Source organism: Carcharhinus amblyrhynchos, chromosome 8 (assembly GCF_965287045.1).
Source record: "Carcharhinus amblyrhynchos chromosome 8, sCarAmb.v2.hapA, whole genome shotgun sequence".
Lineage (NCBI taxonomy): Eukaryota > Metazoa > Chordata > Chondrichthyes > Carcharhiniformes > Carcharhinidae > Carcharhinus > Carcharhinus amblyrhynchos.
This window is the reverse complement of record NC_137331.1, coordinates 14,721,534-15,298,249: the sequence shown is the minus strand read 5'-3', so window position 1 is coordinate 15,298,249 and position 576,716 is coordinate 14,721,534. Positions and strand designations below refer to the sequence as shown.

Genomic DNA, 576,716 nt, shown 5'->3' with positions numbered 1-576,716 from the left:
GTAAGGAGGTTGCAGACGGATATGTTGAATGAGTGAGTAGGAGTTTGCAGATGGAGCAAAATGTGAAATTGTTTAAAGTTTATTTATTAGTATCACAAATAGGCTTACATTAACATTGCAATGAAGTTACTGTGAAAATCCCCTAGTCACCACTCTCCAGTGCCTGAGGGAGAATTTAGCATGGCCAATGTATCTAAACAGCAAGTCATTCAGACTGTGGGAGGAAACTGGAGCACCCGGAGAAAACCTACACAGACATGGGAAAATGGCAGACTTCATACAGATAGTGACCCAAGCCAGGAATTGAACTTGGGTCCCTGGTGCTGTGAAGCAGCAGTGCTAATCACTATGCTACCTTGCTGTTTCACATTGGCAGGAAGAACAACAAAGTGGAGGGGCATAGACAGAGTGGATAGTCAGAAGCTTTTTCCAGGATGGAAGAGTCAATTAATAGGGGCATAGGTTTTAAGGTGCAAGGCGCAAGGTTTATAGGAGATGTACGAGGCAGATTTTTTTACACAGAGAGTAGTGGGTGCCTGGAACTCGCTGCTGGGGGAGGTAGTGGAAGCAGATATGATAGTGAAATTTAAGGGGCATTTGGACAAGTACATGAATAGGATGGGAATAGAGGGATATGGTCCCTGGCAGGATAGTTCAGTTGGGCAGCATGGTTGGTGCAGCCTTGGAGGGCCAAGGGGCCTGTTCCTGTGCTGTAATTTTCTTTGCTCTTTGGAGTATTAGTCAAATGCTGCAGAATTCCAAGGTGCAGCGTGATCTAGGTCTCCCCGTGCGTGAATTACAAAACTTTAGTATGCAGGTACAGCAAGCAATTAAAAAGACAATTTTTTTCATTCTTACGACAGAAGTGAATAATCTTACTCTTCTCCATATTATCACTCCATTTACCATTTTTTTGCCCAAGAACTTAATCTCTGCAGCCTCACCATATCCTTCTTACACCTAGCCTGGAATTTTTTGGTTCTTTTGGGGCAGGTGTGATGCTGGGGTGGAAAGGAAAATATCAGAAGAAGCCTCTACCAGCTAGGGCAGCAGTGAGGAGTGGCTTACAAGGACTGCAGGGTTAGCGTTAAAATGGGGAAGGCGTGCAATTAGCCCAAGGCAGGAGAAAGGGCTGAAGAGCTAGACTTGTACTTGGGGCCATGAATGGGAAAGAGTGCACTCTCTCACTTGACTGGGGAGGTGTGCAGGGGGTTTGGATCTTCACCACCAGGATGGGGAGGGAGAGAATTTTGCAGCTTCGGATAAGGCACCTGGGATCAGAATGGGAGGAGTGCTGAGCGAGAAAAGTCCTATATTTCACATTGCCAAGCTTGCAAAGGCTGTGCTTATCTCTGTTCTGGCAGGGGTAGGGCATGTCAGGTTAGCCTCAGATGTGCCCATCAGGTTAAGCCCAGTGTGTGGAATTAACATCCTGTGTCTCAATCCATGGGGTTTCTGGAATTACAATGAGTTGCAGCTAGCATACTTGGTTAGGGGAGGCTTCTACAGCCTTCAGATGGGGAATAGTATGTGGGGGCATCCCAGGGCATGGGGGTGGGGCAGAAAATATTTAACTGTGTAAGTAGGCTCAGGATGGGAGGGGTGGTGTCCATAGGGCATAGACACATTGACTACAAAATGTTCAAAGGCTAACAAATGGATATAAACCTCAAACACAATAGGATCAAGAATACAGCAGAAGATTGAAAGGCCTGTGGGAGGGAAACTTGAACATTAGCTCCTGTGGGATGATAAGAGCAGTTTCCACCCTCACAAATGCAGAGTTTAGAACATAGAGCCCTACAGTGCAGAAAGAGGCCCTTCGGCCCATCGAGTCTGCACCGAATACAATCCCACCCCCACATTCCTACCTTCAGTGAGAATTCTGTAGCACCATCCTCCAGCCCGCAGCAGTGACACAGTACAGAATTAAAATGAAGAAAAGCATAGCTGGTGGAGGCTCTGCAGGTAGATTGTGGGGTAACTGCCTACACAGGAGGAGGTCGGATTAAAGAAGCACCCAGCTGAACTGTGCATTCCCAGATGAGAAGAGAGACATAGCTGAAACATATTAGGAATCTCTCAGTGACAATCCAGAGAATCAGGAAAGTGAAGCAATCCTCACTCATGCAACACAAATCATGCAAAGTGGCACTGATCGTTCTCGTTGTTTAAGTACCTTACTCGCAGCGTGAGAATTCCCTAAAGTCATAACAAACTACAGAAGATTATTAGAAATTTGTAGCCGGTGGTTCACTGCCCCAAGCCCCTCAAGTAATCTATTTCCTGACTAAACATTCACCCTCATGTTTATTCCTAATAGTGTAGTATTAGACGCAGTGAATAAAGATTCCAGCGTCTGGGCTGAAAGCAGCACAGCCAAAGCAATATCCTAGCAGTCTGTCATGTTACAGTTTGTAGTTGGGTGGGAGGGAGGGGAACCTTGCTATACATCCTGTATTTGCCATCAAAGAATGAAGAATGAAGAAAATTACACCACAGGAACAGGCCTTCCAAGCCTGCACCGACCGTGCTGCCTGGCTTAACTGAAACCCCCAACCCTTCCGGGGAACATATCCCTCTATTTCCAACCTATTCATGGACTTGTCAAGACGCCCCTTAAAAGTCATTACCACATCCGCTTCCACTACCTCCCCGGCAATGAGTTCCAGACACTCACTATTCTCTGTGTAAAAAATCTGCCTCGTACATCTCCATTAAACCTTGCCCCTTGCACCTTAAACCTATGCCCCCTAGTAATTGACTTTTCCACCATCATTTCAGGGCAAGTACTTTCTGACATAGGAGCGAAACCCTTGAGCCCATGTTCAATGACCTTTGGAGACGAATGCAGATTCTTCATTGTTTCTTGCTGACATTGGAGAGAAGAGACCATTAGGAAGATGGAGCCTGGGTTTATCACTCCCTGCATTTCACTTACAGCAGGAGAGAAGAAGACAATTGCAATGGAGGTACCTGACTCACCAAAGCGAGGAGCATAACCCTCAGAACCAAGTCCAACAGAGCCTCCTCCAGTACAGAGGATCAGGCTCACAGAGATTTGGTTTGATTTGATTTATTATTGTCACATGTATTAACACTTAGTGAAAAATATTCTTTCCCACTATTCAGGAAAACATACCATTCATAGAGAAGGAAATGAGAGAGTGCAGAATGTAGCATTACAGTCATAGCTAGAGAGCAGATAAAGATCAACTTAAATCAAGATAAGTCCTCTTAAAAGTCTGACAGCAGCAGGAAAGAAGCTGTTTTTGAGTCAGTTGGGACGTGACCTCAAACTTTTGTATCTTTTTCCTGATGGAAGAAGGTGGAAGAGAAAATGTCCAGGGTACATGGGGTCCTTAATTATGCTGGCTGCTTTGCCAAGGCAATGGGAAATGTTGACAGAGTCAATGGATAGGATGTTGGTTTGCGTGGTGGATTGGGCTACGTTCACAACCTTCTGTTGTTCCTTGCGATCTTGGGCAGAGCAGGAGCCACACCAAGCTGTGATACAACCAGAAAGAATGCTTTCTATGGTGCACCTGTAAAGGTTGGTGAGAGTCATAGTTGACATGCCAAATTTCCTTCGTCTTCTGAGAAAGTAGAGAGACTTGATACGCTTTCTTAACTATAATGTTGCACTTAGGCAGCCGACAAGACACCGGGCCAATGCGGATGAGTGAGAATTAGTGTCACTGAAAGTCTGCACAGCCAGGGATCTGATTACTCACATTTGCCACATTCTCTAGGAATTATTGCCATGGGGACTTGGAGGGCATCCATTGCTGCTGGCTGTGAAAGTAATGGCCACTTTGAACTTGTATGCCAGTGGATCCTGTCCAGGGTTCCACTGAGGACCTTTACGAGATATCTTAAGTGTCCAAATGCATTAATGAGGTTACAGACACCATGTTAGGGGAATTTTCTGGGGGCTTCCCTCTGGGATCCTGCATGAGCTGAATTCAGCAAATACAAAACTTGCGAGAGACAGTATGCAATTAAAGATATTCTTTATTTGACCAATACACATTGGGAGAGAGATGTCGGCTGGATTCCAACTTCCCTCTAAAATTACATCACAGGAACACATCTGATGTGCTATTTTTGAACATTCATATTCTCCGCCCAATCTGTCATACAAACTGGATGGTCCAATTACAGTAATACACCCTATTTATCTCGGCCAACAGCATTCTACCTCCTGGCATAATTATGAATTCATTGGCTATTTGGACCCAAAAATCTTTCCTCCATTGCTTAGCAACCTGCTTACACACATCTGACAAGTTCAAAGTTCACTCCTGCCACCTGCATATTATGAGAACTAAAAGGGAGTCAGGGAGTTATCCTGTCTAACTGGCTATACCTGATCGGGTCAAGTGAGGAGCAGGATGCTCCTTTCATTTTAATTAACAATTGAAACCTTCTATTCATTTCATTATCTAGTACCTCACAGTTGCAAGGCCTTCCAACCCCTTTCACTGATTATGTTCATTGTTCGATTTGAATGTGGCCTGTCTGGTTCTGCTTTTTCCCCACTATACTGTTGGGCAGTTGCTTTTAGCCAAAGCTCACAAAAATCTTTAAAACTATATTAAAAAAGGAGGCCATTTGGCCCATCCAGTCTGCACCAACTCCCTGATAGAATATGTTACCCAGGCCCTTTCCTCCACCCTCTTATCCTCATCAGCCCACACATTTAGCATGGCTAATACATATAAACCTACACATCTTGGAACATTAAGGGGCAATTTAGCATGTCCACCTAACTTGCACATTTTTGGACAATGGGAGGAAACTGGAGCACCTGGAGGAAACCCACGCAGACATGGGGAGAGTGTGCAAACTCCACACAGACAATGATCTGAGGCCAGAATTGAACCTGGGTCCCAGGCATTGTGAGGCAGCAGTGCTAACTATTGTGCCTCTATGCCACCCTTAAAAATAAAATTTCAGTTTTATTTTTATTTACATTAAATTGAAAATCCAGCAGAGGGCAGCAAGGGTTTATAAATTCTGAAGCTAGGCTTGCAAATATATACCCGCGAGTTAAGATTATCATTATGTGTTCAAAGATCAGAATCTTGAAATTCCTTTCTGAACTGCAATCATTATAATTTTCAAAAACCTTTTCTGTAAACTTAAATTACAAAAATGCTTTCAAAACAATAGAGCATCTTACAATATTTTTTGAATGTTGAAACTTGTAAGCTCAGTCGAATGCTTTGGCAGCACTAACTGAATCAGTGCAAAATTATTAGGAAAATATTTTATTTGAAAAATAAAATTCACAAAAGTTAATTTCCAATTCTTTTATATCCCCATGTGACATTTCCATTCTTCAACTAAATGTATGTGATGGAGCTGGAATTTCCACCTCTGAGATAGGACCTTCCAATGGTTTGAGGCATACACCAGGATTTAATTTAGTTTAGTTTATTTATTAATGTTACAAGTAGGCTTACATTAACAGTGCAGAGAAATTATTGTGTAAATCCCCTAGTCGCCACACTCCGGCATCTAAGCAAGTGGCGAAAGAAGTTTTGGTCCAGTAAGCCACTTGGTTCAATGACAATTAGTGCGGAACAACAAACACTAGCCTTTCCAGCGAAGCTCACCTCATCATTAAAGAATAAAAAGCACACTGAGCTGGCATATAGAGCACATATCAAATTAGGGCAGCGCAGTGGCATAGTGGGTAGTAGCACTGCTGCCTCAACCTCCATCGTTCCAGTAAGAACAAATCAAGTTTTTCCAACCTCTCCTCATAGCTAATGCCCTCCATACCAGGCAACATCCTGGTAAATCTTTTCTGTACCCACTCCAAAGTCTCCACATCCCTCTGGTAGTGTGGCGACCAGAATTGAACACTATATTCCAAGTGCAGTCAAAGTAAGGTTCTATAAAGCTGCAACATGACTTGCCAATTCTTAAACTCATTCCCCAGCCAATGAAGATAAGCATGCCATATGCCTTCGTGACTACCTTCTCCACCTGCATTGCCACTTTCAGTGAGCTGTGTACCTGTACACCCAGATCCCTTTGCCTATCAATACTCTTAAGGGTTCTGCCATTTACTGTAGATTTCCTATCTATATTAGACCTTCCAAAATGCATTGCCTCACATTTGCCCGGATTAAACTCCATCTGCCATCTCTCCACCAAGTCTCCAACTGACCTTTATCCAGCTGTATCCTCTGATGGTCCTCATCGCTATCAGCGAATCCACCAACCTTTGTGACGTCCGCAAACTTACCAATCAAACCAGTTACATTTTCCTCCAAATCATTTATGTGTATTACAAACAGCAAAGGTCCCAGCACTGATCCCTGAGGCACGCCATTTGCCACAGCCCTCCATTCAGAAACACACCTTTCCAGTGCTGGTGGAGTGAGGCTGAGAGGTGATCTTATAGAGGTCTATAAAATGATGAGGGGCGCAGATCAGCTAGATAGTCAATATCTTTTCCCAAAGGTAAGGGAGTCTAAAACTAGAGGGCATAGGTTTAAAGTGAGAGGGGAGAGATACAAAAGTATCTAGAGGGGCAATTTTTTCACACAAGGTGGTGAGTGTCTGGAACAAGCTGCCAGAGGTAGTAGTAGAGGTGGATACAATTTCATCTTTTAAAAAGCATTTAGATAGTTACATGGGTACAAAGAACAAAGAACAAAGAAAATTACAGCACAGGAACAGGCCCTTCGGCCTTCCAAGCCTGCGCCAACCACGCTGCCTGACTTTAACTAAAACCCCTATGCTTCCAGTGACCATATCCCTCTATTCCCATTTCATTCATGTACTTATCAAGACGGCCCTTAAAAGTCACTACCGTGTCTACTTCCAGCATCTCCCCGACAACAAGTTCCAGGCACCCACCACTCTCTGTGTAAAAAATCTGCCTCATACATCTCTTTTAAAACTTGCCCCTCTCACCTTAAATCTATGCCCTCTAGTAATTGACTCTTCCACACTGGGAAAAGGCTTCTGACTATCCATTCTGTCCACGCCCCTCATAATGTTGTTGACTTCTATCAGGTCTCTCCTCAACCTCCCTCGCTCCAGTGAGAGCAAACCAAGTTTCTCCAATCCCTCCTCATAGCTAATGCCTCCATACCAGACAACACCCTGGCAAACCTTTTCTGTACCCTCCCCATAGCCTCCACATCCTTCTAGTAGAGTGGTGACCAGAATTAAACACTATATTCCAAGTGCGGCCTCACCATGGTTCTACAAAGCTACAACATGACTTGCCAATTTTTAAATACAGTATCTCGGCCGATGAAGGCAAGCATGCCATATGCCTTCTTGACTACCTTCTCCACCGGCATTGCCACTTTCAGTGACCTGTGTACCTGTAAACTCAGATCCCTTTGCCTATTAATACTCTTAAGGATTCTGCCATTTACTGTATATTTCCTATCTGTGTTAGACTTTCAAAAATGCATTACCTCACATTTGTCCGGATTAAACTCCATCTGCCATCTCTCTGCCCAAGTCTCCACTGGTCTATATCCTGCTGTATCCTCTGATGGTCCTCATTGCTATCTGCAAATCCACCAACCTTTGTGTCATCCGCAAACTTACTAATCAATCCAGTTACATTTTCCTCCAAATCATTTATATATATTACAAACTGCAAATGTCCCAGCACTGATCCCTGAGGAACATCACTTGTTCCTCAATACAGCCCTCCATACAGAAATGCACCCTTCCACTGGTACGATGGGTATAGAGGGATATGGGCCAAATGCGGGCAATTGGGATTAGCATAGGGGTTTTAAAAAAAGGACAGCATGGACAAGTTGGGCCGAAGGGCCTGTTTCCATGCTGTAAACCTCTATGAATCTATGACTCTAAGTTACTGTGAAATTCCCCTTGTCGCCACACTCTGGCCCCTGTTCGGGTCAGTGCACCCAACCAGCACGGCTTTCAGACTGTGAGAGGAAACTGGAGCACCCAGAGGAAACCCACGCAGATATGGGGAGAACATGCAAACTCCACAGAGACAGTGACCCAAACCAGGAATCAAACTCGAGTCCCCGGTGCTGTGAGGCAGCAGTGCTAACCACTTTACCACTGCGCTGGCCCATACAGTGCAGAAGGAGGCTATTCGGCCCACTGAGTCTGCACTGATCAAATCCCACACAGCCCCTAACTCCGTAACTCCACATATTTAACCCGCTACTCCCTCTGACATTAAGTGGCAATTTAGCATGGCAATCAACCTAACCTGCACATCCTTGAACTGTGGGAGGAAACCAGACCACCTGGAGGGAACACATGCGGACGAGAGGAGAATGTGCAAATTCCATACAGTGACCCAAGCCCGGAATTGAAACCAGGTCCCTGGGGCTGTGAGGCAGCAGTGCTGACCATAGTGTCACCATGCTGTCCCACCTTCTTGATAGGGCTCAAACTGTCAGAAGGAAGGTAAGAATCAGCATTGAAGTGGGACTAGAATTCTTATAAGGCCAGACTGAGTAAAGACAGCAGGTTTTGTTTCCTGAAAGACATTAGTTAACGAATGGGGTTTTTAATGTCCATTTAAATTAAAGTTTATTTACTGGTCACAAGGAAGGCTTACAATAACACTGCAATGAAGTTACTGTGAAATTCTCCTAGTCGCCACAGTCCGACGTCTGTTCGGGTCAAGAATGTGGGAGGAAACTGGAGCACCTGGAGGAAACTCACGCAGACACGGGAGGAATGTGCAAGCTCTACACAGGCAGTGACCCAAGCCAGGAATCGAACCCAGGTCCCCGTTGCTGTGAAGCAGCAGTGCTAACAGTTGTTGCTACCATGCTGCCCCTAGAACTGTGTCACCCCTCTTTGACTGCCAATTTGACTGCCTTACTTGAATGTATATTTGATCTTGCATTAAAGGTGTTCACCCTGGGTACAGACCTTTAGTTTACGGTCTAGTAACACTGATCAAAGGACACACGTTGCTGAAGCCTTTTGTCTTGCACTAAATAAATAGTGAATAAATAAACAAATGAATAAAAAAAGACCAATTTATCTCAGTTCTGTTTCCTGTGAGTTTCCTGTGAACCTTCCATCCAAGCTAATATTTTAGTCATCTTTTATATGGCATGTTATCAATTGTTATTTGGTAATCCAAATACATTACTTATACTGACTCTCCCTTTATCCACCCTGCTTGTTACATCCTCAAAAAATGCTAATAAACACAATTGCCCTTTCACAAAGCCACGCTGACTCTGTCTGATTGTATTATGATTTTCCATACATTCTACTACTGCCACTTTAATAACATATTTCTCTATTTTCCCAATGACTGATATTAGACTCAACTGATCTCTCGCTTCCTACTTTTTGTTTCCCTCCTTTCTTGAATGGAATGTGACATTTGCAGTTTTCCAATCCACTAGGACGTTTCCAGAATGTAGGGAATTTTGCAAGATTCTACATAACCAAATAAATAACAATCTCTGTAGCTATCCCATTAAAACCCTAGAACTGCAGGCCATTGGATATAGAAGCTTGGAGACTTGTTAACCTCAAGTTCCATTAGTTACCAGTTACTTTTTCTCTGTTGATAGTGACAGTATTCTTGGCTTTTCTTTGTCATTACTGTGAAGACGGATACAAAATCCATGTTCAAAGCTGCTGCTATTTCCTTAGTCTCATTATCATTCCCAAGTCTCATTCTCTGTGGGACTAATACTCACTTTAGCTATTCTTTTCCTTGTTATATAATAGAAGCTTTTACTGTCTGTGTTTATAGTTCATAAGAACATAAGAACATAAGAAATAGGAGCAGGAGTAGGCCATCTGGCCCTTCGAGCCTGCCCCGCCATTCAATAAGATCATGGCTGATCTGTCGTGGCTCAGTTCCACTTTCCCGCCCTCTCCCCATAACCCTTAATCCCCTCTCTTATCAAAAACCCATCAACCCGCTTCTTAAAAATATTTAGCGAGGCAGCCTCCACCACTTCAACGGGCAGAGAATTCCAGAGATTCACCACCCTTTGAGTGAAGAAGTTCCTCCTCAACTCCGTTCTGAACTGCCCCCCCTTTATCTTGAGGCTGTGCCCCCTAGTCCTACTGTCTTTTTTGAGCGGGAAGAGTCTTTCCACCTCTATCCTATCCATCCCATTCATCATCTTATACGTCTCAATGAGATCTCCCCTCATTCTTCTAAACTCTAACGAGTACAAGCCTAGTTTATTCAGCCTCTCCTCATAGCTCAACCCCCTCAACTCCGGTATCAGCCTAGTAAACCTCCTCTGCACTCCCTCCAAGGCCAAAATATCCTTGCGCAGGTGCGGCGCCCAAAACTGCACACAGTACTCCAGCTGCGGCCTCACCAATGCCCTATACAGCTGCAGCAAGACCTCCCTACTTTTATCTTGCTAGTTTTTTTCCCATACTCCAGTGTCTTCCTCTTTAGTAGTTTGTAGTCACCCTTTGCTGGTTTGTAAAGTTTTCCCAGTCTTTGTGCTGGCCCATACAGTGCAGAAGGAGGCTATTCGGCCCATTGAGTCTGCACCGATCAAATCCCACACATCCCCTATCTCCGTCACTCCACATATTTACCCCGCTACTCCCTCTGACATTAAGTAGCAATTTAGCATGGCAATCAACCTAACCTGCACATCCTTGGACTGTGGGAGGAAACCAGACCACCTGGAGGGAACACATGCAGACGAGAGGAGAATGTGCAAATTCCATACAGTGACCCAAGCCCGGAATTGAAACCAGGTCCCTGGCGCTGTCTACAAGTCTTTGCAGCATTGTGCATCTTTACTTCCAATTTGATATCACACTTAATTTCATTAGTTAACCACAGGCGGCATATCCTTCTGGGGGAGGCTTTCTTCCTCAATGGAATGCATCTTTGTTAAAAGTTATAAGTGATCTCCTTAAATATTTCCGACTGCTTCTCTACCCTCTTACCTTTTAATATCCAGCCCACGTTATCTAACTCTGGCTTCATAGCCTTTATTTAAGTTTAAATAACTAGGTATAGGCCCACATTTCTCACTGTCAAACTGAATGTGAAATTCCATCATGCCATCCACTCTTGTCCAGAGGACCCTATACTCTGATGTCTTTAACTAACCCAGTCTCATTATGCATTATGAGAGCAAAACAAGCCTGTTATTTGTGAGATTCAAAGAACAAAGAAATTTACAGCATAGGAACAGGCCCTTCGGCCCTCCAAGCCTACACTGATCATGCTGTCCCTGTGAACTAAAACCCCCTACCTTCCAGAGACCATATCCCTCTATTCCCATCCTATTTATGTATTTGTCCAGACACCTCTTAAAACTCACTGTCATATCTTCTACCACTACTTCCCCCAGCAGCGAGTTCCAGGCACCCAGCACCCTTATACATCTCCTTTAAACCTTACCCCTCACACCTTAAACCTCCTCGTAATTGACTCTTCCAGCCGAGGAAAAAGCTTCTGCCTATCCACTCTGTCCATGCCCCTCATAATCTTGTAGACTTCTATCAGGTCGCTGCTCAACCTCCGTCGTTCGAGTGAGAACAAGCCAAGTTTCTCCAACCTCTCCTCATAGCTAATGCCCTCCATGCCTGGTAAATCTGGTCCTGTACCTTCTCCAAAGCCTCCACATCCTTCTGGTAGTGCGCTGACCAGAATTGAACACTATATTCCAAGTGCGGCCTAACTAAGGTTCTATAAAGCTGCAACATGACTTGCCAATTTTTAAACTCAGTCCCCGGCCAATGAAGACAAGCATGCCGTATGCCTTCTTAACTATCTTCTCCACCTGTGTTGCCACTTTCAGTGACCTGTGTACCTGTACACCCAGATACCTTTGCCTATCAATAGTCTTAAGGGTTCTGCCATTTACTGTACATTTCCCATCTGTATTAGACCTTCCAAAATGCATTACCTCACATTTGTCTGGATTAAACTCCATCTGCCATCTTTCTGCCAAAGTCTCTAACTGATCTATATCCTGCTGTATCCTCTAATCGCTATCGTCAATTCCACCAACCTTTGTGTCATCTGCAAACTTACTCATCAAACTAGTTACATTTTCCTCCAAATCATTTATATATATTACAAACAGCCAAGTCCTGGCACTGATCCTTGAAGAACACCACTTGACACAGCCCTCCATTCAGAAATGCACCCTTCCATTGTTACCCTCCATCTTCTATATGGAGATGCCAGTGTTGGACTGGGATAAAAAAAGTAGGGAGGTCTTGCTGCAGCTGTATAGGGCATTGGTGAGGCCGCAACTGGAGTACTGTGTGCATTTTTGGGCGCCGCACCTGCGCAAAGATATTTTGGCCTTGGAGGGAGTGCAGAGGAGGTTTACTAGGCTGATACCGGAGTTGAGGGGGTTGAGCTATGAGGAGAGGCTGAATAAACTGGGCTTGTACTCGTTAGAGTTTAGAAGAATGAGAGGAGATCTCATTGAGACGTATAAGATGATAAATGGGATGGATAGGATAGAGGTGGAAAGACTCTTCCCGCTCAAAAAAGACAATAGGACTAGGGGGCACAGCCTCAAGATAAAAGGGGGGCGTTTTAGAACGGAGTTGAGGAGGAACTTCTTCACTCAAAGGGTGGTGAATCTCTGGAATTCTCTGCCCGTTGAAGTGGTGGAGGCTGCCTCGCTAAATATTTTTAAGACGCGGGTTGATGGGTTTTTGATAGGAGAGGGGATTAAGGGTTATGGGGAGAGGGCGGGAAAGTGGAACTGAGCAGCGACAGATCAGCCATGATCTTATTGAATGGCGGGGCAGGCTCGAAGGGCTGGATGGCCTACTCCTGCTCCTATTTCTTATGTTCTTATGTTCTTATAAACACAGTAAGAAATCTCACAACACTAGGTTAAATTCCAACAGGTTTATTTGGTAGCTGTTAGCTGTTAGCTGTTAAATGCTGTTAGCTTTCGGAGCGCTGCACCTTTGTCAGGTGAGTGGGAGATCTGTTCACAAACAGGGCATATAAAGATACAAACTCAATTTACAGAATAATGATTGGAACATGAGTCTTTGCAGCTAATCAAGTCTTAAGGGTACAGACAGTGTGACTGTCCTGGCTGGAGACAATACACATCTCTTTAACCCTCTCTCCATTCACATTGTCTGTACCTTTAAGGCTTGATTAGCTGTAAAGACTCGTATTCCAATCATTATTTTGTAAATTGAGTTTGTGTCTTTATATGCCCTGTTTGTGAACAGAACTCCCACTTATCTGATTAAGGTGCAGCACTCCGAAAGCTAGTGGCTTTTGCTGCCAAGTAAACCTGTTGGACTTTAACCTGGTGTTGTGAGACTTCTTACTGTGACCTCCCCTGTTGCCAGTGAGGATACAAAGATTTCTCTCAAGGCCCCAGCAATTTCCTCCCTTGTCTGTCTCAGTATTCTGGGGCATATCCCATCAGGCACTGGGGACTTGTCCACCTGAATGTTTTTCAAGACCCCCAATGCCTCCTCCTTTTTATCTCAACATGACCCAAACCATCTGCACATCCTTCTCCAGATTCATCATCCACCAATCTTGTTCTTTGGTGAATACTGACACAAAGTACTCATTTAATACCTCGTCCATTTCCTCTGGCTCCATGCATAGATTCCCTCCTGTCCCTAAGTGGGCCAACTCACTTCCTGGCTAGCCTCTTGTTCTTTATATATTTGTAAAGGCTTACAATATTTCTTGTTATCTAAGGTTCCCAAAACTTGCCATATGTATCCTTCATCCTTTCAGGAATGTGCCAGTCTTGAATTCCTATCAACTTACACTTGAAAGCCTTTCACATGTTGATTTGCCTTCAAACATCTGCCCCCAATCTACATTCTTCAGTTCTTTCCTAATATTGTTGTATATCTGCCTTCTCCCAATTTATCACCTTCATTTGAGGACTATACTTATCTTTATCCGTCAGTATCTTAAAGCTTACTGAGTTGTGGTTACTGTTCCCGAACTGCTCCCCAGTTGAAATGTCGACCAGTTGGCAGGGCTCATTCCCCAGTACCAGGTCCAGTCCCTAGTTGGACTATCTCCATATTGTTTCAAGAAGCCCTCCTGTATGCTCCTTACAAATTCTGCACCATCCATGCCCCTAACACTGAGTGAATCCCCAATATAGGGGAAGTTAAAATCTCCCACCACAACAACCCTGTTACTTTTACAGCTTGCCAAAATCTGCCTACTTATCTGTTCCTCTATGTCCTGTTGGCTGTTTGGTGGCCTATTGTAAACCCTAACACTGTGACTACACCCTTCCTATTTCCTGAGCTCTACCCATATTGCCTCACCGTATGAGCCCTCCAAGGTGTCCTCCCCTAGTACAGCTGTTCCTCCTTAACTAATAGTGCAACCCCCCAGCCACCCCCCCCCCCCCCCCGCCTCTTTTGCATCCCCCTCTATCCTGCCTGAAGCATATGTACACTGGAACTTTAAGCTGCCAATCCTGTCCTTCCCTTAACCAAGTCTCTCTAATGGCAACAACGTCATAGTTCCAAGTAATAATCCAAGCTCTAAGTTCATCTGCCTAGAACATATTGTTCTAAGACACTGCGTTGAATATACCCTATGAACTCAGTAACCGAGTTAACTTTATGAACTTGATTTGTCCAATTAATGTGAAGATTAAAGTCATATAAGATTATTGTAGGACCTTTCTTGCAAACTCCCATTAGTTATTGATATATATTCTGTCCGACGTGTAGCTATTATCAGGGGAACTATAAAAACTCCTCCCAGTGACTCCTTTATTTTGCTATTTCTTATCTCCACTGAAACTAATTTTACAACTTGATCATCTGAACCCCCCTGCCCTATCCCTGTAACCTTGCTAATCCCCCAAACATACACACCTTGGGACATTAAGTGGCAATTTAGCAAGGCCAATCCACCTAACCTGCACATATTTGAACTGTGGGAAGAAACCAGAGCACCTGGGGGAAACCCACGTACAGACTCCACACAGTCATCCAAGGCTGGAAATGAACGTGGTCCCTGATGCTGTGAGGCAGCAGAGCTAACCACTGTGCCACCGTGTCACCCTCTGCCTCAATGCCACCCTGTTGTAAAATGTTTACTAAAATTGCAGAGACCCATTTTGCCTGGTCTCTGCTCCCTATAAATTGGTCTAGGACGCTAGGGATTGAGAGCTGGGTACTAAGGAGCATGATCTGCCCCTGTAGTAATGCTCATGCTGGGATGGGTGTCAGAGTTGGTGAGTAAGCAAATAAATTGAGATATGAAAGACATTCTGGTCGTGCAGTATTTTATCATGCTGATGTGACTTTCAATACATTTCGCCACCTGTGAATGATGTTTCGTCAAGTTTCAGCCTTACTGCAGTACATTCTTATCTCTGATTCAATAGGCAATGGATTCAAGCCCTATGCCGTAGTTTTAAACACAGAATCCCAGGCCAATGATGCACTTCTGGACATATTACTATTCAGCTAAGGCACAAAAAAGAGGACTTGCCTGCACCTTAACATCCATAGTGCTACAAGAATGCTCCCTGGTGCCCTGACCAATTGTTATCCCTCAACCAGCAAAACTAATACATACGTTCTGCTCATTTGTCTCACTGCTCTTTATGGGACCTTCTCATGTTCAGATTGATCACTACAATTTTCAATATTACACCACTGACTCTCCTGCAAAGCATTTAATTGGAAGCGATATATCTGACATAATGAAAGGTACTGGACACCTTTATGAGATACATGCTTTTCGTTGCTGCTGTTTTGTAGGCATAGTAATCAATATGCAAGAGGCAGTGATTCTGTATTAGTATTAGACTTTGTCCTTGCCAAGACCACATCAAAATGTCCAGAAATACTAAATGTATAATGAATGGACAGCCCAATCGTTTATGCGGCAAACACTTAACTTTATAGGAGACATATTAACTGATAAAGAGAGGAATTGAAACAGATGGACAATTTCACATTGCATCACGTGTTCCCAGCGCATTCAGTTACAACAATGTTTCTCCATGCATTTTTTGCCCAGCGGTCAGTATAAAACCAATTGCTGGATCAGACATGATGAGATACTTGACTATAGATGGAGCAATCTGTTGAGCCAGAAAAGAAACCTTGTGTATGAATCATCACTGCCTATTTAAACAATCCACTGCTGTTATTTGAGGGTATCACAGTAAGTCATATTGTGTTGCTAAGCAAGCTGAGGTGTAATTTTATGTTTATTTTTAGACCTATTTTCCTAAAGCCCCAAGGAGAGCATGTACGTTAGCAATGGGAAATAACAAAAACTATCCTTCATGTACACCAGATATGTCAGTGTTATTCCTGACCAGTTTTTCTACTTTTAGATGTTGAAGATATAAGACAGCATCTATCAACCATTTTGTAAATATGAAAATGCACAAGTGGCAAAAGTCTGAGTGCCAGAAACCTCGACATCTTGCATCCACCTCATTACATAATGTACACATCATAGGGGTCATAGAGTCATACAGGTTTACAGCATGGAAACAGCTCTTCGGCCCAACTTGTCCATACCGCCCCTTTTTTTAACCCCTAATACCTATGTTTGGCCCATATATCTCTATAGCCATCCTGCCCATGTAATTATCTAAATGCTTTTTAAAGATAGAATTGTACCCGCCTCTACTACCACCTCTGGCAGCTCGTTCCAGACACTCACCACCTCTGTGTGAAAAAATTGCCTCTCTGAACGCTCTTGTGTCTCTCCCCTCTCAATTTAAATATGCATCTAGTTTTAGACTCTAGTTTTAGTTTGGGAAAAGATATTGCCTATCGATTGCTAATCTGATCTGGAATGTCATTGAAGCCCACTTTGAGATCTCATAGTCACCCCACTGTGTTGACCCTGTGGATGTTCCAGCTCACACCTACTTATGGCTGTCATTCCAGAAGGGCAAGTCTTCCAAGGAACCATCACTTAAACCCCAGCAAGGGTGACCTGAGATGCGCAAAGTCCACACTAAGCAATCCTGCACCCCCCACCAAGTGCTAGACCCTCTTGGAGACCAAGAGCACCACAATAATGGGGGTCCATAAAAGGTCTGTGAGCAGCAACCCACTCCCCCCAGCTACTGACACTCAATTCTGAGCACTAAGAAAGTCTTAGTTGATTGCCCACCACATCCTCTCTAGTATCCCATCTCTATTGGATTCTCTAGTGGATCGTGACAACCTGCACGCTGACCTCTGATATCATCTTTGGAGTGATGTTTTTATGAAGTTGTTGAAAACCGCGCTGATGTGTCTCTTACTAGCACAGTTTGAGTATTCAGTGAGAATGGAAGTGACAGCGGGTTGGCTCGATAATTATATTATAATTTATTATAATGAGGTTCCCAACTATCCTGGTCTCAATACTCAATACTCATGAGATTTTAGTATATGCTGATGGCTGATACGGGGTGAAACTTTCATCCGTTGACTTTCAATTTCTGACTTATTGTTTAATTTGGATGCAATTCCGAGTGTTAAAAATCTCATCCTCCAATTCTATAATATTCTGATGATGGGTGATCCAGACTTGAAACGGTTGCTCTGCTCTCTCCCCGCAAATGCAGAGATTTTCTAACATTTTCTGCGCAATTCTGTGTTTGGTCTGGCTCTTAAATATACCCAAATAAGTCTGGCAGGGTGAAATTGGAATCCACAGCTGTTTTAAACCATAAAGAGGACAAATTCCATTACTGAAAAAGAAGTTTAAGAAATCCAGACATAACATTAATGAAACAGTGTTTTTAATTGATGCGGGAAGTTACCATTAAACCCTGTTTGGTGTTTTCCTCTCACTGGAGAATCAGTTTACAGCAGCAAAGTTATTTTTTAGTTTTTGTCATGCGGTTGCTATATATTTTGTCATTGTCCTCAGACCCGTGCTATGGGTCTATCCAAACCCGTGCGTGCTAAAAATGGAATTTGCCCAGTGCTGGCTGTTTTGTGCAGCATTGATTTGAAAGTTTTGAGCCTTTCTCAAGGTTTGCTCACCCTTCCTTGATTGTTACGAGTTTTTTTGCCTTGCTGCTGGATTGGGAATTTTCATGGCCCACCACATGCTATGATGTAACCCTTAGTAAACTGAACTGTTGATTTTTCTCTCTGCCTCACAACCTTCACATCTTCTATTGGCTTGTCTGTAGGTTTTTAACTGCCATATCAAAGTCTTCAGTTTTGGCACCTTTGGTCAGGTCAGACTTGCAAACATTTTTAAAGTTGATTTTCAGAGATGTCAGGGTCCTTCACAGATGCCACCATTTGTATGATTTGATTTGATTTGATTTATTGTCACATGTGTTAGTATACAGTGAAAAGTATTGTTTCTTGCACGCTATGCAGACAAAGCATACCGTTCATAGAGAAAGAACATAGAACATAGAACATTACAGCGCAGAACAGGCCCTTCGGCCCATGATGTTGCGCCGACCAGTTAAAAAACAATGACCCACTAACCTAAACCAATCCCTTTTCGTCCATAAACCTATCCACGGATCTCTTAAACGCCCCCAAACTAGGCGCATTTACAACCGCAGCAGGCAGGGCATTCCAATCCCTCACCACCCTCTGGGTAAAGAACCTACCCCTGACATCCGTCCTATAACTACCCCCGCTTAATTTAAAGCCATGCCCCCTCGTGCTAGATTTCTCCATCAGAGGAAAAAGGCTATCACTGTCCACCCTATCTAAACCTCTAATCATCTTATATGTTTCAATAAGATCCCCTCTTAGCCGCCTTCTTTCCAGCGAAAACAACCTCAAATCCCTCAGTCTCTCCTCATAGGACCTCCCCTCCATACCAGGCAACATCCTGGTAAACCTCCTCTGCACCCTCTCCAAAGCCTCCACATCCTTCCTGTAATGTGGGGACCAGAACTGCACACAATACTCCAAGTGCGGCCGCACCAGAGTTGTGTACAGTTGCAACATGACGCTGCGACTCTTAAATTCAATCCCCCTACCAATAAACGCCAAGACACCGTATGCCTTCTTAACAACCCTATCTACTTGATTCCCAACTTTCAGGGATCTATGTACACATACACCTAGATCCCTCTGTTCATCCACACTATTCAAAGTCCTCCCGTTAGCCCTATACTCAACACATCTGTTATTCCTACAACCTAAAGAGTGGAGAGAGTGCAGAATGTAGTGTTACAGTCACAGCTAGGATGTAGAGAAAGATCAACTTTGTACGAGGTAGGTCCTTTCAAAAGTCTGACGACAGTAAGGAAGAAGCTGTTCTTGAGTTGGTTGGTATATGACTCAAACTTTTGTATATTTTTCCCAATGGAAGAAGGTGTAAGAGAAAATGTCTGGGGTGCGTGGGGTCCTTGATTATGCTGGCTGCTTTTCCAATGCAGTGGGTAGTGCAGACAGAGTCAAGGCATGGGAAGCTGGCCAGCAATTGGAGTGGGCTGGGAGGGAGGGTGGCCAGCTGGAGGGGTCTGTAGGTGGTGGGGGAGGGATCTGCTAGAGAGGGGGGGTTGGAAGGATCATCAGGATCATCACTGCTGGGACGGGGTCTGGAGATCGGGCAGTCCGGGACAGTGGGGGAGGAGGTGCTCAGGGCTCTCTCATGAATGGACAGAGGGCCGTGATCAGGCCATGGTGGGGTTGTGGGGGGCAGCACTGCGGTGGTCCTGGACTGGCCAGCAATCGAGTAGGAATAGGCCCCGTGCCCTAAAATTTAATGATATTCATGCTGGTGGCCTCTGCATTGCACAAGTGTGGGAGATTTTAGTGTGAACTCCCACTGAAAAGCCCAGCGTGATTTATGCTAGTTTTCTCACAAAGTCGACACTAAGAACTTCTTTGGGAGAATCCCGGCCAATATTCCAGATATGGCCTCACCAGGGTTTTATACTGATACTTCTTTGACTAAGCTTTTGGTCACCTTTCCTTAAATCTCCTTGTGTGACTCAGTGTCAAATGTTGTTTGATAACGGTGCTGTGAAGTACCTCAGCATATTTTACCACAACAGTTGTGCTCGTTAAATGTAAGTTATTGTTGTTGTAATTGTTATCCAAAATTGATTTCCTCTCGAACTCCAGGTTCCAAGTCACAGACCTATTTGAGAAATACTGGTACAAGACTAGAAGGGAAAAAAGAAAAAAGAAAAGCAAAAACAGAAATTGGTGTTGATTCAGAGAATCCGGAAGAAATCCTGGCAGAAGAGTTTCTTTCTGTTGATAACCCAGATGCTTTGGTAAAGGCAGCGAACAGGTTAGCAATTTCATCTGGCTGATCTCTGTCACAGACTGTTTTACAGCTTTTTCTGTTATACTGTTTTAATCTTTTTTCCATTGTTTTTTCTGACCAGTGATCCAACTGTAATTGATGGAAATAATTTCTTTTACAATGTGTGCATGAATTTCTCCTGCCCTTATACTTCATGAACAAATAAATATTTGAGGAGCCTTTTAAATGATTCAGAACTACTTGGAAAGTGATACAGTGTTCGTATGTATGAGTTACTATAATGATTTTTAACAAAAATGAAATCACACAAACTGAGACATGTTTGACATAATTAAGGAATAGGTGAGGAGGTAGGATACAGGAAGTTGGGATAATGGGTGTATACTCAAACTGGCAGGAAGTGATGACTGCTGTTCCCCAGTGATATACCCAGGGCCCCTGGGATATGATTAATCTTCCTGACACAATGTGGGTGCACATTCTTGCATGCATAGAGCAGAATGTGATGTAGAGATGCCTGCGCTGGATTGGGGAAATCACAGTAAGAGGTGTCACAACACCAAGTTAAAGTCCAACGGGTTTAATTTGGTAACAAAAGCCACGGAGATCTTGCTGCTACTTCATCAGGCGAGTGGGAGTTCTGTTCACAAACATGGCATATAAAGACACAAACTCAATTTATAAAATAATGGTTGGAATGCGAGTCTTTACAGGTAATCAAGTCTCAAAGGTACAGACAATGTGAGCGGAGAGAGGGTTAAGCACAGTTTAAAGACAGGACAGTTAGTAATTTTTTGAAAGCCCAGGCAAGTCGTGGGGGTTACAGATAGTGAGACATGAACCCAAGATCCCAGATGAGGCCGTCCTCATGTGTGCGGAACTTGGCTATCAGTCTCTGCTCAGCGACTCTGCGCTGTCGTGTGTCGTGAAGGCCGCCTTGGAGAACGCTTACCTGAACATCAGAGGCCGAATGCCCGTGACCGATGAAGTGTTCTCCAACAGGAAGAGAACACTCTTACCTGGTGATTGTCGGGCGGTGTTCATTCATTCACTGTTGTAGCGTCTGTATGGTCTCCCCAACGTACCATGCCTCGCGACATCCCTTTCCTACAGCATATCAGGTAGACAACGTTGGCCGTGTTGCAAGAGTATGTACCATGTACCTGGGTGGATGGTGTTCTCATGTGGGATGATGGCATCCATGTCGATTATTGGGCATGTCTTGCAGAGGTTGCTGTGCCAGGGTTGTGCAGTGTTGTAGTCACTGTTCTCCTAAAGGCTGAGTAGTTTGCTGCGGACAATGGTCTGTTTGAGGTTGTGCAAGAAGTGGGGGTTTTGGCGAGATGTTCATCTTCATCAATGACAAGTTGAAGTCTCCAAAGATTCATGCGCAGAGTTATGGGCATTCAGCCTCTGATATTCGGGTAAGGGTTCTCCAAGGCAGCCTTCACGACTCATGAGAGCGCAGAGTCGCTGAGCAGAGACTGATAGCCAAATTCCACACACATGAGGATCTTGGGTTCGTGTCACACTATCTGTAACCCCCTCGACTTGTCTGGGCTTCCAAAATCTCACTAACTGTCCTGCTGGGAGTCAATACACATCTCTTTAAACTGTGCTTAATGCTCTCTCCACTTACATTGTCTGTACCTTTGAGACTTGATTACCCGTAAAGACTCACATTCCAACCATTATTTAGTAAATTGAGTTTGTGTCTTTATATGACCTGTTTGTGAGCAGATCTCCCACTCACCTGACAAAGGAGCAGCAAGCGCTCCGAAAGCTAGTGGCTTTTTCAATCAGATAAACCTGTTGGACTTTAACCTAGTGTTATGAGACTTCTTATAAAGCAGAATAGGCAGAGCTTTTGCTCCATAGCCTTTCAGCCTTTATTGAAGGCAAGGCAACTCTTCCTTTAGCAATTCTTGCATGTATCTTGTTGTTAATATAGACGGCACAGGAGAGATAAGTTGCTGAGATAAGTGAACCTATTCACTGTTGACAGGCCTGGTCATGGACTGAAAACTTGGGCCTGAGATAGGGTTTCAATAGCAGGTGGAGGTTGTTGCATGGATTGGAGAACAAGTCCATACTATACTTCATGCCCAACCCTGTATTGGTGGCTAGTGCATAATCATCAGCAAACAAGAAATCACAATGTATACTTTTGGAGACCTCGGTCTTTGTCTGGAGTCATCAAAGGTTGAGCAGCTTTGATCACACCGTACCTGATTTTAATACCGGGATTACATTCATGGGAGTCATTGGAGAACATAATGGAGAAAAATATACTGAAGAGAGTTAGTGCAAGCGCATTGTTCTGTTTAACTTCATTTGTGACAGGGACTGGATCAGAAATTAAGAAGAGTGCATTTGTTATTTCCCCTGCCATCTCTTTTAATACCCTGGGATGCATTCCATCAGGGCTAGGAGACTTTCTACTTTTAGAGCTATTAGCTTGCCCAACACTGCTTCTTTAGTGATAATAGAACTGAGAACATGGAACATTTACAGCACTGTACAGACCCTTCGGCCCTCAATGTTGTGCCGAGCTTTGTCCAATCCCAGGATCAAGCTATTCCACTTCCTATAATTCTGGTGTGCTCCATGTGCAATCCAATAACCGCTTGAAAGTTCCTAAAGTGTCCAACTCCATATCACAGCAGGCAGTCTATTCCACACCCCAACCACTCTCTGAGTGAAAACTCTCCCTCAGACATCCCTCCTATATCTCCCACCATGAATCTTTATAGTTATGCCTCCTAGCAACAGCTACATCTACCCGAGGAAGTAATCTCTGCACGTACACTCTATCTATCCCTCTCATCATCTTATAAACCTCTATTAAATCACCTTTCATTCTCCTCTGCTCCAAAAAGAAAAGCCCCAGCTCCCTCAACCTTTCCTCATAAGACCTACCCTCCAAACCAGGCAGCATCCTGGTAAATCTCCTCTGCACTCTCTCCAATGCCTCCACATCCTTCTTATAGTGAGGTGACCAGAACTGAACACAATATTCCAAATGTGGTCTCACCAACGTCCGGTACAGTTGCAGCATAACCCCACGGCTCTTAAACTCAAACTCCCTGTTAATAAACGCTAACACACTGTAAGCCATCTTCATGGCTCTATCCACTTGAGTGGCAACCTTCAGAGATCTGTGGATATGAACCTCAAGATCTCTTTGTTCCTCCATGTTCCTTAGAACCCTGCCGTTGACCCTGTAATCTGCATTCAGGTTTGTCCTACCAAAATGAATCATCTCACACTTATCAGGGTTAAACTCCATCTGCCACTTTTCGGCCCAGCTCTGCATCCTATCAATGTCTCTTTGCGGCCTTCAAGAGCCCTCCATCTCATCCACTACTTCACTAGTCTTGGTGTCATCAGCAAATTTACCAACCCACCCTTCAGCACCCTCTTCCAAGTCATTGATAAAAATCACAAATAGCAGAGGACCCAGCACTGACCCCTGTGGTTACACCGCTGGTAACTGGCCTCCTGTCTGAAAGTTTTCCTTCCACCACCACCCTCTGTCTTCTATGATACAGCCAGTTACTTATCCAATTGGCCAAATTTCCTTCTATCCCACACATCCTTATCTTCTTCATGAGCCTATCATGGGGAACCCTATTAAACACCTGACTAAAATCCATGAATATGACATCAACTGCTCTACCTTCGTCCACACACTTAGTTACCTCCTCAAATAATTCAATCAAATTTGTGAGGCAGGACTTACCCCTCATGAAACGATGCTGACTATCCCGGATTAAGCTGCATCTTCCCAAATGGTCATAAATCCTATCTCTAAGGACCCTTTCCATTAACTTACTGACCACCGAAGACTAACTGGCCTATAATTACCAGGGTCATTCCTATTTCCTTTCTTGAAGAGAGGAACAACATTTGCCACTCTCCAGTCCTCTGGCACTATCCCTGTGGACAGTGAGGACCCAAAGATCAAAGTTAAAGGTTCCGCAATCTCATCCCTTGCCTCCCATAGTATCCTAGGAGGTATTCCATCTGGCCCAGGAGACTTATCCACCCTCAGGTTTTTCAAAATTGCTAATACATCTTCCCTCAGAACATCTACCTCCTCCATCCTAGCAGCCTGTATCACTTATTCCTCCTCAAAAACATGGCCCCTCTTCTTAGTGAACACTGAAGAAAAGTATTCATTCAACACCTCACCTTATCTCTTCTGACTCCATGCACAAGTTCCCACTGCTATCCTTGACTGGCCCTAACCTCACCCTGGTCATTCTTTTATTTCTCACATAAGAGTAAAAAGCCTTGGTGTTTTCTTTTATCTGACCCGCCAAGGACTTCTCATGCCCTCTCCTAGCTCTCTTAAGCCCTTTCTTAAACTCATTCTTAGCTACCTTGTAATCCTCAAGTGGCCCAACTGAACCTTGTTTTTCCATCCTTACATATGCTTCCATAATGATTGTTTTTAGGTCCTCACCTGCTATAGCCTTCTTCTCATCAATTTTTGGCATGTTAGTTGTTTCTTCCACAATGAAGACTAACACAAAATAATTGCTCAATGCCTCGGCCATTTCTTCATTTCCCATTATTAAATCCCCCTTCTCATCCTCTAAAGGGCCAATATTTAACTTAGCCACTTCTGTCTTTTTATATATTTGTAAAAATTTTTGCTATCTGTTTTTATATTCTGAGCTAATTTATTCTCACAATCTATCTGAGTTTTCTTTGTAGCTTTCTTGTGGCTTTCTGTTGACCTTTAAAGGTTTCCCAATCCTCTATCTTCCCACTAATCTTTGCCACTTTGTATGCATTTTCTTTCAATTTGATACCCTTCGTTATTTCCTTAGGTGTCAATGCTGATTATCCCTTTTTCTACAGTCCTTCCTTTTCATTGGTGCATATGTTTGCTGAGCATTGTGAAAAATCGCTTTGGAAGTCCTCCACTGTTCCTGAATCGTCTCACCATAAGGTTTTTGCTCCGAGTCTACCTTAGCCAACTCCTCCCTCATCCCTTTGTAGTCTCCTTTGTGGCAGCAAAGAGGAAGGGAGAAGGGCGATTGGGGCTGGCTATGGGGGCGGACCGGGGCTGCACATGGTGAGGGGTTGTATACACTGCAAACAACAAAGGTCCCAGCACTGATCCCTGCGGACCTCCATTCTGAAAAACACCCTTCCACCTTTACTCTCTGTCTTCTATGACCAAGCCAGTCCTGTATCCATCTAGTCAACCCACCCCAAATCCTGTGTGATTTTAGATTACCAGTCTGCCAGGTGGTACCTTGTCAAATGCCTTACTAAAATCCATATAAACTGTGTCCACAGCCCTTCTCTCATCAATTATCACCACTTCAAAAAACACAATCAAGTTGCTGAGATATGGCCTTCCTCATACAAAACCATACTGCCAGTCACTAACTTGTCCAGTTTTTTAACAAGTGTGCATGTATCTTGGCCCTCAATATCTTCTCTAAACCTTCTCCACCATTGACGTCAGGCTCACTGACCTATAATTTCCTGCTTCCTTTCTTAAATAAGGGAACAACATTGGCTATTCTTCAGTCATCTGGAACCTCGTCTGTGGTCAAAGAGGATGTGAAGTTATCTGTTAAGGCCCCAGCTATTTCTCCTCTTGCCTCCTGCAGTAACCTGAGATAAATAGCATCTGGTCCCATGGACCTGTCTACCTTAATGCAATTTAGGATATCCAATACTTCCTCCTTTGATATATTGACATTCTCTAGTGTGTTCACATAACCATCTTTGACCTCAACACCTGTAAGGTCCTTCTCCTTGGTGAATATCGATACAAAGGATCGATACATTATCGATCCTTTGTATGGATACATTAAGGATCTCACCCACTTGCTGTGCATAACTTTCTTCCATTGTCCTCAAGTGGGCCTACTCTTCCTCTTGTAACTTTCTTTCTCTTATTATATGCATAAAAAGCCTTGAGATTCTCCTTGACCCTTTTTTGCTAAAGACGTTTTATGGCCCCTTTTAGATTCCCCTCCTAATTCCATGTTTAAGTTCCTTCCTACTTTTTCTGTACTCTTCAAGGGCTTCATCAGTTTTTAGCTATGAAGACCTCTATCAAACGTTTCCTTTTTCCTTTTGACTAAGCTTACAATTTCCCTTGTCATCCGTGATTCCTGAATCTTGCCGTCTTTATCCTTCAGTTTTTGTCCTGCATTTCAATCAACTGGCCTTTTGAAATCTCCTACACGCCAGATGGGGATTTGCCCTCAAATAGCTGCTCCCAATCCACATTCTCCGGTTCCTGTCTAATTTGGATGTATTTGGCCCTTACCCAATTAAGTACCCTCACCCAAAGGCCATTCTTGTCCCTACCCATGACTACCCAAAATTTTATGGTATTATGGTCGCTCAGCCCAAAATGCTCCCGCACTGAAACATCAGTCACTTGGCCCAGTTCATTCCCTACTAGTGTGGCCTCCGCCCTGGTTGGATTTGATACTGTATCAAAAAGCCTTTCTGGACACATCTAACAAATTGCTCTCCAACCAAGTCCCTGGTTCTAAGGGAATCCCAGTCAAGATGGGGGAAGTTAAAGTCACCCACCACAACAACCCTGTTTTATTCACACCTTTCAGCATCTGACTACACATCTGCTCCTCTGCCTCCTGCAGGCTGTTGGGAGGTCTATAGTTCACCCCAACATTGTGGTTTCACCCTTCCTGTTTGTGAGCTCCACCTATAATGGCTCACTGCAAAATCCCGCAATGTGTCCTCCCTCAACACAGGTGTGTTGTGCTCCTTAATCAGCAGTGCAACTCCCCCCGTCCCCCGTTTGTTTCCCCTTCTGTACCATCTGAAACAACAATATCCTGGAATGTTACAGCCCTGTCTCTCCTTTAACCATTTCTCCATTATTGCAATACATCATAATTCCATGCAGTAATCCAGGTTCTCAGTTCAGCTGTTTTACCTGTTATACTTCTTATGTTGAAGCAATTGCACTCCAGACCTCTAGTCCTGCTAAGACTCCCAGCTGTCCTCTGCCTGCTCTTATTCTGTGCTGTGTTTATCTCAGTCTCACTTTCTTCCCCAGTCCGTACATTTACTGTTATTCCAGATCCCAAAGTGGATTCAGACAAATGGCTCTGATAAAATGGAAGGGTGTAGTGAATAATTTCAGCACAGAAACATGACTAAAAACATTTGTAAGAGACAAAGTATCATCACAGAAACACAGAGAGAAGTCATAAGGCTTCAATTCTTAAATATCCAACTAATTTGAGTTTGCATCCACTATAAGTAAGAACATTATAGCCATAAATGAATCAATAAGATCATAGAAACTAGAAGCAGGAATAGGCCATCTGGCCCTTTGGGTCTGCTCCACCATTCATTTTGATAATGGCCGAGGGTCAAGTTCAATATCCTGATCTTCCCTTCCCCCCAAATCCCTTGATCCCTTTAGTCCCAAGAGCTATATCTAATTTCTTCTTGAAATCAGACAACGTTTTGGCCTCAACTATATTCTGTGGGAATGAATTCCACACGTTCACCATACTCTGGGTGAAGAAATTTCTCCTCACCTCAGTTCAAAAATGCTTACCCTTTATTCTCAAACTATGATTCTGGACTCCCCCAACGTTGGGAACATTCTTTTTGAACCTACCCTGTCTAACCCTGTTAGAATTTTATAAGCTACTATGAGATGCCTTCGCTCTCTTCTAAACTCCAGTGAATATAACCCTAATCGACTTAGCCCTTCCTCATATGACTGCCATCCCAGGAATCAGCCTGGTAAACCTTCACAGTTCTCCCTCTATAGCAAGGACATCCTTTTTCAGATAAGGACACCAAAACTGAACACAATCCTCCAGATGTGGCCTCACCAGTGCCTATACAATTGCAGCAAAACATTCCTATCCATGTACTCAAATCCTCTCACTATGAAGGCTAACATACCATTTGCCTTCTTTACTGCTTATTGTACCTGTGCACTTACTTTCAACGACTAATGCGTGAGGACTCCAAGGTCTCGTTGAGTATCCAGCTATCTCAATTTACATCCATTCAAGTAATAATCTGTCTTCCTGTTGTTGCTATCAAAGTGGATAACCACACATTTATCCACACTGGACTGCATCTGCCATGCATATGCCCCACACTCAGCCTGTCCAAGTCACACTGAAGTATCTCTGCATTCTCCTCACAGCTCACCCTCCCACCCAATTTTGTATCACCTGCAAATTTGGAGATAATACATTCAGTTCCCTCTTCCAAATCATTAATATATGATGTGAACAGTTGTGGTCCTAGCACAGATTCCTATGGAACCTCACTTGTCGTTGACTGCCAATCAGGAAAGATCCATTTATGCCAACTCTTTGCTTCCTATCTGCTAACAGTTTTCTATCCATCTCAAAACATTACCTGCAATCATATGTGCTTTAACTTTTCATAGTAGTTGGTTATGAAAGACCTTGTTGAAAGGCTTCTGAAAATCTAAATGAACCACGTCCACTAGTTCTCCCTGGTCAACTCTACTCATTACATCCTCAAACTATTCCAATAGATTAGTCAAGTATGATTTCCCTTATGTAAATCCATGCTGATTTTGACTGAAGTCTCACCTGGCCATTTCCAAGAGCACAACAGAGCTGCAGTTGGTAACTTTTGTTGTACGTGGCATTGGTCATAGAACCATAGAATCCAACAGTGCAGAAGGAGACCATTTGGCCCATCAAGTCTGCACCAACCACAATCGCACCCAGGCCCTACCCCCATAACCCTTTATCTAGTCACCCTGAAACTAAGCAGCAATTTAGCATTGCCAATCCACTTAACCCGCACATCTTTAGAATGTGGGAGGAAACGCATGTAGACATGGGGAGAGTGTGCAAACTCTACACAGACAGTAACCCAAGCCAGGAATTGAACCCGGGTCTCTGGTGTTGTGAAGCTGCAGTGCTAACCATGCTGCTTGTACTACTTAACCATGTTCTCTATGCATCTAAGTCAAGCCATCAAACATAGCTGAGGGCCAACATTTTCATCTTGGACCCACCTGGCTGGGTGCATTTGTGATTTCTACAATAACAACTTCCTGCCAGGCTTGGGGATGACCACCCCCTACAAAAGGGTGCCATCTTCACAGCTCAGTTCGTCCTTCCTTGTTTGAAAGGCTTTTAGCTGTTCAGACAGTCTATCATAACACCAGCCGTGAAGAATCATGTTTTTAACATTGGATCTCTTTGAGTTCAGTATTTGACCTGCTGTGCAGACACAGCTAAAGTATCGACAAAATTCAAGGCAAACATAACTTCTTCCGGCATTACTTTCCGGAAAGGGAAGATGGACCTAGGTGTGTGCACTTGATATATATGTCCCTGGTCAATGTTAGAAGGTAAGTTTGTGGTAAGTTTAGTAAGTTTGCGGGCGACACAAAGGTTGGTGATTTGCGGAAAGCGATGAGGGCCATCAGAGGATGCAGCAGGATATAGATCAGTTGGAGACTTGGGTGGAGAGATGGCAGATGGAGTTTAATCCAGACAAATGTGAAGTAATGCATTTTGGAAGGTCTAATACAGATAGGAAATATAAAGTAAATGGCAGAACCCTTAGGAGTATCGGTCGGCAAAGGGATCTGGGTGTACAGGTACACAGGTCACTGAAAGTGGCAATGCAGGTGGAGAAGGTAGTCAGGAAGGCATAAAGCATGCTTATCTTCATTGGCCAGGGTATTGAGTTTAAAAATTGGCAAGTCATGTTGCAGCTTTATAGAACCTTATTTTGGCCGCACTTTTTCTTCTACCTACCTTTTTTGTTTGCTTTGAAAAAATGTTGCAAATGTTCAACATATTGAACCCAATCTTCTGAATTAGGGTCAAACAACTCTAATTTTCTGAATATAGCGCTATGGGAGCTTGATTTGATTTGATTTATTATTGTCACATGTATTAACGTACAATGAAAAGTATTGTTTCTTACGCGCTATACAGGCAAAACATGCCGTTCATAGAGAAGGAAACGAGAAAGTGCAGAATGTAATGTTACAGTCATAGCTAGGGTGTAGAGAAAGATCAACTTAATGCAAGGTCAAAAGTCTGATAGCAGCAGGGAAGAAGTTGTTCTCGAGTCGGTTGGTACGTGACCTCAGACTTTTGTATCTTTCTCCCAAAGGAAGAAGGTGGAAAAGAAAATGTCCGGGGTGCGTGACATTCTTAATTATGCTGGCTGCTTTGCTGAGGAAGCAGGAAGTTTAGACAGAGTCAATGGATGGGAGGCTGGTTTGTGTGATGAATTGGGCTATGTTCACCACCTTTTGTAATTCCTTGCGGTCTTGGGCAGAGCAGGAGCCATACCAAATTGTGATACAACCAGAAAGAATGCTTTCTGTGGTGCATCTGTAAATGTTGGTGAGAGTTGTAACTGACATGCCAAATTTCCTTAGTCTTCTGAGAAAATAGAGGCGTTGGTGGACTTTCTTAACTATAGTGTCGGCATAGGGAGGACCAGGACAGGTTGTTGGCGATCTGGACCCCCAAAAACTTGAAGCTCTCGACACTTTCTATTTCATCCCCGTTGATGGAGAGAGGGGCATGTTCTCCTTTACGCTTCCTGAAGTCGATGACAATCTCCTTCATTTTGTTGACATTGAGGGAGAGATTATTGTCACTGCACCAGTTCACCAGATTCTCTACCTCATTCCTATACTCTGTCTCATCATTGTTTGAGATCCGTCCCACTTTGGTGGTGTCATCAGCAAACTTGAAAATTGAATTGGAGGGGAGGTTAGCCACACATAGGTGTTTACGGAGAACACAGCTTTGTGGGGCACCGGTGTTGAGAATGATCGTGGAGGAGGTGTTGTTGCCTATCCTTACTGATTGTGGTCTGAGTTAAGAAGTTCAGGGTCCAGTCGCAGAGGGAGATGCTGAGCCCCAGCCCATAGAGTTTGGAGGTGAGTTTCGTGGGAATAATAGTGTTGAAGGCTGAGCTGTAGCCAATAAATAGGAGCCTGACATAGCTGTCCTTATTATCTAGGTCTTCCAGGGTTGAGTGCAGGGCCAGGAAAATGGCGTCTGCTGTGGGCCTGTTGTGCCGATAGGCAAACTGTAGTGGATCCATGTAGTACAGGAGGCTGGAATTGATTCGTGCCATGACTAACCTTTTGAAGCACTTCATAATGGTGGATGCCAGAGCTACCATCCGATAGTCATTATGGCACGCTGCTTGATTTCTCTTAGGTACCGGAATGATGATCGTCTTCTTGAAGCAGATAGGAAACTCAGATTGTTGTAAAGAGAGGTTGAAGATGTCTGTGAATATCCCAGCCAGCTGATCTGCGCAGAATCTGAGTGCATGTCCCATCCAGACCAGTTGCTTTCCATGGGCTGACCTTCAAGAAAGCTGCTCTGACATCTGCAATGGTGACCACAGGTTCATCCAGGGCTTCCAGGGTGGAGGGCATGCTCTCACTGACCTCTTGCTCAAAATGGGTATATAATGCATTGAGCTCATCAGGGAGGGGTGCGTTGGAGCTGGCGGTTTTACATGCCTTCATCTTGTAGCCTGTTATGTCTTACAGACCTTGGGGGGATCGGTGTAGCTAGCCTGGGACTCTTGCTTGGTCCGGTACTGTCTTTTAGCATCTTTAATGGGTCGCCTCACATCGTATCTGGCTTTCCTGTATAGGTCAGTGTCGCCTGACTTGAACGCCTCAGACCTGGACTTCAGCAAGAAGTGGATATCCCTGTTCACCCATGGTTTCCGCTTAGGGAGCACACGGATTTGCTTTTTTGGCACACAGTCTTTTACACACTTACTGATGAAGTAAGTGGTGTACTTGTTCAGACTAGTCACAGAGTTTTTAAAAACTGACCAGACTTAGTGACTCTTGAATGGTCCTCACTTGAATGACTTGCACATGAAGTCTGCTCTGTCTTTCTTCATGGTAATTTGAGGTGCTCGATCCTCGTCACCAATGCCACATCTCAAAGGATTGGCAATCTCCAAATTTAGTATTGTAACGAATAAGCTGTACAAAGTGCAAGAAAGTGCTTTCCGGGGACTGCTCCTTCATCGGGTGGGTGGGAGTTCTGTTGACAAGCAGGGAAAGGACACAAACTCGGTTTGCAGAATGGTGGTTGGAGTGTGGGTCTTTGCAGGTGGTCAGGTCTTGGAGGTGCAGATGGTGTGGGTGGATGGCGGGGAGTGGGCACGGGTTGAGGAGATGTGTATTGTTTCTTTATCTTCTCAAATCTAGTCTCAGGCTGACTGGAAAACCTGATTGGCCAATCAGGTCACATGATCCAGAAACCTTGTCCCAAAATGGGGCATTTTTCTCCTAGAATAAAGTCATTTCACCTTTATGTGCATTGAAAAATAAAATTTATGAGTAGCTAACAGCTGTATGTACAATGCTGCTCTTTGCTAGTGACGCTAAAGAGGAAATAGGATACAGGATCCAAATCATTTAAATTGGTGGAAGATGCAAAAAGGAATCAAAAATACTCATGTAACATTGGTCATTATCTCAAGGGAACTGGAATACAAAGCTTCGTTTGTACAGAGCCTTGGTCAGGTCCCATAATCAGTTTTAGGAACACCCCAAGCATTGAAGAGGGTGAAGTACAGATTCAACAGAATGACACAAGGGCTTTTAAAGGGTTAATTTATCAGACAGGTTGCATATATTTGGATCATATTCCCTTGCTTATAGAAGACAATGGAGCAATTTAATAAAAGAATTTAAAATATTCAATGGCTTTGATAATGTAGTTACAGATAAATGATTTACTCTGATGGGAAAAATTAAAAACCAGGTTTGATAATCTGAAAATTAATGGGGGAAATCAGCAAGCGCTTTTCACTCAAAGTGTAGCTGAACTCTGTATTTCTCTTCTGGATGCTGCATCAATTGAAATGTTCAAGATTAAGATTGATAGATTTTTGATTGGGTATCAAAGGATAAAATTGATAAATGGAGTTGAAGTACGGATCAACCATGATCTAGCTGAATGACAGAATAACTTTGAGGGTTTGAATGGTCTACTCTTGATCTTGTGTTCCTGTGATTACCAAGCAACTTCTGCAAAAAGTCACTATGGCCAAAGTAAGTTATCACAACATTTTATTACAGCAATGGGCAAAATTTTACCATCGTGTTGCGCCAATTTTCAGGAGTGAAAAAGTGGTAAAGTCAGGTGAGGTGATTAGTGATATCTCTGCCCATTTTCGTGCCAGTTCCCACTTTACAAAGGCCAAAAAATTGACACGATTGAGAACCTGCTCAAACTGGGCATGATGTTGATTTAAATATTTTTGCACATATCAATGCAATTAGCGAGCTGCACGCCCCAATTTACAAGCATGCCTGCCTTTACCACCGTGTTCTCGTTAGAACACTCGTTAGAGTTTAGAAGAATGAGGGGAGATCTCATTGAGACGTATAAGATGATGAATGGGATGGATAGGATAGAGGTGGAAAGACTCTTCCCGCTCAAAAAAGACAGTAGGACTAGGGGGCACAGCCTCAAGATAAAAGGGGGGCGGTTTAGAACGGAGTTGAGGAGGAACTTCTTCACTCAAAGGGTGGTGAATCTCTGGAACTCTCTGCCCGTTGAAGTGGTGGAGGCTGCCTCGCTAAATATTTTTAAGACGCGGGTTGATGGGTTTTTGATAGGAGAGGGGATTAAGGGTTATAGGGAGAGGGCGGGAAAGTGGAACTGAGCAGCGACAGATCAGCCATGATCTTATTGAATGGCGGGGCAGGCTCGAAGGGCTGGATGGCCTACTCCTGCTCCTATTTCTTATGTTCTTATGTTCGCCCAGCCAGATCAGTCTGGAACAGACATGCTCGATAAAAGTCAGCTTCTGACACTCCATCAGTGAGGAGGTAAATGCCTACCATTGGATGGTTCTGTACTGTTCTCAGGGGTCGTTTCATGACGGTCATGTTGCGTTTGGGGTTGGGAGGGGTCTGTGAGTATGTGTGGGGTGGTAGGGGTGTGTTGCTGATCTCTCACCAGCCCCCATCAGCACACCTGCAAATGGACCCTTGTCAGGCCCCACTTGGAGTACTGTGCGCAGTTCTGGTTGCCTCACTACAGGAAGGATGTGGAAGCTATTGAGAGGGTGCAGAGGAGATTTATAAGGATGTTGCCTGGATTGGGAGGCGTGACTTATGAAGATAGGTTGAGGGAGCTGGGACTCTTCTCCCTGGAGAGACGAAGGTTGAGAGGCGACCTGATAGAGGTTTATAAAATGTTGAGAGGAATAGATAGAGTGGATTCTCGGAGGCTATTTCCCAGGGCCGAAATGGTCGCTACGAGAGGACACAGATTTAAGGTGCTGGGGAGCAGGTACAGAGGAGATGTCAGGGAAAAGTTTTTCACTCAGAGGGTGGTGGGTGAGTGGAATTGGCTGCCATTGGTGGTGGTAGATGCAAACTCACTGGGGTCCTTTAAAAGACTTCTGGATGAGTATATGGGATCTAATGGCATTGGAAGATATAGATAGTTCTATGGCTTGGTAGGTATAGATGTGATCGGCGCAACTTGTGGGCTGAAGGGCCTGTTTGTGCTGTAGTGTTCTATGTTCTAGGCTCACTTGTCTTCCTCACAATGCTAACAGGCAAACTGTATTTAACATGCTGGAATGCTCTCCCGAACCGCCTGCAGCTGATCTGTCCTAACAAGAGGCAGCTCCATAAAAACCCCAAGATGGACAGACAGGCAGGCAGTGCAGGAAAAAATGGCCAATAGGTCAGCACCCAGGTTTACAGAGGCCGACCTCAGCAGGTTACTGGATGCTGCAGAGGCAAGGCTCTTCCCCCCAGCAGGACGCAGATCCAGGGGAGATGATGGCAAAGCAGCCTGGGAGGCAGTGGCCACCTCGGTTAGTGCCACAGCACTGGTCCTCAGAACAGTGAAGCAGTGCTGGAAAATGGTCAATGATATCATCCGGGCAGCAAGTGTGAGTGCTCAACCCCATCAAGCATCTTCCCCCAAATCACCCCCAGATCCACTCCCACCCCTCACATTCTGCGTGCTTCCAGCTCCTGACCCCCCCCCAAACACCTCTGAGGACCACCCCCGATACTCTGCAGGAGTCATGCCATCTTTTCTTTCATGGGTCCTTCTGTCCCCACAGGAGAAGGATGCCCATAACGCTCGAGAGGGAGTGAAGACAGGTGAGCCTGACCCCCGAGTTCATGCCCCCTTTGAGGAGCAGGCACTGGAGCTGTCAGGAGAGGAGGACATCTGAGCTATCAGCGACAGCATGGTCAGCCTGGAGTCAAAAAGTGAGCACCTGTCAATCCCCCACCATCAATTCTCCACTCATTTTGTGTCAATTACTAGGGGGCATAGGTTTAAGGTCTGAGGGGCAAGGTTTAATGGAGATGATTGAAGTATGTTTTCGATACAGAGGGTGGTTAGTGCCTGGAATTGACTGCTGGGGAAGGTCATGGAAACAGATACAATCGTGACTTTCAAGGGGATCTTGACAAATACATGAATAGAATGGGGATAGAGGGACATGGTACCTCGAAGGGTAGGGAGTTTTAATTTAGATGGACAGCATGGCTGGTGCAGGCTTGGAGAGCTGAAGGGCCTGCTCCAGTGATATTATTTTCTTTGTGTTTTGTTCTGTGTTGAATGAAGAAATGAGGTATCTGGTATCCTGGATTCCCCTCCCTCCCTTGCAATTAACCTTATGTCCTGTGTTGCAGGAACTAATCCGGGTGCACCAGGGCCCTCTGGAACTGTGGCCCCTATTGCAGCTCCTGCCCATCCTGAGCCTGAGACATCAAACAAGCCTTGGAGGATGTGGGTGAAGGGACCTCCGTGGGTGGCAGCTTTTTGGCGTCAGCTTGCATCTCACAACTGCCCATCCCAGATACTCTCACATCGGTGAGGCTTCTAGGTCACTCTCTGGGAAGCACGACACATCTCATAATGTACAGCAGGTGGCGGAGGGAAGTCCGAGGCCTCTGGTACATGGCAGCCTGTGGAGGCAAGGACTCAGCTGACTCCAGGCTACATACTGGGCCTCTGCGATCACTTCTCCCTCAGCTGCTGGAGATGCAGCAACAGAGCCAAGGAATGCAGGAGGGGCAGATAGCCACTCTGGACTGACTGAGAGGCTGTTGGGAGGAATCCTAAAGCTTTTGGATGGACCAGGTGTTGCCTGTCTTGCGTGATTCACAGACCAACACTGCAAGGGTGGCATCCATTGTGGAAAACCTGGGGCAGGGAATCCTCACCATGAGTGGCAGGCTCCAAGTGATGGCGAAATCACAGGGGAGTCCCAGAGAGCCATGGCTGAGTCACAGCAGGCCACAGGTGAGGGTCTCAGCATGCTTCCCAAGGTTCATGGCTGAGAGGCTCGAGAGCTTGCAGGAGACCCAGCAGGACAGCACTGAGACACAGCGGGCTACGGTAGCAGCCCTTGAGAACCTGTCCCAATCACAGAGGGCACTTGCTGCAGCCATTGACAGTGGCCCCTGACTCAGGTGGCCATCGCAGAGGGCTTGACCATCATGGGTAGGACATAGGTGGTCCTCCAGGACTGGCAGAGTCAGGTGACACCAGAGCTTCTGGAGCTCACTGCAGAAGCACTGCTGTCCCATGGAGCCACCCAGGGGCCCACAGGAACCCCACGGGAGGAGGAAGGGCTTGAGCTCATGCCAGGGCCTTCCAGCCAGGAGACTGTGGCTACACCTTCTGATTCCCTTCTTCCTGATACCTGTGCATCTCAGGGGCAGTGGGTTGAAGGGGGCGTCATGACACCAGACACATGGAAGCTGGACAGGGCCCTGAAGTTCCAGGCTCTCCAGAGGATGCCCACCAAATGCATCACAGGCCATGTGGTGTGGAAGGTAGTTGGCCCTCTCTGATGTATATTCTGGGAAGATACCAATACGTAGTGATAGGCCATGTTAAGTAAGGAAGTTGTAGTTGCACTAAGATGGTATGGGTGATGGGCTGCACCAATTAGATAGATTTTTAAGCACAGTAACACTTTCTGTTAATACATTTTTAAGTTAGCACTTACTTTTATTGTCAACAGTGTTGCACCATCCACTTGGGATTAACTTTCCCCCCCGCTCCGAGGTGCCAGGTCCTGCAACAAATGGCAAAGGTGTTGCAGTGTCTCCTTTCAGAGCCGGAGCTGTTGGCGCCACACGGTGTCCGACATTTGCCCAAATGACATTTGTGTGCGGAACTGCCGGGGTCTCCGCTCACCCCATCTCCTGTGTGACCCCCACCCCCGAGCAAATGGTGGTGAGAATCGGATTTGCTCAAAATTTTGCAGCCATTGTGGGTATGGGGGTGGGTGGGGAGACGGGGGGTGGGTGGGGAGACGGGCGGGGGGGTGGGGAGACGGGGGGATGCCTTAAAACACACTTAAAAAAACAGATCTGAAAATCTCCCAGTTTCAAGCCCACTCAGCACTTAGACAAATACTGGTAAAATACTGCACTATGTGCTAATGACAGATATTTCTCGAATTTTAGACTAATTTATTAAATGTCACCCAATATGTTCTATGTTCTATAGAAGCTTATAAAATGTTGAAAGGTATAGATAGGGTGGATTCTCCGAGGCTATTTCCCAGGGCTGAAATGGTCGCTACGAGAGGACACAGGTTTAAGGTGCTGGGGAGCAGGTACAGAGGAGATGTCAGGGGTAAGTTTTTCACTCAGAGGGTGGTGAGTGAGTGGAATCGGCTGCCGTCGGTGGTGGTGGGGGCGAATTTGTTGGGGTCTTTTAAAAGACTTCTGGATGAGTACATGGGATTTAATGGGATTGAGGGTTAGAGATAGGCCTAGTAGGCAGGGATATGATCGGCACAACTTGTGGGCCGAAGGGCCTGTTTGTGCTGTAGTGTTCTATGTTCTATAGTTTGGAATTAACCACACAAGTGAGCAGGCACTGGATGGCCCAGCAGACCTGGGCAGGATGAAGGTGTACCCACCTGGCACCTGTAAAATAGGTGCCCTGCTGCTGACCCTGAAAACACGAGTGTGGGTCTGCACTGGAGGGTACTCTTGAGACGTAATTCTAGGGAGTAACGGCTGGGCCTGGTTCTAAAAGATTTTGCGGACCAAATGTTTATTTCTCAGAAGAACAAACTTTATCTGTTTGTCCAAACAGATCTAATTCATGAAGCATGTCATTGTTGTTGTTTCAAAGTATTAACATTGATAGGCACATGCAATGTGTGGCAGCTGCATTGTTTCTGATTCATTCAAAATGGTGATAGGTGTGAGAGACCTGCAGCAGTTTGCATTTTAATGACTCGTCTGTCCCTTAATTTATGTATGGATTATGCAAATAAATCGATTTAAAGGAAGAGATGTTAACAAAACTTGATCACCAAATAATACATAAGGAAAAGAAATATCATGTGCAATTAAAGGCAGTTGTAGTCAGTCTGAAGTGATGCTATGTTCCGGAACTCTCGTTAATATCAATGGATGGGCAATCATAAGCTGGGCAGATGCAACTCTAACCCTGAGTTCTGGCCTTAATTTGTTCTGTGGAGTTATGGAGCTCCCCAGGGAAAACAAGCTGAGAGAACATTGAGTTTTCAGGGCGCTGAGTGACAGTGAAGAAATGCTTTCAATTCTAAGATCTCACTCCTGCTAGGTGAAAACTTTTGCTCACAGGGTTTGTTCCAAGCCTGTGTTTTCACTGTTTTCTAGTGTATTGGAGTCATTTCAACTGCTTTGGAGTCAACAGCAATTGATCAATGTTCCCAAACTACCAACCCCCTGATCAGCATGAGAGAACAGCGCTACAATCTCTCCCACTCTGCCGTTAGTCTTGGTAATGCACAAATTGCTAGATGCATTTGCCGGAATTTTGCTGCCCCATCCACCATGGAATTGGAGTGGGTGAGGGGTGTGCAGCGGAAATGTCCTTTGACCTCGGGTGGGATTTTCTGGTCTCACTCCAGCGAAGCCGTAAAATCTCGTAACGTTATATAATCTTTCATATTCTGCACTTTGTATAATCAGTAGGTATGATAATATTGAGACTAACATTGCCGCTATAATTCATGGTCACAAATAAGCTAACTACTATCGAGGTAGTCATTACTTCTTTAGAGAGCGGCGTAGGAATGAAGAGGTAATTTGCCTCAACAGCTTGGGCTGGTCCTTTGAGAGAGCTATTCAATAACAGGGCGGCACGGTAGCACAGCGGTTAGCACTGCTGTGTCACAGCTCCAGGGGCCCAGGCTCGATTCCCGGCTTGGGTCACTGTCTGTGTGGAGTTTGCACATTTGCCTTGTGTCTGTGTGAGTTTCCTCCAGTTTCCTCCTACAGTCCAATGATGTGCAGGGTTAGGTAGATTGTTCATGCTAAATTGCCCCTTAGTGTCCCAGGATGCGTAGGTTAGAGGGATTAATGGGATAAATAGGTGGGATTATGGGGATAGGGCCTGGGTGGGATTATTGTCGATGCAGACATGATGGGCCAAATGGCCTCTTCTTCACTGTAGGGTTTCTGTGGTTACTTCCAATTTTCTGACCTATCCCCATATCCCTGCAAATGTTTTTGAAAGACTTTATTGAATATGCTTCCACAACCCTGTATTCCAGATCATAATAGTTTACAGCAGTTCTGTTTGTTATTTTTTTGGTTATTTTTGGTTATTTTTTGCCAGTTACCTTAAATTTCTGTCCTCTGGTTACCAACTTTTCTCCTAATTTACTATTCTGCTTGTTAACTCCAGTGTGCGAGTGACTGGAGTTGGTGGATCTTCTAGATCAAAGAACAAAGAAAATTACAACACAGGAAGAGGTCCTTCAGCCTCCAAGCCTGCACCAGCTACACTGGTCAAGTTAAGTGGAAATACAATCTCCTGATTAATGTTAACAAGGCAAAGGAGATGGGGTTGGGTGCAAGGACCTGCTGGACTCTGATTAATGGAGTTCAGCTTGAGCAGGCGACAACTGTCTTGGAAGATGCAGAATCTACCAACGAAATCTGGGGAAGATTTAATAAGCATCATGCTGTTGTGAACTCACTTAAAAGAGTATGAAACAGCTGTAGTATCTCAATTACAATGAATGTATATCTCCTGGAAACACTTATGTGCTGCTGACAATGTATGGGTGTGAAAACTGGACCATCAGGAAGAATGACGAGGCTCAAACCTGAGCATTTGAAAGGAAAGGACTCAGAGACTCAGATGGATATAGACATGCATTATGGATGGTCAAACAAATAAATGAATAGGTGCTTGAGAAAACTGGTAGAACAGTAGAACTATACAATCCCAAGAGTGCAGAAATAAGCCATTCAGCCCATCAGGTCTGCATTGATTCTCTGAAAGAGCCATAGGGCCCAATTCTCCCAAAAAGATTCTAAGTGCTGAATTGTCAGGAAAACTGGTGTAATTCATGATTGTTTTTTCAGTAGAAGTTCCAATTCGAATCTCCCACATTCTGTGCAATGCAAAGGTCACAGTCGTGAATATCATTAAAAGCTCAGGGGCTGGGGCTGATTCACATCAGAGTCTGACAGTTCTGGGCCTCTGCGCATGTGCAGTGGCCTTGATCTGTCAGCCTCCCATTTGCTGGTCAGCTGAATCGCAGGCTCTCCATTCCCTCCCAAGGCCCAATTGCATGCACCACCTCCCCCCCCCCCCATGACCATTCCCAGACCAGCTCTTACCACCACTCCCCCCCCCCCACCCCTGTCCCGGAGTGCTCTGATCTCCAGGCCCTGCCCCCTTCAGCAGTGATGATCCAGCCCCTCCCTTGGTCGACCCACCCCCTCCCCTGGCAGGCACCACAATGACTGTGTCATTATGTGTAATTACATGTGGATGCAAAGTTACTTCACTAAGTGGCCTTCCTAAATACAGTAAAATCTTATTCCATTGTTTGTTAAATCTATATATAACACTTCCAAGCTTTACAAGCCAAATGTGAGTCAGTTGCATAAAATATTGTTGAATATCAACTGGTTTTAAATGTATTAGATAAAAGAGCCATTACATAGGAGCTGAATTACAGTCAGATGCAGTTTTAATAATCTAAGATAATGCAGTTTGTGTTGATTACTTCCAACACTATATATAATAAATAGATGTTAAAATTAAAAGCAGGAAGCACAGCAAACCTCTGCCTACTCCAGTTTATTTTTATACTCATTCAATATTTTATTAATGAAACAGTAATCACATACCAAAGTTCTCTGCCTTGAACAATTTCATTGGAAAATCTCACTTCTATCCACTTTATTAAAACTCTGGTGAACCTCATGCTGAATGATGGTGAAAATATTGCGTCTAGAATCACGGGCAATTCTGTGAAACACTGTTATCGGACAACAAATTTTATGAAATTGGGCACACAAAATGGAAGCAGACCAAAGTTACCCTCAGAGCCTCTCCACTAAGAATCACAAAGTAATAGACACTGATCAGTAGGCAAGAGTATGCTTTTAGAATTCAAATGAGGGCTCTCATACAAGGGAAGCTGGACAGGATGGCACCTACAGGAACTAAATCCCCACCCCATCAAAATTAGCACTTTTAAAACAGTCAAACAACCCATGGAGACCCCTAAAATTAGCACAGTTAAGGAAACATTCCTGGCCCCTCAAAACCTCTTTTGATACCAATGACACACCTTTGGTTCAAACCCTGGAGATTCTAGACTATTAATAACCAATCAGACAAAACGGTTAACACACACTTAAAACAATTTCCTCAACACTTGGAAACATTGAGACAGGATGGCTAAGGTCGAATACTGTAAATAAAGGATTAGCATTTGAATCGCATACGGCGCCAATGTTCAGATATAACTATAGCCGGCTGCGAGGGACGGGCAGAGCGCTTTCAGGACAGTCCGATTGTATGTCCTGACTGTGCTTCTCCGTCGACGTAAAAGAAAATAAAGCTGTGCTGTTATTGAACTTCACCCTGAGTGGTCGTTTTGCCCACTCGCGCTAACACAAATGTCTGAATCTTTTATCCATTGGACACAATAGGGTGCAATCGTTCATAGAACATAGAACATAGAACATTACAGCACAGTACAGGCCCTTCGGCCCTCGATGTTGCGCCGACCAGTGGAACCAATCTAATGACCCTCTAACCTGAACTATTCCAATGTTATCCATATGCCTATCCACTGACCATTTGAACGCCCTTAAAGTTGGCGAGTCCACAACTGCTACAGGCATGGCATTCCACGCCCTAACTACCCTCTGAGTAAAGAACCTACCTCTGACATCTGTCCTATAATTACCACCCCTCAATTTAAAGCTATGTCCCCTCGTGTTAGCCATCACCATCCGAGGAAAAAGGCTCTCACTGTCCACCTTATCTAGCCCTCTAATCATGTTGTATGCCTCAATTAGGTCACCTCTGAACTTTCTTATCCCTAACGAAAATAACCTCAAGTCCCTCAGCCTTTCCTCATAAGACCCTCCCACCATGCCAGGCAACATCCTGGTAAACCTCCTCTGCACCCTTTCCAGTGCTTCCACATCCTTCTTATAATGTAGCAACCAGAACTGTACGCAATACTCCAAGTGCGGCCGCACCAGAGTTTTGTACAGCTGCAACATGACCTCATGGCTCCGAAATTCAATCCCTCTACCAATAAAAGCTAACACACCGTATGCCTTCATAACAACCTTATCAGCCTGGGTGCCAACTTTCAGGGAGTTATGCACATGTACCCCGAGGTCTCTCTGCTTGTCAACACTACTAAGGGTCCTTCCATTAGCCCTATATTCTGTACTCCTGTTATTCTTACCAAAGTGAATCAGCTCACACTTTTCCGCATTAAACTCCATTTGCCACCTCTCAGCCCAGTTCTGCAGCTTATCAATGTTCTTCTGCAAAGTGTAACATCCATCCTCACTGTCTACAACTCCTCCCACTTTAGTGACCCTCGGGCATGAGGGCAGAGGCTGTTTGGGATAGGAGGATAATCGCTCCTGGTGGAAGTGAAGGTGATAGTGGCCCTCAACTTCTAAGCCTCTGGGTCCTTCCAGGCGTCCACTGGGATCATGGGCGGCATCTCGCAGCCTCAATTCCCAAGTGCGTCTGCCAGGTCATGGATATCATGTGCCCCCGGGTTGAAATTACATCCAGCATGACGTGGTCCAGACCTAATAGGAAGCCCAAGCTGCAGACTTTGTCTTCATTACCGGTATGCCCTGTGTGCTGTAGATGGTAGATAGTTACCCTGTGGTCCCTGCATAATCAGGGATTGCGCTTCTTCAATAGAAAGGGGTTCCACTCGCTGAACGCGCAGATTGTTTGTGACTGTAGGATGAACATCATGCATGTGTGTGCATGTCGCCCAGGGAGCACGGTAAGTAGTCACATTCTCCAGAGTTGGCTGTTTGAGAACTAGCCCAGGCTGCTGGGATGGCTCGCGGCGGACAAGAGATACCCACTGAGGACTTGGTTGATGCTCCGGTGCTGAGGTCAGAGACCCATTACAATGCGGCCTGTGCTGCCATCGGGTCCATCGTCGAGTGGTGCATCGGGCTCCTGAGATGAGGTTCCGCTGCTTTGGCTGGGCCCTCCAATACTGCCCCCTGAGGGTCTCCCACATCATCGCGGTCTGCTGTGCGCTCCACAACCTTGCACAGCAACATGGGGGAGACATCTCGGAGCAGGAGAAGGAGGGTGAGGAGCAGCACCAGGAGGATGTGGAGGAAGAGGTTGAGGAAGGTCAGAGGATAGAGGGCATGCGAGGGACCGGCAGGACACGGCGGCAAGGGAGGCCCTCATTGTGGTAAGGTTCACCCTCGAATAGTCGTGCAGTCCGACAGCTGCTACCCCCACCCGCGCACCAAACCCTAGGAGCCGTGACCGTCCCTTCATCCTGCCCTCCCCCAACCCTCATCCATACCACTCCCCCTATGGATCCAGTTGGCATCACACCAATGTGATGGGCCTGCGTTGACTGTGCAGGAAGGTGATAATGGCTTGCTATATAGCACACTGTGATGCTGCCCTGGTGCCACACAAGTCTGAGTCCTATTGTTCTCCAACTACACAAGGGTGGCTGGATCCATGTATAGTGAGGCTTGGAGTTCAAGGATGTGGGACAATGGCCCTGTGAGATTGGGGAGTGCCAGCAACATCCTCGCCCATTACCCGCTGTGTCTCCATCATGGCCTGCTGCATCACCAGGATGTCCTGCACTACCCATGGGGACCATTTCCTGCTACAAGCTTTCCACCAAGGACGCATTTCATTTTCTCACCCGTAAGAGTTCTTTTGAGAAAGTTCCTCCCATACACCCAGCTGGCCTGGAAGCAGCTGGAACGCATTTCCAGCCACACTCTGCCTCAGAATGCAATTTCATACTGGTTGCCCAATTAACAACCACCAAATGTGAAATGCACACTAGGGAAAGGCTGGGAGCTGGGGAGAGGCTGGGAGCTAGGGAGAGAGGCTGGGGGCTGGGGAGAGAGGCTGGGGGCTGGGGAGAGAGGCTGGGGGCTGGGGAGAGGCTGGGGGCTAGGGAGAGAGGCTGGGAGCTGGGGAGAGGCTGGGAGCTGGGGAGAGAGGCTGGGAGCTGGGGAGAGGCTGGGAGCTAGGGAGAGAGGCTGGGGGCTGGGGAGAGGCTGGGAGCTGGGGAGAGAGGCTGGGGGCTGGGGAGAGGCTGGGAGCTGGGGAGAGAGGCTGGGGGCTGGGGAGAGGCTGGGAGCTGGGGAAAGGCTGGACACTGGGGCAAGGCTGGGGGCAGGGGAAAGGTGCAGGGGAAAGGTTTGGTGCTGGGTAAAGGCTGAGTACAGAGAAAAGGCTGGGTGCTACCCAGGAAGGTGGGAAGAGGACAGGCAAAGCAAAAAGGGAAGGTGTGGACTATGCATCTAAGATTTCCCTCAGGTTCAGGAGGATATGTGTCCGACAACCTTTTGCACAATTTGATGTGGTTTTGGTCAGGAGCGTGCCTGCTGGAGCATTGTGGGGTGAGTATTCAAAATTATTGCAAGGGTAAACTGGCAGCAGCTAATTAATAAAAGGGAAAGATTTTGGCAGCAGAATTAGGCCCTGTGAGGCCTGTATTTTTGGCATAGAGATGTTACTTTTGGGCGCAAAATGGTATCCATGCTGCCTATACAAACTGTAGGTGTGATCATGCCAGGCATCTCTATCTGGATGGAGGACAGATTGCTGCACTGATCTCAGACCTAGCTGCCCCTTTTGAACACGATGTTAGCGCTCGGAGCTTGCTTGAGAGTTGTCTGAAATTGCATGGCAGCAAGTTCAGTTTGCCTGACTACAGTCTGAGCTTCCACTGCAGTGTACAGACATTGGATAGCTTTTCCTTTCAGCATGTGCTTTGTAGGGGTTTTAATAAAGTGTTGCAAGTGAGATTTTCCAATGAAGTTATTCATTGTATCATAGAATGGTTACAGAACAGACGGAGGTGATTTGGTCCATCAAATCAGTGTTAACACATTGTAAGAACAATTCAATTAGTTCCACTCTCATCCCCTTTCCTCTTAGCCCTATAAATATTTTCATTTTAAGAGCTTATCTAATTCCCTTCTGAAAGCCATGATTGAATCTGTCTCCACCACACTCTCAGGCAGTGCATTTCAGATCCCAAACATTCATTGCCCAAAGATTTTGGGCGCGATCTTACCAACTCTCCACACCCGTCGATCAGTGCAGTGAAATGGGAAGTTAGCGTGAGAGGGAAAAATCCAATTCATACCCAGCCCTGTTTTACTGGCGAGTATAGCTTCATGCTCTAAAAAGGTGCAAAGCTCATTACCATTAGATTGCCTGGAATTCCATATCATTCGGGAGTTCAGCACGCTGCTTTCCACCTTCCTGAATGCTTTGCCAATGAGATGTCATGCAGGTGAGAGTTTCCACCAGTGGAGACCAGACACTATGGCCACACTGGGGGAATCAGATACCATTGAAGCTTGGGTGACTGGGGGCATTGCTGGCTATTGGGCAGTGCACACCCGGCACTCTGGCAGTGTCCATCTTTCACCCTGGCAATATCAGGTTGGGCACTGTCCCGGAGCAGTGACGAAGGGTGGGGCCTGATTGAGGGAATGAGGCTGTGACAGGAGACTATGCACAGTGAGGGGGGACCTATGCAGGAGAGGGGAGTTGTGAAAGAGGTTGTCGTGCAGATGGGGGTCGGACGGAGGGGTGGCTTTGTGCAGGTGGAGTCAGGCAGTGGGGTTGCGGAGGGGGTCATGATGGGGGGGGGGGGGGGGGGGTGCATGTTGGGGTCAGTAAGGGACCCATCAGGTGGGCCCAAATATACCAATATCATTGACCTATGTTGGTGATATTAGCACCCAAGCAGGAGAATGGGGTGGGGGTGCGACATCTATGGGAGAGGGTTTGAGGGCCTGTGGTTCATTGGCAGATCAGCACGTCCTACAGAATGGCACCTGAGCAGTCTGAAGCTTTGCACCTCTCTCTCTGCCCCAGACCTGCACAAAGCTGCCAGCTGTCGAAGTAACTAACAAGCGTGCCGGAAGATTGCACTGCAGAGATCACCAAAAGAACTGGCACTAAGGATTCCCATTTTCTCACAGATATGACAAAATTATTTGAGAAAAATTCTGCCTGTTTTTCTTCATGTTGCCTTTTGTTATTTTGCCCATATGGTTCTTCTGTTAAATCTGTTTGTCATGGTTCTCAACTTTCCTGCCAATGAGAGCAACATTTTCTTCTCTGTTCTTATCTGTCCTGTCTGGACCCCTCATGATTTTGAATACCTCCATAAAATCTCCTCTCAAGCCCCTCTTTTTGAAGGACAGCAATCCCAGATTCTCTAACCTACTCACATAACTGAAGTCTCTCATTATAGCAGGAGGAGTTTGGAGAGAGGGACAGTGAATAGGACAGTGGAAATTCAGAGAGAGAAAGAGCCCATAAAGCTGCAGAAGTTCAGAGAGTGAGATCCCATAAAATGGCTGGATTTCAGAGACAGAGCATAAAGCAGCAGGATTTCAGAGAGAGAGAGACCATAAAACATTGGGGTTTCAAAGAGAGGCAGAGACAGAGAGCGACCATACAGCAGCGTGTTTAGAGAGAGAGAGACCATGAAACAGCGTAAGTTCAGAGATTTGCCATTCAACCATTTTTTTGTTGAGAAACAGGCAAACAACAGCTGAAAATCTCCAGCATTATTCTCTTGTTTCCCACAGAGCCAGGTGCAATTTGTGTCGAGCTGTGGCCAACTTTGTATTGTGAGCCTATGCCCATTTGTGGTTGAGACTACACAAACCCAATGGCCAGCTGAAAGAATCCCATCAATCCCATCAATCTCGAGCTCAGGGATGAAATAAAAATATATTCTAGACAGTAGGGTGAATTCTGACTTCAACAGCAAGGTGGAAAATAGATGGGCGTGGATTGATTGACCATCTGTTTTACGCCTCAACAGATCTGAATTTCAATTGAACTAAATTCACGTCTGTTTGCCGTAAGATTGTGCATTGTATTTTATTTTAGTAAGATTAAGTTAAAACTTAACAACGCTATAATTGTTGGTATGGCAATTATATTTAATGAGGCAATTTTAAATCATGATAAAAAATCTGAAATGACTAATATCTTCACAGTAACTGTTCATGTGTAACATTGAAGGTTATTCATATTTTTGATGTGGAGATGCCGGTGTTGGACTGGTGTGGGCACAGTAAGAAGTCTCACAACACCATGTTAAAGTCCAACAGGTTTATTTGGAATTATGAGCCTTCGGAGTGCTCTCTTTCATCAGGACTCACCTGATGAACCAGCAGTGCTTTGAAAGCTTGTGATTCCAAATAAACCTTTTAGACTTTAACCTGGTGTTGTGAGACTGCTTACTATTCCTATTTATGACATTTTACTTTTGGTTTAATGTGTAGCTTCATCCTGAACACATCTGTGTGTTCTATTATTTTAAAACTGTGCAAAATTAATTTTCTTGACCTCACCTTAAATGAGTTTCTTTGACATTGTTCTGCCACAAGGCTGGATATTATGGCAGAAGATTGTGTTGGGTGATCCCCAATGATATTGGCTTGATAATACAACATCATAATGTCAGTCTCCAAAATTACATTAGTCCAGCAGCTAAAGAAGTTGGAAGTGCACCAGCCGTTTTGAAATGACTTAAGTAACAAACTGTTAACAACTCAATCGTCTGCAATTTTCCTTTGCCTGCTGCATTTCTCAGACATCAGATGGAACATTTTCCAGTAGCTATGACGAGGCTGCACAAGACAGATGAAGAAGTTTACCAACAGAGCTATGGCTGAATGTAACAACAGATTCTGCTGTTGAAGGTAGCAGCATCTGTTTCCAAAAAAGAAAACACTGGAAAATCTCTGCAAGTCTGGCAGCATCTGTAAGGAAAGAAAAGAACTGACATTTCGAATTCAGATGACTCTTTGTCAAAGCACTTTATCTAGTAGTATCCGTATGTTTATTTCATTCATTTTTTGAGCCTTCAATTAAAAAGAGAAGAGATTCAGAGAACAGTGGGCCTTGTAGCAAGACAGGCTTCCTGTTTGCATGATACCCTTTTGGCAAATGACATCCTTGCCTATTGTTATGGTTTAGGACTGAAACTTCAAAGTGTTTTATGAAGCCAGCCTGAATCATAAATTTTGCATTTTGAATTTGGCTAGGATAAGCATGAGATATTCACTTCAGGCATGATTCAAGTGACCCTCTCAAGCTTTTATCAAACAAAGTTTATTTAAGAATATAGTTAACATGCATATTAAGAAAATTAACAAGAACTTTTGTCAATTACAAACAAGAGATAAAGCAATCATTCGAGTGTATAACCCTTAATCTTAAATGTGTTCTAATTAAAACCAAAACCCATAGACAACAAGATAAAACCTTTTCATAGGATTAACAAAGCACAGATTAATGCTCACTTGATATCGGGGTTGAGGCTATTAGTTGAATTCTGTAGTCCAATGCTCTTGAGACTTAGAATGGTCTGAAGACAAGGCAGCTTTCCAAAGCACCAGAGAGACTCTTGGTCCAGCCCACCAACAACAGATTTTCTACTCCAGGAAGGCTTTCAGCTAAACAGCAGAATATTCCTAAACCAAAGAGAGAGACAAGATGCCCATTTCTGAACTAAAACTCAAACCTACAGCTCAGGATTGCACATGAAAAGAAACCCTTTTGTCAACTGACCTATCAACTAGTCTTCTTTCCCTCTTCTAGCAATGCAGAAAAATAACTCAAAGTAAAAACAAACATCCCCATTGAAGTAGCAATAAAAGACCATCTAGTAGCCAAGGAAGCAGCAATAACATCACTGGGCGGCACGGTAGCACAGTAATTAGCACTGCTGCTTCACAACTCCAATGACCTCGGTTCGATTCCTGGCTTGGATCGCTGTCTGTGTGGCGTTTGCATATTCTTCTTGTGTCTATGTGGGTTTTCTCCAGATGCTCCAGTTTCCTCCCACAGTCCAAAGATGTGCAGGTTAGGTTGATTGGCCATACTAAAATTGCCCCTTAGTGTCCTGAGATGCGTAGGTTAGAGGGATTAGTAGGTAAATATGAAGGGATATGGGGGTAGGGCCTGGGTGGGCTGTGGTTGGTGCCAAATGGCCTCTTTCTGCATTGTAGGGTTTCTATGATCTTCTATGATGATCTAAAGCTGTGAGCTAAGAAACCACTAAAGCTGTAAGCTATAGAAGTCATGTCTTTTCACAAAAAAATTTTCTTAAAGGGACACTAACATCACGCTAAACTCCTATTTGCATGTGTATTAAATTGGAGACTACTGGGGGTAGTTCCCAAGAACGACCCACCTGATCCATTATATTAAAGGGTTACGCCACATGCAAAATAATAAGAAGATCCTTTTGTATCTCTAATTGGTTGCCTTTCCACTGGGTAGTGATTCATTGGCTTGATTCATAGAGTCATAGAGGTTTACAGCATGGAAACAGGCCCTTGGCCCAAATTGTCCATTTGGTCAGTTTTTACCAGTAAGCTAGTAGCAATTTCCCATGTTTGGCCCATAGCCCTCTCTACTCATTTTATCCATGTAACTGTCTAAATGCTTTTCAAAAGATAAAATTGTACCCACCTCCACGACTGCCTCTGGCAACTCAATCCAGATACAACCACCTTCTGAGTGAAAAAATTGCCCCTCTGGACCATTTTGTGTGTCTCCCTTCTCACTTTAAACCAATGCCCTCTACTTTTAAACTCCCCTACCTTTGAGAAAAGATGTTGAGTATCTATCTTATCTATGCCCCTCATTATTTTATGGATCACTACAAGATTACCCCTAAGCCTCCTGCATTCCTGGGAAAAAGATGGAGTCTCTCCTTATAATTCAAACTAACGAGACCAAGTAGTAACCTAGCAAATCTTTTCTGCCCTCTTTAATAAATAGTTGAATAATACCTTCCAATAACAGGTGACAGAACTGCACACAGTATTCCAAGTGTGGCCTTACTAATATCTTGTACAACATCAACAAGACGTCCTAACTCTTGTATTCAATGTTGCGATCAATGAAACCAAGCATGGATTCTTCACCACCCTGTCCACCTGTACTCCTAGATGTCTTTGTTTTATAACTCTCCCTGACGCCCTACCAGTAACTGAGAAAGTCCTGCCACGATTTGAAGTATCGAAATGCATCACCTCACATTTATCTACATTAAACTCCATCTGCCATACATCGGGCCACTGGCCCAATTGATCAAGATCTTATTGTGATCCTATTGTGATCATCATTGTCCAATATAAGAAATCTCACAACACCAGGTTAAATTCCAACAGGTTTATTTGGTAACACAAGCTTTCAGAGTGTGAGTGAAGAGTTGTGTTCACAAACAAGGCATACGTAGACACAGACTCAATGTACAAGATAATGGTAGGAATGCAAGTCTTTACAGGTAATCAAGTTTTAAAGATACAGACAATGTGAGTGGACAGAGGGTTAAGCATAGGATAATGAGATGTGTATTGTTTCCAGCCAGGACAGTTAGTGAGATTTTGCAAGCCCAGGCAAGCCATCAGGGTTAAGATAGTGTGACATGGACCCAAGATCCTGGTTGAGGCCATCCTCATACGTGCAGAACTTGGCTATCAGTTTTTGCTCAGTGATTCTGAGTTGTCGTGTGTTGTGAAGGCTGCCTTGGAGAACACTTACCCAAAGATCAGAGGCTGAATACCTGTGACTGCTGAAGTGTTCGCCAACAGGAAGAGAATGCTGCTGCCTGGTGATTGTCGAGCGGTGTTCATAGAACATAGAACATAGAACATTACAGCGCAGAACAGGCCCTTCGGCCCATGATGTTGCGCCGACCAGTTAAAAAACAATGACCCTCTAACCTAAACCAATCCCTTTCCATCCATAAACCTATCCACGGATCTCTTAAACGCCCCCAAACTAGGCGCATCCACAACTGCAGCAGGCAGGGCATTCCAATCCCTCACCACCCTCTGGGTAAAGAACCTACCCCTGACATCCGTCCTATAACTACCATCCCTTAATTTAAAGCTATGCCCCCTCGTGCTAGCTTTCTCCATCCGAGGAAAAATGACATCTTTTGTCATAATGTCTGGCCAATGTACCATGCCTCAGGACATCCTTTCCTGCAGTGTATCAGATAGACAACTTTGGCTGAATCGCAAGAGTATGTACCTTGTACCTAGTTGATGGTATTCTTATATGAAATAATGGCATCTGTGTCGATGATCCGGCATGTCTTGCAAAGGTTGCTGTGGCAGGGTTGTGTGGTGTCGTGGTCACTGTTCTCCTGAAGGGTGGGTAGTTTGCTGCGGACAATGGTCTGTTTGAGGTTGTGCAGTTGTTTGAAGGCAAGAAGTGGGGGTGTGGGGATGGCCTTGGCAAGATGTTGTCCTGCTCTTCGCATTCCACAATGCTTGCCGACACTGCCTTCTTGACCGTTGGACCTTCCATTGGTCTTATCCGCTCAATCCGCCAGACTCTGTCTTCATATGCTGGGATAGACATCTCCCTATCTCACCGAGAGTTGAGACCAGTCGGCTACCCTCACCTGGTTTAGCCGGTTTGTCGAGGCCGTTGCCCAGGGTGTGGCCACTGTCACATGCAAACAGCTACGGGGAGCCACAGGTGAGAGTTGAGTGCCAGATGGGGACAAAGGATGGACAAACCGCCCTGAAAGGACATGACATGTTCCCCCCACCAAAGGTATTGCCCCTCCCTGACACCCCATACATGCCCATACACTCTCGGTGAGATGGGGAGATGTCTATCTCCCTATCTCACCAAGAAGCTTCACCTGGCTGATACTGGAGATGAGGGGGTTAGCTTATGAAGAGAGATTGAATAGACTGGGCCTTTCTGATATATATTAGTGACCTGGATTGTGATGCTCAGGGCATGATTTCAAATTGCTACATGATATGAAGATCAGAAGCATTGCCAACTGTGATGAGGATAGTCTTGAATTTCAAAAGGACATAGAAATATTGGCAGATTGGGCAGACATGTGGCAGATGATGTCCAATGCAGAAAAATGTGTTTTAGCAAGAAGAATGTTGAGAGGTAGTATAAAATAAAGGGAGAACCTGTAAGGAAGGTGAGGGACAAAGGGACCTCGGTGTATATATGCATAAGTCACTGATGGTAGCCAGGCACATTAAGAAAACAGTTAATAAAGCATATAATAATACAGCGCTCCTTACAGGGTTTCAATCTCATCTCCTGAGATTCCATTCCCCTGGTTTCCTGCCTACACAATGAAGCACCAAATTATTGTCACAATTTCAGATCTTCAGCCATGCCATTGCTGTAAAGGTGTACCTGTGACCTAGTAGTCCTCTTCAATTATCTGGGCGTCTTCTGAGCCCTCTTAAAGTTTGGCCCTCCCACAGCCTTTTTCCAACCAGGAACTTGTTTCTCTGCTCATCTCTTTTCCATTAATTTAACTGGGACTGGTTTCTGTCTCCTCTCTTTATCTCTTACCAGGTACTTCTTTTTTCGAATGTCTTCCTATTTACTCTTGTCTGTTAAGGTCTTCTCCCTGTCCCTCTCCCGTGTGCACATCTGGGATACGTGCTGGCACCAGTTCTGGATTTTCACATCCTTCTCTCAATGTGCAGACCTGCAGCATCTTTCTTGGGTCAGAATAACATAGGGATGAAGTACTGTGCGTGTGCAGCCCACTCTCAGCCTGTGCATGTGCGGGAGGGCTAAAGACTATTGAGATTTGGAGTTACCAACCACCAAATTTAACTCTAAGGTTAATTTAGGTTTTGGAATGGGTGAAACCTTTCCACTAATTGGAGTCATACTTGGCACAAAGGAAGCTGATTGTGGTTAGAGGCTAATCATCTCAGTTCCAAGGCATCACTGCAAGAGTTCTAAGGCCCAAACATCTTCAGCTGCTTCAATAATAACTTCTTCATCATTAAGTTAGAATTGGGGATGTTCTCTGATCCATGTTCAACATCATTTGCAACTCCTCAGATACTGATCAGTTTTGTATCCATATGCAACGAACCTTGTTAGCTTGGGCTGATAAGTGTCAAATGATACTGGCGTCACACAAGTTCCTGGCAATAACCTTCAGAAAGTGGTAGTCAGCTGCCTTCTTGAACTGCTGCAGTCCATATGGTGTAGAGACATGCACAATTCAGTTAGGAAGGGAGTTCCAAGATTTTGCCACAGCCACTGTGAAGGAATAGCATTGAACAGAGTGGCACAGTGGCTCAGTGGTTAGCACTGCTACCTCACAGCACCAGAAACCTGGATTCAATTCTAGCCTCGGGTCACTGTGTGGAGTTTGAACATTCTTCCCGTGTCTGCGTGGGTTTCCTTTGGGTGCTCCTACGCTAAATTGACCCTAGTGTCAGGGGAATTAGCAGGGTAAATATGAGGGGGTGACAGGAATAGGGCCTGGGTGGGATTGTAGTCGGTGCAGACTTAATGGGCTGAATGGCCTCCTTCTGCACTGTAGATTCTATGCTTTATGAGTAACCATCTCCAACAAGACAGAATCAAACACTTGACCATCACTGAATTCCCACCACCAACATCCAGGGGGTTATCATTGATCAGAAACCTAACTGGACCAGACATATACTGTACATATACAATACTGTTGCTACAAGAGCAAGTAATTCACTTCCTGATTCCCCACAGCATGTCCACAGGACACAAGTGAGGAACATGGTGGAATACTTTCCACTTACTGGATGAGTGCAGCTCTAGCAACACTCATGAAACTATTCAGGACAAAACTGGATTGACATCTCATCCACCACCTTAAAAATCCTTCCACCACAAATACACAGTCCCAGCCTGTGTACTATCTGTAAGATGCACTGCAACAACGCACCAAGGCTCCTTCAACAATGTCTTCCAAACCCACAATCACTGCTACCTAGGACAAGAGCAGCAGATGTATGGGAATACCTTTACCGGCAAGTTCAAGTCACACACTATCCTGACTTGGAAGTGTATCAATATTCCTTCACTGTGGCTGGGGCAAAATCCTGGAATTCCCTTCCTAACTGCACTGTGTGTATCTCTACACCATATGGACTGCAGCAGTTCAAGAAGGCGGCTGACCACCACTTTCTCAAGGTCAATTCAGGCAATAAATCTTGGCTGAGCACAACTACGCAATCATCTTGTAAAAGAATACTTTAAAAGAAATCCTTATTCTAATTTAATCACAAGCGCAAATGATTATTCTTCTGGGTTGTTCACAACAGTCTCTAGCAATTTAATCTTTAACTAATCGGGTGATCCTGGAGAGACAGCAATGTGAATTTAGCCTTTCTCAAAAGCCCAGGCCTGGAATTCATACTTGTGCTTTTACACTGTGAGCTAAATTTGGATTATTCTATCTCAGCCAGTGCAGTGCATTTAATTTTCCAGAATTTATTGGTAACATCATTCAATTGCACTGAGGAATATTTTTCTTGATTCTTCCTCTATCCTTTTTAAAGATTATTTGAAGAGAAACAAGAGGATTAATTTAATTGAGACAAAATTGATATTGATTATTTTAAGTAAAGTGGCTGTCTTTGCAGCTCCATATGTCAGAGAGAATTTAAAAAATGGAAGTCTTCTGATTTCAAACCTGCTGCATCTTTTATTTTGTGTCCTATAAATAAGAGAAAGTTATTTCTATTGATTGGATGTGGGCTTTGCTGGCTCGGCCTGCATTTGTTGTTCACCCCTAATTGCCCTTGAGAAGCTGGGGTAATGAACTGCTTTCTTGAACCTCTGCTGTCCATGTGGTGTAGGTACACTCACTGTGCTGTTGGGAAAGCAGTTCCAGGATTTTGACCCAGTGACAGCTAACGAACAGTGATGAATTTCCAAGTGAGGGTGGCGAGTGGCATGGAGGGTAATTTCTGTGGTGATGGTGTTCCCATGTACCTGCTGCCCTGGTCCTTCCAGATTATAGTGGCCATGGATTTGGAATGTGCTACCTAAGGAATCTTGGTGAACTCTTACAGTGCATCTTGTAGATGGTGCACACTGCTGCCACTGTACATTGGTGGTGCGTGTTTGTGAATGTTTATGGATAGGATGCCAGTAAAATGGGTTGCTTTATCTTGGATGGTGTTGAGCCTCTTGAGTGTCATCGGAGCTGCATTCTTCCAGGCAAGAGCAGATTATTCCATCACACTCCTGACTTGTGCCTTGTAGATGGTGAATGCGTTTTGGAGGATCAGGAGATGAGTTACTCATAATAGACTTCCTAGCTTCTGACCTGCCTTTGTAGTGACAGTATTTATTTGGCTAGCCCAATTTAATGTTTAGTTAATGGTAACCCCCACGATGAGAGATTCTGTTGGCAATGCCAGTGACTGTCAAGGGTTGGAGGTGAGATTCTCTGTCTTTGCTGATGGCCGTTGTCTGGCCACAAATTTTACTTATATTTTAAATTATGCTTCTTAAACAGAGAAGAGGGGGTAGGGAAGATTGAATCGTTTCAATGATAACGGGATATAATAAGAGCTAAGGAGCCATTGAGATATTATGGGTATAATTAAGAAATGGAAAATTATTTGAGACTGTAATAGGATTTGTGTGCAGGCTGCCTGTTGGTAGCTCTGAGGTGTATATATACTGGAAAGACATCGTGATTTTAATGGAGATTTCTAACTTTCATTTTGATTGGGATAAGCAAAGAAGCAAATGTCCAAAAGGTAGTGATTTTTTTGAGTGTGTTCAGATAGTGTTCTAAAACAATGGCCCTTATTTTAACTCTGTGAAAGTGAATTGATTTTGAATAGATTAAAATGAGCTCAATATGCCCTAGGACAAACATACATCCACGGATCATGTTAGTGATAGCAACCTCCTGTGTAGCAACAGAGGATGCAGAACAGTGAAAACCCATAGACATCTACAGGACTGGAAGACCCCACTACTTTTCATTGATGAGCCATCTCTGCTGCTGGAAAATACACTGGGGAAGTTTGGTATCAGAAATTTTGCTGGGCATCATCCGTTTTCAGCTGTTTCATCACAGACCTTCCTTCCATTATAAGGTCAGAAATGGGGATGTTTACTGATGACTGCACAATGTTCAGTACCATTCACAGCTGCTCAGATAGAAAGAGTCCAAACCCAAACACAACAAAACCTGGAGAATATCCAGGCTTGGGCTGACAAGTGACAAGTAACATTTGCACCACATAAGTGCCAGGCAAAGATCATCTCCCACAAGAAAGATTCAAACCCTTGCCCCCCTTGACATTCAATGGGATTACCATCACTGAATCCCCCATGATCAACATCCTGCAGGTTCCCATTGATCAGAAATTCAATTGAATTTGCTATATAGTCCTCACAATGCCAAGGACTTGGGTTCAATTCCAACCTTGGGTGACTGTGTGGAATTTGCACATTCTCCCCATGTCTGCGTGGGATTCCTCCAGGTGCTCTGGTTTCTTCCCACATGCCAAAGAGCTGCGGGTTAGGTTGATTGGCCATGCTAAATTGCCCTTTAGTGTCAAGGGGATTAGCAGGGTAAATACATTGGGTTATGGGGATTTGATTTAATTTATTATTGTCATATGTATTAGTATATAGTGAAAAGTATTGTTTCTTACATACCATACAACCAAAGCATACCATTCATAGAGAAGGAAAGGAAAGAGTGCAGAATGTAGTATTATAGTCATAGCTATGGTTTAGAGAAAAATCAACTTATTGCAAGGTAGGTCCATTTAAAAGTCTGATGGCAGCAGGAAAGAACTGTTCTTGAGTCAGTTGATATATGATCTCAGATTTTGGTATATTTTTTCTTCTAGAAGGCGGCGAAGGAGAGTATGTCCAGGTGCGTGGGGTCCTTAATTATGCTGGCTGCTTTTCCGAGGCAGTGGGAAGTGTAGATGGAGTCAATGGATGGGAAACTGGTGAGAGTGGCAGCTGACATGCCAAATAGGATAGGCATATGGGATTGTTGATTGACAGGTGTGGGATTGTTGTTGGTGGAGGCTTGATTGTCTGAATGGCCTCTTTCTGTACTGTAGGGATTCTATGATTCTATATAAATACTGTGGCTACATGAGCAGGTCAAAGACCAGGAATCCTACAGCAAGCAAATCACCTCCTGACTTTCCAAAGCCTGTCCACCAGCTACAAGGCACAACTCAGGAGTGTTATGGAATACTCTACTCTTGCCTGGACAAGTACAACACCAACAAACTGAAGAAGTATCATCGAGGACAAAAATTTTCAGTTGATTAACATCCTATCAATAAGCATCCATTCCCTCCACTGACGAACTATGGCATCATCAACAAGATATACTACAGAAACTCAGCAAAGCTCCTTAGACTGCACTTTCCAAATCTACGACCACTACAATGTAGAAGGACAGTGAAAAAACTCCTCAGAGGCCGGTGTCCCTTCACTAGATTCCCTTTATTTACAAATTTATCTCCACTCCGAAGTGTGCTTCAGGTACAAAGTCAGAATACGGAGTGCCAATAGACCTAACACTCCTCATTATATGCATAGGTGAGACTCCCTAATTGCACAGGCAATCAATACCTCAATGAGGAAGCTGATACACCAAGTGGCCCACTCATGGGCCTTATTGAGATCATTACAGACAAGAGCAGCAGATGCATGGAAACATCGCCACCTCCTCTCCAAGCCACTCACCATCCTGACTGGAAAATATATCACATTCCTTCATGGTGCCTCGTTCAAAATCCTGTAACTCCCTAACGACACTGTGGGTGTACCTACACCACATGGACTGCAACAGTTTAAAAAGGCCTGTCACCACTACCTTCTCAAGGACAACTAGAGATGGAGAATAAATACAAGCCTAGCCAATGACTCCCACATCCCATGAATGAATAAAAAAAAAACCTTAAAGAGAAAGCATATAATTGTATTAAAATGAGTGGCAGGTCAGAAGAGTAGACAGAATATAAAAAATAGCAACGGATAAGCAAAGTATTGATAGGATGAAAAACTAGAGTAAGAGAGAAAGCTAGCTAGCAATATGATGACAGATAGTAAGAGTTTCTGTAAATATTTAAGTAAGAAGAGTTAACAAATTTTGCATTGTTGCAGTGGAAAGTGAATTCAAGAAATAATGGAAAACAAGGAGATGAAAGATGAATTCAACTGATATTTCACATCAGACTTCACTATAGAGGATACAAGTAACATCTCAGAAATAGCTGTGGTCAGGAAATGGAGGGGAAGCAAGAATTACAATCACCAGGGAAATGGTAATGAGAAAATTGTTGGAGCTTCAGGCTGAGAAATCCCCGGTCCTGATTCACTTCACCTTAGGCTCTTAAAAAAATGGCTAGTTAGATAGTTGATTCATTCGTTTTAATTTTCCAACATTCCCAAAATTCAGAGAAGGTTCCCTTAGATTGGAAAAATAGGTATGATTGCTAAATTTACAGATTACACAAAGGTAGATAGAGTATAGTCATTTTCTGATATTGATTCAGTATTGATGAAAAAAGAGACATGTCAAAGCATTTGATCTTGCACTCATCAGGACATATTGCAAAAATAGTGATGGGGAAACAATAATTAATACTGTATAGAAGAAACTGCTGATTGGTTGGCAAGTATACTCTGATTGGCAAAGGCATTGCCATGGCGAATGCCCCAGTTGATGGTGATTGACAGTTAAATGCCAAGAAATGTAAAGCAGGCAGCGTGATCCTGATTGGTCAAGATATTGTCCTGAGGAATGAGTCAGTGAACAGCTGTCGCTTATTTACTTTAGCTGAAACAGGCACAATGTGTGTGCGTGTTCTTTCCTCCTGCAAAGATCAGAGCCTTGTGTGTTAATATAAGTAGCTTCCAACATACGGAAGTGCCCACACTGTGAGCCCAACTGACAATCTTAAATTAGTTGTCAGCATAATTCAAACAACGCTTGGCACTTAACTGTCAGCCACCTGGTGCATTCTCCGTGCAATACACGGCTCTGTTATTTGCAGACGGAAAGAACATCCATTCTCTGTGCAATGCTTCTACCAATCAGTGTCTACTTCCTAACCAATTTTTCTTCTCACATGGTATAAATCGTTGTTTTCCGTTTATTTTGGTATTTTTAAGAATGCCAGACAAAAAGCTTTGACATGTCACTTTTTTTTGGCAGCACAGTGGCTCACAGTGGCACTGCTGCCTCACAGCGCCAGGGACCAGGGTTCAATTCTGGTCTTGGGTGACTGTGTGGCATTTTCATGCTCTCCCTGTGTCTGTGTTGGTTTCCTCCGGGTGCACCAATTTTCTTCCACATGTGTAGGTTAGGTGGAATAGACATGGCAAATGCACGTGGTAAATACAGAGATCCTGGGGGTGTGGGAGGATGTTTGTGCATACGTTGCTCTTTCAGAGAGTTGGTGCAGACTCGATGGGCCAAATCGCCTCCTTCTGCACTGCAGGGATTCTATAGTTCAGCAATAGATGGGAAAATTAGGTATGTCAAGGTCAAAGGGATATGAATGACTATGTTAAATAAAAGAGTAAAGACCTGGCAATTGGAGCATAATGTGGGAAAGTGGAAATTGTCCATTTTGGCAGGAAACTAAAGGAAAACATATTGTTTAAATGATGAGAGATTGTAGCGCTCTGAGATGCAGAGGGATCAAGGTGTTCTAGTGCATGAACCACATGAGACTACTCTTTGGTTATGGCTAGTAATTCAGAAAGCTAATAGAATGTTATTGTTTACTGTGAGGGGATTTGCATACAAAAGAAGGGAGGTTATGCCTCAATTTCACAGGGCATTGATGAGGTCTTATCTGCTACAGTATGTATGCAGCATTGGTCACCTTAATTAAGGAAGAATCAAAATTCATTGGAAGCAGTTCAGAGAAGGTTTACTAGGCTAATACCAGGAATGGGTGAATTGTCTTACAAGGAAAAGTTGGACATAATTGTACCCTCTAGAGTTTAGAAGACTAAGAGGTGATGTGATTGAGATATGTAAGATAGCGAGGGGTCTTGACATGTTGATGTGGAAAGAACGTTTCCACTTGTGGGATAATCTCGTACTTGGGGCCACTATTTAAAAATAAGGAGTCACCCATTTAGGACAGAGTTTAGGATGAAAGTTTATTGGGAGTAGTTGGAAATGTGGGGCTGAGGTTACAAACAGGTCAGCTACAATCTTATTGAATGACAGAGCAGGCTTGGAGGACTGAGTGGCCATTCCTGCTCCTAATTTGAATGTTTTTATGTAAAACAGTTAAGAACCTAAATCTAAGTGAGGCTAATTTAATGGGATGAGAAAACTAAGTTTCTAAAGTCATGTTGAAACTAAGAGTGGCTTCCCTCAAACAACATCGCTGAATGCTGTCCTTGTTAATCCCACAGACCAGCCTATCTCTCAGCATACTTTCTAACGTGCTCAAAAATCAGTGTGTTTTGAAAGCTGGAATAATTCCAATTGACCTGCTGTCAAAAATGGCGATGAAATTTGAATCTTTGAACAATCGTCAATGGCTTTGGGTTATGGTGATTTTGGACCAGAGAATCTAAATCTGCAAATGAAATCTCTCCTGGCTTCCGTGGTGAGGCCAGATTCCTTGTCAACTTTTGAGTTTTCTCTCTGCACGCACTCAGGAGAATTAAGCATTGCTTTGCCTGTTTCTTCTATTCCATTTGCTAAAAAGAATTGCTGCAACCTCTCCATGTATTTAGTCCAGTCATATCTTCTCTCATTGAACTCACTGACTGCCCCAAACATAGCTTTCCACCTCATCACCAAAAAGATGTGGTACTTGAGACCACAAATGAAGTAGTCAAATGCTTCGGTTAATAGAAGGAACATCTTTATATACATTAATAATTGAGTTTAACAATAACAGTAATTCAGCAAAATAGTAATAACTACTAGTAAAACAAGTCTTGCTTACAGGTCACCTTCTTGCAGATTGAAAAAGCCTGCCAAAGACTGCACTTCATTAGAACCATCAACAGATGCCAGTAAAACAATTAGATAGGAGTAATGCTTATAAGAACACTGTACTCAGGGAACAAAATATTCTTAACTACAGAAAAAGATAATACTTATTAATGTCTTCATGGAACCTATAACCTCATGTCATATATGTACTTTACAGCAATTGCAGTCTTTTCAGCAAATAGTCTAATGTCACTCCCAGCTTCCAATGAGTTCACTTCTCCCCATGGTGCTGAGTCATATTGTCCTGTGATCATTGGAAGCTCTTTCCCTCAATCACCTGGGTGTTCTCAAACTGGCTTTCTGCAGTAAGCCTCCCATGTAGTGATTTTATAGATCATAGAACCCTACAGCGCAGAAAGAGGCCCTACAGCCCATCAAGTCTGCACCAAACACAATCCCACCCAGACCCTACCCCCATCTCCCTACATATTATACCCACCAATACCTCTAACCTACACATCCCTGGACACTAAGGGGCAATTTCTTAGCATGACCAATCAACCTAACCTGCACATTTTTGGACTGTGGGAGGAAACCAGAGCACCCGGAGGAAACCCACGCAGACATGAAGAGAACTTGCAAACTCCACACAGACAGTGACCCAAGCCGGGAATCGAACCCAGGACCCTGGAGCTGTGAAGCAGCAGTGCTAACCACTGTGCTACCATGCCACCCTTTCTTCTCATGACTTCATTAGAGCAAAACTTCTAATGTCATTCATTGCTGCAGGCTCTTCTTTTTGATCAGTGGACAAACATTGCCCAGAATGTTTAACAGGAAATAGCATGTTCCCACTACAGACCGCAAGAGCCGCCATTCCTTCTCTCTGTCTAGTGTTCTTCAATCAGATGGCCTTGGAGTTTGTAAGTATACACAAAGCAAAATAGCTGCTTTTCATCTTTATGTTCAGGTGGAAATATGGTACATTGGTTCAGTAAATCTTAACCTGTTTCTATGGTAACCATCTTTTAGCCTATTGCCAGCAGCGCTAGCAATAGATCATGTGTCCTTTATTATTTTCTTTTGTACTCTGGATTTAAAGAAACAGTCCAAAAACATAGGGTGCAGTTCTACCATTTTGAGACTAAGTGCAGTGACAGTAGCTCCAGTAGCATCTGTGCCACTGACCAAAATGGCAGGATCCCATGCCAGATTCTGTACTTGGAACTTTATTAATGATGCACAGGCGAGTTCCCCTCTGCTGACTCCCTTGGTGTGCCAGCAGATGATTTATTCACCCATCTTCAGCTGGTGGGTTTGAAGGTTACGGCACCATGTTTGAAGTTTGGTACACTCATATCACTCTCTCCAGTCCACCTGTCTTCATCAAATCACATAGGATGTTAGCAACCTGGAGGGAAAAGACTAGCATCCTCAAAAAGAAGTTTGTTCTTCAATTCAGCCATCTTCCTCCCGCCCATTACCTGCAAGGCACTCTTGCCCATTGACCTCAACCCACTACATCTGGAGTCTTCATGCATCCCCTTCCAATGAACAATGTGGCATCCATTTGACCCCCTTGTTTGTGAGCTTTTCATGATTGTTTGTCAAGGCCCAGCTTCCCTCCCCTTGGCCTTCCCTCTGCCTTCCATTGTTCATCTTCTTCATCCACCTTCTTGCTCCTTCATCTTCCACCATGAGCCCCCACCCTTCACCCTTTCCCTCCTTACACAGCCTTCATTTCCCCCTTTGTCTCTGTCAAGGCACCAACAGCACCTTTCTCTGCAACTGCAGAAGGCCTAACACCTGCCCCTTTATCTCCTCCTTCCTCATCACTCAGGATCCCAAACATTCCTTTCAGATGAAGCAATATTTCATTTACACCGCCTTCAATTTGGTCTATTGTATTTGCTGCTCCCAATATGGTCTGCTCCACTATGGACAGTTGTGGCATGCTAAATGCAGACTGGGTGACCGTTTTATGGAGAACCTTCATTCAGTCTACAAGCATGATCCCAACCTTCCTCTTGCTTGCAATTTTAACTCAGCGTCTTGTTGTCCATCTTTGGCCTGCTGCAATGCCTCAGTGAAGTCTGATGCAAGCTGGAGGAGCAGCATCTCATCTTCTGGTTAGGCATGTTACAGCCTTCTGTCCTTAACATTGGGCAGGATTTTATGGCCTCACTTGACCCAAGACCATAAAATCCTGTCCAAGGCAAACAGATACTTCCATTGTCCACCTCTTGCTTGCTCCAGTTCCATGGCGGGTGAGGCGGTAGAGTTCCAGTGATTGAGTTCAACAACTTCAGACTGTGACTATTCTCCTCCTACTTGAAGTCCTTGTTTTAAATACTCCATCCATTTATTTTCTCAGTGCCAGTGCAAAATCCTTTCTTTCCTCGTCTCCATTTCACTCTAGGCCATCTGTCTTTTATTCCAAAAGTTGCTACATCTTGTTGCAATCCCATGGCTATAGTTTAATATCTAACACTCCTCTCCCAGTCCTTATTGCTGATAAACAATCAACTTGACTTGAAACATTAACTCTAACTTTTCTCCCTATAGATGCTGCCAGACCTGTTGACCTTTTCGAACATTCTCTGTTCTTGTTAATGAGGCTCCATTTTTGGCATCAAATGCTGGTCTATTCTCCAAATTTTCAGGCACTCATGTCAATCTCTGTGATTCTCTACCCAGCCTCTACATATATTTCATTGGAACTGATGTGGTCATGGGTGGGTCAGAAATGCTGGATGAATATGTGTGAAGTATTATTGGCAGTTGCAAGAACAAGTTGACGGCTGTTATTAGAAGGAATCCCTACTTCTTGGTTAACCATCCAAAGTAAACAAAGTTAACAATTTAAATTGCATTTTTGGATGGCTCCCAGCGCAGCACAATACCCAGAAGTTGGCAATTGCAGTGCAAACCTTTATCTGTAAAGTTCCACAAGGGATTCCCTAAAGCATTTAGGGTTCCCCCAAATCCAATGCTGGGGAGCTCAGAAGTTGCAGCCCTTTATGTAATACTAACAATATAGAACATAGAACATTATAGCACAGCACAGGACCTTCAGCCCTCGATGTTGTGCCGAGCTTTGTCTGAAACCTAGATATAGAAAAAATATACTTAACTAAAATTGGCCACAACTGCAACCTAAGAACAGGTGACATTGCCAATGGCTGTGAAGTTGACTGTGACCATGAGCTTCTATGCTTCTCAATCCTTCTAAACTGATAAAGAAAACCAATGGGGTGAGCATGCAGATTTGTGGGAATTGCAGTTATCTGGCTCATGCTGGGTGTCATTGACTGATGCATATGCGTCATGTATCAACTTTAGGATGTACTGCAACCGAGGGGCGTTGCCTTCTCTCTATGTCCAGGTGGTGTGTACATATATTGTGTATCCTCGGCTGGATATAGCTGTTACTAGGGGGCATAACTATAAGGTTCATGGCGGGAGATATAGGAGGGATGTCCGAGGTAGATTCTTTACTCAGAGAGTGGTTGGGATGTGGAATGGACTGTTTGCGGTGATAGTGGATTCGGACACTTTAGGAACTTTCAAGCGATTATTGGATAGGCACATGGAACACATCAGAATTATAAGGAGTGATAAAGCTTGATCTTGGGTTTGGACATAGCATGCACAACATTGAGGGCCGAAGGGCCTGTGCTGTACTGTTCTATGTTCTATGTATCATGTAAGGCCTGAGCAGCTGTGATTCCTACACTCTTCAGCATAATAAACCAATGGATTGCTGCTGGCACCAAGAGATGAATCTTGCTGACATGGCTCATGATTCTTGTGCTCAGCTAATGCATATGTGGCATTACCATATAATGAAAACGGTGCTGCCACAAGAAATGTGACAGAATAAACCAATGTGGTACTTTAACAACACACTGAGCTGCTCTGGAGCAGTTACAAAGTTACTCAGCAGAGTGTGTGTCCCAGTTTGTTGTGGTCCACAGCAGGGAAGGCAACACATTGCTGAGGAAGGATGTCAACCACACTCTCCCTCAATAGTAAGCCCATGGTTGACTCAACTTCCCATTCATCATTGTCATACACCTTACCTTGCCTTTATTACTGACCACCACAAAACAAACATTCCTACATAAATTGAGAATTTATTGCATGCCAACAATAATTAATCACCCTGTACATTCCCTTAGTGCCTGCCTTTTATGTGCCATTGCCTGTTATTACATTCCATATGCACTGATACCTCAGTTGCTGTTAGATTAACAGTGAAATGCTGCTGATTTTCAATGGAGGAGACCGTAGATGGATTGATGGAATGACTTCTAATGACTCTGAACCTTGTGGGTTTGACTTCAAATATCATCACATTGTCATGGGTGGCAGCAATCTGGACTGGCTGACAGGTAACAGCAAGGGCAAAGATGGTTTGACAGTGGTGCGAGCACAAATACTCAAGTACTGTCATCCTGAGAGAGGCCAGGGACACTCACTGTATTAACACCCCCCCAACCCATGACGGCAATCTGAGCTTGCCTAACTTCAAACTGAGCTTCCGCCACAGCATCAGACAGTGACACCTGCTTTTGTTGCAACAAAAGCTGATAATTGGACCTCACATCATGGTCATGCCACAAGTGTGTCAACAGAGTTTGCCACCACTGGAAAGTATATGGGTGCTCAGCTCCTGTGCCAAGTTGGTACTGGACTCCTCCAGAGTCCTTGACATCAACATTATGATTTCTGGCACTTCCCAATGCATCAATGGACACTAATCAATCTCCTTCCATGGGCAGCTCTAAAAAAAGTCATCATCTGAGTCACCTGCAGCAGAACTCTCTGGTGAGCTGGCCCATGCTCTGGCTGTGGACTGCTGATGTCCAGTATCTCACTATGTGCTCTTCAAATTTCCTTTAAATTACAAACAGTGCCAGTATCGGAGCAGTTCTGAGTGTAATATTGAGTGCTGGTTTTCTCAATTCATCACTGACTCCCAGTTCTTGCTATTCCTGCACTGCAGGCATCTGAAAGGAGAGAGGCATGAGGGCAAGGTTACTGTGAGGGAAGTGGAGTAAAGTAAGAGACACCTGCTTATATAATCTACGGCTTTTAAATTGTGGGAAGGAGGGAATGTGTGATGTGAAAAGGATGATTAATTGTGAGCATACAGTCGTTTGTGATGGTTTCAGCCGCACAGCTGGGCATGGTCTCAGTCACGGCCACTCAAGCTATAGTGAGAACTATCTATTTCAACATTGTAAGGACATGTGACAATGCCCACTTGTTAGGTGCTCCCTCCAGTTATATGCTTCCTTGTCCTGCAATATGAAAGGAAGCATTTCAATGAATATGGTGTGATGTGTGTGTGTAGAGTGTTGGTAGATGCCGTGTGGTGCATTGAGCAGTATGTGAGGTTTATGGTGCAGTGGGTCGAATATGACATTTTAAGATGCTTTCATTGATGTTACCATTCACTTATGGCACTGCACCAAGTTCCTCAGGGTTAGCTTGCATTGACCACCACAGCTATCTCCTCCCACTGTCTTCACATAGTGTGTCTGGGTGGGCTTCCTGGCCCTGATGGATATATGACATCTCCCTTTCTCTCAACCTCCAGCAGTAAGACTTCCAGTTCAATGTTGAAAAATCTCAGAGCCCATTCGCTCTCATATTGTTCCATTCTTGTGTCTTTTCAACAAAATTACTTCCAACATCTGTCCCAGTCAAAATATAGCTTGTCTTGAAGAGATGCAGGCTGGCTTTAGTGTAGGCTAGACTGAACTCATGCTCAGGCATACAACATTCCACAGCATATTTAGTGCTGAATGCAGGCTACAATCATTTAAGTTAGCAGGCACACAATGTTTGTGAGGTGCTTGTATTAGAAACAGTGGGCACAGTTTAATTGCTCATCATCATCTCCACACTGTTTTCGGGGAGATCTTTCCCACTTGAAGTGGAACAGCAGCTGTTGACTTTCTTCAACTTACTGACTTTTGGATAGAGTAAAACAATGGTGAGTTTGCTATTAAGATGTATATTGATGTTTTCTTCATGAAGCATATTTATGTAATTCCCTTGTGAAGGCCAACACATTTCATGTTTTTGTTTTGCCCTTATGACTGATTAGTCTTCCTGTACAATAAAACAGGAATTGTCCATCAAACACTTAAGTTATTTCCTTGATTAAGTCTGATTTGAGGTTGGTTTTGGATTGTTTATTTCAATGTGATGAAAGTTGACCATTTGAATTTTGTATCTGTTTATTAACCATTGGAAGCTAATTTATCTTCTTTTATCTTTGAGGTAAGATTCTGCATGTGTCAGGATTAATGGAATTGGCAGAGAGCTATTCTATAATGTTGCCCCTTGTGTGGGTTCTAACTTCCAATTTCTTTGCACATGGGATTTTAAGAAGAACTCATTGTAAGCAGCAGGTAAAAATTGCTAGGCACAATTTGAAATTTTATTCTCCTGTCTCTATTTAGTATTGCTTTGATAATGCATTGGGGTTCATCAATTCAGTAAGTAGTAGCCCAGTTACATAAGACAAGCATCTCATCGACCTGGATATTATGGTAATACAGCAATTCATTTTCATCCCCCATCAGGGGAGAAGGAAAAAGGATATATTACAGAACAGCAATTGGATAATAGCTGATCTAATATCGTTGGTTCCCTGCCTAACAATACTTATCTATCAATCTCAGTTTTGAAGTTTTGAATTGACCTAGCCTCAATTGCTTTTTGGGAGGAGAGTTCCACTGTCCTTTTCATGAAGTGCATTCTGATGTGAATGGCTACTTAAAGGCTATGGCTCTGATTTTACCAGATGCCCACCCCAGGGTGGGCGAGCCTCACAGAACGACATTCTCCGTTGGCCTCGGGCGCAATCTTATGAGCCTCAGGTGGACGTGCCGGTAAAATTCCGCTCCATGTCTTTTTGTTCTGGACTCTCTAATCAGGGAAAATGTATTAGATAAAGAAAAACAATCAATTGCTTTGATTATCTTAAACATCTTGTAGACCAAGTCTTAGAACATAGAACATTGGACACTACAGCACAAACAGGCCCTTCGGCCCACAAGTTGCACCGATCATATTCCTACCTACCAGGCCTATCTATAACCCTCAATCCCATTAAATCCCATGTACTCATCCAGAAGTCTCTTAAAAGACCCCAGTGAGTTCGCCTCTACCACTGCCGACAGCAGCCGATTCCACTCACCCACCCTCTGAGTGAAAAACTTACCCCCGACATCTCCTCTGTACCTACTCCACAGCACCTTAAACCTGTGTCCTCTCATAGCGACCATTTCAGCCCTGGGAAATAGTCTCTGAGAATCCACCCTATCTATACCTCTCAACATCTTGTAAACCTCTATCAGGTCGCCTCTCAACCTTCGTCTCTCCAGGGAGAAAAGATCTAGCTCCCTCAACCTATCCTCATAAGGCATGCCACCCTTATGAGGATAGGTTGAGGGAGCTAGGTCTTTTCTCCCTGGAAAGACGAAGGTTGAGAGGCGACCTGGTAGAGGTTTACAAGATGTTGAGAGGTATAGATAAGTGTTCATGTGATGAAGTGGTTATTTAAGAGGTTACATGATGGAAGTGCGTGAGTGTTCCAGGAATGCGCTAGAGTACAAGCATAGAATAGCTGTTCGGCTAGTGAATAAGGTATTATTTGTTACAATCTTTGGTCACCAGTCTTTGGGAATCCAGTCCTTCTACATGGTGTCAGGAGTTGGCAATATGGCGCAAGGACTTCATCACCTTGACCTGCTCATATTTGATGAAAATATTGCAGACAACTGGACCACCTTGGAAAAGGTGTGACGTATATATTGCAGTGCCAGATTATTGGATCATTTTCATAAAGTACAGGCTCACACCTTACTAAATCTAGCCAGCCCCAAGACTGTCAAAATGTTTGAGTTATTTCTGTTCCAAATGGAGAAGAAAGATGATCAGGAAACAATTCTAAAAAAAGTTTGAGAACATTTGTCTGCCAATAAACATAATACTCGACACACACGCATCCAACTCTACAAATCAAAGATCTGATAAGTTGATACAATCATACACGGCAACTTTAAAATCTTAGCGAAGAAGTGTGCATTTGGCACATTAACTCACTGATGAGGTAATCAGGGATCTAATAGTCTGTGGGGTCCAATCCCATGGACAAGTAGGCATGCAGCCAATCCCCAATACCACAATAACCTTTCTAAGTTCATCCCATGTTACAGTGAAGTTTCAACAATCGCAGGATGACCAAATATGAATTTTTAACAGACAAAGACAAGACCTTTTTTATCTGAGTATAATGAGTCTCAGGTGGTGCGACATGGTGATAAAGTGAGGCGTAAAGCATTTAGTGTGATTGGTGCTAGTTTTTGCGACCAGAGCCATTTTCCGAGCGCCAGATTTCCAGCGTGGTCAGCCTCTCGCTGGAAATGAGTGAGAGACAGGTTAATGTATGGAAATTTATTTTAAATACTGTTTAACATCTATTTAGCGAACCTGGAGCACAATCATTTATGGCCTCGCTGGCAAAGGTTCTCGCCAGTGAGGAATAGCCATGCTCCCCATGAACAGGTAGCAGTCGCCTTGGCCTCACCGATGGAACTGGAAAACATTGAGGCCCCCTCCCCGGGGAAGCTGAGGGCAAGGGGGGGAGGTGGGGGGGGGGGGGGGGGGTGCCAGACCAACAGTGCCACCATGGCCCCTGGGCAATTCCAGTCTGGCACCTAGGCAATGCCCACGAGGCACCTGGGTGATGCCAAGGGGCAGGACTAACGAGGGAGGGGACGGCGGCGATTGGGCTAATGAGGGACAGGCTAATGGGAGAGGGACTAATGGGGCGAGGCTAACGGGGCAGTGCTAATGGGGGGAAGGGGCCTGCTGCCACTCTGAAGCGATCGTTGGGGAGGGCAGCGGGGCCACGATCGGTGGGGTGTTGGGCTCACGGTCAGTCAGAGCAGTAGGGCGGTTGGCAGGGGCTATATCTCTTTTCTGTCAGGCCCCTGCCACTGCTAATGGGCATGTGCAGCATCAGACGTGTGCACATGTGTACTACCTTCCTCTAGAGGCTTTCGGGCGCATTAAACCTCGTCCACAGGATTCTGCAGCAAGCGACACACACTCAGAATTTTGTAGGCAGACTGCGTATGGGGGGGCAGGGGAAGCTAAAAACATGCCCAAAATATGGATCTGAAACTCTCCCAGTTTTAGGTCCGCACAGCACTCAGAAAAAAAATGGTAAAATCTCCAGTGTGAGTCAGGGCCTTTGATGCAAAGGTATTGGTCTGACATTCTGGATACAGACTGCATCAAGTCTGTGCCAGGAGGCATCTGTCGATATGATTATCTCGAAAATCAAAGTATTGTATCATTGCAGTGCATGATCCTGAAACTACAATCACGGCCTGTCTACAAACGTGCAGCTGTACTTGGCCGATGCCCTTTTGAGAACCTTCCTACCCACTACAAGTCAGGCAGGTCATGAGGAAGACATAAACGTCGTGAGGAGCTGTCTTCTCATAAAATCCAGGTGCTTTCCAGGCAGACATCTCATGCAGACAACTGCATGACATTATCATGGGAGACTGGCCAGACTTGTCAAGGAGCTTCTCCATGAACTGCACAATTTTTGCCTCAGTGATGAACTAATCATGCTGAATGGACCAATACTATGTAGCTATTGATTCATCATTCTACTTCTCTTCAGAGCAACACCAGGCAACTTCAACAAGGGGCACCGAGTGTTGGAAGCAACCAGATACAGAGGCAAGGACTCACAATACTGGTTCTTCATGTATTCCAACATGGAAAGGGAAATTTCCAGATGTGCACCGTACAATGCATTCAGGCCACATTGAGCAAATAAACCACTGCATTTACATATGGTCCCAGGCCTTCCATGATCTTTCAAAGCAGCTGACATTTTTGACTGGGCTGTGTGGCATGGTGGCACTGCTGCTTTACAGCACCGTGAACCTGGGTTCAATTGTGGCCTTGGGTGACTGTCTGTGTGGAGTTTGCACTTTCTTCCCATGTCTGTGTGGGTTTCTTCCAGTTGCTCCAGTTTCCTCCCAAAGATATGCAGGATTAGGTGCATTGGCCATGCGAAACTTGCCCCTTAGTGTCCAAAGGTGAGTAGGTTAGGTGGATTAGCAATGGTAATTGCATGGAATTATAGGGATAAAGTGAGGTTATGGATTTGAGTAACATACTCTTTTGGAGAGTCAGTGCAGAGTCAATGGGCTGAATGGACTCTTTATGCATTGTAGGGCTTTTACTAATTTTATGGATAATCTTTGGAATGGTAAACAACATTTGATCTCAGTTGACTTATATTCCAGGTGATTTGAACTTGACTACCTGCCAAACAAGATGAGTAACTCAGTCATCGTCTAGCACAAGAGACTCATGACAGACAACATTCGCCAATTCATTTCCACTGAATTTTGAAACTTTGCACACAAATGGGACTTTGAGCCTATCGTGAACAGCCCCCTGTAGCCATGGTCCAATGACCTGGTGGAACGAGTGATACATTCAGTTAAACTTCTTCTAGAGAAATGTACCTGGTATCACACAGGTTACTATGCTGTGCTCCTCAGTATTTAAACCCTGTCACAGCAATGCCTGCCCTTGTCAGCACAGCGACTATTCTCCAGGCACACCAGGACTACAATTTCTGCTGCCAAAACTCTGCTGCAATTCAAACTTGAAACTAATGAGTGGTGCACTCATGGGACACCGATTAAGAGGGAAACTGCATTATGCTCGCAGTGCTCACAGATATGGCCCTCTGACACCTAGTCAAAAGGTCAAAATCTTATGCAGCCATGATAAGTTCACAGCCATACCCAAAGCTGAACAGTTACACGGTAACCTCAGACAGAACCCAGTATGAAACTGATGTCACCTACAACAGGTATTGAAACCAGCAAAAGCAACCGAACCCCAGCCATCCAGCATACAACACAGGCCCCCTACATCAGTGAAAATGGAAGCCTTTCCAGGAGACTATGCAACAGGCCCTTGCACCCACTGAGCACACCAGTTTAGTGTTCCAGGTCGTCCGCACTGAGGACACTAGCCTGAGAAACTGAGAGCACAGCCAACTGGCACAATCACACGCTCAAACCAAGCACAAGGTACGAGGACTACTAATAAAAACTAGTCTTCAACTAGCCTTCATCTTTCTCCTTTACACAACAAAATGGGGGTGTGTGGAGGTCAGAAGGAGACATGATGTTCTCAATCCATGTCTCGTCCTATGTAAATAAGTGTGCAGTGCTAGTCTGTTTCATTTTTATGTTAAAAAACGGTTGGTACAGAATTGATGTTTGCTCAGAATGTTGCCATCTCAGCATCACCAGTTGCCCCAACTTAAATGGAAAGATGTATACTGAGTAGTCACATGATAAGAGGCCATGTGATGGAAATGTGGGGGATTCTCCCCAGAGCGTAGGCAGAGTACAAGCATGGAATAGCTGCTCAGCTAGTTAATAAAGTATTGTTTGTTACAAGTCCTTCAGTGCATCACAGTCTTAATCTTTTATATTCAAGTCTATTTACATAATCTATTGTCATATTTTAAGCATTTTAGCCTCAGCATTGCTATTGTGAATCTGCTCTGCATCCACTCCATGGTGTGGTGCTATTACGACCAAGTCTGACTGTAAGAGGGTTTTTTTTTGTGAATTTACCAAGGATTTGCTTTGCTAATATTGCCGGAATTCCATTATGTGTACTTTCAATTTCTAAAGGATTAGGCAAACGGGTTTTATGAGTTTAAATAAAGGACAAGATAGTTTTAGTGACTGTATTTCCTGAACAGTCCTTGGGTCTCTCACACATACACCCACACACCCACACAGACACACACACTCACACACCCACACAGACACACATACTCACACACACCCACACACTCACACACACCCACACAACTCACACCCACACACATACACCCACACACACTCACACACACGTACACGCACACGCACACACCCATACACACACCCACACACACACACCCACACACACTCACACATCCGTACACACACCCACACACACACTCACACACACACACACACCCCCACACCCACACACACACACCCACACCCACACACACACACACACACACACACACCCACACACACATGTTAATACAGATGATAGAATAAGACTTTAAAGATATTTCACAGTTTGTGAGGAAGGTGATCAAACAAAGATATACATTGAAGACCCATCAGAGGGACTGGAAACATTGGCCAGAATTTTCCAGCTCTTCATGTTGGTGGGGTTGTCTGGTCCCATTCATCCTGTTAGAGAGACTGGAGATTTGTCTGAGTGCAAGTTATCTATCTTGGCTGGTAAATAGTACTCCATTGTCTTAATAGGATTATAGATTTTTGTTAACCTAGCAAAACAAGTAGAATTAAAACTTTCAATTTTTAAAAATGGGGCAGCATGTTGGCACAATGGTTAACACTGATGCCTCATGGCGCCAAGGACCCGGATTCAATTCCAGCCTCGGGTCACTGTCTGTGCGGAGGTTGCACATTCTCCCCATGTCTGCATGGGTTTCCTCCGGGTTCCCCGCTTTCCTCCCACCGTCCAAAGATGTATGGGATTGGTTGTTTGGCCATGCTAAATTGCCCCTTAGTGTCAGGTGGGCTAGCAAGGTAAATAGTTGGAGTACGGGGATAGGGCCTGGGAGGGATTGTTGTTGGTGCAGACATGATGGGCCGAATGGCCTCCTTCTGCACCTTTGGGATTCTGTGATTCTATGATGATTTTAAAAAAAGTGTATTGTCATTCCAGCTACCCAGAATTGAATGCATTTGGGTCTAACTGAAATTCTGTATTGCAGCCCTCTTAAGATAAAGGTTCCATTAATCCTTCAAACTATTCTTGTGCTTGTCCAACAGCTTTTAATAATTTTGTACTTGGACCCCTAAATCTTTCTGCTGCTCTATGGTTCCTAATACCTTACCATTTGGAACATGCTCTGACCTATCATTTTGGGTCCAAAGTGGAGGATTTCCTTCTTTCCCACCCTGAGCCCCATCATAATTTTTCCCATTATCTTAATCTATCAATGCCCCTTTGTAACTTTCTACTTCTGCCTATGCTATGTACTGTGTCTAGTAAACTGAGGTAACACAACTTAGTGTTGTCATCAATCTTAAATATAATTCTTTATTTCTTTACATATTTCATTCACACGTGTAGTGAAAAGCTGAGGACCCCAGTACAGATCCTGAGCTCTCACTATGGATCCTCAAGGGACACCACTTGTGACATCCCGCATTAATTAGATGCTTCAGTCACATGTTAAAAATCCTTGCAATGTGAGTTACTTTTCAAAATAGTACTATTACATGAATTACTTAACCTGTTTTAGTTTATCACAATGAGGTATTTTCTCAAAAGATTCATGTCTCCTTTCAACCCTTGTTAGGAGTGTATAAATAATCTATAGAATTTGACATTCCAATTATGACTTCTGAATGCTAGTTCTTAAGGCATTGACAAAATTCAATTCTATTTGAAGTTTTCATTACTCTATTTATTTTGTATAGAACAGTTTTTATTTCAGGCAACAAAGGTCTCAAGATGTGTTTGGAACATGATGGAAAACTTCTTTCCTTTTGTTACAGTGGTGGTGAGCAGTAATGCTTGACGTTGGGAGTGGTGCGAATGTTTGCCAACTCTGATTGAACATATTTCTGTAGATTTATGACATGACCTCCTGCCTCCAACCTCCACACCTACACACTCTCCCCACTGGTGGAGGTGCCAATTAGAAAGTGAAGTCCCTTCATTGCCGAGCTGGATGATTCCTAACCATCAGTCTAACATCTTGTTATAACTTCTGTTTACTAGTTATAGAAATATCGAAGTTACAAAGTTCAAACTTTTTTTCTCTTTTAAAAGATCATATTTATTGTTCATGTCAATTTTCTCCCTTGTTGCTTGCACTGTGTTCTAAGGATTGGTCTTTAGCTCCTGGAGAAAGCAGGGCACTCCTTGGAGGGTTGGCAACATGAGTTAGGTTGATTGGCTGTTTTCAATTGCCATAGTGTGAGGGAGATTAGCAGGGTAAATACGTAGGGTACAAGGATAGGGCTTGGGTGGGATTGTTGTCGGAGCAGTCAGGAGATACGATAGTGACTTGACAAATACGTGACTAGGATGGGAATAGAGGGATATCGTTCCTTGAAGAGTAAGAGGTTTTAGTTCAATTGGGCAGCATGGTTGGTGCAGGCTTGGAGGGCTGAAGGGCCTGTTTCTGCACTGAAATTTTCTTTGCTCTTTCTCAATGGGCTGAATGGCCTCTTTCTGCACTATAGGAATTCTGGGATGCTTATGTTGCAGTGCTTGTTATTCATGAAAGAACAGCACGAAGCACTTGCTCCTATCGAATTGAACACAAGCCCCCACTAAGGATCCTACAACAGAGCACCTTAAAGAGGCAGCGATTCAGATGAAGTATTTTATTTTGTTTATGATATCAGAACAATATGTAATAAAATTTTCTGTTCTGGTGCAGATCATATGCTAGTTGCTATTACAAAAATGTTATGAAATGTTAGAATTATAGCTATTGAGGGAAATTCATTAAGATAAAAACAATTTACTATGGATGAAACAAAAACAGAAAATGCAGGAAATTTCAGCAGGTCTGACAGTATTTGTAGAGGCACAATAGAGCTAATGTTAACTCTATTCTCTCTCCACAAATGTTGTCAGACCTGAGATTTTCCAATCTTTTCTGTTTTTGTTTTAGGGAAATTCATTGCTCTGTTGCTATTCTTGGCTTTAAAGAATACTATCTACTATAGGTTTTCATTGAGTTATTTATTTATTTGGCATACGCAAGCTCAGTAATTATTAGCAATGTGACAGAAATGTTGCCAACAGTGCTATCAAAGAGCACTTACTCGCTAACAACCTGCTCATCAATGCTCAGTTTGGGTTCTGCTGAGGACACATGGCTCCAGAACTCATTATAGTATTGTTTCAAATATAGACAATAGAACTGAACTCAGAGGTGTGGTGAGATTGACTGCTTTTGACATCAAAGAAGCATCTGACCAAGTGGACATCAATGGGTAAAATTGAAGTCATGGAATCAGGTGGAAAACTCACAAAAGTCACAAGGAAGGTGATTATGGTTATTGGAGGTCAATCATCTCAGCCCCAAAACATCACTGCAGGAATTCCTCAGGATTGAAGTGTAAGCTTTTATATCACCACGCATACATTTCATCCTGACTGAAGAACTTCCTTGGACTTAATCTAAATACATAATCCATTTACGAACAAGCACCGTGTAATATCATAATGCATAATGGTTTTTCCCATTACCACTGGCTAGATAAAAAAGAAGTGAATCTAGCAATATTAAATGAGGAATAAGACAGATGAACTAAGGGCACAGATAGGCACGTGGGATAATGATATCATAGCTATGACTGAGACTTGCTGAAAGATAGTCAGAATTGGCCACCCAACATTCCCGGTTATAGGGTATTCAGATGTGATAGAGAAAGGGCTAAAGCAGTGGGACACCACCGTGGCACACTTGTTAGCACTGCTGTCTCATAGTGCGAGGAACCTGGGTTCGTTTCTGGCGTCAGGTCACTGTCATTGTCTGTCTGGAGTTTGCACATTCTCCCCGTGTCTGTGTGGGTTTCCTCCGGGTCCTCTGGTTTCCTCCCACGGTCCAAAGATGTGTGGGTTAGGTGGATTGGCCATACAGTTTGCCCCTTAGTGTCAGGGAGATTAACAGGGTAAATATGTGATGTTATGGGGATAGGGCCTATGTGGGTTTGTTGACAGTGCAGGCTCGATGGGCTGACTCAACTCCTTCTGCACTGTAGATTCTTATGTTTCTATGATTCTAAGTGGTGGGGAAGGGGTGCAATTAATTGTAACAGTGAGGAGGGATAATATCCTGAAGCAATCATCGATGAGGCCATGTGGGTAGAAGTAAAAAACACAAAAGGGGCAGACACACTGTTGGGTGTGTACTATAGCCCAAGCACTCATGGAGAGTTCGAGGATCAAATACCTAATCACATTTCAGAAATATGTAGGAATTATATGGCAGTAAAGTGATGGATTTTAACTACCCAAATATTAACTGGGATAGTTTAGGTGGGAAAGGAGGAAGATTCTTAAATTGAATGCAGGAGAACTTTTTAAGCCAGTAATTAAAAAAGAGCAGGCAATCCAGTACCTAATATTCAGAAATGAACATGGACAGGCAGAAGGAGTATCAGGTAAACATTTTGGAGATAGTGACTATGATTCAATTAGAGATAGGATAGTTATGGAAAAGGATAAGGGTGGGCTGGGAATAAAAGTTCTTAACTCGGGAAAGGCAAATTTTACTAAGGTAAGATAAAATTTGGCCCAAGTGAACTGGGAGCAACTACTTGCAGATAAAACTGTGTCAGAGCAGTGGGAGACCTTCAAGGAGGAGGTGATGAGGGTACAAGGCAAATATGTTTCCGTAAAGAGAAAGAATGGGACCAAGAAGCCTGGATATCAAGGGCCATAAAGGTCAAGATTTGAAGCTTGTGCAAGATGCCGAGGGCTCAATATATCAAAATGTGAAATTATGCACTTTGGTAGGAAGAATAAATGAGCTGAACTTTATTTAAATGGGGAAAACTGCATAGAGAGATTTGGGATCCTTGTGCATAAATTATGAAAAGCTAGCATGCATGTTCAGAAGGTTTTAGGGAAGGCAAATGTAGTGTTGGCCTTTCTTTCAAAGAGAATCGAGTATACAAATAGGGAAAGTCTTGCTAAAACTATGCAAGACACTGGTTAGACCACACCTGAAATACTGTGAATAGTTCTGGTCCCGTTATCTAGAGAAAGAAGTACAGACAACTTCAAAGCAGCTAAGTGTTTTCAGTTCCTGTTTTCTAGAATCTCTAAAAAGCCAGCTGTCATGTTTTCTGTGATGCATAAATTTGCATCGATCAGGTGGGTGAATCCTACCTCACAGGCACCACTAAAGCCAATGGAAAACAATCCGGCTCTCCCACTGGAGGGAGAACTGAGTGAACTGTGCCCATTTGTCTCAATAAGTTGCCTCTCATTCTTCTAAACTTCAATGAGTACAGTCTCAACCTGCTGAAGCTCTCCTCACGAGAAATTCTTGCCATATCTGGGATAAACTTTGTGAACCCTCTCTGGACTGCCTCCAGTGCCAGGACCATTGCTCAGTTTGTTAACACTCTTAGTTTTTTAATATCCAAAGAAATTCTTCATATTTCTGGCTGGTTTTCTCTCATACTCTCATTTTTCCAAACTTATTGATCTTTTAATCATTTTTTGCTGTTCTTTATATTCTGTCCAATCTTCCAGAGCTGCCACACATCCTTGCTCAATTATATGCTTTTTTTCTTTAAGTTTGATACTATCTTTAATGTTTTTACTTATTGATGGATGGTGGGTCCTCTCCTTAGAGTTTTTATTTCTCATTGGAGTGTACCTATTCGGTGTATTCTGAAATTTCCTTTTTTATGTCTGCCATTGCATTTGTATTGATCTATCCTTCAACCCAGGTTTTCCCAAACATTTTCCAGCTGCAGAACTCCTCAGGATCTCTCGAGTGCATCAGGAAACTCCAAATATTTTTGCCATGTTGACAAAATATTTCAATCTCCTTCTACGAATTCCATCCCAAGCCGTTTCCCCCACTCCCAACTTCAGTCACTCCCATGGCCCCCCGTCACATGAATCCTCTCCCACCATCCTCCTCTCCTCCCAAATTCCCCTCACATAGTATTTTGTTTATTTGCCAGGATTTATTTTTTTAAAAATCCATTCTCAGGTTGGAGTTAACACTGCCAAACTAACAATTTCTCTTACTGACCTCTGCCATCGCTTCTCCACTGCATAGGCCACACTTCTGCTCACTCAGCCACTTTTCTGCCCAGCAACAAAACAAATCAAATTGGTCGATCAGAGCCTTGCCTCTCTTAAGCATTGGCTAACAATAGGCTCAGAGAGGTGGGGTCTGGTTGGTCAATTTGATTTCTTTGTTTTTCTTTGAATTATGACCATTGGTCTTTTATGAATCTTTGCTTTCACCAAGCCCCTTGAGGCTTCTTGCGCAGTTAGCTCACTTTGCTTTCATGCCCTCATACATGTCCTTATTTCAGCTCAAAATATTTCTTTTGTCTTCCTCAAACTGATTGTAAAATTAAAATATATTGGCCTGGAACTTCCTGGCTCCCTAATGTCAGATTTGGGGCTAACCTAACATTTCACTGGGGGATATTTCTTGGACGTTCCAGGTAAGGGTTTACCCAGCAATTGTCCAGAAGCACTAACTTCCCCTGGACAATTGCACTGGGCTAGGAACCATTCGACAAGTAATTTAAATTGTGAACTTCAGATGGTTGGACCAGCTTTCTACGAATAACTATTCTAAAGAGAAGAAATAAAACCACTTCTAACTTCAGCATAGAGTCATAGAGGTTTACAGCATGGAAACAGGCCCTTTGGCCCAACTTGTCCATGCTGCTTTGTTTTAAACACCCAAGCTAGTCCCAATTGCCCGCACTTGGCCCATAACCCTCTATACCCATCTGACCCATGTAACTGTCTAAATGCTTTTTAAAAGGACAAAATTGTACCCGCCTCTACTACTACCTCTGGCAGCTTGTTCCAGACACTCACCACCCTTTGTTTGAAAAAATTATCCCTCCGGACCCTTTGTATCTCTCCTCTCTCACCTTAAACCTATGCCCTCTAGTTTTAGACTCCCTTACCTTTGGGAAAAGATATTGACTATATAGCTCATCTATTCCTGTCATTATTTTATAGACTTCTATAAAATTAGCCCTCAGCCTTCTATGCTCTGGAGAAAGAAGTCCCAGTCTATCCAGCCTCTTCTTAACTCAAACCATCAAGTCACGGTAGCATCCTAGTAAATCTCTTCTGCACTCTTTCTAGTTTAATAATATCCTTTCTCTAATAGTGTGACCAAAACAATAACTGTAACTATAATAGACAGTCTTCCAAGTGTGGCCTTACCAACGTCTTGCACAACTTCAACAAGACGTCCGAACACCTGCATTCAATTTCTAACCAATGAAACCAAGCATGCTGAATGCCTTCTTCACCACTCTGTCCACCTGTGACTCCACTTTCAAGGAACTATGAACCTGTAGCCTTAAATCTCTTTGTTCTGTAACTCTCTCTCCCATTAACTGAGTCAGTCCTGCCCTGGTTCAATCTACCAAAATGCATCACGTTGCATTTATCTAAATTAAACTCCATCTGCCATTCGCAGCCCACTGCCCAATTGATCAAGATCCCTTTGCAATCCAAGATAACCTTCTGCAAACTTACTAACCATGCCTCCTATATTCTCATCCAAATCATTAATAGAAATGATAAATAATAGTGGATCCAGCACCGATCCCTGAGGCACACTGCTGGTCACAGGTCTCCAATTTGCGATCAAGCCAATTTTGTATCCATTTAGCAACCTCATCTGGATTTAATCTTATGCAACAACCAACCATGTGGTACCTTGTCAAAAGCCTTGCTAAAGTCCATGTAGGCAACATCAACTGCACTGCCCTCATCTACCTTCTTGATTACCCCCTTCAAAGAACTCAATCAAATTTGTGAGACATGATTTTCCACTCATAAAGCTATGCTGACTGTCCCTAATCAGTCCTTGTGTCACAAAATGCCTGTAGATCCTGTTTGTCAAAATACCTTCCAACAACTTACCCACCACAGGTGTGAGACTCACCAGCCTGTAGTTCCCTGGCTTTTCCCTGCAGCCCTTTTTAAACAAAGGCACAACATTTACCACCCTCCAAACTTCAGGCACCTCACCCGTGACTATCGATAATTCAAACATCTCTGCTAGGAGACCCATAATTTCCTCCCTAGTCTTCCACAATGTCCTGGGGTACACTCCATCACGTTTTGGGGATTTATCCACCTTGATGCGCTTTAAGATTTTCAGCACCTCCTTCTCTGTAATATATACACTCCTCAATACATCACTATTTATTTCCCCAAGTTCCCTAATATCCATGCTTTTCTCAACAGTAAGTACTGCTGAGAAATATTAATTAAGGATCTCACCCATCTTTTGTGGATTAGCACATGGATGGACCTTGTTGATCCTCAAGAGGCTCTACTCTCTCCCCAGTTATTCTTTTGGCCTTTATGTATTTGTAGAAGCTCTTTGGATTCTGCTTTGCCTTATCTGCCAAAATAATCTCATGTCCCCTTTGTGCCCTCTGATTTCTCTCTTAACTCTGCTCCCATGCCCTCTATACACTTCAAGGGATTCACTTGATCCCAGATGTCTATGCTTTGCATGTGCCTCCCTCTTCTTCTTGACCAGGGCTTCAATTTCCTGAGTCATCCAGGCTTCCCTACTTCTACCAGCCTTGCCTTTCACTCTAAAAGGAACGTGCTTATCCTGAACCCTGGTTAATTCACTTTTGAAAGCCTTCCACTTACCAGGCGTCCCTTTGCCTTCCCAGGGATTCCCCCAATTAACTGTTGAAAGTTCCTGCCTGATACCATCAAAATTGGCCTTGTCCCAATTTAGAATTTTAACTTTTGGGCCAGACCTATTGTTCTCCATAGCTATCTTAAACTAATAGAATTATGGCCACTGGTCCCAAAGTGATCCCTCACTAACACTTCTGTCACCTGCCCTTCCTTTTTTCCCAAGAGGAAGTCAAGTTTTGTCCCCTCTCTCGTCACATACTGAATGAGAAATTCTTCCTGAATACACTCAACAAATTTCTCTCCATCCAACCCTCTACTACTATGGCTCTCCCAGTGTTTAAAGTAACTACTTAGCCTATCAATTTGGTCCTTAATCAGGGACAGCTTTTTGTTATGTTTTTACTTATTAATGGATGCTGGCATTTTTAGCATTTTAGCATTTTTAGCAAAATTTAACATTTTTATTTCTCATTGGAGTGTATCTATTCTGTGTATTCTGAAATATTCCTTTTCATGTCTGCCACTGCACCTGTCACACAAGATGCCCCCGACCACACTTTGGACCCTCCACCTTGTTGGCTGTTTATCAGGGGCTTCATATTCTAACCACCTCCAGTTGAAGTGAATGGGCAACTTAGCATAGCCAATCCAGCTAACCGGCACATCTTTGGACCGTGGGAGGAAACTGGAGCACCTGGGGGAAACCCATGCAGACACGGGGAGAATGTGCAAACTCTGCCCAGACATTCATCAAGGCTAGAATCGAACCCAGGTCCCCCGTGCTGTGAGACAGCAATGCTGACCACAGTGCCACCATGCCATGCCATGATTTGACAGCCTACATTTTTAAAATTCATTTGTGGGACATGGGCATTGTTGGCCAGTGTTTCCCTGAATTCTATGCTCATGTTTCTGGGGTGGAACATGAGCCCACCGATACTAAAAACTCATAAACACCAGCAACTACCAGGACCAGAAACTCTCAGTGATTGTTGGCTTCTGTCGTGCCAATAAAGAATGACTCCAAACACAATTCTGGCTATCCTGCTTTCCCCCTTCCCACCTTCTTTCCCAGCTCCACTTCATCCTCCATTCTCCTGATGAACTTTCAAAGGATAAATTAGGTTGAGCTAGGTTAAGAAGACAAAGATAAAATGGGGTGGAAAGACAGATAACTGAGACATTTCCAACTTAGTTCATACACTTTCTGCTGTCTTTCCAACATCAAAGGGAAAAATCCCTAATTATTATATTTGACATCATATGCATAATAATTATAAAGTGCTTTTGTTCCAGTTGAAGTGAATGGGAAATGGCATTGCTACTTGATAATAGCACTGGCATATTGCAGCTGTTTTGAAGGTCCTTGGAGCTGCTGCAGGTCTAATTAAAACGTATTAGTTTTTCCATATAAACCAATCTCAAGTAAGAGGCTGCAGCTGTTTGCGTAACTGATTCCATTAAGCTCTGCACTAAGGAAATACTTTGTCATAATAGAGGGATCAAAGACCTGCAGCAACACAGTGATTTGTTAGTGGGCGTGATTAATCAATTATAAGTTATCCATCAGTGAAAATATCACATCATGGGGCTGGTGTCCTTCTTTCCACCCAACCCTGGTACATTGCAATGCCGTCTTTGTATTTTTTGAATTATATATAATCAATTTGTCACAATGTTCAGAAAATGGCATCTCAAGGTGCAGAGGTCAGGGAAAAGATTCAGCAGTGAATAAAGAAGTAGGCTAAAATAAAACTTTGTGCTTAAGGCGATGGATATGCTGACCCTTCTTTCTGCAAGTCTCTGGGCCGTTCTTTCTTAACTTATTTACAGTCTTCATTTATCATTTTCCTTTCAGTGTTGTTGTTTTAAATGTCATTTTATATTTTTGGTTTCCATTCTCCACCAACATAATTGTTTTCACGAAGAGGAAACATCTGTTCAAGGTCTTTTGTTCTTTGTGCTCCAAGCTTACTAAATGTAAACATAACATAACATAATGTAAACTCAATCTGCTGTTTTTATTTGTTCAAATACAGTAAGCACTTAATGGCAGAGTGCAATGTTTTATGTTTGTATGGTATAGATACGTGTTATCTATTAACGATAAGGCAATAGAAAGGATTCCCCTGGTCGATATCAACAGCTCCATGGATGACCCACCGGTAGTAGCCGAAGTCACGAAAGCTGTCAGCCAGCTATCCAGTGGCAAAGTCCCAGGGGCAGATGCCATATCCACAGAGATCTATAAAGCTGCTGGTCCTGCACTTATCAAGAAGCTCACCGAGTTGTTCCAGTCCTTTTGGAAGCAAAGATCCATTCCTCAGGAACTTAACGTTGCTTCCATCGGACACCTCTACAAGAGGAAGGGCAATCAGCAAGTATGCGACAACCACCGAGGAATCTCGCTGCTCTCCATCACAGGAAAAACCCTCGCACGGGTCCTGCTAAATCGTCTGGTCGCTCATCTGGAGCTGGGCCTGCTTCCAGAGTCACAGAGTGGCTTCCGCAAAGGCCGTGGGACTACTGACATGATGTTTGCTGCGCGCCAACTTCAGGAGAAGTGTCAGGAGCAGAATCGCGAGCTCTACACAACCTTTGTTGATCACGCGAAAGCCTTCGACACTGTAAGCCAATAAGGCCTGTGGAGGATCATATCAAAGTTCGGTTGCCCCCCCCAAATTCATTTGGATGGTACACCAGTTCCATGATGGCATGATGGCCAGAGTACTGGATGACGGAGAATCCTCTGAGGCATTCCCAGTCACCAATGGTGTCAAACAGGGCTGTGTGCTCGCACCCACACTGTTCAGCATGATGTTTACTGCCATGCTGAATGATGCCTTCCAGGACAGTGTTGCTGGAATCAGCCTCAAGTACAGGGTGGATGGGAAGCTCTTCAACCTGAGGAGACTTCAAGCTATTACCAAAGTGAAAGAGACTGTTCTGAGAGACTTCCTCTTTGCCGATGACTGCGCCCTGTATGCTGGCTTAGAGCCAGAGATGCAAGTGAGTATGGACAAATTTTCCATGGCTTGTGACAACTTTGGACTCACCATCAACATTAAACAGACTGAGGTCATGCACCAGCCTGCTCCGCGTGCACTGTATACAGAACACATAATCACAATCAAAGGGCAGAAACTACAGGCAGTTCACTTATCTTGGCAGCACCCTCTCCCAAGCAGTGACTATTGATACAGAAGTTAGCTGCAGAATAGCAAAGGCAAGTTTTGCTTTTGATAGACTGCGCTCCACTGTATGGGAATGTCGAGGAATCAGCCCAGCAACTAAACTGAAGGTCTACAGCGCCGTGGTACTCACTACCCTCCTGTAGTGACCGGCACCCTTGTAACCGGCACGGTAGCACAGTGGTTAGCACTGCTGCTTCACAGCTCCAGGGTCCTGGGTTCGATTCCTGGCTCGCGTCATTGTCTGTGTGGAGTTTGCACATTCTCCTCGTGTCTGTGTGGGTTTCCTCTGGGTACTCTGGTTTCCTCCCACAGTCCAAAGTGTACAGGTTAGGTTGATTGGCCATGCTAAGAAATTGTCCCTTAGTGTCCAGGAATGCGGAGGTTCGAGGGATTTGTGGGTGTAATATGTAGGGATATGGGGTAGGGCCTGGGTGGAATTGTGTTTGGTGTAGACTCGATGGGCTGAAGGGCCTCTTTCTGCATTGTAGGGTTCTATGGTATGCCTGTGAAATGTGGACTGTGTATCGAAGGCATGCAAGACAACTCAATCATTTCCACATGACTTTCATTTGCAGACTATTACGCATCAGATGGCAAGACAAAGTACCAGACACTGAAGTTCTCTCTAAAGCAAGTCTACCATCAGTCCACACACTGCTGATGAGAGCACAGACCCGGTGGGCAGGTCATGTCATCCGTATGTCAGATGAGCGCATACCCAAGCAGCTCCTTTTTGGGGAACTCTCTGTTGGAAGACGCTCGCATGGAGGGCAGAAGAAACGTTTCAAAAACACACTCAAGGCCTCCCTGAAGTCGCTTGATATTGACACGACCACCTGGGAAATGCTGTCACAAAACCACCCTACCTGACGCTGCCTCATCCACAAAGGCTGTCAAGCTTATGAAGCAAAGTGTATTGATGAAGCACAACTTAAGTGCGAGCTGTGCAAGTCCAGAGCCACCAGTGCAACAACTATAGTGCCTACACAAGCCTGTCCAATATGTGCCAGGACATTCCGTGCCCAAATTGGCCTGATCAGTCATCTTCAGACACACCGCAACCATCGTCAAAATGACTAATGGTGTCGAGGTCCTTATCGATGACGATGGACGAATAACATATGTTATCTATGCACAAATGCATGAATGTAGGTAGACATGAAATATTCTAATATTCAAGCTAATGACTGAATGATTATATGTTATACTGGAGATGGAGCCAAAGACAAAATTCCACTTCTGTGTGAACAATAAATTTCTGTTCTATTCTATATTGTAACTTTACTTTAAATTTTCATTATTCATCCATTCAGAATCCTTCACATTAACCCTTAATGTTGTATTCCTTTTTTGTGATAATCTCTATATTCCACCTGAACTGACCCTGCAAAATTTCCGATGTATCTCCACTATTTTATTCAGCAGAAACACCAAGTGTTTTACAATTACTATTTCAAAATCTCACATGAGTCAACTGGCTTTGGCTGATGCCTGTTTCCACCTTGTTCACAGGATCACAGAATTGCTATGGTGCAGAAGGAGGCCATTTGGCCCATCATGTCTGCACCAGTTCTCCATTATGGCATTATGACATGGTGCCATTCCTCTGTCTTTTCCCTTTATCCATGCACATTGTTTCTCTTTAAATAATCATACAATGCTCTCTTGAATCACTCGATTGAACCTTCCTCCACCACACTTCCCAGCAATGCATTCCAGACCCAAACAAATCATTGTGTGAAAAAGTATTTTTTCACATCACATTTGTTTCTCTTGTAAATCACTTCAAATCTGTGCCATCTAGTTCTTGATCATCTTATGAGTGGGAACAGTACTCTGTAACTATTCTGATGATTCTGAACATCTTTATCAAATCTCCTCTGAGCCTTCTTCTCTCCAAGGAAAATAGTTCCAATCTCTCCAATCTACCCTCATAGCAACATAGAAAATAGGAGCAGGAGAAGGCCATTCAATCCTTTGAGCCAACTCCACTATTCACTATGATCATGCTCAGCAACCTGTGCCTGGTTTCCCCCATATCCTTTGATTGCTTTAACTCCAAGAGCTAATTCTAATTCTTTCTTGAAAACACACAATGTTTTGGCCTCAATTGCTTTCCATGTTAGGCAATTCTACAGCCTCACCACTCTCTGATTAAAGAAAATTCTCCTTATCTCAGTACTAAAAGATCTACTTTGTACGCTCATACTATGACCTCTGATTCAGAACTCCACTGCCGTTCTTGCATCTACTTTGCTTTGTTCTTTTAGAGAATTATATAGTTTTCTATGCAATGCTCCCTCATTCTTCTAAACTCCAGCCAATATAATCTAAATTGACTCAATTTCATCTCATATATCAGTTTGGCCATCCAAGGAATCAGTTTGGTAAATCATTGCTGCATTCCTTCCACAGCAAGAAGACCTTTCCTCAAATAAAGAGACCAAAACTGTGCATAATATTTCAGGTGTGGGCTCATCAAGGCCCTGTCTAACTGTAGCAAGATATATTTGCTCCTTATTATTCTTGTTATGAAGGCCAACATACCATTTGCCTTCTTCAACGCCTGCTGCCTTGATGCTTACCTTCAATGATTGGTATACAAGGACACCCAGTTCTCACTGCACATTTCTCTCTCTCAATCTGTAGCCAGTCAGATAATTACGTGCCTTCCAAATTTTGCTACCAAAGTGGATAACCTCACAATTATCCACATTATCCATCTGCCATGCATTTGCCCACTCACACAACTTGTCCAAATCACACTGCAGCATCTCTGCATCCTTCTCACAGCTCGCCCTCCCACATAGCTTTGTGTCATCTGCAAATTTGGAAATATTACATTTAGTTTCTGCACCTCAATCATTATTATACATTGTGAATACCCAGAGGTATATTTGGAATCCTAGAACTTATCCCCATTAGTCACTGCCTGCCCTTGAAGAAAGACCTATTTATTTCTATTCTTTGTTTCTTGTCTGCTGACCAGTTTTCTAATCATCTCAATACACCACCCCAAATCCCACGCACTTCAATTTTACATGCTAATCTTTAATGTGGGACTTTGTCGAAAGCCTTCTGAAATCCAAATAAACCACATCCACTGGCTCCCCTCATCAACTCTAACAAAGAACAAAGAAGATTACAGCACAAGATCAGGCCCTTCAGCCCCCCAAGCCTGCACCGACCCCATGCTACCCGACTGAATTAAAACCCCCTACCCTTCTGGGGACCGTATCCCTCGATTCCCATCCTATTCATGTATTTGTCAAGATGCCTCTTAAAAGCCGCTTTACCCAAGCGGCTTCTACTACCTCTCCGGCAAAGAGTTCCAGGCACCCACCACTCTCTGTGTAAAAAATCTGCCTCATACATTTCCTTTAAATCTTGCCCCTCGCACCTTAAACCTGTGCCCCTAGAAATTGACTCTTCCAACCTGGGAAAAAGCTTCTGACTATCCACTCTCTCATAATCTCTTGCCTCTAATGGTTACATCCTCAAAGACAAAGATTTTTAAAGCATGATTTCCCACTAATAAATCCATGCTGACTCTGTCTAATCCTGCCACTGTTTTCCAAGTACTCTGCTACTAAATCATTTATAATGGATGCTCGCATTTTCCCCAGTATTGATGTCAGGCTGACTCATCTATAATTCCTTGTTTTCTCGCTACCTTTTATTTTAAATAATGATGTTACATTAACTACTCTACAAATTATAGGAATTGTTCTTGAGTATATAGAATCTTGGAAGATGACCACCATTGAATCCATTATTTCTAGGGCCACTTAAGTACTTTGGAACGTAGATTATCAGGTCCTGGTGTTTATCATCCTTCATTCCCATCAATTTCACCAACAACATTTCCTTCAGTTCCTCCATCTCACGAAACCTTGTGTTCCCCAATGTTCCTGGTGTGTTATTTATGACCTCCTTTGTGAAGACAGAACAGTTGGTCAGCCACTTCTTTGTTCCACATTGTAAATTCTCCTGTTTCTGAGTATAAAGGACCTACATTTATCTTCACCAATCTGTTTCTCCTCATGTACATATACAACTTTTACCGTCAGTTTTTATGTTCTCAGCAAGCTTACTCTCGTATTTTATTTTCCCCTTTTTAATCAATCTCTTTGCCCTCCTTTGATGAATACTAAACTGCTCCTAATCTATTTTGCTATTTCTTCTATTTTCTTTCTGGCCAATTTATCTCTTCTTTGAATCTAATGCTATCTCTAATTTCCCTTGTAAACCATAATTTGACCACCTTTCTCGTTTTGTTTTTGTGAAGCAAGCAAACAAAAACCAGCTTTTGAGACAGGGGAGCAACAATTCCTGATAGGTCAGACTAATATATTTGCATGAGCCACTGTGATTTTTCAGATGTAAATTTGATTGCCTTTTGCAACGTGGCCCTTTTAAAGTGATTTGTAAGTGTATATGCATGCAGTGGCTTGATCTTTGAATGGGAAAGCCAAAAGTCCCGGCTGGCATACTAAATAATATTTACTACACCATTATAAGTGCAAATTATGTTGTGAAACTAAACTTGGTGAGCAATCTGTAGATATTAATACTGTTTTTCCATTTTCTTTGTACACTCTGGCTTTTTGTGCATGTAACTCTGAATTCAATTTATTCTGAAATGAAATAGTGAACATTTAATACTTTGCAGAAGCCAAGTTACTTAAGGGAATGTCAGCAGATAAAGAGTGTGCTCATTAGGTTTGTGTGGGCGTTTGATAAATGTTTCTATTGGATGGCTAATGGAGCTGTATTTTGGCGAAAGATTTATTGCAAATCAAACAGTTTCACTATAACCCTTCTTAGTCTTTGTTAACAGCTACCATATTAATTTTTAACCACTTCACCTACCCAATGCCACTTTGCTAACTCAATGCAATATTTTTAAAACACTAAGTATAACTATTTACATTTTTAGAGTTTCTCTAATGTTGTAGGTGCCCATAATTATTTCATGCCATTGAACAGACACCAAGGAAGAACAGGGATCTGCAGATGAAGATGAAATTAGAGTTAGGCTTTTAAAGGTGGAGCAAGTTTTGAAAAAATATTCTATCATTAAATATGCTGCAATATTACAGAATAAATATTAACGTCTCTCTAAATATTTCTCAAAATTAATCAGAGAACTGAGGAGGTAGAAACATCAAGCAACATTCCTTTATATATTTCATTCTCATTCCATTATATATTTGACATGGACATTCATTTCACTGATTAATAATCAGAAGATTTAATTAAAGCATTTGTTTAAACTAGGCTTGTCCAACCCAAAGCTTTACGTGACTCGTTGTGATTGTTGAAAATGTCAGTTAGGCAGGTCAGGGGGTTTGAACATTTCTGCAGGAGACTGCTCCTCCAACCTGTTTCTCTCCTGCATTTGTTGCTGATAGGCTCTCAATTAGAACATAGAACATAGAACATAGAACATTACAGCGCGGAACAGGCCCTTCGGCCCACAATGTTGCGCCGACCAGTCTTATTTTTTAAAAAAAAACATTGACCCACGAATCTAAACCACTCCTTTTTCGTCCATAAACCTATCCACCAATCTCTTAAACGCCCCCAAACTAGGCGCATTTACAACTGCAGCAGGCAGGGCATTCCAGTCCCTCACCACCCTCTGGGTAAAGAACCTGCCCCTGACATCCGTCCTATAACTACCCCCCCTTAATTTAAAGCCATGCCCCCTCGTGCTAGATTTCTCCATCCGAGGAAACAGGCTATCACCATCCACCCTATCTAAACCTCTAATCATCTTATATGTTTCTATAAGATCCCCTCTTAGCCGCCTTCTTTCCAGTGAAAACAACCCCAAATCCCTCAGTCTCTCCTCATAGGACCTCCCCTGCATACCAGGCAACATCCTGGTAAACCTCCTCTGCACCCTCTCCAAAGCCTCCACATCCTTCCTGTAATGTGGGGACCAGAACTGCACACAGTACTCCAAGTGCGGCCGCACCAGAGTTGTGTACAGTTGCAACATGACGCTGCGACTCCTAAATTCAATCCCCCTACCAATAAACGCCAAGACACCGTATGCCTTCTTAACAACCTTATCTACTTGATTCCCAACTTTCAGGGATCTATGTACACATACACCTAGATCCCTCTGATCCTCCACTCTATTCAAAGTCCTCCCGTTAGCCCTATACTCAACACATCTGTTATTCCTACCGAAATGGATTACCTCACACTTCTCCGCATTAAACTCCATCCGCCACCTCGCGGCCCAGCTCTGCAACCTGTCCAAGTCACCCTGCAAACTTCGACACCCTTCCTCACAATCTACCACACCTCCGACTTTGGTGTCATCAGCAAACTTACTAATCCACCCAACTATACCCTCATCCAGATCATTAATAAAGATTACGAACAGCAGTGGCCCCAAAACAGATCCCTGAGGCACACCACTCGTAACCGAACTCCATGATGAATAATTACCATCAACCACCACCCTCTGTCTCCTATCTGCTAACCAATTCCTGATCCAAGTACCTAAATTACCACCAATCCCATACATCTGCATTTTCTGCAGAAGCATACCATGGTGAACCTTATCAAACGCCTTACTAAAATCCATATATACCACATCTACTGCCTTACCCCTATCCACCTCTTTGGTCACCTTCTCAAAGAACTCAATAAGGTTAGTAAGGCACGACCTTCCCGCTACAAAACCATGCTGACTATCTCTAATCAATTCATTACTCTCCAAATAACTATAAATCCTATCCCTAATAATTCTTTCTAAAACCTTGCCCACTACAGAAGTAAGACTCACTGGTCTATAATTCCCAGGGAAGTCTCTGCTCCCCTTCTTAAACAATGGGACAACATTCGCTGTCCTCCAATCATCCGGTACTATACCAGAGACCAACGACGACCTGAAGATCAGAGCCAGTGGCTCTGCAATCACCTCTCTTGCCTCCCATAGAATCCTAGGGTAAATCCCGTCAGGACCAGGGGACTTATCTATTTTCAACCCTTCTAGAATATCCAACACATCCTCTGTATCAACTACAATACTTTCTATTTTACACCCCTTCACCCCAGTGACCTCCTCAGCTACATTCATATCGTCCTGTGTGAACACCGAAGAGAAATAATGGTTCAATGCCTCTCCAATCTCTTCCGGTTCCACACACAACTTCCCCCTACTGTCTGTAACTGGCCCTAATCTTGCCCTGACCAACCTTCTATTCTTGACATACCTATAGAACGCCTTAGGATTCTCCTTAATCCTATCAGCCAAAGTCATCTCATGCCCTCTTCTAGCCCTTCTTAACTCCCTCTTCAACTCCCTCCTAGCCAATCTAAAGCTTTCTACTGCACTACCCGAGCCCTCAAGCCTCATCCGAACATAAGCCTCCTTCTTCTTCCTAACCAACAAATCAACTTTTTTCGTGCACCACGGTTCCCTAGCCCTACCAATTCCTCCTTGCCTGACAGGGACATACCTGTCACAGACCCACAGTAGCTGCTCCTTGAACAAACTCCACATTTCAGACGTTCCTAGTCCCTGTAATCTCCTAGTCCAACCAATGCTTCCTAATTCTCTCCTAATGGCCTCATAGTTACCCTTCCCCCAGCTAAAACTACTGACCCGAGGTTCATGCCTATCCCTTTCCATCACTAAGGTGAACGTAACCGAATTGTGGTCACTATCACCAAAAAGCACACCAACTTCCAAGTCTAGCACCTGGTCTGGCTCATTTCCCAGCACCAAGTCCAATATAGCCTCACCTCTAGTTGGCCTATCTACATATTGAGTTAAAAAACCTTCCTGCACACTTTGAACAAAAACTGACCCCTCTAACGAGCTAGAGCTATAGCTATTCCAATCAATGTTAGTAAAGTTAAAATCCCCCATAACAATTACCCTATTACTTTCACTCCTAACCAGGATCGTCTCTGCAATCCTTTCCTCAACCTCTCTAGAACTTTTTGGAGGTCTATAAAAGACTCCCAACAGGGTGACCTCTCCTTTCCTATTTCTAATTTCTGCCCATACTACCTCAACAGACAAATCCTCATTAAACTTCCTCTCTGACACTGTGATATAGTCCTTGACCAATAATGCTACTCCACCCCCCCTTCTACCTCCTTCTCTACTCCGACTAAAGCACTTGTACCCTGGCACCTGCAACATCCATTCCTGACCCTGCTCTATCCACGTCTCTGAAATGGCCACAACATCAAAGTCCCAGGTACTGGTCCACGCTGCAAGTTCATCCACCTTATTGCGAATACTCCTCGCGTTAAAGTATATACATTTCAAACCTCGCTCCGCCCCACCCTCACAATGCCGTGCAATGCCATCCTCTTCTATGCCCCCCTCACTTTCACCCCCTCTACCCAGGATCCCACCCCCCCTCTGAATCAGTTTAAACCACTCCGCATAGCCTTCACAAATTTACCCCCCAGGATATTTGTTCCCCTCTGGTTCAGATGTATACCATCACTCTTATAGAGATCCCATCTTCCCCAGAATGAGCCCCAATTGCTCAAGTAATTAAACCCCTCCCTCCTGCACCATCCCCTCAGCCACAAGTTCAAACTTTCCCTCTCCCTATTCCTCTCTAAACTATCCCGTGGCACAGGCAAGAGTCCAGAGATAACCACTCTGTTTGACTTGGCCTTTAGTTTCCATCCCAACTCCATGAAACTCTGCTTAATATCCCCTTCCCTTAGCCTCCCTATGTCATGTGTCCCCACATGAATTATAACTTGGGGTTGATCACCCTCTCCCCTAAGAGTCTTGAATATCCTCTCTGACACATCCCGGACCCCAGCCCCTGGTAGGCAACACACCAGCCCTGAATCCCTACCCTTACTACCAACTCTCCTATCCGTCCCTTTAACTGTAGAGTCCCCAATCACGAGGCCCAATCTCTTGCATCCCCTAGACACCTGAGCTTTTACAATAGGCTCACCCCCAGAGTCCTGCTCCCTCTGGCTATCCCCAGTTGATGCTTCCTCAACTGTAGCCTCCAGGACCGAAAACCTATTTTGGAGGGGAACAGCCCCAGGGGATTCTCCTCCCACATGCTTCTTTCCCCTCCTCTTGACATTGACCCAAGACTGATTACTAGGAGTGACTATTTCCTTAAAACTCCTATCAATGTCTCTCTCAGCCTCACGAATTACGCGGAGCTCATCTAATACCACCTCCAGCTCCTTAACACGCTCCTCCAGAAGCTTCAATCTAAGACACTTCCTACAAGTAAAATCCCCTGAAACACTACTGGATTCCCTCACCACATACATCCCACAGGAGATGCAGCACACTGCCCGAACTGCCATCCCTGAAACAGGTAACAGCAAAAAAAAGTAAAAAATATAACAAAAAACTTCCCCACACTTATAATTAGGTTAGAGGAGGTGGGAGGGTGGGATTCTCTACTAGTGTAGAGAATCGGGTATCCTCTCTGGACTAATTTATAGGGTTAGGGGCTTGAAAAAAAAACTACAACTACCGGTCGACGCCCTAGTGACGACTTCCGGTTTCTAACTAATTTAAAAAAAAACCGCCGAAAAAACTCGCAACTGAAACTAGAATTAAACAGTTAAGCAAAATAAACAGAAAAAAAAACGCACCTTTTTACTGCCTCCTTACTCGCTAAAATCGCTGCCTCTCGACTCTGCTCCAACGGAACAATGAGGATTGTGAGTGGGATGAACGTGTGTGGGGGGGTGAGTGCATGTGTGTGTATGTGTGTGTAGGGGGCTAGGTGCGTGTGAAGGGCAAGTGTGTGAGGGACGTGAGTGTGTGTATCTGTGGGTTGTGTGGGGTGCGCGTGTGTGTTTTTGGAGTTAGTGTGTGTGATGGGGTATGTGTGTGTGTGTGTGTGTGTGTGGGGGGGGGCGGGGGGGGAAGGGGGTGGGAGGATAAGTGTACATGTGCGGAAGGTTAGTGTGTTTGTATGTGGGAGGGTAAATGTGCATGTGTGGGGAAGTTAATGTGTTTAATAGAACATAGAACATAGAACACTACAGCACAAACAGGCCCTTCGGCCCACAAGTTGCGCCGATCACATCACCTACCAACCTACAGACCTATCTATAACCCTCAATCTCATTAAACCCCATATACTCATCCAGAAGTCTTTTAAAAGACCCCAGCGAGTTCGCCTCCACCACCACTGACGGCAGCCGATTCCATTCACTCACCACCCTCTGAGTGAAAAACTTACCCCTAACATCACTTCTGAACCTCCCTCCCCGCACCTTAAATCTGTGTCCTCTCGTAGCGACCATTTCAACCCGGGGAAATAGCCTCTGAGAGTCCACCCTATCCATTCCTTTCAACATTTTGTAAACTTCTATCAGGTCGCCTCTCAACCTTCGTCTCTCCAGGGAAAAGAGTCCCAGCTCCCTCAACCTAACTTCATAAGGCATGCCTCCCAGTCCAGGCAACATCCTTGTAAATCTCCTCTGCACCCTTCAATAGCTTCTACATCTTTCCTATAGTGAGGCGACCAGAACTGCGCACAATACTCCAAATGAGGCCTGACAAGGGTCTTATAAAGTTCCAGCATTACCTCCCGACTCCTAAACTCAATCCCTCGATTAATGAAGGCCAGTACACCATACGCCTTCTTGACCACCTCCTCCACCTGCGAGGCCGATTTAAGAGTCCTGTGGACCCGGACCCCAAGATCCTTCTGCTCCTCAACACTACTCAGACTTCTGCCCTTGATAGTGTTTGTATGTGCGTGTGTGGGGGCGTGAGTGCTTGTGTGTGTTTCTAAGTGTGTATGTCTGTCTGGGGGTGAGTGCGCGTATGTGTGTTTGAAAGTGTGTGTGTGTCGAGGGTGATTGTGTATTTGTATGTGTGCGTGTGCATACGTGTGTGTGTCTGTGTGTTGGAGGAGGGTGAGTCTGTATGTATGTGTGTGTGTGGGGGGAATGATTGTGTGCAGTGTGTTTGGGGGACTGACTATGTGAGTGCATGTGGTGACTGAGTGTAATTGTGGGGTTAATGTGTGCTGGATACACAGGCTGTTTCATATTTTTGTTTTTATTTATGACTCCATTTTTGAATTGTCAATTTATGGTTGTGACATTTTTTGCGCACCATTTTTTTCTTTTCAAATGTCAGATTCTTCTTTGAAATTTATTTTTAAAGTTGTGTCAAACCTTATTTCTCCAAAATTTGCTCATCAGTCCATGAGCGTATGAAAAATTGAAAAGTGGCCCCTGACATGAAAAGGTTGTCATGATGTGGAGATGCCGGCATTGGACTGGAGTAAACACAGTAAGAAGTCTCGCAACAGCAGGTTAAAGCCCAACAGGTTTATTTGGTAGCAAAAGCCACCAGCTTCTGGGGCTTTGCCCCTTCATCAGGTGAGTCTACTGATGAAGGGGCAAAGCCCCAGAAGCTGGTGGCTTTTGCTACCAATAAATCTGTTGGACTTTACCCTGGTGTGTGAGACTTCTTACAATGAAAAGGTTGGACGAGCTTGGTTTAAATAGAAGAAGAAGTTCCTTCCTTTGTTTGTGACCTTCTTTCTTTAAGGTACAGTACAATTTGCTCATTACAAAGTTCTGTCAACCTGGACAGTCACCTCAGCTATCCTTTAGAACAGACTTATGGAGGGAATTTTTAAATATAAAAATGGGCAGGTTTCAATCAGATTTGGAATATTAGAGGAAGGTTATGGGAGAGGTGGGGCGGGGGGGGGTGCGGGGCAGGGAGTTGGAACTTGTGGGGGAGGTGGGCAATCGGACTTCAAGGGGTAGGTTAGACCTCGCAAGGGGAGCTGGGACATCGGAAGAGGGAAGAGGTGGGCTGATCTGCTCTTCTGCAGTGCACGGAAGGGCTGGTGTTGGACCTTGGAAGTGGTCAAAAGTTGGGTTAGGGCCAATATCCTGGGGGATCGGGGTGTGGGTGGTTTCCCTTGGAGGGTCTGGTCTATTTTTTTACAGTGGTTACCCAGAAGTTAGAAAAGTTTCTAATTCATCCTACTTTTGCAGGTTAGCTGTTTGTGGAATACTGCCAGGACTATCCAAACTTTGCGATTTAGCTTGCATTTTTGAATGGTTCCTAGCGCACACAGTTGTCCAGAGGAAGTTTGCGCCTCAGGACAATCGCTGCGCAAACCCTTACCTTTGAAGTTCTGAGAGGGAATCTCCTACATTTCTTTAGGGAATTCCTGAAATCTGATGCTGGGGAGTATGTGCGTTACAACACATTCTGTATTTCCATATTTCCTCCCAAAACTCACTCAACTGTCTATCCCTTTGCTTCTTCCTAACAGTTTAATCTTCCACATTGTTTTGTATTGTCAGTAAACTTGGGGATATTTGATAAATATATCTGAGACTGTGACAGGTTTAGGTTCAAGGACCAGGGAGCACAGGTTTTGGGCAACTGGCATGGGTGTGAGAAAGAACCTCTTCTTTGCAGTGAATGATAATGACCTGGAACACACTGCCTATAAGAGTGGTGGAAGTCGAGATGATGAATGATTTCAGAAAGAAATTGAGTGGTTACTTGCAGTAAATTAACCTGGAGAGCTATGGAGTAAAGCAGGGAAATAGACTCATTAGATTGGTCTACAAAGAGCTGACATGCACTCAGTGGGTAAAATGGTCTCCTTCTGTGTTGTACTAACTCTATACCTTTATTAGTCAAAGCTTTGAATGAGTAGACAACTAATTTGGAGTGAGAAAGATACTTGCCACCAAGTCTTAGAGTGGAGAGATGGAGAAAGAGAGAGGTTATAAGAGATAGAGGTAATGTCATTGAAAAATGAAGAAGATTGGAGAGGACAAGTAAAAGGCTAAGAGAAAAATAACAATTAAAAAGATCCAAAATTGACATTGAACAATAGAACAGTGATATTCAACCCATTGAGTCACTACCAACTCTCCAAACAAGTAGCTTACGTGGGTCAACACCTGCCCCCATTCCCATAACCCAGTGCATTTTCCATGCTAATCACCTAATCTACACGTGTTTGGACTGTAGGAGGAAACTGGAGTACCTGGAGGAAACTCATGAAGACATGGGGAAAAGTGCAAGCTTCACACAGTCACCCAACGCCGGAATCAAACCCAGGTCCCTGGCAATGTGAGACATCCTTGCTAACCACTGTGCCAACATGCTGGGGTGATCTTCAGGTCTGCCAGGACTAGAAGGAGCAGTCCAGCAACGAGATCCCCATCCCAAGAGCTGTGGTGAGGTCAACCTGTGGCCCCTAGCCCAAGCCTATCCAACTCCCAGGGCCCATGGGGACCGTCCTTCTGGAGTCTGGCCGTGGTCGAGAGGCAAATGCCCACTGGACCTACCTCCTTGACCACCCTTGGAGTCCGAAGTGCTCGGCCAGGATGTTATGCCAGTGCATCATTGGCACTACCAAGGTGCAGGGCCTGATGTGTAGTCAGAGTAGAGAAGGGGCTCTGAATGGAGGTGAGGGTACGGGGGAAGGAAAGAACAACACAGCACGGGAAACGTACCGTGGGTGGCACGGTAGCACAGTGGTTAGCACTGCTGCTTCACAGCTCCAGGGCCCTGGGTTCGATTCCCGGCTCGGGTCACTGTCTGAGTGGAGTTTGCATATTCTCCTCATGTCTGCGTGGGTTTCCTCTGGGTACTCTGGTTTCCACCCACAGTCCAAAGATGTGTGGGTTAGTTTGATTGACCATGCTAAGAAATTGCCCCTTAGTGTCCAGGGATGCACAGGTTAGAGGGATTAGTGGGTATAATATGTAGGAATATGGGGATAAGGCTTAGGTGGGATTGTGTTCAGAGCAGACTCGATGGGCCGAAGGGTCTCTTTCTGCACGGTAGGATTCTATGAAACAGGCCCTTCGGCCCAAAGGGGAGGCTGAATGGGAAGGGGGGTCTGCATGATGGCCTGAGTGGGGGGCTGGATGTGGGTCTAACAGAGATCTGAGTGGAGAGCAGGCTGAATGGGAGTCTGAGTGGGAAAGAAGAGGGCTGAGTTACCCTTAGGATAACCCGTCATACTTGCATGGTGTTGGCGTGGGTGACCTGTTATTTGCAGAGAGAGGATGCCCCTCTTTGGTGAAGGGTTGGTGGTGCTCCTCTGATCAGCGGGAGAGGGGGGCAACATTTCATTTTGTGGGGTACATGTCTCTGGGTGTGACTCTTTAAAAATGATGCTCTGATCTCTGAAAAATGAGGCTGGCCGGCAGGCTGCTTAAGATGCATGAAATTTCATCCATCACCTGAGTGAATCCCATCTGACAGACCCTCCCAGCACCAGCAGAAAACCCTCTAGTTTTCCTGTTGGAGTGGGCACTTTGTCTCAATTCAGAAGAATCGCGGCCATAGTCTTCTCAAGTATATATACAAAGTAAAATGTTACAAAATGGAACAATAGTTCATTTTTGGCAAGACTGTTTTGCACTGATGTAGAATTGCCAGCAAAGAGGCACTGATCCAATTATATTGGTGTGGTGTAGATTTTACAGCCTCATTGTCTGTTTCATTCCGTGCCCCTCTCTATCAGTAGTAACTGGATGACATACTGTATGGTGCCAATACTAATTCATACTCCAGCAAAGAAGTACACTTGCCTATAAATTTTGCAAAATACGGTTACTAGAAAACCTACAACAAAGAATTGAATGAAAGCCATTATAACCCTGAGCAACCATGTAACCAACACAAGTTTGCAGTCTATAATGGAAGCAGTAATGATGTCACAGACATTTCTTTGGAGCAGAAAGTAGGAGGTGCTTTGAATGTTAGCCAACCTCGAAATGAAAAGACTTGATTATAAGATTATTATGCATCCTCAGGATAACTTTTGAGTTGTGCACAAATAATTCTCATTTAGTAAAGGTGATCAGACTTCATGGTGAATGGAATGGAAAGCTTCCATTAAGTAGATAATACCTTATCTGTCTGAAACAAATGATTGTGTGAAACAAATGAATGCGCCCAGCTCAAGTCACTCAGGCTGTAATGAAATTGCCTTTTGTCACAGATGGATAGTTGATGGTATCTGAAAAAGAAGAATGTGCAAGGCTGCTAGAAATGCCAGTACAACATGAGATAAATTGCTCCTTCAGAGGACAAGTACAGACTTGTTGGACAGAATGGCCTTCTTCCATGCTATAACCAATCTATGATTCTAATAAAACTTTTCAAAATATTAAAGATGGCTATGAGGGTGGCATGGTGGTACATGATTAGAACTGCTGCTTCACAGCATCAGGGACGCAGATTCAATTCTGGCCTTGGGTCACTATGTTGTGTAGAGTTTGCGCCTTCTCCCTGTGTCTGCGTGGGTTTTCTCTGGGTGCTCTGGTTCCTCCCATACTCCAAAGATATGCAGATTAGGTTGACTGGCCATGTTAAATTGTCTCTTAGTATCAGGGGGACTAGCAGGATAATAACATGAGGTGAAGTGGATAGGGCCTGGGTGGGATCGTTGTCAATACAGGCTTGATGGATCAAATGGTCTCCTTTTGCGCTATAAGGATTCTATAATTCTATGGTTCTATTATGTCGGTGTTCAACTTTTTTTCAAAAGACCCAGCCTCTCAGCTTTTCCAGGTTTGTGTACCCATGGATCTGCAAATCCTGCACCCTATCCAGTGCCTCTATATCAGGCTCCCAAACTAGTATTTGATGTGGTCCTGATTTAACAGTTGAAAATTAATATTGCTCTAAACTCCAGCAAAATTCTACAGCAATGAAGCAGAATAATAACAGCAAGTTTACTAATTAAAGATCGACATATTGTTATGGTCCCTGCGGCTAAACTGGAAGCCAAAGTAACCAAATTTATTGCATGATCCCCGAATGAATAAATTACAGAAATATTCCATTTTTTTCAGCTTTTACTTTGACACGAATCAGAACCAATACAACTTCAACATGAAGTAACAATCAAATGATACTTTAAGTACTTCAAATAAAAAGATAAGTGTCACTTTAAATAGTTGATACAATAAAGATATGTCTTACTCAACCTCATAGGACTGCATCACTCCCTACACAAATGTGATACTAAGTACCTACATAGTTCCACAAATGCTGTACTTTATTTACACGGGGTAGGTCAGGAACACTGAATTTTCTGTAGCCATGTATCAGTAATCCCAACTAAGTCTGGTTCTTCCCAGTTGCCTCCAGTTCCTCTGTTTTATTATGGACGTTATAAACATTTCTTGAGCAAATTGGCATAGGTAGTGATAAGGTATTGGAGGTGTTAGCAGGCTTAAAACAACAAAGAAAATTACAGCACAGGAACAGGCCCTTCAGCCATCCAAGCCTGCACTGACCATGCTACCCGACTGAACTAAAACTCCCCACTCTCCCAGGGACCATATCCCTCTTTTCCCACACTACTCATGTATTCATGAAGACACCACTTAAAAGTTACTATTGTATCTGTTTCCACTACCTCCCCCTGGCAGTGAGTTCCAGCACCATCACCGTCTGTGTAAAAAAACTCATACATCTCCTTTAAACCTTGCCCCTCACACCTTAAACTTATGCCCCCCGCATCTTAAACTTATGCCCCCTACTAACTAATTCTTCCAACCTGGGAAAAAGCTTCTGACTTTCCATTCTGTCCTTGCCTCTCATAATCTCATAGACTTCTATCAGGGCGTCCCTCAATCTCTGTCATTCCAGTGACAACAAACCAATTTCTCCAACCTCTCCTCATAGCCAATACCCTCCATACCAGGCAACATTCTGGTAAATCTTTTCTGTACCCTCTCCAAAGACACCACTTCCTTCTGGGTAGTGTGGTGACCAAAATTGAACACTATATTCCAAGTGCGGCTGAACTGAGGTTCTATAAAGCTGCAACATGACTTGCCAATTTTTAAACTCAATGCCCCGGCTAATGAAGGCAAGCCTTCTTGACTACCTTTTTCACCTAAGTTGTCACTTTCAGTGACCAGTGTACCTGTACACCCAGATCCCTCTGCCTATCAATACTCTTAAGGACTCTGCCATTTACTATATATTTCCCATCTATATTAGACCTTCCAAAATGCATTACCTTGTCCAGATTAAACTCCATCTGCCACTTCCCCACAAAAGTTTTCAACTGATCTATATCCTGCTGTATCCTCTGACGTTCCTCATTGCTGTCTGCGATTATACCAACCTTTGTGTCATCCGCAAACTTGCTAATTAAACCAGTTACATTTTTCTCCAAATCATTTATATATATTACAAACAGCACAAGTCCCACCACAGATCCCTGAGGAACCCCACTTGTCACAGCCCTTCTTCAAAAACACACCCTTCCATTGCTACTCCCTGTCTTCCAAGACTGAGCCAGTTCTGTGTTCATCTTGCCAAATCATCTCTGATCCCATGCGACTTCACCTTCTGTACCAGTTTGCCATGATGGACCTTGTCAAAAGCCTTACTGAAGTCCATGTAGACAAAATTCACTGCCCTACCCTCATCAATCATTTTCATCACTTCCTCAAAAAACTTGATTAAGTTAGTGAGATACGACTTTGCCTTCACAAAACCATATTGTCTCTCACTAATACGTCCACTTATTTCCAAGTGGGAATAAATTCTGTCTTGGAGAATCCTCTCCAATAATTTCCCTATCACTGATGTAAGGCTCACCGGCCTGTAATTACCTGGATTATTCTTGCTCCCCTTCTGAAACAATGGAACAACATTGGCTATAGTCAAATCCTCTGGGACCTTCCCTGTAACCAGTGAGGATACAAAGATTTCTCTAAAGGTCCCAGCAATTTCCTCCCTTGCCTCTCTCAGTATTTTGGGATATATCCCATCAGGCCCTGGGGACTTGTCTACCTTAATGCTTCTCAAGAACCCCAATACCTCCTTTTTGATCTCAACATGACTCAAACTATCAATGCACCCTTTCCCAGATTCATCAAGGAACATAAGAACATAAGAACATAAGAAATAGGAGCAGGAGTAGGCCATCTAGCCCTTCGAGCCTGCCCCGCCATTCAATAAGATCATGGCTGATCTGTTGTGGCTCAGTTCCACTTTCCCGCCCTCTCCCCATAACCCTTAATCCCCTCTCTTATCAAGAACCCATCAACCCGCTTCTTAAAAATATTTAGCGAGGCAGCCTCCACCACTTCAACGGGCAGAGAATTCCAGAGATTCACCACCCTTTGAGTGAACACAAAGAACAAAAACAGCCCGGGAAACAGGCCCTTCGGCCCAACAAGCCCGCGGTGCCATTTTAACATTACCAGTCTCCCCCTCCACCCATGACCCTTACCTATTGTTTATGGCATTCCACATTGAGGGAAACTAATTTAGAGACAATTTATTACCTCCAGTCAGCCTAACAGCACATCTTTGGGGTGTGGGAGGAAACCGGAGCACCCGGAGAAAACCCACGCAAGCACGGGGAGAATGCGCAAACTCCCACAGACACCGGCCCAAATCCATGTGTCTGCACAGCAATCAGCGATAGTCACTGAGCTGTCGTCTTGCCCAATATCTGGTCCAGTTTAAGCACACACTAACAACATGAAGCACTAGGCCAATCTCGAACATTCAAGAGCAGCCCAAGTACGACCCATTGCGTGTATGCCCCTCGTTGGACAACAAGGCGGACCGACTTAAAACCTGTGAATTAAAAGAGAAAAACATTAGTGTCATACGACATCCTTTTACATTTCCAGGGACGTCCCAATGCTAATGAACCTTATTTAAAACAATCTCCTATATCCTCCCATCTCCAACCCACTCATGTGCCTGTCTAAGTTACTCTTAAACAACTCCAGCGTGCCTGCCTCCACCACCTTACTTGGCAGCAATTCCTTCTCTTTGGTGAATACTGATGTAAAGTACTCATTTAATACCTTGCCCATTTCCTCTGGCTTCACGCACAGATTCCCTTCCCTGTCCTTGAGTGGCTGAGTGGCTGACCCTTTCCCTGGCTACCCTCTTGCTCTTTCTATATGTATAAAAACTCCTTGGTCCTGCTGGCCAATGACTTCTCATGACCCCTTTTAGCTCTCCTTACTCCTTGTTTAAGTTTCTTTTTATTTTCCTTGTTTTCCACACTTGTTTCGTGTGTCCCCAGCCTCCAAGCCTTGACAGATGCTTCCTTTTTTTTGACTAGACTCACAATATCTCTCGTTATCCAAGGTTCCCAAAACTTGCCATACTTATCTTTCATCCTTACAGGAATGTGCCAATCCTGAATTCCTATCAACTTACACTTGAAAGCCTCTTATATGCCAGATTTTGATTTGCCCTCAAACAACTGGCCCCAATCTACATTCTTCAGTTCCTGCCTAATATTATTATAATTAGCCTTCCCCCAGTTTAGCACCTTAACTTGAGGACTACATTTATCTTTATCCATTTGTATCTTAAAGCTTATGAATTGTGCTTATAAAGCTCCTGAACTGCTCCCTCATTGAAATATTGACCAACTGGCCAGGATCATTCCCCAATACGAGGTTCAGTATGACCTCTTCCCTAGTTGGACTATCGATATACTATTTCAAGAAGCTCTCCTGGATGCTCCTTACAAACTCTGGCCCATCCATGTCTCTAGCACTAAGTGAGTCCTAATTAATATCGGGGAAATTAAAATTTCCCACCACAACAACACTGTTACTTTTACACCTTGCCAACATCTGCCTCCATATCTGTTCCTTTATCTCCCGCTGGCAGTTGGGAGGCCTGTAGTAAGCCCCCAACATTATGACTACATCCTTCCTATTCCTGAGCTCCACCCATGTTGCCTCACTATATGAGCCCTCTGAGGTGTCCTCCTGCAGTAAAGCTGTGATATTCTCCTTAACCAGTAGTGCAACTCCCCCACCCCTTTTACAACCCCCTCTATCCTGCCTGAAACATTTGTATCCTGAAACATTAATCTACCAAACCAAGTCTCTGTAAAGGCAACAGCATTATAATTCCAAGTACTATTCCAAAAGTGGATAAATATCCAGGTCCAGATGCCTTAGGTCCAAAGATGCTGTGGGAAGCAAGGGAGGGGATTGCAGAGGCTCTGACCCAAAATTTGAATTCCTCTCTGGTCAGGGGGGACACGTTACAGAGGACTGGAAAACAGCTAATGTGGTTCCATGCTTTAAAAAGGGATGTTGAGATAAGCCAGGGAACTACAGGCCAGTGAGCCTCCTGTCAGTGATAGAGAAACTATTAGAGAAAATTCTGTAGGAGAGAATCTGTCTCCACTTGGTGAAGCAAGACTTCATCCGGGAAAATCAGCGTGGCTTTGTCAAGGGGAAGTGACAAATTTGATTGAATTTTTTGAGGATGTGACCAAGTGTGTAGATGAGGGAAGTGCAATTGATGTAATAGCTTATATGGATTTCAGCAAAACCTTTGACAAGGTCCCACATGGGAGATTTATAAAGAAAGCATAAGCGATACAGGGTATTTTGATAAAGTGGATTCAAAATTGGTTTCGTTGAAGGAGACAGAGGGTGACGACAGAAGGCTGATTTAGTGAATGGAAACCAGTGTTCAGTAGCATACCACAGGGATCTGTGCTGGGTCCACTATTATGCGTCATTTATATTAACGACATAGCTTGACTATGTATAGCCGATTATGTGGGCGTAGGATTAGTAAGTTTGCAGATGATACAAAGATTGACTGGGTGGTTAACAGTGAGGTTATGTGTCTTGGGTAACAGGAAGATATAGATGGGTTGGTGAAATGGGCAGACAAGTGGCAGATGGAATTTAACTCTGAAAAGTGTGAGGTGATATACTTTAGAAGGAGTAATTTGACAAGGAAGAATTCAATGAATTGAAAAGTTCTGAATAACAAAGAGACTTCAGTGTGTTTGTCCATAGATCTCTGAAGGCAGAAGGGCATGTCAGCGGGTTGGTTTGTGTCACTTGCCTTTATCAATCGAGGCATAGATTACAAAAGCAGAGAGCTCATGTTGGTGTTACTGAAATTGAGTTTGTGTCTTTATATGGCCTGTTTGTGAACAGAACTCCCACTTACCTGATGAAGGAGCAGTGGTCTAAAAGCTGTGGCTTGTGGTACCAAATAAACCTGTTGGACTTTGACCTGGTGTTGTGAGACTTCTTACTGGAGTTACTCAAACCCAGGAATATAACTTAATCTACCTGGAAAGTGCATTTGTCTTATTTTTAACAGGTGCCTGCTTATTTAAATCTTTTTAGAACTTCCGCTAAGTTTGCCCTGTGCTCCTCATGGGACACTTCCATGATTCGGATGTCATCCAGATACACCACTACATTAGGACTGCCCCGTAATAAACTTTCCATCGTATGCTGGAAAATGGCACAGGCCAATGAGTCTCCAAAGGGTAACCATCGCTATTGGTATAACCATTTGTGGATGTTGATGTAATTAAACACTGGGAAACTTCATCCAACTCGTGTGCTGGTAGACGTGACAGAGTTTTGAGATGTTGCACTGAAGGCCCCTGCCAATTTGGTGCAGAGGTCCTCAATTCTCAGAAAGGGGTATCCAACTATCTGAGCTTCTCAATTTACAGTTAATTTATAACCCCACAAATTCTTACAGTGCCATCAGGTTTTAGAATAGGGACTATGGATGCAACCCACTTAGAAAACTGTACAAGCTTTATGATACCCTCCAATCTTCCGAGCTCCACTTCTACTTTATAATGGAGTGCTTCAGCACTGGGTGGGCCCGAGAATATGTTGCTGTCATCTCAGGTTCAAATAAATTTTGACTTTAGCCTCTTTTATTCATCCCAGTTCCTTTTGGAAAACCTCAAAGTATCTGCACAGTAACTCATGAAAACCTCCATTCTGAATTGTTAATATCTCAAGCCAATCTTATTTTATCTGTATCAACTGGCTTGATGAGTGAAGGTCTGTGACCCTCAATCTCTAGAACGGGTAATTGGTTTCTGTAGGATACTCTAACTGATCCTAGTCTTCAGCATCTCTCCTTTATACATAGACAAAATGGCTCCTGAATCACTCACTCTCAAGGGTTGCAGATCTTTTTGGAGGTATCGGAATGCTTGCTTTCTGTGGCTATGGCCACTGTGTTGACCTCCATTTTAAGAATAAGAACATAAGAACATAAGAAATAGGAGCAGGAGTAGGCCATCTGGCCCTTCGAGCCTGCCCCGCCATTCAATAAGATCATGGCTGATCTGTCGTGGCTCAGTTCCACTTTCCCGCCCTCTCCCCATAACCCTTAATCCCCTCTCTTATCAAAAACCCATCAACCCGCTTCTTAAAAATATTTAGCGAGGCAGCCTCCACCACTTCAACGGGCAGAGAATTCCAGAGATTCACCACCCTTTGAGTGAAGAAGTTCCTCCTCAACTCCGTTCTGAACTGCCCCCCCTTTATCTTGAGGCTGTGCCCCCTAGTCCTACTGTCTTTTTTGAGCGGGAAGAGTCTTTCCACCTCTATCCTATCCATCCCATTCATCATCTTATACGTCTCAATGAGATCTCCCCTCATTCTTCTAAACTCTAACGAGTACAAGCCTAGTTTATTCAGCCTCTCCTCATAGCTCAACCCCCTCAACTCCGGTATCAGCCTAGTAAACCTCCTCTGCACTCCCTCCAAGGCCAAAATATCCTTGCGCAGGTGCGGCGCCCAAAACTGCACACAGTACTCCAGCTGCGGCCTCACCAATGCCCTATACAGCTGCAGCAAGACCTCCCTACTTTTATATTCAATCCCCCTCGCTATGAATCTGCCTTTAACCATCAAGGCTATTTCTATAGGTGATGTCTTGTTGAGTTGGACCTGGTTTAAAGTGTTTGATTTGGATCCCTGTTGGACTGTTCAGCCACTTTCTCTAACAGAGTTAAACTTACTGTCATTTGTTTTGCACGTTCTGTCCTGAATGCTTCATTCTGGACTATGCCTGTAAATGGCTGTCCTTTTACAATGGAAACGTATTTAATTTCTGCACCGACAAGTTTATTGGGAGTGCTGTTCCCTCACATTGAAATCAAGCTTGTACCCGCAGTGCTGTAGTACTCCCTTTCTCTGGCCCTGCTGCACCCTCAGTCAGGCTGTTCCTCACTGCAGCCATTTCCCACCACAAACAGTTCATCTCATTGGCCATTCTTTGTACTTCACTTATGCCCTGCTCAGTGCATTCAGTCACCTGGGCTGCCTCTATAGCTTTTTCTAAATAGATTTTAGTCTCAGCCAGCAGCTTTGTGAGGCTGTTGATCCCCCAGACCAAACGGTCTATTAACATAGAACATAGAACATTACAGCGCAGAACAGGCCCTTCGGCCCACGATGTTGCGCCGACCAATTAAAAAGCAATGACCTTCTAACCCAAACCAATCCCTTCCCATCCATAAACCTATCCACGGATCTCTTAAACGCCCCCAAACTAGGCGCATTTACAACTGCAGCAGGCAGGGCATCCCAATCCCTCACCACCCTCTGGGTAAAGAACCTACCTCTGACATCCATCCTATAACTACCACCCCTCAATTTAAAGCTATGCCCCCTCGTGCTAGCTTTCTCCATCCGAGGAAAAAGGCTATCACTGTCCACCCTATCTAAATCTCTAATCATCTTATATGTTTCAATAAGGTCCCCCCTAAATAAATAAATAAATAACATCTCTCCTAAAACTGGACTGAATTGGCAGTACTCTGCTTACCCTCTCAATCTGGCTGCAAAACTGCAGACCATCTCCCCTGGCTCCGGGACTAGACAGTCAAATTTATATCTCAAAGTGGTCATTGAATGTCGGGAGTTAAAATTATTTTTGGCGATTTCAGTTATCTGATCAAAAGATTGTGTCAAGTATAGGCAATGTTAGACTCCTCACTAGGCTGTAAGTTTGTGGCTCACAGGTTGTTACTATTATCACATTTAATTTTTCCTTCACTGCGATCCCATCAGCTACAAAGAAATAATGTAGCTTTTCAATATATTGCCCCAAGTTTTCCACTTCTAGGTTAAATGGCTCAATCTTTCCAATTAAAGGCATATTTGTATGGTGTATGTATCTGTCTCTTTGTAGCTTTGATACTTCGTCTCCTCCCCCTCTAGCTGCACAGTACGATCTCCCAATGACTAACAAACTTTTTCCTCGTTGCCAGTGTAGTAAATTTGAAGGTGACCCATTGTGGCTTCAAGCAATAATTTAATTCCTTCCCATTGCCTGGTTATATGACTTTGCTCCTGATTGGCTTGGCTTTGTCAGCTGAGTCTCCATAGGGTCCAGCCCGTTTATGTGATTCTTAAAGGATTACCCCCTTAAAAGGGCCACATTACCACAATATGTTTCAATAAGCTTATCCCTCATTCTTCTAAACTTTATCAAATTAATATAGGTACAAATGCTCAACCTTTCCTCATAAAACAGTCCATTCATGCTGGGAATCAACCTCGCAAACATTTGTAAATTGCCACCAATGCAAGTATATCCCTCTTGAAATAAAGAGACCAAAACTGTGATATTCCATGTGTGGTTGCACCAATAACCTCTTTACTTTTAACAAAAACACTGTGAAGAACTTTCACAGCACTACCTCTAAGTATAGAAAGTAATGTGTCCAAATAGCATGAAGTGTATCAGAATTTACTTTTTTGCACAACACCTGAATGTTTTTGTATCATTGCTATAGCCAGCCAGTCAGACTCCAATGCACTATGCCCAGCTGATTTCTGCTGAAGTCGTGATATTATGCAGTAGTTCAAAAGTGGCATCTGAATTTGTTGTTTTCAAAACAAAACCTATATTATTTTCTTATTTCATGTATACTAAACAGACAAGTAAATGGGACGTTTCAGGAATATCTGGGTCAGTAAAGTTACTGTGAAACGGTCAATGACTGCAAACGGTTTTCTGACATTAAATCAGTCCTTTGTCAAATCAGTGCCAAAAATATGCAGGTTAGGTGGATTGCTGATGGTAAATTGACCCAGGATCTGTAGATGGGTGAGCCGCGGTAAATGTGTGGGGTTACAAGGATAGGGCAAAAGAGAGAGTCTGGTAAGATATTCTGTCAGAGAGATGGTGCAGACTCAATGGACTGAATGGCCTGCTTCTGCAGTCTAGAGATTCTATGATTTGACATTGTTCTTTTCAAAATCCTTGGTCTTCTGCTCGAATTACATTACTCTTATAATTTCAGCAGCACACAACATTATCAGCTTCTCAACAATTGGATGCAATTTCTCTGCTTTAGCAATTTTCTGCACCACTTGGTAAGATGCAATCCAAAGCTTTTTATCAGTGGTAGTTGTACATTTAATTGGTGCTTTAGTATCGAACAGATGCTTTATTTTGCTCAAAAGAGCAAATGTTGCTTTGCTTTACATACTTCATGCTCGATAATTAAACGTCTCTGTAATTTAGTGGGGGGCTTTATAGGTTCATCTGGTGCAAAGAAAGCTGAAATTCAAGTAGTAGTCTCTGCATTTCCTGAAGTTTGCAGCTATAATGGTGATTTTATGTTTTAAGTCACACTTTTAAGTCCAAAGATGTGCAGGTTAGGTGGACTGGCCATGCTAAATTGCCCCAAAGATGTATAGTTTGGGGGATTAGCAGGGTAAATGTGTGGTGTTACGCAGATAGGGCTGAGGATCCGCCGAGGTAAGCTTCTCTTTCAGAGAGTGGGGCAGACTCAATGGGCCAATTGACCTCATTCTGTAAGGACTTTATGTTCCTTCTCCATCTTCTTGGCAACCTGTGGGCCTTAGCAGAGGAAGTTCATCATCACTCTGTCTATTCACTTGTATTGAGAGCATTAATGTCTCTTTACCTGGCATATATTGTATATCTTTGTAACAATTTTTCCTGTCCTTTGTAATTCATCTTAGTCCGCTCGAATAGCTCAGTTATACTTTGGGAGTGGTTTTCCAGCCCCGTTCACAGCAGATACTATAATGGCTATCCTGTTATAGGTGGAGACTCACGCAAGAGGGCCACAATGGGACTTGTGCCAGGGAGATGCCCCCTGTCAGCAACATCATCAGTTCATTCTCAGCATGAACCTGATTATCATGGGCCTACCATATATTTAAATACTCAAGAATGGCTTTGCATTGTTGTCTCTGGGTTCACTGGACATGACGCCTGCCGGAATCATTACTGGTTTCCAAAAATGGAAACCAGCCATGATGACCACACCAGGGACATAGAGGCCAGTGTAGCCCCGGAGCAGTCAGGGGCACGACACAGCAGTGCCCTGGCATTGCCCGTGGCACACTGGCAATGCCAATCTGGCAGGTTGGCACTGCCAGAAGTGGGGCCATTAGGCAACCCAAAGCGGGGTTCACTTCGCGTGGTGGGGAGCTATGGGGGGGAGAGGGATGCCAATACCCTGATCTTGGTGACTGGGGCAGCCAAATGTCTCAAAGACCCAATGTTGGTGAATGGGGGAGGCTCTTTAAACTTTATATCGGGCACCCCAATCTCTGTGGCCTTGCCAGCATCATTAGGCCCTACCTCTTGAAAAGACAGTGCAAAACATGTTGTCCTGCTTTAAAATGGCAAAAGCGCCGAAAGATGTGGAGAGAAAACCTGCCAGTTTATCTGGTGAGAAACATGCCGGTTTGTCATCAGAACCCGACATTTTTGCCATTTTGTTTTGGGAAAATTCCATTCCTTATGTAAAGAAGAATTTGTTAAGTCTTAAATTTACATTATGGGCCGAATTTTACCATCGCATTGCACCCGTTTTCGGTAAAATTTTTGTCCATCCAGAATCAGCGCAAAATAGACGTGCTCCATATCAGTCCAACTCAGGCGCTCCATCACTGAGGGTTAGTGAGGAGGTAGTGTCGAGCGTCTGATGGCTCTTTACTTGAGATTGGTGAGGGTGGGTCTGACAGCTCTCTGCTTGAGATCGATGGGGAAGGGGAGGGAAAGGTTCGTCTGCTGCCACTGTGCCTGTGATCAATGGGGGTGAAAGGGGGGGGGGCTCTTTCGGGTTCAATGGGGGTGAAAGGGGGTCTACTGCCATTCTGCCTGTGATCAGTGGGGAGGGGGGGGAATGGGTCCACTGCCACTCTTCCTATTACTCTGCGGAAGAGGGGAGGGGCACATGATCAGTCTGGATGGCAGAGGGGTTGGAGAGATAAGGGGTCAGTAATATTGTAGGGGTGGGGCAATGTCTGTGAGGGTTGGGAGGGGGGCATTATCCAGCTCAGGAGGGAAGTGGCAGGGAAGCAGCATTCTATCTTTTTTTCTGTGCATGTGTAGTTGGAGCCACTGATCGGAGTTGCTGGATTTTGGGTGTGTGCTAAGCCCCACCCACAGGCTTGTGCAGTGATATTTGGACTCGCTGATATTTTTTCAGGCAGATTGCATATGAGGGTGCCTCAGAATGGGCCTAAAAGTCGGATCTGAAACACTCCCAGTTTCAAGTCCGCCCAACACTTAGAATCAAAATGGTAGAATAGGGCCATTGTGTCCATTTGCTGTTCAAAGTCTATTCCACCCCATCAACCCTTTGCTTAATGGGAAACACACCTGGAACAAAAAGCACAGTGCTCACCATCCACTTGTCTTATACCCATTGAACTGAACTATTCTAAAATTCCAGCTCCACCTCTTCCATGTTGGGCCAGAACTTCCCTCCTATTTAAATCCCTACACAGTGGTGATAAACAGCAATTTGAACGAATTGTACCTGTAACGGTGGAGGCAGATTGTACAGGAGAGAAATGAAGAAATAAACAGATGATTTAACCCAGATCACATAGAAATAGTTGCTTTAGTAGCTCCACTTTCTAGGGTCAACATGAAACATAGTTTTTGAGTGAAACAATGGAAATAATTGAATCAATACCAGTATACATAATAGTTTCAAAAAAGTGAGTCATTGTATCTTTATTGTTGTTGTAAATTTTCATTATAAATTAATTTGTCTGCATTTATCATCATGAAAACCAACTGTGTAAATCACCGCACTATTCTTATGCTGTCCAGCCAGTGTCCCTTCTTATGAGCCAGGGAAGGTGGTGGTAGTGGCACAGTGGCATTGTCACTGGACTAGTAATCCAGAGACCCAAGGTAATGCTCTGGGAATTTGGATTTGAACCCCATCACAACATATGGTGGAATTTAAATTCAAAAAAACATCTGGAATGAAAAGTCTAATGATGGCAGGACAAGCCCAGCAGAAGAGGCAACACAGTGGTATACAATTGGGAGGGGTGCCAAAGGCAATGAACAAAGAACATAGAACAAAATCAGCCCGGGAAACAGGCCCTTCGGCCCAACGAGCCCGCGCCGCCATCTCAACACCACCAGTCCACCTCTCTACCCACGACCCCTGTCTAATGTTTTATGGCCATCCAGATTGAGGGAAACTGATTTAGGGACAATTTACTCCTGCCAATCAGCCTAACAGCACATCTTTGGGGTGTGGGAGGAAACCGGAGCACCCGGAGAAAACCCACGCAAGCACGGGGAGAATGCGCAAACTCCCACAGACACCGGCCCAAATCCATGTGTCTGCACAGCAATCAGCGATAGTCACTGAGCTGTCGTCTTGCCCAGTATCTTGTCCAGTTTAGGCACACACTAACAACATGAAGCACTAGGCCAATCTTGAACAACCAAGAGCAGTCCCAGTACGACCCATCGCCTGTATGCCCCTCGTCGGACACGAGGTGGACCGACTTAAAACCTGTGAATGAAAAGAGAAAAAACATTATTATCATACTATACCCATTTACATTACCAGGGACGCCCTAATGCTAATGACCCTTATTTAAAAGGATCTCCTATATTCACCCATCTCCAACTCAGTCATGTGCCTGTCTAAGTTACTCTTAAAGGACTCTAGCGTGTTTGCCTCCACCACCTTACTTGGCAGAGCATTCCATACCCCCACTACCCTCTGTGTGAAAAACCTCCCTCTAATATCTGTGTTGTACCTCTCCCCCATCACCTTAAGTCCATGGCCCCTTGTCCTACGTGTCTCTATTATAGGACATAGCTTACCTCTGTTTACTCTATTTATACCCTTCATAATCTTATATACCTCGATCAGATCCCCCCTCAGTCGGCGGCTTTCAAGGGAAAAGAGCCCCAATTTCTTCAATCTTTCCTCATACCCCTGTCCTTCCATACCAGGCAACATCCTGGTAAACCTCCTCTGCACTCTCTCCAGAGTCTCCACGTCCTTCCGGTAGTAAGGCAACCAGAACTGGACCCAGCACTCCAAATGCAGCCTAACCAACATTCTGTACAACTGGAACATTAGACTCCAGCTCTTATATTCTATACCCCTTCCTATAAAGGCTAACATACCATAGGCTTTCTTCACCACACTCTCCAGTTGCACTGCCACCTTCAAAGACTTGTGCACTTGCACCCCCAGGTCTCGCTGCGATACTATACTCCTTACGGGCTTACCCTTTATCATATAACTTCCCCCTACATTATTCTGGCCAAAATGCATCACCTCACATTTATCCGGATTAAACTCCATTTGCCACGTATCTGACCAATCAACCAGCCTATCAATGTCCCGCTGTATTGCCAGACACTGCTCCTCACTGCCCGCCAATCCAGCCATCTTGGTGTCATCAGCAAATTTGCTGATCACACCACCTACTCCCTCTTCCAAATCATTTATATACACTACAAAGAGAAGAGGTCCCAGTACCTAGCCCTGCGGCACACCACTAGTGACAGACCTCCAGCTAGAAAAGGACCCCTCCACTACTACTCTCTGACTCCTCTTTGCAAGCCAGTTCTCAACCCATCTAGATACCTGACCACATATCCCATGAGCTTTAATCTTCTCTACCAACCTACCATGAGGGACTTTGTCAAACACCTTACTGAAATCCATATAGACGACATCAACGGCTCGTCCTTCGTCAACCGTTTTTGTCACCTCCTCAAAGAATTCTACCAGATTCGTAAGGCAAGACTTCCCTTTTACAAAGCCATGCTGCGTATCCTTAATCAGATCGCAATGCTCCAAGTGTGCATACATCCTATCCCTAAGAATCCTCTCCATCAACTTACCTACCACTGACGTTAAGCTCACCGGCCTATAGTTACCCGGGCTATCCCTCCTACTCTTTTTAAACAACGGTACCATGTTCGCTATCCTCCAGTCCTCTGGGACCTCACCTGTATCCAAAGAAGAGACAAAGATTCGCGTCAGAGGCTCAGCAATCTCATCCCTCGCCTCTCGAAGCAGCCTAGGATAAATGCAATCAGGCCCCGGAGATTTATCGGTTTTAATGCCCTCTAAAAGCCCTAACACCTCTTCCCTCGTAATCGATAGATCTTTCAATTGGTCTACCGCTCCCTCAATGACCGTACTAGACATCAAGCCCCTCTCCTTTGTGAATACTGACGCAAAGTATTCATTCAGGATCTCCCCCATTCCCTCTGCCTCTAAGCACATGAGCAAGTGCTCTGGAAAATGGAATTAGAATAGTTAGCCGATTTGTCTTTGACCAGCGCTGACATGATAAGCCAAAAGCCTTTTTCTGTACTGTATACTTCTATGTCTCTATAAGAGTGCCCTGACAAAGCCTAACCAATCACCAGAAAAGAACATGGCCACGCACATTAGACTATGAGGTCTGTGGTCTGAGTTACTATATTATTAACTCAGATTGAAGGCAATGAAGGAGAAAGTCACACTTCATCACAATAATTATGGCCTTGAGGGTGGGTCAGAAACTCCTTCCTTCTGAATGCTCTTCCCCTCCTGCAAATCCACCTGCAGTGATTGCTCACTAAATCTAAAGCACCTATTTCATAGAGTCATACAGAGCAGAACAGGCGCTTTGGCCCATCAAGTCCGTACTGACAATAAAGGCACACTAATCTCATTTTTCTGCACATGTCCCAACCATATCCTTGAATATTATGATATTTTAAATGATCATCCCAAATAATTTCTAAAGGTTGCATGGTTTCTGGTCTCCACTACCTTCCCAGACAGTGCATTCCAGATTCCCACTACTCTCTGAGTGAAAATACTTTTTTCTCAAATGTCCCCTGAATCTCTTGCTCCTTACCATAAAACTATGTCCCTTAAGATTGATCCCTCAACCAAGGGAAACAGCTGCTTCTTTTTCACCCTGTCCATACTCATCATCATCTTATACACCTCAATCATGCCCCCTTTTAGTCTTCTTCACTGCTCTAAAGAAAACAATCCAAGCCTATCTAGCCTCCTTACAGCTCAAATGCTCCATCCCCGGCAACATCCTACTGAATGTGCCCTCACTAATGGTATCAGATCCTTCCAGGATAAACTGGACCAGATACTGGGCAAGACGACAGCTCAGTGACTATCACTGATTGCTGTGCAGACACATGGATTTGGGCCAGTGTCTGTGGGAGTTTGCGCATTCTCCCCGTGCTTGCGTGGGTTTTCTCCAGGTGCTCCAGTTTCCTCCCACACCCCGAAGATGCGCTATTAGGCTGATTGGAGGTAATAAATTGCCCCTAAATTAGCTTCCCTCAATGGGGAATGCCATAAGCATAGATAAGGGTCATTGGTGGAGGGGGGACTGGTAATGTTAAAATGGCGGCGCGGGCTCGTTGGGCCGAAGGGCCTGTTTCTCAGGCTGTTTTTGTTCTTTGTTCTTTGAGACCAGGGCTGTACACAGTACTTCAGCTGTGGCCTACCAACACTCTGTACAACTCCAACATTACCTTCTTGCTCATATACTCTATACCACGATTGATGAAAGCAAGTGTCCCATTATACCTTCTTAGCTATTCTATGAGGGAAAAGAACAATCTTGTTAAACTAACAAAATGTAGTTTCTCACAAGTGGAAAGAGCAGATTTGAAAGAATAATGTGTGTTACCTTGGCTCATGCAATACTAGACTAACTCATTATTTCCCCATTCTCGACGGAGGGAGAGAAGCTATAATTCCCATGATTCTACCAAATGCAGCAAGTTGTTTATGAAGAGAGAAACGATAGGGCTGTGATAGAAAAAAACAGAGATAACTACCTTTAAAAAATTCAGTAATAACATGCAAGAGCAGTTGGAATGCCTTGTTGAAGTTGTACAAGACATTGGTAAGGACACACTTGAATACTGTGTGCAATTCTGGTCACCTGATTATAGAAAGGATATTATTAAACTAGAAAGAGTGCAGAAAAGATTTACTAGATGCTACCGGAACTTGATGGATTGAGTTATAAGGAGAGGCTGGATAGACTGAGACTTTTTTCTCCGAAGCGTAGGAGGCTGAGGGGTGATCTTATAGAGGTCTATAAAATAAAAATAATGAGGGGCAAGATCAGCTGGATATTCAGTATATTTTCCCAAAGGTAGGTGAGTCTAAAACTAGAGGGCATAGGTTTAAGGTGAGAGGGAAGAGATACAAAAGTGTCCAGAGGGGCAATTTTTTCACACAGAGGGTGATGAGTGTCTGGAACAAGCTGCCAGAGGTAGTTGCAGAGGGGAATACAATTTTGTCTTTTAAAAAGCATTTAGATAGTTACATGGGTAAGATGGGTCAAATGCGGGCAATTGGAATTAGCTTAGGGGTTTTTAAAAGAAGGGCGGCATAGACAAGTTGGGCTGAAGGGCCTGTTTCCATGCTGTAAATCTCTATGAAAGGGAATTATCTACAGTACAGACTAAGTCTGACATTAAGAACATGATACAGTCTGTGTACCACTGAGACTATTCCACTTGTTTCTAAATGCAGAGGTGTGTACTGATATTTATAGGATAAACAAATTTGAAATCTTCTCGTGGATCCCGGGTCGAGAATCCCTGCAGTAAAGCACTTTTGTACCAGCACGCATAATTTAACAGTGCAGTACCATATGGATGCTTAAGACAATGTGATACGAGTCTGCCTCATTTAATATTGTGATAGCAAAGTGTTTCATTTAACTCTGATACTGATGCGCCTCATATAACACTCTGATGCTAATGTGCCTCATTTAACATACTGAAGTCTGCACCTATCCTGCTCACTATTGACAATGTTGCCAATTTTTCTTTCATCTGAAAACTTTGCAATTGTGCTCCCAAGAACTAAGTCCACATCATTTATTTACAAGAAGAAAGACAATGGCCCTAATGTCCTCAGGGACTCCAGTACATACTTTTATGCAGTGATAGAAATATTGTTCAGCGCTAATATCTGCCTCTTTCCCATTAGCGAATTGTGTACCTAGGAGGTCTTGTGAAACAATGGGTAGAATCCCTGCCTCTGAGCCAGAAGTGCTGGGGTTCGAGTCCCTTTCCAGGACTTGATGGCCAAAAATTGAGTAGCAATCTGCAAATCTTTCCAGCATATCCCATGAAGGGTGTTAAGAGCAGGAGAGAGTCCTGGTCAGCCATGTGACGGAAATAAAATTGGAACCTCTACCATCAGTACTCATTGCTCTGAACGGCAACATGCATGTACAAGTGCATATTGTCACAGCAAATTGGGCACCTTGGGGATCCAATTGGCTGGATAGCCAATGATGTTCAGATTTGTGCAAACAACACAGTGTTTGACCTCTGTTCTGCTGGGGGAAGGGTAAACAATTCGGGACCTGCCGCATTGCCCAACTTTGGTAGAGATGGTGGCAATGTGGATTCAACCCCCCCTTTGGGCAGAGAACTGAAAAAGAAGAATTGAGTATTACAGTGCATATCACTTAACATAAAGTCTGAATTTTCTCTGAATTGTAAGACTCTGTGGACCTTTGAAAATGGCAGACAGGAGATAATTCCAGATTTCTGGTGCTTCTGATTTTTGCTACCATGGATTTCAGCCAATATCTAGGTGACAAGTAGTTCAAGACCCCACAGAGGAATTTGAATGCAGTAGGAAGATAAGTTATGGACACGACCAAATGGGTCACTGAACAAGGGAGACCATGATAAGTTCTTGTTTTGGGGACGAGTGGGAGTAGCCCGTGTTAAGTTCTCTTTGCTATGGGCGTCTGGTGAAAGTAAGAATTTGATACCAGCATCATCCAAGCAGCGTTGCATATCTTCATGAGCAGAGGGCCAAAGCCATTGGCCAAACTCTGCAGAACAGTGATGATGACTTGCTGTGAGGATAAAGTGATGCTTCACTTATCCTCGGCGATATGTCTGACTCTGGCCTAACAGAGAGCTGAATGTTCCCTGCCAATGAATGGGCACATGGTGGGCTTCATAAACGGTTTAAGATGAGCATCAGGTGCTGCAGGCCCCTTTGGAATAAGTGCTGCTTTGGAGTAAGTGCAGCGATTAAGTCGTGATGGGGTGGGAAGATTGAAGGGAATGGTGTGATTCCTGTGGGTATAAAAATTTTTACTAATGGGACATAAGATTTGGTCAGAAATCAGGCAAGCAGCGAAGAATGAAATCACTGTTTTTTGCACCAGAACCAACATAGCCTAATTCTCATAAGCTTGTGCCCTATCTATTATGCTAATGGCTCAGTGTTTATTATACAAAATAAGGAGCTGTCAGTGCTTATAGCTTAAAGGCCTTGTTGAGTGACACTTTAATTGCATTATGGACACTCAGAGACTATTTCCTTGGGTGGATGTAGCTGTTACTAGGGGGCATAACTATAAGATTCATGGTGGGAGATATAGGAGGGATGTCTGAGGTTCTTTAGTCAGAGAGTGGTTGGGGTGTGGAATAGACTACCTGCTGTGATAGTGGAGTTGGACACTTTAGAACTTTCAAGCGGGTATTGGATAGGCACATGGAACACACCAGAATGAAAGGGAGTGGGATCGCTTGATCTTGGATTCGGACAAAGCTCAGCACAACATCGAGGGCCGAATGGCCTGTACTATGCTGTATTGTTCTATGTTCTATAGTCCCGTTGGCCAAAATTCTCCAAATTCATCTGTAGCTGAGATTCTCAGGTCCCGCTGCAGTGAATCGAGATTAAGCTAAGCGTGAAATTCTCCATTCTCACTGGTAGTGGCAACGGAGCATGCAGGACTAGAGAATTCTGGCCTATGAATGATTGGCTGTGCTCCAGCCCTGTGGAGCTTACATAGCTACAAAGGGGAATGGTATCTTTGTTTATTTGATCGACAGTATTATGGATTTGTAATAAGTTTACCATTCGTTTAAATGATTTTACAATGTTTATTTTGACAAGATTAGGAAATATCAAATGGATTAAAGCTTTTTCCAATGGGAGTATGAATGCCTGTTTTCAATTGATAGTTTTGTGAACTTGTAAAATGTCAATTTTTAAGGGGATTTTGAATGACTGATTGACTTTTTTAAAAATTTCATGAGTGTGGCAAAGTCTTGCCAGTGTTTTTATTTGGTTCATTAATTCTGACCGAATGGATACTGGAAGAATGCTTCACTGGATGAACGGCAGCCTACTACTGGCCAACAGAGATCTTCTGCTCCCGCTGCTGTCAATGGGATTTCCCATTGAATTCATCCCCAACCACCAGGAAACCCGTGGCGGTTGTGTGTCATCAACGGGACAAGAAGATCCCGTAAATTTGTAGATAACACCAAATTTTGTATGGGTGAGTAGGTGATAGTCAATACTGAGGACAACTGTAAAAAATTACTGAGTGACGTTAAGAAACTTCAGAATGGGCAAATAATTGACAACTTAAGTACAACGCAGAAAAACATGAGGTTAGAACAATAGGAAGGTTACTTATTACTTGGAGATCTAGTTGGAGTAGCAGAATAATGGGATCTCAGAATACATTAATTCAAACACTAATGGCAGAATTTTCCCATCCTGCCTGTCACAGGAATCATCGTGGGCGGGATGGAAAATTCGGTGGATCGTTGATCTCAGGCGAAAATTTCTGGATTTGGGGCAAGCATGGAGGGAAAATCCTGCCTTAAAAGTTGTGCCACAGTTTAGCAAGACCATTAAAAAAGCAAACAAAGCACCAGGCCTTGTTTCTAGCAGAAGAAAATTGATAAGTAAGGCATTATGTTTAACTTGTATCAAACCATGGTTAGACCAGACTTTGAATACCTGTGCTGCATGCAGTTCTGATCATTGTATGACAGAAATGATATAGAGCCACTGTGGAGGGTGCAGAGAACATTTATGAGGTTGATACCTGAAATGCATAGGTATTCATATCAGGAACTGATTGACAGACTCAGGGCAGGATCCCCTGGCCGTGTGTGGCCCAAAACTGGATTTTCCCATTCAAGCTCAACGGACCTTTGAATGGCCCGCTGAATTTTCTGTCTTGCCCGTTACAGTTCCTATGACAGGCGCGACTGGAGAATTTCAGCCTAGGTCTCTAGCAGAACCAGAGGGCACAGCCTCAAGATAAGGGGAGGGCAGTTTAGATCGGAGTTGAGGAGGAACTTTTTCACTGAAAGGGTGGTGAATCTCTGGAATTCTCTGCCCATTGAAGTGGTGGAGGCTACCTCGTTGAACATATTTAAGTCATGGGTAGATAGATTTCTGATAGACAGGGGAATTAAGGGTTATGGAGAGAAAACGGGAAAGTGGAACTGATTCACTTCAGACCAGCCATGATCTTATTGAATGGCGGGGCAGGCTCAAAGGGCTAGATGGCCTACTCCTGCTTCTATTTCTTATGTTCTTATGTTCTTATGTCTCTTGTGAAAACAAGGCTGAGGGAATAGAGGTACTTTAAACGCCAAAATGTTTTGAGAGAGTGGATGCAAAAAAATGTTTCCTCTTGTGGGGAAAACACAACTAGAGGCCATTGATAGTCATCAAGAAATAGGGAATTTAGAAGAAACTTCTCTACCCAAAACATGATGAGACTCTGGAACTCATTTTCACAGAGGGTGATTGAAGCAATAGTATAGGTGCATTGCAAGTGAAGCTAGACAGTGAGGTGAAGGAGAAGGGAACAGAGGGTTAAAATCATAGATTTGGCTGAGGGAAGATGAGAGGAGGCTTGAATGAAGCATACACAATAGTATGGTGAAATGGTATAGTGAAATGGTTCTGTGCTGTATATCGGATGTAATCCAGTGCGCCTCTTTACAAGAATAGTTTGCTTCAGTTGACATACTGTGATGCTATTGTGCCTTATTTAGCATGCTGTGATGGCAGTGTGCTCCAGTTAACATAGTGTGATACCAGGGTGCCTCAGCATAATTATGCTATTTTACTTCATTTAACAACCTGTGTACCAAAATGTGCCTCTTTTAATAATGTGATGCTCGGGTCCCTCTCACCAAGGAGGCCCCAATACACATGATACTAGTTTTTTCAATTTATTTATTGGATGCATGCATTGCTGGCAAGGTTGGTATTTATTGTCTTTGTTCAATTTTCCTTGAGAAGCTGGTGGTGAGCCATGTTATTGAAATGCTCAGTCCACGTGGTGTAGGTACATCCACAATGTTATTAGGAATGGAGTTCCAGAATTTTGACCCAGTAACAGTGCAGACAGATCGATATATTTCCAAGTCATGACAGCATCTGACTTGGAAGAAAATTTGAAATTGGTGGTATTCCCATGTATTTGCAGTTCTTGTACTTCTAGGTCATAGAAGTCATGGATTTGGTAGATTTTGTTGAAGATCCCTTGGCAAGTTGCTATTTTGCAACTTGGAGATGGTACAGCAGTGCATCTTTTGGAGGGTACACACTGCTGTCACTGTACACCAGTGGTGAAGGTAGTGAATGTTTAATGTGATGTATGGGGTGTAAATCAAATGGGATGCATTGTCATGGAAGGTGTTGAACCTTGAATGTTGTTTGAGCTTTGTCATTCAAGCCAGAGGGTAATATTCCATCAGGCGCCTGACTTGTGCCTTGTTGATATTTGAACAGCTTTGGAGAATTAGATGTTATAATCCCACCATCTGGCCATCTGGGTCAGCCACAGTATTTAAGTTTCTCAGCAGTTGTAACCCCAGGATATTCCTAATGGGGACTTCAGTAATGGTATTGCCAATGAATGTCAAGGGTTAGTTAGTTAAATTTCTCTTATAACCACAATGTCCCTTATTAACAATGTGACACCTTTGTGGCTCATTAGTTAGTTAAATTTCTCTTATAACCACAATGTCCCTTATTAACAATGTGACACCTTTGTGGCTCATTAATGTGTCATAGCAATGTGCCTCATTTAACATAGTGTGGTGCCTTTTTAACATGCTATGTTTACAGTGTTCTTCACTAATTATGCTGGAGTACCAGGCAGTTTTGGCATGTTGCAAGTCCAGCTATTCTCATTTTACACAGTGTTTGCCTCAGTTAACATAGTGATTTCTGCATAGAGCTCTGAATTTTAGATTTTACCCTCAACCACCAAATTCTTTGAAACTCAGCGCCAGGTTTGCTACTTTGGCAAATCTGTCCCAGTGTTTCTTTCTTGATTTGTTGAAATATGATTTACACTCTCTCATTCTCGACTCATCTCTTGAGGTCATCAACCCATACTAATTATAATTACATGGTCACTGATGGTCATCTAGTATGTCAGATGAGCTTAATCCACTTCTCATCCCAGTCCATCATGGTTAGTCACGGAAACCCTGGCTGATTATTTTGTTCTCTCTACCTGAGGAGAATAATAGGAATTGCTACAATCTTGCTTCAGCCTGTAATCAATAAGTTAAGCACAGATCAGAGACTGAAGTAGGGACTTAGAGTCATACAGACTTACAGCATGGAAACAGGCCCTTCAGCCCAACTTGTCCAGGCCACCCAGATTTTACCATTAAGCTAGTCCCAATTGCCTGCATTTGTCCCATATCCCTCTATACCAATCTTACCCATGTAACTGTCTAAATGCTTTTGAAAAAATTGTACCCATCTCTGCTACTACCTCTGGCAGCTCGTCCAAACACTCACCACCCTCTGAGTGAAACAATTGCCCCTCTGGACCCTTTTGTATCTCTCTCGTCTCATGTTAAACCTATGCCGTCTAGTTTTAGACTCCCCTCCCTTTGGGAAAAGATGCTGGCTACCTATCTTATCTATGTCCCTCATTACTTTATAGATCTCTATAAGATCACCCCTAAGCCTCCGATGCTCGAGGGGAAAAAAGTCCCAGTCAGTGCAAGCTCTCCTTATAACTCAAACCATCAAGCCTCTGTAGCAACCTAGTAAATCTTTTCTGCACTCTTTCTAGTTTAATAATATCCTTTCTGTGGTTCATTTATCTGTGCATTGTATTTACTGCTGAGATCCTGGACATGTCAGATAGATGCTATTTTGATGAGAGTGTCATATTTCCAAGTGTTAATCTGTCGAAACAGAATTGCTTGTTACATTGATGGGACAGTCAATTAAGCCAAAGTGCTTTCCAACATTGTTCCTGCTTTTATATTGCTCTTTTTTTAATTTGAATTTAAATTTCACCATCTACAACTGAGCAGAAACTGATAGCCAAGTTCCGCACACATGAAGATGGCCTCAACCGGGACCTTGGGTTCATGTCACACTACCTGTAACCCCCATGACTAACCTGGGCTTGCAACATCTCACTTACTGTCCTGTCTGGAGACAATATACACCTCTTTAACCTATGCTTAATGCTATCTCCACTCACATTGTCTGCACCTTTAAGAATTGATTAGCTGTGAAGACTTGCATTCTAATCAGTATTCTGTAAACTGTATGTGCCTTTATATGCTCTGTTTGTGACCAGAACTCTCCACTCACCTGACGAAGGGGCAAACCCCAAAAGCTAGTGGGTTTATTATCAAATAAACTTGTTGGACTTTAACCTAGTGTTGTGAGACTTCTTACTTTATATTGCTCTGCCAGCATGTAGGCATGAATGGTAAGGCAGATCGAAGTACTCCTTGCGTTTGTGACAACCTGTGTAGATGCCCTTTCATGCGAGGCAGCATTAGATTGCAAACTTAAGCCTGCTAAAAAAGATTGTTAGTCTCATCAGGCATCATAGCTTGAAAAGTAAAGAAATCAGTTTTATGATTGAACAAGTAATTTTTCATTATTTCTGTGCTAATTATTACCATTACAACAAGAATGTTTGTGAAATATATTTTCATGTGCATTTTCCTTGGAATTGCTTCATTTGGAAAGGTAAGAGCAGTCATTTATGGGATTGTCACTGAGGTTTCCACTTTCTCCTGCTGCGTAGACATTTTCCATGTATGGAACCAAAAAGAGAGGAAATGAGAGACAGAAAGAGATTTATAGATACAAACTGAACAGGGTGCACTTGTAATGTCCCCATGTATAGATGTTCTCTTTTCGGAGTGGTGAAAATTATAGAATGTACTATCTGAATACTTATAATGTGGGATGTGGAACTTTACCTCACATTTTACCATATTCCTTTTCAGGAACATAATTTCATGGTAGATTGTACAGATCACGAAGCCTCTAGACTGCTACTGAACAGGTGCAAGCTTGTGAGAATAACAATTGTAACCTGGTTTTATCACATTATATTCACACTGACTGGCTAGTTGGGTTTTAAACGCACCAGCCTGTAACTTCGTTGAATTTGCATTGCTGAAGATGTAGTGAAAATGTTATTCAACCTTTATGTTTTATGAGATTTGAATAATAACATTTTATTAAACACAAACAGGAAAATATTTAAAGGCAACATTTTTAATGTGCTTCAGTATGGTTCTCAATTTCTTACACTGTGATCCCTGGGTAGTCAGAAGCTTTTTCCCAGGGTGGAAGAGTCAATTACTAGGGGGCAAATGTTTAAAGTGTGAGGGGCAAGGTTTAAAGGAGATGTACAAGGCAAGTTTTTTTTCACACAGAGGATGGTGTGTGTCTGGAACTCGCTGCCGGGGGAGGTAGTGGAAGCAAATACGACAGTGACTTTTAAGGGCCATCTTGACAAATACATGAATAGGATGAGAATAGAGGGATATGGTCCTCGGAAGGGGAGAGGGCTTTAGTTCAGTTGGGCAACATGTTCAGTAGCTTGGAGGGATGAAGGGCCTGTTCCTGTGCTGTAATTTTCCTTGTCCTTGAATTGTTTTTGGGGAAGATCACTTTCTGTTTTATCCATTGATGCAGACTGTATTGATAACTTATAAGGTTGAACTGCAAGGAGTTCCCTGACAGGTTTCTAGTTAGTCCACATCTCAATCACAGAATCAAAGAACTGTTACAGTACAGTAGAAGATCATACAGCTGATTGTGTCTATACCAGCTCTCCGAATGAACAATTCACTTAGTGCCATTCTCACTTCAAACAAGTACAAAGGCAAGAGCTGGGAAAAGTAAAAGGGAGAACAATGCAGTAAGGTGGAAGCAGAACAGATTAAATGCCGAAAGGCGTACTGATGCAAGACAAAAGGAAGTGCTAATGGAACATTTAAAGAAAACAAAAATGGATCTAGAGGAGGTGCAGTTGGAAATAATGGAATGATCACCCCAACTACTGTCCAAAGAAAAATGTAAAATTGGGACAGAGGTGATGATGTGAAACTGTTGAACTCATTATTACCCTTCTCCCTGTAACTCTGCGTATTTTTTTCAGATATCAGTCTAATTTCCTTTTGCATGGTTCACTTGAATCTGACACCATCAAACACTCAGGCAGTGCTTTCCAGATCATAACCACTCACTGAATGAAAACGTTTTTCTGCACTTTCCTTTTCTTCATTTACCAATTACTTTAAATGTGTCCTTTCAGCTTCAATCCTTCTGCAAACAGGAATAGTTTATCCCCATCTACTCTGTCCAAATTCCTCAGCATTTTGAATACTTCTATTCAGTCATCTCTCAGCCTTCTTTTCGCTAAAAAAAAAGTCCTAACTTCCCCAATCTCCTTTTGTAAGTTCCACATCCCAGGAACTGATCTTATGAACATTTTCTGAACTCCCTCTTTCACCTTCATATCTTCTTACAATGTGTCACTCAGAAACTGGATACCGTACTCCAGCTGTTGCTGAACTAGTGTCTTACACCAGTTCAACAGAACCTCCTTACTCTTGTAATCTATGTCTTTATTAATAAAATCTAAGATATTTTTATGCTTTATTGATTGCTCTCTGAACCTGTCCTGCCACCTTCAATGACTTATGACACACAATTACCCAGGTTTCTCTGCTCTTGCAACCCCTTTAGAATTGCACCCTTCAATTTTTATTGTTCGCCCTGCCAAAATAAATCACTTCACATTTCTCCACATTGAATTTCCTCTGACGCCAGTCTGCCCATTCCACCAACTTGTCTATGTTCTTTTGAAGTGCCACATTATCCTCCTGACAGTACATAATGCTCCCAACTTTCATATCATCCACATACTTTGAAATTGTAAACCAAGATGTAAATTATTAATGACAAGGCACCAGGATCAGACGAAATGCATCCAAGGATACTGAAGAAAGTGAGAATGGAAATTGTGGAGGTGCTGACCATAATCTTCCAGTCTTCTCTAGATTCAGGGGAGGTGCCAGAGGACTGGAGAATTGCGATGTTATGCCCTTGTTCAAAAAAAGGTTGTACAGATAATCCCAGCAATTCAAGGCCAATCAGTTTAACATCAGTAGGTAAGATTTTGGAAACAATTTTTGGGATAGAGTTAATAGTCACATGAAAAAATGTGCATTGATTGAGAAGAACATTGTGAGGCAGTGGTATTGTCACTGGACTAGAAATCCAGAGCAACATCTGGGGATCTCGGTTCAAATCCAATGATGGCAGATAGTAAAATTTGAATTCAATAAAAATCTGGAATTAGAAGTCTAATAAACATGACTAATGACCAATCATTGCTGTTGCAAAATCTCTTTTGGTTCACTAACTGAACCTACCAATCTTTTACTATTTATATGCCTATTGAAGACTTTAGAGTTCCCTATGTGTTAGCTGCCAGTTTATTTTCATACTCCCCCTTTGCTTCTCTTATTTTCTTCTTCACCTCTTCTGCTATATTCAACCTGGTTCTCAATTGTATTTTGGACCCAAAACCTGCCATAAGCACCCGTCTTCTTTATCCTAACTTATGTCTCCTTTGACATCCCGCACGATCTAGAATTGTTATCCCTACCTTTCACTTTTGAGGAAACATACCTACACTGGGCCTAAATTACCTCTTCTTTGCATGCGGCCCATTGTTCAAGTACCATTTATCCTGCCAACCTTTGACTCTCAAGTTATCTGGCCCAGATCCATTCCCATCCCATTGAAGTTGGTTTTCTCCAGACAATTACTCTTACCGTGGATTGTTCTTTGACCCTTCATGCAGTCAACCTAAACCTATACAGTAGTTACCATTCCCTAAATATTCTTCCACTTCTTTACACATTATCTACTTGGCCCACCTCATTCCCAAGAACCGGATCTCGCACTATCTCCTTTCTCATTGGACTGGGAACATGCTGCTGCAGAAAATTCTCCTCAATAAACTCTCTGTCCTTTATACTACCACTATCCCAGACTATATTCAGATGATTAAGGTTTATTCTTTATATTTTTCACCTCTCTACAACTTTCTTTGTTCCTTAGATCTAGCCAAATAGATTCTGTCCTTGAACCCTCTGGGACATTCTTTCCCTGCATCACAGCAATGTTATTCTTAATCAGTGCAGCCATCCGTCCCCTTTTCTTCCTTTCCTAGCTTTCATGAACACCTTATTTATATTCAGGAATATTTAACACTATGTTCTGCCTTTCTTTGAGCCAGCTCTCTGTTATGGCAACAGCATTGTGTTTCTACACAGCAATCTGAACCTGTAACTCACCACACTCAGTGCATTCACATATATATGCACACCAACCCCGATTTAGATTCTGTTGCTTTCTTCCTTACTCTGATACCATCAAGGCCAGAATTTTATGCCCTCCACTGGCAAGTTTTCAGGCAGGAGGAGTGGTGGGGGGTGAGCAGTTGGGGAGTTGGGGGGTGGCTGGTGGGGGTGGGGGAGTATGAGGTTGAAGGAACAAAATTTCCTCCAGGTTTCTGCCCACCCCATCACACAGCAATTTTATACAGAGGTAGACAAGGCCTTGGATGGGAACCCCACCCTTGCCCCTGTTGAGGCCCAATTAAGGATTCTTTCCTACCTGGCTTCAGTTTTCCGGCTGGCAGGAAGATTCAGCTTCCTTGGGGGATGCCTGACGTTGCCACTTTCAGTGATCTCTCTGCCTGTCAATACTCTTAAATTATACATTTACTGTATACTTCCTACATACATTGGGCTTTCCAAAATGCATTATCGCACACATGTCCGGATTAAACTTCATCTGCCATTTCTCTGCCCAAGTCTCCAACCGATCTGTATCTTGCTGTATCCTCTAACAATCCTCTTCATTATCCACAATTCCACCAATTCTTGTGTCATTTACTAATCAGACCAGCTGCATTTTCCTCCAAATCATTTATATATACCACAAACAACAAAGGTCCCAGAACTGATCCTTGTGGATCACCGCTAGTCACAGCCATTCAGAAAAGCCCCCCTCTAGTGCTACCCTCTGTCTTTTATGGCCAAGCCAGTTCTGTAACCATCTTGCCAGCTCTCCTCTGATCCTGTGTGACTTCAACTTTCGTACCAGTCTACCATGAGGTACCTTGTCAAAGGCTTTGTTGTGGTCCATGTACACAGCATCCACTGCCTCATCTATCATCTTCGTCACTTCCTCAAAAAACTCAATCAACTTAATGAGGTATGAACTCCCCTTCACAAAACCATGCTACCCATCACTAATAAGTTCATTTGTTTCCAAATGTGAGTAAATCCTGTCCCTAGGAATCTTTTTCAATAATTACCCTACCACTGGTGTAAAGCCTATAATTTCTTGGATTATCCTGCTGCCCTTCTTAAACAATGGAACGTAATTGGCTATCCTCCAGTCCTCTGGAACTTCACCTGTAGCTGATGAGGATACAAAGATTTCTTTCAAAACCCCAGCAATTTCCACCCTTGCCTTCCTCAGTATCCTAAGGTAGATCCCATCAGGCCCTGGGGACTTATCTACCTTAATGCTTTTTAAAAAGCCCACATCCTCCTGCATTTCTGTCCACTGCAGTGCTATTTCTGCAGGGACTGAAGCAATTAACCAGCAGCTCTCTTAAGGTGTGACTTCCTGCTGAGTGAGGGGAGGAAGTTACGCCAGCAGCCCTGCTCATTCAAATGTGAAGTGGCTATCGGGCAGTGAGATTCCATGGTGATGTGTTCTCTACCACCTCTTCAGATGGCAGGAAACAAGATCTTGCAATCTGGAAAATTCAGACTTTATTCTACATGTAATAACAGGAATATGATTCATTTACACTTGGACAGATTATTGTAACATGCAGTAAATTGGCACAGTGGCTAGCACTGCTGCCTCATGGCACCAGGGACCTGAGTTCAATTCTGGCCTTGGGCAACTGCATTTGGAGTTTGCATGTTCTCCCTGTGTCTGTATCAGTTTCCTCCCACAATGTAGGTTAGGTGGATTGGCTATGGTAAATGTGTGGGGTTACAGGGATAGGGCAGAGGGGACCGCCTTGGTGGGATGCTCATTTATAGGCCAGTGAGCTTGACATCTGTGGTAGGGAAATTGTTGGAGAAGATTCTTAGAGATAGGATCTATACACATTTAGAAATTAATAGTCTCATTAGTGCTAAACAACACGGTTTTGTATGAGCGAGGTCATGCCTCACAAATTTGGTTGAGCTTTTTGAGGAGGTGACAAAAATGATTGACGAGGGAAGGGCTGTGGATGCCATCTACATGGATTTTAGTAAAGCATTTGACAAGGTTCCTCATGGCAGGCTGGCATGACAGTGCGGGATCAAAGGTGAACTAGCTAGATGGGTACAGAACTGGCTTGGCCATAGAAGACAGAGGGTAGCAGTGGAGAGGTTTTTTTCTGATTGGAGGTCTGTGATTAGTCGTGTTCCACAGGGCTAGTGGGACCTCTGCTGTTTGTGATACATATAAATGATTTGGAAGAAGATGTAGCTGGCCTGATTAGTAAGTTTGCGGATGACACAAAGATTGCTGGAGTTGCGGACAGTGATGAACATTGTCAGAGATTACAGCAGGATATAGGTAGGCTGGTAAATTGGGCTGAGAAATGGCAGATGGAATTTAATTCAGATAAATGCGAAGTGATGCATTTCGGTAGATCTAATGCAGGGGGGAGCTATACAATAAATGGCAGAACCACCAGGAATATAGACAGACAGAGGGATCTGGGTGTGCAAGTCCACAGATCTCTAAAGGTGGCAGCACAGGTGGGAAAAATGGCAAAGAAGGCAAATGGCATGCTTGCCTTTATTGGACAGGGCACAGAGTATAAAAGTTGGCATGTGATGTTGCAGTTATATAGAACGTTGGTTAGGCCACATCTGGAATACTGAGTCCAGTTCTGGTTGCCACACTACCAGAAGGATGTGGAGGCTTTGGAGAGAATGCAGAAAAGGTTTACCAGGATGTTGCCTGGTATGGAGGATATTAGCTATGAGGTGAGATTGAGTAAACTAGGGTTGTTCTCCCTGGAAAGATGGAGGTTGAGGGGCGACTTAATAGAAATTTATAAAATTATGAAGGGCATAGATAGGGTGAACAGTTTGAAGCTTTTTCCTCAGGTCAGAAATGACAAACACAAGGGGTCACAAGTTCAAGGGGGGTAAGGGGGGCAAAGTTCAATACGGATATGTGGGGTACATATTTTACACAGAGGGTGGTGGGGGCCTGGAATGCACTACCAAGCAAGGTGGTTGAGGCAGACACACTAGGATCATTTAAGACTTATTTAGATAGCCACATGACAGACAGGGAATAGAGGGATACAAACGGATGGGCTAGTTAGGAACACATGATCGGTGCAGGCTTGGAGGACCGAAGGGCCTGTTCCTGTGCTGTATTGCTCCTTGTTCTTTGTTATGTGATGCTGAAAGAACTACTCAATAGCATTACATCATCAGTGGAGAGAGGAAAAAAAAGCCAAGTATTGCCCAGTATTTTTTGCTCTGTCCGGTTGTAACTGGCATAAATTCACTGCATTAACAATATATCTTTCTCGCCGTGCTAAATGTGCTAAAACAGAAAATGCTGCAGAAACTGAACAGCTCTGGCAGCATCTGTGGGGAGAGAAACAGAATTAAGTTTCGAGTCCGTATGTACTATTTATTACTGTTCAAGAACACTTCTGAACAGCCACCCTCACACCTCTCTCTGCAGCCCTCGTTTTTATTCAAATACTTTACAGCTACTTTTGGATGATTTCGTCTTTTTACGTGTATTTGCTTTTTAGAAAACGAAACCGCTTATCCTAAAATGTGCTACTTTGTATTATGCGGTGTCTTGCGTTGAATTTCTGAGCTCAGGAGATTCCAGAAGACAAACATATTCATTATTAAGTGATTTCCCTGGGAATAGATTTATCCTTATCTTGCAAATGGTGTGTGCATTCGCCGGTTAACTGGGGTAATGTTCCTTGATTGTTAACGTTTGCCAAGATAAGTGTTGAAAAGGCATGCGAATTGAGTGTGGGACAGATAGCTCCATGATGTTAAGGAGATGATGCAGCGCATGTGTTAGCCCGCCTTCCCATTCAGAGAGCTGTACAGCTCAATTACCCGCACACGTCCTGTTTTGGGAGTCTTCGGCTGCTTCCTTTCATCACATCTCGGTCCGTGCCTGTGAGACACAGAGATCACCCTGACATCATTCCCTGAACATGCAAACTGCCACAGCTGCCTTGGGAAGGCACCGAGAGAGCCCAGCATTGGCGTGTACCGTTTCTGAAAGAATGCTGGCCCGTCCTTCACTGCGCTAAAGCTTGAAGATTTACTTTTGAGTCCGACTGGGGAGTTTTAAGGGGATGGAGTCACCCACGAAGGAAATCGAAGAGTTTGAGAGCAACTCTCTCAAATACCTGCAACCAGAACAAATTGAGAAAATATGGCTGCGGCTCAGGGGATTGTAAGTACAGTATTTTTCTCACTTAAAGTTCCATCAGTAGCAAAATGCAGAATATACTTCACATGCAATTTATTTGTAGCTTGAAGCTATTTCTACTTTTAAGTCCTTCCCCGCTATATGGGAACGATTTGTATTTTTATGATCAGTACGTTGTGTATTGGACTGGTACATTATTGGAAAGCAGCCACCTGTAGTCCTGAATTGATCCTAACACTGCTGTGACAGTGGGTAGTGATCCAAAAACGCGGTGCTGATGGTTACAATTTATCGAGGAATAAAAATTCACCCTTGTTCTTTTACTGACAGCAACGGGACACAATGTGAAAGGACAAAATCAACTCTTAAAAATCACTTCCACTCTGTAAGCCATTTAACCTGTACACCTCCAGCAAGGCTTTCAATCACAAATTAGGTTCCAGTTCTACCTGAAGTAACCCTCTTGCAACATCTGATCTTGATGCTGTTTTGCTGAGCTTTGATTTTTGAACCTTGAAATCAGCTCCTGAATATTCAGTCTCTCCTGTTTGATTTTGAATTCAGCTTCAAATGATCCCATTTGGAGGGTAAGGTTAAATACCTTTTAAGAGGGGTGTCAGAAACACGATTTTGAGCAGTGTGCCAGTTTGACAATGATCAATAAACGTTTCAGTCACGAGGCGAAAAGAATTGTCGAGGCATATTGACTACCTCACAAAACCTACAATAAATAAGGACTACAGCGAGGCAGTATTTCAACTTTAGCATTACTGAGGCAGAACTAAAAATACATTAGGTGGTCCCTGAAATTTTAAGGTATGATATAAATTTGAGACTTAAAAGTACAGATTCACTTGACACTATTGAACATATTCTCCATCAATGTTTAATCCTCGTTTTGAGTGATTATCCTGCAGAGGCACTGCGACCTATCGCTAATAAGAGGCTGCCAACTCAATTGGACAGCTGCCAATTAGTTTAACACAATTTGAGGGATGGTTAACGTCATATTGATTAACACATTGCTTCGGTTAAAATGTTAATTAATGAATGATTTACCGCTAATGCAATGTAACAAGAGGTCATTTTGATCTTCATGCACTTCATCTCCAAAAGTTTTTCTAACCAAATATATATATATAAAGAGAAGCTCCTAAAGTGAATTGTGCAAAATTCTGGGTATGAGCTATACTTGGTGGCTGGGCAGATCAGAGGTCAGTGTGTACAGATTGCATGATCTCGTTTCATTTTTCATGTGATTCATTTTCATGCCTGCAAAAATCGTAAATTGAACTTGGCACGGTGACTCCCATATTCGTTCACTGATTCGTGCTTAAGCCAATCCAGGCTTTGTGCCCAGAGCCTTGCTCAGCTCTTTGTTTTATTGGTAGTCATTTTCATAAAAGCTTTATGAACTGCTGGCCAGAAGAATGAGTGTAATTTTACTGCTTCATTGGGATGTCAGTTTCCTGGTTGAAATAAAATCTCAGTTTATAGAGCATTAAACTTTTGAACATTTCCACGAGACTAAATCACCTAAGGATGAAACAATAAGCAGGGATTCTACAAATGTGTATTCGAAAGAGAAAATCTAATTTAAGGTTACAGGTACAACCTTTTCCCAGAACAGTTTCAGTACTTAATCAGGTCCCTACATTTCCATTACATTCTTCACCTGGACCCCAAAACAAATCGGCAGCTAAAAATATTTTTGTCTGCAAATGTGTAGAATTTAATAAGTGTATTACTAAACATTCCACTATCTTAGTTTATGGTGCTTTATCTCTTTTTCCCATAGGAGAAAATACAGGAAAACCTCCCAGAGGTAAGAGTGAGTGAGCAGATCTCTAGTTCTGCCTTTCATTAATATACTACTTGGTGTAGACTATAAATCTCCCAGTGCGTTTTTTTTTGCTTGCAATGACTTACTTTAGATTCTTCAATGTATAGCAGATGAATAATTGATAATCTAATTAAACTTGAAAGGATGGAATACTTTCTGTCAAGTTTGTGGCATGGCAGCACAGTGGTTAACACTGCTGCTTCACAGCTCCAGGGTTCGATTCCCAGCTTGGGCCATTGTCTGTGTGGAGTTTGCACATTCTCCCTGTGTCTGCGTGGGTTTCCTCCGGGTGTTCTGGCTTCCTCCCACAGTCCAAAGGTGTGCAAGTTAGGTTGATTGGCCAAGCTAAATTGCCCCTTAATGTCCTGGTATGTATAGTTAGAGGGATTAGTGGGTAAGTATGTAGGGATATGGGGATAGAGCCTGGGTGGGATTGTTGTTTGTGAAGACTCGATGCTGAATGGCCTTTTTCTGCACTATAGGATTTCTATGGTTTCCATATTAAAATAGCTCAGGAAGAGATGAGTCAAAATTACATCTTTGCTTAAAAAAAAGGAAAGGGAATTGTGTTGGTTGACTGACAGACAGCTGGTGGTATTCCTGTTTTCAAAAAGAGGTGGAACATGTCCAGGGACTTATAGACCAGTTAGGTTAACATCATTGATAAACAAGATGATGGAACCTTGAATCAAGATTATAATAGGAAGAACCCAAGATATAAAAGAAAAAGCACAGATTTCAAAATTCATGCTTAATCAGTTATTGAGCAGAGACTGTGAGAGGTCAAACCAAGCCAGACCGGTCTTGCATGAAAGATCCAACAGAGAATAGAAAACCGGGCCTCTAGGTCAAGGGTGGGTCAACTACTCCACTCTGCAACTTGATTTTATTTTAACAGAAACTGCAAAGAGCAAAACGGAAACCCACAAGGCTCCTTGCAGGAGAATCTAGCCAAACATCTGAAAGTATGACCACCTGCGACCAAAGTCCTTCTAGGGAAGCCAGGAGTGTAAAAGTTGAATCTACTTGGACCCAAAACTAACATTAGTAGATGTAGTCTATTTGGATTTTCAAAAGACTCAAGACAGGCCAGATCATGTGGAATGAGAGGGTAAGTAGCAGAATGTTTATCAAATTGGTTGCAAAATAGGATTCAGAAAAAAGAGTTCAAGGTATTCACTCAGACTGTCAAAGTAGGAAGTGGTATTCTATAAAGATTGGTGCTGCAACTGTTGTTTACATTCACATAAATCACTTTGGACTCAAATCAGAACTACAATTTTAAAATTTGCAAATGACATTAAATTGGGAAGTATAATTAGTACTGTGGATGACAGTGCCAAAATATATGAAGACATTAATATATTTCCAGAATGGAGATGTAATTGGCAAATGAATTTCAATATACTGAAGCGTGAGGTGGTATATTTTGGTAGGAGGAATTTTTCATGTCAACAAGGAAAGAAAAAGTCATAATAGGGTAGAGGAGCAATGGGATTTAGGGGTGGAGATTCATAAATCATCATAAACAGGAACATGAGTTAACAAGACCAGAATAATGCAAGCAAACCACTCTGGTTCATTTCTAGAGGAAGTGAATCCAAAAGTAATGGGGGTTCATGGAATCGGAGCATTGCTGCTAAAGCCCAGCATTTATTGCCCATCCTGAATTGCCCTCAAGAAGATGGTGCTGAGCTTCTGCTTTGAACTGCTGCAGCCTTTGTGCTGCTGGTAGACCCACAGTGCTATTGAGAGGGAGCTCCAGGATTTTGACCAAGTGAATGGTGAATTATGAATGGTGACTATGTTCCTATGAATCTGCTGCCATTGTCCTTCTCTTTGGTAAAGATTTGGAAGGTGCTGCTGAGGATACTTATTGAGTTGCTGTTGTGCATCTTGCATATAATGCACAACACTGTCACTGTTGGTGGGAGTAAATGAATGAATTTTTAAGATTACAGATGGCATACTGATCAAGCGGGTTGCTTTGTATTGAATGGTGCATCAAGCTTCTTGAGTGCTGGAGTTGCACCCAAGCTATATTCCATCACACTCTGAACTTTGCAGAGTTGGAGGTGAATGACTCACTGTAGATAATTAATTGACTCTCCGATAATACATTCATCAGTGTAACGAGCTCATTTTTATTTTCATGCACTTCATCTCCAAATGTTTTTCTACCAAATATATACAAACAGAGCCTCTGACCTGCTCTTGTAGCCACAGTATTTATATGGCTGATCCAGTTAATTTTATGGTCAATGGTAACCCCGTCCATGATCATAGCGGTGGATTCAGCAATAGTAATTTGAATATTAGTGGGAGATTGGTAGATGGTCTCTTGTTGGACATAGATGTCATGTAACATTCATGCTAGACAACAAGTATCAGGCCACATCAGAACTGAGAGGATATATTTATCAAGAAAGGCTGAACAGGTTGGAACTCTCATGTAAAAGATATCTGATATAAATCTTCCAAATGAAAATAATTGATAGGGCAGGTGTAAAAATGATGTTTCGTCTTGAGAGAATCCAAAACCAGGACCCATAAAATATTAGTCACTGATGAATTCAATCAAATATCGAGGAGAAATGACTTTATCCAGAAAAAGTTGTAATGTGGGACTTGCTACCTTATGGGATAGATGAGATGAAGCTAGATAAATACAAGAAAAGAGAAAGGAGTAACATGATGCACTGATGAGGTTTAGATTAAGTAGATCGTAAGGATGCTCTTGTGAAGCATAAACTCTGGCATCGTCAAGTCAAATGAACTGTTTCTGTGCTGTGAATTATTTACAAATAGGTCTCAATGATATCCAGCCTAATCTTTTGTCATTGTGTAAACTGTAATTAAACATTAATTGCTATCTTTTGGTTGCTGAACATAATTTTTCCATAGATTAACACATCAGTTAATACTTAACAATCTTACCACAGGCATGCTATGTGTAAGGACATGTATATCTGACATCCTACTTGTCTGTGATGGAGGCAAACTGCAGCCTTTGATACACCACCAAAACATCGTACTCCCATACCTTTTCAAATATCTGGCTGCAAGAGAAACCATCTGCAGTAACTTTTCACTCCAGTGCCATTACTCCAAGGAGTCGTCTGAGGTAGTATGAGCTGAGATTAGAAACAGGAAAGGAGAGGTCACCCTGTTGGGAGATTTTTATAGGCCTCCAAAAAGTTCTAGAAATGTAGAGGAAAGGATTGCAAAGTTGATTCTGGATAGGAGTGAAAGTAACAGGGTAGTTGTTATGGGGGATTTTACCTTTACAAATATTGACTGGAAAAGCTATAGTTCGAGTACTTTAGATGGGTCAGTTTTTGTCCAGTGTATGCAGGAGGGTTTCCTGACACAGTATGTAGATAGATCAACAAGAGGTGAGGTGACATTGGGTAATGAACCAGGCCAGGTGTTAGATTTGGAGGTATGTGAGCACTCTGGTGATAGTGACCACAATTCGATTACGTTTACTTTAGCCATGGAAAGAATAGGTGTACACCGCAGGGCAAGAGTTGTAGCTGGGGAAAAGGAAATTATGATGCAATTAGGCGATTTAGGATGTGGAAGGAATCTGCAAGGGGTAGGCACAATTGAAGTGTGGAGCTTGTTCAAGGAACAGCTATTGCATGTCCTTGAGAAATATGTACCTGTCAGATTGGGAGAAATGGTCAAGCGAGGGAACCATAGTTTACTAAAGAAGTTGAATCTCTTGTGAAGAGGAAGAAGGAAACTTACGTCAAGATGGGATGTGAAGGTTCAGTTAGGGTGCTTGAGCGTTACAGGTTAACCAAGAAGGACCTAAAGAGAGAGTTAAGAAGAGCCAGGAGGGGACATGAGAAGTCTTTGGCAGGTAGGATAAAGGACAACCCTAAAGCTTTCTATAGGTACGTCAGAAATAAAAGAATGACTAGGTTAGGGCCAGTCAAGGACAGTAGTGGGAAGTTGTGCGTGGAGTCCAAAGAGATAGGAGAGGTGCTAAATTAATATTTTTCGTCAGTATTCATACAGGAAAAAGACAATGCTGTCGAAGAGAATGCTGAGATACAGGCTATTGACTAGATGGGATTGAGGTTCATAAAGAGAATGTGTTAGCAATTCTGGAAAGTGTGAAAATAGATAAGTCCCCTGGGCAGGATGGGATTTATCCTAGGATTCTCTGGGAAGCTCAGGAGAAGATTACAGAGCCTTTGTTTTTGATCTTTATGTCATCATTGTCTATAGGAATAGTGCCAGAAGACTGGAGGATAGCAAATATTGTCCCCTTGTTCAAGGAGAGTAGAGACAACCCTGGCAATTATAGACCAGTGAGCCTTACTTCTGTCGTGGGCAAAGTTTTAGAAAGGATTTATAATCATCTAGAAAGGAATAATTTGATTAGGGATAGTCAACATGGTTTTGTGAAGGGTTGGTTGTGCCTCACAAACCTTATTGAGTTCTTTTGAGAAGGTGCCAAAGAGGTGGATGAGGATAAAGCAGTTGATAAAGCAGTTTCATAGCGAGGGGGATTGAATATAAAAGTAGGGAGGTCTTGCTGCAACTGTACAGGGCACTGGTGAGGCCGCAGCTGGAGTACTGTGTGCAGTTTTGGTCGCCGCACTTGCGCAAGGATATTTTGGCCTTGGAGGGAGTGCAGAGGAGGTTCACTAGGCTGATACCGGAGTTGAGGGGGTTGAGCTATGAGGAGAGGCTGAATTGACTGGGCTTGTACTCGTTAGAGTTTCAAAGGATGAGGGGGAATCTCATTGAGACGTATAAGATGATGAAAGGGATGGATAGGGTAGAGGTGGAGATGTTCTTCCCGCTCAGAAAGGACAGCAGGACTAGAGGGCACAGCCTCAAGATAAGAGGGGGGGGGGGGCAGTTTAGAACAGAGTTGAGGAGGAACTTCTTCGATCAAAGGGTGGTGAATTTCTGGAATTCTCTGCCCATTGAAGTGGTGGAGGCTGCCTCGCTAAATATATTTAAGACGCGGGTAGATAGGTTTTTGATAGGCAGAGGAAAAAGGGTTATGGGGAGAGGGCGGGAAAGTGGAACTGAGCCACTTCAGATCAGCCATGATCTTATTGAATGGCGGGGCAGGCTCGAAGGGCTAGATGGCCTACTTCTGCTCCTATTTCTTATGTTCTTATGTTCTTATGATGTCGTGTATATGGATTTCAATAAAGTGTTTGATAAGGTAGGCTATTACAGAAAATACGGAGACATAGGATTAAGGGTGATTTTGCAGTTTGGATCAGAAATTGGTTAGCTGAATGAAGACAGAGGGTGGTGGTTGATGGGAAACATTCATCCTGGAGTTCAGTTACTAGTGGTGTACCGCAAGGGGCCACTGCTATTTGTCATTTTTATAAATGACCTGGATGCGGGCACAGAAAGATGAATTAGTAAATTTGTGGATGACACTAAAGTCGGTGGAGTTGTGGGCAGTGTGGAAGGATGTTGTAGGTTACAGAGGGATGTAGATAAGCTGCAGAGCTGGGCTGAGAGATGGCAAATGGAGTTTAATGCAGAAAAGTGTGAGGTGAATCACTTTGGAAGGAGTAACAAGAATACGGAGTACTGGGCTAATGGTAAGATACTTGGTAGTGTGGATGAGCAGAGAGATCTTGGTGTCTATGTGCATAGATCCCTGAAAGATTGATAGGGTTGTTAAGAAGTGTACAGTGTGTTAGCTTTTATTGGTAGAGGGATTGAGTTTCAGAGCCATGATGTCATGTTGCAGCTGTATAAAACTCCGGTGTGGCCACACGTGGAGTATTGTGTATAGTTCTGGTCGCCGCATTAGGAAGAATGTGGAAGCATAGGAAAGAGTGCAGAGGAGATTTACCAGGACGTTGCCTGGTATGGTGGAAAGGTCTTATGAGGAAAGTCTGAGTGACTTGACGCTGTTTTCAGTAGAGAGAAGGAGGTTAAGAGGTGACTTAATAGAGGCCATACAAGATGATCAGAGGATTAGATAGGGTGGACAGTGTGAACCTTTTTCCTCGGATGGTGATGGCTAGCACAAGGGGTCACAGCTTTACATTGAGGGATGAGTAAGGATGTGGAATACCCTTCCTGCAATAGTAGTGGATTCGTCAACATTAAGTGCATTTAAAGGGTCATTGGATAAGCATATAGAACATAGAACATAGAACATTACAGCATGGAAACAGGCCCTTCGGCCCACGATGTTGCGCCGACCAGTTAAAAAGCAATGACCCTCTAACCTAAACCAAACCCTTTCCATCCATAAACCTATCCACGGATCTCTTAAACACCCCCAAACTAGGCGCATTTACAACTGCAGCAGGCAGGGCATTCCAATCCCTCACCACCCTCTGGGTAAAGAACCTACCCCTGACATCCGTCCTATAACTACCCCCCCTTAATTTAAAGCTATGCCCCCTCATGCTAGCTTTCTCCATCCGAGGAAAAAGGCTATCACTGTCCACCCTATCTAAACCTCTAATCATCTTATATGTTTCAATAAGGTCCCCTCTTAGCTGCCTTCTTTCTAACGAAAACAACCTCAAATCCCTCAGTCTCTCCTCATAGGACCTCCCCTCCATACCAGGCAACATCCTGGTAAACCTCCTCTGCACCCTCTCCAAAGCCTCCACATCCTTCCTATAATGTGGGGACCAGAACTGCACACAGTACTCCAAGTGCGGCCGCACCAGAGTCTTGTACAGTTGCAACATGACGCTGCGGCTCCTAAATTCAATCCCCCTACCAATAAACGCCAAGACACACAATATCATATGGATGATGTTGGAATAGTGTAGGCTAGATGGGCTTTAGATTCGTTTCACAAGTCGGCGCAACATTAAGGGCTGAAGGGCCTGTACTGCGCTGTAGTCTGGTCATCTCCGTAGACGTATTCTTGGTTTCCTGTTTTCACATCTAGATGCAGCCTCTGTGCACCTGCAGAACATGACCCCATGTTGGGATTGTATCCTGATCATTTGGAAAACGTTATGTTATCTGTAATTAAATTACATTGAATCAGCTCATCAAATTGTTTTGAGAAACCTTCCAGTGCAAATGATGGTGGACAATTAAATGCCAGCCTGCCTTTTCAAGACACAATCTATGCTTAAAGTGCATGCATTATCTAACGCAGATGGCTTGCATCCCAGACTGATAAATGAAGTGCGAGTGGTGGAAGGGCTTGCCGTAATCTTCTAAACATCCTGCAACACTGGGGTGACTGGTCATTGTTCTCAAACAGGGTTGCACATTCTTAGTAACTACAGGTCAGTTAGTTTAACATCAGGGCTTGGTAAGGCTTTAAAAACAAGAATTGTGGGGAAAAGTGAATAGGTTCTTGGAGAGATGAGTTAATTAAGTAGAGCCAGTGTTTTTTTTTGTGTGAATTAACAGAGAAGGATAACATAATAGAAGTTGTCCAGAGCTGTTTTAGAAAGTAATTAGAAAAAATGACATAAAAGGCTGGTTAACAAAATTTGAGTTGGTATCAACAAGGAAAATTGGCTGAAGGGTAGAAAATAGCGAGCTGTGATAAATTGTTACTCTTCAGATTGAAGGATGGTATTCAGTTGCTAGGACATTTTTTTAATTAATCAAGAATGGCTTGGATGTTGGAATGCAGACTGCAATTCAAAATTTGGCAATGATGCAAACTTGAGGTTGATAGCAATCGAGTGCAACACCACCACAAACACTGACAAAGTGGACATGCAAATGAGGGATAAAATTTAATGCAGGGAAGTGTGAGGTGGTGCATTTTGCCAAAAGGGCAGTAGAGGCAAAATAGACTGAATGGAGTCGTCCTAAAGAGTGTACGGGAATGGAGGGATCTGGAAATTTATGTGCTTTAACCTTTGAAAATGGCAGGACATGTTGAGAGAATATTTAGAAAAGCGTTTGGAATCTCATGTTACAGAATTGATTCAGTAGCAAGGACAGTTGCTGTTTGTAATTGTAAGAATGTGTACGTAGATTGGCCATGCTAAATTATTCCTTGGTGTTCAAAGATGTGTCGGTTAAGAGGATTAGCATGCTAAGTGCAGACGTTAGTCATAGAAATTTACAGCATGGAAACTGGCCTTTTGGCCATACTTGTCCATGCCGCCCTTATTAACCACTAAGCTAGTCCCAATTGCCCGTGTGTGGCCCATATCCCTCTTTACCCATCTTATGCATTAACTGTCTAAAAGACAAAATTATACCTGTTTCTACAACCACCTGTGGCAGCTTGTTCCAGACACTCACTACCCTGTGTGGAACAAATTGCTCTCCTTGGACCTTTTGTATCTCTCCCCTCTCACCTTAAATTTAGGTCCTCTCATTTTAGACTTCCCTACCTTTTGGGAAAAGATGTTGACTATCTAACAGATCTATGCCACTCACTATTTTATAGACCTATAACATCACCCCTGAACCTCCTACACTCCAGAGAAAAATGTCCCAGCCTCTCCCTGTCATTCAAACCATTGAGTCCCGATAGTATCCTTTTGCACTCTTTTTGCACTCTTTCTAGTTTGATGTAATTTCTATAATAGGGTGACCAGAACTGTACATGATATTCCAAGTGTGCCCTTACCAATGTCTTGTACAACTTCAAGACATCCCAACTCCTGTATTCAGAGTTCTGACAAATGAAACTAAGCATGTCAAATGCATTCTTCACCACTCTGTCCACCTGTGATTCTACGTTCAAGGGACTTTCAATATGTATCCCTAAATCTCTTTGTTTTATAACTCTCCACAACACTCTACTGTTAACTGACTAAGTCTTGTCCTGGTTTGATCTACCAATCTGCATCACTTCGCATTATCTAAATTAAACTCAATCTGCCATTCCTCAGCCCCCTGGCCCAACTGATCAAGATCCTGTTGTAATCCTAGATAACCTTCACTGTCCACTATGCCACCAATCTTGGTGTTTTCTGCAAACTTACTAACCATGCCTCCTAAATTCTCATCTCAGTCGTTTATATAAATGACAAGCAATAGTGGACCCAGCACTGATCCCTGAGACACACCACACTGGGTCACAGGCCCCTAGTTTGAAAAACAATCCTCTACAACCACCCTCTGTTTTCTGTCATCAAGCCAATTTTGTCATTTGCTTTCCCAGTGTTTTGCCGTACCTGTTGCTAACCTGTGTTCCTTCTATGAATACACTAAAATCTGTCTCAACATCAACATTTAGATGTTTCACATCTTTTAAAAAAAATTTTGCTTTTCCATTGAGTCAAAATGCATAAGCTCACATCGTACTCCCTTAGTCACTTTATTGTCCAATCACTTAACCTGATATCTTTGAAGCCTCTTAGTGTCCTCCTCACAGTTTGCATTTCCGTGGAACTTTGCTGAAGATACATTACTCTCTCTTTAAGTCATTAGTATAAATTGTAAATGGCTAAGGCTCCAGCACTCCACTAGTCACAGCCTGCCAACTGGAAAATGCCTCCCTTATCCCACTGTTGTGGGTAAATTATCTTAATGATAAGAATACAAAACTCATAAGGCAGATATTGCTCTATAAAGACGTAACATTTACTTGAAAGAAAAATAAGCAACTGCAAAGTGATGACCAGAAGTGTTGAGTAGGCCGGAGATAGTGCAACAGAACCTCTCCAGTGAATCTGAGATATACAATCAAAAACAGATCAATTATAGTTTTTATCAATCATTTCCGCCTTACACTAGCTTAAAATCAATTACATTTAATATTCTAGTATACTTAGTTCAGTCAGGCAGCATGGTCAGTGCAAGCTTAGAGGGCCGAAGGGCCTGTCCCTGTGATGTAATTTTCTTTTGTTCTTTATACACACATTAATGATAATCCCTGATATGCACTTCAGCCAATTGCTTTTTACAATCCAGTATGATGATACTTCATTCGTTCATTAAATTGGACACTGTATCACAGTGTCGGAGAGGAAGTTTGATGAGGACTTGTCAGTTGAGGTAGTATGGGCGGAGATTAGAAATAGGAGAGGAGAGGTCACCCTGTTGGGAGTCTTTTATAGACCTCCTAAAAGTTCTAGAGAGGTTGAGGAAAGGATTGCGGAGACAATCCTGGTTAGGAGTGAAAGTAATAGGGTAATTGTTATGGGGGACTTTAACTTTACGAATTTTGATTGGAATTGCTATAGTTCTAGCTCGCTAGAGGGGTCAGTGTTTGTACAAAGCGTGCAGGAAGGTTTTTTGACTCAGTATGTAGATAGGCCAACTAGAGGTGAGGCTATATTGGATTTGGTGCTGGGAAATGAGCCAGACCAGGTGCTAGACTTGGAAGTTGGTGTGCATTTTGGTGATAGTGACCACAATTCGGTTACGTTCACCTTAGTGATGGGAAGGGATAGGCATGAACCTCGGGTCAGTAGTTTTAGCTGGGGTAAGGGTAATTATGAGGCTATTAGGAGTGAATTAGGAAGCATAGATTGGACTAGGAGATTACAGGGACTGGGAACGTCCGAAATGTGGAGTTTTTTCAAGGAGCAGCTACTGCGAGTCCTTGATAGGTATGTCCCTGTCAGGCATGGAGGATTTGGTAGATCTAGGGAACCGTGGTGCACTAAAAGAGTTGAGTCGATGGTTAAAAAGAAAAAGGAGGCTTATGTTCGGATGAGATTGGAGGGCTCAGATAGTGCACTAGAAAGCTTTAGATTGGCTAGGAGGGAGTTGAAGAGTGAGTTGAGAAGGGCTAAAAGAGGACATGAGAAGACTTTGGCTGATAGGATTAAGGAGAATCCTAAGGCGTTCTATAGGTATGTCAAGAACAGAAGGTTGGTCAGGGCAAGATTAGGGCCAGTTACAGACAGCAGGGGGAAGTTGTGTGTGGAACCGGAGGAGATTGGAGAAGTATTGAACCAATATTTCTCTTCGGTGTTCACGCAGGGGGACATGAATATAGCTGAGGAGGACATTGGGTTGCAGGTGTAAAATAGACAGTATTACGGTTGATAAGGGGGATGTGCTGGAAATTCTTGAGGGGCTGAAAATAGATAAGTCCCCTGGTCCGGATGGGATCTACCCTAGGATTCTCTGAGAGGCTAGAGAGGTGATTGCAGAGCCTCTGGCTCTGATCTTCAGGTCGTCATTGGTCTCTGGTGTAGTCCCGGAGGATTGGAGGATAGCGAATGTTGTCCCATTGTTTAAGAAGGGGAACAGAGACTTTGCCGGGAATTATAGACCGGTGAGTCTTACTTCTGTTGTGGGCAAGGTTTTAGAAAAAATTATTAGGGATAGGATTTATAGTTATTTGGAGTGTAATGTATTGATTAGAAATAGTCAGCATGGTTTTGTAGCGGGTAGGTCGTGCCTTACTAACCTTATTGAGTTTTTTGAGAAGGTGACCAAAGAGGTGGATGGGGGCAAGGCAGTTGACGTGGTATATATGGATTTTAGTAAGGCGTTCGATAAGGTTCACCATGGTAGGCTTCTGCAGAAAATGCAGATGTATGGGATTGTGGGTAATCTAGGAAGTTGGATCAGGAATTGGCTATCAGATAGGAGACAGAGGGTGGTGGTTGATGGTAAATATTCATCATGGAGTTCAGTTACGAGTGGTGTGCCTCAGGGATCTGTTTTGGGGCCACTGTTGTTTGTAATTTTTATTAATGATCTGGATGAGGGTATAGTTGGGTGGATTAGTAAATTTGCTGATGACACCAAAGTCGGAGGTGTGGTAGATTGTGAGGAAGGGTGTCATAGTCTGCAGGGAGACTTAGATAGGTTGCAGAGCTGGGCCGAGAGGTGGCGGATGGAATTTAATGCGGAGAAGTGTGAGGTAATTCACTTTGGTAGGAGCAACAGATGTGTCGAGTATAGGGCTAACGGGAGGACTTTGAATAGTGTGGATGAACAGAGGGATCTAGGTGTATGTGTACATAGATCCCTGAAAGTTGGGAATCAAGTAGATAAGGTTGTTAAGAAGGCGTACGGTGTCTTGGCGTTTATTGGTAGGGGGATTGAATTTAGGAGTCGCAGCGTCATGTTGCAACTGTACACTACTTTAGTGCGGCCGCACTTGGAGTACTGTGTGCAGTTCTGGTCCCCGCATTACAAGAAGGATGTGGAGGCGTTGGAGAGGGTGCAGAGGAGGTTTACTAGGATGTTGCCTGGTATGGTGGGGAGGTCCTATGAGGAGAGACTGAGGGATTTAGGGTTGTTTTCGTTGGAAAGAAGGCGGCTAAGAGGGGATCTTATTGAAACATATAAGATGATTAGAGGTTTAGATAGGGTGGATAGTGATAGCCTTTTTCCTCGGATGGAGAAAGCTAGCACGAGGGGGCATGGCTTTAAATTAAGGGGGGGTAGCTACAGGACGGATGTCAGGGGTAGGTTCTTTACCCAGCGGGTGGTGAGGGATTGGAATGCCCTGCCTGCTGCAGTTGTAAATGCATCTAGTTTGGGGGCGTTTAAGAGATCTCTGGATAGGTTTATGGACGAAAAGGGATTGGTATAGGCTAGTGGGTCATTGTTTTTGTAACTGGTCGGCGCAACACCGTGGGCCGAAGGGCCTGTTCTGCGCTGTAATGTTCTATGTTCTATGTTCTATGTTCTAACTCCCATCTTGGCTAAAGTCATTTCCTTGTTGCCTGGTTACCCTGGACATTACTACAGGGGTCAGAGTGGACGTTCCCAGTGGATCGTTGCTAAACTGGATAGACACATGATCCTGCGTTTGGACACATTCCTATTGTTACAGGTCATGTCAGATACTTCAAGGAGTTCTATGAAGCTTACCTGACCTGTAATATTTTACGTTGAATTTAGCTGGGATGAGGTTGAGAGGCTTCAATTCAGGTGTGATTCACCTGACCCACAAGGAGCTTTCATCAAAAACAAAGTTTAATTAAGAATATTGTTGACATGTACAGTAAGAAAATTAGCAAAAACTTTTAACAATTACAAACAAGAAACACAACCACAATAATATATCACTCTTAAGGAAATATCTCTAATGTGTTCCAACTAAAACCAACATCCAATACACAAAACCCTCCAAATAAATACAATACAGCATAGATCAATGTCGACTTGTTACAACAGTCCCACCTCCTGGGCTGAATGCTGAAAATCCCTTGTGAAGAAACTCAAGTGGTTATAGTCGAATCTGTTTCCCAAAACACAGCTTCTATGACAGAACCAAACAGGGAGAGAAGGAGACTGCTTCTTAGCTTGCTGCTAAACTGCTTCCAAAAACGAAACAAAGTCCAAAGAAAAAACCCCTGTATCACCTGACTACTGCAGCTTAGCTTCACCCCCAATGACATCACTGAAGCTGTAAACTGCATGATTTAAAAAAGAAGCCTTTCTTAAAGATGCACACACATGACACCATCTTAAGTCTAGAAGATGAATACATCCATTCATTAATGTTGCAATATGTGTTCCTGCATAAGAAACTTCCTATGCATTTTGCAAACTACACAGTTCCCAGGCCTTTGGTTCTGAACTACTTGCCTTTACAATCATCCCTTGCAGTAATCTGCTTTTGGCTGAAGTGAACAATGATTCACACAATAATTAAAATACTTTAATATCAGTATATATGTTTTGAAATCATAATTACTTCTTTAATTCTGTTACTGCATTCACGTATGTGTAAAAATATTCTGTCATTAGCTGATTTATTTGTTTCAAGAATCATTTAAGAAATAGAAATAGGAAATAACCCTTTACTGATAGCCCTGTCAGTGCTTTAAGTATTCTGTCTGAAACGTTAACTGATTAGAAATCTCTCACTTTACCCACTATCTGCTTCCTGTCTATTAAACAATCTTCTATCCATGCTAATAATATATCATTCCCCTAACTGTCTTGCGTATGAAATGCTTTCTGGCACACTTTTATTGAATTACTTTTGAAAACCCAAACCCTTTATCTAGCCTATTAGTTACATCCTCAAACTCTCATCCATTTGTCAAATAGGATTTTCCTTGTGCAAAATCATGTGGTCTTGCTCTTATCATACAATGCTAACACTTCCTTAACAGAACAGCACTTTTTTGATAATTGATCTCAGGGTAACTGACCTTCAGTTGCCTGTTTTCACACTTCCTCCTTTCTTGCATGTGTTATATTTGCTAACTTCCAATCTGTTGGGATTGTTATTTTGGAATATCATAGCTCGTGGGCAATCAAGCTCTGTGGATTTGTTAGGTTTTATTCCCTTGAGTTTCTCCACTAGCTGATATTAATTTCTTTAATTTCCTCTTTTTTATCAGCTAAGTTACCCTCTATTTCTGGTAAGTGACTTATGTCTCTACTATGAAACTCAACACAATATTTCCTTTGCAATTTCTTCATTCCCCATGCTAATTTCTCCTGTCGCTGCTTCTAAGGTAACTAATATTTACTTCAGTTACTGGCTTCCCTTTTATATACTTGAAAATACCTGTTTCATGGTCTGTTTATTCGTATATTCTACTTTATCCCTTTTTGTCAAATCTTTAGTCCTTTGCTGGTTTCTGAAACAATTCCGCTCCTCAGAATAACCACTGTTCTTTGCAATGTTATAAAACTCTTCCTGTAATCTACAACTATCCTTCGCCTCCTGAATAAAGCACAGGCAGATCGTTCTTACTGAGTTTTTGTTTCTCAGTGCAATTCATTTTTTTGGGACATTGAATTGTTTCCTTGAGTTTGTGTTTGCTGCTTTTTTTTTAGTCTATTCATCCAATTAAGCTTAGCCAGCTCTCCCCTCATACCTACGTAACTAACTTTATTTAAGATTCTTTTTGTGATTGAAGTGTTTTCAAATTTAGCATGGAATTCCATGATACTATGATCACTGTCAGTGAATCATTTACATTACTAATTATCCCTGCCTCATTACGTGACGTTAGATCAAAATGGCTTCATCTATTGTTGATACAACATATTACTCATATTTTTTCCTTCCCCACCACCAGCTGAATATGGTTGGGTTTAGGACACTACCTCAGTCCTACCTATGTTGTTGGTATCCATGTGCACCATAACAACCCTTCCTTACCAGTCCAATTTCCTTTCCAGTCCAAAGGAGATGTCCACAGAACCACATAATCCCTATAGTGCAGAAAGAGGCTATTCAGCCTGTCAACTCTGCACTGACTTTCCGAAAGAGCGTCCTATCTGTTCCCTCCCCTTAATCCTTCCTAATCTACACTTCTTTGAACACTGAGGCAATTTACCATGGCCAATCCACTGAACCTGCACATTTATGGTGTGTGTGTGTGTGTGTGTGTGTGTGTGTGTGTGTGTGTGTGTGTGTGTGTGGCGGGAACGAAAGTACTTCGAGAAAATCCACACAGACATGGGGAGAACATGCAAACTCCATGCAGGCAGTCATAAGAACATAAGAACATAAGAAATAGGAGCAGGAGTAGGCCATCTAGCCCCTCGAGCTTGTCCCGCCATTCAATAAGATCATGGCTGATCTGTTGTGGCTCAGTTCCACATTCCTGCCCTCTCCCCATAACCCTTAATCCCCTCTCTTATCAAAAACCCATCAACCCGCGTCTTAAAAATATTTAGCGAGGCAGCCTCCACCACTTCAACGGGCAGAGAATTCCAGAGATTCACCACTCTTTGAGTGAAGAAGCTCTTCCTCAACTCTGTTCTAAACCGCCCCCGCTTTATCTTGAGGCTGTGCCCCCTAGTCCTACTGTCCTTTCAGTCGCCCAAGGCCGGAACCAAGCCTGGGTTCCTGACGCTGTGAAGCAGTAGTGCTACCCACTATGCCCCTGTGCTGTCCCACAGTGCTACTGTGCCATCCCACAAATTCTTAGCAGTAGTAGGATTTGATCCCATGCCTCCACAAACGTTGCTATTCTGAATTCAGTGCATTAGATCACTGGTTAACGCTACCAGCAGAAGCTGGTTCTTAACCCTGGCGCTGGGCAGACAGTGCAGTGATTATGATTTTAGCTGCAGGTAACTGCATCTATCCCCCTTATTAAAGACTCAGGGAGTCGTAGAGTTGTTCAGAACGGAAGTAGACTCCTTGGCCCAGTGTGTCTTAACTGGCCATCAAGCACCTATCTATTCTAATCCCATTTTCCAGCACTTGGCCCATAGCCTTGTATGCTGTGTCATTTCAAGTGATCATGTAAATGCTGCTTAAATGTTGTGACGGTTCTTGCCTGTATCACCCTTTCAGACAGTGAGTTCCAGATTCCCAACATCCGTTGTGTGAAAAAGTCTCTCCCCACAGAACTTAACTCTATGCCCCTTTATTATAAAGGGGAAAGTTTCTTCCTATCCACTTTATCTAAGTCTCTCATGATTTTGTACACCTCAATTGGGTTCCCCTTCAGCCTTCTCTGCCCTAAAGAAAACATCTTCAGCCTATCCAGCCTTTCTTGATAGCTTAAATGCTCCAGTCCAGGCAACGTCCTCATGAATCCCCTCTGCACTTTCACTCGTGCAATTACTATGTGTAGTGACCAGATCTGCATACAATACTTCAGTGTGGGCGGCACGGTAGCACAGCGGTTAGCACTGCTGATTCACAGCTCCAGGCACCTGGGTTCGATTCCCGGCTTGGGTCACTGTCTGTGTGGAGTTTGCACATTCTCCTCATGTCTGCATGGGTTTTCTCTGGATGCTCCGGTTTCCTCCCACAGTCCAAAGATGTGCTGGTTAGGTTGATTGGCCATGCTAAAATTGCCCCTTAGCGTCCTATGATGCTTAGGTTAGAGGGATTAGTGAGTAAAATATGTAGGGATATGGGGGTAGGACCGGGGTGGGATTGTTGTCAGTGCAGACTCGATGGGCCGAAGGGCCTCTTTCTGCACTGTAGTGTTCTATGATTCTATGAAAGCCATGATCACTGCCATTTAGTAGGATAGGGACAACGACACATGTGAGCACCATCTGCAAATTCCCCTCTGAACCACATAACATCTGACTTGAAAGTATATTGCTATTCCTTCATGGTCGTTGGGTAAAAAATCTTGGGACTCCCTCCCAAACAGCATTGTGGGTGTACCAACACCACATGGACTGCAGTAGTTCAAGAAGGCCGCTCATGGTCACCTTCGAAGGCAATTAGGAATGGACAATAAATGCTGACCTAGCCAGCAAAGCCCACATCCCTTGAATAAAAAAAAGCCACTTAAACATTACCTGTACAAATGTCAGTCCCTTAACATTTTGCTTAAAAATGGGTCTCAATATTTGACTCCCATAGGAGTAACGTAGAGGAAAAATTATGGGAAATACAGACCAAAATATGTTCTGTGAAAATGAGTATCAGTGAGCTTCCTTTTCTGTTCATCCTCTAAAATGAGGAAGCAGTATCAGTATGCTGCTCAGAAATTGTATGAACTTGCACATCGCAATGATTTTCAACCTCTGAATTTCTAGTCTGTATGGCTTGGTGGATTCCTACAAAAGATGTGCCGGTTAGGTGAGATGGCCATTTTAAATTTGTCCTTAGTGTCCGAAGATGTCTTGGTTAGATGGATTAACCATGTGCAGGATTAGGGTGATAAGGTTAAGGAGAGGGCCTAGTTAAGACACTCTGTCAGATATTCGGTGCAGACTTGATGGGCCAAATGACCTCCTTCTGCACTGTATTCCATTCTCTGATTCTACATGATGATTTTGCCACATGGCCATGGGTCAACTAGGAAAGTCTCTTTCTGTGATTTTTGCTGGCTTTCAATTAGCATATGCAAAGGCAAGCAACAGCTTCCTCATTCGCTTCATCGGAAAAGGAAGCACACTGATAACATGATGCATTATGCTGTTGTTGTGGTGCAACAATGTTTACATTGAGGCGCCAACAATGGAGGTTGTCGACAGTGGGGCCTTGGTCTGTCCTTTTTAATAAGGCCCACTATGGTGCTATTTGCCAGATGGGTTTTGTCTTGAGGAACTTGTTAGTGACTTTTCATGTTTCCCATTCTTTGACTGTGGACAGCTCTTGAAATGGCAGGCTAGATGAACATCAATCTGCTATATAATAATTAATAATATAATAGAAATAGTAGTGGAGGTATCTACAATTTTGGTCTTCTGGGGCTACCTTAATGGTTAAAAAAAAGTTGGCATGGACAAGTTGGGCTGAAGGTCCTGTTTCTGTGGTGTAAACCTCTATGATTGATTAATCCCTTGTATTTATTAGCATGCATTTTCTACACCTTTCTGTTTAAAATTTAACATTTTCCCATTCTGACTTCTATACTTCTGTTCCTTGGTTTTCTGTCTCTTTATTTCCTTTATGTTTCTCCATTATTGTTTGTCTGATTTTTTTTGTTTCGTATTCTGCGTATTTTTTCCTACCCAGATTTATCCCAATAGCTTTGCTCAGTCACATACCTTGTGTTGGGAAAAATTAGTGTACAATTATTATACATGAAAGTTTTACTAGAGGTGACATCAATTCTGGGCCTGGGTGGGATTGTGGTTGGTGTAGATTCGATGAGCCGAATGGCCTCTTTCTGTACTGCAGCGTTTCTATGATTTTCTAAGTTCAATCATCATGCACAAAACAAATGAAAATGTTTTGAGAGGAATCCTAAAGAGCCCTGTCATCTGTTTTTCTTTTTGCAAATCAAATACTCCTTGTGAATGCTCTGCCAACGTGACATTTCACTCCACTTGATGTATCTTCCTCACTGGCTGCTGCATTGCGCTTGTCATCAGTGACCTTTTTAACAGAAAACAATCAAAATCATACCGTGATTTTTTTTTGGAATATTTTTCCCCTGTTAAGCATCTGTTGTGTTTTGGTGATTATTGCCTTTGAGACAGAGTGACAAAGAATGGTTTTTTGTATGCTTGGCTTTCCAGGTGACCTGGTGAAAGATGGGACTGAAATTTGGGTACTTGAGTGAAATTCTGATATGTTCTGCTGCATCATTATTTACTCGTTACATGCACAAGGCTATAAAATGTTTAGAAAAGGTAGAGCAGGAAAAACTGATTAGGGAAGACTTTGTAGTCTTTTGTATTCATTGGAGATTAGAAGAGTGAGAGGGGATCTCATAAAAACTTTTAAAATTTTAACCGGGTTTGACAGGGTAGATTCAGAAAGAATGTTCCCAATGGTGGGAGAGTCCAGAACTAGGGTCTGTAGTTTTAGAACTGAGATGAGGAGAAATTTCTTCATCCAGAGTGTGGTGAATGTGTGGAATGCACTACCACAGAAAGTATTGAATCATAGAGATTTACACCATGGAAACAGGCCCTTTGGCCCAACTTGTCCATGCCACCTTTTTTTCAACCACTAAGCTAGCCCCAAAAGACAAAATTGTAGACGCCTCCACTACGTTGGGGCTGCTGTCTCACAGTGCTGGAGGCCCAGGTGCGGGTCCAGCCTTGGGTGACTGTCAATATGGTGTTAGCATGTTGTCCCCGTGTCTGCGTGGATTTCCTCTAGGTGCTCCAGTTCCCTCCCACACTCCAAAGGTGTGTGGGTTAGGTAGATTGACCATGCCCATGGTGTCCCAGGATGTTTGGATTGGGGGGATTGGCGGGGTGGGTGTGTGGGGTTTTGGGGATAGGCCTTGGGGTGGGATTGTTGTCGGTGTGGGCTCGATGGACCAAGTGGCCTTCTTCTGCACTGTGGGGTTTCTATGATTCTATCTCTGACAGCTTGGTCCAGACACTTAACTACCCTCTGTGTGAAAAAATTACCCCTCTGGACCCTTTTGTATCTCTTCCCATCTCACTCTAAACCTATGCTGTCATGTTTTAGACTCCCCTACCTTTTGGGAAAAGACGTTGACTATCTAGACTATCTGTGCCCCTCATTATTTTCTATACCTCTATAAAATGACCCCTCAGCTTCCTATGCCCCAGGAAGAAAAATCTCAGTCTATCCAGCCTCTCCTTATAATACAAACCAAGTTCTAGAAGTATCTTAGTAAACCTTTGCACTTTTTCTAGTTTTAATAATAAACCATAGAACCGTACAGTGCAGAAAGAGGCCCTTCGAGTCTGCACCGAACACAATCCCACCCAGGCCCTACCCCCATATATTATGCCCACTAATCCCTCTAACCAACCCATCCCTGGACACTAAGGGGCAATTTCTTAGCATGACCAATCAACCTAATCAGCACGTCTTTGGACTGTGGGAGGAAACTGGAGTACCCGGAGGAAACCCATGCCAACACAAGGAGAATGTGCAAACTCCATGCAGACAGTGACCCGAGCTGAGAATCGAACCCAGGACCCTGGAGCTGTGAAGCAGCAGTGCTAACCACTGTGCTACCGTGCCGCCCACGTTTCATCTTAGAAATAACACAATTTGAGAGTCAATCATTTTGTGGGACCGGAATTATGTATTGATCAAACCAGGGAAGGATGGCAGATTTCTTTTTCAGAACGATATTTGTGAATTAGTTGGAATTTTACAACAGTTCAACAATCAATACCATCTCAAACTGCCATGGTGGTTTGAACTCCAGTTTTCTGGATTCTTCGTCCACTATCGTAACGACGGCATCATTGCACCTGTTAATTGTTTACATATCATTCTGTAAGTAAGTGGCTTGTGTTTACATTGTTCATTTCAGAAGTAAGCTCTAGGCTGTGACAACTGTAGAAAAGAAAAAGCAGTTTCGTTCAGCTGAGTCTGATGCACAAGCTTTCTATCACCTTGCCTAGCAGCAATTGACTGGGAGGTGATGACTCACCATGTAAATGTGAAGCCACAATATTCATGGTTCTTGTTTTCAGAAACAAACTAGAGTTACACTGCTAGGGCTTCTGGAAAGCTTCTTGGAGCCAAATGTGTCATCGTATAACCAGACTCTGTTCAATGCCTTATTACCAACCTTATTACCTCTGTCTTATTACCAACTCTGTAGCATGTGGCCATCATCGGAACAGTATTTTCCTTTTTAATACTGCTTTCTTCTGTTATTTGGATTTTCTTTTACAATTGAACTAGAGTGCAGCCACGGTGCAATAGGGGGAAGCATAATATAACCATTTCCTCAGCAGCCTCTGTACTGATTCAGAATGATTTAGAAAATATAGATATCAACACAGATCTAACAGAGCTCACCGAAAAGTGAAAAATACTGCTTTGGCTGTATAAAATAGATTGGGAGCCTGCACCATGGTGAATATGGAGAGGCTTAGATAGAAATTGGTGAAGCAGATGCAATACCAAGTGAGCAGTGCCGCCAATCTGCACAGGCGATTTATATCTCATTGCAAATTTTTTTGAACCCATATTTTTAGTTGTTTCTGGCAGAAATCACAAACTTGTTTGACCTATGGTTTTAAATTTATTTGATGGGATGTCATTAGTGCGTAACTCCTGGCCTGAATGCTGCCTTGAATGACGCACAGGCGCATTGGCAACATGGAAGTCCTGGTGTATGCGCACCGATGGAGGTTGTGAAAGCTGGCAGAACTGAAGCACTGAGCTGCAATCTAGTCAAAACTTCTGTAACATGCGTTGTTCACTGAGTTTTTGCCCTTATTTATTTGCACTTTTTTTGGCCTAGCTGCAGCGAGTAGCGATGGCAAACTTTATTTGGGTGGTTTAATTGTAAATGAAAGATATTAACAAGTATCTTTGACTTACTATTGTCACATTAACATAGTGAAAAGTATTGTTTCTTGTGTGCTGTACAGACAAAACATACCATTCATAGGGAAGGAAACGAGAGAGTGCAGAATGCAGTGTTACGGTAAGAAGTCTCACAACACCAGGTTAAAGTCCAACAGGTTTATTTGGTAGCACAAGCCACAAGCTTTCGGAGCGGTGCACCTTCATCAAGTGAGTGGGATTTCAGTTCACAAACAGGGCACATAAAGGCACAAACTCAATTTACAAAATAATGGATGGAATGCTAGCCTTTACAGGTAATCAAGTCTTACAGGTACAGACAGTGTGAGTGGAGAGAGGATTAAGCACAGGTGAAAGAGATGCACATTGTCTCCAGACAGGACAGTTAGTGAGTTTTTGCAGAAATAAACCTGTTGGACTTTAACCTGTGTTGTGAGACATCTTACTGCGTTTACCCCAGTCCAAAGCTGGCATCTTCACATGTAGTGTTACAGTCATATCTAGGTTGTAGAGAAAGATCAACTTAATGCAAGGTAAGTCCATTCAAAAGTCTGACAGCAGCAGGGAAGAAGCTGATCTTGGTACATGACCTCAGATTTTTGTATCTTTTTCTCTATGGAAGAAGGTGGAAGAGAGAATGTCTGGGGTGTGTGGGGTCGTTAATCATGCTGACTATTTTGCCAAGGCAGTGGGAAATGTCGACAGAGACAATGGATGGGAGGCTGGTTTGCTTGATTGGGCTACACTCATGACCTTTTGTCATTCCTTGTGGTCTTGGGCACAGCAGGAGCCATACCAAGCTGTGATACAACCAAAAAGAATGTTTTCTATGGTGCATCTGTAAAAGTTGAGAGTCGTAGCTGGCCTGCCAAATTTCCTTAGTCTTTCGAGAAAGTAGAGGCACAGGTGGGCTTTCTTAATTAGTGTCGGGGTGGGGGGGAGGGGTGTGCGTGTGTGACCAGGACAGATTGCCAGTAATGTGGACACCCAAAAACGTGAAGCTCTCGACGTTTTTTCTATTTCATCCCCGTCGATGTAGACAGGGCATGTTTTTCTTTACACTTTTTGAAGTCAATGGCAATCTTCTTCATTTTGTTGACACAGAGAGAGAGATTATTGTTGCCACACCAGATTTTCTCTCTCATTCCTGAACTCTATCTCGTCATTGTTTGAAGTCTGACCCACTACGGTGGTGTCGTCAGCAAACTTGAAAATTGAATTGGAGGGGAATTTGGCTGCACAGAGCACAAAGTGAAAGATTTAAGAAAGATTACAACTTTGTCATGACAACTAATTAGAGTTTTAAAATAAAGTATGTTTATAGATAACAATGTCTTGAATAAGTTTTAGCATTTGGATTTTGCAATTTTTAAGCGGTGTTCTACTCTCTGATCACTTGAACTAGCCAAGTGTATCCCTTAAGATGATGTAAGCTGATGAGAACTATCTGTCTGATAGGTATTGCAGAATCCAGTGCAAGTTGAATATCTGGAATCAAGTCCCACCACTGCTGGAACATTGTGTTTTTAGTTTGATTCTTAATTGAAATTCATTTTGAGGATTTGATGTAGGCATGAAAGAGTCAGGCTACATGTAAAATCCAAACAGCACCTCCTTTTGCTCCACCCCTTCCCGCTCTATTGAAGCATACAGAACAGTTAAATATGTTAACTATTAAATTTTCAGTTTCCATAGGTTAAATTAAAACATGAACATTTATAAGCATGCCACACATAAAGATAAATAATACTATAATGCAGATTTAAGTGATAGGTTTTGTCATTTGTTCTAAATTTGTGAAACCAATTTGGGCTTCCTGGCGGCACTGCTGTCTCACAATGCCAGAGTTCGAGTCTAGCCTTGGGTGACTGTCTGAGTTTGCACGTTCTCCCTGTGTCTGCATGGGTTTCCTCCCACAGCCCAAAGATGTACAGATTAAGTTGATTGGCCATGCTAAATTGCCCTTTAGTGTCATGGGGACTAGCAGGGTAAATATGTGGGGGTTACGGGGCTAGGGTCTGGGTGGGATTGTGGTTGGTGCAGGCTCATTGGGTTGACTGGCCTCCCGCACTGCAGGGTTTCAATGATTCTATTTATACATTACATAATAATGTGAAAATAAAGAATACTGTTTAAATGAGCCAGTAACAATAGCATTAACACAGAATATAGGGCAGAAGGAGGCCATTTGGTCCATTAAGCCTGCACTGACAACGATCCCACCCAGACACTGACCCTGTAACAACTAAGAAATAATTAAAAAGCATCAACATACCATTTTGTAACAGTAGCGAAATCGTTCTGTTTTCAATATGCTGCTTCCAAAAGTGCCAGTTCCAAACTGGACCTCAATGGACGTTCCCAGTCTGGACATGTTATAAGGGGGTGTGGTTAGTGTTCTGTGTTGCAATGGGTCATGGAGATGGTTTCACTGAAGACCGAAGGCTGCTGCTCCCATTGGGACTTTAGGACAGGTGTACACATTAAAATTTCTTGTATTTCTGGCACACCAAAGCTGTCCACTGGCAATGTGTTTGTTGCCCATCCTAATATCCTTTGACCTGGGTGATTTGGGCCATTTCAAAGAGTTATTTAGAATCCACTACATTACTGTGCATCTGGAGTCACATGTAAGCCCAGGCCAGGTAAAGGTGACAGATCTCCTTTCCTAAAGTACATTAGTGAACCAGATTTTTTTCACAAAAATGGATGATAGTTTCATGAGGGTCACCATTACTAGGACGAGATTTAACATCCAGTTTATTGTTGTGGTAGGATTTGACCTATGTTCCCTGAGCAATAACCCATATTTCTGGATTATTAGTCCAATTACATTGCCACAATGCTCCTATCTCCCCTCTCTCCTAAAATTATGTAAACTTTCAGGAAGTAAATGAGAACCCCTCTTTAAAAATTTGGCCTTAATTTTTCCAACATCTGAGAAGATTGTTGGCTTATCCAAAATGGCTATTTTTACTATAGAGGAATGGAAACTTTGCTCATCCATGGTTAATAAACTTGTTTTGGGCACCATGAAATACGTGTCCATTCTGGAGTATGTTAATAGCAAGTATTTAACAACACATGCATGTACATATTTACAGGCCAGGAGCCAACCCAACTGTATCCACCTTCAGACTGGTTCTTGGTCAGGAGTCATCTTATATCACAGTGTGGACAGTATGGTATTCAGTCCTACATTCATCCTTTTGTGTACCAGATTCTTCTATTACATGTGGTTCATGGAGGCAGTTGCACACGTTAAAGTACAGCAATTTCAGCCAAACCAAATGTTCACTGGTGGGATGGCCAAATAGAGAATATCCAAGGTTAGTGAAATTCTTTGACAAGGTAGAGTATCTTTCTGTACAAGTCCCCAGTACTTTGGGAGTGGTCAAGTGCCCTTTGGGATTTTTTTTTAAACGAGACATGAAGGTGCATAAAAATGAATAAATGTAAGCTAATTGGAACTATAAAACTGCTGAGGCATTTTAAATCTCCTGATTTTTAAAGGCAGTCTGCAAATTTAAAAAACAGTGCTTGTTATTTCACTCTGACATAGCTATAAGGGGGCTATAAGTATAGGATTTATGCTGCATAGTTGATTTCACATTCTGCCATTATCACAGTTAGATGTGTGTCAGTTCAGAGTCTGAATGCTGAATGACAGCCCCAAGTACTTAAGTCTGTGATGTAGGGCTGGGAATACAAATACTTGTTTCAAAGTGGTTGATGTAATTTAAATGTAGTGAATTATATTTATCAACGAGAGTCTTCTCTAAAATAATGAATTCACCAGTCGACATTTAGGACCTGTGCCGAGAAGAAATAAAATTGAGATCTGGCCATAGTGTAAATTGGATGAGCTACATGGAGGGCATATGAAAAAAGGGAATGAATAGATTGGCATGGGTTAGTATAAATTGACGTTGTCATCCTAGGGCCTATGAAGGATCTGATAGAGGGGCCTAGGTTAACACGGAGAGTTTGAGAGGCAAAGGGGGTGAGTGGAGGGCATAGGTTGCTTGCATGGGGCATGTAGAGTGAGGGCCAGAGGACTCCTGTAAATATTGTTCGTTTTTTGCAGCTGGGACAGAGTGCCAGATCAGAGGTAAGCCCTTTTGGCCAACCTGCTCTCATACCCGACAGCCCCTGTGCTGCCCGCGAGCTGTTTCTAGGGTGGCAGACGCAACTGCTGTTAGCACCTATCCCGCCCCACCGGGAATGAAAATCAGACCAATTTGTGACCAGAGTTATGTTTGTGGAGCTGGGAAATTTCACAACTCTGTACCTCCCAATCTGGGAAGAAATTTCAAACCTCCATCCCCGGTTAAAGGACAAGGCGTCATTGCCAGAGGTAATTCAAGTTTAAAAAAAAATTTCTTCTTTTAAAAAATTTCCAGTGGAGCTGGAGGGCACAAATGTCAGTGATTTGTGATTAGTCCATCTCTATCCAATGCCATATAGCACACTCCAAACCACATTTCATCTTGGGCCTTGATTGAGGGTCACTGCCAGTGAAATCCTTTGCTTGGACAAATTACCCAGTGTTACGGCTGCAGCCGATTGTTAAAGCTGAGTAAGCCACATCTCAGATTGAAATCCATCTTGGCTGATCGTAAATGTTTTTCGTACTATAGAGATGATGAGGGAAAGCTACTGAACACAAAAACATAAGGCTTCAGTAATAACTTGAAGTATGAAGAATTGAAATGTTTATTACAATAATGATAAAACATAAGATAAAAAATGCACATTTGGATTGAAACTTGCAAAATTATCCCCAAAATGCTTTATCAAAAGTAATTGATCAAACTGTCTTTTTGACCACAACCCTTATAGATTCTTCACCGTAAAATATTACCACAACTGAGGAATTGCTTTTACTTTAAACAGAAGTACAATCCATGACTTCCCAGAACTTATTCATGCTAATGTGTTTTTCCGAAGGAAGATCCAAAAAAAATCTGTTTCTCAGGACAAATATTGTTGTGGCCCAAACACTCTTGTTATGTTCAATTAAAGACTTCTAGCAGCAGCAGCCATGATTTCACCACCCTCCCTCCCCCCCCACCCCCCGGCCCCTGACCCTCGGGATGGCAAGCCCCTAGCACAGTAACTAAATATAGCTGAAAACCCATCTTCATAAATAGCTTTTCCCCTACCACTGTTTTCCATTATCATTAAATTTCCCTTTGAAAACCTAGGTTCCCCAAATAGTCCCTTCTTTTTTACCTCTTTCAGGGAAAGAAAACTTAAAATGCCAAATCCCTTGTAAATTACAAAACGTTCTTTTTCACCTTCTTTTTCGCTGGAAAGAAGGCGGCTAAGAGGGGATCTTATTGAAACATATAAGATGATTAGAGGTTTAGATAGGGTGGATAGTGATAGCCTTTTTCCTCTGATGGAAAAATCTAGCACGAGGGGGCATGGCTTTAAACTAAGGGGGGGTAGTTATAGGACAGATGTCAGGGGTAGGTTCTTTACCCAGAGGGTGGTGAGGGATTGGAATGCCCTGCCTGCTGCAGTTGTAAATGCGCCTAGTTTGGGGGCGTTTAAGAGGTCTGTGGACAGGTTTATGGACGAAAAGGGATTGGTTTAGGTTAGTGGGTCATTGTTTTTTTTTAACTGGTCGGCGCAACATCGTGGGCCGAAGGGCCTGTTCTGCGCTGTAATGTTCTATGTTCTATGTTCTACCTTCAAGACACTCTTGAAATGTAACGGTTACTAAGCAATTTCAAAGCTTATCCCCAAGTACAAGTTTCAGACTTGCTCTTTTTCTTGAAAGTGAAGAACCCCCATTTCACTGGCAATGATCCTTAGTCAAGGCCCAAGATGAAATGCGGTTTGGAGTGTGCTATATGGCATTGGATAGAGATGGCCTAATCGCAAATCACTGACATTTGTGCCCTCCAGCTCCACTGGAAATTTTTTAAAAAAGAATTTTTTTTTAACATGAATTACCTCTGGTAATGACATCTTGTCCATTAGTTGCAGGACACTAAATGCCAAGGGTGTCATAGTTTGCAGGGAGACTTGGACAGGTTGCAGAGCTGGGCCGAGAGGTGGCGGATGGAGTTTAATGCGGAGAAGTGTGAGGTAATTCACTTTGGTAGGAATAACAGATGTGTTGAGTATAGGGCTAACGGGAGGACTTTGAATAGTGTGGATGAACAGAGGGATCTAGGTGTATGTGTACATAGATCCCTGAAAATTGGGAATCAAGTAGATAAGGTTGTTAAGAAGGCATACGGTGTCTTGGCGTTTATTGGTAGGGGGATTGAATTTAGGAGTCGCAGCGTCATGTTGCAACTGTACACTACTCTGGTGCGGCCGCACTTGGAGTATTGTGTGCAGTTCTGGTCCCCACATTATAGGAAGGATGTGGAGGCTTTGGAGAGGGTGCAGAGGAGGTTTACCAGGATGTTGCCTGGTATGGAGGGGAAGTCCTATGAGGAGAGACTGAGGGATTTGAGGTTGTTTTTGTTAGAAAGAAGGCGGCTAAGAGGGGATCTTATTGAAACATATAATCCTCGGATGGAGAAAGCTAGCACGAGGGGGCATGGCTTTAAATTAAGGGCCTGTTCTGCGCTGTAATGTTCTATGTTTTATGTTCTATGTTCTACTAGGAAGCTCAAAGAAACAGCTGGATCTTTGGGTACTTATTCACAGATCCCTGAAGGCAGTTAAGAAGGCATTTGAGACACTTGCTTTTTTTCAGTTGTGGTATAGAATATAAGAACAAGGAGGTAATGTTGGAGCTGTACAGAATGTTGATTGGGCCACAACTGGATATTGTGTGCAGTTCCGATCACCTCACTAGTATGAAGGATACTATTGCACCAGAGGGAGTACAGGAGGTTCACCAGGATGTTGCCTGAGATGGAGAATTTGAGCTATGAGGAGTGACTGGATAGGCTTGATTGTTTACTTTAGAACTGAGAAGGACATGATTGAGGTGTATAAGATTGAGTGGCAAGAACAAAGTGAACAGGAAGGAATTTGGTTGAGGGGTTAATCATGAAGGAGCATTACTTTAGGGTAAGAGGCAGGAGATTTTAAAGGGGATTTGAGAAGAATAATTTTCACTCAGTAGCCGGTGGGAATCTGAAATGCACTCTGGGAAGGTAGCGGAGACTGGAAACTTTACATAGAACATAGAACACTATAGCACAAACAGGCCCTTCGGCCCACAAGTTGCGCTGATCACATCTATACCTACCAAGCCATAGAACTATCTGTAACTCCCAATCCCATTAAATCCCATGTACTCATCCAGAAGTCTTTTAAAAGACCCCAGCGAGTTTGCCTCTACCACCACCGATGGCAGCCGATTCCACTCACTCGCCACCCTCTGAGTGAAATGCTTACCCCTAACATCTCCTCTGTACTTGCTTCCCAGCACCTTAAACCTGTGTCCTCTCATAGCGACCATTTCAGCCCTGGGAAATAGCCTCTGAGAATCCACCCTATCTATTCCTCTCAACATTTTATAAACCTCTATCAGGTCACCTCTCAACCTTTGTCTCTCCAGGGAGAAGAGACCTAGCTCTCTCAACCTATCTTCATAAGGCATGCCTCCCAATCCAGGCAACATCCTTGTAAATCTCCTCTGCACCCTCTCAATAGCTTCCATATCCTTCCTGTAGTGAGGTGACCAGAACTGCTCACAGTACTCCAAGTGGGATCTGACAAGAATCTTATAAAGTTACCTCCTGACTCCTAAACTCAGTCCCTCAATTAATGAAGGCCAGTACACCATATGCCTTCTTGACAACCTTTAAAAAGTATTTGGATGAGCACTGTTCAAGGATAAGGACATGTGCTGGAAAATAGGATTAGCACGACTTTAGTGGTAGTTATTGTCGGTGCAGACTTGATGGGCTGGAAGACCTTTTCTGCGCTATAGAACTGACTCCAGTACCTTTAGTGTTTGATCCCTTAGGTTCTACAGACAATCACAATTCCAACAACCTCACTTGATTAACCCTGACACGCACAGACACATCTTGTAAACATAAACACAGAAATAGAATATACACATATCATCACATGAGGGGAATGCAATCAATGTCGCAACTTGGAAATTAATATGCTGACCAGGTCTCATGATCAATTTCTGTTTTCTTGCTTTGGGCCTCCCTGATTTGGCAGCATGAAGTCTGGACCTGAAAACCTGATTTTGCGCCTCAGCTGCTGAGTTTTGATCCCTGTTTCCGTGACAGTCTTGGGTCATCTGTCATCTTGCATCATATTTATTGCTGTGGTATAACTAGGTTAACCCAGTCAAAACTGATGATTTGAGAGGTTAACACTGACATATGTATTGTATGTTAACTGTATTTTGTTGACTAACGATGGGACTCTGGTATGATTAGTCCTGGCTGTGTCTTTCACTTGTGGATCAAACAATGTTACAGATAATAAAGATTATTTTCAGAGTGAAATGTGCAAATTTCTGGCAAATATATTCCGAGTACCTATCTTGTATTATGTTTATTTAACTTGTGCAGAATTGATATTATATTGAAACAAGTTAAAAATTGCTTAAGTGTTAAAAGTCACAATTCAGTACTCCAGCCAGCAGGACAGTGGGATTAATTGCATGGCTCAGAGACTTGGTATGTTAACAAGGAGAGAAAATGTTAGACAAGAGCAGTGAAAGGATACATCTACAATACTGCAGTAAAGCAACATACTGAAGGTGGTGGAAATCCTGAAATAAACGGTGTTGGAAAAGCTCAGCAGGTGTGTGGAGAGAGGCTGGGTTTCTATGCCTCTCTTTTGTGGTGGGCAGAAAAGTTGGTGGTTGCGGAGAATGCAGTGGGAGTCCCTAACCATTTTTATCCAGCAGGATTTCCCATTCTGATCTGTTTCTCCATACCCCACCCCCCTCATAATGCCAATGAACATAAGAACATAAGAACATAAGAAATAGGAGCAGGAGTAGGCCATCTAGCCCTTCGAGCCTGCCCCGCCATTCAATAAGATCATGGCTGATCTGTCGCTGCTCAGTTCCACTTTCCCGCCCTCTCCCCATAACCCTTAATCCCCTCTCTTATCAAAAACCCATCAACCCGCGTCTTAAAAATATTTAGCGAGGCAGCCTCCACCACTTCAACGGGCAGAGAATTCCAGAGATTCACCACCCTTTGAGTGTTGAAGTTCCTCCTCAACTCCGTTCTAAACCGCCCCCCTTTTATCTTGAGGCTGTGTCCCCTAGTCCTACTGTCTTTTTTGAGCAGGAAGAGTCTCTCCACCTCTATCCTATCCATCCCATTCATCATCTTATACATCTCAATGAGATCTCCCCTCATTCTTCTAAACTCTAATGAGTACAAGCCCAGTTTATTCAGCCTCTCCTCATAGCTCATCCCCCTCAACTCCAGTATCAGCCTAGTAAACCTCCTCTGCACTCCGTCCAAGGCCAAAATATCTTTGCGCAGGTGCGGCGCCCAAAATGACATAATGTGGTTACTGCCATGAAGGGTTGGAAACCCTATTACCATCTATTTACATCTCATTAGTGGGTTTCCCCACTGTATTATCCCCAACATATTAGGAATTTGCCCACCACTCCCCCCACCCCAATCTGTATCAACAGGGACCTGGTGAATGGTCCTCGCTAGGGGTGGGCACGCAGCTAAGTACAGACCCCGTTGGAAAACTTTCATGTCTGGGGGCAGTACTGGGCGCGATTCAAGGTGTTGCGGGGTACCCTTGTCCATGGGGGTGGGGTGTTTCATGAGAACTGTCTTTTTACTTCTAATTTTAAAAATGATACCTCAGTCTCTCAGCGCCAAGCTTGTTGGATAGGGAGGGGGCTCCACCAGGGTGACATTGTGGACCTCACTCCTTAATCTTTTTTCCCTTTTAAATGTTTGAAAATACAGCAGAAAACCTGGCAAGGCAGCTGACAGCCTGCCCTTTGCTTTTCCCATCTGAGACAACACTTAGCAAAAAAAAAAATCAAATTCCAGGGTTTCTCTCTCCGTAGATGGGGCCAGATCTCCTGAGTTTTTCCAGCTCTCTTGCTTCTTGAAACAAAATCGACATTTGAACTGAGTTGAATAAGACTGATGTAATCTTCTGGGAGTAGAAAACAATAGACAAATCTGGGCTAACTCAAGGAAGTTATTGTCTTGATCCCCAAAAGCAATTGAAAGCAACTCCCAAGTGTTTACAATGATTGTGAGACAAGTAACCCAACATCCTTTTCTACCTATGCCCTAGCAACATGGCTATCAGAAACTTGTCTTTTTTTTGAATTCAAGCATTATATCTGTAATGAGGTGGGAGCTTGTTTTTAAGGCAGATAATCCCTACAAAAAAGATGTCCTAGTTCTCAGCTACATGTCCCCTTGTTAATCCCAACTTTCTATTTCTAGTAGTGGAGACCAGTCGAGAACACTGACTAGTCACATCACTGACTAGTACTTCAATCAAATATTCCCAAAACTACCTTATTCAGGACAGAAGAAGTACCAGCACACTCAATCTATTGTGATTACTCAAGTTATTCAACTTGGGTAGCAGTGATGTAACCTTCCTCTGAATATTTTATAGTGTCTTTATATCTCCCACTGTATAATTGGACTAAAACTGGGTAGTGTATTCTTAATGTGGCACAACTAGCGTTCACAAGGATGCTTTCTTATGTGCTGCCTTTTGAATGGGACATTTAACCCAAAGCCTAATGTGCCTTTTCAGATAGATGTAAACAATCTCATGGGGTCTTTGAAGAGGAGCCGTGGCATTCTCTCTTGAGTCCTGATCAATATTCATCCTTTGAATACCGACAATCAGATTGTTTGATCAATATCTTTTTGGCTATTTGTGACACCTGTGTGCACCAATTGGCTTCTGTATTATAACAGTGATTTAACCTCAGTAGTAGTTCATTAGCTGTGACATCCTGAGATCACGTGTCATGGCATTGGACATAAACCTTTTTGGAGACACAATATCTCTCTTTCCCCTGCCCCCTGCACCCACCCCACCTTCCTGCCTCAATAAAAGTAATTTTAGTTCAGAGCCCTCTGAGATATATAAACACCTGATGTGGTCCACACACTTCATAATACTACATCTATCAGTATAGATGCCGGTTCAAATCCATATCACATGTAGGTCTAACCGCAGCTCCTTTTTGTTTTGTCTCATTCTGAGTTCCAACACTTAGACAAATCTTCCCATCATTGAAATCATTAGTACAGGCAGTACCAGACAACCATCGTAAAACTGAACCCTGCAGAATATCACTAGCAACCCGTCCGTGTGTAGAATCAGTACTGCGAATAACAACCATTGGCCTACATGCATGCAAAAGGTCTTATCCAACCCAAAATCAACTGTACAATCCAACACGACACTGTCAAAATTCAGATTCATCAAAATCCAGCTAGGTATTTTGATGGGAAACTAAATTATTTTTAAAGGGCGGCAGAGTGGATAGTCCGACTGCTTCACACCAACAAGGATCTGGGTTCCAGTCTTGGGTGACTGTATGCAAATTCTGCACATTCATCCAGTGTCTGGGTTTCCTCTCACAGACCAAACATTGGAAGTTAGGTGGACTGGCTGTGCTAAATTGCCTGTTAGTGTCCCAAGATGTGTTGGTTAGGCGATTTAGTGTGTTATGGAATTAGGTAGCGGGTAAGATACTCTGTCAGAGAGCTTGTGCAGACTCAGTGGACTGAATGGCTGCCCTTCGCACTGTAGGGATTCCATGATTTTCCAGAAATGTTGACTGAGAGCCTGGATGACTTCCCTCAGTTTATAATCTTATGAACCAAACTTGGGTGGGAAGTGCAGAACTTCTCCAAATTATTTGTCTTGATTACTCACCACACTTTGTTCTTCATTACCTTCTGAAGATGCTGATTTGAGTACTGGCTTTCATCTTGTACCTTGTCAAACTGGAAAGCTGACTGTGGTCATTGGCAGATTATTTATGATTCCCACATCTCAGTCTGGCCCAATCTGCCAGTCACTTGATCCATAAAAGCAATAGATGCTGATTGGGTGTAACAGTGCTAACCAATTCTGAGGCAGTGAGGATGGCTATAGTGTCCCTGCCACTCCCCCTGCCGCCGCTGCCCCCCCCCCCCCCCCCCCCAGCTGTGATCAGTTCATTCCGCACAGACTGGGTGCTGAACTGAACATCCTGATATATCCTTGCTGAGAAATTATTTCCTTCCAAGTACCTACTGTTCATTGATTCGTAAATACAGCATATTTGAATTTTGCACAATTGTTTTAAACAACTGTAAACATAGCCAAGAAAGCAAAAAATGGCATGAATCTAATGAGATATTGTAAAAGTATAACTATACAATGATGAGGTGCTTTATTCTTTGACCAATGTTGAGCATTGGAACCTGAATTCCATTACAATCTGGTTAATCACGAGTGACTAAAATAATCAATATTCCTGTGTACAGGGTAATTTAATCACCCAGATGCAGTGAACATGAAAAAGAGATGGGCAGGTTTGTCTATCCTTTTATGGAATTAGCCTAATGTGAAAGCATTCGACAAGCTGGAGAAAAGATTCACGAGAATAGGAACATAGCAATTAGGAACAGATGAAGGCAAATTCTACCCTTTGAGCCTGCTCCGCCATTCAATCAGTTCATGGCTGATCTCTCTGTGCTCTTAAATCTACCTCCCTACCTACTCCCTGTATCCCCCTTATCCTTTTTTTAAAAATTAGAAATATATCTATTTCCTTCTTGAAACCATTGAACAATTCAGACTTCACTGCGTTATGGGGCAGATAGTTCCACAAATTCATTACCCTCTGTGTGAAGTAGTTCCTCCTCATCTCAGTTTTAAATCTACTGCTTCTCACCTATATCTGTGACCTCTTGTTCTAGATTGCCACATTCGAGGAAACATTTGGTCTACATTTACTTTATCAATGCCTTTTGAAAATTTTATGTACTCTGATCAAATTCCCCCATCCTTCTAAACTCTGAGTATAAACCCAAACTGTTTAATCTCTCCTTATACTCCAATCCTTTCATCCCTGGAATCAGTTTGGTGAAGCTCCTCTGAACTGCATCCAATGCCATCATGTCCTTCCTCAAATAACTAAGCCAAAACTGGATACACTACAATAGTTGTGGTCTCACCAACACCTTATACAATTGCAACAATGCTTCTCTACTTTTATAGTCCAGTCCCTTTGCAGTAAATGCCAACATTCCATTTGCCTATATTACATACTGCACCTACATACCAACTTTTTGCCATTCTATGAACGTAGACATCCAGATCTCTCTGTCTGGATGTGTTTTGAATCTGCTTTCCATTTAGATAATTTGCCTTTCAATTTTTTTATGCCAAAATGGATAACCTCACATTTATCCACATTCAACTCCATCTGCCAAATTTTGGTCCTAGTCTTGTTTCTCATTTCTGGAATGGTTCCAGAAATGGGGAACTTTACTAACATGAAGGTGTTGGAGAAACTGAGTGGCAGCGAGTGGTTAGGATCTGGAATGTACTATCTCAATGTGCAGTAGCGGCAGATTCAATAAAGATCTTTAAAAATGAACTGAATAACTACCTGAAAATAGGTGCAGGAAAAGGAAAGAAGGTGGGTGTAGGTGAATTATTCTTGTAGAGAGCTGACATGAAAATGTACTGTGACCATTTTCTGATTCTATGAAATATCCACCTAATTAAGTTAAGCAGAGAATTGGTTGAGCCCTGGTAAATTCTCTTAAATTTCTTATGCTCAGGTAATCCAGACAGAGAAACAGAAAAACCTGCTCCATTATTTTACATGTAACATATCTCAATTGAAATGACAGTTGATTGTGCTAAATGCTCTATGGCTTTGCCAGTCATTTATACTGGTCTCTTGCTGTAAGCCAAACTCTATTTTTGTAAGAGTGAGGATTAGCATAATAAAAAGAGGTATAAGCATATAATTCTATTATATGCTACTCTTGGCTCAAATAAACCCTCCATTGAGAAAACAGCCCTGTTGCATTGTCTGTAGTTTTAGTGACATATAATTAAGCTTTTGGTGCCAATGATCATTTTTTAACCAGTGTTTGTATTAAGGGCCTTTCACATGGATATAATTACATTTTTGATAAGTAGCCTAAAGTGCCTTAACAGTACACTGAGTCACTAATCATTTAGACAGTCAGTTCTGTGTTAGTTCTATTAAAAATACATTCTCTCTGGAGTAATCTGGTGCCACAATGTTGAAGAGAAAAAAAAAACACATTTCCGGTGTAATTAGCATGTGAAAAAAGCTTTATTTTCCTTGACCATTTTTTGCATTCATCACATTAATGGGTGTCAGTGCTGAGGAATGGGTGGCTGGCTACTTTGCCTTAAGAGTGCGCAGAGGCAAATTACCATACAGTAGCTTATAATCATGATTACAGAAGGGAGCCATTCGGCCCATTTTGCCTGTGCCACCTCTTTGTAAGAGCAATCCCTGCCCCATCGTTTTCCAATACCTCAGTATTTTCTTCCCCTTTTTAAATGCTTATCCAACTCCCCGTTGCCAAAAGCAACCCAGCCTTCACCATACTCTTGGGCAATACATTCTAACCGCTCGCTCTGTAAGAAAAATGTTCCTTACATCTATTGTGTTATAGGTTTTTGTTAGATGCCTTAGTGATGAGATCTTGAGACTTGTAACTGTTCATCGTTATTTAACTATTTATGAATCCTAAGCTACTAGTATGCCTGGTTCTACTTCCATGCAGATAAGCTGCTTCCAGAATGTCTTCTCTAGACCTCTGAGTCTCTTACCATGCAATGTCTTGCATCAATTTGTGGCGGTGTTATTCTCCAGTCCCACATTAATTCTTGTCTGCCTTGCACCTTGCCATTAAAATGCCATGCAGGCACACACTACAGCATCTCCCCTGCTTCTAAAATAGGTCACAGGCTGCCCCCTCATGGAGGTCTTGGACCATTTAATTTTCCATTCATGTATTTTTTTTGTAGTTATCACTTTACTGCACTGTCTTTAAGGGACGATGCAATTTAACCATTTTTCATTTTAGCTTGTTGGTTTCTGTGTTTGTTTGTATATTTTTACGCTTTTCCAGAATCCATGTGATTGTGGGCCTTTTTTTGTTACACTGTCGAAGAATCACTGGAGAAAACTCTACTTTGGGCTCTGAAAATTGACCGTAAGGTAATAGAACATAGAACATAGAACATAGAACATTACAGCGCAGAACAGGCCCTTCGGCCCATGATGTTGCGCCGACCAGTTACAAAAACAATGACCCACTAGCCTTTACCAATCCCTTTTCGTCCATAAACCTATCCAGAGATCTCTTAAACGCCCCCAAACTAGACGCATTTACAACTGCAGCAGGCAGGGCATTCCAATCCCTCACCACCCGCTGGGTAAAGAACCTACCCCTGACATCCGTCCTGTAGCTACCCCCCCTTAATTTAAAGCCATGCCCCCTCGTGCTAGCTTTCTCCATTTTTTTTTCCTTTTTTTGCTCTGCAGTTTGTTTTCTCTTTGCTGGGTTTGAGCCACTTTTAAAACTTGGTTCATTTGTCAGTATCCAGCACCTTTTTCTACTTTAGGCTAGCTTGTGGACCTATATCTTTTCACTTGGAAAACCTCTTCTATGCTTTTAATTAAAAACCACTGCAGCAATTTCTTCCTTTATAAACTCTGCAGATGTTATATCTCTGTATGTTTGTGAGTTTTGGTGATCCAATAGGGGCCTTGTTTTAAACTTGAAGACATTTTTTTTGAACTGTTATAGGTCTTTGTTTTGAACCCTACAGGTTCTTAAACTTATGATTCTGAGAGCCAATTTTTACAGGCATTTTTTAAACTCGCAGTTGTCTTCTGCTTGTGTGTGGGTATGCTAAATTGTGGGACTACCACTTGTAATGCAAGTACAATATTATTTAATTATTGCTCACAGTCTTGTGAACTGTACACTGCAATCTTGCATTTTTTTTCGGTAAGGTTGCTCACCTGTCATCTAAGCAGTTTTCTTGTTCTCTGTCACTCCAGAGTCTTGGAGTTTTTAAGTGCACGTCTCTCTAATCTGACTTCAGCTTTTTCAAATCTTGGGATACTACTGTGGCCTCATGCATTTAGCTGCCACCTTTCATATCACTGCAGATCACTGTCAATTTGTGATCCTATCTCTGTGATTATATTCCAAGACTCTGACTGCTCTCAGCTATGTTATACAATGCTGATAGTGCTGATCTCACACCACTACCAACCCATTATGAGTTATTTAGATGTATCAATGATGAGATCTTGAGATTTGTTTGTTTAAGCATGAATTGTTTATTGTTGTTTTTAATAATTTGCAGATCCCAGATTATTACTGTGCATTGTGCTGGAGCCATGCAAGTAGGTTGCTTCTAGAGTGAATCGATTCCGATAACATTATAGAAATAACAATGATGTTAAACAACAAATTCAGTAATCTAATAGATGAAAATTGCAGGGCTTTGGGGAAAGGGCAGAGGAATGTCTCTAATTCAATAACTCTTTCAAAGAATCACCACAGACACATGGTCAACTAACCTGCTTCTATTCTATAATTCTGTGATTTAACACTATTTTGTTATCTCCATACTTGACTATTCCATAACTCTGACAAGCTCTGCTCATATCCTAACTCTAAGACTTGTTTAACCATTGCTCCATGACCTCACCACTCCCCATTTCTGTAACCTGGTTTTATGGTCATCATTAGAATTGTAGAATCCCCACAGGGCAAAAGGAGGCCATTTTGTCTACCAGGTCTTCACTGACTCTCTGATAGAGCATCTTACCCATCCCTAGTCCCATGTATTTAGCCTGCTAATCCCCCTCACCTTTTTGGACACTAAGAGGTGATTTGGCATGGCCAATCCAAACCCACCACCCCCCACCTCATCTGAGCTCCCCCAGCTGGTCTGTTTACCAGATACATCTCCTTGGAGACCAGTTGTGCTTCACGCCTTTCTGCCATCACGCAGCTAATGATGGAGTTTGTGGTGGGAAGGCTGACTCTGGCATTGTGGGCCTGATGATGACCTATTTTATGTACGTCAATCAGTTTAGTGATGTTAAACATCAGTGACAGAGGGAGGCGACAATCATGTCATACGCTCATGCAATCATTGCACTTCCAAGGATATTTTCTCTTCCCATTGCCAAACCCACCCAACAAATCCTGGCCCATGTTTTCCATCTGGCAACATCTGTAGAAAGAGAAATATAATTAATGTTGAGTCCAGCTGACTCATGGACTCGTACAGAAAAGATTTACCAGGATGCTTCCTAGTATGGAGGGCATTAGCTATGAGGAGAGATTGGAGAAACTTGGTTTGCTCTCACTGGAGTGACGGAGGTTGAGGGGAGACCTGATAGAAGCCTACAAAATTATGAGAGGCATAAATAGTGGATGGTCAGAAGCTTCTTCCCAGGGTAGAAGAGTCAATTACCATGGGGCGTAGGTTTGAGGTGTGAGAGGCAAGGTTTAAAGGAGATATTCAAGGCAGATTTTTTAGAGTGGTGGGTGCCTGGTACTCTTTGCCAGGGGACGTAGTGGAAGCGGATATGGTAGTGACTTTTAAGGGGCACCTTGCCAAGTACATGAATGAGATGGGAATAGAGGGATATGATCCCCGGAAGCGTAGGGGGTTTAAGTCAGGCAGCATGGTTGGTGCTGGCTTGGAGGGCTGAAGGGCCTGTTCCTATGCTGTAAGTTTCTTTGTTTTTTGTCCCTGGAACTGAGACATCGGTGCCACTGGGCCGCCCTCAATTCTAACATAAGCTTTGTTTTCTTTTGCTGTATTATTTCCTATATACTCCTTGATATCCAGGGTCTTGAGATTTGGGAATGCTTCACTTTTGATTATGGGTGGAGTCCTCACTTTATTCTCATTGAACACCTCGCACTGTTCTGACACCAGTTTACTTCCAAGTAGCTGTTTTCAGTTCATTTTTGCTAAATCATGTTTTAGTGAAACAGTATTTTGCCCTATAATTGAGAACTTTTACTCCTAGTTTATCTTTTTTTCATAACTTTGTTAAATGTAATTGAATTATGGTCACTGCACCAAAATGTTCTTCCATTGATGCGCCTTCCTCCTGTTTGTTTGTTACTTTCAGCTATTTTTGACTTCTGGGTAATTTTTGTTGTTGAGTCTTAGCACTCTTGAATGTTAATTTTGTCTCTCCAGGGAGAGATTGTACTGCTTTTGCACAGTTGTTAGTTTTTACTACATGACGTCAACTGTAGCTCAGGTGCCTTGGAATTAAAAGGCTGAGGGTTCAATTCCCACTCCACTTGAGCATAAAACCGAGGCTGACACTTCAATGCTGCAGTCCCTTGGGTGCTGCCTTTCATTGAGCTGTTACACCAAGGCACGCCTGATCTCATGAATTTAAGAAATCTCATGGCACTATTTGAAACAGGACAGGGGATTCAATGAACGTTATTGAAAAAGATTATATGGTCATCGTCACATTGTTCTTGGGATCTTGCTATGTACAAATGGACTTTTTTTTATATTACATCAATGTCTATACTTCAAAAAGTACTTAATTGCCTGCGAAGTGCTTTGTTTTCTGAGATGTGAAAGGAAATACCTAAGTGAAGGTGGTTCTTGGGAGCAATAAGGGAACATAGAGCAATAGGAGAAGAACCTCTGACCTAAACTTGATCTGGAGTCGTCTGGACTCAACATTAATTGCATTTCTCTTTCTACAGATGTTGCCAGACCTGGGTTTTTCCAGCATTTTTCTCATTTTATATTATTATAGAGCAATAGAAGCTGCCAAAAAACAGGGGCATTTGACAAGATGTTATATTCATAGAATTTATCTTTCACAGCTTCACTGAAGAGCAGTTTATGATTGCCTTAAACTTTACCAAGGAGACTGATGTTGAACTACGCTACCTTCTAAAAGTGGGACAAGGCTGTCAAGGTCACTATTACTTTTATATAACTGGCTCCTTCTAGGCTGCAACAGGGGACATCACCAGTATCTGCTGGTTTGTCATGTATTGGGAAGATCACCAACGCCTCCCACTCCATGAGGAAACACTCTCATCTTCTTCCTTATTGAAAGAGTGAGGCAGGAATAGAAAACAATCAATATTGCTCAGAGTGGGGGAGGGGGGCCATTGAAGCAATTGATGGTAGGGAGCATGCAAAACCTTGTATTTATAGCCTAATGTGCTTTGTACATCCTCTGCTTCATCAATGATTTCGCCCCCGCCCCTCCCTGGTAATTAGTTCAGAAGTGGGGATGTTTGCAATACAATTCTATTTGTAGCTCCTCGGATAATGAAAAAGCTCATGCTTAAATACAGCAAAACCTGGATAGGATTTTGGATTTGGAATGTTTAGCTAGTAACATTTATAGCAAAGGTACCAGACATTAACTGTTTTCAAAAAGTGTGTCTAACCATATTTATTTGAATGCCAACATGATACTATTAGATACTCTGGTTGAAGATGATCCTTTCCTGATGCTTAAGTGGCAAGTAACATTTGTGCCACACAGCAGTTCACATTCAGGTCTTGCTGTTTGTGAGCACTGCTTCAATGTCTTAGTAATCACGAATGGTGTGAACATTGTCAGTCATTAGAAAAAATGCCCACACCTGACCTTATGATGGAGGGAAAGTTATTGATAAAAAAGCTGAAGATGGCTGGGCCTAGGACCAATTATTCTGAGGAACCTTTGCAGTGATGTTGGCCTCTAATGACCACAACCATCTTCCTTGTATTAGGTATGACTCCAACCAGTTGTTAGGGAAACAAGAGTTTTGACTGTCATATTCTCCTGTACTGGAAATCAAGCTTGTAAGGGTGTGACATGTTTAATTAGATTAGAAACAAAGATTGCACAGGTCAAAGATCAATGAGAAGAGTGTAAAGGCAGTATGATAGAAAGTGGAAACCAGGAAAGCTTCAATAAAAAATTACAAAACAACAAAAGTGGTATGAAGTTGGTTGCTGTATTTCAAAAGGAAACATATACAAACTCCAATTGTAAATAGATGAGGAAAGATAAGGTAAGTTTAATTTTAAAGTATAGCCATAAAGTAAAACCTGTAAGGGTTATTGCCATCAGAAGTGGGGTATCTCTGAGTTTATTTTAAGCCAAGACTTTTTGGAAGTGTTCTAAAAGTACCTTTTAACTGTGTGAAGATATGCTTGTGTTTTAGGTGTTTTTTAACTTTTAATATTTCACTTTCATATAGAATCATTACAATTGTCCTGACAAGTTACTTCCTGACTTTCAGAAAACCTCCAGTTAATACACACACTGTAAAACCATTCTGGCAGCTGTTTCAAGTTTCCATTTGGGATTTGGGCAGCTCTGTACTTACCACCTACCATGTCAGAACACAGTAGAGTTCTTTTTCCCTGATTCCCAGTGATCTCAAATTTGCTAAAGCTCCTTGATGCTATTTGTTAAATGCTACCTTGATGTCGAAGGCAGTCACTCACCTCTTGAATTTGACTCTTATTGGTCCATGCTTTGACAGCCTGAAGCTGAGTGGGGGAACACAAACTGAACGTTGGTGAGATGATATTGCTGAGTTGATGACTGTGCCACTAGACCCTGATGACCAATTGAAAAACAATTCCTTGGACATAAACTGATGGACGAGATTACACTAAAATGTAACGTAACAAACTGGTTAAACTCAACATCATTCAGACATCCATTAACAGGAGAAGGATATTTCAAAGAACATTGGAACATAAAAATTGGGAGCAAAAGTATGGCTTGGCATCTCAAGCCTGCTCCGCAAGTCAGTAAGATAATCTGTGGGTAACCACAACTCCACATTGTGAATTCCTGTTTATCCCTGATAGCACTTGTGCAGGGTAACCTGAAAGCTCACTCTTACACTCTCATTGGATTTATGGTCCCAAGCTATCATGTTCACTCTGACTCACCCTGAAAGCTCACACTCTCTCATCTCTTGCTCACTGCTTTATAAGCCAGAACTAATGCACTCTCCACCGCTTCATTACTCTGAATTCTCAACCACTGTCATCACTTTATGACCCTGAACTTTCACACGCCCCTGCGCATTACAGATCTGAACTCTCGCATTCTCTCGCTGACAGCTTTATATCCCTGAATTTTTGCTCACTGAGACCATTTTGTATCTACGAACTGCTGTCTGACTGCTTTATATCCCTAAACTATCACTCACTCTCAACGCTTCATATCACTGAAATTTTGTGCTCTCTCATCGCATTATATCCCTGAACTTTTGCATCACTTCTTTTCCCTGAACTCCCTCGCGGTCTTGATGCTTTATTTCTGTAAACCCTCGCTCTCTGTCTCATTGCTTTGTATCCCCGAACTTTCACCCTCCTTCACCACTTTATAATTGTGAACTCTTGCTCTGTCACTATTTTATACCACCGAAATCTCAAGTTCTCGCATCACTTTATAACCCTGAATTCTCAATCTCCCCTTGACATCCCTGAACACACTCTCTCTGTTTTAGATCCCTCAACTCTTGCCCTCTCTCTCACTTCCTTCAACTCTCACCCTCTCTCTCACCACTCTATATCCCTGAATTCTTTCCTCCCTGTCGCTGCTTTATATCCCTGAACTCTCGCCCTCCCTATGTTTTATATCCCTGAACACTCTTGCTCCCTCTCACTGCTTTATATTGCTGAACACACTCTCACTGCTTTATATCAAGTTTTAAAGTTTATGCATTAATCACAAGTAGGCTTGCATTCACACTGTGATGGTACACCTAATCTGCACATCTTTAGATTGCGGGAGGAAACGAGTGCACCCAGAGGGACCCCAAGCAGACATGGGGAGAAAGTGTTTCGAGCTGGGAATCGAACCCAGGTCCCTGGTGCTAATGAGACAGCAGTGCTAACCACTGTGCCACCATTGCCGCCCTTGAACAATTGCGCTCTCACTCCTCCATTTTATATCCCTGAACTCCCGCTGTGTCCCACTGCTTTATACCCCTGAACTTTCACATGCTCTGTCACCACTTTATCTCCCTGAACATGCTCATACACTCTCATAGAAATATAGAAAATAAGTGAATGAGTAGGCCATTTGACCCTGCACCATCATTTAATATGATCACGGCTGATCATGCATTTTCAGTATCCCAGCCCTGTTTTCTCTTTAGATCCCTTTAGCCATATCCAGTTCCCTCTTGAACACATCTAACAAACTGGCCCCAGCAGTTTTCTGTGGTTGAGAATTCCACAAGTTCAGTATTTTGAGTGAAGAAGTTGTTGCTCATTTTAGCCCTGAATGATTTACCCCTTATTCTTGGACTGTGATCCCAATTCTGGACTTCCCTAACATTGGGATTCCTTGCATCTAGCCTGTCCAGTCCTATCAGGATTTTGTATGTTTCTGAGATCCCTTCTCATTACTCTAAATTCCAGGTGAGTACAAGCCCAGTTATTCCAGCCGCTCTTAATATGTCAGCCTTGTCATTCTGGGAATTGGCCTGCTGGCTGTCCGCTAGATTTCCTCAATAGCAAGAATATCCTTTCTCTGACTAGGAGATCAAACTGCTAAATCGTGCAAGATATGGCCTCATCAAGGCCCTGTATAACTGCAGCAACAGTAAGAAGTCTCACAACACCAGGTTAAAGTCCAACAGGTTTATTTGGTAGTAAATGCCACTAGCTTTCAGGGCTTGCCCCTTCATCACTCACCTGACGAATCATTACTGCAGCAAGACATACCTTACTCGTAAATGTAAATCCTTTTGCCAGTATGCCATTGGTTTTCTTCACTGCCTGTTGCACCTGCATGTCAACCCTCAGCAACTGCTCACCCTGACATCTGGGTCATGTTGCACTCCCCCTTTTCCTAAACTGTCACCATTCCGATAATCTTCCTTTCTGTTTTGGCCACCAAGTAGCAAGACATGAATCCATATTATATTGCATTGGCCCACTCATCCAGCCTGGCCAAGTCACCCTGCAGCCTCTTAGCATCATCTTCACAGCACACGCTGCCATCTAGCTTGGTGTCATCTGCAAATTTGGAGATTTGCGTTCAATTCCTTTGTCCAAATAATTTAATGTGTTCATTCCTTTTACTCACTAGAGCTTTTACTCACTAATCTTTTGTGTGGGACCTTGTCAAATGCCTTTTGAAAGTCCAGATGCCCAACATCCACTGTTCCGCCTTATCCATTCTACCTAATCGCATCCTTAAAAAAAAATTCTGAATATTTGTCGAGCATGATTTCTCTTTAGTGAATCCATGCTGACTTAGACCGATCCTGTCACCGCTTTCTAAATGCTCAGTTATTACATGCGTAATAATTGACTCCAGCATTTTCCCCACCACAGTTGTCACGCTAACCAGTCTATAATTCCCTGTTTTCTCAACTGTCTAATCTATTGGAACTCTTCCAGACTCTCAAATGCTGGAAAATGATCACCAACGTATCTATTGTTTTTAGGGCCTTGCCCTCATGTACTCTGGGATGCAGGGCATCATGCCATGGGGATTTATTAGGTTTTAATCCCAGCAGTTTCCCCAATACAATTTCCTGACTGATGAGGATTTCCTTTAGTTCCTCCCTTGTGCTAGACCCTCTGTCCCCTAGGATGTTTGGAAGGTTATTTGTGCCTGTGAAGACGTTCAAAGTATTTGTTCAGCTGGTCTTCCTTCTCATTGTTGCCCATTATGAATTCACCTGATTCACCAGTGTTTTTCTCTTCACAAATAAACTTTTGCAATTTTTTTGTTTTCTGCAAGCTTACTTTTGTACTCTATTTCCCCCTTCTGAATTAAACCCTACTGGATTTTAAATTTTTCCCAGTCCTCGGGTTTGCTGCTTTTTCTGACTCCTCTTTGGCTGTCACACTCTCCCCTTGTTAGCCATGGCTGAGCCACTTTCCCCGTTTTATTTTATGCCAGACAGGGATGTACAGTTGTTCAAGTTCATCCCTGTCTTAATTAAATGTCTGCCATTGCCTATCCACTGTCAACCCCTTAAGTATCCCTTGTCAGCTTATCCTAGCCAATGCATGTCTCATACCATCAAAGTTAGCCCTCATTAAATTCAGGACTCTAGTCTCAGCTTTAACTGTGTCACCCTTCATTTTAGTGAAGAATTCTACCATATTATCGTCACTCTTCCCCAAAGGACCTGCACCACAAGATTGCTAATTAATCTCCCTCACAATAGCCAGTCTAGGATGGGCAGCTGTCTAGTTGGTTCCTTGACATATTGGTCGAGAAAACCATCCCTTATACATTTGAGGAAATCTTCCTCCATCGCATTGGTATCAGAAGTCACCCATAATAACTGCTTTGTCCTTACTGCACACATCTCTCATTTCTTACTTGATGCCATCCCCAACCTCACTACTACTGATTGACGGTCTGCACACAGCTCCCACAATATTTTGTATCCATTAGTGTTCCGCGTCATACAGATTCCACATCTTCCAGGCTAATGTCCTTTCTTACGGTTACATTATCTCCACTTTAATCAGCAACAATACCCCACCCCCTTTCCTTTCCATCTATCTTTCCTGTATATTGATTACTCCTGGATGTTGAGTTTCCATCCTTGTTCACCCTGGAGCCAGGTCTCTGTGATCCCAATTATATGGTATCTGTTAATGACCGTCAGCTCAGTTAATTCATCCACCTTTATTACAAATGCTCCTTGCATTGAAACACACAGCCTTCAGTTTTTTTTTGGTATTTATTGCCCTCTTAGAATTATGATGTAATATGGACCTTTCTGATTGTTGTCTTTGGTTTCTCTGCCTTCTACTTTTCCCCTTACTGCCTTTTGTTTCTGTCTCCACTTTACTTCCCTCTGACTTCCTGCATCGGCTTTCATCCCCCTGTCGTATTAGTTTAAACCCTCCCCAATAGCATTCGCAAACACAATAGGACACTGGATGGACTGCATCTGGACAGAACTGAAACAAATCTGTACTGGTCCCACCTCCCCCAGAACCAGTTCCAACATCCCAGGAATTTGATTCCCTCCCTCTTGCACTATCCCTCAAGCCATGTATTCACCTTGGCTGTCCTGACATTCCTACTCTGACGTTACCACCTTTTGAGATCCTACTTTATTGTTAAACTTCTAACTCAAATTTAGCTTGCAGGACCTCATCCTGTGTTTGTTTTTACCTGTGTTGTTGGTGCCTAGATGCATCACGACAGCTGGTTGCTCATCTTCCCCCTCCAGAATGCCCTGCAGCTGCTCTTAGGCATCCTTGATCCTTGCACCAGGGAGGCAACATACCATCCTGGAGTCTCATTTGCATCTGCAGAAACACCTGTCAGTTCCATTTATAACTTATATTTGTATGTTTGGATTTTCAGTCTCTCGCTACTTTGTATCTGAGCTCTCTTCTTCGTGGCTTTCTATCCCTGAACTCTCGCGCTCTCTCTCCACTTTCTATCCCTGAACTCTCGCGCTCTCTCTCCACTTGATATCCCTGAATTCATTCTCTCTCTCTCTCTGCTTTGTATCCTTGATCTGTTGCACTTTCCACTTCATATCCCTAAACTCTCGCGTGGCCTCTCCCCGCTTTATCTTCCTGAGCTCACTCTTTCTCTGTCTCTGCTCTGTATCCCTGAACTCTCATTCTCACCCTTTTATATCACTGATCTCTCGTTCTCCCTCACGGCTTCATCTCCTGAAATACTCACTCTGTCTCTCTGCATTATATCCCTGAACCCTCATTTGCTCTGTCCACTTTTTATCCCTGAATTTAGTTCTTTCTCTCTACTTTATATCCCTGACCCCTTGCTCTGTCAACTGCTATATATTCCTAAATCATGTGTTCTCCCCCCCCCTCATTGTCTTATATCAGTGAACTCTCACGCTGTCTCTGTACTTTACTTCCCTGAACACACTCATTCTCTCCACTTTATTTTCCTGATCTTTCCGTTTCTTTCACCGCCTTATATCCCTGAACTCTTAACTCTCTATCACTGCCTTATACCCCTGAACCCTCACTCACTCCGTTTCTCTCTATGCTTCATAACTCTGAACTCCTGCTCTCTGTGTTTTATATACCTGAAATCCTGCTTTTTCTCACTGCTCCACATCTCTGAATTCTCACTCTCTCTCACTGATTTATATTCCTGAACCCTAGTTCTCTCTCTCGGGTCACCGCTTTATATCCCTTAACACTTGCGTGCACACTCTCTCACTGCTTTAAATCACTGAACTCACTCTAACTGCTTTATATCTCTGAATTCTTGATCTCTCACCGCTTTATATCCCTGAACTGTTGCTCTCTCACTGTCTTTTTTATTGGCTTTATTTCCTTGATCTCTCCCTTTTCACTGCTTTTTATTCCTGAACTCTAGCTATCTTGCTTACTGCTTTATATCCCTGATCTCTTGCTGTCTCTGTCAGGTTTGTTTTTCAGAGACCCTTACATACTTGTTGCAAGAACAAGACACTGATCTGTATAAGAAAACCCAGTCCTCTTCTCAAGCAAGTACAAGCTCTCTGAGGATGGCTATACTAACTCAGAACAGTATCCTGAGCTTAGCTGAGCGATACTCCCTCGAACGGGGGGATTCTCCCCCCTTTATATTCTTTTTACAGCAATTAGTCGCGTACACACAGTATAACTTCACCCAGATCACGTGCTTAGCAACAGCAAAAGTAAGTACAAATACAGTATGTGAGTAAAAATAATTCAACCCCCCCCCACCACCACCGATTGCCATCAAAACGGCACATCCACCAGAGCAACCGTTCTCATATATCTTGGGATGTTACTTTGCCTATAAAGTGCATGCTATCTCCTTCAAACAAGGACAGCATTTAGCCAAGTCCAGTTTAGACTGATTTAATAAAGCAAAAGTTTCATTATATTTTTATATTTACAAGGTCAGGGTGACAATTCAGAATAGGGAGTATCAGCACAGGTTGTTTCAAACAAGATGCAGTTAATCACAGCTTTAAGCTAATTCACTTTATCTTAAAGCAATCAGCTGCCTTTGCAACTTTGCAGGATCTCAGCTTGCAAAACCTTTTTACAAATGGCCAAGATCATAGGAGATTCATGGGATGTTAACCCCTTAACATCTCATCTCTCTCTCTGCTTCATACCTCTGAACACTTGATCGGTCTCACCGACTTTTAAAGAGATAAAAAAGAAGCACTTGCCACTAGTTACCCACTCAGCCCCAAATCCCCGATACCCTCAGTCTGGCTGAAATCTCACTCAGTAGTCGTGCAGCACTAGTGAGTTAGCGCAGGACCAATCAGAGTGAGATATCAGTCAGACTGAGGGTATCGGGAATTTGGAGCAGAGTGGGAATTTGGTGCTGGGGGGAGAAAGGTGCTTATCTTCATGAGGAGCAGAGGCAAACCTGCGGGGGAGACTGGAGGGCAAAGTGAGAAGTAGAAAGAAATCGAACCGTGATGTCACAGCCAACAGGTAAGTGACTGGTAAATAGCTTTCCTTTTTTCTTGGCATTGTAGCTTTTGTTATAAGTAACTTGAGGGTTAAATCATGGCAGGAGATCCCAGACCTATGTCATGCTGCTCTTGAGCGTTGTGGGAATTCAGGGACTCTTCTGGTGTCCCTGGTTCCTTCACGTGCAAGAAATATGACCAACTGCAGCTCCTGTTAGACTGCTTGACAGCTCTGGAACTGTGGATGGATTCACTTCGGAGCATCTTTACAGATTTAAGGTGCTGGGAAGCAAGTACAGAGGAGATGTTAGGGGAAAGTTTTTCACTCAGAGGGTGGTGATTGAATGGAATCGGCTGCCGTCGGTGGTGGTGGAGGCGAACTCGCTGGGGTCTTTTAAAAGACTTCTGGATGAGTATATGGGATCTAATGGGATTGGGGTTTATAGATAGGTCTATGGCTTAGTAGGTATAGAAGTGATCGGCGCAACTTGTGGGCTGAAGGGCCTGTTTGTGCTGTAGTGTTAGAACATAGAACATAGAACATAGAACATAGAACATTACAGCGCGGAACAGGCCCTTCGGCCCACAATGTTGCGCCGACCAGTCTTATTTTTAAAAAAAAACATTGACCCACTAATCTAAACCAATCCCTTTTCGTCCATAAACCTATCCACCAATCTCTTAAATGCCCCCAAACTAGGCGCATTTACAACTGCAGCAGGCAAGGCATTCCAGTCCCTCACCACCCTCTGGGTAAAGAACCTGCCCCTGACATCCGTCCTATAACTACCCCCCCTTAATTTAAAGCCATGCCCCCTCGTGCTAGATTTCTCCATCCGAGGAAACAGGCTATCACCATCCACCCTATCTAAACCTCTAATCATCTTATATGTTTCTATAAGATCCCCTCTTAGCCGCCTTCTTTCCAGTGAAAACAACCCCAAATCCCTCAGTCTCTCCTCATAGGACCTCCCCTGCATACCAGGCAACATCCTGGTAAACCTCCTCTGCACCCTCTCCAAAGCCTCCACATCCTTCCTGTAATGTGGGGACCAGAACTGCACACAGTACTCCAAGTGCGGCCGCACCAGAGTTGTGTACAGTTGCAACATGACGCTGCGACTCCTAAATTCAATCCCCCTACCAATAAACGCCAAGACACCGTACGCCTTCTTAACAACCTTATCTACTTGATTCCCAACTTTCAGGGATCTATGTACTATGTTCTATGTTCTATGTTCATCCACGATGCAGAGTAAGCCATGTTCAATGAGTCGGTCACAGCAGATAAAAAGATAGGGAATGGGTGACCACCAGACAGAGGAAGGGTAGAAAGGCAGTGCCTGGGTCCCCTGCGGTCACCTCCCTCCAAAACAGATGTACTGTTTTGGATACTGTTGAGGGAGATGGCTCACCAGAGGAAGGTGACAGCAGCCAAGTTCATGGCACCGTGGCTGGCTCTGCTGCACAGGAGGGCAGGGAAAAGAATGGCAGAGGTATAGACATGAGGGACTGTATTGTAACGGAAACAGACAGGGGTTTCTTTTGACACAAATGAGACTCTATGACGGTACGTTGCCTCCCGGGTGCAAGGGTCAAGGATGTCTCGGGGCTGCAGGACATTCTGGAGGGGGAAGCTGAACGGCCAGCTGTCGTGGTGCGTATAGTAAAAAATGGGGTGAGGTCCAACAGCTGAATTTAGGGAGTTAAGAGTTACACTAAGAAGTAGGACCTCAAAGGTAGTAACCGCAGGATTGCTACCAGTGCCACATGTTACTCAGAGCAGGAATTTCTGAATAGCTAATGTTGTCGGTAAATTATACCTCTGAGACTAATCGTGAATCAAAGTATAGCATATTTATTACAAAAGCTTTTGGGAGAAGTCCGGTTCCGAAAGTGGTTCACCAGACTTCTCTCCATACACAAGCAAGAGTAAATTTTTATACATCCTGGTTCCCGCCCTAGTCACGTCCGCAGTTCTCCAGGATATCTGTCATGTTTCATCACCCATCATGTGGTTATTGCTGCCTCAGCGGTTTCGTCCTTTGCATAATCCATTGTAATCATAGCTGTTCCAAGGCTGTCTGTCTCTGCTCTGTTCCTCTAGTGTGGTTAGCCATTATTGTATCGCGACACCTGCAGTTTGTTTAGTCAGCATACAAGGCTACAGGCTCGCACAAACACATCAACTGGCAAACAAGGTTACAGGGGTGCAAAAACAAGTCTTGCAATGCATTGCACAAATCTTTAAGAATTACAAAGTTCATTAACCCGTTCCCTTCTTCATTCCCCCCTTTTGGTTGAGGCTGTACCAAAGCACGGCCCCATGGCCAATTTAGAAATAAATGTTACCAGTTCCTTTGTTTGCCCCCTCTGCCTGTACACTTACGCCCGGTGGTCAATAATGTCATACAAACACAGCGAGCAATTACAATTAATACAATCAATCCATGCATCAGGTATGAACCCCCTGACCCGAACCATTGCCCCAGCCAGCCCGGAGGGTTATAATTGTGATATTGTTTTTGCTATGCGTTTAATATGATCTGCCAAGCGAGTTATATTCTCCGAAGCATCTGGAATATATGTACAGCATTCGGAGTCAACTATAGCGCATGTCTCACCTTGGGAGGCTAGCACATAATCGAGTGCCAATCGGTTCTGTAACTCAACGGTCCGAATAGCTACGACATCTGCTGATACCTCGGAGACGGCTGCGCTCACCTCCTCGAACCCGTCTCTAGTCTCATTTGTGGTTCTCTCTAAAGTTGCGGCCATGCATATAAGTTCTGGTGCTGCCTTTGCTGTCCCATAAGGTGGGTCGGCCATCGTGAAGAACCGTGCTGTCTCACTAATGGCTCGCTTGGCCCAGAGCAGGTGTATCTCGGGGTGGTCCCATAAGTCAGTGCAATGGTGAATATAGGGCACCGCATTTGCTAAATAACACGATCCTGCCAATCCCAGGGAAGCCGCGGGTAGGCATTGCTTCCACAGACAAAATAGGTACCATGACACGCAGTCATACTGCTCACATAAGCAGAGGAAAGGTTGATCGGGACATTGGCTGTGGAGTGCAGTCTGTTTCACCAAAGCCCAGGTGCCACTGGTGACATTACCCTGCTGAGTACAGTAGCTATGGCCAACAGGTATGGTTCAGTTTCGAACCAAGCAGATAGATCCCTTTTGTTGGTTTTTCACAACAAAGTGGGGAGGAGAGTCTGATCTGTCATAGCTAGGTTTCTTAAAGGCTCCTAACCCCAAAACAGTATCTCTGTTGCTGACCTTGCGTAGTGGTACCTGATGGGGTTTTAAATGTCATTTTCCTTGTCCCATCCTGGGTTCCATCTTGATTCAAAATCCATTCTACCGTTTTCGGAGTTGACAAAGGGTTAGGGAATTAAGGACACCCCCTTTCCTCCACGCATGGGAATGTGTGAGCAGACCCAGCACTTGCTCAAATTTGACTGTAATGGATACAAGTGAGACATAAACGCGAAAGTGTTCACGTGAGGGGGGTCCGATTTTAACAGATTGGTGCAATGACCTCTTGGATCGGCCATATCTTGTGTTGATGTACTCATTCCCCTGAGCCCTCTGCTGCTGCCAGGCACAGGTCCATCCTGGTCCTTCAGCTAAACACCAGATAATTCCAATTACACCAAGTTACATTGCATGGGAGACCCCAATCTCCTCCCCCCTCCAACAGAGTTGGCAACATGGTACTGTTAAGGGATCCTGAGCAACGGTCCCTGTGGGTTATTTCCCAGGGGCCTACTCCATGTGTCGGATGGTTACAATAGACAGAGTCATCGTTACAGAGATGTTTACGATGTTCTATCCCTAAGTCTACACAATTCCATCTATATTTTCCCTCTGTGGCTGACAGGGCAAGGAACGTGAGAAGCAGCAAGAGAATCATTCTATCACTTAACTATAACCCGCGCGATGTTATACAATGGTTCAAAGGCTATATTGCCCGCGCACAACTTCCCGTGAACCCGATTGCCCATGCGCAACTGTCCCTAAACTCTCGCTCGCTCTCTCTGCGATTCGATATCCCTGAATTCCTGCTGTCTCTCTCTCCTTCATTTCCTGAATTCTGACTCGCTCTCCTCCATTTTCTTGGTGGTATAATTGCCCAATGTTAGCGCTGTTGCCGAGATATGGATAGGCGGTCAACAGTACCCACAACATTTCACATTTTTCCTGGACTTGAATCTCTGCGTCAAGAGCAGATTGAAAATTTACCTTTTCTTTGTGGGATGCGAGCATACCTTGGCAAGGCTAACATTTGTTGCCCATCCGAAATTGCCCTTGAACTGATAGGCTTGTGAGGGTAGCTGAGAACTCTCACATTGCTCTGGATCATGTGTAAGCCAGACCAGTTAAGGATGGTAGATTTCCTTCTATTAAGGGTATTAGTGAATCAGTTCTGATATTAAGACAAGTGATAATTTCATGGTCCCCATCACTTTTAATTCCTGATTTTTATTAATTGGATTTAAATGCCATTATTCATTGTCATGGGATTTCAACTCATTTCCCAGAGCAGGGGTCTCCAAACTATGGCCCACAGGCCACATCCAGCCCGCGGTGAGCTATATCTAGCCCGTAGCCAGTGGGGTGGGATGGGATTCCCGCTGCCGAAAACATTCCCGCGTCTGGAACCCCGCCGCTGACTCAGGACCCAGACGCGGGGACGGAAGCCACAGGCTGGACATTTGCTGCCTCTCTGCGCGGTGTCTGATGGACACAGGGGAGCCACCCCCCGCACTGACCTATTATCCAATCAGAGCCACTATCCTGTGACGGACAGTTCATGAAGCAAATCAACAATTGAGACATCTGTTATCCAATGGCCCCTCTGCATTGACTGAGTGACAGCTTCTTTGTCCAATCCGTAAGCTCTGCGTCTGAAATGAGCGAGAACAATGACAATGATGGCGGTAATTCAGACCAATCGTAGAGCGATGTGCTCAGGGGAACACCCACATTGTGATTGACGTCTGTTGCAGCCAATTGCCGTGTGCTGCTGTAACACAGTCACCAATTGCAATTAATTTAAAATCATTTGGTGCCTTTGTTAGAAAGAATAACTTTATTATAAAAGTAACCCCTAACTTCAGAACCATTTTTTTTCCTTTGGCCCGCGAAAATGTGTAAAATATACAATGTGGTCCTCGTACTGAAAAGTTTGGAGGCCCCTGCCCCAGAGCTTTACGCTGGTCCTCTGGATTATTATTTCAATGACATTACCACAGTGCTACCATTTCCTCTGATTGGTATTAGTTGGTTGAACAATTAGCTGATCACCACAAAGGGGCAATAAAGGGCGGACCAGATGTCGGATAATGTCACAAAGCAGAAGTTTGCTTGCAGTAATTTCTCATGGAATTTCTTTTAATAGTCTGAACAAAAATATTGTAAAGCTGCTGTTCTTAAAGTTTATGATTTAATGTCAGATTGAAATTTGGAACAATGAATAGAACCTGGAAATATTTACAGGGAACGTATCCAACCTGTAGCATTAATTTGATTTGTTTGTATATGCAAATTTGTTTACTATTTACACTCATTGTGCTTGGTTATTTAAACCTGGGTGTGGACGTGGGGAAGAGCTTCAAAATATGGTATATGCAACAAACTGCCAATGAGGATGATGGAGAAAAGCTTAAATTTACTGACTCCTGGACCTTTCCTTTCTTTATTGGGGGATCTGCCTGTGCCATGACATCAATGAATTTTAGAGTTCAAGACCTAATCACTACGGATTGGACAATGCTGATGTAGCAGTGATCTGCAAGAACTCAATACTTGTCAATTGTCTCTGAGACAAAGACATGAGACCAGCAGTCTCATCATCACATGCCCCATCAATGGTAATGTATGTCCCGAATTGTGGAGCTACTCTTAATTCACAGCACATATCCAACTCAAGGAAAATTGTAGCTTTTGTTTAAAGTGGAATCATTTTGCAAAGCTGTGCAGGCCATCAAAGAAGAGGACTTCATTGGTTTGATGCTTGGAAGTATGGTATGGCATGTATATATCATCATGAGTGGTAAAGTACTGGATGGATTGCTGAGTCAAGATCAGTGTTGTTTCTCATTGATATTGGGGTGAAAATATCTATTTTGAATGACCAACTATTGGTATCACAAAGGGAAACTCCCAGGCATATTTTTGATGCATGTCAATAATTTTCTAAGGGGAAGTTCTTTTGTGGAATTTGAACAATTTGTTATAAATTAGTTTGAAGAGGCTTTTAAGATTGGCAGTCATGTTTTGTGCAGACTTCAAATAGGTTTAGACATTTAACCAGAATAGGTGTGGAATAAACATGAGTAGACAATCTTATCTTGAAAATATTACTTGTTCTCTGACAAATTGTGCTAGGCCATCAAAGAAACAAGATGGTACAATCGAGAAGAAACAGTAGTTAAGAAGCTTGATTGGACAGTTGAATTCGCTATAAACTAAAAGAACAGATACTAGTCTTAATTGGCTAAGTACTAAGGTGAAAAATGCTTCTGTTTTAAGAAGGGAGAAAACAGTAATAAATATGGAACAATGCATACTTAAGTTTACATGCTTGGCATATGATACCTCTGCCAATTTAATTTTCCAGATGGGTATTCAAGTACAGTTGGTTTTATAGTATTCTTAGTGGATGAAAATGGATGTAATTATCCTTGCACCTGCCCTCGTGCCTGCGAGAGAGAGCGTGCGAGATCTTTTGTCTTATTCCCTTTGCTTTATTTTAAAGTATTTGTTCTATAAAATCTTTATAAAAAATATGGAAATCTGTAAAATGACTGTATTGTACTGTTAAGGATGTGGATTTGATGTGATATTGCACAATTGAAAAGGTGAAGGGTATTGATAGATTAAGTACCTTAAGTACATATAAAGAAAGATTGCCATCTTTGGGGGCTGGTGTGCATCATCACTCCTAAGAATGACATTTCTTCATTTCTTGTTTCAATCTATTAAGCTTCCTTTTGATATGTTTTAGTTACAGCACCCACCAGGGCATAGCGCTCACAGGATTATCACCTCCGTAATTTTTGTTTAGTCTATTGATTATTTTATTAAAAAGAGGATAAATAAGAAAGCATGATACTTTAATTTCTAAGTTTCATTTGTAGTTGAATTTTTTTGTCACAATGTCCACCAGGCACGATCAACCCCTCAATTTGATTTGTTGATTTTTTTTTGTTTGAGCAGTGAAGAGTAGAACTGGGAGTTGCCCTCCTTGTTAGTTTAAATTCTCTTTGTTTTTTTGTTTCTTAAGAAGAGTGTATGTAGAAGGGACCCTTTCCATGATGTGTGATTGCAGCAGGATAGGGGTTCATCACTCCTGCTAATTTCATGTTGGCTTAGTTAAGTTTCCTTTGTCATTTTGTTTTAGCTTCATTGGCCCATCAGAGGCTGTCACCCCCTGAATTCTCAGTTTAATTTACTGATTTTTCACTTTATTCAATCTTCGTGAATAGTGGGCATTATAGGGACTGAAGTGCTTTATTGGCCCTCAAAATAACATGTTAATTTGATTGGGTAAACTTATTTGGATTTGTTTTTCTCAGTTACAGTGCTTCTTCGTGGCTATTAATTTAAATCACTTCAAACTGGATTTACTCATTTGTTTATTTGACCTTATGTTTGATAAAGTCAAAAGAGAATGAATAGAGATCGCAGGCTATCACTTTACTTTGATCTATTTATTTGTTAATTTGCCAATTAGCTACAGGTATATTCAAGAATATAAAGAGAGACTGCTACAGGAGCTGGGGTGTATCATCACTGTGGGAATGATGTTTTGATTTAATTTAGTAAATTTCATAGAATCATAGAAACCCTGCAGTGCAGAAGGGAGGCCATTCGTCCCATCGAGCCTGCGCCGACAACAATCCCACCCAGGTCCTATCCCAGTAATCCCACATTTTTACCCACTAATCCCTCTAATTTATGCATCCCAGGTTATTAAGAAGCAATTTAGCATGGCCAATGTACCTAATCCTCACATCTTTGGATTGTGGGAGAAAATGCATGCAGACACGGGGAGAATATGCAAACTCCACACTATTTTATTAAAATAATAGTGAACCCAGGTCCCTGAAGCTGTGAGGCAGCAGTGCTAACCACCGTGCCACCATACTGCCCCAATGTTGACATTGGTTTGATTATAATGCCCCACCAAAGGCTGACCCCCTTGCCATTCGTATTTAATTTATTGATGTTTTTGTTCTATCGCACCTGGTGCAGAGGGGAGTGGGGACGGAGGAGGCCTTCGTAAGCCTGCTCTTGGGCCTGGCCAGTTTAACCACGAACAGGTCCAGGCACCAGGCAGTCAAGGAGTCATCCAACCAATTATCTGCCCATCCTACAGCAGCTACATTCACAGCCCAGTAGCCTTGGAGAGGGAACAGTGTCCACCAGCAGTGCCCCCTGAGCAAGAGAAAATCTGGAATGTGGCTCTCTAACCAAGAAAAGTTGGACAAGCCAGCTCTGTACTCTAAAATAGGCTGATACCTGATGGCCTCAAAGTCACAAATGGTCTGTGACTATTACAGTGAAGAGTGCAGAAGGTGGGCATCAAGTTAATATGAAGTGTTAGACACTGGCGTTAAGTGAAGTTCACTTAAAGCAACAGGTTTTCTGAGTGGGTTCTGGATGCCATTTGGGAGTTAACAGTTCGATATGTATGTCAGTTAACATTTCTATTGCTCCAGAAGAATATTCATACAGATAACATGAGATGGTCAATGATTTTCTCAGAATCGAAGTGCTTGTGGGTGATCTGCTAGACTACAGTTATGGAGATATGACCAAAGAAGGCATCGTTGACTCTGTTCAAGCTACTGTTAGAGCCCTGGACCAGAATCCCAAATTATATCAAGACATCAGACTAGACAACTTTTCTATTTTGGCATATATGTGAAGAAAGTATACTTCTTGCAAGAGTAATTCCATTGAAAAATTAGAGATCTTTATCGTAGAACAAATTTTATTTAATAGCACAGTTTAATTATAGCTCTAACAAATGAAGCAGCCTAACTATTAATAGTTGAATAATAGTTTAAAAATTAAGAGTCAAATTTACTTTCTAGCTTATGACTTTCAGTTTTAAATAAGCAACATCCCTCTTCGAGATTTAAGTGCCACTTAAAATACAGTTAGCAACCATAAATATAGTTGCTACAAACTGTGTTAACAGCTTTCAGAGAAAATGAGCTTTAGAGCAGCTTGCAGACCTCTGCCTTCAGCAGATGCCCAGCTAAAATAGGACAGTTGGTTTTCAGCGACAGATGGGGAAGAAAGATGTGCAGGTTTTATTGATTGGCCATGCTAAGTTGCCCCTTAGTTTCAGGGGGATTAGTGTGGTAAATACTAATCCCCTTCCAAGGGTGGCCTTGGAAGGGTTGGCAGCCCAGGGTCCAGTGGGTGCTGTGGATGCCAGGGCATAGGGTCTTTCACTACAGCCGACAGCACCTTCACTGCTGGGTCTGCTTGGAATGAGGCCTGGAGGCCAACACCAATCAGGGGCCTGGCACAAATGCTGGGAACTGGAGAGCACATGCCCAATGGGCTGAAAGGCCTCTATCACACAGCTCTGCACCTCTATGCCTACAGTCGGGGTGCAGTCATCCCTGTGGGGCGAAAAAAATCACACACAGCTTAGTCACAATTGTGAGGTGCAATAACAATTGGTGAAACTAACAATGCAATAACACTAAGTAGTGATATTTAACAGTGCAATCAAACAGATGTGTGTGATTTCTTAACAGTACCTATTTTCTTAAACCAAACTAGTGCAGTCCTTCACCTGTGCCCTCTTAGTAACGCTACAACTTCTGAATCTTACAAGGCCTAATGCTAGGTCCAGGGGGAGGTGCTCAGTTGTGTTGCCTTGTGATGCCCTTGGTGAGCATTCCCTTGGGGGGAAGGGGTATTCAGATACCCAGGAGATGTCTGGAATCTCCTGGGTAGAAGGCCTTGGCATAGGCTGCAGCCCTCCTCTTCCCTCTGGGTGCCTATTGCCCCTTGAGACACTCCTTGGGATGACAGGCCAGTTGGAGTGAAATCCAGAGGCCTTGGTATCTGCCATCCTGGAGGTCTAACTGCCTCCTGATAGGTCCATTGCCCATATGCTCTGTGCTGCTGCCAGAGGAACAATCCCCCAAGGATGCAGTTTTTTTTAGATTGGGGGCGAGGGGTTGACCTTGCCAGTCTTCCCCAGGATGTGGATCTCATGGCTGCACTGCACCTTCTAGCCCTGGCAGACCTGACAATCATCTCTGGCATGATGATTTCAGGCAGTTCTGTGATCAACATCTTCTTTCCTGCCTGTGATATGTGAAAGGTTTGAAGTGGCCAGGTCACTGGCAGTTCCTGGGTCTGAAGGGATTTTCTTACGAGGAGAGATTGAGTAGATTGGACCTGTGCACACTGGAGTTTAGAAGAATGAGGAGCAACCTTATCGAGACGTGTAGGATTCACAGGGGGTTGATGGCACCATCACAGACTGAGGGATCATCCATTTAAGACAGATGAGGAGGAATATCTTCTGAGGATAGTGAATAAGTGGAATTCTTTACTGTAGAGGCTGGGTCATTAGGATGTTCAAGGCTGAGATAGACATTTTTAATCAGTAAAGGATCAGGGAGGGTGTTGGTAATGGGGCTAAGATGGTAAAGCGGAGTTGAGATATCAGATCGATCATTGAATGTTAGAGCAGACTTGAACAGCTGAATGTTCCACTTCTGTTCCTGCGTCTTATAGTAAGCAATTCAAAAGTTCCCTTTTGAATTTGTGGTTTGATGTGGTTGTTCAGTGATGAACATTCTTGATTTGGGATAACATAGAGAATTACTGTAATTTCGTTGTCCTTTTAACAAAGTGCTGCAGTCACCTACTTTTGCACCTTGAGTAGAGAGGACCATGGTTCAAGTCGAAGATTGTTGGTGTCATATTAGAACAGAATGGATACTCATGCACCTGTATCCAACTTAAAATTAGTTTTGTGGTCATTGACTATGATGTCCACAGTCTAGAAAGTAATCTAGAAATCTAAGTCTTTAAATTTTGCAACTTCACTCAAGATATGAATTTGATGTTCCTCAGTGTCCTCTACTTCCTGCAAACTCCTTGGTCTATTTGATTTGCCTTTATAATTTTTACATGAAAATAGAATTTTCCTGCTGCTGTGACATATGGGCAAAAACTTTCCAGCCATTCATGCCAGCGGGCTCTGCTGATTGTGGGGTTTCATGTGGTGGGGGATTCAATGGGAAAACCCATTGACAATGAAGTGATCGGGGGATCCTGTTGCTGGTCCTTGTGGCAGAAGCAGCATTAATGTAAAAGCAAAATACTGCAGATGCTGGAATCTGAAACAAAAACACAAAATGCTGGAAAATCTCAGCAGGTCTGACGGCATCTGTGGAGAGAGAATAGAGCCAATGTTTTGAGACTAGATGACTGTGTCAGAGCTGAAGGCAAAGAAAATAGGACAAAAAGACAAAATTTGTACTGCATGTCTGTCGGGAGGGTGCATTTGTGTAATTGACCCAGATGTCTTAGACAAAAAGACACGGAATGTAAGTGGCGGTTATGAAGACTGGGAATAGTACTAATGGCATCCATTAAGAGATTGAAATGTGTAAATGGCAAAACAAATGGGCAGAGTGTCAAAAACATGTGGCAGATGGTCCTAGTGAGGTATGAGATTTAGAAATGGACAAATGAAACAATGGAAGAAATTAAAATAAGAATATAAAGTGATAAAAATGGATTAGTATGATAACAAGAAATAAAGTAAATGGAGTGGAAGTGGTGGACAGAGCTCAAATGCTGAAGTTGTTGAACCCAATATTCAGTCCGTCAGGCTGTAAAGCTCAGTGTTAATGGCTGGGTAAGCTTCTTGTCAGTAAGATTTTTTTCTCGCCACTACGTAGACTGCCCTGCCTGCTGCAGTTGTAAATGCGTCTAGTTTGGGGGCGTTTAAGAGATCTCTGGATAGGTTCATGGACGAAAAGGGATTGGTATAGGCTAGTGGGTCATTGTTTTTGTAACTGGTCGGCACAACATCGTGGGCCGAAGGGCCTGTTCTGCGCTGTAATGTTCTATGTTCTATGTTCTATGTTCTAGACATGGTACATTAAAAAGAGAGAGATGTGTCCTCAGCACCTTGTTCCATGTCGGCTTTGCCATACTCTTCATCCTTGCTCTGGTTATGAGCAGGCATGCTGATAGTTCATTTGGTGAACAATCGGACAGAGTTGGCGGCCTGTTCTCAGGAAGGCTCCCTATCACCCAGAAAAATTGCCCTTTTCTGCTTGCGAAGTTCAACCAGCCTGACTAACTTGTTTGGAACCTTCTTTCAGCATCAGTTCGATGTGATCTGGCATCACTGATGATGCACTCCAACTATACGCGTAACAGCTATTAAACCGTCTCACTGCAATAATCTGTTTTTGATGGCATTGGTTATGGTTAGGATATTGGCCAAGTCTGAGTTTGCTAAAGATTAGATTCTAAAGATTCTGTTTGTAATATATATATATATAAATGATTTGGAGGAAAATGTAACTGGTTTGATTAGTAAATTTGAAGACGACACAAAAGTTGGTGGATTTGCAGATAGCGATAAGGACCATCAGAGGATACAGCAGGATATAGATCAGTTGGAGACTTGGGCAGAGAGATGGCAGGTGGAGTTTAATTCGAGCAAATATGAGGTAATGCATTTTGGAAGGTCTAATACAGATAGGAAATATACAATAAATGGCAGAATCCTTAAGAATATTGATAGGCAAAGGGATCTGAGTGTATAGGTATACAGATCACTGAAAGTGGCAATGCAGGTGGGCAAGTTGTCAGGAAGGCATATGGCATGCTTGCCTTCATGAGCCAGGGCATTGAGTTTAAAATTTGGCAAGTCATGTTGCAGATTTATAAAATCTTAGGCCACACTTGGAATAGTGTTCAATTCTGGTCATCTCACTACCACAAGGATGTGGAGGCTTTGGAGATGGTACAGAAAAGATTTACCAGGGTGTTGCCTCATAAGGAGGGCATTAGCTATGAGGAGGGGTTGGAGAAACTTGGTTTGTTCTCACTGGAACGACGAAGGTTGAGGGGCGACCTGATAGAAGTCTACATGATTGAGAGGCATGGACAGAGTAGATTGTCAGAAGCTTTTTCCCAGTAATTCAATTATTTCTTTAACACCTCTAGTACCAACTAAAACAAAAGTTTTAAAGTTAATTTAGTAGCCACAAGTAAGGCTTACGTTAACACTGCAATGAAGTTACTGTGAAATTCCCCTAGTTGTCACAGTCTGGCTCGAATCAATGCACCTAACCAGCACGTATTTCAGAATGTGGGAGGAAACCGGAGCACCCAGAGGGAACCCACACAGACAAGGGGAGAATGTGCAAACTCCACACAGGCAGTGACCCAAGCCGGGAATTGAACCCAGGTCCCTGGCGCTGTGAGGCAGCAGTGCTAACCACTGTGCCATCATGCCACCCACATGAACGTTAACAGCTGCAATTCATTAACTCTTAGGAAACTTTAACTGAACTTTAATTCTTAAACTGCTCTTTAGCTGAACATCAAGTTTCAACTAAACATCAACTTTAACTATTAAACTTAAAATAGATAGTACTGAGTTTAGAGAAATCTTGGCCAAGAAATTCCTCAATGTAGAATCTATCTTCTCTTTGAAGCATCCTTCAAGATACAAGGTCTTGTTGCGATGGTTGGCCTTTTTGGAGTTATTTCTGCCAAACAAAGGATTCACATGCCTTTTTATCCACAATTCTCCATTCATTTCTGGAAGAATCTCTCTCATCCAGCCAACTGTATAACCAGATATCAGTCATGTACAAAGCCATTACACTTAGTTAATTTGATATGCCCTATACATAGCAGCCATAAAAATCCGAGCCACGCTGTCTCAGTTAATGTAAACAGCTTCCCTTATCTGGGCCAGCACAGGAAGTTTCAGATCACAGCTCCCAGACCAGAGCCTCATTCTGACCTGCATCTGGTTTTAATCAATAAATTGCCCAAAAATCCTAGCACACTTGAATCCCAGAGGGACCAATATCCTGGCAGGGAAGTTTGCTAAGGCCACTGGTGGAGAGTTTAAACTAGAATGGTTGGGGGGGTGGGAATCAAATTGAAGTGACTGGGAGAGAGGAGGTTAGCTCACCAATAGAGAAAGCTTGTCGACAGTGTGAGAGGGAGGATAGGCAGGTGGCAGAGAAGGGGAGCGCTCAGTCTGAAGGTTTGAATGTGTCTATTTTGACGCAAGGAGTGTTGTGAACAAAGTGGCTGAGCTGAGAGTGTGGATCACTGCTTGGGAATATGATGTGGTGGCCATTACAGAGACTGGGATGACTGAGGGACTAGTTACTTCAAGTGCCGGGTTTCAGATGTTTCAGAAAGGACAGGGAGGGAGGCAAAAGAGGTGGGGAAGTGGCACTGCTGATCAGAGATAGTGTCACGCTGCAAAAAAGATGGACGCCATGGAGGGATTGTGTACAGAGTCTCTGTGGGTGGAGGTTAGGAACAGGAAGGGGCCAATAACTTTAATGGGTGTTTCCTATAGGCCGCCCAATACTAACAGGGATGTTGAGGAACAGATAGGGAAACAAATCCTGGAAAGATGTAATAATAACAGTAGTCGTGATGCAAGATTTTAATTTCCCAAATATTGATTGGAATCTCCCTAGGGTAAGAGGTTTAGGTGGGGAAGAGTTTGTTAGGTGTGTTCAGGAGGGTTTCTTGACACAGTATGTAGATAAGCCTACAAGAGGAGAGGCTGTACTTGATTTGGTATTGGGAAATGAACTTGGTCAGGTGTCACATCTTTCAGTGGGAGAGCATTTTTGGAGATAGTGATCATAATTCTACCTCCTTTACAATAGCATTGGAGAGAGATAGGATCAGACAAGTTAGAAAATTGTTTAATTGGAGTAAGGGGAATTATGAGGCTATCAGGCAGGAAATTGAAGGCTTAAGTTGGAAAGAAGCTTTCTCAGGGAAATGTACGGAAGAAATGTGGCAAATTTTCAGGGAATATTTGTCTGGAGCTCTGCATAGCAATGTTCCAGTGAGACAGGGAAGTTATGGTAGGTTACAGGAACTGTGGTGTACAAAGGCTGTAATAAATCTAGTGAAGAAGAAAAGGAAAGCTTACAAAAGGTTCAGAGAGCTAGGTAATGTTAGAGATCTAGAAGAGTACATGGCTAATAGGAAGGATCTTAAGAAGGAATTTAGGAGAGCCAGAAGGGGTCATGAGAAGGCCTTGGCAAGCAGGATTAAGGAAAACCCCAAGGCGTTCTCCAAATATGCGAAGAGCAAGAGGATAAGATGTGAAAGAATAGGACCTATCAAGTGTGACGGTGGGGAAGTTTGTATGGAACCAGAAGAAATAGCAGAGGTACTTAATGAATACTTTACTTCGTATTCACTATGGAAAAGGATCTTGGTGGTTGTAGTGCAGGCTTGCAGCAGACTGAAAAGCTTGAGCATGTAGATAGTAAGAAAGAGGATGTGTTGGAGCTTTTGAAAAGCATCAAGTTAGATAAGTCACTGGGACTGGTTGGGATGAACCCAGGCTACTGTAGGAGGTAAGGGAGGAGATTGCTGAGCCTCTGGAGGTGATCTTTGCATCATCAATGGAAACGGGAGAGGTTCCGGAGGATTGGAGTATTGCGGATGTGGTTCCTTTATTCAAGAAAGGGACTAGAGATAGCCCTGGAAATGATAGACCAGTGAGTCTAACCTCAATGGTTGGTAAGTTGATGGAGAAGATCCTGACAGGCAGGATTTATGAACATTTGGGGAGGTATAATATGATTAAGAACAGTCAGCATGGCTTTGTCAAAGGCATATCATGCCTTACGAGCCTGATTGAATTCTTTGAGGATGTGACTGAACACATTGATGAAGGAAGAGCAGTAGATGTAGTATATATGGACTTCAGCAAGGTATTTGATAAGGTGCCCCATGCAAGGCTTACTGAGAAAGTGAGGGGGCATGGGATCCAAGGGGACATGCTTTGTGGATCCAGAACTGGCTTGCCCACAGAAGGCAGAGTGGTTATAGATGGGTCATATTCTGCATGGAGGTCGGTCACCAGTGGAGTGCCCCAGGGATCTGTTCTGGGATCCTCACTTTTTGTGATTTTTATAAATGACGTGCATGAGGAAGTAGACAGATGTAAGTTTGCTGATGACACAAAGTTGGAGGTGTTGTGGACAGTGTGGAGGGATGTCAGAAGTTGCATCAAGACATTGATAGGATGCAAGATTGGGCGCAGAAGTGGCAGATGAGTTCAACCCAGATAAGATTCATTTTGGCAGGTCAAATAGGATGGCAGAATATAATATTAATGGTAGGACTCTTGGCAGTGTGGAAGATCAGAAGGATCTTGGGGTCCGGGATCGTAGGATGCTCAAAGCAGCTGCGCAGGTTGAAGCTGTGGTGAAGAAGGCGCATGGTGTACTGGCCTTCATCAATCGAAGAATTGAGTTTAGGAGTCAAGAGATAATGTTGCAGCTATATAGGACCCTGGTCAGACCCCACTTGGAGTACTGTGCTCAGTTCTGGTCGCCTCATTACAGGAAGGATGTGGAAGCCATAGAAAGGGTACAGAGGAGATTTACAAGGATGTTGCCTGGATTGGGGAGCGTGCCTTTCGAGGATAGGTTGAGTGAGCTCGACCTTTTCTCTTTAGAGAGACAAAGGATGAGGAGTGACCTGATAGGGGTGTATAAGATGTTGAGAGGTATTGATCGAGTGGATAGTCAGAGGCTTTTTCCCAGGGCTGAAATGGTTGCCACAAGAGGACACAGGTTTAAAGTGCTAGGGAGTAGGTACAGGGGAGATGTCAGGGGTAAGTTTTTCACTCGGAGTGATGGGTGCGTGGAAAGGGCTGCCATCAACAGTGGTGGAGGTGGATTTGATAGGGTCTTTTAAGAGACTTTTAGATAAGTGCATGGAACTTAGTAAGACAGTTATAGGTAAGTCTAGTAACCTCTGAGGTAGGGACATGTTCGGCACAATTTTGTGGACTGGAGGGCCTGTATTGTGCTGTAGTTTTTCTATGTTTCATACTTAGCTCAACCAGAATAGCCATTTTGAAACCCCTACTGTTCTTGTTAAATTATTGTAGCTGTTCTTTCTCTGTCCACATAGGCTAAGTGGTTTAACCACGGTTAATGGACCTTGTTAAAGGAATAGGGTGGGGGTGGTGGACCTGGAGTAAGATAATCTTTCGGAGAGTCTGCACAGATTCATTGGGCTGAATAGCAACCTTCTGCACTGTGGGCACTCTGATTCTCTGCCCTCCAGAGGATGCTCACCAAGGATATCTCAGGCAGCAGGTTATATGAAAGGCAGCATCCCGGGGACATAGCTAGACCTAGTCGGAGGGTACACAAGGCTAAGTAATTGTAGGTGCACAGGTGAAGCTAGGCACCAGTAGTTGGGGGACGATGTCACTTATCACAAGCTGATACGTCCCTAAATTAAATATTATTGTTGCTCACCACTTTAATGCTTTAGAATCTCCTAACCTTCCTCCCAATGGAATGACACTTCTCCCCATTGGGACACAGCTGTTCTCAGTGGAGCTCCATGCATGTGAGATCGCTAGTTCCTCTCAATGAGAGTGTTTAATTCACAGTGATAGGACTCTGGCATGATACACTCAACCCTAGATCCTCATTACTAATCCCCCTCTAGAGCGAAGGGACAAAGGAATGAGCTGGAGAGTCAGTGTGCTGGCAGCAGGCAGACAGGAGCTGGATGCAACAGTAGCTTAGGACCATCGCAGATCATTCCTCAATCTTCAGCCCAGCATAACATATTGATTTTCTTTTTCTTTATTATTCATGGGACATGGGCATCATGGGGTTGGCCAGCATTTATTGCCTGTCCTGTGTTACTCAAGGGCAATTGAGAGCTTGCCAACAGGCCTTGGAATCCCTGGTGTTAGGTGGAGACATGCTGCTCATGTCCTCCTACCCACTCAGTGGTCTTTCTGGTGGATACTGGGTGAGTTGACATGGTTACACAGTAGTGGTGAGGAAGGACGGGTTGTCATGAGTTCGCAGTAAGTTGGCTTAGGTACTATAAAGAGCCATGGGGCTGGGCATTGGACATAGGTTAGCATGGAAGGTATGAGAGGCCTTAGTGGAGTGGGTGAGACAAGAGGTAGCATAGGTTGGCATTGCTTAGGCATTGAGTCTTGGGGGACTGAATGGATGTGATGGTTGATGGCTAGAGGGTGGTTCTATGTTCTTCTGTCGTTTGTTTATCTTGGATACATGGTGTCAGGCCTCCCACTTTGCTGGCTTCCAATCCAGGCATCCTCTGCACTCATTCTGGGTTGCCTAGCCCAACTCCCAAGGAGGACCATCACCTTAGAACAAAAACCATAGCTTCTGGGCTACTTGCTCCCGGGTTGAGTTTATGGAGCTAGGATAGGTCCCAGCTCTGCACTCTCGACCCTGGATCAAATATTCAGGCTCTTGTGTGCAAAAAAGCTTCATACACGTACAACCTGCATTGGTGGCATTAATACATTAGTGATAATGTTAACATAGAACATAGAACACTGCAGCACAAACAGGCCCTTTGGCCCACAAGTTGCGCCGATCACATCTATACCTACCAAGCCATAGAACTATCTGTAACTTCCAATGCCATTAGATCCCATATACTCATCCAGAAGTCTTTTAAAAGACCCCAGCGAGTTTGCCTCTACCACCACCAACGGCAGCCGATTCCACTCACTCACCACCCTCTGAGTGAAAAACTTACCCCTGACATCTCCTCTGTACTTGCTCCCCAGCACCTTAAACCTGTGTCCTCTCGTAGCGACCATTTCAGCCCTGGGAAATAGCCTCCGAGAATCCAACCTATCTATTCCTCTCAACATTTTATAAACCTCTATCAGGTCGCCTCTCAACCTTCGTCTCTCCAGGGAGAAGAGCCCTAGCTCCCTCAACCTACCTTCATAAGGCAAGCCTCCCAATCCAGGCAATATCCTTGTAAATCTCCTCTGCACCCTCTCAATAGCTTCCACATCCTTCCTATAGTGAGGCAACCAGAACTGCGCACAGTACTCCAAGTGGGGTCTGACAAGGGTCCTATAAAGTTGCAGCATTACCTCCCGACTCCTAAACTCAATCCCTCGATTAATGAAGGCCAGTACACCATACACCTTTTTGACCACATCCTCCACCTCCGAGGCCGATTTAAGGGTCCTATGGACCCAGACCCCAAGATCCTTCTGCTCTTCAACCCAGCTAAGACTCCGACCCTTGATGTTGTATTCCTTCATCCCATTGGTCCTGCCAAAATGGACCACTACACACTTATCCGCGTTGAAGTCCATCTGCCACTTCCCCGCCCAGTCTTGCATCCTATCTATGTCACGCTGCAACTTCTGACATCCCTCCAGACTACCCACAGCACCACCAACCTTCGTATCATTGGCAAACTTACTAACCCATATGATACTGATGCAGCTGTCTTGGTTTTCACTTCTATATCAGTTAGCAGGCGTAGGAGATTTCCTGGCTCACTGTTCCTCTCTTGAGAAAATGTGACCGAATGGCGGGATCTTCACTCTGTGGGCTGCGTGCAGTCTCATGCCAAACTATGTCCCACATGACCTCATACCATGTCAAACCCAATTGTGCCAACAACTGCATGGCCCATAAATAGCTCCTATGCCAACTCATAAACCCTGGCATTTCCATGTCCCCTATAGCTCCTATGCCAGCTTAATGGCAGTATGTCAACTCATGAACCATCATCAATATACCATGGGCGGCACGGTAGCACAGTGGTTAGCACTGTTGCTTCACAGCTCCAGGGATCTGGGTTCCCAGCTTGGGTCACTGTCTGTGTGGAGTTTGCACATTCTCCTCGTGTCTGTGTGGGTTTCCTCCCGGTGCTCCAGTTTCCCCCCACTGCCCAAAGATATGCGGGTTAGATTGATTAGCCATGCTAAAATTGTCCCTTAGTGTCCTGAGATGCGTTGGTTAGAGGGATTGGTGGGTAAATATGTTGGGATATGGGGGTAGGGCCTGGGTGGGATTGTGGTTGGTGCTGACACAATGGGCCGAATGGCCTCTTTCTGTGCTGGAGGGTTTCGATGTTCATCCTTTGCTGATTTTTCAATCCCTCCCAAACCTCAGCCTTATTGTATTTTCTTGCCAATGTGTAAATTGGTCCTTTGAATGCATTTCTGTCCTACTTTTCCAAAATGGAAAGCCTAATCTTTGAAAATTATGAATTGTGCCAGTGCATAATTAACGTATGAAAGTTGGCTGTGTAATTCAGTGACAGCAGATTTCAGTGGCGATATCTCAGAAGTAACATGGATAAGAACATTTCAGTTGTGATGTTTTTGTGCAAAAGCAGTGCAAGTCCATTCCATGCAGATTTCCTCCGAATAAATGCTTCAGTACAATTGGCAGTAATTTGAAATAAATTGCTTTAATAAGTATTTCTAACTCGTTATAAAATTGGATTAATGATAAATAATCATTTTTGATCACGCACCATCTTGAGTAACTTGATTTTAAATTATTGCAAATGACTTCAAATTGCCTTCAAAAAATGTGCAGAACCATAAGATTGTGGAACCGTGACTGTTTTCACAAAAACACCCAAAACGTTTTAACATGTGAAATATTAGTGTGTTTGCACTCAATAAACAGCTGAATTTAGAAGGTTCCTCAAAAACTTGCCAATGAGTATAGTTGATGGTAGCGGTGAGTTTGCTGCCAGTGCAGGCTGTGTGGGCGGACTGATCCCCTCCTGCACTGTAGGGATTCCATGATCCTGTGAACTATTAACTTGTTCACAATTTACTTGTAATGTATCAGCTTTGCCGGGGGCTTCAACTTCTCTACTGTGTTCTTTCACTGTACTGTGTGCGAGTGTGTTTTCAGACTCTCTGATTTAATGTTGTGTGGAAGATAGCGATATTTTGTGCATGCTTCCTGTTTCCTAGGGCTGTGATCAGTTTGGTGAGAGGGTCTCCCTTAGGAGCAAACTTCTCTTTGACCCAGGGAGAGCCAGAGATTCTGGCCTCTTGTCAAGTTGGAATGCATCCTGACATTGCCTGGCAGGTTGGGATGAAAACTTCTGATATATAAAGAGCTGTGTTTGTGTGTGCAATGCAATTCATGAAAATTTGTATTGGCTGAGTTTTTTCCTGGCCTGTTTGACACAGGTGCAGTCCTATTATGGTCACTAACTCTTGCAATAGGGCCATGTGGGATCACATCAGGAAGATCTCAGGATGAGATCTTCACATCCCACCCCTGTGCCAATGATGTAATCGCAGTGAGGGCATGAACGTGATTATCATCAATTTAAGTACATTTCTAGACCACTGCTACACAGATATCAAATATGGCCACCATTCTATCGTCTGCCCACACTTTTGCAAATCAGACCACAAGACTGCGCTTATGCTCCCGGCTTACAAGCAAAAACTGAAATGGGAGAATCCGTTAAAGAAAGTCATGCAATCTTGGTCTGAGAAAAAGTCAGTGGTCAGTCAATATTTAAAAACTCAGCGACTAACCTGAACAAATGCCACTACAGTAACTGACCTCATTAGTAAGTGTGTAGAAGACTGTGTGCTGAAGAAGTAAATCCATGCATATCCCAACCGGAAACCATGGATGAACAGGGATATCCACTGCCTGCTGAGGTCCAGGGCTGAGGCATTCTCAGGTGATCCTGACCTATAAAGGAAATCCAGATATGAATTAGAGCTCCAACATGCCAAAAGATAATCCTGGACCAAGCTAGAGTTCCAAGCTAGCCACGTGGACTCACACCGACTATGGCAAGGTCTGCAAGACATAACAGGCTACATGCTGAAGGCATGTAGGATCGCCAATACCAACGCACCCCTCCCGAATGAGCTTGATGCATTCTGTGCTTGTTTAGAGCAAGACAGCATGCTCTCCACCCCAGAATCCCTGGCTGAACTCGTATCCAAGGTCACCACTGCAGACATCAGAGGGTGGTGGGTGAGTGGAATCAGCTGCTGTCGGTGGTGGTGGAGGCAAATTCAATTGGGTCTTTTAAGAGACTTCTGGATGAGTACATGGGACTCAATAGGATTGAGGGGTATAGGTAGGCCTAGTAGGGAGAGAAATGATCAGTGCAACTTGTGGGCTGAAGGGCCTGTTTGTGCTGTAGTTTTTCTATGTTCTATGTTCTACATCAGATCAACGAAGACCCAAGTCAACCAGTGGAAAGCAACTGGCCCAGGCGGGCTACCCGGACAAGCAATCAGAACCTGCACTGACCAGCCTGTGGGGTTATTCACAGACATCTTTAGCCTCTCCGAGGTCCCTTTCTACTTCAAGACAATCACCCCTGTACCAAAGGAAAACCAGGCAGCGTGCCCTAATGACTATTGTCCGGTGGCTCTGACATCCATCATTATAAAGTGTTTCGAAAGATTAGTCATTGGCACGAATCAATTCCAGCCTCCTAGATTGCCTGGATCCACTACAGTTTGCCTATCACCGCAACAGTTCCACAGCAGATGCCATTTCCCTGGCCTTATACTCAACCCTAGAACACCTGGATAACAAGGACATCTATGTCAGACTCCTTGATTACAGCTCAGCTTTCAACACTGTTATTCCTACAAAACTCATTTCCAAACTCCACGGCCTGGGGCTTGGCTCCCCGTCTATGAATAGATCCTAGACTTCCTAATCCACAGGCCATAGTCTGTAAGGATGACACCACGTCCACAATCATCCTCAACACCAGTGCCCCACAAGGCTGAGTCCTCAACCCCTTACTATACTCCTTATACACCTATGCCTGTGTGGTCCAATTCCCCTCCAACTCGATTTTTTTCAAGTTTGCTGATGACACATTGTAGTGGCAGGTCCGATCTCAAACAATGATGAGATGGAGTACAGGAAGGCGATAGAGAATCTGGTGAACTGGTGCGACAATAATAATCTCTCAATGTCAACAAAGTGAAGGAGATAGTCATTGAATTAAGGAAGTGTAGTGAAGGACATACCAATGGGGGTGAAGTGGAAATGGTCAAGAACTTCAAATTTCCAGGTGTTCAGATCACCAACAACCTGACCTAGTCCCTCCACTTCTACGCTATAGTTAAGAAAGCCCACCAACACCTCTACTTTCTCAGGAGCTCGAGAAATTTGGCATGCCTGCTATGACACTCCAACTTTTACAGATGCACCATAGAAAGCATTCTTTCTGGTTGTACCATAGCTTGGTATGGTTCCTGCTCTGTCCAAGACCAGAAGCAACTACAAAGGGTCATGACAAAGCCCAGCCCATCTCACAAAGCAGCCTCCCATCCATTGACACTGACTACACTTACCGCTGCCTTGGAAAAGCTGCCAAAATAATCAAGGACCCCAGGTATCCTGGACATACTGTGTTCCAACTTCCATCAGGAGAAGATACAAAAATCTGAGGTCACGTACCAACCGACTCAATAACAGCTTCTTTCCTGCTGCCGTCAGACTTTTGAGTGGACCTACCATGTATTAAGTTGAACTTTTTCAACCCCCCCAGCTATGACTGTAACACTACATTCTGCAACCTTTCCTTTCCTTTCCTTCTCTATGTATGGTATGAACAGAGAAAATTACAGCATAGGACAGGCCCTTCGGTCCTCCAAGACTGCACCGACCATGCTGCCTGGTTAAACTAAGACCTCCTAGTCTTCCGGGGACCATATCCCTCTATTCCCATCCTTTTCATGTATTTGTCAAGATGTCCCTGAAAAGCCACTATCGCATCTGTTTCCACAACCTGCCCTGACAGTGTGTTGTGTGCAAAAATTCTTGCCTCGTACATCTCCTTTAAACCTTGTCCCTTGCATCTTAAACCCATGCTCCCTGGTAATTGACTCTTCCATCCTGTGAGAAAGCTTCTGACTATCCACTCGGTCCATGCCTCTTGTAATCTTGTAGACTTCTATAAGGTCACCTCTCAACCTTCATTTCTTCAACCTCTTTCCATAAGCTAATGCCCTCCATATCTCATGCATAGATCCCTGAAAGTTGGCACCCAGGTTGATAGGGTTGTTAAGAAGGCATACAGTGTGTGAGCTTTTATTGGTAGAAGGATTGAGTTTTGAAGTAGAGATGCTGTTGCTGGACTGGGGTAAACACAGTAAGAAGTCTGACAACACCAGGTTTAAGTCCAACCAGTTTATTTGATAGTAATCCCACAAGCTTTCGGAAATGGTGTTCTTTCATCAGCTGTGTGGAAGGTTCTCAGAGTTTTATACAGCTGCAACATGACATCATGAACCTTCCACACACCTGATGAAGGAACACTGTTTCAGAAAGCTTGTGGGATTACTATCAAATAAACTGGACTTAAACCTGGTGTTGTGAGACTTCTCATTGAGTTTTGAAGTCATGATGTCATGTTGCAGCTGTATAAAACTCTGGTGCGGCTGCACTTGGAGTATTGTGTACAGTTCTGGTCGCCGCATTATAGGAAGGATGTGGAAGCATTGGAAAGGGTGCAGAGGAGGTTTACCATGATGTTGCCTGGTATCGTGGGAAGGTCGTATGTTGAAAGGCTGAGTGACTTGAGGCTGTTTTTGTTAGAAAGAAGGTTAAGAGGTGATTTAATAGAGACGTACAAGATGATCAGAGGATTAGATAAGATGGACAGTGTGAACTTTTTTCCTGGGATGGTGATGGCTAGTACGAGGGGACATAGCTTTAAATTGAGGGGTGATACCTTCCTGCAATAGTAATGGACTCGTCAACATTAAGGGCATTTAAAGGGTCGTCGGATAAGCATGTGGATGATATTGAAATATTGTGGGTTAGATGGGCTTTAGATTCATTTCACAGGTCAGCGCAACTTTGAGGCCGAAGGGCCTGTACTGCGCTGTTATGTTCTATGTTCTATACCAGGCAACATCCTGGTAAATCTTTTCTGTACCCTCTCCAAAGCCTCCACATCCTTCTGGTAGTGTGGCGATCAGAATTCAACACTATATTCCAAGTGTAGCCTAACTAAGATTCTATAAAGCTGCAACATGACTTGACAATTTTTAAACTCGACGTCTCGGCCAATGAAGGCAAGAATGCCTTATGCTGCCTTGACTACCTTCTTCACTTGCATTGCCACTGTGTGTACCTGTATACCTAGATCCCTCTGCCTATCAATGCTCTTAAGGGTTCTGCCATTTACTGTATATTTGCCATCATAGGGGCAGCACAGTGGTTAGCACTGCTGCCTCTCAGTGCCAGGGGCCCAGGTTCGATTCCCGGCTTGGGTTACTGACTGTGTGGAGCTTGCACTTTCTCCCCAGGTGCTCTGGCTTCCTCCCGCAGTCCAAAGATGTGCAGGTGAGCTAGATTGGCTGTACTAAATTGACCCTTAGTATCAGGGGGCTAGATGGGGTAAATGTTAGGGGTTATGGGGATAGGTGGGATTGTGGTTGTTGCAGACTCAGTGGGCTAAATGGCCTCCTTCTGCACTGTAGGATTCTATGATCTGTATTAGACCTTTCAAAATATATTACCTCACATTTGTCTGGATTAAACTCCATCTGCCATCTCTCCGCCCAAGTCTCCACCAATCTATGTCCTGCTGTATTTTCTGATGGACCTCATCGCTATTCAGAATTCCACCAACCTTTCGTGTTGTCTGCAAACTTACTCATCAAACCAGTTGTATTTTCTTCCAAATCATTTATGAACATTACAAACAGCAGAGGTCCCTGTACTGATCCCTGAGGTACGCTACTTATCACAGCCTCCATTCAGAAATTCACCCTCTGTCTTCTATGACCAACCCAGTTCTATATTCACCTTGCCAACTCACCTCTGATCCTGTGTGACTTCACCTTTTGTACCTTCGGTCACCTTCGGTCAGCCGTGAGCGACCGTGAGAAGGCCTTACTGAAGTCCATGTAGACAACATCAACTGCCCTACCCTCAATCATCTTTGTCACTTCCTCAAAAAACTCAATCAAGACAGTGAGACAAGACCTCCCCTTCACAAAACCTTTGTCTGTATAGCATGCAAGAAACAATACTTTTCACTCGAGACTAATACATGTGACAAATAAATCAAATCATAAGTTATGTAGCTCCATAAATTCTGGGTATGTCAGATGACCATGTTGGGGGCGCGGAGGCTTGTGTAATTCCAGGTGTTCAAGGACATGGCAGGGCAATGGCCTGGTACCCCCGCCCCCCCATGGCATCCTGAATGTGCCAACTGGGACAGCAAGTGGGCAATAATTGAGGGGAGTGGATGGAGAGGGAAAGATTGCTGGCAAAGATGGATGGGAGTGGAGGTGATGGACTTTGAGATCGGGCACCTTTTTAAAAAGATGCCTTTTCTGTGAAGCTGGCCTTGTCAGCTATATTGGGCCCCACCCCACCAGAATGGCAGTGCACATTACACCCCCTCTGCTTTTTTTTTGATGAAGTGTCACAAGATCTGAGTGAAAACCTGGTTTTGTATCTGGGAAAAAAATACATTGGTTTTCAATCAGAAGCTGACAGTTTGGCATTTTTCAGTAAAACTCCGCCAATTACTTATTTTGGGACCTCTTTCAAGAAATGCAGGTGTCTGATACATTTAGCTGTGTCAAAGGAGTGGACTTCAGAAATTTCAGGTTTCCGTATACTTAATGATAAAATGTAATATCTATTTACTGGAAGAAAGTCTTCAATTAATTAGATTCGAAACCTGGTTTAAAGGTCTACAAGATTGAGAGGCATGGACAGAGTGAATAGTCAGAAACTTTTTTCCAGGGTGAAAGAGTCAATTACTAGGGGCATTGGTTTAAGGTGCAAGGGGCAAGGTTTAAAGGAGACGTATGAGGCAAGATTTTTACACAGAGCGTGGTGGGTGTCTGGAACTCACTGTCGGGGGAGGTAATGGAAGCATATACACTAGTGACTTTTAAGGGGCGTCTTGACAAGTTCATGAATGAGATGGGAATAGAGGGATATGGTCCCTGGAAGGTTAGGAGTTTTTAGTTCAGTCGAGCAGCATGGTTGGTGCAGGCTTGGAGGGCCGAAGGGCCTGTTCCTTTTTCTTTGTTCTAAAGCTGAAAGGATTGCTGCAACAATAAGTGATGCAGAAAGTGCACTTTTATGACTAATGGTTGCTGGCCAACAGAAACGGATTTTATAATTGTTTGTATCTCATTATCTCAGTACTATATTGGTCAGGAACAGGACTCCATAGGGATTCTTCATTAGCACAAAGCTTAACTTAAGAGGATAATGATTCAAAACAACAAGCAGTAACATTTGGGCAACAATGAGTAAGTTTGAATGTCCAAAATTTCCTATCTCTTGCAAATCTGGAAACACCATGGAGGCCTGGAATATATTCATGAATTCGGTGAACGATGTGGCAAAAGTGTGAGTACTCTTCTGTAAAAATGCATGTTATGAGGTAATGCCACTTTCAATGTGCAGTTAGTATTTAATATTTAGAAATTGCTTTTAGAAAGGAATTTGAACTTTTATTTGGGTCATAAGGTTACTCACTGATGGTCTCTGCTTGGCTAGTCTACATTTGGGGGATTTAAGCTACTGGGTTAACGTGCTTACTGCCCTCTGTGTCTGAGTTCGCAGCTGGAGAACAAGCAATGGCACCTTGTACTTGCGTTGTATTTTTAAGACAATTAAATGCTTCACAGGAGCCTTTGTAAAGTAACATTTGACACTGGGGCCTGAACTTCGACTCTGCATCAGACTGCATAGAGCCAGGAGAATTCCTGTCACTGCAAATCCAACTCCTGCCTCAGGAGTTAAGATTTTTCCACCAGGTGGCTGGGAGTCGGCTCACTGTTCCCATTATGGGTTTGTGGGCAGCCAGAGAGGCTGCTGCGTGCCGAGCTGGACTGGGGGTAAGGATCACCTCAGTGTTCAGGTACTTTGTCCCAGCTGATTAAAAAAAATAAGCAGCCCTCTAGCGATCATAAGAACATAAGAAATAGGAGCAGGAGTAGGCCATCCAGCCCTTCGAGCCTGCCCCGCCATTCAATAAGATCATGGCTGATCTGTCGCTGCTCCTCTCTCACACACTCCTTATGCCCAACCCATGCCACCCCACACAGCTCCCATGGCTCCTCACATCCTCTTGCGAGTTTAGACCTTCTCCAGCCAGGTTTGATCTGTCCACATCGTATCTCCCACTCCCTCATTGTGAAGGTGGGGTCAGAAAGAAGGCAGGTTCACTTTAACATGTGCAGCTGCTTCTGTGAACCACAACTATCCAAAGTTTGAGCTGACCCATTCCCCTTGCTGAGAGCTAGTTTCAGTGGCGGGTCCTCCAGATTTAGATCTCTGGTGCCATTTTTACAAAAACAGAGAGCCTGTCTGTTTTGCAAAGTTTCAGTCCTGAACCATATATTACCCTTTATAAGACCCCATTATTATAACCATATGTTATTATAAGACCCTAGTCAGACCCCACTTGGAGTACTGTGCGCAGTTCTGGTCACCTCATTACAAGAGGATGTGGAAGCTATTGAAAGGGTGCAGAGGAGATTTACAAGGATGTTGCCTGGATTGGGTGGCAGGCCTTATGAGGATAGGTTGAGGGAGCTCGGTCTTTTCTTCCTGGAGAGACGAAGGTTGAGAGGTGACCTGATAGAGGTTTATAAGATGTTGAGAACATAGAACATAGAACATTACAGCGCAGAACAGGCCCTTCGGCCCACGATGTTGCGCCGACCAGCTTTTAAAAAAAAACAACACTAACCCACTAATCTAAACCAATCCCATTTCATCCATAAACCTATCCACAGATCTCTTAAACGCCCCCAAACTAGGCGCATTTACAACTGCAGCTGGCAGGGCATTCCAGTCCCTCACCACCCTCTGGGTAAAGAACCTACCCCTGACATCAGTCCTATAACTACCCCCCCTTAATTTAAAGCCGTGCCCCCTCGTGCTAGCTTTCTCCATCCTAGGAAAAAGGCTATCACTATCTACCCTGTCTAAACCTCTAATCATCTTATATCTTTCAATAAGGTCCCCTCTTAGCCGCCTTCTTTCCAGCGAAAACAACCCCAAATCTCTCAGTCTCTCCTCATAGGATCTCCCCTCCATACCAGGCAACATCCTGGTAAACCTCCTCTGCACCCTCTCCAAAGCCTCTACATCCTTCCTGTAATGTGGGGACCAGAACTGCACACAATACTCCAAGTGCGGCCGCACCAGAGTTGTGTACAGTTGCATCATGACGCTGCGACTCCTAAATTCAATCCCCCTACCAATAAACGCCAAGACACCGTATGCCTTCTTAACAACCTTATCTACTTGATTCCCAACTTTCAGGGTATAGATAGTATAGAAGTATATAGGGTATAGAAGTATAGATCGGGTGAATTCCCAGGGCTGAAATGGTCACTACGAGAGGACACAGGTTTAAGGTGCTGGGGAGTAGGTACAGAGGAGATGTCAGGGGTAAGTTTTTCACTCAGAGGGTGGTGGGTGAGTGGAATTGGCTGCCGTCGGTGGTGGTAGAGGCGAACTCGTTGGGGTCTTTTAAGAGACTTCTGGATGAGTACATGGGATTTAATGGGATTGAGGGTTATAGATAGGCCTGGTAGGTAGGGAAATGATCAGTGCAACTTGTGGGCTGAAGGGCCTGTTTGTGCTGCAGTGTTCTATGTTCTGTTAAGGTCAATGGCAAACGGCCTGGTCAAAAAGGTAGATTTTAAGCAGTGCCGTAAAGGAGGAAAGATAACTGCTAACTCACCGGGTTCAGTTCTTGACTTTGGTCACTGTCTGTGTGGAGTTTTTACGTTCTCCCCATGTCTGTATGGGTTTCCTCTGGGTGCTCCAGTTTCCTCCCACAGTCTGAAAGATGTACTGGTGAGGTGCATTGACCCAAACAGCACCAGAGTGTGGCGACTAGGGGAATTTCACAGTAATTTAATTGTGGTGTTAATGTAAACCTTCCTTGTGACTAAAATAAATTTTACTTTTATTTGTTGAAGGCCGAGGCCTGCCAAATTCAGCCCAGGCAATTTCCACGCAGTGTGTGCAAGGGGTCTAATCTGCTACCAATTTATATCCCATCTCTGATGATCAGGACACTGGAAGATTTGGGCAATAGGCTGTATGATTAGAAGTGCTGGCTTTGCTACCGGTGAATAAAATGTGACAGATGGCTATACTCTAATGGGCACACAATCTTAATGAATTGGCTTGTAACATGCAGCACTGTGTAAATTGCATGCAAGTGCATTGCCAACTCATTTAACATTAGTGTGGCAAAATGACACAAACCTCATTTGATTCTTTATTGTTCCCTGGGTGTGTCTCACCCATACGCTGATGACCATTCCTCACCTGATAACAGATGTCTCTCAATCTGACTAAGCTGTACTTCCATTGCTGAGCATCCTGCTCGACAATATAAATATATATTTATGATATGATATTTATTATATAAACATATATGATGTTGAATAGGTCCTGATATTCACATCGGGATTCCCTTTCTGCCGATCCCACTGTTATTTGAGCTGCAGAGGCTGAACTGTCCATATATCTGGACCTTGAGATTTTTCTGGTGAGAAGCTGCCTATGTTTTAAGGGCAGCTGGCAGTCCTTTGCGGTTGACATTCTGGCCTTGATCTGGTGGCATTCTGTGGGTGTTATGACATAATACGCAGGGTGTGCTGATAAAATATTTAAATTACCATGTGTTTATTTTTGTGCAAGCCCGGTCACACAGACATGATTTGTGCGCCAGTGCCAAACTACCCGTCTCATACACGTTCAAAATATATGCAGAACATTGTCATCGAAGGCTCATGATATGGCTATATGGACAATGATCATTCTTATTTACAAAAGTTGAAATTTTAGCCCATAACATCCTGAAAACAAAGTTCACTCAGATGCTGATTACATATAGGCTTTTAATTTTCTTTAATTGGGAAACACTATTGGTATCTAAACTAAAAATTGCAGATTTTCATCATCTAAATGCAGATTTTGCATATATTTGAATTGTATGTTGTATTTCAAAAGATTACGTTGAAATGTAGATGTATGTCTGCCTTTCTTAAGATTATGTTGAAAGGTAACTTGAGCAAGGAGTAAGGAGGGCTATAAGGGATCATGAAATAGCCTCGGCCAGCAGGATTAAGGAAAATCCAAGGCTTTTTAGACATATATAAAGAGCAAGAGGGTGGCCAGGGAGAGGGTTGGCCCACTCAAGGACGAGGGAGGGAATCTAAGAGTGGAGCCAGAGGAAATGGGCGAGGTGTTAAATGAATACTTTGTGTCAGTATTCACCAGAGAGAAGGACTTGGTAGGTGATGAGTATGGGAAAGGGTGTGTAGATACGTTGAATCACGTTGAGATCAAAAAGGAGGTGGTATTGGGGTTCGTGAGAAACATTAAGTGGACACATCCCCAGGGCCTGATGGGATATACCCCAGAATACTGAGAAAGGCAAGGGAAGAAATTGCTGGGGCCTTGAGAGAAATCTTTGTATCCTCAGTGGCTACAGGTGAGGTCCCAGAGGATTGGAGAACAGCCAATGTTGTTTCTTTAAGAAGGGTAGCAAAAATAAGCCAGGTAATTACAGGCCAGTGAGCCTTACATCAGTGGTAGGGAAATTATTGGAGAGGATTCTTCGAGACAGGATTTATTCCTACTTGGAAATAAGTGGACGTATTAGTGAGAGGCAACATAGTTTTGTGAAGGGGAAATCGTGTCTTACTAACTTGATCGAATTTTTCAAGGGAGTGATGAAGATGATTGATGGGGGTATGGCAGTGGATATTGTCTACATGGACTTCAGTAATGCCTTTGACAAGGTCCCTATGGCAAACTGGGGCAGAAGGTGAAGTCGCATGAGATTAGCGGTGAGTTGGTTACATGGAAACAAAACTGGCTTGCTCAAAGAAGTCAGAGGGTAACAGTGGAAGGGTGTGTTTCTGAATGGAGGGCTGTGACACGTGATGTTCCTCAGGGATCAGTGCTGGGACCCTTGCTGTTTGTAATATATATAAATGATTTGGAGGAACGTGTAACTGGATTGATTAGTAAGTTTGCGGACGTTACATAGATTGGTGGATTTGCAGATAGCAATGAGGACCATTAGATAATACAGCAGGATATAGATCAGCTGGAGAATTGGGCAGAGAGGTGACAGATGGAGTTTAATCCGGACAAGTATGAGGTAATGCATTTTGAAAGGTCTAATACAAACAGGAAATGTACAGTAAATGGCAGAACCCTTAAGAATATTGATAGGCAAAGGGATCTGGGTGTACAGGTACACAGCTCACTGAAAGTGGCAACGCAGGTGGAGAAGGTAGTCAAGAAGACATACAGCATGCTTGCCTTCATTGATTGGACCATTGAGTTTAAAAAATGGCAAGCCATATTGCAGCTTTATCGAACTGTAGTTAGGCCGCACTTGGAATATAGTGTTCAATTTTGGTCACCAAACTACCAGAAGGATATGGAGGCTTTGGAGAGGGTACAGAGGGGATTTACCAGGATGTTGCCTGGCATGGAGGGCGTCAGCCATGAGGAGCGGTTGGAGAAACTTGATTTGTTCTCACTAGAATGACAGAGGTTGAGGGCTGACTTGATAAAGCCTACAAGATTGAGAGGCATAGCCAGAGTGGATAGTCAGGAGCTTTTTCCCAGGGTGGAAGAGTCAATTACTAGGGGGCACAGGTTTGAGGGGCAAGATTTAAAGGAGATGTACGAGGCAGAAGTTTTACACAGAGCAGTGGGTGCCTGGTACTCATTGCCGGGGGAGGTGGTGGAAGTGGATACAATATTACTTTTAGGGGGCATCTTGACACATACACGCATAGGATGGGAACAGAGGGATATGGTCTCCAGAAGGGTAGGGGGTTTTAGTTAAGTCGGGCAGCATGGTCAGTGTAGGCTTGGAGGGCCTGTTCCTGTGCTGTCATATTTTCTTTGTTCTAATAGATCAAGGCAAATAGATGTCATAAGAACATAAGAAATAGGAACAGGAGTAGGCCATCTAGCCCTTCGAGCCTGCCCCGCCATTCAATAAGATCATGGCTGATCTGAAGTGGATCAGTTCCACTTTCCCGCTCTCTCCCCATAACCCTTAATTCCCCTGTCTGTCAAAAACCTATCTACCCGTGACTTAAATATATTTAGCGAGGCAGCCTCCACCACTTCAACGGGCAAAGAATTCTAGAGATTCACCACGCTTTGAGTGAAGAAGTTCCTCCTCAACTCCGTTCTAAACTGCCCCCCGCTTATCTTGAGGCTGTGCCCTCTAGTCCTGCTGTCCTTTCTAAGCGGGAAGAATCTCTCTAACTCTACCCTATCCATCCCTTTCATTATCTTATACGTCTCTATAAGATCTCCCCTCATCCTTCTAAACTCCAACGAGTACAGACCCAGTCTATTTAGTCTCTCTTCATAGTCCAACCTCCTCAACTCCGGTATCAGCCTAGTGAACCTCCTCTGCACTCCCTCCAAGGCCAAAATATCCTTGCGCAAGTGCGGCGACCAAAACTGCACACAGTATGCCAGCTGCGGCCTCACCAGTGCCCTGTACAGTTGCAGCAAGACCTCCCTACTTTTATATTCTATCCCCCTCGCTATAAAGGCCAGCATTCCATTTGCCTTCTTGATCACCTGCTGCACCTGCAGACTGGGTTTTTGTGACTCATGCACAAGGACCCCCAGGTCCCTCTGCACCGTAGCATGCTGCAGCTTTTCGCCCTTTAAATAGTAATCCCTCCTACTATTATTTCTGCCAAAGTGGATAACCTCACACTTGCTAACGTTATACTCCATCTGCCAGGTCCTCGCCCACTTGCTCAGCCTATCCAGATCCCTCTGCAGACTTTCCACACCCTCCGCGCAATTTACTTTCCCACTCATCTTCATGTCATCAGCAAATTTCGTCACCCTACACTCAGCCCCCTCCTCCAGATCATCTATATAAATGGATAAATAGCTGAGGCCCCAGCACTGATCCCTGCAGCACTCCACTCGTCACCAACCGCCAATCAGAATAGCACCCATTGATACCAACTCTCTGCCTCCTATTAGACAATCAATCCTCTATCCACGCTAACACCTTACCCCCAACTCCGTGCACCCTAACCTTCTGAAGCCTTTTGTGAGGCACCTTATCAAATGCCTTTTGAAAATCGAGAAACACCACATCCACCGGTTCCCCTCTGTCTATTGCACTAGTCACATCCTCATAGAAATCTAATAAATTTGTCACTTTAACTATAAAAACTTTATTGCCAACATAGTATTTATATACGTTTACAACAAGGTATGACTAAATTGCAAGTGCGACTGCTCTTCTGGACTCCTAGTCTCCAACTGTCAGTTCTACAGTAGATAACATGCTAAAAATCTATTCCTTGGTATATTCATTAGTTATTTTTTCCAATTGGCGAACAGCTCCAGAGGGCGGTACTTCTATCTCCAAAGAGGGGCTGAATTTCCACTTGGCTTTTGTTGAGCTGCTTCAGTGTTTTATGGCTGTGGAGCCAGTTGGCATGGGACGTGTTAACGCCATTCCAGCTTTACATCTGACAGAGACAGAGGGTGTGAGCCATCGGTCTCTCCCATATTATTCAGCAATATGTTATATAACATGGAATTATCCCTAATTTGCAGTAATCTCATTTTGAAAAGATTAATCAACCCATCATCTTTTATCTGAGAGTCTAACTCAAAACCTAACTTGTTAACTTTGAGTCTAACATTGCAGAAAGTAGAGGGTGAAGAGGCTGGATCATTTATATTTGTGTCTTCTAAATCTCTGGGTGAAACTGCACTGCAGGTTGTATGTTTGACACCACATATCCATAGTGTGGATGAACAGAGGGATCTAGGTGTGTGTGTACATAGATCCCTGAAAGTTGGGAATCAAGTAGATAAGGTTGTTAAGAAGGCGTACGGTGTCTTGGTGTTTATTGGTAGGGGGATTGAATTTAGGAGTCGCAGTGTAATGTTGCAACTGTACACTACTCTAGTGCGGCCGCACTTGGAGTACTGTGTGCAGTTCTGGTCCCCGCATTACAAGAAGGATGTGGAGGCGTTGGAGAGGGTGCAGAGGAGGTTTACTAGGATGTTGCCTGGTATGGTGGGGAGGTCCTATGAGGAGAGACTGAGGGATTTAGGGTTGTTTTCGTTGGAAAGAAGGCGGCTAAGAGGGGATCTTATTGAAACATATAAGATGATTAGAGGTTTAGATAGGGTGGATAGTGATAGCCTTTTTCCTCGGATGGAGAAAGCTAGCACGAGGGGGCATGGCTTTAAATTAAGGGGGGGTAGCTACAGGACGGATGTCAGGGGTAGGTTCTTTACCCAGCGGGTGGTGAGGGATTGGAATGCCCTGCCTGCTGCAGTTGTAAATGCGTCTAGTTTGGGGGCGTTTAAGAGATCTCTGGATAGGTTTATGGACGAAAAGGGATTGGTATAGGCTAGTGGGTCATTGTTTTTGTAACTGGTCGGCGCAACATCGTGGGCCGAAGGGCCTGTTCTGCACTGTAATGTTCTATGTTCTATGTTCTATGTTCTATGTACATATCTACGTCCATTTCCAATCCATGGATACTGAAACTATCAGCTTTGTGAATAGATGGGAATCGCAGGTCCCCTTGCCTGAAGTAGATCTGTAAGCATTCTGATTTTAATGACTATCATTTTTTCAGGAGATGTACTAAATTGATCAAATTTATTTCAAATTTAACATGGGGAGGGAAATGTTGAGTTTGAAATATAAAGTCTTTCGAGCAGCCTGAACTTAAGTACGCTTGGCTAAGCCCAATAAGACTTTGCGGAGGGAGGTGAACCCAGTGAGTTAAAACAGTGGGGGAAGGGAGAACAGCTTCAGAGCCAGAAACGGCATGGAGAAAAGCAGAGAAGTGAGTTAAAACAACAGGGGATAGGGGGAAGGGAGCTGTGGGAGAGAAGCTCATCATAATTAGAGTGGAAAAACAAGGTGTGATATCACGGAAAATAAATTCATTAGTGGGTAAGTAACTGCTAATTTAAAAAGTTGCTTTCAGGTTAAAGGTAAATAGGAGAAATATTTTACCGATTTGAAGAACTTTGTCGAGGGGTGGGGGAGGTGGTTGGGGGTGGGGGGGCGCGGGGGTTGGTGGGCGTGGGTAGCATTGCTGCCTCACAGTGCCAGGGACCCAGTTTTGATTCCTGGTCTGGATCACTGTCTGTATGGAGTCTGCACGGTCTCTCTGTGTCTGTGTGGATTTCCTCCAGGCATTCCAGTTTCCTCCCACAGTCCGAAAGATGTGCTGTTTGGGTGCATTGGCTGTGCTAAACTCTCCTCAGTGTACCTGAACAGGTGCTGGAGTGTGGCAACTAGGGGATATTCACAGCAACTTCATTGCAGTATTAATGTAAGCTCACTTGTGACATTAATGAATAAACTTTAAAAGTGCTTGGAAATTTTAAAAATAAATAAAATTGAATGAAATAAAGTAGAGGTGTAGGGCCAGTTGATGTGTTGTACCGACACAATATGGGAGCTCGTGGATCTCATTGTGGCTAATAGTGAATGCATCTGTTTCTTGAACTCTGGCTGCAGTCTGAGCTTCAGACACTGTGACACATCGGGAAGGGAAAGAAGTTCCTGGATTCTGTGTTTCAAGAGATGTTCACACCCTTAAATTAACTACTAAAAATTCAGTCAGCGTTCAGAGACAGGAGAGCGTGTCTATGACTGAGGCGGGTTGAGGAATCCAGGAGGTAGGGTTGTAGCAACCTCAGCCCTTGTCCTCATCTAACAGGTTTGAGATTCCTGCTGCCAGTGTGGATGAGAGCAGGGACTGCAGAAAGGATGAGAAAACTAACCACAGAACCATCAATTCATAATGGGTGACAAAGAGATGGCAGACCATCTGAACAAATACTTTGGATCTTTTTTTCACTAAGGAGGACACAAATCTTCCAGAAATACTAGGGGACAGAAAGTCTAGCATGAAGAGGGAACTGAAGGAAACCCTTATTAGTCAGGAAATTTTATTGGTAAATTGCTGGGATTAAGACCTGATAAATCTCCAAGGCCTGACGCTCTGCATTCCAGAGTACTCAAGGAATTGGCCTTGGAAATAGTGGACACATTGGTGATCATTTTCTAGCATTCTGTAGACTCTGGAAGACTTCCAGTGGATTGGAGCTTAGCTAATGTAACCCACCTTTTTAAAAAAGAAGAAGGGGGAAAATGGGGAATTAAAGACCAGTTAGCTTGAAATTAGCGGTGGCGAAAATGCTGGAGTCAATTATTAAGAATGTAATAACTGAGCATTTGTAAAGCGTGACAGGATCGGTCCAAGTCATCATGGATTCACTGAAGGGAAATGGTGCTTGACAAATCCTTGGAATTTTTTGAGGATGTGACCAGTAAAATGAACAAGGGGGAACCAGTGGATGTTGTGTATCTTGATAAGGCTTTTGACAAGATCCTACATCAGAGGTTAGTGAGTGAAGTAAAGGTCATGGTATTTGGGGTAATGTATTGACATGGATAGAGAACTGGTTGGCAGACAGGACACAATAAGAAGTCTCACATTACCAGGTTAAAGTCCAACAGGTTTATTTGGTAGCAAATGCCACTAACTTTTGGAGTGTTTCTCCTTTGGAGTCTGCAATTCCACCAACCCTTGTGTGATCCGCAAACTTTACTAATCAAACCAGTTACGTTTTCCTCCAGATCATTTAGCAAAGGTCCCAGCACTGATCCATGAGGAATGCTACTTGTCAAACCCCTGTATTCAGAAAGCCCTCTATGCACCCTTCCACCGCTACCCTCTTTCTTCTATGACCGAGTCAGTTCTGTATCCATCTCGCCAGCTCACTTCTGATCCTGTATGACTTCACCTTCTGCACCAGTCTGCCATAAGGGACCTTGTCAAAGGCTTTACTGAAGTCCACGTAGACAACATCCATTATCCTACCCTCATTAATCATCTTTGTCACTTCCTCCTTTAAACCTTGCTTCTTATACCTTACACCTATGCCCCTTAATAATTGACTCTTCCACCCTGGGAAAAAGCTTCTGACTATCCACTCTGTCCATGCCCCTCATAATCTTGTAGACTTCTTTCAGTTATCTATTATCAAGGAAGTAATAACAGGACTTTTGGAAAGTCAAATCGCAATCCATCAGAGTCAGCATAGTCTTATGAAGGGTAAATTGTGTTTGAGTAATTTGCTAAAGTTCTTCGAAGATGTAATAAGCAAAGTGAATAATGGGCATCCTGCCGTATATTTGGACTTCAGAAAGGTGTTTGATAAGACACCAGCACACAAGATATCACATGGGGTTAGAAGTAATTTATTAGCTTGGATAGAAGACTGACTGACTGACAAAATGTGGATGTGCCGGTGTTGGACTGGGGTAAACACAGTAAAAAGTCTGACAACACCAGGTTTTAGTCCAACCGATTTATTTGATAGTATCAAATAAACTATCAAATAAATCGGTTGGACTAAAACCTGGTGTTGTCAGACTTTTTACTGTGACTGACAAAAAGCAGAGAGCTGGGATAAATTGATCTTTTTCTGGTTGGCAAGATGTACCTAGTGGAGTGCTATAGGGCTCGGTCCTCAGGCCCCAACTATTTACAAACTATATAAATGACTTACATACAAAGATAGCAGGTACATTAGTTACATTTGCAGATGACACTAAAATAGGTAGGTAGTAAGTTGCAATAAGGAAATAAGAAATTTACAGATGGATATGGATAGGTTCAATGAGCAGACCAAAATGTGGCAGTTGGAGTTTAACATGGATAAGTGTGAGATTATCAATTTTGGTGAGGAAAAATAGAAAGGGAATTTATCATCTAAATCAAGAGCATCTTCAGATGCTTCATTGTAGAGGGATCTGGTTGTATTTGAAGAATCACAAAAAATTATTTTACAGGTACAGCAGGTTATAAGGAAGGCAAATGGAATTTTTGCATTTATTGCTACAGGAATAGAGTAGAAAAGTAAGGAAGTATTGCTGCAAGACTGTAGGATATTAGTGAGACTGCACTTGGAATATTGTGTACAATTTTTGTCCTTTTACATAAGGAGAGATGTAGTGGCATTTGTGTGTCACTAGATTGGTTCCAGAGATGAGGAGTTTGTCTAATGAAGAGAGATTGAGCAGTTTAAGCATATACTGTCTCGAGTTAAAAGAGTAAGAGGAGATCTAAATGAGGTATATAAGGTGGTCAAGGGGATTGACAAAGTCGTAGAGAAGATGTTTTCTTTCTTGTGGGGCAATCTAGAATGAGACGTCATTGTTTTAGGATAGGGATGACAGACTCAAACAGATGAGGACAGGTTACTTCTCTCAAAGGGCCATAAATCTTTGGAATTCACTATCCCAGGGTGTGGTGGATACCAAGATATTGAGTAAATTTAAGGAGGTGATACTCAGATTTTTAATTCATAATGTGTTGTAGGGTTATAGAGAACAGGCAGAAAAGTGGAATTGTGGCCGAAGTGAGATTAGCCATGGGTCATATTGAACAGCAGAGCAGGCACAAGGGCCTGAATTGCCTCCTCCTAGTTCTTATGTTCTCATGTATTACCAGTCAGTCTCTGTATATATGTCTTCGGTTTCAGTCGTATATTTGGATATTCATATTCACCATGTATGATCAAGGTGACAATGGCTTTATATATCACCCAAGGTGTCTGATTCCTGTTGAGAGCATTGGTGGTATATACGCTGACTAGCTCCTCAAAGCTTAATCTGGCAATGGTTGGCATTTTTTTCAAACTGAAATTTGATTTTATGCCATTTAAAACCTTGATCTTTTTCACTCATGCCAGTCACTACTTCTAGCTTCAGTAGTTATTGGAAGAGTAATTTGGATGTTGTGTGGGACTAGCCTATGGACTGAACTACTTTTTATGTCTTCAGTTGGTGTGTTTCTTCTCTGCAGGATTGTCTTGTATGCATCTGTGCTAAATTTGCTTAATTTCTTGATGGTTTCTTTGGTGATTTTTCACTGCCACCTTAGCCTTAGCTTGGTACGTTTTACAAGCGCTACACTGGCAGTTGTGGTCGTTAATTTAATTGCTCATGTTTGGCCAGTAGAGAGTGACTCTTGCCTTCCTCAGGTTCCATTTATTATTGGCTTGCATGTATGTGCTTTGGCACCACTCCTCGCATCTCCTGAGGTATAATGACTATTTCGTTTGTATTGCATGCCATTGTGAGCTGTCAGTACATCTCTGGATATGCTCTCATGACCACATGTGCCTTGATGCTTTCAGACCACCTGTTCTTGCAGCATTTGGAGAGATGCATCTTGTTGGGTAGCTTGCGTGATTCATTCAAAACACTTATCTGACAAATTCAAAGCCTCTGCAAAATTGTTGACTTCTGGAGCGTGCGGAATTGAAATGAAGTACTTTGAATTTGAAAGACTTCACATTCTGCTTAACCTCCATCTTTCTTCAGAGGGAGTGCTGCTCCCAACAGCATGCCAGTGTTTCCATTGCTTGTATGTTGTGTCCAGATGGTATCTCTGTTAAGAAAATAACATTCCTTGCAAACACTTTGGAACAGATTATAACGGTTTGAAGGAAATGCTTGTTGTCAGACTCCACTGTCACTTCTACTCTCCCATGCAGTTATTGATTAAAATACTCACAAGCAAAGACAGGCACTCTTTCTCAATCTGTGGATATCTTTTTGGATTAGTCATGCGAAGGTACCTGATTATTGCTGCATTAAGGTTGCTCCAAGGCCTGCCTTGCTGGTGTCACATCACTGACATAACTTCATCACTGACATCATAATACTTCAGCAGAGGTGCTGTTGTCATTGTGAGCTATTTGATTTTAGTGAATGTGGTTTCTTGTTTTGTTCCTCAATAGCAAATCACATCCTTGATGATGAGCTGACAATGTTTCACACTCATCTTTCCCGACAAATTAGGCAAATGTTTTGCTAAGTAGTTCACAAATCCAACAAATCGTTGTACTGCTTTCACATCTGTTTTGGTTGCTGCACTGCTGCTACAACTCTCACCTTGTTAGGATCAGATGAAGAAGTTTTACTGTCTACATGATCTATGATTTGACTTGAGACATTTTCGATTGCAATTTTTTCCTGTTCAGCTTCAGGTTCATCTGGCAAGCTCTCTCTTGCTGTTGTACTAGATTCCAGTCATTATCAGCTATGGCCTCTTCTATTGAGTCTCTACATTCATAGACTAGTATATCATCCACCCTAGCTTGCACTCCGGAAAGATCTTATGTTGTCTACACTCTTCTGGAGTTGTGGAAATGCCAAATGGCATGCATAACCATCTGTATCTCTTTCTGAATGGTGGCCAAAATGCAGTCAGGAAACTGCTGCTTCTGTCCAGCTTCACTTGCCAGTAACCATACTTTGCATCTAGACTTGGAAAGATCTTGGCTTCACAAGTTGTGGGAAAATTCCTTTGTTTGGCATGGGGTAGTGAGATGTCTTCTGTACTTTATTTAGATGCTTTGGGTCTCAGCTTTCCATCTTGACTCACTACTACTATGCTGCTAATGCAGTTTGTAAGTTATAAGACTTTGTCGATTACTCCCTTCTTTACCCGATCTTCTATCTTGCTTCTTAAGCTGGATTTCAACTGGAACTCTTGTCGATTGATGCTGAATTGGTTTTACAATCTCACCCTGAGATGATATTCACTTGGAAGACATCAAAACCCTGTAAACATATCATTGGACTCCTTTAGGATTTGTTTAGCAGTCAATGGTTTGGTGCGCTACAACATAGTATAAAACCTCTTTTGCCACATTTGGGATTACCAGTCGAAGCTTTAGACTTTCTCCAGCTGAGACGACTGGCTGTTGCATACTGTCTATGATCTGGAATTCCAGGGGCGCGATCTTACTGGCTCACCATGATGGACGATCATGTGAGCTGGCAAGATAGGGCAAGAGACGAAAGAATCAGAAGGGTGGTCTCGATCTTGGTGATCTTCTTGCACTTGTTATTGAAGTTGAAGATAGAGGAGATGGGGAGGAAAGCTTTTAAGAAGATATTTTGCAGTTTGAAAAGAAAGAAACTCGTAATTACCTTCTCATTTCAGGATGATCTTAGAATAGTGAGCAGTATTTGCAGATGGTGGCAGGACCTGATAGTGCTGCTTGTGTTTCAGCCAAGTCTGGGGTGAATGGGTAAACCAGTTGACCGCCATGTTCTTTCAAGCTTGTGTCCCTTGGACTTCAGGAGGTGAAGATGAGGCCCATTCAAGGGAACAGCCAAGGTTAGGTGAGTAATGCTTTTAATAGCGATGAAGGCATCAAAGGTAAGAATATGGTTAGACAGATCAGTAACTGCAGAAATGTTGTGGCACATGGAGGACCAATTGGCTAGACAGTTGGGATTTTGAACATCTAGTTCTCAGTGAATTGGGGAGAATTTTTTTCCAGGGTAGATACAGAGGAAGTGTCATTTAGAGTGGAAAGGTAGATGTGGTGGAAATCAATACAAAGGAGTGATCAACGATGGCTCTGTCAGTGACTCGTACAATGGAAGCCTGCCCACTATTTCTGAGATGGAGATTTGCTATGGTTAAAGGGATTTGACGGAACACAGGCTGTTTCTGTCTTTTAATCTTTCACGTGAGCATCATTGGCTAAGCCAACGTTTATTGACCCTCCCTTACTTTGAGGATCTTTCATGTTGGTGACTTTTGTAAGAAATGTTTACCCCAGTCCAACACTGGCATCTCCACATTGGTGACATTTGTGACACAGTTTCACAGTCTTTCTCAGAAAATACCGGTCTCAACTTAAACTTCCGTTTTTAGTTATTCACTCATGAGACGTGGGTACCGCTGGCTGGGCAGCATTTATTGCCCATCACTATTTGCCCATGAGAAGGTGGTGGTGAGCCGCCGCCTTGAATCACGACAGTCTATGCGCTGTGGGTTGACCTACAATGCCATTAGGGATTTTGACCCAGTGACTGCGAAGGAATGATTATTTCCAAGTCAGGATGGTGTGTGGCTTGGAGGGGAACTTGCAGGTAATTGTGTTCCCATGTATTTGCTACCCTTGTCCTTCTAGATGGTGGAAGTAGGTTTGGAAGTTGCTGTCTGAGGATCTTTGGCAAATTATTGCCGTACATCTCGTGGAGTGAGCACCGCTGCTACTGAGCATCGGTGGTGGAGGGAGTGGATGTTTGTAGATGTTGTGTGAATCAAACGAGTGTGTGGAATGGGCTGCCAGCAACGGTGGTGGAGGCAGATTCAATAGGTTCTTTTAAGAGACTTTTAAGAGACTACATGGAACTTAGTAAGATAGAAGGTTATAGATAAGCCTAATAATCTCTTAAGGTAGGGATGTGTTCACAACTTATGGGCCAAGGGGCCTATATTGTGCTGTAGTTTTTCTATATTTCTCTGTTTCTATCACCTTTTGATGTAGACAGGGGCATATCCTCCACTACATTTCCCGAAGTCGATGACTATCTCCTTCATTTTACTGACATTGAGAGAGACATCATTGCCATTGTACCAGTTCACTGGATTCTCCTATCTCTTTCTTGTAATTCGTTTCATCATTGTTTGAGATCAGACCCACTATGATGGTATCATCAGCGAATTTGAAAATGGAGTGCAATTTTCCAAATAGCTCATGTGTATAAGGAGTATAGTGAGGAGCTGAGGATACACCCTTGTGGGACACCAGTGCTAAGGATAATTGTGGAGGAGGTGTCATTGTCTATCCTTAATGATTGTGCTCTGTCAGTTAAGAGGTCTAGAATCCAGTCGTAGAGGGAGCAGATCAGCCCTAGGTCAAGGAATTAGATGGTGAGTTTTATTGGGATAGTGGTGTTGATAATGGTGTAATAATGATGTTATTGGAGTCATTCTAATAGCTCAGCCACCTTTTCAAGCTGAGCAGTGGTGTGCAGGAGAACCCTGAGAATGTCATATCCGAGATTTGGCATCTGAATGTGTTATGCCATTCATCTTTCCCATTCTCTTGAGATCCTTGGCCCTGTCATGCACTGTCTCCAGGTAGCAGGGACACATTGCTGCTGCTGACTTCTTCAGCCTTTTCCAAGCATGCTTTCTTGGTTTGAAAGGCCCGCTTCTTCCTTCCATTTATGGGAGCGTTCACCTTACTTCAGCCCTTCAGATCCCACAGCCATATCTTGAGACAAAACTCCAAAACCTGGGGGTGGAGGGATGGGGAGAGCCAGGAGAGAGGAAGTGAACAGCCTTCGCAGGTTACTTCATTTCTGTAGTTACCGTCACCTCAATAATCCATGACCAGTTGAGCATTTCTGAGCCATGACAGGGTCTCCTTGAATTAGAACTAATTTATTTGGCAGATTTAGCATATCATGCAAACTGTTGTCTGTTTGATGAGAAACCCGGAAGCAGGATGCCAATCCTTTGCATCAGCAAAGCCCACTTCAACAGCAATCAGATTTCTAACTTGCTGCTAGTCCTGTCTTCTCGCCAATGATTAGTGCTTGCAAATTCTGCTCTGTCATCCTATGGACTATGTTTTACATATGCTGTTTGGAATCTTTCTGCCTGCTAATTGACTCCATAATACTGTGTGCACTTTAAAAGTTGGTTGTTAGGAATTCTGCACAAAGTCACAAGTACATGATAAGGAACAGTATAAAGGCAAGTGTTTCCTTAACTATCTACCTTAAATGCAAAGGCAGTTGGGTTCAAGATCTACCCCAGGATTTGAGCACATAATCTAGGTTATTGATCTTGTACATTCCTGAAAGCGTGTTGTATTGTCCGATGTACTATCTCTCAGGTGAGACATTAAACCGAGACTCATTATACCTGTGTTGGTGGATGTTGGAAATGGGATATTTCTGGTATTGTCCTGTGTCATTGGTCAACGTGTATTCCTCAAACAACACTGCCTGAAACAGTTTTTAATATAAGTTTTATTTCATTGTTTGTGGGATCAAGTTTGGATCAGCAAATTCAAATTAATTTGAAATCAGTTAGGCAAAAACATTCATTTACGTAAAATAACTTATTTTCCGAATGCCCCAGAAAAAGTTTGCATGCAATCAAAATAATTGCTCTCAAACCTAATTAATTGGCTGCGAAATCCCCTGGAATGTTTCGAGAATGTGAAAGGTGTGGCGTAAAAGCAAGTCCTCTGCACCGGGGGAACCTGCTTTTCACACAGCTAGAAAGGTAGCTTTCGGTGCGAGTGCGTTTCGCATCTGGCATGAAAGAACATGGCCTTTGTATCTATGTACATTACATACCATTTTTTAAGTTTCCTTTATTATTACTACATTGTAATCCCATATTACTTGAACTTGCATTCCTCATTGACCTTTCCTATTTAATATGAGACTGCTTCTTTCTCTAGTACAACCCGTTGCTCACATTTGTTTATGTCCCTTATTTCTTGGTCATAAAGATTAATGGCTTTTACTGAAGCACTGCTTAAGTACAACATTGTGGCAAGTTTGTACTCATAAACCCTCAGATAGCAAGTCGTTGAGCCACATGCTGAAAGGAGATAAGGAAATGGCACAAATTAAATGTTTGTGTTGATCTTGATTTGCAATGTTATATTGCCCCAGCACACAATATTCAAATGCATTCTTACTCAACTTGTGACTCTTATAACGTGGATAGCTTGAGCTAAAAGGAAAGTGACTCCTATCACCTGTCATAAGTGTTTATTCACAGGTTTACAAAAGCCATTGGTTCCGATCTTCCATTTTAAACAAAGAACATAAAAAAAATTAGCATGTGACCCATGCAGGAATGTGCAGCTCAGGAATGTTTGATTTCTGGGAGCAAGATATAACAGTCAATCATACCTGTGCAGCAATGATCTTCCTGAGCCACAAATTAAACATTTAACTGGATAAGTATCAAAATGAATCAAACTGTACAGTGCACAATATTTGTGAAGTGAGGCTCAATTGAGATAATCCTGCCTTAAATACTAGATCCTGTGCAGGTCCTTATTTAAGAAAATTAGGGTTTAACGTATTGTGCTTAAAGTCTCTTGTATATTATTGAGAGAACCAGCATCACATTCAAACAGAACTTTATGTACATATCACACCGATACAAAGAAAAATTAGTTCAAAATACAAAGATATGTAAAATTGAAATACAGAGCTGTTTGAAACTGCCCCCATCTGAGCAAATTTAAATTGATTTGAAATTAGTTAATCAATTATCTGAATGATCTGAAAATGATCCAAGTGTTCCATAAAATCAGATTCCAATCCATTATGCAGATAAATGATCCCAGGACAATTTTCAGATCCCGAAAATAATCTGACATTCTAATGCATCTTTCAGCATTAGAATATGAGTCGATTCTCCAAATAAATTTTAGAATTTCACTTCTCAAAAAAGATCCATTGCAATATAGGGAAAAATATTGGATTGTATTCAAATTCACTAAATGTTCATTGGATATCAGCGTGTAGTGTGTATTGCGTTGGACAAAACCACGTCAGTATTCATTACTGAGTTGCTGAATCTCTGGGAGTAATTGTTACCGCCAAGCCAGTGGGTCAGGTTGACCTACGTTGTCAATGGCTGACAAAGTGTTTGTCACTAGAGGGCCAAGCCCTGGCTCTGCCTCTGAGTTTATGTGCTGTCTCTGCCTCCCTGAGTTTATGTGCCGTCTTATCCAGCAAGGAGAGAAGCTGAGAGCTAAGATCTTAGGAATGTTTTATGAGGAGAGGAAGGAAGGACAACACTTGTGGAGGATAACTTAGCACATGGATAGAGACATGGATAGAGCAGGGTCAGGAATGGATGTTGCAGGTCCCGGGGTACAAATGCTTTAGTCGGAGTAGAGAAGGAGGTAGAAGGGGGGGGTGGGGTAGCATTATTGGTAAAGGACTGTATTACAGTGTCAGAGAGGAAGTTTGATGAGGACTTGTCTGTTGAGGTAGTATGGGCGAAGATTAGAAATAGGAGAGGAGAGGTCACCCTGCTGGGAGTCTTTTATAGACCTCCAAAAAGTTCTAGAGAGGTTGAGGAAAGGATTGCGGAGACGATCCTGGTTAGGAGTGAAAGTAATAGGGTAATTGTTATGGGGGATTTTAACTTTACTAATATTGATTGGAATTGCTATAGCTCTAGCTCGTTAGAGGGGTCAGTTTTTGTTCAAAGTGTGCAGGAAGGTTTTTTGACTCAGTATGTTGATAGGCCAACTAGAGGTGAGGCTATATTGGATTTGGTGCTGGGAAATGAGCCAGACCAGGTGCTAGACTTGGAAGTTGGTGTGCATTTTGGTGATAGTGACCACAATTCGGTTACGTTCACCTTAGTGATGGAAAGGGATAGGAATGAACCTCGGGTCAGTAGTTTTAGCTGGGGGAAGGGTAATTATGAGGCTATTAGGAGAGAATTAGGAAGCATAGGTTGGACTATGAGATTACAGGGACTGGGAACGTCCGAAATGTGGAATTTTTTCAAGGAACAGCTACTGCGGGTCTGCAATAGGTATGTCCCTGTCAGGCAAGGAGGATTTGGTAGGCCCAGGGAACCGTGGTGCACTAAAAAAGTTGATTCGTTGGTTAGGAAGAAAAAGGAGGCTTATGTTCGGATGAGGCTTGAGGGCTCAGGTAGTGCATTAGAAAGCTTTAGATTGGCTAGGAGGGAGTTGAAGAGGGAGTTAAGAAGGGCTAAAAGAGGACATGAGATGACTTTGGCTGATAGGATTAAGGAGAATCCTAAGGCGTTCTATAGGTATGTCAAGAACAGAAGGTTGGTTAGGGCAAGATTAGGGCCAGTTATTGACAGTAGAGGGAAGTTGTGTGTGGAACCGGAAGAGATTGGAGAGGCATTGAACCAATATTTCTCTTCGGTGTTCACGCAGGGGGACATGAATGTAGCTGTGGAGGACACTGGGGTGCAGGGGTGTAAAATAGAAAGTATTGCAGTTGAAACCGGGGATGTGCTGGATATTCTAGAGGGCTTGAAAATAGATAAGTCCCCTGGTCCGGATGGGATTTACCCTAGGATTCTCTGGGAGGCTAGAGAGGTGATTGCAGAGCCTCTGGCTCTGATCTTCAGGTCATCGTTGGTCTCTGGTATAGTACCGGAAGATTGGAGGACAGCGAATGTTGTCCCATTGTTTAAGAAGGGGAACAGAGACTTCCCCGGGAATTATAGACCGGTGAGTCTTACTTCTGTTGTGGGCAAGGTTTTAGAAAGAATTATTAGGGATAGGATTTATAGTTATCTGGAGAGTAATGAATTGATTAGAGACAGTCAGCATGGTTTTGTAGCAGGTAGGTCGTGCCTTACTAACCTTATTGAGTTCTTTGAGAAAGTGACCAAAGAGGTGGATAGGGGTAAGGCAGTTGCCGTGGTATATATGGATTTTAGTAAGGCGTTTGATAAGGTTCACCATGGTGGGCTTCTACAGAAAATGCAGATGTATGGGATTGGGGGTAATCTAGGTACTTGGATCAGGAATTGGCTGGCAGATAGGAGACAGAGGGTGGTGGTTGATGGTGAATATTCGTCATGGAGTTCGGTTACGAGCGGTGTGCCTCAGGGATCTGTTTTGGGGCCACTGCTGTTTGTAATTTTTATTAATGATCTGGATGAGGGTATAGTTGGGTGGATTAGTAAGTTTGCTGATGACACCAAAGTCGGTGGTGTGGTAGATTGTGAGGAAGGGTGTCATAGTTTGCAGGGTGACTTAGACAGGTTGCAGAGCTGGGCCGCGAGGTGGCGGATGGAGTTTAATGTGGAGAAGTGTGAGGTAATTCATTTCGGTAGGAGTAACAGATGTGTTCAGTATAGGGCTAGCGGGAGGACTTTGAATAGTGTGGATGAGCAGAGGGATCTAGGTGCATGTGTACATAGATCCCTGAAGGTTGGGAATCAAGTAGATAAGGTTGTTAAGAAGGCATACGGTGTCTTGGCGTTTATTGGTAGGGGGATTGAATTTAGGAGTCGCAGCGTCATGTTGCAACTGTACACAACTCTGGTGCGGCCGCACTTGGAGTACTGTGTGCAGTTCTGGTCCCCACATTACAGGAAGGACATTGAGGCTTTGGAGAGGGTGCAGAGGAGGTTTACCAGGATGTTGCCTGGTATGGAGGGGAGGTCATATGAGGAGAGACTGAGGGATTTGGGGTTGTTTTCGCTGGAAAGAAGGCGGCTAAGAGGGGATCTTATTGAAACATATAAGATGATTAGAGGTTTAGATAGGGTGGATAGTGATAGCCTTTTTCCTCGGATGGAGAATGCTAGCACGAGGGGGCATGGCTTTAAATTAAGGGGTGGTAGTTATAGGACGGATGTCAGGGGTAGGTTCTTTACCCAGAGGGTGGTGAGGGATTGGAATGTCCTGCCTGCTGCGGTTGTAAATGCGCCTAGTTTGGGGGCGTTTAAGAGATCTATGGATAGGTTTATGGACGAAAAGGGATTGGTTTAGATTAGTGGGTCAGTGTTTTTTTTTAAAAAGACTGGTCGGCGCAACATCGTGGGCCGAAGGGCCTGTTCTGCGCTGTAATGTTCTATGTTCTATGTTCTATCTTATTACCCGTATCCATTCCTAAGCATGTGTTGGCTGTTCAGGTGAGATTCTGAAGTACCTGCAGAATGAGGAATGAGTTCAGCTGCAAGGTATCTTGGCCAAGGAGCACCGTGCAGAAAAATTCTGGAGATATCAAAGTAACAACTGAAAATATTATACTGCTCATTGTTCCTTCCCACGGAAGTATTGATCTTTTTTGCTGCACTGTCTTCAGGTTGGATGGACCACATTTTTTCTTCTGATTTCCTCAGTCACATCATGCCTCTTTGGTTGGAGATGTTACCCTTTTCCTAACAAGGGCAGCATGGTGGCACAGTGGTTAGCACTGTTGCCTCACAGCGCCAGGGACCTGGGTCCGATTCCCAGCTCGGGTCACTGTCTGTGTGAAATTTGCATGTTCTCCCCATATCTGTGTCGGTTTAACATAAGAACATAAGAACATAAGAATTAGGAGCAGGAGTAGGCCATCTGGCCCTTCGAGCCTGCCCTGCCATTCAATAAGATCATGGCTGATCTGTCGTGGCTCAGTTCCACATTCCCGCCCTCTCCCCATAACCCTTAATCCCCTCTCTTATCAAAAACCCATCAACCCGCTTCTTAAAATTATTTAGCGAGGCAGCCTCCACCACTTCAACGGGCAGAGAATTCCAGAGATTCACCACCCTTTGAGTGAAGAAGTTCTTCCTCAACTCCGTTCTAAACCGCCCCCCCTTTATCTTGAGGCTGTGCCCCCTAGTCCTACTGTCCTTTCTAAGCGGGAAGAGTCTCTCCACCTCTATCCTATCCATCCCATTCATCATCTTATACGTCTCAATGAGATCTTCCCTCATTCTTCTAAACTCTAACGAGTACAAGCCTAGTTTATTCAGCCTCTCCTCATAGCTCAACCCCCTCAACTCCGGCATCAGCCTAGTAAACCTCCTCTGCACTCCTCTGGGATCCCTGATTTCCTTCCACAGCCTGAAAGACGTGTTGTGGCGACTAGGGGAAGTTCACAGTAACATCATTGGAGTGTTAATGTAAACCTTACTTGTGATAAATAAATAAAAATAAATCCCTGGAAAAGATAATCATTCACTTCAGTCCCTCAGATCCTGCAAAAGAACCTTCTGATAAGAGTCTCCTGTCTATTTCACTCTTTCCCTAGCATCAGGAATCCATATCCAGTTGAATCATTTTATTCTCTGTCTGGTCCCTATAATTGAAAACCCTTCTCTTGACAGATCCAGCGCCTGATCCTGCCTGCCCTTTCTGATTGGTCAGGAACTCAAAAGCGAGATACTAATACTGTCCCTCAGTTAAAGAGTCATAAAATATCCCTTTGGAGATTTGATCTGCTAGCTCTCCAGCTAATTCAGCAGGAACTTGAAAATTTTGCGCTATGTGTAATAATTTTAAAGTTAATGCACGTAAGCCTGAAATTCTGATGGCTTGATTTAGGCCTATACCTTGATTTAGGCCTATCCTATACCTTGATTTAGGCCTATAGCTTGTGGACCTATCAGGGAAAGGGTTTGAAATTTGAGATGAAGAAGATTTTGCAGGTTTAGAGTAGGACACCTTTCTCTTTCAGATCAGATGCCAAACTTTGTTCTCGTCTGCTTTTCCAGGTGGAATAAAAAATCCCATGACATTACTTTGAGAAAGAGCTGAGGAATCATCCCTTTTGCCTTCGGCAATATTTATCCCCTTAATAAAATAATTATCTACTCATTACCAAATTGCTGTTTATTGGAGTTTGTTGTGCACAAAATGCATGCTTTGCATTACGACAGTGAAATACTACTTTGGCTATTAAGTGCTGAAGTTGTAAATGTTTCATGATTGCAAGTACTTCTCTCTTTTTCTCTACTTCTATATGATTGTGACTAATCAATTATCAATTGCACTCGGATGGCAATGAACCACAAAAGAACATACAGCTTCACTAGCGAGACTTCCAAGTTCTTCTGAAGGCCATTGGGGCATGATGGCAGTATTCTGGGTATGGTCGCTACTAAATTGTGCAGAATTATTACTTCTTTCACCTGTAAGGAGGTGACTATCTTGTTGGCACCTCAATATTTAAAAAAAAACTGACATGAGGACAGACAGCGTTCCAGTGGGAATTGGGACTTTGAAAAAAAATGGTGCAAGGCCAGAGTAAGAGTGTCCCAGAGAGTGTCAGGGATCTTAAAAACAAAACTGGTGAGCGGACAGAGCTGGAATTAATGAATATTTCATTGTGTTTGCTAAATTTCCAATTAAATAGTAAATAAATAATTCAAGGCATGGCAGGCTGCTGAAAGGAGAAAGTAAGGGTTAAAACCAACATAAGTAAAATTGCCTCGAGGCAGCTACAAGATCATGTGAAAACTGAGAAGGGTGGGAGTTTTCTGACAAATATACAAGATGCTGTTTTGTCCAATGTAACTCAGTGTTGAAGGTCATGGTATAGTGTAAACATACCAGCTGTTGAGGTGATGACGCCAATGATTATGAGATGATCTCAATTCATCTCTAGCACTCATGGAAAAAAACAGTTTTACTCATTTGGGACAGGATAAAATTACTTTTCACATGCTCCTGATTAACTTAGTATGGGGTGGATATTTCCTGAGGAGTGCAGTTGCCATGTGAGTGGGGTGGGTACACATGAAGGAGAATTCAAAGCAGCACAACCTAAGCCAAGAAGGTATAAGAAAATGAAGTACACTTGATAAAGGCAAAATTGGTGTGGATGCTGGAATCTGAAACAAAAACAGAAAATGTAGACTCGAAACATTGGCTCTTTTCTCTCCCCACAGATGCTGTCAGACCTGCTGAGTTTTTCCAGCATTTTCTATTCTTGTTGTAGTATTTTTGATGTCATTATTTATGATTATCATTGTATGATTTATCATGGTTTTATGTTTATTGTACCATGATTTTTCTTTGCAATTGTTTGTTTCTTGAGCATTTATGCCCCACATACAGTTGCGATACCCATCAGCTGAGAAGTTTGCCCATCTATGTCCCAAACATGTAAAGTTAAACCCCTATCAGTCTGTATAGAACATATGAACCAATCCCAACAAGATACCCTCTGAGATACTGGACACTTTTAGTTGTCAGACAGCTGCAAAATAAAACAATTAGAAGTGTTTTTATCACAACAGATCTGCCAAAAGCAAATATTAGCAACATTAATAATTACTGTGTGCATCTGCCAGACAGGCATAGGTTTGTGCTAGAGTTATATATAAGACTGTTATAGTTAACTGCAAGTAGCTTAACATAAGTTGCTCCTTTATTAGTACATTTGCATACTCCCTAATCAATAATCTTGTTCCCCTGTGTGAAACTGTACCTTGCAAAACAGATGCTGGATGAAAGGAAAGCTAAAGTACAAGTTACAGCAAATGCTAACCTGCAGATCATATATATTCAGTCATCCGTTTGGAGACAGCTAGTTTTTCCATATCCCTTACTCGACATCCAGCTAAGGGGAGATTGGATCAGGCAGAATGAAATGTGAGTTTGTTGACTTTTACTTTTGAGAATGTTAACCATGTTTTGAGACTATTTAGTTTCAGCAAAATGGTGAAAATAACAAGTGCCTTCTTGCTCCCCAAATGAGACAGAACTTCCTTTTAATGTAGTATCTTTTATATCTTCAGGAAATCGCAAAAGATTCTACAACTACTGAATTACTTTCGTGGTGCGGTTACTATTGTTATTTAGGCAAATGTAGTGGCTGATATCCACGAGGCAAGACCCCAGAAACAGCAGTGAGATGAATAACTTGAATAGTCTGAAAGACACGCTGGTTAGGTGTATTGACCAGAACAGACACTGGAGTGTGGCGACTAGGGGAGTTTTATGGTAACTTCATTACAGTGTTAATGTAAGCCTTACTTGTGACTAATAAATAAAGTTTAACTTTTACTTTACTTCAACTGCTTTTGCTACATTGAGGGGCAAATGATGTGCAAGGCACCATGTAGCCTGTCACAATCATCAGCTTCAGTGGGATCTTTTACAGCATCTGACCAAGTAGATGAGGCCTCAGTTTAATATCTCAACCTAACGATGGCTCAGCTTTTTATCAAGTCCGATGAGTGGGATTTTACGGCCTTGCTTGGGTGAGATAGTAAACTCCTGCCTGAGGCCAAGAGATTTCCATTTTGGAAACCTCACCCTGCCCCGAGAGGTTATCAGCCAATGAGTATTTCTTTTCTATTCCTTTCTCCCATGTTTGTTTATCTAATTCCTTGTTGAATGCATCAATGTCATCCATTCAGTGTAATCTAAGTTCCACATTATGACCATTCTATGAGTAATGTGATAATTGACAACTATCCAATATTTTTAATTCATAGTTTTCACTCCTCAAAAGAACAGAATTAAGAACAAAAATAGGCAATTCAGCCCCTCAAGCCTGCTCCATAATTTATGATCATGGCTGATCTTGTCTTAACCTGAACTCCACTTTCCTGCTGATTCTCCATAACCCTTCAATCCATTGCTGATTAAAAGTCTGTCGATCTCCTCAAATTTACTCAATTTCCTGGCATCCATCACACTCCAGGTTGGTGGATTCCACAGATTTATGTCCCTTTGAAAGAAGTAGTTTCTCCTCATCTCTGTTTTAAATCTGCTCCCCTATCCTAAAACAATGACCTCTTTTCCTAACTTGCCCCGCGAGAGGAAGCATGACTACGTTGTCAAAGCCTTCTATCATCTTGTATGTCTCAATTAGATCTCCACTCATTCTTCTAAACTCCAGATATTATCGGCCTAAACTCTTTAATCTCTCTTCATAAAACCAACGTTTTTAACAAACATTTCAATTCTATGTTCTCCACTATTAACTCCTCTCATCTCTGGAATCAATCTAGTGAACGTCCCCTGAGCTGCCTCTATTGCCACTCTACCTTTCCTCAAATAAAGGGAGCAAAACTATACCCAGAACACCAGGCATGGTCTTGCTTGGTTAGGACATAGAACATAGAACATAGAACACTACAGCGCAGAACAGGCCCTTCGGCCCACCATGTTGCGCCGACCAGTTAAAAAACAATGACCCACTAACCTAAACCAATCCCTTTTTGTCCATAAACCTATCCACGGATCTCTTAAACACCCCCAAACTAGGCGCATTTACAACAATATTAAGGAACAATATTTCCTTAATTTTATACTCTATCCCTTCAGCTATAAATTCCAAAATTTCATTTTCTTTCCTTATTACCTCCTGTACCAGAATATCAATTTTCTGCAACTCATGAATGAGGACACCCAGATCCCTCTGCACCAATGCACCTCAACGTTTCTCCCCATTTAGATAATAAGTTGCCTTTTCATTTTTCTGACCAAAATGGATAACCTCACACTTATCCACATTAAACTCCATCTGCCACATTTTGGCCCACTCACCGAACCTATTTGTAAATTTATTATTTTCTCACTGCAACTTACTATCCCACCTATTTTAGTGTCATCTGCAAATTTTGGCTATAGTCCCTTCTATCCTTTTATCCAAGTCATTTATATACATTGTAAATAGTTGGGACCTGAGGACTGAACCCTGTGATACTCCACCAATTACATCTTGCCAAACTGAAAAGACCCATTTATCCTGACTCTCTGCCTTCCGTTAGTTAGCCAGTCCACGATCCAAGGTGATAAACTAGCCCTAACCCCATGTCATTTACTTTGTGTATTAATCTTTTGTGTGGCACTTTTATCAAATGCTTCTCTGAAGTCCAGATTTCTGACATCCACAGGATCCTCATTATCCACTTGGCTCGTTACATCTTTGACTAATTTGCTAGAGTTCTTCAAACATGATTTACCCTTCATAAAATCATGCTGACTCTAATGGATTGCATTTTGACTTTCCAAATATCTTGTTATTACTTCTGAAACAATAGATTATAACAAAGAGCAAAGAAATTTACAGCACAGGAACAGGCCCTTCTGCTCTCCAAGCCTGCACTGACCATGCTGCCTGACTGAATTAAAACCCCCTGCTCTTTCAGGGATCATATCCCTCCATTGCCATTCTATTCATGTATTTGTCAAGATACCCCTTAAAAGTCATTTGTATCTGCTTCCACTACCTGCCCCGATTTCCCAACAACTGATGTTAAACTAACTGGTCTATAGTTCCCTAGTTTCTACCTGTCTCCCTCCCTCCCTTTTTGAATAATAGCATTACCTTAGCATTTTTACAATCCACCAGAACTAGTCCTACATCCAGGGAATTTTGGAATATTATACCTAATGGATCCATTACCCCTGCTGCCACTTCCTTTAATACCCTCGGCTGTAGGCTATCAGACCCTGGGAACATGTCTGCCTTCAATCCCAATAGTTTGTTGTGTACTCGTTCCCTGTTAGAGTCATCGAGTCACAGAGGTTTACGACATGGAAACAGGCCCTTCAACCCAACTTGTCCATGCTTTTTTTTAAACCTCCTAAGCTAATCCCAATTGCCCGCATTTGGCCCATACCCTTCTATACCCATTTTATCCATGTAACTATCTAAATGCTTTTTAAAAGACAAAATTGTATCCACCTCGACTACTACTACTGGCAGCTTGTTCCAGCCACTCGCCACCCTCTGTGAAACAATTGCCCGTCAGGACATTTCTGTATCTCTCCCCTCTCACCTTAAACCCATGCCCGCTCGTTTTAGACTCCCCTACCTTTGGGAAAAGATAATGACTATCTAGCTGATTACGCTCCTCATTATTTTATAGATCTGTATAACATCACCTCTCAGCCTTCTTTGCACCAGAGAAAAAAGTCTCCATCTATCCAGCCTCTTCTTGTAACTCAAAGCATCAAGTCCCAGTAGCATCCTACTAAATCTTTTCTGCACTCTTTCTAATTTAATAATATCCTTTCTATAATAGGCTGACGAGAGCTGTGTGCAATATTCCAAGTGTGGCCATACCAATGTCTTGTAGAACTTCAACAAGATGTCCCAACTCCTGTATTCAATGTTCTAACCAATGAAACCCAGCATGCTGAATGCCTTCTTCACCACTCTGTCTGCCTGTGACTCCACTTTCAAGGAGCTATGAACGTGTATCCCTAGATCTGTTTGTTCTGTAACTCTTCCCGACACCCTACCATTAACGAGTAAGTCCTGCCTTGGTTCAATCTACCAAAGCGCACCACCTCGCATTTGTCTAAATTAAACTCCATCTGCCATTTGTCAGCCCACTGGCACAATTGATCAAGATCCTATTGCAATCCTAGATAACCTTCTTCACTGTCCACTATGCCACCAATCTTAGTATCATATGCAAACTTACAACAATGCCTCCTAAATTCTCATCCAAATCCTGAATATAAATAATAAATAACAGTGGAACAGCACCGATCCCTGAGGCACACTGCTGGTAACAGTTCTCTGGTTTGGGAAACAACCCTCTTGACTTGTTGCCAAGACAATTTTTATATCCAATTGCTACCTCACCCTGGATCCCATGAGATTTAACCTTGTGCAAAAACCTACCATGTGGTACCTTGTCAAAGGCCTTGCTAAAGTCCATGTAGACAACATCAACTGCACTGCCCTTAACTTCTTGGTTACCCCTTCAAAAAACTCAAATTTGAGAGTCATGATTCTGCACTCAGAAAGCCATGCTGATGTCCCTAATCAGTCCTTGCCCCTCTAAATGCCTGTAGATCCTGCCCCGCAAAATACTTTTAATAATTTGCCCACTACAGATGTTAGACTCACCAGACTGTAGTTTCCAGGCTTTTCTCTGCAGCCATTCTTAAAGGCACACATTTGCTCCCCTCCAATCTTCAGGCTTCTCAGCTGTGCCTGTTGATGATTCAATTATCTCTGCTAGGGGACCCACAATTTCCTCCCCAGCCTCTCACAGTGTCCTGGGATACACTTCATCGGGTCCCAGACATTTATCTACCTTGATGTGCTTCAAGGCTTCCAGCACCACCTCTTTTGTAATGCGTACACTCCTCAGGACATCACTATTTATTTCCTCAAGTTCCCTATCATCCATACCTTTCTTAGCATTAAATACCAATGAGAAATATTAATTTAGGATCTCGCTCATCTTTTGTGAATCCGCACATTGATGAGCTTGTTGATCCTTAAGGAGCCCTACTTTCTACCTCGTTACTCTTTTGCCCGATATGTATGTGGAGAAGCCACCAGCTCCCAGATCATACAGATCACACATCGCTTGACTCTCCATCCCTATTTCATTTCATTTAATTTATAATTTGGTCTTGTAAAATTTTCTGCTGCATTTTTAGCTTCTTGATCTGAAAAATGTTTCTCCTTATTACCGTTAATCCGAAAGCAATTTAGAATAGACAATTCAAATTATCAGTTACTTATCAGCCAATTAAAGTAGAAACATCTTTTCTACGTCTAATCTATCAAACCCTTTCATACTCTTAAAGACCTTTATTAGAATACCCATTAATGTCTTTTTCTGAGAAGAGAACCAAAGCCTCTGACTCTTGCTTAATGGATATAAGCTCTCCTGGCATCGTCATTTAAATCTATTTTACACCTTCTTTGTATCATAGAATCAAAGAATCCCTGTGGTGCAGATAGAGGCCATTTGGCCCACCAAGTCTGCATTGAGTCTCCAACAGAGCATCCCACCTGGGTCCTATTCCCCACGTTTTTACAACATTAATCCCTCTAACCTACACATCTTGGGACACTAAGGGGCAATTTAGCATGGCCGTGCTGAATCTGCATATTTTTGGACTAATGGAGGAACCAGAGCAGCTGGAGGAAACTACACAGACATGGAGAGAGCGTGCAAGCTCCACATCATCACCCAAGGCTGGAATTGAACTTGGGTCCCTGTGGCTGTGTGTGCCGCAATGCTGCCCTGACTCTCCTTGTCTCTATATCCTAATAGATATGGTGGATGTGAGAAAGAAATACCTTGGATTACAGCTTCCAATTCTGGCAAAATTTTATGAAGTGATTTTCTTTCCCCACGTTTTTGTTCAAAGTCATTTGAATATCATTAAGTATAAAATCTACTGAAAACAATCAGACAGCATTTTAAAATGTATTGTTGGATACAGACATCTTGTTTTAAAATTTTCCTCCATAATTTAGAAGTAGCAGTTTCATGAAAATAAGTTTATGACAAAAACTAAGCAATTTTTACCAGTGTCAGTCTGCCACCTCCCGTGACTGATTCAGTTTTAAATTGCTGATTCATTCTGTGACACAGGGCCCGATTTTACCATTGCCTCGTGACTGAAAACAGGCACAAAAACTTGGTAAAGTTGAGCGCGAGGTGATTGTGCCTGTGTCCACATCGATGCCCACTTTACCAAGGCCTGAAAATGGCTGTCATCTGAATCAGGCCTGAAACAGGTACAACGGCGATTTAAATGCATTTGCATGAATTTAAATTGAATTATTGGGCTGCCCACCCGGCATTTTCCCGTTTTACCATCGCGTTCGTGCATCCAGATTCGATGCGAAACAGACATGCTCGGCACAGGCCTCTTTTGGACGCTCCAGCTTCTGAACAGAGAAGTTCAAAGCTTCCAACGACCCTCTGACTCAAACCGGGGGGAGGGAAGGCCCGATCGTTCTCTGGTGTGGGGGTGGGTCTGATGGATCTCTGGTGTGGGGGTGGGTCTGATGGATCTCTGGTGTGGGGGTGGGTCTGATGGATCTCTGGTGTGGGGGTGGGTCTGATGGATCCCTGGTGTGGGGGTGGGTCTGATGGATCTCTGGTGTGGGGGTGGGTCTGATGGATCTCTGGTGTGGGGGTGGGTCTGATGGATCCCTGGTGTGGGGGTGGGTCTGATGGATCTCTGGTGTGGGGGTGGGTCTGATGGATCTCTGGTGTGGGGGTGGGTCTGATGGATCCCTGGTGTGGGGGTGGGTCTGATGGATCTCTGGTGTGGGGGTGGGTCTGATGGATCTCTGGTGTGGGGGTGGGTCTGATGGATCTCTGGTGTGGGGGTGGGTCTGATGGATCTCTGGTGTGGGGGTGGGTCTGATGGATCTCTGGTGTGGGGGTGGGTCTGATGGATCTCTGGTGTGGGGGTAGGTCTGATGGATCTCTAGTGTGGGGGTAGGGGACCACTGTCGCTCCTCTGGGCGATGGGTAGGAGAAAGGGGGCAGATGGTCACTATCAGTTTGGGTGGGAGGCGTGGACAAGGGGGACAGTTATGTTGTGGGGGTGGGGCGATATCTGTGGGGGCCATTGCTCCCGGGCCGCTTTATCCGTATTTTTGCGGCCCGAGTGTGATGTGACAGGGGAGCGTTTTTCAAATTTTTTTTTCACTGCACACGCACAGTCAGAACTGCGACATTTTGGGCATGATAAGCCCCGCCCACAGCACAATTCAGACTCGCGGTTTTTTTTTCAGGCTAAGTGCGTAGTTTTCCAAATCAGATTCGAATCGCACCTAAATTCAGCACTTAGAGTCAAAATGGTAAAATTGGGCCCCGAGTCAATTTTATGGGATTCCAGCTGAATGTTGTTAAAACTAATGCAATGATAAGATCCTGAGATTATTTTTGTGTGGAGGTTAAATTTATTTTAGTCAAATGGTGCTGAAAAAATTATTGCAATCAAATGAAAACCCAAAGCCTCAACAATTAACAGCTCCTATGAAGTGCTTCTTTTTTTCTCACATTGATGTTTTTTATTTGACCAACTTGGTAAGACTTATGACATTCGTCAAAAAAATGGCAAGTGTCACGTTCTGACTGAAAGCTCACATGGTTATGTTTCTCTGAGCTGAGCGAGCCACTGTGCATGTGCTGACCTCTCAACTTCCTCCCGATGGCCAGCCCCAGTCACCCCTCTACCCTCTTCCCCCTCCCACCAATTGCTATGCAGAGAGCACTGCAGCCCCCTCTTTCCCCTCCATCACCACCAATTAGCCTATCCCTGGTCTAGTCCTGCCTCCCAGAAGGCCCCCCCTCCAGCCCCACCCCCTTGGCATTGCCAGGTGGGCAGTGCCAGGGTTCCAGGCTGGCATTGCCTAAGGGGCATCGCCTTGCCCCCAACCTTCTGGAGTGGCTTGAATGGCCTCTGTCCCCAGCAGCGAGGCTATCACCCCGGGGAACAGCTTTAATCCCCGGACAACACTACCCCGGGCTTGCTAATGAGATTTAAATGTCAGTTTCATTATGGCAATCAGCCTCGTGCTGTTTCCTGGCGTTCGGGCTGATAATGCCCTAAATTTGGTCTGGGAAAGTTGTGACTAGCTGGGTGCTGGTTGTGATTCTGGTTTCAGCCCTCCCACCAGTAGTCCCTGGTCCACTTGGGCAGTCATGATGTGGAAAAGCCGGCGTTGGACTGGGGTAAACACAGTAAGAAGTCTCACAACACCAAGTTCAAGTCCAATAAGTTTATTTGATAGTAAACCCACTAGCTTTCGGGGTTTGCCCCTTCGTCAGGTGAGTCAAGCTTCTGACTATCCATTCTGTCCATGCCCTTCCTAATCTTGTAAATTTCTATCAGGTCACCCCTCAACCTCTGTCATTCTAGTGAAAACAAACCAAGATTTTCCAATCTCTTGTCATATCTAATGCCCTCCATACCAGGCAACATCCTGGTAAGTCTTTTCTGTACCCTCTTCAAAGCCTCCATATCCTTCTGGCAGTATGGTGACCAGAATTGAACACTATATTCTAATTCTGGCCGAATTAAAGTTCTATAAAGCTGCAACATGACTTGCCAATTTTTAAATTCAGTGCCCTGACTAATGAAGGCAAGCATGCCGTATGCCTTCTTGACTACCTTCTGCACCTGTATTGTCACTTTCAGTGACCTGTATACCAGTCCACCCAGGTCCCTTTGCCTAACAATACTCTTAAGGGTTCTGCCATTTACTGTATATTTCCTCTTTATATTGGACCTTCCAAAATGCATTACATCACATTTGTCCAGATTAAACTCCATGTGCCACGTCTCCACCCAGTTCTCCAACTGATCTATACCCTCTGATGGTCCTCGTCGCTATCTGCAAACCCACCAACCTTTGTGTCGTCTACAAACTTACTAATTAATCCAGTTACATTTTCCTCCAAATCATTTATATATATTACAAACTGCAAAGGTCCCAGCACTGATCCCTGAGGAACGCCACTTGTCACAGCCCTCCATACAGAAACTCTTCCTTCCACTGTTACCCTCTGTCTTCTATGACTGAGCCAGTTTTGTATACACGTTGCCAGCTCATCTCTGATCCCATGTGACTTCACTTTCTGCACCCGTCTGCCATGAGGGACCTTGTCAAAAGTCGTACTGAAGTCCATGTAGATAACATCCACTGCCCTACCCTCATCAATCATCTTTGTCACTTCCTCAAAAAGCTCAATTAAGTTAGTGAGACAAGACCTCTCCTTCACAAAACCATGTTGCCTCTCACTTATTTCCAAGTGGGAATAATTCCTGTTTCAAAGAATCTTCTCCAACAATTTCCCTACCACTGTATGGGGGAATGTAAGGCTCTCCGGCCTATAATTATCTGGATTATTCTTGCTACCCTTCTTAAACAAAGGAACAACACTGGCTATTTTCCAATCCTTTTGGACCTCCCCTGTAGCCAGTGAGGATACAAAGATTTCTCTCAAGGCCCCAGCAATTTTCTCCCCTGCCTCTCTCAGTATTCAGGGGTATATCCCATCAGGCTCTAGGGACTTGTCTGCCTTAATGTTTCTCAAGAACCTCAATACCACCTCTTTGATCTCAACGTGACTCAAACTATCAACACAACCTTTCCCATACTCATCATCCAAATCCTTTTCTTTGGTGAATACTGACAAAAATATTCATTTAACACCTCATCCATTTCCTCTGGCTCCACACATAGATTCCCTCCCTCGTCTTTGAGTAGACCAACCCTCTTCCTGGCTACCCTCTTGCTCTTTATATATGTATAAAAAGTCATGGGATTTTCCTTAATCTTGTTGGGCAAGGCTTTTTCGTGACCTCTTTTAGCCCTCCTTACTCCTTGATTAAGTTTCTTTCTACTTTGCCCTTCTCACTTACTGCACAGATAGGTGTAAATGGGTATGATATAATTGGGATTACGGAGACATGGCTGCAGGGTGACCAGGGATGGGAACTGAGTGTCCCAGGGTATTCAGTATTTAGGAAGGACAGGCATAAAGGCACAGGTCGTGGAGTGGCTGATTAACTTTGGCGGATAGGATCAAGGAAAATCCTAAAACTTTCTTTAGGTATGTCAAGAATAAAAGATTGGTTAGGGCAAGATTAGGGCCAGTCAGAGACAGCAGTGGGAAGTTGTGCGTGGAGTCTGAAGAGATAGGAGAGGCACTGAATGAGTATTTTTTGTCAGTATTCAAGCAGGAAAAAGTCAGTGTAGTCGAGGAGAATACTGCGATACCAGGTAGTAGACTAGATGGGATTGAGGTATGTAAGGTGTTAGCAATTCTTGAGAGTAAGAAAATAGATAAGTCCCCTGGGCCGGATGGGATTTACCCTAGGATTCTCTGGGAGGCTAGGGAGGAGATTGCAGAGCCTTTGGCTTTGATCTTCATGCCGTCATTGGCTACAGGTATAGTGCCGGAAGACTGGAGGATAGCAAATGTTGTCCCCTTGTTCAAGAAGGGCATTAGAGACCATCCTGGGAATTATAGACCGGTGAGCCTTACTTCTGTTGTGGGCAAAGTTTTGGAAAGAATTATAAGGGATAGAATTTATAATCATCTAGAGGGAAATAAATTGATTAGGGATAGTCAACACGGTTTTATGAAGGGTGGGTCGTGCCTCACAAACCTTATTGAGTTTTTTGAAAAGGTGACCAAAGAGGTGGATAAGGGTAAGGCAGTTGACATGGTGTGTATGGATTTTAGCAAAGCATTTGATGAGGTTCCCCATGGTAGGCTACTGCAAAAAATGCAGATGCATGGGATTGAGTGTGATTTAGCAGTTTGGATCAGGCATTGGCTAGCTGATAGAAGACAGAGGGTGGTGGTTGATGGGAAATATTCAGCCTGGAGTTCAAATACAAAAGGATCTGTTTTGGGGCCACTGCTGTTTGTCATTTTTATAAATGACCTTGATGAGGGTGTAGCAGGATGGATTAGTAAATTTGCTGACGACACCAAAGTCAGAGGAGTTGTAGACAGTGAGGATGGATGTTACAGTTTGCAGAGGGGCATAGATAAGCTGCAGAGCTGGGCCGAGAGGTGGCAAATAGAGTTTAATATGGAAAAGTGTGAGGTGATTCACTTTGGTAAGAGTAACAGGAGTACAGAATATAGGGCTAATGGAAGGACCCTTAGTAGTGTTGACGAGCAGAGAGATGTCGGGGTACATGTGCATAGCTCCCTGAAAGTTGGCACCCAGGTTGATAAGGTTGTTAAGAAGGCGTACGGTGTGTCAGCTTTTATTGGTAGAGGGATTGAATTTCAGAGCTGTGAGGTCATGTTACAACTGTACAAAACTCTGGTGCGGCCGCACTTGGACTATTGTGTACAGTTCTGGTCGCCGCATTATAAGAAAGAGGTGGAAGCATTGGAAAGGGTACAGAGGAGGTTTACCAGGATGTTGCCTGGTATGGTGGGAAGATCTTATGAGGGACTTATGAGGGCTGAGGGACTTGAGGTTGTTTTCATTAGAAAGAAGAAGGTTACGAGATGACCTAATTGAGGCATACAAGATGATCAAAGGATTGGATAGGGCGGACAGTGAGAGCCTTTTTCCTTGGACGGTGATGGCTAACATAAGGGGACATAGCTTTAAATTAAGGGGTGGTAGTTATAGTGCGGATGTCAGAGGTAGGTTCTTTACTCAGAGGGTAGTAAGGGTGTGGAATGCCCTGCCTGCAGTAGTTGTGGACTCGCCAACTTCAAGGGTGTTCAAATGGTCAGTGGACAGGCATATGGATAACATTGGAATAGTTTAGGTTAGAGGATCTTTAGATTGGTTCCACTGGTAGGCGCAACATCGAGGGCCGAAGGGCCTGTACTGTGCTGTAATGTTCTATGTCCTATGCTCTGATGGGGAAATTAACACAATATTGAGAAAGGATATTAACACTGACAAGTCTGTATGGATAGAGTTGAGAAATACCAAGGGGCAAAAAACATTAGTGGGCGTCAAATGTAGATCCCCAACCTGCAGTAGTGATGCTAGGAATGGCAATAAATACAAAATTTGAGATGAATGTGATAAGAGAATATAGGTGGTCATGGGTGATTTTAACCTACACACAGATTGGGCAAATCAAATTAACTGCAGTGCCATAGAGGAGGAATTCCTGGAATGTTAATGGAATGGTTTTCTTGACCAATATGTAGAGAAACCAACTAGAGAGCAGGCCATTTTAGGCTGGCTACTGTGTAATGAGAAGGGACTCATTGCCAATCTAGCTGTTTGAGACCCTTTTGGGGCTGAGTGACCACAATATGATAGAATTTTTTATTATGATGGATAGTGAAATATTTGATTTGTAGATTAGGGTGCTGAATCTTAACAAAGGAAACTATGAAGATATGAGGTGTGAGTTGGCCTTGATAGATTGGGAAGAGTTGCTTAAAAGGATGATGTGGAGATGTCAGCGTTGGATTTGGGTGGGCACAGTAAGAAGTCTCACAACACGAGGTTATAATCTAACAGATTTATTTGGATTTTAATAGTTTATACCCTGGTTTAGTAGTCTGTGTCTACATATGCCATGTTTGTGAACCCAGCTGTCCATGATGAAGGAGAAATGCACTGAAAGCTCGTGATAACGAATAAACTTGTTGGATTTTAACCTGGTATTGTGAGACTTCTTGTTGTGCATACTCTAGTCCAACACCGGCAGCTTCACTCATGGCTACCCAAGACACTGCAAATTGCTGGCTCAAAGTGGAGAGGATCTCCAAGAGGATCACACATATCGACACAGACGTCAAGTTTCTACAAAGATGCGAAAATTGTCCTGGCTTGAGACAATTCACATCTCTTTATCTATGCTTATCCCTCCCTCCACTTGCATTGTTTGTACCTGTAAATACTTGATTACCTATAAAGACTCACAGTCCAACCATTATCTTGCAATTGAGTCTATGTCTATATATGCCCTATTGTGAACCCAACTCTCCACTCATCTGGTGGAGGATCAGCGCTCCGAAAGCTCGTGATACCAAATAAACCTGTTGGACTTTAACCTGGTGTTTAAGACTTCTTACTTAAAGGGATGACAATGGATAGGCAATGGCAAACATTCAAGGAATGCATGGGGGAACTGCAACAACTGTCTTGCAAAAAAACAAAATGGATAAGAGGGCCAATCTCTGGCTTACAAAGGAAATTAGAGATAGTATCTGATCCAAGGAAGAAGCATGCAGATTGGCCAAGAAAAAAAATAGGTCTAAGGATTGGGAGCGATTTAGAATTCAGCAAAGAAGGACCAAGGGATTGATTAAGAAGGGGAAAATAGAGTACGAAGGTAAGCTTACAGGGAATATAAAGACTAACATTAAGAGTTTCTATTGGTACATGAAGAGAAAGAATTGGTGAAGACAAATGTACGCCCCCTATAGGCAGAAACAGGGGAATATATAATAGGGGATAATGAAATGGCAGAGCACCTGAATACATATTTGATTCTGTCTTCACAAAACAGGACACCAAACAGATCCCAGATATTTTGGAGAATGAAAGATTTTGTGAGGAAGAAGAACTGAGGGAGATCAATATAACTAGAGAAATGGTGCTGGGAAAATCAATGGGATTGAAGGCAAATAAATCCCCAGGACCTGATAGTCTACATCCCAGAGTACTTCAGGAAGTGGCTCTAGAAATAGTGGATGCATTGATGGTCATTTTCCAGGATTCTGCAGACTCTGGAACAATCCCTACCGATTGGAGGGTAGCTAATGTCACTCCAATATTCAAAAAAGGAGTTAGAGAGAAAACAGGGAATTATAGATCAGTAAATCTAACATTGGTAGTGGGAAAAATTCTCGAATCCATTACTGAGGACTTTATGGCGGAGCATTTAGAAAGCAATGGCAGGATCAGAGTCAGTATTAATTTATGAAGGGGAAATCATGCTTGACAAATCTGTTGGAATTCTTTGAAGGTGTAAGTAGTAGAGTTGACAAGGGGGAGCCAGTCAATATTTCGACTTTCAGGAAGTGTTTGACAAAGTCTTGCAGAAGAGATTATTGTGCGAGATTAAAGCACATGGGATTGGGAGCAGTGTATTGAGAGGGATAGAAAACTGGTTGGCAGAGTGGAAACAAAGAGTAGGAATTAATGGATCCTTATCAAATTGGCAAGCACTAACTAGTAGGGTGCCATAGAGATCGGTTCTGGGACCCCAGCTATTCACAATATATATTAATGATTTGGATGAGGGAAGAAAATGTAACATCTCAAAGTTTGCAGATGATTCCAGGTTGGGTGGGAGGGTGAACTGTTACGAGGATTCAGAGATCCTTTAGAATGATCTGGACAGGTTGGGTGAGTGGGCATATCAATGGCAGATGCAGTATAATCTGGATAAACGTGAGGTTGTTCATTTTGAAAGCAAAAAGAAGAAGGCAGAGTACGACCTGAATGACCGTAAATTGGGAGGGGGGAGTCTGCAGTGTGACCTGGGTGACCTTGTGTATAGGCGCTGAAGATAAGCATGCAGGTGCAGCAGGCAATAAAGAAGGCAAATGGTATGTTGGCCTACATTGCGAGAGGTTTTAAGTTACAGGAGCAGCGATGTGTTGTTACAATTTTACAGGGTCTTGGTGAGGCCACAATAGAACATTGTCTGCAATTTTGTTCTCCTTTTCTGAGGAACAACGTTCTTGCTCTCGAGGGAGTGGAGCGAAGATTTACCAGGTTGATTCTGGGGATGGCAGGGGTGGTGTATGAGGAGAGATTGACCAGGTTAGGATTGTTTTCGCTGGAGTTCAGACAACTCGGGGGGGCGGAATATCTCATAAAATTCTAACAGGTCTTGACAGGGTAATTGCAGGGAGGGTGTTCCCAATGGTGGGTGTGTCCAGAACCAGGACTCTCAGTCTGAGATTTTAGAGTAGACCATTTAGGACAGAGATGAGATGTTTCTTCACCTGAAGAGTGGTGAGCTTATGGAATTCGTCACCAGAGGAAGTCGTTGATACCAAAGCATTGAATGTATTCAAGAGATGGCTAGATATAGCTCTTAGAGCGAATGGGATCAAAGGGTATGGGAAGAAAGCAGGATTAGACTATTGAGTTGGACGATCAGCCATGATTGTGATGAATGGTGGAGCAGGCTCGAAGAGCCAAATGGCCTTCTCCTGTTCCTATCTTCTATGAATAAGAACTTGGGAAGAAAGCTTGGCAATGAGAAATTAACTGAAGAGGTAAAAACGCTGAAGTTGACAGTAGAAACAGCAATTCAGCTAGAGAAGGACACTGAGACTGGCTGAATCTTGTGACAGAACACGATTACTGAAATGGTCACACTAATAGAGCAGCACGAGAACCAACATTATAAAATTGTTGATGAAAGAATGATGAATTGAAATGCTGGAAAGAAAATAAATTTTATCATACAACCTAAGCCCTACAAACAGAGTACCACAGCCATTCCTTCACATGTGATAGCCCACATTTGTGAATGAACTGTCAAGAAATAATTCTGATGATATGTGCCTGTATATGTTAGAGTGCAAGGTGTCGATGTTTGGGGTTGAGTTCAAGAAGGGCCAACTTCAAACTGGGGTGGGAGGGGGATCCCTCAGATCTCCATGGTGGGCTGGGGTGAGGTTGCGTGAGCCGGGGAGGGAGGGAGGATTATTCACCTTCTGTTTGGAATTCCCTTTACAAATGGACTACAATCTCTGAACAGCTGAGTTTTGCAGGCATGTTTGGGCTCTGCCCCTTGTAAGATGGCATGAAACATGCCCCCTTCATTTTTTTTTGACAGTGTCCTAAGATATGAAGAAAAAACTGATTGGTTTCACGGAATCACATTGGTTTTTTCACCAGAAACAACACTGTTATTTTTTGGGAAAATTCCAAACTACATAGATTTAAGGTGCGGGGAGGGAGGTTCAGAAGTGATGTTAGGGGTAAGTTTTTCACTCAGAGGGTGGTGAGTGAATGGAATCGGCTGCCGTCAGTGGGGGTGGAGGCGAACTCGCTGGGGTCTTTTAAAAGACTTCTGGATGAGTATATGGGGTTTAATGAGATTGAGGGTTATAGATAGGTCTGTAGGTTGGTAGGTGTTGATGTGATCGGCACAACTCGTGGGCCGAAGGGCCTGTTTGTGCTGTAGTGTTCTATGTTCTATGTTCTACATTTTGAATTGTACATTGTTAAAGCCAACCAATAAAAGTGTTTATCTTTAAACACACACCCCTCAAGATCTCATCAATGAGCCATCATCATCATTGCTTCAGTAGTGGATCAAGCTAGATTGCCAGAACATCCTGCTGCCATAAGAGTTTTGAATGGACTTACCTCGCATTAAGTTGATCTTTCTCTAACATTCTGCAATCTCTCATTTCTATCTCAATAAATGATATGCTTTGTATAGCGTGCAAGAAACAATACTTTTCACTGTTTACTAATACATGTGACAATGATAAATCAAATCAAATCCTCCTACGCAGGAGACATGTAGGGAACTAGGTGCTGCTGTGTTCGTATTAATAAATCCCTTTTGTATTCACAAGTGAGGTTTGTGAAACTGCATCATTACAATTGCTTTACTGCTGTTTGTTTGCTGGGCAACAACCGACATAGCTCGGCACAACCTTGAGGGCTGAAGGGCTTGTACTGTGCCGTACTTTTCTATGTTCTATGAATTTATAATCTAACACATCATTTCTAAGCCAGTTGTATAAAATATCGAGTATTGAGGTGGAAGATCTGTCATCTTCATTCAATGAATATTAGAAAGTCAACCTTCGTTGTGGTATAATAGTCATAATAGACATCTTCTTGATTCACTTCCCTCACCTGGAGGCATGTGAGGCAGACAGAGCACATACTTTCACCTGTTTCTATAGCTAGTTTCTGCTGGAACAGGTCACCAGCCTGTCACCAGATGCGACATAGACTGAGGGGCCCCACCCCACATCAAGCATGACCAAGAGATTCTCCCCATCTTACCTCCTGTCATTGGTGTTTTGGAAGGATTTACTGTCAGTGGTCATTGGGTCTTGGAGTGGGACTTGAACTTGGAACTTATGGCTCAAAGGAAGGAATGCTATCTGCTGTGGCACAAGGCCTCCACAATAGATAATTAATGCATGCATAAAATTTGGGTCATGATGTGATTCTGAAGTACTTTAATATTTACTAATAATGACTAAACCTCTCACAGCATTCATCACATGGCAATCATTCCTCAATTGGGATGGGTAAGAAGGAATTGGGTCAGGTCATGGGGGAGGGCTGAAGGTAGGGGCTCTAACTCAGGAGAAAATTGGGTCTCTCAACTTTTCGGCAGAAGTAATATAGCCAATCTTGATGTTATTCTGTGATTTGATGTGGGTTAGCAGAGCATGAAAATACAAGTGTAAGCTGAAATGTAGAGATTGAGGAGAGTGGATAGCGACAATTTGCATTTATTTAGTGGTTATACCAGGAAGTAAACACATGGTGACTCACGGAAGCTTATGGGAACAAAAAAGCCAAAGTATACTGTGGAAAATATGAGGTCATTTAATTTGACAAGAGAGTTAAATGAGGGTACTTTCTAAATGATGGGTAGCCAAGAACTGTAGAGGAGTTAAGAGCTTTGGGACTTTAAATTCCAATTATATTACTTTCTTTTCAAAAGTCACTTGATATTTCCTCAAGATCTCAAAAGATGGAGTGTCTAATTCCATTCAGGCACATTATATTGCTAATCAAGACAGTCAATATTAATTTAAGACAGAAGCAAATATAACCAAGGCAACATTTACAGTAGTTTCGAACCTGCACCTTTGTAATCCTAAAGTACCATTAGAATTAAAAGAGACTGCTTATGTACATTGTGTAATTAAATGTGCTTCTGATTAGCCTGTCTGTCCCTGTTGCTATTTTTCAAGCAGCTAATTCATATATTTCAAAGGTAGTAAAGAAGGCTGTGATTACTTGGGAAGAAGCATCAGGGCATTATTCCATTGCAATCTGCTTAAAAATTGCAGCGTACTCAGTTTTGTATTGTAAATGCATTGAGAAGGTCAACATTCTTGTCCTTGATTCTGGGGATGAAGGGGTTGACATATGAGGAGAGATTAAACATTTTGGGCTTATACTTGCTGGGGTTGAGAGGGGATCTGATCAAGGTATATAAAATTTTAAAAGGGATTGATAAAGTAAATGTGGACCAAATATTTCCTCTTATGGGGCCATCTAGAACAAGAGGTCATATCTAAAGGTTGAAGGGTGGCAGATTTAAAACTGAGGCGAAGAGGAACTACTTCTGGCAGAGGGTGGTGAATTTGTGGAACTTGCTATCCCATATGCAGTGAAGTCTGATTTATGAAGTGGTTTCAAGAGGGAGATAGATATATTTCTAATAAAAAAGGGAAAGAGGGATACGGGGAACAGGTGGGGAGATAGATTTAAGACCAGGGAGAGATCGACTATGATTTGATTGAACGGCTGAGCAGGGCTGAATTTGCCTACTTCTGTTCTGAATATAGGATTCAGGGGAAGCAGCTATTGAAACCACAACTCTGGGCACATCAATAAAAGCAACTGCAAGTTCATGAATCCATAATTGAGTTTCAATAAATTATCAGTTAATTACAGCAAGGTATAGAGTCCAGTAGGCCATTTATTGTTTTCTGCAATCTAGCTTTGGTACTGATATTATTAAAAACTGTAAGAATGCAAAAAGTCCTTTCATCCCACCCAGTTCAGCCAATCAAAAAATGATTTGTGACAACTGCCACTGCCAAAAGGGAAATATTCAAGAACTCAAAACAGTGCAGAGAAGAGCCGTGAAGACCATCTCCCATGTGCCTGGGATCAAAATACTGAGGAAAGGCTGGAGAAACCTGAATTCTTCATCCTTGAAAAGAGGCAATCGTGAGGTGATTTTACAAGAAAAGTAATTTTGAAAATTACTTCAAATTCCAAATTTAAGGCAATGGGATAGAGTTCATAACAATTAAATGCAAATTTAAAATTGAACTCTTGAGGTTCTGATTCACCAAAGCCTTTACTGAACTCTTGGATGGAATAGTGGAAGCAAACCTTTTGTAATCACTTAAACAAGAGCAATACATTTGGTTTTGATGTACGTGTTGGAGGACATGGTATGGGAGTGGGAGGCAGTCAGTGGTGGTTGGCTTGGGAGGAAAATTTGGGTCTCTGATGAATCGTCTGCTTCTTGATAAAATACATCACACATGAAAGGTGTAATATCTAAAACAGATATAGAGCCATCCAATAGTCAGAATTGGGATTGATATTAAAACCATAAGGTTTTCACCGTAGAGGCAGATCGATTAAATAAAGCTGCAGCAATGCTGCCGTCTCTTGATAGTTTTTAATCGAATAAGTGTTATAGAACATTCACCTTTACTTCCATATAATTTCATTTAATACATTCCAAACTAACTCCATTGAAAAACCACAGCCTTCTGCAACAGGAATTAGTTTCAACAACTTCAACCTTGTAGATTTTTGTGTAGGGTCAGGAAAACCCAACTTGTTCACTTTTGACATTCAGAAATGCACTCACGACCCTTTGTAAATTGATCAATTCTTAGCTTATCATCGGTTTTGGTTTACACTACAGTTTGCAGGACGCATTGGAGTGTGAGAGAGGCGTGGGTGTGGAGGCGGGCCAGTTAGAAGGCCCATCTTGGTCTTTCAACACAGCAGCTCAGCTCCCTACACAGTTTAAGGTCCTTTGATTTCTCATCCCTTATTCCATCAACCCTTCACCTTATTCCCCCTTTTATCACCAATTGCACTTCTATGCCCACTCTCTTTCCCATCCACCCAATGCCATCTCCATGTCCCTTTGGATCTCTCATGGCATCACTTGCCACTTCAGAATCCCCAGTGCCACCTCCAGGCTGCCTGTGTATCCTCCAAACCACTTGCAAAGTAATCATTATGTACAATCCTCATGCACTAGACAGATAGTCAGTATATTTTCCCAAAGGTAGGTGAGTCTAAAGCTAGAGGGCATAAGTTTAAGGTGAGAGGGGAGAGCTACAAGGGTCCAGAGGGATAATTTGTTCACATAGACGGTGGTGAGTGTCCGGAACAAGCTGCCAGAGGTAGTAGTAGAGATGGGTACAATTTTGTCTTTTAAAAAGCATTTGGATTGTTGCATGGTTAAAATGGGGATAGAGGGATATGGGCCAAAAACTGGCAATTGGGATTAGGTGAGGGGTTAAAAAAATGGCAACATGGACAAGTTGGGCCGAAGGGCCTGTTTTCATGCTGTAAACCTCTATGACACTAACAAATAACAATGAGAATTATTTTAAAATCATTGGTAAAAAGCAAACCTTTAGCATACTAATAAAACTCTGAATTGAAACACACTATCCCTCATATTAGAAAAAATATTATTACAGTGCAAAAAAATTGTAATCCTTCAAGTGCCTTTAGGTGTATAAATAAACACAAAACCACATCAAAGGAGTTAATTACAGCCTTTTATAAATTTCAATAATTCCTGGATCAATAGACTACTTGCTGAACTGAAACCATGGTAAACCTCTGAAATCCAGCCATACATTCGTCATGTCTGCAGCTATCATAACAAAAACTTCAAGCCACATTGCCTGAAACTACAGAACAGAATGGTATCACATTTCTGTTTCAAAGCAGAGTGCCTGTAAATCAATGGAGTACAGCAGGTGTAAAGGTTTTTTTTTCACTTAAAAATAGAGTTTTGTTAACACAGTCCAATTAAATCACAGCATAAAATGCTTTACAGCACATTTGACAATTGGAAAAGTACAATAATCCAGAATAATTCTGATCAATATAAGGGTCAACTTACATTTGCAAGACAGACCTTTATAATAAATCATTGAAAAGAACACATCTACATTACAATCCAATACAGCACACAATCGTGATTTTTGGAGGTGTAAAAACCTACCTTTCAGATTGTCTCTAACTCCTTAGGGGGGCTAACCCCAGTGGTCATGAACATTCAAAGATGATGTGAATCTTTAGTACTTACAAAACCCACACCAGCACGTGATAATAGTTGCAGGAGGATGTAAAGTTTTCCTCTTATCCTTACAATGCTGACCCTGATCTTGGGAAAGGTGCTCTTGTGTTTGCAATCAAGGCCTTGTCAACATGGCAAAGGGCCACATAAAGTGGTGTGCAATCAGTAAGCCACAGGAAAATTGTTTTTCCAGGAAAACAAAAATTAAGCTCAAGATTTGTTCTGGGTGGGACTGTTGTTGGTGCATGGTCAATGGGCTGAATGGCCTCCTTCCGCATTGTAGGGATTCTATGATTGCTCCTATGATTCATGACTCAGTTTGCACCTCTTTTTGGAGCATGAAAATCTGGCCCCATGACTGACATAATTAAAACCCTCTTGATATTCTTTTTGTTAGTGTATGTTACCAGTTAGATAAGTGTAGATCACGCTTGTCCAAAATACAGCCCTTGGGCCACATCCAGCTTACATAGACCCTCTATGTGCCTCCCCACCCCCTGCCTGTTTTGAAAATGACAGTCAAACAGGTAAGTTCCAATGGAAGATTCAACGGAAAACTCCACCATTTATAGGCTGGTTCTCCTCCATATTTACTGCTGATTGGCTGTATGTTGAGCAGGCAGCAGGATCGATTAATGATTAAAATATAAGATGTGGTAATATGTGCGAATATATAGTTAGATAATTGAAAGTTAAGGGGATTGAAAGTTAAAGTCAAGAAAATTCTGTCCCTGGAAGGGTGCAGAATTGACAAGGAGGAAGTTTTGTGTAGGCCAAAAGAGACAATGCTGGAAAATCTCAACAGGCCTGGCAGCATCTGTAAGAAGAGAAGATAACTGATGTTTTGAGTCCAGATGACCTTTGGCAAAGCAATCCCAGCTTTTTTGACAAAGGTTACTTTGGACTCAAACGGTTAGCTCTTCTCTCTCCTTACAGATGCTGCCTGATCTGTTGAGATTTTCCAGCATTTTCTTTTTTGGTTTCAGATTCCAGCATCTGCACTAAATTGCTTTTCTCCAGTATTGAATAGACTGGCACTGGAAGTTGACAAGGCTCCGAGACTGAATGAGATGCATCCAAGGAGATTGAGGGAAGTGAGAAGTTAAATGGGAAATGAAACTGCAGAGGTGCTGGCCGTAATCTTCCATGTTTTCTAGACTCAGCGAGGTGCCAGAGGATGGAGAATTGCAAACGTTACAATAAAGGTTGTAAGGATCATCCCAGTAATTCCAATCCAATCAGTTTAACATCAGCAATGAGCAAGCTTCCAGAAAGAATTATTTGGGATAGAATTTGAGTCACGTGGAAAAGTCTGGGTTGATTAGGAAGAGCCAGCATTTACCCTTTAGAAATCTAACTTGTTGGAGTTGTTTGAGGAGGTAACAGAAAGAGTCGATGGTGATAAAGCTGTTGACATGGTCTACTTGGGCTTTCAGAAGGCATATAGTGTCATATAACATATGTGAGAAATATTATCGTTCAGGGAATAAAAGGCACAGTAGTAACATGGATACAAAATTAGCTGAATAATGGGAAGCAGTGAGTTATGATCAACGGATTCTTTTTTGGGCTGGAAGAAGATTTATAGAGGTGTTCCCTAGGGAACACCTAGGGATCGTGAGATCCTTGCTTTTCCTGATAGGGTTATAGAGGGGCGGTACGGTGACATAGTGCCGATGCCTCATAGTGCCAGGGATCTGGGTTCAATTCCAGCCTCGGGTCACTGTCTGTGTAGAGTTAGCACATTCTCCCTGTGTTTGCGTGGGTTTCCACCGGGTGCTCTGGTTTCCTCTCACAGTCCAAAGATGTGCAGGTTAGGTTGATTGGCCATGGTAAATTGACCCGATGTCAGGGGGATTAGCAGTGTAAATATGCAGGGATACAGGAATAGGGCATGGATAGGATTGTAGCCGGTGAAGATTTGAAGGGCCAAATGGCCTTCTTCTGCACTGTAGGGATTCTATGATTCTAGGTGTACAGCATGGAAACAGGTCCTTTGGCCCAACTTGTGGATTTTGCCCCTTTTAACCACTAAGCTAGTCCCAATTGCCCACATTTGCCCCATATCCGTTTATACCCCTCTTGCCCAGATAACTGCCTAAGACAAAATTGTACCTGCCTCTACTACTGCCTCTACTACAGCTCGTTCCAGGCACTCACACTCCTCTGTGTAAAAAAATTGCCCCAAAGGACCGTTTTATATCTCTTTCCTCTCACCTTAAACCTATGCCGTCTAGTTTTGGACTCCCCTACCTTTGGGAAAAGATGTTGACTATCTAACTGATCCATGCCCCTCCTTATTTTATAGACCGCTATAAGATCACCACTAAGCCTCCTGCGCTCCAGGAAAAAAAGTTCCCAGTCTCTCCAGTCTCTCCCTTATAACTCAAACCATCAAGTCCAAGCTACATGCTAGTGAATCTTTTTTGCACTCTTTCTAGTTTAACAATATCCTTTGTATAATAGGATGACCAGAACTGTACACAACATTCCAAGTGAGGCCTGACTAATGTCTTGTACAACTTCAGCAAGATGTCCCAACTCCTGTATTCAACGCTCCTGTATTCTGACCAATGTAACCAAGCATGCTGAATGCCCTCTTCATCACTCTGCCTACCTGTGACTCCACTTTCAAGGAGTTATGAGCCTGTACCTCTAGATCTCTTTGTCCTATAACTCTCCCCAGCGCCCTGGGTAAGTCCTGCCCTGGTTTGATCTACCAAAATGCATCACTATCATACTTACTAGATTTTTGAGTGGCTTAAGACTGCCAAATGCCACATGTTTGATCACAATGGCTGGGATTTTACAGCCTTGTTCATCCCGAAATCGTAAAATCCTGCCCGAGATCCATGGACCTTTTCATGATACATTCCTGCCCACTACAATTTCTGTGGCTGGCAAGATGATAAAATTCTGGCCATTAGTTTCAGTATCATACAGTCACAAACCCTGCAGTGATTTCCAGTTGTTTAGAGTGACATGTTTATAAAAATTAGGGTACCTTATTTTTGACTGCCATGTATTTGGTTCATGTGCATTTAAGTACCATCTGATCATGGAGTCATTGAATCCCTACAGTTCAGAAGGAGGCCATTCGGCCCATTGTGCTTGCACTGACCACAATCCCACCTAGGTCCTATTCCTGTAATGCCACACATTTACCCTACTAGTCTCCCTGACACTAGGGTGCCAATCAACCTAGCCCACACATCTTTGGATTGTGGGAGGAAACCCATGCGGACATGGGGAGAACGTGCAAATTCCACACAGAAAGTAACCGGAGGCCAGAATTGAATACAGATCCCTAACGCTGTGAGGCAGCAGTGCTAGCCACCATGCTGCCCCAAAAAGGTGACCCATGGCTGAATCATAGAACCATAGAAACCCTACAGTGCAGAAAGAGGCCCTTCGACCCATCAAGTCTGCACCGAACACAATCCCACCCAGGCCCCACTCCATATCCCTACATATTATACCCACTAATCCCTCTAAACTACGTATCCCTGGACACTAAGGGGCAATTTCTTAGCATGGCCAATCAATCTAACCCGCATATCTTTGGACTGTGGGAAGAAACCAGAGTACCCGAAGGAAACCCACTCAGATACGAGGAGAATGTGCAAACTCCACACAGACAGTGACCTAAGCCGGGAATCGAACCCAGGACCCTGGAACTGTGAAGCAACAGTGCTAACCACTGTATTACTGTGCCGCCCCAATGCTGGTTTAAAGTGGTGTCTGTTGTGCATCCTAAAGAATGCAGCGCTTGGCAATGTACTCCAAGTGGAATCGGCAGCCAGTGCAGGAATTAAATCAAAGCGGACTCTGCCGTCTCACAGTCATGGAATTTGGCAGCTCCCTGTCGGGAATTGAACCCCAGTCTCCCGTATGACAGGCGCGGATGCTAACCTCTACACTAATGAGGAAGTTGCAAACATGTATTGACATGTTTAGTGAGCCCGGTGCTCAATCACCCAGGCTCCATAGAATCCTACACTGCAGAAGGAGGCCATTCAGCCCCTCAGGTCTGCACAGACCACAATCCTACCCAGGCCCCACCTCCACAACCCCATGCATTTACCCCAGCTAGTCCCCTGGACTCTAGGGGGCAATTTAGCATGGCCAATCCACCTAACCCACACATTTTTGGACTGTGGGAGGAAACTGGAGCAGCCGATGGAAACCCACGCAGATACAGGGAGAATATGCAAACCCCCACACAGACAGCGACCCAAGTTGAGGATCGAACATGGGCCCTGGTGCTGTGAGGCAGCAGTGCAGCTCTTTGCCTGAATGGCCTCGTCAGGAGAGGTTCTCTCCAGGTTCTGCTCCCTGTGAGCTGTTTGAGGCTGCCTGCAGTAGCAGGGGCCTATCAGCTCTCTTTGCCTGTCAGACCCCTGCTACTGCTGGTGCGCACGTGCAGCATCAGAAGTTTGCAATACCTCTCTCTACAGGCTGTCAGGTGCCCTAAGTCCCACCCACAGCCTTCTGTAACGAGACATGGACTCGCCCAAAATTTTGAAGACATATTGCATAAGATTGGGCCCAAAAGACAGATCTGGAACTCTCCTAGTTTCACGCCCACCTGACACTGAGAAAGAATCTCGTAAAATTCTGCCATAACTTGGTTAAGATTAAATTCACTGGAGTTTAGAAGAGTGAGAGGGGATCTCGGAGAAACTTATAAAATTCTAACAGGGTTAAACAGGGTATATTCAGAAAGAATGTTCCTGATGGTTAAAGGATAAGGGGCAAACCTTTTAAGACTGAGGTGAGGAGAAATTTCTTCACCCAGAAAGTGGTAAATCTGTGGAATTCAATATCATAGAAAGTAGTTGTGGCCAAAACAACGTGTGATCAGGATATTGAACTTTGATCGTTGAATCCCTACAATGCAGGAAAAGGCCATTTGGCCCATCCAGCCTGTACCAACAACAATCCTACCCAGGCCCTTCACCTCATGTCTGCGTGGAGTTTCTTTGGGTGCTCCAGTTTCCTCCCACAGTCCCAAGATGTAAAGGTTCGGTGGGTTGGCCATGCTAAATTGCCCATTAGTCTTACAGATGTGTAGTTTAGGTGGATTAGCCATGGTAGATGTGTGGGGTTACGGGGATTCGGTGAAAAGGATGGGCCTGGGTGGAATATTCTTTCTGGAGAGTTGGTGCAGATTCAATGGGCCAAATAGCCTGTTTCTGCACTGTAGAGATTCTATGGTTCTATAGAAAACATCAACTCCATTTATCTGCCTTTGTTCCATATCCCTTACCTAACTAAAATTTTAAACATTTCTAATGATACATTGGGCCTTTTGGGGAGACATTTCAACGACCCTTTTTGTGCAAAAAATGTTCTTTGATTTTATGATTTATGGCCTTTGTTCCAGATTTCTCCATCAAGGAACTAAAGCAAGTGAATTCCCCTTTAGGGCAGATCTGAGGTTGAAGCAGAAGTACAGCATTTACAATCGATCTCAAACTATAGTTCAGGACAATTACCTAAGTCTTATTTTCACCTCCACATCTAAAGACTCCCAAGTGTTTTTATCCAGACAAGTTGTTGGATTATCCTGAGAATTTCACCTGTCCGTCTCACCTTAGGCCCAAAGAACATTGATTACCTTTGCACAAATGGTTGCCTGTATCCTAAGGACAGAAAATATTTTGGATCCTCAGCTATTCTACCTTCTCTGTCTTGGTGCCAGTATGAAATTATGGCTTTATGCCTCTTTATGTTAGAGAAACTACAGAAATTTTTTTTTGTCGTCGGTTGCAGCACTTGGTTAAAGGCTTAAAGATCTAATACACATATTAAAATCTATCTTTTTGCTGTTGTTACTTGAGGATGATATATAAGAAAATACTTGTTTGAAGAATTTATAAGGACTGAATAAAGACAGCTATGCCAATCTGTAAAATGTAACATGCTGAGAAGCCACATTATTCAATTGGAATAGTGCCACACATTTGGTTGGAACTACAGAATGGCAAGGTGAGGATTCGGTTAGCTTAAATCCTGGACTTGTCTCCAATCTCTGGATAGCCTTGTGTGAGTGCAGTTTCAATCCGTATGCAGCAATGCCGTCATTCGTACAGGAATGTGCAGCACAGGGATGGGGCCTCTCTCCTTCAGGATCCAGCTCTTTAGGATCCTTTAGCAGATGGTGAAAGTATCACTTGACAGAAGTGAGTCCCACCTGGAGGAGGTCCCAGTTTTTGTGTCTGTTGTCGCTGCCTCTTCAGGAAAGCAAATGAAAATTCAATCATTTTGCTCCCAGCGACTTCCAGGTTGGTTAAGTAACTTGGTTGAATTTAACTTCCTATCTACCTTACCTGGCTGGATAGGGTCAAAATTGGCAGCTGATGGAAATTGGCTTATCAGTTTCAGCTATGGAATATCAATTGGTTGAATGTAATTGCAATACAGTTTAGATTGAATAACACAGCTGAGTTTAAGTCTGGGATAGGTAATAACAGGGTGTTTTGGATAATATCCTGCCGGTGGGTAGATCTTCTCACCATCATTTGCCCCAGTTCTGACATTTGATTTGATTTGACTTATTATTGTCACATGTATTAGCATACAGTGAAAAGTATAGCTTCTTGTGCTGTAGAGACAGAGCATACCATTCAGAGAGAAGGACATGTGAGAGTGCAGAATGTAGTGTTACAGTCATAGCTGGGGTGTAGAGAAAGATCAACTTAATGCGAGGTAGGCCCAATCAAAAGTCTGACAGGAGCGGGGAAGGAGCTATGCGTGAGTTGGTTGATACGTGACCCCAGACTTTTGTTTCTTTTTTCCCGATGGAAGAAGGCGGAAGAGAGAATGTCCGGGCTGCGTGGGGTCCGTGGGATCCCAGGTGGGGCATCATGGATTTTCTGAACTCAGTCACGCTTTTATTATTAAATGGGTTCCCAATAGGAAGCGCATCTGCATTGGGAGCCCATTAACCAAGATTAGGTTGTAAATTCACTGCTTCTGGCATCAGTCACTTCAGTATTTACTACATAAGGTTCTCTGTGTGACCTAACATTATGACATCATTAGCACAAATGCACAATGGCAAAATGTCACGATGAGTCAGTGCAAAGGGCCTGCTGGACCACATTGGATGAAACTGGAGTCACAGGTAAGCAGAAACTGGTATGGGTGAAAGCTTCCCTTCTGTGAGAGTGAAGTGGTTGGGTTAACCAGCAAGCTTGTTATGTGAATTCTTATAACAGAGTAGCAGCTTTCATTGTCCTTTTTCCTAGTGCAAGTTAAACATTTACTGTATTTGTGGAAATCAGTTTCACAGCCTTGTCATGGATGGAATTGAACTCATTTTGGCTTCGTAGTACAACTGATTTCAGTGCTGTGGGAGCTGGGTGATGAGAAGGATGGATCCCAGTGATTTCTGGCATCGAATTTCATATTGTGTGGTTGTTAATGTGGATATCCTGTGCATGCACCAGAAGTATGCAGAGTGAGCAGATCATGATGCCAATCAGAGTGCAACATTGATTTGATGCCCATTATTGAGTTTTTTGAGAAAGTGACCAAAGAGGTGGATGGGGGTAAGGCAGTTGACGTGGTGTATTTGGACTTTAGTAAGGCGTTTGATAAGGTTCACCATGGAAGGCTTCTGCAGAAATTGCAGATGTATGGGATTAAGGGTGATTTAGGAAATTGGATCAGGAATTGGCTGGAGGATAGGAGACAGAGGGTAGTGGTTGATGGTAAGTATTCGACATGGAGTTCAGTTACGAGTGGTGTGCCTCAGGGATCTGTTTTGGGGCCACTGCTGTTTGTAATTTTTATAAATGATCTGGATGAGGGTATAGCTGGGTGGATTAATAAATTTGCTGATGACACCAAAGTCGGAGGTGTGGTAGATAGTGAGGAAGGGTGTCTTGGTCTACAGGGAGACTTGGTCAAGTTGCAGAGGTGGGCCAAGAGGTGGAGGATGGAGTTTAATGCGGAAAAGTGTGAGGTAATTCACTTTGGCAGGAATAATGGATGTGTAGAGTATAAGGCTAACGGTAGGACTCTGAATAGTGTGGATGAACAGAGGGATCTAGGTGTATGTGTACATAGATCCCTGAAAGTTGGGAAAGTAGATAGGGTTGTTAGGAAGGCATACGGTGTCTTGGCGTTTATTGGTAGGAGGATTGAATTTAAGAGCCGCAGCGTCATGTTGCAACTGTACAAAACTCTGGTGTGTCCGCACTTGGAGTATTGTGTGCAGTTCTGGTCCCCACATTATAGGAAGGATGTGGAGGCATTGGAGAGGGTGCAGAGGAGGTTTACCAGGATGTTGTCTGGTATGGAGGGGAGGTCCTATGAGGAGAGACTGAGGGATTTGAGGTTGTTTTCATTAGAAAGAAGGCGGCTGCGAGGGGACCTTATTGAAACATATAAGATGATCAGAGGTTTGGATAGGGTGGACAGTGATAGCCTTTTTCCTCGGATGGAGAAAGCTAGCACGAGGGGGCATAGCTTTAAATTAAGGGGGGGTAGTTATAGGACGGATGTCAGGGGTAGGTTCTTTACCCAGAGGGTGGTGAGGGATTGGAATGCCCTGCCTGCTGCAGTTGTAAATGCGCCTAGTTTGGGGGCGTTTAAGAGATCCGTGGATAGGTTTACGGACGGAAAGGGTTTGGTTTAGGTTAGAGGGTCATTGTTTTTTAACTGGTCGGCGCAACATCGTGGGCCGAAGGGCCTGTTCTGCGCTGTAATGTTCTATGTTCTATGTTCTATCCAGCCATATCGGACCTTACCATTCCTCTTAAGACCCTTTCTTAAACATGCTTTCAGCTGCATGGGGGCACCTCCTACCTGTGCTATTTAAAGGCATCACCATGTCAGATGAGGTGCTTTTGGAATATCTATTTGCAGAGTATGTGAAAGTTTTGGAGTTGTCCGCAATCACGTAAATCAAGAGAAAGTAATGCTATCCTTTTGGAAGGAGCTGTGTGATTATAAAGGCTTCTGAGCACACCAGCTGTTCTCAGTCATGGGGTTATAGTTTCTGGTGCTTTTGCTTTATGGGGTCATAGGGACATGGAACAGAAGCTAAGCTACTTAGAAAGGGAGGAGCAGAGGAGTGCTCTCAGTAAGAAACCTCACCCATCCAAGGTTTTCAGCGAGCTTTCCTTCTGCATGCAACTCAATCAGGAGCAGCAGCTGTGATGACAACAGAACCCTGAAGCCTCAGAACTGAGTGCGGATGTGCTGCTACTGGCTGAGGCACTATAATCCAGGGATGGAATCTTCATCAACTTCTCTCTAAGCAGGGGGAAGTAGAAGAATTGAGCATGTAGTTTTTGTCAGCATACTGGGCTTCCCTGTGATGCAGGAAACCATGAATTGCATGCAAATTGCCTGGTGGGCACTGCACCTCAATGAGGAGATTACCATAACTGCAAGGGCTACCACTCACTCAGTGAAAGTCAGAACAGCATGTCAGTGAATGCTTGCTCTCCCAGAAGCTGCCATGATGCTTTCGCCCTATGCAAGAATGCAGTTTTAGCCATTAGGGCGGCACGGTAGCACAGTGGGTTAGCACTGCTGCTTCACAGCTCCAAGGTCCTGGGTTCGATTCCCGGCTCGGGTCACTGTGTGTGCGGAGTTTGCACATTCTCCTTGTGTCTCTGTGGGTTTCCTCCGGGTACTCTGGTTTCCTCCCACAGTCCAAAGATGTGCGGGTTAGGTTGATTGGCCATGCGAAGAAATTGCCCCTTAGTGCCTAGGGATGCGTAGGTTAGAGGGATTAGTGGGTATAATATGTGGGGGTAGGGCCTGGGTGAGATTGTATTTGGTGCAGACTCGATGGGCCGAAGGGCCTCCTTCTGCACTGTAGGATTCTACGATCTTCAATATACCATAATCGGGCCGAGGGACTGCTGTACGCCAGACCAATCATTCCCTTCCACCATCCTTCATACCAATGCTCCTACAATGCTGCAATTAGGAACATTGTGGAGCAAACCATTGGCATTCTTAAGCAGTATCCACTGCTGAAGGGGAAAACTCTCCAATACTTGTTGACTCTTGATTCGTACATTCAACTGAATCCCACAGCTCTTACCACCAGGGCTTCAATGACCAACTCAAGAAGAGGCAGGAAAGGAGGGAAAGGATGCAGGAAAAGGGCAGCTACCACATTCCAAATTCAGAAGATTCTCCTTCAGCCTTTCAAATTCTGGTGTCCCTTAATAAATCCACAAAAAGCATTACTCAAAGCTTCCCACCCCACCATCCCTTTACAGTTCTGTTTTGGCCACATTACTGAAATACAATACATCACGGATTAATCAGCTCATACAACAACACTTCTAATAACCAATTTAATACTCAAGTATTCATCCTCATGTTCTGTTAATGCCTACCTTTGCCTGGACGATGCTCCTATGCCTTGCTAATCCAATGGCTGCAGCATTACAGATGGAAGACTGGCTCACACTGGGGAGATTACAGATAGACTTGGAGCAGCTCTGTGGCTTGAGGGCTTCAGACTGCACAATCTCAGCACTGCTGCCAGCATTCTGTGCTCATTGTTGAACAGGCAACAGTGGAGACACGTGATGGTGTCTGGAACACAAATGTAGTCATCCTGAGTGAGGGCAGCAGATTTCCCCAAGGCAACAAAAACAGAAAATGCTGGAAATTTTCAGCAGGTCTGACAAGCATCTGTGGAGAGAGGATAGAGCCAACGTTTTGAGCCTAGATGACCCTTCGTTAGAGCCCAGGGCAGAGCTGTCAGACCTGCTGAGACTTTTTTCTGTTTTTGGCTCCTTATGGAATTAGTCACCGCTTCCATTCTGCAAAGGGTAGCTCCTGGTTCTGCAGAAAAACTGTGTTAAATGGAAGATGAACCTCTCTATGGCCCTTGCCAGTGACTGAAGACTCTGGCAGGCCTGCAATGCAATATGCCTTTCTGTGTGTATACCCATCAACGTTTTTCTATATGCCACTCATTGAAGTCCTCACCTGAGTCCACTGCAGAAGAACTCATCTGTGATCTTGCCTTCCAGAGCTGGCAGGTACGCTGCCCTTACCTCTGGGCCTCCTGCGACCAACTCATTCTCGGTGATCAACCATGATCCCTTCTCTACACTACGTGAAGTGTCCAAGCTAGTGACTGTGTGTGTCAGATCAAGTGATGGTGTTTCTCCCTCAGCAATCTTTTCTTCAACTGAACCTTCATTCTCAGGCACCACTGAAAACATTAGTGTACAACAGGCAGCTTTGAGTGTGGGAACTAGGTTTGGGAGGAAGCCAGAGGTGAAAGATACAATCTGCGGTTGGTTCTTCATTCTAGACTACAGGATGAGGGCAAAAGTGAGATTTGGGATGGTGCATAAGGCAAGAATATGCCATAATTCTTCATGGTTTTAGTAGTGTTAGTTGCCATGGCTTCAGTGACAATTGCTGTAATAATTCTGAGAACCATCTGCTGGAAGGAAGTGAGGGTGTGTCGCCCGTTAGCTCATTGTTCTTGTTTCTTGTTGTGACCCAAACTGTATTGCAATGAGAGAGAATTCTGTCGACAAGTATATTGCAATTGGATTTGGGTGATGTGCTTGTTTTAGCTGATTGTTGGCAGTATATGGAAACTGCCAGATGTGGATACACAACTTGCAGCCATGGTGTGGGGGTGAGGTGACACATATGAATGATGGATAAGAGTGTTAATTGCTAGAGTTCATTGAAAGATGAAAGATAGGATTGTGATGCATTGAGCAACATAGAATCGCTGCAGGGCAGAAAGAGGCTATTCGGCCCATCAAGTTTGCACTGGCTCTCCAACAGGGCCCAACCCCTGTCCTATCCACATAATCCTGTGAATTTACCATGGCCAATCCACCTAACCTATATGTCTTTGGACACTAAGGGGCAAATTAGCATGGTCAAACCATGTGACCATCACATCTTTGGACTGTGGGAGGAAACTGGAATACCTGGAGGAAACCCATGCAGACAGGAGAGAACATGCTAACTAGTCCCCCAAGGCTGGAACTGAACCAGGGTCCCTGACATTGTGAAGCAGCAGTGCCAATCACAGCCACTGAGCCACTCCAATCTCAGATTGATGGTGTAGATGGTTAGATTTGGCATTTAAAGCTGCACTCATTGACCTTGACCACTCAGGTGAGGTTATTGAGCTTCCACTGGAATGGATCCAAGTCCTTGGGGCCAGGCCCTTAGCATTGATCTCCATGGTTATCTGATACTTTACAGTGAATGCATGAAGGTCCCCTTGCACACACAGTGTCCAAGCTAGTGACTGTGTGTGTCAGATCAAGTGATGGTGTTTCTTCCTCAGTGATTTGTTTTTCAGTTGCATAATCTTTGACCTCTGACCTCCTTTCCATGAAAATAAATTCAAAGTAAAAACAAAATGTGTTGAATAAATTCAGCAGATCTGGCAGCATCTGTGAAGGTGATCCAGTTGTGAAGAAGTCATATGGACTCGATTGTATGATTTTTGGCTTAAACATAGTTTTTCTTCATCCTTATGTTAAATCATGGCAAGATGCATACAGACTGGCTCGGTCATAGAAGACAAAGGGTAGGAGTGGAAAGGTACATTTCTGAATGGAGGGCTGTGACAAGTGACGTTCCTCAGGGATCAGTGCTGGGACCTTTGCTGTTTGTAATGTGTACAAACATAATGATTTGGAGGAAAATGTAACTGGTTTGATGAGTAAGTTTGTGGATGACACAAAGGTTGGTGGATTTGCGGATAGTGATGAGAACCATCAGAAGATACAGCAGGACATAGATTGGACAGAGATTTGGGTGGAGAGATGGCAGATGGGGTTTAATCTGGACAAATGTGAGGTAATTCATTTTGGAAGCTCTAATACAGATAGGCAATATACAGTAAATGGCAGAACCCCTAAGAGTATTGATAGAGGAATCTGGGTGTACAGGTACACAGGTCACTGAAAGTGGCAACGCAGGTGGAGAAGATAGTCAAGAAGGCATACTTGCCTTCATTGGCCAGGGCATTGAATTTAAAAATTGGCAAATTAAAAATTGGCAAGCTTTATAGAAACTTAGTTAGGCCGCACTTGGGATATAGTGTTCAATTCTGGTTGCCTTACTACCAGAAGGATGCAGAGGCTTTGGAGAGGATACAGAAAAGATTTACCAGGATGTTGCATGGTATGGAGCGCATTAGCTATGCGGAGAGGTTGGGAAAACTGGGTTTTATCTCACTGGAACGACAGAGGTTGAGGGGCGACCTAATAGAAGTCTAGAAGCTTATGAGAGGCATGGCCAGAGTGGATAGCCAGAAGCTTTTTCCCAGAGTTGAAGAGTGGGGGGCATGAGTTTAAGGTATGAGAGGTAAATTTTTTTACACAGAGAATGGTGGGTGCCTAGAACTCTCTGCCAGGGGAGGTAGTGGAGGCAGATACGATCATGACTTTTGAGGGATGTCTTGACAAATACATGAATAGGATGGGATTAGAGGGATACGGACCCTGGAAGGGTAGGGGGTTTCAGTTCAGTCAGGCAGCATGGTTGGTGCAGGCTTGGAGGGCCAAAGGGCCTGTTCCTGTGCTGTAATGTTCTTTGTTCTAAATTCAAAATGACATTTTCAGGGATTAAAGACCAAAAATTTCAGAACGGAAGTATAATCTTGATTTGATTTGTTAATGTCACATGTATTAATATACAGTCAAAAGTATTATTTCTTGCACACTATACAGACAAAACATACCATTCATAGAGAAGGAAACAAGAGAGTGCAGAATGTAGTGTTACAGTCATAGCTAGGGTGTAGAGAAAGATCAACTTAATGCGAGGTAGGTTCATTCAAAATTCTGATGGCAGCAGGGAAGAAGCTGCTTTTGAGTCGGTTGGCACGTGACCTCAGACTTCTGTATCTTTTTCCCGAAGGAAGAAGCTGGAAGACAGAATGTCCGGGCTGCGTAGGGTCCTTAATTATGTTTGCTGCTTTGCGGAGAAGTGTAGACAGAGTCAATGGATGGGAAGCTGGTTTGCATGATGGATTGGGCTACATTCACGACCTTTTGTAGTTTCATGCTGTCTTGGGCAAAACAGGAGCCATAACAACCTGTGATACAACCAGAAAGAATGCTTCTTATGGTGCATCTGTAAAAATTGTTGAGAGTCTTAACTGACGTGCCAAATTTCCTTAGTCTTCTGAGAAAGTAGAGGCATTGGTGGGTTTTCTTAACTGTAGTGTCAGCATGTGGGGACCAGGACAGGTTGTTGGTGATCTGGACACCTTAAAACTTGAAGCTCCCGACCATTTCTACTTCGTCCCCATTGACGTGTACTCCACTACGCTTCCTGGAGTCAATAACAGATCTCCTTCATTGACATTGAGAGAGAGATTATTGTTGCCACACCAATTCACCAGCTTTCCTATCTCATTCCTGTGCTTTGTCTTGTCATTGTTTGAGATCCAATCCACTACAGTGATGTTATGTTGTCAGCAAACTTGAAAATCGAGTTGGAAGGGAATTTGGCCACACAGTTATAGGTGTATAAGGAGTATAGTAGGGGGCTGAGATCACAGCCTTGTGAGGCTTTGGGGTTGAGGATGATTGTGATGGAGATGTTGTTACCTATCCTTACTGATTGTCGTCTGTGGGTTAGGAAGTCAGGATCCAATCGCAGAGAGCGGAGCCAAGGCCCAGGCCAGGAAGTTTGGCAGTGAGTTGCATGGGAATAAAAGCGTTGAAGGCTGAGTTGTAGTCAATAAATAGGAAACTGACAGAGGTGTCTTAGTTATCTCGGTGTTCCAGGGTTGAGTGCAACGCCAGGGAGATGGCCAATACTGTGGACCTGTTGCAGCGGTCGGCAAACTATAGTGGATCCAGGCAGCCTGGGATCTATTAACCTCTGCAGTCACATCAGAAACCTTAATTCATTATTTATTAATAACGTTACATTTATCATAATTCCTTCAGCTCCTCTGTTTCAATTAAGAAAGGAAAAATGTAGTTCAAGTTAGATTTTTTGGTGCAGATGCAGACAGATTGGAAAAGAGTGTATAAGAAACGGGATGAACCTTAACTAAATGCACACCTGAGTCTTGTGTCTTTAACCACCGCCCTCATATTCCTGGCAGGGGATATTCAGCCTATGCCAATCATGCTGAGTTAGTGCAGTGCCCCTATAACATTATCTAGGTCAAATGCTGGGAACCGTCGATATGATGTCTCCCTGTCCTTCCTTCTAAAAAAACATGGAAACCAGAGGCTCAGTTGATGCTTCCACTTTCTCTCCTGGCGGTACAGGAGTGGGATTGTAAATAATCAGAATAATACACTAATTAGAGTGTGGTAACCACCTCATTAAAAGAATCACCAGTACAACCTGTAACATCTGATTGTGTTATAATTACAAACAGCTGCAACCAATTGGGGATTGAGCTCCTTATAGATCCGACAGCTCTGAATTAGAGATTTATAATAATAGCTTGAACCTTAAGACGGTTTGAAATGATTTTTCCATCACAGCCATTTATTGTGAGTAACAATGGCAACAGAGGATGAGCCTTAAACTTAGTGACTGACTACTACATGAAGCATTTTGCCACAGCCCTCTGAGGAAATCAAGGATACTGTTGATGACAAACTCAGCTGTGGAATGGTGGAAGGATAGTGCAAAATTGCACTACTTTTTCCTGACTGATTCATACCAGCAATGGAGAGCTGAAGTAGAATTGTGAGCCCGAGATACTTCCATACCCCGAAAGAAGCAAGATATAGCATTAGCTATTATGTTTGATTCTTGTTTATAATATATATAAAGACCATGAGTAGGCCTGTAGGACTTAACAAGGGAGTAAAAACAGAAAATGCTGGAAAATCTCAGCAGGCCTCACTGAATCTGTGGAGAAAGAATAGAGTCAACGTTTTGAATCTGGATGATTCTTCATCAAATCAAGGGAGCGGTTTATTTCAGATTTTCACAGTGAGTCCGAGACTGACTCATCAAACTCTACCCTGGGTGGAGCTAGCCCCCAGGGTCACCTGACCAGCGCTGTTAAAGGGGCGGCACACACCCCTCCCCCTCTATTTCAAACTTCCATAACTGAAAATATATGCAACAATTGCAAGTATTACACAGGCATTGTAGCCAACACATATACATCCCTTGAGGAACATTTACAAAAAAACATAGAATTACAACAAGCCATCACTCCCCCATGAGTTTGAAACTAATCCAAGAGTGATGTCACAGGAAACTGGTAAACTGATTGGTTGGTGAATAACTGATATTAGGGACAGTGTTTAAATACTGGAAGATAAAAGAAATGTATTATTTATTATCTAGATTTGTTAAAATCTAAAGCATTAATTGTAAATTTAAGATATGTCAGAAGAGGAATGTGTGGTTTATCATATATGGGGAGTCCTGGATGTTGCCAGTGTTCTAGTTGACCACGTGTGTAGGAAGTGCTCCCAGCTGCAGAAGCTGGAGCTCTGGGTCTCGGAGCTTGAGCATCAGTGAGAGACACTGCAAGACCTTTTGCCTCTATGCAGTCTGTATCCATCTATTCCCTATCTATTCATGTATCTGTTGTCTCTTAAAACATTGCAATTGTATCTGCTTCTAACACCAGCTCTATCAGTGCATTCCAGGCACTTACCACCCTCTGTTTAAAAAAAAACTTGCCTTTTGTATCTCCTTTAAACTTTTCTCTTTTTATATTAACTTGTATTCCCTAGTAATTGATCTTTCTACCCTGGGAAAAAGATGCTGATTATCCATTCTATCCATATCTCTCATAATCTTGTAAAGTTCTATCAGGTCGTCCTTCAGCCTCCCATGTTCAAGTGAAAACAAACCAAGTTTGGCCAATTTTTCCACATAACTAATACCCTCCAAACCAGGAGAGTTTGTTTCTGTATCCTCTCCAAAGTCTCCACATTCTTCTATAGTATGAGGACCAGAACTGTATGCAATATTCCAAATGTGGCTGAACTAAAGTTCTATACAGCTGCAAAATGACTTGCCAGTTTTTATACTTCATGCCCTGACTGATGAAGGTAAGCCTTCATGATTACCTTATCTACTTGTGTTGCCATTTTCAGGCAACTGTGGTCCTGTATGCCAAGATTCCTGTCCATGTTAATGGTTCTAAGGGTTTTACCATTTACTGTGTACTTCCCTGCTGCATTAGACCTTTCAAAATGCATCACCTCGCATTTGTCCGGATTAAATTTCATCTGCCGTTTCTCCAAGCCTCTAACCTATCTATCCTGCTATATCCTCTGGCAATTTTCCTTGCTATCCATAGTTCCCTCAATCTTTGTGTCATCTGTAAACTTACTAATCAGGCCACCTACATTCTCCTCCAAATCATTTATATAAATCACAAACAGAGATCTCTGCACTGTTCCCTATGAAACACCATTGATTACAGATCCCCAGTCAGAAAAACATACCGCTACTCTGTCTCCTATGACCAAGCCTATTTTATGTCCATCTTACCAACTCAACAGCCCACCAAAGCTGAGAGTTACATGTATACTATGTTTGGAGAAGTGGTCATACTGCAGTTCAAGGGACTAGAGGAAAGAGTCCTTTGGGGTCCCATTTACTAACCAGTATTCCATTGTGGAAGCTGATGAGGAGTGCAATCAGAGCTAAGCTTTTTGCCACCACAAGCAGCTTAACGACAAGATGAGCAGAAGAAGAAAGGAAGAACAATAGCAATCTTAGTCAGGGGAGCAGAAGATGTTTCTGTGGCCAAAAATGTGATTCTAGTATGGTGCATTGCCTCCATGGTGCCAGAGTCACTGAATGACTGCAGGACATTCTGAAAGGATAGAGTGATGAGGCAGGGGTCATGGTACACGTACAATGATATGGGCAAATTGAGGAATGAGGTCTTGCATCTAGAATTCAAGGAGCTAGGCAGTAGATAAAAAAGCCGGATTTACTCCTGATGCCATGTGCTAGCATGTATAGAAGTAGGAAAATAGGATTGATGAATGCGTTGCTTCAGAGTTGGTGCAGGGGGGAGAGTTTTAGATTCCTGGATCACTGGGGCTGTTTTTGGGGAAAGTCGAACATGTACAAATGGGATGATCTGCACCTGAGCCACACTGGGACCAACATCCTTGCAGTTAGGTTTACTGGTGTTGTTGGGAAAAGTCTGGCAGGGGGAGGGGCATGGAATACTGGTAAAGTGGAGACGTAGCTTGCTACTGTAAAAGAACAAGTCAGATTGCCATCAGATATGTTCAATGTCAAGAGAGTAAGGTGAGGCTGGATAGTCTTTATCTTAATGCTAGAAATGAAATCGGAAAGATTGAGGAGTTAAAGACATGGATTGGCACATGGAAGTGTGATGCTGCCACCACAAAACATGGTTGGATCTTTATCTTTAGGGAAGTCTAAGTGGAGGGGGGGAGCGGGGAATGATTGATATGCGTAAGATTATGAGGGTATGTCATGAGGTACTGGGAGTCTTATTGTTTGTTCTATATGTAAATGATACAGATAAAAATGTGGGGGGAACGTTAAGCAGGTTTGCAGAGACACCAAGGTCAGGAGGGTGGTTAATAGTGAAGAAGCTGATTGCAGGTTACAGGAAGATTATAGATGGATTAGTCTGATGGGCAGAGCATTGGCAGATGGTATTTAACCCTGATAAGTGCAAGGTGATGCACTTTGGAAGAAGAATAAAGATAAGGGAGTATTTAATGAATGGCAGGACACTGGGTAGCTCAGAGGAACAGATGGATCTTGGGTTAATTATTTGTAGATCCCTTGAGGCAGAGGAGCGTGTGAATAAGATAATTAAGAAGGCACATGGGACACTTGCTTTCATTGGTTGTGGATTCATAGAATCATAAAGTCATAGAGGTTTACAGCATGGAAACAGGCTATTTGGCCCAACTTGTTCATGCCGCCCCTTTTTTAACAACTAAGCTGGTTCCTATTGCCAATATCCCTCTATAACCATTTGACCCATGTAACTTTCTAAATGCTTTTTAAAAGGCAAAATTGTATCGGCCTCTACTACTATCTCTGGTAGCTTGTTCCAGACCTTCACCACCTTCTGAAAAAATTGCCCCGCTAGATCTTTCGATCTATCAAAATGCATCACCTCGCATTTATCTAAATTAAACTCCATCTGCCATTCATTAGCCCACTGCCCTGGATCAAGGTCCCGTTGCAATCCTCGATAACCTTCTTCAGTGTCAACTATGCCATCAATCTTGGTGTCATCTTCAAACGTAATAACCATGTGTGTTAAATTCTCATCCAAATCATTAATATAAATGGCAAATAACAGTGGACCCAGCACTGATCCCTGAGGCACACCATTGGTCACAGGCCTCTAGTTTGAAGAACAACCCTCTACAACAATAGTCTTCTTCCATCAAGCCAATTTTGTTCCAGTTGGCTACCTCCCCTGGTCCCATGAGATTTATGATTGGAGATGCTGGCATTGGACTGGGGTAAACACAGTAAGAAGTCTCACAACACCAGGTTAAAACCCAACAGATTTATTTGATAGTAAACCAACCAGCTTTCGGAAACGCTGTTCCTTCGTCAGGTATGGTCCCATGAGATTTAGCCTTATGCAAAAACCTACCATGTGGTACCTTGTCAAAGGCCTTGCTAAAGTCCATGTAGACAACATAAACTGCACTGCCCTCATCTACCTTCTTGGTTACCCCTTCAAAAAATTCAATCAGATTTGTGAGACATGATTTTCCATTCAGAAAGCCACGCTGACTCTCCCTAATCAGTCCTTGCGTCTCTAAATGCCTGTCGATCCTGTCTCTCAAAATAGCCTCTACCAACTTGTCCATGACAGACATTAGGCTCAATGGCCTGTAGCACCCAGGCTTTTCCCTGCAGCCACTCTTAAACAAAGGCACAACATTTGCCACCCTCCAATCTTCAGACACCTCACCTGTGGCTGTCAGCTATTCAAAAATACCTGCAATTTCCTCCCTAGCTTCCCACAACGTTCTGAGATACACTTCAAGTCCGGGCATTTATCTACCTTGATGAGCTTGAAGACTACCAGCACCTCCTTATGTGTACACTCCTCAAAACATCACTATTTCCCCAAGTTTCTTAATATCTGTGCCTTTCTCAACAGTAAATATTGATGAGAAATATTCATTAAAGATCTCACCCATCACTTGTGGGTCTGCGCATAGATGACTTTGTTGATCTTTAAGAGGCCCTACTCTTTCCTTTGTTACTCTTTTGCCTGTTATGTATTTGTAGAAGCTCTTTGGATTCTCCTTTGCCTTATCTGCCAAAGCAACCTCATGACCCCTTTTTAACATCCTGATTTCTCTCTTAACTCTACTCCTACATCCTCTATACTCTTCAAGGAATCCACTTGATCCCAGCTGCCTTTGAATGTTGCATGCCTCCTGCTGCTTCTTCTGGACCAGGGCCTCAATATCCTGAGTCATCCAGGGTTCTCTACTCCTACCAGCCTTGCTCTTCACTCTAAAAGAAGTATGCTTCTTCTGAACTCTAGTTAATACACTTTTGAAAGCCCCCCATTTGCCAACCGCCCCTCTGCCTGCCAACAGACTCCCCCAATCAACTTCTGAAAGTTTCTGTCTAATATCTTTAAAATTGGCCTTGCCCCAATTTAGAATTTTAACTTTTGGGGCCAGACCTATCATTCTCCAAAGCTATCTTAGAATTAATAGAATTATGGCCACTGGTCCCAAAGTGATCCCACACTCACACTTCTGTCACCTGCCCTTCCTTATTTCCCAAGAGGAGGTCAAGTTTTGCCCCTCTTGAATACACTAAACAAATTTCTCTCCATCCAAGCCCCTTGTACTATGACTGTTCCAGTCAATGTTCCCGTCCCCTACTATTACCACCCTATTTTTCTTGGAGCTAACTGTAACCTCCTTATATATTCGCTCCTCAATTTGAGTTTTGCACAAGTGTTACTTCGTGTAAGAATTCATTTTGACTATTTCACTAGCCAATTTATGGTTTACTTGTGGGCATCTACTTAATTTTTCTACAAATGTAGTTTGCAAGTGGGGGCATGGGACTTAATGAGCTGTCCTTGCTGAGATCTGATGTGGAAATGATGGACCAAATTTATCTATTCTATGACTCTACCAAAGAATACAAGCATTTTGGCCATCCAGGTTTACTCTGATGGATTATTTTGTTATTTTAGACTTTCACATGGATGAACTACTTAATATCCATTCAGTGCTGACCATGTGATTACCTGCCAGAATACCACACATCCGCTGTATTTTCTTTGCTTGGAATAGATTTCTGCTTTGGCAGTACCTCTCCCTGTAAACTAATAGTTGAGCAACTACACTGGGAGAGCTACTGACCAGAGATCAAAGTGTCTGACTCATTTTACTCTCAGATACCTGGCGATTATTTTCAAACATAATAACTACATTGAGCAAGACCCTACAAAATTTACCACTCCATCATTTGACCCTATATCATTGAAGTGATATATATTTTGGATATATGAATTAAGCAAAATGTGACAATAATGAATATAGAGATATTATCAAAGAAAACATATAAGGAATTATTAAGAAATATTGGATAAATTAGTATATGCTTTTGTTCATTATGGGATGGGGGCATCAATGACAAGGCTGATATTTAACCCAATTTCCCTTGTGAAGAATATGGTGAACTGCTGCAGTCTGTGTGGAAAAGTTACCTCCGGAGTTTTGTTAAATAAGAAGACCCCAAGTTTTGACCTCAGAATGAAATTATGCTCCCAAGTTGGGGATGCAGAGTTGAGAAAATTTGTAATTCTCCAAATCTGATTTGACAAAAACATCCTGAGTGGTTGGAATTTTGTTCAGGAGGGTTGGCTGCTAAATAGAGTCAGAGTCCATAAATAGTGGAGAGGTTGTGCACTTACTGTTGAGTGACAAGAGGGGACTGGTTAACAGGCTTATTTTGGTGTTCTGGGACTGTACCCCAGTTATAATGAAACAAGTAAGTCCTCTAGCCCTCACCCCTGACACATCCTCCTGTGGGCCCTCATACCCTCCCATGTCAACATAGTCAATGTACTAAACCCAATGTCAGTCATAGCCTGTATGCCAACTCATGCTGATCCATGCTGTCTATTCATTCCATTAGCCTTTTAGAGTCCATATGACAATTAAGTGCCAACTAACTCCAACCCATGCCCCACACCCTCATCCCTTACTCTTAGAATCTCCATGCCAACTTACCCAGTCTGCACTATGGGCAGAACTCCAGAGCACTCTTTATGCACAATCATGTTATATACAGAAGTGGTCACAGCAAAGAGTAAAGAATGAAAAGGTTATCACATAGAGAGCATAACTTAACCAGTTTATGGAGCTTTATAAAATAAGTGTTGCTTATGCACAGTCCAAGATGGAAGAGAGGAAAAATCTTCCATACGCCTTTGATGTCATCACATAATTATGTGACACGATGCATACAGATGCATTGATTTACAATAAATAAAATTCCTCTCGCTTACTCCTGTAGTATGGCAGCTAACATTACCTTTAATTCTTTCTCACTATGAATAATAATTATTCTACCAAGGATCATTATATTTACAATCAGTATGAGAGTCTTTTAGGAGGATGTTGGTTCCACTTCAGCAGAATCTGTCATTCAAGAGTCTTTGCTTTCATGCGCTTGGCATGCTTGGTGCAGGCACATCATCTGATAAAGTTGGTTCTTCTTCAGCTTCCACAGATACTGTTGGTTCAACTGATGTAAGATCTGAATCCAACTCAATCGTGATCATAGGTCCAAACTTTCAGTGTCAAATGAAGGCTTTTCAGATATCGACTCTGCAAACTGTCTTTTGAAGTAAGGATTTGATTTGGTCTGTGTTCCTCCTGTAAAGCCTCTTGTCATTAATTTCAGTATAAGAAATAGATACCATCTTTGAGTACTGAGGCAGGTACCCAATTTCTTGCTGAAACGCTTTCTCCATCATCGAAATGGTTTGTTTTTGGTGTTTATTCACAATGAATAATTTGGTTTTGTTGTTCCCATTTCTATGGTAGAAGTGGTAAGAGCAAATCAAGTTTAGTTCTCAAAACAAAATTGCTGGCGAGTCTTGGGTTATCGCATAGGCTGTAGGATATGAGAAGCTAGTTTATTCTTTAGGCTAATGGTCCTTCATCCTTTGATGCCTTGAGTATTCTTCAATGACTGCACCAACCTCTTCATCAATCCGTTGTTGGAAGGATAGTAAGTTCTAGTTTTGATATGCTGTCTGCCATAGTTACTGAGGTAGTCCATGAATTCCTGTGATGTGAACTGTGTCCTGTAAGCGCCAACTAATTGCTCTGGTTTGCCAAACCATGCAAATGACACATCTAGGCTTTTCAGTTGTCATCGACTTCAGGCCGTTTTGGATGTGTGTCCATCAGCACGAGAAACATATATCCTTCAGTTGGTGCCGCAAAGTCAATATAAACTCTGTTTTACGGTTGTCTCAGTCAATCTCAAGTGTGAAGTGGTTGAAGAGGTGGAGTATTTCATATCCCAGCACAAGATGACACTGCCCTTCACTGACTTCAATCTGTGAGTCTAGTCCTGCCCACCAGAAATAAACAGCTCCTCACACAAAGATCGTGCTTCTTCAGATGCTCTAGTGTTTCTTCTAAGTTTTGTAAATGTTGCTGTTCTACTTTGTCCATGATTAAAATGTCATGGTAACATTGGATTTGATCCATGGATTTTTGAAACAAGGCTGGTGCTGATGTTGTTCTGAATGGTAGGCCTTTATACCACAACAACCCACTGTGAGTAATAATCATTTACAATAGTTGTGTCTCAATTGCCACCTTCATTTGGAGGTATGCTTGGGACAAATTTATCTTACTGAACTGTTGGCCCCAGAAAATCCAGTGAATAGTTCCTCGGTTAATGGTAAGGGGGTACGGGTTGACAGACAGTACTGGATTTATCGTCATTTCTGAAGTCAGGGCACATTCTGATAGAACCATCTGCTTTAACAACAGGGATGATTGAAGTTGCCCAATCGTTCATTGGTATGCACTTGATTAATCTTTCAACTTCCATTTTAATTCTTGGTTTAATAAAGTATGGCACAGTTCTTGCCTTTAAGCATTTTATCTTAAGTCAAAGAACAAAGAAAATCACAGCACAGAATAAGCTCTTCAGCCCTCCAGGCCTCCACTGACCATGCTGCCTGACTCAACTAAAGCTCCCTACCCTTCCGGGGACCATATCCCTCTATTCCTATCCTATTCATGTATTTGTCCAGACGCCCCTTAAAAGTCACTATTGTATCTGCTTCCACTAACTCCCTGGCAGTGAGTTCCAGGCACCCACCACCCTCTGTGTAAAAAAAACTTGCCTCGTACATCTCCTTTAAACGTTGCCCTTCCGTAATTGATTCTTCCACCTTGGGAAAAGGCTTCTGACTGTCCACTGTGTCCATGCCTCTAATAATCTTGATTTCTATCAAGTCGCCCCTCAACCTCCGTCGTTCCTGTGAGAACAAGCAGAGTTCCATAGCTAATACCCTCCATGCTAGGCAACATCCTGCCTGGGAAATCTTTTCTGTACCCTCTCCAAAGCCTCTACATCCTTCTGATAGTGTGGCGACCAGAATTGAACACAAAATTCTAATTGTGGCCTAACTAAAGTTCTATAAAGCTGCAACATGACTTGCCAATTTTTAAACTCAGTGCCCCAGCCAATAAAGGTAAGCATGCCGTATGCCTTCCTGACTATCATTTCCATCTGCGTTGCCACTTTCAGTGATCTGTGTACCTGTACACCCAGATCACTCTGCCTATCAGTACTCTTAAGGGTTCTGCCATTTGCTGTATATTTTCTACCTGGATTAGACCTTCCGAAATGCATTACCTCACATTTGTCTGGATTAAACTCCATCTGCCATTTCTCTGCCCAAGTTTCCAACCGACCTATATCCTGCTGTATCCTCTGATGGTCCTCATCGCTATCTGCAAATCCACCAACCTTTGTGTCGTCACAAACTTACTAATCAAACCAGTTACATTTTCCTCCAAATCATTTATATATATTAGAAACAGCAAAGGTCCCAGCACTGATCCCTGAGGATCAGTCCTCCATTCAAAAATGCACTCTTCCACTGCTATCCTCTGTCTTCTTTGACCGAGCCAGTTTTGTATCCACCTTGCCAGCTCACCTCTGATCCCGTGCGACTTCACCTTCTGCACCAGTCTGCCATGAGGGACCTTGTCAAAGGCCTTACTGAAGTCCATGTAGACAACATCCACTGCCTTACCCTCATCAATCATTTTCATCACTTCCTTGAAAAACTTGATCAATTTAGTGAGACACGACCTCCCCTTCACCAAACCATGTTGTTTCTCGCTAATACATCCACTTATTTCCAATTGGGAGTGAATCCTGTCTCGAAGAATCCTATCCAATAATTTCCCTACCACTGACGCAAGGCTCACTGCCTCAAAGTCGTACTCCGATTTTGGTCATTTTCCCCAAAATATTCTCAAATGCCTTCTTGTATATTTCTAAGAGTTTCTGCAATGTGTTCTTTTCATCAACCCATTGGTAATTGCTTGCCAATTTAATTTGATTTTGTTTAACCACTTTCTTGCAGAAAGCGCTGGAAATTTTCCTATCACAATATGTAATGGCAGTTTTTAAAATTGATCATTTGCTTCAATTTGCACAATGGTATAACCCTTCACTGGAACTACTTCTTATGTGTAAGTTCTCAGGATTATATTAGACAGCTTTAATAGTATATTCTTGAGCATTTGTTGATATAAATTTTCAGAGGCAAGAGATACAGCAGCTCCCATATCTATTTCCAATACAATTTACTTCCTATTCAGTTTCTGACAGACCCAAAATCTCTCTGCATTGCCTTGCATCAATAACACGCTGAGTTTGAGTCCTTGGATTTTCCCACAACATTGAATACAGGAGTTGTACAAGACATTGGTAAGGCCACACTTGGAATACTGTATGCAATTCTGGTCACCTTATTATAGAAAGGATATTATTAAACTAGAAAAAGTGCAGAAATGATTCACTAGGATGCTACCAAGACTTGATGGATTGAGTTATAAGGAGAGGCTGGATAGATTGGGACTTTTTTCTCTGGAGCGTAGGAGGCTGAGGGGTGATCTTATAGAGGTCTATAAAATAATGAGGGGCACAGATCAGCTAGATAGTCAATATCTTTTCCCAAAGGCAGGGAAGTCGAAAACTAGAGGCCAGAGAGGAGAGATACAAAAGTGTCCAGAGGGCCAATTTTTTCACACAGAGGGTGGTGAGTGTCTGGAACAAGCTGCCAGAGGTGGTAGTAGAGGTGGGTACAATTTTGTCTTTTAAAAAGCATTTAGATTGAAAAAAGGACGGCATGGACAAGTCGGGCCGAAGGGCCTGTTTCCAAGCTGTTACCCTCTATGACTCTGAATTCACCAGAGTATCAATTCAGTGAACCTGTATCATTCTACACCCGCCCCACTGCCACCACCACCACCACTACCCAACAATAAGGCATGTGACGATATTGTGTCTTTAAGAAATTTATGATTCTGCCTCTAAATACCCAATTGTTTTTAAACAGCCCAACATTGGAGAGAATTTAGAATAAGAAAATAATTGACAAGAGGCAAACTTAAGCTATGAACTTAAAACTTTTCCTGAATTGTCGGGATGCAGCCAGGTTTCTATGATACAACTTTTACCCATTTGTCACAGAGTTGTACAGCGCAGAGATGGTGGTATAATCTCATAGAATCCCTACAGTACAGAAGGACATCATTCAGCCCATGGGGTCTGCACCAACCAACCACAATCCCACCCAGGCCGTATTCTCGTAACCCCACACGTTCTGCTAATCCTCCTGATACTTGGGTTAATTTAGCATGGCCAATCAACCTAAGCCCCCGCACATTTTTGGACCGTGGGAGGAAACCGGAGCATCTGGAGGAAACTCACGCAGACAGAGGGAGAAGGTGCAAGCTCTACACAGACGGTGACCCGAGGTCGGAATTGAACTTGGGTCCCTGGCTCTGTGAGGCAGCAGTGCTAACCACTGTTGCCACCATGCTGGCATCGGACTATCCACTGGACTAGTAATTCAGACCCAGGCTGATGCTCCAGGGACATGTGTTCAGATCCTACCATAGCAACTGTTGGAATTTAAATTCAATTAATTAATAAATCTAGAATTGAAAACTAGTCTGAGTGATGGTAACCATAAAACTATTATTCATTGTCGTAAAACCCTTTTGGTTCACTAATGCCCTTTAGAGAAGGTAACCTGCAGTCCTTCTCTGCTCTGACCTTCAGATGCCATGTCAGTTTAATTAACTGCCTGGCAAGTCACTCAGTTGTACTAAAAAAATCAGTACCAGATGAGTAGCATAGTTCACAAATGTGTTTGCTACATTCTTTTGAGTATAATTAGTGATGGTATGTCCTATGAAAGAATAACAAAAATGTTGTTTGCATAGTTCACCAGCCCCTTTATTATTCCATGTTTTATGGTTTGTTGACTTCTTTGACCCCTTGAATCAGATGCTGTGGCAGTTTTAAGGATGTAAATTGAGTAAGGGTAAAACTTTAAGTTGATTTGGTGGTTGTACGCCCAACCCAGAAGCGCATGAACGTACTCGAGAAAACATCAGGCACGTGTACATTTGCACAATATTTCAGTTGGCAGGCACGCATGAGAGCTGGAAACATACTCGCTGATAATTAGGCAGGCAATTTAGCCCATTAAGGAGTCAATTGAAGACAAGTTTTATGTAGCCCGTCACCTTTTACAGTTGGTGGGTGGGCCAACTGGCAAGGCCTTTACCTTCTAACTGCAGCCTCAATCCAGAGGAGAATGAACTGTCCGGGTTGAATTTTTTTTACTATTCATTCGTGATACATGGGCCTCACTGGCTGGCCAGCATTTATTGCCCATCCCTAGCTGCCATTAAACTGGATGGCTTGCTCTGTCTCTGGGACTGAGGTTTGTATTTTAATATGCTCCTTGACACTCTTTGAATAATTTTTCTGTCGCAATTAATTTTTTACAGATCTGCAACTCCCTGGGGCAGGTCTGTTGCAGCTGGAACCTGAGGAAGCACATTAGAAGCACCAGTCTACAGCTTCCGTTATCTCAGTGCCTGCCCCTTACATAGCAACATGGAAACATAGAACAGTACAGCACAGTACAGGCCCTTTGACCCTCAGTGTTGTGCCGAGCTATGTCCGAACCCAAGATCAAGCTATCCCACTCCATATCATTCTTCTCAGCCTTTCCCCAAACACCCAGTCTTTCCCCAGTGCTGAACCTTTCCCAGAATAAGTTTTACACTGAATGGCCGTTAATTGGCCAGCCAGTGTGAAATTGCACTCTGGGGCACCTCGTGGCTGAGAATGGGTGCCGCACCTGCTTCTGGGATTGGTGAGTACACATGACCAATGGATGAAAACTCAGTCTCAAGTTTTTGGGCAGGATTTTTCACCCTTTCCTGCCAGCAGGATCTTTCAGTCCTGCCAAAGGTAACCCCTGCAGTACAGGTGAGCCACGCAACATATGGTAAACATTTGCATGACTACCGATGGCGCGCCACCTCTGGTGCTGGAAAATACTCTACGGTGGAATGTAAAATCCTGCCCTTTGCCTGCATTTGGCAGAAACAATTCCCCCTAACCTGATTAAAAATATACATTTGATAGTATGGTATGTTAAGACCATGCGATAGTCCATCCTGCATTTGCCTTTATCTCAACCCTGGCATTGTAGACGTAGACACAGTGAGCCAAACTCGAACATCTCCTTGTGATTTTGTTCAGGGGAACATTAACACAATGTGAAGAGTAGAGTGGAAGGAATTATACATAATACTGGAAGACCCAAAGACAAGCTAAAATTCTTTCCAGAAATTAAAGAAGACAATTGGGCCAAAATGTGATCAATCTCAAAATATTTGTGTGTATGGCCCATAATGGACAGCTACGTTGAACTTGGCAAATGCACAGCTCTGTTTCTCAATGTAATGAAGAAGATGCTGAGCAAATAACCTTTGTTCTTATATCGGGATATTTAAAAACAATATGATTGGTGGATAGGTTTATGGACGAAAAGGGATTGGTTTAGATTAGAGGGTCAATGTTTTTTTTTAAAAAATAAGACTGGTCGGCGCAACATTGTGGGCTGAAGGGCCTGTTCCGCGCTGTAATGTTCTATGTTCTATGTTCTTAAGTTGATTTGAAGGGGAGATTCCTATCCAAGGCTTTCAATCATCCTGCTATCATAAAATTCATAGAACACCTTCCTGATTTAATCAGAGAAGACGTTGGTGCAATGTAATTTCCAGTATCACATGAGCAAATCTAGCCTATTGACTGTTCTGTTTGTTGCAGTACTACCCATGCTTAGCATTGCGTGGAATTGCCACCGGCTGTGTAGCTACTAATAGAATGTGTGAGGAACTATTTATTATGAGCAGGGCACTTGGAAAATGATGCAAGAAATTAAAAAATGGTTTCTTCAGGGTTTAACGAAAATTACCTTTTTAAAAAATCTAAATATAAAAATGGAGGCTGAGGACATGAGAGAATGGTCGAGGGTGTTGATGTTTGGCAGGTGATGTTCTTGTAATGTACGGGGGAGATATTGTTTGATGGTATTTGCAATTATACTGAAATGGTCTAAAAGAGGTTTTTGAGTTGACAACAGTCCATTTAATTATGATAATAAACAGGGTACATGGTATAACAATGTTGCAGTTTTGCTATTGGACTGAAAGCGCAGAGGTTGTAACTTAATTTACTGTCTTGGCATGTTGTGATAAACACTAAATGCAATAAATCTGGTAATTTGTAAACTAGAACCAGAAAAATGCTGCGTGATTGTGATAAAGATTCCAAAGATGGAAACCTGCCACCCTCACTAAATCTGGCCCATCACATAGTTGGCACAGGTTGATAGTCAATGCCATCTAAAGCAAGTTGTACTATTGGACAAAGAATCACCTATGTGCAATTTTGGTCTCCTTATGTGAGGAAGGATGTTCTTGCCCTGGAGAGATAATGAGGGTTAGAATCTGGCCTTGTTTATATCTGGACAACAAAAAGAAGAAATTAATCTCATAGTTTTTTTTGAACTAACTTATTTCCCTTTAACCAAAGATAAAATGTGGATAAAGTAGAGGTGGCACTGTTGCAAAACTACATTACTTTTGATATATTGTGCTCCTCATCTTTTTGCTTTGGGCTGTCTTCAAGGTATTGGTTCATTATTATGTTGACAGTGGTGATTTAAAGCACAAATGGACCTCCTTTTCAATTTCCACCTCCCATTAAAGTGGAAATTAGTTAGCTTATGTTGAAACAAAGAAATAGGAGGTGGTCATTTGGCCCTTCAACCCTGCTCTGTCGCCAGTCATTGAGCATGACTGATCATCAAATTCAATTGCCTGATCCCACCACACCCGGCCCCCCCATATCCTTTGATCCCCTTCGTCCCAAGTGCTAAATCTAATTGGTTCTTGAAAACAATTAGGGGAGGTATTGGCCTAGTGGTATTATTGCTCCATTATTAATCTAGAAACTCAGCTAATGTTCTGGGGACCTGGGTTCGAATCCCACCATGGCAGATTGTGGAATTTGAATTCAATACAAAATCTGGAATTAAGAACCTACAAATGACCATGAATCCATTGTTGATGTCGGAAAAACTCATCTGGTTCACTAATGTCCTTTAGGGAAGGAAATCTGCTGTCCTTACTTGGCCTGATCTACATGTGACTCCAAAGCCTCAGTGATGTGGTTGACTCTTAACTGCCCCAGGGCAACTAGGGATGGGCAATAAATGCTGACCAGCCAGTGACACCCATGTCCCAGGAATGAATAAAAAAATACAATGTTTTGGCTTCAGCTTTCTGTGATAGAGAATTTCACAGGCTGACTACTCTCTGGGATGGCACGGTGGTTAGCACTGCTGCCTCAGAGCCCCAGGGACCCAGGTTCAATTCTGGCCTCGGGTGACTGTTTGTCTGTGTGGAGTTTGCAGATTCTCCTTGTGTCTGTGTGGGATTCCTCCAGGTACTCTGGTTTCCTCTCATGGTCCACAGATGTGCAGGTTAAGTTGATTGGCCATGCTAATGTGAGTTTCATTGAATACAATCCTAACTGACTCAATCTCTTCACCTAGGAATCAGTCTGGCAAACTTTCCCTATACTCCCTCTAGAGCACAAACATCGTTCCTCAGATAAGGGGATCAAACTGCACACACTATTCCAGGTGTGGCCTCATGAAGACCCTATATAATCACATATCTTTAGAGTGGAGGAGGAAGAGAGGCGACTTAATAGAGATTTATAAGATGATGAGAGGGATAGATAGAGTGAACGTGCAGAGACAATTTCCTCGGGTGGATCTAGCTGTTGCTAGCGGGCGTAACTATAAGGTTCATGGTGGGAGATATAGGAGGGATGTCCAAGGTAGGTTCTTTACTCAGAGAGTGGTTGGGTTGTGGAATGGACTGCCTGCTGTGATAGTGGAGTTGGACACTTTAGGAACTTTCACGCGGCTATTGGATAGGCACATGGAGCACACCAGAATGATAGGGAGTGGGATAACTTGATCTTGGGATTGGATGTAGCTCGGAACAACATTGAGAGCCGAAGGGCCTGTATTGTGCTGTACTGTTCTATGTTTCTATAATAAATGTTCTATAATAAATGGTGGAACAGGCTCGTAGGGCCAATTGGCCTCCTCCTCCTTCTTTGTTTCTATGTTTCTAAGGTATATGTTACATTAACAGCTAAAGAACTGAAAAGAAATGCCTAGACATGAGGTTAAATGTCTGGCAGCTGACAATTCATGATTAATATGTTTCAACATGTCAAAGTGTTTCTTCAGAAGCTCTTAGTCTTAGAGTAACTCTGCCAGTGCAATTAACTTGTTAGAAAACGTTGCTCAAGAGGGGGCTTGGTTGAACCTACTAAGAATAAAAGACAAATTAAAACCTCCAGTTTGTTGATGAGAATACTGACGTTTGATTGTTCTTTCTTTGAGTTTGAAGGTAGATTTGTATTGCAGTAACTAGTTGTCGTATTTGTTAGATATATTGGAAAATTCTTTGTGACATGATGACTGTATCATTGCCAAGCTAGCAAGACACCTCAACAGGAGACTGATAATACCACATCATGGGTGATATTTTGAAAAGCTGCTAGGTTTTCAAATCTTTTAAAGTTCACCAGTTTATTTAATCTGGCAGCAATTCAAAAGATCTAAAATCTGGTTGGATGTCATCTGTTGCGAAAGAAGCATCTGCTCAATTTTGTAAATGAACAAATCCAAAATTCTTATCTTTTTAATTAAAGTGATCTTGCAGAGATGCCATGATGAATGGACACACAAGATGGACTGCAAACACTGCATTTGATGAGGAGAGTACTTTCTTTTGGTTTCTCCAGAGAATTAGCCACCACTTGTTCATGAATTAGATGCCAGGATGACATTTCAAACTCTTGATTGAACGTGCTGTATGATAGATGCCAACATGATAAGATTTGTGCAGGCATGCCGTTGAATGTGTAGAATGAAGTTACTCACAAGACCCTTTCTGAAGTATTTCTGCCTAACAACTTAGATGCACTCTGTTTAGAGGAGCAATTTAGAAGCAGCGGAAACATAGCAGAGAACAAGACATTTTAGGGGAGGCAGTGGATTAGTGGTATTCCCAATGGAATAGCAATTCAGAGACCCAGGGTTGAGTCTGAGGACCTAAATCCAAATCCCACCATGGCAGATAAGTGAATATAATATGAATTCATATTGGAAGAAAACCTGGAATTAAAAATCCGACGACAACCGTGAAACCATTGTCAATTGTTGTAAGAAGGAAGGAAACCTGCCATCATTATCCAGTCTGACCTACACATGATGCCAAACCTACACGGAATGCCAGACCCACAGCAATGTGGTTGACTTTTAAGAATGCCCTCTGAAATTGCCGAACATATCAAGTACTTGTGGGTAATAACTGGAAATGGGGAATAAGTGCTGGCTATGTCCCATGACATCAATGCTAGCACCTTGTTAGACCAACTCAAAACTCTTTCCTCTGTACCTATTGTATATTAATTGTATTTGCCTGTAGGCTGGAGATGGGCATTAAGCGAGAATTCACTTGTGCCCCAAGAAATAGACAATAGTTTAGACTATGGTTTTTGGGATGATGAGCACTTACTTGTAATTTGTAGCTATGTAATAAATGCTTATACAAGTGCCTGTTTTTCGCCAGCTGGTTTGCTGGATTATAATTTGACAGAACTGGATGTTTGACTCAAGATAATGAAGGTGGAAAGTTTAGAAAAAGAATCAGACATAAAATTACTGTCTTGGTAGCCATTGTGGAAAATGGCAGAAGGGAAGTGTAAGTCACATTATGATTGTCCTTCAATTATCTGAGAGTCTGAACTATTTGATCAGTGGAAGAATGAAGTGGATCTATGAACACTAGTTTCTGTCATAAAGAGTAATGAAGGTAGGGATTTGGCATTGTAACTCTTGCAAGAAGTAAAATTGGAAATAAAGTATTTTGTGAAATGGATGCTCATCATTTGGATAGAGCTGACCTCCAATTAATGCTCTTGGATAAAATTTACAAGAAAGTTGATCTGCTACATGGTGATTAGGCATGGCTGAATTTTGATAGATTCCAGAAAAATGATCATGTTTCGGAAAAACATATTGTGAACATTGAAAGATTGAAAAATTTAATTTGTGAATTTTTGGATTGGTTTTAGCGATTGGATAACGCTACGATGCCTCATACGGAAGGGATTTTGAAATGATACATGACAAAGAGGACCTGAAATAAGTTATATGGCTCCCAAGAAGTTTTAGTCTTTATAATGAAGGGACTCCTTTAATTCCACTGTAGTAGATAGTGTTTGCAATTAAACACAATGCAGGATGATTGATTAAAAACCATTTCGGTTCATTAAATTATTTAATAAAAGTATTATTTGTTTTTGTTGACACACATTGAGGTCATTTGTAATTCCATCTCAGAAAGAAAAAGCACTATAAAAATGGGAAAGAAGAATTGTATTTTCCTTGTGGGATCAAATAATTGGAGTCAGTCATCTTATAAGTTTCCATTAAGGGTTGGGAGCAGACAATCTCGTGAGATGTCCAAACTAAGTTTCATACTGACATAATGGAATTGTCCCTGTCCTTGCACGTCCCCCCTCCCCCACCAGTGACATAACAGGATTTACAACATTCAATGTCAGGAACATAATTTTCTTACATTTGCATATCATTATCAGATATCTACGTGTGAAACACCACCTCCCCTCTTATTGTAGGAAAGTTCATTCAGTTAACATGAATTATAGAGTCATAGGGGTTTACAGCATGGAAACAGGCCCTTTGGCCCAACTTGTCCATGCCGCCCTTTTTTTTAAAACCCCTAAGCTAATCCCAATTGCCTGCATTTGGCCCATATCCCTCTATATCTATTGTACCCAAGTAACTATTTAATTGCTTTTTAAAAGACAAAATTGTACCTGCCTCCACTACTGCCTCCAGCAGCTTGTTCCAGACACTCACCACCCTCTGTGTGAAAAATTGCTCCTCTGGACACTTTTGTATCTCTCCCCTCTCACCTTAAACCTATGTCCTCTAGTTTTAGACTCCCCTACCTTTGGGAAAAGATATTGACTATCTAGCTGATCTGTGCCCCACCTTATTTTATAGACCTCTATAAGATCACCCCTCAGCCTCCTAAGCTCCAGAGAAAAAAGTCCCAGTCTATCCAGACTCTCCTTATAACTCAATCCATCAAGTCCCGGTAGCACCCTAGTAAATATTTTCTGCATTCTTTGTAGTTTAATAATATCCTTTCCATGTGAATTACCGTATGATATTTTGTGTACTGGGTTGGCCTTTAAAAATGGCACCCTTATCTTCAAAACATTACTGCTGGTGGGGCAGGCTCAATCCAAACATGACATTGTGAGACCTGCCCTTGCCTTTTTGTATCAATGTTCACAGCAGTAAGTTGTAGAAAATCACCATTGATTTCCTGCCCGCTATCGATATTTGGGAAAATTGCACCCATTGCTTCTTGTGGGATAGTTATGTTGTTGAGCAAATCTTTTGTGTATTGTTTTTTACCTTTGAGTTTACCTTTGAGTCAAATTTTCAAAACTTGCAGAGGGATTTGGACCAACTAGAAAAATGGGCTGAAAAATGGCAAATGGAACTTAACACAGACAAATTTGGGGTATTGCACTTTGGAAGGACAAACCAAAGTAGAACGTACAGGGTAAATGGTAGGAACAGAGGGATCTGGGAATATAGGTACAGAATTCCCTAAAATTGACGTCACAGGTGATTGGGCCATAAAGAGTGCTTTTGGTACAATTAGCCTTTATATATCGGAGTATCAAGTATAAAAGTTGGAGTGTTATGGTAAGGCTGTATAAGGCATTGGTGAGGCTAAATTTAGACTATTGTGTACAGTTTTGGTCACCTAGTTACAGGAAGGATGTAAATAAGATTGAAAGGGTGCAGAGAAGGTTCACAAGGATGTTGCCGGGACTTGAGAAGCTGAGTTCCAGAGAGAGATTGAATAAGTTAGGACTTTATTCCCTGGAGCGTAGAAGAATGAGGGGAGATTTGATAGAGGTGTATAAGATTTTGATGGGTATCGATAGAGTGAATGCAAGCAGGCTTTTTCCACTAAGGCTAGGGGTGGAAAAAACCAAAGGGCATGGGTTAAGGATGAAAGGAGAAAAGTTTAAAGGGAATATTAGGGGGGGCTTCTTCACGCAGAGAGTGGTGGGAATATTGAATGAGCTGCTTAACATTTAAGAAAAACTTGGACAGTTACATGGATGAGAGGCGTGTGGAGAGATATGGTCCAAGTGCAGGTCAGTGGGACTCGGCAAAAAATGGTTCAGCACAGACAAGAAGGGCCAAAGGCCTGTTTCTGAGCTGTAAATTTTCTATGGTTTCTAAATGCAGAGTGTAAAAATCAAAGAGAAAAAGAGCAAACTTCCTTACATTGCTCACACTAAATGTCAAAAATTAAAAATCCGACCTAAAGGTGCATGTGTGGTTGATGAAGATTGTGACAAGGTTATTAGAATTGGATAACCTCACAATTCATCACATTATATTCTATTCATCAAATTTAGCTGTATAGCTTGCAAGCTCTTTGGACAGATTTTCCCCATCAGAGACTAAGTACAGTGATGGGCAGCAAAAGCAGGATATTTTGTGCTTACTGCAATTCAGGTTTCTGCGCCAGACCATCCACTTTGCAGCTAATTTATATATGCTTGAACAGGCAACATGTCAGATTTCATGGTGGAATGGGCTGCAATTCAACTGTTATGTCTTGATCTCATTGGATCATCTTCCCAGGTGCCACATTTAAACAGCACTCATGCATGTCATTCTCCCACTCTTCCTGATTTGTGTTTCTGAATTAGCATTCGTGTCTTCTACTTAGTATATTAGTGCATATCTCATCTTTCTTTCCTCAGACACTGGATTATCTCAAATTTCATGGGATGTAAAACTGACCAACCATTTGTAAAGCTACTGGCAGTTTTCATCACAATTACAATAACATCTGTTTTTGTTATCTGCAAATTTTATTATTGTGCTCTATATATTTGAGGACAGTTGCTCTTCTGATGTTGAAAAGGGCATAGTGCTTGTGAAGAAATCTAGCAGGAAAAGTTTTATTAGAATTGATTTTATATTCAGAATTCCAGCTGAACTGATGTGAAGTAATGTAAAACCAAGAATGATGGTCATGGTCGAAATGATTTATCAACAAGGGATAAAAAGTGAGACCATTTTAAGGAACAGAGGAAAAAGCTTACCTATGGCTAATGTTGGGCTCATTATTCTATCACTTTCTTATCCCAATCCTTCCTCAAGTAAAGACATTTGAAAAATTGTTCAGATCTATTTTCTCTTTGACTTCTAATGGTGTTCATTGATTCATGTCATCAGGACCTTGGGCATTTTCCGCTACTATTTTTCAATACTTATCAATGATTCCCTGTGTAAAGCTCCAGCTCCTTGCGTGTACGCTTTCATTCCCAGCGGGACAATAATAATTAATATTTACATTTCCATAAATCAGACTGACTGAATGGATGCAGACTTTAAAAAAACTTTGCAACACAGCATTTAATTGATTCTTAGCTGAGTCCAAATGACTTTCATAGTTTTTTTTTCCTCTAACAATCTATCCCAGTTGTTGATTTGTGTGTAGAAAATCCTTTGGACGTCAATCCAAACCCATGTCCTCTTGTCCTCCTACATTGGCATTACTGGAGGAACAATTTGACAGCTTTGATGAAGGGCATGGAATGTGTAATTTCATCCATGCTGTTCTTTAGGCAGTGCTGCTGCTGAAGATTATTGGATTCGAGTGAGGTCAGCAGATGTTAATAAAGACCATTCAAAAGAGCTATAATTGCAGTTTTTCTGACGTTTCAAATTAGAGGTTGGTGGAGAAACAGGCATCAAATCTTTAAAGGTGAATATAGCTTTTCTAATTAAAGTGGTGCAGAGATTTTTGACTGGATATCCATTAATTGACATTGCTAGCAGAAAATCTATTTTGTTCAGGATTCCATTCCATAATTAACAGAAGGTGTTTGCAGAATTTGTTGAATCAGGCATTATCTGTAGATTATTTTGTATCTCCAAGGATAGTGTTATTTGTTGTAATTTTCATATCTCTCATAAGCAGCTACAACTTTTTTAATCAATATTTTGATTGGTTTCTATGTTTACCTATTCAACTTTTCAGGGTAACTTTTGTTATCAGACCAACTCACTGGATTGTTGAACTAATGTGAAGTAATGTAAAACCAAGAATATGATAGTCGTGGAGGAGGCGATGAATTAACAGAGGATAAAAAGTGAGGGACTTACCTCACTAAGTGAAAGCCAATTTTATCAGAGGATTAGACAAATAAATTCCCCCTGCAATAGAATTTTCAAGCACTATTGAAAGCAGAAAAGAGACAGAAGTCAGGTTGACAACTGTGGATATATCAAAAAAGGGCCTGCTTTTGTAATCATTGCATTATTAAAATGTACTGCACAGAATGAGGCAATTTAACGCATTATGATAGTGGCAGCTTAGAAAGAGCTCTCTAGCTAAATTCCACTTTCCAGCTCTTGGTCTGTAGCCTTTTAAATTTTCATATTTCAATTGGATATCCAAGTATTTCTGAAACACTATAAAGGTTTTTGCCTCGACCAACCTTTCAGGGAGAGTTTAAGACTTCATCTCCTTATCAGTGAAAAAAAATCTCAACTTCTCTCTAAACCTTCTAACCAATTGATTTAAATCCAAACTCGATAGTTATTGACCTCTTTGCTCAGGGGAGTAGGTCAGTGTTGGGTTATTCACTCTATATCAACTTGTCCTAATTTTATATATCTGAGTTAAATCTCCCCTCTTCAAAAAAAACAATTAATCAATTCAGTCTTTCCTCAGAGCCAGAATTCTCTGCTGCTGGCAACATCCCCTTAAATCTACTCTACTCTTGTGTGTTTACATCCATCTTGTAGTGACTAGAACTGTACGCAGGACTCTAGTTGTTGCTTAACTGTTTTACAGAATTCTAGCAAAAAGTTCTTACATATTCTATATTTTAGCTAATAAAGGAACATATCCTGTACACCTTAACTACCTGTCCTGCTACATTCAGGGATCTATGGACTTGCATTTGAACAACACTTCTTAACATTGGAACATTTATGGCGTATTCCCTTACCTTGTGCGTTCCTTTGCCTTACTACACACTTCTCCAGCTTGAATGCCAATTGGCATGTTTCTTCCCACCAGATCAGTTCCCTGTTAGTTTCCTCCATTTTGCAGATGTTTTGCTGACTCTCAGCCACACAACATTTTTTTGTATTTTCTGCAAATTTCTTAATCATGCCCACTTTAAATCTGCAATGCATTCCACAGAAAGCAAGAGATCTCGTACTACGCTAGACAGAACTCCAGTGAAAATGGCCTTCCAGCTACAAAAGACAGTAATCAGCTAATAAATAACCTGTACCGTCTCCTTTGACAAAGGATCATCTGGACTCGAAACATCAGCCCTTTTCTCTCTTCACAGATGCTGCCAGACTTGAGATTTTCCAGCATATTCTCTTTTGATTTCAGATTGCAGCATTCGCAGTGACTTGATTTTACTTCTTGCTAGTGAGCCAATTTTGGATCCCGCTTGCCACTTTTGCTTGCATCCGTGTATGTTTATTTGTCTGACCAGTCAGGCATGCAGGACATTGTCAAAATCTTACAAAACTCCATACCTTCTTCCTTAAATGACCTCATTGACCCTTCTTGTCATAGATCATTATGACTCTAAAGGTGTCCTTTTTGCCCCTCGAGTCTGCCAGTCTCTAGAGCAAATTAGTCAATCCCATTCCCTAATTTTATCCTGCTAGCCACACAAGTTTCTTTCCCTCAGGTTCCCTCATATCCAATTTCCTTTTAAAATCGTTTATCATTTCAAATTCCACCACACCCTCATGGACAATGAGTTCCAGGTCATTACACCTTGTGAAAAATAATTCTTTCTTCCATTCTCTCCGACATCTTTTGTCTTGTCTGTGTTCCCTAGTCTTTGTATTATCAATTAATGGGAACATCTTTTCTTCGTCCACCCTATCTAAATTATCACAATCATGCAACACCTCTTTAAGATTTGAGCCAAGGAGAACAACCCCAGCTTCTCCAAACTGACTTTGTAGTTAAATTTCCTCTCCCCTGGAAGCATTCTGGCAAATATCCCCTGCAGATTCTGAAAAATATTATTTTTGGTGACCAGAACTGAGCATGATACTCCAGCTGTGGCCTAATCAGAGTTTTGTAAACATTCAGCATATTACCTCCATCCACTTAATCAAACACAACCTTCCCATAATAAATTAACTTTAATTGTACTTGATTATTTTAAAAGAATCTACTGTAAGGAAAGACAGTGGACAAGCAATGGAAAATTCAAGGAGCAAGTAGGTAAACTTCAAAAATTGTTTATTCCTGTTTAGCACAGGGTGGTAAGGGAACTGTGACCAAACCATGGCTTGCAAGGCAAATTAGAGATAGTATTGGTTTCAAACAGAAACTTACAAGTTGGCAAGAAAATTCTGAGGATTGGGGCCAGTTTAAAATCCAGCAAAGGAGGACCAAGGAATTAATTAAATTGCTGCAGGCAGATTTGTTCTAAGCTTTCAACAGGGAATTGGATAATTATTAGAAGAGAAAGGATTTACAGTGCTTCAGGGAAGGGACGAGTTGAATTGCTCTCATGCAGAGCCATTACAGACTCTGTGGTATAGTTATTCCCTGATTTTACTATTCTAAGGTGCCTGATAATTAACCAGGAAGGCACAGGCATGGCTGCACGCCCTCGCCTCCATGGAGGAGACGGTGCTGGCGACTCTTTGTATGTCTGTGACTGAGTCTGTAAGCAATGGTGGAGCTGAAACCATAAAGAAAGATATATTCCTCTCTCTTCCACTTTTCTCACATTCCACTTCCCTCTCAGCCCACAGTCTGTACTGGTTTACAGAGCGCAGATTGTGGCACAACCCACAATCTCTTCTGATAAATTATAAGTGGTTTACACATGCACATCATTTTTTTATTCCACTGTCCTCATCCCAACCCTACCCTGTGCCTTCATCTTTTCTGGTGTCAAAGCGGGCCGAGGGATCAGTCACGAGGAGGCATAGTTTTAGGTTGAGGAGCATGAGATTGAGTGGATATGAGAAAAAACCTTTTCACTCAGAGGGTGGTAGGAATCTGAACCGCACTACCTGGGAAGGGAGTGGAGGCCAGCAATCTTTAAAAAATATTTGGATGAGCACTTGAAATATCATAATATTCAAGGATATGGGACAAGTGCAGAAAAATGGGATCAACATGCATGTGTTTAATGTGTTACGGTAAAAAGTCTCACAACACCAGGTTAAAATCCAACAGGTTTATTTCAGAGTGCTGCTCCTTCATCAGGTGAGTGGTCCTGTAGGAGCTTGACATTCAAATGGAATAAATGAGAGTGAAACATTGTCACTCGATTTCAGGCAGTTATTAACAAGGAAACTGATACTGTATGTACTTTGGAGAGTAGTCTTGAGGTAGGATCTGCACCAAGTGACATGAGTGGGCTGCAACAAAAACATGTTAGGAGTTAGGATAGAGTGTAGGGTCTGTGTCAGCTACCTCAAATGTGAGGTTGTGTATGAATTCAATTGCAGAGGCTTCACATGAAGAGTTTAAAGAGGCAGAATAGAGAAAAATGCTGTTGAAGATTCATACAGACAGACTGCTTGCACTGGCAAGCTTGCCAGAGAGCCTACTGCTCATGCCAAGGATAAGGTGAAGCCAGTTAAACTTGGCACAGGGTTTTGAGCAGGGATTGAAACTGTTCTTTTCTGGTTTGGAGTTAGTGGCAAGTTCAGTATGTGGACACATTCATGGCAGATGCAGTAAACATGGATAGATATGAAGTTAGAAAAAACAGAATGACAGTATTATTTAAATAGTGATAGTTTGGAAATGTTGACGTACAAAGGGATCTGGGTGTCCTTGTACATCAATCATTGAAAGCAAGCATTAGGTATTGTAAGCAGTTAAAAAGGCAAATGGTATGTTAACTTTCATTGTAAGAGGACTTGAATACAGGAGCAACGATGTTTTACTGCAACTGTTCAGGGCCTTGGTAAGACCGTACCTGGAGTACTGTGTGTAGCTTTGGTCTCCTTGTCTAACAAAGGATATTCTTGCCATGGAGGGAGTGCAGTGAAAGTTCACCACACTGATTCCTGGGATGGCAGGATTGTCACATGAGGAGAGATTGGGTTGATTGGGCCTGTATTCATTGGAGTTTCGAAGAGTGAGAGGGTCTCACTGAAAAGCATAAAATTCTGACAGGGCTGGAGAGATGGAATGCTGTTTCCTCTGGCTGGGTTGAGGAGATGTCTAGAACAAAGGGCCATACACTCACAATAAGGAGTAGGTCATTTAGAACTGAAATGAAGAAAAACTTCTTCATTTGGAGGGTGATGAACCTGTGAAATTCTCTACCACATAAGATTATGGAGGACATAAAATCATAGAGTCCCTACAGTGCCGAAGGAGGCCATTTGGACCATTGAGTCTGTGCCAACTCTTCAAAAGAGTATCTCACCCAAGCCCAACCCCCATTTCATTCCTGCAACCCCATGCATTTACCATGACTAATCACTTAATGTGCACAGTTTTGGACTGGGAGGAAACTGGCGCAAACCAAAGGAAACCCACGAAGACATAGGGAGAGCGTGCAAACTCCACACTGTCACTGAATACATTTAAGAAGAAAATACATGGATTTATAGATTCCAAAGATGTCAGGGAGTATTGGGAGAGCATGATGGCAAAAGGCACTTGGATAGAGAATCAACCATGATCATGTTGAATGGCAGAGCAGGCTCAAAGGGTCAAATGTCCACTCCTGCCCCTGCTACTAGTTTCTATGTTTTCATGTAATCATAAGAGAACACAAGTTGATTTACTTACAATGTATTGTCTAATAGCCAATGTCATAAGCATATATGGAGATGCCGGCATTGGATTGGGATAAACACATTAAGAAGTCTCACAACACCAGGTTAAAGTCCAACAGAACTATTTGGTAGCAAAACCACTAGCTTTTGGAGTGCTGCTCCTTCATCAGGCGAGTGGGATATCGGTTCACAAACAGGGTATATAAAGACATAAACTCAATTTACAAAATAATGGTTGGAATGCGAGTCTTTAAGGTAATCAAGTCCTAAAGCTATAGACAATGTTAGTAGAGAGAGGGTAAAGCACAGGTTAAAGAGATGTGTATTGTCTCCAGCCAGGACTGTTAGTGAGATTTTGCAAGCCCAGGCAAATCGTGGGAGGTTACAGATAGTGTGACGTGAACCCAAGAGCCCAGTTGAGGCCTTCCTCATTTGTGCAAAACACTATATTTCAAGTGCAACCTAACTAAGGTTCTATAAAGCTGCAACATGACTTGCCAATTTTTAATCTCAACACCTGGCTGATAAGGGCAAGCATGCCGTATGCCTTCTTGACTCCCTTCTCCACTGGCGTTGTCATTTTCAGTGATTTGTGTGCCTGTACATCCAGATCCCTCTGCCTATCAATACTCCTTAGGGTTCTGCCACTTGCTGTATATTTCCCATCTGTATTCGACCTTCCAAATTGCATTACTCACATTTGTCCGGATTAAACTCCATCTGCCATCTCTCTGCCCAAGTCTCTAAACGACCTGTATCCTGCTGCATGCTCTGATGGTCCTCATCACTATCTCTAGTTCCAACGACCTTTGTGTCGTCCACAAACTTGCTAATCAAACCAGTTACATTTTCCTCTAAATCATTTATATGTATTACAAACAGCAAAGGTCCCAGCACTGATCCCTGAGGAATGCCACTTGTCAACTTGTCATAGCCCTCCATTCAGAAATTCACTCTTCCCCTGCTACCCTCTGCCTTCTATGAGCGAGCCATTCTGTATCCATCTTGCCAGCTCACTTATGATCCCGTACAACTTCACCTTCTGTACCAGTCTGCCACGAGGGACCTTGTCAAAGGCCTTACTGAAGATCATGTAGACAACATCCACTGCCCTATTCTCATCAATCATCTTCGTCACTTCTCGAAAAACTCGATCAAGTTAGTGAAACACAACCTCCCCTTCACAAAACCATGTTGCCTCTCATCAACAGGTCCACTTATTTCCAAGTGGGAGTAAATCCTTCCTTGAAGAATCCTCTCAATAATTTCTCTACCAGTGACGTAAGACCTACCTGTAATAGCCTGGATTATCCTTGCCACCCTTCGGAACAATATTGGCTGTTCTCCAACCTTCTGGGACCTCTCCCGTAGTCAGTGAGGACACAAAGATTTCTCTCAAGGCCCCAGCAATTTTCTCCCTTGCCTCTACCAGTATTCTGGGGTATATCCCATCAGGCTTTGTGGACCCCCTATCTTAATGTTTCTCAAGATCTCCAAAACTCCTCCTTTTTGATCTCAACAGCAATTTTAGATATTTTGTATAAAGTACTTATTTAGTACCACGTCCATTTCCCCTGGGTCCACGCATAGATTCCCTCCCCTGTCCTTGAGTGCACCAACCCTCTCCCTGGTTATCCTCTTGCTCTTTATATCTGTATAAAAAACCTTGGGATTTTCCTTAATCCTGCTGGCCAATGACTTGTTGTGATCCCTTTTAGCCTTTCTTGCTTAAGTTTCTTTTTACTTTCCTTGAATTCCACACTTGCTTCATGTGTCCCCAGCCTCCAAGCCTTGACAAATGCTTCCTTTTTCTCTTTGACTAGGGTCACAATATCTCTCGTTATGTAAGGTTTCCAAACCTTGCCATAGCTATCCTTCATCCTTACAGGAATGTGTCGGCCCTAAATTCCTATCAACTTACACTTGAAAGCTTCCCATCTGTCCCCAATCTACATTCTTCAATTCCTGCTAATATTGTTGTAACTATCCTCCCCCCAATTTAGCACTTTCACCTTCATTTATCTTTATCCATAAGTATCTTAAAGCTTACTGACTTGTGGTCACTGTTGCCGAACTGCTCCGCGACTGAAACGTCAACCACCTGGCCAGGCTCATTCCCCAATATCAGATCCAGCACAGCTCCTTCCCCAGTCAGACTATCTACATAACGTTTCAAGAAGTCCCCCTCAATGTTCCTTACAAACTCTGCTCCTGCAACTGAGTCCTAGTCAATATAGGGGAATATCCAAGCAAAAAGAGTACCTCTGATCTCTCTGGTATTATTGGTTGAATGGTAAATTGGGAAATATTAAATAATGTCACCTGTCCTGACCCAAAAGCATTCTGATGCAAAGAAGTTTAGGACCACACTCACCTTCACAGCTACAGGCAACTCTGTCCTTGGCTGCCACTGATATTGCAGGTCTATCTGCAACAATCCTAAAATAAGAGGTGGCAGGGTTCTGTAAGCATACCTTTCATAAAATGGAAATTCACAGACACTGTACCTGGGGATAAGAGAAGGGCTCCTAGAAGCCTAAGTGCATAAAGTCCCCCTCCACCACCTTGCTTTGTGAGTAGCTTGCCCTTTCCTTTCCTACCTCTGTTCCAGCTCTGCCTCATGCTGCAATGCAAGTATTAGTACAGATATTATACCATGACTGGGAACAAGGGACCGGACTAGACCCATGCAGTGCAACCAAGTCCAGCTACACAAAAAGGATTGTCCACTTCATCAACCATTGAGTGCTTCCACAAACTTGAACAGAAATAGTAAAGATTATCAGCAACTAACCTGTGAGTGGTTGGTGATCTCTTAATTAGCACTTGTCAAAGATGTTTGGTCCATATGGGAATTTTTCCTGTTGTAGCTGGCATGTTCAGCATGTTTAATGGATGTTAACTGGAGTGGCAATGTCATAACTGGGAAATTGTAATGATCTGCCTGCTCTGCATATTTCTGACACAGGCTAACACCCACATTAACACCTTGCCAAGATTTTGTGGAGTGTGTGTGCGGGTGGGATTCAAGCCATTTTTGTATCATTATAGCATCCATAGTGCAGAACCAATGGGCACCACAGAGTCAAATTTTACTGCATGTGATGCAGCAATAATGTGTTTTCACAACTGACGTAGAGATTTTTATTCATAAGGAATATGGATCAAAGGTAGGTAAATGAAGTTGAGAGACAAATCAGCCATTGTCTAATTGAATAGTAGAGCAGGCCCCTTCCTGATGCTGCTTAGCAATTTAACTAGAATGATTGGGTAATCTTCATGCAGTGGCAGGGAGGAGTGAAGGAAATGCACACAAAATATCTAAAACTGTTTTCTTTAAATCATAAAGAAAAAAATGCACTGATAAAGTGCACTGCTTACCTGAAGTTTATTTAATATCGTTACAAGTGCAAGTACACTTCAATGAAGTTACTGTGAAAATCCCTTGGGTGGGAGTTAAGGATAAGCAGAACATGAGCACGTAACATATACTGCCTCAATAATAATCTAACCTTGCCATAGCCAAGATCAAGTTTCATTTTACCATTGATGTGTAATGTCATTGATAGGATTCCTCCAACAAATGAGAGCCTGTAATCTTCAAGTCTAAAAAGCCTGATAATGCTATAGAGGAGGCAAAAGGATAATTATAGATGTAGAGGTTTCCCCAATTTTGGAAGATCAGCTCTTCTGTAGGCTTTGCTAGTGATCAAGACTGCAAAGCAATGAAAATGTTGAGATCTAATTGGAGGGTCAGAGAAAATTGTAAACACCTCCTCACTCTATTGTTATGATCGTTGGCCCCCCCGCCCAAGCTGTTGGTGAGGCCTAGTTCAGAACCAGTAATATTCTGTTTAAGTAGACAAAGTTTGCGATTCAGAACAGTTACTAAGTGAAGAATAGCATGAGATTCCATGCTTTTGAATAAACATTATCCTACAAGATCAGAAAGATGTTGCCTGGACTGGGAGGCATGCCTTATGAAGTTAGGTTGAGGGAGCTGGGACTCTTTTCCCTGGAGAGACGAAGGTTGAGAGGCGACCTGATAGAAGTTTACAAAATGTTGAGAGGAATAGATAGGGTGGACTCTCAGAGGCTATTTCCCCGGTTTGAAATGGTCGCTACGAGAGGACACAGATTTAAGGTGCGGGGAGGGAGGTTCAGAAGTGATGTTAGGGGGAAGTTTTTCACTCAGAGGGTGGTGAGTGAATGGAATCGGCTGCCGTCAGTGGTGGTGGAGGCGAACTCGCTGGGGTCTTTTAAAAGACTTCTGGATGAGTATATGGGGTTTAATGAGATTGAGGGTTATAGATAGGTGTGTAGGTTGGTAGGTGATGATGTGATCGGCGCAACTTGTGGGCCGAAGGGCCTGTTTGTGCTGTAGTGTTCTATGTTCTATGTTCTATGTTCTAAACAAAATATATATCTTATACTCCAAGATTCAGGTTAAGTATAAGGTAGATGTGAATTAACAAGTGTACTGTGGTCAAACACATCACACTGGAGAATAAATGCTAAATGCAACCAAAATAAATTCCATAAATTTCTCAACAACCCACCCAGACATTAGTTACATTGAGTCAACCAATCTCATTGAAATTTTGTCTGTTTCACAAGGGTTTCCAATCTTCAATTTTGAAAATCTCACCTTAGAATTCTCTCCACAAGTGCCAGCTCACTTGTGGAGAGAATTCAGACCAGCTCACATGGTTTCAGTCCCAGGATTACGTTCTGCTGGATTTCCGAATATACTCCAGCACCTTACAGGAAACACATTTCAGACCTTTGGCCATGCCGAGCAGGACAATACTGCTCCAAATGGGCATCTTTGCCCCAACAGCCCACAGCCTTCAGCTGCTTTCTTAAATCATCAGATCTTGAAGTCTGTAGCCCTTTCTTATTTTCTCTGCCTTTTTTTTAAGTTAACTGGGACCTGTTTCTCTCTCCTGACTTTGTAGCTTACCTGGGACTTCCTTTTCCCTGTCCCTCTCCCTGGGACACTCCTGAGTAAATCTGACTTTTACATTTATTCATGGGATGTGGGCATCGCTGGTTGGGCCAGCATTTGTTGCCCATCCCTAATTGCCCTTTAAATGAGTGGCTTTTTCAGAGAGCAGTTGAAACCTAACCACATTGCTGTGCGTCTGGAGTCACATGTAGACCAAAGGTAGGGATGTAAGATTTCCTTCCCTAAAGGGCATTGGTGAATGAAATGGATTTTTATAACATTCGGCAATAGACATTAGACTTTTAATTCCAGGTTTTTACTGAATTCAGATTTCACCTATCTTGTGGGATTACCAGAACATTACCCTGGACCTCTGGGTTACTAGTTCAATGACAACACCACTATTCCACTTTTACTCACTGACTGACTTAAAAAACTGAATCCCCAGAAATATTATTCTCTGACCGTCGAAATGGTCTGGTGACCTATGACAACACTCCAAGAGCATTTGTTAAGCATTGGAACATCTCCGTAATCTGCTAACCCAACAGAAAGAAATACAGAATGGATCTCGTAACTTCATGAACAGATCACAGGCTAATTTCCATCTTCCTCTAAGAAGAAGCAGGAAGGGTCAGTAGAAAGATGGCAAATGGTATGTTGGCCTTCATTGCGAGAGGTTTCGCGTACAGGAGCAGGGATGCAATTATATGTGGCCTTGGTGAGGCCACACCTAGGATATTGTGTGCAGTTTTGATCTCCTTTTCTGAGGAAGGATGTTCTTGCTCTCGAGGGAGTGTAGTAAAGGTTTACCAGGCTGACTCCAGGGATGGTGGGACTGATGTACGAAGAGAGATTGACTAGATTAGAATTGTTTTTTGCTGGACTTCAGATGAATGAGGGGAAATCTCATAGATACTTGTAAAATTCTAGCAGGACTAGACAGGGTAGATATTGGGAGGATGTTTCAGAGAGTGTGGGGGGGGCAGTGTCCAGAACCAGGGACCACAGTCTGAGGATACAGGGTAGACCATTTATGATGGCGATGAAAAGACATTTCTCAGCAAAGAGTGATGAGACAATGGAATTCATTACCGCAGGAACTAGTTGTTACTAAAACATTGGATGTATTCAAGAGGTGGCTAGATATAGCACTGGGGGTGAATGGGATTAAAGATTATGGAGAGAAAGCAGTATTAGGCTTATTGATTTGGATGATCAGCCATGATTGGGCTGAATGGTGGAGTAGGCTCAAAGGGCCGAATGGCCTCCTCCTGCTCCTATCTTCTATGTTTCTATAAGAATTAGGACCGATCCTCTCTCTAATTTATATTTGTACAATGGTACCAGTGACTGTCCTGGAAGGAGTTTAAGACAGAATAAAAAGCAGGATAGTTCCATTCTCCAATGTGATCCTATAGAAGCATTGGATCAGGAATAGACCATTTAACCTTCAAGCCTGTTTTGTCATTCAGTGAGATCATAGCTGATCTTTCTCTAATTCCATATACTCTGCCCATTTTTGGGTGGACTCATGGAGAATAATCCCATTACTATTGCAAGAAGTAAGATAAGAATCTGTTTTCAGCACTGATGTCCTGCAACTATGATAATAAAAGTTGAAGGAGCGCCTCACGGAAAATGATCCTATCTCTGTTCAGATTGTGAGCCCCTTACATCAAAGAGAGGGAGTTAGTCCAACTAATGACCCCTCATTTTATGAAGCACAAAAACTGAAAAAAATCATAAGAACATAAGAAATAGGAGCAGGAGTAGGCCATCCAGCCCTTCGAGCCTGCCCCGCCATTCAATAAGATCATGGCTGATCTGTCGTGGCTCAGTTCCACTTTCCCGCCCTCTCCCCAGAGCTGTTCCCTGTTTGCTTGAATTAATTCATTGGCCAGAAAAAAACTCTGCCAATGGGGTTCACACCACATCCCTGGTGAAGCAGATTTGATGGAACTGGAGCACTACTGAGTAATTTTCTGGTGATTCACTCTTTACCTTTTCCATAGCAATATTGCCATCGGATGGGAGTAGCTCGCTATATGCAAAACTCAAAACATCCTACCAAGGTGAAAGTCTACTACAGTGGAATATCAACCATATTGAATCCATTTTCAAGAATGTTTCATCTTATCCCTAAAGGAACTGTTTCAGATTTTCTGCTCTTGGCACAGGCTTGTTAAACATGTTGGATATTATAGAGTCTGGCTTCTCACTTTTCAGCCCTGGCTTACTTTTTCGACTTTCTAATGCTTAGCCAATGAAGACTGTGGTATGATGTGATAGGTATTAGTGTTAGCAAACCCACTAATAATTTACAATATTATTAGTCATGGATATGACATTATACGGATATTCAAAAATGGGTATCAACATTTTCTTTTCTCAGGTATTACTACATGAACACTAAATGCTTTCCTTACTGGACCTGCTGCAACAGTGATTTTAACCTTGCTTATTTTGAACAGGTTAACTCCTTCCTCCAATAAAATAGGAACAAGAATGTAATACCAACACATTCAGTGATTACTTGCTCATCCTTGCACGATACAGCTTCAAACCTGTAGTTGAAAATTTTTAGACTTGGGTGTTAACATTTGTTACCATATTTATTAATGTGTGTACAAAATGGAGCTGTTCCTCTCTTTATATCGAGATCTGTTGTGCTTAAATATGTTAAAGCTCAGCAACTTTAATTATTATATATATATTATATATATTATATTATATTATATATTATATAATATATAATATATGTAGAGTATAGGGCTAACGGTAGGACTCTGAATAGTGTTGATGAGCAGAGGGTTCTAGGTGTATATGTGCATAGATCCCTGAAAGTTGGAAATCAAGTCGATAAGGTTGTTAGGAAGGCATACGGTGTCTTGGCGTTTATTGGTAGGGGGACTGAATTTAGGAGCCGCAACGTCATGTTGCAACTGTACAAAACTCTGGTGCGTCCGCACTTGGAGTATTGTATACAGTTCTGGTCCCCACATTATAGGAAGGATGTGGAGGCATTGGAGAGGGTGCAGAGGAGGTTTACCAGGATGTTGCCTGGTATGGAGGGAAGGTCCTATGAGGAGAGACTGAGGGATTTGGGGTTGTTTTCGTTGGAAAGAAGGCGGCTAAGAGGAGACCTTATTGAAACATACAAGATGATTAGAGGTTTAGATAGGGTGGACAGTGATAGCCTTTTTCCTCAGATGGAGAAAGCTAGCACGAGGGGACATAGCTTTAAATTAAGGGGTGGTAGTTATAGGACGGATGTCAGAGGTAGGTTCTTTACCCAGAGGGTGGTGGGGGAATGGAATGCCCTGCCTGCTGCAGTTGTAGATGCGCCTAGTTTGGGGGCGTTTAAGAGATCTGTGGATAGGTTTATGGATGGAAAGGGATTGGTTTAGAATAGAGGGTCATTGCTTTTCTCTTAATTGGTCGGCGCAACATCGAGGGCCGAAGGGCCTGTTCTGCGCTGTAATGTTCTATGTTCTATGTTCTAACTAAAACTGGCTGACAAAAAACTGGTTGGTGAGCATGACAAAAGGTCTTATCTAATAAGGAAATAATCATACTGGGTGTCTTGTGGGCCCTGTTCCAGATCACTAGTGAGAGGCTATTGGGCTCAGAGGATTTCATTTCAGCTACTTACAAATTCCACCAGTGCTTTTTACTGCCTTTGACAAGTCATAATTAATTGCAGCTCGGAGGCTGCAGCATTCACTGAAGTAAATCCTTTTGGTTCAACAGATTTTTAGGTGTTTTACCTTGAGGTAATGTTGTCAGTATAAATTGTTTCTTTGGGTATAAGAAAGACTGCAATGATAAAAAATTGAGTTCATAAAGTGCGATGATTTGAAAGAATTTCACATGAGCATCAGTACATGTGTGAATGTCCAAAATAAATAGGGAGTTTTGATTTTTCTTCAGAGTGCAAACATATATTAAATCTATAATAAATTGCAAAAGAGTGTTTATTTGGTCCTTTCCATTCAGTTATTTTCCAATAAGCTTAAAATATTCTTTCTATTACAGCATGCAGCTTTTAATTAAGATTTGCTTCATTGAGTGGTACCGTTTGTTTGTTCATTTAATATCTTTTTGGCATCAGAAATCAAAACCAAATATTGGAAATACAATGGCCCATAGTTTCTGGAACACTTAGAGCTAGGATCAAAAGCTGGTCAGAGAAATAGCTGGTAACAATGAACTAAGTGAATACCGGCCTCTGCAAGGCGCAGGGGTAGATAAAGAAAGCAGTTATAAGCAGATGAACATGTGTGCTGAAATGAATGGATTACAAGATCCATTCAAATGAAGAGTTGTGTAACTTAAATACAAAAATCCTGTCAGCTGTTTATTTTACTTTAGAGAAGAAGTTAATTTTAAGAAACTTGCTGCTATTCTCAGAATCCACTACTCATTCAAAGCACCAGAAATATGGTCTCAGCACCCCCCAACCCGCACCAACCCATTGATCTAGCTGACTCTCTAGCTGACCTACAATTTGCCCTAAAATAGACTTCATCCTATCCTCTAAATACCCTGGCCTGCCGAAGGCTGTCAAAAGAAACTTTTGATCCTGCTGCAATCTTAACTTCTTCACTATTCCCCCTTGGTGGATTTGTTTCCCTGGCTGAAAATTTACTGTAGAATTTGAATTCTTTCTCTTTACACTGGACCCCTGACAGCCATTTTCCTCTTTGCCCTGCCACATTCAGTGATGAAGCACAGGACAAACTGTAAGGGCAACTTCAGAACTTTCTGCTGGGTACTCTGTATTTCTGTGGCCCTGAGGTTAACTTTAATAAGTTTAGACCTTAACAATTTCTTGACAACATGGATTCGAAGGATAGGAATATTGGGATATGAGTATAGTTAGATGAAAAATGACTTAAGATGCATCCATTTCACCTTCTACTAGCCTAGGAGTTGGATATTGCAGTAATAATGGATTTGTTGACTCATCACAGCAATCAATCTCACTTAGTATACAGCAAACCCAAAGATGAGACAGATGAAACCTTCAGTTGTGGAAAGCTTTGAGAATCATTGGTCTGAAGTTGCTTATTCCTTCCAAGTATGCTGCATGTCATATCAGGTCTTTTCAGATTTAACTTTCTAAAAATTGAATCTGCCCAGATGCTCATGTCCTTTGGGAATTTTACACCGTCCTCTTCACAGTTTACAATACTTGCAAGTATTGTTTCATCCGCAGTGGCCATGGTGACAGGCAAGGAAATTCTGCACTGAGAAGGGTACAAAATTGACAAAGAGGCAGTGTTGAATAGACTGTTGGTAGTGAAAGTTAACGAGACTGAAAAAGATGCGTCCAAGGACATCAAAAGAAGTGAGCTTGGCAATTGCAGGGCGCTGACCATAATCTTCCAGTATTTTCTAGAATCAAGGGAGGTGCCAGAGGACTGGAGAATTGCAAATGTTATGCCCTTGTTCAAAAAAGTGGTAAGGACAGCCCCAGCAATTAGAGACCAAACAGTTTAACATCAGTGGCAGGTAAGCTTGTAGAAACAATTTTAGGGGATATAGTTATTACCACATGGAATAATTTAATTAGGAAGAGCCAGCATGGATTTCTAAAAGGGAAATTGTGTTTTGAGGAGGTAAAAGGCCAGTGAGGGTTATGCTGTTGATGTGGCATACATAAACTTTCAGAAGCCATTCGATGAAGTATCACACAACAGACTAGTGAGAAATATTATAGTTTATGGATCAGAGGGACAGTAGCAATGTAGACACAAAATTGGCTGAATAGTAGGAAGTAAAGGTCAAAGGTCATAGTATCTACAGTGCAGAAGGAGGCCATTCGACCCATTGAATCTATCCCATCCAGGCTCTATTCCCATAATCCCTCATATTTACCCTGCTAATTCCCCGACACTAGGGTTAATTTAGTATGGCCAATCAGCCTAACCCACACATCTTTGGAGTGTGGGAGAAAACTGGAGCGCCTGGAGGAAACTCCTGCAGACACGGGGAAAATGTGCAAACTCCATACGGTGACCCGAGGCTGGAATTGAACTTGCGTCCCTGGTGCTGTGAGGCAGCAGTACTAACTACTGTGCCATTGTGTCACCCACAATGGTCAATGGATATTCTGGGGAAGGTTTGTAGTGGTGTTCCCCACGGGTCTATACTAGCACTCTTAGTTTTCCTGATATGTATTAATAACTTAATTTGATATGCAGTTGGCAATTTCAAAGTCTGTGGATGAAACAAAACTTGGCAGTATTGTAAATTGCCGAGAGGACAGCATAAAACTTCAAGAACATGAACAAGTGGGCAGATAGGTGACGGATGAAGGTGAATGTGAAGAAGTGTGAGGTCATGCATTTTGGTAGGAGGAACATGGGGAGATAACAAAGGGTAAAAATTTTTAAAGGGATGCAAAGGAATTGGGTGTATGAGTGCATAGATTATTGAAATTGGACAGGTGGAGAGTGTGGTTAATAAAGCATATAGTATTCTGGGAATTATTAATGGGGTATAGAATATAAGAGCAAGGAGGTTATGCTGAACTTATATGAGACACTAGTTAGACCTCAGCTGGAATATTGTGCATAGCTTTGGATGCCACGCTACAGGAAGCATGCGAATACATTGGAGAGGGCGCAGAAGAGATTTACAAAAATGATTCTAGGGATGAGAAACTTCAGTTATCAGGGTAGATTAGAGAGGTTGGCGCGGTTCTCCTTGGAGTGAAGGCTAAGAGGAAATCTGATAGAGATGTTAAAAATAATGAGGCAGCTAGACAAAATAGATGGGGAGAAATTGTTTTCACTCATAAAAGAATTGAGAACGAGAGATATGAGTTTAAAGTGATTTGCAAAAGATGTAAGTACAATCTGAGACATACTTTTTCACACAACAAATCTGGAATTGTAGCAGAGGCAAGTTCAACTGAGGCCTTCAAGTGGGCAATAGATGATTACTTGAATAGAAGCAATATGCAGGGGTATGGGGAAAAGGCAGGGGAATGGTACTAAGTCATGGTGCTCACTTGGTCTGTGATGGTTTTCCCAAGACATTGTGACTTTTGTCCTCAGTTACAGAGGCCATCGGGATGATGCAAACTCCTGCGTTTTCCCTGCCCACTGTCTGCGGCTTAACCAGACCGTTTTGATAATACAATAACTTTCATAAACAGCAATCAAACTCAAATGTCCCCTGAGAGTGATTTGAGTTTTACTTCAGCATCTAAATTCTGCATGATTTTAATGTTAACAGAACATTGTGTTAATATTTAAAAACATTTAGCTAACTTCCAAATGCCCTGAAAATCTTTACACATCATTTTATTCTGACTGTCTTTAAACAAAGCAATGTGAGACTGCCTCCCTTCTTTAAATTCACTCATTGTCATTTGGATAGGAGATTAAACTGACTGTCTGTTTAGGTGGTTGCAAAATATCCAAGACAGAAGAGTGGGGAATGTTCCTGGCATCTTGGCCAATGTTCTCCTTGAATCAGTATCACTGTTGCCTGCCACACAGTCTGTTTTATCCTTAAACGGTGGACAAGTAACTACAAGTAGACATCTTGTTTGTACAACCAATACTTACTTAAACCCACACAATCAATAATCACCCATCCAACCAACAATAAGTTTTCTTACAGAAAATGTTAGAATTCAAGTCCAATACAAGACCTTGACTTAACTTTGTGTGATTGGCAAGTACCCAAGCAGATATTGGCCTTTATCTGTGTGCTGGTCTCAGTAGTCGTCTGCGTAGTCTGGTTCCTTGGTCTGGTCTGGCACTCTGGCTCTGGTCTTACTTCCTTGTTGAGGGTGGTGGCTCTCCTCATGTTAGTCATCGCTGGTGATGGTCACCATTGTTATATCTCGTTTGTGGGGTCAGAGAAAGAGAAAGATTCCTGGTTGTGCAGTACCCTTTATACCCCGTTTTGTTTCACGCTCGTTTTGGCCTTTGCCAATCAATTGATCAGGACTTGATCACCCTGATTGACAAGAGCCCAATCAGGTGCTACCACACCGATCTCTGGGTATGTCCCCAGTGGCCATGTCTGAAGGTGCTGGAGGCACATAGGTCACATACCTCCCTCCTAAGTAAGGGTTCACGGTGCCAGTGTGACCAGGAAGTCTCTTTCATCCTGGAGATGACCCATATCCTGTTTATTCACTCGTCAGGGTTGCAGCCTGTTTGTCTCTGTCTTTAAACTGCAACCTGTTGGTTTGGATCTTGCCGAATTGTCCCAGAGTGCTTTACAAATCGCTATTTTAGTTGGCCCGTTTGGCCATAGTCCCCCCTTTGATCCTGAACGCGAAGCGTGATGGATCACAAACTCAGGACCAGTATCAGTCAGGAATCCCCCAGTCACCCAACAGTCAAGGCCCAGGCATTGGCATGCACAGTAATAATACATCCCTACAACATATTGACATTCCAGAAGCTACAGACAACAACACTCTACAAATACAAATAATCACATATTCTAAGCACTATTTCAAGTTCAGAGTTATGCACAGGACAATAATAAATCATTGAGACAGAACACTTAAATTTGGATTTTGGAGGATCGTGCACTCAAAAGTGCTGAAGAGGTAGTTTAACTTTCCAAAGTATTTGTTATTTAAAAATGATCCAAATTTGCATAATAAAGACCTTTTGTCACAGTTACCATTTTTAGATTTAAACTTCCACAGTCACAGCTCAAAATCTATCTCCTTCTAGCAGACACATACTATGTTCTTTATGACTCAATTAACACAATGTAACCAAAGTACAAGTTAGAAGTAATTCAAATGATTTTCTACCAGTTTAATAAATTATAGAGGAAACTCCTCCATCATTCTGTCTACCAATTTTATTTATGAATAACATGATTTGCATAAATAGTTTATTTGTTCCTCTTTTAAGCATTTTAACTCCTGTAACCCCAAATAATCTAAGTACCAGGAAAAAAATCCCATCATCTGTTGTAAAGTTATTGACACTCTCCAGAGCCCTTAGCTTTTCAGAAAAAAAACTTCCAATTTAGTAGCATTTACATACATTGAACCAAACAAACTTTACATGTAAACATGAGGATTACCACAGATAACATTTACTCAGTATAGGAAAGTCACAAAACAAACAGATATTACTTTGTAAAATTATCTCACATCCAAATGGTTACATCATAAATTGAGAATTTGTTTCAATGCATCTCTCTTTGAAACACAAAACCCATACAGACTCTTTCCATTACCCTTTATTTGTCAAAATTAAACTTATTTACCTCTTTAGAATTTAGGTAACTTCCCATTTATAAATTGGTTATTTTGTGTGCTCAATTTATCCTATCAATTAAATGCCACAAACTGTAACGCTTAAGCGTAACCAATCACTTTAATTTGAAAGTTGACAGTGAGAAAATCTGAATGAGCCAAATTCTTCACGTCTCAATTATCACTAAGTTGTGATAAACAATCTTGGAGTCTTGAAGCTGCTAGACTTGTTATTCACAAGCCATTTAAAACAAAACACAAAAAATATAGTTGGCTTGGAGCCAGATGAATTAATTTGGTCTCAAAAACTGTCAAATTAAAAACAAAAACAAAAATAAAATTTACAACCTCCAATATATATAACTTTTAATTGCCGAATTAAGATGGTGAAATCTCTGCCAGTTAAAAAACATAAGAAATAAACCATTCCAATGTGATGATGTCACGATTTCTTCAAGACAAAGGAAGGAGCACATGGTTCCCTCCAAGGTTAAGTCCTTTCTTAACAAAATTCGAACTCAGGATTATTCAAAATTCAAATTGGTTATTTCAAACTTCAATTTATGTTCTTCGATTTTGGAATACGAAGAACAAAGAACAACACAGCACGGGAAACAGGCCCTTCGGCCCAACAAGCCCGCGCCGCCATTTTAACAAGTTTCACTTAAATTTCAGTTTACTTTCCAAAAATTGTGTTCAAAGTAATGTCCCACATGTATGCATATTATTTATGTATTTATATTCCATATCTCTTAAGCACAATCATGGCCACTGATTGTACTTAAAAGGTTAAGGGAATTCCAAAAATTTATTTCAATTTAATCCAATCCAATTTCCAATTTGTATTTAAACTCATTATCAAACCCACTGTTGTAAAATCACAATTAGGGGAAGAACATTAAAACATTAAAATAAACAACATAACAAAAACATCAACACAACCAGTTTATTAAACATACACAGACACACATAGAAGCTTCCAGCATGCATTCCACCTAATTTTTCATTCAAATCCAACACCCTAAACTGGGATGAAAATAAAACATTGGAAGAAAATAAAGAGAACAGATTAAGACAGTCGTCTTCATTCTTTTTTCTTCCAAACTGTAATTAAACTCAAAAACAGAAGTAAATTCAAGAAATCTTATACTTAAATTTTAACAGTTGTAACACTTGTTCAGCCCCTTTGAAGTTAAGCCAATTGCCCGCAATGAATACGCCACAAGAACAAACAGACTTTAACAACTCCTGCTCTCAATCTAATGCAACAATAATCACTTACATTTGACAAGCAACTAGACACAAACACACTGAAATACAAAACTACTCAAATTATTAGCTCAACCTTCGATTTTCTCTAATCAATTTTCCATCTTGCCAATTAATTTATAATATTTTCCTAGTAAGTTGAGAGAACATAGTTCCTTTCTCTTAAAATTCTGTAACACACACTGCACACTCCCTCCTTTAAAAAAAAACAAAGGACAACTTGGGGTTCTTTGTGATGTTAGTGAGGGTGTAAGCTCCTTACCCCACATGGTCTGTTTTAATGGGGTTCATGGGCATAACATTTTCTAATAACGCAAGACTGTCCATTGATGGGGATGGTTAAGTCTGCATTCAGAACTATATACAGTGCTGAGATTCTTTTAATTCCCTCCCAATCAACAACATCTCCTGGTAATTCCATGCCTTCCTTGCAACTAATAGTCACAGAATTCATCAGACCAGGAGCAAATTCTAAACTTGCTGTGGGATCAGGTGCCTCTGGAAAAGGAGATAGGAGTCCCCAGTTAATGTCATGTGCAAAATGGGCATTCTTTTCCAGATACAATCCACAACCCAATCCATAAACACCATCTCCCTCAGACTCAACTGCCCCAAACACAGACAGCATCCTTATCTGCATCGACAACTGAGATTTTAATTGATTAATCTCCTGCTGGAACTTGGAGTAATCAGAACTTGGATTCTTTTCACTAACTTGATATACTTTAAACTGACTCATAGACAATATATTTACCTCATTGTTTTGTTCTTGCTTATCTACTTTTCCATAAAATTACTTATTTTCTTCTCTTAATTTCTCAACTAACTCTCTCGTAATTTCTAACTCATCTTTTAACTTCATTTTTTCTGACTTCTCACTCCGTAACTCTTCTAAACTAATAATCACAATAACTTTACTCAAGCATTTTCCTTTATCTCTGTTCCTTTCATTAAAACACCTCTGACTCATGGATCCCAGATCCAAAAACTCTCTGTAAAATTCTACCCATTTCTCTAGGCGTAGTCCTAGGGGAACAAGAAGTGACTGAAAGGGTCCAGTGCCTGCTAATTTACCAATCAGTCCCTCTAAGTCAGTTAGTACCAAGGGTATAATGAACACCCCCTCTCTACTCCAGAGTTAGGCTTGAACCGTAGAGTTCATCCTTTCCCTTGACTAGCCTTATTTCAAAATCTGCCCTAGGAATCCCAGGCCCATTTCGGAATTGGCACAAGATTCTGCCCATAGGGGCCATTCTTTCTTCTTAGTATATTCCCTGATTTTTGTTTCCCATATTGCACACTTCTATGTCTCTATACCGTTTCCTGCCATTCTATATTTAACAACAGGGGGTAGGGAGTTGATCGGACTGTGGGTATAGCTTTGGACTGTGTTCCGGGACAAATCCCTCTGGGTGCTAATACAAACCTACAGAGTTTACCCTATCCTCCTTGTTAGTAACAGTGCATGCACAATAAACAATTTCCCGAAAGCAGTTACTTGTGCAATAAGGAGTTTACACCTGTCGACTCTGAGTTTTAAATAACCATTCAATATAGAGTCTGCGGGGTTCGATATTAGAGCAACAAAGTAACATCTTATCAAGCCCACCCAGGGACGCCACTGTTGCCTGCCGCACAGTCTGTTTTAACCCTTAAACGGTGGACAAATAACTACGAGTAGATGTCTTGATAGTACAACCAATCTTTATTTAAACCCACACAATCAATAATCACCCACCGACCAACAATAAGGTATCTTACAGAAAATACTAGAACTCAAGTCCAATACCAGACCTTGACTTAATTTTGCGTGACTGGCAAGTACCAAAGCAGATATTGGTCTCAGCAGTCATCTGCATAGTCTGGTCCTTTGGTCTGGTCTGGCACTCTGGCTCTGGTCTTCCTTCCATCTCAGGTGTGGTGGCTCTCCTCGTGCTGGTCTTTGTTGGCGATGGTCACCATTGTTGTAGCTCATTCATGGGGTCAAAGAGAGAGAGAGATTCTTGGTTGCGCAGTACCTTTTATACCACGTTAGGTTTCACACCCCTTTTGGCCATTGCCAATCAATTGATCAGGACTTGATCCCCCGATCGATAAGAATCCAATCATGAGCTACCACACCAATCTCTGGGTGTGTCCCCAGTGGCCATGTCTGTAGGTGCTGGAGGCACATAGGTCTCATACCTCCCTCCTAAATAAGGGTTCACAGTGTTCTTATGTCTGGTACACAACCCAGTGTGACCAGAAAGTCTCTTTCATCCTGGAGATGACCCATATCCTGTTTATTCACTCGTCAGAGTTGCAACCTGTTTCTCTCTGTCTTTAAACTGCAGCCTGTCATTATAGTTCTTGCCCAGTTGTCCCAGAGTGCTTTACAAATCGCCATTTTAGATGCCCGTTTGGCCACATCACCAAAACATATTAACTGGACATTCATCTCATTGCTTTTTGAGAGATTTTGCTGTGCAAACCAACAGTGTCTGCAGAACAACAGTGCCTACCCTTCAAAGGTGGATCATTGGCTGAGAAGCACATTGAGATGTGGTTAGCAGATGGAAGGTGCCAAAAAATGATTAGTCCTTTATTTGTCTCCAGTTTAATTGTGTACAAGATTTGACATTTAGCCACATAAAGTGACATTAGGTCAGAGAGGTAGGTTTTAAGGAACATTTTAAAGTGAGGAAGAGAGATAAGAGAGTTGGCTGTTTCAAGAGGGAATCCCAAAGTTTAGGATTGAAGTGGTGACCCCTAAATTTGGAGAAATGAAATTCAAGAATGCCAGAACTGGAAGACAGCAATCATCTCTAGAACTGTTGGAAGTTGTAGACAAAAAAAAATAATTATATTGAGGGACTGATAAACAAGGATCTGAATTTTAATATTAAGGTGTTGCAGAACAGAAAATGAACGTTGGCCAGCAAACACAGTCATCCAGATTCATACAGCTGAGGGTGAAATTTAACATTGCAGGGGTAACAAATGTCAAGGGCAAATCTGCCTCTACTTAGTCAGCTCACCCCACAGCTATTTAATGATTAAGTGGCTCAAGGTCAGTCAACCCAGATAACCCCTGCATCTGGGGAGGAAGACCTGCCTTTAAGAGCTGCTAGCTAATCAAATGGATAGCAGCTGTCTGGTCCAAACAGTGCCACCAGGAGCGATGCAGGAACCAGACATCAAGCTAAGTTTGATGGTTCCCCTGGCTACACAGGAGGCCCCAGAGGATTAGAGAATAGCAAATGTAGTTCCTTTGTTTAAGAAGGGTAGCAAGAATAATCCAGGTAATTACAGGCCAATGAGCCTTACATCAGTGGTAGAGAAATTATTGGAGAAGATTCTTCGAGACAGGATTTATTCCCACATGGAAATAAGTGGACGTATTAGTGAGAGACAACATGGTTTTGTGAAGGGGAGGTCGTGTCTCGTGAACTTGATCAAGCTTTTCGAGAAAGTGACGAAGATGATTGATGAGGGTAGGGCAGTGGATGTTGTCTACATAGACTTCAGTAAAGCCTTTAACAAGTCCCTCATGGCAGAGTGGTGCAGAAGGGGAAGTCGCATGGGATCAGAGGTGAGCTAGCAAGGTGGATACATAACTGGCTCGGTCAAAGAAGACCGAAGGAAGCAGTGGAAGGATGTGTTTCTGAATGGAGGGCTGTGACAAGTGATGTTCCTCAGGGATCAGTGCTGGGACCTTTGCTAGTTGTAATAGATATAAATGATTTGGAGGAAAATGTAACTGGATTGATTAGTAAGTTTGCAGATGATACAAAAGTTGATGGATTTGCAGATAGCGATGAAGACCATCAAGAGGATACAGCAGGATATAGAACAGTTGGAGACTTGGGCGGAGAGATGGCAGATGGAGTTTAATCTGGACAAATGTGAGGTAATGCATTTTGGGAGGTCTAATACTGATAGGAAATATACAGTAAATGGCAGAACCCTTAAGAGTATTGATAGGCAAAGGAATTTGGGTGCACAGGTACACAGATCACTGAAAGTGCAGTGCAGGTGGAGAAGGTAGTCAAGAAGGCATAAGGCATGCTCGCCTTCGTTGGCCAGGGCATTGAGTTTAAAAATTGGCAAGTCATGTTGCAGTTTTATAGAACCTTTGTTGGGCTGCACTTGGAATATTGTGTTCAATTTTGGTCTCCACCCTACCAGAAGGATGTGGAGGCTTTGGAGAGGGTACAGAAAAGATTTACCAGCATGTTGCCTGGCATGGAGGGCATTAGCTGTGAGGAGAGGTTGGTGAAACTTGGATTGTTTTCACTGGAGCGACGGAGGTTGAAGGGAGATCTGATAGAAGTCTACAAGATTATGAGCTGCATGGACTGAGTGGATAGTCAGAAAATTTTTCCCAGGATGGAAGAATCAGTTACTAAGGGGCACAGGTTTAAGGTGCAAGGGGCAAGGTTTAAAGGAGCTGTACGAGGCAGATTTTTTACACAGTGAGTAGTGGGTGCCTGGAACCCATTGCTGGGGGAGGTAGTGGAAGTGGATATGGTAGTGACTTTTAAGGGGTGTCTTGACAAATCCATGAATAGATGGGGATAAAGGGATATGGTTCCCGGAAGGGTAGGGGGTTTTACTTAAGTCAGGCAGCATGGTCGATGCAGGGTTGGAGGGCCGAAGGGCCTGTTCCTGTGCTGTAATTTTCTTTGTTCTTTGCAAGTTGAGGGGCTGAGGGATTTGTGAGCCAGGCTAGCAGACCAGGGCAAGGGCTGAGGGATGCATGAACAGGAGGGAATGAAGGATTGGGAGAGGCCTTGAGGGGAACAGCTGATGGGTCCAAAGGCCAGTGATACGCTCTTACTGCCAACAGCCCAAGCAGTAAAAATTTGACTTTGATTGTAGCGTGGGTGGGACAAGGTCCTTAAGGTGCTTATGGACAGGCTGGCCACCTGATGCTTTGCCACTGCATGTAACATTGCAGTGGGGTGTGTGGGTAGGCGTTGAGAACAATACCCTTGGCATTACTATCTGAATAGCCTTAAATGAGGAGAGGGGAATGTGCGTTGAGTCCTGGGTGTCCTCAGACACCAGCCGCTGAAGCTAAGCATGCAGGTGCAGCAGGCAGTAAAAAAGAGCAAATGATATATTGGCCTGCATAGCAACAGGATTCGAGCGCAGGAGCAGGGATGTCTTGCTGCAAACGTACAGAGCTTTGGTGAGGCCATATCTGGAATATTGATGCCATCCACCCATTTGTGAACTCTGTCCCCAGGAGCATGCAGATTCCATCACATAAGCATAGAGATTCATGATTAACCTTACCCTACGATAGCTGTTTGCTGCAAAAACCAAAACTAATCCCACTGTTCACTCTCCCCAAGCCCCCTTATCATTTTGTGATTTTGAACGTTTTTCCTATTTTGCCTAAGGAATGCAATGGAGGTACCTGAACCATTCCTTGTGGCAAAATTGTTTTATTTTTCAACAGCTATGCGTGAAGAAACTTTTCCAACTTGCTCTATTTATTCTCTTGGCGACCTCTCATAACAAGCTTTCCAGTGATGAGAGATAATCACTGACTTAAGGACAATTTATTATCGATGAGGATCAACTGCAGTTAATATAGTGGGTATCTTGGTTTTAAGATGGTTATAACCCACTCACTCCACAGCAAAAATATACACCTGTGACAGGTCAAGATCAGGAAGCATGGCTGGCATGTGCAAACAGCTCTTTTATTTCATTTTTCCCTTAATTTTATGGTGCCTTGTTTTTCTTGATCTCCCTGAACTACTCAAGATTGTTAGGTTGCAGTCAGCATGGGTCCACCTTTGGGTGTTTCTTTTCACTGCCAATTGCAATTGCAACCTTTTAAAAGCCTTTCCTCCAAACTCTTTAATGGATAAATCTGGGGTTCACATAAATATATGTCTGCGTAAAAAAAAAGAAGGTGGCTGCGAGGGGACCTTATTGAAACATATAAGATGATTAGAGGTTTGGATAGGGTGGACAGTGATAGCCTTTTTCCTCGGATGGAGAAAGCTAGCACGAGGGGGCATAGCTTTAAATTAAGGGGTGGTAGTTATAGGACGGATGTCAGGGGTAGGTTCTTTACCCAGAGGGTGGTGAGGGATTGGAATGCCCTGCCTGCTGCAGTTGTAAATGCGCCTAGTTTGGGGGCATTTAAGAGATCCGTGGATAGGTTTATGGATGGAAAGGGTTTGGTTTAGGTTAGAGGGTCATTGTTTTTTAACTGGTCGGCGCAACATTGTGGGCCGAAGGGCCTGTTCTGCGCTGTAATGTTCTATGTTCTATGTGTGGAGTTTGCACATTCTCCCCATGCCTGCATGAGTTTTCTCCGGGCGCTCCGGTTTCCTCCCACAGTCCAAAAATGTGCAGGTTAGGTGTGTTGACCATGTTAAGTTATCCCTTAGTGTCTCAAGATGTGTAGGTTTGATGGATTAACCATGGGAAATGTGATCCCTCACAAACACTTCAATTACCTGCTGGTCCTTATTTCCCAAGAGAGATCAAATTTTGCCCCCTCTCTAGTCAGGCCATTCACATGCTGAGTAAGAAATTCCTCTTGAATACAAAGAAAAAAGAAGAGTACAGCACAGGAACAGGCCCTTCGGTCCTCTAGACCTGTGCCAATCGTGATGCCTGCCTAAATAAAACCATATGCATTTACAGAGTACATATCCTTCCCATCCTTTTCTTGTATTTATCTACAGGCCCCTTAAATGCTGCGATCATACCTGCTCCCACCACCCCCCCTGGCAACACGTTCCAGATATTCGCCACCATCTGTGAAAAAAAACGTGCCTCACACATCTCCTCTAAACCTATGTCCTCTAGCACTTGACCTTTCTACCCTAGGAAAGGGCAGCTGACTATCCACTCTGTCCATGCCACTCATAATCTCAACCAATTTCTCTCCATCCAAGCCCCTAATGTTATGGCTGTCCCAGTCAATGTTGGGAAAGTTAAAATGCCGTACTATTACTACCCTATTTTTCTTGGGGCCCCCAAGAAAAAACCTGTCATCTCCTTATATAGCAGTTAACAGAAGTTTTTGGCAAGGCCCTTGGAACAGCCAAAATGGGATCTACTTCAACTGAGCTGAGTTTAAATGAACCAACTGAGTTCAGGTTTCTTTCCTATTTGAATGACATGTTGTCCACTTTTCCCTTGGGGCAAAAGTTGTATCTGCCAGAAATGGGAGTGGAACTTCCACACCTGGGTCTGGATGAAAAATTGGATGAAAAAAAGGTCCTTGGATGAAAAATTGTTGATATTGGATTCATTTTCAGAGAATCGTGCTGAGTACTGCCGTTGGAAGATTGTATTTATATGACTGTCTTCATATATTGTGCATTATAGATGCTGCTTGTAAAATTTTGCTCTCCCGGAATGTGTGGATCAGCAAATCAGGTTGTGGTCTTATCTCCAACCCAGGCTTAGTTATAAATGCTACTACTTGTGGGGTGTGGGATTGCAGAATCAGTCCACGCTTAAGTTTTTTACACAGAGTTGTACAAATCCCAATAGAATTAACAATCCTATAGGAATTATATGGTTTGGTAACATGGCATCACAAAACAGCTTTAACCATTTTCTTGGTTATAAACTGTACACAGCTATTCAGATTGAAAATAGTTGTTATAAATTGAGTGTCATAGCTGCCCATGTGATAAGATAAATAACTGAGTCCGGCTATAGGCTTCTCTTGTGGAGCTAATTTTATCAAAATTGCACTAATGGCCAATTATGGATTGGCATTCTTTGAGGCAAATGAACACTTAAAGTTGTGGAGAGAAATCACATAATTTATTTATTATAAATGCAATTATCCTTTTCTTCACAGCTATGTGGAACTTAGATAATATAACAGTTTTCATTTTGTTTCAGATTGCGATCTTTGGTCAAACAGCTAGAACGAGGTGAAGCTTCAGTCACAGATCTGAAAAAGAATTTAGAGTATGCAGCGACCGTGCTTGAGACAGTCTACAGTGATGAGACACGGTATGTATACAAACCACAGTACTGGGCCTTTACATTTTGTTTGTGCTTCACTTCAGCCATACTTTCTGGCGATCCCTGGGTAGAAAGTCATCTTGGATGGTGGTGTAGGACAGGCAGTATTGAATTATCCAGCTGTTTTATACTGTGTCTGATATTTAATTTTACTCACTGCATTGGAACTGAGTTTCAGGATTTCTGTATAAATCTAAAAGCACCCATTTTGTTGCATCAGTTAAGATGGATTTCTCTGTCCTCCCCCTTCCTCCAGCTCAATATCCATGTATATTTTTATCATAATTTTAAAGTAATTTTTGTTGCAATGTTCTCTTGACCAAAAAAAGCATTACCTTAACAACAAATGTGTAACTATACTAATTGGGAGGTGGACCAATCCCGTGTCTTGATTCCACCTCCGCTGTGGACCTGTAACTGGGAGTTTTCCATAGTTGAGGCCTTAATTGACCCAGAGATCGGTTGCTGCATTCATTGGCAGACCCACACGGCAGTGGAGACATGTGAGTGGAACCAAACCTTCCAATGGAATTGGACCAGATGTTGAGCAAACTTTAGGAAAGCCTCAAAATGTATTTAAATATATTTTAAAAAATATTTTAAAAGTACTTCCAAACTATTTAAATTTTAAATGTATTTACCCACTCATGCTTCCTGCCCACTCACCCTCTACCCATACGCCACCCTCCATCCCACCCATTATCCAGTCTCAGTCCAGTGTTACAAACAATTGAAAGTTAAGTTAAAGAACATGGAACATAGAAACTTTTTATAAAAGTTGTAATGTATCCAAGAGCCCCGAAATGCCCTTTGTAGGAAACAATGTCCCTTCTGGGACATAGGCGCATGCACACTGGTCTAATTAGCAGCACCATTCCCCCTGCCTCCCCTTCCCCTTCACTTCCCAACGCCCACTACTGGCGTGAATTCACAGTGGACTCTGTGAAGCACAGAGTGCTGAAAATTCAACTAAGTTTGCCCAAAAACACTCCCATTTTCCGACCCGTTGGACACTTAGTTTTCTTCTGGAAATTGCTCCTGTCGTACCTGACCGATTGATGACCACCTGGTTTGAATAATAAACTATTTATTAGAATTACAACTTGGTTGTGCTATCAACTTCTGCAGCTCTTGGATTGATTTGCCTGGGAAAGCCCACGCTCAGTTCTAAGATTCTTACTGTTCTGGCTGATTGAATCACATGACCTTCTGAAACATTACCCTTAAAGAGGCTCGCTGCTACATCAAACTACCCTGGTCTCCTCAAATGATGCACATGGTTTTTTTTGGATTTGTCCTGTACCCCCATTTCATATGATCATAGGCCCTTCCTGACCACAACAATACCTGCAATCCAACTCTGTTGACTTCCAAACTTTTTGACAAACACTGGATCATCAACTTTGAATGTGTTCTAACCTCTTGAACACTTTGCCTTACCTCCACCCTCACTGCCAAATTTGGAAACACCAGGTTCAACCTGGTTCTTAACTGACGACCCCTCAGCAGGAATTACTGCAGTGTTTATGTGTGGCATGGTTCTGTAACTGATGAGGAACAAACTGATGAGGACATAGACAAAGAGAAGGTGAAAAGGAATGTAGTGGTAATTGGGGATAGTGTGGCTAAGGGTATTGACACTGTCCTTTGTCACAATGACAAAGAGCACAGAAGGGTGTGTTGTCTGCCTGGTGCTCGGGTCCGGGATGTCGCATCTGGGCTGCAGAGGAACCTGGAGTGGGAGGGTGAGAATCCGGTCGTTGTGGTACATGTGGGTGCCAACGACGTAGGCAAAATGCGAACTGAGGATCTGGGGAGGGAGTATGAAAAGCTGGGAATGGAATTAAAAAGTAGAACCGACAAGGTGGTTATCTCCGAACTACTGCCTGAACCGTGTGCAGACGGGCGTAGGGTTGATAAGATTAAGGAAGTGACTGGGTGGCTCAGGGATTGGTGTGGGAGGAATGGGTTTGAATTTATGGGGCATTGGCACCAGTATTGGGGTAGGTGGGACCTGTTCAGGTGGGATGGGGTTGGTCTGAACCGTGCTGGGACCAGAGTCCTGGCGAATTGTGTAGATAGGACTGTAGATAGGGCTTTAAACTAATTAGGGGGGGAGGGTGCGAGGGTAGGTGAAATTACAGGGTCAAAAGTAAAGGAGAGGGTACAGGTAAGGGAAGAGGCCAAGGATGCCCCAATAATAAAGGGAGTAGGGGGCGTGAGTAAGGTTGGTGGCGTTCTGGCAAATAGGGTCCAGGTGAAGGTTGGGATGAAGGCACTTTATCTGAATGCACGAAGCATTCGGAATAAAGTGAATGAGCTGGTGGCGCAGATCAGCACAAATGGGTATGATCTGGTGGCCATTACAGAGACGTGGCTGCAAGGTGACAGGGACTGGGAGCTGAATGTCCAGGGGTATCAAGTGTTTAGGAAGGATAGGCGGGAGGAAAAAGTGGGGGGCATAGCTCTGCTGATTAAGGATAGCATCAGGGTGGTAGTAAGGGATGATATAGGAGCCAAAGAGCAAAAAGTGGAATCGTTGTGGGTGGAGATTAGGAGCAGCAAAGGGAGGAAGACGCTGGTGGGTGTCGTCTGTAGGCCCCCAAATAATGATCTGGAGGTGGAGCAGGCTGTTAACACGCAAATAAGTGCGGCGTGCAGGAATGGAACGGCGATAATTATGGAGGATTTCAATCTACATATTGATTGGTTGACCCATGTTGGACGCGGTGGGCTTGAGGAAGAGTTCTTGGAATGCTGCCGGGATAGTTTCCTTGAACAGTGTGTGTTGGAGCCGATGAGGGAGCGAGCTATCTTGGATCTGGTGTTATGTAATGAGGCAGGTAGAATTAGGGACCTTGTGGTGAAGGATCCTTTTGGGAAGAGTGATCATTGTATGGTGGAATTTCTGATGCAGATGGAGGACGACAAAGTGGGTTCCCGGACCTGTGTCCCTTGTTTGAACAGAGGGGAGTACGATAGGATGAGAGAGGAATTGGCGAATGTTGATTGGGGGAGCACATTGGAAGGTAGGTCTGCTGGGGAACAGTGGAGGATCTTTAAGGAGATCTTTCTTGGTGCTCAGCAGAAATTTATTCCGATGGTTAAAAAGGATCGTAGGAGGAGAGATAATCAGCCATGGATAACGAAGGACGTAAAGGAGAGTATTAAATTAAAAGCGGATGCGTTTAGAGTAGCTAAGAGTAATGGGCAAGAAGAGGATTGGGAGAGGTTTAACTATCAACAAAGAATGACGAAGAAGTTGATAAAGAAGGGTAGGATAAACTATGAAGCTGGGCTAGTGCTAAATATAAAAAAGGATAGTAAGAGTTTTTATAAATATATAAAAAGGAGAGGCTGACTAGGGTGAATGTTGGACCCTTAGAGGATGAGGAGAGGGGGGACTTAGTGGTAGGGGATAGGGAAATGGCTGAGGCCTTGAATAACTTTTTTGTTTTGGTCTTCACGAAGGAGGACGTGAATAGTTTGCCGGGTGTTAGCGATGGAAAGATGGTAGGAGTGGAGGGCCTGAATGACATTATTGTTACTAGAGAGGCGGTGCTCGACAGGCTGGAGGGACTGATTGTGGACAAGTCCCCAGGACCGGATGGAATGCATCCAAGGGTTCTGAAAGAAATGGCGGAGGTGATAGTGGATGCCTTGATGATTATTTTCCAAACCTCGCTGGATTCTGGGGAAGTGCCGGAAGATTGGAAAACGGCTAATGTTACGCCGTTGTTTAAGAAGGGTGGCAGGCAAAAGGCAGGGAATTATAGGCCGGTTAGTTTAACGCCTGTTGTAGGAAAAATGTTAGAATCCGTGATCAAGGAGAAAATAGCGAGGCATCTTGAGGAAAATTGTTTGATAGAGCAGACGCAGCACTGTTTCGTTAAGGGGAAGTCATGTCTGACAAATTTGTTGGAGTTCTATGAGGATGTGTCTAGGGTGGTGGATAAAGGAGAGCCGGTGGATGTGGTGTTTCTTGATTTTCAGAAGGCGTTTGATAAGGTGCCACACAAGAGGTTATTGCAGAAGGTCAGGGGACATGGAGTTGGGGGTAGGGTGTTAGCGTGGATAGAGGATTGGTTGTCAAATAGGAGGCAGAGAGTGGGGGTCAATGGGTGCTATTCGGATTGGCGGATGGTGACTAGTGGAGTGCGCCAGGGGTCGGTGCTGGGGCCTCAGCTATTTACCATTTATATAGATGATCTGGAGGAGGGAACCGAGTGTATGGTGTCGAAATTTGCTGATGACACCAAGATTGGTGGAACGGCAAATTGTGCGGAGGGTGTGGAGAGTCTGCAGAAGGATCTAGGTAGGCTGGGCGAATGGGCCAGGAACTGGCAAATGGAATTTAATGTTGGCAAGTGTGAAGTTGTCCACTTTGGTAGGAATAATGGTAAGAAGGACTATTACTTATATGGCGAAAAACTGCAGCATGCGACGGTGCAGAGGGACCTCGGGGTCCTTGTGCATGAGTCACAAAACCCAGCCTGCAGGTGCAGCAGGTGGTCAGGAAGGCAAATGGGATGCTGGCCTTCATAGCAAGGGGGATTGAATACAAAAGTAGGGAGGTCTTGCTGCAACTGAACAGGGCACTGGTGAGGCCGCAGCTGGAGTACCGTGTGCAGTTTTGGTCGCCGCACTTACGCAAGGATATTTTGGCCTTGGAGGAAGTGCAGAGGAGGTTTACTAGGCTGATACCGGAGTTGAGGGGGTTGAACTATGAGGAGAGGCTGAATAAGCTAGGCTTGTACTCGTTAGAGTTTAGAAGAATGAGGGGAGATCTCATTGAGACGTATAAGATGATGAATGGGATGGATAGGATAGAGGTGGAGAGACTCTTCCCGCTCAGAAAGGACAGTAGGACTAGGGGGCACAGCCTCAAGATAAAGGGGGTGCGGTTTAGAACGGAGTTGAGGAGGAACTTCTTCACTCAAAGAGTGGTGAATCTCTGGAATTCTCTGCCCGTTGAAGTGGTGGAGGCTGCCTCGCTAAATATATTTAAGACGTGGGTTGATAGGTTTTTGATAGGCAAGGAGATTAAGGGTTATGGGGAGAGGGCGGGAAAGTGGAACTGAGCAGCGACAGATCAGCCATGATCTTATTGAATGGCGGGGCAGGCTCGAAGGGCTAGATGGCCTACTCCTGCTCCTATTTCTTATGTTCTTATGTTCTTATTAACAACAAAGAAAAGTACAACACAGGAACAGGTCCTTTGGCTCTTCAAGCCTGCGCTGATCATGATGTCTGCCTAAACTAAAACAAAATGCACTTACGGAGTCTGTATCCTTCCATTCCTGTCCAATTCATGCATTTCTCTAGTTGCCCCTTAAATGCCACTATCGCACCTGCTCCCACCATCTCCCCAGGCAGCGTGTTCCAGGCATTCACCACTCTCTGTGAAAAAAAAACTTGCCTTGCACATCTCTAAACTTTTCTCCATGCACCTTAAACCTATGTGCCCCAGAACTTGACTTTTCTACCTTAGGAAAGAGCATCTGACTATCCATTCTATTCATGCCACTTATAATCTTGTAAAACCTCTATCAGGTCACCCCCTCAACCTCTGTCATTCCAGTGTGAACAAACCGAGTTTATCCAACCTCTCCTCATAGCTAATATTCTCCAGACCAGGCAACATCCTGGTAAACCATGAGTTCACGAGAATTAATAGAATTGAGGGTTATAGGTAAGCCTAGTAGGTATGGATGTCATCAGTGCAACTTGTGGGCCGAAGGGCCTGTTTGTGCTGTAGTTTTTCTATGTTCTATGTTCTAACCTCTTCTGTACTTTCGCCAAAGCATCCACATCCTTTTGGTATTGTGGCGACCAGAATTGTATGCAGTATTCTAAATGAAGCCTAACTAATGTTCTGTACAGCTGCGCATGACATGCAAATTTTTATACCCGGTGCCCCAACCAGTGAAGGCAAGCATACTGTATGCCTTCTTGACTATCTTCTTCAACTGCATTACCACTTTCACTGATCAGTGGACATGTGCTCCAAATTTCTCTGCTTGTCAGTACTCCTAAGCGTTCTCCCATTTACTGCATAATTCCTACATGCATTGGACCTTCCAAAATGCATTATCTCATACTTGTCTTAAACTCCATCTGACATTTCACCGCCCAATTCTCCAATTGGCCTGGTTGTATCCTCTGACAGTCCTCTTCACTACCTGCAAATCCACCAATTTATGTGTTGTCTGCAAACTTACTGATCAGACCAGCTTCATCTTCCAACAAATCATTTATGTGTGCTACAAACAACAAAGGTCCCAGAACTGATCCCTTTGGAACACAGCTGTTCACAGCCTTCCATTCAGAAAAGCACCCCTCTACTGCTATCCTCTGTCTTCTATGGCCAAGCCAGTTCTGTAACCATCTTGCCACTTCATCTCTGATCCTCTGTGATGCTAATCTTACATATCAGTCTGCCATGAGGTACCTTGTCAAAGGCTTTACTGAAGTCCATGTATGCAATATCCACTGCTTTTTCCTCATCTATCACCTTTGTCACTTCAAAAATTTGATCAAGTTAGTGAGGCATGACCTCTCCTTCACCAAATCACGCCATCTATCACTAATAAGTCCATTTGTTTCCAAATGTGAGTAAACCCTGTCCCTAAGAATTTTTTCCAATAATTTTCCTACCATTGATGAAAGGCTCACTGGCCTATAATTTCCTGGATTATTCCTGCTACCCTTCGTAAACAATGGAACAACATTGGCTATCTTCCTGTCCTTTGGAACTTCAGCTGTAGCCAGTGAAGATACAAAGGGGTGGCATGGTGGCACACTGGTTAGCATTGTTGCCTCACAGCGCCAAGGACCTGCGTGCTATTTCAGCCTTGGATCACTGTGTGAATTTTTCACATTCTCCCTGTGTCTGCGTGAATATCCTCTAGGTGCCCTGGTTTCCTCCCACAGTCCAAAGATGAGCGGGTTAGGTTGATTGGCCATGCTAAATTGACCCCGATGTCAAAGGGATTAACAGGGTAAATATGTGGGGTTACAGGAATAGGACCTGGGTGGAACTGTGGTTGGTGTAGACTCGATGGGCCAAATGGCCTCCTTCTGTAGTGACATATTCTATAAAACATTTCTGTCAAGGCCCCAGCAATCTCTGCCCTTGCCTCTCTCAGTATTCTGGGGTAGAGCCCATCAGGCCTTGAGCACTTATCTACTTTAATGCTTTCTCGGATGCCCATTACTACCTCCTTTTTGATACCGACATGACCCAAAATATCTACACAGGCTCCTCATCCATCAAGTCCTTTTCTTTGGTGAATACTGAGGCAAAGTATTCATTTAGTGTCTCACCCAGTTACTCTGATTCCATGCATTGATTTCCTCCACTATCCTTGAGTGGACCAACGCTTTCCCTGGTTACTCTCATGCTCTTTACATACGTATAAAATGCCTTCAGATTTTCCTTAATCCTGTTTACAAGGAGTTTTCATATCCCCTTTTAGGCCTTCTAACTGCTTCCTTAAATTCTTTCCTACGTTCTTTATATTCTTCAAGGGCTTCATCTGTCCTAAGCCTTTTAGACCTTCCGAATTCTTCCTTTTTCTTTTTGACAGGGCTTATAATATTCCTCGATATCCAGGGTTCCTGATACTTGCCACACTTATCCTTCACCCTCATGGGTACATGCTGGTCCTGAATTCTAATCAACTGTCATTTGAAAGACTCCTGTGTGTTGGATGTTGATTTACCCTCAAACAGCCTTTTCCAATCTACACGCTCCAGATCCTTCCTAATGTCATTGTAGTTAATCTACCCCAGTTTTTACACTTTTGCCCGAGGACCACTCTTGTCCTCCTCCACAAGCACCTTTAAAACTTATGGAATTACGATCACTGTTCCAGAAATTCTCTCCTACTGTAACTTTGTTCACCTGGCCAGGCTCCTTCCCTGATACCAGGACTAATATGGCTCCTTCCCGAGTTTGGCTATTTACATACTGTTTTAAGAAACCCTCCTGGATGCTCCTTCCAAATTCTGCCCCATTCAAGCCCTTAGCAGTAAGTCAAATCCAGGCAATATAGCGAAAGTTAAAAAACACCCACCGCAACAATCCTGTTGTTTTTTGCATCTTTCCAAAATCTGTCTGCACATCTGCTCTTCTATCTCCCACTGCTGTTGGGAGACCTGTAATAAACCCCCAACATTGTGACTGCACCCTTCCTATTCCTGAGCTCTACCCATATTGCCTTACTGCCTGAACCCTCCGAGGTGTCCTCCCTCAGTACAGCTGTGATATTCTACACCCCTGCCATTACTAGTTTAAACCCTCCTGAGAGACTCAAGCAAATCTAACTGCTAGGATGTTGGTGTCCCTCCAGTTTAGGTGTAGCCCGCCCTCCCTTGTTCAGGGCCCACCTGTCCTGGAAGAGATCCCAACGATCAAGATATCTGAACCCCCTGCTCCTACACCAGCACTTTAGTCACATGTTTAGTTGCAATATCTTCCTATTCTGAGCCTCACTGGCACGGGACACAGAAAATAATCCTGACATTACAACCCTAGAGGTCCTCTTTTTTTGACTTACTACCTAATTCCCTGAACTCCCCTTGCAGGACCTTGTCACTGTTCCTGCCTATGTCCAGTAAGAAGTCTGACAACACCAGGTTTAAGTCCAACTGATTTATTTGATAGTAAACTCACAAGCTTTCGTGGTTTCCCTCTTTGTCAGGTGGATGGAGAGTTCTGGCCTCAGACAGAGCATATAAAGCACAGACAGTTTACAGATTACTGATTAGAATGCAAATCTTTACACCTAACCTGCTGTTCAAGTCTTAAAGTGGCCGACAAGGTGTGTGGAAGGAGCACTGATCACAGGTTAAAGAGATATGTATTGTTTCCAGACAGTACAGTAAGTGAGGTTTTGCAAACCCAGGCAAGTCACGGGGGTTATAGATAGTGCGACATGAACCCCAGATCCCGGTTGAGACCGTCCTCATGTGTGCGGAACTTGGCTATCAGTCTCTGCTCAGCGACTCTGCGCTGTCGTGTGTTGTGAAGGCTGCCTTGGAGAATGCTTACTCGAAGGTCAGAGGCTGAATGCCCGTGACCACTGAAGTGTTCGCCAACAGGAAGGGAACAGTCTTGCCTGGTGATTGTCGAGCGATCTTGCCATGACTTGCCTGGGTTTGCAAAACCTCACTTACTGTACTGCCTGGAGACAATACACATCTCTTTAACCTGTGCTCAGTGCTCCTTCCACTCACATTGTCGGCCACTTTAAGATTTGAATAGCAGGTTAGGTGTAAAGATTCGCATTCTAATCAGTAATCTCTAAACTGTCTGTGCTTTATATGCTCCGTCTGAGGCCAGTACTCTCCATTCACCTGATGAAGAGGAAAACCTCAAAAGTTTGTGAGTTTACTATCAAATAAATCGGTTGGACTTAAACCTGGTGTTGTCCGACTTCTTACTTTGTTTATCCCAGTCCAACGCCAGCATCTCCAAATCCTGCCTATGTCATCAGTCATGATGTGGAGGTGCCGGCCTTGGACTGGGATAAGCACAATAAGAAGTCTCACAACACCAAGTTCAAATCCAACAGGTTTATTTGGTAGCACAAGCCACAAGCTTTCGGAGCAAGGGGCAGTGTTCCGAAAGCTTGTGGCCTGTGCTACCAAATAAACCTGTTGGACTTGAACCGGGTGTTGTGAGACTTCTTGCCATGTCACTAGTATCAATGTGTACCACGACCTGTGGCTGTTTGCCCTCCCCTTTCAGATCTCCCGTGCCCGTTCGGCCCAGGCATCAGGGAGGCAACATACCATCCTGGAGTCTCTTTCCTGGCCACAGAAATATGTCTGGGCCCCTGACTATAGAGTTGCCTATAACTATTTGCTCTTCTGTGCCTTGACCCTCCGTAATGAACAACAGAGCCAGTCAGAGTGCCAGCGCCTTGACTGCTGCTGTTTTCCCCTGACAGGCCATCCCCCCACAACAGTATCCAAAATGGTATACCTGTTAGAGAAGGGGAATAGCTACAGGAGATTCCTGCACTGACTGCCTGCCCCTTTTAGTGGTCACTCATCTATCTGACTGCCCCTTCTAGCAGTCACCCATCTATCTGCCTGCATCTTGGCTGTCTGTGGAGGGTGTGTGTGTGTGTGTGTGTGTGTGTGTGTGTGTCTGTGTGTGTGTGTGTGTGTGTGTGTGTGGGTGTGTGTGTGTGTGTGTGTATGAGTGGTGTATGTTACTGGGGGTCTGTGGGTGGGTATGGTGTTTGTGTTTTGTTGGAGGTTTGTGTGGGAGCGTATGTGTCGCTGGGAATCTTTGTGGGATATGGGGTGTTGCGTTGCTTGGGGATCTTTGGCCGGGTATGGGGAGTGTGTGTTGCTGGGTGTCTGTCGGGAGAGCGTACGGGGAATGTGTGTTGTTGGTGATCTGTGGGGGGGTGGTTATGGGGAGTTGTGTTGCTGGGGGTATGGGGAGTATGTGTTGCTGGGTGTCTGTCGGGAGAGCGTACGAGGAATGTATGTTGTTGGTGATTTGTGGGGGTGGTTATGGGGAGTTGTGTTGCTGGGGGTATGGGGATTATGTGTTGCTGGGTGTCTGTGGTGGGGGTTATGGGGTGTGTGTGTTGTTGGGTGTCTGGACATTTGTGAAGCTGTATGAGGACAAATGCTAATTTTGTCTCCAGGTCTGCTGGTCCTTTTTTAATGGATGCCTTCAAGGGCTGTATAGCACATTCAGCGAATCCATTCAAGGATAGGTAGTAAGGTGCGGCATGTATCTGTTTAATCCCACTTGATGATATGTTAGAACTCAGCATTGGTAAACTAGCACTTCTGGCAGACTGCGGAGGACAAAACAGTGATGTAGCTTCTCCACTTTGGTATATGTAGTTGTGGACTTCATCTTATCAATGTCTAACCACTTTGAATGCGTGTCAACCATTAGCAGGAACATTGTACCCATAAGGAGGTCTACATAACTGAGAGCTCTCCGCCATGGCCGATCTTGTTATTCCCAAGGGTGCATTGGGGCAGCAGTTGTAATTTCTCTTGTAGTTGGCATTGATGCACTATTTTACCATTCCTCCGCTATTTGTGTCCATCCCGAGAGGCCAAACATAATTACAAGCCAACACCTTCATCTTTGACATTCCTGGGTGGCCATTGTGCAATTCATTATGCTTTGTTCCAGATAAATTGTAGTGAGGGATTCTGCTTCGGTGGCTGGATATCTTTAGAAAAACTAAAGTAATTCTGAAAATGCAAACTTCGCAAAGGTAAAATGACTCCGTTTTAAAGCGTGACAGAATTTATTTATTTTAGCGAGTAACTATATAAACTGGTTTATTAAAACATAGAAAAAAATCAAACATGACATATGAAAATAACAGAATAACTTCGGCCAAAGGGAGACCTCAGATATGCCAGGCAGTACATAGAACATAGAACATAGAACATAGAACATTACAGCGTGGAACAGGCCCTTCGGCCCACAATGTTGCGCCGACCAGTCTTATTTTTTAAAAAAAAACATTGACCCACTAATCTAAACCAATCCCTTTTCGTCCATAAACCTATCCACCAATCTCTTAAACGCCCCCAAACTAGGCGCATTTACAACTGCAGCAGGCAGGGCATTCCAGTCCCTCACCACCCTCTGGGTAAAGAACCTGCCCCTGACATCCGTCCTATAACTACCCCCCCTTAATTTAAAGCCATGCCCCCTCGTGCTAGCTTTCTCCATCCGAGGAAACAGGGTATCACCATCCACCCTATCTAAACCTCTAATCATCTTATATGTTTCTATAAGATCCCCTCTTAGCCGCCTTCTTTCCAGTGAAAACAACCCCAAATCCCTCAGTCTCTCCTCATAGGACCTCCCCTGCATACCAGGCAACATCCTGGTAAACCTCCTCTGCACCCTCTCCAAAGCCTCCACATCCTTCCTGTAATGTGGGGACCAGAACTGCACACAGTACTCCAAGTGCGGCCGCACCAGAGTTGTGTACAGTTGCAACATGACGCCGCGACTCCTAAATTCAATCCCCCTACCAATAAACGCCAAGACACCGTAAGCCTTCTTAACAACCTTATCTACTTGATTCCCAACTTTCAGGGATCTATGTACACATACACCTAGATCCCTCTGCTCCTCCACTCTATTCAAAGTCCTCCCGTTAGCCCTATACTCAACACATCTGTTATTCCTACCGAAATGGATTACCTCACACTTCTCCGCATTAAACTCCATCCGCCACCTCGCGGCCCAGCTCTGCAACCTGTCCAAGTCACCCTGCAAACTTCGACACCCTTCCTCACAATCTACCACACCTCCGACTTTGGTGTCATAAGCAAACTTACTAATCCACCCAACTATACCCTCATCCAGATCATTAATAAAGATTACAAACAGCAGTGGCCCCAAAACAGATCCCTGAGGCACACCACTCGTAACCGAACTCCATGATGAATAATTACCATCAACCACCACCCTCTGTCTCCTATCTGCTAACCAATTCCTGATCCAAGTACCTAAATTACCACCAATCCCATACATCTGCATTTTCTGCAGAAGCATACCATGGTGAACCTTATCAAACGCCTTACTAAAATCCATATATACCACGTCTACTGCCTTACCCCTATCCACCTCTTTGGTCACCTTCTCAAAGAACTCAATAAGGTTAGTAAGGCACGACCTTCCCGCTACAAAACCATGCTGACTATCTCTAATCAATTCATTACTCTCCAAATAACTATAAATCCTATCCCTAATAATTCTTTCTAAAACCTTACCCACTACAGAAGTAAGACTCACTGGTCTATAATTCCCAGGGAAGTCTCTGTTCCCCTTCTTAAACAATGGGACAACATTCGCTGTCCTCCAATCTTCCGGTACTATACCAGAGACCAACGACGACCTGAAGATCAGAGCCAGTGGCTCTGCAATCACCTCTCTTGCCTCCCATAGAATCCTAGGGTAAATCCCATCTGGACCAGGGGACTTATCTATTTTCAACCCTTCTAGAATATCCAACACATCCTCTGTATCAACTGCAATACTTTCTATTTTACACCCCTTCACCCCAGTGACCTCCTCAGCTACATTCATATCGTCCTGCATGAACACCGAAGAGAAATAATGGTTCAATGCCTCTCCAATCTCTTCCGGTTCCACACACAACTTCCCCCTACTGTCTGTAACTGGCCCTAATCTTGCCCTAACCAACCTTCTGTTCTTGACATACCTATAGAACGCCTTAGGATTCTCCTTAATCCTATCAGCCAAAGTCATCTCATGCCCTCTTCTAGCCCTTCTTAACTCCCTCTTCAACTCCCTCCTAGCCAATCTAAAGCTTTCTACTGCACTACCCGAGCCCTCAAGCCTCATCCGAACATAAGCCTCCTTCTTCTTCCTAACCAACAAATCAACTTTTTTTGTGCACCACGGTTCCCTAGCCCTACCAATTCCTCCTTGCCTGACAGGGACATACCTATCACAGACCCGCAGTAGCTGCTCCTTGAAAAAACTCCACATTTCAGACGTTCCTAGTCCCTGTAATCTCCTAGTCCAACCAATGCTTCCTAATTCTCTCCTAATGGCCTCATAATTACCCTTCCCCCAGCTAAAACTACTGACCCGAGGTTCATGCCTATCCCTTTCCATCACTAAGGTGAACGTAACCGAATTGTGGTCACTATCACCAAAAAGCACACCAACTTCCAAGTCTAGCACCTGGTCTGGCTCATTTCCCAGCACCAAGTCCAATATAGCCTCACCTCTAGTTGGCCTATCTACATATTGAGTCAAAAAACCTTCCTGCACACTTTGAACAAAAACTGACCCCTCTAACGAGCTAGAGCTATAGCAATTCCAATCAATGTTAGTAAAGTTAAAATCCCCCATAACAATTACCCTATTACTTTCACTCCTAACCAGGATCGTCTCTGCAATCCTTTCCTCAACCTCTCTAGAACTTTTAGGAGGTCTATAAAAGACTCCCAACAGGGTGACCTCTCCTCTCCTATTTCTAATTTCTGCCCATACTACCTCAACAGACAAGTCCTCATTAAACTTCCTCTCTGAGACTGTGATATAGTCCTTGACCAATAATGCTACTCCACCCCCCCTTCTACCTCCTTCTCTACTCCGACTAAAGCACTTGTACCCCGGCACCTGCAACATCCATTCCTGACCCTGCTCTATCCACGTCTCTGAAATGGCCACAACATCAAAGCAGTACATAGAACATAGAACATGGTACCGCAGAGCTTTCTCAAAGATTCCATCTTTTATGCCAAAATACAATTATACTCTTTCGTAATCTTTAGTTCAACCAATTCACATTGGCTAAATGTGATTTCATTTATCATAAAATATGCTAATCCAATTATGACAGAATGTTTCAATGAATTAAAATCTGCCGCCTTAAATGATAATTTTCCATTAGTTAATCCCAGTTAGTGGAAGTCCACCTCTTGGCGTGATTTGCTTCCTTGTTGCTAAGATCTCAAAAAAAAACATATTTTGTCTAGCTCAGCACTGGCTAAATGACTTGGTCTAATGTCAAATGTGGGCCCAACGCTCGGCATCAGTGCAACTCTGGACAGCTTGATTCATATACACTGAATGTTCTGTTAAACAGATACATTTTGAACTTATCTGTTTGCAGCCATTGTTTTTCTTACTGCTGGTTACATTAATGCTGCTGAATCTGCATTCTTCCATTAATGTTACCGATTTCTTTAGTCACTGTACTGACAAATCGCACGTTTTGCTTTATAAGCTTAATTAATACAATTCAACAGATTACTTCAATACAACAGATTATTATACAAAGCATGTAGATCATAATTCAATTTCATTTCAAATCCTTTCACAACTGCTCACAATCATCATGTTGGATAAGATTAATTGAGATAACTCTCTCTTTCCTAAATGCTATGTCTATTAACTCTATCTGATTTTAGAAACCCCTTCCACATACAGGGATGACCACTCTCGTTCCTCACTGTTAAGTTCATAGTAGATACAGGTAATGAATCAAAAGAAATTGAGGCTAGGATGAATTCATGAGGCACTGATGGGGGCATATTGGTGTTGTGTGCCGTTGGTTGGTGTTGGAGAGTGTATTCATTAACATCCAACAGCAAAGCCCAGTATTGTATCCTGACAGATGCAATAAGGGGATTGCTTTGTCTTCCTTGGAAAATGATGTGGCTATGCCAGCGTTGGACTGGGGTAAACACAGTAAAAAGCCTGACAACACCAGGTTTAAGTCCAACTGATTTATTTGAATGGAGAACTCTCCATTCACCTGAAGAACTTAACCTCGAAAGCTTGTGAGTTTACTATCAGTCAGACTTTTTATTACTTCCTTGAAGGTTTATGCACAGTAATGACTATGAACTGCCTCTCATAAATGTACTGTGAAATTTTCTGATACCAAAGATGAAGGCTAGGCCCTCCTTATCGATTTGCGAATATTGCTTCTTTGCATCAGTCAGGACCCTGAAACACAGCCAATAAGTCTCTGCCCCATCATTCATTGTTTGTGACAATACACCAGGTGGAGATGCATCACAACTGAATATTATTTCTTTAGAAGGATCATAATGCACTGGTAAACACGTTGCTTGTAGGGCTGGTTTCACTTGCTGGAATGATTCTTTCTGTGGTGATTTTCAATGAAGTGGAGATGCCGGTGTTGGACTGGGGTAAACACAGTAAGAAGTCTCACAACACCAGGTTAGAGTCCAACCAGTTTATTTGATAGTAATCTTACAAGCGAAGGAACACCATTTCCGAAAGCTTGTAAAGTTACTATCAAATAAACTGGTTGGGCTCTAATCTGGGTGTTGTGAGACTTCTTACTGTGATTTTCAATGCTATTTTAATAGTGTATGCAGGAGTACTAGCACTGTTGATAAATTGGGAATGAACAGCCATAGTAATTTACCATTCTGAGAAGAGATTTTAGCACTGATCTATTCCTTGGGGTTGGTGCTTCCTTAATAGCCCTAACTTTATCTTCCATTGGATGTTAGCCCTTGTGCATCCACTCTATGAACTGGTTAAGCCACCTTATTTGCTTGAAAGGTGCACTTCTCTCTCCAACGTTTTGGAATCTTCATACAATTTCCTCCAGCCACACAGATAAATGCTCATCCTCAATGGTTCCCATTATCAACATGTCATCTAAGTAATCAACAACTTTTGGCAAATCTTGCAGAAGACTCTCTATGGCACATTGAAAAGTGGCATAAGCCAAAGAGTCCCCAAAAAGGTAACCACATGTATTAATATAACCTCTTGTGCATATTAATTGTGATAAATTCTCTGGAAGCATCAGCCAATTCCTGTTACAGGTACGCTTGACTGACTCATGTTTAACTTATGTGAGACGCCCAGCCAACTTCTATTTTGGGGATGGAGTGCTAGTCTAATTTCACCACCTGATTTGCAGTCATCTTGTAGTGTCCACAGATATGAATTGGCTTGTCAGGTTTGACTACCAATACAATGGATGCTACCACTCTGCAAATTGTTTGGTCTTGATGATGCCCAAATCTTCTAATCACCTCAGCTCAATCTCCACTTCTTCATGCAGTGAATAAGGTACAGGTCTGACCCTAGAATCTTAGTGTAGCTTCAGGATCGACATGAATTTTAGCTTTTGACTGATTTTACCCAACTCTTATTTCTTTAGGGCTTCATGGCTAACCAACAGAAAGCAGAGAGTTGAGGTAAATGATTCCTTCTCAGATTGTCAAGATGTACTTAGTTGGATGCCAGAAGGTTTAGTCCTTGGGTCCCAACCATTTACAATCTGTATTTACAACTTGGATGCAGGGTTAATAGGCGCAATAGCCAAATTGGCCGAGGACTCTGAAATAGGTGAGTAGTAAGTTGCAATAATGAAATAAAAAATTACAAATGGATATGGATAGATTATGTGAATAGGGCAAAATTTGGCAGATGGAGTTTAACGTGGGGCTATCCATTTTGGAAGGAAAAATACAAAGGCAAATTATTATCTAATTGGAGAGAAACTTCATAATGCATTGGTGCAGAAGGATCTGGATGTTCTCATGCATGAATCACAGAAAATAATATGCAGGTACAGCAGGTAATAAGAAGGCAAATGGAACAGCACTCTTCACCACCGCTGGCTGCTGACTGATGCTTTTGTATTTCTGAATTCTATCATTTTCTGCATTCTTCTGCTTATTAAACCTTGTGCCCTCAATCTTGGCACCACTGCCACTAGCAGCTTCCTTCTAGACCTTGTGGACTTCACTGCCCTGCATGCTTTGAAGCTTTAGAGCACCTTTCTCTGCGCTCTTCATAACTCAAGCAACCTCCAGCATTGTCTTCAGAACTCTGCCAACAGTTTCTTCCAAATCACTGTCTTATCCACTCCATACAATAGGCTAAGAGCCTATTGTATGGAGTCTATATGTCATTAAGAGCCTATATGTCATTAAGGACAGGCACTGTGCTCTGCTATTTGCCTTAATCTGGCCTCAAAGGCTGCTATCACTTGTCCAGGGGCTCTTGTAGTCAAATTGAATTTATACTTATGCATAATTATTGAAACCAATGCCCTATTGCAAAAGTTACCAACTTGATGGAAGTCTTTATATCAGGTCATTTGGAGATGTGAAACTCCTGACTAAAGTATAAGTTTGGGCACCGCAGGCTGCACCATTCTTTTCTCCCCTATTTTGTTTGCCTGAGAAAAGTACAGCAGATGTTCAACCTGAACACAATTTCTGAAGTTAGAATCAAATGGCTCTAATTTGCCATAAGGAGGCATTTTGGGTTGCTCACTGGTTGCAAACTGGCTTGACTTGAATTATTTGAACATGAAATCTATTTCCACTTTTCCCATGGCGATTTGAAGGTTCTTCTGATGATTCTTTTCTGAATGTAATACCTGTATGATTGTTGTTCAAACCTGTTATTGCAGTTGCCAAACTATTTATTAGAATAATTATACTTACATACAGAGTGACAGGATATGCTCCCAAATTCTGAAACTCCAGGATTGATTCCACCCAGGAAAGAATATGCTCAATCCCAGGATTCCCACGCATCAGCCTGATTGGCCAGTTGGGTTATATGTCCTTCCAAAACCTTGACCCTTGAAGGGGGGCTCACTACGAACTCTTAAATAAGCGATTTGAGTCTTATGAGAAGCTGTGTAAACTCAGTTGAATCTTTGCAAACAATTTGAAAGTGATATGCATCTAAGAGCTCAAAAGTCCTGGAAAAAGACCATTTCACCTCAGAACTTCTAATGTCAGCAGCTGTCTAAGCTGTCTAAAGCATTAAAACAAACGCAGTTGCTTAAAAATAGAAATATTTACTTGTTTTCACGAGGATATACTTAAAATATTGTAATATTTATTTCATTTTATGCACTTTAAAAGTTGATTTCAACAGTTTTACATTTATAATGTTGACCTTTTAATTGACAGCTTGCTAGTTGACAGAGTTCAGAATAATTAACAGCCAGAGTGTGACTTGTTCATCTGTATTTTGAAAGAATTTTTCCATTTCTTAAATTAAACTGTTTGCATTTCCTCATTAGAGGATAGGCAATGACTCAGGTTTTGCCTTGCTACTGTCTAAAAACAGGTACATGTGAATAATCATGTTGCTGTTCATTGCTAGTTGCTCTTCGCTGTCCTCATCACATTCAAAGCTTGTAGTTTCTTCAACGTGTCTAATAACACCAAGTAAACAATTGGAAAATACGTAATTTCATTCCTAATTTCGCCTCAAACGTTCTATACTCCCAAGAACTGAAAATGCTGGAAAAACTCAGCAAGTCTGGCAGTACCTGTGGAGAGAAAATAGAGTTAATGCTTTGAGTCCACATGACTCTTCTTCAGAGTTAGAGAGGGAAAAGTGTGATGAGTTATATGCTGTATAAGAGGGGGTGGAGCAGCTCGAGCAGAGTAAAAGATCAGTGGTTGGTGGGAGTTGGGAGAAATTGCAAGAAACTATTTTATTTTTTATATGCCTCTGCTTTCCATAGTATTGAGTCTTTGGTACCTGTCAAAAGCTTCCCTTCTTTCCTTATTCTCTCTTTCAAACCCCGATACCATAAAGACCATAAAACATAGCAGCAGAATGAGCCCATTGAGTCTGCTCCGCTATTCATTCATGGCTGATATTTTTCTCATCCCCATTGTCCTGCATTTTCCCCATAACACTCAACGACCTGGTCTCCACAGCCTTCTGCGGCAAACAGTTCCACAGATTCACCACTCTGGCTGAAGAATTTCCTCCTCATCTTCGTCCCTTTAGCCTGAGGTTGCGCCCTTAGTTTTAGTTTTTCCTACTTGTGGAAACATCCTCTCTACGTCCACTCTATGCAAGTCTCGCAGCATCCTGTAAGTTTCAATAAGATTCTCCTCATCCTTCTACACTCCACCGAGTACAGACCCAGAATCCTCGACCGTCCCTCATGCAACAAGCTTTTCATTCCAGGGATCATTTTTGTGAACCTCCTCTGGACCCTTTCCTAGGCCAGTACATTCTTTCTTAGATACAGGGCCCAAAACTGCTCACAATACTCCAAATGGCTCCTGACCAGAGCCTTATCCAGCCTCAGAAGTACATCCCTGCTGTTGTATGTTAGCCCCCTCGACATGAATGCTAACATTGCATTCGCCTTCCTAACTGTCGACTGAAGCTGCACATTAATCTTAAGACAATCTTGAACAATGTGTCCCGAGTCCCTTTGTGTTTCTCATTTCCTAAGCATTTTCCTATTTATTCCTTCTGTCCTCCTTCCAAAGTGTATAACCTCACACTTTTCATATTGTATTCCATCTGCCTCTTCTTTGCCCACTCTCCTAACCTGTCCAAGTCCATCTGCAGCCCCCCTGTTTCCTCAATACTTCCTGTCCCTCTACGCATCTTTGTATCACCTGCAAATTTAGCAACAGTGCCTTCAGTTCCTTCCTCCAAGTTGTTAATGTATATTGTGAAAAGTTGTGGTCCCAGCACTGAACCCTGAGGCACACCACTAGTCACTGGCTGCCATCCTGAAAAAGACCTCTTTATCCCCACTCTCTGTATTCTGCCAGTCAGCCAATCCTCTATCAATGTCAACATCTTACCCTTAATTCCATGGGAATTTAACTTATTTAACAGTCTCCTATGCGGCATCTTGTCAAAGGCCTTCTGGAAATCTAAATAAATCACGTCCACTGTTCTCCTTAACTTCCTTGTTACCTCCTCAAAGAACCCAGTGCTCTGGATTTGTTGGTCTAACCTTTCGTTTTAAGTGAATTTACTTGATCTGATACTTCACTTTCTATTCTTCAAATGCCTCTCATTGATCTGGCAATGATTGACCAAAAGTACCTATTTCCAGGCCATTTTAGTTAAATCGCATCTCACTATTGCAAAACTTAACACTCATTGATAACATGAAATCAACATGTCAGAGTGTTGTATCCCATGTGGCTGTCTGATATATAATCCCATCATCATAGCTGGTAGACCCCATCTCTGCCCCTCTGTTGGCAAGTCAACTGCTCTGTAGGTATTAGTTGCAGGATGACTTGAGGGCCAGTTCCAGTTCTCTACCTGTCCCTTGTATTCTGTGTTCTTTCCTGCTGCAGGGACAGACAGAAGAGACCATCAAATTACATGTTAGGAGCATACCTTTAAGTACTAGAAATGAAATCAATTTAAGTGGTTCAAAATCTGATGCACTTCACTTACTTCTGGGTTTCCCATTTCCAAGTGGACATCCACCCCGAACAGTGCTCCCAATATAGAACATAGAACACTACAGCACCAACAGGCCCTTCGGCCCACAAGTTGCGCTGATCATATCCATACCTACTAGGCCTTCCTATAACCCTCAATCCCATTAAATCCCATGTACTCATCCAGAAGTCTCTTCAAAGACCCCAGTGAGTTCACCTCCACCACCACCGACGCAGCCGATTCCACTCACTCACCACCCTCAGAGTGAAAAACTTACCCCTGACACCTCCTCTGTACCTACTCCCCAGCACTTAAACCTGTGTCCTCTCGTACCAACCATTTCAGCCCTGGGAAATAACCTCCGAGAAACCACCCTATCTGTCCCTCTCAACATCTTATAAACATATGTTGGGAACTCAAAGTAAAGTCACGTATCTCCACGTTTCTTATGACCACCCGTTCATTAATGTAAAAACAGAAGGATTTTCAAGTGTTGAGCAAGCTCCCTTTAACGTTATATAACTTGAATGTATAACATTAATTAAAATATTTTATTTTAACATGGGGACACTTCAGATATCACTCTAGCATAGCAGGACACAGGACCATTCAGACAGCAATAGCATCATAGTACTTGTTTCATCCAATGCCCACAGCAATCGCAAAAGGAAATAATTTTCTCCATGAGTCATGACTTTGATAAACTACAGCATCAGTTCCTAAATTTGCCTCTCTAGTCAGCCATGAATTCATTTCTCAACTGCCTTCAGTTGCAATTTGTGCATTAATATAGTTTCACACTGTACTCAAAAAGCGGCTTCCTATTCAAGTCAACAGATTGATCAACTGCCATCTTCAGACAAACAGATTGTTTTATAGAACTACTGCCATTGGATTCACAGATCGAGCAATTCCCTCCATTGTCAGTGGGATATTCACATGTTAGATTGTGACCCCATATCAGGAACATGATCGTAATAATTATAAAGCAATAAGCCTGACAGAATAAAATCATACAATCATTATCTTTCTTATTGATCCTTTGAGGCAAAGATGGCCACCTTCATCATCTGAGATGTTTGGTAGGGTTCTGATGAGTATGTAGGTGACTGTTGAGGCTGATCTGCACCTGGAAGGTTCTGCAGGACAGGATGGTGTAGATGACTGATGAGTCAAGATTTTCTCTCTTTGTGTTTTTTCTGCCACTGGTAGGTGTTTGTTTTTGAAGGAAGCCAACACCATTTTTATTTGTTGTGGTAAGTGCAGTGATCCTGGGTGAGCTTCACCCAGGAATTGGTGTCAAAAGCAAAACCCTTAATGAAGCCCTCAGAGTTTCCTTGCATTATTTCCTGAGATCACCTTGAAACTGCACCCCATAAAGGACTTTGATAAGCAAGTGTCAGGCATTCTGGCTCCACGAGCGGCTCAAAACCATTGCAGCTGGCTCAGTGCGGTGTAGATACTCGGCATGTTAGCTCAGAGTAATAACCTTGAGCATTTTGCCCTGTCACCGTCCCTTCAAAAGCTTCTGAAGGCAGCTGAAGTGACAATGGTTGCGCTTCTTCGTGTGGTACTGGTACACAGTCCAAGTCAACTATGCATAGAGCAGGATGGGCAGGCTATTACTCTATAGACTTTTGGTTTGGTAGGCAGACTTCCTCCTCTTTATTCTTAGCTGTTGGCAGTCTGCCAGCTTTGGCAATTCTTGATGTACCTCACTATTGATATAGACAGCTGGAGAGAGTGCACTATTGAGATAAGTAAACTGATGTACGAGTTTTGGTCTGTTCTTGGATTGAAACCTCAGCCTTGAAATAGGGCTTTCCAGGAGCAGGCTGGTACTTGTATGTCCAGCTCTGAACTCGCAACTAGTGTACCATCATCAGGAAAACACAGAGTATAACCTTGGAGACCTTGATCTTTACCCTGTAACTATCTCAGATGGAGTAGCTTTCCATCCATGTGACATTTTGGTATCACTGGAGAGCGTGATGTACAAAGACATGCTGAAGAGATTTAGTGCTAGCGTGTTTAACTGCATAAAAAGAGATTTTCCTCCTGTTTCCTGCGATTCTTTTGTGAATCATCTAAATCTTGCATTCTCTGATTGTCAGCCCTTCAGCCATTGGGATCAATTTGTTTTTATTTTGTCCACCTAACAATTAATTATTTAAAATCGCCATCAAATTTCCTCAGTCATTCCTGCTTTCAGAAAAAAACAGCCAGTTAAATATTTTTCTCATTGAAGAGTAAAAGAATGAATGATGAATCTGCCCCTCCACCTGTAGTGATAATGAAAAAGTTAGGCCTCATCTTGGTAGCAGAAAGGATGAAGGAACATTGCCAATTCTGCAGGCAGACAGAAGGGAGAAAGAAAGACAACAGGTAGACAAGGCAAAATAATTTTGTTGCAGTCACTTGTCCATCCACTTGAGACAACTTGTCACTGTTAACTGTTGTTCAAGTTGTTCCCTTGGGTACCCAGGTTATTACTGACATTATTACATCTCTTTATCCAAAATTAACAGGCCTCATTTTCATGTTGCAGCATCTGATAACTGCAGAAAGAACATTCCAGGATGAAAAAGATTTCACGTGAAATGATTGCACTCGTGTATTCAAGATATTCTGTTTGATTTTGTTCCCTCTAAATACAGACATCTCCTGGATACAGAGGATGAACTTAGCAATATCCAATCAGATGCTGTTCCCTTAGAGGTCCGTGACTGGCTAGCGTCCACCTTTACAAAACAGATGGGACTGATGTTGAAGCGAACAGAGGAAAAACCAAGATTCCGTAGCATTGTCCATGCTGTACAGGCTGGGATATTTGTCGAAAGGTAGGGAAACTTTACATAATATTTTCATGACTGACGAGTGTCTTTTGACTTTTTTAATAAGGTAAAAGGCTGATTTTTTTAAAAAATGAGCTTGGATTAAAAAAGACATGACCAAAGGACGGAAAACAGAAAATCATGATAAACAGTTTTTTTCGGGATGTAGGATGGTCGACGTGTAGGATGGTGGCATTTGACGAGGGTCAATATATATTATATGGATGATACGGATCAACTGCAACAGGACGTAGATAGGCTAGCAGAATGGACAGAGAAGAGGCAGATAGAATTTAATACAGAAACGCATTACATGATCCGCTTTGGTGATAGGTTATAAATTAAAAGACGCAGTTCTAAAGAGCCTGTAAGAGTAGAGGGGTTGGGAATTTCATGTCTATAGATCTTTGAAGGTGACAGGACTTATATAGAGAGTACCTAGCAAAGTAAGACAGGTATTGGGCTTACAGAATAGATGCAATCAACATAGAGCAAGGACGTTATGCTGAAACTTTGTAAAGCTCTGATCCAGCAACAACTAGACGTGTTTTTTGGCCAACATACTTAAATGTGATGTGAGGCGATTTACCAGAACGTTCTGTAGATGGAGGATTTTAGTGCCAAAATCAATTTCAAGAAGCTGGGGTGTTAAGTATCTAAGTGGCTACAGATTGCTTTTAGGAATTGATCACATGATTTGATGTTGCCGTCATAAGGGTGTTGCAGAAACTGCTGTTTTAATTTCAGTTTGTTCTCGACACAGGTAAGAGCTCCAAAAATAAAACTGTTTTTGTTAGTTTGAAATTATGGGCGGGATTGTATGCCCTTGCTTCAGAACTGTAAAATCCCATCCGAGGTCATCAAACTATTCCATGGTCCACCCCTCACCCACTCTGATTCCTGTGGCAGGCAGGATGGGAAAATTCTGGCCTCTGTGTGCAAACAATGTCTTTTTTTTTGTTAAGACCCACAACCTCTAACATAGTTAGGACATTAAAAAAAGAAAATTGGCGATGAATTGGAATTTTGATTCATCAACAACACCAAGGAGAGATCTTAAGTCGAAGAAAATGAACATTGTGGGCAATCACACATCAAGTATTAAAAGGCTGGGGAGAAGCAACAGCGGGATTAAAGATTGAACTGCCAGTGCCACTAAGACCAAGTAAGAAAAAAGCTCTGATTTTAAAAGAGGGTTTCTTTTCGATCAGAGAAGGGTGAGATTCCAGACAATATTTGACTTATTTTAAAATATGGGTACTTTGCAGTATGGTGGCGCCATTCAATGAAAAATACATCAAGCCAATGGTATCCAGAGTAAAAAGGAGAGTACTCGGAAGACAAAGTAATATAAAAGATAGTGAGCAGTCACTCGTGCCTGCAAGAGAGATGACGAGTCAACTCGGATCTGTGGGGCTTTTCAATGAAGAAAATGAATCTTGGAATTCCTATGCAGAGCATTTCAGTGCTTTGTATATTCAAATAAAATTTAGAACTTGTTGCTCATACCGGCTTTTCTCAGTTCAGTAGGAAGTAAAACCTTCAATTTGTTATGGAACTTGGTTCATCCAGCAAAGCCAGGAACCAAAACGTAAGATGAGTTAACAAATATCCTAGAAGTGCATTAATACCCAAAGCCACTGATCATCACAGAATGATTCAGCTTTTACTAAAGGGATCATGTGGAAGGCAAAAGCATTTCTCAGTTTGAGACAACTTTAAAAAAGCTTTCACAGCACCGCGAGTGTGGCGAGTCATTAGAAGACTTTTTTCTGAGATCGTGTAGTTTGTGGTCTCTAAACTGAAGCTATTCAAAGAAGATTGATTATTGAACATATTTGGACTTTAAAGAGAGCAGTGGAAATTGCAGGGCCTATGGAACTGGCTGTGAAAGAAACTTCACAATTTGCTGCCGGAATGAAGATCCAAGGGTTGGGAACATCCCAGAAGAAATATAAACAACAACAAACATGTCATAGATGTGCCAAAATGAACCATTCCATGACTGAATGCTGGAGCAAGAATAGTCAGTGCCAGAATTGTGGCAAAGTGGATCCCATTGCAAAAGCTTTTTGGGCTAGACCAGCTTCACCTCACAAGAATATTCAGAAAAAGAATCTGGGTAAGTTCAAGAGGAATATGTTGCATTCTACAAAAAGAATTTACAACATGGAAGAAAAGAATTATGACTTTGAAGAAAAGAATGTTCAGGAATACGATGAAGATCTCCAACTGAACTCTTATCCATATAGGGTGAAGTACATAGAATCCAGGTGGTTCCGAAGTTAAATGGACAGTCTGTTAAGATGGAGGCAGATACTGGTGGCTCATTCCTGAGGCTATACACCAACAAAAACTAAAGTATTTTGATTTAAAACCTGATGATGTGATTTTAAGGACATACACAGAAGAGATTGTGCTGCTGAGAGGTTACATCACGGTCAACATAGAATTGACTGGAGCGGAGTTGTCTCTCCATGTAATTATCCAAATCTATTTGGAAGATTATGGTTGCAGAAGGTAAAGCGTAATTGGAATGCTGGCAACAGATTGGTTGATGTCAAAACAGAATACAGCACTTTCTGGATAGATACAGGAGTGTGCTCAATGAAGGGAGTTCAAATGAAGCTCAAGATAAAGCCGAATAGCCAACTGAAATATCTCAAGGCAAGAGTAGTGCCATGTGCAATTTTTCCCAAAGTTGAAAAAGAGCTAGCTGGTTGCAATGAGTGACTGGGCTACTCTCACCATATCTACAATGAAATCAGGTGATTCAATTCATATTTGTAATGATTTTAAAACAACAATAAATCTGGTGTTTGTGCAGATCGAGATCCACTTCCTTTAATTGAAGATTGCCAGGTGGGCAGAAATTCATCAAGATTGATCTTTCACAAGTATATTTACAGATGAGTGCAGCTGCTGAATCATAAACATTGCTTACCATTGTTACTCATAAAGACCTTTTTCATTGTAAAGGATTGCCTTGGGATTAACATCTGCGCCAGTCCCTACTCCAAAAATCAATGGATCAGATTTTAAGTAGTCTGTCTGGTGTATAATATTATCTGCATTTCCTAATTACAGGATCCAGTGAACAGGAGCATTTGAATAATTTAGAAACAACATTAAAACATTTTAGAGCACGTGGTCTGCATATTAAGAAAAAAAGTGTGGTTTTGTTTTCCTGATGTAAGTCCAATATTTGGGTCACATTATTGAGCACCTGAAAAGATGGACGCTATTTTAAAAGCAACACTTCCGATGGATGTGACATAATTGAGGTCCTTTCTAGGATTACTAAATTATTATGGGAAATGCGTCCCTAAATTAGCTACATTATTGAAGCCTTTGCATAATTTACTATGTGCGAAACAGTCATGGGATTGGATAACAGAATGTGAGAAAGCATACAATGATGTCAGAGATGCGTTCGCAGAAATTTAAACTATTGGTTCATTTTAATCCAAAACTATCATTAGTGCTTGGCTGTGACACTTTACCTCATGGAGAAAGGGCATTAGTTCTTTATGCTTTCAGCGCAGCACGGTGGCACAGTAGTTAGCACTGCTGCCTCACAGTGCAGGGACCCAGGTTCACTTCTGGCCTCGGGTCATATCTGTGAGGAGTTTGCACATTCTCCCTGTGTTTCATCCAGGTGCTCTGGTTTCCTCCCACAGGCCAAAGATGTGCAGGTTAGGTTGATTAGCCATGCTAAACTAACCCTAGTTAATCCCAGGGGATTAACAGGGTCAGTGTGTGGGGTTACAGGAATAGGCCCTGGTGGGATTGTGGTTGGTGAAGACACGATGGCTGAATATACTATAGAGATTCTATGAGCGGTCACTAGCCTTTCCTTGTGTAGCCTGATGAATGCTGAATCTAGATTTTGTCTAACTGGTGCCAGTGTTCTGTGGTCATTTATATTTGTCCTGTCCACGGTGCACTCCTTTGTGCATATTTCCTACTGGAGTGGGAAATACTGGCGTGACTTCAATGGGCATTCCCATTGACAGAAGCAAGACCAGAAGATCCTGCCACCATCAAATAGCGTACAGTCTCCCGCTGCCGAGATGACACAGCAGGGAAGCCAGAGAATCTTATCTAGGAGCTTTGGGCATTACTTCTACCCCATACGTTCTAGTCCCCTGGGTATAAGGTCTGCATTCCATTGGTCTTCCATCTTTTTGATTATCCGTAATATCTGTGGACAGTCTTAAAAAATGTTGACTTGCCCCTTCCTATTTTTAATCTTCCCTTGTGCCTTCACAGGTTTTCTAATGAGTGGGAATCTGAGGACAGGCTGCAGTGCCACGTTTCGTTGCTCCCCCTGGCCTAATAGTGCTTCATGAGTTGCGCAGCATGGAAATCAGGGGCGAGGTTAATAATGTCTACAACAGACACACATTCAGCTCTGTCTTTAAAGACAGAGAGGTTTAGGGTGGGTATTGTAGAATTTAGAGCCAGTGCAGCTGAGGGGCACAGCCAGCAATGTGGACGCACATTAGCACATGTCAGCCACATTAGCATGTTAAACACAACTAAGGTGTTTATCTGAATTCTCTGCTTTACTTTGAATTGAGTTCAATAGTTGTGATTGGCATTACACTTTATGTTGTAACTACAAAAACTGGAGAAGTGAAGAGTTGTTACTAGACAAAGCACTTAATTTCATTATTAAACAGAATGTCTTCAAAATGCAACTTTTGCTAATAATATTTTCCTGTAGTTACAGATATCTCCACATCAGCCATTGAAAGGGAGAAATGTAATCACACAAGTCCGCACTGCGTTCTTCAGTTACATCAACAAATATATGCTAATAAATTTCTCTCTATGAAAGTTTACAAATAGTCTGCAAACTAAAGGTGGATGCAAAGCAAAATGCATGAGGATTTTAATTTTGTTAATCAGCATACTACTAATGCTTACATAAGACTGCTCATCAATTTGCTCTCTTTGCATTCCAGTATTATTTCTGTATTTCCCATGCTGCCGATCAAAAAGTAAAAGTTTAAAGTTTATTTATTAGCCACAATAATGCTTACACTGCAACAAAGTTACTGTGAAATTCCCCTAGTTGCCACAGTCCGGCACCTGTTTGGGTTAATGCACTTAACTCCTTTAAATTAAAAAAAAATGAAGTGCTTTGTTGACGAGGGACAATGACAAATTTATCTTTACTGTAAAAACATCTCTCCCTTTGTTTGCATCAATTCGAGCATGTTGACCAGATGTTACTGACACAAATCAGCATTACAACTTCGTTTTCTGAACTTCTTTTGAACAGAATGTATAGACGCACGTCAATAATGGTTGGACTAAGCTACCCTCCTTTAGTCATCGATGTGTTAAAGGTATGTTTTGACTTTTGCTTTCCTTCTTTTAGATTCCATACCCTTTTCAAGCCATTATGAATCAAACTTTGTGAGTCTGTACCTGTATTGAAGGGTATTTTTAACAACAACAGATTATTGATGTAGGCATTGAGGGAGACATTTTCAATTCACACCTTTATCACCTGACCTTCGAATCTGATTGTAATAGTTCGATAAATCAGGAACTGGAAGCAAACGTTTAACCTTGACCCTTACGGTGTTTTTTCATAAACAACTTTTGATATTTTTTTCCCCTTGGCATGTAAAAGTTACTTTAAAGTCATGCCCATCTGAACTGATTACTTCAATATCTACAAAGAGTATTGAACCATACTTATAGTTCTGAATCATGAATTAATGAAATAATGCAAGTTAAGTCGAGGTTTTTGACACTGAGTTCTTGGTGTTGAACTTATCTGGGCTTTGAATGCTTCAATTTTTACTCATGGCTATTAGGAAAAACTTAATGGATGTATTTTGTCACTTCCAATTTTCTTTGGTTAGGTGATTAATAGAGCTTCAAATGTAGATTTGAATCATATTAATATTGATATGGTGATAGAATAAAATGGGTATTAATGAATCAACAACCCACTTGACATCTCTTATAGTTTTTATTTATTTTAACTTGAAGTTCATAATTTCTGGATTATTGCCAAAGCCATGTGCAACTTGGCTTTGAGACAGACAAATAGGGAAACTTAACATTTGGCTCAAGGACTGTACCAGCGCTAGAACACAAAGAAGTTGTGCTGATGTAATTGAACATGGAAAATATTGGAAAGGAACAAATAAGAGAGAACATAAATGATAAGTGAATAAATAGAGTTAAAATGAGAGAATAAAAAGATTTTGAAAAAATAAAGAGGAGCAAGGGCAAACTGTTCACAAATGAGATATCATGATGACTAAAGAGATAAGGAAAGAACTGAAGGTTTATAGTCTGTCATGCAACAGACAGCATATGGCAAAGAAGGATATGAAAAGTTTATAAAAGAGATCAAAAAGACAATTGGGAATACAAAGTGGAACCATGAAATTAAGTCAACAGGAAACATTGTAAAATATTCTGAAGTCATTTATTGTATTTTTACAAGATAGGCTTGAAGAACATGAAGGTGCAAACAAACATGAGCTTTATTGGAAAGGTGTTTACTCTACAGGCTGTTAGGAATAGACTGCCCATTTGCCTATGCAAATAGTTGATGATGTCACCAATATGCTTCAGATGACCTTGTTCCAACAAACATGAATACACAACAACTTACGTATAATATAGGGAAAGTTGGAATGAAATTCAAGCCACAAAGGTGAAAATCACAGGCAGTGATAGAAATACTAAATGAAAGAAATATTAAATAATTATTTTGGTTTGTGAATTTATCAGGGAAATGAATCAGGTGGGTATAGAATCATAGAAATCATGCAGTGCAGAAAGAGGCCATTTACCCATTGAGTCTGTACTGACCACACTCTCACCCAGGCCCTACCCCCATATCCCTGTATATTTTACCCGCTGATCCCTCTAACCTACGCATCTCAGGGCACTAAAGGCAATTTTAGCATGGTCAATCAACCTAACCTGCATATCTTTGGACATTAGAAAATAAGATTAGCAATTGTATAACCACATTTAAAACAAAAGGAGAAGAAATATTAAATAAGGTAACCCAATGGAAGGAGAATAAAACCCCTTGTTGAGTTGGGTTACTTTCATGTATTTTAAAGAAATCTAAGGAAGAAAGAGCATGAACATCATTACATCTATTGAGTGAGATCATGTATGCCTGGAAACTAACAAACAATCAGAACATCAGTGATGGGAAAGATGATGGGATCTTGACAAAAGGGAGAAAAATAAAATGTGTAACTGTACAATGATAGGCAATCAGTTTCATGAAGTGTCTTCTTGTCCTTTGTTTTGCAGAATGTAGATAAATGCACCTTCAATGTTTTTGCTCTGCATGAGGCCAGTGGAGAACATGCACTCAAATTCATTGTTTATGATCTTTTCACCAGATATGACCTCATCAGTCGTTTCAAGGTTAGTGGTTGACTTCTTAGTCTGCTTAGATATGCAATCATTTACACACCTTATAAGTCCACAGGTTTCCCATGTCTAATCCATCTCATCTACACACCTTAGATCATATACTCTCCCATTATTCAACGATTTGCATATCAGGTTGGATTCCTGCACGACTGTGCATTTACTGTGGCCACCTTGCACTTTCAGAAAGTCAGGCTATCTTTAAAAGGTGTCAGATGCTCACTGTTCCAACACCCAGTCCTGCTAATGATTAACGCTATTTGGATGCTAAGGTTAGGTCCTGTCTTGTCAGCTTGGATTGGGAATGACCCAACTTGTTGGGACTCTGAATTGGATTTGATTGGATTGAATTGGAATAAAGTATATATAAAAAAAGTTTGGCTAAGATCAAGTGTAGTATCGACATGCTGCACTTGGTTGAAGTCATTAGGTTACATTTCAGCTTCATTTGAAGCAGTTTTTTCAAGCGGCATCTTGGCCTTTTGGCTAAGATGCAAATAAGATCGAGCCTTGGAGGAGGAGCTACACCTACTCCAATCAGCTTGGATCATGTAGATCAAGCCCAAGACAGGAGGTGGGAGCCCGGTCTTCTCAGCTTGGATCGGGAATGTCCCAACTTGTTGGGACTCTGAATTGACTTGAATTTGACTTGATTGCATTGGAATAAAGTAAACAAAAAAAAAGTAGGAAGCTCGAAGTTGTCACACAGTCAGCATTGTGGTTGACTGCAAGTTAATCATGCATTGTAAATCCTGCACCGATTTTCAAGGGCTATCAAAGATCAACAAATAATTGTTGATAATATTAGATCAACAAATAATTGTTGATAATATTTGATAGATTTCCACAAATTTGTAATGTGATCTGTATTTAGAACAATTACTCCCTTTTGTTTCTATATCAGGCACTTCTTAATTGTTTGTGTTAATTGCCTCTTCCTATTAATCATCATTACTTATAAATTACTGCTCTAATATACTATTAATTCAAGCACATCAGGAGGGAAAATGCTTTGAAGAAACCAGGCTACCTTACAATTAAGAATTTTAATTACAAGATTGCTTTGGTGTAATGCTATTGGTTGCGATTTATTGGCTGCATTGTGCCTGGCGCATATCGCACCAATCTATGATAATTGGTGCGGACCTAAAAATGAGTGGCACGATCTTACCACCTTGTAAAAGTCAGATTCACACCCAGTGCCAAATGGTTTGCCAGCTTCCTAGCCCCTTTTTACTGGTGTGAACCACTTCATGTCCCAAATGGGTGCAAAGTCCATTAGAGTGAATTTGAATGCATTTCAGTATCAATAGTGAGGTTGGCACAATATTGTCCACTCTCCCAGAATCTCCCCACCTCACTGGCGTGATGTCGCACTGGCACAAATCACTACTGCTCTAGGGCGGCACGGTGGCACAGTGGTTAGCACTGCTGTCTCACAGCGCCAGGGGCCTGAGTTCAGTTCCCGGCTACGGTCACTGTCTGTGTGGAATCTGCATTTTCCCCTCCGTGTTTGTGTGGATTTCCTCTGGATGCTCCAGTTTCCTCCCACAATCTGAAAGATGTGCTAGTTAGGTGCATTTGCCATGCTAAATTCTCCCTCAGCATACCCTAACAGGCACCAGAGTATGGCAAATAGGGAATTTTCACAGTAACTTCATTGCAGTGTAATGTAAGTCTATTGTGACACAAATAAACAATAAAAAATAAAAGTGTGGCTCAGGTGCAGCAGTTGTGAAGGAGGGCGAGGAGTTGAGTACCGTGTGGGTGGCATAGTTGCACAATGGTTAGCACTGCTGCTATACAGCACCAGCACCCCAGGTTCAATTTTGAACTCTCTGTGTGGAATTTGCATGTTCCCCTCTTGTCTCCGTGGGTTTCCTCCCACAGTCCAAAAGCAATCGGATTAGGCCGATTGGCCAAGCTAAGTTTACCCTTTGTGTCAGTGGGTCTAGCATGGTAAATACGTGGGGTTACGGGAATAGAGCCTAGGTGGGATTGTGGTCAGTGCAGATTCAATGGGCCAAATAGCCTCCCCTTCCACCGATCACCAGCCCCCTAGGATACAAGTGGAGGCCTCAGCCACAGCGATGGTACAGAATGGGGTAGGGTGGGAGGGCCTGCATGGGTGCAGGTTTGGGGGGACTCCTGCTGGTAGGGGGCATCCTCAGGTCAGGAGTCAACATTGGCCAGTGGCTTGTGTTGCATGCATTCCCCCTGGATGAATTGCTAATGAAGTTAACCATCAATCCCACTGATGTTGCCACGGTACACTGCCATCTGTGTGCTGGGTAGGCTCTGTGGCTGACTGTAGACATTCCGTCCCAGGCCCAAGTAACAGAAACAAGCAGTAGCTCTATCAGCTCTTGCTCCAGTCAAAGGGGCACTCCGGGTGTTAACATAGCTTCGCACACGGCATGGACTCTGCTTTCGATGGGAACCCATCTCGTGCTAGTTACGAGGATGCTTCCCCACTGCCTGTCTAAACTGCAAGCCATTCCTGAAAGCCACTGCACCGGACATACAGATGGGTGGGTTCATGTCTTAAATGGTGGAGTTCTCAATGGGGACCCCTGTCACAGATACCTGTGTGCTCCCGATATAGCGATGATGCAGCAGCGGTTGGCAGCCAGTGTGGTGTTGGGTACCAGTGTCCAGACTCGTGGGGCATAGCTTGCTAGTTGGGAGTGAGGAGCCTGGAATGGATAACTTTACTGACTCGCTCAGTATCTCTCTCAGATCCCCTTCTCTCTCCACCCTCACACGATAGGTACCATGGATTTCACAACTGAGCTGGCCCTGATATTTACCACTGTGGAGGAGGTGAAGACAGAGGAGGGAGAGGTACAGCCTGGCCAGGCCAGCCCAGGCCAGAGACCGCAGCAGGAGGATGGGGTCATTGGCTGAGGACAGGAGGCGGGTGCCCATTGGCCCAAGGGGAGTGCTGGACACATCAGAGATGGGGACCCTGACGCTCAAGGACTTGCATGTCCTTTAAAGGGCTGTTGAATGCGGTGTGCTGCCGCAGACTGTGTCTTGGCAAGGAGACAGTGCCATTTCCTCATGGGAGGAGGACACCCACTCCCAGCAGCAGTGAAGGCCATGGTGGCCCTCAATTTCTACATCACTAGGTCCTTCTAGGTTGCCAGCAGAGACATCTATTGCATCACCCATCCGCCATACACAAACGTGTCCATGAGATGATGGATGCCCTGCACGCCCTGGCAGATGATTGCATCAATTTTGACATGGGTCAGGCCCAACAGGAATTTCGGGCTGTAGGCTTCACCGGGATGCCCTCGTGCAGGGGTTATCGAAGCATGCACGTCACTCTGCAAGCCCAGGGGTTCCATTCTCTTAACATGCAGGTGGCCTGTGAGCACCAGCTTAATATTAGGCATGTGTGTGCACAGCAACCAGAGAGTATGCACAACTCTTGGAGGACCATCCCAGGCTGCAGGGATGGCTGAGTATTGGCTGGTTATGCCAGTGCAGAGGCCAGCGACTGATGCAGAGACCCATTATAACAAGGTCCACACTGATGAGGTATGTCATCAAGCAGTACATTGGACCACTGAAGATGCGGTTCTAAAGCCTGGACTTGTCTGGTGAGGCCCTGAGGCTCTCCCCCGTCACAGTCTGCTAGGCACTCCACAATCTGGAGCAACAGCAGGAAGACATCCTGGAGGAGGAGGAGCGGACCCAGGAAGATGTGGAGGACGAAGTTGAACAGGAGCTGGGGGATGGCAGGGGCCTGGCAAGGCAACAAAGGAACCCGTCCACCACAAGGTTCGCTGAGTGTAGGGTAAGGTGTACGCGTACCTGCCACCGCAGCCCGCCCCCACCTGCACATTCCAGCCCCGATAACATCTTGATGAATCTCCTCTGCACCTTCTCTGCTGCAATCACAGCCTTCCTATAGTGTGGTGACTAGAACTGCACACACAACTCTAGCTGTGGCCTAACAAGCATTTTGTATAGCTCCATTATAACCTCCCTGCTCTTATATTCTGTGCCTTGGCTAATAAAAGCACGTATACAATCTGCCTTCTTTACCACCTTATTTACTTTCAGGGACCAATGGACATACACTCTGATCCTCTGTACTTCCTATAGTCCTACTGTTTATTGTATACTCCCTTGCCTTGTTAGAGCTCCTGAGAAGTACTTCCTCACATTTTTCAGGGTTAAATTCCATTTGCCACTGATCTACCTGTCTGATTTTGCCCTGCTGTTTCATCCTTTAAAGCTTTCCTCCTTGCTATTTATCATACCACCAATTTTTGTGTCACCTGCAAATGATCATACCTCCTACTTCCACATCTGGATCATTATTATACACAACAAGCAGCAAGGGATCCAGCGCTGACTCCTACGTACACCAATGGACACAGGCTTCCAGTGACAAAAACAACCTTGGAATATCATCATCTGCCTCCTGCTTCTTATAGCGGGCTAGGATACATCTCATTATGGATTTACTCCCTTGTAATCCTGCTAAATCTGCTAACGCCTTCTCTCTCCCAAGACTAGTTTGCTCAATTATATCCCGTCCCTGATTTTATACCTACATCATCCTTCAACATCGTGAGGCAGCACAGTGACTCAAACCTGGCAGCACCAGGACCCAGGTTTGAGTCACTGTTTGTGTGAAGTTTGTACATTTTCCCCATGTCTGCGTGGGTTTCCTCCGGATGCTTCAGTTTCCTCCCACAGTCCAAAGATGTGCAGGTTAGATGGGTCGGCCATACTAAATTCTTCATCAATGTACCCGAACGGAGTGTGGCAATGAGGGGTTTTCACAGTAACTGCACTGCAAAGTGAATGTAAGCCTACTTGTGACCAATAAATTAATTTTCTCCATAGTGAACACAGATGCATAAAACTCATTTAATACTTTACCTATGTCTTTTGGCTCCACACACACTTTGCCACTTTGATGTCCAGTGGTCCCTACTGTTTCCCTCATTATCTTCTTGCCCTTAATATACTTATAATGCACCTTGGGATTTTTCTTTATTTTGCCTGCCTGTGTTTTTTTTTGTACACCTCTTCACCCTCCTAGATTCTTTTCTAAGCACCACCCTGAACTTTCTGTTTTCTTCTAGGGACTCCTTTTTTTCCCTTATCCAACCGTGTATATCCCTTGACATCCAGGGTTCTCTGGATTTATTAATCCCATCCTTTACCTTTCCTGGAGCATGTTGGTCCTGTATTACTACAAATGTAGACCAGTCTTTTTGTCTGTCAAATTTGTATACAACAAATAAATGGAGAAGAATTTTGTTTAGAAATGTCAATTTACTTTTTTTAATGCTGAGGTTTTTTTCACCCATCTGCAGGCAGCATTGTGAGCATTGAGCAGAATGTGTGGGAGATGCTGTATCCACAATCTTGCGCCACTCTTGAATTTTCATAATTTAAAAAAATTAAGTGAGCATTTCTGAAAAAGTCAGCATTTATTTTCTATTTCTAATTAACCATGAGAAAGTAGTGATGAGCTGACCATTGAAATAATTTGGATTCTTGCATTCTACATTTATACATTTAACCACTGATTATTCGACTGAACATCTCAGATGTAATTACAGTGTGAATCTTATTATTTCTATTGTCTTCTTCATTTCAGATCCCTGTGTCCTCTCTTGTGTCATTCATTGATGCCCTAGAAATTGGATACACAAAGCATAAAAACCCCTATCACAATCTACTGCATGCAGCAGATGTTACACAGACCGTCCATTATTTTATCGTAAGAACTGGTCTTGTGGTAAGTATTGGAGGATATTCTTGTGTATTTGATGCACTAAAAAAAAAATCAAAGGATTGAGGGGGCTGAAGGGTGGATCAGTAAATTTGCTGATGACACCAAGATTGGTGGAGTAGAGGATGAGGTCAAGGGCTGCAAAGAGACGTTGATAGGATGCAGAGCTGGGCTGAAAAATGGCAGATGGAGTTTAACCCTGATAAGTGCGAGCTGATTCATTTTGGTAGGACAAACTTGAATGCGGATTACAGGGTCAACAGTAGGGTTCTGAGGAATGTGGAAGAACAGAGAGATCTTGGGGTTCATATCCACAGATCTCTGAAGGTTGCCAAACTCAAGTGGATAGAGCTGTGAAGAAGGCCTGTAGTTTGTTGGTGTTTATTAACAGGGGGCTTGAGTTTAAGAGCCATGGGGTCATGCTGCAATTGTACAGGACCTTGGTGAGGCCACATTTGGAATATTGTGTGCAGTTCTGGTCACCTCACTATAAGAAGGATGTGGAAGTATTGGAGAGAGGGCAGAGGAGATTTACCAGGATGAGTTCAATTTACCAACCTCTCATATCAGTTTGAATGAGTCAGAAGGATTGTAAATCTGAATGCTATGTGCTGTATTTCTCTATAGTGCAGCTCCTGCTAACAGCTCAGGATTGAAGAATATACCCAATGTATCAACAGAATAAATATACAAGCAGGATGCTGCCTCGTTTGGAGGGTAGGTCTTATGAGGAAAGGTTGAGGGAGCTGGGGCTTTTCTCTTTAGAGCGGAGGAGGATGAGAGGCGACTTAATAGAGGTTTATAAGGTGATGAGGGGGATAGATAGAGTGCACGTTCAGAGACTATTTCCTCGGATGGATGTAGCTTTTACTAGGGGGCAGAACCATAAAGTTCATGGTGGGGGATATAAAGGGATGTCCGAGGTAGGTCCTTTACTCAGAGAGTGGTTAGGGTGTGGAATGCACTGCCTGCTGTGATAGTGGAGTTGGACACTTTTGGAACTTTCAAGTGGTTATTGGATAGGCACATGGAACACACCAGTTTGATAAGAAGGGGGATAGCTTGATCTTGGTTTCGGGCAAAGCTCAGCATAACATCGAGGGCCAAAGGGCCTGTACTGTGCTGTACTGTTCAACGTAAATCTACGTTCTATGTCTGTGATTTCCTATTTATTCATATGAGCAGCCTAGCAAAAAGGGTAATCTCAGAAAGTAAACCAGAAGGCCACTCTTCAGTCAATGTGCAATGCTGTCATTGCACATAATACATTAGTTTAAAATTAGTTATTTGAAAAGTGGCCCCTGCTTGTATATTTATTCTGTTGATACATTGGGTATATTCTTCAATCCTGAGCTGTTAGCAGGAGCTGCACTATAGAGAAATACAGCACATAGCATTCAGATTTACAATCCTTCTGACTCATTCAAACTGATATGAGAGGTTGGTAAATTGAACTCATAGAACATCTTAACAGAGCCATTTCTTTTGTATTTTCTTTATTCATAACTAATAGAATTCAAATACCGTTTGCTCCTTGCAATTTGTTCCTTACACGTCCAATGTATTTAGGAATTGTTCAGTAGATGGCAGAACAATGGAGAAAAAAACCAGAGGGCATGGGTTAAGGTTGAAAGGAGAAAAGTTTAAAGGGAATATTGGGGGGGGCTTCTTCACGCAGAGAGTAGTGGCAGTGTGGAATGAGCTGCCGGATTAAGTGGTAAATGCATTAACATTTAAGAAAAACTTGGATGGGTTCATGGATGAGAGGGGGTGTGAAGGGATATGGTTCAAGTGCAGGTCAGTGGGACTAGGCAAAAAATGGTTCGGCACAGACAAGAAGGGCCAAAAGGCCTGTTTCTGAGCTGTAATTTTCTATGGTTCTATGGTAACACTTAGGAATATTGACAGGCAGAGCGATGTAGGCGTACGTGTCCACTGATCACTGAAAGTGGCAACGCAAGTGGGTAAGGTAGTCAAAACGGCATGTTTGCCTTCATCGGTTGGGGCATTGAGTACAAAGATTCGCAGGTCATGCTGCAGCTGTACAGAACCTTAGTTAGGCTTCATTTAGAATATTTTGTACAATTCTAGTCACTGCACTACGAGAAGGATGTGGATGCTTTGGACAGAGTACAGAAGAGATTTACCAGGATGTTGCCTGGTCTGGAGGGTAGTAGTTATGAGGAGAGGTTGGATAAACTCGGTTTGTTCTCACTGGAATGACAGAGGTTGAGGGTGACCTGATAGACTTCTACAAGATTATGAGTGGCATGAACAGAGTGGACAGTCAGATACTCTTCTTTAGGTAGAAAAATTAAGTACTAGGGAACGTAGGTTTAAGGTGCATGGGGAAAAATTTAGAGATATATGTGAGGCAAGTTTTTCACATGGGGTAGTGAATGTTTGGAGGTCGTGGGAGCAGGTACAATAGTGGCATTTAAGGGACAACTAGGTAAATACATGAATAGAATGGGCATAGAAGAATATGGACTCTAAATGCATACGGTTTTAGTTTAGGTAGGCATCATAATTGCTGCAGGATTGGAGGGCCGAAGGGCCTGTTCCTGTGTTCCACTGTTCCTTGTTTTTGCTCTTTGTTAGATGAGTCAGTAAAACCATTCTGAAGTTACACGTGTCCACGCTTCTCAGTATTTGATGTTATTTATGGTGCAATGGCCACATTTTCTCTATTTGACTGATTTTGCAAGAAGGTAGACATGTACAAGCAGTAGTGTACTGGCTTATTAGTTAGTGCAACTTGCTCAAAAGCAGAAAATTAAAAGAAAAATAAAAAGCATATTTTGTTGTTTAGGGGCTCACTGAAGGCTAAACATGAAAAACCTGTTAGGACAGCTTGGGAAAAAGGGCATATGAAACAGCAGAGTACAATACTTCAAACTACATCTGGAGAAAATTCTAAGGGCGCAATTTTACAACCTCGTCTGCCCATCGTTTGGTGGGGCAAGGTGGCAAGATTGCGTGCAAAACGAAGTTTCACAAATGTGCCCAGATTCATGCTGGTTCCCATCTTATGACCGCTTTTTATGACCATGACACTTATATTCCTGATGATGATGGCCAAACCAAACACTTCTCAGCATGAGAATGTGCATTTGCCTCTGAAAGTGTTCTTTGGTAGGAAATGCGATTGCAAAGTTGAGCAGCTGTGCTGAAGACTTGATGCATTTTTGCCTTAGATCTTAGGGGAGGCAAGACTGAAAGGGTTTCCATCTGTAGATGTTCTGACAGCAGCAAAGATAAGAATATGCCAAGGAGTGTCAGTACCACAGTACAACCCTTTTTGATTCCATGCAGGTCTCACCAAAGCTAACCTCGCCTCTCGTGTTATCATGGAAAGAGGGGATCACATTGAGTAGCTTTGGCAGACAGCTAATTTCCTCCCGTAGCTTAAATAGCTACTCTGCTCATGTGGTCAAATGCCTTGGTGAAGGCAATTATATAGTCATCTCACTTATTGAGGGCAGAACTTACAGCTGACAGACAGTGAAGATAATATTCATTGTAGATCTTCCAATACTGAAGCTAGGCTGTGATTTTGGGATTGATTGTTTCAGCCAAGATCTTAAGCCTTACAAGGGCAACACAGGTAGATACGTTTACAGTAAGAAGTCTCACAACAATTGAAATCCGACAGGTTTATTTGGTGCTAGCTTTCGGAGTCTCAGGCTGCTTCATCAGGTGAGTGAGGACTTGTGTTCACAAACAGATCATATATAGACACAAATTCAGTTTACAAGATAATGGTTGGAATGCGAGTCTTTACAAGTAATCAAGTCTTAAAGGTGCAGACAATGTGAGTGGAGAGAGCGCCAAGCACAGGTTAAAGAGGTATGTATTGTCTCCAGCCAAGACAGTTAGTGAGATTCTGCAAGCCCAGGCAAGTCGTGGGGGTTACAGATAGTGTGACATGAACCCAAGATCCCGGTTGAGGCCGTCCTCATGTGTGTGGAACTTGGCTATCAGTTTTTGCTCAGCGATTCTGCGTTATGTGTCATGAAGGTTGCCTTGGAGAATGCTTACCCAGAGATCAGAGGCTGAATGCCCAATATGTTTACCACAGTGTTCAGCGGGGATATGCATTGAAAGTTGTTGCAATCACTGTAGCTGTCTGTTATAACCAAGCACATTGATATTAAATCTCTCTTCAATTCTGTATTCTCCAAGGAGAATTCATCTATCCTCATAGCTAAAATCCTTCCCCCCCAAAACCATTCAGATAAAGCTCCTCTGCACTCTCTCAAGGAACCGTATGCATATCCTTTCTGAAGTATGGTAACCACAACTGGATGTAGTACTCGAATTGTGGCCTAATTAGAGCTTTATAAAGATTCAACATAACTTTCCCGCCTTTGTACTCAATAATTTTATTTATGAAACTCACAATCCCAAATGCTAATTATTCTCTCAATTTATCCCCACCTTGAAAGATCGATGGAGATTAACTTCCAGGCCCTCTGTTCCTGGACTCCATAGAACTGTACGTTTAAGTCTATATTGCTTCTCCCTGTTCCTGAGACCAAAATCCATTCCCTCACACTTTGCTGTGTTAAGTTCAATCTGCACTTGCCTACCCATTCTACTATTGCAGGTGATTCAAATCATCTTCATTATATACCACTCCTCATTGGTATTATTGGCAAATTTTGAAAGTTTACTCTGGCAGACTTTTTGGTGTGCGTAAATGATTTGGAATGCAGTGACCCTTGAGGTCTACCATCTGCATTGTCTGCCATCCTCTAATCTGAAAAATAACCATTTACCAAGACAAACTGATTTCTGTCCTTAAGCCATTTTGTGATTGAAGGTGTCACTGATTGTCCTATTCCATGAACCCACACTTTAATTAAACAGCCTTTTATCAAAGCCTTCTGTTACTAACCCTGTTGATGTTCAATGTGAGGGCATCCCAAATCCCAGCACGGAAACTTGGAAAGAAAAATGACAGGGACGGGCCCTTTGGTCCACCAAGTTTGTGCTGACGCAGTTAGTTCTTAATAGTTTATTAAGTTGGAAGAAATGTGAGAAAAGACATGAAACTCGTTAAGGAAAATGTTCTGCCTTGTGTAAATCCTTCAAAAACAAAACATTCATTAAACTTTAAGAACACACAAGTAAAGAACAGCATCGACAATGAACTATAATAATTGTTACCCAGACGGTGTACCCCCCATCTAAATCCTTGTGTGTATTTTCCTAAATTCAGTACACTTTCCCCAAAACATCATCCCAATGGTTTTAACACTATGAGCCAAATCCAGCAAATAATTATCACATAAGACCTGCAGTTTTCTTTTGGGAACACTTCAAGTTTAGCGTAGAAGTTCACAAGACAGCTACTTTCAGCATAACAGCTTGACCCTCCCTGAGAGAAGAAGAAACTATATTTGCAAACCGTGTGTGGTTATGATCCAAGCCCACGAGATTGCTAGACTCCATTTAGAGATAATTATAATGAATAATCCACTTAACATGGGGGGGTGATTCTCCAGGCCCACTAGCACTGATCGCAATTCGCGATGGCCTAGAGAATCAGGAGTCAGCGGGAAGTGGGTTTTGAGCCAAGCGCAAAAGCTAGCATGATCCTCCCAGGCTATGCTGCCGGCACCAATCAGGTTCCTGGCCAGAGTGGGCAGGGAGCCTAATAATATGCAGATACATCTATTTAAATGTCATTAGCAGGTTTGCAGCCTGAGTCAAATGGCCCTCGCTATTCACCTACCTCCCCCGTGGAATCTGCATCGGGTAGGCTTTAGTATAGGTCCTCACAAATGAGAACCTGGCCTGTTGAACCCCGAAGGTTGAGGAAGCACCACCAACCTCTTGGCAATGAGGCATCGTCCCTCCCCACACCGCGCAGGTATGAGACTTATCCGAGCTGACCACCCCCCAACTCGGCGTCCCTCAGAACCCCTAACCTGAGATAACAAGAAGTATTGTTACTGTGAGAGTTGTACATTTTTGGAATTCTCTACCAAGAGGGCCATGGAAACACACTCATATGTTTAAAGCAGAGATTTCTAAACTCCAATGACATAAAGGCATCTGGGAAAAGTGTGGGGGAAAAAAAGCATTGAAGTGGGTGATCAGCAATGGCTGGATTGCATACAGAGTAGACTCAATGGGCTCAATAGTCTTCCTGTCTATATCTTCACATTCTTTCAAAGGGCGTCTACATGTTCTCTCCCCTTTTCTTAAATGAAACAAGAGTGCAGAGGGACAAGGTTTGAAAGAGTGTGAAGTAAGCAGGGAGGGACAATAATTAAAAGAAGGCAGCACACAGCAAAAAAAAAGGTTTGCGCAACCTTGTGGTTAACAGTGAGGTTGAGTGTCTTGGGCTACGAGAAGATATCGATGGCATGGTCATATGGACAGGTAAGTGACAGGTGGAAGTTAACCCTGAAAAGTGTGAGGTGATACCCTTTGGTAGGAGTGATTTGACAAGGAAGCACTCTATGAATGGCATAACACTAGGAAGTTCTATGGAGCAAAGAGACCTTGGTGTATTTGTCCACAGATCTCTGAAAGCGGCGGAAGGGCATGTTGACAGGGTAGCGATAAAAGACATATGGGACATTTGCCTTGATAAATCGAGGCATAGATTACAAAAGCAGGGAAGTAACATTGGAGTTATGTAGAACTTTGGTGAGGCCACAGCTAGAGACAGTACTGTGTGCAGTTCAGGTCACTAAATTATTAGAAGGGTTTGATTGCACTGGAGTGGGTGCAAAGAAGATTCACCAGGATAATGCCTGGGGAGGAACACTTAAGTTATGAAAAGAGGTTGGGTAGGGCTTAAAGAAATGAAGAGAGAGCAAAGGGATGAGATTTAAGAGTGTGAAGAGAGGGCAGAGTGATGAGTTTTAAGAGTGAAGAGAGAGCAGAGGGATCAGGTTTAAAAGTGTGTGAAGGAAGAGCAGTAGGATGAGTTTTAAGGGTGAAGAGATAGCAGAGGGACGAAGTTGAAAAATGTCTTAAGAGAGAACAGAGGAATGAGCTTTATGAGTGAAGAGAGAGCAGAGGGACCAGGTTTAAAAGCGTGTGAAGAGACAGCAGAGGGATGAGATTGAGTGAAGGGATAACAGGGATGAAGTTTAACAGTGAAGACAGAGCAGAGAGATGGGGTTTAAAAGAGTGTGAAGAAAGAAGTGAGACAAGATTTAAGAGTATGAAGTGTGAGCAGAGGGATGAGGTTTAACATTGAAGGGAGCAGTGGGACGAGGTTTAAGAGTGTGAATGGAGAGCAGAGGGATAAGGTTTAAGAATAAAGAGAGAGTAGATGGAAGAGATTTAAGAGTGAAGAGAGAGCAGCTTGATGAGGTTCAAGAGTGAAGAGAGAGCAGCTTGACAAGGTTTGAGAGTGAAGAGAGAGCAGAGAAACGAGGTTTAAGAGCGTGTGAACGGAGAGCAGAGGGATGAGGTTTCAGATAGTGTGAAGAGAGAGCAGAGGGACGAGGTTTAAGAGCGTGTGAACAGAGAGCAGAGCGATGAGGTTTCAGATAGTGTGAAGAGAGAGCAGAGGGACGAGGTTTAAAAGAGTGTGAAGTAATGCTGGAGGGACAGGATTTTAAAAAGGGGTGTATTCAAATAGTTTTTTTCTTACTGTGACATTGTAAGAATCCATCTCTTCCAATGATAAACATATTTAAACTCCAGTTGCCCAGGTTGTAACATGTGTCCCTAATAGTGTTGTTAGTACTGCAGGAGGGCAGCATTATTAAAGTACAGTATGTATTGTTGGTTCATGTTTTGAATCAGTAGATGAACATTCCGATTGGATTCATTCAAGATCAGCTTATTTTTTTCTATTTTCTATCTGATTTGTTTTGTAGCATTGGATGACAGAACTGGAAATTTTCGCCATAATATTTGCAGCTGCTATTCATGACTTTGAGCACACAGGGATGACAAATAATTTTCACATTCAGACCAGGTAACATCTAGATTAATGATTTACTCTATTCTATAGAAAAATTGTTTATTTTGCAAATCTCCTATTCAAAGAATAAAGAACAGTACAACACAGGAATAAGCCCTTCGGCCCTCCAAGCCTGTGCCGATCATTATGTCTGCCTAAACTAAAATGATCTGCCCTTATGGAGTCCATATCCTTCCATTCCCATCCTGTTCATGTATTCAGTTAGTTGCCCCTTAAGTGCTGCTATTCTACCTGCTGCCACCATCTCACTGGGCAGAGTGTTCCAGACTGTGAAGAAAAACTCGCCTTGGCTTGCACATCTCCTCTAAACATTTCCCCATGCACCTTAAACCTTTGTCTCCTTACAGTTGACTTAGGAAAGGGCATCCGACTATCCACTCTGTCCATGCCACTCAATCTTGTCAACCTCTATCAGGTCACCCCTCAACCTCTGTCATTCCAGTGAGAACCAACCAAGTTTATCCAACCTCTTGTCATAGCTAATACCCTCCAGACTTTGCAATATCTTGGTAAACCTCTTCTGTACCCTGTCCAAAGCATCCACATCCTTTTGGTAGAGTGGCGATCAGAATTGTACACAGTATCCTAAATGAGGCCTAACTAAGGTTCTGTACAGCTGCAGCATGACCTGCAATAATAATATTCAATTAATATTAAGAAGTTTCTTCACAATCCTTACAGTTATTTTATATCTCGTAATGACTGAAGTCTGCACCAACATACAATTTACACCCTCTTTAGTTTTTTGAAGTTTTGTTTTATTATTGTCGCAAGTAGGCTTACATTAACACTGCAATGAAGTTACTGTGAACATCCCCTCATCGCCACGCTCTGGCGCCTATTCAGGTACACTGAGGGAAAATTTAGCATGGTCAATACACCTAACCAGCATGTCCTTCGGAATGTGGGGGGAAACCAGAGCACCTGGAGGAAACTCACGCAAACACAGGAAGAACATGTAGACTCCACACTGACAGTGACCCAAGCCGGGAATCGAACCTAGATCCCAGGTGCTGTGAGGCAGCAGTGCTAACTATCGCACTATAACACATCCTCCCACCTGGCTCTGTACTGCAATTGTGGCTTTGATTTAACTCTTATTGCTGCAGCTGGGGAAGGACATATCATTAATCTTTGCTTTTAATCATAGAGTAGATTCTCTACGATGCAGATGAGGCTATTCGGCCCATTGAGTCCACACTAACTCTCAGAGGAATATCTTAAATGGACCATCTTCCCTGCCTTATTCTCCTAACCCCACCCAGTTACCATGGCTAACCCATCTAATCTACACATCTTGGCACAGTAAGGGGCAATTTAGCATGGCCAATCCACCTAATCTTTCTATCTTTGGACTATGGAAGGAAACTGGAGCACCCAAAGTAAACTCATCCAGGCACAGGAAGAATGTGCAAACACCACACAGTCACCCAAAGCTGGAATCGAACCTAGGTCCCTGGCGCTGTGAGGCATCAGTGCTAACCGCTGTGCCACCTCTAAAATATAGACAAATTAATTTTCACAGTGAAATTTGATTTGAAGCAATAAATATATGTTCCTTTTTATCAAGAAAGAAGGTAGCAGATTGTCAGCCAGAATTACCAATGACCAGCCAGTGTGACGAATGAATAATACCATTGATTGATTGGTTATTGGTAATACTGACCAATCTCGCCCTCTCTTAGATCTCTTTATAGCCTATTTTGGGAACAATTAATCTTACAAGTGACCAAACAATTGTTATTGGTGACTGGTCAATATTTTCAATAATCTGACCTATTGCAGAAGTAGCCCTATCTCTTCTCCAAAGTAGGCCAATGTGATTACTTGATATGCTGGCCAGTAAACACAAGTTTACTGCCTTCTTTTCACTACTGGCTGATCATTGGACTCTGCCTTGGTGATCATTTAACCAGTTCAATTATTAACTTGTCTACCTTGAGAGGCTAGCTATGAACACTAACTTCCTCTGGTCTTAGTTATAGAATCATAGAACCCTACAGTGCAGAAAGAGGCCCTTTGGCCCATCGAGTCTGCACCGAACACAATCCCACCCCAGGCCCTATCCCCACATCCCTACATTTATACCCACTAATCCCTCTAACCTACGCATCCTTGGACACTAAGGGACAATTTCATAGCATGGCCAATCAACCTAACCCGCACATCTTTGGACTGTGGGAGGAAACCAGAGCACCCGGAGGAAACCCATGCAGACACGAGGAGAATGTGCAAACTCCACATAGACAGTGACCTGTGCCGGGACCCGAGTTCTAAGAGACCACATAGAAACAGCATAATTATAAGCCCAATAATTTGTAGGCCAGGGTACTCTCTTTCTGCAGCATTTTTGGAGTTGCTACAATTGTGCACAGCAATTATCCCTACTATAATAATATTAATATCATAATCCCATCATCCATCAGAGAGTTGGTGCAGACTCAATGGGCCAAATGGCCTTTTTTGCACTGTAAGCCTTCTATGATTCTTCTATGATAAGCAAAGAGCTTGGCATATCGTATTTGGCACAGTAAGCTGTATAAAATGTATTAAGTATTAATATTTGAATGGAAAACAATTACCTCAACTTGCGTTGCATGGTGCCACATAAATTGCTTTTGTCTCTTTCTATGTAACATAGAAAAAATGTAAATAAGTCAGTTAACATTTTATAGAAGTGTTTGTGACATTAAACAATCTCTGTAATGTTTAACAATCTGGTTGGAAATTCAATGAAAAATGAATAAAATTGCTAACTTTGGGGTTCAAAATCTGAGAATTCAATTATTTTTGACTGCGTTAAAATGTTGAGTAGCTGTGCCACCTCTTCAATGGTGTTGACTAATACGCATTTTTATCTTTAATTGAAAGGTCTGATGCAGCTCTTTTGTACAATGACAGAGCAGTACAGGAGAATCATCATGTCAGTGCAACTTATCGTTTACTACAAGATGACGAGGAAGTGAACATCCTGTTCAATCTGTCCAAGGATGACTGGAGGTATTGAACATAACTGTACTAACTCGAAGCTGTTTACTTTAGGATCAGTCCCAAGCTATTTTGTTGAAACATTTGGCAGTGCAAAGACAGCCTGGCCTAGTCTCCCCACACCCCCGCTTCTGGCACATCTGGGGCAAATAGAGGTGGAAAAGATCTCCCTGCTAGTTTCCTGTGGCTTATCTAGTTGGGGAAAGCTAAGTCTGCCATATGTGAATGGGTACACATGTGGGTACACTTGCTTGCCATTTCACACTATTCAAGCTGTAGGAATTACACCTCAGTCAGAAGGATGTCAAAGCTTGGGACCCATTAGAAATCATAGAATCCCTACAGTACAGAAAGAGGCCATTTGGCCCATCGAGTCTGCACCGACCACAATCCCATCCAGGCCCTACCCCCATATCCCTTCATATTATACCCACTAATCCCTCTAACCTAAGCATCCTATTACACTAAGGGGCAATTTTAGCACGGCCAATCAACCTAACCCACACATCTTTGGACTGTGGGAGGAAACCAGAGCACCCGGGGGAAACCCATGCAGACACAAGGAGAATGTGCAAACTCCACACAGACAGTGACCTGAGCCGGGAATCGAACCCAGGTCCCTGGAGCTGTGAAGCAGCAGTGCTAACCACTGTGCTACTGTGCCGAGTCATATAGTCCCAAAGGCACAGGAAGCTTTCAGTCTGACCTCAGGGAAGGCCAAATTATTTGAATTATTAGTTTTGTTAAAGGAGAATCTTGTCTTACTGACTTAATCTGATTTTTTGAAGAAGTAATAGAACATAGAACACTACAGCACAAACAGGCCCTTCAGCCCACAAGTTGCGCCAATCACATCTATACCTACCAAGCCCTAGAACTATCTGTAACTTCCAATGCCATTAGATCCCATATACTCATCCAGAAGTCTTTTAAAAGACCCCAGTGAGTTCGCCTCTACCACCACCGATGGCAGCCGATTCCACTCACTCACCACCCTCTGAGTGGAAAACTTTCCCCGAACATCTCCTCTGTACTTGCTTCCCAGCACCTTAAACCTGTGTCCTCTCGTATTGACCATTTCAGCCCTGGGAAATAGCCTCAGAGAATCCACCCTATCTATTCCTTTCAACATTTTATAAACCTCTATCAGGTCGCCTCTCAACCTTTGCCTCTCCAGGGAGAAGAGACCTAGCTCCCTCAACCTATCCTCATAAGGCATGCCTCCCAATCCAGGCAACATCCTTGTAAATCTCCTCTGCACCCTCTCAATAGCTTCCACATCCTTCCTATAGTGAGGTGACCAGAACTGCGCACAGTACTCCAAGTGGGGTCTGACAAGTGTCCTATAAAGTTGCAGCATTACCTCCCGACTCCTAAACTCAATCCCTCGATTAATGAAGGCCAGTACACCATACGCCTTCTTGACCACATCCCCCACTTGCGAGGCCAATTTAAGAGTCCTGTGGACCCCGACCCCAAGATCCTTCTGCTCTTCAACCCAGCAAAGACTCCTACCCTTGATATTGTACTCTTGCATTCTATTGGTCCTGCCAAAATGGACCACTACACATTTATCTGTGTTGAAGTCCATCTGCCACTTCTCCGCCCAGTCTTGCATCCTATCTATGTCCTGCTGCAACTTCTGACATCCCTCCAGACCATCCACAACACCACCAACCTTCGTATTGTCGGCGAACTTACTAACCCATCCCTCCACTTCCTTATCTAGGTCATTTATGAAAATGACAAACAGCAAGGGTCCTAGAACAGATCCCTGGGGCACTCCACTGGTGACCGACCTCCATGCAGAAAAAGACCCATCCACAGCCACTTTCTGCCTTCTGCAAGCCAGCCAGTTCTGGATCCACAAGGCCAAGACCCTTGGATCCCATGCCCTCTCACCTTCTCAAGAAGTCTTGCATGGGGGACCTTATCAAACGCCTTGCTGAAGTCCATGTAAACCACATCTACTGCTCTTCCTTCGTCAATGTGTTCAGTCACATTTTCAAAGAGCTCAACTAGACTCGTAAGGCATGACCTGCCCATGACAAAACCGTGCTGACTATTCCTGATCATTCTAAATGCTCATAAATCTTGTCCCTCAGAATCCTCTCCATCAACTTACCAACCAGTGAGGTCAGACTCACCGGTTGGTAATTTCCCGAGCTATCCCTGTTCCCTTTCTTGAAAATAGGAACCACATCCGCAATCCTCCAATCCTCCGGAACCTCTCCCGTCTCCATCGACGATGCAAAGATCATCGCCAGGGGCTCTGCAATCACTTCCCTCACCTCCCACAATAACCTGGGGTACATCCCATCTGGTCCCAGCGACTTATCTATCTTGATAGAATTTAAAAGTTCCAACACATCCTCTCTCTTAATATCCACATACTCAATCTTTTCAGTCTGCCGCAAACCTGTAGTACAACCTCCCAGATCACTTTCCACCGTGAATACCGAGGCAAAGTACTCATTAAGCACCTCTGCCATTTCTTCCGGTTCCACACAGACTTTTCCCCCTTCACCTTTTATAGGTCCTATCCCTTCTTTTCTCACCCTTTTACTTTTCACATATTTGTAGAACGCCTTGGGATTCTCCTTAATTTTACCCGCCAAGGCCTTCTCATGTCCACTTCTGGCTCTCCTAATTTCCTTTTTAAGCTCCTTTCTACAAGCCTTATACTCCTCTAGATCCTTAACATCTCTTAGCTCTCTGAACCTTTTATACACTTTTCTTTTCTTCCTGACCAGGTTCACCACAACCTTCATGCACCACGGCTCCTGCGACCTACCAAAACCCCCTTGTCTCATCGGTACGTTGTCGTGCAGAGCTCCAGTCAAACATTCCTTGAAAATCCGCCATCTTCCTTCAGTAATTTTCCCCAAGAGCACCTCCTTCCAGTTTACTCGTCCAGTTGTCTGCCTGATGTCATCATATTTCCCCTTACTCCAGACGAACACCTTCCTAGCCTGCCTGATCCTATCTCTTTCCAATGCTATCGTGAAGGAGGTAGAATTATGATCTCCATCCCTGAGATGCTGTCCCACCGAGAGATCCGTCACCTGTCCTGGTAATAAAGAGGATTAATGAGAGTAGTGCAGTGGGCGTGATATACATGGATTTTAGTAAGGCATGAGACAAGGTCCCATTTGGCAGACAGGATTAAAGGAGAATGTGACAAATTAGATCCAGAATTAGTTCAGTGATAGGAAACAAAGGATAACAGTTGATGTTTTAGTGAATAGAATGCAGTTTCCACTGGTGTCCCACAGGGCTCAGTGTTGTGTCCCTCACTGTTTGTTATATATATTAATCATTTAGACTTAAATGTGGGAGGCATGATTGGAAATTTGCAGATCATAGTGAAGAGGATTCTAGAATGATATTCATAATTTTGTTGAATGGACAGCGAAGTAGCAAATGAAATTCATTCTGAAAGTGTGAGGTAATGCATTTGAGAGCAAACAAAGCAAGGCAATACTTAATAAATGGGAAGATATTGAGAGAGGTAAGGAAGTGAGAGACCTTGGAGTGAATATCTATGAAGGTGGGAGGACAAGTGGATAAAATTGTAAGGACGGCATGTGGAAAGCTTTTCTTTACTGCATAAAATATAGAACAAAATAAAGGGAATGTAATGATGGGATTGAGTCCAAAGATATGCGGGTTAGGTTGATCGGCTATGCTAAATTGACCTGAGTGTTAGAACATAGAACATAGAACATTACAGCGCAGAACAGGCCCTTCGGCCCACGATGTTGCGCCGACCAGTTACAAAAACAATGACCCACTAGCCTATGCCAATCCCTTTTCGTCCATAAACCTATCCACAGATCTCTTAAATGCCCCCAAACTAGGCGCATTTACAACTGCAGCAGGCAGGGCATTCCAATCCCTCACCACCCGCTGGGTAAAGAACCTACCCCTGACATCCGTCCTGTAGCTACCCCCCCTTAATTTAAAGCCATGCCCCCTCGTGCTAGCTTTCTCCATCCGAGGAAAAAGGCTATCACTATCCACCCTATCTAAACCTCTAATCATCTTATATGTTTCAATAAGATCCCCTCTTAGCCGCCTTCTTTCCAACGAAAACAACCCTAAATCCCTCAGTCTCTCCTCATAGGACCTCCCCACCATACCAGGCAACATCCTAGTAAACCTCCTCTGCACCCTCTCCAAAGCCTCCACATCCTTCTTGTAATGTGGGGACCAGAACTGCACACAGTACTCCAAGTGCGGCCGCACCAGAGTAGTGTACAGTTGCAACATGACGCTGCGACTCCTAAATTCAATCCCCCTACCAATAAACGCCAAGACACCGTACGCCTTCTTAACAACCTTATCTACTTGATTCCCAACTTTCAGGGATCTATGTACACATACACCTAGATCCCTCTGTTCATCCACACTATTCAAAGTCCTCCCGTTAGCCCTATACTCGACACATCTGTTGCTCCTACCAAAGTGAATTACCTCACACTTCTCCGCATTAAATTCCATCCGCCACCTCTCGGCCCAGCTCTGCAACCTATCTAAGTCTCCCTGCAGACTACGACACCCTTCCTCACAATCTACCACACCTCCGACTTTGGTGTCATCAGCAAATTTACTAATCCACCCAACTATACCCTCATCCAGATCATTAATAAAGATTACAAACAACAGTGGCCCCAAAACAGATCCCTGAGGCACACCACTCGTAACCGAACTCCATGATGAATATTTACCATCAACCACCACCCTCTGTCTCCTATCTGATAGCCAATTCCTGATCCATAAGGGGTGTTAGCAGAGTAAATACATCAGGTTACAGGAATAGGGTCTTTGAGGGATTGTGGTTGGTGCAAACATAATTGGCCAAATGGCCTCCTTCTGTGCTGTAGGGATTCTATGATTCTAACTGCACAAAATGCTGGTTAGGCTACAGCTGGAATTTTGCATACAGTTGTGGTGACCATGGTACCGAAAGGATATAATTGCTCTGGAGAGCGTGCAAAGCAGATTTACAAGAATGTTGCCAGGGCTGGAAAATTGCAGCAATGAGGAAAGATTAGGTCAGCTAGGGCTGTTCTCCTGAGAACAGAGGAGGCCAAGGAGTGACTTGATTGAAATGTACAAAATTACGAGAGGCCTAGGTAGCGTAGACAGTGAAGGTTTGCTTCCTCTAATGGAGAGATTAATTACCAGGGTGCATAAATTTAAGATGATTGGTAGAAAGATTATAGGGGATATTAGGGGAAAGTTTTTCCTCCTAGGATGTTAAATATCTGGAATTTGCTGCCCAGAATGGTGGTAGAAGCAAAAATCCTCAATGCATTTTAAAGGTTCCTGTACCTACACCTGACATGCTCTAAACTACAAGACCACGGACTGGATGCTGGAAAGTGGGATTAGAATGGACACCTTTTCTTTCGGCCGTCGCAAACACATTGGCTGAATGGCCTCTTTCTATGTTTGCACTTTTTCTATGGCCCTCCCTTTCCGGAGGGCCATTGGGCAGAACCAAGGGTGTGTCGTGAACATGCTAAGTTTGTGTTCTGGTGCCCCAAATGGTGTGGGTTAGATGGGATTAGCCATCGTAAATGTGTGGGATTACAAGACGAGGGGTGGAGGGGAGGCTGGGTAAAACACTCTTGTCAGAAAGTTGGTGCAGACTCAATAGGCCAAATGGCCTCTTCTGCACTGTAGGGATTCTATGATACTCTGTAAACAATGGCAAATGGAATTTAATCTACAAAAGTGTGAGATGATGCATTTTGGGCTGACTAACAAGACAAGGAAATACACAATTAACAGTAAGATGCCAGGAAGGATAGAGGACCAAAGGGATCTTGAATGCATGTCCAAATTCCCGATGGTGGCAGGACAGGTAGATAGGTTGGTTAATACTAAATGGGAAACTTAAGAACATAAGAACATAAGAAATAGGAGCAGGAGTAGGCCATCCAGCCCTTCGAGCCTGCCCCGCCATTCAATTAGATCTTGCTTACAATAAAACTTGCTTACATTAGCTGAGAATATGAGATAATGATGGAGCACTATAAAATGCTGATTAGGCCACAGCATTACAGTGTGCAGCTCTGGTCTCCACACTATAGAAAATACGTGATTGTGCCCGAGACAGGGCAGAGGAGACTCATCACTCCTGGGCTGGAGTGTTTCAGCTATGATGTGGAGATGCTGGCGTTGGACTGGGGTAAACACAGTGAGAAATCTTACAACACCAGGTTAAAGTCCAACAGGTTTATTTTGATAGTAAACCCACAAGCTTTTGGAAATGCTGTTCCTTCATCAGGTGGTTAAGCTAAGGTTGTTTTCCTTGAAGCAGAGAAGGCTGAGGGGGACCTGATTAAGGTGTATAAAATTATCAGGGACATAGAGTGGGTAGGATGGAATCTTCCCCTTGGTAGTGGGGTCAAGGGACATAGATTTAAGATAAAGGAGCAGGAGATTTAGAGGGAATTTGAGAAAAAAAGAACTATTTCACAAGAGAGTGGTAGGAATCTGTTCATGCTGGTGGGATTTTCTGGCCCCTCAGTTGATGCACCCCCGTCATGGGTTTCCTGGTGGCATTAAACCTCACAAGATGTGGGTGAGCACTTGAAACGCCTTAGCAAGGCTATGGATCAAGTATTGGAAAATGAAATGGGAATAGTTAGATATTTGATGGCCGGCATGGACATGATGGTCCTCTTTCTGTGCTGTAAAACCTCATGACTCAATGACTCTCTGTAAAGCAATTCAGTTGGTCCCCTGCTCTATCCTCAGCCCAGAAAGTTTATTTCCTTCAAATGCCTATACAATTAACTTGTGGAGTTGCCAATGTTGGGATGGTGTTGCACAGTAAATAGGTTCACAACGCCAGATTAAAGTCCAACAGGTTCATTTGGTAGCATGAGCTTAGGTAGGACTTACCTGTTGAAGGGGCAACGCTCCGAAAGTTCATGCTAATAAATAAACCTGTTGGACTTTAACCTGGTGTTGTGAAACTAATTCACTTGAAATTGTTGATTATCGTTGTGTTTGCCACTTTAGTTGCAGCTTATTATGACTTGCTGCTCAAAAATGTTCTTCGTTACTCTTGCCCAAACCTCATACCATCAGCTAATGGGAATATCTTTTCTTTGTCTATTTTTCCTGGACCTGACACAATGTTGTATACCTTTTATCAAGTCTCCCCTCAGTCCCCTGTGCTTCAAGAAGAATCATAGAATCCCTAAAGTGCAAGAAGAGGCCATTCAGCTCATCAAGTCTGCACTGACTGACAGAGTAACTTAACCAGGCCCTCTCCCCCACTCCATCCCTGCCACTGCATACATTTACCATGGCAATCTACTAACTTACACGCCTTGGGACATTAAGGGACAATTTTACCATGGCCAATCCACCTAACCCTCATATCTTTGGAGTGTGGGAGGAAACTGGAGCACCCAGAGGGAACCCACATGGACGCAGGGAGAACATGCAAACTCCACACAGTCACCCAAGGTTGGAATTGAACTTGGCTCCATGACACTGCGAGGCAGCAGTGCTAACTGCTGTGCTGCCGCTTCTCCAAACTAACCATGGAGCTAAAATCTCTCATCCCTGGAACAATTCCTGAACCCTTCTTCAAATTTCAGTCTTGATAAATTATCAACAAAGGTAGGGCATTGAAATAAAAGGATCAGTAGCAGCATGGACACAGAATTGCCTGAGAATTGTAAATTATTGTATTTGGATTGGAGGGAGGTACAGAGTGCAATTTCCCAGAGAAAACCCTGGCTTTTCTTGATACATATTACTGATTTAGACTTGTGTGTGCAGGATTTATAGTGTGAAAGACCAGAAAGACCTTGGGATTGGGATGGTGGGCAGAAAGAGAGTGTAAAATTGGGCTCCATGTCAGCAGCCCATATCTGTCATCTGCCCACCCATATCTGTGGGTATTTTACCCTTGAGGCGTTGTTAGAGCCCATAACTGGCCGATTCATTCTGGATCCTGCTTCTTTCCCAGCCCTTGGGAAAATAATCAAGGTGGAAATGGAGGCAATCCTTCCATTCACACCTAACTGGGATCAGGAAATTTGACCCCTTGTCTCTGCTTGGCAGGCTTGCCTGAAATGGGACTCAAATCCATAAACATCCAACTTTGGGTTGAGGATGTAACCACTGAACGAAGGTTCAATTTGTGCTGTTGTGTGCAAATGAATGTACCATGATATTTCTGCTGAGCTAAACCTATGTTATGTATTGCTGGCATGGGCGGCTCCGTAGCACAGTGGTTAACACTACTGCTTCACAGCTCCAGGGTCCTGGGTTTGATTCCTGGCTCGGGTCACTGTTTGTGTGGAGTTTGCACATTCTCCTCATGTCTGTGTGGGTTTCCTCTGGGTGCTCCGGTTTCCTCCCACAGTCCAAAGATGTGTGGGTTAGGTTGATTGGCCATGCTAAGAAATTGCCCCTTGGTGTCCTGAGATGCATAGGTTAGAGGGACTGAACTGGATAAAATATGTAGGGATATGGGGATAGGGGCAGGGTGTGACTGCGGTCAGTGCAGACTCGATGGGCTGAGTGGCCTCTTTCTGCATTGTATGGTTCTATGATTCTGGGACTGCTGTCAGTGCAGACTCAATCCTTCTGCACTGTACAATTCTATAAAGCACAGAATGGGTCATTCAGCACTCCATGACAGTATTTATGCACTACCCAAGCTTCCTCACATCTTCCCTCAGTAAACTACATAAACTGAACTTCCCTCATCCACACACATTTTTGAAAAATTCTAACAATTTGTGACCTCCCTCTGACAAAGCCATGCTGACTATCCCTAATCACACCATGCCTTTCCAAGTGGATATTAATTCTCTTCTTTGGAATTTTCTCCAGTAGTTTCCTGATCACTGATGTGAGACTCGCCGGTCTGTAATTTCCTGGCTCATCTCTACAACACCTCTTGAAAAGTGTGACCACATTGGCCATTCTCTGGCACCTCCCCCTTGCCAGAAAGGAACTAAAAATTTGCGTCAAATTCCAATCTTGCCTCTCACAATAGTCTGGGTCGCAATTCATCTGGACCAGGCTATTTGTCCATTTTTAAGCCCATCAGAGCCTCCAGTACATACATCAAACTGTGTAAGTTCCTCAAAGTCCCTCTTTCTGAATTCTGTATTTATGTTCTCCTTTTCCTGATTGAAGACCAAATAAAAGTATTCATTTAATACCTTAGAACATAGAACATAGAACATAGAACATTACAGCGCAGAACAGGCCCTTCGGCCCACGATGTTGCACTGACCAGTTACAAAACAATGACCCACTAACCTAAACCAATCCCTTCTCGTCCATAAACCTATCCACGGATCTCTTAAACGCCCCCAAACTAGGCGCATTTACAACTGCAGCAGGCAGGGCATTCCAATCCCTCACCACCCTCTGGGTAAAGAACCTACCCCTGACATCTGTCCTATAACTACCACCCCTTAATTTAAAGCCATGCCCCCTCGTGCTAGATTTCTCCATCAGAGGAAAAAGGCTATTACTATCCACCCTATCTAAACCTCTAATCATCTTATATGTTTCAATAAGATCCCCTCTTAGCCGCCTTCTTTCCAGCGAAAACAACCCCAAATCCCTCAGTCTCTCCTCATAGGACCTCCCCTCCATACCAGGCAACATCCTGGTAAACCTCCTCTGCACCCTCTCCAAAGCCTCCACATCCTTCCTGTAATGTGGGGACCAGAACTGCACACAGTACTCCAAGTGCGGCCGCACCAGAGTTGTGTACAGTTGCAACATGACGCTGCGACTCCTAAATTCAATCCCCCTACCAATAAACGCCAAGACACCGTATGCCTTCACCGTATGCCTACCTTTCCAAAGTCCTACACACAAAGATTGCCCCTTTGGTCATAGAGTGATAAAGATTTACAGCATGGAAACAAGCCCCTCAGCCCAACTTGTCCACGATGTCCAGTTTTTACCACTAAGCTAATACCAATTGCCCCATATCCATCTATATCCATCTTACCCATGTAACTGTCCAAATGTTTTTTAAAAGCAAAATTGTACCTACCTCTAATACTACCTCTGGCAGCTTGTTCCAAACACTCACCACGCTGAGTTGAAAAAAATTGACCTTCTGGACCCTTTTGTATCTCTCCCCTTTCACTTTAAACCTATGCCATCCAGTTTTAGAGTTCCCTACCTTTGGGAAAAGCTGCTGACCATCTACCTTATCTATGTCCCTCATTATCTTATAGACGTCTACAAGATTACCCCTAAGTCTCCAGGGAAAAAAGTGCCAATCTCTCCTTGTAACTTAAACCATCAAGCCCTGGTAGAATCTTAGTAAATCTTTTCTGCACTCTTTCTAGTTTAATAATATTCTTTCTGTAATAGGGTTATCAGAACTGTACACAGCATTCCAAGTGTGCCCTTACCAATGTCTTGTACAACTTCAAAAAGAAGTCCCAACTCCTGTATTAATTGTTCTCACCAATGAAACCAAGTGTGCCGAATGCGTTCCTCACTACCCTGTCCACCTGTGACTCCACTTTCAAAGAGTTATGAACCTGTACTCCTAGCTGTTCTATAACTCTCCCAATGCCCTCCCATTAACTGAATAGGTCCTGCTCAAATTCGATCTACCAAAATGCATTCAATCTACTAAAATGCATAATTTATCTGAATTAAATTCCATCTACCACTCATTGGCCCATTGCCCCAATTGATCAAGATCCCACTGCAATCCTAGATAATCTTCACTGTCCACTATGCCACCAATCTTGCTGTCATCTGTAAACTTACTAACCATGCCTCCTAAATTCTCATCCAAATCATTAATGTAAATGACAAACACCAGCACCAATCCCTGAGATACACAACTGGTCACAGGCTTCCAGTTTGAAAAACAACCATCCTCTGTGTTCTGTCATCAAACAATCAAACCAATTTTGTTTCCAATTGGCTAACTCACCCTGGGTCCCGTGCGATTTAACCTTATGCAACAACCCACCATGCGGTACCTTATCAAAGGCCTTGTTAAAGTCCACGTAGATAATGTTGACTGTACTTCCCTCATCTACCTTCTTGGTTACCCCTTCAAAAAACTCAATCAAATTTGAGAGGTATGATTCTGAACACAAAGCCATGCTTACTATCCCTCATCAGTTCTTGTCTCTCTAAATGCTTGTAGATCCTGTCTTTCAGAATATCTTCTAATGACTTACCCACTACACATGTGAGGCTTGCCGATCTGTACTTCCCATCATTTTCCCTGCAGCCCTTCTTAAACAAAGGCACAACGTTTGCGACCCTCCAATCTTCAGGCACCTTACCTGTGGCTATCAATGATTCAGATATCTCTGCTAGGGACCTGCAATTTGCTCTCTAGTCTCCTACAACATCCTGAGATACATTTCATCAGGTCCCGGGAATTTATCTACCTTGATGTTCTTTAAGACTTTCAGCTCCTCCTCTGTAATATGTGCAATCCTCAGGACATCACTATTTAGAACCATAGAACCATAGAAAATTACAGCTCAGAAACAGGCCTTTTGGCTCCTCTTGTCTGTGCCGAACCATTTTTTGCGTAGTCCCACTGACCTGCATTTGAACCATATCCCTCCACACCCCTCTCATCCATGAACCCGTCAAAGTTTTTCTTAAATGTTAAAAGTGACCCCATTTACCACTTTATCTGGCAGCTCATTCCACACTCCCACCACTCTCTGCGTGAAGAAGCTCCCCCTAATATTCCCTTTAAACTTTTCTCCTTTCACCCTTGACACATGCCCTCTGGTTTTTTTCTCCTCTAGCCTCAGTGGAAAAAGCCTGCTCGCATTCACTCTATCTATACCCATCAATATCTTATACACCTCTATCAAATCTCCCCTCATTCTTCTACGCTCCAGGAAATAAAGTCCTCTTCAATCTCTCTCTGTAACTCAGCTTCTCAAGTCCCAGCAACATCCTTGTGAACCTTCTCTGCACTTTTTCAATCTTACTTACATCCTTCCTGTAATTCGATGACCAAGTATTTATTTCCCCAAGTACCCTGACATCGATGCCTTTCTCAACAGTAAGTACTAAAAAAAGTAATAAGCGGGGACAAGATGAAATATGAGGGTAAGCTATATAAAAGAAGATTGCAATTGTTTCTTTTAGATGTATAAAAGGTAAGAGAGAGGCAAGGGTGAACATTGGGCCACTGGAAAATAACGTTGGAGAACGAGTAATGAGGAAGAAAGAAATGTTGAAGGAATTGAATTGGTAGCTTCATCAGTATTCGTGGTGGAAGACACCAGTAACATGCCAAAAATTAAGAGCATCGGGGCAGAGGTAAGTATGGTAACATTACTATGGAGAAGGTGCTAGGGAAACTGAAAGATCTAAAGGTGGATAAATCATCTGGACCAGATGGACTACACCCTGGAGTTCTAAAGGAGATAGCTGGGTGTCATGGTGGCACAGTGATTAACACTGCTGCCTCACAGCTCCAGGAACCCAGGATCAATTCTGGCCTTGGGTCACTGTCTGTGTGGAGTTTGCGCTTTCTCCCTGTGTCTGTCTGGGTTTCCTTCCACATTCCAAAGATGTGCGGTTTAGGTTGATTGGCATTGCTAAATTGCCCCTTTAGTGTCAGGGGGGTTAGCAGGGGATAGTGTAGGCTTGATGGGTTGAATGACCTCCTTCTGCACTGTGTGAATTCTATGATTCTGAGAGATTGTGAAGGCATTTGAGGTGAGCTTTCAGGAATCAATGGAGTCAGGGAGGGTCCCAGCGAACTGGAAAATCACTAATGTAACACCTGTTTAAGAAGGGAGGGAGGCAAAAGCTGGATAGTGGAGAGGGGTGTCATAGTTTACAGAGAGACTTGGACAAGTTGCAGAGCTGGGCCGAGAGGTGGCAAATGGAGTTTAATGCGGAAAAGTGTGAGGTAATTCACTTTGGCAGGAATAACAAATGTGTAGAGTATAGGGCTAACGGTAGGACTCTGAATAGTGTTGACGAACAGAGGGATCTAGGTGTATATGTGCATAGATCCCTGAAAGTTGGGAATCAAGTCAATAAGGTTGTTAGGAAGGCATACGGTGTCTTGGCGTTTATGGGCAGGGGGATTGAATTTCGGAGCCGCAACGTCATGTTGCAACTGTACAAAACTCTGGTGCGGCCGCACTTGGAGTATTGTCTACAGTTCTGGTCCCCACATTATAGGAAGGATGTGGAGGCATTGGAGAGGGTGCAGAGGAGGTTTATCAGGATGTTGCCTGGTATGGAGGGGAGGTCCTATAAGGAGAGGCTGAGGGATTTGAGGTTGTTTTCGTTAGAAAGAAGGTGGCTAAGAGGAGACCTTATTGAAACATACAAGATGATTAGAGGTTTAGATAGGGTGGACAGTGATAGCCTTTTTCCTCAGATGGAGAAAGCTAGCACGAGGGGACATAGCTTTAAATTAAGGGGTGATAGTTATAGGACGGATGTCAGAGGTAAGTTCTTTACCCAGAGGGTGGTAAGGGTATGGAATGCCCTGCCTGCTGCAGTTGTAAATGCGCCAAGTTTGGGGGCATTTAAGAGGTCCGTGGATAGGTTTATGGATGGAAAGGGAATGGTTTAGGTTAGAGGGTCATTGCTTTTCTCTTAATTGGTCGGCGCAACATCGAGGGCCGAAGGGCCTGTTCTGCGCTGTAATGTTCTATGTTCTATGTTCTAGCCTGGCCTTGGTTATTGTAAGATTTTAGAGTGCATTATTCAGGATGAGATTTTGGAGTACTTGGAAGTGTGTGGTAAAATAGGGTGAAGTCAGCATGGTTTCATCAAGGGGAAGCCATGCTTGGCAAATCTATTAGAATGCTTTGAGGAGATAACAAGCAGACAAAGGAGAGCCAGTGGATGTTATCTACTTGGATTTCCAGCAGGCCTTTGACAAAGTGTCGCATAGGAAGCTGCTGAATAAAATAAGTGCCCTTGGTATTAGAGACAGGGTACTAGCATGGATAGAAGTTTGGCTGTCTGGCAGAAAGCAAAGAGAGGGGATAAAGATATCCTTTTCAGGATGGCAGATGGTAATTAGTGGAGTTCCGTAGGGGTCAGTGTTGGGACCACAACTTTTCACTTTATACATCAGTGATTTAATTGAAGGAGCTGATGACATTGTGGCTAAGTTTGCAGATGGTAAAAAGATAGGTGATATTGAGAAGGTGGAGAGGCTGCAGAAGGGCTTGGACAGGTTAGGCGAATGGGCAAAAAAATGACAGATGGAATACAATGTGGGGAAGCGTGAGCTTATGCACTTTGGTAAAAGAAATAGAGGCATAAACTATTTTCTAAATGGAGAAAGAATTCAGAAATTGGAAGTTCAAAGAGACTCGCAATCCTGGTTCACTTGCAGTTGATACTTAGGAAGGCAAATGCAATGTTAGCATTCATTTTGAATATCTACGACATGGTGGCACTGCTCCCTCACAGTGCCAGTATCTCTGTGAAGATTGCATGTTCTCCCCATGTCGATGTGGGCTTCCTCCAGGTGCTCCAGTTTCCTCCCACAGTCCCAAAGATGTGCTAGTTAGATGCATTGACCATGTTACACTCTCCCTCAATGTACCAAAATACGTGCCGAGTGTGGCGACTAGGGGATTTTCATAGTAATTTCATTACATTGTTAATGTAAGCCTACTTGTGGCACTAATAAATAAATAAACTGTAAAATAATACAAAAGCGGGGATGTACTGCTGAGATTTTATAAAGCTCTGGTCAGACCACAATGGAATATTGAAAGCAATTTTGCACCCTTTATCTAAGGAAGGATGTGTTGGCCTTAGAAAGGCTCCAGAGGAGGTTCACAAGAATGATTTCAGGGATGAAAAGCTTGACAAAGAGCAAAGAGCAAAGAACAACACAGCACAGGAAACAGCCCAATGAGCCCACGCCACCATTTTAACAATGTGCTTTTCTTCCTCCACCCCTGACCCATGCCTATGCTTATGGTACCCCCATTGGAAACCAGATTAAGGGGAGAATAATTTAGGGACAATTTGTTACACCAATCAGCCTAAGAGCACATCTTTGGGGTGTGGGAGGAAACCGGAGCACCCGGAGGAAACCCACGCAACCACAGGGAGAATGCGCAAACTCCCACAGACACCGGCCCAAATCCATGTATCTGCACAGCAAACAGTGATAGTCACTGAGCTGTCGTGGTGCCCATCTGCTGGTCCAGTTTATGTGCACACTAACGACGCGAAGTACTAGGCTACTCTTGAAACATCCAAGAGCAGCCCTCGCACAACCCACTGCGTGTATGCCCCCCATTAGACATCAAGGTGGACCGACGCACCTGTGGAGTAAGAGAAAAACATCAACACGTAACTGTTGATTTCCAGGAACGTCTTGAGGCTCTGATCCTTATTTAAAACAGTCTCCTATAACCCTCCATCCCTATTTTGCTCATGTGTCTATCTAAGTAAACCTTAAACAAGTCCGGCGTGCCTGCCCCCACCACCTTACTTGGCAGTGCATTCCATACCCCCACGACCCTCTGTGTGAAAAACCTCCCTCTAGCATCCAAATTATACCTCGCCCCCTCTCCCTAAGCTCGTGTCCCCTCGTGATATTTATCTCCAATCTAGGAAAAAACCTGCCACTGTTTATCTATACCCTTCATTATCTTATACACCTCTATTAGATCCCCTCTCAATCTCCGTCTTTCTAAGGAAAACAGCCCCAAATTACCCAATCTTTCCTCATAAGCCAGTCCTTCCATACCAGGCAGCATCCTGGTAAACCTCCTCTGCACTCTCTCCAGGGTCTCCACGTCCTTCTGGAGTAAGGTGACCAGAACTGGACACAGTACTCCAAATGCGGTCTAACCAACGTTCTATACAACTGCAGCATTAGAAGCCAGCTCTTGTACTCTATACCCCTTCCTATAAAGGCTAGCATAACAAAGAACAAAGAACAAAGAACAAAACAGCCCGGGAAACAGGCCCTTCGGCCCAATGAGCCCGCGCCACCATTTTAACACCACCAGTCCCCTCCTCCACCCACGACCCCTATCTAATGTTTTATGGCCATCCACATTGAGGGAAACTGATTTAGGGACAATTTATTCCTGCCAATCAGCCTAACAGCACATCTTTGGGGTGTGGGAGGAAACCGGAGCACCCGGAGAAAATCCACGCAAGCACGGGGAGAATGCGCAAACTCCCACAGACACCGGCCCAAATCCATGTGTCTGCACAGCAATCAGTGATAGTCACTGAGCTGTCGTCTTGCCCAGTATCTGGTCCAGTTTAGGCACGCACTAACAACATGAAGCACTAGGCCAATCTCGAACAACCAAGAGCAACCCAAGTACGACCCATCGCATGTATGCCCCTCATTGGGCAACAAGGCGGACCAACTTAAAACCTGTGAATGAAAAAGAGAAAAAACATTATTATCATACCATATCCATTTAGCTTACCAGGGATGCCCCAATGCTAATGAACCTTATTTAAAACAATTTCCTATATCCACCCATCTCCAACCCAGTCATGTGCCTGTCTAACTTACTCTTAAATATCTCTAGCGTGTTTGCCTCCACCACCTTACTTGACAGAGCATTCCATACCCCCACTACCCTCTGTGTGAAAAACCTCCCTCTGATATCTGTGTTATACCTGTCGCCCCTCACCTTAAGCCCATGGCCCCTCGTACTATGTGTCTCTACCATAGGAAATAGCTTACCTCTGTTTACTCTATCTATACCCTTCATAATCTTATATACCTCTATTAGATCCCCCCTCAGTTGCTGTCTTTCAAGGGAAAAGAGCCCCAATTTCTTCAATCTTTAGCATACCATAAGCTTTCTTCACAACCTTCTCCACCTGCGTTGCCACCTTCAGAGACTTGTGCACTTGCACTCCCAGGTCCCTCTGCATTTCTATACTCTTAATAGGTCTACCCTTTATCATGTAACTCCTCCCTACATTATTCCTTCCAAAATGCATCACCTCGCATTTATCAGGATCCAATTCCATCTGCCATTTATCTGCCCAATTTATCAGCCTATCTGTATCCTGCTGTGTTGCCTGACACTTCCCCTCACTGTCTGCCAATCCTGCCATCTTTGTGTCATCTGCAAATTTGCTGATCACATCACGTACGCCCTCTTCCAAGTCATTTATATATATTATGAATAAAAGAGGTCCCAGTACTGAGCCCTTCAGTACACCACTGGTGACAGACCTCCAGCTAGAAAAGGACCCTTCCACTCCTACTCTCTGTCTCCTGTTACCTAGCCAGTTCCCAATCCATCTAGATACCTGTCCTTGTATCCCATGAGTCTTAACCTTTTCAACCAACCTACCGTGAGGGACTTTGTCAAATGCCTTACTGAAATCCATATAGACGACATCAATGGCTCGTCCTTCGTCAACCGTTTTTGTCACCTCCTCAAAAAATTCTACCAGATTTGTAAGGCAAGACCTCCCCTTAACAAAGCCATGCTGCGTATCCCTAATCAGATCACAACGCTCCAAATGCATATACATCCTATCCCTAAGAATTTTTTCCAACAACTTTCCAACCACTGATGTCAAACTCACTGGCCTATAATTACCAGGATTATCCCGACTACCCCTTTTAAACAGCGGTACCACATTCGCTATCCTCCAGTCCTCTGGGACCTCACCTATATCCAAAGAAGAAATGAAGATCTGCGTCAGAGGCCCAGCAATTTCATCTCTCACCTCCCGAAGCAGCCTTGACGTATGAGGAGTATTTGAGGATTCTGGATCTGCACTCAGTGGAGTTTAGAGATGAAGAGGGGGAATCTCATTGAAACTTACAAAAAACTGAAAGGCCTGGATAGAGTGGATGTGGGGAAGATGTTTCCATTAGCAGGAGAGACTCAGAGTAAAGGGACAACCCCTTAGAACGAGATGAGAAGGAATTTCTTCAGCCAGAGGGTGGTGAATCTATGCAGTTCATTGCCACAGAAGGCACTGGAGGCCAGGTCATTGGCTGTATTTAAGACAGAGATAGATAGGTTCTTGATCGGTAAGGGGATCAAAGGTTACAGGGAAAAGGCAGGAGAATGGGGTTGAAAAACATATCAGCCATGATCGAATGGCAAAGCAGACTCAGTGGGCTGAGTGGCTTAATTCTGCTTTATGCCTTATGGCCTTACAGTCTAAGGATAGTCCAAGCAATTACAAGCCAGTCAGTTTCACATCAGTGGTGGACAAGCTTCTAGAATCACTTATTTGGGATAGAATTAGTGGTCATGTGGAAAAATGTGGATTGGTTAGGAAGAGGGGAGCAACCTGGGTGTATCAGTCATTGAAGGTGACAGGACAGGTGGAAAGAGCAGTTAATAAAGCTCATCGTCTTCTGGGCTTTATTAAGAGGGGCATAGGATACAAGAACAAGGACTAACTTATGCAAGACACTATTAGACCTCAGCTGGAATATTGTGTACAGTGTGGCACTCAAACTATAGGAAGAAAGTGAACACATTGGAGAGTGTGCAGAAGAGATTGATAAAGTATGTTTCCAGGGATGAGAAACTTCAAGTTATGAGGATAGATTGGAGAGGTTGGAACTGTTCCCGTTGGACAGAAGAAGCCGAAGAGGAGATTTTATAGAGATGTTCAAAATCATGAGGAGACTGGACAGAGTAGATGGGGAGAAATTGTTCCTACTCATAAAATGATCAAGAACAAGAGGGACAGATTTAAGGTGTTTTGCAAAGGTAGCAAATGTGAGAAAAAGCATCTTCACACAAGTGGTTCAGATCTGAATGCACTGCCTAGAAGTGTGATAGAGATAGGTTCAGCTGAAACATTAAAGAGGACAGGAAATGATTACTTGAATAGAAACACGTGCAGGGGCACAGAAATAGCACCTAGTCATGATGCTCATTTGGAGAGCTGGTGCAGACACAATGGTCTAAATGACCTCTTTCTGCAGTGAAACATTTCTGTGATCCTAGGATGCAGAAAACATAAATGAGAATTATTTCAGGGATGGGAAACTTCAGTTATAAAGATAGATTGGAGAAAATTGGAGTTTTCCTTGGAGAGAAGAAGGCTGAGGTGTGTTTTGAGAGATGTGTTCAAAATCATGAGGGACTGGACAGAGTCGTGTCATAGGACAGAATTTTCTGAGTCCAGCTGGTCTGAAAATAGGAGAGTTCCTGATCCATTTTTTGGATAAGTTTTCACAGCCTAACTCACAGACTTAGACATTGAAAATAAAGGCTAGACCATTTCTAGCTGCTGCAGACAATGGGCTGGGCTTAATTCTCCAGCCAACCTGCAGAGGGAGCTATTGTGCATGCATAGACTTTTGTGTCTGCACATGCGCAATAACAATTGTAGAAGGCATTATTACGCATGTGCAGACCTTTGATTCTGCATATGCGCAATTCCAACAGCAGGGATCTAACCGACAGCAGAAGCCTGACAACTCTCTCTATTGCCGGCAGCTGCACAAACTCCCCTTAATCGCGCCCCCCCCCCCCACCCCCCACAGTCATTGGGGCCTGTGGCCGTTCACAAGCTCCATACCGCATGGACATGTAGCCTCCACCCCAGGCTGATTAAACCCTGCCCCCTCCAATCTCAATGCAGTGTGTGCAGAGACCACCCTCCCTCCCCCCCCCCGTGTCACCCCCTCACCCAGTCCGATCACAGGCAATGGGCCCTCCTCCCTCTCTGATTGGTCTACCCCCTTATGCCAGGCTGGCAGTGCCAAGGTGCCAGGGTGTCAGTGCCAGGCTGGCACTACCCAAGGGGCACGCCCTTTGCCCTCAGCCTCACCGGAGGCCTCAATGATGCCCAGTTCCACTGGTGAGGCCAACAGAACTGTTCCATGTCCATGGGGAGCTGGTGTTTTCCTCGCCAGACAGAACCTCTCCCAGCGAGGCCCCAAAGACAACTGAACCTGGATGGTTGAGTGCCGGGCTTGCTAAAGACATGTAAATAAATAATAAATATTTATTTAACATATTATTAACATAAATATTAACATAATTTATTCAGCCTCTCGCATATTTCTGGCAAGAGGCTGACTGCGCCGGAAATCTGGCTCTCAAAAGATCACCGAGAAATCTGGCGTGATGATAATTTCTTGGCGCTCATGCGATTTTACCGGCTCACTTCACCCATCGACGGACAGAGCAAGCCGGTAAAATCCCGGCTATAGAGTCATAGAGCAATACAGCACGGAAACAAGCCTTTGGCCCAACCTGTCCATGCTGGCCATGGTCACCTCGCAGTCACTTTCACATCCACTTTCTCTGGCAGCTCATTTCATATATCCCTCTTTGTGAAGAAGTTGCCCCTCTCCAGTTTTCGATTCCCCTTCCCTGGGAAAAAGACTTTGTGTGTCCGTCCTATCTATGCCCCTCCTGATTTGAAACGCTCAATAGGGTCAACCCTCAATCTCCAGGAGGAAACTGTTTCTGCTTGTTAAAGGATTGAGAATGAGAGGGCACAGATTTGAAGTAATTGGCAAAAGAAGCAAAAGGGCATGAAGAAAAACTTATTCACGCGGTGAGTAATTAAGGTCTGGATTGCACTGCCTGAGTGTGTGGTGGGGCCAGATCCACTCGAAGCACTCAAAAAGAACTTAGACTGGTATCTGAAAAGGAAGAATCTGCCAAATTATAGGGAAAATGGCACTAGGATAATTGCACATTCAGACAGTTGGTGTGGACATGATGGACCAAAAGGCTGCACTGTAATTTCCATAGAACCCTGCAGTGCAGAAAGAGGCCCTTCAGCCCATCGAGTCTGCATCAAACACAATCCCACTCAGGCCCTACCCCCATATCCCTACATATTATACCCACTAATCCACGTATCCTAGTACATTAAGGGGCAATTTCTTAGCATGGCCAATCAACCTAACCCGCACATCTTTGGACTGTGGGAGGAGACCCACACAGATTATGAGGAGAATGTGTAAACTCCACACAGAGCGTGACCTGAGCTAGGAATCGAACCCAGGACTCTAGAGCTGTGAAGCAGCAGTGCTAACCACTGTGCCACCATGCTGCCCATGTAATGATTCTGCAATTCAATGATTCTGTAGTTTGGATAGGATCATGTGCTATGTGTAATATTGATTAAGGGGGAAGGGTGGTGTTGGAGATGCTACTGAGTTAGGATGAACTTTTTTCTGGTTTTGAATTGAGCAGACAGGATTCTTTCAAAGCTATTGGCCCAGTGTTATTTTGTAAACTGACTTAATGTCAAGCAAAATTGATGAAGATTGAAACTTTGATGACAGAATTACTATCAGATATACTTAAGCACTTGGTGATTATTTATCAAATGTTTTCAAGTAAAACCAATTTAGAGCCTTTCTGTGTAATTGAGAAAGGAACTCCTAATGGCTCATACTTTAACAATGTTTCATTTGTGTACTGAGGTCAGTCTTCTGTTTGACTGATTCAGATAATGGGGTGGTATTTCAAATGAAGACAATGCTGACCTTTACAAAGAAGAAGAATTGACCTTTTGGTGTGAATGTTGCATGCAGAGGTGTTTGAAATGTCAAAATAATTAGCTCGCTGTGTTGAATTTGTAAGAAGGTATTGATGATTATTTTTCACTTTTTTTTCCAAAGGGAACTTCGAGCCTTGGTAATTGAGATGGTCTTGGCAACTGACATGACTTGCCACTTTCAACAAATCAAAGCTATGAGGAGTGCCTTGCAGCAACCAGAGGCGTGAGTTATCTTTTGGCAGTGGTTATCTCTCTCAACCATCAGATTACAATAATTTTTGTCTTAGCGCATTAAGTACTATAGCTAAAATTAAACTGCACCTGTTTTGTCATATACCATAAATAACAAATCCCCCTGCTGAAAAAACAAAGGTTTGAACTTCTCTTCAGGATGCTTATTAGTGAACCCATGTGGAGCATAGACAAAGCAGAGACCAGTTGAGCTGAATAGTCTGTTTCCGTGCTGTAAAGTTTCAAGTAATTAGCAAAAAAAGCAATAGTGACAATGAGGAAAAACTTTTTCACTCAGCGAGCGGTTAAGAACTAGAATGCACTGGTTGGTAGAGGTGGGTTCGATTGAGGCATTCAAGATTAGCTGAAAAGGAAGAATGTGCAGGGCATTGATGAAAAAGCAAGGGTGTTGATGAGATAATTTCCTCCTGCAAGCAGTCTATGTAGGCATAGTGAGCTGAAAGGTCTCCTACGCTTTAGTAATGCTGTTCTGCAAACTCCCAACCTTCTGACACCAGTCCATCTTTTCACAACAAAGTTTAAGATAGAATATAATACTGTCCCAGTTGAGATGGGAAGAATAAAATACATACATATGTATTTCTGTCAATCTGTAAATTTAACAAAATTATTTCTTCCTCTGTTTTTCAAAATGGACACTTGTCGTACTGATAAAATAGCTCCAGCTAATCACATGCTGGACCCTGGAAATTTCTGAACAATTTCTAAGTGCCTAAGGGCTATGCACCTTACACCCCCTAGAATGAACCATAGAAAATTACAGCTCAGAAACAAGCCTTTTGGCCCTTCTTGTCTGTGCCGAACCACTTTTTGCCTAGTCCCACTGACCTGCACTTGGACCATATCCCTCCACACCCCTCTCATCCATGAACCCGTCTTAAATGTTAAAAGTGACCCTGCATTTACCACTTTATCCGGCAGCTCATTCCACACCACCACCACTCTCTGCGTGAAGAAACCCCCCCAATATTCCCTTTAAACTTTTCTCCTTTCACCCTTAACCCATGTCCTCTGTTTTTTTCTCCTCTAGCCTCAGTGGAAAAAGCCTGCCTTCATTCACTCTATCTATACCCATCAAAATCTTATACACCTCTATCAAATCTCCCCTCATTCTCCAGTTAAATCTCCCCTCGTTCTTCTACGCTCCTTGTTTTTGTAACGTTAATGCCCCTTTAAGAATTTTTTTTTTAAATCATGATCTCTGCAGCTCTCACAGTCAGTGTTTCTCATCTCACAGCCTTAGGTATGTCATTATTGGGAGGAGCAAAAAACTGTGTGTAGCTCAGGTGACAAGGCTTGTTTTTAGTTTCATTTTGGCTGCAGTGTCAGAAACATAGCTGAGAGAAATCTCTCTCTTTTTGAAAGTTTTACCAGTTAGCTGAAAGAAAGGCTTGTTGCCATGCTGCAGAAAGGTATTTTGGGGAGCTGAAGACAACAAGCTGCTCTAAGTTTTCAAGGTGATTTGAAATCAGCATTCAACCCAGGAAATTGGATTCCATTATTAAGTGAGCTTTAGCCTGTGCAGTGATAAACCTGGTAAAAGGGTTTTGTTTATTGGATTTTGGTTCTAATTAGAACACATTAGAGATATTCATTCAGAGTTATACATTTTATTGGTTGCTCCATTTTTTGTTTGTAAATGATAAAAGTGCTTGCTAAGTTTCTTGCTATACGTGTTAACTATATTCTTAAATAAATTTTTGTTTGATAAAAGCTCCCTAGTGGGACACTTGTATTATACCTGAAGTGAAACATCTCATGTTTATCCTAGCCAAATTCAGGATGTAAAACTTGTGGTTCAGGTGGGCTTCATAAAACTCTTCGGAGTTTCTGACCTGAACCATAACACGTTGCATAAATATTCCAACCAAGGCAACACAATGCTTCATAGATGAGATGGCTGTCCAAGCCAGTTATGGGCAAAGGCATTCCTTTGTGATTCCTCAGCCAGAAGGATTTTCCCATCCCGCTGCAGTGAATGGGGATTTGGCTGGATGCCAAATTCTCCAGTTTTCTGCAGCAGGAGCGTGGTGTGAACGGTGGGTAAGACCACATCCCTTTGGTGTTAATGGTCTGACCATTAGCTGCTTCAGTGGGTTTCAACCAGGGGCTTCTTTTGTCAATTTGAAACCACACTATCATATGACGGAGAGTTGAGCTTTCTGAATTCCTTTAATTGATAAGCTGTTGGATCACTGTTTTGATCTCTGAAGAGAACATGACCCCAGGCCTGTTGCTGGCTACCATTTTGCTATCAAACAGGTAGCAGCAGAAGGAGCTCTATTCAGGTACAGTCACCTGGCCTTCATCTACACTGTGAACTACTGGAATGTTCGTACAAAGGACAATACAGCACAGGAACACACCCTTCGACCCTCCAAGCCTGCATCGATCATGTTGTCCTGCCTAGATCAACTGCTTATATCCCTCTATTCTCCATTTGTTCATGTGTTTATCCAGATAAGTCTTAAATTTCGCCAATGTATCTCCCTCAACAACCTCACTTTTCAGCGCATTCCAGGCCCCCACCACCCTCTGTGTGAAAAAAAAGTCCCCAACACATCTACACTAAACTGGTACCCCCTTGTAATTGTCATTTCTGCCCTAAAAAAGAGCTTCCAACTGTTCACCCTGTCCATACCCCCCCATAATTTTATAAACTTCTATCAGGTCGCCCATCAGCGTCTGTCTTTCTATGGAGAACAATCCCAGTTTATTCAGTCTCTCCTCATAGCTAATGTCCTCCATACCAGGCAACATCCTGGTAAACCTTTTCTGTGCTCTCTCCAAAACCTGCATATCCTTGTGTTAGTATGGTGACCAGAATTGGACACAGTATCCCAAATGTGGCGTAACTAACATTTCATATAACTAACATAATTTGCCAACTTTTGAACTTGATGCCCTGTCCGATGAAGGCAAGTATGCCACATGTTTCCTTCACCACCTTTTCCGCCTGTACTGCCACTTTTAAGGATTTGTGGACCTGTATTCCCAGATCCTTCTGTGTGTCGATGCTCCTGATGATAATGCCATTTGTTTTACAGCTCCCACCCAAATTGCATCTATCAAAATGCCTAACCTTGCATTTGTCTGGATTAAATTCCATCTGCCATTTCTTCGCCCAATTTTCCAGCCTATCTTTATCCTGCTGTATTCTCTGACAATCTTCATCACTATCCTCAACTCCAACAATCTTACAATTGTTTGCAAACTTGCTAATCAGACCAGTTACGTTTTCTTCCAAGTCATTTTTATATATTACGAACAGCAGAGATCCCAGCACTGATCCCTGCGGAACACCACTAGTCGTGATGTGAAGATGCCGGCGTTGGACTGGGGTGAACGCAATAAAAAGTCTCACAACACCAGGTTAAAATCCAACAGGTTTATTTGGTAGCAAACGCCACTAGCTTTCAGAGCGCTGCTCCTTCATTACAACCCCCACGACTTGCCTGGACTTGTAAAATCTCACTAACTGTCCTGTCTGGAGACAATACATATCTCTTTAACCTGTGCTTAATGCTGTCTCCATTCACATGGCCTGTACCTTTTAAAACATGATTAGCTGTAAAGACTCGCATTCCAATCATTATTCTGTATATTAAGTTTGTGTCTTTATATGCCCTATTTGTGAACAGAACTCCCACCCACCTGACTAAAGAGCAGTGCTGGATTTACTCTCAAACCGCTTCTCCCAAATTCCTGCCTAATCGAGTTGTAATTAGCCTTCCCCCAATTTAGCACCTTAACCCTAAGACAACACTCGTCCTTTTCCACCAGCATTTCAAAGCTTCTGGAATTGTGGTCACTGTTCGACACATGTTCCTCCACTGCGACTTTGATGATCTGACTGGGCTCATTCCCTCATACTAAGTCCAGTATAGCCCCTCTCTAGTAGGATTATCCACATATTATTCCAAAAAGCCTTTCTGGACACACTTAACAAATTCCTCACCATCCAGTCCCCTAGCCCTAAGGGATTTCAGTCAATATGAGGAAAGTTAAAGTCTCCCACTACAACAAACTTATTATTTCTACATCTGTCCAGAATCTGCCTACATATCCGTTCTTCAACTTTCGTTGGGCTGTTGGGAGGCCTGAGGTACATCCCCATCATAGTGACTGCCCCCTTCCTGTTCCTGAGGTCTACCCACAGTGTCTCATTACATGATCCTTCCAAGGTGTCCTCCTTCTGTACAGTTGTAATATGTTCCCTGACCAGTATTGCAACTCCCCCACCTCTTTTACCCTCCCCTCTGTCTCGTCTAAAACATTTACATCTTGGAATATTTAGCTGGCAGTCCTGTCCCTCTTTTAACCAAGTCTCTGATAACGTAACCACATCCAAGTTCCATGCAAGAATCAAGGATCTAAGTTCATCTGTCTTACCTGTCGTACTCTTGCATTTGAGCAGACGCACTCCAGACCTCCGGGCTCACGGAGTTCGACCTCCCCAGTCTGCTCTTCCTCTTGTTAGCCTGGCCTTGGTACCATGCTCATCCCCAGTCCCTACACTCGTTAGCCTACTGTTCTGATTCCCAAGCCCCTGCCACGTTAGTTTTGAGCCATCCAAGCAAACCTCCCTGCCAGGATATTTGTGCCCCTCCAGTTCAGGTACAGGTGCTTTCAAATCTACTTCCCCCCTCTGAAAGATTCAATTCTGAAAAGACGAATTACCCTCCAAGAGAAACCCTCCATGAGACTTTTGATTTTTGATTCTGTGCATACATAAATACTGCCTTGTATTTTTATTATGGTCTGGCTCTGTACCCCATTCTTTCCTTTATCCCTTATTTTAATGAGTTCAAATGGGGATGTTGTGAAACTGCCTGACCCACTTTTTTTGTGTTTGTGCGTGCATGCACGCTAAGGGTTTAGGAAAATACAAATTACTTAAAAAGAGGGAAATCAAAAACATCTGATTACAGAGAGGTAGTGAGAGAAGATATCTAGGCTGTTTAAATTAATCTCCATCCTCTCTGTATAAAGTTGGGGGGGGGGGGCAGTTTCTGCTGCCATTTTTGGGGGAAGAGAACAGTGAAGAATTGCGCAGAAGTACCAAGACAGCTTCTATGCCATTACATGGCCAACCTGAGGCTCAAACCCACAACCTGAGATTAATAGTTTTGATGCAATGTTAACTCAGTTTCTCTCTTCGCAGATGTTGCTACTTCAACTCAATATTTCCAGCATTTTCTGTTTTTTATTTTCTGCTAGGAGGCTGTAGGAAAGCTAAATAATCTTTGTTTCGGACTACCTTTGCTCATTTCTTTTGTGCAGCCTATATGAAGATTAAAATCCCCTGCAATGATTACATTGCCTTTGTTACAAACTTCAATAATTTGTTATTTAATGTTCTATCCATTAAGCCATGCTTGCCCCCTCTGATTCGTTGCCGCTGCCTCTGGGCTATGTGTCACTTTGCCCTGCACAAGAGGGTGAAGTGTAGTGCATTGTATTTGGGTGAAATGGTTGCCATGATGGCAAATTGTAAGATGTACCTGAGAGTGAGGTGAAGTTATGAATGTTAGGTATGAGTTGTGGTTGATAGAAATCAGGTGACTGATGAAGGTGTGGTGTGTTAAACAGTGGCTCAGGTTAATGGTGCAATTGGTGAGATATGGCTTTTAAAGATACATTTACTGACCTTGACCTTTGAAATCTAATTTTTAGTATCATCCATTTAGGATGTATATTGTTGAATATATTAGAACTTGAACGTTAATGATTCCAGAAATCATTCAATGCTTGGCAAAGCAGCCAACTCCAGGGAAATTGTGAGTCCAGTCAAAAGAAAAGGATGCAGGCATAATTTCTATAATTTCACACCAGAATTATAGGGAGTGGGATAGCTTGATCTTGGGATTGGACATAGCTCAGCACAACATTGAAGGCCGAAGGGCCTGTGCTGTGCTGTAATGTTCTATATTATATATCCTGTAACTCAATTCCCTTGACACAAAGTAGGTAACAAACTTAAAGATAACTGTAGAATAGAAGTCTACAAGATTATGAGAGGCATGAACAGAGTGAGTAGTCAGAAGCTTTTTCCCAGGATGGAAGAGTCAATTACTAGGGGGCGCAGGTTTAAGGCGTGAGGGGCAAGGTTTAAAGGAGACGTACGAGGCAGATGTTTTACACAGAGAGTAGTGGGTGCCTGGAACTCGTTGCCGGGGGAGGTAGTGGAAACAAATATTGTAGTGGTATGGCATAAGGGGCACCTTGACAAATACATGAATAAGATGGCAATATAGGGATATGGTCCCCAGAAGGGTAAGGGGTTTTAGTTCAGTTGGGCAGTATGGTCGGTGGAGGCTTGGAGGGCCAAAGGGCCTGTTCCTGTGCTGTAATTTTCTTTGTTCTTTGTTTTGCTCCAAGCAAAGACCTTCATATTCCTCTAACCCTTCCTGCCTGTATAAATATTTGCACATATAATCAGTCAAATTGTGCTGCAGGACATTTAGCAATGTCTGCCATTAGTTATACTTGTCTCTCTACCATTCAGCTCAAAATATTTTGCCCAAGTTGCAAATGCAAACTTCTAGAATAGAAGAACTAATTAAAAATCTGTCAATCTCTCTTCATAAGACAAATCAATCTAGTGAAACTCCTCTGAAGTGCTTCCAATACAACTACATCCCTCCTCAAGTAAGGGGACCAAAACTGTACACAGTTCTCCAGCTGTGGTCTCACTAATGCCTTATATAGTTACAGCAACACTTACCTAGTTTTATACTCTATTCCTTTAGCAATAAATGTCAATTACATTACTCTAATGACATTACTCTAATTTCATTGCTGTCATCATTATGTTGGCTTGCAGGATTGACAGACCAAAGGCCTTTTCAATGTTGCTGCACTGTGCTGATGTCAGCCATCCAACTAAAGCTTGGGAGCTGCATCATCGTTGGACCATGGCATTGTTGGAGGAATTCTTCAGACAGGTAGTGATTGTATTCTGATGAAATTATAAACCATTAGGATGGGGATGATGACCTCTGGGTTCCCACCCATCCTGACCACATAGTGATTTTAGGCTGGGGGCAAACAAGGTCTCAGATGGGAACCCCACGCTTGCCCCAACTGAAGCTCATAAGTGGCCATTTAAAGGCTGTTTCCCACCAGCCTCAATAAACACTGAACCTCTGTGAGGGAAGACCAGAAAGACCTCCAGACCTCCCTCCCACCCTTGCCTCTCCCCTGAGACCCCGATTGCCCCCCTCGTGATCTCACTGGCCTTCCTTGCCATCGCTGTCCTGTGGCTCCTGTACTCAGGCTCAGGCAGGTTGGTGTAGCAGCTCTCTAAGGCGAGACGTCCTCCCAAACAGCAAAGTACATGGTAGAGAATCTGGTGAGTTGGTGCGATGACAATAATCTCTCCCTTGATGTCAGTAAAATGCAGGAGATAGTTATTGACTTCAAGAAGCATAGTGGACAACATGCCCCTGTCTACATCAACAGAGACGAAGTGGAGATGGTTGGGAGCTTTAAGTTTCTAGGTATTCAGATCACCACAATCTGTCCTGGTTCCTCCACATTGATGCTATAGTTAAGAAAGCCCACCAGGAGGCAAAGGAAATTTGGCACATCCACTACGACTTATACCCATTTTTACAAATGCACCATAGAAAGCATCCTTCGCGGATGTATTACAGCTTGGTATGCCTTCTGCTGTGACCAAGACTGCAAGAAACTATACAGGATTGTAAACGTTGCCCAGTCCATCACACAAACCAGCCTCCCATCCATTGACTCCATCTACACTCCTTACTGTCTCGGGAAAGTCTAATCAAAGACCTCATGCACTCTGGATATACTCTCTTCCACCTTCTTTTTCAGGAGAATGATGCAAAAGTCTGAGATCACATACCAATCCACTAAAGAACAACTTCTTCCCTGCTGCCATCAGACTTCTGAATGGAGCCACCTTATATGAAGTTGACCTTTCTCTACACCCTATCTGTAACTACAACACTATATTTTGCACCCTATCCGTTCCTTCTCCCCTACATTACTTAATGAACAGTACGTTTTGTCTGCATTCCTGCAAGAAACAATACTTTTCACTATATCCTAATATATGTGACAATAAGTCAGATCAAATGAGGGGCAGAAGTCTGTCTGCAGCCAGTCATTAGAGCATAAGTCAGGACTTCCAATAAGTCAATAATAAAGGCACCAGAAGATTTGCCATTACAGTTGCAGGTTAGCGTGCTTGAGTTTAGCAAATGTAAGTGTAATCTTGGGAGTTTCTGCATCTGCAGCCAGATGTGGGACCATTTAGCTGATACATTTCAGTTCTTCATTCATTTAATTGTTATTGTAGGGTGACAAAGAGGCTGAACTGGGACTTCCTTTTTCTCCACTCTGTGATCGCAAATCAACCATGGTGGCTCAGTCCCAGATAGGTAAGAAACTAAGAGTACGCTAAGATACTAAGAGTATCTTTATTACAGAACATTCATTTCACAACTTATGGCCAAATTAACATGGAACAAATTAAAGCTTAATGCAACGTGTAAACTCCTTTTTGTATTCCTACCGGCATCAATCCTACTCTGCTTCCAAAACCAGGAACAGGGGCTCGAGTTGAAGTTGAGATGGATTGGGATTCTGTTTGAATATGACTGGATTGGAGCAATAATTTCCCCTGTCCTTCCAGTATGTTATGTTAATGTTTGAAAACTATCTACTGGAGTAACTGAAAATGAGTATTTATCACACGAAATGATCAAAAAAATTCAAAAGGACAAAATAACTCATTTTGAGGGGTAAATGGAAATAATGCATTGTTGCCAGCCAGCGTGAAGATGACTGGAGAATAAATGTTGTAATGTTGACATTCATCTTGTTCAAGATTTATGCGAATCTTTTCATAAAATTTGGGTGATACTTTGAACATGTGTATCATTCACAGATTGTCCTTTCATGAGTGTAGTAACTCGAGGCAGACCTGAGGCAAGTAACAAACTAAATGTTCTTCAATGAATCAATGTACAACAAAGGGTTTACAGCACAACTATACTGATCTATTCCCAACAATGTCCCCACCCCAAATGAAGCCCTCCAGCCCCAGGAATGCACTTTCTCATTCCCAATTAGTGGTATATATGGATTTTAGTAAGGCGTTTGATAAGGTTCACCATGGTAGGCTTCTGCAGAAAATGCAGATGTATGGGATTGAGGGTAATCTAGGAAATTGGATCAGGAATTGGCTAGCAGATAGGAGACAGAGGGTGGTGGTTGATGGTAAATATTCGTCATGGAGTTCAGTTACGAGTGGTGTGCCTCAGGGATCTGTTTTGGGGCCACTGCTGTTTGTAATTTTTATTAATGATCTGGATGAGGGTATAGTTGGGTGGATTAGTAAATTTGCTGATGACACCAAAGTCGGAGGTGTGGTAGATTGTGAGGAAGGGTGTCGTAGTTTGCAGGGAGACTTAGACAGGTTGCAGAGCTGGGCCGAAAGGTGGCGGATGGAGTTTAATGTGGAGAAGTGTGAGGTAATTCACTTTGGTAGGAATAACAGATGTGTCGAGTATAGGGCTAACGGGAGGACTTTGAATAGTGTGGATGAACAGAGGGATCTAGGTGTATGTGTACATAGATCCCTGAAAGTTGGGAATCAAGTAGATAAGGTTGTTAAGAAGGCATACGGTGTCTTGGCGTTTATTGGTAGGGGGATTGAATTTAGGAGTCGCAGCGTCATGTTGCAACTGTACACAACTCTGGTGCGGCCGCACTTGGAGTACTGTGTGCAGTTCTGGTCCCCACATTACAGGAAGGATGTGGAGGCTTTGGAGAGGGTGCAGAGGAGGTTTACCAGGATGTTGCCTGGTATGGAGGGGAGGTCCTATGAGGAGAGACTGAGGGATTTGGGGTTGTTTTCGCTAGAAAGAAGGCGGCTAAGAGGGGATCTTATTGAAACATATAAGATGATTAGAGGTTTAGATAGGGTGGACAGTGATAGCCTTTTTCCTCGGATGGAGAAAGCTAGCACGAGGGGGCATAGCTTTAAATTAAGGGGGTGTAGTTATAGGACGGATGTCAGGGGTAGGTTCTTTACCCAGAGGGTGGTGAGGGATTGGAATGCCCTGCCTGCTGCAGTTGTAAATGCGCCTAATTTGGGGGCGTTTAAGAGATCCGTGGATAGGTTTATGGACGAAAAGGGATTGGTTTAGGTTAGTGGGTCATTGTTTTTTAACTGGTCGGCGCAACATCGTGGGCCGAAGGGCCTGTTCTGCGCTGTAGTGTTCTGTGTTCTAATTGGTCCAGGTTTGCACCCTCATGCTTCATTGGTTCCAGGCTGGTCATGTTGTCCACGAAGGATCACCCATTAAAGAGGCCACATGACCACACTCCTTCCCCCTAACTTGGACTACCTATGATTGTTTTAAAGAGTTTACACATAGGCAGACCATAGAATCCCTACATTACAGAAATAGACAATTTGGGTCATCAAGTCTGCACCAACTCTCTGAAAGAACATTCCCCTCCCTGTCCCCATAACCTCTTATTAACCCTGGCAAATCTGCCTAACTTACACATCTGTTGCTCCTGAGGGGCAATTTAGCATGGCTAATTCACCTAACCTGCACAAATTTGGACTGTGCGAGGAAACCAGAGCACCCAGAGGAAATCCATGCAGACACAGGGAGAATGTACAAACTCCACATCGGCAGTCACCCAAGACCGGATTCAAACCTGGGTCCCTGGCACTGTAAGGCAGCAGTGCTAATCACTATGCCACAGACAGCAATATTACAGAAGGGACACCAGGGAAAAAGTTCAGTGGTCCAGAGACCTGATCTTCTGTCAGGGGTTCCTTAGCAGCTGACACCACAGAACCCACTGATGGAGCAGATGTACTAACCACCTCTGGTGCTCGGCCCTTCCTTAGTGGGCTGTGCTGTGGATAATGTATGACCTGTGCTGTGGATAAAGGAGAGTCGGCAGATGTGCTATACTACTCCTGTTTCAAATTTGTATGTTGGTGTAAGTTGGGCCCTTTCCTGACTAAAACCTGAATCTGTCATCCTTATCTATACCCATACTCACAATATTTTCATCACTGAAGACATGGGTGAGTAGATTTGGGGTTTTCTGAATGGCGAGGCCATGTCAGTGGAACGTGGGGCCATTTCGCTGGAGCATTGGTCTAGTTTTCTTCACTGTTTAAATCTCCGATCCTCACCCCTCACAAATAGTAATATGATCATGACCAGATAATCTGATTTCGAGATGCTGGTTGAGGAATAAATATTGCCCATGATACTGGCAAAACTTTCCTTGCTCTTCAAAGAAATGCCTAAGGATCTTCTGTGTCCATATGAGAGGGTAATTCCATCCAAAAGAGATTACCACCAACAGTGTGACGTTCCCTCAGTACTGCGTTGAAGTGCCAGTTGAGATTTTGTGTTAAATCCCTGGAATGGAAATTGAATCCACAACTTTGAGTCACAGATGTCAGAGTGCTATCACTGAGTCATGGCTGACATTCTAAGTTAACTGTGCCAGGATTTGTGGAGTCAGTATGTGAACCTAATTGCCATGGGGCAGAAAGTTGTAAATGTCACTTTGGATGCATCTCGTTTGGCTCATGTGTATAGGCAGACTGCTCACTTTTCCTCCCCTGATCTGAATATTCACTCTGCCCTGGAATCTCACCTGAGACTGACTGGTGGTTGTAACACATCATCGCATCAGATACACTAGCTTCCACAGCTACATTGCATATGAACTGAATCAGTCAATAGGAAATTCCCAGCATGTCGAATCCTTGCCATTGGCACTGTCCTGCTAGTAAAGTTGCCCTTGTAAGGGTGGATGAGGTTCTTTCTCTAGCAAACAGGAACAATTCCAAAAATGACAGTGACACAGCATAGCTAGGCCCTTGTTATTTCTCAGTGGATTATGTCACATAGTTACATGATTTTGAACCTTCTTGAGTTTGGCCTACTATTTCTGCTATTCAGAGTATTATAGGATCCATTTTCTAAAGATTCTTTCTGGCGCAGTGTTACAACTTCCCCATCATTTAACCCATTGCAAGAGCTGTGAAAACATTACAGCATAAAACCATTCAGCCCATCTGGCCTTCACTGGCTCTCAGTAAAGCAATCCAGTCAGTCCCATTTCCCCATTCTATCTGCCGGTCCTGCAAGTTTGTTTCACAAACTCATCCAATTTTCTTCTGAAATCATTCATTGTCTCCATTTCCATCATCCTTACAGGTAACAGTACCATGTCATTAGCATTTCTTGCATTAAAAAATCTCCATTTATGAAATTCAAGATCCTTTTGCTTTGCTAACCATTCTCTCAATACATCCTGCCGTTTTCAAAGGTCCATGCACATGAACCTCCACATCACTCTTTAGGACTGTGCTTCATGCTGCAGAACTGGTGCCATTCATCCATTACATTCATCCATGTAATTAGAGAGGCTCTATTTAAGCTGCAGGAGAAAACTAGCTGCCTGCTAAAGCTGCTCAGTGTGACCTCCTCTTTCCATGACAACATAATGGGTAAGGTCAGCAACGACAGAGCAACATTTGGAACCCTTTGAACGTTTTAAGGTCAGTGTTGGCTCAACCATGATTATGTCCTGGTATCAAACGCTCTTAGACATTTCCTTCCTTTGCTGCTGTCATATGGATCATTTACAGAGTGTATCTACTTAAATACCAAAATGGATGGAAAACTGTTCATCTTTCCTTGCCTAAAATCCAAGACAAAGCTGTCCAAAGTCCTCAGCAGAGAATGGTTCTACACTGATGATGGCACACTAACCTTCTATACTGAGGAACACTTTCAGTGGCAAATGGACAGACTCTGTCATGTCTGCAAAGACTTTGATTTGAACATCAATTTCAGGAAGACAAATATTGTGGTCCAGTATGTTGCCATTCCGGCATCAAGCAGAATTGACAATGTAACCTTGGAGATTGTTGATAACCTGACATTTCTGGGCTCCACATTCACTAGCAATCTATTTTCTTTGCACTGAAATTAATACAAACATTTCATAAGCTGCAGCTAGTATGTCCAAGCTGATTATGAGTGTGTGGGATAACAGCAACCCAATTGAGAATACCAAAATGTGAGTTTACCAAACCTGCATCCTCAAGACACTCCTACGAATGGTGAGACTTAGACATCATATGCTAGGCAGACCACTTCCCACCTTCTGGGTTTTGCTTTGATTTATTATTGTCATATGTATTGGGATACAGTGAAAATTGCTTCTGGCGCATTGTACAGACAGAAAAATGCCACGTATAGACAAGTCCCCAGGGCCTGATGGGATATACCCCAAAATACTGAGAGAGACAAGGGAGGAAATTGCTGGGGCTTTGAGAGAAATCTTTGTATCTTCACTGGCTACAGGGGGGGTCCCAGAGGATTGGAGAATAGCCAATGTTGTTCCTTTGTTTAAGAAGGGTAGCAAGAATAATCCAGGTAATTACAGGCTGGAGAGCCTTACATCAATGGAAGGAAAATTATTGAAGAGGATTCCTCGAGACAGGATTTATTCCCACTTGGAAATGTGGACTTATTAATTAGAGGCAACATTGTTTTGTGAAGGGAGGTCGTGTCTTACGAACTTGATCGAGTTTTTCGAGGAAGTGACAAAGATGACTATGACTATTGAGGGTAAGACTGTGGATGTTGTTTACGTGGACTTCATAAGGCCTTTGACAAGGTCCCTCATGGTAGACTGGTGCAGAAGGTGAAGTCACATGGTATCAGAGGTGAGCTGGCAAGGTGGATACGAAACTGGCTTGGTCAAAGAAGACAGAGCGTAGCAGTGCATTTCTGAATGGAGAGTTGTGACAAGTGGCTTTCCTTAGGGATCAGTGCTGGGACCTTTCCTGCTTGTAATATATATAAATGATTTGGAGGAAAATGTAACTGGTTTGATTAGTAAATTTGCTGAGACACAAAGGTTGGTAGATTTGCGCGTAGCGATAAGGACCATCAGAGGATACAGCAGGATATAGATCGGTTGGAGACTTGGACAGAGAGATAGTAGATGGAGTTTAATCTGGACAAATGTGAGAGAGTGCATTTTGGAAGGTCTAATACAGATAGGAGATCTACAGTAAATGGCAGAACCCTTAAGAGTATTGATAGGCAAAGCGATCTGGGTATACAGGTATACAGGTCATTGAAAGTGGCAATGCAGGTGGAGAAGGTAATCAAGAAGGCATATGGCACGTTTGCCTTCATTGGCTGGGGCATTGAGTTTAAAAATTAGCAAGTCACGTTGCAGCTTTATAGAACCCTAGTTCGGTCGCACTTGGAATATAGTGTTCAATTCTGGTTGCCACACTACCAGACCGATGTGGAGGCTTTGAAGAGAGTGCAGAAAAGACTTACCAGGATGTTGCCTGCTATGGAGGGCATTAGCTATGAGGAGAGATTGGAGAAACTTGGTTTGTTCTCACTGGAATGACAGAGGTTGAGGGGTGACCTGATAGAAATCTACAAAATTATGAGAGGTATGGACAGAGTGGATAGTCGGAAGCTTTTTCCCAGGATGGAAGAGTCAATTACTAGGGGGCACAAGTTTAAGTGCGAGGGGCAAGATTTAAAGGAGATCTACAAGGCAGATTTTTTACACAGAGAGTAGTGGGCACTTGGAAGTCGTTGTCGGAGGAGATAGTGGAAGCAGATGCTGTAGTGACTTAAAAGAGGCGTCTTGACAAATACATGAATAGGATGGGAATAGAGGGATATGGTCTCTGGAAGGGTAGGGGGTTTTAGTTAAGTTGGGTACATGGTCGGTGCAGGCTTGGAGGACTTGATCCTGTGCTGTAATTTTCTTTTGTTCTTTGTTCTTTACAGTACATAGAGGAGAAGGAAAGAAGAGGGTGCAGAATATAATGTTAGTCATAGCTGGGCGTAGAGAAAGATCAGCTTAATATACAGTAGGTCCATTCAAAAGTCTGATGGCAGCAGGAAAGAAGCTGTTCTTGTGTCATTTGGTACATGATTTCAGACTTTATTTATTTCCCAATGGAAGAAGGTGGAAGAGAGCATGTCCAGGATACTGGCTGCTTTTCCGAGACAGCCTGAATTGTAAAAGGAGTCAATGGATGGGAGGCTGGTTTGCGTGATGGACTGGACATTTTCACAAGTCTTTGTATCTTCCTACTGTCTTGGTCAGAACAAGAGCTGTGATATTTCCAAAAAGGATACTTTCTATGGTGCGTCTGTAAAAACTGGTCAGAGTCGTAGCAGGCGTGCTGAATTTCCTTTGCTTCCTTAGAAAGTAGAGACATTGGTGGGCTTTTTTCACTATAGCATCAGCATGGAAGGACCAGGATAGTTTGTTGATGATCTGGATGTCGAGAAACTTGTAGCTGGAGACCATTTCCACTTCATGATGATGTAGACAGTTACAGGCAGTGGATGGAGGCAAACCTGAACTCCTCTTTTTTCTCACTGTAAGCCTATGCTATGGTCAGCCTGTCCATAAGGAGAAGTGTTTTAATTTTTGAAATAGGCTGTGGCGTGTTTCCCTCAGCACAACCCTCTCTCTGTGAGGTCAATTTGTAAAGAACTGATATCATTGGGGTTAAATCAAAACTATAGTTTATTCAAACTCAAAAGATGGTCACAGCTTCACACACACACAAGTAGACAGTAAGAAAATCGGAAAAAGGAGTTGTTACGACTAGTAAAAGATAAAAGAACTGCAGATGCGGATGTCAGTTCGGATGACTGCCAGAGTCTAGACAGTCAGGGTCCAGTGACTCCAGTCATGGATAAACTTCCATTCACACAGCTCAAGCAGGATTTGCAGAATTCCTTCAGTAAGGCTTTTGACAAGGTCCCACATGGGAGGCTAGTTAGAACATAGAACATAGAACATTACAGCGCAGAACAAGCCCTTCGGCCCACGATGTTGCGCCGACCAGTTAAAAAACAATGACCCTCTAACCTAAACCAAACCCTTTCCATCCATAAACCTATCCACGGATCTCTTAAACGCCCCCAAACTAGGCGCATTTACAACTGCAGCAGGCAGGGCATTCCAATCCCTCACCACCCTCTGGGTAAAGAACCTACCCCTGACATCCGTCCTATAACTACCATCCCTTAATTTAAAGCTATGCCCCCTCGTGCTAGCTTTCTCCATCCGAGGAAAAAGGCTATCACTGTCCACCCTATCTAAACCTCTAATCATCTTATATGTTTCAATAAGGTCCCCCCGTAGCCACCTTCTTTCTAACGAAAACAGCCTCAAATCCCTCAGTCTCTCCTCATAGGACCTCTCCTCCATACCAGGCAACACCCTGGTAAACCTCCTCTGCACCCTCTCCAAAGCCTCCACATCCTTCCGATAATGTGGGGACCAGAACTGCACACAATACTCCAAGTGCGGCCGCACCAGAGTTTTGTACAGTTGCAACATGACGCTGCGGTTCCTAAATTCAATCCCCCTACCAATAAACGCCAAGACACCGTATGCCTTCCTAACAACCCTATCTACTTGATTCCCAACTTTCAGGGATCTATGCACACATACACCTAGATCCCTCTGTTCATCCACACTATTCAGAGTCCTGCCGTTAGCCCTATACTCTACACATCCGTTATTCCTGCCAAAGTGAATTACCTCACACTTTTCCGCATTAAACTCCATCCGCCACCTCTCGGCCCAGCTCTGCAACTTGTCCAAGTCTCCCTGTAGACTAAGACACCCTTCCTCACTATCTACCACACCTCCGACTTTGGTGTCATCAGCAAATTTACTAATCCACCCAACTATACCCTCATCCAGAACATTGATAAAAATTACAAACAGCAGTGGCCCCAAAACAGATCCCTGAGGCACACCACTCGTAACTGAACTCCATGACGAATACTTACCATCAACCACCACCCTCTGTCTCCTATCCGCCAGCCAATTCCTAATCCAATTTCCTAAATCACCCTCAATCCCATACATCTGCAATTTCTGCAGAAGCCTTCCATGGTGAACCTTATCAAACGCCTTACTAAAGTCCATATATACCACGTCAACTGCCTTACCCCCATCCACCTCTTTGGTCACTTCCTCAAAAAACTCAATAAGGTTAGTAAGGCACGACCTACCCTCCACAAAACCATGCTGACTATCTCTAATCAATTCATTACTCTCCAAATAACTATAAATCCTATCCCTAATAATTTTTTCTAAAACCTTGCCCACAACAGAAGTAAGACTCACCGGTCTATAATTCCTGGGGAAGTCTCTGTTCCCCTTCTTAAACAATGGGACAACATTCGCGAACCTCCAATCTTCTGGCACTATACCAGTGACCAACGACGACCTGAAGATCAGAGCCAGAGGCTCTGCAATCGCCTCCCTTGCCTCCCAGAGAATCCTAGGGTAAATCCCGTCCGGCCCAGGGGACTTATCTGTTTTCAAACCCTCAAGAATATCTAGCACATCCTCCTTATCAACTGCAATACTATCCAGTTTACAACCCTGTAACCCAGTGTTCTCCACAGCTACATTTATGTTAGGAAGGTTCAAGTGTGAGGTAATTCACTTTGGCAGGAATTGCTAAGTATACATGGAGAGGTAGCAAATTGGATTAGACATTGCCTCAATGGAAGAAGCCAGAGACTGGTTGTGGAGGATTGCTTCTCTGAGTGGAGGCCTGTGATTAGTGGTGTGCCAAAGGCCAGAAGTTTAGATCATGGGCTCTCCCTTGAGGTTGTCCACTGGTTTCTGGTTTAATTGATTGTAACGTATACTCACAGTGAGAGGTATGAGATTCCACATGGATGATTGTTGCATTTTAGTCCTGTAGCTGCTGTTGGAAATTTCCAGAAGCTGTCGTCAACTCGTGAATCATGTGATCAGTAGCAGCTCAGCAAAGTCCACTCCTTTAAATTAGCAAAAAAGTCAGGTTTTATCCAAACAGTTTATGATCTCTTTCATGTATTAGGGTCTTAGGGACATGACATTTGCCTCAAGGTATTTCCTCAGTATCTCTTAACAGGATATAGTCACCAATTCAGAGTCCCTGGAACATGCTAATTCCATCAGCATACACTCACTGCTGAATGAACAACATATGCAATGGTTCAACCATCTTCCTTGGGGGATGATGAGTTTCTCTAAACACCTTCTGAACAGAGAACAGGTAATTGGGTTATGACTTCTTGGGCATCTATTCCTTCTCTGCAAGGATACCTGCAAATGAGTTATGAAGATATATGTAATTGACACTCACAACTGAGACAGTTGCTGATGGCCATGACTTTGGAAGCTCACCACTTGGAAAAGGTAAACAGAAATAAGAAGAGAGCTCAGAGAAAACAGGGACCAGTGAATCATACATCTTTGCAACTCCCCATTCAGGAATCCCATTCTAGCTGCAACAGTCTTGGCCACGTAGTGTAAACCATTGTCTTACAAAGTGGAAGGCTGTAAATCATTGCCTAGTTAGGTTGGTGGTGTCTGAAAGGAGAAAGGAATGAAGGTCATGTTGTGATAAGGGAAATGCTTACATCATTCACAGAATGTAAATTACAGGAGATTGTGAGATGAGGGCTAAGTGGTACGTGAAGAGAAGCAGGTACAATTATTCAGTCAATTTGAATGATTCCAACCTGCCGCTGGCCACATAACTGCACCAATGATGGTGAGCACTGTCTCCTCTAAGAGTGGAAGGTCATTCTCCCACAGGTTCAAGTTAAATAGGTAGGCTTACATTTACAGTGTTCTGACTTGCATGTGTTATGTCATCACCTTGTCCTGCAAGAGATTGGGAAGTGTGTGAGTACGGTGCAATGTGTTTCGTTAATAGGCTTGTCATAATTCAGTGTCTCTCATCAAGGGTAAACTGTGAGATTATGAATGTAAGGCAGTAAGTGCATGAAGGTGAGGTGAGGCATATAAACGTTAGGTACGAGGTTTGAGTCATGATTGATAAATACATCTAGTTCTTGGGTAATGTATTGTGTTTGCTGTAGTGTATTGAACAGTGTATGAGCCAAGTGGTGATACAGTGGCTAGCACTGCACCCTCACAGCACTAGGGATCTGGGTTCGATTCCAACCTTGGGTGATTGTCTGTGTGGAGTTCTCCCTGTGTTTGTTTGGGTTTCCTCTGGGCAGTTTCCTCCCATAGTCCTATGATGTGCAGGTTAGGTGGATTAGTCATGCTAATCCCCTTAGTGTCCAAAGATGTGTATGTTAAGGGGATTAGTGGGATAAATGTGTGGGGTTCCAGGGATAGAACAAGTAGGAGCATTCTCTTTTCCACCTTCCGTTAGAAAAAGGTACAAAAGTCTAAGAGCATATAACAACCGACTCAAGGACTGCTTCTTCTCTGCTGCCATCAGACTTTTGAATTAACCTACTATATATTAAGCTGATCTCTCACTACACCCTAGCTGTGACTGTAACACCATATTCTGCACATTCTCCTTTCTTTTTCTATGTACTCTGTGAACAGTATGTACAGCATGCAAGAAACAATACTTTTCACTATATCCCAATACATGTGACAATAAACTAAATCAAATCAAATGCTCTGTCGGAGTCAGTGCAGACCTGATAGGCCAAATGGCCTCCTTTTGTACTGCAGGGACCCTATGATATGGCATTTGAAATATTGGTGGGATTGACATTTATTGACTTTTATCACTTGTGTGAAGTTATTGAACTTCTTTTGACACAAAATGCCAGCATTGGCTGGCATAGCTATTCTCCTCTTCCTTCTAATGGCCTGTCTTGCAGATCTCCTGTTTCCTTCTTTATAGCTCCTGCCCGCCTGCATAACCAAGGCCTCCAGTATAATGTTGGAAAATCTTGGAGTTTGAAATGGTGTGCCATCATTTAGTGTTCTTCTTTCTTACGTTCTCTTTTGCTCTAATTCCCAAATGATGACATAATGGTAGTAATCCGGTGTACAGCTCTGGGGACTCTGGTCTGAATTTCACCATGGCAGGTGGTCAAATGTGAATTCAATAAAAAAATCGGGAAAGATGTTGACTATCGAATCATTGTCAATTTTCATAAAAACCCATCAGGTTCACTAATGTCCTTTACGGAGAGAAATCTGCCATCCTTATCTGATCTGACTCCCCCACGGCAATGTGGTTGACTCTTAAATAGCCTAACAATCACTCGAGTCGAGTGCAGTTAGGAATGTGCACTAACTGCTGGCCTAGCCAGCAATGCCGACTTCTCATGAATGAACTAAGAAAAAACCTGCTGCCACCAGAATGCTACATTTGCTTCTTTAAAAGTTGTTGGACTGGTTTAAGTAGGCGCTGTTCATCTAGCCTTTGACAATTTGATGTATCCTGTAAAGTTACCAACAGCAGTTGGAAGTGATTTCCCTAGTCTGGACCTCTTTAAGAGTTGAACGGACAGAGTGTTAGCCCATTTTCCCACTCAGCTTGACAACAAGTGCTCTAACCATATTGAATGGAGCCAGTGACAGGAGGGTCTATGGAAGAATTAAAGATTTGATTCAGGACGTGGCCTGTTTACTGATTTCACTTTGTTTTATTGCTCTGAATGTTGTAATTATTTTATAGAGAATTTGGCAGAATACTTTATCGCTGTCTCACACTGAATTTATGATGTGTAATTATATCACTTCTTGATGTGCACTTCATTCAAAACAAAATGTAATAGTTTTGATTCTAAATTAGGAGCTTCCAACAGTCCCACCATCAAATAACACAACGGGTTATGAAACAGTGTACCTTTCCTTAATATGAAGCAAAATACCACTTCCTTATTACATTTACTCTGAATAAAATTGTGCTGCAGATAATTCAATCGTGAGATTGTGGAAGGGTCAATGTCTGTCATTTCATCATGAGCAACTAATTCCTACTCCTGAAACATAATACATTCCTGTCAGATACACCATGGGGGTCACTCACTTTGCAGTCCTTTAAGAAACATTTGTTATTTTTAAAATAGTTGCCATGATTTTTTTCCAGGTTTTATTGACTTTATTGTGGAGCCAACATTTTCCGTTTTGACTGACATGTCTGAAAAGATTGTAACTCCCCTTATTGATGAAGCATCCCGCTCTAGTGCAAGTGGATTTCGGCGAGCCAGGTTAGTCAGAAACTAAAATCTGGATTATCTGTTCGCTCTGAAAGATTGCCAACGTTTCCGGAGCTGTTAGCTTTGATTAATGGTTCTGTGGTTCAGTAGCCAGAGAGCCTTTCTGCTCTCCATTCCAAGCTATCCTTCAAAATGAATGCTGAAATTGGTAGAATGGACCATTAAACAGCATTCTGTTCAATGAATGTTACTGTAATTCAGCACTGCCTGGGAGCTGCAGAACTCTCACTAACAGTGTAGGGCTGTGCGTGGGTGGGGAGATGACAGTTCAAATGGAGTGGGGGACCGACCACTCCTAGTCCACCCTGACTAACTGCAATTTTGAATTATAAGCATTAAGGATATGTGCCTCCAAAATGGTGTGGTTCTGTTTGAAAATGCAGATTGGACTCTGATCACACCATCAGACTCCAACCTGCAAATTCAAACAGAGACCTAAGGGTGGGGGTGGGGGAGGGGGGGAGGCAGCAGTTAAAGGAAGTTGTATCTCAACAAAGTAAATTTAAAATGATTTTATGTTCAGAATTTTACATCCCTAGATCAAAACTGCATGTGTAAAATTCAGCATGACGATGTTGGGTTGTGAACCCAAAGTCAACATGTCATTTTCCCATAATGTGGAATTCCAGTGAACACCAAAATCAGCAGATCGTTTGACCTTATTAGAAAGCTCACTGAAAGGTAATTGATCTTGCAGGGCAATTAACCCGACTAATTGTATGTTGTCTACACTATAATGCAGTGGGAGTAGGGGAAAACCTGGGTAGTGGGAGTTACATTTTTCAACAGGAGGTGATGCAAAGATGGCTATAAAGACTGCAAAGTGGGACTGTGGTTGACTTTACAAGAACAGGTCAGGGAGACTGCATTATTGCGGTTAAATTTATTTTCTCTTTCAATTTAAGCTCCATTAGGCCATTTCCTGATAGAAGGGGAATACCCCTGCTGTTCTAGCCAAGCTGTTTCTGTGCTGCTACAAAACTGGCACCAACCCAGCAACGTGGAAGATTGCCCAGGTACATCTTGCATACCAAAAGCAAGACAAATCCAACCCAGCCAATTACTGCCCCATCAGGCAACTCTTGATCATTAGTGAAGTGATGGAAGGTGACATCAAGAGTGCTGTGAAGCGGCACTTGCCCAGCAATAACTTGCTCACGGATGCTCAGTGATTCCGCCAGAATCACTCACTACGACCTCAGTTTAAACATGGAGAGAAGATCAGAATGCCGAAGGTGAGAGTGACAGCCCTTGACATCAAGACAGCATTTGACTGAGTGCGGCATCATGGGGTCCTAGCAAAACTGGAGTCAAAGGGAATCGGGAAAACCACCCCCCCCTGCTGATTGGCGCAAAGGAAAATGGTTGTGGTGGTTGGAAACCAATAATCTCAGTTCCAGGACATTACTGTAGGAGTTCTTCAGGGTAGTGTCCTAGGCCTAACCATCTTCAGTTGCTTCGTCAATGACCTTCCTTCCCTCAGAAGGTAAGAAGTGGGAATGTTCGCTGATGGAGTGTGGAGCGAGTAAGACCTGTGATTAATAACTGTGTTAAACAACAATTATCTCTCCCTCAATGTCAACAAAATAAGGAGATAGTCATCGACTTCAGGAAGGATAGTGCAGGGCTATAGCTCTGTAGTAGAGAATTTAACTCTGTAGTGATGAAGGTTGGAGTGACCGGTGGCTCGCAAGGTGAAGGAAGTTGGGGTAGTCTGTCGAGATCCACAGTGCAGGGTGAAAGAAAACTCAGAGGGTAGATAGGACCGTGGGGGTAAGAGGGCATCAAGAGATGCAGCAAGTTGAACAGGGTGCCATCCATGGCCTTCACTGGCATCGGTTGTTGTGGGGCAATTGGAAGTAGACTCGGTCATTGAGCAATAGGAAATACTGAGTACTCAGGGAGAAGGGAATGCAGAAGTAAGAAGCAGGCTTTGGGCCTAGTTTCAGGGGCAGAAAACCCCCTGCTGCTGGCAATGAAGAATGGTGGAAAAATATGACTTTATAGATGCGTTCAATGAGGAAGCTGAGTCACGGATGACGTACGTTAAGCGGTTCAGTATATTTGTGAAGGCAAATCAGGACCTCATTGTGCTGGCCTTTCTGAGCAGCATTGGAAATAAGACATTTGGCATCCTGAGGAATTTACCACAGCCAGAGAAACCGGCTGAGAAACCATTCCAGGAGTTGTGTGCAGTATTGGAGGGGCATTTCACACCAAAACCTCTGCTAATCATGGAGCATTTCCGCTTTTACAAGCAGGACTAGATGAAGGGTAAGACCCTCACCAAATTCATTGATATCCTCGAAAGCCTTGTGGAATATTGTGACTGCAGGGCTTTCTTGCAGGACGTGCTTTAGGATCAGCTTGTATGTGGCCTCCAACAGGAAACAATCCAGTGATGATTACTGGCAGAGCCGCATCTGGAGTTTAAGAATGATCTCAATCTTCATGGAATGGGCTGCCAGGGAGGCAGCACACTTAGGCACTAGCACGAGGGTGCACAAGATGACAGTGACACCAAGGAGTCAGTCACGACCTGAGAAATGCTGCCATTGTGGCCGAATGGGTCTCACAGAATCCAGTTGATAGACGAGGGGAGATCAGTGCTGGAATTGTCAGAAAATGGGCCATGTTGCCTGGAACTGAAGAGCACCAATGCCCCAGGAGAGTGCAAAGTTAAAGCAATCTGGGTTAAGACCCGGGAAGAAGTGGCCAGTGTAGATGAGGACAAAAGTTCATGGGGTCTGCAGAGAAAACAGAGCAGACTGAGAAGATATAGCTTAAAGTAAAATATCTGTCTGTGCAATAGACCAGTTCTTGGCAGTGCCCAAAGTGGGAGGGAAATCAGTGAAGATGGAGGTGGACACCAGGTTGGCAATGTTCCCATGAAATGTTAAATCATCTACCTCTGAAGCAAGTGAACATCACTCTTGAGGACATGCATGGAAAAGTTGATTCCTCTTGAGGGCTGTGTCTCAACCAAGGTACAACTGAGGGATCAGTGCACACATCTACCTTTGGATGCCATTATGGTGACCACCCTGCCTTGTTCAGACAGTCTGGCTGATTGCTGAACAGGTGGTGAGCAGATTAATAGAGTCTCATTCGAATCGGAATGATATTTTGGAGCGATACAAGAAAGTGTTTAATGGAATTCTTGGTGAGATGAAATGAGTGAAAGTGAGCCGACAGCTGAAGCTGGATACGTGCTCAAAGAGCATGAAGGCACGTCCAGTAACATACGCGATTAAACCCAAGGTAGAGGCCAAACTCAAGAGATCATGGGTTTGGGGGAATTGGAACCAGTGGTTATGAGTGAGTGGGCCACGCCCATTGTTCCCGTCATGAAGACTGATCGTTCAGTGAGGCAATGCAGGGATTTTAAAGTCACGTTGAACTCTAGCATATGTGCAGATCAGTATCTGTTGCCCCTTATCGAAGACCTGTTTAGTGGCCTTGCTGGTGGCCAGAAATTTACCAAAATGGATCTCTCCCAAGCTTATTTGCAGGGTGAGATGGCTGAAGACTCTCAGCCACTGTTCACTATCATCACATATAAAGAGTTACAAACAACTGCCTTTTGACATTACTTCAGCTCCAGCCGTTTCTGAAAGAGCAATGGACCAGATATTGATTGGTCTTCTGAGAGTTCAGTGTTACCTAGATGACATCCTGGCAACTGGTTCCACAGATGGGAAAAACTTGAGGAACTTAGAAGAGGCACAAAAAGACTGAAGGAATGTGGGCTGCAGATTAGAAAAGAGAAGTGTGAGTTTTTCAAGGACTCTGAATATGTAGGACACATTATCGATGGTGAAGGGTTACATAAAGTGTGAAGGAAGCTGGGGGTCACAACAAAGTAAGAAGTCTCACAACACCAGGTTAAAGTCCGACAGGTTTATTTGATAGCACAAGTCACAATAAGCCTGTTGGACTTTAACTTAGTGTTGTGAGACTTCTTGCTGTGCTTACCCCAGTCTAAGGCCGGCATCTCTACATCATGGTCACATGAGACAAGAAAACATGAACCAGTTGAGGTCCTTCCTGGGACTCTCAAAAACTATTGTGGCAAATTTGTGGCTGACTTGGTGACAGCACTGAAACCACTGCATCAGTTATTGATGAAGGGACAGGTGTGGAAAAGGGAGCCAGAGTGTGGGAAGGCTGACCAGGCAGTGAAGAAATCATTGAAGGTCTCTGAGGCCCTAATGCATTTTAATCCCAAACTACCTCTTTAGCTGGCCTGTTACACTTTGCTGTGTGGCATGGGAGTGATGCTATCCCATCTGATGGCAAAGAGAGAAGATAAGCCTTTTGCATTTGCATCATTTTCTAAAGTGGAAGAAAATCAAGTGCAAATAAAGAAGGAGGCACTCGGCATCGTTTTTCGGGTTGCTAAGTTTCACCTCTATCTGTATGGTAGGATGTTTGCCTTGCTGACAAACTGCTGACTACAATTTTGGGACCTCACTTTCCAACCATTGCCACAGCTCGATTGCAAAGGTGGGCGTTGATATTATCAGAACACTTGTATGAAATTCGCTACCGCCAACCGGATCATGCAAATGGGGAAGTGTTTTCCAGGCTGTTGTTGCCTTGTAATAAAAAGGTCCTGGGCAAGATTATCCAGATCATGTACCTTTCACAAGACCATAAGCTGCTACGGTGAAACTTGCCACACGAAAGGATCCCACAGGTGGTAGACCTCACCTGCAATAGAAGAACAAGCTGACAGAAGAATCCAGAATTAAGGCCATATTTAAGCCAGCAGTGGGAATTGTCAGTGCAAGACAGTTATTTGTTGTGGGGCATGTGGGGGTTATCATTCCCCCTTGTGGAGTAAAGGTTCAGAGCAAGGGCACCCATGGGTGGTGCGCATGAAAGAGGTGCACTGCAGTTGTGTGGTGACCAAAAGTCCATATGAGTGTTGAGGAGAAAGCAGCCTCTTGTGTCTCGTGTTCAAAAATTCGGAAGGCACCACCTATGTCACCATTGCACCCATGAGAATGACCAAAGGGGCCTTGAGAGCAGGACCACGTAGATTTTGCAGGGCTAGTGGAAGGCCAGATGTTGCTGGTAGCTATCAATGCACACTCGAAGTGGCTGTAAGTGAAATGTATGAAGTTGGCGACCACAAAATGGACCCTTGCAAGCTTGATGAATACTTGCTAGGTTTGGATATCCAGACCAGGTTGTAAGTGACAACAGACCGCAGATCATGTAGTGGGACTTTGTGGAGTACATGGAACTGCTTGGAGTTCATCATATAAAGTTTGCGCCCTACCACCCTGAGACGAATGGCTTATCACAGTGCTTTATATAGTCTGTTAAATACCCCCTGGAAGATACATGGGGGAGAAGGGTCTTTGATGCAAAGATTCAACCAGTTCTTCAGTGTGTACAGGAACATTCCCTACACAACAACTAGATGCTTCCTGGTGGCATTGATGTTTGAGAGATAGATATGTGCAATGTTTTACCTACTGAGGCCTGATGACACGAGTGGTGGAGAGGAACCAGGAGGCATGGATGGGCTGTCGAGCTGAACATGCCAATCTGAGGGTATTCTAGAATGGTGAGTTGATACTTGCCAGGAACCATTCTTTGGGGGAGAAGTGGGTTCCCAGCACGATTGTAGCCAAGATAGGGCCTTTGTCCTGTATGGTGGAAACTCAGGATGTATTAGTTTAACAGACCAACTGCTGGTGCCCCACATCAGTCACATTAACAACTCTGGACTCCTTGCGAATGGCATCAGTGGGGGTACCGGGAAAGTGGAACCAATAGCACCTCCTTCTTCAGAGGAAATTGGGGGTCTGGTATTGGCAACCAGCGGTGTGCGGAAAGGGGGTCACCATTGGTGGTTTTGCCAAAGCCGTGATCACCAAAAATGAGTTCCAGTTCCCAGAATCTCCATGGCAGCATTGTTCCCCCTGACAGATTGACCATGTCAATATAGTATGTACATGTGAGTGGGAGCCAAAGGAATGTATCAGATTGTAGATAATACTGTGGGTTTATCATAATAGAGGTTTACAGCATGGAAACAGACTCTTTGGCCGAACTTGTCCATGCTTCCCTTTTTTAAACCACTAAGCTAGCCCCAATTGCCTGCGCTTGGCCCATATCTCTCTATACCCATCTTACCATGTAACTGACTAAATGCTTCTTAAAAGACAAAATTGTACCCGCCTCTATTACTACCTCTGGCAACTTGTTCCAGACATCACCATCTGTGGGAAAAAATTGCCTCTCTGAACCCTTTTATATCTCTCCCTTCTCAAGTGAAACCTATGCCCTCAAGATTTAGACTCCTTTACCTTTGGGAAAACATGTCGACTATCGAGCTGATCTATGCCCCTTATTATTTTAAAACCACTATAAAAGACGTAAACAGGTACGATATAATTGGGATTATGGAGACTTGGCTGTCGGGTGATCAGGGATGGGAACTGAATATGCCAAGGTATTTAGTATTTAGGAAGAACAAGATGGTGGAGTGGCATTACTGGTAGTACAGTTGTGAGAAATGATGTTAGCTCTGACATTGTGGAGTCTGTATGGGTAAAACTGAGAACTACCGGGGGGCAAAACAAAACATTAGTGGGTGTCAAACAACAGTAGTGATGTTGGGAAAGGCATTAAGCATGAAATTAGAGGTGCAAGTGATAAGGGAATATTGGTGATCATGGGTGATTTTAATCTGCATATAGATTGGGCCAATCATGTTAGCCACAGTGCCATGGAAGATAAATTCACGAAGTGTATATGGGATGGTTTCCTTGACCAAAATGTGGAGGAACCAACTAGACAGCAGGCTATCTTAGACTGCATACTGTGTAATAAGAAGGGAATCATTGCCAGTCTAGTGTGTGAGACCCCTTAGGGATGAGTGACCATAACATGATAGAATTTTTTATCAAATGGAGAGTGAAATAGTTGATTCAGAGACTGGGTGCTGAATATTAATAAAGTAATCTATGAAGATATAAGGCGTGAGTTGGCCTTGATAGATTGGGGAGAGTTACTAAGAAGGTTGACAGTGGATAAGCAATGGCAAACATTCAAGGGACACATGGTGGAACGGCAACAACTGTTTATTCCTGTCGGGCAAAAAAGGGAGTAAGAGAGCCAATCCATGGGTTACAAAGGATATTAGAGACAGTATCCGATCCAAGGAAGAAGCATACAGATTGGCCAAGAAAAATAATCGGTCTGAGGATTGGGAGCAGTTTAGACTTCAAAGAACAAAGAACAAAATCAGCCCAAAGAAGGACCAAAGGATTGATTAAGAAGGAGAAAACACAGTATGAAAATAAGCTTGCAGGGAACATAAAGACTGATACTTTGAATTTCTATAGATATGTGAAGAGAAAGAGTTTGGTGGAGACAAATGTAGGTCTCCGATAGACACAAACGTGGGAACGCATAGTAAGAGACAAAGAAATGGCCGAACAACTGAATAGATACTTTGGTTCTATCTTCACAAAAGAGGACACAAATCAGATACCAGAAATGTTGGAGAATGCAAGATTTAGTGAGAGGGAAGAACTGAGGGAGATCAACATGAGTAGAGAAATGGTGCTGAAAAAATTAATGGAACTGAAGGCACCTAAATCCCCAGGGCCTGATAATCTACATCCCAGGGTACTTAAGGAAGTGGCTCTAGAAATAGTGGATGCATAGGAGGTCATCTTCCAGGATTCTATAGACTCAGGAACAGTCCCTGCAGAATGGAGGATAGCGAATGTCACTCCAGTATTCAAACAGGGAGGCAGAGAGAAAACGGAATTAGAGACCAGTAAGCCTAACATTGGTAGTGGGGAAAATTCTCAAATCCTTTATCAAGGACTTTATAGCGGGGCATTTAGAAAGCAGTCGCAGGATCAAACAAAGTTGGTATGGATTTATAAAGGGGAAATCGTGCTTGAGAAATCTGTTGGAATTCTTTGAAGATGTAAGTAGTAGAGTTGACAAGGGGGAGTCAGTTGATGTGGTATATTTGGACTTCCAGAAAGTGCTTGACAAAGTCCGCATAAGAGATTATCGTGCAAGATTAAAGTGCCTGGGATTGGGAGAAGTGTATTGAGATGGATAGAAAACTGGTTGGCAGAGGGGAAAAAAGGAGTAGGAACCCATAGGTGCTTTTCAAATTGGCAGGCAGTAACCAGTGGGTTGCTACAGGGATTGGTGTTATGACCCAGCATTCACAATATAATGATTTGGACGAGGGAACAAAATAACATCTCACAGTTGGGTGAGAGGACAAACTCTGATGAGGATGTACAGATCCTTCAGCATGATCTGGACAGATTGGGTGAGTAGGCAAATCAAGACAGATGCAGTATAACTTGGATAAATGTGAGATTATTCAGTTTGGAAGCAAAAACAAGAAGGCAGATTACTACCTGAATGGCTGTAAATTGGGAGAGGGGAGTGTGCAATGGGACGTAGTTGTTCTTATGCACCAGTCGCTGAAGGTAAGCATGCAGGTGCAGCAGGCTATAAAGAATGCAAATGATATGTTGGCATTTATTGTGAAAGGTTTTGAGTACAGGAGCAGGGATGTGTTGTTGCAGTTATACAGGGCCTTGTTGAGACTACACCTAGAATACTGTGTGCAATTTTGTTCTCCTTTTCTGAGGAAGGATGTTCTTGCTCTTGAAGGAGTGCAGCAAAGGCTGATTCTGGGGATGGAGGGACTGATGTATGAGAAGAGATTTACTAGGTTAGGATTGTTTTCACTGGAGTTCAGATGAATGAGGGGGAAATCTCATAGAGACATATAAAATTCTAACAGGACCAGATAGCCTAGATGCAGGAAGGATGTTCCCGATGGTGGGGATGTTCAGAACCAGGGGTTACAGTCTGAGGATCTAGAGTAGACTAGACTGTTTAGAACAGAGACGAGGAAATATTTCTTCACCAAAGTGTGGTGAGCCTGTGGAATTCATGACCAGAGGAAGCAGTTGATGCCAAAACAATGAATGTATTCAAGAGGTGGCTGGAAATAGCCCTTGGGGTAATTGGGATCAAAGGTAATGGGGAGAAAGCAGGATTAGGCTATTGAGTTGGACGATCAGCTGTGATCATGATGAATGGCGGAGCAGGCTCAAAGGGGCAAATGGCCTCCTGCTGCTCCTATCTTCAATGTTTCTATGAGTTCACCCCTAAGTCTTCTACGCTCAAGGGAAAAAAGTCTCAGTCTATCCTGCTTGGGTGTATGGGAATATGATGCATCGGAATTCTGTAAAAAAAAGTGTTGTAGTTGTATGTAAATAGTTTTAATTTCTGTTGCTGTTATGGGTGTTGTGTTTAGAGAGGAGGAGTGTTATGTATGTTGGGGCACAGTCCCTTGAAGGGAATGGATCAGGTCATTCTCAATGTGGAGCAATCTGGCCGGGAACTTCACCGAGAGGGCAGTTGTAGTGTAGGTCATAAGACCTGCAATAAATACCTGTGTTCCCAGATGCCTGACATTAGAGTCAGTTCTTGAGGATACGCCTCAGTAGTAATGAATTTAACAGCCAGCATTTACACCTGATATCCTATCAGTAAATTGTAGGGTTTGACCCTTGATGACAGCTACCAGTCCTTCAATGGAGGAAACTATGTATTCTGTCAAGTAGGTAATCTCGGCACTTGCTTGCACACCTTCACTGTCCATTCCAGTGCTCAGACCCCCTTTGGAGTCTCTGCCACGTTTCCACACATCTCATGCAGAACCTGCTATAATAAAGGCAAAATACTGCAGATGTTGAAATCTGAAACAAAAACAGAAAACTCAGCAGGCCTGGCAGCATCTGTGGAGAGAGAATAGAGCCAGCGTTTCGTGTCAGGATGACCCTTCATTAGAGCTGTTTTTCTGTTTTTGATGCAGAACCTGCTGCCTGATAGACCATTTCAGCTCATCAGCAGACTGAAACTCAGTATCTAGCTGACCTCCAATACTCCTGAGTGTCAGAGGGCTGCTCCAACTCAGTCTCTGATAGCTGCTCTTTTGACCATGATGTGCTCTCACCATTGTTTGGATCCCTTAGAGCCAACTCGCCCATACCCAGCAAAGAGCATGTATCAGAACTAGTGCTTCTTGCAAAGCAAGGGTGTGATTCTGCACCTTCTGAAGCTTTTTCTTCCTCCTCCTCTGAGGTTAGCGACAGTCCCTCAGGCTTGTAGTTGCTCTTGACATTTTTCATTTGAGGTGAATTAAGAGACATGTGCTTCACCACAAAACATTGTGGCACCATTAGGAGATGGTAGGCGGTGTTTGAATATTAGATAAAAGCAGATTGCTGCGGACACTGGAATCTGAAACCAGATTTCAAGCTTTGACAAAGAGTCATCTGGGCTCGAAACATCAGCTCTTTTCTCTTGTTACAGATGCTGCCAGACCTGCTGGGATTTTCCAGTGTTTTCTCTCTTGGTTTGAATATTAGACACTTCAACATCTTCCCAAATGTACAAATGTCCAGTTCCAAGAGAGTGGGCCTCACCCCATCATTTACATAACAAAAATTTCGAGGAGATAGGAATGCAAACTGGGACCCTCACTGCCCCAGAACCTTCCTCTAACACCGCCTCAGACTCACACTGACCTGAACCTTCCTCTAACACCGCCTCAGACTCACACTGACCCGAACCTTCCTCTAACACCGCCTCAGACTCACACTGACCCGAACCTTCCTCTAACACCGCCTCAGACTCACACTGACCCGAACCTTCCTCTAACACCACCTCAGACTCACACTGACCCGAACCTTCCTCTAACACCGCCTCAGACTCACACTGACCCGAACCTTCCTCTAACACCGCCTCAGACTCACACTGACCAGAACCTTCCTCTAACACCGCCTCAGACTCACACTGACCCAGAACCTTCCTCTAACACCGCCTCAGACTCACACTGACCAGAACCTTCCTCTAACACCGCCTCAGACTCACACTGACCAGAACCTTCCTCTAACACCGCCTCAGACTCACACTGACCCAGAACCTTCCTCTAACACCGCCTCAGACTCACACTGACCCGAACCTTCCTCTAACACCGCCTCAGACTCACACTGACCCAGAACCTTCCTCTAACACCGCCTCAGACTCACACTGACCCGAACCTTCCTCTAACATCGCCTCAGACTCACACTGACCCGAACCTTCCTCTAACACCGCCTCAGACTCACACTGACCCAGAACCTTCCTCTAACACCGCCTCAGACTCACACTGACCCAGAACCTTCCTCTAACACCGCCTCAGACTCACACTGACCCGAACCTTCCTCTAACACCGCCTCAGACTCACACTGACCCGGATCCTTCCTCTAACACCACCTCAGACTCACACTGACCCGAACCTTCCTCTAACACCACCTCAGACTCACACTGACCCGAACCTTCCTCTAACACCGCCTCAGACTCACACTGACCCGAACCTTCCTCTAACACCACCTCAGACTCACACTGACCCGAAACTTCCTCTAGCCTCACCTCAGACTCACACTGACCCGAACCTTCCTCTAACACCGCCTCAGACTCACACTGACCCGAACCTTCCTCTAACACCGCCTCAGACTCACACTGACCCGAACCTTCCTCTAACACCACCTCAGACTCACACTGACCCGAACCTTCCTCTAGCCTCACCTCAGACTCACACTGACCCGAACCTTCCTCTAACACCACCTCAGGCTCACACTGACCCAGAACCTTCCTCTAACACCACCTCAGACTCACACTGACCCGAACCTTCCTCTAGCCTCACCTCAGACTCACACTGACCCGAACCTTCCTCTAGCCTCACCTCAGACTCACACTGACCCGAACCTTCCTCTAACACCACCTCAGGCTCACACTGACCCGAACCTTCCTCTAACACCGCCTCAGACTCACACTGACCCAGAACCTTCCTCTAACACCGCCTCAGACTCACACTGACCCGAACCTTCCTCTAACACCCCCTCAGACTCACACTGACCCGAACCTTCCTCTAACACCGCCTCAGACACACACTGACCCGAACCTTCCTCTAACACCGCCTCAGACTCACACTGACCCGAACCTTCCTCTAGCCTCACCTCAGACTCACACTGACCCGAACCTTCCTCTAACACCGCCTCAGACTCACACTGACCCGAACCTTCCTCTAACACCGCCTCAGACTCACACTGACCCGAACCTTCCTCTAGCCTCACCTCAGACTCACACTGACCCGAACCTTCCTCTAACACCCCCTCAGACTCACACTGACCCGAACCTTCCTCTAACACCACCTCAGACTCACACTGACCCGAACCTTCCTCTAACACCGCCTCAGACTCACACTGACCCGAACCTTCCTCTAACACCACCTCAGACTCACACTGACCCGAACCTTCCTCTAACACCGCCTCAGACTCACACTGACCCGAACCTTCCTCTAACACCACCTCAGACTCACACTGACCCGAACCTTCCTCTAACACCGCCTCAGACTCACACTGACCCGAACCTTCCTCTAACACCGCCTCAGACTCACACTGACCCGAACCTTCCTCTAACACCGCCTCAGACTCACACTGACCCGTACCTTCCTCTAACACCACCTCAGACTCACACTGACCCGAACCTTCCTCTAACACCGCCTCAGACTCACACTGACCCGAACCTTCCTCTAGCCTCACCTCAGACTCACACTGACCCGAACCTTCCTCTAACACCGCCTCAGACTCACACTGACCCGAACCTTCCTCTAACACCGCCTCAGACTCACACTGACCCGAACCTTCCTCTAGCCTCACCTCAGACTCACACTGACCCGAACCTTCCTCTAACACCCCCTCAGACTCACACTGACCCGAACCTTCCTCTAACACCACCTCAGACTCACACTGACCCGAACCTTCCTCTAACACCGCCTCAGACTCACACTGACCCAGAACCTTCCTCTAACACCGCCTCAGACTCACACTGACCCAGAACCTTCCTCTAACACCGCCTCAGACTCACACTGACCCGAACCTTCCTCTAACACCACCTCAGACTCACACTGACCCGAACCTTCCTCTAACACCGCCTCAGACTCACACTGACCCGAACCTTCCTCTAACACCGCCTCAGACTCACACTGACCCGAACCTTCCTCTAACACCGCCTCAGACTCACACTGACCCGAACCTTCCTCTAACACCACCTCAGACTCACACTGACCCGAACCTTCCTCTAACACCACCTCAGACTCACACTGACCCGAACCTTCCTCTAACACCGCCTCAGACTCACACTGACCCAGAACCTTCCTCTAACACCGCCTCAGACTCACACTGACCCGAACCTTCCTCTAGCCTCACCTCAGACTCACACTGACCCGAACCTTCCTCTAACACCGCCTCAGACTCACACTGACCCGAACCTTCCTCTAACACCGCCTCAGACTCACACTGACCCAGAACCTTCCTCTAACACCACCTCAGACTCACACTGACCCGAACCTTCCTCTAACACCGCCTCAGACTCACACTGACCCGTACCTTCCTCTAACACCGCCTCAGACTCACACTGACCCAGAACCTTCCTCTAACACCGCCTCAGACTCACACTGACCCAGAACCTTCCTCTAACACCGCCTCAGACTCACACTGACCCGAACCTTCCTCTAACACCGCCTCAGACTCACACTGACCCGAACCTTCCTCTAACACCACCTCAGACTCACACTGACCCGAACCTTCCTCTAACACCGCCTCAGACTCACACTGACCCGTACCTTCCTCTAACACCGCCTCAGACTCACACTGACCCAGAACCTTCCTCTAACACCGCCTCAGACTCACACTGACCCGAACCTTCCTCTAACACCGCCTCAGACTCACACTGACCCAGAACCTTCCTCTAACACCGCCACAGACTCACACTGACCCGAACCTTCCTCTAACACCGCCTCAGACTCACACTGACCCGAACCTTCCTCTAACACCGCCTCAGACTCACACTGACCCGAACCTTCCTCTAACACCGCCTCAGACTCACACTGACCCGAACCTTCCTCTAACACCACCTCAGACTCACACTGACCCGAACCTTCCTCTAACACCGCCTCAGACTCACACTGACCCGTACCTTCCTCTAACACCGCCTCAGACTCACACTGACCCAGAACCTTCCTCTAACACCGCCTCAGACTCACACTGACCCAGAACCTTCCTCTAACACCGCCTCAGACTCACACTGACCCGAACCTTCCTCTAACACCACCTCAGACTCACACTGACCCGAACCTTCCTCTAACACCGCCTCAGACTCACACTGACCCGAACCTTCCTCTAGCCTCACCTCAGACTCACACTGACCCGAACCTTCCTCTAACACCCCCTCAGACTCACACTGACCCGAACCTTCCTCTAACACCGCCTCAGACTCACACTGACCCGAACCTTCCTCTAACACCGCCTCAGACTCACACTGACCCAGAACCTTCCTCTAACACCACCTCAGACTCACACTGACCCGAACCTTCCTCTAACACCGCCTCAGACTCACACTGACCCGAACCTTCCTCTAGCCTCACCTCAGACTCACACTGACCCGAACCTTCCTCTAACACCGCCTCAGACTCACACTGACCCGAACCTTCCTCTAACACCACCTCAGACTCACACTGACCCGAACCTTCCTCTAACACCGCCTCAGACTCACACTGACCCGAACCTTCCTCTAGCCTCACCTCAGACTCACACTGACCCGAACCTTCCTCTAACACCGCCTCAGACTCACACTGACCCGAACCTTCCTCTAACACCGCCTCAGACTCACACTGACCCGAACCTTCCTCTAACACCGCCTCAGACTCACACTGACCCGAACCTTCCTCTAACACCGCCTCAGACTCACACTGACCCGAACCTTCCTCTAACACCACCTCAGACTCACACTGACCCGAACCTTCCTCTAACACCGCCTCAGACTCACACTGACCCGAACCTTCCTCTAACACCGCCTCAGACTCACACTGACCCGAACCTTCCTCTAACACCGCCTCAGACTCACACTGACCCGGAACCTTCCTCTAACCTCACCTCAGACTCACACTGACCCGAACCTTCCTCTAACACCGCCTCAGACTCACACTGACCCGAACCTTCCTCTAACACCGCCTCAGACTCACACTGACCCGAACCTTCCTCTAACACCGCCTCAGACTCACACTGACCCGAACCTTCCTCTAGCCTCACCTCAGACTCACACTGACCTGAACCTTCCTCTAACACCGCCTCAGACTCACACTGACCCGAACCTTCCTCTAACACCACCTCAGACTCACACTGACCCGAACCTTCCTCTAACACCGCCTCAGACTCACACTGACCCGTACCTTCCTCTAACCTCACCTCAGACTCACACTGACCCGAACCTTCCTCTAACACCACCTCAGACTCACACTGACCCGAACCTTCCTCTAACACCACCTCAGACTCACACTGACCCGAACCTTCCTCTAACACCGCCTCAGACTCACACTGACCCGAACCTTCCTCTAACACCGCCTCAGACTCACACTGACCCGGAACCTTCCTCTAACCTCACCTCAGACTCACACTGACCCGAACCTTCCTCTAACACCACCTCAGACTCACACTGACCCGAACCTTCCTCTAACACCGCCTCAGACTCACACTGACCCGAACCTTCCTCTAACACCGCCTCAGACTCACACTGACCCGGAACCTTCCTCTAACCTCACCTCAGACTCACACTGACCCGAACCTTCCTCTAACACCACCTCAGACTCACACTGACCCGAACCTTCCTCTAACACCACCTCAGACTCACACTGACCCGAACCTTCCTCTAACACCGCCTCAGACTCACACTGACCCGGAACCTTCCTCTAACCTCACCTCAGACTCACACTGACCCGAACCTTCCTCTAACACCACCTCAGACTCACACTGACCCGAACCTTCCTCTAACACCACCTCAGACTCACACTGACCCGAACCTTCCTCTAACACCACCTCAGACTCACACTGACCCGAACCTTCCTCTAACACCGCCTCAGACTCACACTGACCCGAACCTTCCTCTAACACCGCCTCAGACTCACACTGACCCGGAACCTTCCTCTAACGTCACCTCAGACTCACACTGACCCGAACCTTCCTCTAACACCACCTCAGACTCACACTGACCCGAACCTTCCTCTAACACCACCTCAGACTCACACTGACCCGAACCTTCCTCTAACACCACCTCAGACTCACACTGACCCGAACCTTCCTCTAACACCGCCTCAGACTCACACTGACCCGAACCTTCCTCTAACACCGCCTCAGACTCACACTGACCCGAACCTTCCTCTAACACCGCCTCAGACTCACACTGACCCGAACCTTCCTCTAACACCACCTCAGACTCACACTGACCCAGAACCTTCCTCTAACACCACCTCAGACTCACACTGACCCAGAACCTTCCTCTAACACCGCCTCAGACTCACACTGACCCGAACCTTCCTCTAGCCTCACCTCAGACTCACACTGACCCGAACCTTCCTCTAACACCACCTCAGACTCACACTGACCCGAACCTTCCTCTAGCCTCACCTCAGACTCACACTGACCCGAACCTTCCTCTAACACCACCTCAGACTCACACTGACCCGAACCTTCCTCTAACACCGCCTCAGACTCACACTGACCCGAACCTTCCTCTAACACCGCCTCAGACTCACACTGACCCGAACCTTCCTCTAACACCGCCTCAGACTCACACTGACCCGAACCTTCCTCTAACACCACCTCAGACTCACACTGACCCGAACCTTCCTCTAACACCGCCTCAGACTCACACTGACCCGAACCTTCCTCTAACACCGCCTCAGACTCACACTGACCCGAACCTTCCTCTAACACCACCTCAGACTCACACTGACCCGAACCTTCCTCTAACACCACCTCAGACTCACACTGACCCGAACCTTCCTCTAACACCACCTCAGACTCACACTGACCCAGAACCTTCCTCTAACCCCACCTCAGACTCACACTGACCCGAACCTTCCTCTAACACCGCCTCAGACTCACACTGACCCGAACCTTCCTCTAACACCGCCTCAGACTCACACTGACCCAGAACCTTCCTCTAACACCGCCTCAGACTCACACTGACCCGAACCTTCCTCTAACACCGCCTCAGACTCACACTGACCCGGAACCTTCCTCTAACACCGCCTCAGACTCACACTGACCCGGAACCTTCCTCTAACACCGCCTCAGACTCACACTGACCCGTACCTTCCTCTAACACCGCCTCAGACTCACACTGACCCGAACCTTCCTCTAACACCGCCTCAGACTCACACTGACCCGAACCTTCCTCTAACACCGCCTCAGACTCACACTGACCCAGAACCTTCCTCTAACACCACCTCAGACTCACACTGACCCAAACCTTCCTCTAACACCGCCTCAGACTCACACTGACCCGAACCTTCCTCTAACACCGCCTCAGACTCACACTGACCCAGAACCTTCCTCTAACACCACCTCAGACTCACACTGACCCAAACCTTCCTCTAACACCACCTCAGACTCACACTGACCCGAACCTTCCTCTAACACCGCCTCAGACTCACACTGACCCAGAACCTTCCTCTAACACCACCTCAGACTCACACTGACCCAAACCTTCCTCTAACACCGCCTCAGACTCACACTGACCCGAACCTTCCTCTAACCTCACCTCAGACTCACACTGACCCGAACCTTCCTCTAACACCACCTCAGACTCACACTGACCCGAACCTTCTTCTAACACCACCTCAGACTCACACTGACCCGTACCTTCCTCTAACACCGCCTCAGACTCACACTGACCCGAACCTTCCTCTAACACCGCCTCAGACTCACACTGACCCGAACCTTCCTCTAACACCACCTCAGACTCACACTGACCCGAACCTTCCTCTAACACCCCCTCAGACTCACACTGACCCGAACCTTCCTCTAACACCGCCTCAGACTCACACTGACCCGAACCTTCCTCTAACACCACCTCAGACTCACACTGACCCGAACCTTCCTCTAACACCACCTCAGACTCACACTGACCCGAACCTTCCTCTAACACCGCCTCAGACTCACACTGACCCGTACCTTCCTCTAACACCGCCTCAGACTCACACTGACCCGAACCTTCCTCTAACACCCCCTCAGACTCACACTGACCCGAACCTTCCTCTAACACCACCTCAGACTCACACTGACCCGAACCTTCCTCTAACACCGCCTCAGACTCACACTGACCCGAACCTTCCTCTAACACCGCCTCAGACTCACACTGACCCGAACCTTCCTCTAACACCGCCTCAGACTCACACTGACCCGAACCTTCCTCTAGCCTCACCTCTGACTCACGCTGACCCAGAACCTTCCTCTAACACCACCTCAGACTCACACTGACCCGAACCTTCCTCTAACACCGCCTCAGACTCACACTGACCCGAACCTTCCTCTAACACCGCCTCAGACTCACACTGACCCGAACCTTCCTCTAACACCACCTCTGTCTCACGCTGACCCGAACCTTCCTCTAACACCGCCTCAGACTCACACTGACCCGAACCTTCCTCTAACACCGCCTCAGACTCACACTGACCCGAACCTTTCTCTAACACCGCCTCAGACTCACACTGACCCGAACCTTCCTCTAACACCGCCTCAGACTCACACTGACCCGAACCTTCCTCTAACACCGCCTCAGACTCACACTGACCCAGAACCTTCCTCTAACACCGCCTCAGACTCACACTGACCCGAACCTTCCTCTAACACCGCCTCAGACTCACACTGACCCGAACCTTCCTCTAACACCGCCTCAGACTCACACTGACCCGTACCTTCCTCTAACACCGCCTCAGACTCACACTGACCCGAACCTTCCTCTAACACCACCTCAGACTCACACTGACCCGAACCTTCCTCTAACACCGCCTCAGACTCACACTGACCCGAACCTTCCTCTAACACCGCCTCAGACTCACACTGACCCGAACCTTCCTCTAGCCTCACCTCTGACTCACGCTGACCCGTACCTTCCTCTAACACCGCCTCAGACTCACACTGACCCGAACCTTCCTCTAACACCGCCTCAGACTCACACTGACCCAGAACCTTCCTCTAACACCGCCTCAGACTCACACTGACCCGAACCTTCCTCTAACACCGCCTCAGACTCACACTGACCCGAACCTTCCTCTAACACCGCCTCAGACTCACACTGACCCGAACCTTCCTCTAACACCGCCTCAGACTCACACTGACCCGAACCTTCCTCTAACACCACCTCAGACTCACACTGACCCGAACCTTCCTCTAACACCGCCTCAGACTCACACTGACCTGAACCTTCCTCTAACACCACCTCAGACTCACACTGACCCGAACCTTCCTCTAACACCGCCTCAGACTCACACTGACCCGAACCTTCCTCTAACACCGCCTCAGACTCACACTGACCTGAACCTTCCTCTAACACCACCTCAGACTCACACTGACCCGAACCTTCCTCTAACACCGCCTCAGACTCACACTGACCTGAACCTTCCTCTAACACCACCTCAGACTCACACTGACCTGAACCTTCCTCTAACACCACCTCAGACTCACACTGACCCGAACCTTCCTCTAACACCGCCTCAGACTCACACTGACCTGAACCTTCCTCTAACACCACCTCAGACTCACACTGACCCGAACCTTCCTCTAACACCGCCTCAGACTCACACTGACCCGAACCTTCCTCTAGCCTCACCTCAGACTCACACTGACCCGAACCTTCCTCTAACACCACCTCAGACTCACACTGACCCGAACCTTCCTCTAACACCGCCTCAGACTCACACTGCTTCAGAACCTTTCTCCAACACCACCTCAGATTCGCACTGACCCGAACCTTCCTCTAACACCACCTCAGACTCACACTGACCCGAACCTTCCTCTAACACCGCCTCAGACTCACACTGACCCGAACCTTCCTCTAACACCGCCTCAGACTCACACTGACCCGAACCTTCCTCTAACACCGCCTCAGACTCACACTGACCCGAACCTTCCTCTAACACCGCCTCAGACTCACACTGCTTCAGAACCTTTCTCCAACACCACCTCAGATTCGCACTGACCCGAACCTTCCTCTAACACCGCCTCAGACTCACACTGACCCGAACCTTCCTCTAACACCGCCTCAGACTCACACTGACCCGAACCTTCCTCTAACACCGCCTCAGACTCACACTGACCCAGAACCTTCCTCTAACACCGCCTCAGACTCACACTGACCCAGAACCTTCCTCTAACACCGCCTCAGACTCACACTGACCCGAACCTTCCTCTAACACCGCCTCAGACTCACACTGACCCAGAACCTTCCTCTAACACCGCCTCAGACTCACACTGACCCGAACCTTCCTCTAACACCGCCTCAGACTCACACTGACCCGAACCTTCCTCTAACCTCACCTCAGACTCACACTGACCCGAACCTTCCTCTAACACCGCCTCAGACTCACACTGACCCGAACCTTCCTCTAACCTCACCTCAGACTCACACTGACCCAGAACCTTCCTCTAACACCACCTCAGACTCACACTGACCTGAACCTTCCTCTAACACCGTCTCAGACTCACAGTGACCCGGAACCTTCCTCTAACACCGCCTCAGACTCACACTGCTTCAGAACCTTTCTCCAACACCACCTCAGATTCGCACTGACCCGAACTTTCCTCTAACACCGCCTCAGACTCACACTGACCCGAACCTTCCTCTAACACCGCCTCAGACTCACACTGACCCAGAACCTTCCTCTAACACCACCTCAGGCTCACACTGACCCAGAACCTTCCTCTAACACCGCCTCAGACTCACACTGCTTCTGAACCTTTCTCCAACACCGCCTCAGATTCGCACTGCCTCAGAACCTTCAATTTCACCTTAGACTCACACTGGCCTGAAAGCTTCCTCCAAACTCAACTCATACTTGCACTGTCCTGAGAGCCTATTCACTAAGTCGTGCAGCATCTTTGATTTGTTTCTTACTTAACCACACTTGCCACACATCGCTGTTAATGTCAGGGTCATTGTGTTTGGTAGTATCTAGTATTGAGCTGATGATTTTCTTTGTATCCAGTCTGCACAGTATGTCATCAATTGACCTGAAACGGGCAAATGTGAAGCCTATGATGCCTGATCGAGGTTCTGTAAATTCTTCCCTGCTCGCTGTGGATATGAAGAAGTTTAGAAGTATCTGGACTGAAACATTGTCTCAGAACCGTGAAAATTGGAAGGCTCTGCATAAAAAAGGTCAGCCATTAAGTTCTCATTGATACCAATTGAATCTAATTCCTGATATGTATTTATATTAAATATACAACAGAAGAAATGTTGGTGCAACTGATTTCTCAGAATCAATGTTCACGTTACTTCACAGAAGTCTCAGCTGTCCATGTGGATCCACAGCTCAAGTGACCTCGTCACTTCAGTTAGCTGTGGGGAGAATCTGTTCAATTGCCGCACAGAGGTAGATATACACAAAATTTTACCAAGAAACAACACCCGTTGTTCTGCCTTTAAGGAAAGCGGACTTCAAGCAATCAATAGGGAAATCAGAGGACTGGCAGGAATACTCCTGTTCCTGTTAGCCCCACAAAGGATAAAAAAACTCAAAATTTTCGCCCTCCTCTGCCTCCTAATAAATTTCTTTGCTGTGTTGGCCTGCTGGGAAAACTCACAGCTCCAGTCATGTAGAAGCATCATATTGAAGTCCTGAAGATCTGACATGCACATGTCAAAAAAGGATCCTGCCAACTTGGGCAGGGATTCTTACGGCTTGCAATCAAGACAGGTCAGCTCTTGGCAGTTCCAGGGTGGGTGAGTGATCAGCAGATTTTAACTGCTCCCCTAACCTGGGTTCTACCCAGCAGATAGGATAAATTGTCCTCAAGCAGTCAATTAACGTTTGAAGCTTTCCTCTGGAAATCTACATGCCCATTTGCTGTGAGCCACCACCGCTTCAGGACTTTGCACCAGAAGTGATGTCTGACTCCAGCATATCTGGAATCGTGGGCCTGATTTTAACTCTGTGTAAACAGGTGGTTTTTGAATGAGGTCAAGTCTCACCTGGTGTGCTCGTGGCAAGAAAACATTTCTCATCATCACCTCCACAGCAACACTGGATGATAGCAAGGAAAATTACATATTCTACCTGAGGTGGGTAATTCATTTGGAGTTGTCACCCAGCAGAATTCTCACCCATCCCATCTGTGATGCAACCATGTAAAACTTTAATGTGCTTTCTGAGCCCTCACCTGCAAAGAGCCTAAGAAACATAGAACATAGAACATTACAGCGCAGAACAGGCCCTTCGGCCCACGATGTTGCGCCGACCAGTTACAAAAACAATGACCCACTAGCCTATACCAATCCCTTTTCGTCCATAAACCTATCCAGAGATCTCTTAAACGCCCCCAAACTAGACACATTTACAACTGCAGCAGGCAGGGCATTCCAATCCCTCACCACCCGCTGGGTAAAGAACCTACCCCTGACATCCGTCCTGTAGCTACCCCCCCTTAATTTAAAGCCATGCCCCCTCGTGCTAGCTTTCTCCATCCGAGGAAAAAGGCTATCACTATCCACCCTATCTAAACCTCTAATCACCTTATAAGTAAACTGATAAGTAAATTGTAATAACAATTATAAATTGTTACAAGTAAATTGTAATAACAATAATAACAATTGTAATAACAAGGTGAGTGAGTGGAATTGGCTGCCGTCAGTGGTGGTGGAGGCAAACTCGCTGGGGTCTTTTAAAAGACTTCTGGATGAGTATATGGGATCTAATGACATTGGAAGTTACAGATAGTTCTATGGCTTGGTAGGTATAGATGTGATCAGCGTAACTTGTGGGCCGAAGGGCCTGTTTGTGCTGTAGTGTTCTATGTTCTATGTTCTATAACATTCTGATTTATTTCAGTATCATCCAATGAGATCTAGTATTTCTTAGAAGTGAAGTTTTGCAGGAACTGATGAAGGCTAGATGTTCACAAATACTTCAGTGATGTTACTAAATTTGTTCATTTATTTAGATGCAGAAGAAAGAGCCAGAAGAGAAGCGGAAGACAAGGCCAAGGAGGAGAACGCCAAGGAGGACAAGGCCAGGGAGGACAAGGCCAAGGAGGACAAGGCCAGGGAGGACAAGATCAAGGAAGAAAAGGACAAGGAAGACAAGGTCAAGGAAGAAAACGACAAGGAAGAGCACAAGAAAAGAGCAGTGAAGGAAGAGCATCAACCTGTCACAGATCAGAACATTATGGACGATGAAGCAAAAGATTTTCAACCTAATGCAAAACTCAGCGGGTGCGATTTATTAGTTTCTGTGTCGCAGCATGATCCAGACTCTTGGAAAACAGAGAAAGGAAATGGCAACAATAAGGCAGAAGGCAAAGCACGGCTTATAAAGAATGGTGAGTCAAAGCTTTGCATGCTGAAATCTGAGATTCTGACACTTGCATAGAATCCCTACCGTGCAAAAAAAAAGGCCATTTGACCCATTGAATCTGCACTGATTCTCCAAAACAACATCCCAGCCAGGCCCTTCCCTTTGTCCTATCCCTATAATCTACCTAATTTGCACACATCGTTGGGCACAAAGAGGCAATTTAGTATGGCCATCCCACCTAAGCTGCACATCTGTGGACTGTGGGAGGAAATCGGAGCACTCAGAGAAACACACAGAAGTTTAGAATGAAATAAGAAGTCATTCTACATGCATAGTTACATCTGTAGAATAATGGGTAAATAGTTCCACTGCCCTGTTCTTTCCAGTTTCTCCTACATATTAGGTATTAGACAAGTGATCTTTTGATGTGTATTAATAACCATGTTTGTATGGATCTTATTTTCAAGATGGCAGTTTCAACTTGGAGAAGGATACTTAGCAGCCCACATTAGGACATATGCTGGTGAAATGAACAGAGATATGGCTGGTGAAATTTAAAGCTGATTAACATTTCCAGACTCACAGCAACATGGCCTGAATTTTCATGATGGTGAGGACTTGGCATCCGCCACTCTAAGAATCGGCAGAAATTGCATCCCCTTCCATGTTGACAGGCCTGCTGCCGCTTTACGTTCAATTGAGTGCTGATTGGCAGAGGTGGGACGTCTGTCTGCACTTGAACAGAAGCCCCACCTCGAACAGCCTTAAAATTGAAGCTGGGCAGAAAAAACCCCTCAAGTATCCGGCCAATAATGACCTTAATAAGGCAAGGGTAGGCTTCCCTTCCAAGGTCCTGCCCAACCCATGATGAAACTGAGTCTAGGTAGAGATAGAGCCTGGATAAGATGATCTGTCAGAGAGCCAGTACAGACTCGGGCCGAATGGTGTCTTTCTGCACTGTAGGTATTCTATGATTCTGTTCTATAAGGTAAGCCTGCTTGACTGTAGGCTGGTAGAGGCCCTTGGTCAATTAAGGGCATTGATATATTAGACTTCAATGTCAAAGCTTTGGAGTGTAAGAAGAAGAAATTTACTGCAATTGTTTAGGGCTTTATTGAACCCACACTTGAAGTTGTAGATTGTTTTGGTCTTGCTATGTAAAGAGGAAGGTATTAGTCTGACAGAGGGCTGGGGACACAGAACATTAGTAAAATAAGGACACTAAGAACCAAGTCAGAGTGAGTTCAGTTATGTTGAGTGCCCAAAGTATACACTGAGGCTGGATGGTCTTTATTTTAATGCTGGGAGTATAATAGGTAAGACTGATGAGTTAAGGGCATGAATTGACACATGGAAATTTATTATTGTTGTCATCACAGAAACATAGTTGAGGGAAGGGCAGGATTGGCAACTCAACATTCCAGGATTTAGGATCTTTAGGTGAGGCAGAGGAGGATGCAAAAAGGGAGGTGGTGTAGCACTATTAATTAAGGAGTCAATTACTGCAATAAGGAGAGATCCTATACTGGAAGGGTCTTCAAACAAGGCTTTGTGGGTCAAACTGAGGAATGGAAAGGGGGCAGTCACATCACTAGGTGCGTATTGTAGCCCCCAAAAAGTCAGCGGGAAATATGTAGACAGTTCACTGAAGTTTGTAAGAATATTAATCCGGTAATTATATTAGCGGATTTCAACTTCTGCATCATAAATTGGGATAGTCATAGTGTAAAAGATTTAGAGGGGGCAGATTTCTTGAAATGTACTCAGTTTTTCTTTGTAGAATATCAATATGTAGAAGGCCCATCAAGAGGTGGAGCAGTGCTGGATCTGGTTCTAGGGAACAAAACTGGACAAATGTTCAACGCGACAATGGGGGAGCATTTTAGCAATAGCAACTGCAACATGGTATGGTTCAAGTTTGTTATAGACAAGGAGAAACATGGCTGCGAAAGGTGGCTTTGGATTGGGGGAAGGCATATTTTATTAAAATAAGGCAGCATCTGGCCACAGTTGACTGGGAACACCTTATTGTGGGGAAAGTCTGCAGTGGAGCAGTCGGGGCATTCAAAGAGGAAATGGGAAGAGTACAGGCCCAACATGTTCCCAATGGAGGGAAATGTAGGAGCAATAAGTTCAGGGAACCCTGGATGTCTAGGACAATTCAGGACTGGATAAGGACAAAGAGATGAACTTTTAACAAGTTCAAAGGCAATAGTTCAGGAATACGGGAAGTGCAAGTAGAAAGTTATGATAGCAATTAAAAGAACAAAAAGGGGATAGGAAAAGGATTTGTGAACAAGATCAGGGAGAACTCTATGAATATAGATATTTAAACCAGTTGGTTTAACCTTGATGGGTCAAGGCATTGTCCTGGGTAACGAATGGCTGCCACTTATTTTGTTTCACTGAAACTGGTGCAATATGTGTACATGTTCTTCCTGCCCGAAAAGAACAGGGTGCTGTTATTAATATAACCCAGCTCTGATGAAGGATGATCCAGGTATGAAATGTTAGCTCTATTCTCTCTCCGCAGATGCTATCAGACATTCTGAGATTTTTCAGCACTTTTGTTTTTGTTTTAGATTCTGGCATCTGCAGTATTTTGCTTTTATATTAATACATGTAGCTTCCACGACATACAAATATGCCACACCAAGAGCCTGACGGCAACCTTAAATTGCTTGTCAGTGTAATTCTTAGCACAGTGAAGATTATTTAGCAAATGTTTTCCAATTGTGGAATCACATCGAATGTTGGTCACTGTGTTTTGAACTTTGCTGGTTGGTTAGAGTCTGTACCTCCTGCTATTGTGAACAGCAGCTGGGACTGTTAGTTACTGATGAAGTCTTAGGGACAAATAGCCTACATACCTAGCTCCGCACTGGCACCGAAATTCAGGTATCACATTCTAATTTGTGTGATCGGTGGAATGCCTTTTAGGCATTCTGTTGGCAGCATCCTGTTGTGATGGGCAGCACGGTGGCACAGTGGTTAGCACTGCTGCCGCACAGCGCCAGGGACCTGGGTTCAACTCCGAACTCAGACAACTGTATGGAGTTTGCACGTTCTCCCTCTGTCTCCGGGCACTCTGGTTTCCTCCACATTCCAAGGTTGTGTGAGTTTGGTTAATTAATCGTGCCCCTTAATGTCAGAGGGATTAGTAGGGTAAATACATGGGGTTTCAGGAATGGGGCCTGCATGGGATTGTTGTCAGTGCAGGCTCCTTCTGTGCTGTGGGGTTCTATGATTCTAATACCACTCGTGCTACTGCCTAAGAATGATGGGAAATAGCTAGCTTTCACCTGTTGCTCAGATTCTTGAGATAGGGCCTTACGCCCCTTGGGTTTGTGTGATATACACAGTAAAATGATTCGATCAGGATACCTGTTATCCTGTAAGATGCCTTTGATGCATCCTATTCATCATCAAGTTTACATTGTGAGCAAATGGCCCAAGACCCTATTTACAAGGTTGTGATAAGGCCAATCTTGTATTGCTTGAAACTGTAAGAATCCCAACAAGTACATTAACCAGTGAAGGTAGACTCTGGTAGAGAATCCCCTGGCACATTTTTCCACTAATACTTCAAGGAAAGGGAATTTGTTTGAGCACTTCATTTCAAAGGTGAATTTGAGCACAGGACGGAGACCATGAAATGATTACATGCAGCTGTGGATTTAAATTTATTAAACATATTGTCCACATATTGGAAATATGCAAGGAGTAGGAGGTTAAGTGTCAATCCACTGAAGACACATTTTTCATGGAATCCAACAAAGATGTTTGTGAAAGCTGAGTAGAAAAGTGATTCAATGGTAGCACCATCTATTTGGGCATACTCGGTGTTAAAACTGAACTCAACTGCACAAGTTGTCGAATTCATAAGTGCAATGAACACGGATTCATCCTGTGGGAGAATGGCTACCCCAATCAGATCACTTTGTATTGCATGTTGCATAAATTCAAGAACGGGTCTAAGGACGTCACTTTCGGCAGTGCAAGTGCCCAGTCACCCTCAGATTACCCTGGAAGAACAAGATATTTCAAACATTTGAGCTGGCTGCTTCAGACTGCTCCCATGCAAGTGATGTTCACCATCTCGGGATGACTTACTATCCTGAAGAACTCCTGCAGTGATTTCCTGGAGCTGAGTTGTTTGGCTTCTACCGACCACTAACATCTTTACTTTTGCCAGGCGTGATGTAAATCAATGGAGAGTCCCCCCATTGATTTCAATTTTGTTAGTGTTCCTGGATGCCACACTCAGTAAAGCATTTCCTTGATGTCAAGGTCTCACTTCACCTTGAGTTTAGTTCCTTTAATCCATGTTTGGATCAAGGCGGTAATGAGGTCTGAAGACGAGAGGCTCCAACAAAATTTGAACTATGGCATGGATAGAATATATGTGTTTTCTTATTGACTGTGGTCAGTCTATTTTGAATGGAAAGAAATGTGTGTTCTCTTACCTCCTTGAGTGCATATTCCAATTAAATAATTCAGCAGCAAGCTTTTGTGAGTTTAAAGATACATATTATTTATTTTTGTACACTTACCTGAATTAAACACACTCATTCTCATACACACATTCATGCACACAAAGATTGGATATAGATGAGGGAAATTACCGTTTACAGATTACTGTTATCTCAGTATCTGGCTTACCCGGTCTCTGTATGACAGGCCAGTGGTTTCCTGAATTGCTTCAATGCTTTAAAGTTGAAGGGAGAGTCTTGTAAAGCAAGGATTTACAGCTGGTTGTGAAGTTTCTTGTAGTCAGAAAGCTAAGAGGTAAGTTCTCAGGTGAACTTTAAACTGAAGCAGGTTTGTGGAATCCTTCTCTGTTGGAGTCTTCTGTTTTAAGGCATTGCTGTTAATTACTTTCACTGCTTTCTGACTTGCAGTTGGATCTTGGCCTGGCTTTCTGACAAACTGATGATTGATGACTAACTGTGAATAGTAAGAAGTCTCACAAAACCAGGTTAAAGTCCAACAGTAAGGGTTTAGTAAGGGTTTAGGTTAGAGGGTCATAGTAAGGGTTTAGGTTAGAGGGTCGTTGCTTTTTTAATTGGTCGGCGCAACATCGTGGGCCAAAGGGCCTGTTCTGCGCTGTAATGTTCTATGTTCTATGTTCTAACAGGTTTATTTGGAATCACGAGCTTTTGGAGCAAACACAATCTTTCCTATATATGCCGTGTTTGTGAAAGCATCTCTCCATTCACCTGGTGAATGAGCAGTGCTCCGAAAGCTCATGATTTCAAATAAACCTGTTGAACTTTCCTAGTGTTGTAAGACTTCTCACCGTGCCCACTCCAGTCCAACACCAGCATCTCCACATTATTATTGTAAACAGATCTTGGCTAACCTTTACAGGCAGATAAAAACATGACTGCCCCATATAGCCTTTTAAAACTTCAAGTCCGTTTCCAAATAAGGGTTGGTATTTATGTTGATTTCACATCCTGTGAAATAACTCCTCGAGTCCCTTCACCAAATTTAGATCTTTTTCATCATCAGCAACACTCAGACTGGTCCTTCCTCAGCAGTAACCTTGACACCCCACTGGCCAAGCTCCTTAATTGTACAAGCCAAAATGGCCGTGATCAGGGTGCTCGTATTCCAAGAAGTTCCACATCGTGGGCCTTGTTAAAGTCATTACATCCCTCCCCCTGTAGGTCTAAGGATCCTCAGCGGTTTGTTTGCCTTGAGAGCACCTTGAGGTGCTTAAGCGCCAGGTCCGGTTCCTCAAACTTGCGTCAAAGTAGGCAGGGTGTAGCAACGCAGTGCTCATCTCTTTTATCCATAGTGCCGAGGTGCAGGTTCACCCTGTTCAGGTGGTAAGGGAGTAGACACAGCTATGTTGCCATGTATACTACAGACTTGGAAGTTCCAACGACTGTAGATGGAGAGCAGGAGCTGGTGGGTCTCAGAAGATTTTCCGAGGCTCCCGCTGTGTTGAGCATTGTTTGTTCCTGAACGGCCTGAGAGGTTAAAGCATTCGAATGGTCCAGATGTTTTGTCAGGATGGCATTCCCTGCGCAGACTTTGTAAGAAACCAGTCCTGCCCTCAAGTCAGCTGTGCCTTTCCCATGATCCTTTAGCAATACTTTATCACCCAACTTTAAGTGTCTCTCACAGCTGGTATTGTTGTGGGCTCATCCCTGGGCTTCTTGATGCCTCCCCACCACCCTTCCCCCCCCCCCCCCCCCCCCCCCACCACCACCACCAAAGTTCGGGAGGATCAGGCTCAACCTGGTACAGAGTCACCTGCCCATGAGCAACTGAGTTGGCGCTATTCCAGTATGGGAGGTTATTCTGTAGTCGAACAGGAATCTGGAAAGTTTATTGTCCAAAGATATTGCAGGTTGTCTCTTCAAACCTGTTTCCGAGATCTGGACTGCTCTTTCTGCAAAGCCATTAAACAATGGACGATCTTATTGTGTCAAATTCCATTTGACTTCGTAAAATAGGTGAATTCCTCCATTTGATTTTACTGTTATGAGGACATCATCCAGATAAGTAGAAACCTGAGGTAGACCTTGTAAAATGTACTCCATCGTTTGCTGGAGAATTGTGCAGGCTGGAAATACCTCAAATGGTAGTCTAGTGTATTGATATAGGCTCTAATGGATGTGAATTGTTGAATATCTTCGGAAATCCTTGTCTAGCTGTAATTATAAGTAGAATTATAAAATAGAATCACAATAGTGCAGAAGGAGGTCATTAGGCCATTGAGTCTACACCAACAATAAGCCTACACCAACAATAGTCCCTCCCAGGTTCTATTCCAGTCACCCCACATACTTACTCTTCTACCGGGGTGGCACGGTAGCACAGTGGTTGGCACTGCTGCTTTACAACTCCAGGGACCTGGATTCAATTCCTGGCTCGGGTCACTGTCTGTGTGGAGTTTGCATGTTCTCCTCGTGTCTGCGTGGGTTTCCTCTGGGTACTCCAGTTTCTTCCCACTGTCCAAAGATGTGTGGGTTAGGTTGGTTGGCCATGCTAAGAAATTGACTGTAGATGCATAGGTTAGAGAGGATTAGTGGGTAAAATATGTATGGATTGGGGGTAGGGCCTGGGTGGGATTGTGGTCGGTGCAGACTCGATGGGCCGAAGAGCCTCTTTCTGTACTGTAGGGTTTCTATTTCTATTTCTATTTATTAATCCCCTGACACACACTCAGGGACAACTTAGCATGGCCAATCAATCTAACCTGTATAAGACAGAACCTTTGGATTGTGAGAGGAAACCGGAGCATCCAGAGGAAACTCACGCAGACACGAGGAGAATGTGCAAACTCCACACAGATAGTCACCCGAGGCCGCAACTGAACTTGGGTCCCTGGCGCTGTGAGGCAGCAGGGCCGCCCAAAATAAGCGTGACTAGTATCTCGTTTCAAAAATGGGAATTTTCCTGCCAACTTCATGTATCCCTGATCCAAGGGATTGGGTATTTATCCAACTGTGAGAAAAGGTTTACCATTTGTTTAAAATCCACGCAAAGGCAGGTTGATCTTTCTGGTTTCAAAATTGGTACAACCGGTGTTGCCCATTCTGCAAATTGGACTAAATTGATGATCCCTTCGCATTCCAGTCTTCAGATTTCTGCCTCAACTTTCTCCCATGAGGAAAATTGTACTGAGCGGGCCTTGCGAGTTCAGAGAATCACTTCCTGGTTGCCTTGGCTTCTTTGAGTCTCTAGGCCTGACTGGAAAACTTCAGGGTATTTAAGCAGGACTTCACTCAGCTGGCCACTCTGGTTGAAAGATATTGAGCTTCAGATTAATCTCACATACCAGTCGATCTCTTAGCGTCTCGTTAAGGGTTAAACCAAATTCACATGCTTCCGATCAATGATGAAAGGTATGGATAAAATGATGAGAGGTATGGATAGGACGAACAGTTGGAAGCTTTTTCCCAGGGCAGAAATGACGATTCCAAGGGGTCACAATTCAAGAAAGATAAGGGGGAGGAAAGGTTCAGTGGAGATGTGCAGATGAAGCTTTTTACACAGAGGGCGGTAGGGGCCTGGAATGCACTGCCAAATGAGATGGTTGAGGCAGATACATTAGCCACGTTTAAGACTTATCTGGTTAAACACATGGACAGACAGAGAAGAGAGGGATATAACTGGTTGGTTTAGATAGGTAATGTGATCAGCGTAGGCTTGGAAGGCCCAAGGGCCTGTTCCTGTACTGTACTGTTCTTTGGTCTTCGGGCAGTAGGGCTTGTCACAGAGGTGAGGAAAAGTAAGAAGCTGAGATTTGAAGATTGGTGGCATAGTGGACACTGAAGAAAGTTATCTTCAATTGCAATGGGATCTTGATCAATTGGACCAGTGGGCTGATGAATGACAGATGGAGTTTAAATGCAAGGTGATGCATTTTGGCAGATTGAACCAGGGCAGGACTTACTCAGTTAATGGTAGGGTGTTGGGGAGAGTTACAGAACAAAGAGATCTAGGGGTACATGTTCATAGCTCCTTGAAAGTGGAGTCACAGGTGGACAGAATGGTGAAGAAGGCATTTGGCATGCTTAGTTTAATCGGCCAAAACATTGAATATCGGAGTTGGAATGTCTTGTTTGAGGTTGTACAAGACATTGGTAAGGCAGGGAAGATGCTCATCCAATCACAGGCTCGTTCCTCTTTCAAACTGATGAGCCCATTTGCTGCAAATAGAGAGGAAGACCAGACCATGGGTGGATGGGAAGCAAAAATGGAGAGGGAGGGTACCAAGCAGGAAAATAATGGTTGAGTTAAACTTTTATCTCAGCAGCTGGTAGGGGCAAATCACCGAGGGGGAATGTTGCAATGTTGAGTAGAATAATCAAATTCAATTTAGCGTGGCCAATCCACCTAACCTGCAAATCTTTGGACTGTGGAAGGAAACCGGAACAAACCCACATACACGCAGGGTTAATGTGCAAACTCCACACAGACAGTGACCCAAGCCGGGAATCGAACCTGGGTCCCTAGCGCTATGAGGCAGCAGTGTTAACCACTGTGACACTAAGCTGTTCTGTTAGAGCCTGGTAGCTCTGAATTTGCTGACAGACTGACTTGCCCCTGTCCAACCTGCTCCTGGCAGCTCTGGCCAGTTCCCAGCCCCTCGTGCACCGCCCTATCCCCCTGAGTCACTGAGCCATGATGGCCGTGAGTGCCTGGGTTCAGCCCAGCCCTGACTGCCTATTCAATGAGATGCTCTAGGTGCGGGTAAGTGGCCTCTGCCTGCTGCAACAGGTCATCATGAAGAATTGAAGCGAGCCCTTTTAAGGAGCATTCCCTCCTACAACTGACAGCACAGCATGGCAGAGCGGGACAACAAGAACCTCAATGATTCCTTTGCCGAAAGAGACAAGAGGGACTTAAGAGGAAGAAAGAGAAGACAGAATCAAAGTATTCAAGGCAGCGCCTCCTTCTGGGCCAGTCAAAGCCTCCACATCGCCTGAGGCCCCCCTCACCCTGGCTCTGGACCCACTCCCGTGCTGCCACCTCCATCTCCATCATGTTGCTGGCAGTGGTGGCTGAAGCTGCACCATTATTGGTTCCCAGAGTGGCCAAGAAAGTGAAGGAGAAAAGAGCAGATGGCGAAGGACAAGTCCCAGGATCCCCAGTAAGAACTGGCCAGCTTCCTTGAATGTTTTGAGGACTCCCTCCAAAGTGCCCCGATACTCTTTGGGTGATGCCCCTGTTTTAAGACATTGTCCAGATGCACGACAACTATTGGGATCCTTTGCAGAAGGATTTTCCTGGTGTACTGAAAGATAGCACATGCGGATGAAATACTGAAGGCTAATCCCATATATTGGAATACGCCATTGTATATATTAATGGTGAGAAATTTCCTTGAGTCTTGCTCCAGCCCAAGCTGTTGGTATGCATGGCTTAAGTCCAATTTTGTGTGCTTCAGGCCTCCTGCGAGTTTAGCTTAAGGTCTCCTATCCTAGGAATAGGACGTCTAACTATCTGGGCAGCTCTGTTCAGGGTCAGCTTGTAATTGCCACAAATCCTCACTGTGTAGTTTGGTTTCAATACTGGGATTATTGGCGCAGCCCACTCTGAGAATTGTACACGTTTAATCATCCCTAAGTCTTCCAACCTTAGAAACATAGAAATAGGAACAGGAGGAGGTCATTTGGCCCTTCAAGCCTGCTCCAGCCATTCATTATGATCATGCCCGATTGTCCAACTCAATAGACTAATCCTGCTTTCTCCTTTGATCCCATTGGCCTCTAGCCACCTCTTGAATACATTCAATGTTTAGGCATCAACTACTTCCTCTGGTAGTGAGTTCCACAGGTTCACCACTCTTTGGGTGAAGAAATATGTCCTCACCTCCGTCCTAAATGGTCTACCCTGAATCCTCAGACTGTGGCCCCTGGTTCTGGACACACCCACTGTCAGGAATATCCTCCCTGTATCTATCCTGTCTCATCCTGTTAGAATTTTGTAAGTCTCTATGAGATTCTCCCCCTCATTCGTCTGAACTCCAGCGAAAACAATCCTAACCCAGTCAATCTTTCTTCATACATCCGTCCTGCCATCCCCGAAATCAACCTGATAAACCTTCACTGCACTCCCTCGAGAGCAAGAACATCCTTCCTCAGAAAAGGAGACCAATACAGCACACAATATTCTAGATGTGGCCTCACCAAGGCTGTATACCAAGGTTGTAAACCTAAATTACAAGTGTGTGGGAAGTTTTTTTTATACATTTTTATTTTTCTGCTGGTAATTGATTCAGGGATGGCAGTTCAGGCTGTAAGCTGCATCTCCTGTGGGATGTATGTAGTGAGGGACTCCAGCAGTGTTTCAGGTGATTTTACTTGTAGGAAGTGTGATAGATTGCAGTTTCTGGAGGAGCGTGTAAAGGAGCTGGAGGTGGAATTAGAGGAGCTCCGCATAATTCGGGAAGTGGAGGAGGACATAGATAGGAGTTATAAGGAGATAGTCACTCCTAGAAATAAGTCTTGGGTCACTGCCAGGAAGAGGGGAAAGAAGCAGTTGGGGGGACAATCCCCTGGGGCTGTTCCCCTCCAAAATAGGTTTTCGGTCCTGGAGGCTACAGTTGAGGAGGAATCAACTGGGGATAGCCAAAGGGAGCAGGTCTCTGGGGGTGAGCCTATTGGGAAACCTGAGGTGGTTAGGGGTAAGAGATTGGGCCTCGTGATTGGGGACTCCACAGTTATGGGGACGGATAGGAGAGTCGGAGGTAAGGGTAGGGACTCAGGGCTGGTGTGTTGCCTACCAGGGGCTGGGGTCCGGGATGTATCGGACAGGGTATTCAGGACTCTTAGGGGAGAGGGAGATCAACCCCAAGTTATAGTTCATGTGGGGACACATGACATAGGGAGATTAAGGGAAGGGGATATTAAGCAAAGATTTATGGAGTTGGGGTGGAAACTAAAGGCCAAGTCTGGAAGAGTAGTTATATCCGGACTCTTGCCTGTGCCACGGGATAGCTTAGAGAGGAATAGAGAGAGGGAAAGTTTGAACTCGTGGCTGAGGGGATGGTGCAGGAGGGAGGGGTTCAGGTACTTGAGCAATTGGGGCTCATTCTGGGGAAGGTGGGACCTCTATAAGAGTGATGGTCTACACCTGAACCAGAGGGGAATCAATATCCTGGGGGGTAAATTTGCAAAGGCTATGCAGGGAGGTTTAAACTGATTCGGAGGGGGGGTGGGATCGTGAGTAGAGGGGGTGAAAGTGAGGGGGGCATAGTTGGGGAATGCAAGGCACGGCATAGTGGGGGTGGGGCGGAGCAGGGTTTGAAATGCGTGTACTTTAATGCGAGGAGTATTCGCAATAAAGTGGATGAACTTGCAGCGTGGATCAGTACCTGGGACTTTGATGTTGTGGCCATTTCTGAGACATGGGTCAGGAATGGTTGTTGCAGGTTCCGGGGTACAAATGCTTTAGTCGGAGTAGAGAAGAAGGTAGAAGGGGGGGTGGGGTAGCATTGCTAGTCAAGGACTGTATCACAGTGTCGGAGAGGAAGTTTGATGAGGACTTGTCAGTTGAGATAGCATGGGCGGAGATTAGAAATAGGAGAGGAGAGGTCACCCTGTTGGGAGTCTTTTATAGACCTCCTAAAAGTTCTAGAGAGGTTGAGGAAAGGATTGCGGAGTCAATCCTGGTTAGGAGTGAAAGTAATAGGGTAATTGTTATGGGGGACTTTAACTTTACGAATATTGATTGGAATTGCTATAGTTCTAGCTCGTTAGAGGGGTCAGTGTTTGTACAAAGCGTGCAGGAAGGTTTTTTGACTCAGTATGTAGATAGGCCAACTAGAGGTGAGGCTATATTGGATTTGGTGCTGGGAAATGAGCCAGACCAGGTGCTAGACTTGGAAGTTGGTGTGCATTTTGGTGATAGTGACCACAATTCGGTTACGTTCACCTTAGTGATGGGAAGGGATAGGCATGAACCTTGGGTCAGTAGTTTTAGCTGGGGTAAGGGTATGAGGCTATTAGGAGTGAATTAGGAAGCATAGATTGGACTAGGAGATTACAGGGACTGGGAACGTCCGAAATGTGGAGTTTTTTCAAGGAGCAGGTTCTGCAAGTCCTTGATAGGTATGTCCCTGTCAGGCATGGAGGAATTGGTAGATCTAGGGAACCGTGGTGCACTAAAAGAGTTGAGTCGATGGTTAAAAAGAAAAAGGAGGCTTATGTTCGGATGAGATTTGAGGGCTCAGGTAGTGCACTAGAAAGCTTTAGATTGGCTAGGAGGGAGTTGAAGAGCGAGCTAAGAAGGGCTAAAAGAGGACATGAGAAGACTTTGGCTGATAGGATTAAGGAGAATGCTAAGGCATTCTATAGGTATGTCAGGAACAGAAGGTTGGTCAGGGCAAGATTAGGGCCAGTTACAGACAGCAGAGGGAAGTTGTGTGTGGAACCGGAGGAGATTGGAGAAGCATTGAACCAATATTTCTCTTCGGTGTTCACGCAGGGGGACATGAATATAGCTGAGGAGGACACTGGGTTGCAGGGGTGTAAAATAGACAGTATTATGGTTGATAAGGGGGATGTGCTGGATATTCTTGAGGGGCTGAAAATAGATAAGTCCCCTGGTCCGGATGGGATCTACCCTAGGATTCTCTGGGAGGCTAGAGAGGTGATTGCAGAGCCTCTGGCTCTGATCTTCAGGTCGTCATTGGTCTCTGGTGTAGTCCCGGAGGATTGGAGGATAGCGAATGTTGTCCCATTGTTTAAGAAGGGGAACAGAGACTTTGCCGGGAATTATAGACCGGTGAGTCTTACTTCTGTTGTGGGCAAGGTTTTAGAAAAAATTATTAGGGATAGGATTTATAGTTATTTGGAGTGTAATGAATTGATTAGAAATAGTCAGCATGGTTTTGTAGCGGGTAGGTCGTGCCTTACTAACCTTATTGAGTTTTTTGAGAAGGTGACCAAAGAGGTGGATGGGGGCAAGGCAGTTGATGTGGTATATATGGATTTTAGTAAGGCGTTCGATAAGGTTCACCATGGTAGGCTTCTGCAGAAAATGCAGATGTATGGGATTGTGGGTAATCTAGGAAGTTGGATCAGGAATTGGCTATCAGATAGGAGACAGAGGGTGGTGGTTGATGGTAAATATTCATCATGGAGTTCGGTTACGAGTGGTGTGCCTCAGGGATCTGTTTTGGGGCCACTGTTGTTTGTAATCTTTATTAATGATCTGGATGAGGGTATAGTTGGGTGGACTAGTAAATTTGCTGATGACACCAAAGTCGGAGGTGTGGTAGATTGTGAGGAAGGGTGTCGTAGTCTGCAGGGAGACTTAGATAGGTTGCAGAGCTGGGCCGAGAGGTGGCGGATGGAATTTAATGCGGAGAAGTGTGAGGTAATTCACTTTGGTAGGAGCAACAGATGTGTCGAGTATAGGGCTAACGGGAGGACTTTGAATAGTGTGGATGAACAGAGGGATCTAGGTGTATGTGTACATAGATCCCTGAAAGTTGGGAATCAAGTAGATAAGGTTGTTAAGAAGGCGTACGGTGTCTTGGCGTTTATTGGTAGGGGGATTGAATTTAGGAGTCGCAGCGTAATGTTGCAACTGTACACTACTCTGGTGCGGCCGCACTTGGAGTACTGTGTGCAGTTCTGGTCCCCACATTACAAGAAGGATGTGGAGGCTTTGGAGACGGTGCAGAGGAGAGTTACTAGGATGTTGCCTGGTATGGTGGGGAGGTCCTATGAGGAGAGACTGAGGGATTTGGGGTTGTTTTCGTTGGAAAGAAGGCGGCTAAGAGGGGATCTTTTTGAAACATATAAGATGATTAGAGGTTTAGATAGGGTGGATAGTGATAGCCTTTTTCCTCGGATGGAGAAAGCTAGCACGAGGGGGCATGGCTTTAAATTAAGGGGGGGTAGCTACAGGACGGATGTCAGGGGTAGGTTCTTTACTCAGCGGGTGGTGAGGGATTGGAATGCCCTGCCTGCTGCAGTTGTAAATGCGCCTAGTTTGGGGGCGTTTAAGAGATCTATGGATAGGTTTATGGACGAAAAGGGATTGGTATAGGCTAGTGGGTCATTGTTTTTGTAACTGGTCGGCGCAACATCGTGGGCCGAAGGGCCTGTTCTGCGCTGTAATGTTCTGTGTTCTATGTTCTATGTATATAACTACACAACACTTCTCTGCTCCTGTATTCGAAACCTCTCGCAACGAAGACCAACATACCGTTTACCTTCTTTACCGCCTTTTGCACCTGCATGCTTATCTTCAGCAACTGGTGCACGAGGACCGCAGCACACTCCCCTCTCCCAATTTACAACCATTCAGACAGTAATCTAATTTTCGCTTTTGCTTCCAAAGTGAATAACCTCACGTTTATCCAAATTATACTGCATCTGCCATTGATCAGCCCACTTACCCAACCTGTCCAGGTCACTGCATCCTTGTCATGGTTCACCCTTCCACCCAAGTCTTTTCAATGCAGCATAAGGGCATAAGGGACTGGGCTCTAAGGAATCTTGGTGTTGACCCAGGATTCACAAACTTTGGCCTTAGCTTCTCATTTACACCCCAGTTTGCTCCAACAGACTTCCTGATACTTATTCAAGAGTTCTTGAAAATCCTCAATTGTGATGCTGAACATTCCCAGGAAATCCAACTTAATTTACTTCAGCCAACCTCGTCCCGTAAGGCTAGGCTCTTGCCCTTTTATTAACATCAGGAGTCGCTGGGCAGACTGGTACTAATATGATACCAGTGTTGGTATCGTGCTCATTATCTTCGTCAGTCCCTACCCTGTATAGGTTGCTAACTTGGCCGTTGTACTATTAAGCCTCAAGGGTTGCAAACCTCCCTGTTACCTTAGCTGAAGCTCCTGTATCAATCTCCGTAGTTGATGGACATCCCTTAACCATAATCTTGATGATCTTGATTGGGGTGGTATTATTTAACTTTATAATATTGAGCTTATAAATGTTTGTGAATAGAACTCCCACTCACCTGACGAAGGTGCAGCGCTCCGAAAGCGAATGGCTTTTGCTACCAAATAAACCTGTTGGACTTTAACCTGGTATTGTGAGACTTCTTAACTGAGCTTATAAACTTCAGACTTCTCTCCTGAGCCTCCCTTAACCTTCTTCACTGGAGACACATTTTTTGGAAACTAGGTTCAGTCTGTTTAACTCTGTATCTGGCTTATATGCTCCCATTCCTATTGCTCCTGAAACAAATTTGCTTGATACAAATTTTGCCAACAAACCCCAAAAGCTTGTGAGTTTACTATCAAATTAATTGGTTGGACTTAAACCTAGTGTTGTCAGACTTCTTACTGTGTTTACCCCAGTCCAACGCCGGCATCTCCACATTCTGCGGGCAAGCCAGTTCTGGATCCACAAGGTAACAGCCCTTTGGATCCCATGCCCTCTCACTTCCTTGTAGATGGTGCGCATGGCTGCCACTGTTCTTCATGGTGAAGGGAGTGAATATTTGATGAAGGGGTAGCAATCAAATGAGCTGCTTTGTCCTGGATGCTAGCAAATTTCTTGACTGTTGTCAGAGCTGCACTCATCCAGGCAAATGGAGATTATTCTATCATGTTCTTGACTTGTGCCTTGTAGATGGTGGGCAGGATTTGGGAAGTCAGGAGGTGAGTTACTCACCACAGGATTCCTAGCCTTTGACCTTCTCTTGTAGCCACAGTATTCATATTCTTATTCCAGTTCAGTTCCTGGTAAATGGTAACTTCCAGGATGTTGATCATGGAGGGGGGTTGTACAGTGATAGCAGTGTCATTGAATGTCAAGGGGCAATGGCTAGCTCTTTTATTAGAGATGGCCATTGGATGGCACTTGTGTGCTCTAAATGTTATATGCCACATGTCAGCCCAAGCCTGGATGTTGACCAGGTATTGCTGCATTTGGATATGAACTGCTTCAGTATCCGAGGAGTTGCAAATGATGTTGAACAGCCCCACTTCTGACTCTCTGATGGAAGGAAGGTCATTGATGAAGGTTGGGCGTCGGGCATTATCCTGAGGAGCTCCTGCTGTGATGTGCTAGAGTTGAGATCATTGATCACCAACCACCTTCCTTTCTGCCAGGTATGATTTGATATTATTTAATTTGATATTATTTAATTTGATTTGAACTCATTGCCACATGTCCTGGGATGTAGTGAAATGTTGCATGCTACAAAGCAAACGTACCGCTCATGAATTACTTAGAGGAAAAGGATAGGGCGCAGAATATAGCGTTGCAGCTACAGGTCGGGTGAAGAGAAAAAATAGCTTAATACATGATAGGACCACTCAAAAGTCTGATGACAGCATGGAATAAGCTGTCTTGAGTCTATTGGTACATGTTTTCAGACTTTTGTAGCTTTTTCTCCGAGGGAAGAAGGCGGTAGAGAGTATATCTTGAGTGTGTGAGGCCCTTGATCATGCTGGCTACTTTCTTACTACTTTGGGAAAGCAGCCAGCATACCCTCCAATCACGAGAGGGTTTTTTTTCCCTGATTCGCATTGACTCCAGTTTTGTGGTGCTCCCGAATGCCATCTATTAGCTTAGGGTACAAACTTTTGATTTGGGGCATAGAATTGAATTTGGAGACCGATAGGCGGATGGTTTATAATCCCTCCAAAGGTGAGCGAATTTGGGACAGCACAGTGGCACAGTGGTTAGCACTGCTGCCTCACAGCTCTAGCGACCCAGGTTTGAATCACGGCTTGGGTGACTGTCTGTGCATTGTCCCCATGTCTGTGTGGGCTTGCTCCGGGTTCCTCCCACAGTGCAAAAGATGTGCTGGTTAGCTGCATTGGTCATTTTAAATTCTCCCTCAGTGTACCTGAGCAGGTGCTGGAGTGTGGCAACTAGGGGATTTTTCACACTAACTTCATTGCAGTGTTAATGTAAATTTACTTGTGACACTAATAAATAAGTTTTAAACTTTTTAAACTTTTAATTTGTCGGTGTTCAGAACTGAAACAATGGGCGCAGCTCTTTCTGCAAATTACACAGGCCTTATTATATCTAAACTTTCAAGGCATCCTTGTTCCGTTTCCACCTTCTCCATCATGGAGTACAGGCTGATCTTGCTCTGAAATACCTAGATGTAGTGTTGGGATCAACATAAATCTTGACCTTGGCTCCTTTTATTTTTCCCAAGCACTGTTGGAAACCTCCAGTGCATCAACTCATAACTTTGTACAATTCCCCAATGCCTAGCTGAAGCAGTTCAGCTGGATATGCTGGAGACAACCTCTCCTCATAAGCTTTGGTCTGTGCTTCTATGAAATAGTGAGTACAAGACAAGCTGATTGCTGTCTATAAGTTACTGGGGCCATTGTGGTGCTTTTCATTTCTAAACGTTCCCCCCATGTAGGTAGCTAATCTGGCATTTATATCTTCCAGCCTCAGGAGTCAGATGCCAGATTAGAGATGCTTACACGTCTCCAATAATGAAGACTGCAGCTCCCATGTCCCCCTCCATCTTCAAGGAATGGCCATTCACACCAGCAATTCTACCATTATTGGGGCTACTTTTGGTGCAGGGATATGATTTAGTTGCGCTGTACCTGTCTCTGGAAGAGGGGATAATTGCATGGTATGCTCATATATTGGCTTTCTTCCTTGGCAGCTCGCCTTTTTTCAGTTCCAGAAATTTTGCCATAGCCTTTGACAGTGTTCGCAGTAAACCTTCATCTGACAATTCCATCTTTCACGAGTATGTTCTCTAATATTTTTGGGGTTGTCATTGCCTTTCCTTGCCTGTCTGGTGATGACATTAGAGTTCCTGTATCTAAAGGGGCCCTTTAATAAGTGCATAAGCGCTCTCCACTGAGGACTGATTACATGAGGTTCCTCCCACGAATTGGAGGACATTGCAGCCTGATGCTCCCTGTAGTTCCTGAGGTTTTTTTTCTGATTTCTCAAGAGACAAGACTATATCAATGACGTTTTTAAAATCCAAATTTGATTCTGCCAACGGCTTGTTTTGGGTAGTTTGTTTATTTATGGCACATACCAATCTGTCTCACAACATTTCATTATATATGTTCTAATGTGAGTGGTACCATGAGGAAGGGGGAGAGAGGCATTATGATTGAAATGTTTGTTCTCTAGAATCTGGTCAAAGTTCAAGACCCAGAACACACACATCCATGACCAACAGTGATGCGCAGTCATGTCCCACTGTCAAATAGCTATGGGGTTTCCTTGGACAGTACTTAAAAAACCTGGGTCACCCTCTGCACGTATCTGAACCAGTATCATCAACTATAACAGCAACCCATGCATCGGGCCTGCAGTCCAGGTCCTTTATACCAATGGAGATGGAAATTCCTCCAGAGGCCAACACCACAAGCCTTGCAGCCTCTGGGTGCAGGGTAAGGATGTCTAATGTCACCTACACTGAGCACATCAATTCAAGGGCATCTCAAGCAACACCAATTAGCACGATCTCATGCTCAGTGTGTCTGTGCCAATCAAAAACAAGGTTCAAGGACAATGTGAGGAACTAGTCTACAAATGGACTTTGTTTTAAAAGATGGCTATGCCAATTGGTTATGTACCAGTTGGAACAGCCCAACCTGCGATTGCACATTGTAAATAGTTATGTATTGTTAGCACTATTTAATATGAACATAGTTTCTATTTTGACTGTTCTTCCACATTGTTAAACCTCAATACTATCAGTTGTCCCAACTTAAACGGGTAAGATGTAGACATTGGGATGATATGGATACTAAAGAGGTTACATGCTGGGAGCACAAGGAGCGCAGGAAGAGACATGGTATGTGAGAGCTGCTCAGTTGCTGTCAATAAGCACCTATTATTGTTAGTGCCTGGAGACGACAAACCTGTAAATCAAATATGTGAAATCATTCATTTATGGGTAGCACAGTGTCACAGGGCCAGGGACCCAGGCTGGACTCCCGACTTGGATTCCTACCTGTGTGGAGCCTGCACGTTCTCCCTGTGTCTGTGTGGATTTCCTCCAGGTGCTCCAGTTTCCTCCCACACTCCAAAGATGTGCTAGTTAGGTAGATTGGTCATGCTAAATCCTGCCTCAGTGTACCCTTTGTTAACCTCATTACAGTGTTCATATAAGCCTACTTGGGACACAAATAAATAAATAGAGTCATAGAGTTATAGAGTCTACAGCATGGAAACAGGCCCTTCGACCCTTTATTTTAATACTCCTAAGCTAATCCCAATTGTCCATATTTGGCCCATATCCCTCTATACTCATCGTACCCATGTAACTATGTAAATGCTTTTAAAAGACAAAATTGTACCCGCCTCTACTACACCTCTAGCAACTTGTTCCAGACGCTCTCCATCCTCTGTTGAAAAAATTGCCCCTCTGGATTCTTTTGTACCTCTCTCCTCTCTCACTTTAAACCTATGCCTTCTAGTTTTAGACTCCCCAACCTTTGGGAAAAGGTAGTGACTACCTAGCTGATCTATGCCCTTGATTATTTTATAGACCTCTATAAGATCACCTCTCAGCCTCCTACACTCCAGAGAAAAAACTCCCAGTCTATCCAATCTCTCCTTATAACTCAATCCATCAAGTCCCGATAGCATCCTAGTAAATATTTTCTGCACTCTTTCTAGTTTAATAATATCCTTTCTATAATAGGGTGACCAGAATTACACACAGTATTCCAAATGTGGCGTTACCAATGTCTTGTACAACTTCAACAAGACATTCCAACCCCTGTATCCATTGTTCTGATCGATGAGACCAAGCATGCTGAATGCCTTCTTCACCAGTCTGTCCACCTGTGACTCCACTTTCAAGGAGCAATGAACATATACCCCTCGATCTCTTAGTTCTGTAACTCTCCCCAACGCCCTATCATTAACTGAGTAAATCCTGCCCTGGTTCAATCTACTAAAATGCATCACCTCACATTTGTCCAAATTAAACTCCATCTGCCATTAGTCAGCCTACTAGCCCAATTGGTCAAGATCCCATTGCAATTGGAGACAATTTTCTTCACTGTCCACTATGCCACCAATCTTGGCGTCATCTGCGAACTTACTAACCATGCCTCCTATATTCTCATCATTAATATAAATGGCAAATAACAGTGGACCCAGCACTGATCCCTGAGGCACCCTACTGGTCACAGGCCTCTAATTGGAAAAACAATTCTCTACAACCACCCTCTGGCTTCTGTCAAGAAGCCAATTTTGTATCCATTTAGATATCTCACCCTGGATCCTGTGAGATTTAACTTTATGCAACAACCTACCATGCGGTACCTTGTCAAAGGCCTTGCTAAAGTCCATGTAGACAACTTCAACAGCTCTGCCCTCATCTATCTTCTCAGTTACCCCTTCAAAAAACTCAATCAAATTTGTGAGACATGATTTTCCACTCACAAAGCCATGCTGACTGTCCCTAACCAGTACTTGCATCTCTAAATGCCTGTAGATCCTGTCTCTCAAAATACCTTCCAACAATTTATCCACCACAGATGTGAGGCTCACTGGCCTCTAGTTCCCAGGCTTTTCCCTGCAGCCCCTTTTAAGCAAAGACACAACATTTGCCAACCTCCAATCTTCAGGCACCTCACCTGTGTCTATCGACGATTCAAATATCTCGGCGAGGGGACCCACAATTTCCTCCCTATTCAAAGTCAAAGGAAAATAGTCAAAGAAACAATTCTTATACTGCCAGCAAAGATTCTGGCCTCATGCCAAACCCATAAACCATTTGGATAAACAAGGATTTCCTACACCCCCTTGTTCTGCCAATGAGTGCCTCCACACCAGCTCGCTACACAATACCCTAATCCACACCATGCCATCCTGCCCACCACAACATAAAACACCCACAAATAAAAAGTTACTCCATCCCACCAGTTCCAGTATCCCCCACCCACCTTAACAACGACATACAGGAGGCAAAAGAGCCAAGATACAGGAAGACAACAAGCTGTTGCTTGACCAGTCTGTGAGACAACTCTGTCAATTTTAACACAAGCCCCCAGGTATTAGTAAGGAGGACCTTTGCTGATCAAACTTGATTCTCGTTGTGGATGTAAACTAAGGTTATGTACAGCAAATTTCAGAGCATTTACCTTAAAGTATAATTGTGGCAATTGTGAGGCAATGCACATTGGTCATAAGAATATAAAAGCAAAGTAATTTTTAAAGGGCGTGAAATTTTTAACGTTTACGTTCGGAGGGACTTTTGTATACTCATACAATAAAATTAGCATACACGTGCAGCAAGCAATTAGGAAGGCAAGTGGTTGTTAGCTTATATTGCAAGAGGGTTGGAGGACAAGAACAAGTCTGTCTTGTACAAGTCAGCTTGGATGAGAACACATCCTGTGTGCAGTTCTGGTCTCGACATTTAAGGAAGGATATATTTGCACTGGAGACAGTACAGCGAAGGTTCACAAGATTGGTCCCTGTGATGAAAGGCTGGGTAAACTGAGCTGATATTCTCATGGAGTTTGGAAGAATCAGAAGTGATCTCATTGAAACGTCTAAGAAGTTTGATACGGCAGGCGCTGTAAGATTGTTCTCCTTCGCTGTGGAATCCAGAAAGAGAGGATAAAGGGCTGAGGTGAGAAGAAATCCTTTCACCCAAAGTGTTGTAAATCTTTTTTAATCACTCTGCCAGAGGTTTGGTCCATTTTTTATGATATTTGAGGCTGAGATGAAGTGATTTTTGATCTCTCTGGGATCAAAGGATATGGGGAGATTGGGTGGAAGGTGGAGTTGAGGCAGAGGATAAGCCCTGATGGTATTGAATGCTGCTGGCTAGTCTAGTCTGACCCCTATTTCTTATTGTGTGTATGTTTGTATAGGATAACATTTCAATATGAACATCCTAAAACAGTTTTACACCATTCTTGTTTTAATACGAGGACGCAATGAATTTCTACACATTTTTTCCTCACTCCCTTAACTCTCTCCATGTTTTGCTGAATTTATGTGTTTAATTTTAGAAGAGGTAAGCATTGTCAGTACTGACCCCAAGGATTCCAGCAAGGAAAGAAACCAAATGAAAACAGGAGGTAAGTGTCTAGTTTTGCATTTAACCTTAGCGCAGATTGTCCAACATCCGGCTGGCGAAGTCACACAACGTGGTCCCCCAGGGTAGATTTCAACATGACTGGAAGATTCTGAAATAAATTGCTCCTCCAATCACAGACTTTTCCCCTCCCATATTTAATGCTGATAGGCTCAGTCGTTGGTGGCAGTGAGCGGGCTTCAGAAACTGAGGTATTGTGGAGCTATCGAGAGCTGTCAAGTTGGGGGAGGAAGAGACTGACAGCCAGGCTAGGCAGAGGGAAGAATAGACCTGCTCTGTGTTGGGCCAGACAGGGGAACAGCACAGGAACAGGCCCTTTGGCTCACCAAGCTTGCACCAACACATGATGCCTTTCTAAACGAAAGCCCTTTTGCTTCTGTGCAGTTCATATCCCTCTATTCCCTGCCTATTCATATATGTGTCAAGATGTCTCTTAAACATTGCTATTGTATCTGCTTCTACCACCTCCTCTGGCAGCGCATTCCAGGCACTGACTATCCTCTGTGTAAAAGAAATCTTATCTCTCACATCTCCTTTAATCTTTGCCTCTTTGGAGTCATACAGCATGGAAACTTGTTCATGCCATTTTTGGCCCACATGAAGCTAAACTGCCTACCTCTAGTGAGTCCATATTTTCCCAAATGTGAGTAAATCCTGTCTCTGAGAACCATCTCCGATAAAGTACCTACCACTGAAGTAAAGCTCACCGGCCTGTGATTTCCTGGAATATCCCTGTTGCCTTCCTTAAACAAAGGAACAATATTGGTTATTATCTAGTCCTCTGGGATTTCTCCTGTGGCTAAAGAGGAATCAAGGATTTTGTAGAAGGCCCCAGCAATTGTCTCTCTGGTCTTCCTCAGTATTCTGGGATAGATCTCAACAAGTCCTCGGGACTTCCTATCTTAATGCTTTTCAAAACACCCAACACCTCTTGATATTGACATGCCCTAGAATAGCAGCATGCCCCAGTCTAGACTCATTCTCCGCCATGTCCTTCTTTGTGAATACCGATGCAACAAAGGGGAAGAGAGATTTGTTCACTGCTGAGCCAATAGAAGGAGAGACTCGCTCTGGGCTGGGGGGGGGGGGGGGGGGGCGGAAGGAGAGACTCGCTCTGTGCTGGGCTGGGGGGGGGAAGGAGAGACTCGCTCTGTGCTGGGGGGGGGGGAAGGAGAGACTCGCTCTGTGCTGGGCTGGGGGGGGGGAAGGAGAGACTCGCTCTGTGCTGGGGGGGGAAGGAGAGACTCGCTCTGTGCTGGGCTGGGGGGGGGGGAAGGAGAGACTCGCTCTGGGCTGGGGGGGGGGGGAAGGAGAGACTCGCTCTGTGCTGGGCTGGGGGGGTGAAGGAGAGACTCGCTGTGGGCTGAGGGGGGGGGGGAAGGAGAGACTCGCTCTGTGCTGGGGGGGGGAAGGAGAGACTCGCTCTGTGCTGGGGGGGGGAAGGAGAGACTCGCTCTGTGCTGGGGGGGGGAAGGAGAGACTCGCTCTGTGCTGGGGGGGGGGAAGGAGAGACTCGCTCTGTGCTGGGGGGGGAAGGAGAGACTCGCTCTGTGCTGGGGGGGGGAAGGAGAGACTCGCTCTGTGCTGGGGGGGGGGAAGGAGAGACTCGCTCTGTGCTGGGGGGGGGAAGGAGAGACTCGCTCTGTGCTGGGGGGGGGGAAGGAGAGACTCGCTCTGTGCTGGGGGGGGGAAGGAGAGACTCGCTCTGTGCTGGGGGGGGGGGAAGGAGAGACTCGCTCTGTGCTGGGGGGGGGGGAAGGAGAGACTCGCTCTGTGCTGGGGGGGGGGAAGGAGAGACTCGCTGTGGGCTGAGGGGGGGGGTGAAGGAGAGACTCGCTCTGGGCTGGGGGGGGGGAAGGAGAGACTCGCTCTGTGCTGGGGGGGGGAAGGAGAGACTCGCTCTGTGCTGGGGGGGGGGGAAGGAGAGACTCGCTCTGTGCTGGGGGGGGGGAAGGAGAGACTCGCTCTGGGCTGGGGGGGGGGAAGGAGAGACTCGCTCTGTGCTGGGGGGGGGAAGGAGAGACTCGCTCTGTGCTGGGGGGGGGGGGAAGGAGAGACTCGCTCTGTGCTGGGGGGGGGAAGGAGAGACTCGCTCTGTGCTGGGGGGGGGGGGGAAGGAGAGACTCGCTCTGTGCTGGGGGGGGGGAAGGAGAGACTCGCTCTGTGCTGGGGGGGGGGGGAAGGAGAGACTCGCTCTGTGCTGGGGGGGGGAAGGAGAGACTCGCTCTGTGCTGGGGGGGGGGGTGAAGGAGAGACTCGCTGTGGGCTGAGGGGGGGGCGGAAGGAGAGACTCGCTCTGTGCTGGGGGGGGGGAAGGAGAGACTCGCTCTGTGCTGGGGGGGGTGGAAGGAGAGACTCGCTCTGTGCTGGGGGGGGGGGAAGGAGAGACTCGCTCTGTGCTGGGGGGGGGGGAAGGAGAGACTCGCTCTGGGCTGGGGGGGGGGGAAGGAGAGACTCGCTCTGTGCTTGGGGGGGGGGGGAAGGAGAGACTCGCTCTGGGCTGGGGGGGGGGGGGGAAGGAGAGACTCGCTCTGTGCTTGGGGGGGGGGGGAAGGAGAGACTCGCTCTGGGCTTGGGGGGGGGGAAGGAGAGACTCGCTCTGGGCTTGGGGGGGGGGAAGGAGAGACTCGCTCTGTGCTTGGGGGGGGGGGGGAAGGAGAGACTCGCTCTGTGCTGGGCCAAATAGTGGAGGAGAAACATGGTGCCAGGCCAGATGATGTGATGGTGTGACTGGGGGAGTGGTGTGGATGGGTGATGCATGTTGAGGAGGGAAAGAGTTATTGCCCAGAAGTATATGAGAGGGAAAAATACCAAAAACCTTCACTCATGTCCGAGGCTGGAATTCTTCGAGTGCCAAAATTTCCACGCCTGCTGGCAACAGGGCAGGAAGGGGCAGGATTCTCTGAGTGAGTGAGTGTTGCGGGGAGAAAAGAGTGTGTGGGAGGGAAGAGAGAGAGAGAATGTGTGTGTGTGTGTGGGGTGGATGGCGAGCCGGGGAGAGAGTGTGTGTGTCTATGGCAGGGGAGACAGTGTGTTTGTATGTCTGTGTGGCGGGAAGAGTGTGTATGTGGTGGGGAAGAGAGTCAGTGAGTGTGTGTGTTTGTGTGTGTGGTGGGGGAGAGAATGTGTGTATGGGTGGGGCGGGGGAGTGTGTGTGTGTGTGTGTGTGTGTGTGTGTGGCGGGGAGAGTGTGTGTGTGTGTGTGTGTGGGGCAGGGGAGAGTGTGTGTGTGTGTGTGTGTGGGGCAGGGGAGAGTGTGTGTGTGTGTGTGTGTGTGGGGCAGGGGAGAGTGTGTGTGTGTGTGTGTGGCAGGGGAGAGTGTGTGCGTGTGTGGTGGGGAGAGTGTGTGTGTGTGTCTGTGTGTGTGGCAGGGGAGAGTGTGTGTGTGTGTGTGTGGCAGGGGAGAGTGTGTGTGTGTGTGTGTGTGTGGGGCAGGGGAGAGTGTGTGTGTGTGTGTGTGGCGGGGAGAGTGTGTGCGTGTGTGGTGGGGAGAGTGTGTGTGTGTGTCTGTGTGTGTGTGTGTGGCAGGGGAGAGTCTGTGTGTGTGTGGCAGGGGAGTGTGTGTGTGTGTGTGTGTGTGTGTGGCAGGGGAGAGTCTGTGTGTGTGTGGCAGGGGAGAGTGTGTGTGTGTGTGTGTGTGTGTGTGTGTGGCAGGGGAGAGTCTGTGTGTGTGTGGCAGGGGAGAGTGTGTGTGTGTGTGTGTGGGGCAGGGGAGAGTCTGTGTGTGTGTGGCAGGGGAGAGTGTGTGTGTGTGTGTGTGGGGCAGGGGAGAGTCTGTGTGTGTGTGTGGCAGGGGAGAGTCTGTGTGTGTGTGGCAGGGGAGAGTGTGTGTGTGTGTGTGTGGGGCAGGGGAGAGTGTGTGTGTGTGTGTGGCAGGGGAGAGTCTGTGTGTGTGTGTGTGCGTGTGTGGCGGGGAGAGTGTGTGTGTGTGTGTGTGTGTGTGTGTGGCATGGGAGAGTGTGTGTGTGTGTGTGTGTGTGTGGCAGGGGAGAGTGTGTGTGTGTGTGGCAGGGGAGAGTCTGTGTGTGTGTGTGTGTGTGTGTGTGTGTGGCATGGGAGAGTGTGTGTATGTGTGGCAGGGGAGAGTGTGTGTGTGTGTGTGTGTGTGTGGCAGGGGAGAGTGTGTGTATGTGTATGTGTGTGGCAGGGGAGAGAGTGTGTGTGTGTGTGTGTGGGGCAGGGGAGAGTGTGTGTGTGTGTGTGTGTGTGTGGCAGGGGAGAGTGTGTGTATGTGTATGTGTGTGGCAGGGGAGAGAGTGTGTGTGTGTGTGTGTGGGGCAGGGGAGAGTGTGTGTGTGTGTGTGTGTGTGTGGCAGGGGAGAGTCTGTGTGTGTGTGTGTGTGTGTGTGGCAGGGGAGAGAGAGTGTGTGTGTGTGTGTGTGTGGCAGGGGAGAGTCTGTGTGTGTGTGTGTGTGGCAGGGGAGAGTGTGTGTGTGTGTGTGTGTGTGTGTGTGGCAGGGGAGAGAGTGTGTGTGTGTGTGGCAGGGGAGAGTGTGTGTGTGTGTGGCAGGGGAGAGTGTGTGTGTGTGTGGCAGGGGAGAGTGTGTGTGTGTGTGTGGCAGGGGAGAGTGTGTGTGTGTGTGTGTGTGTGGCAGGGGAGAGTGTGTGTGTGTGTGTGTGGCAGGGGAGAGTGTGTGTGTGTGTGTGTGTGGCAGGGGAGAGAGTGTGTGTGTGTGTGTGGCAGGGGAGAGTGTGTGTGTGTGTGTGTGTGGCAGGGGAGAGTGTGTGTGTGTGTGTGTGTGTGTGGCAGGGGAGAGTGTGTGTGTGTGTGTGTGGCAGGGGAGAGTGTGTGTGTGTGTGTGTGTGGCAGGGGAGAGTGAGTGTGTGTGTGGCAGGGGAGAGTGTGTGTGTGTGTGTGTGTGGCAGGGGAGAGTGTGTGTGTGTGTGTGTGTGGCAGGGGAGAGAGTGTGTGTGTGTGTGTGTGGCAGGGGAGAGAGTGTGTGTGTGGCAGGGGAGAGTGTGTGTGTGTGTGTGTGTGGCAGGGGAGAGTGTGTGTGTGTGTGTGTGTGGCAGGGGAGAGAGTGTGTGTGTGTGGCAGGGGCGAGTGTGTGTGTGTGTGGCAGGGGAGAGTGTGTGTGTGTGTGTGTGGCAGGGGAGAGAGTGTGTGTGTGTGTGTGTGGCAGGGGAGAGAGTGTGTGTGTGGCAGGGGCGAGTGTGTGTGTGTGTGGCAGGGGAGAGTGTGTGTGTGTGTGTGTGTGGCAGGGGAGAGTGTGTGTGTGTGTGTGTGTGGCAGGGGAGAGAGTGTGTGTGTGGCAGGGGCGAGTGTGTGTGTGTGTGGCAGGGGAGAGTGTGTGTGTGTGTGTGTGGCAGGGGAGAGAGTGTGTGTGTGTGTGTGTGTGTGTGTGTGTGTGGCAGGGGAGAGTGTGTGTGTCTGTGGCAGGGGAGACAGAGTGTGTGTGTGTGGCAGGGGAGAGTGTGTGTGTGTGATGAGCCATACAAACAGACTGTGCCACTCTCTCTAATGGTGAATTTTATTAATTACTCTTTCATTATCAATTTATTACTTTGACATCTTTGCTCAGCAAGTTGCTTCTTTTCTTACAAAGATACAAAGAACATCACAGCACGGGAAACAGGCCTTCGGCCCAACGAGCCCGCGCCGCCGTCCTACTATCTCAGTGACCTATTCATGATTTTAGTCTACGCCTAACGTGCGAGGATCAGGGAAGTCCAATTTAGGGACAATTTAGTACCCAATCAATCAGCCTAAAAGCACATCTTTGGGGGATGTGGGAGGAAACCGGAGCACCCGGAGGAAACCCACGCAACCACGGGGAGAACGTGCAAACTCCCACAGACACAGGCCCAAATCCATGTGTCCGCACAGCAACAGAGATAGTCTCTGAACTGTCATGTTGCCCTCGAGATGGTCCAGTTTAAGCACACTAACGACATGAAGCAATAGGCAACTCCCGAAGCAACGTCCAAGAGCAGCCCACTACAACCTGCCGCCTGCATGCCCCTTGCTGGACTTAAATGCCTGTGGAGACAAAAAATTTCATTATTAAACAGGCAAAGACTAACATCCCTGAGGCAAAACGTATTCCCAAGCCTACAATGTTCAGTAAGGCCTACTATATCCCCCTATATGTAGCCCGCTCATATGGCTGTCTAAGTGACTCTTAAACAACCCTAGCGTGCCTGCTTCCACCACCTTACTTGGCAGTGCATTCCACACCCCCACTACCCTTTGCGTGAAAAACTGCCCTCTAATATTTGTCTTATACCTAGCCCCCCTCACCCTAAGCCCGTGACCCCTCGTTCTATCCATTTCTTGTAGCGGAAAAAGCTTACCACCATTTACTCTATCTATTCCCTTCATAATCTTATAAACCTCTATTAGATCCCCCCTCAGCCTACGTCTCTCAAGGGAAAACAGCCCAAGTTCATTCAATCTTTCCTCGTAAGACAGCCCTTCCATACCAGGCAACATCCTGGTAAATCTCCTCTGCACTCTCTCCAGGATCTCTACATCCTTCCGGTAGTACGGCGACCAGAACTGGACGCAGTACTCCAAGTGAGGCCTAACCAACGTTCTATACAACTGCAACATCAGACTCCTACTCTTATATTCTATACCTCTTCCTATGAAGGCTAACATACCATACGCTTTCCTCATCACATTCTGCACCTGTACCGACACCTTCAGGGACTTGTGCACTTGCACCCCCAGGTCTCTCTGCGTATCTATACTCCGGATAGTTCTACCTTTTATCGTATAACTCCCCTCCACATTATTCCGGCCAAAGTGCATCACCTCGCATTTCTCCGGATTAAATTCCATTTGCCATCTATCTGCCCAATCTACCAGCCTGTCTATGTCCTGTTGCATTGCCAGGCACTGCTCCTCAGTACCCGCCAATCCAACCATCTTGGTGTCATCAGCAAATTTGCTGATCCCACCACCTACCCCCTCTTCCAAGTCATTAATATATACCACAAATAGAAGAGGTCCAAGTACCGAGCCCTGCGGCACACCACTGGTGACAGGCCTCCAATTGGAAAAGGAGCCTTCCACTACTACTCGCTGTCTCCTCCTCCCAAGCCAGTTCTCCACCCATCTACATACCTGGCCTTGTATCCCATGAGCCTTCACCTTTTCTATCAGCCTACCATGAGGGACCTTGTCAAACGCCTTACTGAAATCCATATAGACGACATCAACGGCTTGTCCTTCGTCAACCGTTTTTGTCACCTCTTCAAAAAATTCCACTAGATTCGTAAGGCACGACCTCCCTGTAACGAAGCCATGCTGCGTATCCCTGATCAGATTGCAGCGCTCCAGATGTTCATACATCCTATCCTTGAGGATCCTCTCCATTAGCTTGCCTATAACTGAAGTCAAGCTCACCGGCCTATAATTCCCTGGGTTATCCCTCTGACCCTTCTTAAACAACGGTACTACATTTGCAATGCGCCAATCCTCTGGGACCTCACCTGTGTCCAAAGAAGAGACAAAGATTTGCGTCAGAGGCCCAGCAATTTCATCCCTCACCTCCCTTAACAGCCTGGGATAGATGCCATCAGGCCCCGGAGATTTATCCGTCTTTATACTGTCTAAAAGTCCCAACACCTCTTCCCTCGTGATGACTATATCCCTCAACGGATCTTCAAACTCCTCAAGCACAGCACCAGACATCAGGCCCCTCTCCTGCGTGAATACCGATGCAAAGTATTCATTCAGGATCTCCCCCATTCCCCCAGGCTCCAAGCATAGTTCCCCTCCTCTGTCCCTGAGAGGACCAATCTTCCCTCTAACCATCCTTTTATTTCTAACATAGGAGTAAAATGCCTTAGGATTTTCTTTAATCCTACCCGCCAAAGCCATTTCGTGGCCCCTTTTTGCCTTTCTGATGCCCCTTTTAAGTTCTCTCCTACATTCTCTGTATTCTTCTAACGCTATCTCTGTCCTCAAATGCCTAGATCTAATGTACGCCTCTCTCTTCCTCCTGACCAGGTCCTCAATATCCCTAGTTACCCACGGCTCTCTAATCCTACCCTTCCCATCCTTCCTCTTGACCGGCACATGCCTTTCCTGCAAAGATTTTAGTTTTCCCTTGAGAGACTCCCACATACCCAGCGTCGACCTGCCATCAAGCAGCTTACCCCAGTCCGTATCTTTAAGATCCTGCCTAATCCGGTTGTATCTAGCCCTCCCCCAGTTTAACACCCTCCCCTTAGGACAGGCTTCATCTTTATCCATTAATATCTTAAACCAGACAGAGTTGTGGTCACTGTTAGCCACCTGCTCTCCTACTTCAACGTCAACCACCTGCCCAGGCTCATTCCCCAGAACCAAGTCCAGTATAGCCCCCTCCCTGGTCGGGCTATCCACATACTGCTCCAGGGATCCTTCCATTACACACTGTACAAATTCCTCCCCGTCAGCACCCTCTGATCTCGGCACCTTCCAGTCTACCCCGGGGAGATTTTATTCTCATAAAATAAAATAAAATACTCCAACTTCATTTTGAAATCCATGCTTAATGTTGTGCCAAAAGCTATTTTTCTGAAATTTGCTCAACAGCCCCTTCAATGAGAATAAAATGGGTACTTAGCCCCACAAGTGAAGAGATTGGATAAGTCTGGTCTAGAGTTATACCCCACTGTAACACAGCTTAACCAGTAGCTCTGTGACTGTAGAAATGCATTCTGAAAATTAACATCATGTATCGCACTTCCGGCATTGTTGACACTTTGTGGCTCATCCTTTCTGCGATCTGAATTTTCCTCTTTAAATCCCTGCACCTCTCTGTCAAGACAAACCCTTTAGACCTACTTCATTGACCAAAGCTTCTGGTCACTCTTTCTCTCTGGAACAGGAACCTGAATGCTTTTGCCTCTGTGAAGCACTGTGGTGAGATTTTTTGCATTAAAGGAATGCTTTGGATATTATCGCTTACTTCCATTGTGCTTTCATTGTGAAAGAGACATGAGAATAAAACTGCAGCAATTGCACGTAACTGAATTCAATTAATTGCACAGCATTAAAAGGTAATTTATATCGCTTTTTAGCATTTTTAACATTTTGTAACAAATGATGCAACCTTAAAACACTACAATTATATGCAATTAACTGAAATTATACGATCTCTACCTATAATTATATCTTTGAAGATGTGCACTGTAATGAACGCAGATTATTTAAGTAAGTGGATCATTTTGGTACATCAATCAGCTATCCCGGAGGTTAATGCCTGACACAGATGCTGAATCAGCATATTGTGCTTGGATTTGAACTGGTAACACGACACGTAATAGGCAGGATCTGGTGGACAGAAATCCTTGACCCAATAGAACGAGGCTGCAGAGCCCAAGTCAGGCTCCCTCTGGGGTTAATGAAAACAAAGGCAAGATACTGCAGATGCTGGAAACCTGAAATAAAAACAAAGTGCTGGAAAAGCTCAGGACACTTTTCGAGAGAGGGAGGGGAAGATCTTTGGTGTCAGGAATCAGATAAATTGTTGGGGGGAAGTTCAGGAGAGCATCATGACCAGGGAAGAAGGTGAGAAAACTTGGGACATGAGAAACCTGAGGTACATCTGATGGCCGCAAAGAAAAAATGACAAACATTTCTGAGCTTCATAGAGCCCTGGAGATACTTCCCAATACTAGCCTTTGATTAAAAATGCAGGAGAGGCCCCAGTGATATAATCTATCTCTGCAGGTAGGTGTTCTACTCACTTGTTCAAAAGAGCATGTTAACATTGCAATCTGTATAAAGATCACAAAAAGAGGCAGAGTTAAAATCAGCATTTTGGACTGAGTGCAAGTTTGTGCAAATGATTGTCTTCGAAGTGTAGACTTTAGATAAATCACTGCATTATAAGAACATAAGAACATAAGAAATAGGAGCAGGAGTAGGCCATCTAGCCCTTCGAGCCTGCCCCACCATTCAATAAGATCATGGCTGATCTGTCGTGGCTCAGTTCCACTTTCCCGCCCTCTCCCCATAACCCTTAATCCCCTCTCTTATCAAGAACCCATCAACCCTTAAAAATATTTTACGATGAAAATACACACTCCGTATAAAGTAAGTGTCATAAATCAAAGCTTTTTACAATTCGTAATCAATTTGTTGTCTTAAACATTCGTGGTTTTTTGTCAGATTATAAAGACAATGTCAGCAGTGTTTATTGAAGAATTATTGATAATTGTCCCTGAAAAGTTAATCATGAATGCTTTGATATGTCCTCCAATGGCAAATGCTGAAAATACTCAGCATTTCTAGCAGCTCCTGTGGAGATAACAGAGATAATGGGCAGGAATTTGGTGGCTGAAAGGGGGTAGGAACTGAGAAAGGCGGGCACAGAATTTCCTGACACCAGCTGTGATGCCAGTTTCCTGATATCTTAATGACAATCAGCGATTTTGCTGACGAGGTGCAATACACAAGAAAACCTGTTAATGAGCTTGCCAGTTCATTCAGGGCTAATCTTCATTTTTCAACTTGAAGGCACAAGATCAATACTGGACCTGGAATAGTCCCAGTAGTAAGAGGCAACAACATATTCAGTCATGACTGAATCTATCAATAAGATGAGTTCATAAAATGCTTTTTCCAATTATTTCATGAGATGTGAGCATTGCTAGCAAGGCCAGTAAATGTTGCCCATCCCTAATTGTCCTTGAGGAGGTGGTGGTGAGCTGCTGCTGCAGTCCATGTTGTACAGGCAGACCCACCGAGCTGTTAAGGAGAGAGTTCCAGAATTTAGACCCTCCAGCAGTGAAGGGACAATGATATAGCCTCAAGTCCAGATGGTGTATGGCTTTGATAGGAACTTACTGGTCGTGCTGTTCCTTCCCATGCAGTTTCTTCCTTTGTCCTTCTAGGTGGTAGAGGTGCTATTGAAAGAGGCTGACATGTTGCTGTGGTACATCTTGTACATGGCACATGCTTTTGCCACTCTTCATCACTGGCCTATGACTTGTTCTTGTAGCCACAGTATTTATATGGCTGGTCTGGTTACATTTCTGGTCAGCTGTGACTCCCCGAATATTGACAGTGAGAAGTTTGGGTTTTCTCATGTTGAAGATGGTCATTGCCTGGCTTAATGGGACGGAATGGAATGGACACTTGTCAACTCAAGCCTGAATGTTGCCCAGGCCTTACTGCATGTGGACATGGGCTGCTTCTGTATCTGAGGAGTTGCGAATATTACTGAACACTGTGCAATCATCAACAAACTGACTTCTGACTTTAAGATGGAAGAAAAGTTGTTGAAGCAGCTGAAGATGGATGGGCCTAGGACACTACCTGCAGTGATGCCCTGGGGCTGAAATGATTGACCTCCTACCTACAGAACCATCTTTCTTTGTGCCAAGTATGGTTCCAATCAGCAGAGAGATTATTCCTGATTCCCGTTGACTTCAATTTTGCTAGGGCTCCTTGATGCCATACTCGGTTGAATGCTGCTTTATTATCAAGGGCAGTTACTCTCATCTCTCCTCTTGCTTTCGGCTCCTTTGCTCATGTTTGGACCAGTGCTATAATTGAGATGGCTCTGATGAAATGCAAACTGAGCATCAGAAACTGGGTTATTGTTATGCAAGTCCATTTGATTTCACTGTTGATGATCTCTTTTTTGATAATTGAGGCTAGAATGATAATGCACTAATTGGCTGGATTGGATTTATTCTGCATTTTGTGGATGGGGCGTACGCATGCAGTTTTCCACATTGCAGGATGGATGCCAGTGTTGTAGCTGTAGTGGAACAGTTTGACCAGGGGGTGTGGCTGATTCTGGAGTACTTCAGTACCACAGCCAGGATAAGAAGAGAAAGGTGCGACAAGAAGTAAACAAAGAACATATTCTCATCTTCAAGTGTCTTCTCCAATTTTTCTCCAAAGAAGAAGCAACTGGTAATATCAGAGAATCAATGCTGCAGTAGACTGAACCTATCTAGGCAATGGTATCACAGATTTGTGCCCATGTGAAAGAAGACCGCAGACCTCATGGCATTACTTGCCTTATCCGGCTGCCTGATGCTGCTAGAGGACAAAGGATTTCCTTTGAAGTGATGGCTACACACACCTTTATATTACACGGAGACAAAGGTGCTAACCAAAGCCACCTGCTGACTAGGACCACTACTGAGCAGGCTGTCTGGCTTCTGGAGATGTCATTCCAGTGCCTGGACCACTTGGATGATTTGTAAATTGTGATGGTCTGCTGTGTTCTCCAAAACATGAACTTCCAGGGAGGGTGACGTGCTAGATCAGCACAGTTCATCAGAGTAGCTGGAGGAAGATGCAGAATAAAGTGGTACTGTTTCTGTGCAGGGACTGGGGCTAGTGCAGGAGTCAAAAGTTCTCATCAGGGTTGGTGCGAAACCAGGGTACTTTTCACTTAAGAGCAACTCATTCAGCAGTATGCTCTGGAACTCGCTTTGTTTTGCCTACACATGCATCAAATGCACAACTTGGATTAATTTCATTTTTACAGACAATGCATGGTACACAGATCTTAGGTGGCATCATAGAATCCATACAATGCAGAAGAAGGCCATTTAGCCCATCAAGTCTGCACTGACTCTCCAAAATACCATCTCACCCAGGACCTCTGCCCTATCACTGTAGCCCCACGCATTTACTATGGCTAATCCACTTGACCTACAAATCTTTGGACACTCGGGGCAATGTAGCATGGCCAATCCACCTACACTGCGCATCTTTGTACTGTGGGAAGCAACTGGAGCACCTGGAGGAAACCCACACAGACACAGGGAGAAAGTGCGAACTCCATACATACACCCAAGGCTGGAATTGAACCAGCGTTCCTGGCGCTGTAAGGCAACAGTGCTAACCACTGTTGCACTGTTCAAAGACCATTGCTTCCCTCCACCACTTCTTCTTTTCCAGTTTGGCCATTAAAAATTGAATCATGGTTCAACACCTCCAATGTATTAATAAATAAATGTTTACACTCACAACTGAAAGTTACCCATGTAATAAAACCCATGTAACGACCAATCTGCTGGCCTTCACTCATGGCCATGTTTGGCCTCAGGAGATGTGGAGCCAGCTTGCTTACTTGTGTTTGCCATTGTGTTTCCTGTGCCGGTTGTCCTCATCCTCATACGCTAGAGAAGGTACTTTCAGAGGTTGCTACACGAGCATCATTCCAGGGGCAGCCACCGTCATAGGGACCTGCTGCATAAATGATCCCTTAGTCTGAGGAGCCAAGAAACAGGTGATGATTATGTCCTCCCATGAGTGAGGGTAGTAAGTTCTTCATCATCAATAGTCCTTTGACACTATGATCACAGGATGACACCACCAGCCAAGGCATGCACCTTTACACCACTGACCTGTTGGTGCTACATGCTGTTCCTTCATCGACACAGAGTACTGCTGCATGTGGTTTTCTATACTATCGGTAACTAAGATCAGCGGAGTAGCTCACCCAGTCAAAGTCCTGAGCCATTTTGTTGCAGATGAGCCGGATTGACTTCTTCATTCTCAGGCCATGACCGTATACTGCCTTAGGGAGCTCTGACATGTGTTGCTGCTGGTCAATGTGGAGTTTAATTTCTTAACTCCTGAGGCTGTATCTGTGCCCAGGTAAGCTTGGCCGTGTACGTTCTCCACCCTCCAAGGGAGACTATCCACAACTGCCTCTTTCACCACCTCCTTTTCAGTATTGCCGTGCGCTTCGCCTTCCTAATCCTGTGGGAGGACCCACCAGTATGTGTGTATCTGCGCTGGTGGCTGTTATGTTCTTCTATTCAATGTACAAAATCAATCATATGACAAGGATTGGTGAAAATAATCCGATCAGTTTATTAGAAGATAAGACTGTATAATACGATGTCATCTGGGAGACAGTGAGCCACATCTGACCTCAACTGCTGCTGCTGTAGATTGAGTCCAGTCATGGGGCAACTATTATCATATCCTGTGTCAGTAGAAGTGATTGACAGCAGTTTGATTATGCAACCTTAAAGGTACATGCACATCATATCACAACATCTTTTTTCCAAACTAGAAACCTTTAAAAATCAAACTATTTGTGGGAAAACAAAATAAAGTTACATTGTGTCTGGATATACTAGAATACAAAACAATAAATTTACAAATCTCTGATTTGTGTGTCTTGGCTTGGGACTGTTGTATATTTTCAGAAGGCTGGTTCGAGGTGCTTTGTTTATGTTGCATCTTAGGCTATGTTTATTCATACTAGGATTGTGTTTCTGTTTGTGGTATTGTTTCATTACATGCCATGCCATTTAGTGTCATGTTTGAACCTTTCCTCCAATTGTGTTTTGGAAATTTTATGGTCACGCCGTGGTCTTTGCAGGTTTATTGAAATTATGTGGAACAGGACAGATAGCCAGGTTTTGCTTGACTCCCTGAGTTGCAGAAGTTTAAATGGGAAATTCCTTAACTGGTCATAGATTGTTGCTTGACTGCATTGTTGATGCTGCAAAGGTTTCTGCTTTTCCCGGGCTAAATTTAAACTCCACCCACAAAAGTGAGTGTTGTGTGAAAAGGAACGGCAATGGAGATAGATTTTATAGAACATAGAACATTACAGCGCAGTACAGGCCCTTCGGCCCTCGATGTTGCACCAACCAGTGGAACCAATCTAATGATCTTCTAACCTAAACTATTCCGATGTTATCCATATGCCTATCCAATGACCATTTGAACACCCTTAAAGTTGGCGAGTCCACAACTGCTGCAGGCAGGGCATTCCACGATCTTACTACCCCCTGAGTAAAGAACCTACCTCTGACATCCGCACTATAACTACCACCCTTAATTTAAAGCTAATGTCCCCTCGTGGTAGCCATCACTATCCGAGGTAAAAGGCTCTCGCTGTCCACCCTATCTAACCCTTTGATCATCTTGTATTTTGTCAGCCTTATTTTAGTTCTTAGGAGCTGTTACTAGATGGACTCTTCCCTATTCCAATCTGAAGTATTTAATCTCTTCCCAGCCTCCTGTATGGGCAGTAAGCAGCAGTACTGGACTCCTCATGCATGCAGCTCTATTTAAAGCTGGAAGCTCCAGAGTCAGCTATTTAATCTCCTGTGGCAGCAGATAGACATATTACTTAAGCCCTCACAAATTTGAAATGTCTCACTGGGATCGGACATTTGCTGCCTGGTTAAGGTGCAGTGTTCCTGAACAAGGGTACTGGTATCTAGGATCGTTAGTATGGCAGAATCACTTGCACATGGTGAGTTAGTCATTGATAGTTGTTCTATGTTCACGCCAGCCTTACAGTAATTGAAGTATACAGCATACAAAAAGACCCTTCAGCCCATTGCATCTGTGCCAATCAAAGACAAACCACCTAACTATTCTAATCTTATTTTCCAGCACTTGGCCCATAGCCTTTATGCCTTGTCATCAAAAGTTTTTCACTCAGGGTAAGTTTTTCACTCAGAGGGTGGTGGGTGAGTGGAGTCGACTGCCGTCGGTGGTGGTGGCGGCAGTTTCATTAGGGTCTTTTAAGAGACTTCTGGATGAGTACATGGGACTTAATAGGATTGAGGGTTATAGGTAAGCCTAGTAGGTAGAGATATGATCGGCGCAACTTGTGGGCTGAAGGGCCTGTTTATGCTGTAGTTTTTCTATGATACTATGATTCTAAAAGTGCACATCTAAATATTTCTTAAATGTTATGAGGGTCTCTGCCTCCACCACTCTTTCAGGCAGTGAGTTCCAGACTCTCAACACTCACTGGGTGAAAAGATTTTTTTCACCTCCTGCCCCTTAACTTAATTCTACACCCCATTGTTACTGCTCCCTCCACCAAAGGGAAATCTTTATTCCTGGGTATCCTATCTATGTCCCTCATAATTTTATACATCTCAGTCATGTCCCCCTCAGTCTCCTCTACTCCAAGGAAAACAACGCAGTCAATCTAACCTTTCCTTATAACTAAACCTCTCCAGCCCAGACAACAGCCTGGAAAATCACCTCTGCATCCTTTCCAGTGCTCTTACCATAGACCATAGAACTCTACAGTGCAGAAAGAGGCCCTTCGGCCCATCGAGTCTGCACCGAACACAATCCCACCCAAGCCCTACCCCCATATCCCTACATATTATGCCACTAATCCCTCGAACCTACGCATCCTTGGACATTTAAGGGCAATTACTTGCATGGCCAATCAACCTAACCCGCTCATCTTTGGACTGTGGGAGGAAACCGGAACACCCGGAGGAAACCCATGCAGACACCAGGAGAATGTGCAAACTCCACACAGACAGTGACCCAAGCTGGGAATCGAACCCAGGACCCTGGAGCTGTGAAGCAACAGTGCTAACCACTGTGCTACCGTGCCGCCCGTTACATCCCTCCTGTAATGTGGATTCCAGAACTGCACACTATTGTCTAACTGTGACCTGACCATTTTGTCTTGATCCAACATAACCTCCTTGCTCTTAAACTCTGTGCCTCCGCTAATAAAGGCAGGTAAACTATACTTCTTCTTAACCAAGTTATCCACCTGTCCATGTCACCTCAGATCCTCAGTGCTTCCCAGGGTCCTGCCATTCATCATGTTTGCCCTGTCCAAGTTCATCATCTCAGATTCATCTGGCTTGAATCCCCTTTGTCACTTATCAGTTCTGATAGCCTCTCTATATCTTCATGTAACCTAGTGCTATCCTCCTCACTATTTACCACCCTACCAATTTTGTATCATCAGCAAATTTACTGATCAATCCTCCTACGCTCATGTCTAAATCATTTAGAAAACCACAAACAGTAACCACAAACACACAGTTATCCTATCGTGTGATAATATTTATGCTGGTGGATTGTGTGATGAAAGCTTGTGTCAACTGACTGGTGCTGGCCTTGGAGGTTTATAAGAACATAAGAACATAAGAAATAGGAGCAGGAGTAGGCCATCTGGCCCTTCGAGCCTGCCCCGCCATTCAATAAGATCATGGCTGATCTGTCGTGGCTCAGTTCCACTTTCCCGCCCTCTCCCCATAACCCTTAATCCCCTCTCTTATCAAAAACCCATCAACCCGCTTCTTAAAAATATTTAGCGAGGCAGCCTCCACCACTTCAACGGGCAGAGAATTCCAGAGATTCACCACCCTTTGAGTGAAGAAGTTCCTCCTCAACTCCGTTCTAAACCGCCCCCCCTTTATCTTGAGGCTGTGCCCCCTAGTCCTACTGTCTTTTTTGAGCGGGAAGAGTCTCTCCACCTCTATCCTATCCATCCCATTCATCATCTTATACGTCTCAATGAGATCTCCCCTCATTCTTCTAAACTCTAACGAGTACAAGCCTAGTTTATTCAGCCTCTCCTCATAGCTCAACCCCCTCAACTCCGGTATCAGTCTAGTAAACCTCCTCTGCACTCCCTCTAAGGCCAAAATATCCTTGCGCAGGTGCGGCGCCCAAAACTGCACACAGTACTCCAGCTGCGGCCTCACCAATGCCCTATACAGCTGCAGCAAGACCTCCCTACTTTTATATTCAATCCCCTTCGCTATGAAGGCCAGCATCCCATTCGCCTTCCTGACCACCTGCTGCACCTGCAGGCTGGGTTTTTGCGACTCATGCACAAGGACCCCGAGGTCCCTCTGCACCGTCGCCTGCTGCAGGTTTCCTTGGGGCCTTGCTGTGAGGTTTCCTTCGAGTTATCTTGGGGTGTGTCAGAGGGAGCAGCAAGGGGGGCGTAGAACATAGAAAACTACAGCACAAACAGGCCCTTCGGCCCACAAGTTGCACCGATCATATCCCGACTTCCTAGGCCCACCTATTACCCTCAATCCCATTAAATCCTATGTACTCATCCAGAAGTCTCTTAAAAGACCCCGACGAGTTTGCCTCCACCACCACTGACGGCAGCCGATTCCACTCACCCGCCACCCTCTGAGTGACTTCCTCCACCATCTGAGTCACCATCCTCTGAGTGGGGGCAGCGACGATGTCAGGTGCATCTGGATCATTTCCTGCAAGATAAGACACAAAGTTCCAGTGCAAGGGAGGGACAGGCATCTGGGCAGCATGCCTCTAAACTGCGATCTGAAATATAAATGAACGTTTGCTCACTTCTTGGTCACAGGTTAACCTGGCTGTTGCTCACGGTCCGTCCTCCTCCTCCCCTGCCAGATCAAAGGCTCTTTCCTCAAAGGAGTGAGGATTTGCAGGTCAGGGACCTCACCTCCAATTCTTTTCCTGCTCCCTCCGATGGGTCATCGTCTCCTTTGGGGACAGAAGTGGGTTTGAAAGCCTGATGGCTGGACGGGCACAGCATGACCGACCGCTGGTTTGTTGCCCCTCTGAGGGGAAGAAAATGTCCCTCCTCTCTTCAAAAGCATCTAGCAAACAGTCCTCCATGATCTTGGGCTGTTTGTCAAGGAGCCATCTTTTTAGCGTGCCTGTGAATCCATCATTACCGCTTATATGCAGCTCTCCACGGTTAATGCCATAAAGCTGCAGACAGTTTTGGCAAGTCACGTGCCTGGAAGATTAATTTAAGAACACAAGAAATAGGAGCAGGAGTAGGCCATCTAGCCCTTCGAGCCTGCCCCGCCATTCAATAAGATCATGGCTGATCTGAAGTGGCTCAGTTCCACATTCCCGCCCTCTCCCCATAACCCTTAATCCCCTCGCTTATCAAAAACCCATCAACCCGCGTCTTAAAAATATTTAGCGAGGCAGCCTCCACCACTTCAACGGGCAGAGAATTCCAGAGATTCACCACCCTTTGAGTGAAGAAGTTCCTCCTCAACTCCGTTCTAAATCGCCCCCCCTTTAACTTCAGGCTGTGCCCCCTAGTCCTATTATCCTTTCTGAGCGGGAAGAGTCTCTCCACCTCTATCCTATCCATCCCATTCATCATCTTATATGTCTCAATGAGATCTCCCCTCATTCTTCTAAACTCTAACGAGTACAAGCCTAGTTTATTCAGCCTCTCCTCATAGCTCAACCCCCTCAACTCCGGCATCAGCCTAGTAAACCTCCTCTGCACTCCCTCCAAGGCCAAAATATCCTTGCGTAAGTAAGGTGCCCAAAACTGCACACAGTATTCCAGCTGCGGCCTCACCAATGCCCTATACAGCCGCAGCAAGACCTCCCTACTTTTATATTCAAGCCCCCTCGCTATGAAGGCCAGCATCCCATTCGCCTTCCTGATCACCTGCTGCACCTGCAAGCTGGGTTTTTGCGACTCATGCACAAGGACCCCAAGGTCCCTCTGCTCTCTATTGCACACTACCTTGCTATATGGCATTGACCAGACCTTCTGGCAAGCTTCACAATAATGCACCAAGCTTTTGCTTCTGCAAGTTCATCAGCCACCTTCTAGAACATAGAACGTAGAAAAACTACAGCACAAACAGGCCCTTTGGCCCACAAGTTGCGCTGATCATATCCCTCCCTACTAGGCCTACCTATAACCCTCAAAACTGCCTGCTGCAGTTTTTCGCTACGTATTTCAGAGAGATAATTTCAGAGAGATTTGCGTCAAAACTATTTATTGCGTCAAGTGCCAGAAGATTGCGATTTGTGGCTCGCTGAAAAAAACCAGCACCATTCACTCCTGTTTTCTCACTTGCATGGCACTGAGAATTTTTCTGTAAGATCGCGCCTTTGGTCACTTCTCCTGCAACCCACCTCCATGAATAATGGTTTAGTTACCTCCTTTTAATCTCTCCTTTATGCTTTGGATCCAGTTTGCTTTTTTTTGTTAAAAGGTGGTTAATAAAGGCAAACTGGTCACTTGAAATATCGGGGGCGATTCTCCCAGCCTGGAGACTCAACTGGAAGGTACCCCGTTGGGTGCCATGGCCTCTGCCCTTCTCTGGCTATCAGATTTCCAGTGCCATTAGCTCCATACCAGAAATCACCGCGGAACTGAATAAATTATGGCAACGAGGATGATCATATAATTAGCGGACCCAGGGCTGAAGTCGTCAGGCCTGCTCGCCTCTCTGCTGCCCCCCTCCCAGAAGTGTTTCACACTCGGGAGCTTAGCAATCAGAGGGTGGGGAGGATTGCATGGTCTGCGATCGGAGGGCTACAGCGCATGCGTCGGTCTCAGCGCTGACAGATCGGCGCGTATGCAGTGTCTGCTCAGCGCTATGTTGCTGGCCTCATCAATGGGAATAATCCCTGCCCATTGATTTTTAATGAGATTCATGCTAGGGCTCTCTGCAGCGTGTAGAGTGTGGGAGATTTATTTCGAAAATCCCTCTGGAAAATATAACAATGGGATTTACTCCAGTTTTTAAACAAGTTCAACACTTGGAATTTTTTTGGGAGAATCGCATCCCAGATCTTTTTTTTATAAAAGCAATACAGATTTCAGGACAGTCGGGCAGGAGTGTTTAAAGGTTAAGAAAGAAAGGAAATGATAATGGTAAGTGGATCTTTTCCAAAGAGTTGAAGAGTTTAGAATAAGGGTCCATGGATGCAAAATTAAATGTGAGATTTAAGACAGACCAAGAGCAGCTTTTTACACTGAGAGTGGTGTGATCACTTGCAGTTGTGTGGTTGAAGTGGAAATTCTGCTGGTATCATGTTTGAATAGTTGGAGGAAGGAAATGGGGTTGAAAGCAAATGGGAACAGGGCCAGTAAGTGTTTCATTATTGGCTGGTGTCACAGTTACTTTTTGGATCTTTAAGTCTATTTCTTTCGTATATGCAATGAAAGGTGCATTAGCACGTTTTTGGCGATGTGTTTTTAGAGGAAAAGGCAATGTATGTAAGAATTGGTCATGGATATTTTATAGTTTGGGGAATGCTTCTGCTTTAATTATTTAGAGTGATATCAAAATGTTAAGTTTAAGGTAGAAACTGAGCCTGCAATTGCTTTTTTTCAATACTTAATCCTCAAGCAGTAAAAGAATGTCACGGCAACTTAAATAAATGTGCAAAATATGATAAACGTGCCCCTTCGAGACTGCCCCACCATCAAAACGAATGGTGGAGCAGGCTCAAAGGGCCAAATTGCCTTCTCCTACTTCTAGTCTTTATGTTTCAGTGTAACTCTGTGTCGTGAAAACAATTCTTTTATTATCAAATAAAAGGAAGTAAAGTACAGAATGAGAATCTGATTTTAGTCCACGTTTATGTAGTACATGTTCACAAGCTTGAGGAGAACATGGATTAAAATATCAGGAGAGAACACTAGTGTGCCCAATTTGTGCCCACCACATCCCTGTTTGAAAGGATGGGTGAAGCCCTTTGCCAAGCTCATTATTATTGCACACTCCCATGCTATATGGCATTGACCAGACCTTCTGGCAAGCTTCACAATAATGCACCAAGCTTTTGCTTCTGCAAGTTCATCAGCCACCTTCTAGAACATAGAACGTAGAAAAACTACAGCACAAACAGGCCCTTTGGCCCACAAGTTGCGCTGATCATATCCCTCCCTACTAGGCCTACCTATAACCCTCAATCCCATTCAGCCACATGTACTCATCTGTAGCCTAACTCATCAATATTCATATTCATCTGAAAATATTCATCTGAGTGCTTTGCAGTATAATTTGTGTGCACCCTCGTCCTCCAATCACTTGGCACCTTCACCACCTTTTGGCTGTTACCCTGACTGCAGGACACTTGTGTCCAGTGACATACCTTGCATCAATCAAGGGCAAATAGGAATTGGCAAAAAATACTAGTTTTGCAGGTTAAAGTGAAGATCCCGATGCAATCTTCTAAGTTATGTATTTGAGCTGCTGGATCTGAGCATGGAAGGAAGTGCCATCACTTTTGGTCGTCTTGCTGTTCCTGCATCTCTTTGTCATATTGCACTTCTTGGGTAGCTGAAAGGAGAAAGATAGTAGTGTAAAATTATGATTCAGGGAGGCAGGATAGAAGGAAAATTTACATTCTTATACTAGCATCTTCGTAAATCAGAAAAGAGATGGAGTGGTGGGATGGAAAAGGATTAAAATACCATTACCTTCAATAATCTTAGAACCTCATATGCTATGAATACACAATGGTTGTCCCAAAAATGGCCATTACATAGAAACATAGAAAATAGGAGCAGGATGAGGCCATTTGGCTCCTCAAGCCTGCTCTGCCATGCATTATGATCATGGCTGATCATCCAAATCAATAGCCTGATCCCACATTCCTCAGCCGTCCCCCAACCCCCATTTGCTTTGAGCCCCATTCACCCCGATTGCTGTATCTAATTGCTTCTTGAAAATACGGCCGGAATTCTCCCATCCCACCCGCCACTGGAATTTTAGCGGGCGGGTTGCAGAGAATGTGAAATTGCATTGATAGTTGGGTGGGACTTTCCAGCTTTTAGATTAGTGTGGCCGGAGAATTCCACCTACAATGTTTTGGCCTCAACTACTTTTTGTGGTACCAAATTCCACAGGCTGACCACTATCAGTGAAGACATTTCCCCTCATCTCTGTCCTAAGTGATCTACCCTGTATCCTCACACTGTGATCCCTGGTTCTGGAGACATCCACCATTGGGAACATCCTTCTTGCATCTACCCTGTCTAGTCCTGTTAGAACTTTATAGGTTTCTCTGGGATCTCCCCTCATTCCTCTGAATTCCAGCAAGCACGATCCTAACTGACTCAATCTCTTCTCACATTCAGCCTTGCCACCCCAGGGATCAGATTGGTAAACCTTCTCTGCACTCCCTGTAGAGCAAGAACATCTTTCATCGGATAAGGATACCTAAACTGTACACGATATTCCAGGTTTGGCCTTACCGAGGCCCTATATAATGGCATCAAGACATCACTGCTCCTGAACTCAAATCCTCTCGCTATGATGGCCAACGTGCCTTTGCCTTTTTTATTGCCTGCTGCACCTGTATGCTTACCTTCAGTGACTGGTTAGAAAGATACCCAGGTCTCTCGCAGATTCCTCTCTCCTAACTTATGGCCGTTCAGATAGTAATCTGCCCTTCAGTTTTTGCTCCAAGGTGGATAACGTCCAAATTATACTGTATTTACTACTGGTACTTTCTGTACCTCCCAGTATTTTGTGCATCCTGGTATTCCTCTCTAGTATTTCCTCTTGGTACCCACACCACTGCTGAGTTAGGATCATAGAAATCCTACAGTGCAGAAAAACACCATTCAGCTCATTGCATCTGCACCAACCACAATCCCACCCAGGCCCCACCCCCAGATATTTACCTGCTAATCCAGTCTAATCTACACATCTCAGGACACTAAGGGACAATTTTAGCACGGCTAATGAACATAACCTGCACATCTTTGGACTAATGGGAGGAAACTGGAATGCCTGGAGGAAACCCATGCAGACATGAGGAGAATGTGCAAACCCCATACAGATAGTAACCTAATCCAGGAATCGAACCCAGGTCCCTGGAGCTGTGAAGTAGCAGTGCTAACCATTGTGCCACCACCCAGTTAGTTTGAAGCCCGACTTGTGGCAGGTGCCATCTCCCCAGAGTCAGTGCCCCAGGAATCTAAAACCCTCCCTCCTACATCATATTTCCATACATTCATCTGCCCGATCCTCCTATTTCTGGACTCACTGACTCAACTTGTCCAAATCACACTGAAGGATCTCTGCATCCCCCTCACAGCTCATCCTCCCTCCCACTGGCTTTCTGTCATCTGCATGTTTGGAGATGACTTAGTCCCCTTAGCTACATCATTATATATTTTTTATATATATAGGGTTCCCAGCACTGATCCCTTCGGTACCCCACTAGTCACTGCCTGCCATTTGGAAAAATACTTATTTATTCCTACTCTTTGTTCCTGTCTGGCAACAAGTTTTTTGTCCATTTCAATACGCTACCCCCAATCTCATGGGTTTTAATTTTACACTCCAATCTGTGATTGTGTGGGACTTTGTCGAAAGTCCAAATAAACCACATCCACTGGCTCCCCCTTATCAGCCCTACTAATAACATCCTCAAAGGATTCCAGTATATTTGTCCAGCATGATTTCCTTTTCAAATATCCATGCTGATCCTGCCTAATCCTGCCACTGTTTTCCATGTGTTTTGTTATAAAATCTTTTATATTGGATTTTAGAATTTCCTCCACTACTGATATCAGACTTACAGGTCTCTAATTCCCTACTTTCTCTCTCATAAATAGTAGGCTTACATTAACTACCTATGAATCTGTAGGAACAGAGTCTGTAGAATCATGGAAGATGACATTGTATCCACCATCTCCTCCATCGCAGTCAAGATATTTAGGCAAACTGCCTCCCCCTAGTTAGCTTCTACTGCCTTCAGCTATGTACCACCATGTCCTGCAAGAAAGAGGGAAGTGTGGCAGTGAGGTTCATGCAATCTGATGTGGCTGTTATGGTCAAATAGAAGGTAATATGTGTAAGTTGGGATATTGGCGTGAGGCTTTCAACAATACTAAATGAGTGAGGGTTCATTTTATTCATTTGTGAGACATGGGTGTCACTAGCTGGCCAGCATTTTGTTGCCTTTGAAGGGCAATTGAGAGTCAACCACATTGCTATGGCTTTGGGGTCACACGTAGGCCAGACCGGGTAAGGACAACAGATTTTCTTTCCTAAAGGACATCAGTGAACCAGATGGGTTTTTCTGACAGTTGACAATGGTTTCATGGTCATCAGTAGATTCTTAATTCCAGATGTTTTTACTGAATTCATATTCCACCATCTGCTGTGGCAGGATTCGAATATGGGTCTCCAGAATGTGTTTCTGGATTAATAGTCTAACGATAATACCTCTGGGCCATCACCTCCCCTTGGGATATGGCAGAACATATAAATGTGAAGTATAAATCTTAATTGATGGTAGGTAACTGATGGGGTGTGGTGAATTGGCAGTTTCTGAGGCAGGTGGAATAGCTGGTGGGACATGTCATTTGTGGAAACTTGCTAGTGCCCTTTGAGATGGTAACAGACCAGGTCGATGAGGGTAATGCTGTTGATAATGCTGTTGATGTTATGCACATGAACTTTTAGAAGACATTCAATACTGTGCCATACAACAGACGTGTGAGAAAAGTTATACCTCATGGAATAAAAATGATGGTAGCAATGTGGATACAAAATTGAATTAATTATTGGAAGCAGAGAGTAATGATTAATGGGTATTTTATGGGCTGGAGGAAGGTTTATAGTGGTGTTACTGAGGAGACCATACTGGGATCCTATTTTTTTCCTGGTTATATATTAATGGTCTAAATCTTGGTGTGCAGGGGATAATTTCAAAGTTTGCGGATAACACAAAATTTAATATTGTAAACTGTGAAGAGGACAGTGTAGAACTTCAAAAAAGCACAGACAAGTTGGTGGAGTAGGCATATATGTGGCAGATAATGTTCAATGTGGAGAAGCATGAGGTGATGCGTTTTGGTAGGAAGGACATTGAGAGATAATATAAAACAAGGGACAGAATTCTTAAAGGCTTGCAGGAGCAGAGGGACCTGGGTGTATATGTGCATGCATCTTTGAAGGTGACAGGACAGGTGGAGAGAAAGTTAATAAAGCATGTAGAATTAATAGGGGAGGAGTTACAAGAGCAAAGAGGGTATGCTGAACTTATGCAACACACTAGTTAGACCTCAGCTGAAATATTGTGCAGTTCTGGGTGCCACATTATAGGAAGAATGTGAACACATTAGAGAGTGTATCGAAGAGATTTACAAGAAGTTCCAGGTATGAGAAACTTGAATTATGAGGATAGTTTGGAGAGGTTGGGACTTCTCCTTGGAGAAAAGAAACCCAAGACGAGATTTGACAGAGATGTTCAAAATCATGAAGGGGCTGGACAGAGTGCATGGGGAGAAACTGCTTGTAAAATGACCAACGATGAGAGAGCACAAATATAAAGTGACTTGTAAAAGAAGCAAACGTGATGTGAGGGAAAAATGTTTTCACACAACAGTGGCACAGTAGTTAGCATTGCTACTTCACAGCAACAGGGACCCGGGTTCATTTCCAGCTTTGGGTCACTTTCTGTGTGGAGTTTGCATATTCTCCATGTGTCGTTTGCATATTCTCCCCGTGTCTGTTTGGGTTTTCTCTGAGTGCTGCAGTTTCCTGCCACAGCCAAAGATGTGCGGGTTAGGTTGATTGGCCATGCTAAATTGACACTGGTGCCAGAGGGATTAGCGGGATTAGTGATGGAAAGGGATAGGCATGAACCTCGGGTCAGTAGTTTTAGCTGGGGGAAGAGTAATTATGAGGCTATTAGGAGAGAATTAGGAAGCATAGGTTGGACTAGGAGACTACAGGGTCTGGGAATGTCCGAAATGTGGAGTTTTTTCAAGGAGCAGCTACTGCGAGTCCTTGATATGTATGTCCCTGTCAGGCAAGGAGGAAATGGTCGAGCTAGGGAACCGTGGTGCACTAAAAAAGTTGATTCGCTGGTTAAAAGGAAAAAGGAGGCTTATGTCAGGATGAGACTTGAGGGCTCAGGTAGTGCACTGGAAAGCTTTAGATTGGCTACGAGGGAGTTAAAGAGTGAGTTAAGAAGGGCTAAAAGAGAAGACTTTGGCTGATAGGATTAAGGAGAATCCTAAGGCGTTCTACAGATATGTTAAGAACAGAAGATTGGTTAGGGCAAGATTAGGGCCAGTTAGAGACAGCAGTGGGAAGTTATGTGTGGAGCCGGAAGAGATTGTAGAGGCATTGAACCAATATTTCTCTTCGGTATTCACGCAGGGAGACATAAATGTAGCTGTGGAGAACACTGGGTTACAGGGTTGTAAACTGGATAGTATTGCAGTTGATAAGGAGGATGTGCTAGATATTCTTGAGGGTTTGAAAATAGTTAAGTTCCCTGGGCCGGACGGGATTTACCCTAGGATTCTCTGGGAGGCAAGAGAGGCGATTGCAGAGCCTCTGGCTCTGATCTTCAGGTCGTCGTTGGTCACAGGTATAGTGCCAGAAGATTGGAGGATAGCGAATGTTGTCCCATTGTTTAAGAAGGGGAACAGAGACTTCCCCAGGAATTATAGACCGGTGAGTCTTACTTCTGTTGTGGGCAAGGTTTTAGAAAAAATTATTAGGGATAGGATTTATAGTTATTTAGACAGTAATGAATTGATTGGAGATAGTCAGCATGGTTTTGTGGAGGGTAGGTCGTGCCTTACTAACCTTATTGAGTTTTTTGAGAAAGTGACCAAAGAGGTGGATGGGGGTAAGGCAGTTAACGTGGTATATATGGACTTTAGTAAGGCGTTTAATAAGGTTCACCATGGAAGGCTTCTGCAGAAAATGCAGATGTATGGGATTGAGGGTGATTTAGTTAATTGGATCAGGAATTGGCTAGCAGATAGGAGACAGAGGGTGGTGGTTGATGGTAAGTATTCGTCATAGAGTTCGGTTACAAGTGGTGTGCCTCAGGGATCTGTTTTGAGGCCACTACTGGTTGTAATTTTTATAAATGATCTGGGTGAGGGTATAGTTGGGTGGATTAGTAAATTTGCTGATGACACCAAAGTCGGAGGTGTGGTAGATAGTGAGGAGGGGTGTCATAGTTTACAGAGAGACTTGGACAAGTTGCAGAACTGGGCCGACAGGTGGCGGATGGAGTTTAATGCGGAAAAGTGTGAGGTAATTCACTTTGGCAGGAATAACAGATGTGTAGAGTATAGGGCTAACGGTAGGACTCTGAATAGTGTTGATGAACAGAGGGATCTAGGTGTATGTGTACATAGATCCCTGAAAGTTGGGAATAAAGTAGATAAGGTTGTTAGGAAGGCATACGGTGTCTTGGAGTTTATTGGTAGGGGGATTGAATTTAGGAGCCACAGCGTCATGTTGCAACTGTACAAAACTCTGGTGCGTCCGCACTTGGAGTATTGTGTGCAGTTCTGGTCCCCACATTATAGGAAGGATGTGGAGGCATTGGAGAGGGTGCAGAGGAGGTTTACCAGGATGTTGCCTGGTATGGAGGGGAGGTCCTATGAGGAGAGACTGAGGGATTTGAGGTTGTTTTCGTTAGAAAGAAGGCGGCTAAGAGGGGACCTTATTGAAACATATAAGATGATTAGAGGTTTAGATAGGGTGGACAGTGATAGCCTTTTTCCTTGGATGGAGAAAGCTAGCATGAGGGGGCATAGCTTTAAATTAAGGGGTGGTAGATATAGGACGGATGTCAGAGGTAGGTTCTTTACCCAGAGGGTGGTGAGGGATTGGAATGCCCTGCCTGCTGCAGTTGTAAATGCACCTAGTTTGGGGGCGTTTAAGAGACCCGTGGATAGGTTTATGGATGGAAGGGGATTGGTTTCGGTTAGAGGGTCATTGCTTTTTAATTGGTCAGCGCAACATCATGGGCCGAAGGGCCTGTTCTGCGCTGTAATGTTCTATGTTCTATGTATATGGGGTTGTGGGAGTAGGGCCTGGTTGGGATTGTGGTCAGTGTGACTCGATGGGCTGAATGGCCTCCTTGTGTACTGTGGAGATCCTATAATTTTATCAGTGATTTGGGTTTGGAACATACAGTTTGGAAGTGTTCGTAACAAGTGTGTAGAAGAGTTTGGAACAAGGACACCTATGTCAGACTACTATTTATTGACTACAGCTCAGCCTTTAGCTATTACTCCCATGAAACTCATCTCCGGACTCTGTGGTCTGGGCCTCGGCACCACCCTCTGTGACTGGATCCTGAACTGAACTCACAGACTACAATCAGTGAGGATGGGAAACAACACCTCCTTCACGATCATTCTCATGTACCAGTGCCCCACAAGACAGTGTCCTCAGCCCCTATTATAATCTTCATACACCTATAACTGTGCGGCCAAATTCCCTTCCAATTCGATTTTCAAGTTTGCCATAGTGGGCCGGATCTCAAACAATGACGAGACAGAGTACAGGAATGAGATGGAGATTCTGGTGAACTGGCGCGGCAACAATAATCTCTCCCTCAATGTCAACAAAATGAAGGAGATTGTCATTGATTTCAGGAAGTGTAAAGGAGAACAAGCCCCTGTCTACGTCAATGGGATGAAGTAGAAAGGGCCAAGAGCTTCACGTTTTTAGGTGTCTAGATCACCAACAACCTGTCCTGGTCCCCTACGCCGACACTATAGTTAAGAAAGCCCACCAATGCCTCTTTCTCAGAAGACTAAGGATATTTGGCATATCTACTACGACTCTCACCAATTTTTACAGATGAACCATAGAACGCATTCTTTCCGGTTGTATCATAGCTTGGTATGGCTCCTGCTCTGTCCAAGACCACAAGGAACTACAAAAGATTATGAATGTAGCCCAATCCATCGTGCAAACCAGCCTCCCATCTATTGACTCTGTCTTACACCTCCTGCTGCCTCGGCAAAGCAGCGAGCATGATTAAGGACCCCACGCACCCTGGACATTCTCTGTTCCACCTTCCTTCGGGCGAAAGATACAGAAGTCTGAGGTCACTTACCAACCGACCCAAGAACAGCTTTTTCCCTGCTGCTGTCAGACTCTTGAATGGATTTACTTTGCATTAAATTGATCTTTCTCTACACCCTAGCTATGACTGTAACACTTCACCCTGCACTCTCTCATCGCTGTTTCTATGAATAGTATGCTTTATCTGCACAGCGCGCAAGGAACAGTAATTTTCACTGTATGTTAATACATGTGACAATAATAAATCAAATCAAATCAAAATAGTAGAGGCAGTAGCATTCAAGAGGGCATTAAATGATTATTTGAATAGAAACAATGTGCAGAGGTACAAGAAAAAGCCAGAGGAATAGCAATAACTCATGATTCTCATTCAGAAAACCAGCGCAGACATGATGGGCCAAAAGGCCTTCGTCTGCACGATAACAATTCTGTAGTTCTGTGATTCATATCTTCACAGGAGCACAGTCTTAGAATACAGAACCAATCACTTAGGACTATGATTGGCAGAAAATGCCTCACTCAAAAAGTTGCGAATCTTTTAAAGGTTCCCAACCTCAGAGGGTTGTTAACGCATCGTCATTGAATACATTTAAAGCTAGAATATGCATGTTTTTTTTTGGTCTCTGTAGTGGTAAGTTGTTAGAAGGTATTCTGAAAGACAGGATCTTGAGGCATTTAGAGAATCAAGGACTGATTAGGAACAATCAGCATAGCATTATGAGTTTGAGTTTTTTGAAGGGGTAATCAAGAAGGTAGATGAGGGCAGTGCAGTCGACATTGTCTATCTGGACTTTAGCAAGGACTTTGACAAGGTGCCACATGGTAGATGGTTGCATAAATTTAAATCTCATAGGATCGAGGGTGAGATAGCCAATTGGATACAAAATTGGCTTGACGACAGAACACAGAGGATAGTTGAGGGTTACCAAGATAGCAGAGGGTTGTTTTTCAAACTGGAGGCCTATGACCAGTGGTGTGCCTCAGAGACCAGTTCTGGGTCTACTGTTATTTGTTATTTATATTAATGATTTGGATTTATGGGGCATAGTTAGTAAGTTTGCAGATGACACCAAGATTGGTGGCATTGTGGACAGTAAAGAAGGTTTTCTGGGATATAAAGATCAATAAAATTATGAGAGGCGTAGATCAGCTAGATAGTCAACACCTTTTCCCAAATGTAGGGGAATCTAAAACTAGAGGGCATTGGTTTAAGGTGAGAGGGGAGAGATGCAAAAGGGTCCAGAGGGTCAACTTTTTCACACAGGGGATGGTGACCGTCTGAAATGAGCTGCCGGAGGCTGCAGTAGAACAAAGAACAAGAAAATTACAACACAGGAACAGGTTCTTCGGCCTTCCAAGCCTGCACCAACTATGCTGCCCCCTACCCTTTCGGGGACCATACCCCTCTATTCTCATCATATTCATGTATTTGTCAAGACGGGTTTAAAAGTCACTACCGTATCCGCTTGCACTACCTTCCCCGGCAACGAGTTCCAAGCATCCTCTACTCTCTGTAAAAAATCTGCCTCATACATCCCCTTTAAACCTTGTCCCTCACACCTTAAACCTCTGTCCCCTCGTAATTGACTCTTCCACCCTGGGATGAAGCTTCTAACTATCCACTCTGTCCATGCCTCTCGTAATCTTGGAGACTTGTATCAGGTCTCCCCTCAACCTCCGTCGCTCCAGTGAGAATAAATGAAGTTTCTCCGACCTCTCCTCATAGCTAATGCCCTCCATATCAGGCAACATCCTGGTAAATCTTTTCTGTACCCTGTCCAAATCCTTCTGATAGTGTGGCGACCAGAATTGAACACTATATTCCAAGTGCGGTCTAACTAAGCTGCTGCAACATGACTTGCCAACTTTTAAATTCAATACCCTGGCCGATGAAGGCAAGCATGCCATATGCCTTCTCGACTACCTTCTCCATCTGCATTGCCACTTTCAGTGACCTGTGTACCTATACGTCCAGATCTCCTTGCCTATCAGTACTCTTAAGGGTTCTATCATTTATTGTATATTTCCTCGCTGTATTAGACCTTCCAAAATGTGTTACCTCACATTTGTTCGGATTAATCTCCACCTGTCATCTCTCTGGCCAAGTCTCCAACCGATTTATGTCCTGCTGTATCCTCTGATGGTCCTCATCGCTGTCACAAATCCATCAATCTTTGTGCTGTCCGCAAACTTACTAATCAATCCAGTTACATTTTCCTTCAAATCATTTATATATATTACAAGCAGCAAAGGTCCCACCCAGGATGGACCATAAATCCCAGGTCATCTGACCCATTCTCTTAAAGAGGCATGCCCCAACATACATAACATTCCTCTCCTTTTACTTCAAAATCTCCATATAACATAGTTACATTTTTAACACAATTAAATAGACACCCAATTCAACTATATATAAAACATAGACATGAACATCAACTGTGAAAAGCAACATCAATATCCATTTAAAAGTCTACATAAACATAATTAGCCTATCTAACAGCTCTGGTCACCCTATTATAGAAAGGATATTATTAAACTAGAAGGAGTGCAAGAAAGATTTACTTGAATGTTACTGGGACTTGATGGTTTGACCTATAAGGAGAAGCTGGACAGATTGGGACTTTTTTCCCTACAGTGTAGGAGACTTAAGGGGTTATCTTATAGATGTCTATAAAATAATGAGTGGTATAGATTAGCTAGATTGTCAATATCTTTTCCCAAAGGTAGGGGAGTCTAAAACTAGAGGACACAGGTTTAAGATGAGAGGGAAGAGATGCAAAAGGGTCCAGAGGGGCAATTTATTCACACAGAGGGTGGTGAGTGTCTGGAACAAGCTGCCAGAGGTAGTAGTAGAGGAGGGTACAATTTTGTCTTTTAAAAAACATTAGACAGCTACATGGGTAAGATGGGTATGGAGGGATAGGGCAATTGGGATTAGCTTAGTGGTTAAAAAAAAGGGTGGCATGGACAAGTTGGGCCAAAGGGCCTGTTTGCATGCTGTAAACCTTAATGACTGGGGCGACGGTTCCCAGGCAACCAACTTATTGCCTCCGAGATCTTCTTGGGTGTTCTTCCCTGCAGTTTTGGAAGCTCTTGAGCTTCCTCTCTTGCCTGATTACTTTTATCTGTAGCTTCCGCCAATGTTTCCTCTCTGGTCAGAACTCCCTCAGTTTCAGGAAAAACTAGACTCAGGTGGTACCTCAGGCTCCTCTTGCAAAAAATCTTGATCGGATAGGACTCCCCTACTTTTCCCTACTGGCTGATTTCTACTGGCATCCACCAGTGTATCCCCTACAGACCCATTTGTCTTGGGTGTGTACAGTGTATGACACTGGACCTGTCTGGGTCACCACTGTAGCAGGAGCCCATTTTTCTCCCACCATGTAGTTCATCACCAACATAGATTATCCCTTCCTGAACTTTCAGGACATTCCCTCGCTCCAGACCATCTGCCCTTTTGAGTTCTTTGTTAGAATTTCTCATGACTCCTCTGGCCACATCAGGTTAAATGTGGTCCTCAATCTGCAGCCAAACATCAATGATGCTGGGGAACATTGGATCATTCCATGAGGTATGCTGCGATATGTGCTTAAGAATCACTTCACTCTCCTCAGGAATCCCTCCCCTTAGGAAAACTTCAGTGTCTGTCTAAGGTCTGGACAAACATTTCAGCCAGGCCATTTGTCACAGGGTGTTACGGAGCCGATTTCAGCCTTGGTGGTTGAGGTAGTCTTTAAATCCTTTGCTCCAAATTGTGGCCCGTTGTCGCTCACAATTTGCTCAAGGCTTCCAAACCAAGCCGACAACTTGTTGAGTCACTCAGTAGTCGCCTCTGTGGACGCCTACTTCATAAGTACTACTTTTGGCCATTTTGAATGGGCATCGACCACCACCAATAGCATCATTCCTTTTAACAGACTTTCAAAACCTACCTGGATCCTTTGCCCAGGAGCTTCTGGCCATTCCCATGGGTGGAGGGGTGACAATGGTGGTGCTTTCCACACTACCACTCATGATTCACAAGTATCTGCCTTCTGCTCGATCTGGGAATCAACACCTGGCCACCAAAAATAGCTCCTGGTAATCTTTTGTCCACAACCAAGTGCTCTTGGCGAACTTGATCCAGGCATCTTTCTAGGTAATTTGAAAGAAATGACCATCCTCACATCCCACAAAAGACATCCGTTATGGATACTCCTTGACAGGTAAGGATGCAAATCAGGCTGATTTCTATGAATAGACTTCCCTTGTAAGACTAAATCCATTACTTGATTTAAGACTAGGTTGTTTCTTGTAGTGTTCCATACCTGAGTCACTGATACAGTTATTTTATCATCGAGGTGAAAATCAGAATTTTCAATGCCTGTCAGGAACATCCGTTCCTCCAGGATAAAGCAACCTTGATAGTGCATCAGCATTGCCATGTTATTTGGATTGTTTTTCTTGTATGTCATAGGAGTGTGCTGACAACAGTACTCCCCATTATTATAAGTGTGCTGCTGCTGTAGGTGGTATTTTGATGTATGGGCCGAAGATGGTGGTAAGGGGCCTATGATTGGTTAACAACGAAAAATGTCGTCCCTTCAGGAAATGGAAGAATTTCTTCACCCCAGATACAATCGTTAACCCCTTTTCCTTGACCTATGTATATTTTTCCTCTGTTTTTCTCAAAGACCTTGATGCAAAGGCAGTGGGCCTTTCTTTTTCATTGGTCAATACATGTGTCAATACAACGCCAACCCCATAGTGTGAGGTATCGCAGGCTAAATTGCAATGGCAACTTCGGATCAAAATGCATTAATATTTCCTTTGTAAAGTATGTTTTACCTCCTGGCAGTCTCTTCACACCCCTGGCTCCATATCCAGGTTGACCTTCACCCAGCAGACAGTATGGTGGCCAAAGCTGGCACAAATTTGCCATAATAGTTTATCTATCCCAGGAATGATTGGTGTTGCGTTACATTCTCTGGTTTGGGAGCTTACATGATGGCCTCCATTTTCTTGAGTGTCTTGTGTAGTCCCTCACTATCAATGACATGGTCCAGGAGTTCAATCAAATTTTTAAAGAATTCATATGTTTTTTTCCTTTACTTGCAGGCCATGTACCTGCAAAAACCCCTGAGGGTCTCTTCAAGGTTTTTCAAATGCTCCTTGGTGGAGCCTGTCACCAAAATATCGTCCAGGTTACATTGGATCCCAGGGAGTCTACTAAGAATTTCATCCTTTGGCCTTAGGAAAAGGATTGGTGCAGACATATTGCCGTAAAGAAGATGCTTGTAGCAGAAGAGTCACTGAGGAGTTATTATCGTAGGGCTGGTTGGGACTCTTATTAAGTTAATCTTTCTCTACACCCTAACTATGACTGTAACACTACATTCTTCACTCTCTCATTTCCTACTCTGTGAACGGTATGTTTTGTCTGTATAGCGCACAAGCAACAATACTTTTCACTTATAATACATGTGACAATAATAAGTCAAATCAAATCACATTTAAAGATAGGCCTAAAACAAGTCCATTTTCAAGTATTTCTTCCCTCTTGCCAATCCACTGAACAGATCCTTAACAAAGGAAGTGGGTATTTGTCTGCACTCAGTGTTGGATTGATGTCAGTCTTCAAAACAGGTATAACTGGGGTGGCCCATTTACTGGTCGTAACTGCTTCCAAGGTCCCCATGCTCAGCGATCATTGTAATTCAACCGAATGGTGTATGTCTCCAGATGTGCCTTCAGACTCCTTGAACGAGCCTCTGAATTTAGTTGAACCTTTATCTTGGCTCCTTTAATCTCACCCAAGGTCCCCTTGAATACATCCTTATATCATTCCAGAACATCCTGTAAGCTTGTTCTCAAATCCGCCAGCCTATTTAACACACCATCGTTTAATTTCCATTTTTGCAGCTAGGAATGTCCACACAAAGCAAGGGTAGCCGTCCTTGACCACATAGAGTGGGTCCTCAGTTGCACCTTTATCAGTATGTATTCTCTCAGTGGCACCACTCACTCCGTTTAAGTACAGAAGGTGATTTTTGAAAGCTTCAGTGGCAGTGGTTTCAACTTGTCACTGTACACTGAGTCTGTGATACCACTGCCCCGTATCTACTTCCATTTTGATTACCTTCCCTTCTACCTTGGGAAGGACCCAAACTCTATCGGCCTCTCCTCGAACCGATAATACATTTAAAGGAAATTCTGTTGATGTGGATTCTTCTGCTTCCTCTGCAGATTTGGCAGACTTTCTGTCCCCTTCTTGGCTTGTGCCTGGTCTTTATGTTGGTCTCTTTCTGACTCCCCTTTTCCTCTTTTAATTGTGCCCATACAATTCCGGGCTGTATGTCCCATGCGCTTACACCAGCAGAATTGAGCTTCGCAAATCCAAAATGCGGACTCTTTGTGGCGAGACATGCCACAGCAGCCACTGCTTTCACCCTGCTTCCTGGAGAGTACCTCTTTTGCAGCGTCGAATGCAATCCGAGTTCCCTCGCAACCACACCCCTCGATGCCTAGGTCTGTTCCTCCTACCCCAGTATCTCGGCGATTCATGCCAATTTTTGAGTCCAGGACAACAACATTAATCTTTCTGCATCTCCAGAAAACAGGGGGGAATGGCTGGGGAGGTGCGATACACTGTTGGTGGGCTGTGACTCTGTCTCATTGCCAGTTATTATAAAAACTAATACAAGACCAAGAGATTAGTGGATGTAAACCACTGGAACTCTTTATTCATAAACCTATTCCCTAGCACAGTCAGCACAAGACTGACTAGGCAAGTTGCAACCAGGGTGGAGCTTGAATCCCAGGTTACCTGACCCATTCTCTTGAAGGGACATGTCCCAACGTACAGATCAATTCCATATAATTTGGAGAAATGCCGTTTTGTTAATATCCAACATGACATACATCACACATAGGCGAGTGGGAGGGATGGAAGATCCTCTCCTGGATTGAGATTTCTTAAGTGTACGTAGCAGACTCCCAGTCGAATTGCTTCATATAAAGGGCAACCCATCAGTGCAAAGCGCAGGAACTCTGGCAGTGTTGCAGCATCAGAAGACCTGTCAGGAAAACTTACATCGTAGAAGAAACCCAAAGATCAGAAGCCAAAACTCAGGAAAGGCCTTTAGTGGCTGTGTCATGGGACAAATGGGGAGGAGCCTGCTTCATGGAGACACTGCAAGGCAGTTACCATTACCTCCTGGAATCATGAACAGACCAGCGTTGGTACTTTAGACCCTTCAGCTTGTTCTGCTAATCAATGGAGTCATTTCTGATCTCCAATGCGTAAGCCTTTTAATGATCATTCATAAGATGCTACTGGTGTTCCATAGCTCCATGAGACACTCAATCCACCTTTAACCTGCCATGAAAGTCAGAAGGAAAAGATTCCAGCTTAATTTCCTGATGTCAGGAGACAGATTTTTTTGACTCACACCATATCACTCCCCCCCACCTGCCACTGTCCCTGCTGGTGGTGGGAGGGGACCACTGCCTTGAACTAGATAATATTAAGCTCACTAATAAATAAATGTTGACACACTATTGAGTTGCCAACAAAATCTACTCATTAATAAATCTAATTTGGCATGCCCATCTGCTGGGTCTAGGACGTACTACTGCAGAAAATTTTCTGAATCACCCCAAGAAATTCATCAATTTTCTGAAGTGCTCATCTGCTTATCTGAATGTATATGAAAGTTGAAATCTGCGATATACATATACATTATATATTAGGGCTTTGAGGTACGTACTGCCTTTTAAGAATGTGGGGCAGGTGACCTCTGGGATATTGGCCAGAACTCTCCATTCACCTGATGAAGGGGGTAACCCGAAAGCTTGTGAGTTTACTATCAAATAAATCGGTTGGACTAAAACCTGGTGTTGTCAGACTTTTTACTATATTAGCTCCTCCCCAGTGCTGAGCCCAGGTAAGCAGTCTAGATCCTGACTGTGGGACAATGCACACCTATAATAAAGTGCTGCTGGTGTTCAAGTTAAGAAACCTACCTTGTGGTTCTTCTGGCACTGTACTTTGATAAGTACGAACATAATAACTGGCAGCTAAGCTGCTTGATGGGCCGCACACTGTGCTGCCATTCCATTGTGGCAAATGGGATAGAGCATCGCTATGGATTTCGTAGGACAGTTCTGGAAAGGACCCAAACTGCGGCAACCCCTTGAAGAACAGATTGCTGTTCTGACCCTGTTACTTCATTTGAACTGTCAGTTCAGGGGTTAAGTAGTAATTGCCTGGGATCTGGCTGAAAACGTCACAGGAGTTGGTCACTGAGGGGAGTTGGGCAGCAGTTGATGGCTGGGAATGAGAAGAACTTGGAAGCTAAAGGCAAAAGTTTTATTGTAGCAAAAGTCTCCATTGGAAATCCAACTTCAGCATGCAGAATTCATGGCCGGCAACGGTGAGCTCAATTCTTTTTGTTTCCAATCGACAGCCAATCCTGAAAAGCCCATTTACTTGTTCAGTCAGAAGTTGTTTGAATGAAACCCATTGCTAATTCAGCACTTACTCAACTCTCAGGAACCTCACAACTGTCCTAATTCTTGTATAGCATGTCAGTGGTTTATTTAAATGTTTTCCTATTCACATCACTACAAATTAACTTGGCTAACCACTGACCCACAACTTCTTCCCAAAATACACTGCCACCATTTTGCAAAGCCTGCCAAAACTAACAAGTGTGGGAAATCTATTGTTCTGCAAAGAACAATCATGTAAATTCTTAAATTTATACCCATACTTTTAAAATCTTCGACATGGATCACAATTGCATGCTGCGAACTCACCCAAGACCCAGACCAGTCACGCAATTGGAGTTCTTGGAGGAAAAGATTTTTTAAAGTAAAGCACTGCTTTAGGATTTTTAAAAAATCAGAAGTGGAAAAGTAAACATATTCCTTACTCATCTGGACCAATTGACATCATTGCATGACATGACTTTGAGTCGTTTGCCAAATTTGAGGAGGCCCTTTGATGTTTGTTTAAACTTGTGATTCAACCAAGTATTGGAAAGAACTAACTTCAATAAGAAAGTCCAACTACTCGGGGAACCTGTTGATTCCTTTATAAATGATCTCTATAGGATGGGAGAAGGTGTGACTATGGAAATATAAAGACTGAGTTCACCCGCAATAGCATCACGGTGGATGTGTCAGCCCATTCACTGTCTGACATCTTACAGGAGCAATACAATCTTATTTAGATAAGGCAACCCAGCTAGTGAGATTGTCTGAGCTTTGTGCATAGCACTGGACATAACAGTCAGGGGAGAGAATGCAACATGGGTTAGAAGTCAACCCTCAGTCCAGCTTATCAAGTCAAAGTATGCAGGGATAATCCATGGCAGGGAAAGCAATTCCTGAACCAGCCAGCAAAATGACCTTGCTGGCCTTGTGGTGTGAAGTGCCCTCGCAGGAGAGATCAGTGTCTTGCGCGTATGGCCCAGTGCGACAGATAGGAAAGGAACACTTTGATAAACTGTGTAAGTTTAAACCCCAGTAGCACACACACAGCTCAAAGGAAATCTCTGAGATTAAGACCAAAAACTCAAAAGTCACACAGCTATGCTTCTTGGATGAGAATGACAATTGTGGCTCTTTATTTAAGAATGCTGACATCCTGGTAAATGGTCACCTAACAAGTTTTAAATTAGATTCAGGTGCCATCGTGACTACTGTCAGACAAGGAACATTGGGCCTCAAAGACCTCTAGTTTTGAACAATGGATGCTCAACATGAGAGAGTAGAGGGAGTCCAACCTTCCAATCATTGGTATGATCCTAGAACCACTGCAGTATGGCAGAAAACACATTTTTGAGCTGATGTACATCATCCATAACCAGCTTTTCTCTCTTCCGAGCAAGGATGTCTCCATAGCCTTGGATTTTCAGCAGACAGCGGAGGATGTAAAAACTATGACTGTCATCAGCCAACTCAACCAGCACAATCCTGAGTGCTCAGATACTGGAGAATATTCAGACTCAAATTTCACCTTTGATCTCTATTTGAGGAGCATGTTTATCCATTATTATTCCAAATCCTAGAAAGTTGACAACAGTCAGATCAATCTACTGCCAATGAGATTACCATAGCATCTCTGTTGGATGTGGTACCAGGGGATGATCAGCAGCCTGAGTAGCCTCTACCTCCTCCTATGATGATGGTACAGCTGGTTGGCACATCAATCACTGTAACTTCCAGCTAGCCTACCACAGCCACATGGGATGCTGCAATTGACTAGCAGTGTATCACCATCAACATGAAGCAGAACTGAGCACACCGCTTTCTCTCCTTTTTCCACAGGAACACTTCCTCAGCCACAGGGGGTTTCCAGATGGCCCAGATGGAAAAAGAATTAAAAGCAGCACTAAGGAGATGAATACCATCTTCTTTCACCTCACAGGAAATGATCGAGAGTAACAGCGACCATGCATCGACACAACAGCCAAATTGGCCAGGTGTGGTTTAACGTGGAGCAATGGAAAAAAAAAATGAGTGGATACCCAATTGCCAGTGCAACCTCCGAGCCAACAACAAGAACCAAAACCAATAGAGCCTACCACACTCCCTACAGAATGGCAAATGAGATGTGGAAGGGTTAAAAGGCCTAAATATCAAACAGGAAGGTGGGGTACTGAGAATGATCTTGCCACTAACACTGCAATAGCAATAATGTTGGAATAGCATTAAGGTTGTAACAATAGGTAAATTCGTAAGAAGTGAACTGAAGTCCATGGGATAAAGAGTTGAGGGCAGGTGCCGTAGAATGATCTGATATGTACTCGGTTAATGTGACATTGAGTAAAGTACCACACACAAAGTGATCATAGAATCCCTACAAGTACTACAGAGGCCATTCAGCCCATTGAATCTGCACCAACTCTCTGATAAAGCATCTTACTACCCAGGCCCTCTTCCCCCGCCCTATCCCTGTAACCCCACATATTTGTGATGTGGAGATGCTGGCCAGATTTCTTACCCCATGTATTTACCAGGGCTACTACATCTAATCTACACATCATGGGATAGTAAGGGGTTATTTAGCAGGGCCAAATCCACCCAACCTGCATCTCTTTGGACTATGGGAGGAAACCAGAGCACCCTGAAGAAACCCATGGAGGCACTGAGAACATGCAAACTCCACATAGACAGTCACCAAAGCCTGGAATTGAGCCTGGGTCCCTGGAGCTATGAGACAGCTGTGCTAACCAATGTGCCACTGTCATGTAAGAAGGCACATGACCACAACCTTAGGTCAGTGTGCTGTTGGTCAGAGAAGTGTTGGGACCTGGGATGGAGATATGTCCATGCCTAAATTTGTACAGTTACAGGTCATTAATAAAGACTTGGTGTTAACATACAGGAGATTACAAAATTTCTTCAAAAAGCATGTTTTGTAACCAGCATCATCTCAGTAGTCTCACTCTTCACACCAACTAGTTTCAGGAGATGGGAGTGCTGCTGATTCTATCTCTGATGTTGCCTCTTGCCTCCGAATGGCTTGGTCCACTTTGAGGGCAAAGGTTTTTTTTTATTCTTTCACTCAATGCAGGTGTAGCTGGTGAGGCAGCAAGTGTTGCGCGTCACCAGTTTCTCTTGAGAAGGTGCTGTTGAGCTGCCTTCTTAAACTGTTGCATTCTATGGCAGGTAGCTTTAGATCTTGTTGTAGTGGTTTTTATAATGGCTTGCCAGGTCACCTCATCTCGCTGTTGTACAGGCCCTCGTTTCATAATTATATATGGTATAGAGGGAAGGAACTCATTCAGCCCATTGTGTTTGTGTGGGTATTCTGAAAGCACTATAAATTAGTGCCACTACCCAGCTCTTGATTTTAGCTAATTCAAACAGTTTTATCAATACACGTATATGTAAAACTATTTGTTACTCTGAAAATGATGCTATGAGAGGTGGTTCTAGATTCTTGTGCTTCCAATGGAAAGCAGAGGTCACAGGAAGTACATTCTCGGCAGAAAAATCACTGCCTGTGCCATTTCAAAAAGTATATTCCTATTAAAAACACCTCCCATAATCAATTATAATTCAACTGAAGTTGACTGAGAAATGGGGCAGCCTCTAATGTTTTGCATGTAAATTTCTGACATCCATATTTCCTTGAGCTGAGAAACATAATATTAACTTATTGCTGTATTCCTTCCTTCTCAGTTGCTCTCATCCTGGACCGGAATAAGACACTGACAGCCATTTGTTTCTTTTTCTTGCAGGGGCAGAAGTGCAACCTGGCCCTGGAAACTAATTCCATCATGCTAGCTCAGCTTCTTCACTTTTCCTACAAGGACCAACCCACAGGGAAAGTCTTGAACAGGGTTTCAAGTACTGACTCTTCTCATTGGCCAGTTTACAAAGCCAAAAACTATAGGCGCTGGATCTTTTATTGATTTATGTTCCTCATTTTTGTTTTAAAATTGCACAGGTGGAGAATTTTCAAAGTTTTCAGTTCTACAAAATATGGCCCAGGGCTCCAGAAAAAGAAATGGCATTGTGTGGCATAATCTTAACAGGGGGATCTGAGGATCACAAATAGCGCTCGAAACTGTATAATGCATATTTGTTGCAGGACCTCATCCTGCAGCACAATAGTGGAAGAACAGATGTCATCCAGTGACATTTTTTTAATATTTTGAGAGGGTTTTTGCATCCAATCCTTCAAACGTCATTAAACTGCAACTGTAAAACATAAGAGTTTTTAATGACACCTTCCTTCATCAAAGACCAACTAGAATAACCACTTCTTTATACAGTCAATGAAATTTGATTCAACCTGTTGACTTATACAATTCTACTGAACCTGCTTCAGTCTTATTGGTGCGTACTCTCTGGGAATAGAATTGCTCCCTAAGACCACCTACATTCACCTTAGTTTCCATCTCTGCCTCAGCTTATTTGTGGCTGCAATGCTCATCCATGCATTCGTTGCTGCTAGATTTAATTATTCCAGTGCTCTCCTGGCTGGTCACCAAGGGCTTTTCACTCATAATCTCTGTGCTCATAAATCTTCACTGGCTCCCGAGCCAACAGAAACTTAATTTTAACATGTTCATTCTTGTATTCCGATCCCTCCATTGCCTTGCCCCTTTGTCTGTGTAACCTGTTCTAGCCCAATAACTCTTTGCTCTGCCACTTTTAGTTGCTCCTTCATTGGCTGCCATGCAATCAAGCCTAAAGCTCTGGAATTCCCTCCTTAAAAGTTTTTTTGCCTTTGTGCCTCTCTTTCCTGTTTTAAGGTTTTTTTTTTAAATGCTATCCTTTTCAACAAGTTCTTGCTGATTTGTCCTGATTTCTCCTGATGTGACGAAATGTCAGATTTTGATTAATATGCTTCTGCAAAGTGTTTTGGGATCTTTTATCATGTTAAAGGCACAATATAAACGCAAGTTATTTATAAACATCACTATCTAAAAACAGCTTACCTTCCCTATTTCTGTCTGATATAAGTATGCAGTGTCAAATCTGTTAGTTTTTTTCAAAATTATAGTGCAGAGTAGAGGTTTACATTAATTTCTACATTTCCAACTTTAAAAACTGTTTAAAGAAGTGGGGTTGATATCATGTATGAAATGTCATTCAGTTATACTTGATTTTCAACCAAGCAGACTTGCAAAAATGTTACAAAAGCAAAATATTCCAGATGCTGGAAATCTGAAATAGAGACAAAAAGGCTGAAACAATCAGCAGATCAGGCAGTGTGGCAACACATTTGGAGGAGGAAAGGGCATGTAATTAGGTGAGATAGTGGTACACTAGAACCCCTCCACCCTCCTGCTTCCAGGAGAATTAAGTTGAGCGAGAAGACGAAAGGTCGATGTTCCTACCCCACTGCATTAATTAGTTTTCCACACTACTCTTTAGGCAAAACCAGCTTTTCTAATTTGGAAGGACCCAACTGTACATTTGAGCATTTTTATTAGCTTCAAGGATTATCCTTGGTTTCTTTTACTCCTTGATTCTAAAAGAAACAAAACCTATCTGAGCTTGCAGACTATTGCTCACACTGAGAAAATCTTACAAACATAAGTCAGCCATACAAGCAAATTTGTCTAGTTATTACCTGAGATTTATCTAACCCTATAGTTCACTGCATTTAGTTTGATCAATGTTTAGATGAATCATCATGAAGTATTGATGTTTCAATGTCATCTAATTTGATGGCTTCATAACACCACAGAATGGAAATTCTGCTCTGCAATGTTTACATTTGACGGCCTTGTATAGCAGATACTTTAAGTCAGTTTGCTCCTCCTTATGCAATAAAGGAATATAGCGCAATGACTACAACTTACATTTTGTATACCATTAAAGTAAAAGTAAGTAAAACATTTCGAGCTGCTTCATATGAGCATTCTCAACCAAAATTTCACAATGAGCCTCATGAGGCAAGATTAAGACAGTTGACCAAAAGTTGAGCCAAAGGTAGGTTTTACACGAGAGATCAGCCTAGGAGAAAAGAATAAAAAAAGTAAATAGAAGTGAAAGCCTCAGGTCAAATGTTTTATGCGCTAAGTGATTTTGCTGATTAGAATTCCTATCCTCAGATCTCTGCTAAGATTGTAAGTTTACTTAATGTTCAGTGTATATGGAGCAATTTTCCAAATTAATCCTTGTGGCAGACAACCTTACTACTGGTAAGAAAATCATACCTGAAATATTAATGAATAATTGTGTATCTGAATTTCTAAGTGTAAGAAACTCCTCACAGTGAGAAGGAAGTTGAAAAATGACTTCAATAAATTTTTCATGAGAAGTGATTGGAAAAAGTCTTGTTTTTAGAAATAGTTTGGGGCGCATGTATTCTCATTGATCAACTGATTGCAAGTGTAGCTCTAGATTGATTAGTCCTGAATCGTGCTTGTTTTAGGATGGTAAAGGATTCTCATGATGTAACTGAGTTTTCTCAGCTGCAAGAACTGCCGAAACTTTGTTACCAGAGACAGAATTAGTTGTGAGACAGCAGGACAGGATTATCTTTACAAATGGTTGAGCCTGGACAAAATGCTCAGTTACCAGAATGAAAAGATGGATTTGCTGCAAGTGCATACATGTCTTTAACGTCGATTTACCAAGTCTAGATTGCTTAATAAGAATATTTTCTGGTACTGCTTAAGCAGATTATTACGTAAAATATAAGGCATATTTCCTTTTATTGCACCTGGACCTATGACACTGTCCGTGAAAAGAAAATTGGGCGGGGAAGGACATATTTTGAGGTGATCCAATTTGGTTTGAAGATAGATATATGCAAAAAACGAGGAAACTGTGCTGGAGCAAAAAGATTTTGACGTCCAAGGATGCAACTTTCCTAAAAGCTTACAGAGATACAAAAAGAAATGAAGAACATTTCTGGAGTTGGCATTTAGCTTAAGGAGTCTGTTGTTTGGAACAATTTCTCAATTGTTTGGAGCATTATTAAATCCCATCTGAGGTACTGACCAACATAAGAAGGATATATTTGGCATTCAGAGGGGTATAACATGTATTAGCCAGAATGATACCAGGGGAAGTGTCAGCATGATACTCCATTTTGGTGTGCTTGGGGTAAGTTTCTTTCGTCCATCGCTGTTGCATGTTATTAGAGGAATAAAGTGTTGCGTACGTTTGTGAGTTTGCATATGGAAAGTTGAGAGATGATCTTATATCCCTATAATGCAGAGGGCGACCACTCGGCCCACCAATTCTCAACTGACTCTCTGACAGAACATCTTGCTCAGGCCCTAAGCCCATTATCCCAGTAATCCCCCTAACCTCCACATCCTGGGACACTAAGGGGCAATTTACCATGGCCAATCCACCTAACCTGCACATCCCTGGCCTGTGGGGGGAAACTGGAGTATCCAGAGGAAACTCACGCAGAAATCAGAGCAAGGAGACACGGAGCTGGATTTTTGCAATGATAGGTAGATTCTGCAGAACTTAGTGGTGAACAGGACCAAGATGTGGAAGCCCCTCTCTGTTTCCAACTGACCCAGATTTTGCAGAAGGGGAAAAAGGGTTGGGCATAATTCACATAGCCTGGAAGCCCAAGCTTGAGCAGTGCAATTATAACTCAGCTTAGGTTCTGTCCCTGTGGATATTTCCACTTTGTTTCCAAGGTTGGTAGGCTGTATTCTGCAATAACATATTTTGGGGTACTCTTTGTCGAGTTGGGAGGCGGGGGGAAGGTGGTGGGGGGGGTGGGGTGGTGGTTGGTCGGTGGTGGCGTGTGTGCAGTGGTCCAGCAAGGTGCTTACCTCCAGAGCCAAAATCCAGCCCATCCTAAAATCACAGCTCTGCTATTCAGGAGTGAAATCAGAAAGCTCTGTTTTAAATTTGGAATTCCCTGCCAAATACAAAATCAATGTTGGACAATTAGAGCTTTTAAGACTGAGATTGACAGACTTTATTACTTAAGGAAATCAGGGACTTGAAGAAGAAGCAGATAATTGGAGATGATATGGATCAATATAATCCTATTGAACTGTAGAATGGGCTTGGGGCACTATATTGCTGTTCTTAATGTTCCTATAAATAATATTTTCAATCCATTCATTTAATTGGACAGAAGATCGAGCATCCCATTCCATGCAACATTCTTCCGTATATGTTTTCACACTAAAATTTCATCACTCAAATAATGACAAATGTATCATTTTGTTGTCAACATTATAATCATATCAAACAAACTAAATAAATGTGACAAGGGCAGGCTGAGTAAATTGAAGGGAATACTCAACCATCTGGAAAGATTTTCTGATAGATTCACTGAAGGAATAGAATGATCCCAATCTATATTTTATGTGATTTCTCCCACTGTTATATAGCTTTTTTCACAATGACAAAATGTCCTTTTATAATCATCACAGAAAATTCGATCCTGGATTTCTTTTTTTCACATTTTTTTTAACCTTTCTCAACTTGTCACTGGACCGATATTAAAACAAAGCAGTAAATCATCTGTATTTGTAATCATTTAGAACAAGGATTTATTTTCTCATTGGATAAAGCAATCTTTTTATTTCATACATTCCTTTGAACAAATGGAGTTGCACAAACAAGCAGGAAAAAGCATGTTCCTCTTCCGGTGTGTGCCTGAATGGAACCAGAGCTTTCATGTTCATTTAGTGCTTATTCAACTTGTATCTTGGGGGAAGTATCTTGTCTTGGTTAGCTGTCTTGGTCTGTCATTTGTGTGATCCCCTATAGCAAATGTGGTGTAATGTTTGTGTAAATTGTCATTGTTAATTATTGTATGTTACTGTATGTTACCTACTGACATTGCTCTAAATAATTGATGCAAACAATTACATTGTACAATATGTCTGAGTAATCAAAGCTTACTGTTAACCGCTGATTAATGTGCACCATCTTTGTGATATTCAAATAATTTGTTTCCATTGTTTGTTGCTTCCACTATCTGCAGTCCTTTAAACTAATGGAATGATTAACCGTTGGTGTCAGAGAGGGGCCTTAAAACAACCTTTCTTTGTTTGTCATAATTTTTCAGTTGAACTCTTCAAATGTAATATTGGAAGGTTACAAAAACTAAACACAGACAAGTAATCAGACAGGATTTCACTTTGTTACGTGCTTCATGGTTAGTGTATGGGACAGAATTCAAACCTCTTAAATGCAATTTGGAGGCCCAATGGAATCTAATTTAAAGTAATTTTTTAAATTGTTCATTGCTGTAAGTTGCTGTAGAACCATTGAGTTGTAGCACAAAGCCCAGTTCTACTCAGTTAATGGTGGGGTGTTGGGGAGAGTTATAGAACAGAGACCTAGGGGCACAGGTTCATAGCTCCTTGAAAGTGGAGTCACAGGTGGACAGAGTGGTTTCATTGGTCTGAACATTTGAATACAGGAGTTGGGATGTCTTGTTGAAGTTGTACAAGACATTGGTAAGGCCACACTTGGAATACTGTGTACAGTTCTGGTCACTATTATAGAAAGGATATTATTAAACTAGAAAGAGTGCAGAAAAGATTTACTAGCATGCTACCGGGACTTGATGGTTTGAGTTATAAGGAGAGGATAGACTGGGACTTTTTTCCGTGGAGAGTAGGAGGCTAAGTGGCAATCTTATAAAAGTCTATAAAATAATGAGGGGCATAGATCAGCTAGATAGCATCTTTTCCCAAGAGTAGGAGAGTCTAAAGCTAGACGGCATAGGTTTAAGGTGAAAGAGAGAGATACAAAAGGGTCCTTTTTTTAACATGGGGGCAGTTTTTTCACCTAGGGTGGTAGTGTCTGGAACAAGCTGCCAGATATAGCAGTCGAGGCAGGTATAATTTTGTCTTTTAAAACGCATTTAGACAGTTACATGGATAAGATGGGTACAGAAGGGTATTGGCCAAATGCAGGCAATTGTTACTAGATTAGTGTTTGTAAAAAAGGGTGGCATAGACAAATTGGCCTAAAGGGCCTGTTTCCATGCTGTAAACCTCTACGACTTTTACTTATGGCTACAGAGTACTGCCTCCACAAGGTACTGATTCTTCTAGAGCACCATGTTAATGTATTTGGTGGGTGTTTTAAAAAGGAACAGGAGACATTGAGATCTGAAAGCTGAAGTCTAGAAGCATTATTTAAAACTAATAGTTTAAACAAGGTACAAAGTGGACTCTAAGAGACTCTGTTTTTAGATTATGCATGGACAGCTGAGAACTTGTTGCTGGAATTCCTGCACCATGAGAAACCTCAGGACACATCATGTATCTTGGCAGACTACATTTGTAGGAAGTATCTCCAGCTGCTTGAACATGCGCTCAGTTTCAGAGCTTGAGTGATTGTTGGAGTGACTTTGGGAACATCGGGATGGATGGGTTTCTTGAATCATCATTCCAGGAAGTAGTCTCCCAGTGTGGCAGTAGATAGTAGACGGGAAGGCAGTCAAATGAGTAGAGAAAGGCAGGAAAGTGCCTTTACATACCTTGAAGGCAAGACCAAAGCACTGAAGCAAGATGAGCTGAATGGCCTCCTTATGAACAATAATTCTGATATATAAATGTGTACCAGAACAACTGATGATTTGTAAGAAAGCAGTGTTTCAGGCTATGCTAGGTGAAATCCAAGAGGAGAAAGCAGGAAAACCAGTAGCAGGGCTCCTTGAATGACAAGTGTGCTAGAGAATAAGATGAAGGTGAAAAATGCTGTATACTATATGTCATATAAAGCTGTTAAACAATAACTGGGCCAAATAATTGAGAAGGGAAGTGAAGACAGGCAAACAGAGACTATGAGAATAGGATGGTAGTTAACAGAACAAGTGACCCAAAAATCTCCTACCAGCTTGTAAACGATAGGCAGGTTGAAGTCCGTTAGAGAAAAGGAAGCTAACAGAATGGACAGACATAAGAAAATAAGAACTAGGAGCAGAGGTAGACCATCTGGCCCCGCCATTCAATAAGATCATGACTGATCTTTTCGTGGACTCAACTCCACTTAGATGCCCACTCACCATAACCCTTAATTCCTTTACTGTTTAAAAGTCTATCTTTGCCTTAAAAACACTTTACGAGGTAGTCTCAGCTGGGCAAGGAATTCCACAGATTCATAACTTTTTGGGTGAAGAAGTTCCTCCTCAGCTTAGTCCTAAATCTGCTCCCCCTTATTTTGAGGCTATGCCCCCTAGTTTTAGTTTCACCCACCTGTGGAAACAACCTCCCTGCTTCTATCTTTTCTATTCCCTTCAGAATTTTATGTTTCTATAAGATCCTCCCTCATTCTTCTAAATTCCAGTGAATGTAGTCCCAGTCTACTCAATCTGTCCTGATAAGCTAACCCTTTCAAATTCAGAATCAACCTAGCGAATTTCCTCTGCAGCCCCTCCAGTGCCCAGTACATCCTTTCTCAAGTAAAGAGGCCAAAACTGTACATAGTCCTCCACATATGGCCTCACCGTACACTATACAACTGCAACATAACTTCCCCATTTTTAAACTCCATCCCTCTAGCAATGAAGGACAAAATCCCATTTGCCTTCTGAATTACCTGCTGCACCTGCAAACCAACTTCTTGCGATTCCTGCACAAAGACACCCAGGTCCCTCTGCATAGCAGCATGCTGCAAATTTTTCACCATTTAAGTAATTGTCCATTTTGCTGTTATTCCTACAAAAATGGATGACCTCACATTTACTGTGAGAAGCCTCACAACAGCAGGTTATAGTCCAACAGCTTTATTTGGTAGGAAAAGCCACTAGCTTTTGGAGTGCTCCTCCTTCGTCAGTTAAGTGGGAGTTCTGTTCACAAGCAGGGCCTATAAAAACACTTCATGTTTCACTGTTTGTGAACAGAACTCCCACTTACCTGACGAAGGAGCAGTGCTCCGAAAGCTAGTGGTTTTGCTACCAAATAAACCTGTTGGACTTTAACCTGGTGTTGTGAGGCTTCTTACTGTGTTTATCCCAGTCCAATGCCGGCATCTCTACATCATGACTCACATTTACCAACATTGTACTCCATCTGCCAGACCCTTGCCCACTCACTTAAACTATATATATCCCTCTTCAGACTTTCAGTGTCCTCTGCACACTTTATTCTACCATTCATGTTTGCATCATTTGCGAACTTTGATATGCTGCACTTGGTCCCCAACTCCAAATCATCTATGTAAGTTGTAAACAATTGCAGTCCCAACACTGATCCCTGAGGCACACCACTAGTCACAGTGCGCCAATCACTCTTTACTTTCTGTTAGTTAACTAATCCTCTGTCCATGCTAATACATTACCCATAGTGCGGTCCACCTTTAACTTATGGAGCAGCCTTTTTTGCTGCAGCTAGTCGAATAAGAATACAGATGTACCACGTCCACCAGGTCCCCGTGGTCCACCACACTTTTAATGTCCTCAAAGAATTCCAGTAAATTAGTTAAACATTTTGTGAACCTATGCTGCATCTGTCCAATGGGACAATTTCTGTCCAGATGTCTCTATATTTCTTCCTTGATGACATGCAGTAGATGGAATTTAATAGCAAGATGTGTGAGATGATGCATTTTAGATGGTGAAATATATATTTAATGTTACAAGAGAACGCAGGAACATTAGGTCCTCAGGAATTATATGAATATATCTCTGAGGTGGCAAGGCACATTCGTTGGAATAGCGTATAAAATATCAGCATCATGGGTTGTTGAGGTGCGATCTGATAGAGGTGATTATGACAGATTTAGATAAGGTAGGCAAAGAAAAGCTGTTCCTATTAGCTGATCGTACAAAGACATGGGGATATAGATTCCAATCATTGAACAAAAGATACTGACAAGATGTGAGGAGGAACTTAATCACACAGTGAGTGCAAATGACCTGGAACTCACAGAAGGATGGGAGAAGAGAAGACGATCCATGATTTAAAAAGAAAATTGGTCAGGTTCTTGAAGGAAATAAACTTGCAGGACGATGAGGATGAAGTGGGGGAATGGGATTCCTCTACAAAGAGCCAACATAGACTCGGTTACCTGTTTCTGTGCCTTAAAGACTCTATGACCCTATGCATTTGGATAATAGGTTATACTTCAAATCTAAATAACACATTGCTTTTCTTAAATGGAAAATTAGGCTGAGGAAAGAATTGTTTCTCACATATTGATGATCACTTTGGTACTGAGTGAGGCATCTCTGATCTTGGTAACTTGGTAGTCTCTGCTCCCTCTGACGTGTTTGGACGGACAGATTCATGATTGTTCTGTTGCATCCATTTTGAGATGTAGTAATAGGTGGTCATTTACATCTCTAAAGATAACCTTAGTGTCAGTGCAGAAGTAATAGTTTGCTACTTAAGACATTCATATGTTTTAGTTCTATGAAGTGTGGGTAAAATAGATGTGTGGGCATTGCATAATGTATTTATGTTTATTGCTCCAGGAAGTGCAGGAAGTGGAATGTTTCAGACTGACTTGTTGTGCAAATATTATGCTGGAATAGCTTTTATGGGAGTATGGTTTAAATTATTAACTTTATGAATTAGTTCAAATGAGCCATCAGAAAATTGGCTGTTTGATAAATAGGTCACTGTCTATCCACAGAGTGTGCAAAAACAGCAAACTCCAATTGGCTGTCTGAACACATTCAAAACGATACAAAGGCATGGTTTATGTGACCATGAGATTTAGGGATGGACCTGTAAATGAATGGAATCCAATTATACAAATCCATCCTTTAGCGAAAGCCATCCAGGGTGCATCTTATTGAGAATAGGACTGCAATTTGAATTTTAATTGAAAATTATGGAGCAGTGCAAAGTGGCAATCTGTTCAGCAACAAAATGTAAGAATATAACTCCACTATACAGGAAAACCTGATGTGCGGTAGCAATTTCAGTTTTTACTTATGCAGCAATCTGTTCTTACAACCTGCCTACGTTAAAGGTGCAGCATTTGCCAATTTAGTTGCTAGGTTTTTAATGTAATAAACTATTTTTATATAATTAAATGAATATTCTATGCTGGGTATATTCTGCATTTTGATAACATCACAATGTTCTCATCATATAATTAGACATTACCTTAATTTTATCAGCAGAACCTGTTATTAAGTGCATAATTGCTTCATGTTCAGGGAGTGCAAAGGGAATGGCTCAGAATCTTGCTGAAGTATACAAATCATTCATCCAATTGTGAAATGGCAGTGCTTGTCGCCTCAGCGTCTTATGTAAAGGGAATGTTGATAAGGCAACTGAGTGATCAGGTGCCTGAAGTAACCAAATGTCATATTAATATATCATTTCCTGTGTGGTGTGCTTGAAATACTGAGGGCCTTCTATATGGCATGTCTGGATACAGTGACATAATGTTTGCATTTTCTTTCTCTCTTGGACATATCTAAATCAGTAACCTAATATGCAATGTTAGCTTTTTGTAATTCTCCCAGATCACTTGAGAATAGTCTCTGCAAAGTGAATCGTAAGCCTGTGAGAAATATATTCCTTGGCTGTGTGTATTTGTATGCTGTGCTCAATGATTAACATTTGTAGACGAGTTCTCAGTTACTCATCAACATACTGGGTGGAAATACTCATTTCTATTTAATGTGTTTTCGTTGTTTGTATTACAATTGTACAATATCAATTTTGTTTTACATTTCACTTTATAATAAAGTTGGACAGGTGTATACATTTCCTCTGTCATACTGCTGCATTGTGTAATGTGAAAATAAACATTGAGAAAAATATCTGTTTGCAGTAATGTTATTTATTTGACTTAATTGTCTCACAAGCTGAAACATGTAGGACTGAAATAAAAATAGTTTAAAAGGTGATCTATGTAAAAGTTGTATATCTCCCGACATTTTTGATAGCGAATCAGCGATCACACGTTTTTGAGTAAGGGATTGGTAGTCACAGAAACAATCTGATAAGTGTATGAAAGATCTATTCAGAATGTGGAATTGGTTATTTTACAACTGGTTCCTGGAAAATATTTTTTATGTACTGCAGATAAATTTGGTTTGCCTAAGTTATATAATTAAGTAAACTGATGTGTCTAAGATGGGAGAAAGGCAGCTTAGGGAGAAGTAATATGCTTAGGGAGGAAAAAGCAACTCAGAACCTTGGGGATGATTTATATGTGGCTCTGTTTATTAAGCTGGCAGTGGTTAAAGCAAACCCAATGCTGGAGTGGGCAAGTGCATGGCTAATTAGAAACTGATCTCTGCAGGGTGTGCTAACAATTCACCCATAATGAGGATGACCAAGATGATTGATGAGATAGCAAAAGATCATACAATGGCTGGCAGGATTTTTGTGTAGACATGCAATGAAGTTTTAACCTGTAAAGAGGAAGGGAGGAATTTTCATGTGGATGGGAAGTTACAACAATTAAAATTGTCCACTGGCAATTAGGGATGAGCAGTAAATACTGGCCTTGCCGTACTGGTGATTCTTACATCCTCTGAAATAATTTAACTAAACTTGTGGTCACATAGCTCCTTTCTTGGATATCTGTGTTTGGCTCATCCAAGTTACCAATTACATCTTCACAGCATAGCCCTTGTCTGTAAGGAACTATCTTTGTTGTGAGTCATGATACTTCAGACTTAACTAGTGCAGGATGAACATATTCTGGCAGCTTCCTGAGTATTATACATGATGATCTGGGAATTAATAATTAGCTGTGGGAGTGGAACTCCTTCTACTGTGGATAATCTGGTGGTGCCTTGATTATCACATCTAGACCTTAGAGATGTGGGAATCCAGTCAGAGTGGGAAATTTGTTTATAAGTTTATTTATTGATGTCACAAGTAGGCTGATATTAATACCATAATGAAGTTACTGTGGAAATCCCCAGCCGCCACACTCTGGCACCTGTTCAGGTATAATGAGGAAGAATTAGAAATGGCCAATGCACCTAACCAGCACGTCTTTTGGATTGTGGGAGAAAACCGGAGAAACCCATGAGACACACAAAAAACGTGTAGACTCCACACAGACAGTGACCCAAGCCAGGAATCGAATCCAGGTCCCTGGTACCGTGAGGCAACAGTGCTAATCACTGTGCCACTATGCTGACCTTCATTGTGCAAACCCTTCATTTAGTTGGCTTCATCAGGAGCAAAGTGCACTTCAGCTGTTTATCCAATTCCCTTTTGAAAGCCACAATTGAATCATACTATCAGGCCATGCATTCCAGATCTTAACCATTCACTGAGTTAAAAAGTTTTTCCTCGTTGCTACTTTGTTTGCCTTAACTCACATTAAATCAGCAATTAAATCTCAGATACCATGTGGAAGTCCACATAAACCACATTAACAGTATTACCCTTATCAATCCTCTCAGCTTCTTCGTAACAAGAATCAAGTAAATTAGTTCAACACAAATCCATATTTTTTTTTCATCAATCCACTCTTCGATATTTAATCCTATCACCAGGTAGTTGGCCTTTCAATGGACAGGTGTGCAATCATCACCTTCTCCTCTGCTGTTGTCAAGTTGGCTGTAATGGAAAGGCCATCTCCAATACTCCGTCTCTCCCTGGTGCTCCCTTCTCCAAAGAGAAGGAGAAAAGACCTATAATTATGAGAAGTGAATAGAACATGGGCATTTTGGGAAGGACACTGAGGAATGGGTTGCAATAAGAGGAGAATGGTTGGTTGGAAGGATCTCGAGTAGGTTGGTGTCCCTCGAAGATATATTAGCAAGAGCTGTGGTGTGCAGGTTACAGCTAGAGAATGTGCAGTGAGGGAACACGAATATGCCATGTCACACACTTTTCCCGCACTGTCCTCATCAGGACATTGGATTTCTTGCAGGACTCTACCTTGGAGTCATGCGCCACATTTCTGCTGCTGACCTCATTGGCCTTTCCAGCCATACTTGAGGCTGCCTTATTTCTCCTATCCATTAAGAATGGAATCTCAATCCTTACTGCCCCCAGCATCACATTTAGGGATGCATCACTGAAACATGTTGTCACGTTTTAAGAAAGCCCACCAATGCCTCTACGTTCAGAAGACTAAGGAAGTTTGGCATGTCAGCTATGATTCTCACCAACTTTTACACATGCACCATACATAGAAACCATTCTTTCTGGTTGTATCACAGCTTGGTATGGCTCCTGCTCTACCCAAGACTGCAAGAACTACAAAAGGTCATGAATGTAGCCCAATCCATCATACAAACCAACCTCCATTCATTGATTCTGTCCACACTCCCTGTTGCCTCAGCAAAGCAGCCACACACTCCGAACATTCTCTCTTCCACCTCTTCCATCAGAAAAAGATACAAAAGTCTGAGGTCACGCACCAACTGACTCAAGAACAGCTTCTTCTCTCCTGCTGTTAGACTTTTAAATAGATTTACCTTGCATTAAGTTGATCTTTCTCTACACCCTAGCAGTGATTGTAACACTACATTCTGCACTCTCTTGTTCCCTTCTTAATGAATGGTATGTTTTGTCTGTATGGTGCGCAAGAAACAATACTTTTCGCTGTTGTGTTAATATATGTGACAATAATAAATCAAACTCAAAAATGTTGACATGTTGAACCTCCATGTGTGCAATTCCTGGTTTGTCATAACGCTCCCACAATATTTCAAAGAACAAAGAAAATGACAGGAACAGGCCCTTTGGTTTTCCAAGCCTGTCCCAACCATGATGCTTGACTGAACTAAAAACCCCTACCCTTTCGGGGACCATATCCCCCTATTCCCATCCTATTCACGTATTTGTCCAAACGCCCTTAAAACTCACTATCGTATCTGCTTCCACTCTCTCACCTGGCAGTGAATTCCAGTCACCCATCACCTTAGAGTCATAAAATCATAGAGGTTTACAGCATGGAAACAGGCCCTTTGGCCCAACTTGCCTATGCCACCCTTTATTTTAAAACCCATAAGCTAATCCCAATTGCCCACATTTGGTCCATATTCCTTTATACCCATCTTACCCATGTAACTTTTAAAAGACAAAATTGTACCCACCTCTACTATCAGACACTCACCACCCTTGTGTGAAAAAATTGCCCCTCTGGACACTTTTGTATTTCTCCCCTCTAACCTTAAACCTATACCCTCGAGTTTTAGACTCCTTTGGGAAAAGATATTGACTATCTAGCTGATCTGTGCCCCTCATTATTTTATAGACCTCTATAAGATCACTCCTCAGCCTCCTACGCTCCAGAGGAGAATAGTCCCAGTCTATCCAGCCTCTCCTTATAACTTAATCCATCAAGTCCCCGTAGCATCCGAGTAAATCTTTTCTGCACTCTTTCTAGTTTAATAATATCCTTTCTATAATGGAGTGGCCAGAATTGCACACAGTATTCCAAGTGTGGCCTTACCAATGTCTTATACAACTTCAACAAGATGTCCGAACTCCTGTATTCAATGTTCTGACCAATGAAACCAAGCATGCCGAATGCCTTCTTCACCACTCTGTCCACCTGTGACTCCACTTTCAAGGAGCTATGAACATGTACCCCTAAATCTCTTTATTCTATAACACTCCCCAACGCCCCACTATTAACTAAGTAAGACCTGCCCTGGTTCAACCTACTGAAATGGATCACCTCACATTTGTGTAAATTGAACTCCATTTGCCATTCGTCAGCCCACTGGCCCTATTGATCAAAATCCCACTGCAATTGGAGATAACTTTCTTCACTGTGAACTGTGCCACCAATCTTAGTGTCATCTGCAAACTTACTAACCACGCCTCCTATATTCTCATCAAAATCATTAATATAAATGAGAAAATAACACTGGACCCAGTACTAATCCCTGAGGCACACCACTGGTCACAGGCCTCCAGTTTAAAAAACAGCTCTCTACAACCACCCTCTGGCTCCTGTCAAGAAACCAATTTTGTATCCATTTAGATACCTTACCCTGAACCCATGAGATTTAACCTTATGCAACAACCTACCAAGAGGTGCCTTGTCAAAGGCCTTGCTAAAGTCCATGTAGACAACATCAACTGTACTGCCCTCATCTACCTTCTTGGTTACCCCTTCAAAAACCTCAATCAAATTTGCGAGAAATGATTTTCCATTCACAAAGCCATGCTGACTGTCCCTAATCAGTCCTTGCATCTCTAAATGGCTGTAGATCCTGTCTCTCAAAATACCTTCTCACAACTTACCCAACACAAATGTGAGGCTTACTGGCCTATAGTTCCCAGGCTTTCCTGCAGCTCTTTTTAAACAAAGGCACAACATTTCTCATTCTCCAATCTTCAGGCACCTCACCTGTGACTTTTGATGCTTCAAATATCTTGGCTAGGGGACCCACAATTTCCTCCCTAGCCTCCCACAATTTCCTGGGATACACTTCATCAGGTCCTGGGGATTTATCTATCTTGATGTGCTTTAAGACTTCCAGCACCTCCTTCTCTGTACTATGTACACCCTCAAGACATCACTATTTCCCCAAGTTCTCTAACAACCATGCTTTTCTCAACAGTAAATACTGATGAGAAATATTCATTTAGGATCTCACCCATCTCTTATGGATCCACACATAGATGACCTTGTTAATCCTTAAGAGACCCTACTCTCTCCCTTGTGCCCTTTACATATTTGCAGAAGCTCTTTGGATTCTCCTTTGCCTTATCTGCCAAAACAATCTTGTGTCCCCTTTTTGCCCTCCTGATTTCTCCCTTAACTCTACTCCTACACCCCCTATACTCTTCAAGGGATTCGCTTGATCCCAGCTGCCTATGCATGTCATGTGCCTCTTTCTTCTTCTTGACCAGGGCCTCAATATCCCAAGTCGTCCAGGGTTCCCTACTTCTGCCAGCCTTGCCCTTCATTCTAAGAGGAATGTGTTTACCCTGAACCCTAGTTAACACACTTTTGAAAGTGTGCCACTTACCAGGCGTCCATCCCTTTGCCACCCCACAGACTTTCCCAATTAACTTTTGAAAGTTCCTGCCTAATACCATCAAAATTGGCCTTGCTCCAACTTAGAATTTTAACTTTTGGGCCAGACCTATCATTCTCCATAGCTATCTTAAAACCAACAGAACTATGGTCACTGGTCCCAAAGTGATCCCTCACTCACACTTCTGTCACCTGCTCTTATTCCCCAAGAGGAGGTCAAGCTTTACCCCCTTTCTAGTCGGGTCATCCACATACTGAATGAAAAGTTCCTCCTGAATACACTCAACAAATTTCTCCCCACCCATAGAGCATAGAACGTAGAACATTACAGCACAGTACAGGTGCTTCAGCCCTCGATGTTGTACCAACCTGTGAAACGAATCTAAAGCCCATCAAATCTACATTACTCCAATATCATCCATATGCTTATCCAATGACCCTTTAAATGCTCTTAATGTTGATGAGTCTACTACTATTACAGAAAGGGCATTCCACTCCCTTACTACTCTCTGAATAACGAACCTACCTCTGACATCTGTCCTATACCTGTCACCCCTCAATTTAAAGCTATGTCCCCTCATACTAGCCATAACCATCCGTGGTAAAAGGTTCACACTGTCCACCCTTTATTATTCTCTGATCATCTTGTATGCCTCTATTAAGTCACCTCTTAACCTTCTTCTCTCTAACGAAAATAGCCTCAAGTCACTCAGCCTTTCCTCATAAGACCTTCCCATCATACTAGGCAACATCCTGGTAAATCCTTTCCAATGCTTCCACATCCTTCCTATAATGTGGCGACCAGAACTGTATGCAATACTCCAAGTACGGCCACACCAGAGTTTTATACAGCTGCAACATGACATCATGGCTCCGAAACTCAACCCCTCTACCAATAAAAGCTAACACACTGTACGCCTTCTTAACAACCCTATCAACCTGGGTGCCAATTTTCAGGGATCTATGCACATGGACATCAAGATCTCTCTGCTCATCTACACTACCAAATATCTTACCATTAGCCCAGTACTCTGTATTCCCGTTACTCCTTCCAAAGTGAATCACCTCATATTTTTCCACATTAAAGTCCATTTGCCACCTCTCAGCCCAGCTCTGCAATATCCTTCCATACTGCCCACAACTCTACTGACATTAGTCTCGTCCACAAATTTACTAACCCATCCTTCTATGTCCTCATCTAGGTCATTTATAAAAATGACAAACAGCAGTGGCCCCAGAACAGATCCTTGCAGTACACTACTAGTAACTGAACTCCAGGATGAACATTTCCCATCGATTACCACACTCTGTCTTCTTTCAGCTAACCAATTTCTGATCCAAACCGCAAAACCACCCTCAATCCCATGCCTCCGTATTTTCTGCAATAGCCTACTGTGGGGAACATTATCAAACACTTTACTGAAATCCATATACACGACATCAACTGCTTTACCCTTATCCACCTCTTTGGTCACCTTCTCAAAGAACTCAATAAGGTTTGTGAAGCACAACCAACCCTTCACAAAACTGTCTATAATTACCAAGATGGTCTCTACTCCCCTTCTTGAACAAGGGGACAACATTTGCTATCCTCCAGTCTTCTGGCAGTATTCCTGCAGACAATGACGACATAAAGATCAAAGCCAAAGGTTCTGCAATCTCTTCCCTAGCTTCTCAGAGAATCCTAGGATAAATCCCATCTGGCCCAGGTGACTTATCTATTTTCACACATTCTAGAATTGCTAACACCTCCACCTTATGAACCTCAATCCCATCTAGTGTCATAGCCTGTATCTCAGTATGCTCGACGCATTGTCTTTTTCCTGTGTGAATACTGACAAAAAATATTCATTTAGCGCCTCTCCTATCTCTTTGGACTCCACGCACAACTTCCTACTCCTGTCCTTGACTGACCTTAATCTTACCCTAGTTATTCTTTTATTCCTGACATACCTATAGAAAGCTTTAGGGTTTTCCTTTATCCTGCCTGCTGAAGATTTCTCATGTCCCCTCCTGGCTCTTCTTAGCTCTCTCTTTAGGTTCTTCCTGGTTAGCTTGTAACTCTCAAGCGCCTTAACTGAACCTTCACATCTCATCTTTACTTAAGTCTCCTTCTTCCTCTTCACAAGAGATTCAACTTCTTTAGTAAACCACGGTTCCCTCGCTCGACCACTTCCTCCCTGTCTGACATGTACATACTTCTCAAGGACACGCAGTAGTTGCTCCTTCAACAAGCTCCACAAAGATGTGTTCTTAGGCTGATTGGTGTAACAAATTGTCCCTAAACTATTCTCCCCTGAATCTGGTTTCCAATGGGGGTGACATATGCATACACACGGGTCAAGGTAGGGGTAGGAAAATGCTTTTAAGATGGTGGCGCGAGCTCGTCGGGCTGAAGGGCCTGTTTCCCGTGCTGTGTTGTTCTTTGTTCTTTGTCCTTTATTTCAATTGTGCCCATCCCCTGCAGATTTCTTCCCCATCCTACGCATCCTAAATCTCGCCTAATTGTATCATACTTTGTTTTTCTCCAGCTATAACTCTTGCCTTGTGGTACATACCTATCCTTTTCCAATTTTGGTGATGGTGACCGAATTGTGGTCACTATCACCAAAGTGCTCACCTACCTACAAATCGATCACCTGGCCTAGTTCATTACCAGTAGCAATTCCAATGTGGCCTTGCTTCTTGTTGGTCTATCTATATACTGTCAGGAAACCCTCCTGCACACATTGAACAAAAGCTGACCCATCTAAAGTACTCGAACTATAGTGTTTCCAGTCAATATTTGTAAAGTCAAAGTCCCCAAGCCTCTAATACTATGGCTGTCCCAGTCAATGTTGGGAAAGTTAAAATTTCCGACTATTACCACCCTATTTTTCTTGGAGCTATCTGTAATTTCCTTACATATTTGCTTCTCAATTTCCCACCGACTATTTGGGGGCCTATAGTACAGCCCTATCAAAGTGATTTCCCCCTTCTTATTTCTCAGTTCTACTCATGTAGACTCAGTAGCCAAACCCTTGGATACACCCCCTCTCAGTAAGACCATGATGTTTTCCCTAATCAAAAATACAACTCCCTCTCCTCTCATACCTCCTGTTATATCTTTCCTTTGGCATCTGTACCCTGGAACATTAAGCTGCCAGTTCTGTCCCTCCCTTAGCCATGTTTCAGTAATTGTTATAATATCCCAGTCCCACGTACCCATCCATGCCCTGAGTTCATCTGCCTTGCCTGTCAGGCCTCTTGCATTGAAATATCTGCAGATTAATCTGGATTTCTGTGTAAAAAAACTTGCCTTGTACATCTCCTTTAAACCTTGCTCTTCACTATGGCCCCTAATAACTGACTCTTCCACACTGGGAGAAAGCTTTTGACTATTCACTGAGTTCATGCCTCTCATAATCTTATAGACTTCTATCAGGTCACCCCCTCAACCTCCGTCGTTCCAGTGAGAACAAACCACATTTTTCCAACCTTTCCTCATAGCTAATGCCCTCCATGTCAGACACATCCTGGTAAATCTTTTCTGTAACCTCTTCAAAGCCTCCACATCCTTCTGGTAGAATTGAATACTATATTCCAAGTGCGGCCCAACTATAGTTCTATAAAGCTGCAACATGACTTGCCAATTTTTAAACTCAATGCCATGAAGGCAAGCATGCTGAATGCCTTCTTGACTACCTTCTCTATCTGCGTTGCCACTTTCAGTGACTTGTGTCCCTGTACACCCAGATCCCTTTGCCCATCAATACTCTTATGAGTTCTGCCATTTACTGTATATTTCCTATCAGTATTAGACCTTCCAAAATGCATTACCTCACATTTTTCCAGATCCATCTGCCATCTCTCTGCCCAAATCCCCAACCGATTTATGTCCGGCTGTATCCTCTGATGGTCCTCATCACTAACTGCAAATCCGCGAACCTTTGTGTCATCTGCAAACTTACTAATCAATCCAGTTACATTTTCTTCCAAATCATTTATATATATTACGAACAGCAAAAGGCCCAGCACTGATCCCAGAGGAACATCACTTGTCACAGCCCTCCATTCAGAAACACACCCTTCCACTGCTACCCTCTGTCTTCTTTGATCAAGCCAGTTTTGTATCCAGCTTGCTAGCTCACCTCTGATCCCATGCGGCTTCACCTTCTGCATCAGTCTGCCATGAGGCACCTTGTCAAAGGCCTCACTGAAGCCCATGTAAACAGCATCCACTGCCCTGCCTTCATCAATCATCTTCATCACTTCCTCGAAAAACTCAGTCAAGTCAAGACACGATCTGCCCTTCACAAAACCACGTTGCCTCTCACTAATATGTCCACTTATTTCCAAGTGGGAATAAATACTGTCTCGAACTGTCTTCTCCGATAATTTCCCTACCACTGACGTAAGGCTCACTGGCCTGTAATTACCTGGATTATTCTTGCTACTCATCTTAAACAAAGGAACAACATTGGCTATTGTCCAATCCTCTGGAACTTCCCCTGTAGCCAGTGAGAATACAAAGATTTCTCTTAAGGCTCCAGCAGTTTTCTCCCTTGCCTCCCTCAGTATTCTGGGGTATATCCCATCAGGCCCTGGGGACTTGTCCACCTTAATGTTTCTCAGGAACCCCAGTACCTCCTCCTTTTTGATTTCCACATGACTCAAACTATCTACACACCCTTTCCCAAAGTCATCATCCATCAAGTCCTCCTGGAATTTCAAGTCTAATCTTTGCACCGTTCCTTTAAATACTGGATGTGGATGGTCATATCACTTGGCAAGGAAACAGATTCAGATTCAGGTTTAAAATGTCATCGATAAATGTGTTGCTGAAGCATCGATGTTCCCATGTGCTGTTGTCTTCATCCCAGTGTGAACAGGTCCGAAAGTTAAAATTCAGACCACTATAAGAGCATTCATGTTCATGAGTTGAGGAGGAACTTCTTCACTCAAAGGGTGGTGAATCTCTGGAATTCTCTGCCCGTTGAAGTGGTGGAGGCTGCCTCGCTAAATATATTTAAGACACGGGTAGATAGATTTTTGACAGACAAGGGAATTAAGGGTTATGGGGAAAAAGCGGGAAAGTGGAACTGAGCCTCTTCAGATCAGCCATGATCTTATTGAATGGCGGGGCAGGCTCGAAGGGCTAGATGGCCTACTCCTGCTCCTATTTCTTATGTTCTTATGTTCTTGCACCCCCAACCCCCCGCTCCCAAAACCTACCATTAATGTGTTTTAGTCACGTCTCAGCAATCTCCAATGATTCTTTCAGGAAACAGGTGTTTGACTGTGTTCTGTTCAGTACAAGCGGTTGGTACTTGCACAATGCAGGTGTTGTACACTCGGGCCTCAAAAACGCAGCCATATCTGATGTAAGTCATAAGGTGCCGATTTAAATGTATTAATTAGACTTCCGATGGAAGTTTGAACTGCTATTTTAAGGTTCCCTTCAAAAGTGCAGTGAGTGGAAAGACGAGTGATTTTTTTTTACACGTTTGTGATTTCCACCAAAATATGGAGCAGTAACAAGATTAAAATTATTACTGAACGGCATTGTTTTTAAATAGTGAATTATTGTGGTAGAGAATGCAGATTCCATTGTACTTTTCAAAGGGGAATTGGGTAAATATTGAAAGAGAAATATTTGTTGGGCTGTGGGAAGTAAAATAGGAGAGGAAGGATAATTTGAGCTATTCATAGAGCCAGCACAGGCACACTGGGCTGCATTTCATTGAAGGCATCCTTTTAAATAGCTGTTGTCAGTCTGCTGTTATCTAGTTAAGAATGGTGACCGCCCCAAGAGTTGCAAAACCAATGGAGTTCAGCCTCCTCAACAGCATGGCTGCTAGCAGTTGCCTCTCCTGGGGATGCAGCTGGATGTTGAGGATGCAGAGATGGAGATGCACCCTCACACTAACTAAGATAGGTCCTGGCGTGGCAGTGCAGGCTGGCAGAGGCAGGGTGATGTCCCATACTAAAGACTGGCAGCATTGATGGCACAACTGGTCACTTAGTGGGCCAAAGAATGCCCAAAAAGTTGGGTCCTCGTCTCCAGCCAAGATCTACCTGGTGGTCTCCCATGTGCAAAGTGTTCCCCACCCCTGGTAAAATGCTGACAGAAATGAGAAGGTGTCCTCACTTAAGTGATTCCCTGTCCTCCTTCCTCCAATATCCAGGCATTGGCAATGCCACCTTTCTTGCCACTGGTAAAATTGCAAGTCAGCTGATGCCTTTCCACACCATATGCCTGGCCAGTCTTGTCTCTTCCAAAACCATCCACAAAGGGCCCGGATTTTTTTCTTATTGTTCTTTCCTCTCTCTCTCTTCACTTTTTCCTTTTCTCCCTAAATTTCTCCCACATATTGAGTCTCCTGTCATATCATGTGTCCTTTCTAATCCCATCATAACTGATGAGGCAATCTTCAATTATTGTTGAGGGGGGAGTCTCAATGAAACTTAGAGAACATTGAAATGCCTGGGTATATTGGATGTGGGGAAATGTTTCCATTAGTAGGAAAGGCTAGGATCCGAGGACACAGCCTCAAAGTAAAGTGTTTTATTTCTTCATAAAGCTCTCGATCCTATGTTTCCCTAATTTTTGTTGTGTCTGACTCAAAAACATTCCCTGTGATACCACTTACAAATTTCCATAATTTGTCATGACAATTATCTTCCCTGCTGACCATGACTAAAACTGCTTACTATTTGCAGTTCATTCAGGAAAACAAAAATGATGCTTGCTTTCTCTTCTTCACTGCAATCCATTTCCCTGATCTCAGTCTTCCTTGCCTCATCTATCCTCACCTCAAGCCAAGCATGCGGGGGAACTTATTTTTGTCACAAAGATCAAGACCATCTGCACAGTTCCCTTGCCCATGGAATCAAGCTTCCTCTAATGTTCTCCATTGCCATGGCCCTGAACTGAAACTTTTCTTTATATTTTAGTACATTGCCCTCATAGAACATAGAACACTACAGCGCAGAACAGGCCCTTCGGCCCACAATGTTGCGCCGACCAGTTAAAAAGCAATGACCCTCTAACCTAAACCAATCCCTTTCCATCCATAAACCTATCCACGGATCTCTTAAACGCCCCCAAACTAGGCGCATTTACAACTGCAGCAGGCAGGGCATTCCAATCCCTCACCACCCTCTGGGTAAAGAACCTACCCCTGACATCCGTCCTATAACTACCACCCCTTAATTTAAAGCTATGCCCCCTCGTGCTAGCTTTCTCCATCCGAGGAAAAAGGCTATCACTGTCCACCCTATCTAAACCTCTAATCATCTTATATGTTTCAATAAGGTCCCCTCTTAGCCGCCTTCTTTCTAACGAAAACAACCTCAAATCCCTCAGTCTCTCCTCATAGGACCTCCCCTCCATACCAGGCAACATCCTGGTAAACCTCCTCTGCACCCTCTCCAATGCCTCCACATCCTTCCTATAATGTGGGGACCAGAACTGCACACAATACTCCAAGTGCGGCCGCACCAAAGTTTTGTACAGTTGCAACATGAAGCTGCGACTCCTAAATTCAATCCCCCTACCAATAAACGCCAAGACACCGTATGCCTTCCTAACAACCTTATCTACTTGATTCCCAACTTTCAGGGATCTATGTACACATACACCTAGATCCCTCTGTTCATCTTTTCCATGAGACTGATCTTTTGATTCCGCAATCAAAATCTGCTGGAACTTTTTTGCACCAATTTCCTTTTCCGAGCTGGATGATGGCTAACATTATTATTAGTTCAAGCAAAGTACTGCAGATGTTGGAATCTGAAACAAAGATAGAAAATGCTTGGAAAATCTCGGCAGGCCTGACAGCATCTGTGGGGAGAGAATAGAGCCAATGTTCGAATCAGGATGACCCTTCATCAAAGCACTGACTTGAAACATTAGCTCTATACTCTCTCCACAGGCGTTGACAGCAAAACCATTTTGTTGAGGGGAATGGCCTTTCACGGCAAAATAGCAAAATAGCCCCCAGCCAATCCATTGCACTGCGGTTGGTCCTGCTGCAGTGGGGAAGGAGTAAAAATGTGGAAATGCAATAGCTTTAGGGGATTTAATTATAAAGGGGAATAGACAGGTGTTTTTGTGGCCACAAATGAGACTCCAGGATGGTATCTTGGCTTCCTGGTGGTGGGGCCAAGGATGTCTTGGAGAGTTGCAGGACATTCTGAAGGAGAAAAGTGAACAGCCAGTGATCGTAGTGTGCGTTGGTACAAACAACATAAGTAAAAAAGGGATGAGGTTCTAAAAGCAGAATATAGGGAGCTGAGAAGCAAGCTGAAAAGTAGGACCTCAAAGGTAGTGATCTCAGGATTACTACCTGTGCCACGTGCTAGTCAGAGTAGAAACAGCAGGATACATAGGATGAATATGTGATTGGAAAGATGGTGCGAAAGGAGGGTTTCAGATTCCTGGAGCATTGAGACCGGTTCTGGGAAGATGGGACCTGTATAAACTGGATGGGTTACACCTAGGCAGGCTCTGGACTGGTGTCCTTGAGATGGTGGGAGAGTGAAGTGAGGGGGTGGAGGGTGGGTACTTGATGGATTTGTTGGAGAGGGTTTAAACTAATATAGCAGTGGGATGGGAACCTTTGCAAGGATTCAGAGCAGAGAGGATTAAGAACAAGAGGAAAAGACAGTAAGAAGGATAAGGAAAATGATAGGCAGAGAAATCAAAGGCCAGAATCAGATAAGAACTGAGTAAAAAATAGTAGGAAAGGGAAAAGAAATGTTAAAAGTGCCCACCTTAAGGTTTTGTACCTGAACGCTCGGAGCATTTGAAAGAAAATGGATGAATTAGTTGCACAGATAGATAGAAAGGGGTATGATATAGTTGGCATAAATGAGATGAGTTCCCAAGGTGAGCAAGGATAGGAACTAAGCGTCAAGGGTGTTTAGGATAGACGGATGGAAAGGAGAAGGGGGAGGAGTTGCATTGTTGATTAAAGATGATATTAATATGAATTTGAAGAAAGATATTAACATAGATGATGTGGAACTCTGAGTCGAGTTAAGGAACAAGAAGGAGCAAAAAACATTGTGGGGGGGGTGGTGTGGTATGCAGACCACCAAACTGTAGTGGTAATGCTAGGAATAGCATTAGACAGGAAATCAGAGATGCATGTTTTAAAGGAAACCTGTGATTATGGGCGACTTTAATCTGCGTATAGAGTCAAATAGAGGAGGATTTTCTGGAGTGCATGCAAGTTGGTTTTCTGGACCATTACGTTGAGGAACCAACAAGGGAGCAGGCCATCTTCGACTGGGTGTTGTGCAATGAGAGAGGATTAATTGGCAATCTAGCTGTTAGAGAAACCTTGGGGATGAGTAGGCCACATTAGTGACCATGGTGGGTGGGATGGTGCCACACTGGTTAGCATTGTGGCCTCCCAGCACCAGAGATCCACCAGGGACACGAGTTTGATTCCCAGTTTGGGTGACTGTGGAGTTTGCATGTTCTCTCCGTGTCTGTGTGGGTTTCCTCCGGGTGCTTCAGTTTCCTCCCACAAGGGTTAGGTGCATTGGCCATACTAAATTGCCCCTTAGTGTCACAAGATGCATAGGTTAGAGGGAACAGCAGGGTAAATATGTGGGGTCCCGGGGATAGGGCCTGGGTGGGAATTGTTATCATTGCAGACTCGATGGGTCGAATGGCCTGTTTCAGCACTGTAGGGATTCTATAATATGATAGAGTCCTTTGTCAAGGTGGATAGTGATGTAGTTGACTCTGAGACCAGGGTCCTGACTCTCAATAAAGGTAAGAACATAAGAACTAGGAGCAGGAGTAGGCCATCTTGCCCCTCGAACCTGCTCCGCCATTCAATAGGATCATAGTTGATCTTTTTGTGAACTCAGCTCCACTTAGCTGCCTGCTCACCATAACCCTTAATTCCTTTACTATTCAAAAATTTATCTATCCTTGCCTTAAAAACATTCTATGAGGTAGCCTCAACTGCCTCACTGGGCAGGGAATTCCACAGATCACAACCCTTTGTGTGAAAAAGTTCCTCCTCAACTCAGTCCTAAATCTGCCCCTTAGTTCTAGTTTCACCCATCAGTGGAAACAACTTCCCTGCTTCTATCTTATCTATTCCCTTCATAATCTTATATGTTTCTATAAGATCTCCCCTCATTCTTCTAAATTTCAATGAATATAGCCCCAGTCTACTCAGTCTCTCCTCATAAGCCAGCCCTCTCACCTTCAGAATCAACCTAATGAATCTCCTCTGCATCCCCTCCAGTGCCAGTATATCCTTTCTCAAATAAGGAAACCAAAACTACACAGTACTCCAGGTGTGGCCTCACCAACATCTTACATAGCTGCAACACAGTCTCATTTTTAAGCGCCATCCCTCTAGCAATGAAGGACAAAATTCCATTTGCCTTCTTAATTACCTGCTGCATCTGCAAACCAACTCCTTGAGATTCCTGCACAAGGACACCCAGCTCCCTCTGCACAGCAGCATGCTGCAATGTTTTACCATTTAAATAAGAGTCCATTTTGCTGTTATTCCCACCAAAATGGATGACCTCACATTTACACTATGCTGGTACAAGGCATGAATTGGACTGCTCTTGTTTGGTTTCTTCTTTTCTATTGAATTCTAACAATTGAATCGTAATTGCAATACTCTGCTTCCCATCAAGGTATCATCACCCTGGTAGACCCAAAGGATCAATCAAGGGCCCCTTCTATTTCTCATTTATCTATTACCCCTCAATGGTATCATCCAAAAACAAAACTTAAGGTCCCACATGCATTTTGATAATATTCAGCCCCATTTCTCCAACACGTTTCTGGATACCTCCACTAATTTTTCAGACTGCTTAACCGGTGTCCAATATTAGGTGAGTAGAAATGTCCTCCTAAATTTTGGGAGACCTTTGGAGACCTTTGCTCTCCCACACAAACCCTATTCCTTTGCCACTGTTCTCATCCCTGGCAGATGTTTGAAGCTGAACCAGATCATTCACAAACTTGGTATCATATCTTACCCTGAGACGAGGTTAATTCCGTCACCATAACATCATTTCACTCTGCCCCGTCTCTGCTCATCTGCTCTTGAAATTCTCATGTATATTTCTATCACTTATAGACTTGACCATTCCAGCAGCCCACCATCTACTTGACGTATCCAAACTGTTTTAACTCGCGCTCAAACTCATTCGCCAATCATCACTTTGCTTGCTGATCTATACAAACTCCAGATCCAATAATGCCTCAATTTTAAAACTATCATCCTTGATTTCAGATCTTTTAATGACTTCACCCCTCCCTATCTGTGTAACCTTTGAAATTCTTGCAGTCTTCCATTTATGGTCTCTTGCATATCACAATTTTAGTCATTCTATCATTGCTGGCTGTGCCTTTGCCACAAACTCTGGAATTCCCTCTTTCCCCCTGCTTCCCGATCTCCCTCATTCCTTGTCGAAGTTTGTTAAAAACTATATCCTTGACCAAACCTTTGGTCATCTGTCCAGAACTCCTTCTGTAAGAATTACTGCAGAATCCTATCATTAATGATCTTTTAATTAAACTTGTTAAACACTTTGGGACACTTTGCCACACTGAAGCTGCCAAATAACTATAAGTTATTGTTGAGTTACATGTAAGTTGCAAACTTATTTTAAGATAGCATCTCTCTCTCTCTCAGCCTTCACATATCTGGCTGGATTTTACATCCTCTGGTGATGGGGTGGGGGTTGAGAGCCTACTAAAATACTGAAGAGAAAGTTGGGGGGAGGGGCAGTGAGCCTGTTGTTTCCTTGCTAACATGGCCTTCTGCAGTTGCCTCACACCCAGAAGCATCTTGTGCCACTGAGGAGCCTCTTCCTGCTGCCAATGGCATTTTACTCACAGTGGGTGAGCCCTCTGCCACATGGGGAGATGTCAGGTAAACCCTGACAGCCACCCTGCACTCTTCGGAATTGGCCCTCCTAATCAAGCATCCTGAAGCCTGTAGAGAGGCCCTGCATTGAATGTTCATGCAGAAAAACCTCTGAACATCATCAGCTTTCTCACAGCCATCACGGGATCCTGCCCTGGAAACCCAAACCCCATTCACCCTGTTCCAAGGATAGTCACCACTGCTGCATCCACTTGGCTGGATGCAGTCCCAGTGGTTCACTGCTGATACTGAAGGACTACTAGCTTCTCCAATTATCTTGCTCCTTTTGACTGTCATATTTTAAAGTGACAGGATCTGTAATGGCAATTGATCAGTTGTGGGATGGGCTTAAAATGTGACCGCGAATTCCCCAAATTGCTTAGGCGGGGTTGTCACCTGGCTTTCTGCCTTGTTGCTGGGATCCCCGCTGTCCTGTCAAAATCTAGCCTAACATGTGCACTTCTAGTTCAACTCTAAACAGCCTATGCTCATGAACACGAATAATGGAATTGATTCAGTCAAATGCCAGAGCAACTGCTTAGTGACTTATCGGAATCATTTAATATGTTAAAGCCTGCATTATTTCGGTGTAGGTTGGAGTTAGGACGATAATATCATGTAAGTAATTTCAGAATACTCTGCTGCTATTAGAGAACCTTACAAGATGCAATTACAGGTTGGAGGCAAGGCTTTAAAGCTATAACCTTGATTCCCCAATCCAAACCTTATGAAACTAAGCCACCGTAGCTCCTTTAAATTTCTGATTGGTAGCATAAGAGAAAATTTCAGTGGTTTGTGGACTGTCATATCAAAAAACTTGCCACACAACAGATTTCCCACTACTTCTTCATCTGAGAAGATATGAAACTTAAATTTCATCTGTTTGGGAACTCAAATAATAATGATTTTCATTTTTTGGAAATAAAAGGCAGCACGTATTTAAACACTTCAGACTTAAAGAACAAATCCAGCAGCAAGTTAATTTGGCACTTGGACCTTCAGGCCTTGTGTTATGATCACAGCAGATGTTAATTGCTGAGCAAAACCAAATGCCAGAGGGAAACTTGACTTACTGGGCAATACCTTTTATGCTGTGTTGTGAAAACAAGATGAAAGCATACTAATCTCAGCGGCACAACATCCAATAATATGTTTGGGATTTTAAACTTGAAAGTGAAAGGTTTATTATCAAGTACAAAAGAAAACTGAAGCACACAAAATGATAGTTACACAGTTAAAATTTGTCTTACAGATAGGGCAGCATGGTGGCACAGTGGTTAGCACTGCTGCCACACAGCTCCAAGGATCTGGGTTCGATTCCTGGCTTGGGTCACTGTCTGTGCAGAGTTTGCACATTCTCCCCATCTCTGCTCTGGTTTCCTCCCACAATAAGAAGTCTCACACCAGGTTAAAGTCCAACAGGTTTATTTGGTAGCACAGGCCACTAGCTTTCAGAGCATTGCCCCTTCATCAGATGAATGGGATTTCCGTTCACAAACAGGACATCGAAAGACACAAGCTCAAATTACAAAATAATGGTTAGAATGCGAGTCTTTATAGATAATGAAGTCTTAAAGGTACAGTCAATGTGAGTGGAGAGAAGGTTAAGCACACGTTAAAGAGATGTGTATTGTCTCCAGCCAGGAAAGTTTGTGAGAGTCTACAAGTCCAGACACAATCCAAAGATGTGGCACGGTAGCACAGTGGTTAGCACTACTGCTTCACAGCTCCAGGGCCCTGGGTTCGATTCCTGGTGTTTGCACATTCTCCTCATGCCTGTGTGGGTTTCCTCTGGGTACTCTGGTTTCCTCTCACAGTTCAAAGATGTGTAGGTTAGGTTGACGCTAAAAAATTGCCCCTTAGTGTTCAGGGATGCGTAGGTTAGAGGGATTAGTGTATATAATATGTAGGGATATGGGGGTAGGGCCTGGGTGGAGACTCAATGGGCCAAAGGGCCTCTCCCTGCACTGTAGGGTTCTATGATTCTATGTGCTGGTTAGGTTGATTGGCCATGCCCCTTAGTGTCCTGGGATGCTTAGGTTAGGGGGAGTAGCAGGGTAAATATACGGGGTTATGGGGATAGAGTCTGGGTGGAATAGTTGTCTGTGAATGGTCGAATTCTGCACTGTAGGGTTTCTATGATTTCTATAAAACATTCTGCAAAATTACACACTACTTGGTCAGACCCACATGTAAATGCCCTCCAGACAACTCTCCTAATAGGTATTTAACTGTAAAAAATCAGTAATATCACCCCAAGATAAAGCTGCTGTTGCTTTAATAACACATACCACATGACCTCTCAGACATTATTCCACTCTGCTGTGGAAATCAAGGACTTCAGAACAAGACTTGTTTTTTGCAGCATAAAACTTTTCTGATGTGACTGCATGGCTCATTCAAGCGGCAACTCTTCTAGCCCAGAGTTGTTTGCAGCAGGTCTTCCTCACACAACCAACTCTTAAGCTCCCAACATCTCTCCTTAAAAATCACTTTTACCTTTCGTCTATGACTCCACTGTCCTCAGTACTTCCTTGAATTCAACTTTTCCAAAATATAGAAACCTTTCATGTTTTCCTACAATTCCCACTTTTGGGTCAAATGAAATGGAACAACCTTCCCTTGTTTTCTTATGAAACCTTTTCAAGCTGGAAAAGCCTTTTGCCCTACTTTGAAATGGAACTTCTGAAAACTACAGATTGTTAGATATTTCCAAACGCAAATTTCTAAACCTAGTCTATTATAAACCACTTGACGAGGAAAGTCTCCTTACAAATGCATGCATTTAGACTTTTATTCCCTCTCCCTCAAGTTTTCCAGACAAATGATCTCCATTAACCTTTTCTAAGCTTAACTAACTCACGAACACACACATACAGTATTCTTAATGGAAGAGCACTGTTCCCCAAAAGAGTAAAGAAAATCCATTCATTCCCAAACCTTGTCTTGCACAGGAATTCTTGATGCACACTCTGACTGTTGAACCTTGACCCATCTTACAGTCTCATCAATCTAAGGGAGAGACTCAAAAAAGTATCCTACCCCACTCAACTCTCAAAGTGGGCTTCTCTGAGGAGTTTTGCCAGTCAGGGTATGAATCCTTGAAAAACAGGGATGCACCATCTTTTTTCAACTGACCCAGCAGCCTCTGTGCATGGGGTAGAGAAGAGTGGAGAATCTTCGCACCTATCCTAACTCATTCAGCTTCAACCAATGTTTCCAGTTTCTTTGACAGCAAATTTCTCAGCTGCCTTCCCACCTTCCCGGATTCTCCCTCTTCTTCCTCATGGACTTTGGCAGCATCAATGATGAAGACCGTGAAAAGGTGCGTCTCAGCCATGAATTCTCGGCTGATCATATTGAATAAACAGACATGGCTAATGGGTTTGTATTCATTGTAACTCTGACGCAGACCTATGGCAGATGTTACTGATGTTTTGAAACAACATAAGTCAACAACCAAACCGGTAGTTTTGGTCCCTGATACAATTTTGCACTGAAAATTTCACATGTGAAAGAAAAATCAGCCTGAATTTTTAAAATCAGTACTCTATGCAAACCAGAATGTTAGTTGCCTCTTATTTTCTGCAAGTTCTTCTGAATTTCTTAAAGTGTTGGGTGTTTGGCAGAGTTGTTTAAAGTTGGTGGACACTGCTGAGAGTTATGCTACATATGGGAAATATTGTACATGTTACTCTAAGACTCTGAATACACCACTTGCTACCGATCATCAATCCCATAGTTGAATATCCCTTGCTGTAGCATGAGAAAATAAATAAGTTACTAACAGAAAGAATGGGGAGGAGGCAGGAGGTCTTATCAACCAAGAGCTTTGACAGAGTCTTTTTCCAATATCCATCCAACCTCGGAATAGTATGATGATGTCTGATTTAGCACTCACTGAACCCTTCCACTTGACACCAGAGCTGCAACCTCAGCAATATGTGACGTCAGTGCTGTCCATGGCAGTGAATGTCATGTGGCCCTCAACAACTATGAATCAGGATCCTTGCAGGCTGGAGCAGGCAATGTTACTAACATGGTGACAATGTGCTTTTTTGTCTGCCAGGAGATGGGAGTTCATTGTATTAACTCTGAACCGCAGGAGGGGATTGCAAATGGCTTTGCCAGAATAATGAGCTTTTCCAAAAGGCAGGTGTCATCAACTACCCAAGGTGACTTTGAGGATGTTTCAGTGGTGAAATATTACATAAACGCAGAATTTCCCATTCTTGCAACTTCAGTTGGAGTGCTATCATAATGCAGTGAATGCTCACCATCCGGGCAGCCATCACGATGCATATATCCTGTGTCAGTAAACTGGTCCAGCAACCCTTCAGTCAGCTCCTTGCTCCACATCTGGCTGATGAATCTCGCTCGCAACTCAATCGCTTGTAGTCAGAGTTTCTTACTGAGCAGATCAAAAGTAGCTTCCAGCCTGGTTCAGAGTGGGCAACAACACTATGGTCATCCACAAACTTGTTCATGTATGTTTATGGTGGGTAGTTTAGATTGGTATGGGTGAAAATGAAGTTGAAGGTTTGCATCTAGGCAGTATTTAACTCTCAAAATTGATTTTGATGAGGTAAACAGACATTATTATGTATATCATAAAGAGCATGAGGGATATACAGGCAGCACAGCGATTAGCACTGCTGCCTCACAGCACCAGGAACCCAGGTTCAATTTCAACCTTGGATGACTGTGTGGAACTTACATGTTCTCCCCATGTCTGCATGGGTTTCCACTGGATGTTCTGGTTTCCTCTCACAGTCCAAAGATGTGCAGGTTAGGTTGGCTGTGCTAAATTAGCTTCTTAGTGTGCGTTAGTGGGATTAGTGAAGTAAATACATGGGGTCATGGGGCGAGGGCCTGGGAAGAATGCTGTGTCGGAGGGTCGGTGCAGAATTGATGAGCTGAATGGTCTCTTTCTGCAATGTAGGGATTCTATGATTCAAGGTGCCGTTATATCACCATGAAACAGTTGTAGGATTATGATTACGTTTCTTAGACACCAGGGGCTGAATTTTTAGGGTGGCGGGGGTTCAAACATTTTTGAACTCTGCCATTTCACTCTCTAAGGCCCGATTTTACCATTTTGATTCTAAGTGCTGAATCTGGATGCAATTCAGGTTCAATTTGGAAACTGTTCTCAGGCACCCCCATACTCACTTAGCCTGAAAAAAAAATTGAGTCTGAATTGCACTATGGGCGGGGCTCATCGTGACTGAAACACTGCGGCTCTGACTGGAGCTTTGAACTGCGCATGCACAGTGGAGAAAACTTTAAAAAATGTGCCCCTGTCATGTCGCTCCCAGGCACAAAAAGCGGATGAAGCGGCCCGGGAGTGAAAAGGGGGGGGCAATGGCCCCCCACAGACATTGTCCCACCCCCCCCCCCGACATAACTGTCTCCCTTATCCACCCACTCCCCACCCATCGCCTACAGAATGGCAGCGGTCCCTCTCCTATCCACCCCCCCAACCGAATGCCCGCAAAGTGACAGCGGTCCTCCCTGCCTCTCCCACCACTCCCCACCGCACCCCCACCAGAGATATATCTGACCTGCCTTCCTCCTCCTTCCCCCACCAGAGAATGATCAGGCCTCCCTCCTGCCACCGCACCCCCCCCCCAACCAGAGATACATCTGACCCATCTCCCTCCTCCCCCCTCACTAGAAAATGATCTGATCCACCTCCCCCCCCCCCCCCACAATTCCCACCCCATCCCCTCCCTTCCCCCGCCCCCAGTCTGAGTTAGAAAGCTGCCGGAAGCTCTGAACTCACCTCTTCAGAAGCTGGAGCACCTGAAACAGATCTTTTGCTGAGCATGTCCATTTCACGCCAAATCTGGACGCGCAAACACAATGGTAAAGTTAGGTGGGCAGCCTATTAATTCAATTTAAATGCATGCAAGTGCGGCACGGTAGCACAGTGGTTAGCATTGCTGCTTCACAGCTCCAGGGTCCTGGGTTTGATTCCTGGCTTGGATCACTGTCTGTGTGGAGTTTGCACATTCTCCTCATGTCTGCGTGGGTTTCCTCCCACAGTCCAAAGATATGTGGGTTAGGTTGATTGGCCAAGCTAAGAAATTGCCCCTTAGTGTCCTGGGATGCGTAGTTTAGAGGGATTAGTGGGTATAATATATGGGGGTAGGGCCTGGGTGGGATTGTGTTCGGTGCAGACTTGATGGGCCGAAAGGCCTCTTTTTGCATCGTAGGGTTCTATGATTCTCAGTGCATTTAAATCGCTGTTGCACCCATTTTGGGCATGGTTCGGATTGCAGCCATTTTCAGACCTTGGTAAAGTGGGCATCTGCGTGGGCGCGGGTCATGCTAGTTAACTCACATCCAACTTTACCAAGTTTTTGCGTTCGAAAACAGGCGCGAAGCAATGGTAAAATCAGGCCCTAAGTGTTGACAAGCAGCAGACGAGACTCCCGTCCTCACTTGGGCTGAAGTCCTGCCCTGTAGAGCTGCTGATCAATCAAATTATTCGACAGCTCTTCAGGCACAGCACTGCAATGACAGGAAGAGGCGCTGCAACAACATGCTTGGGACTGTGTCAGGACATGGAGACCGGGTAAGAGGCAGGGCTCCTGGGGAGGAGCATGGAGGGGTGATTAAGATATCAGTAAATAGGCTGAAGGGGGAAAGGAAGTCCGGAGGTATCTTGTCCTTGAGGGGAGGGTGTCCACAGTCAGAAGGAGGCTTCTAATGGAAGTGTGTCCCCCCTCCACCTGTGATTGAGGATTTTGCATTTTTCTATTTCTCCTTGATGTATCTGGCAGCAGCTAGTCTCAAAATTGCCCTTCTGTGGCCCCTTAAGTGATCTTAGCCCTTGAGTGTGTTTACAGTTTAAATATTCAAAAGCATTTTCATTAGTTCAAATAAAGAAGGTTGTTTATTCATGAGGTCACCCCAAAATCAAACACTATGGCACAGATAGAAACACACTCAAGGAAAGTACACTCCTGAAGTGCAGTTTAGGTAAGTTCAACATAGAACATAGAACATAGAACATTACAGCGCGGAACAGGCCCTTCGGCCCACAATGTTGCGCCGACCAGTCTTATTTTTAAAAAAAAACATTGACCCACTAATCTAAACCACTCCTTTTTCGTCCATAAACCTATCCACCAATCTCTTAAACGCCCCCAAACTAGGCGCATTTACAACTGCAGCAGGCAGGGCATTCCAGTCCCTCACCACCCTCTGGGTAAAGAACCTGCCCCTGACATCCGTCCTATAACTACCCCCCCTTAATTTAAAGCCATGCCCCCTCGTGCTAGATTTCTCCATCCGAGGAAACAGCCAGAGCTTTGTGCCAAACTAGTTTTCAGGATTTTCTCCAACAAATATGCTTCCTGCAGACCGTGAACTGAATTGCATACAATCTTATTAAGAACAAAGAACGAAGAACAACACAGCACGGGAAACAGGCCCTTTGGCCCAACGAGCCCGCGCCGCCATCCCATTGTCTCAGTGACCTATTCATGATTTTAGTCTACGCCTAATGTGCTGTGTTGGTGGACTCAAAAAGGAACAGGCTTCAGGCTTTGCAATGATTCAAAGAACAAAGCAAAGTACAGCTCAGGAACAGCACCGCCTCCCCCCCCCCTCCCCCCCCCACCCCCTGACAAATCTGTGCTGGTCATGACGCCCTAACTAAACTAAAAAAACCTTCTGCCCTTACTTGGTCCATATCCCTTTACTAAGTTTAAGTATTAGTGTCACAAGTAGGTTTACATTCACAATGCAATGAAGTTACTGTGTAAATCCGCTACTGGCCACACTCTGGTGCCTGTTTGGGGACACTGAGGGAGAATTTAGCCTGGCCAATGCAACTAATCAGCATGTCTTTCAGACTGTGAGAGGAAACTGGAGCACCCGGAGGAAACCCGCGTAGAAGGGGGAGCATTCAGACTCTGCACAGACAGTGACCCAAGCCAGGAATTGACCTCAGGTCCCTGCTGCTGTGCAACCGCACCCTCCATGTTCACGTACCCATCAAAATGCCTCTTAAGTGTTACTAATGTGCCTGCTTCCACCACCTCCTCTGGCAGTACATTCCAGTCATCCACCACTCTGCATGAAAACATATCCCACACATCTCGCTTAAACTTTTCCCCTTACCTCGAACTTGTGCCCCTTGTAATTGACACTTCCACCCTTGGAAAAAGCCTCTGACTATCCACCATGTCTATGCCTCTCATAATTTTGTCGACCGCTATTAGGTGTCCCCTCAGCCTCCATCTTTCCAGTGAGAATAATCATAGTTTCGACACCCTCAAGACTAGGCAACATCCTAGTGAACCTTCTTTGTACTCTCTCCAAAGCTTCACATCCTTCTGGTAGTGCAGTGACCAGAACTGCACACGATACTCCAAATGTGGCCTGATTTATATGGCTGCAACATGATTTCCCAACTCTTGTATCAAATGCTGATGAAGGCATGCATGCCATATGCCTTCTTAAATACCTTGGCCACCTGTGTTGCAACTTTTAGGAAACTGTGAACCTGCACACCCAGATCCCTCTGCATATTAATGTTATTAAGGGTTCTGCCATTTATAGTATAATTCTCACCTAAATTTGATGCTCCAAAATGCATCACCTCACATTTATATGGATTAAACTCCATCTGCCATTTCTGTGCCCAAGTCTCCAATCTATCTATATCCTGTTGTATCCTCTGACAATCCCCGGCACTATCAGCAACTCCACATGTCCTTGTGTCATCCACAAACTTATTGATCAGGCCACCCACATTTTTCTCCAGGTTATTTATAGAGGTAAGATCATGAGAGACATGGATTGAGTGAATGCTGTCAGTCTTTTTCCCAGGGTTGGTGAGTCAAGAACTAAAAGGCATAGGTGTAAGTTAAGAGGGGAAAGGATTAATGGGAACCTGAGGAGCAACTTTTTTTACACAGAGGATGTATGTGGAATGAGCTGCCAGAGGAAGTGGTTGAGGCAGGGACATTAAGAACATAAGAACATAAGAAATAGGAGCAGGAGTAGGCCATCTAGCCCCTCGAGCCTGCCCCGCCATTCAATAAGATCATGGTTGATCTGAAGTGGCTCAGTTCCACTTTCCCGCTTTCTCCCCATAACCCTTGCCTACCAAAAACCTATTTACCCGCGTCTTAAATATATTTAGCAAGGTAGCCTTCACCACTTCAACAGGCAGAGAATTCCAGAGATTCACCACCCTTTGAGTGAAGAAGTTCCTCCTCAACTCCATTCTAAACCGCCCCCCCCCGCCTTATCTTGAGGCTGTGCCCTCTAGTCCTGCTGTCCTTTCTGAGCAGGAAGAACCTCTCCACCTCTACCCTATCCATCCCCTTCATCATCTTATACGTATCAATAAGATCCCCCCTCATCCTTCTAAACTCCAACGAGTACAAGCCCAGTCTATTCAGCCTCTCTTCATAGTTCAACCCCCTCAACTCCGGTATCAGCCTAGTAAACCTCCTCTGCACTCCCTCCAAGGCCAAAGTATCCTTGCACAAGTGCGGCGCCCAAAACTGCACACAGTACTTCAGCTGCGGCTTCACCAGTGCCCTGTACAGTTGCAGCAAGACCTCCCTACTTTTATATTCAATCCCCCTCGCTATGAAGGCCAGCATCCCATTCGCCTTCCTGACCACCTGCTGCACCTGTAGGCTGGGTTTTTGCGACTCATGCACAAGGACCCCGAGGTCCCTCTGCACCGTAGCATGCTGCAGTTTTTCACCCTTTCAGTAGTAGTCCCTCCTACTATTATTCCTGCCAAAGTGGATAACCTCACACTTGCCAACATTGTATTCCATCTGCCAACACTGGCAACATTTAAAAGGATTTGGACAGATACATAGATAGGAAAGGTTTAGAACAAAGAACAAAGAACAACACAGCACGGGAAACAGGCCCTTCGGCCCAACGAGCCCGCGCCGCCGTCCCACTGTCTCAGTGACCTATTCATGATTTTAGTCTACGCCTAATGTGCGAGGATCAGGGAGGTCCAATATAGGGACAATTTGTTACCCAATCAATCAGCCTAAAAGCACATCTTTGGGATGTGGGAGGAAACCGGAGCACCCGGAGGAAACCCACGCAACCACGGGGAGAACGTGCAAACTCCCACAGACACAGGCCCAAATCCATGTGTCCGCACAGCAACAGAGATAGTCTCTGAGCTGTCATGTTGCCCTCGAGATGGTCCAGTTTAAGCACACTAACGACATGAAGCAATAGGCAACTCCCGAAGCAACGTCCAAGAGCAGCCCACTACAACCTGCCGCATGCATGCCCCTTGCTGGACTTAAATGCCTGTGGAGACAAAAAATTCATTATTAAACAGGCAAAGACTGTAACATCCCTGAGGCAAAAACGTAATCCCAAGCCTACAATGTTTAGTAAGGCCTGCTATATCCCCCTATATGTAGACCGCTCATGTGGCTGTCTAAGTGACTCTTAAACAACCCTAGCGTGCCTGCTTCCACCACCTTACTCGGCAGTGCATTCCACACCCCCACTACCCTTTGCGTGAAAAACTGCCCTCTAATATTTGTCTTATACCTAGCCCCCCTCACCCTAAGCCCGTGACCCCTCGTTCTATCCATTTCCAATAGCGGAAAAAGCTTACCACCATTTACTCTATCTATCCCCTTCATAATCTTATAAACCTCTATTAGATCCCCCCTCAGTCGACGTCTCTCAAGGGAAAACAGCCCAAGTTCGTTCAATCTTTCCTCGTAAGACAGCCCTTCCATACCAGGCAGCATCCTGGTAAATCTCCTCTGCACTCTCTCCAGGATCTCTACATCCTTCCGGTAGTACGGCGACCAGAACTGGACGCAGTACTCCAAGTGAGGCCTAACCAACGTTCTATACAACTGCAACATCAGACTCCTACTCTTATATTCTATACCCCTTCCTATGAAGGCTAACATACCATACGCTTTCCTCATCACATTCTGCACCTGCACCGACACCTTCAGGGACTTGTGCACTTGCACCCCCAGGTCTCTCTGTGTATCTATGCTCCGGATAGTTCTACCTTTTATCGTATAACTCCCCTCCACATTATTCCGGCCAAAGTGCATCACCTCGCATTTCTCCGGATTAAATTCCATTTGCCATCTATCTGCCCAATCTACCAGCCTGTCTATGTCCTGTTGCATTGCCAGGCACTGCTCCTCAGTACCCGCCAATCCAACCATCTTAGTGTCATCAGCAAATTTGCTGATCACACCACCTACCCCCTCTTCCAAGTCATTAATATATACCACAAATAGAAGAGGTCCTAGTACCGAGCCCTGCGGCACACCGCTGGTGACAGACCTCCAATTGGAAAAGGAGCCTTCTACTACTACCCGCTGTCTCCTCCTCCCAAGCCAGTTCTCCACCCATCTACATACCTGGCCTTGTATCCCATGAGCCTTCACCTTTTCTATCAGCCTACCATGAGGGACCTTGTCAAACGCCTTACTGAAATCCATATAGACGACATCAACGGCTTGTCCTTCGTCAACCGTTTTTGTCACCGTTTAGTGGGATATAGGCCAAATGCAGGCAAACAGGGTTAGCTTAGATGGGCATTTTGGTCAGCATAGATCAGTTTGCGCCCAAGGGGCTGTCTCCATGCCTTACATTCTATGATTCTATGAGTTTATGAGAGAGAGCCAGAGAGTAAGTCTGTGACTGAAAGAGAGGGAGAGTGAGTTTGTGTGTGTTTGTGAAGTGTGTGAGAGAGGCAGAGAGTGAATGTGTGTGTGAGTGAGAGGCAGAGGGATAATGTGCGTGAGAAGCAGAGAGTGAGTGTGTGTGTGTGTGTGTGTGTGTGAGAGAGAGTGAGTGTGTGTGTGTGAGAGAGAGTGTGTGTGTGTGTGTGTGTGTGTGAGAGAGAGAGTGAGTGTGTGTGTGTGTGAGAGAGAGTGTGTGTGTGTGTGTGTGTGAGAGAGAGTGAGTGTGTGTGTGTGAGAGAGAGTGTGTGTGTGTGTGTGAGAGAGAGAGTGTGTGTGTGTTTGTGTGTGTGTGTGTGTGAGAGAGAGAGAATGTGTGTGTGAGAGAGAGAGACAGTGTGTGTGTGTGTGAGAGAGAATGTGTGTGTGTGAGAGAGAGTGAGTGTGTGTGAGAGGCAGAGATAATGTGAGAGAGAGGCAGAGAGTGAGTGTGAGGGAGAGAGAGACAGTGAGTGTGATTCTGAGAGAGGCAGAGAGTGAGTCTGTGTGTGTGTGTTTTAGTTTTTTTTTGTTTTTTTTGTTTTTTTTTCTCGGGCCCCTAACCCTATAAATTAGTGTAGAGAGGATACCCGATCCTCTACACTGGTAGAGAATCCCACCCTCCCACCTCCTCTAACCTAATTATAAGTGTGGGGGAAGTTTTTTTTTTATTTTTATTTTTCTGCTGGTAATTGCTTCAGGGATGGCAGTTCAGGCAGTAAGCTGCATCTCCTGTGGGATGTATGTGGTGAGGGAATCTAGTAGTGTTTCAGGTGATTTTACTTGTAGGAAGTGTGTTAGATTGCAGCTTCTGGAGGAGCGTGTAAAGGAGCTGGAGGTGGAATTAGAGGAACTCCGCATAATTCGGGAGGCGGAGGTGGAAATCAATAGGAGTTATAAGGAGATAGTCACTCCTAGAAATGAGTCTTGGGTCACTGCCAGGAAGAGGGGAAAGAAGCAATCGGGGGGACAATCCCCTGGGGCTGTTCCCCTCCAAAATAGGTTTTCGGTCCTGGAGGCTACAGTTGAGGAGGATTCAACTGGGGATAGCCAAAGGGAGCAGGTCTCTGGGGGTGAGCCTAGTGTGAAAGCTCAGGTGGTTAGGGGCTGTAAAAGATTGGGCCTCGTGATTGGGGACTCCACAGTTAAGGGGACAGATAGGAGAGTTGGGACTCAGGGCTGGTGTGTTGCCTACTGGGGGCTGGGGTCCGGGATGTATCAGAAAGGGTATTCAGGACTCTTAGGGGAGAGGGAGATCAACCCCAAGTTATAGTTCATGTGGGGACACATGATATAGGGAGGTTAAGGGAAGGGGATATTAAGCAGACATTTATGGAGTTGGGGTGGAAACTAAAGGCCAAGTCTGATAGAGTGGTTATCTCCGGACTCTTGCCTGTGCCACGGGATAGTTTAGAGAGGAATAGAGAGAGGGAAAGTTTGAACTCGTGGCTGAGGGGTTGGTGCAGGAGGGAGGGGTTCAGGTACTTGAGCAATTGGGGCTCATTCTGGGGAAGGTGGGACCTCTATAAGAGTGATGGTCTGCACCTGAATCAGAGGGGGACCAATATCCTGGGGGGTAAATTTGCTAAGGCTATGCAGGGAGGTTTAAACTGATTCGGAGGGGGGTGGGATCCTGAGTAGAGGGGTTGAAAGTGAGGGGGGCATAGATGGGGACTGCAATGCACAGCATCGCAGGGGTGGGGTGGAGCAGGGTTTGAAATGCGTATACTTTAATGCGAGGAGTATTCGCAATAAAGTGGATGAACTTGCAGCGTGGATCAGTACCTGGGACTTCGATGTTGTGGCCATTTCAGAGACATGGATAGAGCAGGGGCAGGAATGGTTGCTGCAGGTCCCGGGGTTCAAATGTTTTAGTCGGAGTAGAGAAGGAGGTAGAAGGGGGGGAGGGGTAGCATTATTGGTCAGGGACTGTATCACAGTGTCAGAGAGCAAGTTTGATGAGGACTTGTCTGTTGAGGTAGTATGGGCGGAGATTAGAAATAGGAGTGGAGAGGTCACCCTGTTGGGAGTCTTTTATAGACCTCCTAAAAGTTCTAGAGAGGTTGAGGAAAGGATTGCGGAGACGATCCTGGTTAGGAGTGAAAGTAATAGGGTAATTGTTATGGGGGATTTTAACTTTACTAATATTGATTGGAATTGTTATAGCTCTAGCTCGTTAGAGGGGTCAGTTTTTGTACAAAGCGTGCAGGAAGGTTTTTTGACTCAGTATGTAGATAGGCCAACTAGAGGTGAGGCTATATTGGATTTGGTGCTGGGAAATGAGCCAGACCAGGTGCTGGACTTGGAAGTTGGTGTGCATTTTGGTGATAGTGACCACAATTCGGTTACTTTCACCTTAGTGATGGAAAGGGATAGGCATGAACCTCGGGTCAGTGGTTTTAGCTGGGGGAAGGGTAATTATGAGGCTATTAGGAGAGAATTAGGAAGCATAGGTTGGACTAGGAGATTACAGGGACTGGGAACGTCCGAAATGTGGAGTTTTTTCAAGGAGCAGCTATTGCGAGTCCGTGATAGGTATGTCCCTGTCAGGCAAGGAGGAATTGGTAGGGCTAGGGAACCGTGGTGCACCAAAAAAGTTGATTCGTTGGTTAAAAGGAAAAAGGAGGCTTATGTTCAGATGAGACGTGAGGGCTCGGGTAGTGCACTAGAAAACTTTAGATTGGCTTGGAGGGAGTTGAAGAGCGAGTTAAGAAGGGCTAAAAGAGGACATGAGAAGACTTTGGCTGATAGGGTTAAGGAGAATCCTAAGGCGTTCTATAGGTATGTCAAGAACAGAAGGTTGGTTAGGGCAAGATTAGGGCCAGTTATAGACAGCAGAGGGAAGTTATGTGTGGAACCGGAGGAGATTGGAGAGGCATTGAAACAAAAATTCTCTTCGGTGTTCACGCAGGGGGACATGGATATAGCTGTGGAGGACACTGGGTTGCAGGGGAGTAGAATTGACAGTGTTACAGTTGATAAGGAGGATGTGCTGGATATTCTGGAGGGTCTGAAAATAGATAAGTCCCCTGGTCCGGATGGGATTTACCCTAGGATTCTCTGGGAGGCAAGAGAAGTGATTGCAGAGCCTCTGGCTCTGATCTTCAGGTCGTCGTTGGCCTCTGGTATAGTACCGGAAGATTGGAGGACAGCGAATGTTGTCCCATCGTTTAAGAAGGGGAACAGAGACTTCCCCGGGAATTATAGACCGGTGAGTCTCACTTCTGTTGTGGGCAAGGTTTTAGAAAAAATTATTAGGGATAGGATTTATAGTTATTTGGAGAGTAATGAATTGATTGGAGATAGTCAGCATGGTTTTGTGGCGGGTAGGTCGTGCCTTACTAACCTTATTGAGTTTTTTGAGAAAGTAACCAAAGAGGTGGATGGGGGTAAGGCAGTGGACGTGGTGTATATGGATTTTAGTAAGGCGTTTGATAAGGTTCACCATGGTAGGCTTCTGCAGAAAATGCAGATGTATGGGATTGGGGGTGATCTAGGGAATTGGATCAGGAATTGGCTAGCGGATAGGAGACAGAGGGTGGTGGTTGATGGTAAATATTCATCATGGAGTTCGGTTACGAGTGGTGTGCCTCAGGGATCTGTTCTGGGGCCACTGCTGTTTGTAATTTTTATTAATGATCTGGATGAGGGTATAGTTGGGTGGATTAGTAAATTTGCTGATGACACCAAAGTCGGAGGTGTGGTAGATAGTGAGGAAGGGTGTCATAGTTTTCAGGAAGACTTAGACAGGTTGCAGAGCTGGGCCGAGAGGTGGCGGATGGAGTTTAATGCGGAGAAGTGTGAGGTAATTCACTTTGGTAGGAATAACAGATGTGTCAAATATAGGGCTAATGGGAGGACTTTGAATAGTGTGGATGAGCAGAGGGATCTAGGTGTATGTGTACATAGATCCCTGAAAGTTGGGAGTCAAGTAGATAAGGTTGTTAAGAAGGCATACGGTGTCTTGGCGTTTATTGGTAGGGGGATTGAATTTAGGAGTCGCAGCGTTATGTTGCAACTGTACACAACTCTGGTGCAGCCGCACTTGGAGTACTGTGTGCAGTTCTGGTCCCCACATTACAGGAAGGATGTGGAGGCTTTGGAGAGGGTGCAGAGGAGGTTTACCAGGATGTTGCCTGGTATGGAGGGGAGGTCCTATGAGGAGAGGCTGAGGGATTTGGGGTTGTTTTCACTGGAAAGAAGGCAGCTAAGAGGGGATCTTATTGAAACATATAAGATGATTAGAGGTTTAGATAGGGTGGATAGTGATAGCCTTTTTCCTCGGATGGAGAAATCTAGCACGAGGGGGCATGGCTTTAAACTAAGGGGGGGTAGTTATAGGACGGATGTCAGGGGTAGGTTCTTTACCCAGAGGGTGGTGAGGGATTGGAATGCCCTGCCTGCTGCAGTTGTAAATGCGCCTAGTTTGGGGGCGTTTAAGAGATCCGTGGATAGGTTTATGGATGAAAAGGGATTGGTTTAGGTTAGTGGGTCATTGTTTTGTAACTGGTCGGCGCAACATCGTGGGCCGAAGGGCCTGTTCTGCGCTGTAATGTTCTATGTTCTATGTGTGTGAGAGAGAGTGTGTGTGTGCGTGTGTGAGAGAGAGAGAGTGTGTGTGTGTGTGTGTGAGAGAGAATGTGTGTGTGTGTGAGAGAGAGTGAGTGTGTGTGAGAGGCAGAGATAATGTGAGAGAGAGGCAGAGAGTGAGTGTGAGGGAGAGAGAGACAGTGAGTGTGATTCTGAGAGAGGCAGAGAGTGAGTCTGTGTGTGTGTGTGAGACAGAGATAATGTAAGTGAGAGGCAGAGAGTGATTGTGGGTGTGTGAGAGAGAGGCAGAGAATGGATGTGATTCTGAGAGAGGGAGAGTGTGAGTGTGCGTGAGAGAGGGAGAGTGAGTGTGAGAGAGGCAGAGGGTGAGTGTGTGTGTGAAAGGAAGAGAGTGATTATGTGAATGAGAGGCAGATTAAGTGTGAATGAGAAACAGAAAGTGTGTTTATGAGAGAAGTAGAGAGTGAGATGTGTGTGAATGAGAGGCAGAGAATGAGTGTGTGTGTGAGAGGGAGGGGAAGAGTGAATCAGTGTGTGTCCGATAGGGGGAGAGAGTGAGTGTGTGTGTATCTGAAAGAGAGGGAGAGAGTGAATTTATGTGTTTGTGAGAGTGTGTGAGTGAGAGACAGAGTGTGTGTGTAAGAGAGAGAGAGAGAGTGCGTGTGTGAGAGAGGCAGAGAATGGGTGTGATTCTAAGAGAGGGAGAGTGTGAATTTGTGTGAGAGAGGGAGAGAATGAGCATGTATGTGTGTGCACGAGAGGCAGAGAGTGAGTTTATGTCTGAAAGAGAGGAAGAGAGTGAGTGTGTATGAGAGAGAGGTAGCGATTGAGTGTGTGAGAGAGGCAGAGTGAGTTTGTATCTGAAAGAGATCAAGAGTGTGTGAGAGAGAGAGAGTGTGTGTGAAAGAGGGAGAGAATCAGTGTGTGTAAGAGATAGATTGTGTATGAGCGAGAAACAGAGTGTGTGTGTGTATGTGTGTGTGTGTGTGTGGGAGAGAGTGTGTGAATGAGAGGTAGATTGAGTGTGAGTGAAAAACAGAATGTGCACATGTGAGAGACCAGAGAGTGTGTGATTGTGTGTGTGTGCATGTGTGTGTGTGAGTGTGTGTGTGTGACAGAGGCAGAGTAGGTGTGATCCTGAGAGACGGAGAGTGCAAGTGTGCATTTAAGAGGCAGTTTGTATGAGAGACAGAGAGTGAGTCTGTCTGAAAGAGATGGAAAGAGCGAGTTTGTGTGCTTGTGAGAGTGTGAGAGGCAGATTGAGTGTGAATGAGAGGCAGAGCGTGGGTGAGGCAGAGAGTAATTGCGAGTGAGAGGCAGAGAATGAGTATGTCTGGAAGAGAGGGTGGCAGTAAGTGTGTGTGAGATGCAGAGTGAGTGCAAGTGGCAGGCAAAGAGTATGAGTGAGAGGCAGAGAGTGAGCCTGCTGAAAGAGGGGGAGTGAGTGAGTTTGTGTGTGTTTGTGGAAGTATATGAGTGAGAGGCAGAGAGTGAGTTTGTGTATGTAAGTGAGCTTTATTCTCAAACCCACGAAAACACTGTGGTCAGTTGACTGTCTCTTTGTGTCTCCCTCCATAGATGCTGCCCACTTTGCTTCATGTTTCCAGCATTTCCTGTTTTTATTTCTTATTACCAGCAGAAGCATTGTTTTGCCATTTTTCGATTTACAGAATATTACAAAGTCAGCTAACTGGACTTCAGGAATTTGTTCTTGCTTGTTATGGTCCAAAATCTGTTTTAACTCAGCTGCAAAAGTGGGTTATTTTTCTGGCTGATGTAAAAGATCTGATGTTTCTCTCTATATCAGAGCTAATACAAGGAGGTAGATTTGAAAAGTTCACACTGCCATTTTTGTACATCATATACTGAAAACACATTAGGGATTGCTGCATGGGAATTATTGGACCCAATTGGATCATCTATCCATTATAACTACTTTTAGAGTTTGGATGACTAAATTTGTTATTCTGGTGCCTCCTGTTTAAAGTCTTGGTCTTGAAATAGCTTTAACTTTGCTTGTAATATCTATCTACTAAAGGAAGTGGAGGTGAAGTGGCCGATGCGCTTCCCAGAATCTTCCAATCTTCCCAAGAAATTGGAGAGGTGCCAGAAAATTGGAAAATAGCAAATATGACACCTCTGTTCAGGACGAGTGTGAGGATATTCCGAAAGGAACCACAAGCCACTCAGTTTAACATCGGTGATGGGTAAATTTATACAGACAATAATCAGGAAAATAAATTACCCAGGCACTTGAACAGGTCTGAGTTAATTAAACAGAGCCAACCTGGATTTGTAAAAGGCCTTTGCCATGAATGCAAGGTTGGCTAACTAACAGGAAACAGAAAGTTGGCAGAAATGCCAATGTAGATCTTTTTCTGCTTGGCAGGATGTAATGAGTGGTGTGCCACGGAGTGCTGGGCCTCAACCTTTTTCATTTTTTATAAATCGCTTAGATAAAGGAACCAAAGGTCTGGTCGCTAAATTTGCTGATGACACAAAGATAGGTAGGAAAGTAAGTTATGAAGGGCACATAAGAAGATTACAAAGGATATAGCCAGGTTAAGTGAATGGGCAAAGATCTGAAAATGGTGGCAAATAGGTACAGGCGAACGCAAAATTGTCTATTTTGGCTAGAAGAATAAAAAATAAGTATGTTATTTAAATGCTGAGGGATTGCAAAGCTCTGAGATATAGAGAGATCTGAGTGTTCTTGTGCACAAATCACAAAAGACTACTATACAGGTGAAGCAAGTAATGAGGGAATCAAATAGAATGAAACAAATTATAGCAAAGAGAATTGAATCTAAAGTAGGGAGGTTATACTTCAGATACACAGGGCACCAGTGAGATCACATCTGGAATACTGTGTACAATATTGATCTTATAGAATCATAGAACCGTACAATGCAGAAAGAGGCCCTTCGGCCCATCGAGTCTGCACCGAACACAATCACATCCAGGCCCTACCCCTATATCCCTACATATGATACCCACTAATCCCTCAAATCTACACATTCCTGGACACTAAGGGACAATTTCTTAGCATGGCCAATCAACTTAACCCGCACATCTTTGGACTGTGGGAGGAAACCGGAGTACCTGGGGGAAGCCCACACAGACACAAGGAGAACGTGCAAACTCCACACAGACCGTGACCCAAGGCAGGAATTGAACCCAGGACCCTGGAGCTGTGAAGCAGCAGCGCTAACCACTGTGCTACCATGCCGCCCCAATTTAAGGAAGAATGTAAATGCATTGGAGGCAGTTCAGAGCAAATTTATAGACTAACACCAGGAATAAACATAGTCTTATAAGGAAAGGATAGATAGGCTAAGCTTGTATCCACTAGGAGCTTGGAAAAGTTAGAGGTGACTTTATTGAAACCTTTAAGATCCTGGAGTCCTGACATGGTGAATGTGGAGAAGATGATTCCTCTTCTGGGAGAATCTGGGAGAACTAGGAGTCACTGTTTTAAATAAGTGGTCACTCATTTATGACAAAGATGAGGAGAAATATTTCTTCTCAGAGGGTAGGAGTCTTTTGAACTCTCCTCCTGAAAAGGCAGTAGAAGCACTTTTGGATTTTTTTTAGACGGAGATTGATAGATTCTTGATGAACAGGAGTGCGGTGGTGAGGCGGGGGGTAGGTCGAGATTAAAGGTTATCGGGGTAGGTGGGAGATTTCAATCAGATGAACCATGGTCTTATTGACTGGCGGAGCAGGCTCAGGGGGCTGAGTGACTTACTCCTGCTCCTAATTGATAGTTTTGTATGAGATCTGCCTTACTGCATGGAAGGGTAGCTGATAGCCTTTCCTTTGATGGGAAACGAAAGGCTATCAGTGAGCTTAAAAATACCCGCACTGTTGGTTTTACCCTGGGATCAGATCCAGCATGCGCTGCCAGGAACTCCCCAATTATATAAATTAAACCATCACTTACCTGTATCTAATATGGCATTAACATCAGTGATATGTCCTGACCTTTGACTCTGATTAAGACTTAAAAGAAAAGTTGTATTCTGACTTTGATGAAGTACTCACTACCATCCCAAAACAAGAAAAAATTAATCTTTTGGAAACTTTAATGCTATGTTTGCCTGGGACTTTGATATCTGGAGTGAATATCTGGAGCACGTGTTTTTACAGTAAGAAGTCTCACGACACCAGGTTAAAGTCCAACAGGTTTATTTGGTAGTAAACGCTAGGTGGTCACTCACCTGACAAAGGGGCAAACCCTGAAAGCTAGTGGAGTTTACTACCAAATAAACTTGTTGGAGTTTAACCTGGTGTTGTGAGACTTCTTACTGTGTTTACCCCAGTCCAACGCCGACATCTCCACACCACGTGTTTTTACACAGAGGGTGGCGGGTGCCTGGAACTTGCTGCCAGTGCAAGCAAATACGACAGTGACTTTTAAGGTGCATCTTGACAAATACATGAATAGGATGGGAATAGAGGGATATGGTCCCAGGATGGGTAGGGGGTTTTAGTTAAGTCAGGCAATGTGGTCAGTACAGGCTTCGAGGGCTTTGAATTGGGGCCAGATGGGATCTATTCCAGGTTACTGTGGAAGGCAAGGGGTCTTAACAGATATCTTCACATTCTCTTTGACCACAGGTGAGGTTCCAGAGGACTGGAGAATAGCCAATGTTGTTCTCTTGTTTAATAAAGGAAGCAGGGATAATCCAGGAGATTATAGGCCAGTGAGCCTAACGTGGGGAAGTTGTTGGAGAAGGTACTGAGGGACAGGATTATGTGCACATTTGGGGAGAATGAACTAGTTAGTGACAGGCAGCATGGTTTTGTACAGGAAAGGTCATGTCTCACCAACTTGATTGAATTTTTTGAAGAGATGACAAAGGTAATTAATAAGGGAAAGGCTGTGGATGTAGTTTATATGGACTTTAGTAAGGCGTTTGATAAGGTGCCATATGGCAGACTGATACAAAAACTAAAATCACGTGGGATTTGGGGTGACCTGGCTGGATGGATACAGAACTGGCTTGGTTATAGAAGACAGAGAGTAACAGCGGAAGAGTGTTTTTCAGAATGGAGATCTGTAGCTAAACATGTTCTGCAAGGATCAGTGCTGGGCCTTCTGTTGTACTTTGTATATATAAATAACCTGGAGGAAAATGTGGGTGGTCTGATCATATGTTTTTTACCTCTATAAGATCACTCCTCAGTCTCCTATGCTCCAAAGAAAAAAAACTTAACCTGTCCAATCTCTTGCTATCACTCTGTCCCTTGGGTCCTGGCAACATCCTTGTAAATCTCTTCTGCACTCTCTCCAGTTTAATAACATCTTTCCTATAGCAAGGCAACCAAAACTGAACACAATACTGCAGGTGTGGCCTCACCAACGTCCTGTACAACTGCAACGTAACTTCCCAACTTGTATACTGAATAACCTGACTGATGAAAGCCAGCATGCCAAAAACTTCTTCATTGCCCTATCTACCTGTGCCTCCACCTTTAGAGCACCTGAACTCTAAGGTCCCTCTGTTCCAGGATACTCCCTAAGTCCTACCTTGACTTGTCTTTTCAAAATGCAGCACCTCACACTTATCTGTATTGAACTCCATTAGCCATTTCTCAACCCACTTCCTCAGCTGATCAAGATTCTGCTGCAATTTTTGATAATCTTCCTTATTGTCAACAATATCACCTATTTTATTGTCATTTGCAAATTTACTGATCATGCCTTGTACATTCTCATCCATCGTTGATATCAATAACAAACAGTACTGGGCTGAGCACTGACCCCTGAGGCACACCACTAGTCACAGGCCTCCAGTCTGACAAGCATTCTTCCACCATTACCCTCTCCTTCCTATTATCAATTGTACATCCAATTTGCCAGCTTTCCCTGGATTCCCTGTGATCTAATCTTATGGAGCAGCCGACCATATGGAACTTTATCATAGGCCTTAATGAAGTGCATAATGACTACATCTACCACTCTGCCCTTATCAACCTTCCTGGTCACTTATCTAACAAATTTGTAAGGCATAGTTTCCCATGCGCAAAGCCGAGCTGACTGCTCCTAATCAAACTGTCTTTCCAAATGCCTCTATACCTTCTCCCTCAGAATCCTCTCTTGTAACTTCCTCACCATAGATGTTAAGCTTACTGGTCTATAATTCCCAGGCTATTCTTTGCAACCCTTCTTAAATAAGGGACAACATTGCTAACGTCCAGTCTTCTGGTACCTCACCCGTGGCTAACGATGATGCAAATATCTCAGCCAGGGCTAAAGAACAAAGAACAAAGAACAAATCAGCCCGGGAAACAGGCCCTTCGGCCCAACGAGCCCGCACCGCCATCTCAACACCACCAGTCCCCCTCTCCACCCACGACCCCTGTCTAATGTTTTATGGCCATCCAGATTGAGGGAAACTGATTTAGGGACAATTTACTCCTGCCAATCAGCCTAACAGCACATCTTTGGGGTGTGGGGGGAAACCGGAGCATCCGGAGAAAACCCACGCAAGCACGGGGAGAATGCGCAAACTCCCACAGACACCAGCCCAAATCCATGTGTCTGCACAGCAAACAGCGATTGTCACTGAGCTGTCGTCTTCCCCAGTATCTTGTCCAGTTTAGGCACACACTAACGACATGAAGCACTAGGCCAATCTCAAACAACCAAGAGCAGCCCAAGTACGACCCAACGCGTGTATGCCCCTTGTTGGGCAACAAGGCGGACCAACTTAAAACCTGTGAATGAAAAGAGAAAAAACATTATCATACCAGATCCATTTACATTACCAAGGATGCCTCAATGCTAATGACCCTTATTTAAAACAATCTCCTATATCCACCCATCTCCAACCCAGTCATGTGCCTATCTAAGTTACCCTTAAAGGACTCTAGTGTGTTTGCCTCCACCACCTTACTTGGCAGAGCATTCCATACCCCCACTACCCTCTGTGTGAAAAACCTCCCTCTCATATCTGTGTTGTACCTCTCCCCCCTCACCTTAAGTCCATGGCCCCTTGTCCTATGTGTCTCTATCATAGGAAATAGCTCACCTCTGTCTACTCTATCTATACCCTTCATAATCTTATATACCTCTGTTAGATCGCCCCTCAGTCGGTGTCTTTCAAGGGAAAAGAGCCCCAATTTCTTCAATCTTTCCTCATACCCCAATCCTTCCATACCAGGCAACATCCTGGTAAACCTCCTCTGCACTCTCTCTAGAGTCTCCACGTCCTTCCGGTAGTAAGGCGACCAGAACTGGACACAGTACTCTAAATGCAGCCTAACCAACGTTCTGTACAACTGCAACATTAGACTCCAGCTCTTATATTCTATACCCCTTCCTATAAAGGCTAACATACCATCGGCTTTCTTCACCACACTCTCCACTTGCACTGCCACCTTCAAAGACTTGTGCACTTGCACCCCCAGGTCTCGCTGCGATTCTATACTCCTTATGGGCTTACCCTTTACCATATAACTCCCCTCTACATTATTCCGGCCAAAATGCATCACCTCACATTTATCCGGATTAAACTCCATTTGCAATGTATCTGCCCAATCAACCAGCCTATCAATATCCTGTTGTATTGCCAGACACTGCTTCTCACTGCCCGCCAATCCAGCCATCTTGGTGTCATCAGCAAATTTGCTGATCGCACCACCTACTCCCTCTTCCAAATCATTTATATACACTACAAAGAGAAGAGGCCCCAGTACCGAGCCCTGCGGCACACCACTAGTGACAGACCTCCAACTTCCACAATTTCTTCTCTAGCCTCACGCAGTGTTCTTGGATATAACTTCTTTTTAATTCCTTCGTGATACATAGACGCCGCCAGCATTTATTGCCCATCCCTAGTTGCCCTTGAACCTGAATGGCTTGCTAGACCACTTCAGAGGGCAGTTGAGAGTCAACCACATTGCTACATGTGACTCCAGAGCTCTGGAGTCACATGTAGGCCAGACCAGGTAAGGAAGGCAGATTTTCTTCTCTAAGTGGCATTAGTGAACCTGATGGGTTTTTCTGACGATCTACAATAGTTTCATGATCATCAGTAGATGCTTAATTCCAGATATTTTTTATTGAATTCAAATTCCACCATCTGCCATGGTGGGATTCCAACCTAGATTCACAGAATATTTGTTGAGTTTTTGACTAGTTCAGTGATAGCACCATTAGGCCATCATCTCCCCAGGTCAGGGCCAGAAGATTTATCCAACTTCATACATTTTAAAATGTCCATCAGCTCCTCCAATATATCGCACTAACTTTCCCAGGTCACCAAGTCTTCATGTCTTTCTCCATGGTAAACACAGAGGAGAAATATTCATTGAGAACCTCAACCATTTCCTGCGATTCCTCACATATGTGTCCACTTTGGTCCTTGAGGGGTCCTATTCTTTCTCTAGTTATTCTTTTTCCTTTAATATATTTGAAGAATCCCTTTGGATTTACCTTAATCTTCTCATCCAAACCTACCTCTATCCCCCTATTTTCACTCCTAATTTCCTTCTTGATTATACTCCTGTATCCCCTGTACATCTCCAGGGAAACCCTTGATTCCAGCTGCTTGTGCCTGAGCCATGCCTCCTTTTTCCTAGCCAAAATTTCAATATGTTTTGTCATCCAGGTTCCCCTGCCAGCCTTGCCCTTCACCCTAACAGGAACATGTAGACCCTGAGTTCTAGCTATTTCCCTTTGAAAGGCCTCCCACTTGCCGGAGGTCCCTTTGACCTCAAACAAGCTACTCCAATCAACCTTTGTAAGCTCCTGTCTATTTTCATCAAAATTCGCCTTGCCCCAATTTAGAACTTGTACCGGTGGATCAGTTTTCTCCCTTTCCATAACTATTTTAAAATTAATAAAACTATAGTCACTGGTCCCAAAGTGGTCCCCCACCATCACTTCAATCACTTGCCTGCCCTATTTCCCAGGAGTAGGTCAAGTTTTGCCCTTTCCTGAGTAGGACCCTCCACATACTGCCAGAGGAAACTTTCCTGAACACACTTAAGACATTCCATTCCATCTAAGCACTGAACAGTATGGCAGTCCCAATCTATGCTAGGAAAATCAAAATCCCCTAATATGATAATTATATTACTGCTGCAAGTCTCCTCAGTCTCCCTGCATTTTTGTCCTTCTAATTCCTGTTAACTATTTGACTATAGCACAACCCCAATAAGGTCACCACCCCCTTCTTATTTCTTAGTTCCTCATCCCTTGGTTATTTCAGCTCTGACTACTGCCGTGATGCTCTCCTTAATCAAAAATGCAACTCCCCCTCCTCTCTTTCCTCCACTTCTGTCCTGCCTAAGGAACCTGTACCCTGGAACATTAAGATGCCAGTCCTATCCCTCCCTTAGTCATATTTCAGTTATGCTTATAATATCCCAGTCCCACATACCCATTCATGCCCTGAATTCATCAACCTTATCTATCGGCCCTCTTGCATTGAAATAGATGCAATTTAATCCAACAGGTTTTCCTGCTCCCTCCTGTGCTCTTGCCAATCGTGTCTATTCGGTTTGCCATCCCTGAGTACTGCATCTTCTTTCAGCATCTCATTTGTTGTCCTGCTGATGAGGAGCACCCCCCCCCCCCCCTCCACCGCCTCCAATTCTAGGTTAAACCTTTCCTTGTAGCACTAGCAAATCTGCCCCCAGGATATTGGTCCCCCTCCAATACAGATACAATCCATCCCTTTTAAATTTGTCACCTGTGCCCCAGAGAAGATCCCAATGATCTCAGAATCTGATTCCCTGCCCCCTGCTCCAATTCTTTAGCCACGCATTAATCTGCCATATTCTCCTGTTCTTACTTCACTAGCATGTGGCACTGGGAGTAATCCAGAGATTACCACCCTCGAGGTCCTGCTTCTTAATCTTTTCCCTAGCTCTCTATAACCACTCCTCAGGACATCATTGTCTATTTTTACTTACTGTCTCTCACACACACACACACACACACACACACACACAAAACCCACCCGCTCGCTCACTCACTCACTCAATCACACACACAGACACACACACACACTCTCCCTCCCTCTCACACACACACTCACCCTCCCTCTCACACACACACTCTCCCTCCCCCCCTCCCCACACACACACACACACACACACACACACACGCTCTCCCTCAAACACACACACACACACACACACACACACACACACACACACACACTCTCTTCTCTCTCTCACACACTCACACTCTCCATCACCATCTCTCTCTCTCTCATACACACTCATACTCTCTCTCTCTCTCTTTCACACACTCACTCTCTGGGCCCTATTTTACCATTTTGATCCTTCGCGCTGGGCAGACTTGTTAAACTGTGATTCAGATCTGACTTTTATACCTCTTCTGAGGTGCTCCCATACGCACGCTGCCTGCAAAAATATCAGCGATTCCGAATCACGCCTCACAACGCTGTGGTCCGGGCTTAGCGTGCCTGGAATCCTGCAGCTCCAATCGGCGCCTCCAACTGTGCACGCGCAGAAAAAATCTGATAGGATATCGTTCCCTTGCCATATCGTTCCCAGGCCGGATAATGGCCCCACTAGCCTCACATGCATTACCCCACCTCCCCAACGTTACTGACCCCTTATCCCCCCCCCCCCCCCCGCCTCCCCGCCACCCAGGCCAATCATGACCCTCGCCTTCCACCCCTTCCACTGATCTCGGCAGAGTGGCATCAGACCCACCACCACTCTCCCGCCTATCAATGATCTCAGGTTGAGTGACGGCAGACTTCCTTCTCTCCCCATTGATCTCAGGCAGAGTGGCAGCAGACTTCCTTCTCTCCCCACTGATCTCAGGTTGAGTGACGGCAGACTTCCTTCTCTCCCCACTGATCTCAGGTTGAGTGACGGCAGACTTCCTTCTCTCCCCACTGATCTCAGGCAGAGTGGCAGCAGACTTCCTTCTCTCTCCACTGATCTCAGGTTGAGTGACGGCAGACTTCCTTCTCTCCCCACTGATCTCAGGCAGAGTGGCAGCAGACTTCCTTCTCTCCCCACTGATCTCAGGCAGAGTGGCAGCAGACTTCCTTCTCTCCCCACTGATCTCAGGCAGAGTGGCAGCGGACCCCTCTCCCCCTCCCCCAGATCCCAAGCAGAGTGGCAAGGGACCCACCTTCCACCCTCCCCTTTCCCTAGGTCATCCCCTCAACAATATCCAATGCGGTATACTTGTGGCTGAGGGGAACGACTACAGGGAATCCCTGCACTGGCTGCTACCTCCCAGCCCCTCTCACCGTCACCCATCTATTTCATTCCTCTGAATATCTAAATCCCTGAAGCTTTTATCTATGATCACCTCTGCCTCCTGAGTGATCCAAAGTTAAGCCAGCTCTAACTCCAGTTCCCTAACGCACATTAGAGAGAGTCATAGAGTCATGGAATCCCTAGAGTGCAGAAGGAGATCATTTGGCACATCAAGTCTATACTGACTCTCCGACAGAGCATTTTACACATAAATGCGATCCCCATAACCTCATGCATTTACCCTGCTAACCCCCCCCCGACATACACTTTTTTGGATAGTGAGGGGCAATTTAACATGGCCAATCAACCTAACCTGCACACCTTTGGACTGTGGGAGGAAATCATAGCGTCCGGAGGACCTAAGGCCTGGAATTGACCCTGGATGTCTGGTGCTGTGAAGCAGCAGTTCTAAACACCATACCATTGTACCATCCTAGACACCTCTGTCTTGAACATGATTGAGCTTCCACATTCCTCTGGGATAGAAATTTCCAAAGATATACTTTCCTCTGAATGAAGAAATTCCCCCTTGTCCTCAGTCATAGATAGGTAGACAAACGCCAGGGCTAGATGGCATCTATCCCAGATTACCGAGGGAGACACGCGAGGAAATCTTTGTTTCCTTGTTGGTCACAGGTAAGGTACCAGAAGATTGGAGGATAGCCAATGTTGTCCCATTAGTTAAGAAGAGTAGCAAAGATAACCCGGGTAATTATAGGCCAATGAGCCTGACATCAGTGATAATGAAACTGTTGAAGAAGATTCTTAAGGATAGGATCTATACGTTTGGAACTGAATGGTCTTATTGGCAACAGACAGCATGATTTTGTATGAAGGAGGTTTATACTAGATGCCTTCATAGGCTGAGGCATCTAGTATAAAAGTTGGCAAATTATGTCACAGTTATATAAAATGAGTGGTTAGGTCACACTTGGCATACTGTATCCAACTCTGGTCGCATGCTACTAGAAGAATGTGGTGGCTTTGGAGGGAGTACAGAAAATGTTTAACAGGATATTGCCTGATCTGGAGGGTATTCGCTATGAGGAGAGATTGAATAAACTGGGACTGTTCTCCCTGGAATGACGAAGGTTGAGGGACAACCTGAGAGAAATTAGTAAAATTACGAGGGGCAGAGATAAGGTGAACAGTTGGAAGCTTTTTCCCAGGGCAGAAATGACAATTACAAAGGGGCACAAGTTCAAGATAAGGGGGGAAAGGTTCAGTAGGGATGTGAGGAGGAAGTTGTTTTACACAGAGGGTGCTGGGGGCCTGGAATGCACTGCCAAGCTGGTGCCATTTAAGATTTTTCTGTATAGACACATAAACAGGTGGGGAATAGAGGGATACAGGTGGTTCGTTTAGTTAGGACAACATGACAGCCCAGGCTTGGTGGGCTGAAGGGTCTGTTCCTGTGCTATACTGTTCTTTGTTCTTTATAGATAGCTTTCTCCTCATACTGACACTATGTACTCTGGTCCTAAACCCCTTCCCTACCCCAACCATTTCTTTTCTTCATCTACCTTGTCTAGCCTCTTAAGAATTTTGCAAGTTTTGTTGAGATAAAAGAGATTTTAAAAAGCCTCAACTAGGAACTGAACCAAAGATATTCGGCTATGGAAAAATCTGATACAATCAAGGGAGAAACATTACAGAACTTGTGCAAAGCATTTCTGGAATGTTTTTTCTCATCTCAATGAAGCCTGTCAAATTGGAGAATAGGTCTCACTAGATAGTGGTCTCCCTCCAGTCACTGCTTCAAAGATCAAGGAAAATTACAGCACAGGAACAGGCCCTTCGGCCGTCCAAGCCTGCACCGACCATGCTGCCCGACTGAACTAAAACCCCCTACCCTCCCGGGGATCATATCACTCTTTTCCCACCCTATTCATGTATTTGAATAAAACTCACTATCGTATCTGATTCCATTACCTCCACTGACAACGAGTTCCAGGCGCCCACCCTCTGTGTAAAAAACTTGCCTCGTACATCTCCTAAAACAACAAAGAAAATGCCTTGTCACTGATGACTCCATGACTCCTCCATCATTTCCTTCCAATCAAAAATGGTTTTAAGCATAATTAAATATTCTTCAATTGCTCAATCTCTAGTGCCAATCCGTACACTAGCATTTCACAAAATGCTTTCAAGGTGCTTTTTATTCTTTTTGATAAAAACTGGGTACAAATTCTGAGCAAAAAGATATTATTTGACATTTCTTCTTAAAGGAGGAAACTCTTTTTTGAACCTTTCTTGAAGATATTAGCAAGGATTTTCTGGTTTGAACCAAGAGAGCCCTCCAGTGTATGCCTCTGGTACAGAATTGCTACTGTTTTCTACATACTTGACAATGACATGCAGAGGGGATATACATGCCAAACGGTCAGAACAAACTGCATAACTGTGCCTAGAAAATAACAAAGCCAGCCTTGTTGAGGAAAGTTTCAAGTGAAAGTGAGAGATTCATCATTTGCAAAAACTGTATGTATGAAAAAAGGTGTAAACTCCATCTCATCGATGGAGATAAGTGCAGGGGACTAGTGCATTTTGATGAAGCTTGTGTTCAGGTTACCAACCCATGTGTTGTGGTGCATGTTTATTATGTTTAAATTTTCAATTACTTCCAAGGTTACTTCTTCAAGCCTCCAAATCATGACATTCACCACCTATTCACTCAGAGGGTGGTGAGTGAGTGGAATTGGCTGCCATCGGTGGTGGTGGAGGCGAACTCGCTGGGGTCTTTTAAGAGACTTTTGGATGAGTACGTGGGATTTAATGGAATTGAGGGTTATAGATAGGCCTGGTAGGTAGGAATATGATCGGCGCAACTTATGGGCCGAAAGGCCTGTTTGTGCTGTAGTGTTCTATGTTCTAAAAGGGCAAATGCAACAACTGCATTGGAACACCTCATACCAAAATTGGAACAAAATTGACATTAACATGGCCCCAGTGCAAGGATGACACACAGCATTGTGAAGCATCCCATCATTCTTTCCAAGTTACACACCATCCTGACTTGGACATTTCATCGTCACTGAGTCAAAATCCTGAAAAGCCCTACACGACAGCATTGTGGAACTACCGTCACTCTGAAGAGTTCACCAGTCCAAGATGCTCCACTATCAATTTCTCAAAAGTAACTAAGATAATAAATACTGGCTTTACCGTTGATGTGCATATCCCACAATGTAAAATAAAACTAGATCTACTCCGTCAGACAGATTCAGGTTTAAGGTGATTTAACATGATTCTCAAACTTTGGGCATTCGCAATGTCATAGCTCCAAAACTACATTCAAATTATGACAAGATAAAGTTTTGTCGTGTAATTAGATTGGAAGGTATCAAGTAAACCTTGAGGTGGTAACATGTCAAAAATGTAAATAAATTACTTTCTTGTGAACTTGTTGCTTTTTTTGTCTCTCACTAGTGCATCCACCATGTCATTCTGCAAGAGCTGGAGAGTTCAAGCAGCCCAGCTATTGTGTCCACTCATACTTGCATCAGCACAAAAAGCCTCAAAAAGATCCAACCAGAACAGGATTTGTGGAGCAGAGAAACAAGATGAAAAAGTTACAGCACATCTCTCTTCTTTATAGTAGTTAAAAAAAAAATTGTGGAAGAGTGTTGTGTAAAATCAGGGCTCCTGATATTAGTATGGGTAATGGCAATTGTACATAAAAAAGAACTTTATAAGGCCATACCTTACAACTAAATTAAATTCCTAAATTCAGGAAGGTACAAAGTACACTATTTCTATCTGTGCTGCAGATGATATAATGACCCAGAACTTCAAAAGAGGCCTGCCTGAAGGGAATAAAATTTTTTAATCCTTATGTGAGGTACTGATATCATTTAGCGTTGTAATTATAGTTTCAGTTAAATTATTTGTTTAGCTTTCTGTTGATAGGTGAGATATTTGTTGCACCCTGAATTTCTGGTCATGGTCTCATTTCAGTTTTCTTTTGCTGAAATTGCTTTTCTTAACTTGCAGATTTAAGTCACAGACACATTCTTCTCGCTTTTTATAGTTCACAGGAGGTGCTAATATGAGTGGGTTTCAGGCTGTGAATAGCATCTCTTCAACTGCTTGTGATTCATTTTACCTGAACAGATTTTCTGACAATTAGCATAGATCAAAGCTCATGTTTGCTAAATTGTAGCTCAACATTAGAAACATGGTCCTACACCAACATAAGACCTGCACATTCAAACAGCCTCATACCTCATTGACATTCTTTTTAGTTCATCGTTTCATCAGATGTAGGTGCTGCTGGCAAGGCCAACATTTGTTCCCCTTGAATTGAGTGGCTTGCTAGGCTATTTCAAAGATTAGTTAAGTGTCATCCACATAGCGGCGCTGACCCACTCTTCAAAAAACAACAAGTTTATTTTTCTAAAGTCATTGATGAATCAAATAGGTTTTTACAATAATTAATGCTAATTTCAGGGTCATCTTAACTGAGACTGGATTTTAATTCCATGTTTTATTATTTGAACTTAAATTCCACCCACTGTCGTGATGAGATTTGAACGCATGTTGCCAAAACCTGGACACCTGGATCATTAGTCCAGGGAGATCACCACTGTGTCACCATTTCTCACTCACTGACAGATTCTCTATGAAAAGGGGATTGGACAATGCTCAGGCATTTAAGAACAGCCATGTTTTCCCGGCCATTTTCAGCATGTCTCCAAATTCAAGCTTCCGGGAATTGTCAGCCCTGCGGCAGAAATCGGTGATTTCTAGCACAGAGCTGACAACTCCAGAAAGCTTGGCTTCTCCAGGCTCACTAGTGTACCCTCCCTCCTCCACACATCCCCCCGCCCCCCCCCCCCCCCCCCACACACACACACACACACACACACACTAGTAGTGGTGGTATTCCAGCAGGGTTTATAACAGCTTCCCGCTAACAGGGAACTGGCAATCGACTCCGCTGGAATGAAGGAAAACCATGGAAGCCCCCCCCACCACCACCACCCCAGGAGGTTGGGTTGCCCCTGGGCATTGTGAGCTTGGCACTGCCTAAGGGACAAAGTGACAATGCGCAAGGGCATCTTAGCACTGCCCATTTGGCGTCTTGCAGTGCCAAGGGTCAGGACCATGGGGACAGAGGCTTGCATGGATAGGTCTGGGAGGACAGCGATCGAACTGGCCAGTGATTGGGAGGCCAGCAGTGCGGGGCACTGGCAGATCAGTGTATGCATAGTGGCCGGTTTAACACAATGCTGTCAGCCTCTTCATCAGGAATAAGGCCCCCCCACTGATATTCTGTGTGAATCTCTCTGAAGCACTCTGCAGTGCTCAGAGTGGGGAGACTCATTTTGAAAATCACGCTATAAAAACCAGTGGGAGTTCAGACAATTTTTACACGAATTTGGCATTTAGGATTTTTTAGGAGAATCACATCCGATAACTATCATTGGAGAAAAAGTATGAGGAAACTAATGGCCGGTAAGTCTCCTCGACCTCTTGGGTTGCATTCTGGGTGTTATGAATCTCGGTAAGAAGTCTCACAACACCAGGTTAGAGTCATGAATCTGCCAGTGGTTAGCCCTGCTGCTTTCCAGCAACAAGGACCTGGGTTCAATTTCAACCTTGGTTGATGTCTGTGTGGAGTTTGCACGTTCTCCCCATGTTGGCGTGATTTTCTCCACGTTTCCTGTCACAGTGCGAAAGACATGCTGGTTAGGTGCATTAACCATGCTAAATTCTCCCTCAGTATACCTGAACAGGCACCGGAGTGTGACAACTGGGGGATTTTCACAGTAATTTAACTGCACTTCTAATGAAGCCTACTTGTGACACCAGTAAATAAACTTTAGAACAGAATCATAGAATTCCTATGGTGCACTGTCTGTGTTGAGTTTGTACATTCTCCCCATGTCTGCATGGGTTTCCTCCGGGTACTCCAGTTTCCTCTCACAGTCCAAAGATGTCCGGGTTAGGTTGATTGGCCATATTAAATTGGCCCGATTGTTAGGGGGACTAGCAGAGTAAGTGTATGAGGCTACAGGAATGTGGTGGGATTGTGGTTGATACAGACTTTATGGGCTGAATGGCCACCTTCAGCACTATAGGGATTCTATGATTCTGAGGAGACTATTCGGCCTGCACCGACAACAGTTTCACTTGGGCCCTTTCCCTGTATCCCCACATATTTATCCTGTTATTCCCCGACACTAAGGGTCAATTTAGAATGGCCAATCAACCTAACCGACACATCTTTAGACTGTGAGAAGAAACCGCAGCACCCAGAGGAAACCCATGCAGACACATGGAGAATGTGCAAACTCCACATAGACAGTTACCTTAGGCTGGAATTGAACCCAGGTCCCTGGCACTGTGAGGTAGCAGTGCTAATCACTGTACTACCGTGCCACCCTCCCTTTGCCCTAATAACAGTAACAAGATTTTAACAAGATATGATGAAATGGGATTTGCCCAACAAAAAAGTTGAAATCTTTTTTCTACAGCAACGGGGCATTCAAAAAATGTGACTTTTCCAGTGATGGGATTTGCAGGCATCTAGACACAAACAGATGTAAATTGCCCTATTAGTTAGAACCAGCTTACCTAGATGACTGAGAACTCAGTGGAGGTATACATCTACTAATTTCTCGAGTCTAAGAATTTGGGATATGCAGAAAACCAAATGTGTAGAATGAAGAATCAAAGAGGATTTTTTTTTCTGAGGCCAGCACCCTCACCAGAGGGCAGACCAGTTTACACCTAATTTACATTTAGTAACTGAGAGAGACCAGTCTACAATTCACAACCAGAAGGCTAGGCCCACAACTAAGTCTTAGAGCCATTGGCATTGCAGAAACCTTTATAAAGGCGGTTTAAATATCTTCGCTGGACCACATAAAGATGTTTACCAGACTTGGTCCTCTGCCATATTATGTGGTAATTATAAACTGGATTTGACTTATAGATCTATTTAATTTGGATATTGTTCGGGAAAGTGGAAGTCTTTTCAGGGATTGTCAATATATTTTTGAAGAAGGGACAATTTCTAGATAAACTATGTGTGTGTTTGATGATTCATATGATTGATTGTCTTTGAGTATTGTTGTCCTGTTGGTGTGTATTTGTCTTTAATTTAATAAATAGTCTTTCAAAATTTTTATGCAATGATGACTGATTCTTCTCACTGAGATTTCCAGAGACTCCGCGCATCATTCCAAAAACAAAACTATAAACCTCCACAAGCCAGTGGTTCAAGTAGGGACACTCTCAGAGATAATACCAGCATGGTTTATGACACTAGGTTTTTTTTCATGTAGGGGACGTGGGCGTTTCTGGCTGGCCAGTATTTATTGTAAAAAGTCTGACAACACCAGGTTTAAGTCCAACCGATTTATTTGATAGTAAACTCACTAGCTTTCGGGGTTAGTCAGGTCCCTTCGTCAGGTGAATCACCTGACGAAGGGACTAACCCCGAAAGCTAGTGAGTTTACTATCAAATAAATCGGTTGGACTTAAACCTGGTGTTGTCAGACTTTTTAACTGTGTTTACCCCAGTCCAACGCCGGCATATCCACAACATCAGTATTTATTGCCCATTCCTAGTTGCTCTTGAGTAAGTGGTGGTGAGTTGCCTTCTGAAATGTTGCTCACAAGCTCGGCTCACAAGAAGCAGGGGCCCAAGCAATAGCACCAAGGTTGACCTGGGAGGATTTTGACCCAGTGACTGCGAAAGAAAGGTGATATATTTCCAAGTCAGGATGGCAAGTGGTATTCCCATGTACTTGTTGCCATTGTCCTTCTGGATGGAAGTGGTCATGGGTTTGGAAGGTTGTTGAAGGAATAGCTACAGAGCTGGTGGAAGCATTGGTAGTAATCTTCCAAGTGTTGTGGAGATTTCTCAGTTACGCTTATTGAGGCCTATTAATTTGCTGAAAGACTCCTGTCAGATCAGTGTGGCCTAGAGAAAGCAAGAGAAAGCTACAAGACCCTGGCTGGAAATGAAAACAGTTGGTTTCATGATTGTTATAATGAGAGATGTGGATGACACTAAAGGCTCATCTAATTAATACAAGTATGTATCCAGTTTTTATAGTGAGACAATTTCATTCTTTGTTATGGCTAACAATACAGCGGAGATAGTAAACAATGCACAAAGATTGCTTCCCATTTTATGTTAATTTTATTCAGTCAATTTCATGCAGCTAGAGGCAAACTCTGATAAGTGTTGATAGTCTGTTGGTGATCAGAGATGAACTCCAGTGAATATTGGTAGTTTACTATTATCTACTCACAGACATTCATCTTTCTTTAATTGCTCTCCCATGAAGGTTATGGGCATCCACAATGCTCAGATGATTCTAACTATTTTAAACACATAAAACATACCCACATCTATGTCTGTCCCTATCTTGCACAGATTTACACTATTAATTAGCTCAGCCTATTGTTCTCACCTGACCCAGGTTGGCTCACAAGAAACAGGGCACCGAGCAATGGCACCAAGAAGTTTTCCCGACATACTTTTTTGTCCAACTAACGTCAGGCAGACACAGCCAATATTCCTCGCAATACAAGAATTCTTACATTCTGGAAAAGTTCCAGGAGATTGTAAAACTGCCAACGTAAATGCATATTCAAAAAGGCAGGGAGACCAAAAACAGGTAACTATGGGCCAGTTAGCTTAACATATGTCATTGGGAAAATATTGGAGTCCATTATAAAGGATTATAAAGGGCATGTAAAAATACACAATTTTATCAAACAGGGACAGTATGACTTCATGAAGGGAAGATAATGCCTGACAAATTTATTAGAATTCTTTAAGTTGGGTATTGAGCACGATAGATAAACGGCAACCAATAGGTGTAATATACTTGAAATTTCAAAAAACTCATTAAGGTACGGCACAAAAGGTTACTTAATAAGATAAAAGCCTACGGGTTGAGGGTTGTTATATTAGCATGGATAGAGGATTGGATAACTAATAAAAAACAGACAGTTGGGATAAGAGATGCATTGTTGGCAACCTGTAACTAGTGGAGTACCACAGGGATCAGTGCTGAGGCTATAATTATTTACAATATTATTAATGACTTGGATGAGGGAAGTGAATATACTATTGCCAAGTTTGCAAATGGCATGGAACTAAACACATAGAAACCCTACAGTACAGAAAGAGGCCATTCGGCCCATCGAGTCTGCACCGACCACAATCCCACCCAGGCCCTAACCCCATTTATTTACCCACTAATCCCTCTAACCTACATATCTCAGGACACTAAGGGCAATTTTTAGTATGGCCAATGAATGAAGGAGTTGGCACGTCTTGTTGAAGTTGTACAAGACATTGGTGAGACCAGACCTGGAATACTGTATACAGTTCTGGTCACCCTATTATAGAAAGGATATTATTAAATGAGAAAGAGTGCAGAAAAGATTTACTAACATGCTACTGGGACTTGATGGTTTGAGTTAGAAGGAGAGGCTGGATAGACTGGGACTTTTTTCTCTGGAGTGTAGAAGGCTGAGGGGTGATATTGTAGAGGTCTATAAAATAATGAGGGGCACAGATCAGCTCGATAGTCAATAACTTTTCCCAAAGGTGGAGGAGACTAAAACTAGAGGGCATAGCTTTAGGTGAGAGGGGAGAGATACAAAAATGTCCACAGGAGCAATTTTTTCACGTGGAGAGTGGTGAGTATCTGGAACAAGCTGCCAGAGGTAGTAGGAGTAGAGGTGGGTACAATTTTGTCTTTCAAAAAGCTTTTAGATGGTTACATGAGTAAGATGGATATAGAGGAATATGGGCCAAATGCGGGCAATTGGGATTAGCTTTGGGGTTTAAAAAAAAGGGCGCCATGTACAAGTTGGACTGAAGGACCTGTTTCCATGTTGTAAACCTCTCTGACTGTAGGTTTGGCCTGGACTAATTTTAAAAGAATAAGTTTGGAAGAAATAGGTGACCTTATTGAAACACATAGAATCCTCAGGGGATTTGACAACGTGAATGCTGAGAGGTTGCTTCCCCTTGTATGTGAGTGTATGACAGGAGGGATCAACTCAGAGTAAGGCAGAGATCAGGAGGAATTTCTTCTGTCAGAGGGTGTTCAATCTGTGGCATTCTTTAGCACAGAGAGCTGGGTCATTAAGTATGTTCAAAGCTGAGGTAGACATTTTTTAAGCAATAACGATTATGGGGATAACATGAAAAAGTTGAGTTGAGGATTATGTCAGATCAATCATGATCTCATTGAATGGCAGAGCAGACTTGATGGACTGAATGGACTGCTTCTGCTCCTGTGTCTTATGGTCTTATTGTGAGCTGTTTTCCTCTATGAAGACAGATGGAGAAATTGTGAGCAAGACATTTGCAAAAGCAGATACTAAGAATAGCTGATGTGTGTGGGTGGGGAGTGAGTAGAGCCCTGGAAGGGATTAGGATACAACGTGCAAAGGCTATGAGGCCAGATAGAGATGTCAGCCTATATTAGAGTGAGTGATGATATCCTTTGAGGTTGCAACAGATGAAATGCTTGTGAATATGTGAGGATCTTGTGAGTGAGTGTGTGAGTGAGTTGAGAGTCTGAGATGGTTGACTTACTCTAGCAGAATGGCAAAGACCATTCATCCCTTTCTCCACTGAGTGGCTGTCACTTCTGCAGAGCATGTGCACTGATGTCTTCTAAAACTGCCTCCCAAGGCAGATTGGACACATTGGTGGGAGTCCTGTGGGTTATGAGGAAAGATTGAGCAAATTGGGGCTCTTTTCCCTTGAAAGACGGCAACTGAGGGGGGATCTAATAGAGGTATATAAGATTATGAAGGGTATAGATAGAGTAAACAGAGGTAAGCTATTTCCTATGATAGAGACACACAGTACAAGGGGCCATGGACTTAAGGTGATGGGGGAGAGGTATAACACAGATATCAGAGGGAGGTTTTTCACACAGAGGGTAGCGGGGGTATGGAATGCTCTGCCAAGTAAAGTGGTGGAGGCAAACACACTAGAGTCCTTTAAGAGTAACTTAGACAGGCACATGACTGGGTTGGAGATGGGTGGATACAGGAGATTGTTTTAAATAAGGTTCATTAGCATTGGGGCGTCCCTGGTAAGGTAAATGGATATGGGATGATAATAATGTTTTTTCTCTTTTAATTCACAGGTTTTAAGTCGGTCCGCCTTGTTGTCCAACAAGGGGCATACACGCGATGGGTCGTACTTGGGCTGCTCTTGGTTGTTTGAGATTGGCCTAGTGCTTCATGTCGTTGGTGTGTGCTTAAACTGGACCAGATACTGAGCAAGACGACAGCTCAGTGACTATCACTGTTTGCTGTGCAGACACATGGATTTAGGCCGGTGTCTGTGGGAGTTTGCGCATTCTCCCCATGCTTGTGTGGGATTTCTCCGGGTGCTCCGGTTTCCTCCCACACCCCAAAGATGTGCTATTAGGCTGATTGGCAGTAATAAATTGTCCCAAAATTAGTTTCCCTCAAAGTGGATGGTCATAAAACAATAGATAAGCGTCATGGGTGGAGGGAGGGACTGGTGGTGTTAAAATAGTGGTGCGGGCTCGTTGGGCCGAAGGGCCTGTTTCCCAGGCTGTTTTGTTCTTTGTTCAATGCAGGTGTAGAGAAAACAACAGTGGGCCTTGACTGTGTCCAACAGGCGCACCAGTGAGACATCACTAAATTTGGATGAATAATTAGTGCAGTTCAAGAAGGGGAGCAGAGGCCATCCTGGGAATTATAGACCAGTGAGCCTTACTTCTGTTGTGGGCAAAGTTTTGGAAAGAATTATAGGGGTAGGATTTATAATCAGCTAGAGGGAAATAAACTGATTAGGGATAGTCAACGCGGTTTTGTGAAGGGTAGGTCGTGCCTCACAAACCCTATCGAGTTCTTTGAAAAGGTGACCAAAGAGGTGGATAAGGGTAAGGCAGTTGACGTGGTGTATAAGGATTTTAGCAAAGCGTTTGATAAGGTTCCCCATGGTAGGCTATTGCAGGAAATGCAGATGTATGGGATTGAGGGTGATTTAGCAGTCTGGATCAGGAATTGGCTAGCTGATAGAAGTCAGAGGGTGGTAGTTGATGGGAAATATTCAACCTGGAGTTCAGTTACAAGTGGTGTACCTCAAGGATCTGTTTTGGGGCCACTGCTGTTTGTCATTTTTATAAACGACCTAGATGAAGGTGTAGAAGGATGGGTTAGTAAATTTGCTGACGACACCAAAGTGGGAGGCGTTGTAGACAGTGAGGATGGATGTTACCGTTTGCAGAGGGACATAGATAAGCTGAGAGCTGGGCCGAGAGGTGGCAAATGGATTTTAATACAGAAAAGTGTGAGGTGATTCACTTTGGTAAGAATAACAGGAGTACAGAATATAGGGCTAATGGAAGGACTCTTAGTAGTGTTGACGAGCAGAGAGATCTCTGTGTACATGTGCATAGCTCCCTGAAAGTTGGCACCCAGGTTGATAAGGTTGTTAAGAAGGCGTACGGTGTGTTAGCTTTTATTGGTAGAGGGATTGAATTTTGGAGCCGTGAGGTCATGTTACAACTGTACAAAACTCTGGTGCAGCCGCACTTGGAGTATTGCGTACAGTTCTGGTCGCCGCATTATAAGGAAGATGTGGAGGCATTGGAAAGGGTGCAGAGGAGGTTTACCAGGATGTTGCTTGGTATGGTGGGAAGGTCTTATGAGGAAAGGCTGAGGGACTTGAGGTTATTGTCATTAGAGAGAAGGTTACGAGGTGACCTAATTGAGGCATACAAGATGATCAAAGGATTGGATAGGGTGGATAGTGAGAGCCCTTTTCCTCAGATGGTGATGGCTAACACGAGGGGACGCAGCTTTAAATTAAGGGGTGGTAATTATAGGACAGATGTCAGAGGTAGGTTCTTTACTCAGAGGGTAGTAAGGGCGTGGAATGCCCTGCTTGCAGCAGTTGTGGACTCGCCAATTTTAAGGGCGTTCAAATGGTCAGTGGATAGGCATATGGATAACATTGGAATAGTTTAGGTTAGAGGGTCATTAGATTGGTTCCACTGGTCAGCGCAACATCGAGGGCCGAAGGGCCTGTACTGCGCTGTAATGTTCTATGTTCAGTCTCAAATGCATGAATTGATATGAAAATCCTCCACTGTGCCCAATGGATGGAATGCTGTTATTATGCCCACTACCACATTTAGTGTATTCAAGGAAAGTTCAAACTCTTGCTGTGAGGAATTCTGAATAGAACAATAGAAAATAACAACAGGAGGAAACCATTTGGTCCTTCAAGCCTGCTCTTCGATTCAGTCATTGACTTATAACCGCTACAGTGCAGAAATAGGCCATTCAGCCCATCGAATCTTCACTGACCACAATCCCATCCAGGCCCTATCGCCATATCCCTACATATTTACCCACTAATCCCTCTAATCTATGCATCGCAGGACACTGAGGGTAATTTCTTAGCATGGCCAATCAACCTAACCCGCATATCTTTGGACTGTGGGAGGAAACCAGAATACCCGGAGGAAACCCATGCAGACACGAGGAGAATGTACAAACTTCACACAGACAGTGACCCAAGGCAGGAATTGAACCCAGGTCCCTGGAGCTGTGAAGCAGCAGTGCTAACCACTGTGCTACCGTGCTGCCCATTCATTATGATCATAGCTGATCATCCAACTCAATAACCTGATTCCACCTCCCCCCCACACCCAGCTCCCCACCCACCCTGCACCTCCACAATATCCTTTGATCCACTTCACCTCAAGTGCTATATCTAACTGCTTCTTGAAAACTGATGATGAAATTTCTCCTCACATCTGCTGTAAATGTTCTACCCTGTACCCTCAGAATGTCATCCCTGGTCCTGGACAGCCCCACCCTTGGGAACATCCTTCCTGCATCTATCTACCCTGTCCAGTCCTGTCAGGATTTTCAGGTTTCTATGAGATCCCCCCTCATTCTTCTGAATCCTAGCTAACTGACTCAATCTCTCTTCAGATGTCAGTCCTGCCATCCCAGGACTCAATCTGGCAAACCTTCTCTGGTTCCTTTAGAGCAAGAACATCCTTCCTCAGAGAAGGTGACCTAAACCACATACTATATTCCAAGAGTGGCCACACCAAAGTCCTGTATAATTGCAGCAAGACATCCTCTCACTAAGATGATCAAAATACTATTTGCCATTTTACTGCCTGCAGCACCTGCATGCTTTCCTTCAGTAACTGGTGTTTGAGGGCACCCAAGTCTTGTTGCATATTCCCCTCTCTGGATTTATGGCCATTCAGATAGTAACCTGCCTTTCCGTTTTTGCTACGAAAGTTGATAACCCCACATTTATCCAAATTATACTGCGTCTGCCATTCATTTGTCCTGTGGCCAAATGGGCCATCTAAAATGGCGATTTGTAAAGCACTCTGGGACAATTGGGCAAGTACTAGAACACCAGGCTGCAGCCTAAAAGACAGAGATAAACAGGCTGTAACCCAGACGACTCCAGGGCCAAACTGGGTTGTTTACCAGACATAGGGGTGCCTAACTTGGGAGTTGTGTTGTACGTGCCCCCACCATCTACAGATATAGCAGCTGGAGATACACCTAGAGGTTGGTGTGGCAGCACCCGATTAGACTTTATCGATCAGGGTGATCAAGTCCTGACCAATTGATTGGCAATAGTCAAAAGGGGCTTGAAACCCAATGGGGTATAAAGAGTGCTGCACAACCAAGAATCTCTCTCTCCCTCTCTCTCTCTCTGATCCCATGAACGAACGACAACAATGGTGACTGTCGCCAGCTACGACCATCACGCAGAGAGCTGCGGAGGTGGGGGGGGAGGGAGGGAGAGGGAGTGGAGGGAGGGGGAAGAGAGAGAGCGGGGGAGGGGAAGAGAGAGGGAGCGGAGGGGGGGAGAGGGGAGAGGGGAGGAGAGGAGGGGGTAGAGAGGGAGGGGAGGAGGAAGGGGAGGGGAGGGGGAGAGAGGGAGGGGAGGGGAGTGGAGGGGATGGGGAGAGGGAGGGGAGTGGGGAGAAGGGGGGGGAGAAGGGGGAGGGGAGGGGGAAGGGAGGGGGAGGGGAGGGGAGAGGGGAGGCGGAGCAGAGGTGGTGGCAGGTGGTGGGGGGAGAGGGGGAGGGAGGTGACATAGAGGGGAGACAGAAAGGGGAAGGGTGTAGAGGTGGAGGGGGTGTAGAGGGGAAAGGGAAGGGGTGGGGAGGAGGGTAGGGGCGGGGAGGGGGAGAAGGGGTGGGGGGGAGGAGGGGGAGAGGGGGAGAAGGGGTGGGGCAAGGAGAGGAGAGAGGGGGAGAAGGGGTGGGGCAAGGAGACGGGAGAAGGGGGAGAGGAGAGAGGAGGAGGAGAGGCGTGAGGCAGGAGGAGGGGGCAGGGGAGATGGGGAGGGGACATAGAGGGGCTGTAGAGGGGAGGGGGAGGGGAAAGGGGTGGGGAGCAGGGATAAGGGGTGGGGGGGGAAGGGAGGGGAGGGAGGGGGGAGAGGGAGGTGGGGCAGGGAGATGGGGAGGGGAGATGGAGGGGGTATAGGAGGGGGTGAATGGGGGGTGCGAGGGAGTGGGATGGGGGAGAGAGAGAGAGAGTGGGGTGGGGAGAGAGAGAGAGGGATGGGGAGGACGAGAGAGGGGGAAGGGAGAGGGAAGGTTGGGGGGGAAGATGGGGGATGGGAGGGGAGTGGATGGCCTGAGTATGACGCTCTTTCAGAGACTCAGTGTGGAATCGATGGGCCGAGTGAATTTTTGTAACTTGTTGTTAAGTAAAATAAAGAACCTCCCAGTGAAGATTTAGGCAGCTCCAGAGGCAACCCTTCAATGGTTAGAGCAAGACCAATCTGTCTCCCTTTACAATTCTTCTCAATATCTAACAGATTTTGGTGATTAGGTTGGCATTAAAGTACAAAATATTAGTATCAACTGACAATAGTGACACTGACAATCAAAACTCTCTCTTTCCCAATGAGTTAGTTGCTTGGATGAGAAGAATTTTCATTGGATTATGTATGGTCTGAACTTTCATAGAATCTCTCCAGTACAGAAGGAAGTCTGCACTGACAACAAGCCCACCCATGCCCTATCCCCATAACGTCCTGTATTTACCCTGCTAATCGCCCTTATATTAAGGGGCGATTTAGCGTGACCAAAAAAATTAACCCACACATCTTTGGAGTGGCATGACTTTAAACTGTCTCCTCAGTAAATGGGATGCCACATGGTCCTGTTCAACTTCGTCAATTATTGATTACGCTAGCCTTAACACATTTAATATCACCCCAAACCTTCACGTTTGCAACATTGGGAATAATTTCATGCCTCCAGGGAGAGGACTGAGAGGCAGGGCTGCTGGTTATTGGTGGGAAGGTGCTGGGCAGAGAACCCAGTGCCCTCACCTCGACATGCCCGATTCCGTTTGGTGAGGCTGCATCACTTACCTGAGTTCTGGGGGCCACGTGGCTACCCTTTATTGCAGAACTCCTGCAGTTCCAGCAGTGCCACCATTCCCAGTGCCTCTGAATGGTTGCCACCACCTTCCGGTTAAAAGCACCATCCTGACTGAGAATCCTATCATCGTTCCTTCACTGCTGCAGGAGTAAAAACCTGTAACTCCCTTCCTGACAGGTGTATCAATACCAGATGGACTGCAGTTAAGAAGGCAGCTCACCAGTACCTCCCAGAATAATTAGGGATGAACAACAAGTGTTGGCTTGGCCAGCAATGTTGACATCCCGGTAAAGATTTTTTTAAAAAAAGCTCTTGAAGGCGCAGTCTTAATCCTGAAAGTCCTGAGCAGCCAGGCAGCAGACAGCTTGATCAGTGTCTGATTGAGATTTAATCCATCTGGACTCCCATATGGCCATGACAGGGTTGCTGCTAGCTGTCTATTTGGTGGAGCATTTTAAGAGATCAGGCTGCTATTAATTTACAACAATGTACAATCTATGTCAGATGTGTATTTTTTTCTACATTATAGCTAATTTAAAATGTGAGATATATACTGATTTTTCAGCACAACTTGGGAGAAATAAAGCACAACAGGTATCTATGATGTAAAGATAGTGTGATAAACACAAATGAATGGCAAAGGGTTTCTGCAAGAGCAGGAGGCTTCTAGCATTCTATTCACTGGAGAAATGAAAACCCTGTTTGGGATCTGGGCATGACTGCTGCTGTTTGCTGTATCAGAAGTTACAACTTTGTGGTGCGGAAGTTTAAGCTGCAAACAACAGTGAATGCAGTGGTTTCAAATCCTGTACCCTTATTAACAACGGTAATAACTTTTATTATCTCACTTTGGGATCAGTGGATGGAATGCCTTCCAAGACAAGGTAGGACACATCATAACATGTGTACTTTTGCTGTGGAGCGCCACTCTTGTTCGGAATATCATGATTTCATTTAAAAATCCTGAAATTTCACTGTAAACTCTCCAGTCGATATTGCTTTGAACCAAGTCATTTCCGGATTTTGGAATTTTCTGGATAACAGAATGATACTAGATTGTTTAACAACAATTGTGCAAACTGGAAAATACCATAGATATTTACCTGAAACATAAAAGTTTTGAAACCATTATATAAGTTATAAATGTTGTTTCACTTATTCAAATACTGTATCTTCTGTGTTTCCATTTCCCATGTACTGTACTAAAATGCTGCTGAGAATTACTTGGGTCTGTTCAAAGGATTTACAGACCACTAGGGGGTAATCTTAACAGCTCATTATACCGGTCATTCAGCATGGCGAGCCGGTCAGATCAGGCAAGAGACGAAACATCAAGTTGGGGATGGGTATTTTGCCTCTTGGATTGTTACCAGACTCATAAAGGGCACAAAGCCAATTTCAATATTTAAATCATAATTTAAGAATAATTTTTTTTAAACTTCATTCCAATCCTATCAAGTCAGATTAAAACCAATTCAGAGTCCCAACAAGTTGAGACATTCCCGATCCAAGCTGACAAGACAGGGCTCTCACCTCCTGTCTTGGGCTTGACCTATATGAACAAAGAACAAAAGAAGAACAAAGAACAAAAACAGCCCGGGAAACAGGCCCTTCGGCCCAACGAGCCCGCGCCACCATCTCAACACCACCAGTCCCCCTCTCCAGCCACGACCCCTGTCTAATGTTTTATGGCCATCCAGATTGAGGGAAACTGATTTAGGGACAATTTATTCCTGCCAATCAGCCTAATAGCACATCTTTGGGGTGTGGGAGGAAACCGGAGCACCCGGAGAAAACCCACACAAGCACGGGGAGAATGCACAAACTCCCACAGACACTGGCCCAAATCCATGCGTCTGCACAGCAAACAGTGATAGTCACTGAGCTGTCGTCTTGCCCAGTATCTTGTCCAGTTTAGGCACATACTAACGACATGAAGCACTAGGCCAATCTCAAACAACCAAGAGCAGCCCCAGTACGACCCATCGTCTGTATGCCCCTCGTTGGACACATGATTCAAGCTGATTGGAGTAGGTATAGTTCCTCCTCCAAGGCTTGATCTCATTTGCATCTTAGTCAAAAGGCCGAGATGCCGCTTTAAAAAATTGCTTCAAATGAAGCTGAAATGTAACCTAATGACTTGAACCAAGTGTAGTATGTTGATACTACACTTGATCTTAGTAATTTCTGGATGCTATCATCTGGGCTAACTTGCTCTTTCTCCCTCATCACTAAAAGTCTTCACTGGCGAGAGTCCCTATTAAGGTGGTCCCGACATGATGGCCTCTCTGCAGGCATTGGAGTCCACTGAACCCAACCTGGATGGTTGGGGGCAGGGCTTGGCAGTACCTCTTGGGCACTGGGCAGTGCACTGGCCCCCTGGCAGTACCTCTTGGGCACTGGGCAGTGCCAAGGATGTGGGAGCTGAGGGGTGGGGCCATGACAGGGTGAAGCGGTGGGCGTGTGGCGGAAGAGGAGAAGAGCTCTGAGATGAGGAGGGTAGAGGGAAGAGGGGAAATCTGCATCAGGGGTTGGGGTTTGTGATTGCTTGGGCCAGCAATCATGGGGCAGGGGGAAATCGGGATCAGCCAGACCAGTGATTGGGGGGGTGAGGGGGGTGGGGTGGGGAGGGGATCAGTGATGTATGGAGTGGTGATTGGAGCAATATCCAGCCGGTTTGGGAGTGGTGGCAACATCTCCCAAGTACACAGTATACACAGTGAACTGGGTGATCAGGGTACTTGTGCAGTGGCATCCCTGGAGCTTAGCAACGAGTTTCCTGGCATGAATAGGCTCTCTCTCTGCTGATGGGAATCATATTTAGGCTCGTTTTTAAAATTGCCATACAATTGGGTGTGGGTATTCGCCCAAAAAATCAGTATGATTTTCTCCCATTTCCACACTTATAAATTTTTTGGTAAGAATGCCCCCTAGTGCTCCCAAACAACAAATTTCCGGATTGAAGAGGTTACAGCATATATTCTTCTGGAGGCACTAGAAATATACATAATATTTACCAGAATCTTTTACCTCCATGTTGTCCTGATACCCCAACATCAATCCTCCCCATCTCTGCCACACAATTACTTTGTATGTTTTTTGTTTCCATGATGCAACTGTAGGCGAAGAAACTTTGTGCAGTTTTTGTGAAGGTAAATGAGCTTTAAGAACCCACTAAATAAGAGTTTCCTCCCAAATGCAAATCAATGTGTTACTTCTATTAATACCAGAAAACTAATCCCTTAAGCAAAACAAGTGACATGAAAAGTTATTTATTTTCCAATGTGCTCTGGGTGGGTTGGCTGCTGCATTTTTTACTTCTTTGTAGTATTACTGGAGACATATAAAACAGAACACAAGAGTTAAATACAAATAGAAAAATCTAAAGTGAATTATGATTGAAGCCTTAGATCTAAACATGTGTGA

The 576,716-nt window shown here is 43.7% G+C and overlaps 1 protein-coding gene across 1 annotated transcript; it reads left to right on the top strand.

Annotated features, from left to right (window-relative positions):
• The first annotated feature begins 132,758 nt into the window (after window positions 1-132,758).
• On the top strand, window positions 132,759-560,483 carry pde1ca (phosphodiesterase 1C, calmodulin-dependent a). The gene is made up of 18 exons (XM_080194829.1): window positions 132,759-132,917; window positions 134,692-134,718; window positions 323,236-323,349; window positions 346,738-346,920; window positions 352,205-352,271; window positions 354,220-354,336; window positions 359,972-360,112; window positions 367,957-368,057; window positions 370,935-371,063; window positions 392,653-392,754; window positions 399,610-399,730; window positions 401,113-401,194; window positions 413,752-413,872; window positions 435,039-435,211; window positions 436,996-437,048; window positions 437,166-437,383; window positions 459,785-459,843; window positions 560,308-560,483. Exons 1-18 carry the CDS (start codon window positions 132,817-132,819, stop codon window positions 560,481-560,483), a joined length of 2,085 nt encoding a protein of 694 aa, XP_080050955.1. The 5' UTR covers window positions 132,759-132,816.
• Window positions 560,484-576,716: the final 16,233 nt, after the last annotated feature.

Excerpts from the sequence above, each read along its gene's own strand:
- pde1ca (XM_080194829.1), top strand. The coding sequence starts at position 132,817 with ATGGAGTCACCCACGAAGGAAATCGAAGAGTTTGAGAGCAACTCTCTC. Across the intron at positions 134,719-323,235 it reads TACAGGAAAACCTCCCAGAG|ATTGCGATCTTTGGTCAAAC; the intron begins GTAAGAGTGAGT and ends ATTTTGTTTCAG. Across the intron at positions 399,731-401,112 it reads TGGAGGAATTCTTCAGACAG|GGTGACAAAGAGGCTGAACT; the intron begins GTAGTGATTGTA and ends TTGTTATTGTAG.